The sequence below is a fragment of the Gavia stellata genome, chromosome 6, assembly GCF_030936135.1.
Source record: "Gavia stellata isolate bGavSte3 chromosome 6, bGavSte3.hap2, whole genome shotgun sequence".
Lineage (NCBI taxonomy): Eukaryota > Metazoa > Chordata > Aves > Gaviiformes > Gaviidae > Gavia > Gavia stellata.
In genome coordinates, this window is record NC_082599.1 from 15402313 (window position 1) to 15979028 (window position 576716).

At 38.9% G+C, this 576716-nt stretch overlaps 1 protein-coding gene across 8 annotated transcripts; it reads left to right on the forward strand.

Annotated features, from left to right (window-relative positions):
* Positions 1-8056: 8056 nt before the first annotated feature.
* PARD3 (par-3 family cell polarity regulator) lies at positions 8057-466501 on the forward strand. 8 transcript variants are annotated; one of them, XM_059818399.1, is made up of 26 exons: positions 8057-8176; positions 59300-59401; positions 163330-163510; positions 194098-194276; positions 209175-209306; positions 243588-243679; positions 246685-246768; positions 257078-257203; positions 258591-258973; positions 267938-268077; positions 269587-269715; positions 273603-273641; positions 286528-286716; positions 287191-287361; positions 298623-298777; positions 299422-299426; positions 306641-306830; positions 311850-312001; positions 312938-312982; positions 319382-319609; positions 325449-325665; positions 348440-348550; positions 366487-366744; positions 450689-450809; positions 460900-461027; positions 464487-466501. In XM_059818399.1, the coding sequence occupies exons 1-26, from the start codon at positions 8057-8059 to the stop codon at positions 464878-464880; spliced, it is 4071 nt and encodes a 1356-aa protein (XP_059674382.1). In that variant the 3' UTR covers positions 464881-466501. The 8 variants fall into 8 exon arrangements, with proteins under 8 accessions (XP_059674382.1, XP_059674385.1, XP_059674381.1 ...); XM_059818402.1 differs by lacking the exon at positions 348440-348550; XM_059818398.1 differs by lacking the exon at positions 299422-299426 and having other exon boundaries at positions 298623-298773.
* Positions 466502-576716: the final 110215 nt, after the last annotated feature.

Below are 576716 nucleotides of genomic sequence, written 5' to 3' on the forward strand. Positions count from 1 at the left end.
AGCAGGGAGATTGGTAGAGCTAATCTTGTCTGTCTGATCTATCTGTTTTGGTTTGGGTGCGTGAGTTAAACTGCGCTGAATTCTGCTCTCAAATCTAAACACACAGCCCCTGAAGAAGGCAGCAGGACCTGTGCTCAGGTATGGTCCTGAAGAAGACCATTCTGTAATTTTAATGTGTAAGAAATCCTGCTTTTAAAATATGCTGCTAAGCTTTTCCTTGAGTCCTGGAATGTCAGTTGCTGAAGGGCCTGGGTAGAGGATGTCTTTTTGCTCAGTGAAACAAGATGAGACCTGAGTGAAGACTTTTTTTGGCACTGAGCAGTGGCTCTCAAGCTGCTCTGCTGCTGCTCTCCACAGAGACGCTCCTGCGGTGTGCTGTAGTCCATGCATTAGCGTAGTCAACAACAGATTAAAAAACAAAAGGTGATCTTATCAGTTGCTATTGATTTCAGGTCTTCTTGCCTGTTGCACCTCAATGGACTTGATGTCCTACCTGTGCCAAGGCTAGTTAGTCAGCTTTGTATTGGAGAAGACAACTTGCTTTCGATTACAGATTTTAAATCTTTGCAGACCAGCTGAAGCTGTTTGGCTTCGTCTGTGAAGAATTAAAACATCCTTATGCTTTAATAACTGCACTGAAGTTTGGAAAACTTACTCATTTACTGTCATCATCTTTTCAGTCTTGAATAAAATAGATTACTGGCAATATGTGACAGTCTGTCATGTATTTTAGCTCATGGGGATTCTCCTATTTCATTTGAGTCTTCTTTTTACTGATTTCAGCAGCTGCAAATACTTTTAAGGAAGACAAGAGGAAGGGAAGGCAATAAAAGGATGTAAGATGAAAGGAGAAGTGGGATTGGGTAGGAAAAGAGAATAAAGTAGAGAAAGAGAGGGAGAAGGAAGATTCTGAGGTTCCTAAAGGAACATGGGAGAAAGCAAAGACAGAAACAGATCATGTGTCACCTCTGATTCTTTTTATCTTGTTTCATCTTTAAGTAAGCCAAGAACGATCTTAAAAGCAGTGTCCAAATTCCAGCTCTCTGCTTTTGCCCCTTTCCTCTTTAAAGGGAGCTACAGAAGCTCAGAAGGACTCAAGTCTGGTCATAGCGCGTATCCAGAATTTTTCTGGAAGTTATCAGAGTAGTTTTGCAGCAGCAGTGAAGGTGACCGTGTGTATCCTGGTCACACTCCCTACAAGGAATCATGTATTTCATTCCCTGCTGGTCCTTCATGCTTTGACACTTGTCTACTTGCCTGTGCACTAGAAAAAACATTCTGCAGGTGCTACAGGACTTTGCTCAGGAGCAAATATTTATGCAGAAGCGATAGACAGTGTGTGTTTTCAGCATGAGCAGCAGGAGTTTATTTAACTCCATGTGTAACAGGGATGAACGTGTTCCAAGTGCATGTCTGTATTTATATCCTCCTAAATTCCTGTACAAATTGGAAAGTCTGCAATATCCTTACCCCGTGCAGTCCTCCCTGTTACCATCAACACAGGGAGAAGCTGAGCAAAGAATACATTTCTCTTCATGCTCTATCAATATTTTCCTGCAATCATCAAGATAACTTGTTATCTAAAGTCGTGACACTATCCCATTCCCTTTCAGCCCAACAAGGATGAGAACAGGGCAAGAAATTAAACAGGGATCCCTAAAGAGGAACACCAGCTGAGAAATATATTCTTTATATTATTATAAACCACATGAATAATTTGTATGGTGGAATATATGTACTGTCATGTTTTGATAGGCCTTTTGACTAACTTACCCTGTGGGTGTTCCTCTTCATGTCACAGGAAGGTATTTTTTCAGGAATGCTCATCAATAGATAAAACCTGATTGTGGCAAATAATCTGGCATAGCTTCTCTTCAGCAAATGGGTTCCTCTGACAGTATCTGAATTAGTTCCAGCTCTGGCAAGTACTTGACAAACAGAGCCCAGTACTGTAGCTCTGTGTTGATATTGTTTATTCATTATTTGAGTAGGGTAGATAAGGCCGTAGGGCCTGATTCAAAGCCCACAGAAGTCAGTGAAAAGACTCCACAAGCCTTTTTAGTCGCTGGAATCCTGTATTCTGTGTTTCAGAGTTTGGAAATCTGTGCCAGGAACTTCATCAATAACTGAAAGGCTGGAAGAAAAGCAAAGAGCAAACTTCTGGACAGGCAGAAAGAAGGAAAAGAGAATGAAAACATCCAACAAATTCTCAGCAGAGACAAAATGTCTCCAAGTAGCTTTTGTAGATGAAGATTGAAAAGATAAGTAACCTCTCATATTGTTAGGAAAGCACCAAGTTTCTAAAAACCTTAAGACAAAATTAAAATGAACATCCTAAGGTCTTAACATCATTTATTCTACAAGTACCCTGTAGTTCAGTCTTCTGTAAATTAACCACATTTACACCTTGATTTCTTGTGGTGGTCATAAATCCCTCAAGTTCTGCTATTTTTAACAGCTTTATTTTTACAGATTTAATGATAATTGCTGGTAATTGAAAAATTGCTAAAAACTTAATTTTATTAATGATACATTTATATGTTTGTGTTCAATACTATAGGGATAGGCAGCAATGACTCCTCTACTTAGATTATCTAGTATTTGCCATGCTGAAAAAATTGTGATTATTTTTTAATTTGATAGTTGTTGCTGGGAAGCTCTGATGACTGAATGACTGGAGCTGCCCTTTGAAATTGGTCAGGGTCCAAATCTGTAAAAGTGCTTTTTCTTTGTCCTGTGAAATTCTGTTGGGATATTCCGGTCTCAGCTGCTGACATTCACTAGCCCCCTTCTTTCTTTTGCTTTCCTCTGGAAAGCTTTCTGAAACTGTAACTGATGGTGGACTTTGGGGATAGCTGGTCTCACATCCCCAAAGCAAATGCGTCAGTCACACTGGCATGGCTGGAGTCTGCAGAACAGCGTCAGTGGAATGGCATGAGGGAAGGTGGCAGATCATTCTCCTACCAGCGCAGTCCCTGTGGTGGCTCTCAGTCACTGCGGGCACAGAGCTTCGGACTCTCCATGGCCCTGGGGGCAAATAAAGAACGGCCAGCTCCAACATCTGGCTTCGATACGTGTTTGCAGTACAGGGACATTCAGAACTCTACCTGTATCGTTATGTGAATATAATTCTATGCAGCCCATAGCATAAATACAGTATGTGGTACAAGAGCTGAGGCTGGGTAAAGCTAGTTGCGTGAATGTTTTTCTTATGACAATTTACAGCTCTACGTAGAGGTCCGTAGCACCCTTAGCATACACAAAGACTGTTGGCGTATCTCCCAGCAATGCCCCTTTCTGTGCTCTGGACACCCCCAGTATCTTCATTCCTTCTGTGAAACATAGGTCATGTTTTTCACTTTTTAGACCTGTAACGATTCTGCTTCCTTTCCTGTGGATTATCTCCAACTGCCCACACCAAAAAGGGACTCGATATTCTAGCTCAGGCCTTCCCAATTCTCAGCACAATGAAGCCATTACTTGATATACCTTACAGAAGGCAGTCCCATTTAAACAGTTTGCTGATGGTTGAAAACCACCAGAGAATTATTGAGAAAACTATTAAAAACCCTTGAACACAATTCTTTTAAAAAGTAGCATAAGACCAGTATAGATACAGACAAAAAAGTAGTAAATTCACCTATACTCATTCTTTAACCCTAACCACCTTTTCGCTATCTGAAGTTGCTTGAGGCACAGGTGGAGCCCCTGGAAAGGTCAACAGCCTGTGGCTTTTCCTAAAAATCGTGGATTCTTCTTTGCTACAATTTCTGCCTTCTATTATACCACAAAGAAAGTTCTTCTTGTCTTCCCAAACTTTGTGCGTCTGCATCTCCTAAGTCTGATGTTAACATCTGCGTGATTCTATAATGACTTTTTAATGATTTGAGGACTTTCCATTCCCCAAATTCCAGCCTCTTTTGAGAAGTCGTAGAAAATAATTTTTTATCCAGCCTCATTTTTTTTCCAGGCCAGAGCTAGCCACGATTACTTAATAAGCTTTAATGATTGCTTCATTCATAAAACAAGATGTTAGGAACCACTGCCTTGCTCCTTTGTAGAAGTACCATAAGAATGTAGGAAAACATCACAAAAATATAATGGCAGAGAAGTCAACCCACTCCTGTAGTTAAAATGTCATCCATAGAAAGATCTCAAATAGTCACAGGCATGGTTGATTTGATAAGATTAGAGACTCAAAGTAAAATGTAAATGATTTAGAACTTTAAAAGTCAGGTTTTTGGAGGTATGAAAGACAAGTTAAGGCTTTACCTAATAACTGAGCAGGAAGAGAGTTGCAGCAGGTCGGTATTTTAAATCATCAAAACCTAGCAGTGTTTGGTATACTTCCTAAGTAATTTTTGCAAATGGCACTTTGAACTCATATCAGGTGCATAAGTTTAATTTTTTTTTGTCTGCTTCATATAACTTAGCTACCCCAATTTTTTTAACTTTGAATTCTATATGATTTTGATAACTTTTTTAAACTTTACTTCTTTGAGGTATAAGATTGCTCTTCAGTTTGACATTGGTCTTTCCACAGTTCTGAATTAACTCTACTTGCCTTGAGGAAACATCTATGTCTAAAACTGTGTGAACTTCCAACATACTGTACATTGAATCAGTGTTTTCTTGTCAGACCATGGAATATCTGTATGCCATGAACAGACTACTAAACCTGAACAAATACAGAATTATTCCAGAACGGTTCTTCCATCTAGAGTATAAAGGCAGGATAAACTGTGGAATCAGCAATGTTCCACTGCCTGAATATGTTTAACATGCAGATAAAACTGGCTTTTGGTAATCTGCATTAGGTTACAAGATTTTCACTCCTTGCATGTTTGCAGTGTCTACACAGGGGATTTCAACCTGGTGGCCATTTTGAACAGAACTTGAATATTAATTGTTAGTAATCACAAGTTCTGATTCTCTCCATCCCATGCTCCATCTCCTACTTCTTCCTGCCAGACAGATAATTGCCTCTTCATGGAAATCTTCCAACAATGTACCGATTAATAAATGAGTTGTCAGGTTCTATGGTATATTAGCCCAGAAAAGCTCAACATCCAGAACTATATATATGCCACCCATATTGCAACATGGTGTCCTCTCATTAAGTACATGGAAAGTAGTTGTAATTTTTGTAAACTAGTAAGTCTTGCCAATTTTTCTCCTGATTAGTATAATCCTTTTCTCATAATCTCTTATAATAATGTTTTATACTTCATTTATCTTACATAATTAGATCTTGGACAATCTCACAGCCTTGTTACTTTTGTTTGTTAAAGCTCATTCTTCATTCTAAGACATCAACAAACACTATACTTGGTAAATTGCATCCAAAATGTTTTCAGAATGATGTATGTATAACTTGTGTGTGTGTGTGTATCTAGTGGGAAAGAAATTCAAACCTCAGAGGTCCTTGCTCCTGTTAGTACTATCACTATTCATGCATGAGTCTAAGTTTTGGCCTGAAATCAGATCCCAGGATAAACTTGTTTTCTTTGTACTTCACAGCTGAAGTTTCCCAGTTTACACATTTAATAGAAAAACTGTCAATATTTCTTTCTAAATTGTTTTATGTTTTTTTTTCCAGGAGACTGTTAGAACAGCTGGGAAAACTGCCAAGAAACTTGCTAAAGACAGTAAGAGTAGGAATTAAATCACAGAAAAACATGAAAAACCTGTAGCAGTGTCTGAACAGTGAAATAATTACTGTCAACCAGCAACTGTATCTAATAATAAGTTTTATAACAGTGTGGTAAAGTTCCTGATATGCAACATTGTGTTTCAGCAGATAAATGCAAATGACAACTGAAGTTTAATGTTGAACATTACAAAGTCTATGCCACTGCAAAACTGCTTGTCTTGGAAGACTCTCTATTGACCTCGCATTTTTACAGCTGTTTCTGCAAGTTTCTCAGGTGATATCTATTAAACTAAGGATCTATACCTCTTTCATCCTCTCAGTGTGTTCCCAGTAGCTCTTATGATCACCTAGAAAGTACAGGAACAGCAGGTTAATGGAAATTTTCAACATTTTCCAACAATAAATTTGATGATCTATGGCCATAAAAATGTGGAGTGTGCTCAGTTGTCTCAGTTATGAGCAGTAAACTGTTTACTCCAGTTTTACTTAATTTCTACCTTTCTGAACTCTTGCATGCTGCCTTTCTATTCCACACAAGTGAACACTGGGGATATGATAAAATATTGTGACATGGCAGGTGTGCTTGTTTCCTGCTTTAAGACAAATGTACTGTTTCTCATATAGAATTCAGATCTTTATCTATATTGTTAGTTCAGATAACTCAAGTGGGTAATGGTAATAAAATTAACATCTAAGCTTAGAATTATCTGCAGGTCAACAGGCGGACCTTTTCATCTTTGGTGTTGTGAGTGTCCCAAAGCTTTCCAAAACTGCAATTAGTGGGAAAAAAAAAATCTATGGATTTTGGTGAAATTGGACCAGATACTCATGGGGCCAAATTTATATAATCTGACTTCTCCATTTTCTTCACTGGAAACTGCTAACTAGAATGCAAAAGGTTAGGGATGCCATTCTCACCTTACTCTTGATTTAACTGGGCAATAGTTTCACCTTTGATATTTTAAGAATACCATTAATTCATTGACTGTGTACCTACTGAACCACAGATAGCTTTGCCATTCGTACCAGGTTTGAAGTTCTTAAAATTACTAATACCATTGCTATGGGAACTAGAGGGGATTGCCAGCTGAGACAGCTGCCAGGCAGGGAGCACCAGAGGAGACCTCCTGAGGTGCCCTGCGGAGTAGTAAAAGGATGTTGATGTTATGTGCTACAAAGCCTACTTGAACTTCATGTCTCCCATACAATGTATAAACTCAGGGGGGGGGAAAAAAAAATAAAAGCTTTTTCCCCCCTGCCTTCCTGTCCTCCAAACTCTGCCTTCCCTCTGCAGTTAATTTGAAATGTTTCACCACTTCCACCCAAAAGAAATACGTTGTCAGGCCACACTGAATGTCCAGTGAACTGTGCAACCCCATTGTCCTCAGTGAAATCCATGAAAAAACGTGAGTGATACCTGTAAAACCCGTTGACTTCTGATGGCTTTGAGTAGGAGACTGCTCAGCAATTGTACTGATGCTGATGTTACTGATGATGCACCAGTTTTCTCTCTGTGTTGGTTCTGTTGCGTTAACAGAAACCCAAAGGACCACGGAGACAGCCTGATTTCGTCTGCGCACGGTGACCCGCCCCAAACACCAGGAGAAAGCTTGTTTCCAACAGCGCACATTCGCTCTGGTTCCATGTCCTGCCTTCCTCCTACTCACACTTTCGGGGAAGAGCAGCAGCAGGCAGCGCGCCGCGAAGGAGCAGCAAGCAGTGCCCGTCCATGCCCCGACTGCACCAACCGGCGGCCAGGGCCGTGGATTGTGCGGGGCTCCTTCTGCCGGTTCGGCCGCGGCAGGGCAGAGCGAGGCGGGGCCCAGCGCGCCCGCCGGGGCTGGGTCCGGGCACCCCGCGCCCTGCTCCGACCAAGCGCCGGGCAGGTCGTGCTGCCGCCGGGAGCCGCGTCCCGGCCGCCGGCCCCGCTCCCCGGCGGGGACCGGCGACTGCCCCCGCCCCGTCCGCGCTGCCCGGCGCCCCGCGGAGCCGGCCGGCTGCCCCCGCCCCGCTGCACCGCCCCGCGCCTCAGGAGCGGGGAGGCAGCGCCGCCACCGCCCCGCCCGCCGCCGCGCGCCGGGGCAGGCGCCGAGCAGGTGGCCGCAGGCAGCGGGCAGCGCCGCGGCATGTGAGCGGCCCCCGGCTCGCCGCTCGGCCGCGCTCCCCCGGGAAGGCAGCACCGGCCCCCCTGCCCTGCCCTGCCCTGCCCTGCGCTCGCCGGGCCGGCCGCGGAGGCAGGGCGCCCGCAGCGGGAGCCCGGCGGCGGCCGAGGGCTGAGCGCCGCGCCCCGCCGGGGGGCGGCCGTGGCGGAGAGCGGAGAGGAGGAGGAGGAGGAGGAGGAGGAGGAGGAGGAGGAAGGCTGCGCGGGGCCGGAGGGACGCGGGAGCCCCCCGGCTGTGCAGGATGAAAGTCACCGTGTGCTTCGGGAGGACGCGGGTGGTCGTGCCCTGCGGGGACGGGAACATGAAAGTTTTCAGTCTGATCCAGCAAGCGGTGACCCGGTACAAGAAGGCGATCGCCAAGGTGAGGGGCGCGGGGAGCGGCGCCCGCGATCAATATGGCGCTTCCCGGAGCGGGGAGGGAAGCGAGGGGGAAAGTCCGGGCTGCTCCGCCGGGGCGGCGGGAGCGGGGCCGGGCGCGGCTGGCGGAGCCCGCCGGGGAGCGTGTGCCCGGCGCCGCCGAGGGGAGCCGGGGGGGGGGGCAGCGAGGCGGGGGGGTGGGGGGCGGCCCGTCCGCGACGGCCAGCGCGGCCCCAGCGCGGCTCCCCGCGGGCGCCTGGCGGGCCTCGGCCCTTTGTTCGCCGGTGCCTGGCGGCGAGGTGGCGGCCGCCGGGGGTGTCGGTGCGGGAGGCGCCCGAGCCCGGCCGGGAAGGGGGCGAGGGGGCCGGCGGTGCCGGGTCTGCCCCGGGGCGGGCGGCGGGGCCGAGGCGCCGCGGACTGGGCGGGAGTCGCCGCGGAGGGCTGGAAATCCAGCCCCAGGCTTCCCGGCCCTCCAGGCCCGGCGGGGAGGGCGGTGGGAGGGGAGCCCGCCGCAGGGGCGTCCGGCGGCGGGCCGTCCCCCCGCGCCGGACCAGGGTCCGGGGGGACCCCGCAGCAGCGCGGCCGCCCGCGCAGCCTCCGCGCCTGCCCCGCTGCCGTGGGGCTGTGTGGGGGAGGCTCCGCGTGTGCGTGATGCATCCGCGGTGCCCCGGGGTGCAGGGAGCGCCGGCCCGGCCCGCGGCGGGGCTGATCCCGAGTGCCGCCTGCGCTCCCTCAGCCCCATGTTGAAATCCCTGGCTGTGGGTGTGCAGGCGGTTGCACGCTTGGCTTTCCCTCCATAGGCGACTTGTTGGGCTTTGTTTTCTTTCTTTGCTCTTTTTTCTTTCTGTACTTTCTTCTTGTTGCTGCAAACTTCTTTTTAATCAACTGGTTTGTTGGGACAACATGACCGTCTTTGGCTGAGAACTTGAGCAGCGCACTTCCCCTTTGCTCTACCCGATCCATCTAAGTCGTTGAGTGTGCTTTTTGCCCGTATTTACACTTCTGAACCTGGAAGTTTTGCTTTGGCAAATGCTGACTCCCAGGCTCTCTGAAACCTGCAGCGGAAGGAACACTGCGGACAGTATATTGATTGGTTTGAAGTGACTCCCAAGAAAATTTTTAAGATCAGTTTTCTCAGAGAGAATTACAGCTGCTGGGAGGAGAAAAGTAACTGAGGTTCCCATCAACCTCCCCACTTGATTCCTGAAGAACATGGTTTTGGAGAGGACAAACACATTCAATATGTATTTTTATTATTCCTCTTGTGATTCCAGTTGTGAATTCCAGATTCCAAATCTGATTCCAGATCCAGTTGTGATTCTGGCTGGAAAAAAAGAGTAAAATGATTCACTAGGATATGGCCTTGGCAGCATACCGCCCGTTATTTATATACGGCAGTTAATGCACATGGCAATCTACCTGCATGTAGGAGACAGTGGCCGAAAGTACCTTTCTGGTTAAGGTAAACCAGTGGACAGTAAAGTGTGTCCCTTGGGGGAACACCGAATGCCTCATTGGGCCATTCGGATAAGAAGTGTTTCAGAATTTGTTCATCATCATTACAACATTAATAAAATTAGTTATTTTGATGTGTAACTCATGTGGCACTGGGCTGTGTCCTGGTTTCCAGCTGTTAAATTGCATTAAGGGATGGCAATTACATTCTGCAGCATAATGTTAAGCCTGGAAGTGATTGCAGCAGGAGAAACACATGCAGGTCAGTGGGAAGAGGTTACGTGATTGCAAACGGTGTGGGTTTGTTCAGGAAAAAAGTGGCCCACTTGTGGAAACACGAAAAAAAATTAATGTAACTCTTCTTTGAATATGCTGACGTTGTTTATTAAAAAGACGGTTTGTAGAGGTGTAGCCAGACTTTGACTGGCCCCTAGTCCCCAGAGCTCCTGATCCTGGGTTTAAAATGACACGGTGGTTTTATTTATTAGTATTTATATGGTGGTTATGCTGTATGCCACTGGTATGGACTTGAGGTAGCCGTAATTACTGAGATTGTTTCTATTATATGGCAATACTGTGCTTGAAAACACAGTAGCAGAGTTCATGAGCTTTCTCTGAGTGTTTTACACAGTTGCTGTCAAACCTTACTTTTAACTTAAATTCACTGAAGATTTTCTGTGGCAATGTTTAGGTAGTAAGGAGGTGGATCCTCAGTGTCTCCTAAGTAAATGAACAGTGCTGTTTGCTGTGCTTGCTGTAGAGTAACATAGTAATTTTATGGTTTCAATGGCAGAATTTCATAGATGACTGTCTTTTTATAGCAGTTAGGTGGTTTCTTTCTATGCTACTGTAGCAAATGAGCAAATCTTTACTTCAGAAAGAAACAAGGGAGGGGACAAAGTAATTCCTAAACTGAGAGGCTGAAAGTATGTGTGCACATATGAAGGTACGATCTGGCAGCTGGTATCAAGCTGACAGTGAAATCTGCTTCACCACCACTGTGCTGTTATGGAAAAAAGCATATCTGGTGGAAGATTATTCAAAATATTTGAATTAAGTTTATGGTTTTCATACTTACAGGAAAACCAGCATTTCTCATCCTGCAAAAATGTGTGTGTCTGTTGTATGCAGCAGCTCTTTCAGGAGAACCACTTGAAGCCTCTGAGAACTGAGTTGTCAGCCCTTCTCAGATTACCTCCCACTTTGTCATGGTTTCCAGGTTGTGATTAGCAGTAAGTGATCTGCACCATGAGCAGTTCTGACGAACCTGTGCAATCCTGGTGAGGCAGCCTGGCATTGTGCTTGCCAGGAGCGAGTAACTTCAAAATTTGACCTCAGCTTGAATTTTTCTGACTTGGTATTCTTTAGGTTGAATAGACTTGGTGAGAATGAAAAAAGCACTTACAGAAAATAATCCAGATAATAGTAAGGTTCTCCTCTTGGTAAAATTTTAAGACTTAAAAAGCATATGGGTAACGCACCTAGTTATGGCAGTTAGTTCTGGATTTGTAAAGCTCAAAAAATTCATCATGGATTAACGCTGCTGTTAATACTAAATCCTTAAGTGTGGAATAAGTTATTAATATGACAGGCCGTGCTTGAAAGTTGGTCTGTGTAGCATGTATAGGAAATCTTTCTGTTCCTTTGCTTTTATTCCGAAGGAAGCTTTGGGTCTGAAATGTGATCCATTTTTCTGCAAGTTGTGTTTGTGGTGAACAAACAAGCAAATGACAAGAGACATTTAAAAAGTCCACCTTGGCCAGGGCAACTGGAGTTGGCAAAAATGGATCACGCTTATTGAAACCTTGTTTGCATGGTGGCACGCTAATGATGCTCTGTTTGTGTGGCCGGACTGGCGCAGCCTCTGGCACGATTTCTGAGTGAGTGTTAAATGAGTACAGTGTGGGCAGGGGGCAACTGGCCTGAGAAATGGTAGATGTATTTTCCAAACCCTGCTTGTCAGGGGCTCTGCAGGTTTTGTGTTGATGTAGTTCTGCTCATGGCTTCCTAGCAATTAATTTGATGATTAAAAAAAATGCTGGTGAGAAGGTAAGAGGCATTTTGAGGGGGGAAAGTCAGCCACACATGACTGGCTTAACATTAATGGTAAGAGATGGTGGGCTACCCCAAAAGGGAGCAGACCGAATTTACCACATGGTTGACCATAACCTAGTGTTAAAGTGGGGAAAACTTTAATTAAAATGATGTATCAAGTAACCTTTTATCAAAAAGAATTAATTGTGTGTTCTGTAGCTTTGGTTTGATCTGGTTGTAGCCAGAGACCTTTCTGACTTTTTTTGGTGACTTTTGACTGTCACCATAATCTCTGTGTGCTTTGGGTTTTTTAGGATATTGTAAGCATTTCACGTTTTACCTTCTTTTTCTTACAAATATGAATAAGCATGCATAGGTAATGGGTAGGTATAATATTTTTTTAATACTTATTTTTAGCACTGCTGTGTTGTCTTTGAGTGATAAATGAGCACAGTAAACAAGAATATGAAATAGGAAATCATACATTTACATGAGTTGTTCAGTCTGTACAGGGATCATTTGGTCTCTGTGATAGTTCAGTGTGATGTCCTGCGTATCATGAGCTTGTAGTGATGTTCCTAGACCTCGTATATAACCCTGATTTTCTAATTAAAATAAGTAAATTAACGGTTTTCCTGCTGAATCAAAAAGATTTTAGGAGGACTGTTTTGAAACACCTTTCCTCTCCCCCTAACCAAAAGCTGTGGGAGTTGAAGCGTTCGGGGGGTTGTGTAGTTGTATGGAACAGTGCTTGAATTTTTAATTTAAAAACTGCAGTACATGAATATTTGTGAAAAGAAATTGTAATCTGCTCTTTGATAGCATTTGAAGGCAGTTGCTGATAAGAGACCAGAACTCAAGGAAAGTTGGCTGTGCAAGCAAAGGTAACAGGTGTCAAATGACCATATTCTCACTTAATTTGTACATAGGAAGCTTAGGCCACCCGGAGCTTAAAGCTCCACCTCTTTGGTAGGTCTGATATTCATTGGTGGCAAAGTGTGAGAAGGGGAAGGTTGTAGTCTCAGTGAATGTGTAAAGCTTTTTTTTTCCTGTTTTTGATTTTTTTTCCCCTGGGAAAGAAAAGTCCCCTGGGACTTCTCAGATTATTTGCTTAAAAGTCAGGTCCCAGACAGCAGGTTGTCTTCCAGGTATACAACAGCGACTTTCATGCTTTTTATGTTCTGCAGAGCAAACAGTTTCACAGTTGCTCGTGAGTGTGTTACTTGGGGCATCATTTATAGGCTCTAATACACAGGGGTGGGTCAATATAAAAATCTGCCGATTTTACTTGGGTTTTGTATTGGTCTTGGCACATTCTCCACTCGAGCCTGGCTGCTGGGTTTTAGGCACAAGCTTAGCTGAGTCCTCCACATGCCCCTTTAGAATTGTAATGAAAACATTCAAGGGCAATAGTAGCTAAATTTAGCATAAAAAGGATTTTTAATTTTTTTTTAATTAGATTTCATTTTGATATTTGCGTAAATCTTGAGCCTGTTTAAGTAGATAGTAGATAAGTCTTGTAAGTCTTACAAGCTGTTTTCAGAATGTGCAGGAACCTTCTCCACCCCAAAAAGGAACCAAAAACCCAAAAAATCCCTCTCACCCCAGCTGCTCAGTTGACTGTTGGTTTACTTCTAGCTGACATCATCAGGATGAAGTCTCTGGGCTCCGCATTTAATATTGGATGGATAGTATTTCAATGATTTACCTGAGGTCAACCAGGAGAGCCCAGATTCCCTGGGGCTGCCAGCAATTTTCTCAAGCTGACTCTTGACCTCTTCACTGATGTTGGGCTCCCAACAGTGGCAGTGAAAACCCAGCTGACATGTAATGTCACTGTGCTGTGGCTTGGTGAAAGCTGCGAACAGCAGTGGAGAGCTGCTAATTTAAGGAAGAAGAGTGCTGAAATGGGTCACGATTGCTTCATGTTTAGAGAGCTGTTGCGTGATCCTGCAGGTTTGGGAGTTGGTGCTGGAAATGCAAGGCTATGTCTTGCATAAAGCGATTCAATTCCCTCCACTCATTATGGAAAACTTCCTTTTAACCTCTTCTCTCCAATTCCCTCTGTTTTTTTCAGCCAGATGAATGTTTTCCTGTTGTTGTCCGCATCCATGAACACAGGTAACTCTCAGGTGTTGCACGAGAAGTTGCAGGGTGAAGGTAGGAATGAACCTTTGGATGGAGTGTGGCAGCGGCTGCGGAGGTCCCTTGCATGGGGACTTCGCTGTTCAGCGGTACTGTGCCCGAGGGGACCTGTGGCTTGGAAGGCTGGGAGCTGCACAAGCCCTGCCGTATGTACCCTAGGCAGGGCTTTGCTGCAGCCCCTCTCTGCCAGGTCTTGCCTGTGTTCAGCCACCACTGGTACAAGGGAGGAGGCTTGTCTTTGGGAGGCCTGAGAGCCACACCGTTTGAGCAAGCAGGGTAAATGCTTTTGGGATCATTCAAGGCTAATAAAGAGGAAGACTGAATTCTGTAGTGCTTATGAAGAGGGGCATAAAAGTGGACAGCATGCAAGCCCTTCGACTTTGAAGGTGTTTTCAGTAAAGGGTATGTGTGGTACTACTGTGGTTGGCTGATGTGAGCAGTACCTATCTTTAGCTGGATGGGATACATCATTGCTTTCAGTTTGGCATTATGTGGTTTCTCAGTATTTCAGCATTACTTAACGGTGATCAAAGTGAAGTGTGTGTTTGTGGAAGAGTGGCTTGACAGTGATTTCCCTTTGAGCAAACGCACCATTCAGCTGCTGTGAGCAATTCCTGTAGCTCTGAGGGGATGACTGCGGAGGAGCCTGTGAAAGTGCTCAGTGTGTTCCGAGAACAGTTCCTGGAGGCAGTTTGGGGTTAGGGAGTTGCCAGCCTTTCTTCTCCTGGGCGATAGCCTTCCACCAGTGGAAAACCATCTGATTCTCATAGCTTTTTACGCTTCAACTTTGGTTATAACAATTGCAGATGTTTTAGTTCTGTTATAAAAACACCACTGGAAGTAACACTTTCTCAGTTGTACCAGACTATGACTGTGATTTTGGTTGTGGCACATTTAATCTGGTAAAATAAGGTGGAGTAAATGGGGGAGAAAAGCTGGTGATGTTAGTTATACAGAATATGGTTCATGTAGCTTTAAAACAATTTCCTGGTTCTTCAAAGGAAAACAAACCTTTTCATCCAAATATAAATTGAATGGATAAAACATGCAACAATGCTGAACCAATGCTTATGTATATTGAAAATAAAGTGGAATTCTTCTAACATCCATCCAGAGTATAGCACAGATGTTCTCACTCAGAAATATTTTGTGAGCAGCAAGAAAATAAAAAGTGGAGCAAAAAGTATTAAAAAATTCTGCAAGATACTGTAGGGCATCTGTGCTTTAATTTTTTTTTCCCCTCCTTTTTAATATACATTATATTTTCCTTGTTTCTCTGAGGTCATCTTACTGTAATGCTCAGCAAGTCTGGTACTGGAAGATAGATAAAAAAACAAAAAACCAAACTGCCTTTGAGCTAAGTTACATAATCTGGTGGTGCTGTTTAAAAAAATGAGAAAGGGAAAAAAAGAATACAGCAGCACAGACGTACATAATACTAGTCAAAATGACGAATATCACTAGTGGAAAAGAAATAAGTCAAATTCTAAATTGGGGGAAAAATAATTTTAAATTAACAGTGTACATTAAGGCCTTTTTGGTTTTTTGAGATAATAATTAATTTTACTTGTTACAATACTTTACCAATATCAGATTTTTTCCTATTGGTAGCCTTAGTTATTTTTTCAAAATGGTTCCAGGTATTTGTTAAATCAGAAATAATTTTAGTAACTATTTTGTTCCGGTATTTGCCATTGTTCTTTTTTAATCAGGTAGCAGGTACATGACAGTAACTTATTTCCTACTTCAGTTCCTTATTGTAAAGTGGTACACATTAATAACCTATTTAGTCCCAAACAAGAGGAGAAATGTATCCCTACTAAAAACTCTTGGACTAGATCCCTCACGCTGCATCTCAGGGCCGGGGTCTCCAGTGGAGGGGAAGAGTAATAAAGACCAAGTGCGTTTCTGTGCAAGGGGGAGCGACTCTTGCTGCCCAGGAGCAGAGATGAGCATCCCATGGAGCTGGGCCCTGGGGTGCTGCTGTGTTCCTGCCAGGCACCATGCTCTGGTGCTGGAGCTCTGGTGCGGGAGCTCTGCTGCTGTAGCAGTTGGCTAGTGTCGCCTCCTGGATCTTTGCGTCTCTAGCTCATCAGGACTTTTATGGTAACAGAGACAGGGCTGGCAGAAGGGAAATGGCTGTGGGGAGAAGGGTGGTCTTCTGTAGGGGAGGAAAAAAAGGATGGGATGACCTTGGAGACTGGCAAAAGGAAACGCTTTTGGGGTAATGGTAGATGGTGTAACTCCTGGTGCCTTTCGATTCACATGAGAGGGAAATAGGAGTTTGCATGGAAGCAAGACAGTAATGGAGTAAATTAAGTACTGATAAATATAAAGAGCTGAAGATGGGAAGAAACTGGTTAACTTGGTGCCCTGAAGGTAAGTGGTCAATTTAGGAAGAGAATGAAAAATTGACCTCAGTGGCACAACAGATGTCATCCAAAAGGCTTTCTTTCTAAAAAGAAACCTGTGGAATTTACTATAGGAAGCTTCCCTTTTTGGGCAATAAGGTTAGTGAAAGTAGTGAATCTCTGATTTGGTAGGGAAAATAGACACTGTTCTGGAAAAGCAATGTCACATTTTTGGACATACTTTCCACATTCTCTCACGCTTAGCCTGCTGCTGATGCAGCGAGATTTTGAATCCTTTGCAGGAGGAGCGAGCTGGTACATTGTTAGCAGTTTTCTTTTTAAGTGGCCACATTTATAGGATTTTTGTTCTGGGTATGCATGTCTTTACAGACTCAGAATGGCAATTTAAAATGTTTCTGGTGTTCGTGTTGTATTACTAATAAGAGGAAAAAAAAGTTACGTGGGTATAAAATGTTTTAAATGGAGATAGGACTTTCGGGAGTGTCTATATGTTTGTGTGCGCGCCCACTTAGGTGTTTTCATTTGTTTGAAGAAACGTAGCCACATTTGCTAAATGAAAAAGTAGTTTCACCTTACCCCATCTTTTTTGCATGTGCTTTCAAAGTTGTTAAGTTACTCTATCTTCCCCCTAGGCAAAGGCCACATAATGTTTTTTTCTTCTCTACTAAATGTCAGAAGCAATATCCTACTTGTGAGAAACTTGCAGAGATACACCTCTTTGTGCATATAATGAGAAGAATGACTTTGTTCCAAGTTCTTGGAGTCCTCCTGAACAGGAAGGAGAAGGAGCAGAATTTAATGAAGTATGGAAAAATTACTTTTAGTGATGCTGGACTGTCACTGAGACCAAGTAGCCTGAAAGTTTTGTTGCTATAACAACTTAAATGACAGTTAAAAAAAAAAAAAAAAAAGAAAAGAATAAATTGGAAGCTTCAGAACCTTTAGCTTCTTTAATAAACCGCTAAGTGGAATAACAAGGCTTGATGTAATTTGGTCTCTCCAAGAACCTGTTGTACCAAACATTATTTGCATTTTTTTAAGTGTGCATTTGTTTGTGCTGTCAGTTTTTTCCCCTCTGCCTTCCTGTGAAGACTGCTCGCCTGCAGCTGCGAGCACTGGGAAAGCGGCCAGCTGCCAAGTACCAAAAGAAGAAGAATTTAAGCAGTCGGGCTGCGGTGGCCCGGCTGTAGTGGCCAGGCTGCAGTGGCCAGCTGTTCCTGGTGAATGAGGCTCTGGCTTCAGCGCTGCGTGCAGCCTGCGAAGATGAAGAGGGAAGGGATTTTAACCCCTTGAATTTGTCTCCATCTTTTGGCAGTACCAGGCTGCTGGAAGACTGCTAGCCTCAAGTGTTAGGCTTTGCTGAAAGTTAAAAAATATTGTGGAATTGTAGTAATTTAGCCAGTTGGACAGTAGTCATCTACATACATCTCACTTATTCTGTGGGACGTTTCTGCCTCTTATAGAGAGGTGAGCGCTGGGTAGGAGGAGTAATGCTGCTGCTTTCTGAGGGAGACGAGAGGAGCCTGGTCCAGTGGTGGCTTACCCAGGGTGAGGTGCCTGCTTCTGCAGGGCTCTTGTGAGGCACGTGCGAGGGGGCTCGTTGCTCAGGTGGCAGCTCGGATTTGGATCAAGGTGAGGATGTGTCCAAGTTAATTGTTTATTGCTGACGAAGATGGTGCTTCTGTTGCTGCACTGTAGGTCCGAGGCGGCTGGTGACAGGGGAAAGGAAAAGTCTCAGCCCAAGAGGCTCCTCCACTGTCCTTACTCAGTTAGAGAGAGTCCTGTCTTCTGGGCATGGTGCAAGTTCAGAGCGTCTTTTCCAAATCCTATATTGAACATTCTTTTCTGGCATTAAGAACACTAATTTGAGAAGATGGGTTTCATGTTTTCTGCCCTCACAGAGTTACCTTAACAGCAGCTTTTAATTGCTTTTTCTAGTTTTTCTTCAAATGAAAAATAGCACAGATAAATGTGGTCTTTAATAATTCTGGAAAATTTGAAGTCTGAACTAAGAAATTGCAAGAAAAAGTGGATTGGGTGAAATAAGAGCTTTTAAATTTGGAATTGTCTCTTAGCATAGGCTCTGTGTTGTAAAACAGCCAGTGAACATGGTTTTAAATGTCTATAACTGTGTGTATGCAAAATATTTGTATGTTTAAGTGCTGTCATTTGTTTAAAGAGAAAACCTTCTATATTTTCTAGACGTAGCTAAATTGGTCTAAAAGGAAAATGTTATGTCTGTATGTAAAACAGTGTATTTAACTTGTGGTTATATTAGGCAATGGAGTAGTCTCACCCTGTGCCCAGCAATCACTCAAGAACATAATGCTTTGGTAAACTAAACCCAGATGTTAATGTGTGAAATGTTATTGTAATCAGTGTCTTATAAATCTCTCCTTTATTAGTATAGTTGTTTGAAGTAAATGCCTGATGACCCTTTTGTTGCTTTGGTGTAGCCACAAAATGTCTTGTTAGCTTGAAGCCCCCCTGCTAAATTGAAAGCCACAGATAATGAGTATCCAGTATTGTATCTTTTGGGGTTTATAAAATATTTAGCTGAAAAGGCTCCTGGTCCTCACCCTGTCTCTGTGGGGGTAAGACATTTCCTTTGCTGGTGGAATTCCCTAGCTGAGGAATGGGAGCTAGCTTGGACAAAAAGTTAATTTATGTCTAGTTAAATATTCTTTTGATATTTGAATATGAAGTAATTAGCTTGGATGTAATGCTGTTCACCTTTTAGGATTTGAAGAAGTCTAAACAAGCTGCTGAAGGGAACTGTATCATAAATCCACTTCTGAAATATTTTTTGAGGGTTGTGTATTTCAGATGGAGACTTAAGTCTGCTTTTTGTGGCGTTATTTTTTTGGTGGCCAGTGACTGGTGGGAGAAGTGCTGAGCTAAGTGGTTAAGGAAAAGTTTGGGCAGTGGTCTGGTATCTTCCTGCAGGCCAGATGGGGTGATCAGATAGAGCCATGTGGGAATCCCCTTTCTAAAAATGCTCTCAAGGTGGCTGTATGATTGCTTAACGCATGGATGCTACTCATCTGACTTTAAAAAAAAATATGTAGCTTAATATTTACCATGGCCATCTACTGTACTTGAGCCCAATTTTTAGGAAATTTTGTTCTAGATTACTTCCATTTCAGTACTTGCTTGGTCTCATAGCGGAACAAAATAAAAAAGGGGGATTTTTTTTTCTTTGTTTTGTGTGAAAGTTATTAAACTATTTTGAATCTATAAATCATAATAGCTAATTTTGTAACATGTATGTCCTGTTTTACAGGTGGTCTGTGTATCCCTTTAGCAGACCATGTACTATCTCTCTGATGAGACAGTGTGTCAAGACTGCTCTAACTCTAGCTGCCTTCACAAGTTGCTTCTGATTCAGTGTGCCAGTGTTTTGTTGCCTTCTGAAAGGCTTTGTTTCCAAAGGTTGGTGGATGCCAAAGACATTGTGAATAGAGATCCATTTTAAGAGACAATGAGTACACATTTTTTTCTTGATCGCTTTTGGAGATTAAAGTTGTGTGTGATACTGAAATAAAAAAAAGAGTTTTTCTGTAACTAATTAATGTTTTAGAAGGATGCCAGTTTTCATCCAGAATTTTCCTGTCGCTTTTTCAACAAAGTGTGTTGTTCCTTTCTGAACTCAGGTGTGGAGTGTAATAATTCACTTTGTGTTTTGTGTTATTCTGCAGTGTAAGCTACAAACTGAGATAGGGAGCAGAGATCTGAAATCAGTTTATAATAAACAGCCCTTTGCAGCCTGCTTTTCACCTGATGCACTACTCAGAAAGCTGGCCTTCAGTGAAGACCATATGGCTTCAGATTTGTAAACTGTTCCGAGGTGCAATAAATAGGAGGGTCTGTTCTTTGCAATTGCAAATTGTGCCTTTCTTAGCATCAACAGCAAAATGGGTGAGCCTGGTGCTGCTCGCCTGCCTGCTTTGCAGCGCGTGGGGAGCTGTAAAATCAAACACTGAGTTCAAAGATGCCGAGACTTACCTATTTTGACTTTGTAGCTCCCCTCTCCCTCCCTCTGAATAAGTAGGCCTACAAATCCAACATGATATGTAAAAGCAAAGTTGTGGAGTCCTCCCCCTGCCTCTTGCATCTTTATATATAGTTTGTTCTGCAGACCAGATTGTCACACCTGCTACTAGCCTCCTTCAGAGAGCAGATTGCAGCCTTGCAACTACGTGCTCCTAACATCTGTTGGTGATACACCAGCAGCAGGACAAGGCTTTTAGCTTCGATCGGCTCTGCTGGTGTGGGAATGTTGTTAAAGGGAGAAGGGAGAAACAAAGTATCAGACTAATTTTGAAATAAATGTAAAGTAAATACACAGAAGGAAAAAGTGGAACTAATAAAATTTACCACTTCATTTTTTTTTTTAAAGCATGGATTTTGATGCGTGTTATGCTCAGTACAGGAGAACTCCACTAATTAAAACTAGATCTGTGTTTTATTACTTCTTAGGCCACTTTAATGGTGATGATACTATTTAGCAAGCACTTCATATCACTTTTCAAGTAATTTTTATAGCTGTGTACTGGCATAGGACCTGTCCCTTTGGGAAGCCTTTGGAAATCAGCTAATAAAATCCACTTGAAATTCAAATGTTTAGAAGCATGGAGACTTTTCCTCTTTGTGTCTTTACTTACACCATTGCCCTGGTCATGGCCGTGGACTTGAATTTCCAGAGCTGTATCCAGACTCGCTGCTGCTGTGCTTGCTGTGTGCCATACAGGCACCAGCTCCGCTACTGCAAAGTGAGTGGAAGCTCTGATTCGCAATGCTGTTGGGCTGCCATGGCATATTCCTCTCTAGTAGATTCATGGTTTTTATAGCTTGCTTTCATTATAGGATGAACTTCTTCAAATTGCCTTTATTTTTAACATGGAGGTAAGATTATGCATACAGGTTGTACAAGTTATTAGAAAAGACCAAATATTTCGTGTCCCTGTACAGTTAAAAGATTCACTAACTCAGCTGTAATTCAGTAATCAGAATGTCTTCAGAGAAGTTTAATGTGACTTCAGTAATAGATTGTAAAAAAATTAATGAGAGGTACTTTTTTTGTGACAGCTATTCCACACTCCATTTTAACAAAATTCCAAGAGCACAGCAACCTGAGGTATGGAAAGAGGTATATGTAATGTAGAAATGAATAGAGGAGACTATAAATGCTTTGGCTAGGATTTAAGACGACAGTTGCAGTGTCTTTTGGTTCCTTTCAGAAGCGTTGACTGAATCCTGTGGTGAAGATACAGGAAATATCTAGTTAGTTTTGCTTCACTGATGCTGTGGTTTGAGAAGGGAAATGTATCTGTCAATGCCCTGCTTTTTCAGGTGTGAAATCGGAGCACAGAGTAGGAACAGGTTCCTTTTAATCACATCTCTCCCAGCGCAGCCCTGCATTAAGTGGGAAGCCCTGTAGGTTTATTGCAAATACAGATGACGGGAACGGGAGCACTCACCTGGGAGCAGCGATGTATATTCCTGTGGCTCATTCTTTGCGAGGACCTTGTTAACTGCATTTCACAACAGCATGATGTTAATTGCAGTGAGCGGGTAATTGCATAAAGTCCTTCTGTGGTTTGTTCTCTGCATCTTTGTGTTACCTTAGGAAAGAGAAAAGTACTTTGCTGTACTGGTCATCTGTGCTGTAGCAAAGCTGTGATGTACCCATCAGTTATAACAGTGTGCAACACCCAAACTAGGAGCAAGGAGATGGGTCTCCAGTGCCTTTTCTTAATCTGGTAATTTCCTTCTGTACTTTACCACCGTCTCCCTTCAAAAACCAAATCTGCAAACAAACGTCATAGCATGAGTTTGGCAAGTACATAATTAGCCCCATGGAGCGCGTGGAGAAGGGAGGCACGGGAGGTCGCTGGCTGGTCCAGGACCACACAAGCAGTTCTGCACTGAGCTGGAAATAAAGTGCCGACCTGCTGACTCCTTAACCGCAAGACTGTCTTTCCCCTCTAGTAGGGATGTGGTAAAATATCGCTGTATTTAATCCTTCTGCTCTCCTGTAGCTCAGCCTCTGTATGAAAAGATGCGCCACGCTTCGCCAAGCTGAAATGGGAATATTTTGTGGTAATTGACTGTTGAAAATAAAGTCTCTTCCTCTTAGAAAAGTGTGGACTCCATCGTGTTAAACTGCTTAATAATTTCTATTTCTTATGTAATTTTTTTCAATCTACTCATGCTGTGGTTGAAACTTATGTAGTAATCTGTACTTGGCAGTAAGAATGCTGATTCCAATATTGCATACTTGTTTAAATGTTTATAACAGAATGAAAGCAAAGGAAATGCTTATGTTTGACTTTAGTATAGCTATCTAAAGTGATTTATGAATAATGATTTTTTTTTTTTTAAAGCTAAGTGATACACTGAAGCCAGAAGGAGATCTATCAGTGATGTATTTGGCTTAAACATCAGAAATTTAGAGAAGGCAGAATATTGATCCATGCTAGTGAAATTTAAATCGGGTTTGGTTTTTTTTTCTCATTAAAGTGCTGTAATTTTCTTGTAATACAGGAGTGTTGTAAGTAAGATGATCATGGGCAAAAAAATCTGAGATAGTCAGTAAGTGCTCTAATAGTGTTCAGCTGACACTGGTAAGAAAGAGTTGTCTGCATGTGTACACGTTCATTTTAGATTGATGGGGTTAATTGCCTGGGTCTCAACTTTGCATGTAGACTACTGTGCTACTGATGCTGATTTAAAAGGAACTCAATCTACCAAAACTTTTTAATCCCTTCTGCATGCAGTGCTGAAGACAGCATGTTTTCTCCTTGTAGGTGTAAGCTTTCATGATTATAATGTCATATTCAGGATCTCTATATTAAGGATAAGGAAACATGCAGAGATGCAGTAGGGCTGGAGACAGCAAACAAGGGAGTGCTTGCTATAGTACATATCAAGTAATAATAATGCTAAGTCCTGAATATTGGGATATTGCAAATTATAATTTTGCCCCAACCAGTTTTTTAAATGATTGGTTTGAGTTTAGTAAGTGGTGATTTATTCTTTTGTGTTCTAAAAAATATGCTACAGCACAACTGCAGTTTATTATTACCACTTTTGTTGAAGCCTTCAGGTTCTGTTAACAGCTGTCATAGTCGTCATGTGGTCTCCAGCTTTTTGCAAAAATGCAGCTGGTGGACTATGCAAATGGAAGCATTTACTAAATGATTTTAGATGACATTATAACTATTGTTCATCTTTTGCCTTTAGACTTTGTATTTTCAAGCGACTCTATACGCCTTTGACAAACACTGTTATTAGGCATGGGGACATACAATGCAAAGTCATTTCCTGGAACTGGATAGTCTGAGAGATTTCAGTAACAAATATCTCTAATGATTTACACGTATCATTTTGTGTCTCTTCCTTGTGGCATATCCCTCTTGCTCTAGACATCTCTCTTCATTAGAAAGCCCCTGAGAAAATAAAAGCTGCTTATATTTAGATTTAAGCATCCTGAAGTTAACAGTGATGATGCTTTGCTTCCTTTGCTGCCTCTGGAAACAGAGCTATTTCTGACCTGTTCAGTGGCAGCGGTGTTCCTGGCCTTTTCATCAAAATTAGTTCTGTTCTACTAGTTCCTAGCCTCTACTATTTTTTCTGGTGTGGTTTCTGATTCTTGCAATTGATTGTTGCATGACAACGTCCTCTTCTCTCATGCACGCTATATGCATGTTGAAGGCTCTGGTTTAGAAGGTTTACTGGTTCTTGTGCATTTCTGATTTACATAATGATGCTATGGGAAGAAATAATGGAGAAAGTCTTACCTCAGTTGTAGTCATTGCCTCATCTGCTGTGTCTTGCAGTAGAAGAATGCAAGTGGTTATAAATAGTGTATAAACTTCTCTTCCTTTACTCTGTCACATACATGTATAGGGTGGTGTGTGTGGGGTTTTTTTTTTTTTTAAAAAGGCTGTCTTTGGGCTTCTTTTTTGCTGTCTCAAAACCAGGCTATTCACTATACCAGCACAGTAATCAAGGAATTCTGTACTGTCCTATTAATCTTGCATCCTGATTACATGAGCTGTTCCTTAAGGCATGCAATAACAAAACAAAAAGGGTTACTGGTGTGCAGGAATGATTACAGCAATGTGCTCTCTGTCCGGCCTCTCTCATGCTCTTACGTGCCGTTCTGTTCTCATATGCCTGAACTTGCCGTGTGAGGAGGATGCAGATGGACAGATTTTTCAGCTGCCAGCAGTACTGTCACGGGAATCCTGCAGATGCTATCGAGTCAGGAGTTTTAACAAAAAGTTGACTTTTATTCGAAGCAGTTGAACTGCAATGCATGGTGAAGAATGACTACGTGGTGGTAGGACTCTGCCAGTTCAGATGTTGCTTCTTTTCTGTTTGCTCTGTAGTTTGTAAGTGGGATATGTTTCTAAATTGAGATTGTTCTGATAATGATTTAAAAGGATATTTCTGTGTCTGTTCTATCCCAGGATGTATTTATACTGAATTTGTACACCATTAAATAACTTTAAACTCATGTGTGTGCTTTTTAACAGCTAGTGAAACTTTTTTTCACATAAACACTTTTACTAATTTTAAGAGGATGTATAGTCCGCATTTCAGCAATGACAGAAAATACATTGGATGAGCTTATTGCCAAGTAAGCTGGATATAGAAATCAATATTAGGAAAAAAAACCCCCAAATGATTAATGTGAAGGAGGGGAAATAATTTAGTTAAAAATGTAAGTAGGTAATTGTATTATACAACTATATAGTTTTCACTAAGTACAAAGTCTATAAAATCAGGTATGTTCAATGACTTACAGGTTGCTCAAAAGTGACTGTGATCTGAGTCAACTGAACTTCTTTCATAAGGGAAAGCGGCATATCCTGAGGATCAGAAACACTGAAGGACACTCCTTTTTTGAATCTTATGTTTCCAGATGGAAAGGGAAATGTTCTCATTTTTCTCCCTCTTCCTTTCCCCTCAGCCGCACTCCCTTCCCCTCCCCCCAGGAATTGATTGTAGCTGTAGAGCTAACAAGGGTAGACTGTCTGCTTTCACAAACCAAGCATGCTTCCATACAATTGTGCTATTTGCTTGCTGCTTTATCAGTCCAGGGCAAACTGTTCAATCTATTTTTTTACAGCACGTCCTTTTTATTACACTTGTACAGAGCACGGGCTTGGCTGGTAACGTTCAGCTGGACTGTGTACAAAAAAATCAATAGGAGTCATCCCAGCTCTATCGGCCACTGAAATAACATCTGCTTTTCTGTTTTAAAAAGCCAATTTGCGTTTTTCCCCATATCTCATCTGCAAAGAATAAAAACTTTGCAAACATCCTACAGTTCGTGCTGTATGAATAAATTGAGAAAATAGTCTGCTATGTCTTTGGAATTTGACATTTAAATATTGAATCCGAAAGGTAGAGCATCTGAAAGAGAAAACAAAACCACTTTTGAGTCTTGGCATGAGCATATATGGGACCAGTCCCCTACAGGAGAATGATTGCTGTTGTGGCGTGTTATGTGATCAGGGTCGCATTTGGTTAGAAACTTGGTAGAAACACCCTGAAATCAGCAGAATTGTGTCCGGGCAGAGGGATCTGCCAGTAAAGCTGTCAAATTCTGGAACTAAACTCTTAACAGCATACGTTTTGCATTATATGACTTGCAGTTTCTTCAGGCAGCAGCCCTGCAGTTGAATTCATGTCATGTCATGAAATACGTGCAATGTAACTCCCCACCATGAGCAGAGGTGGCCTTGATCCCAAGGGTGACCCTGTGCAGTTCCCAGCTTTGAGCAAGGCTGGTGCTTTTGGTATGGCTGGATAACTGGGAATTACTTGTGTGCAGAGGCAGCAGGCAATTGGGGTGGGAAGGAGAGAGAAGGATGTATTTGTACGAAGCTGTTATGTGACCTGTCTGTATCTGTAAGCCTGCTCTTTGGAGATGGTGAATGTCACTGATGTCACTTGCTTGGGTCACTCTGCAGTAATACCTGGGGAGGGAGGTGCTACATGGGTGACTCTGATATCCAGGGCTGGAGGGGACCTTATGCTTTGTTAGCCTGACTGCATGTCATTACCCTTCTTGGAGTTCCTGTGGGGTGACGTGCCTAAGCGCGCGACAGCTGCTCTTGAACAACTGTCAAAGTTCCCTAGAGATGGCTCTGCTGTGGTTTGAAGGACCTACTGAAATTGAAGCCAACGCATTTCTAGGTAAATGCCCTGGTGAGTGATCTTCTTGCTACTGAGAACGTGCAGGGTATTCCCAGTCTGTTTTCAGCCTTGTATTATGTCTTGTGTTGAAGCCAGCGTGGTAGGTCTTTCGTCTTCAGGAGCGGATTCTGTCTGAACTTTTCTGGTGGCACTGGAGGTCCCTGTGAATCAGATTCTTACGTGCCTGTGGATACTTGCAGGTTCTGTGGTGATATTCTTCCTTCCTCTTCTGGATAAATAGTTGAAACCAAGTATTATCAATACGGAAAACTGAAGAGAAAAAGGGTAATGCGGTAAGAGACTACATTTGATCTTGCAAAGGTTTCTCTTCAGATGCAGTCTCACTATCTTTATTTGGTCTCTGGATAATCACAGGATTGAATTTCATTGGATTTTAGTTACAGGAACAGAGTCCATAATTAAGGAGTAAAGTAAATGGTCCTGAAGGTCAGGTTACTGATGTTTTGAGGAGTTACTTAAGTGACTCTGCTTAATTTTTGTTCAACTGTTGAACTTCCATGGGCTTTTATTGTTTATTTTTTCTTTTAAAATTGTCACTCTTGCGCTTGCACACACATACAAAGGCCCTGCTGAAGTAGAGTTTTGCTGTTGTCTTATCCAGCGACAATTTGGGGTTTGTTCTCAAAAATCACAGAAGTTTCTAGAATGTGTTTGGAGTGGCCCACTGAAACGTGTATCAGTGCTTTCCTGTGATGGAGAGACTCCATACGAGTACCATTTCTCTTCAGGGTGGAGGAGTGGTGGTGCATGGAGATGCTCAGTTACTCAGAAGTCTGGCTGTTCCACTGTAACAGGTTGGGTTGAGCATGCAGTTTAGTTTTGGGGTGAGTTCGTGCTACTGGCATCAGCTCCTGTAGATGGCCTGCTTCCCCTCATGGGCGAGGGGTGAGATTTCGGCCTTCCTGCTGGTTTGGGTGATGTGGTCCCAGTGAGAGGGCTGCTCTTCAATTGCTGATGAATTGCATGAGCGTAAGGATCTGCAGGATGGCTACCTCCTTTCTAGAGAAAGAAATCCACAATGATATAAACCAGTAATTTTTCTTCTAAATTTTGTTTTCTGAAGTTCTGCTGATTCACTGTTCATGCTCATGAGCAATGCACATGCTTTCTGTGGTGTCTTTGCCTTTGCAGCTTTGTGCCTACAGATGTTAAAACTCTTTCTCTTTGAAAGAAGCCCATTCACTGGTGCATGGAGTCAGCAATTCAGATAGCTGTTTGCAAGGGCAAAAGAAAAACCAAAAAAGTCTGAGCATGATTTTATGGTATTTGGCAATCAGCTTTCACACAAGAAATGAAGCTCTTTTAGCATCCACAAGCATTGGTGTCTCTAGGCTCTCACAAATGTGCAACACTGGCTGCTTTAGCAATACGCGCCTCTTGAGCAAGTGGGACAGGGGATGTTGCCAGCTGGCCATGAGTTCAGGATGAGAGATCTAAGAAACCACAGGTCTCGTAACTCCACACGCTCAAGAGTCAACACAACAGTTACTTTAGCACATTTATCCATTTTATATTTTAGATTTAGGATCATGAGTGGCGAGTTCTTAAGATTTGCATTCACGTAGCCTTGTGTATTGACAGCTGTCTTTCACTACTGACAGTCTTGAGAAACACATACTGTATCTTATTGCCTGGAAGCCACCTCAGATACACACGTTGCTCTCACTCATTCGCTGCACAGAAGTGCTGTAGTAATTGTAATAGAACAAGCTTGGTGATAATTTCATTGTAATCAAGTACTGGCGTATCTCATGCTCTTTACCGGATATATATTCCACACCCTCTCCCCATCCCCACCCCACCCCCCCCCAATATATGATTTAGGTTAAAAATTGTCCATTTGCAGCAGTGAATATGGTTCTGAAGACTAAGCAAAATGTTAATTTTAACATGGGACATCTTATGTTTCCTGGACTGAGCCTTGTTAGAGAATATACAGACTCCTCCTGCTATTGCTATTTCACAAAATTAATATTCATCCCCCCAAAAGTTAGTATTTTTTAATAATCTTAATAATAAAAAAACCCTCAAAACTTTACTGCCTTGTGATGTGTAGTATCTCTTTTTATTTAATGAAATTATGCCAGACACTTAGTGAGCGCTCTGAACTTACGTAATACAAAGTGTGGATCGTTGTGAAAGAAACCAAACCCAGTATCTTTGCTGAGGGTAAATGCACTGCTGGTTAAAGGTGTATCTTTGCAATCGGAAGCCCACAATAAATGAAATAGTGAATCAGCTAGCACGATAAATGAGTCAGGCAGCTAGCCCTGTTCGCGTGAGGGAGTGTGTGTGTGGACTCTGAGCACAACAGGGCTGTGTTGAAGTTGCAGGCGTGTGTTCAGACAGTATGTTGAACTTGCACACTCACACCGAGGTGGGAGTGTGTACCAAGGTGCCTGTGAGAAGGAACAAAAAGGTCATGTTGCCTTCAACAGGGAGAATAAAGGCTCATACTTGTCAGGATTTAGCCATAGAGTGTGTTTGCCACTATTACGTCTAATGTCAGAGTGTGTGAGAGCTATTGTACATCACTAGATGTGCACACTGCCATCACCAAAATCCTTACCCTTGTTTTTGTTTCATATTCCATACTGAGAGTTAAAGCCCAGTTTGGAAGTTACCCAGGTTGGTTTGTGTAACTGTCAGCTTCTCTTGGATAGTTTAAGATACTTTTGTAGCACAGTTTCTTGTATTAAATGCTGTTGCTGTACACAGGGACTCTGCACAAAGCTCTGATTGCAGTTCTTTTTCTTATTGATGTTACAAATCTATGCCTTCATTCTAAGATAGGTTATCTTCACCTCTCTTACCCCAGAGAAGTTTCATGTGTAGAGCAGAGTTCATGTAGCTTAACTGTTAGTCTACAAGGCTGGTGTCTACATCTGGTCTGGGTACCACAGGTTTTGTTTAGAGGCGATGCAGAGAAATACATAATTTTAAGATGTGATTCACCTTGCCCTGACGTAGCCATGTGAAATAGCTCACTTTTTAGAGTTTGGGAGCTGGCTGCAGCATGCCTGCAATTACTTAGGCACACACGATTCCAGTGCAGACTGTCCAGGTTGCTCCAGTGGATCTCATCCATTACATATGTCCTCTTGTCTCAAGTCCCCTTATACAGCAGCGTGTGATCTTGCTGAGTGGCTGCTTGCTCTGTGTAAAAGTAAGCATATGCATGGAAAAAACTCAAGCTACCTCCCCAAAAATCTCTGCTGCTAGCTCATTGTGTGGCCATAGGTAGGTTGTACTTTTTCCTTACTTTGGATAAAAATGTTCACGCCTTGCAGGATGGTGTGAGGGCTGGATGACGTCTGTATGAGATTGTATTTCTCAACTCATTGCTGAAGTACAGACTTCTCTGGGGAGTACTCAACTCCATGGAGCTGAACCATGTTGAGAAATGCTTCTTTGTGTCTGTTCTTGGGAGGAGGGATGAGGACTCCCCAGCTCCTCCCACTTGAGGCATTTACCTTTATTTCATCAATAATTGGACTTTTTTTTTTTTTTAAGGTCAGCCACTTATGAATCAAAATTTTTAGAAAAATCATACATACATTTTTCTAAATAAGCTCAGATAAGCTTTCCAAACCCAACAGCTATTAGTTCAAGGTTAAAAAAGGAGCATAATAACCCGTTCATATCTATCATCTAATTTTTTTTCTCTTTGCTGCTTCCTAGTTGGATAAAACTTAACACTGACTTTGTTACAAATGGTAGAAGAAATAATTTAAAATTACTTATTTCAACCAAGCAATGCACTGAACTGAAATGTGTTTCAAGATCTGCATCCCTGCTCTTTCCACAACTTTGAAACCAGATAGCTAAGTGGTGACGGGATAGAGGCAAATGGATTTTACACATGCCTTACTCTTACATATGAGATGTGATGAATAAATATTGAGAGCCCTGGAAAAAAGTGTAAGAGAAGTACCACGTTGTATAACCACTTCTGTGTAGTGAAAAGTGGTGTCAATCAGATACGTAGGCATGTTGCAGCAGATCCAGAAGCTGTTTGAAAAGAAATCAGGGCAATTGTTCCTTCTAATATAAACATTTTGTAACTCTAATTAAAAGGTATAAGAACAAAAACAGTTGTTCTTGCAAGTAGCGAGTTGATATATAGTGTGTTGGGGGAAACAAACTGTGTAGTTATGCAATTTATATAATGCAATGTAAAAAATAAAGTTGTTCTTAGTGGAATGCCGTTATGGTTGTAGTCAGTGTCAGGTAACCCTAATATACAGACAACCTGTTACAAAGAAAAGCAGGTCTATAAAGTTGCAGGCTGCTACTTGCACTATTTTGGAGTAAAGTTGAAGCTAACGGCTTGGCAGTATTGGTAAATTTGGTATTAAAACTTTTTACAGTTCTTTATAAGAGTTTAAGAAGGAAATCTTCCATTATATCTGTAATGTCTTGGCATAAATACTATCACCCACAGTCAAGTTGTCACCATATGTTGAATTCAGAAGTACTGAGAGGTGAAATACTAATTTGCAGTCCTGAAGTGTAATGTTTCCAGTTCAGGAGGGACAAGCATCAGGAGTTTTATACCACTGCTAGTGTTATCCTTGAACTGAGGTTTTTGTAATCCCTATTGTTGGAATATTTCTTGCTTGCCATTGCTTAGCAAAATACTGAGAATTGTTTCAGGGCTGTGAACCTATCGCTTTCCAAGCCTGTAGTTTACCACTGAAACAAAATTTTAACTGCCAGAGCTGTATTGTGTTGAATTTACAGAGTCTGGAAAATGAAAATAGATTTCTGTTGGTTGCTCTGCAAGCCATGTCTTAACTTACGTGAGCAATGAAAAACCCTACTGCAACCCGGTACTTTTTAACCTAGTGATCATAAAATCCTTTTAGAAAGCCTTTTTTTTTTTTTTTTAATTTAATTAAGCAAACCCTCACAAACCCCACCTTCTTTCTCAAGGCTGGGTACTGGTATGTCTATCAGGGAGCTTTCTCTTTGGTTCTGCACTGCTTCTCACCGTAATCCTTCATAATTCCTCCTTGGTATCACTGGTTCATTATTATTACTATTTTTCCCAGTATGGCTCTTAGCCAGTGTTCTTCCCCACAGGATTTAAGTGTGTGTTTGTATGTTGGGTTAGCAGATGAAGCATATGTGGTGGTAGGCACTGAGCACTTGGGAACACAGATGATATTTTAAAGCAATTGTGCTCCTCAGTGCAGACAGTCCCTGTGATCTTTGCCTTTCTTCCTCAATTTCCATTTGGCTTTGTAATCCTGCTCTGTTCTTGTGAACACTGATGTTTATAGTGGTGTGTACTGAAATTAATTTATAGTATTGTTACTATAGTCAGTGAATATATACATGAATTAGTGAAATTCATGCATGGTATTGTTACTGTGAAGCCAGAAGAGCTGCTTACATGATGCTGGCGGTATGCGTTTTTGAACTCGGGGCTGTTTGTGTCCTTAAAAAAGATGTTTTATAGCTGCAAGATCTTGTTCCTGTGGATCCATCAAATAAAAGTGCCCAATTAAAGGTGACAAATCTGAATTTACAGCATTTTTCCTGTGGGTAGTGTGAGCAAATACAAAGTACCATGAACTGCAATTACTATGAAACAGTAAATCTGGATGTAGGGAGTTAGTGATCAAGTGCCAGAGAACCCGTTGGTATGGCTAAATGCTGTTGAAGGGTGAAAGATGCTTTGCCATCTGCAGTGACCTGGGACGCAGTCTGGATGGCACATTGGGTATTCAGAGTAAAAACCAAGCGCCTTGCTGATGCACAAAACCTGCCTGGTCAGGCCTTGCTAGCGTGAAAGTTCACACCGGGTAAATTCTAAAATTCTGAGTTTAATACTTACTTCCTTGAAGTTTTTAATTTCTCAGATTATTCACTTCAGACATTTGCACAAATTTGAGGTTCTGGGAACTCTTGCTGTGCCAACAACATTGCCAGGCCGATACAAGTGGGCTTTGAACGTCTTGAAGTTAATAGTGGTTTGGAATGAGGTATTCAAATTAGCAACTCCCAGCCTTAAAACGGACTGCTCTAAAATCTTTTATGTTCTGCATGGTGGATGTTCAACATAGAAGTTATTATGAATTATTTAGGATGTCTCCACTCATTAGGTGCTGGTCTCTGAGTGAAAGAAATACTACTATCTAACATTGTAAAAATATATACCAGTATCAATGCTGGCCAGAAGAAGAAATTCTTCCTTCCAGGGAAAATTTATTAGGTGTATCTCTTTTAATTACATTGCATTCAGATGTTGCTTATTTTACTGTAAGTTAAAAGATTATGGGGGAAAAAATGACGTGGGGAAACTCTCAAAAACCGTTAGGAGGAATTGCATACTTCATCAGGGAGTTCAGTGTACAGTTGCCTGCCATGATTGTATGCTTCGGCTTTCTCATTTCCACCATTTCCTCTTAATTCGGAGTGGTCCTCTGCCCTCTCGGCCCTCTAGCCTGGGTTTTGAACTGTGGTTTACGAACACTTACAAGAACTGCCGTTACTTTGTAAAATGGAGTATACTTTCAGAACTGGTAGGTAGCTGGGGTGGGGGATCCTCCAACTTTTATGGTTTTGGTTTTTATTTTTTTGATACCATCACTGGCAGTGAAATCAATAGCAGGTCCAGGCTCCCTGCATTTGTTATCATAAGGATGTTTTTTGATCTTAAAACATGAAATGTGTTGATTTTCACTTGCACCAGAAGTCTATTGCAGGTTGAGATCCTGACTCTTGTAGAAGTAGCAGCGCTTCACTCCTCGGTACAAGGGAAGTGGGGAGGGAGGCTGTGCACGGCTCTGCTCGTGGGGCTGCAGGGACGTTGTTGAGGAGAGGACAGAGTCTTCTGCTGGGAATGGGTTGGAGCCAAAATGGAGAAAGTTTTTTTTGGGGTGAAGTGAGCAAGTGGTCGCTCTAGGAGAAGCTTTGGAAAATGTCAGCAGCGGCAGGAATGGGGAAGAACCTGACAAGCAAGTAGGGTAGCTCCCAAATGGAGAAGAGTAGGATGTTGTAGCCAGAGGCAAGGAATAATAAGACCAAGAAGGATAATCATCCCTCCGGTAACGCCTGTGCTGAAGGGGGAAGAATGTTCAGTTATGGCCCTGCAAGCAATGCTTTGAAGTGGACCAGAAACTCCTGTAGCCTTTGGACAAAATTTGTGAGAAAAAAAGTTGTGAAAGAATTTTTTTTTATTGCTTAGAAGTTCATTGGACAGGTCTGGGGGAGGGGAAGGGAGAGCAGTCTGCCTGCAAGGAGCAGGACCAAGGAAGCATTTGTGCTATATATATGAAAAAAAAGACAGCAACCAGGAAGGGAAATGTTTGAAAACTGCAAGTTGGTGTGTAATCATGGGAGAGCTGGAGGAAAGCGAAAGTTGCCTGAGTGTACACCAGGGTGAGTTGGAGTTAAAGTCAACATGTGGTCAATTTAATGTCCTCCTTGAGCTTGTGAAGGAGTTACCATGCTGATGCTGCCATCACCATGGATAACTCAAAAAAACACCCAACCCAGAAAGCCAACTCCCACTAAGAAAGACTATCGTTCCCTGCAGCCAGCTTTTTGTTTCATTTCGTTCACATTCTAATAGTTAGGGCATTAATAACACCAAATGCATGCAGGCAACATCTTCCTATCTTTAAATACTTGCACACTTTTTTCCCTTCCCCTATTTAATAGGAATGCTTGATATTCACATTCCTCTTTCTACGCAAAGGGAAAACTGGGGCAGCAGGATGTTGGGACTATTTCAAATACTGTGCAACTACAGATCCCAGTGAAATCAATAGGAGGAATATGTAGAGGTTTTTCCAAGTCTGAGCTGTGAGTTATTTATCTATAATTATTTTAAGAAGCATTGGACATGGAGTAAAAATTCCTGCTTTTTAGCCATCATTGTCTTCTGCCTCTCTGCAGTACAGAAGCTAGTAGGTCTCCCCACACCCCTCATCATTAATGCTTGTGCCTACTCCTTTATAAATTATTGGCATGTTCTCTAGTTAATTCTTTGATGACAATAAAAAGAAGATTGTATCTTGTTTCAGTAGACAGCAATTTCCCTGGGCTGAATATCTCATTGGTTTTGCATTGCTGCATTGTCTTGGCTTCCGTGATCCCTGCTTCTTGCTTTGCAAATCGATTTTAAAAATAAAAATAAAATAAAATAATGGAGGACAGAGACAAACTGTTTTGTTCTGTTACAGGCATTATGTTATCTGAATGATGCAGCTGAGAACAGAAGAAGGACTAGAGGTATCTGCTTTTAAGGAAGGAGCAGAAGGGTTAAAAGTAGGTAGGACTGGTTTAGAGGATAATAAATAGGATGGATATAATCCAAGTGAGATAGAAGATGGGCATGTCTGCTTTGGGGAGGCGATGCCCTTATGATGATGACAGCAAACTGATTACAAGCCTTGATTTTGAGTGGTGGTGGTGAGTTTACTGAAGTTTAGTTAGTCAGCATGCACCCTTGGTTTTGCTGTTGAGCTACTGTAGTAGGGAGGGATGGGCTGGAGCCTCAGTGTTAAGCAAGACAGGGATAGTGGGGTAAAGGAGGAACAGAAAGACCTGAGCTAAGTGAATCTGCTCATCTTGAATTGTGTCTTCGTGCTGCATCAGAATATGGAAGTCCTGCTCCATTTGAGAGAGACGCTGTTTTTCCTGAGTGTGAGCAAACTACTATACAGACTCTAGAGTGGTAGGTGGTAGGGTACATACATATTGATACTATTGATCTTTAACTGAGATTTCTGAGCTCTGTCTATATGAGCTGAACTCTGCCCCTGACTAAGATACCTGGAGGTGGAGGATGAGACAGCGAGATGTGCGACTGCAGAAACCAGACTCTTCCACTGGCGTTTGTTTATGCTGCTGCCTGCCAACCTCAACAAATGACACCCAAACGTGTCATTGCTGGACCTGCAAATAGGTCTGCTGTGATGTAAAACTCTGCTATTTTTCCTGGTGGGTTAGTACCCACCTCTGCAGCTGATGCCTAGTAGTGCGACTGCCCCTCTCAAAGGGAAGAAACGCGGTTACATTGCATTGCCCCACTGAAATGCATACCAGGTGGGGGCTCTCCCCATCCTGCCCTGGTACTATCGTGCCTTGCTTTCCTCTCAGTTGGTTGCTCAGGCATTTATTAACTTTATTTATTCATTTATTTATTTATTAGCAGAGGTATTTAAATGTGAACAATTACCTTAAGTTTCACTGTTACTTTTTTTTTGGAGGCAGTCTCGCTCTTTGTCTAGTCACCTGCAGGGTTTTCTGCTGTTGACAAAAAATTTCAAATTCAAGATTTTGCTAATATAATATTTTAGTATAAAATTAATTGTTGTTGTAAAAGGGAAAAGATTCTAGTGGTGTGGCTTTGCTCTTTTTCCAATGAAACTGTGAATTCTGTAGTAACCTCGGACTGGGGGGAGATTGCTATTTCAACCACTGGAAAACCTGAGGAGGCATTTCTGAAAATAAACAAAAATTGGTATATCCTTTCCATGGAGTAGAAAGGTTTGTTTTACCAGTAGTTGTCAAGATTTACAGTTAATTTCCAAAGCCCATTTAAATCCTGACGAGGCAGATGATGATAGCCTCTGTGTTTCATTGCTTTGTTATTACCTTGATTGAGAGGCCTGTGCCTGCAGCCTTGTGCCTCTTGCTGTAGTTCTGCTGGTTTCTGTTAACTGCTGGGCTTGCCGTAGGCTTGAAACAGTTTATAAAGGAAGTTTTAGCAACCGGCAAAGAACTGTATTGCAAAGAAGATGCCTGTAGAGGTTCAAATTTACTGAGGAAGCTCGGTAACTTGTGCATCATCTTCTCTGGGGTCCTCTGCACCTGCAGTAGGTCTTTCCTTTGGTAGTGACCCCTCCGGCTTCCATGGGCACAGTGTGTTCGTCAGTCATGGCCCCAGCGGCACCTTTTCTTTTGCCCCGTCCCTCCTGTCCCCGCTCCAGCATCCTGAGCTGGACATACCAGCTTCAGGCTATTCAGGGCTTCAAAAAGTATTGCCACCCTGCCTGCATTTGCAGGTGTGTTTGATGTTCCTGGCGCTGGGAGCAGCTCCTCGCATGGCCGTGCTGCCGTAAGTCATGTGCAGCACTTGAAGAGTATTGATATTTGTGGCAAGTGGTATAGGTGCCCATTTAAAGTTTGCAGTGTGTTGTGAGCATCACTTACGCTTTTTCACTGGTATAGTATCTGTTTAGTAAACATATCTGTTTAGTTAACAGAGGAGATACACAGTATTTACAAGAATGCCTAATATTGGAAGCTTTTGTAAGCTTATGGAAGGCACAGGATCTAATGAAAAATTACCTTTTCTGTGATGTTTTACTTATACTGCAAAATTCTTCTCACTTGAGGTTATAAAAGTGAGAATATTGCTCCAAATTTTCCAGTAGCAGTATTCCCATCAGATGCTGTAACAACAGAAGGCACTAAGCATCCTGCCTGTTTCATTAGAACAGAGTTCTCTAGAGTTCTTGAGAAGCAATGCTTACTATATTTATACAACATTATGTTAAATGTACTTTGAAATGAAAAGTAGGTATTCCCAAGTCTACTGCTCAAGTACTGTTCTTGCAGTGAAGTTATGTTTTTCTCCTAAATCTTCTGACACTTGAGGATAGCTGTGAAGTTAAAATAATAATAACAAAAAGCAAGTTAAAAAAACATAACAAAAAACAACACCCAAAAGCAAAACCAAAACCCCCAAGCATGTATTCCCCAAACCCTCCTCCACTCACTCTGCTCCCACCGTATCCTTACTTCCCTCCTCTCCCTTAGTAGAGGAGGCATGTTCTTTCCAGACAAGGTGGGGGAGACTTGCCCGTAATTTTTCTTTCAGATTGTAAAAATACGAACTTCTTTCAGTCTAATTCAATGAAAAAATGTAATAATGAAAAAGGAAATAATTTGCATGTACTTAAAAGTTTGCTAACAAGTAAATAGTGTGTTTTTAATGGAGGCAAGAATTTGCAGAGAACGGAAGAAACTGCACAATATACGTGGCTGTTGCAGAGTCCTTTTTGTAGTGCATCATAGAGGGTTTCTGGCACCAGTTCTGAACACAGCCTGCCTGCGTTTCGGAGTGAGCTTCCTTTCTTAAAGCTCTGCACTGGAGATAAATGATGTATTGACTGTACAACTGAGCAGTGAGGGACACGGGGAAGTGAAGCCTGAGCCCACTTAAGTGGAATGCACATCATAGATTCCTGCAAGAAGAATGGATTAATCATAAGAATTTAAAAAAAAAAGGCAAAAAAAAAGCTAAGCTTGTTTAAAATACAAGCTAGCAAAACCAAAACTGAGTCAGGATAGGCCCATAAACGTAACTGTATGATATGTGGATACACCAGACTTTTGATCAAAGGAATAATTTTATCCTAAAAAAAGCACCTGTGGGGAACAGAAGGAAATTGGAAGAACAGAGGTAGCACTTTACTGTCGCCCATCTTTATATTTCCTTTACCCGTCCTTGCTGCCATACTTTAAACTGCATTTGCAGTAGGTTTTTACGTTCACAGTCCTGTGAATCTGGGTGTGGATATTTACTGGGGTTTTATTTACTTCTGTAGTAAGTCCTGTTTACTTCTGGTTTGTAAATTCTAGAAGTAAGAAACAAAAGATAACCAGGTTGATTATTAAAAAAAAAAAATATTAGGGAGGAAAAAAAAAAAGTCTGCAGGAGTTTTTAAGACCAGACTTCTGTAACACCAGAAGCCAAAGCGCAGGCTGGGTGCTTGTGCATGTGCTTCATGTGGAGGGGAGCAGCGCCCTGGCCCCCCTGGGTTCGTTGTTTGTTTTGAGTGACTGGGTTGGGATGAAATCTGTGAAACACTGCTGAGGGCAAAACCCAGTTTTGCTATAAAATATTATTTTCTTTGTCTTACCCGGTGAACTCAGCTAATTGAGGAAGCTAGTTTACATTCGTTTTGTATTTTGTCATTTTTGTCATGGTTTCCGTATTACATGATGTAGTAGTTAAATTCTTGGGTACGGAACAGCTTTCTAGACTGTGCAGCAGTAGCTGTGTTTTAATGCACCCATAGCTACGTTTTTCCAGCTAACCTTTGTTAAAGATTCCAATAAATCAGATATTTTTTTGGTAAGCATTTTCGGAATGGAATTAGCTTCAAAACTTGTGTACACAGCAAAAGCCACATTAATAATACTCTAAGAGTTGGAGCAAAGCAGACAAAGTATTTTATTTGCTTTGTCCTCAGATTCATTTCCCATCATTGTGGAGTACTTGCTTAATTTCCTCTGAAATCTTAATTTGATAGAGCCTGTCATTTGACTGTTGATTTCGCTGCTTTCTGACACCTTTAAAAAAATAAATTTCCTTCCAGTGATGTGTGCTACAAACCCGTCTGTTTTTCAGGGGACAAATGCATCGTTTTCTAGAAGTGGCTGCTATTTCTGATTTTGTTATATTTTAATTAATTTTAATATTTAAGATGTTGCAATATCAATAAAGCAAGTTACCAGAGCAGCTTAGTGTTCTCCTGCAAGGTTTCTTGCAAAATATGTAGTTTCTTTTTTTTGTGTAACGTCCATTTGCCAGATGATCAAGGCTTCATCAGAGCCAGACAGCATTTGAAGGACTCTGTACAAAGTGACACAGATGCTGGAGCTCCTTTGGTACATGTACAGTGAATGCCGACAGGCTGCTGCACGTGTGACTGGCTTGGGCACGTGGTGTTGGCAGGAGAGGGAACGCTGGAGCTCGGCTGGTTGGGGAACTCTTCGTCTTAAGGATCATGGAAATAACTGGGTGCACGTAGTTGCTGGATGAACTTCCTTAACCTTCAGGAGGACTGCCTTCCTCCTCTGCATTTCGTACCTTCCAGTAATGATATGTAAGGAGCTGGTCGCAGACGTGGATTCATCCTACAAGCCTCAACAGTGCATTTTGTTGGGAGTGACTCCTATTACTCTCTAAGCAGCAGGGATGCAGTGTGTAAAAATGGCTGCTCAGCAGCAATCTAGTATTTGGGTAGTATATTTCTGAGTATATTGAAGACCATTTGTGACCTGATTGTCTGTGGTCACCTGGTTTATGGTGGCTGCAGCATGTGGGTTTTTTCCTCCCCCAGAGATAGATAGTATGCATCCATGATTTCTGCTACGGTATCTTTTCCTTGGTCTGCGTGGTTGTACTCCTTGCTTGGCAAAGGGCTTGGAAAACCCTATATAACTTTGACTTTTTTTTTTTTCTTCCTAATAGGAGAGGGGAAGAAGTTGGGAAGGATCTTGTTGCCCTTTGCCAGGCTACAGTGAATTTGTCCCCTGAGCCTCCCGTCCTCCCTTACTTGTATGTTCTGTGATAGTCTGTGGCAAAATGGAGGAGGTCTCCCTCCACGCCTTGTTTTTGTTCACCGTCGGTCCCAGGATGCTGGCTCTGGTGACAGGAATAGCAGTTGCCATCCAGCAGACCAAGGGCTGTTGGCACTGTTGGCCAAAGTGCCCATTGGTTGAATTTGAGGCTACTTTATAGCTGTTGAAGCCAACCTGAGCCGGTGCTACCGCTGGCATTGCTCTCCCCACCCTGTTTTCCCCGCTGTGCTTTGCTTTGCTGCAGAGGCAACGTTTGGAACCGCTTGCCTGCAGAGCACGTGAAAGCCAAGCGAGGAGACAAGAAATAGCAGAAAGACAGACCCAGGTTGAACTGAGGGGTGCAGGAGCAGGGCTCAGGGAGGCCTGGGGATGTGAGCTTGCTTTAATGTGCTTGTGTTGCCGGTGGTCACCTGTCACAGCATCCCTAGGGGTAAGTTGCATTGTTGGTTGCAGCTCAGCGTTAGGGGTGCGGAGAGCTGCGTCCCATCCAGGGGGATCTCTGGGTTGTGAGTTGAGCCTTGCTGATGCCGTGCTGTCCTGAGGGGAATGTGCTTCCTGGTCCAGCCTGTCAGGCACCTCCACCTCCCCTCCATCCCCTCTGAACTGGGGCAGCCCTGTTGCTGCTCCTTTTTCCCGTCCCTACAGTCATCTGTTCAGCCCGCTCCCAGAGGCCAGACTTCTGCAGGTGGTGGGGCATAAATAAATTACCCCAAGTATGTCAGCATTAGCATTTTGTTTTGAAGACTGAACAGGTAAATATTATGTTCTTAAGTGTGCCTCGGTTCTCCCTTCTGCTTTCCAAAAGCAGCTGGAAAAAAATCTGTATCGTGATTTACAAAATAATTTTAGTCTAAATTTTATTTTTTTTTGAAAACAAAACATTTTCCAGTATTAATTCAACCACAGTAATCAAAACACTTTTTTCAGCATAAACAGCAACAGCATAAGCAACAAAAATGTATGTAAAGAAAAATGAATGGGTGGGTGGTTCAGACCTTTGCAGTGATGTTTTTCCAGGGGCAGGCAGTACTGTTGTGCTAGGGAACATCATATATGACCTCCAGTTGTTTCTGTCCTGCATGTTGTAGCTGACCAAAAGTTCTGGTAATAATATTACACTGAAATTCCTTAATTTATCCCTGCTGTCCCCGAAGTCATGTGCATATGATATGTCTGAGAGTTTCCTTTTAGTTGTCCTCCGATGTAAACCAAATCTGCTGTCATCTGGTGAAGGGGGGGAGTCATATAAACTAATGAGCTGGCTGTTATATAGACATCTTATGTATAATGACACACTTTCATTACTTATTCATATGTGCCGACTGCCCTGTATCACACAGCACAGTACCTGCTTTATAGCAAAATGATGATTTTCCTCTTTACTCATCTCACGGGTTAGGAATCAAATGTATTTCTGAACTTCGTTTATTTACTTTGCTTCCTGAGTGCTTCCTGTGTTCTTGGAGGTCAAAATTTTGCAAATGTTTGTTAACGTTGACCCATTGAAAAGACATAGCATGCAGGAGAATTTCACTAGAATAAAACATGGTCCTCTATGCCAAGTTAAAATGCTTTCTGAGGGTGAGCAAGAAAAACAATGCAGATGTGCTATGCACATGTCTTGGCAGAAGACAAGGACTCTTTATGGTAAATCTACAATCACTGCCTGGCAAAACATTCCTGTAGCATATGTATATAGCTTTTCAAGGGGAATAGTAAACTGAGTTTAATGTGGCATTCAAACATAGGCTGAATCTCTGGAGTTGGGGGCACTTTCTCCTGACTTCAGTACTGTTTGAGCCAGACCAATTATGTGGTTGCACGTTTATCTTGGCCTTTCAGGGTAGTCTCTTTTGGATTTAGTCTGTAATCAAAAGAGAATGTAAGAAACAGAAGTCTCGAGTAACCTTTCCCTGATCCCCTTTTGCCTTTAAGATTTGAAACAGGAGAGACTTAAGTAGACAGAAATACTCTAAAGCTAAATACAAGTTAATTGCACAAAACCCTATGCTTATCTCCTCTGTGTGAGCTGTACTGTGAAAATTTGAGCTGTGTGTTATAGTCCAAAGACAAACTATATTTTTTCAGAGTTCAGCTGAAATGCTGATGAGCTTTTCTTTTAAAGGACGGAGATCTGTTAGTAATGACAAATTCTGTTTTGTTTTTTTTTTTTTCTTTTCTTTTTTTCCTGTGACACTTCTGTGCTGTGCTTAGAGCTGCTTCTGCACATCTTCAAAAGATGGCTGAATGTCACCCACTGAACTGCATCCTCTGCCCTCCCTCCTGCTTGCCCTGGCTAACCCATGTCTCATCCATGTAATTTAGACTCTTAAGGCTTCTTGGTGCGGGACAAAACCCCCTGAGCCTCTGAAAGGACTGTAATGGCAGTGGTTTGTATAATTTCCCCAAACTGTTTTGCTGTTGGTTAGAGTATAGTAATGTTTACTGCTGGTCTGAAGCCCTCTTTTATTTTCTTCTTTTGGCTTCAGAGGCAGCCAGGGGAGCAGAGGAAGAGAGAGGCGAGGGGGGAGAGCCTTTTTCCCATGCAATGCAAGCAGTGTAACAGGTATTAAGGCCGTACTTCAGCCCCATCAGAGAGGTGGAAAGTGCTTCTCATTTCATTGAGGTTACACCAAAATAGGCTGTGGATATGCCTGTTTCAGAATTAGAAGTAGCTAACTTTGCATTGACAGGTTATGGGCACCTCTTACTTGTGGGACATCCCTGTCCATGCACAATCTTCTCTGGAAATAATAAAACGACTTTTAGGAAATTCCATTAGGTAGGTCAGTATAATTTCAAGTAGATTAACTATGAGCTGTAAGTCTTCTAAGGCAGATGCTCCGTCTCTGGGAAAGCAGGACTCTGGTCCCTGCTGAAATCTCTAGCTGCTGTGGTAATGTCAGTAATAAGCTGGGGGTGGAGGAGGAGGACATCTCATGAGCTTCTCCTCTGTGTCACTGCACTGCCATGGGCAGTGCTGCCCGCACTGTCTGTGTCATGGCTCAACGGCAGTTCTGCTGCCTGCACCCCTCCGGAGCTGAGCTGGGGGTGCTCTGTGCACCCCACCTTAACTCTGTTTCAGTTAAGCATTTTGAGTAAGTACCTATAGCCTTGCCTGTTTTCGATGCGCACAAAAAAGGTGAGCTCAAAGTAAAGCTTTGCATCTAAATGTCTTTGGATTTTGAGGTATGAAAATCCTAACGCAAAAGTAATTGGTTTTTTTTATCCTTTTCGATCATGGCGTTGTGACTCAAAATACAGGCATCTTCTCAGTTGTGACCAAGGTCCAAATTTTGCATCCTGAATATCTCTGTACAGAGTAATATATGCAGACATAATTACTTATGGAACTATTTTTGATGTCTGTCATTGGTATATTGATCTTAATTGTTTCAGTGTAACATTTGTCTTTTGAGCGCATGTGAGTATGAAAGCTTAAGCACAAATTTGTTTGTTTGTTTGTTTGATGTTTGGAAGAGTAGCTATTTTGAAGACATGCCCTTTTTCCTGTGAACCTTGAAAGAGGTGTGTAGCTTATCAAAGGCCATGTGGTGGCCTACTAAAAATTTCAATGAAGTCTTTTTAAATTTCTTTAAAAAGTCTTTAAATCAGTCATCCAGGTAAGACTGACTTAAAATTCAAAGTATAAGAGTTTTTATTAGATTTACTGTGTATGAGGATATAAATTGTCATTCTAAAACATCAGTGTGCTAAATTCTGATTGATTTGTTTCATTTTACAAAATACGGCATGTTCTGAATTAACAGCATAAACACGTCTGCTTTTACTCTTGCTATACAGACCAGGGCAGAGAACAGCTTCTATTGTATTGTGCAGTGAGATTGTACTTCTCATAGGAAGCATGAAAAACTCCAGAGTTCAAGAGAATGTGTATCTTTTTTTCCCCCCGTTTTTATAATTTAGGAGAATGTTTCGACTATCACAGTATTATGTTTGATCTCATCTGGTGTAGATACTGAGTCTGAAAAGAATGTTTTGTATGAGCTTGAGAGGTCTGCAAGTTTTGAGTCCAAGGCAGTTTAAAACAATTTTTTTTTATTTTGCTAAAGCGAAGTAAATTTTGAAACAACCATGGTTTTAAATAATAGAATTAGCTAGGGAACAAATTTTCTGTTGTGTGAAAATAAGTAAGGTTTTAGGTTTTTTACAGCATTTCAATGAAAGGGGCAGCTTTTTAAAAATCTATTTCCTAAAATGCATGAGAGGGCTGTTTCTGAGAGGGAGTCTCCGTGGGGCAGGACGCTCAGCTGGGAGGGGGGAGGTCCAGCAGCAAGGCCGCATTTTTCAGAGCACTCCACAAACTTGCATCCCTTTCAACCCAGATGTCAGGTGTCTTCATCACTGACACTGGTGTCTCTTCCAGAAAAGCTTCTTACCAGATTAAAGCTTTGCCAAAACTGACATTTTTACTTCAAGTTTGGTTTTCAAGAAGCCTGCATTTAAGAAAACTTTCTCTTAAGGGTGAGGAGTCCTAGTATCTCCAAGCTGTCTAAAATATTTCTCTTCTTTCAAATGGCAAAATTTTACTTTATTGCTAATTTTTGCGTTGTAGTTTTTCTTTCTAGACAGGAAGGGAATTGCATTCCTAGAGTAACAACCTGCGTGCTATGTAAAAGAACAGAGGGAAATGAAATCCGCCTTCTGGAAAATAGGAAGGGTAGAAGAGGTAGAAGTCATCCAGCAAAATAGAATGTTATTAGGGCTAAGTTTTACTGCTCAGTGCAAGCCTCCTGATGAAATCCATGCGTGTGAACTTGGAACAGAAGTGTGGCCTGGCCAAGGGTGTTGGTGTGAGTCAGTGTCTGATTCACGACAGTGGGGAGAGTGCAATCCCTCCTCCCACGTTACTGTGTGTGTGCTGTGTTTGTGTCCCCCCACCTACTTTATGGTCATGCGAGCTATTACATCTACTCGTATAAACAGTCTGGTTTTTAAATTCAGGACTAAATGAATAGGTTTCTTGCCTCTCCCATTTGTTCAGCACTGATGCATAAAAATCCAGCAAAACTTTGATTTCCTCCCCTTCTCCCTTTTATTTTGAAAGGATTTGGGGCTGCGAATTGGAAATGCTGCCTACTTGGAAGATAGCAAAGGCCCCCGGACAGCTTTATCTGTAGCTTGCAGCTGGTAGATCTTGCTCTGTATCTTACCAAAGTAAGACGGTTCATGACCTCTCTGTATCTGAACAGCTCGCTATATATAGACTAGGATCTTCCCTGGGAATTCTCGCAGCAGCCTGTCTGCTACAGCCATGGAGCAGCTCAGTCCCCAGGTGACGATTTCGGTGTTGTGTATAACTGACTTGTGCACGTAGTTGGCTTGTCCTGCGTGTGCTGGGGCACACAGTACTTGCCTGTAGGAAAAAGCATGTAAAAGCAGCTGTAAGTATTTCTGCTGAGTTGAAGAATTCTCTGCTAGAAAGCAAGGCCCCGTACCTGGAAAATGAAAATGCATGTTCAGGCTCTTGAAAATTATTTTCTTTCACTTAATATTTCAAATTGTGTAAACATACATAGTATTTCCCCCCCTACTGAATCAAAATAGAGCATGACAGAAATCTGAGAATCCAAATTTCTTGTGGCAGATTTCCTCTTTAAGAACAATGATCTTGACTTTAAAATAAGAACTGGAGAGTGGGTTTTATATACACAAGGTTTTTATTTTGATGCTTGCAAGCTTTTGTCAATCCAGACATCTCACGTGTTAAAAATTATGAGGGATTTTTTTTTTAAAATACATTTTTATCCCAGTTACTGAAACTTTCATTGTATTTTTAACAGTGCTGTTGCTATTAATGTGGAAGAGAAGAGACATAACAAAGGTCTATTGGTTGCTAGGAGAAAACTTGCAAAGTTAAATTAATTAGTTTGAAGTGTTTTGCAAAAATACATGGATAGAGGCTGCAGTTAGATGAAATGGTTTAAAACTTTGCTTAGCTTGATGCAGTACTGGCTGGGGAGCTGTTAGCATATGCTATCTAAAACGTAGGCTAAAAAAAAGATGCCATATTTTAATCTATTTTTATTCATCAAGCTCTTTTCTTTTTGCTCTACTATGTTACAGAACAGCAAGCAGTTTTTTCTCTTTAGTGGAGCCTAAAAACACTACTTTAATGACTGTAACAACAGCATTGGTTATGCACTGATCGTTCAAAGTTAGCAAGAAATGCTAGCCCCTTCTTATATCTCCTTTTTGGTGTGGCACCAATTGGAGAGATCCCAGGTGAATAGTATAAACAGGTTTTCTGAGAAAAGATTTGTATAGTTTCTAAGAACCTGTGTTTTTTCTATAGCTCATTAGCCAGGGTTTGCTGCTTGTTCTTAGTCTCAAATATACTGTATTTGTTTTAAAGGAGTTAGTTACAGAAAATAAAGTTGCAGTACTTTAAAAAATACTACCTTTCTGTGAACATATGCGTGTAAATGAATGGGGTTGAATTATTTTTGTTCTTAATCAATCCTGTGTGAAACTTATTTTTGCCATTAGTTATGAAGCATTCTCAGATTCTGTGTGTATATATATAAAATATAAGTATACTGTTATATTGAAAACATTTTCAATGAAGTCAGTTTCTCAAAGCACATAAAGAAATAGAAACTGGAGGTTTCAAACTCAGGTTTGACCAAGTAGAGGATACTCTCTAATTTGTCTAGCAGAAGCAAAGAAAAATAATTACTTGGGTTTTACAGGGCTCGAAGGTATAGGTGGAATATTACGGTGCATTTGAGTACATTTCTAACATTGTTACACTGCACGCAATAGCAGTCATTTAGCTGTATCTTCTGCCAAGGTTGACTTTGTTAAAAAGAAGAGAATTTAGACCACATTATAAGTTATGATTGAGAATACCAAAGTGTCATATCATTCTTATATTAATCAAAACTTCTAGAGATACAAATTGAGCTGCCCTGAGCTGGAAAGATTAAGCAGTTGTTACAATTTCCTATACGATATACTCACAGCTCAGTTGAGAAGACTTATAGGTTTACCTTTTGTTCAAAATAGGGCTTGGCATTGCTTCACTGGTTTTAATGGTTATTTTTCATTGCTCTCTTTCCTGGTCAAGAAGACTAGCTGGTTTTGCTTCTCTCTTAATCAAGTCTTCTGCTTTTATTTTGACAAGTGCAGACATGCTGTTAGAGATTTAAGCAACTTTGAAAGATGTGTAATGGGTTAGAGTTCAATGTACTGCTGTTAGCTGCTCCTTATTGCTGGAGGTGACAAAGGAGAAGATAACTAAGGAAGTAGAAGGAAGTTTTTAATGCTAACCCCCATCTTCCTGCATTAGTGGATTAATTTTCAGGGCTTAACTTGGCAAGCTTTGCTTATATCGATGAGCACTAATGCAGCTAGGTCTGTGAGGGTACCACAATGTCAAGTTGGAAGGAATACCAATGCAGTATATGGAAGGGGCATGCTTTTAAATGATTTTTTCCAATACTTGTCATCTGTGTTTGCTTTAACATCTTGGAAATGGTCTCTATTTCTGCTGCTGGCCAGGTACAGAAGTGATGGTGAGCCATAAATAGATGTGGATGGTGGAGGAGAAGGGTGGGTTTTGAGAAGCTGGAGGAAGAGGGAAGGTTGCGGTGCACCTGGCAGCCATGGGGGCCAGGTGATTTTTGGTGTAAATGGCATTCTGGAACTGTAACTGAGATTGAGGGAGAAGTTTGAAAATGAGGAGACTCACTGGTAACGTGAGGATTCAGGGCAAGGAGAGGAGTTAGGGTTTTTCTGTTATGAGTTCCCTTCACTGCTCAGAGAGTGAGAGTGGGATTCTGGTTTCTTCTGGTTAAACTGGGGCTAGCCTCAAGCCTAGACCAGACATGAGCTTAATTATTCATTTGAAAAAGAGGATTATTGCGGATTTGTGAGGAGGAACCGTAACTGTGATAACCTCTGAATAAAACATGGATGCAAATTGAAATAGCAGGAGAAGTACAATGTGGAGTTGGTAGTACTCAGCATTAGTTCGGTCTTTATTTTCTTGGTGAGGTCTCCAGCCTGCTATGGTGCCAATTGCATTTCATCTTAAACCTGGTAATACCCTGCAGCACAGTCAGACAGTAGGAGTACAGTCATCGTAAACCTAAAGTTACCATAGGGTCAATTTTTTAAAAAAAGTCTTTATCTTTAGAAGTTATGAATACATTTGAAAACAAAACAAATAATCCTTGAGATGACTATTTTTAGGAGTTTGATTTTAAGGTGTTTTCCCTCCTTCACCCTAACGTGGAGTGCTGCATTGCAGTTCCTGCTCTGGATTAGCAGCAATCAGAACCCTGAATTCAAAGAGATTGACAGATCTGTTTTATTTAACCTTATAAAATAATGATGATTATAGTAGTTGAATTTATATAGTGATTGGTCTCAAAGGTTCAGACAAATGCTAGGCATGTTTAGAAATGAGTGACTACATGCTTACAGCAGTACCACAAGAAGGTATTGAAATTACACTGCTTCAAAAAGATTGGCCGGTTTGGAAAAGTAATAGCTAAATATTGTTGCTAAAAATTGTTCCCCAGAGATGAAAATAAGGCCTGTTTTGGTTAAAATATCTTGAGAAGTATTTAACAGATAAATTAACATGCTACTATGGTTATTTCCACATTGCTTTTGCAGATGCTAGCTGGAAACCAATTTTTCTTGGTGGGTTTGACCCAGGCGCACATGCGTGTGCGTGCACAGGCGTATGTTAAACAGAGATACTGTTCCACAGGTGTCTGATCCTTACGGGTGAGATGGCGGAGCGGGGGTGTCCTCCGGCCTCATGTCAGCATAGTTAGGCAACGTAGAAGGCTTTTTATATGAGCTATAACATGCACAAATGTGTAGAGAACAAGGGAATGGAATATAGTTAGAGCCTTGGGAGCGCTCTCACAGGGCACCATGGAAACTCCTGAACCTTTCAGTCCCCAGCTCACTATTAGCAGGAGTTCCCTGCAACACAATCAGTAGAAATGCTCCGTGTATCTGTTCTGAGTCCTAGGACCCAGTGTTGATCTGTAGGTGTTTTTCAGCATGTTACTTTGTCACTCTCTATTTGTGCCATATACTGGCTTGATCCCACAGACATGGGTGACACATTGCTTCTCCTCTAAACTGGGCAGGGAATTACTGTGTAGGCAGCAGGCGGTGCCCAAGCAACCTGCTGCTCTTGTGTGCTGCAGTGCTGCAGTGCAGGGAGCATGGGGGGTCTGCTCCCACATGCAACCTGCTTATAGCAACTGCACAGGAGGCAGGGAGAGCTCGTGAGTGCCCCTGTGCATGGCTGACTGGGTGGCAGGGAAGAATAAGGCATCTGGGATGCTAAAACTCTAAATCCTGTCAGAAACGTAAGATATCATAGCCAACTTAAATAGAGATAAACTTTCCTGTGATTCATATAACTTATGCATTCCTTCCACGTGGTTCAGCAAAGCTATTTATATTGCAAAGTCCTACTCACCAAGCCTTGACTTTGAAGCTCTCAGAGGAATAATACAGTCACCAGAACAGAGAGTGGCATTTCATATTTTTTAACAACTTCATAGTTTACAGAGTGTTGGAAATGTGAGGCACTGTATATAATGTTTTTGCAACTCTCTCTGTATATTAACCATTGTTTAGAATTCACATACTACCAGATTAATTGACTATGACCACTGGAGAGCATATATCAAAACTGGTTGTTTCCATCTTTCATGGCACTTGATATTAATGGCCCCCAAATGGAAATCTTATTTCCAGTACATTTCTGAAATAAATTAGGCTCTTTATCTCATGTTGGATGTCAGTAGGGTAGACAACTGTATTTCTACCCTCCTAAATCTTCCTTTGAAACATTTTGCCAGACTCGCAATTTTTTTGTGCTTAATCAATAGATCAATCATACACATGTCAGTCTACAACATATATGTCTGTATATACAGACATACACATGTGGATGGTTATTCCAATCTAAATCTAGTACTGAAATTGAAGAGCTGTCATGGTGGCTGAAAAAACCCAATGAACACGTAAATCCATGCAATGCTGTAATGATGGGTGGAGGTAAGAGATAAGCTCTTGGAGGAAACAGAAAGCACTTCTCTCTTTCATCAAGTTCATTCATGGTTCAATTGTTGAGCTGCAATCCAAAGATGTTCTTCATTTCTTCAGCATTGATGCCCTAATTCTGGTGTCCCCGCATAGAAGATTGTGCACCATTATACCCAGTGCATTTCACTACACGTTCATGAGCTCTGGACTTGATTACTGTAATTCACATCTGTCACCTGGACTTAGTACTAATAGTTACAAATTGTAATCAAGAAACTGTTTTATTGCATTATTTGTTGTATTTAAATGCAGGTTATGGAGTAAGCTCTGTGTTATAGAAAAATAATCTGAAAAGGGCACATTTTTCTTACTTTACTTGTGGATTTAGCACACTTGGAGTTTGTGGCAGTACTTGGATAGATGTCTAGGATTTTCCTACAGAGGAATAAATCCCACGTAAAAGTTTTATTTTGCAGTTTGGGCAGGACAGTGTTATTCAGTGCTCACAGCATGGACACGAGGGCGTTGAGTGGAGTGACATTGTATCTCTAAATATATTTTTCTCAAATATTTAATTTTTTTCCCCCTAGCAAACAGAACATAATTGTGCACAGCATAAACATTCAGTAGTCATGGTGTAGAAGTGTTAGTCTTTCATAGCCAAATACAAGGCTTTTTTTCTTCATTTATTAATTCTCAAAGTTGGTTGCCATGTGCATTCTAGTGGCAGCACAAAGTAACTTTTCTTTTTTTGTGGGTGCTTGACTTGACGCTAATAGCAGAATCCAGGTGTTGGCTGGGTGCTCAGGAGCCTGGACCTGCCCTTTGGTGGTGGCACCTCCTAGTGGTTAGAGGACTGTCTGCTATGAAGAAATGTCACTGAAGTCATTCGTTTTGACAATGAATGAGCAATGCTTTCAGTGCAACGTTTTTGGAATAGGCCTCCAGGAGCCATGTGAAATGCAGCCAGGACCCCTGGACCTGGGGCTGTTGGTTGACTGCCATCTGAATATGAGCCAGCAGTGTGCCCAGGTGGCCAAGAAGGCCAACGGCATCCTGGCCTGTATCAGAAATAGTGTGGCCAGCAGGACCAGGGAGGTGATCGTGCCCCTGTACTCGGTGCTGGTGAGGCCGCACCTCGAATCCTGTGTTCAGTTTTGGGCCCCTCACTACAAGAAGGATATTGAGGTGCTGCAGCATGTCCAGAGAAGGGCAACGAAGCTGGTGAGGGGTCTGGAGCACAAGTCTTCTGAGGAGCGGCTGAGGGAGCTGGGGTTGTTCAGCCTGGAGAAGAGGAGGCTGAGGGGAGACCTCATCGCTCTCTATAACTACCTGAAAGGAGGTTGTAGAGAGGGGGATACTGGTCTTTTCTCCCAAGTGGCAAGTGGTAGGACAGAGGAAACAGCCTCAAGTTGTGCCAGGGAAGGTTTACATTGCATATTAGGAAAAATTTCTTCATTGAAAGGGTTGTCAGACATTGGAACAGGCTGCCCAGGGAGGTGGTTGAGTCACCATCCCTGAAGGAATTTAAGACGTGTAGATGTAGCACTTAGGGACATGGTTTAGTGGTGGACTTGGCAGTGTTAGGTTAATGGTTGGACTTGATGATCTGTAAAGACCTTTAAAGGTCTTTTCCAACCTAAATGATTCTATGATTCTATGCACAGTCCTGCACCCAGGAAGGAGGAGCCCCTTACAGTGACACGGGCTGGGGCTGGAGCTGCCCTGGGGCTGGGGGCAGTGAGCTGGCAGGAGCCAGCCCTGCACCCTGGCATCAGACAGCGTCCTGCACTGGGTCAGCAGGGCACAGCCAGGAGGTGGAGGAAGGGATCATCCCCCTCTGCTCAGCATGGGTCGGTCCACATCCGGTTCTGGGATGTCCTGAGGTCCCTTCCAACCTGAATTATTCCATGATGTTAGGTTATTGGGGCATATGGAGATGATGTGCTGTTTAATATGTATTGGAAATATGCAGCACATAGCAAAGTTGATTTAAATTAATTAGTGATATGATTTCTCGTGGATTAGTATAGATTGCTTCTAGGTAAAGTGGATGAGTTAAAAAAAAAAAAAATCGAGACTTCCATGATGCATAGATGTAACTCATTACTAAGAAGAACTTACATAGCCTAAGACACAGTATTTTGTCTAGAGAAGTGTAGGGTAGGAAAACAGGAAGGATAGCTCTAGAGTACATCTCAGAATACTTTCCTTACAGATTTAGGAAATCACCATTTCTTTTCAGAAGAGCAAGAGATTCATATATATATATATATATATATTTGAAAGTATATGCAAACTACATAGTGGATAACAGCCAAAGTAAATTTACCATTTTTAATACCAGCTTTTTGCTGTTTAGAGAAAGATCCAGGAGTTCCTTGATGCTTTTTTTGTACTCCAATAGGAATGCGGCACACCTCCATACGTAGTAGTGTTCCAGTGGTTTATTGACCATATTATTTCAATTCAGTGGGTTTTAGGAGACATTTAGTTGCTGAAGTGGATGACTAATTGGCTCATTTTTTTGGTGTCAGACTTCTATGCGGAGGACTGAAACTGATAGTGTAATGTGATCAATTTTTAAGTAAATCACTGTTATTGTTGAAAGTGGACATGCAGGATGCATCCAAAACCTAACATTACTTTGCTTTTTACTTTGTAAACAACCTTTCCAACATTTGAGTGCCTCAGGAAGAATGATATTCGCCAGATGTTCAGATTTTGACTTGGATGGATTTCTGGTAAGTTAAAGCCCTTTTAGTGAGGCTGGGAGAGCATTGGTGAGTGTAAAAGTGGAACAAGATGCTTCAGTGATCACCCTTGCATGTTTTTCTCTTTCTCATAACTGGTTCGTATCTGGGGTCAGTATATACCCTTTTGGCTGAAGACGTTGTATATACGCTTATATGTTTGAAAACATTGAATCCCTGACCAAACCCTTTTCTAAAGGCATGATTTGTAACCTTCCTGGTTGCGTGTCCCTATTTCTTGGTAATACAAAATACCAAGAAATTAACTTTAGCATGATACGACTCCAGTCCAAAAGCAGTTTTACAGGTTAAGAAACAAAAAGATGAAAGGCACAAGGCATCTTTCCTGCTGTACAGCATTCAGCTATTTTCTGTAGTCCTCTGTAGCCCTGTTTTTCTTGACTCCATGAGGCACAGGGCAAGGTAGAATAAACGTGCTGTAAAACTGGTATGAGGGGAGTGATTGCAGATGGAGTGCGGTCAGAAATGGAAACAGTAACTGTCCTTTCAAGTCATCACCTGGTAACTTAATAGTTGTTACAAGTATCAGTTGCTTTCTGAGGTCTCCTGGGCTACTTTCATTAATGTTAAGTATTCTGCCGGCTTGTGCCTTTGCAGAGATGGTGAACGTACTTTATTGCCAGCTGTCAGTAGTGCAGTATCAACGTACGTAAGAGAGTGCGATCGTCTTTGAAGCTGTTTTTCCCCCCGCCTTGCTGCTGTTATGTGTGTTACACAGCAGGTCTTTGTGCCTGATGTTCGAGGAGGCAGGCGATGGGAAGGAGATGCAATTCAAACCCAGGGACTCCTCCTTGATGGGCTGTGGAACATAACTGGAATCCAGCTGACATTGCCAGCATTCGTGGCTTCCCTTTGGCACCTGACTGCTTGTTTTGACGGTTCCTCCTGCAGCACAGAGCTAGACAGGGAAATGAATGAATTCACTGGCAAATTTTCAGATATATTAGTTTTTTATTAACCATTATTTTCCTTTCAGCCTGTGTTAACATGCCTAAGTGCCATATGCTGCTGAACAGACAAGTCCGGTACACACCCCAGCCGGATGATTTAGTTGGTTTTGATCTGTGTGTACTCTTTTGCCACAAAGGCTTTATCTGTTCTCAGAATACTCAAAACAGTGAAGGTAGCCACACACATGGCCATGTAATCTTAAATTTCAGATGATTTTAAGCAGAAACTAAAAATATATACTTACTTTCCCTTTATCTCCTCATTTATAAATGAGAAGTTATATTGACACACATCTGCTTCTGCGCTTTCACTCATTTTGGTGGCGAGTCCATTTTCCTTTCAGTGTAACTCTCAAATACCTGTGCATGACTGTCCAGTTAACAGTGTTTTTTAAAAATCATTGAAGGATCTGCATACTGAAAAAAGATCTTAAAGCAAAAAGCTATAAATGATATCTAAATTTAAATAATTTCAGTTTTAGAAAGATGATCTCTGATAGGCACAGGGAGCCTCAGTGAGCTCAGCTTGGAAAAGCCAATCTGTTTCCCCAGGTACTGTTCCATGATAAGAATTACTCTTCCTATTTTAGCCTGAATGAATTAGAAAATATAGGGGGGTGCATGGGGAGAAAAATCTGATTTACTTGATTTCAAGGTGTGTAACAAATTGTAGTGGCAACTACAGTTGGTCTGCACCCAGCTGAAAGCTGCAGTTGGGAAACCTGAGTTGTTACTGTCAAAGGTAAGAAGTACAAACACCTCTCAGGGAGCGCTTGCTGTCCTTGCCCAGCAGTACTCTCGGGGTGGGCTTCAAACCAAACACAAGAAATGCCCCCCCCATCCCACCCCCAACTGCCTAATTGTAGCCATGTACTTAAAATAGCCTTTTTGATGCTTCAGGACATCCTTCTGGTGGGCAGGTGAGATTAAGTCACAGCAGCGGGCATAATTTGTAAACACTAAGCATTGTAAGGCGGGCTTTTTAGGAGCCTGATTTTCTGCTTTGTCTTAAATAGATAGCTACTTCTGACTAAGAAGTTTGTGGTGTTCTCTTTGTGTACAACATGGACAAAATATTTCAAAGCATAATCTTACTTATTGTAACTTTCTATGTTAGACACTTCTATACATTTTTGGAAGGGATACATTTACAAAACCCAAGACACCTATTTGGAACTACAGGAATAAGAAATCTTCCCATGCCATTTAATAAGAACACATTGCAGTTTCCATTCCTGTTTCTAGATATTGTTTTCCACATATGGTCCTTGTTTCCATTATGTGGGAACATAAAATTGTTAGCTACAGAATATTGAATGATATTACTTAAACAAATGGTTTTCTCAGTTTTTCCTTTGTGCTTTTTAGAAGTCATGTTGTATGGCATAAACAGAATATGAATGTCTACATTCTTACTGCCTTTGTAATGTGCTCTTGTTTCCACTCTCAGTGCTGGTGTTCACTTAGCAAATATTTATCTTCCATTATAGAGGACTTTGGAGCAGAAAATGTAGTGCTCGTGAGTTTAAATTATAAGTACCTTTATAATCATAGTCAAATAGAATAGTTAAACGGGTGTACACAGGAAACAGGAGATCTGACTTGCTTAGACTTGAGCTGAGTGATGCAATATTTAAATGAAGATATTATAAATCAGGTTTAGCATTACTTCTATCCTTGTATTCAATGAAGTGAACTTGCTAGTTCTTCTGCATGAACTGGTGACAAAGGCACCTATACAGCTTTTACAAAATAATTGCACATTGCTAATTTGCATAGTGGTGGAGCAGTGTAGCTAATGAGTTTTCTATCAAAGTGTGTTTTTATATCTCTAAATGCATTGCAGATTTGGAGAGTGCAGTACCCTTTTACACAATTGTAACAGTCAGAGGATATAAATGTGGCTTTGTTTTGTTCACAAAATGTGAAAATCTATACAAATTCAAATTTTGAAACAACAGCAAAGCATCCAATTGTGGATGTTTTCTTAAACCAGAACAGCTCTGAAGCAGGTTTCTTGAAAAGCTTCTGAGTAAGCTCATGTAAGCACCCTCTTGCATGTGCCCTGAGCAGGCCATCTCTCTGTGGGTTAGTACTGGAGCAAGTTCCTCATTTGTGAGATCTCACTTGAGAGTCCTGTGCTGGCATTGGGAGAGGGTGACCCTGAAGGTGTTTCGGGTGTCCTGAAGGAGCGATTGGACCAGTTTACCCTGCAGATGAAGTTGTGTAAACTCCAATAAACTCTGGTAATTGCCGATTTCCACTTCATGACTCAGTAACTGGTCTAAGCCAAAACAGTATTTTTGACTGCTTCAGAAAATGCTCAAAGACTGTATTCCTGCTATTGCATAGGGAATTATGAATATCTGTTTACCGTCTGTGATGGAGAAATACAACTTGACCAAGTTGTGAATACAGATACCCTTGTAACATCGATGTAGTAGTACTTGCAGTCAAATCAGTGTTAAGTTTGGTCCAGTTTCTTTTGTATTTAGCAAACAGTGCATATGAGCTGACTCTTATACAACATAGGTTCATTGTAAACAGAACACAGAATAGGAATTTAAATGTGAACATTTATGCAGTTTGAGTGTTTCCATGTCATTTGGTTGGTTAATACATAGAATTAGTTTTAAAATTTGGAACCATAAATAGCTGTGGATTTTTGTAACTCTGTAAAATCACTAGCTTCAATGTTTTTGTTGGAGGTTTTTTTGTTGTTGTTGTGGTTTTGGGTTCGTTCCCCGCCCCCCCCCCCCCCCCCCGCCTTAGTATGATATAACTAATCTCTACAAAATGTGAGTACTCCTCTCCCCTCTTTTCCCCTCCCAAGCCTCCCCCACCAAATCTTTGATTTATGTGAAACCTTTAGTAGATTAAAAGGGCCTCAAGAGAAGGACTGCTCTGTGAAGTTTGGAGAGGACTTTCATGAAAAGTTTCATTGTTATTTCATATTTACTTACCAAATCCTGCCAGAGTAAATTCTTGCCAAACTAGTTTTATATATTTCTTGTCTGGTCTTGCTAACATATTGTTTTGTATCAGGACCTTGTCTGACAGGAAAAGCGACCAGAACAGTTCAGGCTATAGCACAACAAATAGGTGATGCAGGAAACATGAAGTCTGTCTAAAACTTCTTAAGCAATATTGAGAAACTTTTAAAGGAACTCATTAGGAAAAGTGATGCAGCTTATATATCAAAGCTATTTTTAATGTAGATTGTACATACTGAAATAGCACAACAGTGCTTTAGAAGTAGGCGTTTCTACTATTGATTCTGTAATCATGCGTGCTTTCTTACATTTGCCTTGGAGGTGGGAAGTACTTGTGGTGGGGAGGAAAAAAACCAAGGATACGGGACTATAGAAGTTGTAGTTTCAGTCTGGGTGCTGTTTGTGTTGATGGATGTAGTCAAGTCACTGAGCCAGTACTGCAATTATCTGTTTTTAATGTTACCATTCTTCAGTAAGAAGATTAAGTGATGCAAACAAAAATGGTGAAGTGTGTCACACATGAGGGATCAGATTCTGGTAAAGCCCTAACTAGTTTTTCTATTTCTGATTTTGCAGTGAAGCCTGGCTTATGGTTCAATTCTGACTCGGCTTTGAGATGGAGTAATTAGCAGAGGAAACCTGAATCAAGCCCTTTAGGAGTGCAAGAGAATTCCTAGCTCATCAGTTTGGTTGTGTCTTCAAAGCCTAGGTCTTCCCAGCTGTGTTTCAGTCTGTGGTGTAGGTACGAGAGGCAGAGGAGATTTTTGCAATGGGCTGGAGGATGAGGAATGATCCTCTTTCCTTTTAGTTTGAGAGCAGAATTTACAAAGGCATCTCTTCAGTGGACTTCCCTTTAGAACTTGTTTGTTAAGGAACTTTGCAGGATTTCTGGTTTACACAGGAGGCTTTTTCCAGCCCTGTCTATAAGTGTTAGTGGAGTATTCAAAACTAACAAAAAGTTTATCCTAGTATTTGCATTATGCACCTTTTTACAGAGTAAATTTCTGCAATATGTAGCTATGTGTGTGCCTCTGTATGTATGCCAGTGTGAATAACATAGTACTATTTTTAATTATTCCTGAATTTTTACTTAAAAAAATATGGATGCTGAATTATCTCCTATAATGTGCTACAACAGTAAGTGCCGTTTGGGGAAAAGCCATATACTAGGAAGATCAGTTAATTGTATAATAACTACTTGCTTAGAAGAAATGTGAGGTAATGATATTTAATACTCTAGAGAAATTAGAGAAAAAAAATCTGTAATTTCTGAAATGATTAGTGTAATGACTGTAAAATGTAATTCTGAAATCTGACCATCATCTTATGATGATGATTTACAACAGTATTTAAGGTGGTTGTACTTATACAATGAAATAAGTTTCATGGTTACCAAATTTCTCCAAAATCTTTGACCTATGCCTGTATATCACATGCAAATAAACAGAGTTCTATGATACTAAAAACAAAAGGGATATCCCTTGATGTTCTTTCATGCAGCATGCTGTGCAAGATTTCATGCAGCATGTCCTCTCAAGATTTAAAAACACATTTAGAGGAATTCTGGTGGTCCCATTTCTTGTCCTGTTCCATCCTTTAAGAAATCAAATTATTTTCAAGTTATTTAAGGGTGGAGGGGGTTTTTTTGGTGGGGGTTTTAGCTTTTTTTTTTTTTAGTTTGTTTTGAGTGGGGTTTTTTTGTTTGGTTTTGGGGTCTTTTTTTTTTTTTTTTTTTTGACTTCTAGACACTGATACCTGAAAAGACTTGGATGCTAATTGCTATTTTTAGGAAGTAAGGCACTTTGCAAGATGTTGCAAGTTCGAAGGTCCTCAAATTAGTCACTTTCTGCAGTCATGCCTGCTCAGTGAAAAGTAAGGAAGCTCTCTTACTGCTAGACACTTAACAACAGCCCGGGGCATTGGCACTGTTATGGGGGAGTATTTGAGAAGCAAGAAAAGATTCTGTATCATGTTCAGGTTGTGTGTCTATAGTACAACTTTCCCCTGTTAGAAAACAAACCTTTTAAGACTAGTGCATTGAATACTAAACAGCACTCAGGTCATGTAGCAATACGTAGAAGACGATTCATGGACACAACCTTATTCTATCAGTTATGGTTTCCTTTTATATCAAAAGTAATAAAGAAGACTATAAAGCCAGTCTTCCCAGTTACTGCTGGACACATGTTTACATGCAAAACCACACACACACATATATATGCATATATATACACATATATGCATGTGTCCGTATGTATGTGTGTGTATATGTATCTTTTTAAAATTAAAATGTGGAAACTGTTCTTCGTATGAGATTTAAATATCCCGTCTACCAACTCTACCAAAGCACAGGTAGAAAGCCCTTTGATGTAATTTAAATATTGGTTTGTACCCTTCATAGCTGTCCTGTAAAAAAATCCACACTTCACAGCTGTCCTGTAACATTTTGCGCCTGTTGACCACTCTCTGAGATACTTTTATTTTGAAGATGATGTATTTTCCTTTTATATAGTGCATATATTCAGTAACATTGGGAATGCTGTGCCCCTACGTGCCAGTGATGGGACTGTGACTGCAGAGCTGATGAAAGTGAGAAAATTATGTCTCTCATCTAGGGCGATTTAAAAAAAGAACTTTGGCTTTACATCTCAATTTACATTTATTTACAGGAATATGACCTAAATGGATGTTTTAATGTTGAGCTTTTGTAGGACTGTGATGTTAACTATACGGTGGAATAACCTTTGTCTGTTGGTATGTGATATCTGATACTATGTTCTTTTCCGTTTTTGCAGGATCCAAACTACTGGATACAAGTACATCGACTGGAGCATGGGGATGGTGGGATCTTAGATCTCGATGACATTCTTTGTGATGTAGCCGATGACAAAGACCGTGTAAGTACAAATAGCTACGAAACACCTCAGCGTGCCCTGTGGCTTGGCACATCAGTGTTCTCTGCTTCTTGCGTATGTCCAAAAGTGGGAGTCGATACAAAGGTTTTATTTTTTTTTTTTTAATGTAGTTTGCTTGACAGATGTGAGAAGTCTGTTACTGTTACATTTTTCAAAAAGTACAGGAAATCTTTTATTGAAATCATGGGTTTTCCATCCTTTTTGGTTCTTTAAAAGTTCATGTAAGAAATGGAGGCTGCAAGAATAAAAAAAAACTCAGAAAGTGGAGCAATAATGCAAAAAATTTGAATCAGTAAGTTAAGATTTTAGCTTCATGTTACCAGTTGAATATGTGAAAAATGCATGCTGTTTTTAAACTGCGGAGGGTTGGTGGATTGTTTTTCAAAAATCTTCTTGGGAGGAATTGCTGGTTACACAGAACTTGAGAAAATAATTATATACTGCTTGGTCTTGAGTGCTTTTACTCTTTTTTTTAAGTAGAGATTTAGATCTCAGTCAGCTAAGAGGTTTTTGGTTATTGGCTGTTTGTTTGAAGTTATAGATATTTGTGTCTTTGAATTACATGTTCAAAAAGGGTAAGGTACGAAACACTGTGGCAAACTGTAAAGTCGTATGTAAATACGCCACTTTTCTCTGCAAAGCTGCCTGTGTTTGCTGAAGCTCTTGAAAGTGTCAGAGCCTGATACAGACTTCAGTCTGGAAAAGTGTCTCAGGACCCTGCTCACTTCACAGACAGGATCCTTAATTGCCTCTGTTGGAAGCAACAGGCACTCTGAAGGCTCCTTGAAAACTATCCAAATGATGACTCTTAGGCTAATTTTTCAGAAATAAATACTTTGCCTGCAGTTATTTCTTGTGACAAAATGTAATTGACATGGTTATTTCAACTGGGACTTTATAAAGAAAAATTACGTGAGGAGTCTTGGGACATGGAGACTCCTCACTGTCTGAAATGTTGGGATTACTCAAGCTGTATAGAGTAACAGTGCTGAGTTTTCAGGAATTTCTTCCATAAAAATAGTGCCCAGCTAAGATTTCACAAAAAGCTAATTAAAACCTCCAGTTAGTTATCTCATAGTGAAGTACTCAGCTGCATGATCAGTTTAGCTTTTGCTTACAGGCCTCAAGGACGCTGGTGCAAGTTGTCACTATATATATAAACACATATATATGTATGCGTGTGTGTGTATATATATATTTTTTTAAAATTTATTTGTATCATGCGCTTCTTAGCTCCTCACGTGCTCCTCCCTTCAGAATGAGAAGTCTGAATTCTGGTGCCTTCAAGACCTCATTCTTTGGCTGTTACCTTGCCTTGCCGCCTTCAAGTGGGGTAATTCCTCACAGTGAAACTCTGTGGGTGTTTTTATGTGCGTGACTAATAGATGAAAAACTCTGACTGCAACTGAAACAGGCAAAGTCATTATTACAATATTGTTTTTGTGTATAGATGGACAAGATACCTAGCAATTAGTAGTATTTATTTCTGTGTTTGCCAACCTTGTATCCTCTGATTCTGTGAATCTGGCACGTCTCTACTAATAGCACTTACCAGTTAAATTTCCTTTTTTTTAAAGGACCTTGTAGCACTGAGTAGGAAGGTGCAATATAAACATGTACTGTGCCATACTGCTTTATATCCTTGAATTAATCATTCTCACTTGACATTTACATTTGATTCTTTTCAAGCATTTCAGTCATTAGTCATTGTTTTTCAGTTTCCCATCTTTTATTTTACAGCTGACCTTCCTGGTTCCCTTTAGTTTTGGATTGTTAGCTTTGCATTTGATGCTTCCTCCTTAGCAAGTGTATCAACTAGTTCTGTGTTAGCAGAACCTGATACAGGTCTCATTAATGCAAGGTTCTGAATATGTCCCCAGTTAGTGATATTTTATATATATATACACTTAAGCATATCTTGTTAAAAAGCATTTAAACAGATGATGTCTAAACATTTAATTAGATTATTACTGAGGCCTGTAGGATTAGTTATGCTCAAAATTAAACACTAGCCTGTATCTTTTTTTTTTTTTTAATTGGGACAAAAATATCTAGCATATTGCAAAACTGAACACTTAATATTGTGTTCATTTTCACAAGGAAGTTCTTTACATTCTTGAAGACAAGTTTGTTGTGCATTCACTAGCTATCATCTGTACTTTTGAAAATCAGTTTGCTCTTATCATGGTTCTTTAGGTGTAAGGATCATTCCCACAGTGATAAATGTAATTTTTGTCTTTTTTATGTTGCTTTTATGCCATAATTGTTTGTACAGTGTCATATAAGCACAATACAGAATGCGAAGCAGCTAAGGACCAGCTTGTCCTGGTGAATTTATTGCTCTGTATAGTCAACTATGTTAGTAAAACAAAACTAAGTAATGTGAAGAATATATTTACTCCTATTCCACTGTCTCCATGGAGAAAATGTTCTATCCTATAACAAATACAAAGATCCTTAGAGACAGCAGCTGTTCTGAATGGAATAAGAGAAGTATCTTTGTGATGGTGTCCTTCACATTAAAATGCAGTGTGATAGGGTGACTTTATTTAGCTTCTTCGGTCCCTATATTTTGGTATTCTCTTGTCACTAAAACAGAAGGGATGATTAAGGGTTTACCACTTCCTCTCTGGAATAATTTGTGATGTTCAATGTTGTTCCCCCTTAAAAAAAGGAGAAAAACGTGAAACAAACTATGTGGAAAAATTGATTTTGCTAAGCTGTTTGATACTTTCTGAAACAGCTTTTCTTAAGCCCTTTAATATAGTTCACTGAGAAAGTGCATAATGCATTCTAACTTTGCTGGCATGCGGCTTCGACATTCGTAGTGCACAATATCACTACGCATGAAGTTGCTGATGAAAACTTGGTTAATGCAGTTAATGGTAGTAGCAGTATTAAAACAAACATTAATAAATGCTCATTTGCATAATATTTTTCTAGGAAAACTTTTTTGTGATTGATTGATCGAAGTGCAAATTTTGTCCAAGTTTTATTATGGAAAGATAGTTTTCAATGGAAATATATCAATGGTTTTTATATTAACCTGTCTCTCTCTCTGTAAGCATGAATACAAATGGGTTGTCTTGTCTCTGTTGTTTTTGGAAAATATTTGGCTACAAGAAACAAGAATCCGTTTTCAACTAGCAGCATCCATTCCAGTCCTAACTATGAGCATGTTTAGTACTGTGTTTGAGGAAACTCCTTGAAAAGCTTGGGCAGATGAATAGCCAATATCTCTTTTCCAGAAATAAAGCAGACATAACTCCCTTTAACTTGCTTTTAGTCAACTGTATAACCTATTTTCATTATTTTAAAAATGCGGGTTTCTTGTGCATTTAGTGATTAGAACAATATTTTAAAGATAGGTTAACAGGCTGTTTTGTTTGGATTTCTGTTACTTATAAAAGTAGCCCTTCATTTGAAGGCTCTCAAAAAACATATGTCAACTTGACAAGTTTCCAGCTTGATGATAACATACTCGATGACCTCAGTTCAGTTCTTAGTAGGCAAACATTGTCAACAACAAAAAACCCCCCACCAACGGAACAAAAAAAAACCCCAGCCATCCTTAACCATGGTTTCTCCTGGCAGGCTGAGGCACATAGACACTTCAGTGATCCTCATACTTTGGGTGTAATATGAAAGTACTTATTCAGGGATCTCATAGGCCCTTGTTTATCCATGGAAAAAAATATTCAGGAAATTGTTGTGTAATCTCCCATTTTTAAAGTACGTGTATGAATATAACTTGCTCCCAGTTGAATTCTCGCTGAAGTAGTCACTTGTATTTTACACTATTTAAAAAAATTATTTCATGTGCAATTATATGTAATTTTTTCCTGCATAGTAATGCTCAGGCTGAGGCTCAATGAAAAGTTTTGGAGATCAAAATGTCTATGTGTAGCTACATTTCTGAAAAATTAGAGGCTTTCCTTCCCAAGAGAACACCAAGGATCTCCCATTAACAGCCAGTGGGGCAAATAGAGCTAGTTTGAAATAATGTAGGGGATGAACCTAATGGGAATTATTCATAAATTCATTTGCCCAAATGTATTAGGTTTTTGGTAGCTTGGAAATAGCAACCTCTAAATGTAAAAGCATCAGCATCTTATAATTTCCTTCATCACTGTCCTAATAAATTCAACACTCTAGTTCTCAAGAATAACCACTGTATTTTGGTGTATGCTTAGAGTTACAGCCTGGGTTTTGTTCTCTAAACTTAAGGAATGGGTTTTCTTTGCTTGACTTACCATTTTCAAATATTCAGTCAGCTCTTCATGCTGCATAATTCATACTTACACCCACTGAGTGCAGAGGTAAAAACCAGAGGAATATGGTTTGGTAGTTTCATGCTTACCACAGAGTTTGTGTGTGTGGTGTTAGTATCCCGCCCGGGTCACTGTAAGATTGAGGTGATGTTGGTGCTTACTGCTGGTTAGACATACTTTGAATCTCCTAGAAAGACGCACAAGAAGTACTGTTTTGAGTGGAATACTGTTGGTGAGAATAGGATGGAGATTAATTTCATAAATCTGTGCTGAAAAGGAGTTTGTAAACATTCATGATCTAGAGTTAACTATGTTAAGTAACCAAATTACTGCTGAAATTCAGTGAGATTAATTGCACTCCATTTACATCCACGTTTAGAGACCTACAGAGACTCTATTAATATTATTATGAATTTAATGCCCACTTGCTTCTAGTGTGATGGGAGAAAGTCTTTGAGCAGCTTCTTCACATCATATGAAGGCATATTAGGAGCTTTTCCCAGCGTAGTGGAAAGGAAATGAACTTCTGGTTTTTGTGTTAAACATATGGTCAATTCTAAATAATACTGTTGTTTTGTTTACTTCCTCTTGGAAAGCACTGTTGAGTTACGGAGGCATGTGATACACAAAATGTGGGTTTGGAAAGGATGACAGTGTTTTGTTTGTAGCAAATGTTAACTTGAAACCAACACAAAAATAAGTCTATTTTGAGCAAATGCATTATGATGTTAAGGTTAAAGGCTAGCTAGGGACTGGAGAGCTGTGATTACAGTATCCCACTGCTATTGAATTTTGTTCTGTCACTCTTATTTTTAGGGGCAGTTATGCAAGACCCCAGTTCTATAGTAAATTCTGGGTAGACCAGGGACAACATGATGCTGGTAGAAAGAATGAGATTCTGGTAACCCTGTGTCTGTTCATTCTCTCCGAAATGTTAAAGAGCTTCTGAACTTGATGAAAGTTGCACAGATAAACTTGTGTTATCTTTAGATTTCCATCAGCACATAATCAGAATACTCAAAGTAGTAGTGTTTGTTCTAAATTTGGGTGTCTCTCTGCCTCATTTAAGCAAACTTACAGCTGAATTTACATTTGAATTCTCTTTGACTTTGCAACTTACGAATTTAACCCTAAAACCATGAACAGAGAAGAACAACTTTTTGTTGTACTTCTAAGGTTTGTTTCTGCCATTAACAGATTAAAACCCTGGCATGAATGAAAGAACGTGTCTAGGCCCAGTGCAACAAATCTGACAGCAAAACCTAAAAATGCAAAAAAATAACTCAAAAATATGATTCTTAGTATTTACAATACCATGATTGGTATGCCCTTCTTCCTTTTTCCTCAAAACTTTTCCATCAAATTAAATTTCAACTACTGCCATGATTATCTCTGCCACAGTGTGCAGCTTCTCTCTTCTTGTTCTGTGACTGCCTTCCCTGTATCCCAGGAAAACAGGATGACCTTGAAACAATTTGTTGTTAATCATAAGTGACTTGGCAAAACACATTTTGAGCATAAGGCATTCTTTTCTTATAACAGCTTAAAATAACTACTTGAGCCACTGAGCTTGGGAAAGTATTGATACTGGGAAAGTAACCATTCGTATAATAATTCCATGATTATTTTATGTTAAAACAATTCAAAAACTTCAGTTTAACAATGAGCTCTTGATGTCATCTAGTATTCTGCAGTGTTTTTTATTTTAATTACATTTTTAGAGATTGACAATTTGATATTAACCGAAGTTCTGACAAATTGGTAAAAACAGAATGTCTCTGTTTTAATCAGGTTTTCTTGCATTGACACTATTGACTCATTATTACTGGGATGGCCACGTGATTTTTGGGTCCATCTTGCTGATGCATTTAAAGTAGAAAATGTTTTTACGTAGTCTTTATTCCCAGCTGCTATTTAATGAAGACATATTTGGAAATAACCTACTCCAAACATAAATATTATCATCAAAGAATGGAATTAAAATGCTTGTAGTATTTTTAATAAACTAAGTTTTAACTTCACAATGTTTATGGATGAGACTAAAACCCATGGAAGTGAGGAAATACTGGGCATAATATGTTAATATTGAAACGTGCATTTTCCAATTGCTAAGAGGTATTAGATGTAACTAAATGTTGTCTTCCATCTTTAGCTCTTAGTTTTTCATCTCTTTCAGCACTGTTCTCCAAATTATTAATCTCACCATCATTTACTTTTTCTAGCTCTGTGAAGACAGCATTTCCGGTCATGATTTGGTGTTTATTTTTGGGATAAACTGCAATATCCCCATTCCTTTCCTGTATTACTGAAGTAGCTGTATCAATGCACTAAGAATTCCCACGTAGGAGAGGAGTGACATTTGTAAATTTGTAAATTAGTTTCTATGGAAATCTGAAGAGCTGCAGGTAAATCTGACTTCTGAAAATTGATTAATTTGGTAACACATGTTCTCTGAGAAATAGCAGGCCCATGCATGAATATGATATACTGGGGAAGACGACAACAGTGTTGTGAAGAAAGTCATGCCTCATAAACCTGCATGTATTCTCAGCAGAAAGACAGACCTGAGCACCAGTGACAGGGTTAGTACAGTCAAAACCCCTACAAACTTACCATGGGATAAGAGGAAGGGTCTTACGGATACGTAACTGATTGGAAGATGGAAAATAGAGCATGTACTGTTCAATATATTTGCAATTGTTCTGAAAAAAGGGAAGGGGGATTTGAATACTTGAGTGACAAATTCCATTCTTGTGTGTGAAACCAAATGTTGATGGTAAATGCTGGTTATGAAGGGTTGCAGAAGCATCCTGTGATACAGAGGGAGTAGACAATAACATGGTGGATGAAATATCATTTTGGCAAATCTGATGTGCTTTCAGAGAGAGACTCCTTTAACTGAATGCACAAAAGAATGAGTTCTGAGCTAGCTATTACATTTGTGATAGACCTCTGGAAACATCAGCTTACACTGCAAGGGTACAGCTCTGTGAGGCATAATAAGATCTAGAGAAGGCTTACAGCAGCTTGCCCTTGTGTCTGCCTCTTCCCCATGTTGTCATCCCCATCCTGCTGCTTACCTCATGCAGGCTCTGGTACTCTGGACCCTGTCTCTTAGCAGATTTATACACTAAAATGGCAGAAGATGACTCCTTGCAAAAATAACAATATTTTTCTGCTATTTCATGAACATCATCAGTTCACCAACGATGAACTGATCTGGCAAGCTCAGGAGGAAAGGCAGAGGATTTCACTGCTGGAAGTGGTTGAGGTGTTGAAGGAAGAGGTAAGAAGAGGGAGGGTGGGAGCATGAGTTGGGCTGAGACCTTCTCTTTCAGTTCAGCAAGGCTGTCGGTGACGGTGGAGCTGCCAGAGTGGTCCCTGTGCCAAAGCAAGGGGTAGAGAAGGGAGTGGGTGATGGGATCTTGCTGCTGTACATGCTGGTGGTGAGCCCTCTGTTTCCTCCAGCCGTAAACCAAGCAACCAAAAAAGATTTTGTAGAAATAGCAAAAGCACAGAGCAAATGCCAACATTGATTATAGATTAAAAGCTTCTCTACCAGCAGTGTCTAAATGGACCAGGACTCTCAGACTTGAAAAGAGGATAGAAGTAGTAAACTGTAGATGACTAAAATCAGAGGTGACATTGAGGAATCCTTCTTTGTCTTTTTCAGTGCAAGATCTGGGGGCATCAAATGAAACTAAAGTTTTCATTAGCAAAGCAAATACTACCTTTTGTTTTCAGATTTGATTTTTTGAGTGCTGCAGATTCTTGTACTTAGGGGAGTTGTGAATAAATATAATCCAGACCTTTTTCTGTATCTTCAAAGATTTTAACAATCTCTGTCCTTTTCCGTTTCCTTCATAATTTACTTTGTCTCGTTTGGAAATCCTTTCATTATCTCTGATCATTCTTGTTACATTTCTTGCACTTATTTTATGTCTAATGTGGTTTTTATTGAAGTGAAATGATCAGGATTGTACCTGGTATTTGATACAAGGTCAGATACTTTTTAATGGATTTTTAAAGTTTATTTGTGCCTTTGTCAGTCTTAATTGCTAATATTTATTTTTGTGCAAATAAGCATGATTAGAGTATGTCGTAAGAGTAGATATCTGCAAAAGGCTTTCAAACCTTCCTTGACCTTAATTTTTATCATGTATCAGAATACCTGTGATTTTTATCAAATGCTGCAGATGCTTCAAGAAGTTTTGGAGGACATATTTTTCTCTTGAGACATCATGGTTGAAAAGCATACATAATGCTGAATTATCTGCTTATTTTCACTCTTCAAACAGATGATGCTCGTAAATCATGGGAACTGGTAATTTAAGTAGGGTCTTAATTTGTGAGAAAGAGTCTCTTTAAACTTTGGTGAAAACCACAGTGAGTGTTGAAATGGTGATGGTCTCTCAGCGTCTAATGTTAGTAACACTGAAGGTCAATATGTGGCTATGGATGATGACTGCTACAGTATTATAAATGCATCACAATTAAGAGATACTTTGTGCCAAAAATATTTTATAATGGATTTTTTCTATGTCCTGTAATAGTTACAGATTCACTGCTTAGATGTAGTTGCAAGTAATATGAGGCAGTGCTTTCTAATTCTTCACAGTGTAAATCTCCACAAAAATCTGCAGTGAATCTAGAATTAGGCCATTATGGCTAATAAATGCATGATATTCTGATAGCTTTTCATTAATTTTAGCAATATCAGTTTGTCCTGAAGGTATATTATTCATCCTACAACAAAGGAAGAAATTGCAGAAAGGGTTGGTTATGGGAATTCATTAACACTACCCTCTTATGCCTTGATACCGGCAGGTCTTAAAAGAAACGCTGCTCCAACCTCACATATAATTTCCTAACAGAGGTGGTGAGACTCGTACACTAGAGGACTGACCCATATTAAAGCTTAATTATAGTAATGGATAATCCTGCAAGTATAAATTATTCACAGTTGTTTTGTATGTGAAGTAGTGTCATGAATAAATTAAGGAAAAGTTTCTGGAAAAGACCCTGGATAATGGCATAAGTTTGTCAAAAGATAGTTTTTCTCCTTCTCTTTTAATACAAATTTAAATCTGACAGCATTAGGTTTGCAGGCACATTCCCATACACACAGCTTTGTGCTTTGGATATGTTTTGCTTAATGGAAATCAATAGCAGCAAGTCTTGGGGCTCTACACCCTTGTAGTGTTCCTTGACTAATGCGTTATGCAAGGGAAACATTCCTACCTAAACACAGTCCTGGTACAGAAGTTGCAATCTCAGCTGTCTGGTAAGATTCCCACACTGTCACTAGGATGAGAATTCATTAGCGTTACCCTCTTATTCGTTGATACCAACAGGTCTTAAGAGAGTGCTGTAACTTCACGGTTATTTCCCAGGAAGGATGGTAATATTCATACATAGGCTTGGACTTTATTTTCCAGTTGGCTTAGTAGATAAAGTACCTCATTAAGTTTGTAGCATGAATAGTCTTCCTGACAAAGAGAGAAAAGGGAATATTTGAATTAGGTTAAAACAGGGCCCCTAATGAATGGGGCAGCTACCTCATCCTAAAGGTTCCTTCAGCAAGTGCCTTGGATCCAAAGAGAAGAAAATAATGCTGTCTTTTTTGGGGAGCTTTCACCGGTCTGGCTTCTCAGATACCTTCCTAGCAGTAGCCCAGAAAGGAAGGAGTTAAGAAGATGCTTTGAACCCAAAGTCTTCTGCTTCATCCCCACACCCTGTTGGTGTACTTCCACACCCTGTTGGTGTGCAGGGAACTACCTTCCGTTCACCTTTAGCGTGCTCAGCAGGATAGTCACTACATTTTTCAGATTAGCATCACTGCTGAAGCCTGTTTAAGTTTATACAGCAAGAAGGAGTTCAGCCTGCTCTTCGGTGCCATACAGCATTGCGGGACCATCGGCTTTTTTCATTTGTACAACCTGTTGGAAGAACTGAAATTGTTCTTGGATGGGCTCCGTTCCTTGTAGATTGCTCCACTTCCTACAGGATTGAAGACTGTTCCCTGTAAGCTTGGTGGAAGCTTGATGGTATTGAGTTTTAATTTTCCTGGGACACTGTTTGCTTGAAGGTAGCCATACTTTGGTGGATGAAATGGCAGACACACCTAAGAGGAAAATTACAAAGAAGTCATCGTCTTTTTCATACGATCGCCGGAGAGATTCAGTGAAAGTTAGGAGACAGTCCAAGTCTCTTAGCTTTAAGTCAGCTACCCTGGGTGCTCAAAAAAGGCAGACACAGAAAAAGCAGGTTTGTATTTGCGTATTTCTCAAAAAAATATCCTTACTTCCTAAATTCTTAAAAAGATTGTAAAACTTGCCGTGTTAATACGAAGCGGAAAACAATTTCTGCTGATTTGCAATCTGTGTGTGAGTACGTGTGGGTATACATACGAGCTTGTGTGCAAGTAAAGCTGGATTTTTTTGCTATAATATTTCTTAAGAGCTAGCTAAACTTGTGTTAATTTTATTGCAAGAAAAGTCTGCATGTTCTTTGCTTTTAAGACCTGATTTATGATTTCTGTTTTGTCTCAAGGAGTTGCTCCTATAGTGTAATACGTGCCCTGCAAGCTGTTGGTAGTGTGTTGTCTGTTGTGCTGAAAAACATGATGGGTACTGAAACTTTTGGAATTATTATTGAGATTACAAGTGCTTCACTGCTCTTCATTATTATTATTATTTTTTAATGTTGAAATGTACCAGACTGAGAGCTTTAGGGAGTGAAATATTTTACTTATTCCAGAACAGGTAATGCAAGTCAGCAGCAGCACCTGTTCTGGTGGGACCAGTTCTTAGGGTTAGAGGGCAGCTTAATGTCTTGGCAGTGCTGCACTGCCATAGTAAAAGACTTTCATACACAGGTCTTTATCTTTTATAGTTGGGATCTAATTAAATGAAATCTGTCCAAAGAGAAAATGTAGTGTGTGCTGTAGTAAATGGAATATAAACAAGTGAGTCAGTTCATGAAATGTCTTTGTATACTGATCTCCAATTTAATCTAATATGAAAGGAGCACAGGATCACTGTTAGCCATCTCTCGCTCTGCATTTGTGTGCATAGGGTGCCTTTTTGAAGGATTTACAGGAAATTTCCAGGGAATTTTTAATTAGCTGTGTAGAATATACAGTATTTTAAGACTTTGCAAATAGTGCTTCCACAAATGCTTTAAAATAAACTAGATTTTCATTTAGCAGTGTAAGTGAATTTATCATGTGTGAGTAGTTTTCAGGCCTTGACCACCACATCTGCTCCTAAATTTTGAGGGCAGCATATCAATTCAGATTTAAGAGAGTTTAAATTATTGTGTCCAGTGTAAATGTTGGTAGTAGCTTAAAAACACAATGAATTTGATGTGTGTAGGTTCATATTAGTTGTTCTTGAAAGCTTAAAATGTCTATTTCAATAGCAAGATATTGACTAGTAGAATACTAGGATATTCCAGCTTTAGTGTGCTTCTTTAGTGTTAATTATAGTCATAGCTGAAGCCCCTTTGTTTGAATCAAAGTTCCAGAAGTTTTAAATGAGGAAATATTTGAAGAAATCAGGAACACCTTCAAAAGGGCACCAAGGTCTGACTATTCTTTCCCCCCTCTATTATCAGATGTAATTTGAGAAGTAAAAATCATAAATCTAAATTTTACAGAGATGTAAAATACCAAATGACATCTGTGAGCATTCATGTTCATTGGATCTTTTGGGGAAATGGAAAGTCTACTCAAATTAATGTAATAATTTCATTTGTAGGTGCAAATCAGTGAGTACCCCTGTATTTCAATTTTCCCAGACCTTAAGGTTCTTGAGGCCTCTCATCTTTTGGATAGCTGCCATGGTTACTGTGTGACCTCTAGTGGTTAGTGAAAAATATGCTCAATTACTGAATTCAAGCAGATGCTTGAGAAAGTCCTGAATGTGTATTCTTGTTGGTTTAATTATTTAATCCTCTAAATTCTATTTTTATTGAAAAGAAAAAAATTTCATCTGCTTCAACTTAATCTTTTATGGTGTCACTTCCAGAAAAAGTGTTTTGCTAAAATCATTATTCACATGGATGTGTGTCTGAATTGCAGTACTCACAGATGCAGAATTATAGGAGTAGTTTTAAGAAACTTTTACTACTTTGGCTTGGTTACAATGTGTTAGTGGGTGAAACAGCTGAAATGAAGCACTCTAGACAAAGCCCTGTTTTGATCAACTTGTGTATTGGATAGAGCTGAAGAGGGCTTTTCTGCCTCAAGAATGTATTTTTTTTCCCCTCTAAATGCTCCAGTTAACTGTAAAAAAATGCTAATTTTCCCTTCAAGCTTGGTCTTGTTTCAATCTTTAGATCATTATAATTAAGTGAGACAAAACCAACCTTACCTCCTCCCTCTTACCCCCCTTCCCCCCCCCACCCCCCCGCAACGGCAACTACTGCTATGTGCATTGGAAATGCTGTTGAACAGAAAACATGACTGCTTTTGTTACTGTTGAACTCTTGAAATACTGAAGAAAATTACGGGTTTGAAGTTACCAGAATCTGATCAGGTTTTAACCAGCCAGACCTAACTCTGCTCAGTACAGTGTAACTTCTGTGATTATGCAGGCTCGTTCCAGGCCTGAGTTATTGAGTGAGCAGTAGTTCAGTTACTGCAGCAGGAGAAATATTACTTGAAAATTCATTTTTCGTTGTTTGAGTCTCTTTCTCCTTTTTTCTTTCTTTTTTTTTTTAAAAAACATTTTTCTAATGGATGTAACATTTGACATCTGAGAATATTTAAAACTGCTTTGGTCTTTGCTGCTTTAGGAGACAATAGTAGACTTTGCTGTTCACAATATATGTGGTTTTACTTGGGTAGTTCCCTAGAGGAACAATACTCTGCCTCTGCTTATACAGGCAGCCAAGCCAAAGTTAGTTTTCTGAAAGTTTTGGTAGATTGATATCAATCAAAGTCTGTTAAAATAATAATACTCTACAAAATCCCTTTCTGCTTCCTTGGCCTTTGTATCACTGACCTTCCTTTTCTGCAGAGTTTGATTTCTTTTTTCTTTTCTGTGGTAAAATTTCTATTTTGGTCTTTTTATCATGAAACATTAAGATTAGTAAAACACTGGTAAAATATTAATGAGAATCTGAGAACATTTTAAAAAGGCGTTTGTCACAGTTTCTGAATTACAATGATATGGCTGTGTTTAAGGCAAATTACTGCACTTCTCTTGCTTTTGTTTTTTTTTTTTGTTGTTAGCTTAGCTAATTTATTAGAAATTGAAAATCATAAAGTGTTCAAACGCGACAGTTTCAAGTATCCCATCTAATTTAAAAATGAACCTCTTCCAAGATAATATTTCCATCAAGTTATTACTAGAGATCACTTTTTTAATTCTGTTGATTTCCCTAGACCTGTCTGTTCTGAGGTAGAAACTCTGATGGTAATTACTTTCACTGGCTGCTGAAATGGTCATATTAGTTGATCTGAATGGAAAACCACATTACAGAAATATGTAGGCTGTAACTTCTCAGGTATATGAGTATTATGCAACATAATCTATGAAATGTTTGATACTTTTAGGAGAAGTTGCCTCTTTTTATGTTTTGAATGAGGAACAAATTCAGTTACATGAAGTAAAACCTATAAATAAGTTTTAAGAAAATTTGAGACCAAGATCTTTATGTGCAAGGGAACATAAAAAAGAGATCCAGTGCTATTTTTAGCTGTTCTGTGAGAGCCTCTCAAGTCCTATTTCTCTCTGTCATCGCCAGCTGACTGATTACCATGACATGGGCTGGGGCCCCAGTGGATTAATTAAGATCTGAAACTGTTTTCCTGAAAACTACTTATGTTTTGGATACAAGGTTTTGGAACTTGGCAGGGTTTCAGGCTTATACAAGAGCATAAAGAGCTTGCATAGACTGCAGATTCGTGGTTTGTTCCCGTATACTTGTATTTTTTTCCATGGAGTGCTATAGAATTGAGCTGAATGACTTTTTTTTTCTTTTAAACTGTATAATTCCGGAACCGTGTGGGATGCACCATCCGCTATCCCAGATGCGGAACAATACGTACAAAGAGGGTGTTGTTAGAAAACCTCCAAATCCCTGTGTTTAAATATGACTCAGTTAATAGGAGTGCTCCAGATCCCTTGTTCCAAGCATCTGAGAGCAGGCAAAGGCCTATGAGTTACGCTTTCTGCTTTCTTATTAGAAGGAAACACTGGGTGGAAAAATGGCACTGGGAAGGTTGGGGATGTGAGGGAAGGGGGCTGCTCAAAGAGAGCAATGGTTTGTCACATTAAACTCTGTGGTAAGGAGTAAGGTAAAGTAAGGAGTGGTATACATTAAACCACACCTACTTCTTACCACATTAAACTCTGTGGTAAGGAGTAAGGTAAGCCTGTTTAGGAGCCTGGTTGACAGAGTCCCTTGGGAGGCAGTCCTGAAAGACAAAGGAGTCCAGGAAGGCTGGACATTCTTCAAGAAGGAAGTCTTAAAGGCACAGCAGCAGGCTGTCCCCATGTGCCGGAAGACAAGTCAGCAGGGCAGAAGACCGGCCTGGCTGAACAGAGAGCTTTGGATGGAACTCAGGAAAAAAAGGAGAGTTTATGACCTTTGGAAAAAGGGGCAGGCTGCTCAGGAGGACTACAAGGATGTTGTAAGGTTTTGCAGGGAGACAATTAGAAGGGCCAAAGCCCAGCTAGAACTTAACCTGGTGACTGCTATAAAAGGAAATAAAAAATGTTTCTATAAATACATTAACAACAGAAGGAGGGCTAAGGAGAATCTTCATCCTTTACTGGATGGGGGGGAAACATAGTGACAAAGGATGAGGAAAAGGCTGAGGTACTTAATTACTTAATGCTTTCTTTGCCTCAGTCTTTTAATAGTAAGACCAGTTGTCCTCCAGGTACCCAGTGATGGTAGGTAGCAATGGGGAGCAGAATGAAGCCCCCACAGGCCAAGGGGAAATGGTTAGCAACCTGCTATACCACTTAGACAACCCCAAGTCTATGGGACCAGGTGGGATCCACCCAAGGGTACCGAGGGTGCTGGTGGAAGTGCTCACCAAGCCACTTTCCATCATCTACCAGCAGTCGTGGCTAACTGGGGAGGTCCCAGTGGACTGGAGGTTAGCGAAGGTGACGTTCATCTTCAATAAGGGCCAGAAGGAGAATCCAGCAAACTGTCAGCCTGACCTCAGTGATCATCTTAAGTGCCATCACACCGCATGTACAAAACAACCAGGCGATCAGGCCCAGTCAGCATGGGTTTATGAAAGGCAGGTCCTCCTTGACTAACCTGATCTCCTTCTATGACAAGGTGACCCGCTTAGTGGACAAGGGAAAGGCTCTGGATGTAGTCTACCTAGACTTTAGTAAGGCCTTTAACACTGTTTCCCACAGCATTCTCCTGGAGAAAGTGGCTGCTCATGGCTTGGACGGGTGCACTCTTCACTGGATAAAAAACTGGCTGGATGGCCGGGCCCAAAGGGTTGTGGTGGATGGAGTTAAATCCAGTTGGTGGCTGGTCGCAAGTGGTGTTCCCCAGGGCTCAGTATTGGGGCTGGTTTTCTTTAATATCCTTATCAATGATCTGGATGAGGGGATGAAGTGCACCCCTCAGTAAGTTTGCAGATGACACCAAGCTGGGTGGGCATGTTGATCTGATTGAGGGTCGGAAGGCTCTGCAGAGGGATCTGGACAGGCTGGATCGATGGGTCGAGGCCATTGGTATGAGGTTCAACAAGGCCAAGTGCCGGGTCCTGCACTTGGGTCACAACAACCCCATGCAATGCTACAGGCTTGGCAAAGAGTGGCTGGAAAGCTGCCCCGCAGAAAAGGACCTGGGGGTGTTGATTGACAGCCATCTGAAGATGGACCTGCAGTGTGCCCAGGTGGTCAGTGCCCAGGTGGCCAAGAAGGCCAATGGCATCCTGGATTGCATCAGAAACAGTGTGGCCAGTGGGAGTAGGGAAGTGATTGTCCCTTTGTACTTGGCACTGGTGAGGCCGCACCTCGAATGCTGTGTTCAGTTTTGGGCCCCTCACTGCAAGAAGGACATTGAGGTGCTGGAGTGTGTCCAGAGAAGGGCAGAGAAGCTGGTGAGGGGTTTGGAGCACAAGTCTTATGAGGAGTGGCTGAGGGAACTGGGGTTGTTCAGTCTGCAGAAGAGGAGGCTGAGGGGAGACCTTATGGCTCTCTACAACTACCTGCAAGGGGGTTGCAGAGAGGTGGGTGTTGGTCTCTTCTCTGAAAGGGTTGTCAGACACTGGAATAAGCTGCCCAGGGAGGTGGTAGAGTCACCATCCCTGGAGCTGTTCAAGGAATGTGTGGACGAGGCATTGTGGGACATGGTTTAGTGGTGGACCTGGCAGTGTTAGGTTAATGGTTGGACTTGATGATCTGTAAAGACGTTTAAAGGTCTTTTCCAACCTGAATGATTCTATGATTTTATATACAGTAGATGTTCCAGGTGCAGTGCTACTGGTGTGTGACAGGTCTGGTGAGCAAAACCCGTAGCACCAACACCAGCAAAGCAAATTATCTGTAATCTATTAAGATACCTAAGCAGTAAAGAAAAATTAGGGATGAGAGGAATCTCAAATAATTAGTTTTCAGACATTATTTTTGAAAACCATGATCTGTGATTGCTTTTTTTCTATTGATTTTCTTCCTTCTATTGATTTTCTTCCTATCTTTTGCAAGAGTTTGTTTTGAAGTCCCTTGGAATTCTTGAATGTCCTCTTTGGGGAAAAGGAAGTCAGCTTTAAGTGTAAGCCCTCATAATTTGTTATGAAAATCTGATCCTGTTTCTTTTAAAATGAAACCAGACAAGCATGTAAAGAGAAAAAGCATGTGGTGTGTGTAACAGATGGGAGATAAGAGTGTGAAGGTTCCTCTGGCAGTTGGGTTGTTAGAAGAAACTTGGCCTATCAAAACTCATTCACTCTGGAGCGCTGTTAACTGTGGTAGTTAGCTATTATTATTAAAACTGCGATCGTAGCAGGGCAAGGTGGGTCGTAGCCAGTGAAGTAGGTCCACCTCGAGTTAAACGCAGAGTAAAATCAGAGCAGAGTGGTGCGGTAGTGGGAGGCTCAGCCATTGTGAGCCTTGAGTTCCTGCTTTCCTTTTCTTACTGAGGCTTGTTTGTGGAGATTGTGGTAGATGTGTGCATTAGAGTGCTTCTTACAGCAGTATAAATCATCATGCCTTGGTGGCGTTCACTGCTTTGGTGTTGGTTAATGCCCTCCTCTGTGCTGATTTCCAACGCGCTGAGAGAGAAGTTGCCCTTTCCCGGAAGCGGCAGGTTCCTTCCCTTGGAGCTTTGTCTTGGCGGTTAATATGGCATCACGTACGGTCATACCATCTCAGGAAATATTTTGTTGTGGTGTTGAAATAACAGCACATTGCCAGGAGCTTTTCAAATTTAATTGGTGATTTCTTTAATGCAAGCAAAATATTAGGCTTTATTTTGACAATTTTACAAGTTCATCTGATCTAAATTGAGCTATTATTTTTAATTCCACCTGAGTAATTGTTGTTATAAGTCATGTAAGAGTTAACACGATTAACCACATTTTTGGATCCCTAAAGGTGTGGTTTCGTAACAGATTTTAGCTGACCTAAGCCATGGTTCTGTGAAGGAGGGTGGCCTTGCGCTCCCCCTGGCCATGGCCATGCTTCCCACCTCTCCCTGGCCCTGGCACTAAGAGTTGTTGGTTGTGCTGAGTGGGGTCAGTGTGCTGATCAGCCTGAAAACTAACCCTGCCAGAAAAAAAGGACAGTGGTCATGGAAGAAGGGGTAGACACAAAGGTCTGTTGCGAGGAGCAGTCTGGAGGCTGGGAGCAGCTTCGCTGTCACCAAAGCACGAGTCTCCCATGGCAAGGCTGGGTGGGACTGGCCTTCAGGGCTCCAACCCTGCCAGCCGAGGGAGTGAAATGGCAGATCAGGTGTCTGATTTGGCAGTGCACAATGGCACCCAGTGCAGGGTGGGAAGGAGGTGCAAAGGAAGGCAGGTCCTTGGTCTTGCTTGTGCCCACAAAGGGCTGTTGGTGACCCACAGAAGACCAGGTTAAGTTTGGCCAAATGCAGCGTGCTGAGCTGATAGGCTCTGCATGTATTCACCAACCTTCTCACAGCTGGAAATACCTGCTCTGCCTTGGTGCATGCTTTTGATCTGCTGTTGAAATGTAGGCATGCACCAAGGAGAGTGACAAACGAAACAGAGTCACAGAATTTTGGAATCATTGAGGCTGGAAGGGACCTCTGGAGTCACCTAGTCTAACCCCCTGCTCCAAACAGGGCCAGTTTGCCCAGGGCCTGTGCAGTCGGGATCTGAGCATCTCCAGGGATGGAGATTGCACAGCCTCTCTGGGCCCCCGTTTCAGCGTTTGCTGCCAGGGTGAAAAAGTATTTCCAAAGCCTAATCTGAGTTCCCAGTGTTGCAACTAGAGTCAGTGTTGCTTCTCCTGCCACTACCAGTGACCTCCCAGAAGATCCCAGCTCTGTTTTCTCCCTGCCCTCCCATTAGGCTGTAGAAGACAACAAGCTTCTCTTTTAGCCTTCTCTTAAAACTGACCAAGTCCAGCTCTCTTGTCATCTCCTTGTGTGTCCTGTGGTCCAGCCCCCACCGTGCTGATGGCTGTCACCGGACATGGCAGCTGCACTCATGCTGTCACAGCCTGGTCTGCGGGCAGCTGCTTTCACCACGAGGGCACACTCCTGACTCTCCTTCCAGTGCTGTCCAGGAGGGATCTGCCTGTCCTTTTCTGCAAACTTGCTCAGCACCCAGCCGGCACCCAGCCAGTACTGCTGCACACTGATTATTCATTTAAAATTCTTGGTGGCATTCCGTGATTAGCAAGGAAGCAACATGCTTTTTTTAATAAAATCCCCGCCTGACTTCTACTGTCTTTTGTATATATTTTTCTTGCTGCTTATTTGCTATTTGTGCAGGATTGTGTTCTCAAAATGAGGATGATGCATTTCAAAAGACACTGTTGTCAGCTGCAATAATGTCTTTCTAGGTTTAGCTATTCTATTCCAATTAAGGGGGTAACCACCCAAATACAAACTAGGAGGAAAAAGAAGAAAAAAAAAGAAAAAGAAAGGAATGATTTCTGGACATACCTATTGGTAACACTCCATTTCAAAATGCTCGTATTCCCAGCACTTTAGCAGAACAGAAAACTAGTGTTTTAGTACCCTTCAGTACTTGAAAGTACCTTTTAAGTGCTCTACCACTGTTTTTGCGGAACGATGACACTTGCATGGCTTAAAACTTGCATTATTTTGTGCTGTATAAGCAATATTTTGACATGTATTTTGAACAGTTACTGAAGTTCTGAGTGTGTGGTCTTTGCTTTTATTTTAATACTATTAGAAAAAGTTACAGCTTAATGTTATGGAATTTGCTGATTGGAAAGGATTTTATCTCATTTCCACCTAACGAGTTTGCCACTTTTGTAATAGCAACAAAGTTTTGCCTCCTGTTATTTTGTGCGAGAATGACTGAGCATTTTGCTTTACAGCAGGTTGATTTTAATGTTTCTTGACAAAAAGGAAGGACAATTAATTTTAACTATCTAAAAATATGTCCCCTGGCTCAAAGTGTAGTTCTCAGATAGAAAGGAAGCAGTGTTTTGCTTTCTCAGCAATTTCTGTCACTTGAAGTGTGAATTGCTCATGGAGGTAATAGCACATGGGGAAAATCTAGTGGAAGCTGTCTGATTTCATATGTGTTTCAGTTCAAGCACTTACGTTCTTTTGATTTGTGGACTGTAATTTTCACTGACAGTATTAGCAGCTTTTAGAAGAACAGCCCCTGACAGATGACATCCATCTAACCAGCTGCTGTCTAATCTGACTTCAGGCTGCTGACTGCATTATCTGACTGATCTGAAATACAGTAAATATTAATGACTGTTCATCTGTTATTTAAAATAGAGAGTAGCGAGAGAGTGATGGTCACATTTCATGCTTCTGCTGTTAACTAGCTTCTTGTCATCTGTGGTGATAATATCAACTTCTGTGACTGACAGCTTTTCTTCTAGGGTAATTTCTTTGGGAAACCTCAATGTTTTAATTTTATTTTATCTCCCACAGCCTTTATTACTCTAGTTTTCAGTATGGTCAGAAATAGTGAGATGTTTCATGTGGTGTACTTTTAAAACTGAAAGATCAAGATCTTAGTTTCATTGTCAGTCTTATGAAAATTACCTTTCATATGAATTAGATGTAGTGAAGAAGTGATTAATAAAGTTAAGAAAATAACAAAAATAGTATATTACAGATTTATATTCAAGCACAGCCAGAACTTCTTGTAGGAATACGATGGTTTCAAAAATCTTTGCTCAAGCGGTTTCTGAAGCACAGGATAGAATTTATGACCAAAAGTTGGAAAGAAGTTAAAGAAGTGCAGAACAGGATGGTGGTTATGGTTCTTCCTAATGATCAGAAAAAAATTTGCACAGGGGTTTGAACTTACATCTGCCGTATGCCATGTATATTAAAATAGATATTTAGAAAGCTTACTATAAAATTAAAAAGTCTTTACTTATTTCTGTGCTGATCATCTTTAAGATGAGTTATGGAAAGTTTTCATAATACAGTTTTCTACTTCATCTGTTAATGTTTTAAAAAAACCCACAAAACAAAACCAAAGAAAACCCACACAATTGTTTCCTGTTTCCTGAAAAGAAAACCCAAGAAAATTGAGGTAGCAGTGACTCTAGCATTTATTTGTCTTTCATTGCTTTCATTCTGGTTTTATTGAGAGCAGGATCAAACATGAAGTGTCATAACTTTGTGTTTTGGAGAACCACAGTGTCCCACAGTCTGTCACTCTTGAAGTCAATTTGTTCATTAAGGACTGTTCCAATTTTTAAAATATTGTAAACTTGAAACATTTCTATTAAGCTTCCTTAGATTCTCTGCTACAATCCTCGCTTTACTGAATAACTTCCTCTATTAGTACTTTGGCATGTTAAGGCAGACTACATTGATTTCTTTGTTTTGAATAGTAAGTCATTCTTGTTGCACATTTTTCATCAAAAATAGCTGTCATAAATCTGTCAGCTGTCAGAAATAGAAGTCAGCTTTGAAAACTTTTTTAAAGATTGCAATGCATTTTCATTAAAACAAGTTGTCAGCAGAGAACATATTTCTTTTCTTGACACCATCATACTGCATTGATGAGTGACACTGGGCAGTGGTGTTTCACTTTATGGATCAGTCGAGTATAGTACCAGTGTTGCAGATGCAGGACTGAGACATCCGTCTCTTCCCTATCAGCCTGCTGCACCGGTTTGCTTTGCAGGCAGGCGCTGGAGCACTGACACTGGCAGTTGCTCATGGACATGGGTAGATTTGCATTGGGGGAAACAGTTGCAGAGCGGCAGTGTAGTAGTTTCTTGTCTTCTTAGAATGACAATGATTTCCTGAATCATTAAAAATGTTGATGCTTGCTGTTACAAAACAATTCATTGAGCTATTTAGTACTATGCATGTACAAATATATTCACTTACTGAACTATAATGAATTCCTTTTTCTTCCTCCTTCCACGCTCTGTCAGAAGTTAGGTGAGTTGAATATAGACATTTACTCTGATGCAGATGAATTAAATAATTTGATCATTGCCTTTGGCTTAATGCCTTGGAGTCAGATGACTTTTTAGTATTCAGATACCTGAACAGCTACATTTGGATTACAGAACAGGGAATTAAACTTTTTTCTTTTCCTTTCCTGTCGTACATCTTAAAAGAATAATGGCTAACATCTACTAATTAGTAAAAACCCAAGACTTTAGTCCTTCCAGATGATAAAGTGGTGGTTTAGTAAGCAAATAAACTCTATAATAAACTATTTAATTCTTTGGGTATGAGCCATCCTTGTTGTTTAAATAGCTTGCAAGTTAAAGGTTTGTGACCGTAGGCAGCAGGGTCCAACCAGAGTGGGGTAGGTCTTCAGGGCATCTCCTTCTAGCCCTTTGCCTCTTGGCTCTCTGGTCTCCATTCAGATACTCAGTCTTTCGAGTGGCCATCAAATGCAAAAGAGTGGGGGTATTCGCTAATATTGAAAGGGTTATTCTGTAAAGATGGTATGGAGCTGGTGTATGATGCTTAGTGGTGCAAAGATCAGGATGACCATCTTGATGTACCCGTCCATCCCTTTCCCCACCCCTTTCCGTTTTATGGATGCCAAAAAGCAACTGTATTTTCATCTGCCAAAATAAAAAATAGGCTATAATGTGTACGCTCGCTTTACTTTTATTGGGAGGAAAAGTGCTTGACTAGCCCCTCTGAAGGTATTGCTTTTATTTTATGGAAAGGAGAATGTTTCCTTCAGATTTCTGTAGGACCTCTTAGATACTGTATGGATATTGAATCCAGGTTAAACAAATATTTGGAACTGCTCTTACCTGTTCTTAATTGTTTCCAAATGTAACGGCCTTGTGATATGGAGCCCAGATAGGCTACTTTTAAATTGCTTATGAAGTTGATAGGTACATATTGATGTACTCAGTGAATTTATGTGTTGGTAATTTTGCAGAGATTAACACATTAATCTTTTGCTGCATTTTAGTAAACACTTCATTATTCTCATGCCCTGAAATTGAAAACCTGTTGCAGATTTGGACCTAGCTTGTCTTAACACTCACACTGTTCAGATCAGTGTTTGGGTTGGACTCATAAAATGTAGCAGCTCTATCTCATGCTTCGATCAACCAAAAAAATAATCTTTGGATTTATGGATTTTGTTTCAAGTTTCTCTCTTGTAATCCTAAAATTGTACCATAGGAATCATAATATCAAGAAAAAAAATTCCCTTTTAAAAAATACTAGTTATATTAATTTCTGAAATGGAGCCTGAATTTTTAAGTAATTTTTTCTTTCAATTTGTTTTCAAGTTATCTTTCTGTCACTACTTATTTTCTTGATTCTACTGCTAGAAAAGCTGGTTTTACGGGGAGACTGAAGTGAAAAGGCATATGGCTTTTTATTGCTGTTGTGGGAATTATTCTTGGAGACATGACAAAATTAGTAAGGGGAAAAAAAAAGCAATAGGGTTTTTTTGTTGGTTTTACCTTCTGCTTCATTATGTGCTTAGTTCAGTAGATAAATCAATAGCAACATCTGTAACACAGTGAATTAATTTAATGGAAGAAGTTTGGGAGCAGTAAATTAGTGACATAGCAACAAGCTTCAGTGCAGACAGAATTAAGGTAGTACCTTTCAAATTTTTTTTTTAATAAAACCTTTTAAGATGAGAGATCATTAAAGAAATCAACAAATAATATCTAGATTTTTAAAAAAGAGAATTCCAGTATGGGATATAAGCATAATTTACAGAAATCCCTGTGATCTAACTATGGTAAGCTGTAGATACTTTACACGTCCAAATATTGATTTTGTTTAGTTTGGAAGGTAAGTCTCATCTATGTAGAAACAGTTATATTTAATTATGATATTCTGGTTAACAGAAATAGACATTGTGTGGAAGAAAATGAGTAAATGAATCCTCAGTTTTTTGTAAGTTGCAAATAGGACTGTCCTTTTAAAGAGCAGCAGACTAGTGTTCAACGGGAGAGCGTGTGACATAAAGTCGGCTGGTTTGTCCAATGTTTAGTAGCCTGGCTTGTTCAATAAATCCCTTTTTGAAAAAGAAAGCAGAGCAATTTTAAGAGTGAAGTGCAAGTCAGGAGTATTCAAAGGAGAGAGGATAGATTTCTCTCCTGGAAGTCAGCAGAACAGCTGGAGGAGCTCTGGGGAAAAGTGATGTTTCACCCCTTCTGTGGCTGGCTGTGTTTTGGCTCCGTCACAAGCATCCTGTGTGACTGTGGGCAAGTCTGTTTTAGAGAAATTGTTGGTATGACACACATCGGTAATGAGGAGAAGGAATGTGGTATGGCCAGCTCTGATTTTGTTATACAATACAACTGCGTGTAAGCAGGAGCAGGGTCTGAGTTGGCAAGGAACAAACATGAAGGAAGACTTTCCAATTGATTGCTCTTCTTACGTGCTGATGTTTTTACGAATCCGATCTTGTGGGGAGGGGTTGATGTATTTTCTATCTCATAAGATATGTTTAAGTTAAGTTGTATTTCACAAATCTGTTGGGGTTCCTCTGGTGGGATTAGGATGATCTATTTGATACTTCTTGCTTGGATTTCTGAAAGGTCTTTGACAAGGTCTGTCTCCAAAAGCTCTAAAGAAGACTTAACAGCCATGGTATAAGAAAAAAGTTTGTCTCTAGGTAAGGAAAAGAAAAAAAAAAATTAAAAGTAGGAAATAGAGGGAAAGGGTAAATACCAAGGTTTTATTGTCAACAGTAGGTTACCAGCAGGTTTTTCCAGAGATGACTGCTTGATACTTGTGCCCTTAAACAGAACTATAAATGAGCTATAGAAGGAAGCAGCAGGTGCAAAAGTGAGTGATGATCCTAAGCTGTTTAGAGTGACAGAGACTGACTCTGCCACAGTTTTTCATGTTTGGTCCTCAGAAGAGTGAGTGATGGGCATTACAAAGATAGATGAAACTGAGTTCAGTTAAATGTTGAGGGTTTGTAGGGTTTTTTCACCCCTTTCCAGTTTTATGTATGAAATAATAAGCTTTGAGATAGCCATTACAACTAAGGGCTGAGATCTTGTGCTTACAATTGATAGCTTAACAAAAATATCTCTGTGCTCAGTAGCATAGGATGGTATAGTTGCTTTTTTTTTTTACATCACAGATTGATGGTTTGTAATGCTGACTTCTTTGTGTAGGTTTTCTGTAGAAAAAAATATTTCGTTTGCTAATGGTACATCAGATACTTTTAGCTTTGTGTATCAGCATCATAGATGAATATGTAAATTATATGCTTATCTTTAAAAATGTAAATTTTACTTTCTACTTTTCTAAGATTGTACTTATGAACTGGCTATAACTAGCTATTTTAAATGCTAGGGTAAAGATGTTACTTGTTTGTGGATTTACAGCATAGAACAATATTCCTCATACTTTTATGAAGTGACTAGTTTATATAGTACTTTTTAATTTACATCAATATTTACAACGGTGTGAATTTTATCATAGCAATTTTTAATTATTTTTAAAAATTGTATTGCAACCGTAATTGCTATCAATAAGATGGACAGATGTTCCTAGTGTTTAGTGACCTAACAGCATGGAAATGTATGGAAATGTATGGAGTGTAAATATGAGCACTTGTTTGTATTCTGTCTGTAACCTAATAGGTGGAGTACTTCTTTATCTAGGATATTTATAGTGAGGACTACATGAATAATAAAAGAGGACTACAATAATTCAGTTTTATTTTCTTAAAACCTAGAAGGATCTGAAATAGGCTAGGGAATGTTATTGGAGTAATTGCATTGGCGACCCAATGAGAAGTACCTCCCTGTTCTTGCTGTCCATTTTGAACCTGGCATTTGTAATATGCTTTGTCTGTAGTAGTCAAAACAATTCTTAATATTCATCATTAAATCCTGTTAAAACCTTTTCATATAGTCTGTTTTGCCTTGTTCAGGCACTCGCAAATGGGACGGTAACACATCGTCTGAGACGTCCCTCCCTGAAAGCTAACTTCAGTTATTGTGAGGTTCCTCTCCCCGCTCTCTGGTGACAAGTTTCAGCTTTGAATCCTCCCAGAGGAGCAGCTGTAATTTGGCTCCCTGAGCCATGCTTTGGTGGAACCACTGTCCAGGTATTTGACTGCTGAGGGTGCGTAAGCAGATCAGCAAGCAGAGCTGAAGTTAGCTTCTGCAAAAGCCTCTGCAGCCTTGTTTCCAGATGCTGTTGAAGGTCCAATTTAAAGAAGTGTCTTGAGTGCCTAAATGCCTAAATCCCTTGACTTTGACAGAGTCCAGACATCTAACTCAGTGCTGCGAATGTGCTTCTCAGAAATGATTAAGTTGTAGGAGCATGCTCGTTATCTGTGTGGCCAATTCTCTCTCACACCCCTTCCTGGTAGCAAGCCTGGCCTTGGCGTGCCGTCCCGGCTGCTCCTCTCGCTCCCCTTCGTTCCTGTTGGCAAAGGAGCCCGAAGAGCCCAGGCAAAGCTGGGGGTTAGAGTAAAGCAGTTTTCATAAACAGCATGCAATTAAGTGGGGGATGATGCAGGTCCTTGATTAGGGCTCCTGTCGCTCTGGGCCTTTTCTGGTGGCTCTCCAGTCAGGTTGTGTTTTGCTTGAGTTCAGGCCAAAATAAAAAGGTATTCAGTTGCCCTAGTTGATGTTTAATCTGCTTTGATGCTTCAACATGTACGTGTTCCAGGATTAGATTCCTCTGGTTTATCTTGTCAAATAAACGTCAGCATTTAATGAGGTTAGCTGGGTAAGAGAATTAACTGAATTACCTGCTTCTCCGTGTTAACAGTACGGCAGTTCACATGGGCAGTGCAGAAGCTGTCGCAGGTATCACTCAATTAAACTGGGAAAATTACATTTTCCATTGAGTGGGTACAGCGATGTTGAAACTTCAGTGTGTTGAGCTGCTTAGGTTAAATATTTCACTAAATCTACTGAAGTTATTTAAATAAAAATTGTTGGAATGAATCATTGCTTCAGATGTTTTTAACAGCAACTGAAATGGGTACATGAAAAAAGTAAAATGTAGAATACAAGAAATTTACAAATTATAAAAGGGATGCCAGTTTATCTTATTCTTTGTCCTTTAAAATTTTAACAATGGCATATTTTTATGTGGAGTTAGAGCCCTGAAAGGACATCAGAATTGAAACTTCAGGTCATACTTATTTTTATTTTTGTGTTCAAAAAACATTGGGAACTAGTATAGTTTTTAGTTGCATTTATATGTTTCTCAAGAACACAGTGCAAAGTTAAGTGGCATGGAGTTTTTACCTCAAAATATGCACTTATAGTGTATTTTGTTCCCTTTTATGTTTCAGTATTTGCCCTTTTAAGGGAATATATGTGGCTCTCGTTTCTTATGCTTTGGTAAATTTTATACTGTAGAAATCTGATGTGGAGTTCACTGCATGCTATGCATTAAATGCTTTTGTATAGATAGTTTGCTTTTCAGCATAAAACATTAAGTACTTTGAGATCTATTACTGAAAGATTCTGTGCGGGAACTGGGTACTGATGTGACAGTAAGATTTGATTTCTTCTGGCACTGAATATTATGCATTACGGTAGCACTTAGCAAAATCTCCCGTATACTCCGATTTGTTCCAAAAGGAATCTCTTGTTGATAAAAATAGCTTTTATTCAAAGTACAGGGTTTTACACAGTTCTTAGCACTGTTTTTGTGGTAAATATTAACTGGTAAGTCATAATTTAATCCTTTATGTTTAGTGCATTCATTCATTTGAGGAATGTTAGCTAAAACTGGGATCCTGCCATTGCAGGGGCATGCCTGCTGTCATGATGCCACCCGGAAGAACAGTTCCTAATTTGAAATTGATGTATGTATGTTTGTGTATGTCTGTATACACATACAGGAGAATGTTGCATCTTATTTGAGTAGAGACAGCTTCAATTCTACTAGTGTTTGTGAGAGGTTCCCTGTCCAAAATTCACCTGCAGCTGTATGTTGGTTGAGTTAGGAACTGTACCTGTGACGTTAGCATACTGACTTTTTTGTTAGTATTGCAAAAGACAAAAAGGTAATTTTTGCAAGATCTTGGGCATTATTTTCTGATGCTTTGGGGTTTAAACAACAGGTGACATGTACAAATTGTATGAAAATTAGGGTGGTTTATATTTTTAGACAAGCCTAAAAGTTCTTTATAAAAGCCCCTTTTCCGCAGCATATTTATTTGGGGCAGGTGAGCATAAGGTCCGCGCTCTCACAACTGCTCCACAGCATCTGGTTTGAAACCTGAGCGTGTGCAGGCTGCCGGGGGCTAGCAGGCAGTGCAGCAGGGAGCTGCTCTGGCCGCTTCAGACTTCTGCAGCCTGGAGTTGTTGTTCATAATGAATATTCTCTTTCTGTTCTCAGCGTGTGTGTAATTAATGGGGGAAACTATTTGAGAATGAACTACAGACAGGTACAGGTCATCAAAGCCAGGTGTTTAATTATTGTCATTAGGAAGCATTTGGAAGTTCTTGGTGAGCACTTTTAGAAACATAACAGTAACTGAATCCCTTTGGATTTTGATGGATTTGTCCATTATATTAAAGGATGATTAAAATTATTAGATGCACAGTGTTGAAGCATTAATTTATGAACATTTTTATCAAGAAGAGGTAATAATTATAGTCTACTTGATATATTATACACATCGTACTCCTTTTAGCTGATTTTTTTCTGCAACTGTGCCAGATTTTAATTAACGTACTTGAAAACAAGTATGAAAACTTGTGCATTTATAATTATTTCTTCAGTAGCGATATTATAGTGTTCTCAAAAAGGTACATTTAACATACAAAAAGGGCCTAGAATTTGGGTCAGTTATAATCATACTTAAGAAGATACTGGGGTTACATGGGAAGCAGATGGCATTCCTTTTTATTGGGGAAAAAAGAAACAGCCTGGATGAAAAAAAATGTTTCAGTGTAGACTCAGCGCTTTGTTATGAAATGACTCAGAGCGAACAAGGTGCTATCCACGGAGGGTACAACCAGAATAACACGCTCGTCGCTCTCTACGAATGCTCTGAGCCCAGAAAACTTTAATTTTTCCATCTCGTTTTTAAAAACACGTCTTTCCTTGCGGCGACTTATTTGCCATTCTGTTCTCTTGCCTGCTTCAGAGCGGCAGGTAAGAACATGGAGACACTAGCTACCTCTTGTGTTCAATCTCTGTAATTACACTCGTGAACTTTTTCTGATCCCCCACCCAAGGCTGAGTAACCGCTTGTTTTTATTGTTAGATTTCAAAAAATTTTCTGAACTATTAAAATTGGTAGCATCAGTGTTTTGCTGTTATGCACGAAGGTAGATGAAGCAATATTTCTACATGTATGTCTTTTAGTGATAGATATATTTTTTCTGAAAACTTAGTTATGGAAGAGCTGGTCTTTATTTTGCATTGATGAAAATTAGTCAATGTTAAGGAAATAAAAGATCTGAATTCACTAACCTTTTTTTTGACCTTCTATTAAAATGTTGCAAAATCTGTAACTTATTTAGAGATATGTAGGTCACTATAAATGAAGATGGATAAAATAACCGGGGGGTGCAGTTTTATGGAATGCATTTTTTAGTGTTTGTTCAATAGATAATAAAAAGTGTATTGCAAATGCAAACAAATGACTGTGTTGGATCTTTTTTCCTCAGGCATTTGGGAAATCTTTCTGTTATATTTAAACTATGTTTAGGGAGAATCTGGCCTGCTAATTTGTAATATTGGTGTATCTGTTTTGTCTTAAGGATTCAAATATGATTAACTTCTGTAGAAGGAACACATATTATAACGCTACAAGCTTTTACAGCATATTATAATATGATCTAAGCTATTGAAATCGGATCATTACATGAAAATTCAGAGTTCTATTTTCTCTGCTGTTACAGGGTAGGGCTCTTCAACCTTCTTGTTTTGTGGACTCCTAGACATTTTCCAGTGGAGGCTCGATACCCTTTATTAATTTCTGAATTGCTTCTTTCTGCTTCTCTATTTATTCCAGCCGTTGGAGACATACCAGATGTATGAATCTGTTTTGAATCTGAAATTAAGAAAAAAAGAATTGAATTTTTATAATTTTTGGAGGGCAAAGGCTACTAATTCTGAATGATTTGGTGTGATAACAGATTCATTGCAAAGGTAATTCCGTAGCATGTTTATCTCGTTAGTCAGCCAGTTTAAAAAGAAAAAATACTGCTTTATTCCTGAATTAGTTGTCTGCAGAACAGCAAGGTACAGGAGCATGACTGGCGTCAAGTGTGAATTTATTGCTTGAATTCCAACATCATACTTGGTGCAAACCAGTAAAGGTGCAGACTTCTGAAAGTTTAAAAATAAATATCTGTGAGTATGGTGGTGTGACATAGCACTTCCCACTGTAGCTGTACAGTAAGACATAACAGAAAGAGGGAAACGTTCTGATGTTTGTGCAAGTGTTGCGTTTGGGGATTTCTGTTCAGCTTTTGTTCATCCACATGTGTGTAAACATGAAGATAGGCTTTCTGGAACTAATTTTTTTCAGTGGATTTCTAGTGTCAGCTGCAAGTAGGAACGCAAAGTATTACCAACATGCAGGAAATGCCACAAGTATAAGGACTTTTGAATGCTTGACTGCAGTCTCCTCTGTAACGTTTTAATATTTTTGAACACAGCGGTTCCTGTTTGTATACAAGATGGACTTCTCAGATGATAAAAGCTGTCCTTATCAATCATTTGATTCCCCTTTCATCCTTGAATTTCTTTTTGCTCTTTGATACTTTTGCTTTCTTGTTATTGACAGGTAGCTGAAGAAGATTTTTCATTCTCTTAGGAGTTCAGTTGAGCCCTGAAATATTTTTGTTAGCTATGGTGTAGCAGAAATGTAGTGCAAAATATTTCTGCTGAATCTTCTCTTTCTGTGCATTTTAAAACACCAGAGATGCTTGTAGAGAGACACAAGGAATAGTTTGTTTCCCATTTCAATAAATTGTGTTCCATTAGGCACAGTATTTACTTTTAAGGGATCTCCTTTCTAGAGCTTTATTTCTTACAGCATTTTATGTGTTTCACAGATTTATACCATCATGCAGACTTGTATGTATTTTACATTGCCTTGGAATATGCTTTAACCATTATTATTTTTCTAAATACAAATGCACTTTTCTTCCTTATGTTATTACAACAGCTAGTGAACCCAGATGCCATTCTTCAGGAGTTTTGATTTTCTGGTAGTTTTTATCCTTGGCTCATACTGCACAGTTCGGCTGAGGGTGCAAAGCAGTTGAGCTGTCTCACTTGTTAGGTTCATCTGGATACAGTTTGCTTATGGGTTTCCCACGATTTGTCTGATGTGTGCAAGTTTTGCAGTTTATTTGTGCACAAAATCCAGTGCACATCCCTTATGAGACTCGTATGTGGACATTTACGTAGATGGAGGAAAATGGCTTAACACTTATTTTCAGCTGGGATGTGGAAGCAGCGAGCTTCCCTCTGGTGCTCTTCTCAAAGCTCTGGCAGGGCAGGACAGAGATGCCTCATAGACCAATTGGGTCATGCAACCGCTGATGTTAATACTGTTAAATGACACCAGTTTTGCAATACATACATTTTCAAATACGTACGTTTTCAGATTTCTATTCACAGTGAACAGTTTACACTTGGACATGGTTAGGTGTTTGTTTAAATACACTGCATTGCAGCCTTAGTGTTTTTCTTCATTTAAGAAATTGACTCAGGTTTTATTTTGCTGCATTAAGTATCTTGGTCTGAATTTAAGGGAGTGAAGTGGGTGTCTGCTGTGTGCACGTGGCTTTGCTAGGGAGGCTCCTGGCCATTTACACTCCTATGAATCTGGCTGTCTCTAGTAAATGCTGCTCATCTCAAAGCAATATCTTTCCCTGGAAGACAGTGCTTTTACTGCTGGGCAAGTAGGTAAAGTCACTTCAAAGGGGGGAAAACCATTTCATTCTTCTTTTATATATTTAGGAAGCTACTGCTGCTTTTTTTGCTTCCCCCACTTTAAACTGTTTTATCTAATTCAGGATATATCAAGTTATTATTCTAGACAGTCACTTAAATAAAAATAAACAATTTAAAATACATCATTAAAAAGTATATTGTGCCCAAAATGGAGTCAGTGATGTGTCCCACAGGACCAGAAAATGAATCTTACGATATTACGGAGAATTTAAAATGGGCAAATTTAATTATAGCAGGAGCATGCACTTACTGAATGAGGTATGAGAGGCATGGGAAATGTTCCCATCTAAATAATGACCAGAATGTGCTTGTTTTAATAATATTCCATAACACATTTAGGGCCCTAGGATTACAACACTTTCAGGTTATTAGAAGATGATGATAATAGTGTGTTTTATTACCAAATTACTACCATACTCTCTGAGGTATGAAGTGATATTAATGACCATTTTCAATAAGGAATAACATTTTGCAACATCAGTAGCATTTAACCATATTAAAATATGTTGCGTTGTGCGGTAATGCCCTGGGGTACGGAGATGAAAACTGAAGAGTTTAATTTTGAGATGCAATTGGGAAATTATTTGGACATTCAAAAACGCTTTAGGGTGAAAATACATTAATGAAGTATGTTTTTTAACTATTTGCAATAAATAAAAAGATGCATGTATATTACCTGGTTGTAATTTTGGTTTATAAAAATGTTAAAATCAGTGCACAACCTACATTCTATTTAGTGTGCTATATAAAATTTCAATTATCTAAGTGTCTGTTAAATCTAGAAATGAACTAATAAAAGAGAAAATTAGTACATATATGTAAATGAATGCTGACTGGAATGCATATTAAAAATATTTTTCAGAATGGAGACATTTTTATAGAATAGGTGACAAGATAACATTCAGTTTCTCTAGTAACATTATTTTAATGAGTAGCTCTGTGTTCATACAATTTACCAACAGCCATTCTTTACAGATTTGTCTGCCTCTTTGACTGTAAATATTGCAATATCTGTTTTGCCAAGGTCAGATGCTCAGACTTGGTGGCATTATTGTCATTGATCTAATCAACTGTAACTCATACCATCTGGTTAAATTATTATGTTAATTCCAAGTGAATAAGTTAATTCCAGTCACTCAGAACTGCCAAAGACAGGAAATTTTATGATGTCAAAATATGTCTCTGAAGCTAAATAAACCCTCTGTACATATTGTATGTTATGGAATATTGTAAAACTAAAGATGCATTTTCCTGTGGGAGCATCACTTTCACTTGTTCAAAGCAAATCTGAGTTTTATTTAGAGTCATAAAAATACGTAAAACATATCGTGGTTTTATAGTAACTGTAAAATACCATAAAATATTTGTAAATTCCCATCTCGCTGTTGAGTCAGCAATTGAAAAATTGCATGTGATCTACATACTAATTGTATATGATATAATTTTATATTATACAAGTATTGTTAAATGACCGCAGTAGGATACATTAAGGATTGGTTTGCAGCCATGACCTTGTATTTAATGTCAGATATGGAAGTGTCAGAATCGCAACGCTTGCCATGAGTCTGTACAGAAATAATGGGAGGAACTTGTCATGTGTTTACTTAGAACCTTAGTTCTCCTTAAAGATATGAAAGATAAATCTATTCTTTAATTCTGTGCTAGATCATGGCAGCTTCAGTTCTGCTCTCCCTTAATGTTCAAAGATCCTGATTTGAGTGCTGAAAATTCAAGAAGTTAGGTTTTAAAAATCCTTGGGAATGTTGGTCATGAGAGTATTATTCTCATGATACTGCATGAGAACAGGTCTTCAAAAATTGAAGCATTTGGGGTTTAAGCAAAAAACAGTGTCATAAAGCGCTGGATTAAAGTCACAAGAGTTGGGTGAAATTTTAAAGACTGAAAAAACAGAAATTTTAATTAGGAGTTGAATGAGTCCTGGTTCAGCTCCGGTTTGATGGGTATGTATCCTTTGTGTTTGTATCTTTTTTTTGCTATACTGTTTTGAAATGTTTCAGTTTGTGGCTCTTCCACAACAGACATCACTCTATTGCTTATCTCAAAATTATTCTAGTATTTATGATTAAAATAAAAAGTTTTGTTCTAGTCATAAAAAGAAACTTTCCTAAACTATGTCAGATAATGAAATCCAGAGTCCCATGAGTCTTCATGGCTTCGAGCTGTAGGGCACAGAAGAGGTGATGTCTGGTAGCTTTGATATTGTAGCGTGGCCTTGGGAGCCGTTGTGTCTAAATGAACAGTGATTTGAAAGTCTCTCAGGGAAGGATTAGTGTTTGATGGCACAATATGCAAATTCCTTGCTTGGTAACATGGCATGTAATGCAATTTGAGATGGAGTTTAAACTAGTCCAGTTTTATGCATATAAACTTAAAAGCAATATAGAGACTTAAATATTAAGCTATTTATGTTGGTCTCATGGTTTAATATTGTGTATTTGACTGGATATTGTTTACATAAAATCAAGGTGACATATGGAAGTGCACATTTGGATTAAATGGCACTTGTAAGCACTGATAAAAACTTGTTATTGGTAAACATTGATAAATCCGAAATGTCTGTTGTTTTCTGGTGGCAGACACTAGGAAGTGAGCTCTTTCTTCCCATTCTGTGTTCAGAAGTGCAGTTGCCTGCCATGCTGTACGCAGGAAGGAGGTGTGGGCCGTCTTCTCCTTGCCAGCCGATGGGCCATGCTCAGCTGGGAACACTCCCTGGTGGGGGTGTCCTAGTTTTTGATGTCCTCTAATGGCACAAGGAAAGTTCTGAGCTGTGATGATTGTGGAGTGCAAAGTACTGTTTGTTTTGTAAACTGGCAATTGATGGCAAAATTGTCAATGCAGGCTATGTTCTCCTTCACTAATTGCTTATAGAAATGGCATCAAGTTTGATTTATCATTTTGTAATGATTTGTCAAATAAGATCCTCAATTGTCATTTAGGAATGTTCTGTGAATGCACAGGCAGTTATCTATATATGTGTGTGTGTATGTATATGTATTTATATATCTATGTTTATATAGACATTTATAATGTATTCACTAGGACAGATCTGCTTTGTGCTTTATGTGCATTCTAGCCTTACTTAATCTCTCTTGCTCTGTCCTGTCTTCAAACTCTTGCACTTCCAACGGTCTAAATCTATGAGTGATTCAGCTGCAGACTTCTAAAGGCGAATATTGTAAATTTGAAAAATCACATTTAAATTTAAAAGATTGTAAGTGTGTAAATAATGAAAAGTATTAAAAACTATTTAAGCTAGAAGAGTATTTTTAATGCATTTAATTTGACTGGCTTTGAATGAAATGCATCATGTCTCTGTGTACACATTCTTCTCCATATTTCATATAAAAGAGGTGTAGTAACAAAGCCACTGTTTATTGAAACCAAAGTAGTTGAACCATAGCTCAACTGTGTAAGGCAGGGACGAAGGTAGTTGATTGAGTCTAGACCTTTCTAAGGGTTTTTGTGACGATCCCCCTCTTTAGGAGGGAGCCCCAGTATCTTCACAGGGGATACTTCCCCCCCCCCCATGCAAAGAGGAACCACTTTCTCACTTTTTCTGTATTTCTCTATGGGCTGAGTGCACTGAGACCCCTCCTCTGTTCTTTCCGGGTCCTGGAGAAAATGCTCTGGGATATTGCGGATTTGGCCAGAGAGTCTCGACTATTTACTTTCTAACAGGAAAAGAAAGTGTAGAAATCTGTGTAGAAAAAAAGAGTCTGCCAGCAGAAGATGGTTGCTGTGCCTAGTGACAGGAAGAAAATGGGAACTATAGAGGGAAAAGGACTTGAAGTGGTACTACTCCTCCCCAACCTCAGAAAGAGAGACCAGAAGCAATTTGAAAAGGAGATAATTTTTTTTTGTATTTGTTCTTTTTATCCCTTGCCCCTGGACAGACAGAGCTGTGGCTTGGAGTTGTGGTTGGGCTTCCCCCACGTAACAGGCAGTGTGGGAGTCTGCACAGGGAGAAGGTGGGAGAGGTAATCCCTTCCCACAGTCACTGCTGTGCACTGTGGAGCCCTGGCTGATGCCAGGACACCAGGGCAGCTCTCTGCTTCCCCTGGTCCGCTGGAGGTCATAGCTAGAGAGGAGCAGCGGTCCGGTGTTGGCGAGCCTGGTCTGGACAACTATACCGGTCCTAGAAAAAGGATTTTGAGAAGTGGAATATATGCTATGGTCTTAAAAGCATGCCAGACAGAGATTTCTGAATTTTCTCATTTATAAAATATAAGTACTCTTAGTTGTACTGCAGCCCGTGCTGCTCTCACCACAGTCATTATTTAGACCCTGGGAGCACAAGCAGCCTGTTGTTGTTTAATTTACTGGAATGAGTGTAATTTTTTAGTAAATGGTTGAAATTACCAGGTGTAGCCAATAGCATTAAATACCTCCCAAAGTGACATATAAAGCTTTGATTCAAAGCTTGTCTTTTTGTTTTGGGTTATCAGAAGATTCCTCCTGATATTCTGCATAAAATTTTCTGTTTAGTATCAAATAGAGCCCTGGGTTTTGTAGCTTAAAAGGTGACATTCTTTTCAAAATACTGCTTGTGCAGCTGATTTGCAAGTGCAGGGTTTGGCAGTGTAGCTCCATTTTCAGTTTGCGTGGAAGATGCACTAACTGTTCAGCAGAGGTCACTGTAAGTTTGTGGTTGAGACATTTTAATGCTACTTATCAAAATGTAGTATTGACAATACGAATATTATGACTAGGAAATTCTGGTGCCTGCATTAGCTTTGAAATGAAACACTATGAATTTTAGGAAAGATCTTTTTTGTGGAAGTAGAAAGTGGAAGTGATTATAAGATTTCAAGGAAACTTGAATAGCCTGAAGAAATGTGGCATATACCCAGAATTTCATCATCTTTAGTATTACTTATCAAGATTTACCTAAATGATGACTTCTGTAGAAGTACCTCCTCCTCCTTCCAAAAGGTGTCACTCCTCCCTTCCCCCAAAGCCAGGTGTGTCAGTGGTCTTCCCTAGCACAAATGCTTACACCTTCCCGAGGTCCACTTGTCCTGCACTTAAAGGCCACAAAATGAAGTAAAAAAGGAGGGTGGCTTTCCTGGTTTTTTTGTGCCTTGCTAAAGGCAGCATTGACATCTTTCCCCTTCATAATTCAGTGAGTGAATTAGTTTCTAAATTTATTGCATTTGCTGTTCTAAAAGCAATGTTGATCTTCTGCAACTACATTTTGGGTGAACCAGAAGTTTATTCTTCCACAGACAATTAAGAATCCATGTTCTGGACTACTGCTGCAGTAGTCATCTTGCAGAGAGCTGATGCATGCTCCTGGATGTGCAATATTGTGGTCTCTCCAGTAAAAGGGACAGCTGCAAATGAACAGGACACCTTTCTCCTCATCTATATTAGTCCTATCTGTTATTCTCATAACTGAATCTGATGTGAGAGCTTCAGTTCTCTGACACTACTGTCTTATCCCAACTGTTTGTCCCACCTAGATCCCTCATGGTGCTGCTTATATTTGCCATGAGCCATGTATCTTCTAACAAAGAAGACAGCTGTGAGCTACATCTCTTTTCCAAACTCTGTACCTTTTTATCGCGTTCCCTTCATCACCGCAGTAAGCTTTTTAAGCTGTATGGCAGCAGAGTAACCTTTTGCTGCTGTTTTCCCCCTGGGCTGTGTACCTCTTACCCTGCCATTGTGTTGGGGGGATCAGTCTCAGTTCTCATCATCTGCTGTTTGAGAATGTTTGTCCATTTTCAAACAAACTAAACCAGCCATAGAGCTCCTGAGAAATGCTGGTTTAAAGCTTTTTGTTTTCCTGGACCAATTATAGCCATGAAAAGTAGTCCTTGGGAGAAAGCTCAAAAGTCACCCTTCTTCTAAAGACAACTTCCGATTTTGATTAACCAGGAAGTTAATGAGGCTTTCGAGTCTTTTGGATTTTTTACTTGATCTTAGTTCTTCAAGGGCTTGTGTAATCTTATTATGGAAATAGTGCTAACAGATGTTTGCAATTTTGCATCCGCTGCAAATCTATCACTGCATAGGCATGGGAGACTCTGGAAGTTGGTTAGCGGAGAAAAGCAGGTGGAGTTAGATTGTTGCTGGGTGTTTGGATGGAACAAGAAGGACCTCCAGTTTAATTCAGGAAAATACAGGAAGAAGGAGTTCATTGAAGCAAGGGCATTGCATGGTGGAATTGATGTTTGTGAAGTTTACATTAGGAGGAGTCTTTTGTTAGACCAGCAAATAGAGCCTTGTCCAAACATGTATTCTCATTTTCTGCTGTCCCTTTGTCAGTTTGCAAATGGTTTTTGTCGTTGCACTGAGATGAGACTGAGGTGAAGTAAACTGGAAATCCAACATGGTGAACCTTGCAATAAATCATGCATGTATTTGTGACTTTGGAAACAACCAGTTTTGGCAGCTGCCAGAAACGGGAACTGTATTGTTAGTTACATGTCTCTGTATGGTCCTGTGTCTTTTCAGTTGTATTCCAGTTTAGTCGTGATTGACACTACCATATTTTGAAAGCCAGAAAGTTTCCCCAGAGTGCACTAGGCCTGGAAGGAACACATAGTGCTCAATGGCATTTGTGTGTTCCTCTTCCATGCCATGAAGTCTTTTGAGTATGCCTCACTCCCAAAGAAGCATCTGGGGCAAAGGTGGATGGTGAAGGGGTTGGTCAGCCCCACAGGACAAAGAATTGTGGCTCCTGCTTTGGCAAGGACTTGGGAATCTAGGTACAACCTGCAGTCACAAGCAACCTGCTTGGGTGGGGCCCCTCCTGATGGGAGGTTGTAGCCAGCAAAGTTGGAGATGCAAGTTTCAAGCTCCCTCCCCTGTTGAAGGAAACAAGTACTGAAAGGCAGGTGTCTACAGCTATGATCAGAGCAGCAGTACCGAAGCTTCTAAATATGGGTTTTGAAAATGGCGCTGTTGGTGTGAAGTTGATGTTCTCTTTGTTCCTTTCTCTGCAGGATAATGAGGCAAAGTCAAATAAGCCAAAGTGCAATAAAAGTACTGGATCAAAGATGTGTGTAGTAGATTCTGTAGTCAGAATTTCAAAAATATGCAGCAGACTGTACATTTTTTCCCCCAGTGTTTTTTCTCTGCAACTGATTTCTATAAACGGTTATGTCCCATGTGAATATTGCATGTTTCCTTCCAGTTGTGTCTTCTGAAGATGAACTGTGCTAATTAGCCTAACATTAAGATAGTAACTACACGTAAGTCAGAGCAAATTTTTACTGCTAAACTGCATCTTATCACAGAATTCCCTTTTAATAAGATACAAAACATCCTTTTTGAGTTGTCAGCTTGATATATTCATGATTGTTTCTGTAAAGATGAGATGACTGAGGTAATGCATTTATGGAGTCTCCGTGGATAGAAGACAACTTTACACAAAGCATTGATTACATACAAGGGTTTGCTGTCTGTAACAGGTTAGTGTGTCCACAAAGTGTCATTCTGTGGTGGGCCCAGGCTGAAGTATTCTTCAGTTTGTAGTGTTTTGGGTGTTGCTGTGCAGATGCAGTTTGGGATTCCTGGTGCAGGTATTTCTGAAGTAAATAACTGCTTCTAAGCAGTTAGAAACAGCTGATCTTCCTCATAGTGAACTGATACAAATTGCAGGGCTTATGGCTTCTTTCTGTTAAAGAATTTAGTGCCTGTTGGATTGTCTTGGTGTCTTCAGAACTGAAAGATTTTGGTCTGGCTTTCACTTTTTTTTTTTTTTTTTTTAAATCACCCTCCCCCCCTGCCCTGAAACCCAAAGCAAATGTCGGTATCACCTCCAAGAGTGGTTTTGTGTATGGTGGAGAAAAGTGTGCACATATGATGGGCTGACTTAGGGATCTTGAAAATGAAAAGGCAAGTGCTTTTTCATTAAAGAGCCTTAGTTCTCTCTTCAAAACTTAAAATAAAAGGGCATAAGTGTTGGAAACAGGCAGCAGCTCATCGTACAGTCTGAGCAATGCTCACCTGCATGGCACGAGGGACTCATGCAGAGGAGATGCTCCTTTCAGTCATTTCCTTTCAGCCTATATCAGCAATCAGAATATCTTCAAACAGTAAAACAAAAATTACCAACTCATTCTCAACTTGGTGATTTAACTTCTTGTATCAGTTTTCTGGTCTGATTCCCTAAGTTGGTAAACAAAAGAGAACCCCCGACTTGTGCTCTATTTATGGAAAGTGGTCATGGTGTTGGGTTTTTCCCAATAAGGTTGATAAGAGTTCATATTAGTTTAACCTTTTCATGCTAAGGTGTGGATGAGAATGTTGTGGCAGGAATGTAATTTTAACACCTACTGTTGGGAAAATAAATTGCAAATGTTTAATACATGACACTGGTGGTAAATAGCATTCTGCTTGTTAGAAGTAATACCTATTGTGTGTGTATTAGATACATACAAGATATGAATGTGTTTTATAGAAAACCAGCTTGTTACTATCTTTTTTAAATGCATTTCTTATAACTATTAATGCTGTGGTGCGATTCTGCAGTCTTTTCAGAGAATATCTATTGTTCTAAGATCAATAGGTAAGTAATAACAAAGAAAAACTTTGAAATTCAGCAGTATCTGTGTACTTCAAAACACAGTCCTATGTTTCATTATCCAAATAGGTGAATCCTCTTCCAAAGCTCTGGTTCCGCAGAGACCTCAGTTGTGTTCCTTGCAGTCTTTTAACACAGGTAAGGCAGCTTCAGAGTCTCTCAGACTTTGGCAAAATTCACGTTGTCGGCAAGCTTCACAGGGAGATATCCAGTGGCTTCCAGCTGCTGCTGTTTGCACTGGTACATGAGAAGTTGTTCCTAATCTCCTCCTCCTCTCCATCTCCTTGTAGAGAGTAATTCATTATTATTGTTATATGTTTATTCTCACTTTGCTTAAAAATAGATTATGAAGGGTAAAAATAAGAACCCCACTAGCCCAAGTATTCAGTGTCCAGCTGCTGCCCACGATTCAGCTGAAATGCAATTGGAAAAGATGATGAAGCAGCTTTCAAAGGAGGAAGACCTAATCCACATGCTCGCTTCCTTAAATCCCCCCCTCTACCAAACTGAATGTTTCTTTCAAAATAGTGCATTTAGAGGCCTGTGATATGCAAAGTATTGAAATGGTGATGAGCAGTGTAATCTTTCATTTTATTCTACTTTGACTAGTTATTGACATTTTGGCTTTTTGTGACCCTCCACATAATAATATTTAATATGTAAAAGGATAGGATACGTGAGATCTATGCAAACCTTCAGGTTTCTTCCCAGCAATAAACTTGCTTAAGAAGAAATATTGACCAGTTCTTAGGACAAGTAAAGGGGCAGCTCCTCTGGAGACCTGCTCCTATACCTTAGGTCAGGTTGGTTTTAGTTCTTCATAGGTTAAGTTCCATGTTGGTCATACCACTGAGTGCTTTCTACACCGTTTCAAATGTAGATACTGAACTGGGGAGCCAGTTAAGTTCCAAGCAATTATGTATACTCCTTTTACAACCAAGTATTGCTTTTGTTGCTGCTGTTTTGGAAATGTGTCTTTCAGTATTTATATGTATATATAAGGATTTTGTAGCAGTTTGCAAGCAATGTCTCAGCTTGTGTTTTGTAGCTAATTATGATCTTTCCTGAAAGTTTTGGATGTAGCAAGTAGTTAGCTAATTTGGACAGAATTGGTATTTTTTTTTTTTGTCCAAATTGGGTAAGTGTGTGAAAACTCTGCTTCCCAGCTCAGAGTGTCACTAATCCAATTTGTTGATTTAAAAGATAAGATTGCTTGACTGTAAATTTAATCTAGGCAAGGTCACTGGGAAAATTTGGAATCAGCTAAGCTGAGCAAAGGAGGAATGTCTTTGTGCAGAACAGAGGCTCTAGCTGCTGAAATTAATTCTCTTAGTGGAGAAGGCAACAGTTTTATTCCTTTATTTCTCTCACTTTCTCTTCTGAGGTTTGCTACATTACTGCATGTATCTTGAAGCTTTTAAAACCATCATAACAGAAGAGTGGAGGTTCTTCTGATAACCTCATACTCTACAGGGAAAACTGGCTGATGTTACTGAGTGATTAATGTGCAATGAAAATTAAGATAAGAAATAGCTCAGTATCTAGGCTGGCTTGGGCCATGGTAGTATACTATGGTAGCATTCTATAAAAAAACCAACAAAATCCTCTTTGACAAAGAATCACTTTCTTGAGAAGGCTAGATAATTTATACAAGTGTCTGTCACTCTACAAAACGTACATACTCTTGGTGTGTTTGGTAGTACTAAATGGATTTGCTTTTAAATGAGCTAGCATATTTGCAGCCGAATTTATTTGTCCTCCTGCTGGCTGCTGTAATCAAACGTCGTAAGTATGACTGTGTAGCATCATAAATGTCTTGACAGTAATGAGTTGACTACTGCATTTCCTCTGGCACCTAGGGTCTTGAAGCCATTAGTTACATTAACATAATAGACCATCTACCCTAGCCTTGGTGGGACTCACGTCTGTGAACCTTCAGCAGAAGGTGGAGATTCATGTTCCTCCTTTGATTCTGCTGAGGCGCAGCAGGAGCCACATGTCCTATGGCATCTCCTCCAAGCTGGGAAACATGTACACCAGGAGCGATACAACATTTTGGAGGTGTTTACAAAAATAACTAAGGAGCATAATTCAACATAAGGACTGAATTAGTGGAGATGAGAGCTGAGCAGATGGCTTAATACTAAGATTTATGAGTCACCTGAGATGCTGAACATTAAATACATGCACATTTCTTCCAAATTGTTAGGGATCTGTAAGTTTTTCATTCCTCTAGTACCCTTATTTGGTGCCATCTGGCCTTTTGTGATATATATTTCTACCCAATCGGGTAATAAAATATTTTTGTTACAGGCTTACAACTGGAGAGCTAATGAAAGGTCAGCCGATCACTGTAGAAACTCCTTTCATTTGTGTTAGGAAATTACTACCTCTGTTAATCCCCTGGCTAGCAGAAGAAATCATATAAGGACTTAACCTGCTTCAATGTGAAGCTGACCGGCCTCGGTGCTGATCATGGGTGTTTGAACTAACCTGGACACCAAGGATCCGATCTGCAAATCACACTCAAAAACTCATGACCTTACTGCACTCTTAAGTGCCAATTTAACTTCCTAAGTGTTGGGCCATCCTTTTTTTTCAACTATAAGATTAATAACTTTTTGCTTTATATTTATAGCTTCCATTTTTAGAAAACATTAACTTGAGTTTAACAGAATCTTAATTTAATAGAAAAATTATTATTTTTCTGGATGTGTGTTTTTTCTTTCTTCTTTTTTTCCATGTCATGGCTTGTTTATTTTGAACAGGGTGTGGATATATTTTCCTTTCCCTTGGCTGTGTGCCTTTCCCACCCAGCCACATGAACATCTTTCAATTCAGAAGCTGGCAAAAATAATGGAGCAGTAAAATTCCACCCTTGGGAAAAGGTTAGGTATTCTTTTAAGAATGTGAGAAAAGCAGCAAGTTTTGCCTGAAGGTACCAGGGTGAAAATTGATATCTTTGCACAGGATCTTTCATTAACACGTGGAAGAACACAGAGAACACATGGGAAGATATACAGAAAAGTGCTACTACTTGGAGAGCATATCGGCTTTTCTTTATTAGGGATTTGGGGCATTTTGTATATTCCTTATGTGTATTCACGTGGAGTTTTGTAGCTGGTACTGAATGATGTTTCTGATTTTCTAAAAGTCATTTTTCATCTTTACTACCTTTGTTCAGAAGCACTGACATCACTAAGAAAAATTATTTCAGTCCAGTATAGTTTAAATTGAAAAATTGTTGATCAGTACTGTATATATCTGAGGAGGCGTATAAACAACACATTGGAATAGCTTCTTATTTTCATATTTCACGAATAAACAAAAGAAGGTAAATTATTCAATTCTGAAGGATCAGAGAAGTTTTAGTCTTGGTCAGGGGGTGCAATGATTTATGCCATTAACTAATGAGCAGCAGTCTCGCATGCTGCATTCTGGAGCAACATAGATTTTTGGCAGTGTGGATCAAATTAATATCAGAGTTAGTGGTTCTGTTGCAAAGTTTCTATTTGGCTGCACTCTTTTACAAGTGTGTAAGACAAGGAAGTCTTGACTGTGGGTATTTGCATATGTTGCATTCAAGTTTGACATGAAGAAAACTTTTTCTTTCAAAACATCCATTGTGAAATTTCTTAGTTTAGCAGACTGGGAGCTGTGGTAATAGTATTGTATTAGTCCTAAGTGCCTGAGTGTGTGTGCTTTCTGTATAGCTACTTAACACATAGTGTGGAGAACTGCTGTCATGCTGTCTCTGACAATATCACATCCTTCAGCTGTAATTTTTACATTGGTTTCTAGTTTATTGATTGGAGATTGTGTGGGCTGCACTACTGGGAAATCCCAGTACGTGCAGCAGAGGTTGAGAAACGGTAGCTTGACTGATAGGAAAAAGAAACCTTCTGTATTATTACAGAGGTCACCAAGGTTTGTAAAAATGTATGTAGTGGCTGCTTTTTGGAGGGTGTATTTTTTGCAGTATTTAAGAATGTGATATTTATATTCCCAGAAGAGTACAATATTCTGATGTTCTAATGTCCCTGTTCATCGTCAAGCTCTGTCGTTATCATTTATAGGGCACAGTCAATGAGAACAGCACTTTACAGAAATGAAGTTCCTGGTCACAGGAGTTTTCATTCTAATTAGGTAATTAACATGAATTAATTTATTAACTTACAGATGAATGAGGATTAGCAAAATGATAAAAACTGTTAAACTCTTCTATATTGTGGTTTCTTTTTTTGTATGCACAAACCTGGGCTAAACCATCTAATGGAACAGTTGTTTCACTGCAAGAATTTATATTTACACACTGAGTTTCCGATGTGGATAAAACTGTTCTTCATGGTAGGATGTAAGTCAAAAAAGTTCTAAAAATGAAGCAAAGCTAAATAACATACTGTGACTAGATAAATTTATAAAAATGAAATTTCAGGGAATGCAGATTATGTATAATGCATATATTGGTAAGACATTTAACATCTGTTTTATATTACTGGCAGTGACACCACTACAGTAGTTTCTCGAGGAACTTGAAATTGCTAACACAGTTACACAGCTTTAAGTTTCCAGGCTGCTTGGGACTTAATTCTGGCTTTATTGAACATCTGTGGAGTAATTGTTTTTCTGTGATTTTTAATTCTTTCCCTATTTCCTTCTGTGTGTGGGGTTTTTTTTTTTGGGTGTTTGTTTGTTTTGGGGTTTTTTTGCATAGTGACAGTTGTAGTTAGCTGCCTAATTGCAGAGTCATTGCAAATCTTCCTTCTTCGGAGGCTTGCTAATGGCAGTAATTGATTAACGAAAAGCCATGTTAAGGTGTCATTATATAACTACTGAAACGTTTCTTTCCATTTCATGGTCAGTGGCTCTCGTTGACCCCACTGATTAGATCATAAATGCAGAAATGTCCTACTGGAAGTTCTGAGGTTCAGCTAAGGGCAGGAAAGAAGATGCTTTTAATACTGTTTTATTATCAGGCCGTGTTCAAAAATAATACAGAATTTTATTGATGCATTTCACATCTAGGATATAAATTGTTCTTGGGGAAAACACTGCTCACAAAGGTAATGTGGAATATAGGCACAAAAGAATATAGATAATTCAATATTTATTCTCTGATTTCAAGAACAGGTATTTCTACTTATCTTTCGTAATACATGTTGTATATGTATAGATGTGTATATACACCTGAAGACTTCAGACTTTGGCAAAATTAGTCTTTCACTATTGATTTTATTGTTTGTTTGCCTCCTTGCTACAGTCTCAAAAATGTCTACCTGCTTGTGTAAATAATCCATACGTGCTTGTGTAGAATGTTAATAATTACAGAATATGATTAAAATGATAATTAAGTAACCAAATGAAGCATTCCCCCATGAAGAAATGCTAGAATTAAAGCTTTGTATGTACATTTGTAATTTCCATATAGTAGTTTGTAAGTCTTTTCCTGCTTGGGTGTAATTTCCTGTGGCGGTGAAATGCAAACTGGAAACCACATATAGCTTCAGCTGATTATTGACAGTTTAGTTCTGCTGCCCAAATCTCCGCTAATGCCGTGACACATAGAAGTAGGGTATTTCCCTCAGCCTCACTTTGCATGCAGGTAAGCAGGAGATAATCCACATATTTAACCAGTGCTGTGCATAAGAGGAATGTTTTCAGTTATTGACTACGGGAGAGCATGAGTGTTGGCTGGTGAAGACTTTTCTGCCCCTTTCTGCTGAATTGCATATATTTCACTTGCTCCCTTCCAGCCTCTTCCATCTTGCTGGTTCTTTTATCTGTATAGTTCCAGTTCCTCATTCTTCTTGCTCAGGACCTTTTACTACCCAGTCCTAGTTTCTGCCCTCTATTCCCCTCCTTTGAAAAGATTTCTTTCTATTTTCTGCCTTGCTGTCATGAGCATCAGTTTGAGCCATTATTAGTAGAAGTGTCTGCTGTGCTTGGCATAAGAGGCAAATAAAATGAACATGCCCCTGACAAACTGATGATCATTAAGGGAAAGTTTATAATCTAAATTAAACAGGGTACTAAAACTTGCTGTTCTCTATAAAGAATCAATTTCTACAGGTTCCTTCAGTGCAGCTAGTTTATGGAAGCTAGCTGATTATAGTATCTTGACTTGTGTTCATTTTAGCAGAGGATTTATTCTGAAATATTTAACTGTTTTGAACTCGATTTTTAAAAAAACGTAAAAATCCAACCCCCTGCAAGACAAATCTGTTTGGTCTTTGCCGCTTTTCTGCAGCCGAAGTCAAATGCATTCAGGTTAGCTGGTTCCCGTGTTGCCATCCTGTCTAAACTTTCTTCCGGGCTAGAAAATTGGTAAGTATCTGATAACCGCTGTGGAGACAAAACAGAAACATAAAGATCATATGTTGTGTAATCATCCTGATTACTCTGAGCAGTACTATGCTGCAGGTTTCGCTAATCAAGATTAATTGTGATCTAGGCTACGTGAACTGCCATGTAGAGTGGATTGTAATTAAATAAAAATATAATCATTTTAACATTGTGCCACTAATATGTATTTACAAGAGGTAGTACTTTTGAAAAGACTCTTATTCCCTACAGTGATTAGGAAGCTGAGTTATATTTTCTAACTGCACAGATGTTGTTAAAAGCTCATATTTCAGGCCATAAAGACTTATTATATTTGAGGTTGTACAGCAATAGAAAAATGGTTTGTGCATCTGTCTATTGTGTGAGACATTAAAACTAAAAAAAAAACCTGGAACAGTAGAGATTTATGGAAAACCTAACTTGTTTGTATATATAGGTTTTAAATATGTGGTGGGTAATTTGTAGTAGGGTATTGCTAACAAAAAAATTTGCTTTGACAGGTCTTTATAACTCAGAGGAAGAAAATATTTAATACAGTCTGTAATAAGAGAATCGCCTCTGTTTCAGCTTTCTCAGTGTGAGTTGACAGGCCTTAACTTGACTTCTTTAACATGGTATCTTTGAATTTTTGTCTAGAATGGATTGTATAAATGCTTCCCTTTGAGGCTTAATGAACCAAGACGTTTTGGGGTATGTATACTCAGGTTGTTTTGTGTAAGGGTCTAAATATATATTTCAGAATATTCTGTTGTGTATTCTGACAACTAGAAATGTAATAAGCTTAAATATTTCTTCTTTTAATAAGGGAAAAGGAATGCATCCTTGGCAACCATACAAAAGCGTAAAAAACCGTAAGCATGTGAGTGGATTTCTGCCCGTATGCAGAATGTTATTTTGGGTGACTTTTTTTCTCTGCTGCTACTGTTTCTGACTCTTGACCATTGTTTTTATTAGATGTTGCTTTGTTGGGGGTCTGCACTTCCATCCTCATGCCTATTGGCGATAATGGAGTATACCTCAGAAGATCTTCAAATATGCTGGCTGGGTGGGTGCTCCGCTAACGAGGGCTCTGCTGCCCCGTGGCTTCCTTCCCGGGCAGGATATTACTTGGAGAAGGAGGTTTATTGACCTTGCGTGGGTTCGTTGGGAGCCATGCTGGGGTTGGGAGTGTATCAAACACTTGCAGGGAGATTGTATTGACGTTGGGAGGAAAAAGCCGTGGTGTCATGAATAGAGCCGTCTTGTGCGCTCGGCTGAGATTTTATCTGTGAGCACCAGATACAGTGGGCTTTTTCTAAATGTGATTTTCTTTTAGAAGATGTGCTTGTTAAAACCAAAGGAAATTAAATTCAAACGTGCTCTCAGATAATATTGAGCCAAGCAAATAAATGGATAAAAGCAAGGATGCTCTGACTAGCAGTGTCAGGGGTCTTTCCCCATCCATCACAGGCTGGCCTGGCTGCTGCAGGTGCGGTGCCTTGTGCGTGGCGTGTAGGATCAGGTCCTGTTCTGTGGTCTCCAGGCCTACGTTACTTGTCGTGCAAGCTTTGAGTGCCCCATGAGCAAAAACTTGGTTAGGAGTCTTGTTCTTCCCCTTGGAGGAAGCATTTTTGAGCCCTGTTCTCAACAGTTCCTCACAGTGCCGCCCCCCCAGCCGGCAGCGCTCAGGTGTGGATGCAGCGTGACTCCCAGGGCCCTCTGTAAACACCCTCTGTTTGCAGCCTTGGACAGGCCACAGTACATCCCTGTTACTCTGTCACTTGAGTCTAGACAATGAAAATATATTTCCTAAAGAAATTATCTCAGAAAATACTATTTTTTAACAAAAACATCAGCGTAATTAAAAAATACAAAGAATGTGGATTTTTTTTTTTTTAAACAATCATATTAAGAAAGACCAGATATTTTTGCCTTTCTCAGGGTTGGCAACAGATAACAGAAACACTTTTTAAAAGGGTCATTTTCATTTATTTGATGTCCGTATGAAAATGTAAATACCATGCTGCGTGTGAAACAGTACCATATCTGCCATGTGTCCTAGCTTTTCTCCTTGGGAGCGAGCAGCTTCACGCAGCCTCTGAAAGCGGTCAAAAGGGTCTTATTTTGTGGCCGACTTTGAAGAAGAGTCACTCTAAATTGCTTGTGCCTCAAACGCCGCAGTGTCAGTAGCAGAGCTCTAACTAGGGGCAAATTTTGGTTTTTTTTCCCCCATTCCTGAGCCAGTCAGAGATGTGGGTCACACAGCTGAGGGAGGCTGCAGTACAAGGTGGAAACAAAAAATCATCACTGTGATTAAAAATATCATTTGTTCAACCTACAACCGCACAGGATCAGAAAAATAGTCTTTTCTAAGCAAATGTACAATGAATATTATTTATCCAACTGTGGTAAGTGAGGCACTGTTACTTTCCCAACTAAATATAATTAAAACATATGTTATTAAGCCTTAGCAGCTTTAGTTTTGTCCAAATTATTGAGACTGTGAACTCTATAACCATAGTTTAGTACTATTATCTGACACTTAGGTCCTTCTATGGCTTCTATTTCTTATGTAATGGTGGATGCTTTTGGAGGATACCCCTGAATGATGGGCAGTTCCTCTGCTCACGCATACTCCTGCTGTCTTCTTTTTTTAGACGACGACTTCCGCTTTTTTCTGTATCCATAAAATAGGTGGTTTCCTCCCTGTAGACACAGTTCAGTAAAGAACTTGGACAGGGAACAGTTACATTCATTTCATTGTGACTATTTAAACTGAAATTTAACCTTGAGTATTAAATGCTTTGCTGAGTCTGGGTTTGAGTGGGATGAGATGATTGCAATAGGAAACGGATCCCTCTTGGCACTTTCCCAGGCTTCCAGGCTTGTAGAGGTGTTGATAATGTTGTGTGAAGTTAGTTGTTGAGGATTTTGAAAAGGGAGGGAGTAAAGCCGCCTTACCAGAAGATAAAATGCTTCTTTTTTCCATTTTCTCCTCAACTGAAGACGACCAGATAGTTGAGTGACGTGTCTCAAACTCTTCTTAGCTCTACCTTATGTAAATTTTAGATTGTCAGGAAGTTATGGTATTACCAGTCAAAATAATAATTTGACCAAGGACTCATTACATATTGTTGCTGAATTCTAATGGGGCGAGGGTATGACCTTTGAGTTACTGATGTTTTTCTTACATCTATTTAACTTTTTGGCATTACAAATGTCTCTAGTCCACTTCCTTTTTATAAAATTGGATGGAAAAGAACTTATCATTTCCTCATTCCTTATCTTTAAATATGCTCTACAATTTTTTTTTTTTAATTGTTAATTTTGCCTTGTAATTGAACTTTTACTGTCTGTTTCCTTTGGGGCTTTTGAAACTCTAAGGAAATCCTTGTTATTGCAAGAACAGCCTTAACTGAGCTATACAAATGTGTGTACAATGAAACCTCTTTTATATCATTCTGCTCCTATATATGTTACACAGTTTCCCCTTCATCTTTAAATAGGTGATAATAGTGCCTATATGAGATGTACCTATATATTTTGTACATATATATACACACATAGTGTAAGTTAGAACATACATGTCTATTGTCTCGTAAATTCTTACATGAACTGTCAGTCTTATTGTTCCCTGGAAGCTGATTTTCTTTTAAAGCTGAAGTCTTTCTAGGAGATACAGTAAAACGAGATTACAGTTAGATTTCCACTAAGTAATCTATATGGATTGACTATGGCTGAAGGCAGTTTTATTTCCTGAACAAAAGAAATGTGGCTTTTTCTGCTTGGCTTTATTACTTTAAAATTAATGTGACTAGTGTAAATCAGAAAGGCTTAGTATGCCAAACGCAGTGCAGCCATTCAAAATGATACTTAGATGAGACACACTGGAACAAATGGCAACAAGGCATTTTACAAAAGTAATCATAATACTTGAAACCAAAAGTCTATCTTGTCTCTTGGTTAGGCTTTGATTTTTATGACCAGAAGAGATATTATGGTCTTCAGAGATGGTTATCATTTATTTAGAAAACTTGTGATCTGACAGGGGGTCTCTGTTTCAGTCGTGACTTGATTTTTACTGTCCCCTTCAGAGATTCTCTGCAATTTGCTATCAGTCCTTCTGGTATAGAGAATGGGCTAAGGAAGTACATGAAGAAACCTTCTAAGTTCAAAGAGGTAAACTGCAATAAGCACTTCAGTCTAATCTTAAAGGGCTGAAAAAAAGAGGCCAAATCCACAGAATTACATGTTAGGATTAAAAATAGTGTTTTTCTTAATAAAAATGCTTTGTTGGAATTGTTCCCATTAAATTAAGCTTAAACAATTGGAGTTTGATTTTCTGTACTAACAGGCTACCAAAGGGGATTGGAGGAGGTCAGGTTTTAACGACAGCTTTATTGTCCAGATACTTATTTAGGCTGGAGACAACTGGCCAGTTTTAGCAATACAGGACATAAATTGTGGACCGTGGGCACTGGAAGGGCTCGTTCGGGGCTGAAATACACTGACTCACACCACTTTTTCCTACTAAGTGGCTCTGAAACAACAGATGTGCTGGAACAAGGGTAGGAAGGAAAGTGTGCTGGAAGTCTGGATGTGTGTTTGATTAGGGAAGGAAACCGGGTAATGAAAGAAGAAAAAAGACATGAGGGAAGGGAGCAGTGGAAGTAAACAATAATAAAAAGTTAAAAGAAATGAATCTTGGCTTTCTCACAGAGCCGTGAGAAAGAGCAGCAATAGGGTAATTTCACAAAAACCTTCATCTGCAGAAGGTGTTACTTTTTTCTCCTCCTCTTTCTCTATTTAGAGTGGTAACGTTATACGAACTAGCAAATTTGAATGAAAATTACAATTTATGAATTGGCTTACCTATTAATTTTCCTGTAATGGAAAACAAACAGACAAATTCTCAGATTCCTGCTACTGCAGCTCTTCTAAGCCCTGTACAACTACAGAAAATGGTAGACTACTTCTTTTAACCAAAATCATTTATAAGGGGATGGCTCTTAGCCCAGGAGTTGGTGAACAAAGCAGTGAATCACAAAGAATTGATTTTACTAGTAAACCTTTTATCAATGCATTTTTTGACAATGGTCTGAATGAACAGAAATGCATAGTTGCATCAAGAGCATTTCAGATACAGACTTCTTGATCTGGGGAGGGCTTGGTGTTCAGAAGGAATCTAGTAGCATACCTCCTCAGTTGTTTGGTATTTTTTTCTGAGCTGTCACCTGTAATGCTGGCACTTTACAAGGGCAAAAAAGGTGCTTCCTTCCATGTTTAGAAGAGGTCTTAACCTTTTGAAAAAGTGTCTTGCAGTGAAATGCTCAAACCTATTTGATTAAAATATAATTCACAGCTGACTAAACCATTTCAACCAGATCTATCTCAGATTAGAAAATGCAAAGAAGTGAAAATCCAATTTTTCTCACCAGCTTGTTATAGCAATTAGTCAAACTTGCTGCTAATTAACACAGTCAAACCTAACTTTATTGGTACCATTTCCTCTACCAGTTCCCCAATAAGCTTTCTTAAGTAGTCCTTTGGAGAAGGAATTTTGAAAGTAGGAAGATCAACTCAGTAGTTGTAGTGTTGTTTTAAAGGGGAAGGTGATTTCCGCGATTATTCTCTCTCCTAATTGATTTTTCTTTTCTAACAAGGTCTTTTGCACTATTTATGAAATCCTTTTGTTGAGAACAATTCACTTTTTGCTTTAGAGAAATGACAAGATTTAATCTCTAATTCCATTGAGGGGAGAAAAAGTTAATAGAAAATTTACTGAAAACACAGCACAACTAAAAAGAATGGCAGTTTTAGGTGAACACAAAACTAAACAAAGCCCATTCTGTACTTCCATGTAAAGAAATCCTTCTGTGGGGAGAGAAAATGAACATTAAAGTTTACTACTGATTTTGAAGAGATATTTATACAGGGGTGATAGAGACACAAGTTGCTCATATGTGAGAAATTAATGACAAAAATCTTCTAGATATGGCTTTATTTTTGTTTCTTTTTCTTCAGGAAAAATATCGTCAGATGATTTTTGGATAATGCATAATTTATTGCTACAGAAAATTCAACTTTCTTTTTGAAGCAGAGAAGGAAGAAAGCATTTTTAATTTAGACAAAATACACTTTTTCATTCTTAACAATAGTCTTATCCATTAGCTTTACCACAACATCATGTTTTCTCTCTTTATATGCATTATACATATACATTTATCTATATTTGCCTTAAATGGACTAATTGGTAGACTGTTTAGTTATAAAGATGGATCCTCAATAGTGTATTCTAAAATTCGGGAAACAGCCACCACTTGCATTGTTGTTAGATGCTTTATTGAGGCTTGTAGCAAATGGTGGTTAGCTCTTTGGAAATGTCTTGCTCCTCTTCAGGTGGCTTACTTCAGAGTTTATAGATTTTAGGGTTTTTAAATCTTGTAATATAGGATCACTTATCTTCCTGTTTGTGCATGTTTAAATTTTGCCTCTTTCTTCCAAGTAAACGCCACTGTTTGTGACGCCTGACTTTATTATACTCTCTCTATGCTGGTCTTGTTACAGTCCTTTGTACAGCTTAGTCACTGTATTTAAATACCACTTTTAGGAAAGGTCAAATGAAGATAGTAGAGATCAGAAGTTGTAGATACTGTTCTGATCTTTGCTTTACTGCCTTTTTCAGTCACTTACCATCACTGTAATTGTCCTCAGGTTTGGGGTACTGATACCTCACTTTTTCTATATTAAAATGCTGCTTTTTCACCTTGTTGTAGCACGTGCCTGGACAGAAAGGTCTGACTTTCTTTTCTGTGCACCCTTACTCTTGAATGGGAAACACGAACAGGAATAGTCACGCTATTTGACTTAATTGTTTTCATTCTTATATGGGGAGTATGAGTACATAGTAAATGGAGAACACTGCCTAGGAGTGCCCTGAGTCCCCTCTACCGAAAGTTCATCTGACAGCAGAGGGAGCCTTGGTTCGGACACCTGAATTAAATGCATAGACTTCAATTATGCTTATACCAATTGCGAGTGAATTTTTCCCTGGCACAAGTGTATTGTGACTGTTACGGAGTTGTGGCTGGCAATACTTCACGTCAACCACCGAATATTGAACCTGCTAGCTTGCAGACTTAACTACAAATCCATGGTTTACTTTTGCAATCTGTTGTGCTCAACAGTGCTGGGAGTGGTGATAAGTCTATCAGTTTTCACTTGGTCACTAACACAGTGCCAGCATTAAATTCTAAATGGCAGCCTCTGTGTTCGCTGTCTGTGCTATCTCTGATAAAACATTAATCATTTCAAGGTTCCATTCAAACCCATTGATAGAAATTGTGAAATGTAATTTGGCTTTGAGAATAGAATTAATGTTTTCTAATAGCTCTAAGCTATTCTATGATTTATTGGTTCCACTGCTTGAGGGTTTTTATAATCTAAATTGGTGATTACGGATGATACACAACATTGTGTATCATAAATAGGAATTATGTGTCTGGTGAAAACGATAATGGGGTTTTGTACCTTGTATGTGTATTAGTACATTCAGTAGTATATTAAAGCCTATTTTAGAATTGGAAGATAATTTTGCCCACATATAGATCTTCCCAGCTCATTCAGTCAGTGAATCTGCTGCTATTTACTGTTTTTTCTCTAATTTGATAAATATGTGTTGCATCAGAACAGCGTAAAATTAAAGCTACACCTGTGGAATCTCATTATCTAGGATACGCTCTTCTTTACCACATGCTTCTTATTTTTTGCTTGTTTTTGAGGAGGCAATTAATACTATAATACTGTCTATGATTTCTGAGGGCATTTTAGTCCAATGATTGATTGGTGATGAATGTATCTAACAGTTGTGTCTGGGAGGATTATATTTGTATAGCCAAGTCCACTGTTGGCAGATGCCTTTGTAAACATGCAGAAGATGAAATGAACATATTTGTGGACAATGGAAGTTTTATATACTTTATTAAAGTTTTAACATATGATGTTATTTTGATTTCCTGACTAAAATTTCCCAAATTTCTGCCCTGGAGTGTAGATGGACAGTTTTGGGCTGCTCTTTCTGTCATCACTGGATTGGTAGGCTTCCATAATCATTCTCAACAACCAGTGGTTTTGAAAGGCTCTTGCTGTTGCAGAGATTTAAAATCTATTGTGATAAAATAAAATCATGGAATCATAGAATGGTTTGAGTTGGAAAGGACATTCAAAGATATCTAGTCCAAGCCCTCTGCCATGGGCAGGGACATCTTTCACTAGATCAGGTTGCTCAAAGCCCCATCAAACCTGACTTTGAACAGTTCCGATGATGCAGCATCCACAACTTCTCTGTCACCCCAAAGACGAAGTATCCATAACTTCTCTGAGGGTAAGTGTGGCTGCTTTGGGAAGTTACCTGGAACAACTGGCGTGTAACAGTGATCTGTAAATTCGTCCTCTAAACCTTTATTGATTTATTTAAATTTAAATCTTAGGAAGAACAGATGTTAAAATACCCAAAATATTCCTTGTTTTTCCTTTTGTTCTTCATAATGTGAAGATATGCAATAAATGTAAATGTTAAATTTAAGTAGAATTAATGATATAGTGATTTTTTATAGAAATGAATTATACTGTGAAACATGGTATTTCTTATCATACAGTGCAAATCAGTGTGTATTTCTTATTTATGGTGTATACATCTAATTGTAGAGAAACTCTCTTTAGGCAAGACTTTTAATGAAGCAAGGAAGCCATTTGTTACATTCCTCTTAGAATTTGTAAGGCACTCAGCTTTCATGGTGATGACCATTTATTATTATTTTTATTATAGAAATACATAGATAAAGAGAAATGAGTGCCAGCAGTGAATTGAATAAAAAACCCAATTGATCAATAACTCGATTTAGTTTAGAATTTCTTTAGAAAATATAGTGGTATTAATCAGGAGAGAATGCTTCAAGTATAAAATTTGATTTTCTTAGTGGAAAATCAGTTTGCTTTATCAAAATCTTAAGGTCTCTTTCCCCCTTTCTCTCCCCATCATACAATTCTCCTTTTGCAGTAAGGCTAAATCGGATTTGTCTGAAGCAATAATTGGTGATTATCTCCTAACTGCAAGATATAGTTGAGCCTCTTTGGTTAATCCTATCTTGCTTGCCATCTATAGTGAGTCAGAGCAAGGCAAGGAAGAGAGAGGACTTGAAATGTGATTTCTAAGATCATTTTTCCTATGAGGTGTAATTATGTCCAAGAGCTCTGCAAATTGTGGAGAGAATAGCAGTTGGACCTTGGCAAAGAAACATGAAACGGTTGGGGTGGAGAACGACTTCTGCTTTGGCATAAATGTGCATTTCTGTAGCGTGGCAGGAGGGGTCCCATGTTGTGTTCTTTTAGTGAGGAAAAGTAGAAACCCTTATGGAAAACTTTTTATTGTTATGTAAGCTTTCTTGTGCGCTCTTGCATAATGTGTTCATTATTTGGGCTAATGAAGTGTTACAAGATGAAATTTACCTAATGGAAAACCCCCCTACTTTATTCTGTATTGAAATATAAAATGAGAAGTAAGGATTATTTATGCTTACGCAATGTTCAACACTCTATTGAAAGCGTGGGTTTTGCTTCACACTTGGGGAAGGGTTTATGTTCGCCAGAAACTTTCATTACGTCGTTGTCGTTGTTGTTACTATTATTTTACTAGGTAGTCTAGTAAAAGTTATCTATCTATCACTTCAAATCCTGACTTGCTTGTTTTATTCATGCTGCTTAGCATCACTTTGTCAAAGATGACACAGTTTCTGTAGAAGTAAGGCTCTTCTGAGAGATGCTGAGAACGTTTCAAGTGACCTCTGTTGGAGCCAAGAGGATGATTTATGATTTTATTAGCAAAGTCTTCTCCTAGAGACAGCTTCATTAGATATTTTATGGGAAAAGAAAGGTTTTAGAAGTCCAGCCACTAGTTTGTTCTTTCACTCTTATATACCAGGAAACCTCACTACACCCTTAGTGCCAGGTTCTTGGTTCCTTGGCTTGAGTCCCCATTACTGTCACAGCAATCCTATGCAGTGTGGGAAGAGAAGAGCAAAATGGTAATGAGATTGTAATTTCACAGTTTATGAATTCAGTATGCATCCTCTTTCTGTCTAGTCTGTATTGCTTTCAATTTTGGAGAGTAGATCGATATGATAACTTAGGTATCAATCTCTAGGTAATGTTGCATAAAACTAACAGCTGTAAAGGAACTTTTTAATAAATTACTGATATTTATGCCTTGTGTTCTTATAAAGTATTTTATAGAGTATTTTGATTTACTCTGTAGTGATACTGTGGTAGAAGAAAGATTTTTTTTAATGTCAATGTCTTTCATATATAATTTTATTAGTGAAAAAAAAAATATATAAGCTTCTTCCAGAGCTCTTCCATTTTCAATTTGCCATACATTTGAAATTATGTTTTCATATTCTTGCATCAGCAGAATGCTTTGTCATCCTACATATTGCTGTAGAAAATATACTGAAAATCTCTGCTACCTGATGAACATCTATTAGCTCTTCCAAAAAAGCAGCTTGACAATATTAGGACTGTATCTCTTATGTTTGTATAATATAGTAGACTGAATTTTCAGGCCATTGGCAAGTCTTGTGTATGCAAAATCCATTTTTAGCTACTTTGTGGCTGTCCTTAAATCCTTTCTCTTAAGATATCAGTTGGGCAAAAGCAAAGCCTCTAAAAAAGCTGTAGCGTGACATCTGTGATTTCAAAAAATCTTGTGCTTCATATGTTTGGGGTGTTGCCTAAGAGTGTCTGGGATGTAGCCAGACTCAAAGACTTTAGGTCTGCAAGGTTAGCGTAGAAACATACACATCATCAAGGTTATATTAAACAGAAAACACTTAAGGGAGATTGTGGAAAAAAAAATGTATTTTTGGTCTGGAAAAATGTCGGAGACTCTTTTATTATAGTATTAAAATAAATTAACAATTTAATTTCTTAATAATTGTTATTAACATTTTAAAACTAAATAACTTCATATTAATTTTTCCCCTGTTCTTGAGATCAGCCAGTATATAGTTAAATATATGATATACTGGAGTTCCTTACAACTCTAAGATCTTAAGCAATTTTTGCACATACAGTTGTGGTCAGTAGTTATATTACTGTTTACATTAGCATTCACTAAAGTCATCATATAGTAACTATTGAATTATCTTCAAAACTTCACAAGTAGAAACACCAATGCAAAATAGTTTTTAACAAGGATTTGCTGCTGTTTTTTTTGGCTGGGGGGTGGCTCATGCCAACAGTGGCAAGAGGATTCATTATCTTCCGTTGTTCATTCCTAAAATATGAAAAGTGTTACTGAATAAAGGATATAGGAACAGTGCATGCAAGACGGGTGCTTGCTTTAGCAGGTACTTCAATTTCATAATTTTCTGAATTATATTTGGGAACAAAGATGGTTAAAGCGAAATACATAGAGGTTTACATCTCAATCTATTCACGCTTTCCCCTCATGGTGAAGATCTTGCTTTTAGCTGCGTATTTGGTGGTGGCAAGCAACCGTCAGCCCATTGTATGGGATGGTACAGCAATGCAAGCACTGGCCTAATGCATGAGATTCTCTGACTAATGCTTGCTCCTGATCGGCTCTGGTCAATCCTGTGTGCACCATGGTGTTCTGGCATAGGAATGAAAAAGGAGCCTTGTGTGTCCTTAATTTTCATATTCTTGTCTTGTACTTCTTGCTTTCTATACTTGGCAGTAAGATTCCAGATTCCGTTTTAGAAAGTGCTTTAACTACTGATGGTTTGCAATTTGTTGTCATTTTGTCTTGGACAAATTGCAGTAGTAGAGAGGAGGCTGTACCTTAAGTACAGTTAAACACAGAGATTTTGTCCTTAAAAGACAAAATATTAATAATCGATACACCTTGTTTAGGCCAAGAGGCTGTGACAGTAGGCATATATTTTTCTAATTTCTAGTAAGCAGGAAACTATCAAAGCTTGTTTTATTTTCTGGAGAAACATTCTGTTTCTCGGGAGACATTTTTAGTGCCTAAGCAATATAATTAACGCTCTTCTAAAGAATGAAGTTTTGTTTCATTGAATTGTTAATTGAGTAGTTGTACTGAGAATTGGTATGTGTAATCCCCCCCTGCAACCACACAACATATGATTGTAAAAAGACACATACATGGCTTTTTTTTTTTTTTTTCCTTACATGTTTCTTATGTGTTAGACAAAATTTGGAGTGGATGAACAAGGCATAGTAGGCAAATTTCTGACCTGTTACTGTACCTTGTAGTTCTTGCAAGTTTGTCAGAATGAAATTTCTGAAAATGAGTAACCATTATATAACTTCAAGCTAATTTTTGGGGTAGAATGCTGCTTTCAGCACTGCCATTTCCAATACTATTATGTGACGATGCATGATGCATCTGGCTTGTGAGGTCAAAGCAACTAATATCCTGCTGATGTGGATTGTGGGTTGGCTATTCAGAAGTGATAACAGGATTAAAGTAAGTTCTCTGGCCAAGAAATATTGCCATCTCTAGTTGTGTGCTTGCAGATTTTGGGAATGGATGTGTTCGTGGATATTTTGTGCTGCAGAAGAGACCCATATGAAGAAAATAATTACTTGATTTGGTTGTTTGAAATTTGCATTCTTATTTCTTACATAGTTACTGAATATATGCTTAAATTTAATTGTTTGCATTTTCAGTTTAATGCAATACATGTTTAAGTATTTTTGTAATTGTGGTTTCTTTATGTTCCATTCAGAAATCAATGATGAGATACTTTTTTTTTATTTTTTTGGTAATCATTAGTATTCACAACTCCATCAGACTGCAGTTCAAACTCTTCATTTGTTTTTATGACAGAAGATGATGGAGCAAGGTTGCTTAGAAACACTTAGACACACTCGCAATGGGAGTTATCAATCTGTTCTGTGTATTCACATGCAGGGGAGAAAATTGAGTTTCTCTACTGATTATGTTAATTCATAGCAAGCTTGTTTTAGCAGTAGTATGCTTAAACATACATAAACATACATTTTCTTTCATTAGATATAGTGAGAAAATGTGGAGTAAAATATCTACTCTTTTTAAAACAGTGATTTCAAAGTATCAGAGGTCTAATTTGCTTGTATGCCCTCCAAAAAGAAAGTTTTAGTATTGTTGGCTGAGTTAATCAAGGAATTGTCTTTTATCGACAAGTTGCATAAATTGGAGATTATTTCATGTTCTATTTAAAATAATTTTTATAAGTTCCTAGCTTTAGTGTTCAGTTCAAGAAAATATGTCAGTCTGACTACCAACAGCAATTATAATTTCCCCTAATCTAGTGAAATTCTTTATCTTTTTAAGACTGGCCTAAAAATAAACCAAGTCACTCAAGTTATACAATTTTTGATCTTTTCAACTGTGAGTGACTTGGCCTATTTTTAGGCCAGCTGTAATTGTACACTAATGTGCTGGAAAAGATAAATGTAGCTTTTTATCACCCTAACTTCTAAGCACTCCAATTATTACACTCATTAAATATGCGGGAAATGCATATATTTCCTCCTGTGACTCTGGAACAGACTTCAGTATCTTTTCAAGAGACTTAAATATTTCATAGCGCTCTCTTTAACACCAAGCTTTTGTATGGTGGGTCGTTGATGTGTGACACTGCTTTGTCTTCCTTACTTTATGCTGAACTCACCCTCTTATATCCCGAAGAGCAAGAAATCAGGTTAAAAGTAAAAGCTGCACAACAAAGTGCTTCTGTAAAGCTGGAAAATGCTTACAGCTAGTTTATACAATAAAGCAATAGAAAATAATTCCTATAACTTGTAGCGGTGTCAGTCTAGTAACAGACCAATAAAATGGCAGTTGTGAATAATCAGGAAATAATTTCTTACTTCAGTTTTCACTATGAATAAAAATCAGAATCAGGTAATATAATTTATTAAAGCATATTAAGTGTTGCTAATGAGTGAATTATTCTGGTGCCTGTAGACTTAGATATCTTTAGATTTTATCCTTGTCTGAATTTGTTGCATGCTTAAAGTAATTGAATCTGGATTTTCACATAAAAGATAGATATTGGGAAAAAAAACCCCAAACAAACAACCCTCAAAACACCACAATAACTTAATATGGAATACATCCTTTGGAATTGTTACTGGAAAATGTTTGACAGATTTTCTTTTTTTTATTTATTATGAACATAGCGTAGAACTAAAGAGGAAATTGTATCTCTAGTACTTTAACTTTATGGTGCCCTTGTTGTCTCCTGTAGCTTCTCTTTCGATTAGGTGTGGGTCACAAGAAGAAATGAAGATACCGTAACTGTGGGAAAATGTGAGATTTCTTCTTTCACTCTTTAGTTTTGCAAATATGAGTGTTATCTTTGTGCTTAGCAGCAAATGCTCCTTTTCAACTGAATTTTAGTTAGTTCCCTGCTTATCAGTTCAGCTGACTCACTTCTACTTGCTGGGCTACTTTGGATTCAGAGATGCAATTTTTTCAGTGTTTGTAGTACTTTGATACTCCCAGAGCAGGAGGGCAATTACCTTTGAGAAAAGAAATAAGAATTAAAAATAATAGTAATTAATTCTTAATAGTATTCCTTAATATCGAGTATTTGTTCCAAATTAAAATGGAGCTAAATTGCAAATTACTAACATTCTCTGCAGAAAGGAGACCTTAACCTAGCTCTTTGTTAAAAGGAAGTGTATTTTATAGCTGTTAAGTATCTTGAGATAAATTCCTATGTCTTTTTCAGTAGAGAACTATTTTAGGTTGTTCAGATTGTGTATGAAAACAATCCAGGATTAAAACTGTCCATGTCACAACTGCTAATAAAAATTCACTTACAGGTTGTGTTCTGAATGAGATCCCAGCAGAAAAGACAAAACCTCCTACATGTATTAGTAAGAGGTACTCTCGAGGGAGAGCCTGTGCATCAGTTAAGACACAGACACGGGGGAGCAGAACCAAAACTATTCTTGAGTAGAACTGAGAGGGAAGCAAATTGAAAACTCTCTCATTTTCTTGACTTTGTCTTTTTGTCTCCATGTCTCTCTCCTGGTTCTGAGATAACTCCCACCTTGCTGTTTCCCTACAGCAAGAGCAACTGCATTTTGTAGGAGCAGAGTGTGGTGCCCCAACCTCTGCCTGCTACCTTCGGGCTGCAATGCAGAGCGTGTCTTTTTGTAGTGTTTACTGTGAGCTGTTGGCATCATTTTAGAGCATTTAACACTGGATCTTGAGATCCTGTATCGCAGGTTGATAATCTGGGTGGCAGGGGGAAGGATGGGATTGACATGCTGTATTGATGAAAATGGAGCTGGCTGTTACAGATTACAGGCTCCTCTTGTTTATTACTTGCTTGCTAAGGTGCAAGTAAAGCTGCAGAGGGAACATTTGGATGACCTGTGAATGACGGCTGCCATTCTCACTTGCCTTTACTCACCCGCCTTTACTCACCCTGATATCTATTTGGGCCTTCAACCATCCAAAATTATGCTTTCTATTCATATTTCATAGCTCTAGGAAGTAGGTATCTTGCTCACCTCTTATGGACTCCCTTACTGCTGCACCTCAGATCTAAGATGCTCAACACCAGGCACAGAATTCACGTTTTGGCATGACAGTGAGTGATAACTGAGTTGCAGGAGCATTCTTAATATACTTGAATGAGATGTGGTATGCATTTGGTTTTCCTTGGTCTCAGTTTCTAAAAGTTAGTACTTTGTTGTGGGTGTATGTGTGTAGCCTCTCCTGACTAGCATGCTCATGTATAGTAAAGGCATAATTTAATTCTAATGCTGACTTCTGGAGTGGTTTTAGTAAAGGTAATTTTGGGGCTTTTCCTTGTAGTAAACCCAGAAGGTAGGAATTTCTAGAGTCATGATTTTTGTGAATTCCTCTGGAAGGTGGGTGGTAGGTGGTACATGGGGGGAGTTCTGTGTTAGCGTTTCAGGAATGAGGAGAAGGGTCCATTAATGAGAGCTTAAGAAACAGTTTGCAGTAGGAAATTTGTGTGTAGAGACTATGTTTCTCTCTCTTGCGGAAGATTAGAAATCAAAGGGATGAGTTTGTAAGGTGGAAAGATTTTAAGGTCTTAGAAAAATACTGGAAAGGCTTAACAGATTTTAATGAATGTTTCCTGAGCAGAGATTGTGTAACTAGAAGAAATCATTATAATGTTTAAATCTAGGGGGCTTTATATTGTTAGGCAGAGATATTCACTGTCTTGAGCCCCCAAATCTTGTATTTGTGCTAGAGAACCTCCCATTACCATGTGCACAGTAATACCATCTTTTTTCTTTAATGCAGGTGTTAGTTCACAAATGGAGCTTGTTTTAAATGTGCTAATTTGGTATCATTATCAATCAATATACCAGTCTGAAGTAGCTTGTGTATCGGTGATGTTTGGGAGCTTTTGCTCCAGTGAAGGCAGTGGTCTATGCCTCTATGTAAAACACGTACATCTTTTACTGCCAAAGAGAGTTATTTAGTTCATTTTGTGGTTTGTGACATTTTAACACATTGTTTTTGAGGAAAACCAAGCTTTGTTTCCAAAACAATACGTTGTTGCTGTTTTTTTGCAACGTTATAGTGAATATGGTTTTTTTCTTATCCTACATGTCTAGGAGAGTGGTAAACCTATAAAGTTTGCTGAAAAATGCCATACGACATGGAAAAAGGAATAGTAGCTTGTACATTTTCCTCTTGTATACATTTTTCATTATAAGGAAGATTATGATTGGTAATACTACCCTGTGAGTTGAGCCACTTGCTGCAGAGCACGATTTCAGCACCTAAAGCAGTAGGAATGATTGGAATGCATGTTTTGCATTTTGATTTTCATTCTATAATGTTGACCTTTAGATTCTCTTCATTTTTGTCATGTTTGCCTTTTTTTGTGCTTAATGGATATTAGTGTTGCTTTTTCTTCATATTGATAATGGTGTTCAGTAACTTCTGTCTTTGTTCACTGGGAGAGTTAAATGCTTTAAACGTTGATTAGATGCCATGTCAGATGTTGAATTATTATTAATAAACCCACTGCTCTAAATTCATGCTTAAATCTCAGTGTTTTCTTTATGTTCTTCTGGTACTGTTGACTGCATTCAGTATGCATTTCTAGCGCTGCTTTGATTGCACAGAGTGAAATGGAAAACATTGTGAAAAGAGTGAATATTGATTTTTCTTCTACTTAAGCAATGGTTTTCCAAGTGACAGAGCTGAATTATATTATACTGATTGTAGGACTATTTAACATATGCCTTTTTAGTGAAGTGATTCTGGCCAGTAATGTCCTGTATCTTAATTAAACCAATATTGTGAGGCAGTTGGATAGACCACACGTTTGAAAATGTAAATGTCAAGTATATTGTACCACGGCTTATCTCTTAAATACTGCGAGGTTACAGCCTGGCTGAGACTGCTGGGAGTAATAACAGTTGTTCAGCCTTTTCTTCTTCTTCTGTTGCTGTGTAATTAGATCATGACGTTGCCCATTTGGTAACTACTGGAAAGTGCAAATTAGAGTAAGTTGAAAGTGAATGTAGGAACATGGTATTTAAATTTTTAATTACAGAGTTGGAGTAGGTGCTCCGCATGAGGTCAGCCTGCAGGCCTCTCGCAGAAGCGTTGTCAGAAAATTCCATTTAATGTTAAGAAAAATGCTGAGAGAGAAGAAGTATCTTTTGAATAGCAAAGACAGCTCAGTCACTTAAAGGAATTAAAAGCACTTTTTGAAATAGGTGAGAAGCTGGCAGTGTCTAGTGCAGGCATGGTTTGCCTTTATGTAGAGTTAGAGCTCTGTATATACTTTATATTTTGAGGTATCCTGACCTTGCAGTGTGTTGGGCCTATGGATCTGTGTGTGTGTGGAGGGAATCACAGATTCACCCAAGCAGTAAGTAACGATACATTCACGCCTGGTTGGGAAGCACTGTATAGATTTAGTTAGGTGGGTTGCAGTTCCTATATTGAGCTAAACCCATTGCAAATAAAATAAAATTAAAATTAATGGTAGTAGGATCTCATTAACCTTGTGTTTCTGCTTTGATTTATACGTGTTACAAGCTCTAACATGTAGTTTGGGTCTTTTGCTTCCAGCTCTCTCTTCCCTTCCCTCATTCCCAAGTAGCCCTCAGTACTACCAGCACCAGGTACTATAAGGCAAGTGTACATAAAGAGAAGAACAATCCTTACTATCAACTCTATCTATGCAATGCAGACATGTTTCTCTGTAGCGGGAAGTATTTTAATATTTTGGGAGGAATAGTCTTTTTCAGTTTGCATGTTTCTGCTTCCATTAAATAATGAGGATGATTCTGAGTTTTAAAAACTGATTAGGACAGTGCTTCGTGCTAAAGGTACCACAGGGATGGTTTACAACTTCTTTCAGAAATGTTTTCAGATTAGATAAGAATATACTGGTATGGTGTACTATACTAATATAGTGTAACAGTGCAATAGAAATAGCATGTACCTTACACAGTAGCACAGTTTTGTATTCTGCTTGTTTTTTCCTACCTTAGTTTAGACTATTGGAACAATTCTTAAATGTAGAATATGAAAAATTTAAATCTCTTTGAAGTTAGCAGAAGAAAACAACTTCTCTGTAGTTGAGCAATCAAGATAAAAATATGCTTTGTTTGAGGGATAAGTAAGTGGCTGTCCTGTTATCTCAGCGCTTCTGTGTTGTTTTGCAGGATGTGACCTTTCTGTTCTGCGAGCACATGATAAGGGTATCTGTAGCTGTGATTCTTTCTTAAAATAATGCATAGAGACTAGGGAGAAGAACAAAAACCAAAGGCTTCAGCTTGTAAAGTTTGATGGTATTTACCTTCACAATAGCAATACTTGATTGATAGTGTACGTGTGTATGCCATGGCTGCCAAATGCTGATGCATTTCTTTTTTGGCTACTGCGCAGTTTTGACACAGTTTGGCCTTGTAAGGTTTTTGTTCATCTGGATTGGCGAAAGCTGTCAGCTGGGGGGAAGCTTGTTGAGTGATCAGGCGGTCTGAGTGTAAACCTTCTGTTTTGGAAAAAGGTTAAGAAAACAAACAAAAGCCCACTGCACCTTACTTCATGAAGTTATTTGAGATCTTTCAAACAGTTCTGTTCTATTCTACGTTGAAAACAAAATAGTGTTTCCAAGCAGGTTAATAAGAGGAACCAGTAGGACTGTCTAACCTCGGAAAGATTGATTAAGGCCCTGGAATTTTTGAACTTTTCTTGTTCTTTCTTGAGTTCCTGGGTTTTTTTGCCAACTTTAGGCTCTTAGAAATAAAGGCAAAAAGTAATGTAGTTCCACAAGATTTTTGTGGTTTTATGATCATTCTTCTAAGAAAATGCACCCAAATTTTTGCCCCTTGCTTAACCTAGGATATGAAGCTATGTCCTTTCTGTCTTAAAAATGTGATTAAGATCTATTTTAAGTATTTTTCTCTTAATAAATGTAACTGAATGTCTTATAAACACATACAGTTTCAATATTCACAAAATAGAGAAGATAGAAGCCAATTTCATTTGCAACCAAGATTTATTTTATTTTTTTTTTTGACAGAGTGCCGTCAATATTGACATTATAAGAGCATGTGCTTCCCATACAGCTTTATAAGCCACTGTGGGTGAAATAGGGTTGCTTATGCTCTAACGACTTTGTGATTTGTAATATGCTTTGCTGTCTTCCAGTTAACAGTTAACAGAGCATCCCCTCCTAAACAAGATTCCCACTGATGTCTTGCTACTCCACATGCACTTTGCACTGAAGAGGCAGCTCTTTGGAGGAGGGAATATTTCTACACAGATATGTTACATGAAAGACATGTACAAAAAGTAACCTCGTAGTCTGTGGAATGACATGGTGCTGTCCCATAAGAAGCACAGACCCCAACTCTGTTGACCTTTTTGCATGTCAGGAGCTACCTGGGCTAGATGTCCTATTGAACTTAAGTGAATTTTCTGCACACATAGTATTCTACAGGCCCGCACACATTAGAAGTTTTTGCTTGCTTTCTTGTGCGAGTCACACTTTGTACTGAGTCTTCTTCCCAAGAGGGAGTAATTTTCAGATTTTGAACTGGACGTTGGATTCTGATAAGCTAATATTGCCACCAAATGGAAGTCTGAAAGACATGCCTTCTGTAGCTTAATGGGCCTGGCAGCAATGGAGGTCTTTGTTACCTAGAAGCTGCTTTAACACTTACGCCTTGATAACTGAAGGCAAGAAATATTATGACGATAGTGGTTCATTTTTTCCAGCAAAAACTTTCTGTTTTGTTGTAGTTGCCAATCCTGGTTAGACCCTTCTTGTCTTGACGACTCCAGTAGTCAGCACCTCTGGGGGAGAAGGGTGGTGCGTGGCCTGGAAGATTGTGGGGAGCAAGGCAAGGGCAGGGTGGGAAGTGTGTGCGTCCATAAGTGTCCTTGTCGATGTGAGAGGGAAGAGATGTTGGGCTGCACATGGAGAGCTGGAACGAGTTAGGAGAAACAGCAGAGTGAGTTGCTCGGCATGTTTTTCTTGGATGTATTTCTTCTCATCTGTAATTTTTTTTCTCCTGAGCATTACTAAGGATACTGGGCTTGTATTTCTGAAAATATTACAATGTTTGTTGGGCCTTTAAATTACAGTAGATTACTTTTAGTCTTAATGTCATTTTCTCTCTAGGGAGATTTTGAATAGTGAAAGTAAAGAACTAGTAAAGTTGAAACTCACATCTCTTCTTGATATATGGGGATTAACGCCCTGTCTGGAAAATTATAAAACCATAATCTATTATAAAGAATTTGAGGGACGTGATTTACACTTAGCTATTCAAGAAAATTCAGACTTAAGGTGGAAACAGTGCTCAGCCCTATTGTGTTCTCTATGGAGGATGGTAATTAAAGTAAAAAATTGGTCTCAGGCCACGAACTGTTGGGCAGTATGCCCTAATGTTGGCATTGGGTCCTATCTATAAATGTTCTTGTCTTGGCTGTACGTGGGATTTAACTGGGAGATGATTGGTCATTGCTTAGTTGGCACTCAAGTGTGGAAACCAGCCAGTTCGAGTAAAACATACAACGCTTGTTAGGGCGAACTAGAAATGTGCCAGCCTTGTGTCTGATGGCTTTGGGAAGGCAGTTGTTTCAGCTGCCATTCACTGGTGGTCTTGTTGAAAAATTATGTAGAGAGTGTTTCCAAATCAGTGTATGGTCTTCAGGAGATGCCAATGTTTTGGAAACTTGTACCCATGCTTTTTGTCTGGTATGCATTTTGTAGTTATGTGAGTGCATGTTACTAGATGCAGCGTTTTTTATTTTTCAGGCAGAGTGCTGGAATGTGGGATAACAGTGTCCCACAGTCAGTCTTCATCTCCGTGGTACTGTTCTTGTTCAGACAAATGCCTGACTTACCTGTGTGTTAACTTCTCTGTTTTATGAAACCTGGCCGATACCTTCTAACCCACAAAAAATACCACCAGGCTGAATCAATCTGCTTGCAACCACTGTTCAGGCTCACGTACTGAGAGTGCCCTGGGAGCATGAAGTGTACAAACTGGCACTATGCTGCTGGCTCTTTGTTATGTGTAACGCATGTTAACTGCATTTTACGTACAAAACCATCTTTGCATGCATATGGCCAACAGAACAGTTTATTTCTGAAAAACAGCTTAGCCGTTACTGGTACTTGCTGATTCTGACCTAGGAAGTCTTGTCCAGGCCCAAATTAGAGGTTTTTTAGGATTGTTTGTGCCTGTGACATAATTTATGCAGACTGTAGGCTTCACTTTAATGCCAAGTATGAAACAGTATCTTGCTAAGAATTATTTTTGCATGGCTAGTTATAGCATTTCCAGTAAAAACATTTTGTGTTCATTTTCACTGTACTCTTCTATAAAGTTTCACATCCATTAAATTTCATTTTATACACATATCAGCCCTGAGAATGAATAATTTCTTAAACTATATTAATGCAACTTTTGAAAAATTATTTTTGTTTTTTGTTTCCCCTTTTCATATGATGTTTATATTGTGATGTTGATGTCAGGCACTTTTTCATCTATTTGCAAATTTCTGCTGGATGGGAGCTCTGAAGAATTGTTTTGAAGACACGTTGTGCTTTCTTCTGGTTAATATGACCTAAGTAACTTTATTATTTCCTCACAGATCTCAAAAGAGGCCTTATAAATTATTTGCCAAATACCTCTCTGTTAACCTTCTTGAAAGGTTCTCTGCTTGAAATTAGCAGTGATTAAAATATATTTACTTGGAGATAATGACTCAGATTCTTCTGTACTTTTTTTTTAATGCACTTTGTAGGTGTCCTATGAGATTTGAATTCTGCAAGCATTACAGGAAACTTGAAAATTGAAATGTTTGCACAGGATGAGAAATGTGGGGACCAAATTTCTGACATGCTTGGGGTGCTGGTGTGGGAATTTTATTTTCCAAATTGTGGTTTTAGGAATGTGAAAGGCAATATCCCCAATGAATAAAATGGATTGAAGAATCCTGGTTTCTGTGCTAGCTTTTACAGATTTCCGGAGTCACTTGCGCAGGGGCTTTTAGTCTTAATATTCTGTTACAGGCACTATCTTCCATCACGAAACACTGGGTTGCCTTGGAATGCTAAATAATATAATTTGAACATTCGTGTGGCGATGCAAACATACTATCAAATAATTTTATATTAAAGCTTATCTGTCCGAGAGAGTGGGTAGATGGAACAGATACCTTAGTGGCTTCTCAGTCTGCCTAGCAGTTCACATCTGTGTCCCGTTAGTACTGGGGTGCAGTTGCAGAGTTACATTAGTGTGACAGCAGTTACAATTATTGGGGAGCAAAAATAATTATATGTGAGATATCCTCATTTGTAAGTTGAGTTGCAAGGGGTTCTGCTGGATTTGCCACGTTATGTTATTCATTGAAAATCAGTAGAAGACTAGGTAAATGGTTGTTTTAAAAAAAACCAAAAGGTTGTAATGCAAACGCAAATATTGAGTTGCAGGGCCTTTCTATACAAGCATTTTTTCTTGTCTTTCAGAACATTTTTCCACTTTTCTTGATTTGCAGGGACTTTTGGAGTGTCCTAGTGAAAACGCAGACCTCTTGGCAGTGAATTTACGCACGTTAACATTGCTTGATTTTCATAGTTCCTTTTTGCGGGCATGTTTAGGAGGGGTTCACAGACCACCAGGTGGTCCAGGGCTGGAGGTGAAAGCCCGTTGTTTTAAACGTTTTTTCTCGAGTACATGAGTGTTTCTGTAGTTTTGCTAAAGCCAACAATGTCTGAAATTTTGCTATGGAGAGAATGGGGTATGTGAAATGAGAAAATAGGGTGCTATCTTAGTATGTTGTTATGAGATGATCAGCATACACATGTATGTCAAGTCCAAGGATTTAAAAAAGTGTTTGATCATTATAATGTAGAAAAGGTCATAATATAGCAGTACGCAAACATGTAGCCAATCATGTGCTCACGCCAAGTTGTATTGCTGCAGATTTCCAAGTACTAGATTTATTATTAGAGAAGGTGGACTTAGAATGAACTCTGAAAGATGCCTTACGGGAGGAAGCCAAATACTTGAGGACTTTCAGAAGCACAGGAGGAAGCCAGTCTCCTGCCACACAGACAAAGTTCAAAGTCCTGTTCTCAAAGATGTTACATTCTTTTGACTGTTTCATTTTGTACATTATTGACAGAGAGCATAGAATGGAATTTATTGATGGAAAAATTAAAAAATTCTTTCATAGATTCATTGTAGCATTTTTCATGAATGTGCCAGTGTTTGACACTTGCATAATTTGTTTTCCTTGAATTTTTGGCTAAAATAAGTAAATCTGGCAGTAGGGTTGATTATACCTAGTAAAATGCTGGATGTATGTCATCCAAGTCCTATTTTCTCCTTTTTTGGCATCTTAAAATAAAAAATTATCATGCACGATTTGCATAAAAGTGATACCAGAGATGGAATAATTAAAGCCTTTTTATTTCAATTTTTATTCCAAGAGAATGATCAGTGTCCAAAAAGTAGCCAGTAGGGAGAATTAAAATGGAGGGGTGAGGGAGAATTAAAATGGAGTGAATAGAGGTATCACATTTAATTCTTTACATGTAGCATATTCTAAACTACATCTTTCTTGAATATCCCTGCAGTCGATGTTTACCAACCTTCACCAGCTAGTAGGCAAAAGCTCTGAGTGGTGGACCACATCATGCTTGGCTCTCCTTGTTTGCTTCAGTTTTAACTTCTTAGCGTATAGGTCTAAAGATCTTTTGAAGGTCTTCTAAACATTACATTGCTACAAGCTGTGTCTTGGGATGCATAATGTGAATTATATGTTGTCACCTTGCATAGATTGAGGATAATTGCATGCTACTTTCCTACAGATGTGGAACTTATCTGGATGCTTTCCACCTCCCTTGCACCCTATGGTATATTTGTTGTTTAGCAATTGTGGATTTCAACCTTTGTTTTACAGCTCTCAGCGTACTTTTTTTTTCTTTATAGAGAAACCAAAGAACCATCAGTTTAATAAAAACATTTTCAATAATTATACACATTAATGCACTTCCTTTTATTGTGGTATTAATGATATGTAACCCCTACTGAATTTGTCAGTCCCAGTCAACCGTAAAGATAAACTGAGGAGCTATGATTTTTTAGCAGAATGTTTTGAAATATGATCAAACTGAAAAATGACTGTTACTACAAATCATGCTTCTCTGCAGAATTGGTATAAAACCCTACTTTAATATATAAAATCACATTGTGGGTCATATGTGAACATTTCTAAATGGTATCCACAACCATTGTGTTTTTCTACTAGCTACATTTACTTCAGAAGTGCTTTTTTGTTGTTGATATGTGCACTTTTAGTTTCAGTAAGTGAGCAAGGTCAAATTATATTGCTGTTCTGGGAGTAATTTTTTGTTTTAATCATTTATCTGCATTTTTTGGTGGATGAGTAAGTAACTCTATTAAAGTATAGAATAACAGTTTAAAGTAGAGAGTGCAGTTACTCTGTTAGGTGCCATAGGAAGCATATCCTTCTTGTAAAAGGCGCCTGCTAGGTATGTTGAGAGACTGTACTTGTTCCTTTGTTGAGCCATTTCCTTTCACATCTATGCTGCGTTGGTGCTATATAATAAGCAGCAATCCTGTACTTCTTCCTCTTACACTAAACCAAAATACAACTTGAACCTGGTTGCTGTGGGGTTTTTATTGCTGCATTATTCCTTTTAGATCTTGGTTCATTAGAAGCAGTCGAGCATTAACCAGGCAGTGGTATGTGCCAAGACTGTTGGCTTCTGCCAAAGATTTGGACATTTTTAATCTTGCTTTGGAATTGCCATAGTTATATGTTTTCCATAAATGTAGAACAACAGACTCAAGAATTGAGAGAAAAACCTTTTGTGTGGATAACCGAAGCTATTGCTTGTGTAAAGCCTCCAGAGATTATTGACTTCGGGAGCTCATGCCTGCTTTGCACCAACATTGGAAGGTGTCTGGACCATTAACTCCACCATCACGGTGTGTTGAAGCCACTTGCCCACTTATTGCAATCTGTCCTTGCAAGAAACGTTGTTTTGTTGAGGATGAACAGAATAGATACTCTCTATCTGTGAGTGCTAATGCTTTACTTCCTAAGGTCTAATTTTAATGTAACTCATTAAAAATTAAGTATGTTTTTATATTAGTGGAAGACTGATGAGGGAAGGGATGATGTGTCCAATAGTCTTTCTTTTCTCAGAATGTTTGAATTGGCCTATTAAGTATTTTACCTTTCTCTATAAACCTGCTTTCTTTAAACTTACATGAATTAAATACTCTCACACTACAGAGTGTCTTTTCTTGGTTTCTTTGGTTTGTCAGGAAGCATTCGCATCAACTCTTCTGTTTCGTAGTGCAAAATCGATTTACTTTTAGGGGAAATCGGTTGGGCCAGAGGTAAGCAGGTGGGAGAAAAGTTTAATTTGGTGAGCTTTGATGAATATTGTATTGCTGTTTATGGCCTCAAGCAAACATCATTCAACTTAATAAGTCTCATTCAAGTGTATCAAGTGGGATGTGGTTCAGTTTCCTGTTTTGTTCTTTTAGAGACACACAGAGTTCAATGTGTCAAATTACATCTAAATTTAGGGCAATACTCCTTGAATAAAAAGTATTTTCTTCCTTTGGACTTTCAAACATTTCTGGTTATCTTGCATTTGTCCACTTTTCTTTTGCATTTTGTATAATATGTTGCTTTCACCCTGGATTGCTTGGCAATTTCCTATTATTAAATCACAGCACTGAGATTAAAATCTATTCTTTAACTGAAAGATATTTCTATCTGTGATACTTGGTTTGCATTTCAATGCAGTCCATAGTTTAAGATGAAAGAATAGTTGCTTTTACCATACTGAAAAAGACATAATAATACCAGAGCTGGTGATGGGTGGTGGTGTTAGTAATTGGCAAATAACATTTCAGGAGATACAGGAGTATCTGTGAATTGTGAAAGGAAACACTTTCTTTTTAACAAAATGGCTGGATATATTATTTCCAGGGAGAGGGAGCAATAAAAGGGGAGTGGGGTGGGGAAAGGTGTGTTAGTAACTTATGAAAAGTCATAATTCATAGATACTTTACTATCTTCTATTGTGTATCACAATAAATAAAACAGATTTCTGTTTTCAAGCTTTTTATTCTGGCCATTTTGTCCTGTGTTCATCTGGAAACTGAAATCCTTCATCTAGGAAGGATAGATACATGCAAAGGGACTATATGACTACTCTGCATTTGCTTTGCTTGCAGTGGAATACTGAAAGCTTTTTCAATATTTTTCTTGAAGATCCTGACTCTGTTTATCTGTGATAAGACAGTTTTCTTGTTTTCTTGCAGATTTGCAAAAGACAGTTTGGCTAGCTAGAGGATAGTATGCCTAGAAAAATTAGAGGACTGATAAAAAGTTCCTTGTTTTTTAGGTAATCTTACAGTTTTAAAAGGCAAAAAAACTTATTTGAGAAAATAGATGCTTAGAAAATTGGACTGAGTTGAAATTCCCAATTCAGTGGAAGATGGTGAAACAACAGGAGAAAAACCGTGTTCTTTTCTATTAGCTGAAAGTTTTCATCAAAGTTGATGTTATTTAGCCAAAGTAGATTAGTTTTTCATTTATAGAAAAACTTAAAATAGCTGAATTTCTTTTGAAATTTCCTCTAAAAAATGTGTACAGGGGACTTCTCTGCACATAGAGGTATTCCTGGTTATTTCTTACCTTTAAACATGTTTACTCTGGAGCAGGACTGCTGCTTAGATTCTGCTTAACTTTATCTGTAAAGTGGAAACAGTAAAATAAAACCAAAAGCAAACGGTTTTTCTAGAACAGGTGTGTCACACAAAGAGCTATTCAGAAACTCCTGTTAAGTGGGCTCCTGTGTCAAATCTGAGTAATAAAGAGCTTGACTACAGATGAAAGTTCATCAGTTTTCTCCAAGTAAATGAAGCCATTTGTATGTTTTATTACTTTAGGATTGAAATATCAGATTGTTCTGTTTTGTGAGGGGTGCCCCCAGAAACTACATGCTCAAAATTGAGAGATTCTAGGATATAAATAGACAATGGGTCTGTTTTCAGGGGTTTTTTTTGCTTATCTGAACAATTTTTTGCTACAAATTAAGCAGCCTTTGTTGCAAACTATAACCACCTTTTTATGTTTTATTTTTAATTTTTTTTATACTGCCTTTCTCTGACCCTTCCTTCTCATTTCAAAGTGTTTCCTGTAATACAGAAACGAGCTCACATACTGGCTTATGCAAGTGATGGAAACTACTTTAACTTTTGCTATAAGTATGTATGCAACAGGTATTTCTTCAGTGTCATGGAAAACTGAAAAAAATCAGAATGGATGTTCACTTCTTCGTGCCCGGTGTCACGGCTTCTACTGGCATTGGCAAAATCTGCATCAGGGTACATGTTGCTACTCGTGGGGTTGGAAAGAAGAGGACTGCAGGAACTAAGACCACTCAGATCTCAACATGGAGGAAGAATACCAAGGAAGTGTTGGGGGTTGGTGTAGTTGAAGACCTGTGCTCATTTCGCCATACCTGGAAGATGAGTAGTGACAAGAGTAGTATTGAAACCCTTAAACTTCACTGTCTGCCCCATCCATGTCTCTTGTGCTGGTACAGGAAGAGAGGAAAGAAAGAGAATACAATGTTTTTTTCCAGGCTGGTATCTTAATGGGCAGGGAATGATTTGGGGGAATTGCAGAGCAGAAGTAGATGATTGTTAAGATGTCACCCTCAAGTTGCTCCACCTGTATTGAAAATCTCATCCTGTAGATGTAAGAAAATTTTTTAGACCTTCCTGTGCATCCCTGTAGAGGTGTTTGCCTTAAAGAGCTACAGATTTCCATTTGTTGCATGGCTTTCAGTGGGACTGTTGTTTTTATGGAGAATACTCTATACTTCCAGCAAAGCTAACAGGATTATTTTACTATTGAACCTTCATTTTTTGAAGAATTCAAGGGTTCTTTTCAGTTCAGTTCAGGTTTTCAAATTGCTTAATATGTAGACTTTCACAGTCTAGTTTTGCATCTATTTAACCCTTTACACAAGTTAGGTATTTTCTGAAAGGGTAAGTACGTAGTATTTAGCTCTCTGGCTGAAGACACTTTTCATTGTATTTTTTTAAGGAAAATTTTCCTTGGCATTTCAGAAAGGAAGGAGTATGTAAGAGGAATGTTACTCAGGAACACCAAACTTTCAGTTCAGGCAACCTTTGCTTCCTCACAGGGGACTCGTACATGTTTGTGACCTCCAGGTGACCGGTGAAGGAGACTCCTGCCTGGGGGGGCTCCTCTGCCACAGGCCTTTTGAACCCCCTCATCCTGGGAGCTGCAGAAAGGAGTTGTTGTTGCAAGGAGTGTACGGTGCTATCAGTTCCTTCTTTGAGAATCGGGTTTTTCATTGTCTTTATGCTGCTGTTCTTGCTCTGAAATAGCCAGAGGTCTCTTGTGGGGTACGGTGCTGGGTGACCACATGCTCTCGCTGCTCCTGCAGCCTCCATGTGCCTGTGGGAGCTGCATAGGCCGGCACGGCGTGCGCTCCACAGAGATGCAGGTTGGCATTCAAAACCCCCTCTAGCTAGTATCTTCAGATTGGTCTTGCAAATAGAGCTAGCCTGTAAGGAATTGCAGGGTGGTCTCCCTGCTGGTCTGCCAAAGGGCCAAAGGCTTTTGAGAAATGTTAATAGCATCATTCCTTGCAGAGCTTTCTGAAGGCTGAAGACGTTTTTGAAACCAAACTCTCTCATGTTTCAGGTGAGGAACTTACTGGTGCTGATTCATTCACCTTACCATTAGACTGAGTGCGTTAATCACCTCCCTGGCCTGAGGGCACGAGCAGAAAGCTAGGGAGCACCCAGGTATGGGGACCTCCCCTCAGCTGTAGGGACAGTTTGGTGTTGTGTGGGGGTCACTGTCTGCAAAGAGGCTTCTCTTTGCTGCAAACAAATGACTGCTCTCATCCCCTGATATTTTTAATTAGATCTACCTTTAAGTATAATAATCTTTTGGTGGGAGGGACAAAAGAGGGTATTTTATTAGGTTACAGCATAAAAGTGCCATCTATCATGCTGCTCTGCTGAGATAGAATTACCAATTTTTTAAAGTTCCTGTGTCTGGCCTGTCTTCTGAACCACGGTATAGTTTTATAGGCCCTGTTCTTGATCATGTGGCGACTCCTTATAGGTGGAATAAGCATTCTTTGTAAATATAAGATAGATTTGAAACAAGTCAATTTATTAATTGTATTTGGTATATGTGAGGTCACTCTGATTATAGTCTGGACTGGTAATGCCTTACTCATCTTGCTTTTTTTGCTTTTCTTGTGCAGAGTTTGGGGAAAAAACGTGAATTGTAGCTGGTGGTGAAAATAGATTTTTCTGTCTTTGCACTCAGTTCCACTTTTGAATACGTTTTCCTTCTGTGTATGCTTTCAGGCAGCGGCACTCTTTGTAATTGCCACTCTTTTGGGGCTGGATGTTGCTTCTCCTGGTTCTTAATCTGCCCCTCTCTCTTCTTCCAAGAAGCCTGCAGCTGAGGAGGCTGGTATAGCTGTGAGCATGCCAGTCCCATGGGAGAAGCGTATGACTTCATTGGGGGATAGGAGGAGGTCTGGAAATAAATGTCGTCATTTCCCCGCCTAGAACTTTAGGACTCAATGCTATGTCATGTTCTGATTTCTGAACAGTAGGAGAGGTAGTTGCATAACGTAGAAGTGAAACCATCATGTCTTATTGTCAAATCCACTTAACTGAACCTTTCAAAAATATTTCTAGGAATCCTTGAGTAACATCTATGTTTCTTAAGGAACTAACTGCATTTTTAAAATGTTTATAAATGTCTACCTTCTAGGTAGTATTGGGGAAACATTGTTAACGTCATGACTTACGAGCTTCTGAGATCCAGTTTACATTTCTTTAATTTAATTTGGTTTTTCCTGACTTGGCTCATTAAAGTCCCTGAGAGAGATTTACATCAGAATTAATTATATCAATGGTTGAATTGCTTAAGTAACTTGGAGAACTCAGTTTTGAATAGGTTGTAAGATGCTGTTTAGGTAGTGTGCTTATGTTTCATAAAACAAGACATTATAAACCCTATAGATTCTCATCCAAGATGGCTTTCACAGAAGTAATGGCCTCTGACAAGGACCATGGAAATTACTATTGTGCATATACTTTATAATTGTCTTTTTGTAAATTTAGTTACTGAGTATTGGAAACTGTAAAAAAAATTGCAGGTGCTGTAATAAAAACTTAATAGTCATGAATAGGGTTCTGTGGAAAGAGTTAATTTTTATGAAAAGAAAAAAAATCAAAACTTAATGGGACAAATAGTGATATTTCACCTCACTATGAAAGAACTGTTCAGAAAACCTAATTCAAGTTCTACTTGTCCAATAGACTTAAAAGGCGTATCTATCAGAACTAATACAGTTGTCAGGTATTTAAGGATTTTGGTGAATCTGTGCTTTAGCAATTTTTACTTTGATCTTGAGTGAGAATTTCAGTTTTCCAGGACTGTGCTCTTGTGGTGGGAAAATAAACAATTTATCTTTTTTTTTTTTCCAACACCTTTGGTTATCTTAGAGCACATTTCTTGTACATTTTTCACTTAAAATCACCATAAAGCCATAAATTTGGGGTTTGGGATTCTTACTTGATTCCTATGCCTCCCCCCTCCTTTTTGCAGCAATGTAGACCTATAAAAATAGCAATTGTAATATATATGATGAAGTACCTGGTTTGAAAGGCATGATGCAATTACAATACCAGAACTTCTGGGTTTTATAGAAAGACTCCTAATCTTGTCATAGAAAGTGAACATGCAAACCTTATTTGCAAAGTACTTTGATGTATTTAAAAGGATTTAAAATCTTATTTAGGTTTTTTTTTTTCCCCAGAAAGGAGTATATATACAACATAATACGATTTAACGTAATGAAAACCAGAATCACTTAGAAAACAGAACACAACAGTGTTGTACACCTGCTGTTTTATTTTTACTCTAAAGAGTTAAGGGCTAAAAAACTATCACTTTGCAGATCAGGAGAAAATACTTGATGATCCTACCATTGCGTGACTGCAAAACTTACATTCATACAGGAGGAGGTGCCTCCCTTCTTCCGAATGTGCCTTGAAATGCAGAGAAACCCATCAAAATTCAGAGCAGCTCTTTATTATTTTTGTCAGTGTTTCCACTGTGCACTGGGACTTTTCAGAAAGGCCAAGAAACTCCTCTTGGAGAAGGGGTGAACTGAATGCATTGCAAGCGACCTGCATTCTGGAGGTAACCAGACCTCTGAAAGAAACCTGTGTAATTCATCTGCGTTATGAGAAAATGAGGTTGGATATGAATTCTCTTGTATTGTTACAGAACCAGAACTGACTATATTAAAATGCAAATATTGTGAACTTGTAAGAAGTTCCTTCAAATGACTGTTGCACCTCGCTGATGATACCAGTTCTCACACTGTCAGAAGCTGTTATCCAGGTTTCTTTCAGAGTTTCTGTAACCCAGAATGGGCAGCAATGCAGTTTTAAAAATTACTTTACTGGTATAAATAATTAGTCTTTAAATTTGAAAATAAATACAGTGAAGTCTTTAGAACTAAACAGGGCTCTTAAATAGAGAAGAAATATCATTCCTGAAGTTATCACACATGCTGGATATCCAGGCTCATTTGGAACATATTTTGAAGTTTGTATGGATCAGCTTGATATAAGTTGTTGTAGAAAAAATAGAGAAAAACTTGTTAGGTTTCTAATTTGGAAGTTTTGCTTTGAAATACACTGCTTGAAAAGAATAGATCTGATCAGGACTGAACAACTGGCATTAAGTAGCACTAAATCCAAGAGTCTGGATTTAGATAATTTTCAAAATATGTGTAAAAATATTTGTATTATAAATGTATATTTAATTTTGGCTTAAAGTGTCTAAACAGAAAGATAGTGTGCATGGCTTAGGATGTCCCTGAGCTGCAAGTCACTAGAGAATGGAGATAGGAAGTATTTTTGCCCTGTTCTTTTGGCAGCTGCTGTTGAAGGTTGTTAGAGCTAGAATACTGGGATGGACAGATCCAGTACAGCTGTGTGTTTTGGTGGGTGTCTGGTTTTTTTTTTGGGGGTGGGGTGGGGTTTTTAGTTGTTTTGTTTGTTTGTTTTGCATTATTAAATGCCTGGTTTTCTAGAAACATTCGAGAACTGCTTTTCCACATGGACCTAATTGTATCTCTAATGTACATAGAAGGTATCAGTGGACTACCTGCTCAAATGTCAAAAAGGCCTGCTGCTGAATGCTATTACATAGTTAATTTGTTTTAATGCCATTTTCATGTGCATGCTATCTAGGGATGTGATTTCATCATCAAACAGTATTGCTCTCTCTGGATGACTTTAGAAAGTAAGGATGCTCAGAGAAACTCTGTGGAGACAACTGTAATTTTGGCAGCTGCTGACTGCAACATGAATGATAGGGGCTGCCTGGCACCAGTCCCTGGGGGCTGGTTATGGTGAGATTGGCCCCATACCACACTGGATGCTCTCCACCTCTAAAGTTGTAAGAAGTACAATTTTCAGTGCAATTCTTCTCCCACTAGTATTCTGGGAGAGATGAGATCTCACTGATCTTCAATTTCCACCTTTTACCACCACTTGAGTGTACAGGGAAAATATTTCCCTTTCCTTTTCTTCACTGTTGCACTACGGTTTTATGTTTTCCAATTATTATGATGAGTAGATTGTTCTGTCTAATTATAGGTGAACCTAGTTAAAGTAGGCAATCTTAGTATATGAGCATGTCAGCCATGATGTTTTTCATTATTGTTGGCTTTTTTTTTAACTGCAGCAGGAAAGACATTTGAAAGGTGACTGCTTTTGTTTAGAGCTTCTAGGTTTATCTGTTGTATCACAAATCTTACTTGCTGTGAATTTACTGTGCACTGAAATGACATTACCTGGTTGATTTAGTATGTATAATTTAAGATACAAAATTCAAGGTAATATTATAAAGTTTTTTCTAAGGAAAAAATAATTGTTCATTCATTTATCAGTATTTTGATTAAAAAAATCATATATTGTGTCTCCTTAATGGAATAGTTAAGATATTTCCACACAGAAAAAAACCCAACAACCCAAACATAAGTCAACAAGCAAAGAGGATAACCTAATTTTCCCACAAAAGCGTAGAAAAGTAGGGGAAATATTTTTCCTTCCCTTTTCCATTTCTAGCTTGTCTTCTGAACATCAGGCTAATAACTTCTTGCCATGTTCAGAATATTTCATTTGAGTTCTGACAGTAATAACGGTGTTTTATTTGGTTGTCAAGGGCCCTGTAAGATGGACAGATAATCTGTTCATTCTCTGTCCAGTGGGAAGAGAATACATTAACTGTCTAAAATGATATGAAAAGAATGAAAGCTAGTTAAGCTGATTTTAGGGAAAATAAAAGCAATATATTTATTTGCAGTGGTACGTTGCAAGTTGTTGGTTAGATGGGCACTGGTAATTCCCTGTGGATTATATAAAACAAACCAAAACAAACACAACCATTTCTTTTTGTGAACACAGACATCTACTTGTACTTGAGATTCCATCACTTGAGATGCTTTCTTGTTTCCTGTACTTTGGGAGTTCTGAACCTCTCTCCATCCATGTTATAGGAGATTTAAATTCTAATGAAAAGTCTGCAGTGAAGTGCAGCCTTTAACAGGGAAATACACTTTTTGGGACATCTGGTGTAGAAATACTGGTTGATTCAAGTCCAGCATGGCATGTAAGAAGTGGTAACGGCGTAGGCATCCTAAGCCTGTTTAGCGTGCTGTAGACTCTGAGGAGCCTGACTTGGGGATGAGGAATAATTCATCCTGAGACTCCAGGAGTCTCTGGCATATGTGTGGAGGCGTGCAGAGACTTGAGCAGTTGTGTTTCAAGGGATGTGGCTACATCTCCATCGTGGGCATAGCACTGTAGCAGTAAGGCAGATGTGTCCTTCTCAGCGTTCGCTGGGTTTAGCACGTGGGGAAAGCAGTCTGTGTTTGTTTACTCTAATTTTTCTTGTCGTCCGGTTGCAGAATGTGAGAGTACGTTCCTGATTTCTTGCCTGGTGGCAATGGCATGGGGAAAGGAAATCTGCCCATATATATTGCTTTGCTTCTTGTCGCTCTCAGCTGCCTGAATCCCTTCTCCACCTCAGGCACCTAATTAGTCTAATACTTTTGACTATAAGTCTTTAATGGAAAATAGCCCGTGCATGGGATTTCCAAGTGGTTGAAAAGGTTCGTATCTCACAAGAGCAAAGTAGATGGGTCGTTAATAATGGACGGATAGATCTGGAATCCTTAATCTAAACAGCAACCTGCTTTTGCAGTCCCTTATGTCTCCCAAAGGCCTGTGGTGGCAGCTCTGCCCTAGTTAAGATAAGAAATTCATTCCTGGTTGATTGTCAGAGCGTGACAGGGATACTGAGTGGGGTTATTCACTGAGGAAGGTAGTTATACTTGGTTGCATTACTAGGTTGTGTCTAAAATGACCTGCAAACAAAAACTGGGCTGTGTTCCCTCTAAATGCCTGGAAGCAGCAGTTTCAGCCAAGAGTAGCACAGGGCTCAGCAGCTAAAAATCAAATCATCAATTTATTCTCTGCTTGGGGACAATTTCAGGGAAACTGGGGCAGGCAGCCCCTTATTATTTTCAGCTTTTGTCTAGACTGCATATCATTCCTGAGGGTTAGTACCTCTGCGGGTCACACTAGAACCTGCAGGCAGTCAATGATTACGGTTACATGTGTGATATGCATGGTTTTGGGTGATTATGAGTAATTTTAACAGGAATTTTTTCCTAACTTGCTTTCAGTGTTTTAATTAAAATGATGCTGTAGCTTTCCATATAGTCTTCTGTGTGACACCAATAAACACTTGACTGATTGCCTGTGTGACAAATGCAGCTGGACAGTTGTCAAGATAATGGAAGATCTTTTAATCTATGCAAGAGTAAAGATGGCCAACCATGCAAATTTTTGTTTGTAGCCTATTTATTTTTTACTTGAGCACAGTCAACTCTTGTTAGATTGCTGAATCAAAGATGTAAAAATAACCTATTGTGTCATTTTGATGCAGCTTGAACTACTGCTTCAAAATAAAAATTGGATCATAGAATGCATGGTGTTATGAGCACTTCATAGCCTTTGTTTCTTGCTTTCAGATTAGCTTTAAAATATTAGCCTTGGTCTGGAAAGAAACTGATGCACACTGTATGAACAGCCATGTTAGTCTCATAAATTACATTTTTGCAGCCTTTTAGTCAATTGTTCCTTGATTTAGGCCATGTGGTTAAGATGACACACAGCATGTAATGCTACTTTAGTTGTTCCTCTTAGAACATATGTTCTGTAGATTTAATGTTTCTTATATGTTGTAAATGATATTTGATGTCAGTTCTCATATTTGTTAACATCTAATAATTTAATAATTGGAAGTACAGGTCTCTAGTGGAATTTTACAGTGCTTTTTTTTTATCTGGTCCTCTCCATTTCTTAAATACCTCTGCACTTGAGTAACACAGATGGGTATTTATGTTGCCTAATTTTAGGCATCTGATTTGTGCCAAAGTTAAACAGCTATCCTCATGTCTATACAGCTAGTGAAAGAAAGACAGCTACACCCTCCAGAGAGCCATTCAGCATCGGGCATGCTGAATTCCCTGCCTGTATGCAGAGACAAGAATCTAAAATTGATGTCTGAAGTTAAGCAATGCTTCTCCAGGAAAAAATATTACTGAAAGATGAAGTTCAGTCAATTTTTTTGTGGTTTAATCTTGAGGTCAATTTGCGAAGTTAAGTCTGCTGCGTGACAGGATCTAAACGGAATGAGCCGAGTGTGTAAAAGACTCTGTTTGGTGCACAGGTTGTAGGAAGTATATCTGGCTTCCGAACAGGTGCCAAGCAATTTAGTACTTGGTGCTCCTTGCTGGCTAGCTGTTCTGCTAACAGTCTTGCAAAATCCCAGACTTCAGGGTATCAGAAAAACATCTTACAGAATATACGTGAAATGCTACTACTTTAGGTTTAGTTGGCATTGATAACTGGGCTATGGCAGGAGTGATTAAAGTGCCTTGGTGAAGCAGTGTAGCCTGAATATAGTCACAACTTGTATCTTTAAAGCATACGAAACCTTTTAGTTTGTAACCACCAGTAGTTGGTGCCTATTGCAGGTAAATGACTTAACACAGAAAGTAAAATTTTATGCATAGTCTCTATTTTCTTATTTGATGAATCAGACCTGGACAAAGAGGTATGAGCAGGAGCTTACAAAGGACCTCCATTTACCAACAGTAGCCTTTGGTCACAGGTCCTACAGGTAGCTCTCCTCTCTTTCTCCTCCTGCAGTGCCCTTGCTTGTGCTGGTGTTGGCCATCACTTCTTTCTTTGGTTTTGAAGGACACATGTGATGCTGGAATTGGCAAATAAATGACTGCACAGTGGAAATGTGTGAGTCTCCCACCCTTCCCCTGGACCGTCAGGAGGCTCCAACAGCTGTGGCCAACTCAGATCAAAGTTACTTGGTAGGCTCTGTGCTCCCCACTGGCTCCATATTGCATAGTCCTTCTCCAGGAGAGTCGCCCCATGCTGAGCATCAGTGGTTACGGTGGAGGGAGTTGCAGTTCTGGATTTTTAACCAACCAATTCCCATGTTTTGGGAAGCAGAGGACACAGATGATACGTTGATCCGAAATCTTTCATCTCAAAGGCAATCACGTGTCTTAAGTTATTTTACTACCAAATGGGGCAGAGAAAGAGAGATGATCCAAGCTTTCCAAAGTGGGTCATTTAGGGGTTAGAGGAAGGAGGATGCAGAAGCATCCCTTCAGTTTCCACCACCAAGTGCCTTTTGCCAACACTGAAACTTGTAGGTATTTCCTTGTCTGACTGTGCTCTGCAGGTGAACCTTGCAAAGAGGAATCTGGAAAACTGTAGTCTCTATCAGCTCTGTTTGAGCTGTTTCTACCTGACATACTTGCATGTAAGATATACTGGACTTTTTATGAACCAAATAAAAACCAAAAACCTTAGTTTGATACTGTAAAGTAAAAAATTTGGGTTGAATGTGTGTTTCTGATGATAATTACAGCTTAAGTGCTTTAGCTGAGTGATTTTTCTTAATTTTTTGTCATATCAGCTTTTTGGATTATAAAATATGTGGGAATCTTATACTGAAGTGTTTTACTTCTGTATTTATTTCAAGATTTTATAAAAAAATCAGCAATCTGGGCAAGTCTGGTTAAATTAATTATTTTAATGGATTCTAATAGTTCTGTAAGCACTGGGTTTTGGGTGGGTTTTGTATTCTTCTGTATTACTGGGTTTCTAGGCTCAAAGTGAACACAGTGAAAAGGCAAGCATGCTGTTAAATATCCTTAATTATTTCGTCTCTCTCAATATAGTTTTATTTCACAGAATTTAGAAAGTGTTCTAAAATAGCATTGGAATTGTATCTGAACATGAAAGCTCAAATTCAGGGCTTTCCCCTAGGAAATGTTTGCTGGAAGGTGAATGAAAAAGTACTTTGGTTTTAAGTGGAATTTATAAGGATCAGCAAAGTGTAAATTAGATTCCAGTGTACTTCCAATGCAATATTTAGAGCAGCCTATATTGAACTGTTTATTGCTTTTGCTCACAGGACTCAAAAGTTATTTTTGCTTTGTTTCAGAGGAGCTTGGTGACTGATCCAAGCTGTTCTGTGCTTGCGAAAGATGAGCACGCTTTGCATTTCTTTACCCTCTATTCCCTGTGGTTTTCCACTTCTCTCCTCATACAAACCGTATGTGTCACAGAATCACAGAATCACTAAGGTTGGAAAAGACCTGTAAGATCATCAAGTCCAACCATCAACTAACACCACAATGCCCACTAAACCACGCCCCACAATGCCACGTCCACATGTTCCTTGAACACCTCCAGTGATGGTGACTCCACCACTTCCCTGGGCAGCTTATTCCAGTGTTTCACCACTCTCTCAATAAAGAACTTTTTCCTAATATCTAGCCTGAACCTCCCCTGGTACAACTTGAGGCCATTTCCTCTTGTCCTGTCACTAGTCACATGGGAGAAGAGACCAACACCCACCTCTCTGCAACCCCCTTTCAGGTAATTGTAGAGAGCAATAAGGTCTCCCCTCAGCCTCCTCTTCTGCAGGCTAAACAACCCCAGTTCCCTTAGCCACTCCTCATAAGACTTGTGCTCCAGACCACAAGTGTCCTTCTGGCCTGGGTGTGTGTACCATGGTCCCAGGACCTGTTTTGGGAAGCATTGAGCCCGTGTTGCATCGAGGTGCATTGTGCCAAGATATGCACTGTATTCTTGCTCAGAAGAGCAATGCAAAACACCCAATTGAGTTCTTAAAAGTACTTGTCCTCTTCAGCACCTGGTGCTTCAGCTCTGCAGTGATCCACACCAGGGCCACAGTTTCTTCTCCAATTTATGAGTAGCTTCATCTGCTGCTCCCCGACTGTAGGTGTTTGGATACTCAAGGAAGATACTTCACTGAGCCTTGAATTTTAGGGATGGGATTGGAGTGGGACCAGCACATAAATAGCCCCAAGTGGAGCTAAAGTTGGCTTGTGGGAGGGAGTTTTGGAAAATCAAAGTCATGGTGCTCAGTTGTTTTCTCAGAAGATACTTCACATACCAAAACCTTGATGGGATCTGCCTGCGCATCTTCAGTATACAATTTGCTAAATTAGAACTGAAGGACTACAGCTCATAATAGACCCAAAAATAAGCTCAAAAACTAAACTTCCTTCATGCAAGACAATGAATGAAGAGTGAACAGAAATGTATATAAAGATTGCAGCTTTCTGGCAGTGGCGGGGGAGTGAGGGAGGAGTAGCCACAGTAGCTTTTTTGGAGGCAGGATTAAGTGGCCTCAGAAGAAACAACTGTCATGCTTACTCTTCAGCACAAGTAATTCCCTGAATTTCAGCTATAAATTAATGACTGCTAAGTCCCACCGTAAAAGGGGGAGGCCTGCTTTGTATGTGCTGACTCTGAGGTATATCACTGTTATCGTCTCTGTGCTGGTAGCACATGTGAACATGAGTCTAAATGCCTTAATTCCAGCACTGCAGCCACTGCACAGTCCTCCCGAGCTGGTCCTGCAACCCTCTACTCCTGTGTCCCATGGACATGAGTCTTCCCCTGACTTTGGCATCACTGCCTGTGCTGCTGCCTCCTGCTCCCACCCTGGAACCCCTCGTTACCTTTTAATGCCGTCATATACAAGCTTCCAGGGAAAAAAGTTCATTATCTGTCCACTGACTGTTGCATGGAGCCATGATATAGCTGGGTTTAATACAAATGCTTACACTCTTCTTCCTTTATGTAAATGCACATGTGTGCTTATTTTCCACTTGTCTCTGAGCGGTGGTGAGGATGTAGTCTTTGAATAGGCATCTGATATGATAAAATATCTGTATTGAACAATGCTAAGTTATCGGTGCCAAATTAGAAATGACGTGTGTGATAAATCTTTTTTAATCACATTCCAGTACAGTGTCACTTCTCTTTCCCCTCTAGTTTGTTTTTTTTTCCCCTCTTTTCCTCCTATCTCTCCTTTATGTGTGAATGTGAAGGGATGGCTGAGACAGTCCAGGCCGTGTTTGCCTTTCTGACAAAGTTATTTATCTATTCCGGGAGCCAAAACCATCCTCAAAAACACCCAGTGCAACCTTCCCCCACCTCCCCCACCTCAGAAATATCTGTACCAAAGCATCCAAAGTAGGGTGGTTGATGGGAATATGAAGCGGTGAGTCTGCCTTTGGAGCGCAGTGAAATAGTGCTCCAGTCGGTTACGATTTATTCTCAAGTTCTAGCAGCATTTGTACTTTCATGTCCTTAATATTAGATATATGTTTGTAGAAAAGTTTGGCATTTTAAGCTTTTTTCCCTTCTCTGCACATGGAATTTTAATTTTTGTTATTGAGGTTAGTTTTGAAAGACAGCTGTATGGTTGGCAGCGAGTGTGGGTGGACTGAGCTGGGGGGACGCGCAGCCCCACTTCTCTCTGCCTGTTGGTTTCTCTTCGCTCGCTGCGGCTTGCCTTTGCCAGGCTGAAGGAGCATTTGCTCTGGTATGTAGCAGGAACTGCAGTTTTTCCTGCGTGATTTCTTAGAGAATTTAGTAAAATTCCAGTTTGGACTGAGCTTTGACACCCATGGCAACATGGTAACATTAGCTGGGGTGAACGCCTGTGTGTGTCATGGTACGAGCACAGCAGCGGGACAGATTTACATTCCTTGTTTGCATTTTTAGGCAGTTGCACAAGTCCAACTTTGAGGACTAAGCTAATTTTCTTCTGCATTAGTTATTCTGGAATTATGTATAAAATGGACCTATTACATATTTGAAACTTGGGGATTTATCATTTGGAGTTTTAAGGGACTTAGCATAGGATTTGAACCTCAAATACTCTAAGTAAACCAACAGCATTTGAAATTTTGATTTAGATCAGCTTAAGGACAAAATGTTTTATCAGTGATCTGTAAATTGCATTAGCTACAACTTAAAACACTGGAAAACTTTCTTTTCAGCTCTTTGCCACTTCTCATAAGGAATTTCATAATATGAAATTGTCTAGTCCTCTGTTAACATTGTACAGTAGCAGGCCAGTGCTTTCAAACGTGTGCCCAAAGTTAGGTCTAAGCAAAGTGTATTTCAGTGCCTGTGGGGGTTTCTGTTTTAATGGGAGATGTTACAGCCATTCTGTGTGTCTGAAACTTGGGTCACTTTTAATGAGCCTGATCATTACACCAGCCAAGACAACAGCGTTTGACATTGTAGACAATAGGAAGAATGTATAATGAAATGAAACTTCATTTCCTCAAATTATTTTAATAATTTGTTATATATAAACACTTAAAGCTGTATATCTGGAGCTGTTTTCCAGAGAAAGGCGTATGTTACTTTACTAGTGTATGCAGTGCTCTAGTATGTACAAAAAGGTGAATTTCAGATTATTAGAGCTGTCGGTCATAGATGGAAGATGAAAAAATGGAGAAAAATTGCCTATCTTTTGCTGTGTGCCCTCCTCACTGGCCACGCAGTCTGTAACACCGGAGCATAGCTGGGGTAGTTGGCCAGCAGTGATGCTGCCTGTGCTCTGCTGCCTGGCTCCACTGTCACAGATGAGGAGGAGGATGGTCCACATGCTCCAGATTTGTAAACTGGTGGTGCTGGAGTTTCACGAAGAGGAGCCTTCCCCTTCCTTCCCTCCGCTTCTGGCAGCCAACTATTTTGCTATTATTCTTGCTCATCTGCTCCATCAGACACGTGCACGTCCTGCACATCGCCTCTCTGCCACTCTGTCACTGCGCGCTTTTCATTTTTATGTTATATCCCATTTTTGCTTTGTATTCTCCCCAGGACGTTTGAGGTTCCCATCTCAGGAATTCCTGCCAAGTTCTGATCCCAGCATCTGTTCCTGACATTATCCAGATGCTCTAATTTTGGGGCCTTCAAAGACACGACTTTTCTGATCCTGTGTTTCTCTGAAACCGAAGTAACCTGAAGAACAGATACAATTGTGACAGTGTTAAGCTAATTGTTAAACAATAGTGAAGTCGTTCTGGAAATGGCACTTTTGACCACAAGAGTTTTTGTAATAGCTGGTATATGCCGGATGTAAATTAATTCATTCTGCCTGGGATAAAGTTACTTTTGTGGAGCTGTGGCTAGATGGAGCTGTCAGAATGCGTAAGGCGGTTTGATTTATGTGCAAAGGCTACACGCATTAGACTTTCCTGGTATGCGCTATTCATTTTAGCTACTTACAGGGTTCAGTGTTGATGCCCTTTTACTGTTTTAGCATAGATGATATAATGTTTGGTAATTACTTTGGAAAGTAGAGAAATCATTTGGGATACAACAATTAGGCGCAGAGACTGTGAAATAAGGTTTGCTTTCAGTGAGGGGCAAGATTATCTTAAAGCAAGGATGTTTGAAAAAGTAATGAATGCATAAACGTTTCTGATTAAATGTGTATTTTTTTGTATTTATGTGGGCACAGTTGTTTTAATAAGTGAATGGTCCCCAGTGAGGCAGGTAATTTAAAAGTGTTCTTGCGCATCAGAAAAGGTGACCCCTAATGAAAAGCGTAAAAAACTATTCTCTTTAGAAGCTACGATCTCTCTGATTTTCAGTCTTTGCATTTTAATATTAATTACTAGGATGCTTTAATTAAAAACAGATCTTGGAGGTATTATCTGCTTCCTCTGCTTAGTCCTTTTAAATGTTAATCACTTTTGACAGCATAATTTACCCAGCTACCTGTGTTAGCCTTACGCAATGCATCTGCTTTGTGTGGTGCCAAGCTGCAAACTTGCACCCCAAAAAGGTTTTCCAAAAGTTCATACAATTGCAAAGATTAAGTCTGGCAGGAGAAATACAAAGAAAGAAGAATTAAATGAAGACTTAATGAGCCAATGAGTCAGAAAAGCTATTTCAAGATGGCTGGAGCTTCCCAAGAAATGATTCTTACGCTAGAGGTAACCAGACCAAATTAAATTCTGTTTCTGCTAGAAGACATTTAGAGAGGAGTGGAAGGTAAGAGGCGAGATTGGAGGTACCCTTGGACCCCACAGAGAGTTTCCATCAAGCAGGATTGTGAAGTGTGCATAGCATAACACTTAAAAAGAGAGAGGAAAAAAAAAAAAATCTTAAATGCTGCCCCCACCCCCCCAACTTTAAAAAAAAAAAAAATGAACAATCTTAACCGCCCCAGTTGCCCTAATATTCTCCATGGTATTAATATCACCCCTCTCGCCTTCCCAGCCTCCACCCCCCGCTGTTTTGCCCTTCCCTCCAGAGCTGGCCATGCTTGTCCTTTGCCAGGCAAAGCAAAGCAAGCATCCTCTAGCTGCTTTCAGCTGTGGCTGTGGTTAAGTTTTGGTTAAAATATTTTTAAGCTGGAAATATTTTAAAGCAAAATAGTGAATATTTTAAATAGTCACAAATCAGCAGAGAATCACCAAATCTTACTCAAATGGACATTAACTTAATGAAATGCCTCACTATGCTCTAAGTGTAGAAGCAGAGTGAGTGCTCCTTTGATTTGCTTTGATTGTATTTTTCTGTATAATTTACCAAGAAATGAAATTCAGCAGCAAAGTCCTCCCAAACATGTGCTGATTTTCAAGGACTTACATAGCCATCCCTCTCCCAACTACTGAAAAAGAAAAGCACCTTTTCTTTGTGCTGGGCCCTCAGAGACTTCAATTGTTTATATTTTTAAGGGTGTTTGAAAGGGAATGTTGGGTTCTGAAAGATTTGGCATTTTTTTGAATATATAATAGTAAAAATTAAAAGGAACTATAAATGAATCAGAACACCATTAGTTCAGTGAGCACTACACAGAAGAATTTATTTGTAGGTTTAAAATAAATAATCTTTTGCTGCACAAGTCAAACAGCTTGTTTTGTGTTACTGAATGGAGCCTTTGGTAATCAGATTCCACACACGCTTTAACCTTGTGCAAAATTTAATGAAAAATAGAGTTACTACTGAATATACTGTTTTGCCAGCTCAACAAAAGATGTTAAGTTCTGCATATTTTTGCATAATAAAGATGAGTGTTGACAGTGTAATGATCCATTTGGCACAGATAAAATCATGAATGATTTTAATAACCTTACAACAATATTTGAATTCACTATGAAATATAATATAGACACTTCAAACAGAGACAGGCCTGCTGCCCTGGTATGGAGGGCCAGCTACTTATAACCTTAATTTTTCTAGGAGAGAAAAGAGGAGAAACAAAGAGGCTAGATTAGCCCAGAGGAGACGGGGAGGAATTAGGGCATCTACAGGATGGAAGGGTTCTGTTTCGAAATTTTCAGTGCAGTCATTGTCTGTTGGTTGAAGCTGATGGGTTTTGGCAATGCTTGTATCTCCTTCCCCAGTCTGGGTGACATTCGTATTACGTGTTGGAAAATACATTCGTGGATATGGGGTAAAATGGTAAAATGTAAGAATTATAGTGTGTTCCCAAGTTTGGTAGCTTGAAATGATTGTGCATACAAATGTAATTTCTCTTTTGAGTGTTTCTTTTTTAAAAATGTTTTTCAGATTCATCTACATGATGTAGGTGCATCGGTCCCAGTTCCCACAGTGATTTAGGGAATTAATTTTCAAAAAGAGTTCTGAAAATAAGGCTGGAGTCTTTGAAGCTTTCACACTGAATGATTTAAGAGTATCATTCCATCAAAAGTCCCTATTTATGTTCCCATCTCTTTGGTTATAACGCTTGAGTGCTGCATCCCTGTATAAAGAGAGAATGCTGCAAGGTGGTGGAGGCTTCTGCACCAAGTAGTCAAGAGTATTGGACTGATGTAAACTATCATTAGACTAATATCAGAGATCTCCTTTGCTATTCATTCCTGCATTTCACAGAAACAAAAACACTCGTCTTCCAGTGAATGTGTTTTGAAGATGGATGTGATGATATTAACCAGCTAGTTTGCTTCTGAGGTCCTCCCTCCTTACCCTTCACTTCTTCCTGCTGCTTTTTTTTTTTCTGTTTGTGTTTGTTTTCATAAGCATTTAGAGGTCAGATTTGAAAAGTCACCAGGCAGCTTTTAAAAGCAGAGTTTCAAAAATATCTTGGCATCTGATTTCTAATGATTTTATGGGGAGAAAATAAGTGAGATGCCTTTCTGCAACCTTATCTGCCAAATTATTGTTGAAAATGTGGCTCCAGAGCGTTTGGAAAATGGTTTTGGAATTGGGAGCCTAGGTTTTAGTGAAAGTCCCCAGGGCTCAGTTACTACGTTGTTTAACTTGGTGTTTTGTGGGAAATAAACACAGGCCCTATCTCCTCCTAGCAGATTACAGTGTATGGTAGATGAATATCCATCTGGATGTGGATGCCCCAGGCTATTTTTTCTTCACACAGAGATCACTATAATCCTCTTGGTTGTAGAAAACCTAAAGGTGTTTAGGAAGAACTGTAGTATGCAGTTTTGGGATCCTCTCCCTTTCTAGATTATCAGATGTTATCTAATGGGTGTCTTTTGCTTAAGACCAGAGCTCCTTATCTGGCATAGGTTCACGTATTAATTCTGGTGAGTCGAGTCCCCTGTGCCTGGGGGTTGCCACAGGAGGGGACAACCTGTAGGGATCTCTCCCGGTACATGTCTGTTGCCATCAGTCTGGTGCTCTTGGACCTCTACCTTTTATTCTTCACTCTGTAAGGATAGTCCTAATGGACTGTAAGTTAAGTTGCATTGTTTTCACTATTGTTACGTTTTAAAATAATAATATAAAATGTTAGCCATGAAGGAACAATCAGTCATTTCCATTTAAGATTATTTAGAGCCTTATTTAAAGAAGGGGAGGCATGAATTATTGCCTAATGTGCTATTATTTTTGTCATTGTGCACAAAATGAAGAATATTGTTATTGTTGTTTTAAAATGCAGGAGGTACGTGTCTCTCTCTGACTTTTTTAATAGTAGATAATGAAGTTTGTTAAAAAACCATCCCTATCTCATTGTTTTTAAGACCTCTGAAAAGTTTCTTGGGAGGAAAAAACAAAGTGTTATACAAAAGGCATAAGGTACACAGAGTTTTACCTTTTGAACAGACCTTGACGTTGACTTAAAATAAGCCTAATTTAATAGGTATTGTATTGCACACCAAAGATAATTTAGGCTAATGTCAAGGACAAGTGTTATCTATTCCTTTGTTGTAGTGAGGTATTGAAATAATGAGTGGAACAGAAGGGAATCAGAAAATGTTTGAAGTTTTTCATCTGTGTCTCTAGATGGGTATTTTTAATCACATTCTCCTGGCTTTTGCATGCAAATTACACTGAACGGCACACACTATGTAAAATGAAGAGCTGTATTTTACAAAATCTATTTTCTTGAAGTTTAATAAGCTTGCAAAGATTGGCCTGTGCTTTAGCTAACTAGGTAACGTTTTGCACCTCAGCTGAAATTAAAATCTTAGATTTTAAAAGCTGCCAGTTTGATTCTGTAACAGAAGAATGGAAAGCCTGGTCTTTTTTGAGGTTTCTGAAACCATTTTTTTCTTGGTACTCAAGGGCTGCAGCTCCCAATGACAGATGAGACAACTGTTAAGATTGAATACATCTTTATTTCAGCAATATATCTTTTTGTGTGACACCAGCCCCTCTAATAACCCCAGTGTCTGGATTACTTACTGCATAGCGTCACTGCTTAACTGCTGACCTCTGCGGCAGAAATAAAATACCAAACTCCTATATGGTCCATGCTGTTGAGTTGGAAGTCTGCTGACCTGTAGAGTTATCCCATATCCACAAGCTCAGCTGCATGGAGAACAATCAGGGTAACTTTTTGAGCCTTGTCCTCTTAGAAAAGGAGGCAAACCTTTATAGTGCACTCTGAAAACGTAAAATTGCTTCCAAAGTAATATTAACAACATTGTCCTCAGTGTGGTTCACATATATTCATTTGTGCTGAGGGATCAAAAATAGCAGAGATGAAATTGGCTTATTCACACGCTCAGATGTGTCCCTGCTACTTTCCAAGCATAGCACTCTCTCTTCTGATACCACGCTTTCTTTACGCCCCTCTTTAAAGCCAGGTAAGATACATTTTTTTCCTATTTCTTTTCCAAATGTGCTAAGGTGTTACCATGGTAAATCATATATTGTGGTAATTTTGCAAGGTACGTCCTTAGACTTGAACAAGAGGGCTGTTTTTACAAAGGGATTTTGGAAGAAATCTTTTTCATATAAATTGAGGATTTAAGGAGATAACAGGGTAGCATTATACTCTATACACTTTGAAAGGAAGAGTCGTTGAAGAAACAGCCCATTACAAAAATTCTGTGATAAAAAAACCTATGATTGAAAGACTTTCTAATTTAGGATAGATATATTTTCCCCAGCTGGTCTCATAGCCCAAACGAGCATGGAATTAAGCATTTTGGTACCTGCTGTGTGGAGGGACTGTAGCAACTGATGAAAGCAAACTTCTCTCTAAGTGTAATATCTTCATTTTTGCTGAGAAGCATCAAAGAAAAAAAATTGTTTAAAAGAAATGAGGATGTTCTCTATTCTTGCACTCCCATTTTAGCAGTAGTTTTGTGTTTAGTTGCAAGCTCTGGAATCTCTTACCCCATAAGCTTAATCAAACTGTTTTTGCAGTGAGATGTGTCTGCAGCGTTTCTGCTTTTTGGATTTTGCACGGCTACCCCCATCCTCCTAGAGATCAGAGTGCAGCGATGGCACTGCCCACTCTTTCACCAGGGCTTAGCTTAACAGCTGTGGGTACCAGTGCTGATTAATGCATTCAGTCATTAACTCCACTGAGAAGTCTGGGTTCAGTAGCTAATTTGTACTGCTTGTGGAGCCTTCCTTAGCATGGTTAAAGTTAACAGCAGAAACGCAGCATTCAGCAGCATGAGTTAACATAATCATCTAGAGCTTCTACCTGTTCCTGGCCCAGGTGAGTATGCCCTACCAAAAAAGAAACCCACCTACAGGCATCAATGTCCTTCTCCCCATGTCTGTCAGCTTCATGAAATGTAGACTGCTTCTGCTTGTCTTTCTGCCAGCAATGCCTTCTGGCTATATAGGACAGGGCTGCTGGGTTGTCTGTCTGTAGGAGATGGCAAATGTAGATGTTTTCTTTGGCCATGGAAGTTAGCTGGTGATGAAGTCCAAGATCGGGCTCTGATGTTGGACCTGCTGTGTCCATACAGTAGGTTCAGCCGGGTGAGCAGGTCAGAAGGACTTCACAGGATGATCCGTTTGTGCGTGCTCTGTACATACTTGTGTCTGTCAGGCTGCACATGTGGGTTGGCGGCTAGAGTCTTGTTCAGTATGTTATGCAGAACTGGTATGTCTGGTATATTCAAGGTCTGAGGTCATGAAAAAGCAAATCCAGCCAACCTGACAGGCAGCTCGGTGGCAGCTACCTCTAATAGCCCTCATAATACTTTTAACACCTGCTCAGTTATTGTCTTATTGCTTGGTCTAAACCTCAGCCTGACTTAACCCATGGAGGACAAGTAGAGAGCAATTCAGACAGAATATACACAAATTACTTTCCAGGGTGCCATAGTCATGCTTGCTTTTAGTCTGTTGCTCAGCAATAGAGGGGAGAAGGGAGAAAAATCTTTTAAATATATGTAATATTAAACTAATGTGTTTTAAATATGTTAAATTTTTAAATATATTGTAAATATATTTAACAGTCTGGGAACTTACAGGATGGTACCTAAAACTGCATTTAATTCCTACTGGGAGAAGATTAGATTGCAATTTAATATTGGTTCTAGAATTTCTCAGATCAAAGTGCCTTAGGAAATGAATAATCAAAAGCAATGTTTTAATAAAAAGCTTGTATATTTACTTCAGAATCGTTTCTTAGATTTAAAGAATCATGAAAGCAGAAGATTTTTAAACTATCTGTAAAATTAAAGTGTCCTTTGAATAAATAGATGAGTTCTGATCTTGGAAATATGATTTAACTTGGTATGTTATGTTGAGCTTCAAAAGTGAAGGGTGTTTACTTAGTCAGCAGATTTGAGAATGACTTTCATTGAGACCTATGATGTATTTTCCAGCAGTGGTTATTTTGTATCATGGGGTTTTGAGGGGGCAGATTATGTTCAGCAAAGGCAAATGCGGAGTCCTGCATATGGGCTGGAATAACCCCATGCAGCAGTGTGGGCTGGGGGCCCACTGCCTGGGTAGGGACAGACCTGGTCGACAACTCGATGAACGTGAGTCAGCAGCGTGCCCTTGTGATATAAAGACCGCCAGCTCCATCCTGGGCTATATTAGCAAGTCTGTAGCCAGAGGCTGAGAGAAGTGACTATTTCTCTTTGCTTCTGGAGTATTTTGGCCTCCTCAATGCAAGCAAGACATTACCATGATGGCCCAGCCAGAGGCCACCAGGGTGAGTTAGGGGGCTGGAGACCATCACAGGGAAAGGGAGGCCTTCGGGGGTGCCGTATGGCCATGCAGTTGCTTAGGGCACGGCATTCTTGCTATAGCTGCTTTCTACCAGGTATGGTGAAGATGGAGCTAGACTTTTCTCTGCGGTGTACAGGGAGTAGTGCGAGGGACAACAGACACAATTTGCAACAAGGGAAGTTTCAACTTGATATACGGAAGAAAATTTCTTAAAACCAAGAGTGGTCAAACACTGGGAGGGATTGCCTAGAGAGGTTTTGGAATTTCTGTCCTTGGGGTTATTCAAAACACAACTACATGTGTCCCTGAGCAACCTCCTCTCACTGACCCTGGTTTGAACAGGGGCTTGGACTAGATGATCTCCAGAGGTCCCTTCCAGTTCAGGTTATTCTATGATTCTATATGAGCTTAGACTTCTGTGTAATCCACAAAAGTTCTAATATAAAGTGTTAATTTGGTAGTAGAATGTGACCTTTAAAATGCCCTTCTTATTTTTCCAAAAGCAATAATGCAGTAAAGTTATTACGAGAATATCGGTTGTTTGGCTCCCTTCTAGCTACGTTGCTTTGAAAAGTTGTTATGAAAAGCTAGTTCTGGCTTCATGACTGAAGTTGATTAATTAGGATGGGTAAAGATTTTCTTGAAATTATAAAGGTTTGTTGTTTGTGTTACAGTTTGTTTAAAATTGAAACTGCTCTTGCCCTTTTTCTCCTTTTAAAATGTTGGTTGATCTATAAGTCTGGGGGGACATTCAGGTTGCACATATAGCACAGAATGCCTCTTAGATGCTGCTATTTTTGCTAATTGATTTTTTCTTTTTTTTTAATGTCTGTGGGCAGTAGTGCATTATTTGTGAAAATGTCCATTTTTTTCTGTATTTCGTCTTACCAGTTCATTGAAACAGTAGTTGTATTTAAATGGGTTTTTAATGAGCCATGTAGAAAAGTGAAGCTCAAGGAATAATAAGTATTTGGGTCTGTCATGGGGCTATTAAAGTCAGTTCAGTCATCAGAAAGCCTACAAATTGATTTCATATTTAGTTTCTTTCATGTCTAAATAATAATTGGCTACTCCTTTGCTAACTATTTTCCCAAATTTGGATTTTTCCTCTTATACTCATCTGTTCATTCACAAGCAACTTGTACTTCAGGATGTTTTGGAGTCTGAGGGGCCATTAGCTGAAATTTGATTTACTGCTGGGCCTTATTGAACAAGTACTCTTTAGTTCTGCATTGTAACATGGACTGAGTAATATGCAGACTGCTTTGGGTACACATGGTTTTTGCCAACCCTGAAGAGTTACTACAGAAATCTGCTTATATTCTCTTGCAGTCTACTTGTGCTCATTTAGGAGGAAGCGTATAGTCAGTTCTGCGGTTGCTTTGGAGGTTCACTGTACGGGCTTGCTTAAGACTAGAGAAGTTTTTTGCTGAGGAAAGGATGCCAGTGATGCATGTGTTTAAATTTTCTGCCAGCCTCCTCCATGTCCTCTTTCCAGATACTTGCTGCACATGTCTGAAAGTGTATGGCAATGCTCTGAGAGTGATTGAAATCTCTCACATCAGCAGATCAGGTAGCTGTCAGAAAGCATGTGCAGACAGAGACCTATACATTGGGACTGCAGGACAGGTCTGGGCTTAACCCTCTGGCATCAGGTTGTAAAGGAAATGCTCGAAAGAGCTATTTTAGGTGGAGATATATTGACAAGGCTAATTTAGATTTTAGAATCTCATTTGGACCATCAAAATCTCTCTCTTTAAGGACCAAGGTCAGATAGTAATTATAAACTGAGAACCAGAATCCTTGCCAGCATCGTCACCTCACCAGAGGTGGGTGTTGAGCTGCTCCATCACTTAGAGCTGCCTCACAAGGGCTATGCTCTCTATTCTGCTGGAAGCAGAAAAATAATCACTTGTGTGAAAGGCAGTTTCATACACAAATGGCCATCCTGCAGGAGAAGATAGGCAGCAAAAATGCCAGAAGACCGTAGCAGCTGTGAAAGGGAAGACCGCATCTGGAAGTTGATGTATGGGCCAGGAGGGATGGTTCAGTCAGGGGAATCGAGACACCTCTGGTTGCTCAACAGATCAACTACAGAGCAATTGGTCACTGAACAGCGGAACAAATTGGGAATGCCCTTGTATGAAATTATCTGGTAAGTGTCCTTCTCATGAGAAGAAACCAGATACTTAAAATGGCTCCTAGTCATTAAAAAAGATAAGTGATTTTAGTTTCAGTCTGTGTTAAAAAGAGTGGCCAAGAAGTGCAGAGGATGTGAAAAACAGAGGATCACTTGCTGTCTTTCTAGCATGAGAATAGAGCTGTAATCCTAATTGATGTTAAAATGATTCTGAAATCATTACTGGTGCCTACACTTGAGCCAGTATCAGATTCATCAATAAATATTACAAAAGAATTAACAAATTTTGGACAGATACTTAGGAATATACAAAATTCAAGTGATCTTTTTGACAATCTTACTTGTCATACCGGGGGAAATAATACAGCAAAAGTTTCTAGCTTTATGAGTTTCTGTGAAGTGGAAGATTTCTGGTTTTGTGGTTTTGTGCTGGAGAGAGATGACCCGATTGCTCCATTTGATAGTGATGAATTGTTTTATATGGTCTTAGTACTTAATGAAAATGTCAACAACTGTTGCTGGTGTGAATAGTTTTTTAATTCAGTTAGTTAACATTCAGGTACTTAATCTAGTCTATTAATTAAGACTGCATATGTGTTTACTAATTTTTAATTACCTTAGAATAGACAGAAATTGTAATAATTTATGTTGGAATGCAGACTGCTGCTGCTGTGTCAATATTAAAATAAATCAGTCTTGCTTTTTATTTATTTAAGTAAATATAACCTGGTTAGTATGATATCTTGAGTCCCAGACACAGCAATAGCGAAGCTCATCCAGGTATCCCTTTCAGAAATAACTAAAGGTTGGAATGTAATTAATTCCATACAATGGCATTGTGGGAAGTCAGTCAGATGTGCTGTAGAGGGCTGAATGCAGTGATCTTCCTCCTATCCCAAAGACATCTCAGTAAAACTTTGTTTCGATATCTCAGGCTGTAGAATCATTTGTTTGTAAGTCATTTACTTGATGAAGCTAGTATATTTAGCAAAAAAAATTAAATTATGTTGCTCCCCCTTCTTTTTCTGTGTGCTGTAGAAAGAGTCTTTATCAATCAAAAGAGAAGAGCATCAAGTTAGTAGTTGGTTTTTAAACTGTACTCCCTTTTTTTTTTTTTTTTTGGTCTTCAGAGGATGATGGTAGCAATAAAACCCCCACCTCTTAAAATATAGGAAGGATCACAAGTACGCTTTTTACCACTGGGATAATTGTTGAGTTTTACTGCAGTTCTTTGTACTTTTTAAAAAAATTGCCATTGGTCAAACACTGAATGTTGTTGCTTTTTAAAAAAACCCTATCTTTTGTTGATAACTCATATAAGATTACTTACATTTCTTGCTCTGGAGTTTAAAAAATAGGGAGTATTTTAGTTTATGCATATTGACCTTTCGAAGACTTACTCTAATTCCATTGCTGAAATGGAATGAACCTTTCTGTAAGTTGTGATCTGAACAAAGCTGCTGTCTTTATATTTGAAAGTGCTACTGAATATTTGAAACTTAATTTTTCTTGAAAAACTAGTATACGCTTACACTGGGGACCAAATTCTTATCTTGTTCAAACTGATGATTCTTCCTGTGCCAGCTTACATTGATGAAGAACGTGGATCTGTATTGAAACTTCCTTTCTGTTGCTTTTGCTATATTATAATTAGAAATGTAAACATGCCAGTCTAAATTAAGCCTAGCATTTATTGAATTTGTTTTGGGAAGACAAAGTGGTTTGTTGCTACTTGATTTTATTTCCCGTTTCCAGATTTTATTTCAGTGATTGAAAAATTCAAATAGTGTGTCCTGTTACCCCAGGTGATTAAAACTGCTGTAACCTATTTAAACATATTTTCATATCTTTGATGCATTCAAGTTCAGGCCCCATTCCACGTAACTTAAAATATTGTTATAATTACTACTATTATTGTTTATTTATTATTTTAGTTGATATGATATTTGGTCTTTGGCTGTGGGGTTGTCTTTTTTTAAAAAAAAATGGATTCAAACAAGCCAAGTGACTCCAATTTTCACTGAATTTTGGTGCAAGATCTTTTAAAGAGCTAATATTGATCTAAGGTTGAACAGCTAAGCTATTTTATTCTTTCGTCATGCATTGTTATAGTTTGTTCAGCCCGTCTGCTGATCCCTTCCGCATAAGAGTGGATGGTACGATGAGTTCCTCAGGTCATTGCAAGTGATGAGATCTAAAACTGAAGGACAGAGAACAGGAGGCACAGCTCACGTCAGGTATTAGAAGTAATCATAGAGCGATTCTGGAAAGGAATAAGCAGTCTGTTGCATTTGAAAACCAACACTGTGTATGGTTATGGTAATTTCGGTCAACAGGCTTCCTAGAGAGGTGGTCGATGCCCCAACCCTGTCAGTGTTTGAGGCATTTGGACAATGCCCTTAATAACATGCTTTAACTTGGTCAGCCCTGAATTGGTCACACAGCTGGGCTAGATAATTGTTGTAGGTCCCTTCCAACTGAAATAGTCTAGTCTAGTCTAGTCTATTTTTTTTAAAAAAAAACAGTCAACATGGAAGCAGTCTCCCTACAGTAAAGATGCTGTTGTTTCCAGAAAAGCGAATCATCTTTGTTTTCTATTCTCTTTGTAAATCTGATATTTAAAGCCTGTCAAAATACCATAGGTTTACCATTAACTTGAAGGCTGATAAAAGCTGGTCTAGTAATCTGTGTTCCATGCTTTGCCAAATTAAAAACATCTCTTTGGCCTTTAAACATGACTGGCATCTCAATGACAGGCCATTTGTTTCCCTGGCGTAGAGCAGTGTTTATTGCTGTGAATTCCTGCTGCAAAGGATTCTTCATAGGTCCAGTGACCTACTCGTGTGACTTCCCTCTAAGTAGCCATAAGGTGTCTCTTCAGGTATTTTCTGTTTTGATTCTTGTTCCTGCAAAAATGGTAGTTGAGGTGTGATCTCAGGGCCTCCAGAGGTACAAAAGTGTGTAATTCCTTTCCTTGAAGAATTTCCCTTGACTAAAATAAAATATGTTGGAGAAATCAGAATCTTGGTATCAGAATACATTGGAAGATATTCTGGCTGTCCTTGTTTCCTGTGAGCTCACCGTCATCTGCAGAGGGGTGTACCAAGCTCTGGAAATCAAGATCCAACACTGTCTATTCACATTAAGTCTTCCAGTTCCGAAGACTTTCTAGCTCATTATGAGTAATGAGTGTACCTTTGTAACTCTGTTTTACAACAAACTTCCTAACCTGCGTAGCAGAGCTGCTGCAAACCTGGGTTGAATTATAAGCTGCTACTGTAGAATAAAATGTAATGCTAATTTGATTTGGAGAAGACTAACATGGCTTGTGTTTCTTCACGTTGTATGCAAAAATGTTACAATTTCATATGCTTTTTAATGGAACTGTAGCCTTTTGAAGGTTTGATGCTGTCAAAACAGCGAATACCTCCGAAAATATAGAAGATCAAAAGCTAAGCTTGAAATGAGAAAAATTCATTTTTAGATGTTCTGAAGTCATAGGTTGTAGACTAGGCAACTGTGGTCTGGAATAGGCAAAAAGCTGGAGGCAACTTACAGTACAACATACATATATAGAGATTTATATGCACATACCTTTTTACCTGTATATAATATATAAAAAATACTGGCAGCAGAATGCATTGAGTAATATTTTTCAATCAGCCTCAAAGGAACAGGATGTAATTTGGGGATATATCTTTATACATGCCATGCAAAGGAGAAAAAGATTTGATGTTTCATGCCTAGAATTCTTAAATGCATCGTTTGTATTTTGTTCTAATAACTTACACATCTTCACTTGTGGATTAATATATTTTCAGTTGCTGGAGATTGGTAATTAGCTTGTTATAAAACACATAGTGAAAGTGTTATGAGTAAAGTGTGCTTCTTTTGAGAAATATGCTTCAATTTATGTAAGCATTGGTATTTCACAATGTGTTAGAAAATTAAATTTCCAACACTCTTGAGCTACTGACATTTTAGGTGTTGTCATGTCTCTTTTGTTGCTCTCTTGTGTGTAGATTTCTCAAGTGTAAAATAATGAATTGTATGTTAAAAACATGTTCCAGCTATCTGCAGCTGCAGCCTGGTTTTCTTTCTGCTCCCTACCTTTCAAATAGCACTGGAGAGAGCATGGACTTTTTACCCATTACCAGTTAATTCTTTCTGTTCTGTGCATGCCAGAGCCTAAATTTGCATTAGGTATGGAATTATTGGCAGAAGTTTGCTACTCTATGCAATTTCAAAACTACTCGTCAACAAGTTAATGTCTGAAAGTACTTTCAAAAGCTGAATTCTCAAATGGTTTCCACTTGAGCTTACAGTTGTGGTTTTCAATTTTTATACTGATATTTGTGTAAGTTAGGTTTGAGTAAAGAGACTAGTATTAAAATCTGTGGGATGAGATGATGTCAAATTCACTTAACAAAAAAAAAAAGGGGAAAAAAGAAAAGAGAAAGTGACCTCTCTGATTCCTTTAGGTTATACAAAGCTTTAAGTGTTGTTTTAACAAAATAAACAATTTGCAGAGATCAGTGTAGGTTTAAATTGATTTGCTCCATTTACCCTACAAATTTGGACAGAAGAATGTAATGCTTTCTTGGAAATGTCTTTCAAATATTACATTATAGATTAATTTATAGGCTGCAGAATGCTGTTATCCATAAAACTTTTTTACCCATCTTGAAAATTAAGTTCAAAAATTAAATGTGTGTAAGAGCTGGCCTTTTCTTTTTCAGTAGGTCACTGAAGATAAATTGGGATAAATTATTTGTTTCAAATAAAAACATTCATTTAGAGTGGAAAAAATATCTCAGATTCACCGAAAAACACCATGACATTTTTCCTATTTCCCTTGCAATGGTGAACACAGAGTTAGTAAACTTTATTAAATTACTGACTTGGCTAAGTTTCAAATTGGGCTTGAGTTCTCAGGCTTGTCTTGGAGAAGTTGATTGCAACCAAATAAAATTTCACAAAAGAAATTTTGCAAGGGAAGCCCACAACTTAAATCATATTAATAGAAAAAAGATTAATACATAATAAAATAATAGATGATAACGTGTAGTGATTATGATAACACTTTAGGGTGGCTTCGTATTTTGCCTGTAGCTTTCAATGTGTAGTAACATAATTTCTTATTGTATTTTTTTATTCTATAAAAATGTGGGTTTGGTCATGATTTGGCTTTGTAGTAATGAAGCATATAGAGGTATCAAAACACAGGTGATAAATTCCAGTGCATAGGCATCAATTGGCACTCAGATAGTTTTCTGCATTGCTGGGTAAGATAAAGTGCTTTGCCGGGGAAGGTGCGACCCTTCCTTTCCTGACTTGGTGCCGTTCGTTCACTCTTCAGCTCGCAGTGATGGGTTTTGTGTCCCATCAGAGCTGTTGACCCTTTGTACTATCCAATTAATGGCTGCCTTTCCCTGGGCTGATGATGTTGTGATCCAGGCATTGATCTGAGTCTCTCCTGATAGATGTTTCTTGCTCTTTGGTAGGAAGAAGTGATGAAATGCTGATCTATAACGGTACTTTGATGTTGCTGAAAGTTTTTTTTAACAGTAGATTAAATTGTTATTTGCAGCTCGTAGCTGTGTTTGATGAGCAAGATCCACACCACGGAGGTGATGGCACCAGTGCCAGCTCAACAGGCACACAAAGCCCAGAGATTTTTGGCAGTGAGCTTGGCTCCAACGCAGCGTCAGCCTTCCAGCCTTACCAAGCAACAAGTGAAATTGAGGTCACCCCTTCGGTCCTTCGTGCAAGTAAGTAAATGTTCTCGGTATCTCAACATGTTTCATCTTAATTTACAAGGATGCCAAGTGCTGTTATCCATTCCTGCTGCTGGGAATATGATTCATTATCTGTCCTTATCGAAAGCTGATCAAAATTGAGAAACTGTGTAAAGTCTTGTTGCATGCAAGTAAACAAACCTTTCTGTTTTAATAAATTATTTATAAGCTGCTTTTAGGAGCAATAAGCTCTTTCTGTGCTACTAGTGGCACAGAGTCTAGTTGGAGGTCTGTAACAAACGGTGTTCCCCAGGGGTCAGTACTGGGTCCAGTCCTGTTCAATATATTCATCAATGACCTGGGTGAAGGGATAGAGTGTGCCCTCAGCAAGTTTGCTGATGACACAAACCTGGGAGGAGCGGCGGACACACCAGGAGGCTGTGCTGCCATTCAGCATGACCTGGACAGGCTGGAGAGTTGGGCAAAGAGGAACCTTATGAAATTCAACAAAGGCAAGTGTAGGGTACTGCACCTGGGGCAGAATAACCCCATGCATGAGTACAGGTTAGGGGCTGACCTGCTGGAGAGCAGCTCTGTGGAAAAGGACCTGGGAGTCCTGGTGGACAACAGGATGACCATGAGCCAGTAACGTGCCCGTGTGGCCAAGAAGGCCAATGGCATCCTGGGGTGTATCAAGAAGAGTGTGGCAAGCAGGTCGAGGGAGGTTATCCTCCCCCTCTACTCTGCCCTGCTGAGGCCACATCTGGAGTGCTGTGTCCAGTTCTGGGCTCCCTGGTTCAAGAAGGTCAGGGAACTGCTGGAGAGGGTACAAAGATGATTAGGGGACTGCAACATCTTTCTTATGAGGAAAGGCTGAGGGACTTGGGTCTTTTTAGTCTGGAGAAGAGAAGACTGAGGGGGGATCTTATCAATGCTCATAAATACTTAAGGGGTGGGTGCCAGGAGGATGGGGCCAGTCTTTTTTCAGTGGAGCCCAGTGACAGGACGAGAGGTAAAGGTCATAGGAAGTTCCATCTAAACATGAGGAGGAACTTCTTTACTTTGAGGGTGGCAGAGCACTGGAACAGGCTGCCCAGACAGATTGTGGAGTCTCCTTCTCTGGAGATATTCAAAACTCGCCTGGATGCATTCCTGTGCAATCTGCTCTAGGTGAACCTGCTCTGGCGGAGGGTTGGACTAGACGATCTCCAGAGGTCCCTTCCAACCCCTGTCATCCTGTGATTCTGTGATACTGGTTTAAAATTGTCCCTCAAATTGAAAATCACAGAAAAGTTTCCAAATGCAGTTGCTGCACAGTGTAATTTTCAGTTTGCCAGTTTTATGCAATTTAATGAAGAAAAGGGTAAAAAGAAACTAAAGATTGGAGCACTTTCTACTAAACCTGTCAATGTTGCTAGGTTATGCTTGTCACCTTCCAATAAAAACACCTGCTGATAACGTGCATTTACTGTGTTGCAAAAATACATTTCTTTACAAGAAACCAAAGCCAGGAACATCCCTTTATTTTGTTTGTTTCAAAATGGGGAAGATTCGTTGTAAAACCATAAAGTAGGAATTATATATCATAGTTCTTGCACAGGCAGGATCTTTGAATATTTCAGCTTCTTAAGAAGAAAGATCGCCTAAGGAAATTTACTGTGTAATTTTCATTGTTGTTAAAAGTTCCATGCAAACAAGACAAGGATGGATAAAGCATTGTGCCCTTCTTACTTGTAGTATGTTTCATTTTGTTCACTGAACTTTTGAAGTAGTGACTCCATTCCAGAAAATTCTTGGCAGAAGTCAGTATTAGTCAGTCCTTTCATATTCTGCAGATAGAGCGTTTTAAACAACTATTCGTAATTCCCGAGAGATTACTTTTCTGTAGGTGTTCTTTTAATGGATAAAATCTGTGTTTAAGTAATCAGGTAAAATCCCAAGGGAAAAGTTACAACTTTCTATTAAATTTGAGGGGTTTTCTACCAGAGTGTTTTCTGTAAAATTAAGGGAACAACATTTAACAATTAGCTTACAAAATTAAGGGAACAACATTTAACAATTAGCTTACACAGACTTGAATGTGTATCTTTTCAAGCTATAACTATGCTTCATTATAACCCAGAATTAAACTAGGGAAAGGATTAATGGCAGAATAAAGGTGTATCCTAGAATTTCAGGACCCTTCCATTTGGCTGTCACTAGGGTATGCCACTGCTAAATGCATATCTCATTTCCATGCATAAGTCAAAAAGCTGTGCTCCTGGGTTCTCAACTTGGGGGTGGTTAGAGCAGACAAATACGTACACATTTTCCCTTTAGTGTGATTATCTCGTGTATTATACAGTACATTGATGTTAGTGCATCAAAATCATATAGTACAGATAAAATTCAATGATATATTGGACAGCTCACTTATCTTTGGTGTCATTCTGGAAAATACATGGAATACTTAGCTAGTTCACTGCTAGCTAAAATGACCAAAAAGTGCTTTGCAACCCTACACTACAAAGGTCTATAGAAATGCAGAAGACTTTTAAAACTCTCGGTAAGAATTATAGCTCTTTTGACAGTTTTTATAAAAGCATGCAAAAATAACATGGGTGAAACAATTTGTCATAAATATGTTGTCACAAATGAGAGATGTTCTCCTATCTAGGTAATTACTTTCTTTTTAATGTTGACAATTAGATATATTTTGTTTCTAAATGTTCTAAACCACAGGCTTAGAATCCCAGTCCAGTAATATTATACCATATTAAACATACCTATTTCAAGAATTTCATTTAAATATACATTGAAAATGGAAATAATATTCCTATTGTATTTCCTTTATAACTTGTGAAGTGAAGCATAGCATACAAATGGTATTCTCAGTATTTCAAATAATTATCTTCTTACTGTGTAAGTTCTATTCAGCAAATAAAACCCATCCAGTTTTGTGGTAGATGCAGATCCTGATTATTACATGTTGACAAGGTCATATATCTATTAATTGGATTGGAGATGGGATACAAAATTGCTGTAATTATTGTAATTTTCTGGCTAATTGCAGGGTTGGCGGTGAATATTTTACTTCTAACAAATGAAAAACAGTATTCCGTCTGAAATTGGTTTATAGCATTTTAGACATTTTGTTTTACATCTCTGGTGCTTTTTGCTCACGAGCTGGGCTCTGTTTCTCAGCAGTTCGCTCACAGAAGCGTAGCTTTGTGCCATTCTGCTACTGCTCACCTGCACCCGAGGGGTGTGGAGCCATTCGGAGGCAGCATCTCAGCGCATTAGGCTGGGGCTTAAGGGCCTGCTGAGATTTTCGTCTCTTTGTTCTGGTTGCCATGCTACCCCTTTTGTTTGTTTATAGATCACGCCATCACTCCTCTCCCAGCAAGGGAAAGGTTAGCTAGATCAGGTCCAGCTGGAAAAGTAATATTCATCTGGATTCCCTCTTTTCCCATGCACAAACACAGCCTGTACTTTGCACATGGGAGGCTTGTGTCAAATTGAATCTTTCCATCTAAATGTGGAAACAAAAATGAGGCTGGCGCATACCCTGTATGTTGTTTTGCAATGTGAAAACACAACTCACCGATACAAGCAGTTGATTTAGGTACGTTTCTTATCTAGCTCTTTCTCTTTTACTGCTTTTCTGTTACCCAAGTTAAAACTTCCTCTTCTTGTATTTCATCAGTGGAGCTGCATTTTTTTTCTAAGCGTACAGTACACAAGGCGTTTTTTGTGTGTGCCTGCATGCTTTCTGAGAAGAGGTTGGAAGCTCACTGCAGAAGATTGTTAAAGCAGACTGGTGTTTATTCCCTGCTGAAATATAAACTGGAGGCGCAGGTGAAAATTGCCAAACCTAATGAGCAATTTGGCAGATAAGACAGGATGTCAGGCAGTGACAGTTCAGCAGCGGGTGCACTGCCTGTGAACCAAGTTGTTTGTTTCACAGTACTGCATTTAAATATTGTAAATAAAATCCCTTTCCAGCTACATGAGATATTGTGAAAAGGGTCATCTCTTAGTCTAGTTTTCCTTTTAAGTTATTTAGCTCTGTTAAATAACCAAGGGTGGTCTTAGTTCTTGGTCTTGGTGTGATTATATGTTACAAGTCTCTCTGAATGTTTCAGCAGTTACAGTTAAAAAGCATTTTAAAAATATAACATTATTTGGAAAACATATTAAAGGAGGTTTAGAGGACTGATTTTTTTTTTTTTTTTCTTTCCTCCTTTCCCCCTGGCCTAAACTAGAGAAGAGTGAGGGAGCTGGGAGATCTATTTTTCTTTCTTTATCTCTTTAATGGTAGGGTATCAAGAAGATGAAGCCAGACTCTTCTCACATGGGCACTTTATTGCTGGAAGCAACAAACACAAGTTGCCAGTTAGATATTAGGAAAACAATTTTCACCTCAAGAGCGAAACAGGCTGCTCAGAGAAGTGGCATCTCCATCCTTGGAGGTGGACAGAACTCAACATGGCCCTGGACAACCTGATCTAGCTGGTCCTGTTTTGTGTGGAGGGGTCAGTCCAAATGACCTCCAGAGATCTTTTCCAGTCTCCGAAGTTATTGTGTAATTCTGTGACTCCAAATAGTTAATAGAATTAAAGTGTTTGCTTCTTGAAGCCGTTATTTGTAAAACCAAATGATGTTCATAGTGAAATATTTAGTGGACAGTTGTGCACGTACAGCTTCACAGCGTGTTTTAGTATTGTATTAGTTTGTGCCAGTGTGATGCAGATAAGCTGACCATGCCTTTTACAAGACTGCTGCTTTTGTTTTCAGGATGTCTTTGGTAGCTATGTCAGTTCCTTAAAAGTGAGATACGGGGTAATTGTAAGGTTCTCTGAAATGCTGGAGGGTGAGCATCTCCCCGAAATGCTGGGCAGAGGAGTCTAAGAAATTACTAAGAGCTAGCTGAAAATGGTGCACTCCAGTGATCTGTATCATATATTTCAGTTGGACTTTAGGCATCAGTTTCACATTCTAGTCACAGAAGCAGAGTATGTAAAAAAAAAAAAAAAAAAAAAAAAAAAAGCCTAGATGAGAATATTATGAGGCGAGTACACAGCTGGCTGTGAAGATGTACTAAAAGTGCAGAGGAGCAAAGAACTTGCTGCAGGTTCACATCTTTGTTTACCCAGTAAGTAGCATGGCTGTTGCTGTAAGGTTCCCTGGGTGCATGTGTGTTCTTACCCTGCAATAAGTACAAGTTTATTCCTCACGGGTAAGAGCATCCATGCAGACTTTCTCTGTGAATTTGTTGAGTTATTAAAGTTCACGACCTTGCTTGCCTTTGAATTTGTGGATCTCTCTGTGCCCTCGGAGTAGTTTTTAGTAGTTCACTAGGAAATTAGTAGGACATATCAAGTACAGTCCCTGAGGGCTCTCTCAGGTTAAGGACTGTTCAGTATTTTAATAAATCTGAACTAGAATATAGAATATTGCATAAAAAACTAAGGTGGCATTTCAAGCACTTCGGATGTCAAGGTTTCAGTTCAGCATTCAGTTCATACATTTATAAACTGTTTTGAAATCAGTGACGTGTAAATCACTGCATCTAGAAAGAAAAAAGTAATTTGCAAGGCAATACTAGTGAACAGCTAAGTACACAGTACTGTGAGAAGGATCAGGGTGTTATACTGCATTACTATAGCGCATCTGGGCATTACACTCTTCTATCAAAGGATCAAGGGAAAAGCTGTTGTGGGCTCACTGAAGTAGTTCTGAGCAGGAAGACTTAAGCTGGAGACCAATTGTAGTGCCACACTTGGAGAAATGGTAAACAAGCTGGAGGGAGCTGAAAGAGCGAAAAGAGTAAGATGCTTTGGAGATTATGACTAAGCATTGGAAGTACTGGTTTATTTAGTTAGGAAATGATAAAAACTGATTGGGTCCAAGTCTTCAAATCTATTAATTTCTTCTCGTTCTCCACGTCTGCTAAGAGAAAGGCAGTTGGCATTTCCTGGGGAAAAGCCATTTTTGGTAACCTGTAGGCCTAAAAAGCATTTTTACACCTCATACAAGAAGCAAGTCATTGTGGGAATGGTTCAGAGGTCTGTTCTGTGCGCTGCTGAGCGCTGTCCTGCGCTGTGCTGTAAGGCAGGAAGGCAACTGGCTGGTGGTAGCAGATCTGTCCTGTGTCTGGCTAAGCCATTAGGTTGCTTTGTAACCACAGGTGAGCCACTTCTTGAGTCCATTGTAAATATGTGTGTGTCTTTTCTTAGCATCTCACAAATTGAGTGTTCAAAAAATCCAATACTAAGCAAACCAGTTAAAGGTGTGAGCGCATAAATAATTGTGTGAATTTCAAGTACTTTAAAATTGCTGTTTTAAATATGGCACTTCACTGATTTGATACAAGTATTTATCTAGAGTCCCAAATGCATATTCTGAGAATTAATTTCTTAATATTTCTAGAGTGCCTTTGTTCAAAGGATTGGAGCACTGCATGTTAGTATGTTGGCAAAGAACTGCAGAGGTGAGTTCATGTTTGTTCTGGTTTCAAGAATTATGATGATCTCTGCACTCTTTCCCACATATGGACATTAGAAACTTTTTCATTCTTGTTTGTATCTCTTTGACTCCTTACGCAGCTGTGAGTCAGCTTCATATATGGAAATAAAGTCATTTTCAACTGTCGAAGAACTAAGGAAGCAAGAGATTAGAAGAGGGAGGAAGAGAAAGATGGGTTCATCAAAAACCAGATGTTTGGAGCTTTATCAGATGGAGTTATCTCTAGGGTTAAATAGCTGCTTACAACATGTAGAGAACATCATCCACATTTATAATGAAAGATTATGGCTTTACAGGCAATGCTGGCTAAAGTCAATGGGAGGTTTTCTACTAGCTCCACTGAGTCAGGTCAGCTTTCCACTGTGAGTGTCCTCGGTCAGGAACATTTACTGGTGACCAGTGGGTATTCAGGTGCCCGTCATTCCAATGCAGTTCCAGGAATGAATTCCAAAAGATTTCCTCACCATCATTCCCACTTTTGCTTCCTCGTCAGGTTCTCAGATGTTTCCTTTACTGTGTCGGATAATAGGAAAGAACCTCGAAGTGAGGCTTGCACCGAGCTGTTGGCAGCTGAATAAGGCAGGTTTCTCATGCATTAGACTTGAGGAGAAGATTTAGCAAAGTCTGTTTCCTCACCTTGTGGTGCTCTCGCCGTTCAGAAATTCTTATCGCATTTATCCCTGTAACTCTATCAAGGATGTGATTGTTTTAAAGCCAGAGTTACTGAATCAAAAAATCAGTACCAGGTGCTGCTTTCTTTCATGAAGCTAAATTTGTTCTTTCTACAGCACAGTTCTGACTTGAGTGATCTCCAGTTGGTGTTTTCTCCAAGCGTAGTGATCTGCTGTTAAGTTGGGATTGTTGAGCAGTTTAAAAACCATGTGATTTTGATGAGGCTGTGATGCGTTTGTAAAAACAAATGGATTTTAAACTGCTTAAGTTTCTAAATTAACCTTTAATATCTTCAATCTTCTTAGTATACCATCAAGCAAGATACTTAGCTTCTAGTAGGATTAAAAAATCCCTGAAACCAACAAAGTAAAGAATTTTAGAACTTACTGAATTCTCTAGAGGAAACCTAAGTAGTCATGGGGCATTTCAAGATGTCATTCCATATGGTGAGGGCTTCTATCTTTGAGTACTGGTAATGGGGAGTAATAAAAATACAGTATTATATCTGATGCCTGGTGGTATTTTGTACCATAGCTACAGAATGTAGTACAAGAGAAATAACAAGGAAGGGTTATGAAGATGTGAAGTATTGAATTTGAATAGTTTAAGAAGTCAGGTTTGGATATGAGTCTAAATTTGACTTAGTCTTAAATAGATTTAATGACCGCTTGAACAAGAACCTATTATGGAAATCACAGCTGTATTCTGAGAATGTTTCGATATGCATGTGTAGTGGTGGTGGTGGTGTTGCTGGGTTTTATTTTCCCCTTCATTAAATGAAAGGTAACTTTTTCCTTAAGGGAACTGTATTTTTATATATACAAAAATATTATGCCATTTTATCCAATCAAACATTACAGAGTAGCTGCACAAGTCCATTGTATTGTGGCAGTATGGATTTAATCCCACCGTGATAAAACTTTGTTTATTGAAAGAGTTTTTCATCACACATGTATCAATTAAGTGTAATAACTCTGTAGATAATTTCTTGATTACTCCTCTATTTCTTGTTATTTCATTGTAAGCAAACAACAAGGAGCACAGTGAAAGCAAGGGAACATGAATCTGAAATGAGTAGGGAATGCTTTTTCACAGTACAGGCAACCACCCTGTGGAATTTTTTACTTTATGGAGGCATGTGTACATAATAGACTTCTTTCATCCAACAATTTCTAAAAACCTCGTGGAGTATTTATAGGTACTTATTCTGAAATGTGATGAACAGTATGCTTCAAGGCATCCTTAATACCCAGAACCACCAGTCCGTGAGAGTAACTGGTATCTTGATTGCGTTTTGCCTTGCTTTGAGCCAACAGCATTGGTCTCTGCGGGGGTGGACTACTGACATAAATTACTCGCAGACAATTTGCCAACAGGAGAGGATGCAGAGTTTGTCAAATGTATTTAATTATTCACTCAGTCCTAAGTGGGATGATCTTACGAGACGGGTGTTGTAGGGCTAGTGAAGATTGTTGTGATGCTGGGGGCTCTGTGCCGTGCTGTCGGCAGGGTTAAGCTGTGTTCAATGCAACAGCTAGTGCATGCCATCCCCCACAACAAGCATGTGGCTATTTTTGATCACAAGCCCAAGGCTGTAAGATATTATACTTAAATTATATCCTTAATTAGTCTGAACTTGTACTTCAGTGAGAGCATTGTTGCTTGCTTTTGTTCTTAATTCACAACGGATCTCCTTGCTCCCTTCTTTATTGCATTTGCAGCACATGAACTCACATACTCTTTTTTCAGATGGGGATGTGTTTTGGAGATAGACCATCTCTTTTGGTGATTACTGGGAAAAAGTTGCTTTAAATTCTGTGTCTTTTGACATGTTCTTTTGAGGGGGATGAAACAGGGACAGATGGCTGCTAGTTGAACAGGCTTGTTTTTTAGTTTTTTATTTACTCTCTCATGTGCTGAAAAGGACTGTAAGATGATACAGAAATAAAGGAGTGGATAAGAAATAACTTTCCGTCAATTTATTGCCTTATTTCATACTTTTAAAAAGATAAAATTTGTTCTTTCTCCTACCCATCTCTTGCTGTAAATCTTAAATGAATTGTGTAAGATGAGCTCTATCTTCAGAAATGCTGTGGGTTCATGTTAGGGGCAGATTAAGCATTTAGGGTGAGAATCAAGCACATATATTTAGAAGAACTTTTCTCCAGAGATTTTGGCCCCCAATAGCAGTGGATGCTGTGGAGATGACAAGCCCGGCTTGAGACCAGAGACGAGACACAAGCCCACTGACTGCTCTCCTGCCGGCACGGCTCGGCTCAGTGCAGCTCAGTGTCCTTGACTGGTCCGCAGGCAGGGCTCCCTCGTCTCCTCCTCTGTGACACTGTGGGGGCAGATGGGGTCCCCCTTTCTGACACAGTGGCCACGCTGGGGTGGCTTTCACCACCTGGGCTGATGCCAGAGCTCAGCTGTTTGGGATTAGAGGTGGATGTGAACTCGTGTTCCAGGTCTGTATTTCTTACCTTCACTATGGATTTAGGTAATTAATACTGTCAACATTTTTGGATTTGTAGAAACTGGAAGTGATTGTATATGTGGGAAGAGAGTTGGGGACCATGTGGGTTTACAAACAAAAGCAAAAAGTGGTGCTTAGGTTAAGATAAAATGTTTGTACTAGTACTTGCATGCATACAGTAAAGAGCTGCACAAAGACAACAATACCAAGCTATTGTGTTAGCTTCTGGAAATTGTGCATATGAGTCAGGGACTAGGCTTCTCAAAGCAAACTTTGATCAACCATTAAAACCTTATCCCGAGGGCTTGGATTTGATTCAGCTCTCTGTACAGCACTGTTCGCAACTGGAAGTAAAATTGGGACTCTCTTGGCAATTGTTGGGCAACAGCTGATTCAAAGCGATGCATCGTATGAGGCTAATATCAACAGACTTCAGGTTCTGCATCTGAGCTAAATACTTGAGGCAGCCCAGTTTGTCATTCCTGGAGAGGAATGGACACCTTTAGGGTGAGTTAATCTGACCTGTTTTACAGCTTATTTCAAAATGAGATGGAGTATGGCCTAGACTGGCTGCACTGGCTAATCTCCATTGATGGGAGAGAAACAGAATTGACTAGTTCTGAAACAGATGTCTGTGGATCCCATCCTGCATGTGATTTACCTCACACCGTAAAAGTATTTTATAATATAAATTTAATTTATAATAAATATATAATAAATTTATTAAATATAAATAAAAATATTTATATGAAAATAAAATTTTCTTTATGAAGTAGGACTTGCCTTTGTTGCCTTAAAAATGGTCATTTGTATATTTGGAAGAGAAAGGCTAAGTGCCATTTTACAAAGCCAATGGCTTCTCCGTTTGACTCACAGAGCAATTTTACATGACCCCAGGAAGTTCCTACACAGCCATAATTATGCTTGGGAGGTATGCTTGGGTTGTGGACAGTACATCATGATTGCAGATAGTCCCATGTTAGGTTTTTTCAGAGTAAAATTGGGTTTGAGAACCTTCCATGGAATTTTATGGTTAAACCAACAATGTCATCTGCCTTGGATCTGACAGTGGTATCTAGTCACTTTATGCGGTACTGCTCCCAGATTGGTAAACCTCTGCAAAGAGGCAGCTGTACTTTTTCTTGCCATGCGTTCTCAGACCTCGAAGCATAACAGGTCATGCCATGTGGCACTGAAAAGCCAGCCTAAATCTGGGGGAACAAGCATAATGTGGAATTAATAAGCACTGAAGGACTTGAGTTGTTTTTACTGCTCTATGCAGTTGAATGCCTCTGTATCCCATTCCCTCGCACACCGTGCAGCATCTGGGTGTTACGGCTGTCCTGCCCCTACTGCTGTTCAGGGTATCCCGGCTCCCTGTGGGCTTGGGAGAGGAAAGCTCTCTTGTATACATGCTCAGCCTCTGAATGGGTGGCTGGGGAAAGGAGCCATCTCTCCAATACAGGCTGTTGAAGTAAATGCCTTTGCAGGTTTGCAGACAGAATAACAGTGAGCAACAACTGCTGAGACTGTTTCAAATGAAATAACATTTGAAGCAATGCTAGCAGTTCATTTTTAGTAGATTACAAAAGAATAAATTTATGTTCACCAGTTTCTGACAAGTTAGAAAATGGACACACATGCCTTGTTAACCAGCCCTATACAATATACAAATTAATCTTTCAATGATTTTTGCTAAGTCCTCTCTTGAGCTCTCTGCTTTTGGGCTTTTTGGAACCAAAACCTCAGAAATGTTTTCTGCATATGAAAGCTTTCTCCACCAAATATAAAAATGACGTTAGCTTCTTCCATTCCAACCCATTTTAAGCTCTGATGTTTAAGACCTTCATTAGATGACAGAGGGATTTTAGGTCAAGCACTGCCTGACTTTCACAATGATTTCCATCTGAAAGGTCTTGCATAGTGAAGTCTCTTCATGTTTTATTTAAAATTTTAGTTGGGCTCTTGACTCATGGAAAAATAAATAAAAATGAAGGGCTTACTAGGAGTGCTGCGGTGAAAAATTATGGAACTGCTTTTTCAAATGAACTGCGTGACATTTATCCATGAGAAATATCCATTAAGTGAGTGAATCAAGTTACTGCTCTGGTTTGACATAGTAGACAATATTTCTGTGAGTATTGTACATGTAGATGATTTACCTCTACCTCTGTTTTAAGTTTACCTTTAAAGTAATAAAACATAAGTGGGCAAAGTCTTCACATAATCCTGCTTTCCCATAGCTCTTTGCTATGTTGCTTAAAATGTAATGTTACACTGAAATAAGTATTTTCTACCCATAAGGGTAGGGGGAAATCTGTTTGCAGTTATTGCTGGTACTGAGAAAGTATTTCTAGTTTGCACTTTGGCAGTGACCAGGGGTGCAGGACACGTAGCTGAAGGCTTGGGGAGAGGGTCTCTGCCAGAGTGCTGGCTCCATGGTGAGCAGGGCTGTCTCCAGGAGCTGGAGGAGGAGAAGCCACATGTAAGCAGTAAAGGAGGGAAGGAGGAGAAAACTGAACTGTTTAAAAAACTAGCCCCCAAAAAGTGAGGGGTGAAAAAGCTTCAGTGAAACTGCAGCTGAGAATGTTTAGATGTTTGTTTATTACAGCTTGGTCTGTGTATTCCTGGTGTTAGCTGAAGAGTTTATTCTAAATTGTGTGTGTCTGTTGGTAGTTCATCTATGCAGTAGTATGTTGTGGTGGCAGCTAATCCAGAAAGCCCATGGAAGATGAGAGTATCAAAACAGTGCATGCTGGAGCCGTGTCCTCAGAGGTGCTGGGAGCGAGCAGCTGCACTCCGAGGGTGCAGGCAGCAGGTTTGCTGCGTGGTAGTGGGGTGGCTGTGCCCAGGAGCGTGCCCCAGGCTGCGGGCAGGGGAGCAGTGCTCAGGGCAGCGGGCGCTTTGCCAGGCTCGGACCCCGTAGTCTTCTCGTGGCGGCATGTGGCCGCTTGGGTACGCGCCCAGCGAGATGAGCTTGAGCAGGAGCGCCGTGTGTGCACGTGTTAAACTCTTTGCACTTTTCTATTAGAATTTCCTTGAAGTTCTCAATGGCTGTGAGTTTGGGGTATATTGTAATATCGATGTTTATGCGCTGTTTACCTGGTGTGACTGCTGGTGTGCAAGCAAACTTCTAGGAGTCTTACTTCATTCTGCATTTTACTAGAATGATTTTGTGGATGTGAATTCTTTGCATGGGATTCCTATTACGGGCTGAATTGAATATTAAATTACTCCTCAAACCCTCAAGGCAGTACATCAACTTCACTCATACTGAGCAATTTGTGTTGTGCTGTATGTGCCATGTACTGGCTTCAGTTTCTGAATTCTCCCAGAGCTAGGATTTTGCTCCATTCATTTCTATTTTTCTTTTTCAAAGTTGGAATGTTTTAGTAGGGGTGAAAAATATTTTTAATGAAGTATTTTAATTTGTTCTCATGTTATAAGCTTGTATTCCCCTCCTCCCCTCATCGAGGTTTCACCAGATGTTTTGAATATTTTCTGAATACGTGTGCTTCCAAGGATTTTCTGCAAATCCAGTCGTGTTTAACAGGCCCTGAGTCCTTGTGAATCAATGTTGTGTTTTTCTCTGCTTTATGCTTCCCAGGTCTGGCAGATGTTTTGAGCTGTAGGACAGGAGATTTTGAGTGTTGTCTGTGTGAAAGCAGATAAGATTGGTACATAGTTAGAATTTCCTTGGAAAAGGACAGAATTTCAGACCTCTGTGGGAGGAAGGCATTTCGTTGACCACATGTTTTGTAGAATTTAATAAGTTTATGCTGTATCAAAACTGATGGCTTTTTTAAGGAAAGCTTTTCTTGTGTTTTTTCTTCACTTTTCCTTCTTTTTTTTTTAAACTTAAGCAAGTGGCATATGTAACATGTAAAGGAAATATGGTGTTTGCTTGGTCTTACCTTGGAAAATGTTCTGGATCTTAAAGTTATAGTTTTAGCAAGATGGACGGTCATTTTCACTCGCAGATATATGTGCTTAATTTAGACTTTAATTTTGACTGTTACCAGCCAAATTAAATGTGTTTGTTTCATTTTAGCCATAACTATTTTCTTACTTTTTTCACTTGCACTGCAATATAAATTGTTTTTTCTCTGTTTCCGTACTTGCCTTTTTTCCCCCACTGTTTTTTCTGTCGTTTGTTTTAAGACACCTGAAGGTCATTTTTAACCATGAAAAGTGAGGAGGTGTCAAAGTTAGGGCTGCTGATTAAGGCTCTTTGTGTGCTCTGTGCTTTCTGTCTGTAGTTACCAAGCTGCAGAATGTGAGATGCTCAGCATGTGTGATGGGGATGAGGCTTTAACCCGAGCATAGGTTAGCCAGTGACTTGATGCTCTTTCCTTCTTTTTCCATTTGCTGACTTCCAGATTAAGAACCTGGTGCAGCTGGGTTAACTTGATGCCTCATGGAAATTTTAGAAAGGAGACAACCACTTCATATGAACCCGTGATCAGAAACAGAGGGAAAGGGGGAAAGAGAAGGCTTGAAGAATTAAAGAACAAAGAAGCATGGATCAGAAAAGACAAAAAAACCCCAAACCCACAAACAAAAAAAACCAACGAGGAGCTAGTGGCAGGGAATGCTTACCTCCCTGGGGACAAATAAAAATACATAACTGTTTCCTTGACATTACTTTGCTGTGTAAACAATTACCCTAGGAGCCATGTAAATGATGTATGATTATGAGAGAGAACTGAGTAGGTTTCTGCTGCCCTCCCTTTCTCCCTTTCTTTCTCTTTTCAAAACTATCTCCAGAATCTGAGACCTGGTCCATGCCAGAAACTGCAAAAAAACAGTTGAAAAGGAAAGGATGAAAAGGAAGGATAATCCCACATGATTACACTTCTGTTATTTCTCAAGTGTTAATCACAAAATGAAAAATGGTATTGTGTGTAATCTTAGATTTGTATAAGTGCATGATGACATTTTGAATTACCTTCCCTGAAACACAAACTGTGGATGTCTCAGACGTAGAAGACATTCACTGAATTGCAGAGCTTTAAAAATGACAGTCCTGGGGCTTTGATGGATTCTCTGTCTCCTCAAGTCTTGAAATTAAAGTCAATATTGTTCTGTATTTCCAACAGAAGTTAAAAGACTAAATGCAGACATTATTGCACGGTGTACCTGGGCTTATACAGGTGTTTGACAGGATGATCACAGGGTGTCTTCAGGATTTGAGTTATGAGGCTTGTTTGGAGTCTCGCCGTAGCGCTGCAGTGTGTGTAGCGAATGATTCTTTGCATACTTGGACTTGCACTTTTCTCATTTAACATTCTTCTGTATTTGTTTTCTTAACATTTTCTTTTTTGGTGCAGTTTTTCCAGCTGCACTTTGTCTCCCTGTTTACGGTGTCCATTCTAGACAGTTCTGTAGTCTTCCTATCCTATCTGCCACAGCCTGTCTTTCTCTAGCTATACTGCTGTAATACCGTTTTCTCCTGCAAACCCTCCAGCAACCTGGTTTCTCATTCATTCGTACCCTGTTTTGTTTGTAGGTGGAGAGTGTTTTGGGTTTTTTTTTTTGGTTTCGTTTGGTTTGGTTCTCTTTTTAGAGGGAAAAGGAGAAAATTTGCTTTAAAGGTTTTTTGCATTTGTTTTTTGAGATTCAGCTCCTCTTTAGTGCGAACTAAGGAGGATGGACAGACAGCATCTGGTCCATTCACCATGGCTTAGGCTGGTCTTGTTCTTCTGCGGGGCTGGCTGGTGACTGAGCTGCTACCCGGGAAACCATGGCTGATAAAAATTCTGCATTAACTTTTTTACACTTTCTTGGACCTTTAACAGAAATTGATCTGGTTTAGCTCAGCTAAAAAATGGACATCTTGAGCCCTTTTCTTCCCAGAGTATTTCTCCTCGTTACTGTACTTCATGGTCAACTGCTGGTGTAGCTGTACCACAAAAAATTCCTGAGGCTGCATTTTGCGGCAGTGGCTTCAAGTGTGGTCTGACTTAATTAGTAGGAAAAACCAGCTTATATCTCTGGCTGTATTGGGGGCTTCACGCTGTTGTGGCGTGACTGCTTATTGTTGAACCTTCAATGCAGAAAACAGTTTACCTTACAGATGGGGTTTTTTTGACAGAAAAATGGGTTAAAGATGTAAGCCACCACATAAATGCTAAGTATGATTACAAAATGCAAAAATGATGATGATGTAAAATTCTGTGAAGAAAGCCGTGCAAGAATGCCTCTGGGCCTAGGTTTTTATCCCTTTGCTTTTACAGCAAGAGACTAAAAATGCTTATGCAATATTAATTCAGGATATACAGCAAATTGGCGTTTGGAAGCATTCAATTTTCTTCATAATTGTTCTCCATTCACTTGGCCGATTATCAGTAATTTCAGGGAATTAGAGATGCTCCTTTTAGAAGTTTCTAGTGAACTATTTAGAATTGTCAAATAATAACAAACCTGCTACTTAGGCAGCAATTTTCCCTCTCTCTGTCCTCACACTAATGTTAGATTGCTGTTTGGAAAGGCTAGACCAGCAAACTGCCACGTAGTAAATCAGTAGGAAATTTTTTTCTGCCTCATGCTGCTGAGTGAATTTTGATCCAAGAATTTTTTGTGTTTGTTTTGTTCATGGAAAGACATCTATCCTCCAGTTTGGGTCCAGGGAGGTTGTTTTTTCTTGGTAGCAAGATCTGCAAAAGTATATTTTGTTAAAGAACTTAATACTATATTTTTGTAGGTTAAGCTTGTATTTCTTTAGTCATCTCCAGGTGAGTCCCACAAGAATGTAATTCAAAGCGTGTGATGTCCAGGTCTTCCCTTTTCCTCTGCTGTAAAATGAAAAGGGAAACAAAACTGTTAAAACCCCTCAGGAATGGGGTCATGAAGGTGGCTTTCTGTCCTCTCTGACTGCATCACAGGAGTTCCTAAAGCACAAAGTGTGCACAGGGACAAGAGCTGCAAACCTTCCATGGTCAGAAAGGGGTGTGGAGAGGGACTGTTTGATGGGGATGTCTGCGGCAGTGTGATTCACTGACCTGGTGGGGTGTGTTATGTACCTACCGATAGGTTCCGGATGTGCTGAGCAGCAGCATCTCTCTGTCTCTCAGTCTCTGTCTCTCCCTGTCTCCTGGCTTTAGCGGGCCAAGGAGACCCAATGTCCCTGTGCTGTCCCTGTGCCAACCAGGAGTGAGGAGTGCAGACATCTGAATGAGTGTGGGCTTAGGTGGTTTTGGCTCCTGTTCCTCTCGGTGTAGCTGCTTCCCAGCCCTGCTGAGGTGCTGCTCATGAAGAGGAGCAGCAAAGCTCGCAGAGATGTATAACTGATTTTCTCTCCAGCTATGTGGAAACAACAAAAATAACCACACTTGATCAGTGCTTTTAGTCCAGTAGTCATATTTGAGGTAACCCAGTTGCTTCTGAGGAATGTGTGAGCAACCTTGCTTTATATGCAAACGGTTTTGGTAATCTCAGAAAAAGCAAATATACCTGTTTAGTTTATTTTAGTATGTCCTATGTTAGAATCGCCATAATAATCACATAAAAAGTACAGCGATACTCTTTCAAGAACTGATAAAACCCGGGGGAGGTGAGTGAGGGGTGCTTGATGCCGAGCGTGGAACGGAGAGCAGCCCAACCTGCCCTCCTGTCCAGCAGCAACGTGTTTTGTAAGACCTGTGTCCAAGAGTTGTTCCTCCATGGCTGGCCTTTCTTCTTGCTGGCTTTTGCATGATGAAGAAGAGCCCTTCTCCTAGAAATGTTTTGTTGTGGAGAGGAGGGGACACCCTCTGTTACTAAGATTCAGACTTGATTTTCCACATGTGCTGAGGCTTGGCTCCCTTTTTAAACTTTTTGAGGAGGTCTGCATTTTGCATGTGTGTTGCGTGACCACCAGATAAGTTTTCTCTACTCCTAAATTTGAACTCTGAGTCTCAGAGAAAGGGTGTTAAACATCCTTTGGAAGTATTTTCAAATGCTTTAAAAATACATAAATCCAAATCTCATCTGAAACACAAAAGTGAACTATATCTTGAGTTAATAACTTTTAAAATAGTTTTACAAATTCCAGAGAAGAAACACAAAGTAATGAATTTGTTCTCAGAAAGCTATTTAGTTTCAAAACCAATTAAGAAACATTTTTAGTGTTTATGTGAATGACATGGAAGATAAAGTTTCAGTTTCTGTACAGAGAAGATCCCAACTAAAACTAAAACTAACTAAACTAATGCGTGGGTGTATGAATATGAATTTACTTTTGTTCCGGGGTGACCTTAAAAACATCTGCATGAGGGTTCTCTGTTTTAAATAGCTGTTTTATTTGTGGTGATGAGTAAGTATCTTAGATATTATTTAATAATAATAATAATTATTAAGTAGTTTTTTTGACACTTCATATGAAATATTAAACATACTAGCTCTCCTATAGTTGTTAAAATACTCTGCCTTCAGAGATTACATAAACATAGGTAACTAAACAATAAGCTATTTTTCTGCTCTCTTTATTTTATGTGAAATTTAAGATAGCTACATTTATTAAACAGTAAAATAGGTTTTAGTCAGAAACACGATGTTTAATATAAAAATAGTGTAATTTGGCAAAACATATGTGAACAATTTCTTGGAGTTAACCTTCAGATTTTAAACTAAGCACTTAAAAAAACAGAGGCAGTTTCCTACTGGAAGCACATTGACTGCGTGATGCAGAGATGTGGATGATCTGTGAGAGCCTATGGATGTTCTACTCGCAGTTGTTTGTACATCTTTCTCATGTTTATTCTGTGAATTTCCAGGTGCTGTTTACAAACCTCATAAGGATGCATGGATTGAAAAATCAATAAGCTAGGGAGGTCTTAATACCAAAAAGCTTTCTAAACTCTAATTTAAGATAAAAATGATGATACTAAGACTTGTTCCCTAAAATCCATTGCTCTCAGGTGGGTTAATGAAGTAACTCCCAACAGTAGAGGAGATTGCTCTCTTCTTCTGTGGCTTTCTTTTAGTGATTATGCAAGATAACTTTCTTCCTTTTGAGGAGTGGAAAATATCTGAATTGCATTTCACAGAGCCTTTGTGGAGAACTTAAGTTAAAAATATTATTAGAGTGAATTTTATTTTTGGTTGTAGCAGCAGCATCCTACAGATGTGCAGCTACAGGCTGGGTAGGGGAGGCCCGTGGATGCTGCAGATTGGTCACCATAGTGCTCTTACAGCTGTCCTTTACATCCTGACTATGGAATCAAAGTGCAGCTTGGGCACTCGTCCAGAAAGGTAGCTCCTCCTTTTCATCTCCATGTTGCAGTTGGATGGATAGTGACCCTTCCATGTTCCTACTTTACTCCTGGATGTATTTTCTCATTGACTGAGGTTGTTAGCCTTGACGCTGCAGGGGCTGTGTCTGGGTGCGTGGCACTTTGGGAAGTGAGTACTCTGTCCATCAGCTCATGTGCAGGCAGCCCTGGCCATGGCCTCGCTTGGACTAGAGGAACTGTAGTTCCTTCTGTCTGTCTTCTGTAGAGTTTTTGTCAGCTTGTTATCTTTCTGCAGGGAAGCCTTGGAGAGAGCGAGGTGTTTGTAGTAGTAGCATGAGGCACTTAACTGGGTTCAGGTGCAGAAGCAGACGTTCAGTTGCCAGATCACAGAATTTTTCTTCTGCTCTGTGGAAAATGCAGTCTGTTGGAATGGCTTTGCAGACTACTTTTGTCCAACAGACTACTTGCAGGGCTTTTTCTGGATATCCTGTCCTGGGCTATTGATTTTCCTTTGAGTCTGTTGGGATTCCTCCTGTTCAAGCCACAGCCTCCAATTATTCATACTAATGGAAGAGGACCAAGTAATATACACTGTTTGTCCCCTCCTTTTCTCATTTCAGTGTATCAATACATTTTGGGCTGCAGAACAATAAATAACTTATTAATCTCCTTTGAAGAATGAAACAGAATGAAAACTCCTTAATAGTATATATAAAATCTATTATTATTATTATTACTACTACTATTATTATTACTATTATTATTGCTATTATTATTTTGTGAAAAAAAATGTGTCCACCTCATGTTCCCTTTCTGTGTGCAGATATTTCAAATTGTTATAGCACATGCTAGGATGAGACAAGGAGGGAGGCTTGTGGTGTGGAGACAGCTTGGAAAAGTTAGCTGCTGGGAACCTGACAAATTCTGGCATGAAGTATATACCATAGTATTTCAGTAAATATCTTCTGTTAGTTCTGGCTAAAGCTGTTTCTCCACTAAGAAAGATGATCTTCATCTCTGGGCTAGAACCAATCACAAATTATAATGAAAATTGGCACCTGAATTGTCTTTCATGTAATGAGATTTCTTTTTGAACTTCAGTTGAGGTTCTTTTTGCTTATTCTTGGTTTTGAACTTTTAGGAATAATTTTTGACTCTCTTCAGCCTTGGCAATGTGAAATAAAAAGTGAGAGTTATGTAATTAAACATGCAGTGTAACTGCATGTTTCCAGAGTTGTAAAAGGGAGGAGAGAAAAAAAAAAAGAGAAAAAGAAAAAAGAAAAGAAGAAAAAAGAAAGATAGATGTTGCCAAAGTTTCTCCAAGGTGTAGAAAATTTTCTACGTTTCCAGAAGAGAACAATTCAGGCTCCCTTTTGTTGTTGTAAGGGACTTTGTAAAGTACATGTAAAGATAGACAGGAATGCTTAACTTTGCACACGCTGCAAGCAGCAGCTAGGTCTCCTCCTACTCATTAGGCATGGTTTTAAAAAAGAAGGGAATATAGTTTACTATTATAATATGTTTTTACTAAAGAAGAATTAAAGATGTCTGTTGGTCTGTCACCCCTTGGAGAGCAGCAGATGTTCTGTTTTATTGTCCCACTGTGGGTATTATCTGAACAATTTAACTAACAACTTCCAATGTAGTCTAAATTGTGTTACTCCCTATTTGGCTACTGGGAACACTGGAGTTTTCTGCAGAAAGTGATCTTTAACCTTGAGAGTTAATGAGAAGATTTCAGCATGTTGTGCTGATAGCTGGAACTTCTTATTCCCTACTCAAGTAATTGGAAAGAGATTGTTTGGATGCCGTTAGGTTTGTGTAGTCCCCAAACTTTGCAGCTTCCCGGACCATTCTCCGACGTACCCCTAATGAAAGGTCAGGCACAGCATCACATCTTTTTGCAGAGAGCCACACTCTCTGCCCTCCCATGTCATGGGCATGGCAGCTCTGCTGCCGTGCATCCCCTGTGGATGAGGAGGGTTGGTGGCATTTCGTCTCATTACTTCAACACCCAAATACTTGATTTGTCTTCAGGGATTCAACTTGATACTTACCGCTGAACGACAGAAAATAATATTCTTGAAAACTTTATGCTCTGTGCTTTGCCTTTGAGCTGTATTAGTCCCTGTGTGCAGAAGAGCCTTCTGCTAAAAATTGTCTATCTGTGCACATGGGGTGGCATGACAGGGCCTTTTCCTAGTTCTGCCTGAGATCTTTTACTCTTCTTGGTCATCAGCGGCAGATGTGAACTCAGTGAAACGTTAACTCGCAGAGATTTGATAACACTTTAAATGAGAGCGTGTTTCATGAATGTACCAATGTGTTTCTAATAATCCTAGTAAATGTTTCTGTCACGGAAACAAGAACAAGAGCCATTAAAATTGCAGAAGCTGTTAGTCATTTTTAATAGTTGTTCAGGACTATGTTCACTCTATCTTATTGTAGATATTAGTTGTAATTTTTTTTGCCACGTCGGAAACTTGATAGTGTGCAGTAGAGGCTGTTCCTTCCCACATGTTCTTTTTTCTTTAGATTTTGTGCATGTAGCTATGAAAAATGCATGCACAGATAATTTCTGACAAAAAAACCCCTTTAAATGATTGTAGCCAAGTTTTCTTGGTTGTCATAACTATCAGGGTTCAGTTAAAAATCTGTCTAAATAATTTCTGTAATGAAGCTATGCGGATTTTGGGTAATGCAGGTTCAGATCGACCTCCAGGTGCTAATATCCCAAAATAGTTGCCTTCTCCAGCCTGACACTGGCCTGCAAGCTGGATGCAAATGATCATTTTTATATCTTAGAAAAACCCTAGCTGGTTTTTTGACGATTCCTGTCCGCAGTGGAGCGAGGCTGGAGCCGGCCATGCTCGCCCCAGCCTGCAGGGAGGAGAGGCTGGGTGCCCAGTGCCCACTCCATGGTGAGGAGGTTCTGCTCCACAGAAATGTGAAGGTGCGCCAGATTAACAGCCAAACACTTTCAAAGATGGAGTATTCATCTGGTGACTGGCAAAGAAATACCTCTTCCCTCACTGTTTCAAACATAAGTGAGGTAAACAGCTATCATACATAACTTGTTCGCAGTTACATAGTTATGATACTTAAAACATTCCACTGCTAACCGTTATTTACCATACCCTGTCTAAACGCTGGACTATTTTGTGATGATCCTGCTGCGATGTCTTTACTAATCCAGAGGTTTGGTTATTTTTTTCCCCTTCTAAATCCCAGTACAAATGCCGTAGGTTTGCACTTCATTGCCGTTTGCCCAGGAAATGGCCGGTGGGTAGGGTTTCCTTTGCCGGGCAGGAGCTGCAGAGGCAATGCTGATGGGCAGCACTGAGGGCTCCGCAGCGCAGGAGCATCACCTTTTTGAAAAGTCAATTAGCACTGTAATTCATGAGCTAGTAGATGTGGAGTTAGGTTCTGATGGAGAGTAGGGAAGGAGAGAGATTCCCATACCGGCTGTGTTAAGTACTTGTATAACAACAAGTCCCTTGCTAATTGCACGCATACCTGCTGAATTGCAATTAAGCACGTTTAACTCTTTGGTATCTGGATATGATCCACATAGGAATTCCCACCTCACATATGAGGTGATGTAGTGATGTACGAGGCTGTCTTGGCAACAGATGTTGATAGAAAGTTGATTCTAGTATGTCAGAAATGGATATCAACGGACAAGTAGTTCTGAACGCCTAATATCTGGTACTGCAGAGTGATGGCACTTCTACCTACCCCTTTTCCTCATATAAAGTCACAGTGATGGCCTGGGGACCCGAAGGGGGTCATGACATTGGCAACCACAGCAGGTTTTCTCTGGCTGAAACTCACTGATGAAAGAATGGTGACATGTATTACACACGTTATTATCATTCCTGGTTCTTCCCAACTGAGGTCTTCAAGTTACAATCTAAATCCTATTGTTGCATCTATATTTCTTCCCTTCTATCCAGGAAAAATTTGCAAACTTCTTCCTCTAAGTGAGCCTGTATGAGCCTACCCAAAGCATTTAGATCATAACTAATATACAGTTTTCACATCACTGCATTATGTTCAGTAACAGGAGCAGTTTTACCATTCAGTTTTAGGGGATTTTTTCAAAGTTGTGGTAAGAAAAATATCTGCTGGCTTCCTTCCTGTGTGTCAGAGGGGTGAAGCCTTATCAACTCAAAGCAGCTAGGAATTTGCCTTTGTCACTGCAAACCCTTGCCTGCACTGCAAAAAGACTTGTCAATGCAAATACAAAATACAGTGTCTTCATTATAATATAACTATATATCAATCAGAGTCTTATTTGCAAGGCATGATCTTTGATGTAAGCAGAAAAACTTCAGCAGTAGCAAAGTTGATTATGTTTCTACTGTCACACAGCTGTTTGAAGAAGTAATGAGCAGGATGCTATTTTGCAAAAAAATTGTAATGTCTGGAGGACTAGAAGTACATTTTTCCTAGATTTCTAGGAATAGTGTGAAAATAGATAAAGAGGTAATCCAGCACGTTTTAAGGAAATCCGTGAAGAATGTACCCAAAAAACTGAGACTGCAGCTCATTAAAACATACTGAAACATAATTTTTTGACAGAGACGAGTAGAACATTTGTAAGATCTGACATTTTTGTCTTTTCTTTTGGCATGCAAAGTTATTTGCATTTTAGAAAAAAGCCCAGGGAAGGGAGATGGAGAGGGTGTAGGTAATTAAATTTTAATTTCAGTTTTAAAGATCTTTCTCTAATTAGCTTTAAAAGTCAGTGTCTAAGTAAATTGAGTTTCAAGGTGCAATCATCTTTTTTCTCCTGGATCTCAGTATTCAAAAGTAAGAAGAAAGAATGTTAGAGAAATAGAAGGAAGATTGTTATTTTAAAGGCCTTTCAAGATAAGGATTTAACATTACCTCATTATTAAAATATAACTGTGGCAGGTTGATGTTTTCTTATTTTTGAATTTCAAAGTCATTGAGCAGTCATGGTTGGGAAAATGGAAAACTTAGGTTCTATTAAAAGAAATTGAAAATGATACTAAGAAGGTAAGGACACTTCTTTTTTATTTTGCTTTGTAATAAGACTTTTTTTGGTGGCTTGATTGCATTCTTTTCACTGCCGTCCATTCTTCCAGAAATGTTCTTATTTTTCTGTGAGTCGTTTCTGATCGTAGGCATGCTAATATAGTGTCTTGTATTTCTTAAAGGTATGCTAGCATGCAGTGGGTTTTTGTTTGTACATTTTACACAGCCAAATGTATTTTCTCTTAAATTTATGTGATGGTTAGGGATGTATGCACACCTGTCAGATTTTGCAGGCTGGGTGTAAGAGTCCCGCGACCTGTGTCGTTCATCTGCCATCTGCTAGACCACGTTGTGCATTTTTAGTGCCGTGGTACGGCCTCTGCCCCACTCCTGATGTGGCTGCCTGCCAGATCTCCAACTGCATGGAGCAGTGGTATGAGGAAAACAGAATAATTGTGATTTGTCATGTTTTTAATGTGCGAATGCTTATAAATGTGCCATTTTAAAGCTAAAGAAATGAAAAAGCAGAGAACAGTATTTGATAACATTGAAAATATGTCTGTGAGGAAGTACATAAGCTGTTGTTTGAACATGAATAGCTCGAAGAATAACTGAAAACAGTTGTGTTTGTACATGAAGGAGTTACAAATATCTGGAATTGTGTGAAGTTAATGTTTTTTTTCCTCTGTAAGAGGAATGGCAGTTTTGTTATTTAACCAAGAATTCTGAATGTAGAGAAATTAATTTTAAAAGTTGATGTTTTTAAGCAAAAACATATTTTCAAGTAGAGAAATGCTAATTATCTAAACTATGTCATCTTAAACTTTCTTGTAATTCTGAAAGGAAGAGCCGTGAAGACAAGATAGATGACATTTGTAGGTGAATGATGCACAACTGATGTAATAATTGCAAATGTTAAAGCATTTGATAGAAATTTAAGTGTCTTGGAAATTCCACATTCATGTGAGCATAAACACTTCAGTATGGTTTGAAAATCAGCATAGAAATCTTAAAAGTTGGAGGCAATCTTAGTCGAGAGATTGTTGTCCAGTAAGTTGTCGTGAGGATTCCTGTTAGTTTGGTTTTGTTTAATGTCTTCAAATTTGGGAGAAGCAGTGCTGTAAATGGTATGTTAATTAAATTTCCAGATGTTGATAACTGGGAAAGGAGAATAATATGAATGGAGGAAAGGTAAGTAACCCAACAGAGATGTAGTACCCATACTGGAAAAATACAGTTTGATTCAGCCTAAATAAATAGAAGCTAACGTATAAGAATATTGTTCTAAGCTGAACATATACTTTAATTAACAAGACAAAGATGCTGAATTGAGGCTATAGAAAAAGTTTTAGGATTTCTGTGGATGTTCTGGATTGATAACATGACAATAAAATACCCAAATGTGATTATTGTTGACTATGTATTAGTGTCAAAGTTCAAAAAAAGACAGGGAAGATACTCCTTGTAAGATAGCACTGAGGGTATTTCATAGGAGAAATACACTATTTTGGGTGTCTTGTGAACAAGTTAAGACCAGAATAATATTTACAAAAATGAACAACAGAGAATTAAGAGAGGCAGAGGTGAAGTTATGTGCTGCATAGCACCGTTTAGGGGAGAAATGCTATAATTGTCTGTGACACATGAAAGGAAAAAATAGTTTTGTAAGTGAAGGGGAGATAACTAGTAACAGGAGCATAAACTTGGGGAAAATAATACAAATTTAGAAAAAAAATTTTCTGATTATTTTGCAGCATTTCCCAAAGTGAATACTCTTTACTTTGGGATATTTGTATTATTTTCTCCAAGTTTCCAAATGTTTTTCTTCTATCTGAAGAGAAAAAGCTTTGAAAATCTGTGTGGTAGTCCAGTTTGCAACAGCTTCAGTGGTCTTTGGAAGTTACCATCATCTTGTCTCTAGAGGTTTATAAGAACGAAAGTTGAACCATTTGGGGGATTTGAGCTTTTGAAGGTCATAAGGGATGTTTGGCTCTTGCGGTGTCCAACTGAGTGGAAAGAAGAGCTGAATGGAACCTATTGAAATTGGAACCAGAGTTCAGGGAGCTGTGCTGGAGTGTGAAACTCAAGGCTAATCTAAATATTTTTTAAAAGCTATTTCAGTTAAACATAGACAAAATCTTAACTTGTAGTTTCAAGTACTTTAAGCTGAAAGAAGCAGTCCTGCTTTCCTGAGCCCCAGGATGACCCTGATTCATCCTTCCTTTTGAACTCCAGATGAGGATTTGAGTGGTACAACGAGCTGGATGGGTGATGCAGCAGTAAAACTGTTGAGTCTCTGTCTCCCATCCTCAGACTGGTTTCTTGGTGCTGAGGTAGGCTCTCTGTATATTGTATATACAACACACCTCAACGTGTGTACATATCTACAGGCTCACTTTCAGAAACTCTGAGCGACTTCCTTGTTGAAAGCTACTCATTCCCACAGAGTTTTTTGGTTTTACTGAATCATCATTTTCCCAGAGAAGATTCTTGAATATAAAGGGCGGGGGGAAGTCCTGTTCAGGTCTACTCATCAGTCATGGGCCTGATGTTCTGTGTGAGGTGGCCAGAAACGACAGTAAGTTCATTTTTCATTTCTGTGCCTTAAATTCACTGCACACCGAAATGTGCAAGCTGCCAGTGGCACTGAGGAGCTGAAACATCAGTTGAAATTTTCAGAGTAAAATTGTCTTGGCTATGCTATATAAATATATGTGTGTATTTTTCTAGTCATGCCCTCTAAGCTGACATCTGAGAGGAAATTGGTGTGGGAAGGTATATATTAGCTCTGGTCTGAGACCACCATCCTTTGTGCTGAATGCCTGCATGCAGGACGACGTATTCAGCTTTATGGATGAGATATGCCAGATCCTCAAATGCATTTGCTCGTGAGCATATTTGAAAATCAGAGAAGGTGATGACCCTTTTAAAATAAAAATGGAATTGCTGGCAGGAAGGAAAGGTACAAGTCTGTGTTCTTAACATTTAAAGATGGTTATAAAATGTATATTGGCTGTTTTTATAATTTATAGTGAAACTGCTGTTGCTTTTAATAAAATGAGACTTCCAGTCAGAATTTCATGATTATGAATGTGAGCATTTTGTTAGCCAGCTTGGATTTATCCTACAAATAACCATTTTCTAGCAGAACTGTGGCTATATACATAACTTAATGGGATCCTCTGTCACACATAATTCTTTCTGAAGTTACAGTGCAGGACTCGTGGCTGAATACTTCAAGTCCTTGAATGTGGCTCAAGAACTGAGTGGTAACTTTCATGATTTTTAATTTAATTTTTCCTTAATTCTTAGACTTTTAAAACTTCCTGTAATTCCTTATTAGATTTACTGTTTCAAGTGCTTATTTAAAAGGCACCTTAGCTGCAGAAGCAAATCAATATTTACAGTGCATTAGTGCCACAGAGAATTTGAAGCCTTGTGATTAGAGTTCATTGCTGTTTTATCCACTCTTCAAAGAAACCACAGACTTCAAACGGTATCAGCCATCATCCTGGAATCAGTGACATTGCATCGGTCCCATGCGTACTTCATCTTGTGGTTTAATTATTAAGTTCCTTTCCTTTGATTTTCCTTTTAATTTTTCAAAGTACATCCTCTTCAAATATATAAATTCAGGTAAATGAGAAGATTGTAACCAACAGTATATTGGTAGAAAAACCTGTTCAGTATATTCTTTTCTGTTGTTGTTTTAATGGAGAGTATCAAAACCGAGTTAGAATGGTCTCTCAGAATAGAACTGGAGACAGGAATGCAGGAGATTATATTTACAACTTGTGGTTAATATAGTGTGAATAAGATTCAATTTGTGGATTAATACCTGGAGCGGTGTTGACCATTGCCAAGCAGCATACACTAGAGCTAGCTCCATGTGCTTGTCCCATTCCAGCAATAAAAAAAAAATAATTACCATATGTTTAAATTTCTAGTTTAACTGAGAAATTCATAGATCCAACACACCTGAATTATTGTCTTTTATAATTCACTTTTGTGAAGTTTGGTTAGTAATACAAATCACTTTTTCTTATGTGTGGAACCATTTTGATAAGGAGAGACCAGAATTGATCACGTTGTATCTTTGTATTGACAAAATACTACTTTTTTTTTTTTTTTTTTTTTTGGAAAGATTTGGAGAAGTGTTCAATAGATGTCTGAAAATACCTCAATAACTAACCTTACTAAAATGAAATGGGTCATATTAAAGGTGTCTCATCAGCGAATAGATTTTGAAGAGAAATTTCTCATGTTAATGTTTTCTCTGGAGCATTTTAATATTTGGGAATTCCATTGCAGAATTAACTTTCTATATTGTGAAAAGTCTCTGTTACTTAGCATGGTGCAAAGTGTCAGGTTTTCACTGCAAAGCAAAAGGCAACGCAGTGATAATTGCTCGCTTGCCTCCAGAAGTGCTAACTTGAGTTCCAGTTTCTTCCTTTCTTTCTTTGTTGGCAATTTGGCTTCTCTTCTTACAGAAGTTCACCCAAATGAACTTTTGTTTTGTCAAGTAATTTGAAGAAAGGGTGTAAAAATACAAGAACATTTTGCTATCACTGTGCTTATATATAGATGTATGAGCATAAGGAGCAAGTGAACTTGTTTTTGAAAATTGCAATTCTCTGTTGTGGGGTGGGTAGCTAAGGCAAACAGGATAATATGCATGGGCTGCTGCTTGGAACAAATAGAGAATGGTATTTTTCTTAAGTGGCACTACATACTACAGAGCCACTTTCTTGCCCAGGCTAATCTATTAAATGCGAGTGTATGTTCATGGCTAAGCCAGCAGCACAGGCACCGCTGTTAATGGGTCACTTCATTATGCGTTGTGGGGCTGTGACTGGGACTGCAGCTGCGCCACCTTTGTTACAGAGATCTCTTGTGATTTGATAGTGTACTTTTATTATGTTTGCCATCTAGGGGGAAATGAGAGGCTTTACTTTCAGCTGCTTCATGAAACTTGAAGTAGTTGAAGACAAGGCAATCGAAGAACCCTCTATTATGAGTTTATGAGTATATACTGAGTAATCAAAATCGAAGTAGGGTTAACTCAGACCATAAAGACTTCTGTGTAATTAAAGTGTTCTTTCCTGAAATATTCTTTTAATTACTTCTAGTTCTGTTATACACACATATATAAATATGTACATTTGTACATATTTATAAAAGAAAACATTTTATTTTCTAGAAATTAACTCTTGTGAATATTTTTGTTATGAAAATAATAATAAAAAAAGAATTTTCAAAGGAAAGAGAAATAGTACAACGATTGTGGGAACAACATTAATTAATTCTCTGATATTCTTGTTTATCAGAATGGACATGAAATAGAATGACTGTTTTGGTGTTTCTTCATGTAACACCTGTGCCTATGTCAGCAGCACGAGTCCTCGTTGTTTAAAAAAAAAATCTCACACATTTTCTTTGTGTAGCATGACTTACTGTATTTGTCAATGTCTTTATAATGCCACACAAAATAAGATTCTATATTTATTCATAGCATTTACAAGAAGATATTGTAAAACTTAAGACCAGTCACTTATCAAACTCCTGCCATTGTGTTTTCGTGCTGGTATTGAGAGACATGCACCTTCAGCTTCCTTGGGAACTGTTTCATCAAATCATTAAAACATAGTCCTGGTTTTCATTCTCAGCTGTTGCCCAGTGTGCCTTTCCCATTGACTCTGCTGCTTACGTGCCATAGCTTTCACCTTTTCCACTTTGCATTCGAGGTTCCCAGTGCAGCAGTAAAGAGAAATAAAACTGATAAATCACATCCCCTCCGTTCTGATGCTGAGTGGGAGAGTGCTAAGAGGTCGCAAATGCAGGCAATGGAACTTCTGTTTGGGCAAGGAGAAGATAGATGTCTGGATATTTGTTGTAGGATAATAAATGAAATTGGAAAAAATTAAGTTGTATTTCAAGAGAAAGTACCTTTAATGTGCCATCAAAGTTTCCAGAATGGATTTGACCTCTGCGTATATTAAAAAAACTATCTCTTTCCAATCAGTCTACCTGCCTGCTGCATCGTTTATTACTAATGAAATATTTTTCTCCTGTCAGTCATGCCAGCTGGAAGGCTAAGGGAATCAGGGTAAATCAGCACAGATCTTGTTTCAGCTGTCAGAAAGAGGCAAAGGAAGAATGCAGAATAGAAAACAGCCACTTCCATAAGTTTTGAGAAGGAAATGGAGAGTATATTTTAGAAGGCGAGGAGGCTGCCTTTTGCAGCAAAGAAGCTGTTGCGCAGCTTCTTGCAAGCATGTTGTGCTGGCAGTGCCCGTGCTGCAGCCCTGGCAGTGGGGTGGGGGATGCATTGTCCTAGCCCACCCCTTAATTGTCACCAGGCTGTTGAATTTAGGCCTTTGGCTACTTGCTCTTTAAAATACCTGTAAGTCACCTTAGCCTCTTAGTTGTTCAAGCTTACATAGTTTTTTATTTTACACTACAACCGACAATAGCGATGCTGTGTTTGTACTTGTAAAGCTGACGAGCTGTGCTAGGTTCAAAGAGTTTGGTTTGGCCTTCATTTTCTCCTTGTGCAGCCAAGCAGCAAGGCTGTGGTTTTGAGGAAACAGACCTTGTCCTTGAGGAGCTATGCTGAGGTCAGTAACTCTCATTACTCTGTGAAACCACATTTGGTCAAAACCACCCATCCAGAGCTTGAAAAAATATTTTTCTTATGCGAAAAACATTTTAAATCTAGTCAGTGTTTATTTACTTTCTGTTTTATTCTTCAGATATGCCTCTTCATGTCCGACGTAGTAGTGACCCTGCACTGATTGGCCTCTCAACCTCTGTAAGTGATACAAATTTTTCTTCAGAAGAGCCTTCACGGAAAAACCCTACAAGGTGGTCCACAACAGCAGGCTTTCTCAAGCAGAACACCCCTGGCATAGCCAGTGCTCATGAGAGAAAGGTATATTTCTTTCCTCCTCTTTATCCAATAAATAAGAAATGTGCATGAATCTTGAATTGTTGTTTTGTCCTTCTCTCACCTCCTCCTGGTTTAAACCTGTGTTTTCTGACCTTGTCCACCAAACCCCATCATCAGCAGAGTAGCATTTGAGTTGCACACGTGTCCTGCCCTCAGGAGACTCTCAGTGATGCCCACAGCAGGGGCTCTAAAAACTTGATTTTGCCATTAACTGTAGTTGAAGCTCTGATTATTCATTACTCTGCAAAGCAGGGCCTTAATGCCGTCACATGTTTTCTTTGAATGTAAATAGGTCATGTCTATAATGATTTTACTGATCTCCATAGAAGTCGTAATGTCAATGAATAATCTGCATGCCTACAGCTGGCCTGGTCTGTCTTTATGACACAGCATTACTAGTTTTTCCTTTCTGAGTCACTAGTCAAATAATACAAAACACAAATTGCAAATACTGTCTCTCCCTGATAACATTCTTAAAACTAAAGCAGTGAAATGTAGAGTGAGTGGTTTTTCTGTCATTTTTTTCAATATGATTTCAGTATCTCTACATGGATTGCATTTTCAGCTAGAGAAATCAGCAGAAAGCTCTCTTCTCAGTGCATTATTGAAAAAAAATGGAAGAAATATTCCCTTTTGTACAGCCCCCGATATTGCCCATAATTGTGATGGTAACTTGCAGACAAACTCAAAAGGTAAACCGTATGTATATTTTCCAATAGAAATGAGTAATTTTTAAAGAAAGTTGCAATTTCAGTTACCATTCTGACTGCACAGCACAAAATCCTGTTGGAAAATATGCAGTTTATTATAGCTATTTTATTTTTTTTTTCAATATTATTATTAATTCTGTGTAGTATAAATGCAAACTAAGACTCTGCAGCCAGGACTCCCACACCCCAAATAAAGATATCTTTACATGCTGCAAATGAACTGAACTATCTTTGGTGGGCTTCTGGTTATTTCAAAAACATCTGTAAAAGCACAGTGGTCATAGGTATTGAGGTCCACATTCTTACAGAGGTGTCAGTTTAACATGGTATTGTTAGGTCTCTGCTTGATCGGGATTTGAGGTAGGTAATGGCATATTTTCTGTCACTCGTACTGGTGTTCCACAGAAGTGCTTGTTGTTTTGAAAAATATCTTTTATACTATTCTGATTTGGAGAAGAAAAACGATAATCTAATCCATTTGGAGTGTTAACATTTTCAGTTAATTTTTCTGAAATCATAATGAGACTGCACTTCATTACTCCACAAGCATAGATATGGAGGGCCATACATAGCATAATCAGATTTCTTTGAGTGTCTGGAGTTAGCAGAAATTGGAGAGAATTGAACAGCAGCTAATCTTTCACACTAGTCTTCTTGCATCATTAGTTGTTCAGCATGTACTTACTCTTGATTTTTGTGAAAATATTTCATGTCTACTGGAGCATGGTGACCAAACTGGAAAGGAATGCATGTGATCTCATGTAGTGATGGGAAGCAAGACACAAGAGAACATTAAATCAAGAAGATCAGAAAGAACTAGTGTAACTTAGTACAATAGATATACAATAGATACTGATAATTTCTTCTACCTTTTTTACACACTCATCGATCCTTTGAATAGAGCAGATCACTGAGTGCACTATTTTTAATAGATAAGATGCAGTAAACAACTGGAATTAAATAATAATTGCTTGTGCATCATATGTTATGAATTAATCCCAAGTTCATTTGTGCTAGACTGTTTTTTTCTGTTTTCAGCATCTTGATTTTGTCATGCGAGTCAAGATTTTGTAGTGAATGCCGTTTCTCTTAGGAATGGATATTAAGAATTCTCCTTTCCTTTCCCAGTATTAGTAACAATTTCATTTGTAGTATTATTCTAAAAGGTGCATTTTTGAAGTTTCTGTCGCCAATCATTTACCAAAGTACTAACACTGATTTTTTACAAATGTATTTTGGTTATTTGAACTATAACAAGTCCACACTACTTTTCTTATCTTCGGTTGTTTTCTTCAGCTACTCAGATAACAAAAAGAGATGGCTGTGCTTTGTTCCAGGCTGTTTCGTTGATTATAGATGACACAGACATTTGAAGCAAAGCAATGAGAACAATCTTAATTTTCTGCTCAGTGCATTGGGCTTGAGCACCCATATATCTTTCGTGGGCGGTTGGCACTACGTAATGTTTACACTGCAGTTCTCTCTCTTGACAGCACAAGAACATATGTTCTTGGGCTGAGATTTGCAGCACAGTTGTAGATTAGCAACTTTGCCCCAGCAGTATCTTGCAGAAACAAGAAAAGGGTTTCTGGGAGAGTTGCCAAAAGCTTCATCCACCTACTGACTCTAAGAAGTGACATTACTTTCAGCCCGTCACCTCTAAAGAGAAATAATTGACAGGTAGAAACCCTGTCCAATTTTGGGAGGAATTAGAAGAGGGAAACTGTGTGTATCTGGCAGAAGGGATTTATTTCTTGGCAAAGAGAGAAGACTCCTTATTGGTGTTTGTTTCATTTTGGGTAAGAAGAATTTGGAATGTCAGGAAAATGGGCATCTGCCCAAGTTGAGATGAAATGAAGGGGTGGGAGTGCTGCCATGCACCGAAGGCTGTGAGGAGCCAGGCCATATGCCAGTAGTTCTGGGCAAACAGAAAGGGAAAAGGGCACTGGAGAAGAGGAAAAATGTGGGATGTTTCAAGGATCCTGTTGAAGAAACTGTAGTGCTACCTGTAGTTATTAGGGTAGATGAAGCAGGACATCAGGCTCTCCTGTGTCCTTAGGGAAAGAAGAGAATGACCAGAGAGGGACAGAGTTTGGTTTGGAGGGGTCTGAGTAGGTCCTGCAAAGAGTTGAATGTTGTTGAACTTGAGAGGCATTTCTACTACAGTAAGTAGGAAGTTTTGGTATGAAACCCTGGCAGTAAACTGGACATGTTCTCTCATCCATTTCTCATATTATCTTATTGTAAAGAAACATATTTATTGTCGGATATCACAATACACTCTGTGTTTCCTTAGAATTGGAATCTTGGTCATTTCTGGTTTCTGTGTTGTTCACCTGTAAGAGCAACTTGAAACCAGACATTCTGTGTCCCAAAATACTTATTTGGAGAATTATCATTGTTATTGATTATTTAAAAGTTATTGTAGTGTTGCTAACTGTACTCAGCTAAGTAATTCTTGATCTCATTCTTCTGTAGCCTTCCCATGAGTTGTCTCAACCAAATGATTAGGTGTTCTCATCTGTGCCAGTATTCACAAAATTGGCTCATGAGTATCAGCAGCGGCTTTAGTAGGTTAATTAACTTCTCGGGAGTTTTTTAAAACTGAATATTAAAATCACTTTCAGATACTTTTTTGTGTGTGAGAGACATATCTGTGTTACCTAGTGACTCACGGCTTGACTTAATCCCGTCTCTTGCTTCCTTGAGCCGTTCTAATGAAACAAGAAGAAATCTCTTAGTAAAAATTTCTTCTTAAAGGTCTGCAGTATTACCTGATTTTCAGGCTGTAATTTTGTTCGAATTGTGTTGAACTGCACAGCTGAACAGATTGTATGCAGCTGAAGCATATCATGTGTGCTTTTTTTCCACTGCAGTAAAATGTTTTTTGAGATTGTTGTTTTCTGAATAACTGTTAATTTGAATCACATTCTTAATAATTCAGTACCAAAGCCTATTGACTTAACTAGCTGCACTTAAGAGGTGTGAGCTGCATTAATAAAAATCACGTTTCTTTTCCCTTAGATGTTTGTGTTACTGTATTGGAAGAATATACATGCAACAACCAGATCTATTGTGTCTTGTAACAACTGTGAATTAATTATCCCATATATTGTCAGTGTGGTTTTTTTAAATTTGCATCTCCTTTTGTGGTGAGGAATTGCATATGATTACAAATTAGTTGTCTGCTTCGATCCTACTTCTCTGAAAGACGCAAGGCTTATCTAGTTAACTTGCCTTGCTTAATGCAGGGCTATACCATGGCTAACTGGCTTATGAAAAATTTCCCACTGTGACTCCTCTGAATTTGATTCATATATTGTTGCATCAGAGATAACAGCATTGGTACAGCAGAAAGAAGTGAAAATGTACAGTAAGAAGGGGAGCTCAAGAGAGAGTAATGAGAGAGAAAAATGATTGTGCACGGGGTTCTGTGCCTCTCTTGCTCCTGGGTTGACCCACCTGGAGCAAAGCAAATGGCACACAACTTGCTCGGCGGGGTGGATCAGCAACAGCAAACACATAGCTGAGTGTACTTGGCACATCTTTTTTTAAACTTTTTTTTCTTCTCTTTTTGCCTTTGCTATTTAGTCAGCAGCCAGGTTTTTTTGCTTGTTTGTTTTTAAATGAGTTTGCCCACATATGTATTTTGAGGTTGAAAATAGCCATGCTTTGTAGGAATAATTATTTTTAGGATGCGCTTTCTTCCTACTTGGAAACCTCATCTTTTTGGGCTCTGTAAACTGCAGAGGAAGAATTTGAAACCGTATGGGAGTTATCTAAGTCTCATCTAGTGTCAAATCCCTTACCTGTAAAGCATTGTGTTTCCCACTATCTATTCTTGCAGGTATTTTTGCTGTTCCTATGGGTTGAGACTGATGAGTACAAATTTTCAGATTGTTGGATTGTAGATTTTTTTATTTATGTGAAAGATGCAATGCTTTCTAATCATCTTTGGAAAGAGAATAAAAAAAAATATTTCTCTAATGAAGTATGTCTGGATAGGAGAAAAGCATGCATGCATTATATGAAAAACTTCAACAATAATGGTATGTCAGCATCAAAATCAGATTTAAAGTGAAAATTAGTTTCATTTAGCTTTGAGTCTTTTTAAACACAGCTTAGTGAAGTTTGCTTTATCACTGTCACCAAAGACATGGTATTTCAATAGATTTTAGCTGTAATTCAAAGGATTGAAGAGCCCTGTATTAGAACTGTGTGTATTGGTGTCATTTTATGGCCAGGGAGTCTGAATTGCAGAGCGTAAATCGATTAAATTGACTAGGGAAGACTGTGGACTAAAAGACTGGGCATCGTTCTGGAAACGAGACTGAAGTGCTGCTCATGCTTCTTGGGAATCTTCGTCTCTGGTTCGCACTCCTGCAGAAAGGAGGTAGCATGTTCCGATGAACAATGTTGGTAAAGTGCTGTAATACAACAGAATCAGCTAAGGAGAAGTACAGGATAAATGCAAAAAGCCTGGCATCTCTGTCATAGGTTTTAAAACTCTGCATAATGAATGCAGCTTTCTGCTTTCAAAAGAAAAATGCAATGTTTTAAACAGAAGTTCTGAAGGATTCAATAGCCATGAATATTTCTTCATCCAGGTTTATTTGAGCAGGGCTTTTCTCTTTTCAGTGAGACAGTCATGATTTTTGTCATTTCAGATGTGATTTCACATAAACTGAGATGAAGGGAGAATGAGAGTCAGTTATCCACAGATGATGAAATAGTGTGTTTCGATGTGGAAAAAGTTGTTATAGGAGAGAGATTAATGGAAATTCAAAAAACAAAAGTTACATGCATCATTTTTCTTTGTGATAGTAACTTGCTGCTGGCAGCTTGTCAAGTGATGATGAAATAGTTCAGAGGAATTGTACCCAAACAGAGTGCAACAAAAATAAACATACTATGTGTTATTTTTGTCCTCAGTAATGTGTAAAATTTATGACTTTCACAGAATCACGGAACAGCTGAGGTTGGAAGGTACTTCGGGACATCATCTAGTTTAACCTTCCTGGTCAAAGCAGGGTCAACTAGAGCAGGTTACTCAGGTCTGTGTCCAGTCGGGTTTTGAGTATACGCATCTCCAAGGATGGAGGCTGCACCACCTCTCTGGGCAACCTCTTCCAGTGTTTGATCACCCTTATAGTAAGAAAGTTGTTTCTTATGTTTTGATAGAATTACTTGTATTTATGTACCAATTGCCTCTTGTGCTTTCACTAGATATCATGAAGAGTCTGACTTTCTTTAGCAGAGAAGCTAGTGATATTTTAGTGCATTAAAAATTAAAATCTCTATGAAAGAACTCAAAATTCCCAACTTTCAAAATGTGAAAACAAATACAGTATTTCTTATCATCAGCAGCAGGTTGGAATGACACAAAGTGAAAAATCCTTGCCTGGTGCACAGAGAAGTAACAGCCAATGTGGATCACTTGATGCTGTGCTATTCTGTTTGCTGAGTACTATGTGCACGGAGAGGATTCAACTGTTTGCAGCCAAAAGTCAGTCATGTCCAGATGTGTTAAGAAGCAGGGAAAAAGCCAACAGCAAAACCAACAAATCCAAAGTGAAGGTGTGATTTTTCTCCATCTCTTTTGTTGTTTTACCTCTTTTTGCTCCGAGTCATCCATTTGTGGAAGCCGTCTATCAAATTTCCTCTCTGTTCCCCAAAAGAGACAAGATGATTAGTGCAAGATACTAGAGAGTTCTGAGAGCTGGTGAGTTTTTTCCACTTCTGCTCTGAGGCTGAGCAAGTCTGCAGATCACTCTCAATCTTTGCTCTTCATCAGTAGCATAGGATGAATGTGTATTTTTCTCCCAGTGCTGTGCTATCCCATCTCCCTTTCTGTGTGGTGGGTGAGCAATGTCTGGGTGAACAATGTCTGGACCATAGGTGAGGGGACACGGTGCTGCATCACGAGCTGGGAGTGCCATGGAGGACCTGGATGAACGAGTCACTGGTGATGAAGGAGTGGTGGAACGTGCACAGGTTGTTTGTCTTTTCACTTCACTAAATGCAGTGTACAGCACCTCTCTCTGAGAGACAATGAAAGCTATACTGAAAACAGAAAGCTCCCAAGTACATGGTATATGGTAGTTGAAGTTGTAACAAATGGCTGACTTTTCTTTTGCCATTCATCTAAGTGAATGTGTACTTTGCAAATTCCCATGTTTAAATGTTCATCTCTATTTCTTTTAATTTATGTTCTTGCAGCTCTCCCTGGGTTTGAGGGTGAAACAGTCTGGGCTTGAAAGAGTAGCTTGATGAAAGATTGAATAAGTTTAAAAAGAGAAAAAAAAGTTGGATGTTCAGGTTTAGTGATTTTTTTTTTTTTAAGTTTAGAAACACACATATGTTTTCGTTGGCAATAGTTGGAACTGGGTTTTGACCTGCTTTCATCTAATTAGTCGTAACCCACAGCCATGCATTTACAGTATACACTTGTGGTTCAAGAGTTTCTGCAGATTCATATATTTGTCTGTCTTGTTTTCATATTATCAAGGTTGTGTATTGGTGCAAAGCAGGTTTGGATTTTGGCTGAATGTGTAGCTAGCAAGAAAAAGAAGTTTAAAGTACAATCCAGGTTGCAGGCTGTGCTTCCCTACAGTGTTCTGGCATGAGTCTGTGTGGTTTAAGCAGTGATTATTTCAGCCTTTTTTGCTGCATTCATTGTATTTTTAAATGAACCTAGGTCATGTTGCAATGAATACTAATCACACAAGAAGAAAAGGAAAGACAACCAGGCAAAGTAGTCTCAGAATAAAATTCAGACCCAAAGTGGAACTAATCTATACAAAGGAGTAGTATGTCTGGGGAGGAGATGGTAAGCTTTAATTAGCAGGGAAATTCAGTTCCAGTAAATACAGGATTTCAAACCACGAACGCCTAGTCACCTTTTGGGCTGTTATGACTAAGTTTGGGGCTGAAACAGATGTCACTTAGCCTGGTTTTGTTTCACAGCCTGACAGAAAGGGGATGATCATTCTGTGCTACCACCCAGTTTTATTGTCTTCTTATAAAAGAGCTCTTCAGCTCCTGCATACAGATATCCAACTTAAGAGCGTTGCCTGCACATGAAATAGAAGAAATCTGGACAAAAGCTAAAATCGTTAAGATGGAGAATGATGGGAAGCTGTTCAGTGTGAGAAAGGCTTGTAAATTAATATACAAGCAAACCAAATAGAGAGGATGCCTGTGAGACTCCAGGGAGCCTAAGGTGGTGGTGTTGGTGTAAACTTAGATAAAAGAGAAGCACTGCTACAGCCACCCGTCTGGTACCTATTTGGGCCTTTCCCTGCAGATCACAGGAGGGATTCTGGGCAAGGTCTGAAATGAATTTGCAAGTCGGATGAGGTGACGGGTGGTTTGGTGGGAGCCTTGCAGAGTCCCCTGCCAGGATTGCTAAATATGGAGGAGGCCAGTGGTGTGGATAAGGGCTGGCAGAGGGGAGGAGCGGCTGGCTGGCAGCATGCAAAGGCATAGCTGCTTACCATGGGTTTGGGGCATTGCCTTCGTGTTTCTGACCTTAAATCACTGCTCTTCTCCATGCTCGTCAATGTAATGAAGAAAGAGGGGAGAAAAAAAGTTTTCCTTAACTCCTCAAATATATTTAATATTAACGTTCTATTTGTTAAGTTCTATCTTCAGAGCATACATTTGAAATTACTTCACTATCAGTTTTTTTCCCCTCCTGCAATTTAATTTCTTGGCTGTCCCAAGGAATCAAAGGTTTATTTAAAATAAACAACCAACTTTACAAATGCTATTTCATCTAAATCCAAATTGACATAAATTTTGATACAAAAGCAAATACCTCGTGAAAATGGCAGGATGGTGCATAATTATATTATTGCATTTAAACAGATAGCCATATAGATTCATATATAGCTGGGTATATGTAGAAACTCTGTAGAGGCCTTTTAAGTGGCACAGCAAAAGAGAACATTTCACTTTAGTGAAAAATTGTAGAAGGGGAAACTGGTTTCTAAGTATAATGTGTAGAGGAATCAGAACTATAGCTTCACAACATTTTAAATTAACTGGTTCATTTATTTTTCTTTAAAATGAAACTATGGAAAGCCATGCCTTTTTAGTTAAGAAGCTTACAGAAATAAAATCCAGCTTCTGAATTATAATCACAGAATATCAACTGCTGTATGTTATTTGGGTTGGTTTGCATTATCTTCCTTGATGTTTTACTGTGAGAGTGAATGGAAGAAGCAGCTTCTTTCCTGTCTCACAGTCGGAGAAATAACAATATACACTGCCTGGTAATTTCTGTCTTTGCACGTATACGTGCAGAGATCATGACATTTTTGATTTTTCCGTTGTAAACAAGAGAGATCAACAGAATGTTTTGGATAGGCAGTCTCATGTTTTTTAGTTTACTCTTAATTTAGCCCATATTCTTTGGCACAAAATATTTACATATAACACCGCATAGACAGAGAACTGTCCGTTTATAATGGCCCCTAGTTATTGCTTTTTTTTAAGGTCAGGCCTTGCTTGTCAATCAAAGGATAACGTGGAATATATGAATTGGAATTGGAAATTTCTGAGCGTAAGGTGATAGACCTTAAGCAGAACACTGGCTTTTCAATTGCCTTTCTCCTCGTTGGCATCTAATGAGCTATCATCGATGCTTAATACATTCATTCCATTCACGGAGCTATAGAGAGGGTCATTTCTGAAGATGAGTCTTTCTGAAAACATCAGAATGACTACAGAGTGGTCATTCTTCTCATCTATTTTCATCATAAATAGGTCATGCAAGTTCTTTATTAGACTATTAGATTTGCATCTTCTGCATCCTAAGTTTTTACCAGTTGCTGGAAATGACCCATGTTCTGGGTCAGAGCTGAGAGGAGGCACAAAGCTGCGCTATTCTTTAATGTGGGAGTCCTCTTTTACTTTACGCCTTGGAGAATGGCCTAAGATCAAAGGTTCCTCAGGCTGGGTGACCAGAACTGGTTCCTTCTTATATGCGGTGGATGGCTGGGCTGTATCTGGATTATTGTAGCTCCTGGGGTCGTCTTCTTCAATACAACTCAAAAAAAGCAAGCTTTGAAATTAAACTGTAGAATGATAAAGTAAACTGAATCTACGGAGAGGAAAAGGAAGGTTGCCCAAGCAGTAGTGTCAGATTCTTAAGACATATGGATATTTATAAAGAGTGACTGGTACAATTAGTTTCTAGGTAAACTGTTGAAATTTGGTACAATTTGTTGTTAAAAGCTGCTGATGAATAGAGGGAACAGTTCCAAATCTGACCTCAATCTAAGAAGATTTTTTTTTTTTTAAAAAGGAATTTCTGTTAGTTCAGTATGTCTATTGGGTTAATTAATTTCCCATATATAATGTATTTTCCCTATAAAATAGACTTTATTTGTGCAGCCTTCTTTTTTTTGAGAAATGGGGATCCAGTTGGTCTTATCCCTCATTTATTTATCTGAAGTCCAGTTAAAAAAATAAAACACAAAAACCCAACCAAACAGAAAACTCCAGGAATCTTTTTACTAGTCCTTCAGACAGCATGAAAAATGGGTATATGTGTATATTACTGCATTTATAAACAGATGTTTGCATCAGACAGAGAAGTATTTACATAAACTATATGAATGTTTTGTTAATTACAGCTTTTAGCATCCTGTCTGAGAGTGACACGAAGCTGTTCAGGGTCTAACATGGACATAGTGGCGCATAAAAAGAAAGAAGAGCAGCCTTTGTAGTGATTCAACAAGAGTAAATACACTTGTAGACATGAATTTGCCCAAAGTCTGTCAAATGAAGTTACAACCTCAAAAGATTAAATGAAGTCTCATCTCTCACCAACATGGACAAATCTTACCTCAATCTAAGGCCATCACAAGGAATCAAACCCAAGCAAGTGAGAAGCCTTTCCCAAAGTGCACAGTGTACAAGAAAAAAGAATGGATAGCAAAAAAAAGTCAGTGCCCAAAGTGGTCTCTCTTAGTGAAGATCCTAAATGAGAGGTGGGCAATTTGCTGTAGAAATAATTAAAGTGAAAACTTGGTTTACAATTTTGGTTCTCCTTCTAGAGTATTATGTTGAAGAGGTCTTCAATCTGTTCTACTCCTGTTGTACTGCTATCTAGTATTTAAAAAAAAAAACATGCCAAAATTTGCCACACTTTACATTAGCCTTACAGGAGGTCAAAACAAAGGAAAAAACCAACTTCTTCACTATTTGGAAAGGGGCCTACTGGCAGATGAGATGACAGATGAGTGGAGCTGTTAGCGTACTGTGTGGAGGACGTTCTGGTTGGGTTAGTGGTGTTGGGAGTCTGTAGGGGCACAACTGCGGGTTAAAATTACGGGTGAGTTTATGCACTGACAGCCAGTAATTGAAGTACACAGATCATGCTAATGCATCGTTTCATCTACAAGCTGCAGAGTCTTTGATGATGAGCTTGTTACATATTGCAAATCATCTGAAATTAAAAGTATAGCAGAATTACTGCATTTTTCCTGTCCCTTTTCACCCAACCCTCCAGCAAAGCTCCGCAGGGGCACCATGCTGAACTAAATCTTAAGGTGTTAGATTATGCGTCCTCATTAAAAACACCGCAAAATGCTGCTGTTAAGTGTAGTGGTAATATCGTGACTTGGCAGTTTTAGTGTTATATTCATCAATTTCCATTTCAAACATGATAAAGCTGACATGGTCCATGGTCCCCAAAGATGTTTGGGAAAGAAACTTTTTTTTTAAAAATTAAAGCATTTAATTGTAACTGATGATGCGTGTCAGCCCCGGACCCAGGAGGGCTTACAGCTGCAGCTCCAGAAGAAATGAGAATTCCTTGCATGACCCTGATGGCTTCTGTACCATGAAATCTTTTGCTTTATGGTATTGAAGTTAAAAGTGACACACACCTTTTCCAGTCAGGTGTTGGGAGCATGTGTGCTAATGCTAGATCATGCTGAATAGAAGTGAAGCTTCTGGGGTTAACATTTGCATATTTAAAAAAAAATAATTTTTAAATAACAAACAACATTGTAGCTGGTTCAGTAAATCTCAATGTCTAAGCTGCAGCTATGTGTTTTTCATCTTCACCTCTATAGTTTATCACAACTGCTATCTTTGAATTAGATCTGTCAGTAGCAGTAATGGAGATCCCTGCATAGATGGGGTTCCAGGTAGCCAGCAGCATCTTAGGGTTTTGGTGTGTAGCTGTCTGCGAGAAGGACTGCGTGTGGCAGTGTTAAAAGCACCGATCTCTCTGCTCCTGGTCTAGCTTAGTGCTTGCTCTAGTGCTGTCACCAGTGGGGTATAGGGATATCTGTTTGCTAAAAAGCAATGACAAAGAAAGGAGTGGAGGACTTGTCTATGGCCAGTTGTTTTTCTAATGTTTCACTGTTTGGCTAACACCAACATGACGCCATGTGTGATTGCAACACTTTTAAGGTATTTTATTCTACTCTGATAATAGCACTGAGAAACACAAGAAGTTACAAGGAACCACGTCTCTCTACCATTGCAGCTTTTACTTCTGCTGTCAGAAAAATTGCTGAGTGACTTTGATGCCTTCTGTGTAAAATGAACTGGTATAGGGCTTAGCAGGAGGAAGGAAATCTTCTAAAGAAGTGGGCTACAGCAGAAATATTTCAGTAGATAGGATGAATATACTCTTCTGGTCAGCACAGATAGTGTTAGGAGTAAACTCTTTGCAGAATACTTGACATTAGTATAGATGCACCAAAAAGAGGCCTAATTGAACTCTTTTAGCTTAGATAATGTCACTTACGTTGTGTGCTGTGGCGTTTAAGACTTCTACAGCATGAAGTTCCAATATAAACTCTAAGCAATAAGACTGTCCTGCATGATTCAGATCAGAGACGTAGTGTTTGAATGATTGAAGAACAACATGTCCCTTGATGAACTTTTTTTCCTTCTTTCTTGCTCTTGCAAAAAACTCCTGTGCACAGGTAATGGATGCTGTGTGGAGAGAGATTTTTGTGTAGCATAGATAAAAATGTCTTTTTCAAAAGTTTATTGAAGATTGTAAACATGCATCAATAAAAAATGGAATTATCTATAGAATACAGAAATACAGAAAACATCTTATTACATAGGAAGAAATTTCTATTCATTCAGACTAGGTGATGGTCCGTTAGATAGTGAGTTATTGTTAGATGGCAATAACTCATGCACCAGCTGTATGGGGGGTTTTGTGCATAAAATGATCTTTTGTTATTTCTTTGTTGGATTTTGATTTTGTTGTTATACCTTTCCACCACTTTGAACAAGAGAAATTGTTGTTTTGGCTTATAGGAACTGTGCCACCTCTGTCACCAGAAAAGGAGAACTGAATAAGAAAAGCAACAGGAAAAAATCAATTTGTACACACCGTTCCCTGGCTTTTATGGCTCTGCTGAGGGACAGTTGTACAAAGCAACGACTGACTTCCACTGTCCCTTTCTAAGTAAGAGACTGAGCAAGTCTCTAGTTTGCTGTGTGGTTAACCACACTGGAAAACTGCATGTTTTTTTAGTTGCTGAAAGATGCAAAGTTATTCCTCATTGGTGGCAGGGTAAACTAATTTATGATGGTGATTTGTTTGGCTGGTTACTTGTGCAGACACATTTTTATAAGGTTATCTTGTGCTGGTTGAATTCAAGCTTTAATGTCTTGAAATGAAAAACTTATTTTATACTACAAAGTCTCTTTCAAGAAAAGAAGTTGTCATCAATTAAGAAAGCTTAAGTTTGATATGTCTGGGAAAAGACTGCTCTCATACAGGAAGCTTTTGAAAACTGTGCTACATATCACGGTTATACTGAGACCTGAATTTCCTAGCAAAGCCTGTCATACATTTACAAGAAATAAAGTTGTGAAGGACAATTGTAAGGAAATTGACGCTACAGTCCATATTTTCGAATATTGGACTAATACTGTGCCAGGCCAGAGAAATATCAATACAGTAAATAAGGAAAGGAAATACTCCTGCTGATGGAATGAAGTATTGATTTAAGAAAGGGTTAAAAATCCGCTGTGTGCTATAAATAAAAAAAATAGTTTTTAACAGTGAATGTGCACTGGTGTTTGTTTAATTTTTTAGAGATTTTCGAGATTCCTAAAAGTGGTAGTATTGCAAAATAGGTAGCACTACAATCCTATTTTATTTCTTAATAAATGACTATAAGGAAAATAGATTCTTTCTCTAAATTATCTGATTTCGCATAAGCACAGACAGACATTGACTGGAAAAGATACTCTGCTCCTGAAGGAAGGATGGATACTTACAGTATATTTATAACCCTCTTTTGAAAAGCTAAGCAGAATTTCAGTTCCATATATTATTTCAGTTAGAGGGAACTAACCTATCTAAGTTATCAGTAATTCATTAAATTGGGGCATCATTAAGGATCTGCCTCTGTGTTTTTATTGGGTTTTAGTGATCAGAATGGGTAAGGACTAATCATCTTTAGAAGCTGAAGAATTTGTACAGCTTGTGGGAAAGATGTGAGGACAAACTCATCAATTAAAAAGAAAAAATAAATCTTTTTTTTTATCAGTCTCAATGGGATAAATGTATCTCCATCAGCACAATCTCCATCTGCTGCTCTTTTACAAATGTAGACTGTATTTGTATACCTTCAGGCAAACCAAGCAAAGCATTATTATATGGAATAATGAATTCAAGTTTTGAACTCTCTAGCATACTATTCTGGTCTAAAGGACACTACCTGGAGCAGTGAGACAGGTTTGATTGTAAAATTGATTACATACAGAGACTTGGGAAAATAATGTCGTGGCCTTTGCTGTCACTGGATGGACTGTTGCATGGTATATTTGCTTTTGGTGAGAATGAAACTAAGGAGCCTGATGCTCTGAAAGATGTGCTGGGTATGTACCTGGGGACTCCATGCACTAGAGGTTTCGTGATGGAAAAGAGAGGTAGTGAAGCACAAGTGATTGCAGGAGCTACAAACCCACGGAAGGCTTTGGTTGGGCTTCGCTGGCGTTAAGGAAGGGGAGCTCTTGCAGTTGAATGGCTGGGCAATCGCGTTGTCCTTGGGTCCAGCTGGACCCGCATTCTCCTTTGTCAGTCTTCCTTTTGTATTCGTTTAATAACCAGCTGCATTGTTAATGTGCAAGGACTGGTTGTTTTTTATAAGACACTTTTTTGTTTCTTTTAAACTAGAAAGATGAAAACTACAGAAGCCTACCACGAGATACTAGTAGCTGGTCTAACCAGTTTCAGAGAGACAATGCTCGTTCATCGTTAAGTGCCAGTCATCCCATGGTGGACAAGTGGCTGGAGAGGCAAGAACAGGTAATATATATGTGTACATATATATATTACTTTATCAATCTAATCTTTATGCTACTCCAAGCTATTACGAAGAAGTGTATTCTTATGTGATATTGGCTCTCTAAGCATGATAAAAGCACCAGCAGTATGCTGACTAAATTTGTATGGGATTCCTTCTGCTTCCAGAAAAACTGCATTAAGACTGAAACAGACAGCTGCAAATTATTTCATTTTTGAATCATAAAGACATTTATAGAGTATGTGGAGTGCTGCCGTTCTTCACAATTGATACCACCAGGGTTATTTGAATTAGACAGTATTATTTTGATAAATATTTTCCTGTTGAAAGCTAATATTATTACTACAGAATAGCCAAATGTGGGTCAGTTTTGGCATTGCGCTTTTAAATGCTTGTTATTCTTAATAATGTAAAATATATTAATTATAAATTTGAAGACAGTGTTATATTTATTTGGTGTACATTTATACTGCTTTTGATCTTGGGCTTTTTTGAGACACTTTATGTATTCGTACGTGTCTGAAATTTTCCAAGAAGTGTCTTCAAATGTGTAATGAAAATGCATCTTTACTATGGAGACTGGAGATATAACAGGAAGCCCATATATAGGATAGCGCATATGTAGGATTATTATCTCATTTTTCTTCTTTATACAATGTGACATGAAAAAATTGAGTTTTTGCATTAAACATAAATATACGAATTTTGTATTTTACAGCAATAGGGCGTAGAACCAGAATTTGCTTTATTCAGCAGGGCTTCAAAATGACATTTGCCATTTGACACAGCTCAAGCTTCTTACACTGTGCTTTGTGAATGGAGGGGAAGGTTTAGAGTCCAACACCGGGCTGGTGTCCTGGGACTGGTCTCCTTCACCCACAAATCCCATACCGGTATTTGAAGTCCAGCATTGCCAACTCCTAGGTATTGCAAACATTCTTTATACAACCCCATTCTCAGTTAAAAAGGAGCTTAAGTAATATCACAGAGTATGAAAACCTAAAAAAACCGAAAGGTGAACTATTAACTATTTTTGTATCTTGTAATTAGCTGCAGATTCACTTCAAATTACAAATTATATGTTTTATGCACAATTAATGATAGTGGTAGTTCTGTAACTATTTTCCTCTCAAAAGATGTAGAGTTAGTGCGGATGAGTTTAGCTGCTGTCTCTGTATCTGCCTGTGTGGAAATGGAAAGTGGGTGCCCAGATTCAAAGGTATCTCCTGTGACAGTTCTGCTTGTTTGATGTTTTCAAGGCATATTTCCACGCGTCATTAGTTTTTCACCATGGCAGTTAATGAAACTGTTGTCTCAGCAAAAGAAGTTGGGATAGGAATCTTAATAGTAATCATCTTATAAAATGTTGTGTACATGAATATTTTAATGTATGATGTTTTATATTAAGTTTTGTGCTGATATTGGTCTCTGAACAGCTTAACTAGTTCAATTTATTCACCAGTTAGGTCAATAATTGGGCACTAGTGGTAGTCTGGAAGCGTATTTGTTACCTGAGTTATCTGATTGAAGTCTGAAATTGCAAATATCATGTTTCTTCTGAGCAAGTTTTCTGCTTTTTGGTTTTTTTTGTTTGTGGTGGTATTTTTGAGAGAGAGAGAGGGTTTGTTCTTTAAATGTGTTAATGAATCTGCATGCACCTGGAAGACCAGGATCCTTTTGTGATTTCATATCACCAGTATAATTAATTACATTGAAATCTGTTTAACAGGGTATGCAGAGAAGAAGAAAGCCTGTAGTCAGATTGGGATGTAGCACAGCTCTGCACAGAGAGGGAGGGAAAGGCCTGGCAGGGGATGGAGTAGCTGCAGACAGAGATACTTTCACTTGTTTTGGGGTTTTTAAAGTCTAATACCCTTTTCAGTATCTTCTGTGGGCTTTTTGTTTTCCCCTGGTTAAGCCTTTCACTTCTGTGAAGAAGAAATTCAAGTGACGAGGTTGCTATCTGGCATAATCAATTTATGGAGCAACTTCCAGTCCTATTCCTGTGTGCTCAACAGAGCTGTGGAGGGGCTGGAGTGGTCTGTGCACCCTGCTGGTATGTGCATGAAAAGTAGCAGACAGTAGGTCTCGCACCAAGGGTAAGGCAGTGAACAGTGCCAAGAAACCTCTAGGGCAGAACCCATTACAGGTACCAGGGGTAATAATAGTCCTGGTCTAACTTGCCTTTATGGCTCTTTAGAGGAGATAGTAGTAAACACTGGATTAATCTTGCAGACTCCAGAGGCTTGTGGCTCGTTGAAGGCTCTAAAAGCTTGCCTCATCTCTTCCTTTTGAATATAAGGCGAAAAAAATTTCCAGGATGGTCTTTGTCAGCTTCCAATATACATGAACATTCACTGGCATTGCGCTTTGAGGAATGAAGGTGTGAGGTACTAAAGAAGTGCAATTATTTTTGTGTGGACAAGACCTCATTTCCCATAAGCAGAACTATGGAGCAAACTGTAATTCTGCAACATCACAGCCCGTTCTGCAGATGAAACTGCAAGACCTTGTTTCTAGGAAATCATTATAAGCTACTGTAGCAGGGACTAATAAGGGCACAGAATTAGATATGTTTGAGTAGTCGTTGGAGGAATAGTTCTGTAAACTTACCTAGGTTTTAGCGCCTAAAAATGGAGGAATGCATGAAGCCCGTTAAAATTCCTGGAAGTAATTGCTTTTGCTCCTATCTATTGTGCTTTACTAGGGCTCTGCTAAATTAGAGTGATACATCAAATAAATGGAAAAGATTATTTCTGCTTTCTGAGTCCTTCAAGGTGTTCTCGTTGTACATGCTGGTTAGCTATATTTACCTAGGAATTGTTCCCAGTTAGTTCCGGACCCCTCTGGTTGTCCACAGGGCAAACCCATGTATTTCTCAGAAAGTTTTGGTATTTCTCAGAAAGTTTTGGTATTTCTCAAGCCCATGAAGTAAGTTATGTGAAACTTTTGTACCAAAGAATCATTTCACACTATAAAGCCAAGAATCCAAATACAGTTTCAGAATACTGCTGGAAAGTTAATGATTGTATTTTTTTACCCTTTTGCTCAATTATTTAGTTAATCCTGTCCTACAGATTGTCAAGTTCTAGGAACAAAATTTGCAATCTTTAATTTAATTCTGAAATACCTTAAAAAAAGAAAAAGTTGTTTTTTGTTCTTCACCTTGCCCTCCACAGCACTTTCTTTTCCCCCACAGCAACCAAACTTTGAGGAATAGTTGAAAAATCTTATTTCCTCTGAGATTTATTCATATATATGGTAATATCACTTTTATTTGAGAAATCTTTTTTCCCTCAGTTCACCTCAAGACTTGCTCAGGCCCTGATCAAATCTGGACTCATGCTGTTTCATACCAGGGAGACATGAAAAGGCAACACATGAAAGAGTTAAACTTTTCACCAATTCCTTAAGTTTTAAGAACACAGAAAGCTTCTCTCGGGTGGTCATTTTAGTTTCATTAGTCAAATTTTGGAACTGGCAGCAATCAAGACACCTTGAACTGAAATAGTATATTCCTTGCTCTGCTGGCAAGGCCTGTTTCGCAGAAGGATTAAGAGGACCCGGCTGTGCTGTGTGCTGGGAAGGGGTGCAAGAGCGGTGGGAGAGGGAAATTCTACAGCTGCCCTGCTTAATTATGAAGCAGATGATCAGCTTTGCAAATACAAAGAGACTGGCTCAATTAGAATGATATATAAATATATCTCTCTCTCTGTGTTTGTATTGGATATATGTCTGTATTTGTCAGTGCATGAAAGCAAGGTTAGGAGATGGAGTAAAATTTCATGATTATTACTGAAGAACAGGTCTGATGCCTAAAATCCCAGTAGCTTTCTAGTATCTAGCAAAAACCAGAGATAAAAGCAATTCAGATGTATCCTGAAATGGGAAGAGATGTTGGTTACTACTGCTGTCTTCTTGAGCAGAAATGTGCTGTATGGAACACTTCCCCTCAGTTATTCTTGTTCATGACATCTGCCCATAGTAATCTGGTACAGTTTCTCTGGTTCCTTTTTCAACGAGATCAGATGTGCAAGTAGCATATGGTCTTACATCTCCAGCTGTAGAGTACCTGCCTTCAGCTTGTATTTTCAGCAAAATAAGGCCTGCTTTTAATATGATTGAATATACTTTCTTAAAACATTTGGATGCTATAAATTAGTGCGTTTCAGCACTGTCAGTTGAAAAAAAGTAATCAGAGCTTCAGAGGAATTTAAACCACTAATTTCCTGTGGATTCTCATGCTCCAACTTACCCATGTTGTCAAATTTTTCATTTAACAGCAAAACCCCTGCTTCTGTTTTATGCCTTAACAGAAGAATAGAAGGCAGAAATGCAGCTCGTTTATTTTGTTTAGTTCTGAACGTTTGGTAGTGGTATAGCTATTGTATATAAATATTTTTATTTTCACTAGTTTATCTCTTTTGTGTTTCTCCTTGTCTGACAGGTGTATTTTGGCTTTGGTTTCTAGGTTTTATTATGACTGTAACTACAGTGGAAAGGTCTGCACCTTTAGTGTTTCATGGCCTGGAAATGGGAAGGCTTGGGGGTTGGAGGCTTTTATCTCAAACTCCTCCCATGCAGAGGTTGAAACTGCAGTAAAAATTCTTGTTATTAGCAAGGAGTTGTGCTTTAAGATTTGGAAAAAGGATTAGTGAGGCTTCAGTTGGAGGAATAATTTTTAACCGGTTGTCCGTCACTCTGTTCAACTTCAAGATGGAGTCCCACTGCTTTCCTCCCTCTCTGAGTCCATACATGTTATAATTTGTCTCTTGTGATAGCAACCTTAATGAACATGGAACCATGACAGTGCATAAATTATAAAATACCAAAGATGGTTTTAAAGCTTGTCATATTCCTTAGAAAGAATTTCTATCACAAAGATAAGAGATATGCGTATGTTCGAAGCTGTAGGCCTTATGCGGAGGCCCATCTCTTTTTTGGGGATCTTCAGTGGATTGAAAGGCTGGAGGTGTATGCGTGTAGCCAGGAAGCTATCCAGGGTTTGTGAAACCAGGCAGGACTACTCTGAGGCTGATCATGGGAGGAAAAAAAATGTTACCAGCTAGTGAACAAGGCCATGGCTCGTGCAGTTTGCTTGGTTCTGCAGGTAGAGCTATAGGGTGTGACCAAGAAAAGCATGGCTTGGCACCTGACTTAGTATTAACTAGTAGGCCGTAGCTATAATTATGGGCAGGTAGCAGCAGTGACCAGTGCATTGGTAGAGGATTCAGTAAAGGTTTACGTTAGTCACAGAGCTGATCAGAAGACCTCAAGGTGCCCCTGCAAGATTTCCAAGTCTCCACAGTCCCATATCCACTCGCAAATGCAGCTTTTTTACTATCTGAGATGGGTTCTTGGCCATGTGATCACACTGGCTTCCACCTGATGGGGTGGTCAACACCCTGAGTGCTACAGCAATTGTTTCTTCTTGCTTTTGTGCTATGAAGAAGGTGAAAAGCTTGATTTGCTCCAAGAATATTTTGTCTTGTATGCTGATGCTACAACTAGTTAGGTATTGACTACTTCCTTTATTTCTGTATACTAGGAGGATGTTAACTCCTTCAGCTCAGAACTCAAATGCTCATATGACATGTAAGCTATAAAGTGTTGGCTTGACCCTCAGCTCAGCAGTTACATCTAGAAGAGGGGCAGTTATGTCTCAGCAAGGGCAGCAGTTGCATCTAGCTCTAAGCCAGCCAAATGCCCTGTCTGGCTGCCAGCAGAGCCCCTTGACACCTTGGAGCCATTACTAAACACAGGTGTAAAAATATTTTTCTTTTTTTTCCTTTTTCTTTAACTAATCACACCTTTGGAATATTTTTATATATGTAATATGGTCAAAATTATTAAAAAATTTCTAATAGCCTTTGACTTCCCATAAGAGTGTAGTGGGATTGGGGTATCACTGATCTGTACATGACCACAATGAAGTGATTATTCTGTTGACTTGTTTCAGTGTTCTCCCTGTGTTATATTTATTATTATTATACTAGAAAAAATACTGTGCATAGTGAGCTCCAAAAAGAGAAGCCTATATTTAGGTGTTTACAAAGTGAGTACCTACATAAAAATACCCAAACTCCTATTGTGTAGTACTGGAGTCTAGATCTGCATCGAGTTGAGACGTGCGTGAGCTCAGCTGGGTCATGTCCAGGCTGGACCCCACTGAGCTGCTTCTAGTGGCTCAGGCTCTGGTGGGTGTTGAGGTGCCCAGTTCCTTCAAATATGTCTCCATGTGGGAGACTTGCTGGACCTGGTTCTGTATTACGTGTCAGAATGCTTAGGAAGGGGAATGGGAGGGGTCAAACAAACTCTTATGATGGGCATGTAAGTTCTCTGTTTCTGTATTTATAACTTCTGCTTTTTAAGGTTAAATTTTTTACCATGTTTTTTCTGTAGTGAGAATCAGAATCACAGGCCTTTTCTGGGTTTAAATCTGACTTTGAACCTAACTGGCTTCAAGCCCAGATTTCTAAATCTAAACCTGATTTCTGTATTTAAAAGCCATTTGATTTTTAGATTCTAACTTGATCTATTTCCAATTTTTATGTAGACTCAAATTCCTACCCCCCAGAAGAGTTGTAATGTCTTCTGAATTCAGAAGAATCTCTGTATTCTTCTGTATAAAGCTTAGATATGAATATGCTAATACATGTATTTATTAAATATTATCTAAATGTGTGTGTATAACCACAGAAACAGAGAGAAGAAGCCTTAAAGAGGAAAGCTTATCTTTATACTGATGCATCAGTATGTACAGAGACAGAATCGAACTTCAAACTACAGTATGTATGATTTTTAAGAAAATATTAACCTGGAATTTAGAGGTCTGTGTGCTTCTATGAAAAGTGGGCATTTGTGGACATGACCTTAATTGTATATTTTGGAAGGAGATTATTTGTCTTGGAGTCATGAACAGATTTGAAGTTGTTTTTCAGTGCTGACGGCTTCAGTTTATATGAGGTAGGAGGTTGGAATAAACAGCTTTATTGCTTGGGGACAGCTGTAGTGGTGACACTTCTATAAACAATGTTCCATGCTGGCATCTATCTTGTTCTCCTTTGAAAAATAATCTGTCATTTCATACTGTGTATTAAATAGGTGAGACAGTTTGGGAGCTACAGTCTACTTTCGGTTATGTGCTGCTGTGTAGATATGAATTCAGTGGCAGAATGTAGCTCTATATGTGTCCACAATTTTAAAAACAAGCAAACAAAAAAACAAACCAGAAAAGTCAGTTTAACAAAAACCCTCATATGTTTTAATTATTATAAGAAAAGACATGCATCATGTTCAGATATATATCCTCACACTCAAACACGCTCACTGTCATAGATATAGGTACACATGCACATAAGTATGCAGATGGACTGGGCTGAAATTTAAAGAATCTTAGAATCATAGAATAGCCCAGGTTGGAAGGGACCTTGAAAGATCATCTGGTTCAACCTTTTGTGGGAAAGGGAGCCTAGATGAGACTACCTAGCACCTGCTTCAATCCCATCTTGAAAACCTCCAGTACTGGGAACTCTACCACATCCCTGGAGAGGTTGTTCCAGTGAATGATTGTTCTCACTGAAAAAAAAATTCTTTCATGTATCAAGATGTAACCCCTCCTGGTGCAACTTGTACTTGTAGCCCCTTGTCTTCTCCATGTGGCTCCTTTTGAAGAGAGCACCTCTGTCTTTCTTGTAGCCACCCTTTAAGTAATGGAATACTGTGATGAGGTCCTCCCTGAGCCTTCTCTTCTCCAGGGAGAAAATACCTAACTCCTTCAGTCTTTCCTCACAAGGCAGGTTCTCCAGTCCTTTGATCATCTTTGTGACCCTCCTTTGGACCCTCTCCAGTCTGTCGGCATCTTTCATGACTTGTGGGGACTAGAACTGGACATGATACTCCAGGTGCTGCCTGACAAGCGCTGGTATCAGCTAGTATCTGCTAGACTACCTACTCTATTCTGCAGAACTTTTCTAAAGAGTGTTGGCATGCATGAAGGGCTTTTTTAGACTTGCTAGTAACCATACACTGCTCATTTCCTGCCCTTTTGGACCAAAGTATTTAAAGAATCATGTTCATATGGTAGTTAATGGTAATAAATCTATGATACCAGGGATATAAGTAATACTCTTTTAAATTACATGGACATGCTGTAAGAAGCTTTAAATAAATTATTGCTGTTACTTTTCTGACTATTTTGTAAATATTTTGCAGAACAGTATTACTTCTGGCTTTTTTGATTGCTGCCTGTCCATGGTAGCAGGTCAGATAAGCACATCTGAAAATCCCTTACTGGGCTTGGAAAAGCATATAATCTAAAGGATGTCTCAGGTCTTCCTTTTCTTCTTTTAAGAACTTGTTTTCTTTCTTCGTGCTGTGAAAAAGGTTTGTTTTCTCACATCTTTGCTTTTTAGTCCAGGCGTATATAATGTATCCCAACAAATTGTTAATAATAGAAACACTCTCACCATTTTCATAATGCGCTTATTGCTGCTACCATGCCGTGTCCTCAAAAGCCCCCGTGGGAGAGTGTTACGAGTTAGTACCGTGCAGCCCTGCCCGAGGTGGTGACGGCTGCGCGGGTCCCAGGGGCTCCATGCAGCCCTGCCTGCATGGACGGGAGCACGGGGACAAGGTGGCCCTGCAAAGGCAGAGCGAGCAATACCAAGCAGGAGCCACAATTACGGTGTGCCAAAGTAATGCAGAAGTGAAATACATCAGTAAAATTAAAATTTGTCCTCATTCCCTTGGTGGGTAATACAGTTAATGAAAATAGATCTAACCAAATTAAGATAATTTATTTCATTAGTTTACAGCACTGTAAAACTTTTCAGGGCAGTACAGCCCTTCCGTACAAACCTGAAATAGATGCAGTTCCACTATTCACTTCAAAGACCACAAAGGTTAAAAGTTTTAAGTGTATTAAAGCAATTCTGTTAATTGTGTCTATAGAGGATTCTCCCTCGCCCTTGCTAAAGTATTCTTCATTTAAAATTCACATTATGCTTGTACCGCATTCTAGCCTTTTAACCAAAGTGTAAATATGTAAGTGATTACTTGTATCTTTGAGGATTAAAAAGAAATTCTGCATTTTTGTTTCAGAAGGTGGTACTGGTAGTACGTCGTATTGATACTTTACCCTTTTTTCTTTCTGTTTTGTGTTCTTCTCATTTTCTCTGCTCTACCTTTCTCTTCTTCTTGCATACCTGCTTTGTGTTTTACAACACAGATTTCTACAGGACAGCAACCAATTCCTTGGAAAGAAAGAGATGGCATCTCTAAATCCCAGCTCCCCAAATCTCTTCATTGTTTTATTTTCTAGAGTCTTGATGATGTCCTTTTTTATATTCTATTAGAAAGACACCATTCAAAATCAGAAAGTTATCCAAATACTGTTTTTTTCCCTGTTCCTTTCAGATGATAAGAAAACCCAAGACTGAGAATTTGCTTGGTTTTGTTGCCAAGCCTAACTTCTATAATTCTGCATTAGAAGTCAGTCTGGCCCTAGCTTAAGCTTCACATTAACTTAATTTTCAGTTAACTTAATTTGCATTTTAGAATTTGCTTGACTTGAAATGGAGAAATAAGTGCCTTTTTTTTTTTTTTAAACAGTCTGATTTTCTTCCTGGTACAATTTTTCTTATAAATGGCTAATGTTACCGATTTAAGAGAAATATTTATATTATTAATTTGTAGTGGAAGTTGTAGTCCTTCCTACAATAAAACAGAACAACTTATCCAGACAGGAACATGGATGTACAGGCTCTTGCTTTTCACTGTAGTTTTTAGGTGAGATTCAGGTAAATCACTGATGAGTCATGCAACTCAGTTAATTCGAAACAGAACAGAAATAAAGTCAGAGTGGTTATTGTGGGCGAGGGAAAATGACAGATTTTATCTGAATGGGAAACTTACATCATTTATTGAACGATTTTTGTACTTTTTTTCTTTCTATGAATTATTAAGGGTGCTTTCAGAAGAGGGCCAAGTTTGTCCTGTCTGTTGTGGAAGTGATCGTTAATTTATCTTCCATTGATGGAAACAGGAAAGGCATTTATTCTTTAAAATCCTGTGTGGACAGGTCACTTTAATGTCATGGTTGTACCTTGCTGTGAAGGGGAATACTACTGTGTAAGTTGGAGTTAATAATTGAGTTATGTAGAAGCAATTTGTCTGGTTTTTGTTTTATTTTGGGTTTTAAATTTAATCTTGATTTTATTGCTTAAGTACGAGCATTTCATTATTGAATGTAGTACTCTTCGGCTGTATTAAGTGCTTACTGTAATTTATAGGATACTTTGAGAAATGTCATGATTCCTCATGAGGTGACACAGCAAGATTTAGTGAGTGCAGCAACTGAGTGAATGGAATTACGTAATATGACCTAGTTGATGCGATATACCATAAGACTGTAATTTATTTCATCAGTATAACTGGAAGAGAAAAGAAGAAAATAGGCCAGCCTTGCCAATTCATTCACTGACTGATTTGAAAATAAGTCCATTCTAAATTTATCTTGAAACTACTTGGAGTTGCATATGAAATGGTCAACCTTGATAGTTTCCAGGGCTGGGGAGGGGGCGAGTGGGGAGCATAGGAATTTGGTTGCTTAGGAAATCAGGATGTACGAAAAAGTTATTTACTTTTGTATGTGTCACATGCAAAACAGAAGAAACAACCATTTCTCTCTTCTTTTTAAATTTATTTTATTTGGCCTGATTTAATAAATAATTAAAAAGTGTTTTCATAAGACCCAGCAACTAACTGCCAACTGCCTTGTGGCACTGATAAGGGCTTTTGCTGAATCCCTATGCCAAAGAAGGAAAACTGATTTCTAACTGATGCAGTTACTCTGGTTGAGGCGGGTTCTATAGTCAGGATACGCAGACTTAAAAAAAATACAGCACAACTGGTGTTTCCATGAGGAAGTAATCGATTGGAAACATGTGGAGCACTAAAAATACTAATGAACTAAAGACCTTCTGTAATCTACTGCTGTAAAGATTTTACTTTTGAAATAAATATTCCTTTTAAGTTTTGATCTCTTGTATGTGATATTTTAAGAATAAAAATTGTTGCCCAGATTCCATATTAAGGTATCACTCACTTTCATGCCAGCTGCATGTGATTACTTTAACTTCTCTTGGATTGAAAATTTTTATGCTGCTTTTTCCAGCCCAGAGATGACTATTTATGAATTTGAACAAAATCAGTTGGCTATTATTATTTTAGCATATTTGCCATTTAAAATATTGTTTGTTTTCACAGTTTAAAAATTAATGTTAAGGGCAGCATACATATGCAACTATTGCCAAAACAAAAACAAACAAACATCCTTTAGGTTGTATATTGCAAACATTTTTACAAACTGTAGAATAACCACCTGAGGAGTGAAGTACCCAGTATGAACAAAACCTCTTAGTATTTCTTCAGAATACTAGGCAAGAAGCCAGTGTTCAATCACTTTGTATCAAAACTTAATTTCCTCTTCCTTTTGGATACCCTCATTTGTCTTCAAAAATCTTTTATTTCCTAATCTGTAGGAATTCATGATTGCTTATAATTTCAACTCATTTATCCAAAGCATGGACTAAATTTAAATGTCCCAAAAGAAAGCAGTCGTATCTGTGAGCATCTCTATTTAAAATTACTGAAAGTTACATTTTTATTTATCTTGATTTTCTAGGCAATAATTGTTACAACAAAGCACAGATTTCATAAAGCAAGCCCATCAGTATTTCTTCCTTGTAGTTACACTTCATCACTATAAATAGCTTTCTCTACATAAAGACTCTTTTAACTCATCCTCTCATCAAAACTGATGGATTTTGCTGGTGATTTGAAGGTCAGTAAAATTGGCCTCTGTGCAAAAGCAGCATCTTATAATATTATATACTTCAGTAGGATAGCGTGTATCGCAGTGTTCTGGGTAGTAGAAATTAATGGGGCTCAAGGACTCTGCCATTTTCCCCCTAAATTACCAAATGTCAGTCTCACTGGAAAGCTGAAGGTTGGGCAGGAGGCACTTCAGCTTCGTACTGGTGTGTCAGGGGACAGCAGAGAATACTGGGATGTAGGCTGGGAAATGTGTAGAAAAAAAACAAAAGAAATTACTATATCTGAATCTATGTGAAATTCCTACCCCATTGCAATGCAGTTCCCTGATGACTTTTTTCATTTTACATCTACATGTGCATGTAAATATAAAAAGAGGCACAGCTGAAGAGAAGTTATACCCTCCCATGCCGGGCCCCTGGGGGCTTGAGCATGCTGGTGTCAGGCACGCTTTGACTTGTCTTACTTACTCTAAAGCCAAACCTCAGAAACCTGGGGTGAACTCAGAGCCGTGCTTGTGTCTGCAGCATGCAGCTGGGGCTCTGTTTCGGGATGGTGGGAGTCGTTTCAAAACTGCCTCCCGGGTGTTTCAGCAGGGCAAACAGCAGCTGCCAAAGCTCTGCTGGCTTGTGCTAGCTGGAAGCTGGCGGGTGTCCTGGTGAGAAGTGATACCTTTCTGGATCATCTAAATTTGGAGCCTCTACGAAAGACAAAATTTATTTGATTCATGACAGCACCTTTCTGTTTGCCACTTAACATACAGAAAACTTTCCTGTTCGTTTTTATAGTTCAGCATTCTTACTGCTCATCCATATATACATTAGAGTTAAATGAAGTACACGTCCATACTTGTTTATATACTAGAAATACAGAACATTTCATTAACTGTTTACTTTTAGAAGCAGTATTTTAAAATGCTGTCATGGATGACATGCATATATATATGTGTATGTCTATCTATATGTTTAAATGTATCCATACATAACTTGTAAAACTTACTTTATGACAAATGTTTTTCTTATCTCTGTATTTTTAAATACATTTATGTTGTGGATTTCTCCGTCACCTTCCTGATGCTATGATTATCCCTGTAACTTTAGTAATTGTTTTAGAGGGGAAAGTGCCTAGTGTAAACTTCTGCATACTAGAGGAGGTAGCAAAGAAATATAATTTTGGTTTTTTTGAATCTGATTTTGGTTTTGAGCCTAAAAAAGCAGTAGGCTTTGTGGACGTATACCTACAGCTAGCCTGAAATTATGGTGATGGCATAAGATGCTGGGTTTGTTCAATCATGCGTAGCAGTATCAGTTTAATTCATTTAACAATCCGGAAAATTAGTCTGAAGCAATGTGTTTTAAAAGTACTACTAATAATTATTCATCTCAAATTCTGATTTATGAAGATTTGTCAGGAAAGGCTGAACTTCAAGCATGTAAGTACTACCCATCAGTTTCTCAGTTCTCCAGTCTTGGATTATTTTCCTTTCCCCGTTTTAATCCGATAGTCTGAACTGGGATCGCTTTTAGGTAATTGTGGCGATTGAAATCAAGGAGATGCTAAATAAGATTGGGGGTCAGCAAAGCTATTGGTGTGGCAAAGTTTAACAACGTGGAATCTGGGAAGCAGAGTCTCACTTCGATCCAGAGCAAGAAGCTTGAATATCGTTTCAAGAAGGAATGTTTCAGAAATGCTCAGATAACCAGTTCATGCTCAGTCCTGTAGTATTATAAATCTGTAAATGGATTCTGTAAGTCACCTCTCTTATCTCGTTTACACAGTTAAATTTTTTTTTTTTTCTGAAGACATTAATTTCACAGTGTTGGATAGTTTAATTTTCTTCCCTTCTATTTTAGTAGACTGGCAGTGCAGATATCACCATCTCTGACACGTCATTTTTTCTCTGTACAATGCGGTGTATTTTGTGGCTCTAGTGCAGCAGTAGACTGGCCCAGAAATCACAATCTGGGATTATTGTCTTTGTGTATCCTCAAGGAGTAATATTTTAAAGTCACTGCATCTGTTGGTACTTAAGAGCACGATTTTTACTTTTTAATTTTGCCAGTTTTTACCATCTGTGTATCTGGTTTTTGGCTCCTTGATTTAATTTTTCAGTTTAATTTCTCAGTTGCACTGGGATTTCTTTCTCTTTCTCACACATGCTCTTTTTGACTCATCCATGAACTTACATTAAAAAAAAAGAGGAATTATTTACGGCAGTTGCATAGTAAAATTCTTGGCCTTCACAATTTGTTTTTTTTAATGATATCTTTTTATCGAGTCTCTTCTAGTAAATGCACGTCATTTTTGGAAGTGAAATAACTTTTATTAGACTTGGTTTAAGTTTTAAAAAATTAGTTTGGATTAAATTGAAGCATTTTGGCGGGAAAAGCTAGCTTGGTCACATTAAACACGTTCTAGTCTTCCATATTCATTTAGTTTTTAATGCCCAAGAGGGAATAATTTTCTTGAGAAATCTGTGTTATAATCATAAACAGACATAATTCAGTAATTTTCTCATGAAACATTGGCTGAAGTTTTGGCACTAACAACTTGAAACTCACACAAGCAGGAACATTTTTGTTTAAATTCCAAAAAAAATACTAATGAAATATATTATAATAGAAACAAAGTATACATACAGTGTGTTACAGACTGTTTTCAATAAAAAGTATGTATCTTCATCAATTGAATGTCTCATGAACTCAGGCATGTTCTAGCACTTCAAGAATGTTCTGATAGTACTTCAGTCATTTTCTCTGCTTATCCCTGAGAAGTTTTTACAAAAAATTACATTATGTAAATAAGTTTTTAATGTACGAGAGTAACTGAATAGCACATCTATCAAATATTTTGCTTCTGTATGTGTTTGTGAATACTGAAAACTTGACTGCTGCTCTGATCTTTTCCTTGACATATGTATTTTGCTTCTCACTTAAAATATAATACATTTCTTAAGGGCGAATTTAATGGCTTTTTAAAAAACAAGCTGGTTTATTTTTAGCCTCTTTCAAATATTTTGTAACTGAGGATTTTAAAGTTTATTTTTACCTTGTGGTGTACTTGCTTGCTCATAGCTGATTTTTGAACCAGAATATGGACTTGCTTCCTTTTTGATCTTTTTTTTTTTTTCTTCTGGTTTCTAATGAATATTTTGTGTAGTGCTGCACAAAACAATGAGTAAGAGTTACATTAAAATACCAGCACTAGCAGGTAAAAACATGTTCCTTTTTGAATACGTGGCTCCCATAATCTATAGTACCCTTTCTGTTTGTGTGGGCTGCTTTGAATTATTTTTCTTAATGCTGTGGACTATCAAAAGACCACAAGAAATACTTTGTTCATGTGAGAAAGCATTTTTGAAATGAAGCGTTGCTGTGAAATTCCGAGGAGGAGAATTAGTTGTCTTCTCTTCTGTCTACATATGCCTGTAGTTTTTCCTAAATACACTCTGTAACCTTTTTTTACTGTGTTACGAAACTGGGAGAACGTGGTGGTTTTTTACCAAATGATTTGATTTTTCATTCCCACTCGATTTCTGTTGTGTTTTGCTGAAAACTTTTTGTTTCAGAGGAAGAGGAGTGTTAGTGTCTTATTTTAAATTCTCAGCTGTCATTAAAAAAACTTAGTGGAGTTTTCCAGTTTTACTAATAGAGATTCAAACCTATTTGAGTGGTACCAGAATGATTGAAACTCCATTTTTCAAAATTTGATTTCCAAAATTATCCCTGGCTTTAAGGATTTTATCACTGCCAGGTTTAACTAACTGATTTCCTGACAAACATTCTGTTGCTGTAAGTAAAGGGGAAAGCTGAGTGAGCAAACCAGTACGCATTTTCCAGTGTACTGTGAGATGTGCACTTCGTTACAACACTGTAATTAACATCCATGCAGGAATGGAATTGATTTAGAGTTGGTAATATGTGATCAAAAGGCTGCTGATCATTTGTTTTCCTGTGGCTTGAATCTTAAAAAGTTGTATGTTTTCAGTTAGGAGTATAAATTAAGAATAAAAGGTAGGGTGCTTTCACTACTAGGGTTTGTAGTCCCTAGGACTACTTAGAAAGTGCCAGCGAAAATGATCACCTCTGCTGTCTTTGTTTCTTGTCTTCCACATGGAAAACAAGTTGGTCTCATATTCTCGTGAGGTGGAGCTGTAACAGCGTGTGAGCAGAAGCGTGCATGCGTTGGTCTTCCTATAGTGTCGCTTTATTTTGGGCTGAGAGAATTCAAGCAGTATTAAGAGAAGGGGAATCGAAGTGCAATGATGAGAGCAATCCATCCATTTCCAGCAGCATCCCCTCTGAACTGGAGCCTTGCTCCTACCCTGAATCTGTACTGACTGTGTAACTCTAAGGATAACCCATATTTGAATGCCAGACACTCAGTTGTGCTTTACTATGTATTTTAAAAGGCTTGTGGGAAGCTAGATGTAAACTTTCATGTTAGATAGTTTCCCAGCTGACTGGTACATTGAATTCATTGAGAATAGGAAGGGCTGGTTCAATTCATTTCCATCCCTTGTATCTCAGTCATTTTCTGCAACGACGCATAAGGATTGATTACCATAGCAACAGTGTTTTAGCTTGTACTACTGTGAAGGTGGTTAATGATAATAGGATTATCTAGTCATTTTAAATCCTGTTATATATTATTAGGTCATCTGAACCATCCTCTTGCTGTGTATTGAGTTATTCCCTGGAGCCTATCTCGTACTTTTTTGTCCACGCTGCTTTTAGATGTGTTGAACAGTGGGGATTCTGCGTCTTCCCTTGGGAGACTTTCACAATCTGATGTATCACCCCACTAAGGATTTTCTTCTGATATTTAGCCTCATTTTAACTCCTTTCTCCCAGCTACGTGGATCTGTACCGCATGGAAGTTCTGTTCTAATCTTCTTCCCTATCCAGCATTTGCAATTAAACCTTCTTCTTTACCTGCATCAGAATATAACAGCTCAGTATTTGTGCATTTTGGGAGTTTCTTATGGGGAAAAGCAGGTTTCTAAACCCATCATATTTTCTTCTTCTTGACCACCTCGTTTTGATAGCAAAGTGCCTAGTACTCAAACACTGTTTAGATGACCTGAACTGTGTAGACAAAGAGCTTCCAACTGTCCAGTGCTTAAATATGTTTGCTTCAGGATATGCACCACTAGATTGCTGGTTCTTATGCATGCATCTATGCCTCACTCCATCTGATGTCTATAGTAGTGTGTGGTGAGTGGGAAGGTGTAGTTTTTTTCTCATAAAACTCGAGAGATGCTCCTTAACCTGTGACACAAGTCAGCAGAAGTAACGTCTCAGTCCGCCCTTCTTGTATGACCAGTCTAAATGTGGATGGGCATAGATATCTCTGCTATCCTCCACATACACAGGTTGCACACTTTATCCTCTCTTGTGATTTATTGTGTTTCTAAATCCTTTCTACCTACATGTTTTTCCACCATGAAGAGAAATAATTTCCAGTCATGTCCAAAGAGACATACAAGTGGAAATGCAGTTGTCCTGCTCTACTTAAGGCATTGCACAGTCTGTGCTACATGTAGGTTGGCTAGACCAGGAATTAGTTTAAAACAGGTATATAAAGTACTTCTCTATATAGTCAGGCCATGGGTTACCTGCAGATATATTACATCATTGTCATACTCTGTCCACTTTCTCAAAAGTTGTTGTGGATTTGGTAAATAAGAAAGAAGAGTATTGACATCTTTCCAGTAATATGTTGTTCTCACTGCTACTTATGCTTTTTGACTAATTTTCTTCATTAATATTTGATGTCATACATTTGCCCATTTCTTTTTTTATTAATCTACAGTATAAATAAGTACATATTACATTAATATTCATCCATACTACCCCAAGAGAGCAGAAGACTGGGAATTGCCATTTGAAATTACTTTTAGAGCTAAATTTGTTGAAAAAATATTTGATGCTGCAGTAAAAAACAGGTATATTAAATCTCCCTCAATATTATCATGGACTAATTCTTTAATTTGTGGTGATTTTTGCTGGGTTTTTCTTTTGAGAGGTGGTGCTACTTTTTCCAAGCCCTTTGATGCTTAGACTAGATTGCATTTCTTCGAATGCATTATCTTACATTCATTCAAGTTTCAATTTCCTCAGTCACCAGGCTTCTCAGTCCACCAGTGTGATATATATATCTGGAAACTCTCGCAAAGCTCATTGATCATGTTTTAAAAGATTGTTTTAAACCTAAGTTGTATTTCACTGGCAAATTTCATCACTTTATTTTTAACTTGCTCTTCCAGATTATTAATTCTTTAGGTTACTTTATCTTGCTGTCAGTCCCTTAGGAAAGTATTAGCTTTTCTATTTTAAAGATTGTTTTAATGTTATTTCATTTCTGTGTGTATATACACTCCTGTTCTTTTTCTCTGTTCGTTACTGCCTTCAACCTAGTTATATGTAAAGAGAGAAAGACAAGTGCATTTCATTAATTTTAAGGATTCCTCTTGCCTACACTGTCTAGAATATATGTGTGCAAGATACTTCTTTAAGTTTTGTTGTTTGGGTTGTTTTTTTAATTAAATCAAACTCAAAAAGTTTGTAACTATTAATATTAAGGAACTATTTTGAGTCTGTAAGTAGCTGAGGATAAACTACAAAAAAAAGAGTGGGGAACCTGCTGATTTTAGTAAACGAAAATCCACAGGTTTTAAACTCATCTGTTTGTTTCTCCCCATATTTTCTTCAAATGGAGAACACCATGAGCTTTATTAATTACAGTGAGAAACCACAACCTTTGTCCCAGAATTTTCTATTTTTTTTTTTTAAACTGGCCTCGCCTTTATACTGAATTGGTTCTTAATTATAAGATACAGTGACCTTTATCTTATTTCAAAGGTTCACTCTCTAGTCTCTTCAAGATTTGAGTTCTGTGCTGATAAAGCAGACGATCTTCTCCTTCCAATCTAGCCAGGAGTATTGGTAGGCCAGTATTGTCCTTTCTCGAATTTGCTCACATTGGAGGAAGTACAAAATACACTCCGGTCCTAATGACATCAGACCTAACTTCCCAAGGATGAGAGAAAAGCCTGTTGGCAAATTACTTATATATTATAGTGGCTTTCGCACTGTCCTCTGAAATAGCCAGAGCTGGCCATAACAAGGTACTAGAATAGCCCAGCTAGTTAGTCTGAAACTTGACATATTCTGTGAAACTGGAAAGGGGAAGTGCTCGAAGATCCTGCCCAGGGTTGCAGTGGAAGAAGTGCTCAGTGCAGTTCGATTTCTAAAGTTTCTTCTTACTGCAACCCCAGCATTTGCTTGTTCTTCAGGTTTCTTCAAGCTTTCCATTCACAGTTTGAAGCAAAACGTTTCAGAATATTAGGATAATAGTGTTTGCTTTCCCCTGGTTTCCTAAAAGTAGGGTTTTTTCCATTTCAGAAAATAGGTATGAAGAGTTAAAGCAAAATAAACATTTCTTCAAGGAGGCCTTAGGCTGGACTAGCTTCATTGACTGGCTCGTCTGAGGTTCGAATGCGGTTTATTGGAAATTGATAACAAGTTCCTGTATGTTTTGAAACCTTCAGCTTGGCTTTAGCTAGTTTATAACTGATTAAGTGGTAAGTAAGAAAACCTTACATCAAAATTGGAATGTTTAAATGTGGGGTTTAACAGCATCTACCTCCTTTTAATCCTAATTGACACAAGTTGTTCTGGTTCCTTATCGAATATTGTTCCCAAAAATGCTGTTGTTAACCTTAAGAAAGTGTTTATGTAGACATCTATGTGTAAAGTGCTATGCCTTTTTGATGAAGAGAAGCACTTGGGCACATGCCACTCTAACATGTGTATGACTTCCATGCCTTCACCTTTTTTTTTTGGGTGGGATGGAGGAAGAGGCATTCAGCCACAAAATGTGTGGGGGTTTTTTCCTTCTGTTTATGCATCTTAGCTTTTAATGAACTCAGGAAATAACACTTAAAAGCATTGTTGTGCCTCTGTCTTAATTTGGCCTCATCTAAGGAAGATGGTGGAATTTAAATAATTTGCATGAAGTCGTTTAGGTAACTATTTATGTGGTGACAAATGAAGTTCTGCTGTAGGTTAGAAACTGGCAGGGAGAAAAAACGAATTATGGAAAAATAGGTCAGCAGCATACAAGGGCAAGAGGGATTTATTCCTGGAAAGCGTGCTTGTTTTTAATGCGGGGGGGAGTGCTGAAATGGCAACGTTAGTGAACAAGACACAATTATTTAGATCAGTTGAAAATAGGTAGGATTTGGAAAGAGGCGATAGAAGAGGGATGAGGTTGGACACAGAGCAGTGCAAATTACTGAATGTTGAAATGAGTGCCTTGAGCTGTATGCGAAACTGCAGATGAACGGTATCCTTTCAAACAACAGTCTGAGGCCACAGTGTTAGAGACGTTTTAAGTCATCTCTGCTGCTGAAAGAAGCAGTCTTGGCCATGCTTTGCTTCCTCCCTTGTGCCTCCCTAAGCTTTTACGAGACTCTTAATTAGACTGAACTGGACCAGCCTGGGAAACATAACCAATTAAAGTTGTTTTTATTAAACATTAATTTTAATTTAGATCTTTTGTGTAATGATACAAATGCTTGAATAAGCAGAACGGAGAAGGTGGACAGAGAGATCCAGTGAGGAACATGACCATCTGGGGAGGGGAAAAGATGGAACGGCCTCTTTCAACAAACCACATCTGTGGTTTGCGCTGGCCTTGTGGCGTAATGAAACGCCAGGCTGAGGTGTTATTGTGGGCAACACAATGGAAATACAATTGCTTGGAAATACTGAGCCTCCACCACATGTGCTGAATTCAGTCCCTACTGCTCTGACCTGGGGCAAAAAAGGAAGGGAAAGAATCACAAATGGAAGTAAGGTCTCTGAGAAGAAGTTTTAGAAAATTAATTCTATTGAGAATCTGATACCCCTTCTGGTGCAACAAATGGTACTAAATGAGTTATTTCTTGAAATGTCTTCCTTTCTGTATAACTTAGAGTTAATTTGCAGCGTGCTTCTGGAGCTGTGGTTCTAGCACTTGTGTGATGTCCTACACTTTGTTTCTCGGTGCATTTTAGACAAAGAGGTCTTCTTTGGTGGTCCCTGGATAGCTTGGTGAGGTGGTGGTGATGATGCAGTTTGGCTGTTGATGATGTTTCATCACGTGTCATCTAAGAGTTTGGTGTGACAGCGAGCAGTGTGCATATGCTGGTGCGGGCTCAGGACCAAACTGCTCCGAGGGAATTGGTGCTTTCCCCAGCCTCTCTCCAGCCACCAGCCTCCAGGGGCAATGGGGCCTGTGGTGCTGTCTGCTGCCCTGAACAGGGAATGACTTTCTGGCTGTAGTGATGAGTTGAGATGTTTTTTGATGTTTTCAGAAATTTGCATAGTCCTCTTTTATTTTTAAAGTGCCATTTTATCTTCTGTCCTTTTTGGTTGAGTTCAGGAGGACGTGAGTATTTTACATTTTCCTGAAAGTAAGGCTCTGTCTATCTCGGAGAGATCACCCAAAACTGAAAGCACCTAAGGCTGGAGATGAACCTCAAAAACATGGAAAGAAATCTTCTGTGCCTCAGTTTCCTCAAATAAAGAAATAATTTGGAGGATAACTTTTAATCTCCTTCCTGAGGGTGCAGTGAAGCTAAAGTCATTATTGTCCATGAAGCGCTTTTGCCATACTGTGCTGGAGGGCACTACAGAAGTACTGAGTACTATTTATTTTAAATTTGATTTAATGCTTTTGATTAAAAAATTAATAAAATTGTCATAGACCAGATTGTAACCCTGTAGGCACTTGGAATGGAGCATTCGTAAATGAAGCATTTACTGAGAAGTTTGAAATTGTTTTTCATGTTGACTTCAGCAAAACAAATTGAGCAAAGAACAATGAAAAATGCTATAGTATTTTCTGTTATTAAAATGGTGAATTTGTTTGGTGCCTAAGGTAAAATCCATGTTGTGCAAAAGACCAAAGAAGAAAATGCTGTGGCATAACAGGGAAACTCAATTGAAGCAATTTTAGTGGAGTTTCTCAGTGAAGGATGAGGTGAAAAGCAAAAAGTGGCATGCAGCTGTGCAATTCAGCAAAAGAGAAGTAAAAGGTAAAACTGCAAAATGGAAAAATCTCATCACTCAAACTTCGCACAGGAGCCGAGAGTAGGCTTGGGTGCCTCATGCTTCCGTGGCGAGCCCGGGTGCCCTGCATTGCTGTCGCGGTGCCAGGGCTCCCTTGGGGATCTTCCTCCCCTGGGACTTGGGGCCGGGATATTGCCTGGTTTTGGTCCTTAGGGGAGGAAGAGCCGACATGGGAAGAATTAATGTTAAGCTATGCAAGTTAGGGATCCCTTAGCTCAGGTCCATCTACGTGGTGTGTAACTCAAAAGACCTTTTAAACAGATATCTAGGTATTTTTTCTTTCCAGCAGTAGGAATTTAAATAAAAAATTCATAAGTTGAAGCTATATGTCAGCAAATCCTAGCAAATGAGAACCGAAGATAAATCACTGTCTAAATGACAGGAAACCCATGTACTTTTCTTTAAGCAAGATGATAAAATAGCATAATTATGTTTTTCTAGTTCTTTGGGCAAAATTAACAGGGTGCTTTTTAGTAATGCAAAACCAAAACCTTTGAAAGTTATGTTTCCTAAATGAGATGAAATTCAAAGTTAAAGAAGACATGCTAACTTTAAACTCCCACCAACGTAGGGACTTTTACCTTATTGGAGAACAGATATTTTAATTAAGTTTTTAGAAAGCCAAGTCTTCAATAAGCTTTCTGATGTCATCACTAAACAGTCCTGAGCCATGCTGAGAAAAATATCCAGAATTGAATTTTGTTATTAAGATGCCTGTGTGAGTAAAATGATGTTTTGTGTGACGGAAAACAGAGTGCTATACTTTTAGCTTGCTTCTAAATTGACTCTTACGTTCAGTACTCGAGGGGATCGAACTGTTCTGTACTTGGCTGAAGCTAGTGAAATCCTCGCGTGCTGATACAGATCTGCAAATCAAGCAACAAGGGACTATTTCAGATTAAAAAAGAAAAAAGAAATGAATAAGGATAAAAGAGCTATGAGACCTGTTTGAAAATTGCCTGATGACAAATTCAAGTTGCTAAATAAGAAATGCTTTTTGTATCTTAAAAAAGAAAAAAGAAAAAAATCCTCAGAAGGCTGAAAATCACAGTCTTTGAAAAGGTGAGGTGAATAATAATACATTCAGGAGCGTTACAGGGAGAATGTGAAGTGATTTATGCAGAATTTTCTCCTTTGTCTCGATATCAAGGGGAAACTATATGACTCATCTATAATACATCTCTGCATAAGTCTTTCAGATCTATAAACTTATATGTGGAGGCATGTACATTTGGTTTTCTGCAGGGGAAAAAAGTGTGTGTCCCAATTTCATATATCCATTGCCATTTCTTTATCTTTTAAAAATCATGCAGGACTTCTTTTTTTTAAATATATATACAAAGAATAAGGTAACTTTCAGAGTAAAGGAAAAAGTATTTGAAATTCTGTTGTTCTACATTAGTTACATGCAGGTGAACTCAGTGTGAGTCTATTTATAGGAGAACTAATGGATGTGTCTAACTTGACCTACTTTAGACTACTTAACAGAAAAAACAAACACACTGTAGTTGTACCACTGCCGTGTAATTTGTTTTTACTCACTTTAAGAACAAAACAATGTCTTTGCTGTGGTGACCTTCTAAATATATATGTATATTTAGAAGCATGGACATGTATCTATAGTTCCTGGATGCCATAGTAACACTCCATGTTAGGAGTATATTGTGGGTATTTTTTTCCTTCCATAAACGTCAACTTCTCCATATAAAATGAATGCTAGTTTTTTATTCCTTGCTGATCTTGACATCCCAGATCTGTATAACCTGGAATTATGGAGTAGGAAGAACTCAAGTTCTTAAAGAAAACTAGACTTCATTTTGTAAAAATCACTCCTGTTGTGAAATAATTCAAGTAAAGCATCTTCTGCCAATACAGGGGCAATTTTCTCTATATGTGTTGGTATTATATGAGTTAACCAGGAGTGGTGGTGTGTGGTGGGTTGACCCTGGCTGGACGCCAGGTGCCCACCAAAGCCGCTCTATCACTCCCCTTCCTCAGCTGGACGGGGGAGAGAGAATATAACAAAAGGCTCCTGGGTCGAGATAAGGACAGGGAGATCATTCACCAATTACCACCACGGGCAAAACAGGCTCGACTTGGGGAAATTAGTTTAATTTATTACCAAACAAAATCAGAGTAGGATAATGAGAAATAAAACCAAATCTTAAAACACCTTCCCCCCACCCCTCCCATCTTCCCAGGCTCAACTTCACTCCCAATTTTCTCTATCTCCTCCACCTGAGTGGCGCGGAGGGACAGGGAATGGGGGTTTTGGTCAGCTCATCACATGTTGTTTCTGCCGATCCTTCCTCCTCACACTCTTCCCCTGCTCCAGAGTAGCGTCCCTCCCACAGGAGACAGTCCTCCATGAACTTCTCCAACCTGGGTCCTTCCCATGGGCTGCAGTTCTTCATGAACTGCGCCAGCATGGGTCCGTTCCACGGGGTGCAGTCCTTCAGGAACAGACTGCTCCAGTGCAGGTCCCCCGCGGGTTCACAAGTCCTGCCAGCAAACCTGCTCCAGCGTGGGCTCCTCTCCACAGGCCCTGCCAGGAGCTTGCTCCAGCGCAGGCTTCCCACAGGGAAGGCTTCCCACAGCCTCCCTCAGGCATCCACCTGCTCTGGCACAGGGTCCTCCATGGGCTGCAGGTGGGTATCTGCTCTACCGCAGACCTCCATGGGCTGCATGGGGACAGCCTGCCTCACCATGGTCTTCACCACGGGCTGCAGGGGAATCTCTGCTCCGGCACCTGGAGCACCTCCTCCCCCTCCTTCTTCACTGACCTGGGTGTCTGCAGAGCTGTTTCTCTCGCATGGTGGTGTATATAGACACATATGTATGTATCAGTTAACATGATGAAAGGGAAAACAAATGGTATATGAAGTCAGCAACTGGAAGTGTGTTTGTTACATGGCAAGTGCCACACTCATGTTGGCTCACCATGTGGGGGTGACTCTGTAATTGAAGTAATTCCTGTATTATTCAAGGTAAATGGTAAGAGAGGCTGCACAAAACCAGGCCTGGCCTTTGGGCTAAACTTTCCAGGGGAATTTGATTATACATTGACCTGTAATTGTAGCCTCGTTTCAAATAAAGCTGATAACTATTTTCATTGAAAATATTTCCCATGACTCTGACATCAAAGTATGACTGTTAATCTGTATTTAATATGAACCCTAATATTTGTTTTACACTGGCAGATCCTAATGATCTATATGTCAGTCTGTGAATCGTATGACAAGAGTATAAAATTTCAGAGATTTGAACATGGAAATAGTCTGCAGATAAGCCTTGTTTCAAACAAACAAAGAGCGTAGACTTTCGCCTGTGAAACAGCTATGTTTTGGATCCTGAGGAAAAACAGAAAGCAGAATAAAAACTGTAACTAGGCAGTTACACAAAATGAACCCATTTTATTTTTAAGGTAACAGTCTGTTTGAGGCAAGTTGTACATGGGTCTGTGAGATAAGTACTTCTTTTTGTAATATAATGGACACATCTATAATTTGTTATTAATCAGATCTTCAGAGAGCTCTTTAGATGTGTTGGTTAATACTAAACATGTGGCAATCCATGCTTTATATATTTCAAATATTTAGCACATGAGAGGTTAGTACTTTCTTGTTGCTTCTAATCTTTTAGTTGACTTTCTATCATCGCATTACTTTTTAAAAACTCATTTTAGTGGACTCCCCAACAGACGGCACTGTTAGGGCTGGGGTGCCCTGTCCGGTCATGCCAAACCTTTTCTGGCTATTCCTGTTGGCTGTGGTTGGTTTTGCTTATAGTTCGCTCTCTAAGTGAACTGTCTCACAAATTCATTATGTGATGAAATACCTTGAGTTTTGTAATCCTTCAGATACTTTGCATCTAATAAAATGTTTAAAAAATAGGTTAAGGACTGCAAGTGTTACCAGGTGATAAGAAAAGGAAGAGGTGAAGCTCATCTGGTATCTTTGAGCAAGAAGAGGTGTTTTGTGGCTCAGCATCCCAAGCTGCTGTTGAGACAACTAGATCCATTTCAATATTACTGTTTTTCAAAGTGTCGTATCCAGGTATCTTACCTTTATTTGGCTTTGCAAATGTGGAATATTATCCCCAGCATATTAATAGAGAAATGCACTTTTAAGTGATTTTTGCCACTATTGTATCGCAAGTCAGTGTAGGAATTAAGAAAGGACTCAATGTTGTCTTCACCTTAAGTCTCTCTTTGATATGAGAAATAGATCATCAAGGTGTTATCAAGTTCAGTCTGGCTACAATTAACCCATTTGTCAATGAACAGAAATTTAGGGCACTGAATTATTATCACTATAATATTTTCTAATATGCTGTAAGTATTTTGGTGAGGCATATTATTTGTGGACTTAGAGCTGTTGCAGAATGGCTGACCGTGAAATAGTTGTTGTGCTACAATAACACTTGAGTGTTCTTTAAAATGTCCCTTAAATATGATCTGGTGGGAACAGCTACATATTTTTGTTATCCATTTGATATTTGCCATCTGCAGAGGAACTTTGATGTATGGATTTGTTACGGTAGCTATCAGTTTACAGCACTCTGCCTCCCACCTTGAATTGTCAGTAGTCCCAGAGAAGTCACTGAAATGGTCTGGAGTGGGATGCCCTCAGCCTGGGGAAAACAAATGTTGTAGTTTTCACCCAAATAGCAAATACCGTCTATGAAATATGATTACAATACACGTTGTGAAATGCTTGAGACTCAGTGTTGCTTTAGACATTGCTATGTTTTTTTTTCTCTGTCGGATCCTATTTTGTGCTGTTTGCTGAGTTGCTTAAGTATTTGCAATTTTTTTTCTTTTTTTTTCTTCCCCCCCCCCCAATATTCTTTCTCTGCTGGTAGGCATAGACCATCCGGCTACATTAATTAACAAGCATGTTCGATCAACAACAAAAAAACCCTTTGAGTTTTAATGCATTTCATGCTGTTTGTTGGCAAGCTACCACTGTAATGTCATGTCTGAGATTTTCTTTATTGCAAAGAAGCAGAACCAGCAAAATGTCTCAAGTTAAATTCACTAGCTAGAAAACCTTTTGTCTAACCTACTAAAACTCTTAAAAGGCTCTCATACTTTTCAGTGCTGTCTGCAGTGCCTACTGTAAAAAAGAATTAACTGCAGTGTCATCTAGTGAAAAGCTTTTTCAGTGGAAGCTCCATTAAATGGCCGAGCAGTATTTGTGTTGCGCTGCTGCCATTAGGCTGGCTAGCTGTGCGATAGAGGTGTGTGCCACCAAATTGTTAGAGAATATATGTGTGTGATTTCAGTGACATATCACAGGTTTTTGAGCCCCTAAAGACTACGGACTTCAGTAAACCTCTAAACTAATACGTGTTACAAAATAATTGAGATACTACAGGGCTTGTCCAGTTTTTATTACTATTACAAGGCTATAAATATATGTTTTAAGGAGAGTCATTAGGCATGAAAAAAATGGTAGTTAGTCAAAACTGAATGCAGTGTCATATAGGTTTGTCAAAGGAAGGTTGTATCAAATTAAATTCATTGGCTATCTGGTGTTCTGCTTTTGGGACAATAGGAAATCAAATACATCTCTCTTTACATCTGTAAAAACATTTCTTTTCAAGGCGCTTCACAACAGAAATAGTGCCATCATGAAGCCAACCAGTTTTAAGGCTCAGCTTGATCAGTTTATTAAATGGGAAATAAGAGATGATTGCCTGTGATAGCAGGGGATGAATTTGATATTCATCAGAGACCTGGGAAATCCCTTCCATTCTGTGCTCCTCTCTGTCTATATGATGTCTATTCACTGATTTGACTGAGCAAGGCAAATTTCATTTTAGAGTAGTGAGGCATATAGAAACTATATGAATATTGCCATTTCCAATTGTGGGATGACAATCCTGTACAAGAATGTGAATAACACAGGGCTGACTGAGATGTAAGGAGAATATTAAGTCTCATATATATATATATATATAACATTAAATATTTTTTTGTGTTTTTTTCGTTTAAGTGGATGATGGTTTAATGTAAGGTTTCTCTCTTGCCTCTCTCTCCCTAGATTACTGATAATAGCAGTTCACTGAGTATAGAACTGATGTGGATCACACAAAGCTCTTACCTATTTATTTGTGCATATATATGTTTGTGTTCAAGAGGGAGAAACCCTATTTTTTTTTTTTTATTGAATAACTTTTGTTTTTTCCCCCTGCGATCTTTGTAACTGCTCTTCAGATTTGATTGAAAATTGCCATTCTCTGGAGATTTGGCCGGTTAATCAAGAAGTGGGAACATTAGCACAAAAGCCTGATGCTGGTATATTTGTGCTAGTTAAGACACAGGAAATAGGTCCCTCAGGAGCAGTTTCCTATCAAGTTTGATCATACAGAGAGAGAACTGACTTTACATTGCAAGGACCAAACAAACATTTATAAAACACGGCTGCCAGGAGACTAATAGCAAATACGGTCTCTTCTTCCATAATCATTACAGAGAAGTGCAAGAGAACAAAAGGGGAAAGATGAAGGGAAGGGCACATTTTAGTAACATAAGTATTATTTTTGTTGTGTCCCAGCTGGGGGAAAAAAATACTGGTGTGTAGTGTTTCAGGAGCTTTTCTTTATTGATAATGTGTCCTTCTCTACATTAAAATCTAAAGTACCTGTTGGATGTTATATACTGTTCCTTTCTGTTTGGTATTTACAGTATTTTCACTCACTATGCTAAAATTGAAAAAATTAAATGCTAGAAAACAAACAAGTGTGAATTTTTCTTCCAAAACACAGAGGCTGTTTATTGAAAGGTTTTTATTTGCAGAGGGGTGTATGTCTGATATATTTATCATGTGTTGCTCACACTGGTAGCTCTGCCTGTTTATTGCAATGGTTGCAACTGCTTGCCATTTCAAGACCCTGCTTTCTGTTGCTAATGCTAGTAAAAATGCTGAAAGTGTTTTATAATGAGAACACCTACTCCGTGTGAAAATACTTCGCTGCAGTTACTTTGCAGACTAGTAAAAATACAAAACAGATTTAATTACATTTTAAAAGATGGTTCCTTTGTATAGCTCTTATGTACCCATGTCAGCCTGTTTTTCTGCTGAGGCTGGATCTCTTGTTCAGTTAACAACTTCACAAGTCAGAAAAAAATTTCGTTTGTGTACAATGAGAACAGATTTACTACAATTTACAGCTAAATTTCCCAGTCTTTCTCTTTTCACTGATTATGTTACATCTTGGAGTGGTTAAGCGTGCTTTCCCAGGGAAGGGCACTGCAGTGCGGCTGAGCCAGTTGCGATGCTGCCTTGCGCCTGCTGCGGGGTGGGGCTGGGTGCGGATGCTGAGCACTGGTACCCTGGCTCTTCTGGCTTTCTATAATCCCCTTCCCGGCACTCAGACAAGGCGGAGGATTAAGCTGTCTAAATTGAGTGTACATAAACAGCAAAGTCAGGGCAGGAAGATGCAGGTTTGGGAGCGGGAGCCTGTAATTGGTGTTGGAGGTGCAGGTAGAGACACAAGGGGAATGAATTTAACACTGTGGGTTGCAGAAGTGAACGAGGGAAACGTGCAGAAGGGAGGTTGGTGATGAAACCTTGGCACAGCTCCATGCACTTGCATATTGTGACAAACTTTACTTACAGCTTCCCTTTCTTTAATGTTAATTTGGATTTACTCAGTGCACAAGATAGTTGCTGTTTACATAATAAGTGATCATTTAGTTTTTTCTCTTGTGTTGATCAGTGTAGCAGACCTTGCCGTGGAGTGTTCAAGTCATTTGAAAGTAGAGTTACTCTCTTTCATACAACCATTATCACTAAAATACCCAATCACTTTCTGGACAATAATGAAATAATTATTATATCCCTCTGAGCTGAAAACAAAAAACCCAAACCAACAACCAAACATCTTTAGTCCCATTTTTTTCAGTTATTGGTAGAATGGAGTTGCTGCTATCAAATTTGAGAAATGGGATTAAGTGTTCAGAAAAGACAGATTTATATGTAACCCTTACGTGCCTTCAGAGCCCATTTCCCATTACATCGGGCTAAAGTAGATCGTAATCAGCACTTACTTGGACCAGGCACCTAGAAATGAAGACTGCACAAATGAAACGTAGGAATTTAAGTGACTGCACTAACTTTATTCAGACTCCATGGCTGCTATTGAGTTTTCTGCAGGTAATAGTCAAAAGACGAGGGAATGTGAAGAAGTTCTGCACGTGTTTTTGGGGAGTTTATTAGAAGTATATTGAACAGCAGAGATGAGTGGGGAAGTGCTTCCTTGAAAATGAAGTAGTGACTGGTAGTAATTGTGGATTAATCAGAGGCAGGAGCTGATATTTCGGTAATGAAAGATAAAATGACCAGTAAGATAGGGAAGGCATGGCTGATTTTGAGCTTTGGAAATAAAACAAGGCAGTCTTCACTCAGAAATAATCTCAGAAAATGTAATTAAATGGTCTGTTTGGGTTTATATATGTTGAATAAGGTTCTGTTGGCAAGCGTAATGCTAACATTTCTTAACTCTGAGGATTTTGTAACCCTAAGAGGTGACAGGGAAATTTTCTTCAAAAATACAAAACAAATTGGCAACTGTTCATATGTATTTCATTAATACTGTGCAGGTGAACTGTGAAATGGATCTTTCTATATGCAGAACTGCTAGCATTAATAGTCCATTTTGAGCAGTTAAGAGTTTTTGAGTCATTAATTTTATTACAGAACTTAGAACAATAATGAAAGAAAAGTTGTTGGGTGTTTTGTTTTGTTTTTTCCTCTTTTTTTTTTTTTAATAGAACAATGGCTTGACTTGCTTTGGCACCTACATAAGCTTTTTAAAATAATATTTGCAAGAATCTGCTACTGTGTACCTGTGCACAAACTTGACTTTGTAAGACACAGGAATTTTGTACAGATCCATTTAAAAGTTAAGAATAACTCTTTGAAATTCCTAATTCTCTTAAACTGACTAAGAGAAAATTTAAAGAACTTGGCTTTCTTTTTGATGCTGCTGTATTGTTTTATCTCCGTATAAGTAGCCTAAATACATGACAGATGGCGTATGTGCTTTATGGACAGTTACATTCATGTCTGGTGGCACAGTGAGGCCCTGGGTGGGAAGCTCTGGCTGAGTCATCTCAGCAAAAGGGACTTGGAGGAATTTTACACTGAATGCATTAGGGTATGTAGAAGTACACTGGAAGAGGTGCTTTAAATTTCCCTCTGTGCTGTAAAAATGAAATGATCTTTTAATTACTTTATTTCAGTTTTGGAAAAGAAATATCATTCTGTCTGTAGTGGCTGTACATTAAAATGTGTATCTTTTGGTATAGCAGAAATTGGTGTTTTTATAGAGAGAAAAGAAGCCTTACAAGTTTGGCTCAAATCAGTTATTTCTGAGAAATGTCTGCCATAATATCCGTCTGGTTTCTCAGAAACTTTCTTGGTCTTCGTATTCCTTGGTTTACCTTATGATAGCACGTCCAGGTGGAATTTGCCTTTCAGAAGAAAACTACTTTCCAAATAAAGAAATAATTGCTTGATGCAGAGATTTTCACAGCTAGTTACTTTTCTTAGTAAATCAGAATTTTAAGTTAAATCCCTCTGCAGGTGTCCAATTTTTCTTTCCGTTCAATTCCATGTAAATCAAAATCTGTGTTATTTTGAGAAGAAGAGAGAGCCTGATTACTGTAATATTAAAGATTTTTAAAAGGATCCATCATACATCTGCTGATTATTGCAGTGGTGCTTTCGTTAGGGTTGTGATTCCTCCTCTAAGCACCTATTTACAGGCACATGCATGTTTTTGACACAGATCTGTCTGCTGTCCGGGAAAAGCCAGACAGAGGCATGTGGGAGCTGCTGTTTCTTAATTGCTTGGATAACTGACAGTGAGTCTGGTTCCAAAACTTGCTGTGTTTATAATTCTTGATACAAAAGGCACAAAAAGTAGATGTGATGGTGCCAGATAGCATCTGTTTTACATAGCTTTTGGTTTCCAGTTTCTGATGTGTTATATCCTAATATTAAAAGATACTGTTAGCCAGGAGGCAGGTAAGTTGGCTGTTGCCTTCATCCTGGCTGTGCTCGGGTCAGGCAGGGGGATGCTCCTTCCCTTGGCAAAATAAACCTCTGGACCCCCAGGTGGGACAGAATGAAAGAAAATGGGACGTGCAACAAGTGGAGAGGCTTAAGTGTGAGCTGGCCTTAGGAGGCCTTGGGAACAAGAGCAAAGACACTATCGGGGCGGGGAAGTGGAAAGAAGGATTTCCACAAGGATTTAGCTCAAGTCTTGCATGGTGGGCTGCATCTCAGGAGGACACTGAAAGTGGGTCTATCAAGAGCAAGTCTGAAGGACTGCTGGAAAGACCGAGTGAGGCAAGGGGAGTTTTGTTTACAAACGGACTTATTTTAAACTAGTCAAGGCAAACACTTACAGGGCTGAAGCATGGTAAAGTGTAGGACCCAACTGGTACTAGAGGAATGATGCTTACGTTGTACATGTGTAGATGTTTGCTAAAATGGTACAGCATAAAGCCACACATTTTTGTGTTAGCAGAGGTGTATCTACTGATAGGGAGGATGTCATTTCAGTCTCCTCTTACATGTGTATATACTTACCATGTTTGCTTGAAAAGACGACACATGGAAAATGGCCAAAAACATTGTACTAACAAAGTAACATTCATCTGTGATGACCTTTTAACAGAGCTGAGATTCAAAATTGTGTTTCATCAGCAACTTTGATTTTAGACTTGCAGGTGATAGCTTCAGTGCAATATAAATACCTACGTAGTTTTCTACAATCACCAGCGTCCCTAACTTCAAAACAAGAAACCCATGGCAACAGTGATCTGCAAGATTCTGTATGAAACAAGGTGTAACGCTTCTTTTTAATGTGAAACAACTCCAAATGTTTTGATTTTCCTATATGTACCTTTTTGCATGTAGCTTTAGAATTGTCGTGGAGATTTGATTATTTATTTATTTTTAACCTTTATTCAGTGATACTTACAGAACTTCAGCTGAAATCAGTAAATATAGAAATGTAAACACTAGCTTATGTCATATTTATGAATTTTATGGGTTATCTTTTATACTGGGTTTATAAGCAACTTTTACTATATGGAAAATGTTTTATTTTGAGTTCTTGTTTACATTCATAATGCCGTTCTAGGCCAGTTCAAGATGCTGGTTAACCTTTGAAATGTATTACTTGCCTAGTGCTTAACAGAGATAGATGGCAAAGAAGTGCATATTAAAGCCTCTCAAAACACAGTATCATCAATCTTCAAGTAGCTTGGCTTCACGCAGCGCACTGCTATCCGGGATGCACAAGGCATATCTACAGCCCATGGAAGCTTTATGCATCCAGCCTCCTGCTTGTGCAGATTCTCAGTGGAAATGTCAATGGGACATTACCAACTGCCTCTGCCTTCCTTTAATATATTTTCAATAATTTAATATATTGTCTGACTGTGTGCTGAACTCATAACCTATCACTTACTGTTTTACTGACTGGATGGCTCTGGCTCTAGAATCTAATTCCGTGTTTGAAATCTACTGTTCACACTTCGTAATATTTTCTGTTTCGTCACATGGGTAATTAAAAGTATAAGCTTCTAGTGATTAACATAGGTATAAGAATGGTTTTAGTTCTTCTTACTGGTAGTCCTTGAATTACCTTGATCTATGTTTGAAAGTACAGCGTTCACAACTTTGACATTAAAATTATACATTTGGTGAATAATGTATGCACTTTTTGGAAAGTCAAATTAAAAATAAAATCAATTGGTTAGCATTGGAGCCTCACGTAACTCTTTAATGTCAGCCTTTTCTGGCATGCTATTAATAAAGGCCTGTGATAAAATGTTTAAAGAGGTCTTGGTACTTTATGGGATTATACAAGCTGCATTTTCTTATACTGTTTTTAACTCTTGACAAATGAGTCTGAGTGAGCTGCCTTGTATATTCACTCGAGCCCCCAGTAACCTTGGAAGGAGCTTGCCCAAACACTGCTGACCATCAGCTGATTTTGTGTTTTTACTTGGGTAAAAATGCTAGCTCTGATAGCTTCTGTAGTGTTGCTTTTACAACTCTAGTAAAATTAAGATATAAAACTGACTAAACTATAAATATTACAAAAACGCATAAAGTGACAAAAACCAATTTACAACAGTTTCAGACAGGAAACAGAAAAGATTTTTGTAGTTGTGGAAGCACACATTTCCACTGTGCATGTGGTAACCCCAATAATCTGAAAATGGTAAAATGGCATTATTAAAATGAGTTAAGCTATTAAACTTAGGTTTGAATGATTTTTTTTTCCTTTTTTTTTAACATCTAGGATGATGATCGAACAGAGGAGGACAACAGCAGAGTTGAGCCTGTTGGACATGCAGACACTGGTTTGGAAAATGCTACAAATTTTTCCCTGGAGTAAGTTACTGGCAGAACACATTGTTTTAACAATGAGTCTTGAGACTGAACAAAGACTAGCAAAAAACTCAGAATAATATGAGTGATACTGCTGTTACGAAAGTGGGGCAGTCTTTTTTAGGTCATATGTCATTTTGGTTTTAAAAAATTTGCTTCATGGACCTTTTTAAAGCAGATTTTAAACAGTTTAAAAAGCCTGTGTTAAAGATGAGCATTGGAGACTTGACATTTGTAAGTGCTGATGCTACAGTAGATTTTCTGCCTCAAAGAGGATGCTTATTTAATGGAACTCTGAAAACTTGACAGAAGGAATAGGGTCAGTGCTAGCACAAATAAATCAACAGGCAAGAATTTCAAAGGGGAAAATCTTAATTCCTGTCACCAGTTCACAGTCTACTGGGAAGATGTACAAGGGGGTCACATAAGCTGTGTGGTCAAAAACCTCATCCTTTGTGAATGGATCAAAAGTGATGTTGTTTAGGACTGGGAAGCTCCACCTAATTTTAAAAAAATCAGTAAAGGATATTTTATTTCATCATGAGATAGAGCAAGCTTGACCTTTTGCATTTCATTGTAAAGAGCTGATGCATACCTCACTATGGAATTAATGAGAAAATATCCCTTCTACCCTTAAATTAAAATTTTAAAATGGATTAAACTTAAATTTTAAATAAAAATAAATCTTCTGCTCCTATTATTTCTGAATTAAAGTATGAATTAGGTGCAGAGGGTTTAAATGTTAGATAAAGATCATGGTGACATCTATTAGGCAATACACGCTGAGTTTTACTCCATTCCATTTACAAAATCTGTTACACTGTAAATTCCAAATGCTGTTTGCTAAATAGAGTTTGCAGAACTTCTGTCAAATTTAATGCTTCTTGGTGATTCTTTTAAGTAACTTATTGATTTTTCATCATATGCTACTTCATTCTTTTCTGTTTTGATATCGTACTTCTTTGTATGTTTGTTTGAAGTAGTTGGCCCAAACTTCTGAGAAAATCAGGAAGCAAAATTGAAACAGTCTCTCTTAGGAAGGGATCATTTCCTTTTATTTCCTGTTTTACAGAGTTTAACATGTGAATTTGGGATGCATTTTTTTGAACAAAAAGTTTAAGAAAAATGAGTGCCTAGACCTTAAGTGTGCATTTTGGGGAAAAAAGAAGGTTACTGACTCAAGCAGTAGAACAAGTTAAACCGTGTAGGCTGGATATGAAAACTGACTTTTTATTTAAGCTGTGTTTCCACTTATGAAAGTTCCTGGTGAATCACATTGATTTTCGCTTGTTCTTTTCCTCAGCCCTCAGTTTTCCTTTAAGCTAATAGGAAAGTTGGAAAAAAGTTGATCATAGGGGGCAATAGGCATACCAGTAGCAAAAGATGTCTTTTAGAGTACCTTTTGGATGTGAAAGATATTGCTTGATTTTCTTGAGCTTCTTTGCACAATAGTTAAGGAAAACTTAGCCTTAATGTACAGTGGGAATGAAATGAAGCTAGCCTATACAGAAACTGGGACAAGGAACATTACCAAATGCTGTAATGCTGTCAGTCTTAAAATGTTTGTGCAGGTCAGAAGAATAGCGCGTATTTTGGCTGATGTCTCAGCTCTCCTATGCTTGCAATACTTTCTTGAACTAAACAGTGGCAACAGGGATAGAGACCTTCAATTTGTGGTGTTTAAAAAACGAGTTAAAAAAATCAGACACAAATTGAGGCATAGAACAAACGTAAAGGCTACCTTAAAAATATTTTTAAAAAATTGAATGTGGAAGAAATATAAACCCAACTGTAATGCAGGATTTTTGTTGACTTCCTAACAATATGTGGTCTGGTTATTCTCAGACTCCAGATTAAGCCCTGCAAGCTTTCGTGATGGGCCACCATATGATCAGCAGCTTATTGAAGGAAATAGGAAATCTTTTACTGCTATCGTAGGGCATTGGTCTTGCTCTTTGCTCCATTTCTAGATTAAATTTGATTTGTACACTTAGGAGAAACAGGCTTCTCAAAGATCTGTGTATATATATGTAGTGCCAGGAAATATGCATAAAGTATGTAATACTAGAGAGATGCATAAGCCACAAATTCAGATCGTGGCTTTCGTTCAGATCTGTCACTTCCAGATTTACTGAGAGGTTTGGCCTTTGTGTATTATTTTCTCATTTGGGTATTTATAACTCTGTATGGTTTATGGGCTATATTCCACCTTTCCAGATGTGGGCATGTTTCAAACACATTAGTAGATTTCATCCAAATCTATTTCTAGAATTTTTGCATGTCTCTTTTTGAACCTGTACTTTCCTCTTTCACTTTTCCCCTCTCTACAGCAAAAAGTTTAATTGAAAACTAGATGCATAGTTGCTTCAGAAGGATGTCTGGTTGGTTTTGAATGTTATAGTTAAATCTTTCTTTGGATACTTTGCCTAGTAAGGACATATAGATACAGCAAGCTTCCAGTAAAAGAAATGGAATTACAATAAAACAAATTAATGTGTTTTAAAACGGGAAGAATTTAATCAACTAAAAATTTAATGATTCTCATTTGATTAAGGGGTAGTTATGCAAAAGCTGATGTTAAGGTTTAGAGTGGCCTCTCCCTAAGATAAAAAAATGAAGCATGCTAGTGCTATGATCAGCTTTTAGGCTTCTGAGGAAAAATTGAATGTGGTATTTAAGATATTTCTGCTCTAAGGTCTAAACAGTTAACTTTAACTTTAGAATAAGGAAGAAATAGAGCAATATGCATGCGATGATGATGATACTAGCAAACTAAGTTTACAAAAAATTTCTTTGACTTTTGTTTGTTTTATTAATTGAACTATTTTTGATGATTCATCTCCTTTCATGCCATCAGATTAATCTTCAGGTACGTAGCATTCAACAATGCTTTCATCACCATGACTTGATTTCTGGAATGGTTTTGGTTTTCTGTGTATGTTTGTGTGGGGTTTTTTGGTTCCTTCACAGTACACGTTCATATTCCCTCATTCGTCGTTGTCTCACAGTGATATGGTAAAGCTCGTAGAAGTCTCCAACGACGGTGGGCCTTTGGGAATCCATGTAGTGCCTTTCAGTGCCCGAGGCGGAAGGTAACGTATCGTGTAGGATTTTAATTGAATCGTAACTTGCTGTGTTTTATCTTAGTTGTGTTAATTTTTGTATTGTGTGTCTTTGCCTTCAGTAGAATATTCTATGTTGTTCAAAAGGCAGTCTCACTGATTAAGAAAGGAAGAAATGCAAGTTTACTGACTCTATACTTGAAATGGACTCTATAATGGAAAGGCTGTGCTTAAAAGGAGTTAGAACTGCAGGGTTTTAATAGTGGTTCTGTTGCGATCTCACAGGAAATTAAATTATGAGGACATTTCCTTTTTGTCTCTTAAAATTATAATCTGCTGCTTTAATTCAGGTGGATAAGTATGCAATGTTTCCCTGCTGACTATTTAGAGCCACAAGTTCCCAAATAACAGCAGGAGTCTAAACCAGAGGCTTCCTACACCTGCGCTTGATAAGAGTGGAAGAGAAAACAATCATCATGCTTTTGATATTTAGTGTTGTCCCATCTGTTGGGGTTAAAAGGAAGTAGCAAAACCAGTTGAAACATTCTGGTTTTGGGGAAGGTGAACCTGTTTTAATATATGACAAGCTGGAACTCCTGAAGTTGGATTGTTTACAAAAAAACGTGTAAAGAAAGTCCTTTACCTTAAAAAATATAATGTGGGTGATTATATTAGTAAACAGAATGCATCATCTCTAATGCTTACTTTGCTGAAGTAGAATTTTAGCATTTAGGGTCATTAACATCATCTCAGAAAAATAGCTTAACTTTTGTAGTAATTAGTGGTGGATTTGAAGCTTTTAAGTATGTTGAAAAATGGTAGTTCTTCAGGAATCTATGCAAATTTTATTTCGGTGATGCATATTCTAAGTATACACTGTATTTTCCCTTGTTAAGGAAAAGGGGAACAAATACATATTTTAAAAAGTAATCTTTGATTACACATGAAGGGGTGCTATGTTCTCATATGTGACCCAGCAGCAATTTCAGTTCAGTAATTAAGAGCAAAAGTAACTTGCCATACCAGTATATATATATCTCAGATATTAATAACCTCTTTTCAGAAATGATAAATGTATTTTTCCTTCTATACCAAATACTTTCACAGGATTTTAAACACAGTATAAGAGCTTTATTTGCAGTTGTTACTTTAAACCCAATGCTTTCATAGCCATACTGACATGTATTATGAGAAAATGTAATTTTTTTTAATTTAAGGCTACTTTTTCTGAGGACTACAAGTATTAAGAACAAACTTCTGTAAAGTGGTAAATTCTCCTCTTCATAATCTGAAATTTAGTAAATTCAGTGTGGGGATGGAAAGGGCATAGGTGAATGTACTTCAAACACAAGCTCAGAAGTAAATCCCATAAACATGGAAACGGTTGAAATGTTCGCACAGTTATCTGGGATTTAGACTGTGTGAAGGCCAAGACGACGACTGGTTTAAGAATGTTGGCTGCCTACTAAGTACTTATTCAATCAAATTGATGTTAGAAATGTGTATTTTGACATTTTGAATAAGAATTTTAGCTCAAGTAAAATTCACTTCCAGGATGTTAATGTGGTTGTCAAGTCTGAGGCGAAGCTTAAACTGTTTATACATAATGAGAGCATGTAAAATGAAAAAGCATAAACACAGAAATAAAATATCTCACTTTTTTTTAAGGATGCTAGCTCTGTCAAGAGCTACAAAGGACTTTTAACTCTTTTTTTTGTCCTGAGTTTGGGATCATATGGTAAAGTTTTATTACAGGAAAACCAATTTTAAATATAGATGTTTAGAATCAGGACATACTTAAAAATCAAATTCTGTTACAAGGGAAATAATTTGTATATTAAAATTTATCTACTTTTTCTTCATAATACTAGAACTCACCTCACTGAAAAATGGATGGTATGTGCAATTCCTGTCTGAGCTTTTTCAAACCCCCAAAATAATCTGCTGGAGGGGGAAGACACTTGGGTCCATGTATTCAAAGTGTGGAGGAGCAGTCAGGGTTGGAGAGGACCTTGGATATTTCCAAAACCTTTCTCCCATGCTCTCTGCATTGTAACGGAAGAAAAGTAGAGTTCATTGCATGGTGTTGATGATAAGCATTCCTGTTGTACTGCTGCTTTAGTGTCAGCTGTGCCCACAACTGTACATGCTTTCTGTGAGAACAGACACATTTTCTCCAGCTTCTTGCAGTGTGGGCAGGGAAAGGAATGCAACCCTCTTCAGTTTTGGAGCACTTGGTGGGGGTTTCTGGTTTCTTTTTGGTTTGTTGGTTTTGTTTTTTTTTTTTACTCCTGGTCCTCCAGCTCTTTTAAGCAGATAAGAGACACTTGGTTCTACTTTTGCTAGATTCAGAGGGAGAGCAGATGCTTGGCAGGGATCCTCTTCTGCCTACTTGTTTCTCACTCTAGCTTATGGCTGCTCTTTGTTCCTCCTCTGGCTGCAAAGCACGATGCTCTGTGCTACAGTGAACTAACTTATTAGAGCAGGGAATCTGCTCAGTAGAAACCTAAATATACAAAACCAAACACAGGACTCAGCAAAGACTTTGAGGGATGTTCAAAAAGAAAAGATCTGTGTATCATATAGCTTAGTCCATTGGCCCACCATTGTTTTATACTTGCTTGGGGTTCAATTCCAGTTATGCTGTATTTTCAATTATTTTTCTTCCAGTTCCTTTCTTTTGCTTTTGAAAATGTTACTCAATAGGCAATGGTTATTAAATCAATAATTTTAAAAAGTGAAAATATGTAAAAACATACAAATCTCCCTTTATTACCCTATGCAATAAGCAGGGGCCTTCTCCCACCAAAAAAACTACCCTCCCCCAAAGCAAACACCCCAAACCTCTAAAAATTTTATGCCATAACTATGTCCTTTATTTGTATTGAGGAAATATTTGAGTTTTTCATGGTCTTTCGAGGGTTTGGGTTTGGAGTAAGAATCTGTCTTCAGTATTGGCTTTTGATCTTGAACAAAATCTGTAAAGATCTCTGCCTCGTCTGTATAGATGCTACTAATTATTTCTGTTCCTAGTAAAACTGAGACTTTTTTTTAACGAAAAAAAAATTCTCACAGTAATTCTCTGGGAAAAGTACTATTGATTTGTACAGACATGGTCAAACTTTCTTCTATGAATACATTTCCTTATTATCATTCTGTTTTTACCTCTAGAAGTTTATCATTCCTTTATTGGCCTTTTTGATCGTATGCTTTGGATAACAGAGTTTGTTCACCTTATCAAAAGGGAGGAGGGGTATACATATTTGTAGAAGCGTAGAATCATTTAGGTTGGAAAAGACCTTTAAGATCATCAAGTCCAACCATTAACCTAACCCTGCCAAGTCCACCACTAAACCATGTCCCTAAACACCTCATCCACACGTCTTTTAAATACCTCCAGGGATGGTGACTCCACCACCTCTCTGGGCAGCCTGTTCCAGTGCCTGACAACGTTTTCAGTGAAGAAGTTTTTCCTAATATCGAATCTAAACTTCCCCTGGCACAACTTGAGGCCATTTCCTCTTGTCCTGTCACTTGGGAGAAAAGACCAGTACCCACCTCTCTGCAACCCCCTTTCAGGTAATTGTAGAGAGCGATAAGGTCTCCCCTCAGCCTCCTCTTCTCCAGGCTAAACAACCCCAGTTCCCTCAGCCACTCCTCAGAAGACTTGTGCTCCAGACCCCTCACCAGCTTTGTCGCCCTTCTCTGGACACGCTCCAGCACCTCAATGTCCTTCTTGTAGTGAGGGGCCCAAAACTGAACACAGTATTTGAGGTGCGGCCTCACCAGTGCTGAGTACAGGGGGACGATCATGTCCCTACTCCTGCTGGCCATGCTATTTCTGATACAGGCCACGATGCCGTTGGCCTTCTTGGCCACCTGGGCACACTCCTGGCTCATATTCAGCCGGCTGTCAATCAACACCCCCAGGTCCTTTTCTGCGGGGGAGCTTTCCAGCCACTCCTCCCCAAGCCTGTAGCGTTGCCTGGGGTTGTTGTGGCCAAAGTGCAGGACCCGGTACTTGGCCTTGTTGAACCTCATACAATTGGCCTTGGCCCATCGATCCAGCCTGTCCAGATCTCTCTGCAGAGCCTTCTGACCCTCAAGCAGATAAACACTCCCACTCAACTTGGTGTCATCTGCAAACTTACTGAGGGTGCACTCGATCCCCTCATCCAGATCATTGAGAAAGATATTAATAAAGATAATAATTGATTAAAGATATAAAGGTATCGCTTTATGGTTGTGAAGTTTTTCAAGATAAAAGTTTTGTTTGCAAAACCTGTTTGCAGATTTTTGCAATGGCGTAGTTGCAGTGCTAAGCAGAATAGTGGGCATGAAAATGAAAGCAGAAAGAGGGACAAAATAGAAGGTGAACAGGAAAGTGTTGAGATAACAGTAGAGCAAAGAGGAAATGAATGAGAGGAAGGCATAATAGGAAAGAAAATTCTAAGTCAGTGCAAAATTGCCTTTAGTACCAATCCTTCCTTCTTATTAGGAGCTCAGAGAGGAGAGCAAGCACTCAGTCTTAAGAATAGCATTTGAGCAATCCTGGGTGATGGGGGATGTTATGTTGATGCATAAATGGGGTTGCATCAAGTTCTCCTTTGCAAGCTTAATAGTAATTATAGCATAAGTTACTGTTACATGGCCTCTTCTACTTTTAAGAGTCTTCGAAATCTTCTGAAGCTCTATACCCTAGCTGCTCTTCCGAAGTCCTGCCTTGTCTGTCTTTGGAAGGAGATTCAGGTGACACAAGGAATATATGAGATAACATCAGAAATCTCTGTGGCTAATGGTATGGAAGTTATAGTCGCATAGTACCAAGACTACTGTGAAGGCTACTTAGTAAAACAGAATAGAAAAGGATTTGGATATTCATCTGAAAACCCCATAAAGAAGATCCATGAATAAGTATCAGAAATGTTACTTTGATGCTGAGCACTATGTAGAGCTCTGCCAGCTGTTCTTCCTATTGAAGATGCCACAAAATCAATGATAAACTGTACAGCTAAAACCTGGCAGGTAAAAATATTTAATCTGTGTTTTTATATCCTAAATGTCTTAAAAATATTATGGAACTCTCAGAAGAATGGGAAAAATAAGAGACTGAATTTTATGGCTTTTTGTCAGCTTAAATGACAAATTTAACAAATTTTATTGAAAAAATGAAAAACCTCAAATGAAGCTAGGCATTGATGGGTACACAGTCCCCATACTAGAAAATTGTTTATATGTTCTTCTGTTCTGTAGGGGTTTTTTTGTGCTTTTGGCGGAAGTGCCCTTCATTTTCTAGAGTTTCTAAGTCACTTCATATTTCACTGTAAAAGTTTGTCTTTTACTCAAGATACCAAGAAAACTAAAGAAAAATCTAATGGCCATTGTCTATACTGAGAGTCCTTAATACTGCCTTCAAGATGCCTCTCTAACGATCATATTCTGTTTGATCATCTAGGAGGTATGTGTTATCTGCATCTCCATTTATTCGTCTCCTGCATTTCCAACCTTTTCAGTTTCAAAGGTAGCCATGGTTTTCAAAAACACATGCATCAGGAAAAGATTCCCTGGGGCATGAACGTACCATTCCCTCACTCTTTTAGCTGAATTCAAGGCTTTCTTTGTCTGATTTCAGCCTTTAAAAAGTTTTGTAAACTTAATTTGAAGTATTATTCAAGCTAAAAAGCTAAGGAGTAGTTACCAAAGATTGGAAATTGGTTCCGGACTTCAGGCATGAAAGCTGATGAAGTTATTTTAATGCCTCCGCAGTAGCGCTGTGACGTCAATGTTGCGGAAAGGACTTATGTCCAATTTGCATTGATCAGCCACAATAATTTAACTTGAACAAACAAGCTGATTTGCCTACTCTGACCTCTGAATCTCAGGAAATTCATACTGTGTTTATGTTCCTGTAGAACTTCTCAGAGATATTTCATTGCGTGAAACCGCTACACATCAGCTTTTCAATCAATCCTTGGTTTTGCCCCTTAACCTAGTTTTTGCCTTTTCATGTTAGTGACTTTACATAAACTTCTAAATTGGTTATTTTCTGTTCTGTCTGATTTGATTATATTACAGTTAGATTGCAGGTAATAGGTAAATAACTTCAGTGTGTATGTACAATGGGTGCTGATGGCCGAATCATATTCTAGGTGCTCAATGTAATATTTTTATTACTCTCATAGTATTTAGACTGTCAGTTTTTATTAAGACAAATCATCATCATTTCCATACAGCTGGATGGCATGTGGAGAGTTCACAATTTCAAAGAACTATCCAGACTAACTCAGGCAATTTAGACGTCAATAAAACATTCACTGCTTACTTCTAGTTTTATCATTGGTTGTAATTTCTACTGAGAACTGAAATGTTAGCTCATGTAGCTGAGTTTATTTTCATTGTATAATTAGACTAATGAACCTTGTGGAAATACAGTGGTGCAAATGCTAATATAATCTAAGCTGTTTACATTCCCAATTAGGTATTTAAAACAAATATAAAGATTGAGCTCTGTGCTTTGATACTGTTTCCCTTCTGTCCCCATGTCAGCTAATGTTAGTCTAAAACAGCACAGGTACCAAATTTCCATTTATAATTATTGTTTTGACAGGGTTATAGACTTGCAATATTTAATCTCATTCTTGAAGAAGTTATGGTTTAAAACATTTATAATGGAAGAGTTTATGTTAGAAAACGTGTTGACTAACTGAATGAGATTAAGCAAATTCAGATACACACATGTATTTGTATGCCACATGGTTGTGTTTAAAAAAATGTATATACTGACTTTTGTATTTTATACTATATTAGTTTACAGGCTTTCAAAATTTATGTTTTCCTAATGTAGGAAACATAATACTGAAGCTGTAGTAGAGCTACATCTCCACTTATCAGGGTTAATGGTGGTGGCATACGGCAGGGGAAAAAAAAAATCCAATTAGTTTTTAGGTTATTGCATATTTGCAATATCAGGTCTACTGTGTTTATCTCCAGTTACTGCAACAACAAACATGAATTCCCACAATGCCTTTTTTTAGAGTCATATTCTTACATCTAACCATACTATGCTGAAGAAATACTGTAGTAATTTGATAGGCTTTTGTTACTAAAATTTTCAGGAACATACATTTTCTGCAAGTTCTAGGAGAGTTTACTCTACTATGCAGAACTGCATTCATGAAACTGTTTCTGAAACTGTGTCTAGAGGGATCTTTTGCCCCATGAGTTTATGTAAAAAAAAATTAAATAAATTAAAAGGCACTGCGAGGGTCCTGATTTCAAATTTGGCTCAGGCTTTTCATCCAGCCTTGAATCTGTTCTCAGTGACTTCAGCTTTATATGCCTTGGTCAGCCTAGCTCTAACATTTGTTAAAAAGCAAAATCCTCATAAGCACCATATGTTGTGTCTGAGATGAGCAATCTTGCATTAGTAGAACTTGTAGCCTTTGTTTAATGAAATTATTTGCAATTTTGACTGGTAGTTTATTCATGTGTTACATTGTTTTACCTCTGGTTAGAATTAGTAATGTTTTTATTAGATTTGAGACCTTAGGTGAAGTAAGTTTAAAAAATGACAAACATGATAAAGATGCATATTGCATTAATAATTTAATATAACTTCAGAATGTGAAACAGTAGAAAGCAGCGTTTCAAGAAAAATGCTGTGCAGAAGCCATTGATAGACCAATTGCTTTGTAATCATAAGTACGTGGAGATGTTGGGATGAAATAATAATTTTGTACAGTGTATTATCATAGTATTAACTTTTTTATATTTGCTTGCTTGTCTCTTCCCGATTTAGAGATATCCTCTTCAGTAACTTCACCTTGGGGCTCAAAAACATTGTGTCCCCAGAGAAATTCAACACCTCACAAGTGAAAAAGTCACAGACTTGTTTTCTAACCATCAGTTTTATATGTATCAAAACTGTAATTCTGATAAAAATAATGTAGTGAGGCATACAAGTCTTTTTATTTTTCATCATTAACATTCATAACTGTTATTTTAGTGCTTTCTGCAACTAACAAACAAACTACAAAATCTTATTTTTTATAATTATTTATCAGTTTTAAAAATCTGAGACTGTGTTCATAGCTTATTTTAGTGAACAGAAGGAAAAAGGGATTGAATCAATATTTTAAAAATTTGTTTTGTTCTACTTCCTGTGACAACATACCTTCATAATTATCAGCAAATTTTAGTACAATAAATGGAGCACAGCATGGTCATTAAGATAGTGTATGATTGTTGTGGACGTTTAGAATTTTTTGTCATGCAAACTATTAGAGGATTGTGGGAAAGGCAAACAGAAAATCACCTAAACTGTCTAGATAATACAAGGTGTTTCACTACCTTGGTGAACAGAAAAAAAAAAAAAGGAAGAATGGTTTTGCTTTGGGAAATTTGGGAAAATTGGTTTTGCTTTTTTTTTTTTAATTTTCTTTTTTAATGGGAGATGCTGGGTTGTTGGAAGGAATCTACAAAAGGCGAAAGTTTCCAAAACCAAGGAATATCAACTTGGGTGGGATGGGGAGGGGTAGGACTAGATACATGCTAGTACTGGTTGTGTTTTTCAGGATTTTTTTTTTCTGAAATGCATGTATTCTAGATAAATGCTACTTTAGCTTTATGGCATCTTTCTGGTCCTTGTGCTCACCAGTGTTATTGCAAAGAGACAGATTGCTAATTGCAGCGGCTGAGCTAAATTCAAGGCCAATCACAGTTAGCATCAGTGACTGCACCCAAGCGGTCCATCGGGAACCAAATGAGGGTGGAGAAGGTCTGCCTCTGATGGGACCCCCAGACAGGTCAACGGTGCCGTACATTAGGTGTTTGCAAAATACTCTGTATCAGTTGGAGAAAGAATAGTATCACTTAAATGTTAATGTCTGACTCAAACGTCATTTGATGATTTGTGTTATCAAAATGCTTTGTTGTTTTTCTCCTCACAGTCTGTTTACATGTATAGATCCTTTCAACATCATATCTTAATGTCTCTAGGTGGTTCCAAAATAGAAATACTACTAGCATTGTTTCTCTTACTCCTTCATCTGCCTTGTAGGAGAAAACGTATGACTGGTCTGTAAAATAAATGTCTTATTTGCATATGTTTATGATAAATTGGTAAATGAAGAATTTAAAGAGGAAGAAATAATTTTGCTTTTCTCACCCATTTGATGAAGTGCTCAAGTGCATATATAACTTTTGAGAGCATGAGGAGTCCTTTTAAGCATCATTGACTGCTCATTTACTTTGAGGTATGTGGGAACTGAAGTGCTATGATCACTGAAAGTTTTGTGCTAAAAGACATATGTGGTCTTGCAATTCCTGCTGCGCAACCAAGTATTTTTCCACGGTGTGCCTTGAAAGGACTTCTGAAAAAGTAATGCTGTTGACTTGGATGATCTGAATTTGACCCACTGATATGTCCTGAGGGATTTCAAAATGAAGCTGGTCTTTAAAAAAATCAAATGCAGTGTCAATGCAAGAATAATCCTGAAGATTGAATCCTTCTTCGAACCTAAAGTTAAGGTATAGAAACGTCATTGACTTTTGACACAATCCTACCAGTACCTTAGAAATCCACTCTTCAGGATCCATTTCATAATTTCAGGTTGAATATTTGTTTACTTTTTCTCTCTAAGAATGTCCTTAAGATGACACTGTGGTTAAGCACTAGACAGAAGTGACCAACTCATTGCATTATCAAATGGTAATTGTCTTCAGTCATTACTGAACCAATTAATTTAATGTGCTGAATTAAAAATGGCATTTAAGTTTTTAATTTCCTCTTTGCTGTTTATTAAAAAAAGTTAAGGCATAAAAATAAAAGCATTTGGTTCACATGAAGTTCCTAATCCTCTATCCATCCCTTCATTATAGGCTGCTTATTACATGAGATGACCCCACATTTCACTTGCACAGAAGCAGTAGTGATGGCTGTGGTACTCTCTGCTAATTCACAAATTCAAATTTTAAGTTGAACCTGTTCAACTTCAGTTAACTAGCACAAAAGATGCCAGCTGTCATATATGTGGTGCTTCTTGGAGCTTTTACTGCTCAGAAATCTAGGCCTTTTGCAAGAATGGACGTGCTATCATCACACTGTCTGTTCGTTCTTACTTTTAAATGACGTGCTTGATTCATCTAGGGTGTTTGTTTCATGGATAAGGGATAACAATTCAGGTAATGCTTATGAATTGTTTGAAACTGTATCCTACTTCAAGGTAAAGATGGTTTAAAATTTAGTTTCTATAGTGATTATGATAAAATATTAAATCAGTAGGATTTTCTATGCTGCAAATTGTTAGAACAGTAATCATTTGTAATCTTAATGTTCCAGAACCCTGGGGCTGCTGGTAAAGCGATTGGAGAAAGGTGGAAAAGCTGAACAAGAAAATCTTTTTCGTGAGAATGATTGTATTGTCAGGATTAACGATGGAGACCTTCGGAATAGGAGATTTGAACAGTAAGTATACTTACAGCACATTACATTGCATTATTTAATCTTTAACACTGCACCTTGCAGTAATTTGAGGAAATAAAGTATTTAAGAAAAAATTGTCTAAACTTGCCTTTCTAATAAAGAATAGATACACTAAGGGACATTAGTGGTTTTTAATTAGCCAAACTACAAAAAATTCAGGATAATTATTGTCATTAGAGTATATGCACTTTTCATTTGATTTTTTTTGCACATTATGGATTTTTTTCTTCTTGTGTTGGTAAGCTGTTTATCATGAAATTCCCATGTGATTTTTTTGTTCTTATACTTGCAATGCATCATGTTCAATATATGTGGACAGCATGGAGGTTTTACTTCTAACATTTAAAAAATATTTGTGGTTTTGTATGTGTGAGAACTAAAGGTCCTATATGCAGAAACTTCCTGGAGAAGTTTGAGAGATCATAAATATTTGCTTAGTGGAAGCCTGGACTTGGGTAGAATCCCAAAATGGTGAATCAGAAAGACTTTTAAAAGTGAAATCAGGTTGCAGTTCACACAGAGATAATTGAAAGAGAAAGCAGAAAAGAGGTATGCAGAAAATGAATTACTTCAATGATGGTAATATTGTTGTGAAAACCCTAACATGTTGAGGGACAAAGGAATATCATTTATTCTGATCGCCCTATACTTTATACATTTGAAATCTGTTTTTTCTTTCTTTGACTCTAACCTGGATTGGAACACGACCCTGTACCCTACGGTTGAAAGCAGCTTGTCTCTGCTTGTTCCGTCGTTCTGAATCACAATTTGTTAAGTCTGTGAAGAGACTTGTTGACTTTGTATTCTTTGGATTGTGACCTAGAGCCCGATGTCTGTCTGTGCAGGATTAAGAATTTTTTTCCTGTTTCTTAATGTGTTCTGAAAGACTACTAACTTACAAAAAGTGAAGTGTAAACTAGACTTTTTGCAAGACTGCATATACTCTCAGCAAATTATGGCAATACATAGTCTTTGCATAAAGTGTAATTTTCATTCTAATAGTTCTGTTGTCACTGTGATCGCTGTATCTGACAAAGCAATTATCAAGGTTCAAAACAAAAGGGCACTGCAGTCCTGCCATAGAACTGTCTGCATTCCAAGACTGTGGTTAAGAGTTTTGCTTTTCTGAGTCCAGTATTTGGTCTGTTAGTTGTTAAGCATATTTAACCATTGTGTTACACTAAGGCAATAAACCTTAGCAAAAAGCAGACCAAGTAGACTAGTGAACAGATTCAAGTTTTATGGTTTATGCTTGAGTGCAATGTGTCTGTCAGCTCGTGTTGCTTAATTAACACCAGTAATTATGCTTATAATGTCTAGTAGTCTGCCAGTCCTAATTTGCTAATTTTCTGTTCATTTTGAAACCTAGAGCACAGCATATGTTTCGCCAAGCCATGCGTACGCCGTTCATTTGGTTCCATGTGGTCCCTGCGGCAAATAAAGAGCAGTACGAACAGTTGTCCCAAAGTGAGAAGAACACGTACTACTCCAGCCGGTTCAGCCCCGATTCCCAGTATGCTGACGGCAAAAGTATTAACAATTCCGGACTTCACACATTACAAAGAATGTGTCGAGCGGGTAACCAGTCCGATCAGACAGACTCCTACTCGCAGCTACCTCATAGTGTGAATTCATCAGGGAAACCACCCTCGGGCCTGGTACCATCACCTCAGAAAGTTCTCACCTCCACTGCAAACAGTGGGTATAACACCAAAAAGATAGGAAAGAGGCTCAGTATACAGCTGAGAAAAGGTAAGGCAGCAGCGCGCTCCTCATATAGTATGAGGTGCGTGTGTAGTGTATGTACGTGTGTCCAGTGCCCTTGTATTGGGCAGGACAGCTTGCAGAAGCATAGGGGAAGTGATGGATTGATTTTTTGAAGCCAAGTGGCTGAGTTGTCCCTGACAGCACACCCAGGAATCTACCCGTGCATTCGCATTGTGCTGTCTGTTTGCAAAACGCCATTTTGAAGAGTGCTTTAACATTGTTTTCTGTCTCTCAACTAATAGAGAAGGGCAGTAAGTGCTACAAATTCTGTTGGCCAAGACGCAGTTCTAATTTTAACGATAGTTATTATTTTAACTAATAAAAGTAAATAAGCAAAAATGACGCATATTCTGTACTTTACAGATACCATGACTTTTCAAATTGAGTAACTGTGGTTTTGCTGTTAGATTTTAAGAGTGTGTTGGATCCAGTTGGTAAATTGGACTTTCTAATCTCCAGCTAAAGCTTTTTTTATTCCACTGGGATGTGAAAGTCTTTGTTTAAATGGTTGAGATGTAATGCGATATTTCCTATCTTAGGACTTATGCTAATGTAGTTTGAATGGGGGTGAGAGACTATTTAAAGACAGAGGAGAAAGCGGTGTGTGCTTATCTCAACATCTGTGTTATGTGTGCACATGTAGATGAACTGGTACATCTGTGGAATTTTTATGATGTGTTAAATGTTCTTAGTGAGAAAATTCGGTATTTTTCTGTAGTTACCATCTAGATGCTTTTAAGATAGTTTGAAGTATAATAAAATGACATTTAGATGCAAGTATTTCTTGCCTCTTGGGAAATGATTTTTTAAAAGGATTATACATGCTGTAAACTTTATGGTATTAAAATGAACATGTTTAAGGTTAGATATAATTTGATCTCTAGGAGCAAGAATAGGGTTTATGTTACATAGCAAAAAGTTTACCCAAATGACAGTATTCTCCGTGAACTCAAAGTACGTTCCCCTTAGGATATTGTATGTGCTTAGTGTTAATAATTTTTATTAATTAATCTTTTTATCAAAAGGTATCAAAGACAATGCACTGAATGGTAGAGATTTTATGGTTTCACAGGTACCAGGCTACTTGTCACATTACCGTTATGCTTTCCTTTCTATGAACTTCATATGAACCACCAGATTGCTTCTTTCTGGTTGCTGAATTTTAAGCTCTACAAACTTGGATGACATAAGCTTGAGCTGACAGTTTGCTTCTGTTGTTGATGCTCCTTCAATAAATTCTTTAGGCTATCAGCTCAGATCAGCCTGTTTGGAAAAACTTAGTTATTGCCTGAGTAAGGAATCACTGTGCTTACAAATACACTCTTAGTCACTACAGTGATTTTTACCTATTTTTTGTGTCTCTGGAAGCCTGTAGAAATATCACTCAGATATTACATAAAAGAATTCTTAGCCAGGACTGGAAATATACATTTCTGTAAGATTACTTTAACATGTAGTTCACACCAGAGAAGTTTGGTGGCTCTTACACTAGTATAAGCTTTGAAATCCATATCTAGAATATATTTCAGAAGTTTAGAGGGGATATTTGTTTCTAACAGTTTGCTTATGTGAGAATACTACTTATGCAGAAATGGCACCTAGCTCAGACTATAGACAGACAGAAACTACTTACTGTATTTCATGCATGACGATATTTTAAAAAAAATGCATAAGGAAGGATACCTTTTTATCATTGCTGTCTTTCTTTTGTTAATATCCACTGTGGAAAGAGGCATGTCCTCCCATTTTGGCTTTCATTTGATCACTCTGAGAACATACATGTGGAGCAACAAATTAAGCAAAACTTAAGCATGCCCCCAAGTAGTTTGTTATAAATATGAGTGCAATGGGGATGTTGATTGTCTTTGATTACTTCTAATGAAGGATGTTGTAATAATACAGGCTTTATAGATATTTAATAAATGTGCTTTCTTTGTAGCTAACAGACAGCAGTTATTTCACCAATTACAATCATTAGATTAAAAACTCCTTGTGGGGTGCATTAAGGCATACAAGCATGTAAGGCTTCATCTTTAAATTCACTTTTGATTTAACCTGTGCATTCTGGTTAATGATGTAGTATATGAGAATTGACTCTTTTTCAATACAGACAAACCTTTATTACAGCTGTGTTTCTATATATTGCATTAGCTTTATTATATAAAATGACATGGTAAGATAACCGTACAGTATGTGCTTCTGCAATTATGATTTCTTAATATTTATTGCTGTTTTGGCATTATAAAATAACCTGAACTTTCATAGGATTTAGCTATTTAATAAAGTCAGAAGAGAAGGTCAGTCATATGTTTCAGTCAATGCAGAATGTTTGTTGGCTTTTCTAAATGAAAATGGATATCTGTTTATCTTTCCTTAAAGGTCAGGGCCTGAACTTTTAGCATATAGATGTAGGGGTTATTGCCGGTATTCTAATGCCATTAAGGCTGTATAACAGTCTAGCTTAATAGCTCACACAAATTAAGATCGTACAAGAGATGACAATGAGCCTGTGTTTATATCTATTTTGGTGTAAGCTGATACACAGTAAGTATAAATAAATAACAATAGTTCTTTACAGCTAATATATAGAGAAAATAAGACCACTGGTATAACACCCAGAGTGTTAGGACAAATTTTGACCTCATATACACCAGGACAATTCCAGAGTGTTTTTTCTGTGACTGCAAGGGTTCGAGCCAATGCAATCGAGAGAAATTTAGTCCAGCACTTATAAATAATAAATAACCAATTATACAACAAATGATTCTAAGGCTTAGTCTTTGAGCACTGAGTAGCTCACAGCATTTAACGTGATACTTGCTAAAGCATTCAAAAGACTGCTTTTCAATCAGACATTGTATTCATATATTCATATATACTGGTTTTGTCATCACTGTACTAAGACATGCCTGCAGTACTCGGTCTTTAATTTAGCTTCATTTTATTTGATTGCCCTGAAGTATAATACTCATTGCATCAGATCATTTCTGTCTATAACTACATATTTTTCTAGCTAAATTAAATGTATAATTCTTGAGGTAAAATGTCAAAAATGAGCTCTTGGTTTTTAGGTTGCTCCTAGTTCCACCAAATATTTTGCTATTTTTCGTCTGAACTATTCAGTGCATCAGGACTTCAGTCCACATCTCCCTGCTTCCAGAGAGTGACTTAACTACTGGCCATGAGAGTTGTGATTGTCTCTTCCTTTTTTGGCCCAAAGAATATTTCTCTCTTGCAAAATAGCATAGCTTCAAGAGAAAGAAATGAGTGACACAAGTGCAGGATGCCTTACAGCAGGAAAGCTGTAGGAATCAGCAAGTCTATCACAGAAAGGGCGTAGCAGCTGTGTCCTAGGAGATGGTGAGTCCTGAGAGGAAGGAGGCACCTTTCTGCAGTGCAACAGAGAAAAATGGTTAAATTGTAGATGTGAGGAGGATTACGAGACTCCTTGCTCTTCAGAGTTTCTTGTTGGATTCCTGTTTGGCTTGCTGGCCCTTCTGTGGTTAATAACGCTTCGTCTTACATACAGAACTGAGGTTAAACACTGCAAGACTCACCAGGTGACTGGGCATTCAGCATTATGGCCCGGTGACACTGCTGCACCCAAGGTCCTTTCTGCAAGAAGTCATTAGAGACACAAATAAGATGCCATGGATAGTTTGGGAGTACGCTAATTTAAAATGGCATCATATTTGCTATGGAGTAAAGCACGTATATGGATGATTACTTGTTTTACTTGGGTTTATATAGCAGAGCGTACAAGACAGGACCCTGAACTTGTCTGTAAGATATCCTGCATCATGTATCTGAAGTGTACAGATTTACATGCATTTTTCATCATACTCTTCTGTTTTCCCGCACAGTTTCTTGAGCCAGACTTTGAACTGACATTTTAGATTTTTATTTAAAATTTCCTTTGAAGTGATATGTTCTCTTAGACTGATTTTAGAATTCCTGCTCAGATCCTGTATGGGTGTTTGTCACTTTTGAAATGAAGCATATAGAATCCTAAATTACTTAAGTGACCTTGAGAAATGAGATTCAAAAGTGAAGCAAATAATTTTGAGCATTATTAGCCACTGCAGAAACATAAACTCCATCAAGTTTCATCCTTCTGTTTTTTAAAACCACTTTTGATCACTATTTATTAGCAGACTGTAGTAAAAAGGGAAGAATGTTTCTATTAGGTTGATCACAGATTTTTTTGAGAAGTCTGAGCTTTGCTTGGAGAAAAAAAGTTGTTCCAAATCACTCAACTACACAAAAATGGGCATGCAATTAATTTGTCTTGAGTGTGCATGTGGCTGCAGAAATTTTATAGACAGTTGAGCAGTCAGCCTTCTAAGCAGTCATTTGCACATACAGTTACCCTGACTAGGCATATACAAATTGTGAAAATATGCGGCTTAAACTAGGGGCGGTAAAATAACTTTTCAGGAAGTATCTAAAATGGTCTTTGTTAGTTTAGTGAAGCCCCCGACAATGAGGAGAGCATATTTGCTGTTCAGCTCTTGCATGAAGTCCAGGCCTTAATAAAAACTGTTTTTTAGCATAAAACAGTACGATAATTATTTCAGCAATCACCCATCTGTACATGGACCTCAAGAAGGAGTCTATTGTGAAGAAGCAGGGACTTGAAATGCTTGGAAGGAGAGTGTCTGCTTTGATTATTGTCAGAGAGCATTTTATTGTAATGTTATCTCACTCCTTATTCTGGATCCTTTTATAATCTAATACTTTCATTAAGTGGGGATGCTTTATTTTGTAATTTTTGTGACTTTGCGTCACAAACTGTTTATATGTGTAATCAACCTTCCTTACTGTTTTAGGAAGGGGAGAGTGTGTTCTTTTGTCTTTCATGAAGAATCTGCACTTTTCCTTAACAATACTTTATTCCATCTGAGGACTGTTCACCCACATGGATTTTCCATATTTAGGTTGTTCTGAAATGTTGTCTACTTCCCTTGCATAAGTACTAACAAATGTGGTGCCCAATTGTCTGGTTATCAAACATTTTCCATTGTTTTAGAAGTGAGATTTATTTTTTTTAATTTAGGGAGAGCTATACTGAAGTACCTGAGAATTCATCTACATTTTCTTACATCAGAGGAGAAAGAAGAGCATGATTTACTTCTAGCTCTGGTTGCAGTCCTGAAAGGGAAGATAACTATAAAGAGAAGTATTGTAAGAAGTTGACAGTGTAGGTCCTTCAGATGTTCCTTATTGGGTATCTGAACTAATGTCCTTTTGAGAGTGACGTGAAAGTACTGGGAGCAGTGCAGAGGTGATGCTTGCTTTTTGTCTCATGTTCTGGCAGTGTTTCTACCCAGCGGCACATTTTGCTGCTGAGAATTTAGACCTGCAGTTGGTGCTGGATGAGGAGCGCACAATTTTTCATGCAGAAGAGCCTTAGAAAGACAGAAACATTATGCCAGACACACTCTTTCCACAGTCAAGAAGATAATCCTAGCATTAGTGAGAAATTAAACACTTCTTCACTGGGAAATAACAGAAAACCTAGCCACCTCTATAGTATCCTGTCAGTTTATGATCAGGCTGATTCCAAATAAGATGATGATGTTCATTTTGAATATGTATTTAATTAACTTCCATGAAAATGTTTTGCCCCCCCGTCTTAATGCTACTGGAACCAATTTCCTCCAAAACAGCAACTGAAGAATCAAATCTGCCCCTTTTCTGTTGGTACAACATAGTTGGTTTTTTTCACTATTGTAACTGCCCTTTTTATTCACCTAAAACTACTTTGTGTTCAGCTCAGAGCTGGCTGAGCTCTCGAGGGTAATGGGACCTTAGAAGGCGTGTTCAGCATCACATTCAAGAGAAAAGGGGAGCTCTAACTTGTCGAGAGAGCTGCTGCTTTATCAAAGAAGCCTAAGAATTTAAATTACACAAATTAGTGGGTAATTTTTAAATGTTATTATCACTTGGTGTAATTTGATCGTTGTCAGAGATGACAGCTATAGAGGAAAGAAGACGTTTTCTACCCTCTTTCTTTTTAAAATCTATAAGAGATTAAGTTGTACATAGCTCAAATAATCTAGACCTTGCAAAGTAAAGCTCCTAGGTTTCAGCAGGATGACTCACGTGTTTTCAAAAAGATGGAATCAGAGATATCAAAGGAGACTACAATATGTTTGCACAGTTCCCTCATTATTATAATGCAGTTTTACACCCTGAGAACTGAAAACATGTTAGCAGCAGGGAGACATTAAGATGTTATGTCATTTCTATCAACAGGACAACTGAAATGCATGGGGTAGAGATAACTAAATCAGTTATGTGTATAAAAAGAAAAAAAAAAGCTTAAAAAAAATCCAGTAACAGAAGTCATATTTATTTTTGGCCTTGGTTGAATGTATCCATTTATTTCCCAATCTTGTGAACTTCTAATTTATATACAATAAGCGTAGGAGTCTATGAAGCTGTATTATACAGCTAAGGGCAGCTCTAGTGCACAAACAGTAAAATGAAGCAGTGAAAAAGTAAGAGGAAAATGACACTTAAAAGCTGCCTCATGCAAAGCTGTACAGAGCTGTATAGCAAAGCGTAGCCCAGTTGAGGCCCTTTCTTTCCACAGAAACAAGTAATGAGAATTTTCTTCTGCTAATATCTGGGCTCATTGTGGATTTGTGGCATTCTGCCGGCTTTGGTAAAGACTTTCTGGAGAGTTGGCAGCAGAAAATGCCACAGTCCAAATTTATATCCTGTGTGCATTTGTAATGTGCACGTTTCAACTTCTGTTTTTTCCGTGGGGGTTTAAAATGGAGTGTGTGAACCAGACATCTGTAATGACGCTGTAATCAGGCTATGGGGATTAAGCTTATTAATAATGAAATATTGTCCTGGGCATGCAGTCATATTCTGGCATTACTTTAGAAATTTTAGCAGACTCAAAGAGCAGTATTCAACACAGATCCTTAAAATAAGAAAAAGATAAATTCCATAAAAAGCTGAGATGTGTCTTAAAGAAACCTTACACCTATACAGATCATCTTCACATGTTGCAGGGAGTTAAAGAGCTCTATGAACGTTTGAACCAATGTTGAAATTGTGAGGTCTCCAAAGTAAAATATGGATGTTATGAGATCTAATATTTTTTTCATCTCTGTGTAATAGCACTGATAAATTTTATATCAGCCTGAAAGTGGATGAAGACTTTCAAATTCAAATCTCAGTTTTCCAGCTATCTTCAATGCTGCAGACGTAAGGAGGGGAGGTCGTCTCACTACAGTTAGTCTAGAAGAATTGATCCAAATTTCCTGAACAATACAAGCTGCATGCACTTGCTGTGGATACATGAGGACTTACATGCTTTCAAGATGAAGTCTTTAAAACGTTATATCCCTCCCAGCCCCATCACCTGTGTCAACTTACTTCTTAACATGATTACTGTTTTGATAATAAAATACATTTAATCAGATGTAATTGTGCAGATTTCAGGAATCTGCATGTAGACTAATGTTGACTATATTGGACTCCTACTTCCTTTTCACATGTGTGAATATTAACCTGCTCAGTAAAAAAGCAGACTTAGCAAATGAACATGGGGAACAGTAAGACAGAAATTAATTCAGGCTTCAACCTCAAATGGTTATATAGTTGTGTGTCTTTCACACAGTTTGTGTTCAACTTCCCAGGGCTCAAAGCTGAGGACTGTTGCATAACAGTTTGGCTTCTGTCTGTCCCCATGATTTTATGCAAAGGGGAGTGTTGTGCAACTTTTAGGGACTGTACCTGATATTGCTGAGTCCTAACTGCAGGTTGTCTTGGTAGGTCAGATTAAATGTACGTTGGGTGTGCGTATGCCTAGCTAGCGAACTTGAACTGTAGATGTATCTTGACAACCTCTGAGATGTTTCAAATGGAAGTTGTAGGTGCTGACACTCTGTCAGGGAAGCTCTCGCTGAATGGCTGTCTACGTTCCATGCTAGATTAAGTGTCCTGAATAGACTTGATGCGCAATGTTGCTGGAGGGTGATGTGTTTCAACGTAATTTCAAAGGTTGTTGATAACACTGGATGGATTGCATCAAAGAGAAGATCACAAATGAGCTTTCTGCATAGTTGGAAAGGCTTCTGTTTGTCCTCTCAGCTTGTGAATCCCAGAGCCAGTGGGGTCCTAAGGTACACTTCAATAACTAATTGTGGGCATAATTTCTCTGAAATACAAGGAAGCCTCATGTGCCGTATTGACTGGACCCCCTGTCTGGATTTCTCCAGGACATCTTAAACATCTCTGTTTTGCTTCAGTCAGACTTAGCCAAGTGTAGTTAGTCACCTGGATGCACAGCAGGACCTCAGAAGTGGCAGCCTGGCTCTGCTCCCTGCCTGCGTGGCAGAAGGTGGGGTGGAACCCAGCGAGAGCCAGGGCAAACCCTCGGGGCAGAGGAGCTGTGGACCGAAAACAGCCCAAGGTCCCTCAAAGCAGGAGAAATGAGACCACTGAGCTCTGGTTCTGTCTGTCACCTGCTGTTGTCCATAAGTGAGTTGACAAAGCCCTGTGGCCAGCAGCGTCGGCTGACTGACATTGCTGAAAGAGTCGCAAAAGAGAAAGAAAGGATCATTGACGAGATCCAGATTGACAAGGGGGAAGGCAGGGAGAGGATATCAGATATGCTTTGTTCTGATTCCTTGTCACTCAGCTCATCTGAAATAGAAAGTTGGAAATATGGCAATGACTTGGAAATCATCAGAACAGCAAGTTGCAAGGAGGGCCTGCTGAGCCACCTGTGCCAAGACTCAGTGCTTCAGCTAGAGCGTTCCTCTATATGCCTTTTTTTTCTTATTTTGCTGTGCAGTAATTCTTACATCTTATATATGTATTTTCATAGATTGTATCAGTGAGGTATACATACATTCTGCTGGGTAAAAGTAATATATAATATAAAATGGGCATTTTAACAAGTACTATTCTACATTCTTTATGCAGGTACAGAAGGCTTGGGATTTAGCATTACTTCAAGAGATGTCCCAATTGGTGGCTCTGCTCCAATTTATGTGAAAAACATCCTTCCGAGAGGTGCAGCTATTCAAGATGGGAGACTAAAAGCTGGAGACCGATTAATTGAGGTGATGAAGTGTTACATGCTGTTTGTCTGTGTTTTGGCATGAGCCCACGCACTAGTTCACTTCCAAAAGCTCTTAGTAGTTTATGTTATAGGAAAATGTTTCCCTCTTCTTTTTTTTTTTGGCTTTGTTTTTTAGGTAACATATCAAGGGCATGTTCAGTACCTAACTGTTTTAAGAGCTGGACCCAGACATACTATGAAAACATGAGTTTACATGTCCCTATGTGAATATAGTGCCATAGTCTTGCATTGCTCTTTAGGAGTAAGTTGAAGCAAAGTAATTGTTACCTAATAAGAGGCAATAAATCAGCATGGAATGACAGACGAAAAATTATTGGAGATGTTGCCAAGCATGGAAGACAAAACCCTGAAAAGTTTTAGTGAATTAACTTGAAGGCACAATATAAGAGGAGGCTAGCGCTACAGAGAATCAAGGACACTTCCCTCCTGAAGGGAGGATGTCCTCAAGGGAATTAAATTTCTCTTAGATAGGTGCACAGCAGAGATCTTCCTGCAAATCCAGCTGGAGTGATACAAGATGTTACCACCCACAGCTCTTCATTACCGTCCCTAAGTGAAATGACACTGGAGGTACAGCTGAGACTGTAACTGCCTCTCAGTGCCCTAGCGTCACTTTACTGCAAAATTGGCAAAGTAGGCTTGAATTGTTGCTAGAGGATAGCCCTCTGTAATTACTGTAATTCAGGGTAACCCAGATGACTTGGGTAGAAGGGGACTGAGAAGCTTTTAAGGCGACAGTTACGGCATCTCAACTGCATGAGCTGTGATCTCTTACAAGGGAAAGGAAAAAGATGGCTTACTGACTTCTTCTGAGCACCATGCTGTCTTGCATAACAAGGCTGATTTGCCTTACATTTCCAAAATGTTTCTGAACAGGCAAGCCCGAGAATACCCTGTCTCTCTCTGGCTTCTCCCTTACTCAAGTTAGCTCACAGTGAGAAATTTACCTGTATGTATTCCATACCTGCCTGTACTGGTTAGTGGTATGTGTAGGCCAAGGGATTGGACTGCTGAACAAAGGCAAAATAAAGAATAACTGCTCCAAAGTTATTTGGGGGGGAATATTTTCTACTTTTGACACAATTTATTGTGGAAGATATATTTGGAAGCTATATATATAACACCAAGACATGTGGGAAGAGGACCAGTTTTGGATCACACATTGATTTTGCGAAAGGGTTTCTATGCAGAAATTCTTGTAAAAAATATTGGTAGATGGAATTAGTTGGGTTTAGAGTATACTGGAGTATACTGTTCTCGCTAAAGAGGTGGGAAATATTGCTGTCTTGCTTCTTATTTGTATTTGTATGTAAGAATGCATGTTTAATTAGTTCTCTTAAATGGAAGCTATACTGAGCCAATAAGCAGATTGCTTCAGTGACGGCTTTTTAATCCTGTCCCATATGATTCACGTGACTTTTCAGCATGAATTTCTACTGTTTTTCCTGTTTTGAAGTCTTATCTATTTCTAATATTTCCTTTGTCACAGGTAAATGGAGTTGATTTAACAGGAAAAACTCAAGAAGAAGTTGTGTCCTTGCTGCGAAGCACCAAGATGGGAGGGACCGTCGGCCTTCTGATTTTTCGACAGGAAGAAACATTCCATCCAAGGGAACTGGTGCGTAAAATAGAGAGCAGCTAAGAGATTTAGATGAGTATGAGCGAATGATTTGATCTTGTCACCTGCTAGTAAACATGCATGGCCAGCACTGAATATAAGAAAAAAACCCAACAGCTATTTTGCTTTATTTAGAACATTTTACATGAATGTTTTTTATTCTCTTTGAGATCTGTTATTGGAATTAAATATTTGTTAATAATGTACAAGTGAGGGTTTTATTTTGAGTGAAAATGTTTATTATAGAAGAAGCTATTGGATGGACTTTATTTGGATGCATGCAGACAAGAAGATTATTTCCTATCTTTCATATGGACAAATCTATGTTTGAAAGCCTGCCATTTGTCCCACTACTTGCTCACTAAAATATTTTAGACCATATAATATTATGCCAAAACAGGATATGTAAATACCTTTCTATCAAAAAGTGGAATATATAAGAAATAGTAGCCTTTTTTCAATATAAATGCAATCTCTGTGGAATAGAAACCCTGCAGATATTAATTTAGCAGGGTAATTCAGAAAATGTTTCTGAGGAATCTACATGAAATGGAAATAAAATTATGTTTCGTACTGTACCTGCTCCACCTGCATAGTGTATACAGATATTTCTCTGATAATTATAGAAGATAATTTCTGTTATAAAAAGGTAGACTGTGAATATAGCAGTCTTACTTTGTTCTGTATTCAATTAAACTGCTGAAGTTATTTATTATTTGTATTATCATAGCTATATATAGCTCTAAAAATAACTTATTTGGCTGCATTATCATGAGAAGACAGGCAAATTTAAGTGACATTTCATATGATGAATAGATTACTTCATTTTTCTATTGGATTTGTGTTATTTTGAATGCAAGGAGAATGAATTTTTGTTTGGCCATTTCAAGACATTTAACATTAGCCTTTTACTTCTCAAAACTACAATTAAACCTAGGAAGTCAACGTGGCAGGGAAGGTTGCAAATGAACCACACTTTTACCTTAATATTCTTTGAACATGACTTCAGGTGCTGAAGTGAAAGTTGTCATAAAATGACGAGAAATCAACAATTTGTAATCATATTATGCCCTACCTTATTGCTGGAACTGTGAAAGCAACCTGTTTATAAGTTCCTATGATGTAATTTTCACAGTATTGCTATCTTACATAAAGGTGAATGAAAATGCTTTTTAAGTTTTCTAAATAAACTTAGAAGTAAGAAAATACCTCCATTTTGTGTATATCATTTCTGTATTAAAATGAGGGAGTTATAATGCATAATTTAACACGGTATTTTGTTTAAATAATTGTAAACAAAGATATGATGTGAGTATGGCAGAGATTTAACCATAGTAATACTTGATAACAGCAAAGCAGCCCCTTTAAATGAGTTCAACCTTAGTAGCCTCCCTGCTGCTGCTGAGACGATACTCTCAGCTATTTTGGCAAACATCAGCATAGGGAAGCCAGATCTCATCGTGACTGTGTCAGGTAGTAGGTGGGTTCTGTGCTATGTAGTCAGAGATCAGATCTGAACTGGTGTTCGTTTCTGTAGCTCCAATTGAACAAATGATATTGTGAGGATCTGACAGTACATGTGTGTGATGATCCTCTGTTGCATAAGGATTTGTTTGTTTGCATTTTGACATGAAGAAATGTTAGGTGAGCTCTGCTGACAGCTGTCAAAGAGCAGGAGCAGAATTGCTGGGGAAGGTGTTGAACTAAAACCCATCATAAGGGCTGTTCTTTCTTCTCTGGTAAGAAATAATCTTAAAATGAAAAAAAAAGGTCTTTTCAACCTCCTCTCATTGTCTTTTACTAGCTTTATGTAAAAAAAAAAAAAAGAAAATTAATATTGAAGGAGGGAGGGGAATGATCTGAAATCATGTCAGTTCCTCTTTTTCACATGCAAAACTTCTTTGGCCACTTAGGAACAATTTTTCTTTGCATCCTTCCCCTATTTCTGTCATATTTTCTGCATTTGTATGCTTTAAATGTTAACTGAATGAGATGTATCTCAGAAACCATATGCATAAAATCATGTCATTTGATATTATCCATCTCATAAAGTGCAGGACTTGCTGTTGCTTGCTGAGGAGCACTCAGTAATAAAACCATTTTATATTTGCCAATATTTGTACAGATAGTTATCCGAAAAAAGAGGTGTTTAGATTTTATGTTTTGGGTTATGGCTTGTTGAATGATTTTTGAAAAGTTACTTGTCCTTGGGTTTCTTTATAAGTGAAATGAAGATAATAAACTTTCAGGACAGTTGTGGAGTTTAATGTCTTTGATGTATGTTGCCATTATTGTCTGGAAGGAACCTACAAAAATGTGTAGCTGTATCTAAAACTTACGGGAATGTTAAGTTGAGCCTGTATAGGTTAGTATGGGATCTTTGTAGGTTGTGTTGTCAGGTTAGGGGGTGTGTGTGTGATGGAGAACCATCATCCAGTGCAGCAGCTTCTATACAGCTCATGGTAACAGTGAGTAAAATGTGGATGCAGGGAATAAAACCAAATTGGCAGGAGTCAACTCTAACCAGTGAGATCTGGAAGCATGATTATGCTTCTTCAGAATACCAGGCATTTTATTGCTTCCAGAGTTAACCTAATGCCAGATAGGTAATATATTAGGGCTTGTCTGCATCAGTGTGAGAGGCAGATTGTCTCTTAAAAATCTTCCCTCCCTGACCCCTTCCTTTGTGAAAGGAGTGAGGATTACTCTGGTTAAGTAGAGCTCCTGTTATACTGTGGTTGCCTCACATAACTGAACATAACTTGCTGTGAAGGATTTTCTTAGAGCCTGCTACTGACTATGTGAATCTGCTGAAGGATTGAGTTCGGTTATTTAGCTTTTGAGCTAAGTTCTCTGTATCAGCAGAGACTGGCTGGCAGAGTTAGTCTCCTGTACCCTATAGGTTAATACGCCCATTGGTACATGTAGGTCCTTTACATGTTTCTGGTAGTTGGCACCTTCACCTTTTTTTCTTACTGGTTGTTAGCTGTAGGTTAAAGCTAACTAGATGTTTTTGTTACTGCTTGTCCACTACATTTTTGTGCTTAATCCTTTGAACCTCCTGCAAAACAGCCCAAAGCAAAAAAGTCCAGTAAACCCTAGCATTTCATTTTGGCCCAGCTGAATGGAAAGAAATAGCTGGTTAGCCTAAAACTGATCATCCAGCCAGCAGCAAGGTGGCTCCTGGGTGCTCAAAAGGGTTTTAATATGGGTGGATGTGGGCTTGGAAAAGCAAGAGTTCCTTACATGTGTTTCCAGAATTGGTTGGGGGATGCAGAAAGGTTTTCCAGTGATGCATGTTTGCCTTATGTGCCCTGAGACACAGGTGAGGAATGCAAGGTGTAGGAGGGCCCCATCTGTGGTGGCCTGAAAGCACCCTCCTCTCCTGAGATATCCAGTGCTGTAGGTCTGGTTCATCCAAACACACTCAAAAGGGGAATCCCTCGTTAAAATGATAATGGATGTTTTAAAAAATAGGTACTTGTTTAAAATATTTGGAGGAGTTCATCTGGACTGCTGAGGTGGTTCTTTGAAGCCTTCAAAGCAGAAAGGAAAGGCCAAAGGCCAAGGGAGAACATCCCTGAACGAGAACGTTCCACCAGCCAGAAGAAGGTGCAAGCAGCTGTGATCCTTCCTTGGCCAGATGGCCACCTCTCTCGTAGCCAGATAAAGTCAGGTGCACTGGCCTAAGATCGCTGGAGGTTATTTTTGTTCACCTCTCATTTAGTTCTTGTTTGGCCAAATTTGATCAGGGAGTGTGACAAACACCCTTCATTTTTCCATTACCACTTAACTTCAGAATTAGAGCTCTTTGTTTATGCCCCTGCTGATAGATAGTATATGTCGTATGTAGTCGTGTTCTTATTTATTTTTTTTACTTCCTTTAGAATGCAGAACAAAGCCAGTCACAAATTCCAAAGGAAACGGTAAGAGCTTTGTCTTTTCCATACTGGAAGACTCCCAAATGTTTTTAAATTGATATGGCACTTCTCCATCAAAGTTTCACAGATCCTCCTTTCACCTTATATACTGTAGATGGCTCTCTCTAGCTTTACATTTTAAATGCGTTTTTTAATGTAATTTCAAATACTGTTTGAATATTATATACAATTCAATTATTATGTACTTTCAAGTGCTATTTGAAATTACATCTTTTACACACAGCTAAAGGCCTGAAGTTGCAATGATAAGAGTAGACTGTTAATTTGGATTACTTGTTGAAACTAATTGTTTAAATCATGATTATATGACTGAAACCTGAGATACAAACACAGAAATTAGGCAGTTTGGTTTTTAGTCTCAATTGTATCCTCATAGCAAACCACTGTTTGTTAGTTATTTTTAAGAATTTATAGGGAAATAGTATCAAGTTTAACCCTTTGAAGGCTGTAACAGGTTTGTGAGTGATCTGTCAGTGAGGCTATATATTGAGGTTGTATACTGTTTATATACCTCATTTTAGTCAGTGGAACAGGATCAGGGTTAATACACATTATACTAATACATGTTAAAAGTTTTCTAAAATGAAAGGTTTATTTTATGAAAAATTAACAGAGGATATAACAGCAATATATTATCTTAAAGGTATACCGTATCTTAGTTAAAACATACTTCAAGAAACTCCATTCAATTACATACCTATTTCAAAATTAAATAATAAATTAGGTTATGGAGAAATTAAGAGGATTCATGCTGGGATTTGAAATTAGTTAGGCTGCTGAAAAACAGAAAAAGCTTGTCTAGATGATTCAGAATGCCTTACTAGCAATGGTGAGATGGAGTCTGGGATAAAAAGAAAGTCAAGACTAGGTAAAGAGGTATAAGAGCCATCTCAGTGAAATAGTCTAGGGCACATTGGTTGATACTATCAATGTTTCAGGCCAATGGAATGTAACTGCCAGAATGGGTGTTTGGGTTGAATGTTGCAATATTCATTTTTATCCCTCTGTCTTTTGATGTCCTTCTAGTCTGAAAGTTATCTGCATAAGGGCTCTGCAAAATCATGGGTGTATCATTGTCTCAGACATACCTCACAGTATCTTTTTAGTACATCTCATTAGTGCACGTATATTTTTATCTTCATAGTTTCTTACCACGTACTGCTGATATGTAAGGAGATCAAAGATCAAAGCCCAGGACAGTAGTTCTGCCTGTAATTGAATACAATTGAAAATAATTTGTGGGTGTAGCCTTATAAAAGTGTCCTGGCTTTAGGAGTTGAAATTCTGCCCCAAAACCTCATTAAGATTAGGCAGGTTGCCTATAGGTTGTTTACAGAAATCAATTGCTCATCTGTTGCATAGTTAATGTTTTGTACCAAATTCCATGGTGATATCTTTTCTCTACAATTTTTTTGATCAACTTCCTGACTTCATCTAAGAGAAGAACACAAGAAAATAAGGATCTCTCATTTGTATTCTATAGATGTGAGCTTAAAACTGTTTGTTAACCAGGGGATTATGGAAGAGGGACAGGGAGTGTATGAGTAGCTATGGATTTCTGAAAAACCAGCCAGAAAGCCCTAGCAAGCCTTGGAAATAAGGAACTGAATTGGGAAACCTGTGGAGACATATTTGGTTAGTGAGGGAACGAAGCTAGAAAGCTGGTCAATACAATAATGGTTTTTGTGTAATGTCTTGGGTTTTTCATTCATTACAGGGTGGGATTTTTTTGTTATTTATTTGAAGGCTCAGAGCAACAGTGATCAATAGTAGGAACAACAGGTCTCTTTAAATTTGCCTACTCCTGGGTGGGAATAAAAAATGGACTAAATGTGAAAGGTGTCAGTGGGTATTTATAATGCACAATGCTTTTGCACTTACCTCCCTTCTTCCAATCTACTTTGCTTTGGATAAGTGTGATACTCCAGTTCTACAGAACTAATTTTCCTCAGCTGCACGTTAATAATAATGTCACACACTTTTTTTTGAATTCTTTTTGAAAGTATTTTTCATTGCTTTCCTTTATTCTCCTTGGTTCTGCCTCAATCCCTACTAATTCCTCCTCTGTCTACTTTTCAGGTCTTTGAGATTTCTCATCTTGCAATTTCTATTTCTGTGCCTGCTCTGATCTTTGTGCTGTTAGTTGTGAGGTTTTAGTCTCCAAGTGTCAAGGACTTGATAGTAGAAAGCAAGGCAAAAAAACAGTAAAAAAAGGCATGATGAAAACAGTGAAGCTATGGAAATGAGAGAGAAGTGAAATACAAGTCCCGTTTTAATTTAAGGCAAAATGGTTGTGGGATTTTTTTGTTGTTATGTCTTTGTGGGGAAATAGAAGAAAAATGAACCTTTGAAATTAAAAAAGAAAAAAACCCTTGAAAATGGAAGGCCTGAAATAAAATCTATATGTAGACCCGAAAATACAAAGCATAATTTATCAACACATTATTAACACTCAGGGGTTACATTCATGTAACTGTTACTTTGAAATGGTTTACACTAATATTGTGGCACCTGGATGCAGTAGTTAGAGTCTTCATAGATGTCATAAACGAAAACCTGGAAAACTAGTTTTTTCTTAATTTATTTGTGGTCTGAAATCCTTGAGAGAGTTATTTCTTACTACCCATATAGGAAAGCATATGACTTCATATTTTGCACACCATTGCAGAATGCAGATTCTCATATTCTCATTCTTGAACTTCCATATGAGGAGGTTTTGTAACTTGCTAAGCTCACAGAATTTAAGCTTTGGTCTCCAGTTGTCCATAAGAAATGCAAATTGCTAATGCAACTTCAGCTTCTATCCAGTAACGGTGCCCTGGTGAAAACAGTACTGCTGTTTTTACTTTCTGTTTTGCTGATGGACGGAACAGGCGCTCTTTTTACTCCTGAGGCAAGGAAATCTCCTGTATCTTGGTCGAAAGATTGTTTCACCCAGCCACGAGTTTGTGCCATTCGTATAGCTGATGACAACATGGAACAGATGCACCTATTTTTAAACGTGGTGATTATTTGTAATATAGGAGATTGACCGTAATATGAAAACTAGTAATTTATCATTATTACATTTCTGTTTCTAAGCATAATTATCTTAATCTTGTTACAGAGCATTGAAATGAACTGTTAATTATGCTATGTAAAACATCTGCCAATTAATTTTTCCTCATACTCTCTGAAAGTCAATAGTGTTTCAGTAATATTTTGCTTTTACAATTGTCATTCACTGTTTGTTTTCGGAATTCAGACTGGCAAGTTAACTTTCATGTAAGCATAATGCTAGAAAAGTAATAATTATCAACTATGTAAGTATTTTCTAGGGAGTGTTGTCTATTGGTAAAAAGAAATTCAAAGTTAGGATTCAGGATTTCATTTCAGGATTGTTGCACTCAGCAGCATGGGAAAGCTTCAGTTTTCTGTTCTGATTTGTTTTTCTGTCAAATTGCTGCGAGTGAGCAGAATGTTATGAATTTTAGTGAGTGCAGGATTCGTAACAGTGACATAACAAGAGCGGTTGGTGTGTTGGAACAATATATAAATGTTTAGCAGCCCTGGTAGAAATTGCAAATGGGATTGCTTTTTATTTTCTTCTGAACTCAAACATCTGATACTCCTGTTATCTAAATTTCATTTTGATCACTGTGTTTTTTCAGAGTCCAAGGGTAATGTCATGGCTAAACCGATTAGCATTTTTGGGTTCAATTGCTGTTCTCGCCATAGACTTTTCTGTGTGATTCTGAGTAAATTAGCTAGCCACACTTTTTATGCAAGAATTCATCAGCTATAGGAATGGGGTGATACTACAGTGGTCAGAGGCATTTTGTAAGAACTAATGCATAATTATTTTTGTACACTTTTTTTTTGCAACTTTTCATGTTATGAATATGAGAGATATACTAGCAAATGCCTGGAAAGACATAATTTATATTGATTAATGGATGGAAAATTCTTGGAGCTTAATCTGGGGAAAAAAGCACTGTCAGGGTTGAGCTTTAAGATGGTGGTGTTCTGAGTGTGTGTGTGTTTGTTTTTTACTTTTGCTGAAAAGCTGTTTGTATTACTTCAGGATATGTAGTCAGTGGGTACGTATCCAGAGCTATTTTTCAAAAACTGTGAGTTAAGTTCCCACCACTTCATATTTAGCACTTACATAGAACTTCAGCTTTTATAGCAGCTTTGTGTCATTCAGTTGATGCAACTCTTTCTTCACACAGAACCTTCTTTGGAGAACAGTTCATAGCTTCATCAGTTTCCATTGCTGCAATAGGTGATCCAAGTATCTAAAAATTGAACCAAGATCGTACATTGACTAATATCAGCCTACACCACCAGCAATGCTGACATCATTAGATACAGAATGATTTTATTGAAAAAGGAGAGGTTTGAGTGATGATTAAGCGGATGCTGTTATTTCCTCCATGGTGTTTAGGAATACTGCAAATAACTGGTGCTGACTATTTTTATACCTTTTTATCTTCTAATGGTGTGAGCACAAGGGTGATCACAATGTTTTAAAAGCCTTTTTTAGTGCTATTTTGAGTGGTTTCAGATTATATTTTTAAATAGATCACTGGCCATATGAAAGAAAGAGGTAATGATCGTGTGATCTTCTGCAGCATACTGTTGTGTTTACGGTCTTTTACCATAGGAGGTACTCTAGTATTGAATAGCATGTTCTGGGACATTAATGGGTAGAGCTGAGACATTAATTCCTAGTGAATAATTAATACAGCAGTTGAGTGACTGTGTTTATGAGTGCTCTGAGTAGTCTGAATTTCCTGGAACGTTCAGTGATAATCCAGGTAAACTTCTGTGTAGCGCTGTGCTTGGGACTGACCCTCAGGCTCATAGTTTTGACAACGTCATCGGCAGGTGATTTACCTGGGCTGCAGTGTGGCATGCCCAAGCTGGCTCTGTGCAGCACGGCAGGACAGCTTTAGCCGTTTCCTCAAAGCTGGCATTGATAACACTTGCTGGCCAGTTGCCAGTTTCATGGCAGGCAATGTACACGTCCCTCCACTGAGGTTCTGTAACAGGGCTGCCTCAGTGCCACCGTTGCAGAGTCATCGTGAAGCCACACTGGTGTGCACATCATTATTCACCATTATTATACTATTTCCTACATACCGACCTTACGTTATTTTGGATAAAAAGAGTCAACTGTGTAAGGTGTTTACAATTCAAACAACAGATACAGGGTGTGAGACTGAAAGGGGCCCCCGGGTCTTTTAGTGGGTCATCTGCTAGCACAGGCAATAGGGTCATCAGGTTCTTTCAAACACTTGGCCTAATTTGGGTGAGTGCAAAGTTCACGTTGTTACTTAAAGTTCCTATTTAAACCTCTGAAAACGCATTGCTTGTGTGCAAAGCTTGTTTTACTGCACTGTTGGCATTAGACTCTTGGTGTTGATTCTTCCTTGCTATTAAGCCCAGGGAAAATAGTGAGGTGAAGTGGTTTGCCACGGTTGCCTGAAAGTCTGCAGCAGACGTAGGAGTAAGACACAGGTCAGTCCCAGTGCCCTGTACAGGCAGTGCCTCATGTGGAACGTGTTTCTTGCCATGGACTTCTACAAAGGCATTATTTCCCTTTCAACTTTGTTTTTCTGTCTGGCTTTCCCAGACATTCGCTATCTGTTTCTTTAGTCTTTCAGGTCTTGTACATCCAATAGGCCAGTGAGAAAAGTATAAAGATTTTTAGGGAGCTGTGTCATTAGTGGGTTGGGCATTGAAGTTTTTCCTGAACTAGGGATAGTGCAGAGAGCTGTAGCTTTATAGGCTTCTATGGCACAGCAGACACCTGCTGCGTATCTAATCCCTTGGTTTTCACTTCTCTAGGATAAGCATTTTCTAAAGAAATGGGGTTAGCATTACAATTGCATATTTGTTTCAGAACATACAGTAGGAGCACAAAGTTTGAGTAGGAACAACAGTTTGGAACAGGGTATGTTGGCCTGAATAAAGTACAGTCATTATGGTAACAACAACAGACTAGTCCCTGTGTGAAGTTCTGAGATGCAGAACCTACAAAATATTTTTAGCGGTCTGATCAGTTGATTTGAAACGTAGAATCTCAACTACTTAAACCAGTTTCTATGACAGCCCAGATCAGAGTGTTAGCATTAAGGAGAATAATGTTAGCATAGACAAGCAATGGTCTTCTTATAGAGATCAATAACAAACATGTGGATGTACTTAAACATGGGCTTTTGCACAGCTTTGATTTTCATACTAAATGAAAGTCACATGCTAGAATTTTTGTGCTTTGGAAAACACTTATTTTTTTCCTAAACCATTTTTTAATCCATCAAAAACATTAAACTGAAGACATTTTTGAATGTGGAACAGGTTATTTGGTATTAAATTGAATCCTTAAAATGGACATAACTAGAAATGTAATGGGCCTGTTTTGCAGTATTTTCATGAACTAGCGTTTCTGTGTATAAATACATACCAAAGTTAATCCACCTATAATATGCAAAAAACTTCTCCTTGATGGGATTAAAATTAAAGCAGACCACATTTCCCATAAAATCTCAGGATTCAAATGTAGTTTTTGATATTTAGCAGCTGCTGTTTGATTTGAACAAGAGTGCAGTCTTTGCCAGATGTGACATATTAACTTAGCTAATATGAATAATGAGTCTCAGTGTATACGTGCAAATAAGATTCATTAGTGTTTATCTAACATATGGGAGATATTAAAATACTTAACCTAGGAAGAGTCAGAAAAAGAAAGCAAGCATAAGAATTTTAGTTATTTAGTTAGTTTAAGCCCGGTATCATTTTATAACTAGGTAAGTAGACACTTTAGGCCCTTATAACCTGTAATGCAACACATGATTTTTTGATTTAAAAAAATAAAAGATAAAAGGCCATGTTGTATTTCAGGAGGAAACCGGGTTGGAGTGTGCATGTCACTATTGGATCCGTAGGCAGGCTTTTCTCTGATGGAGGTCCTGTTTTAAATCTGAATGAGCTGCTGTAGTTATATTTATCTTTAATGCCTACCCACGGCAGGATGCATCAGCTCTCAGTTATTCCTCCTCAGGAGAGGCCTCAACTGAAGTTGGAGAGGTGTGTTACAGGCCACCTACATTGCTCTGTTTTCAGTACCTCCAGCAGTAATACATCTACATTTTTATAAGTACTAAACATCACCCCCCACGAAACAGTTGTTGACCAGGGATGCTGTTTTGCTTCCTTAGAGCTGTTCGATTTACGTGTTCTACATTTGTATATGTGATGGCATGTGATAAAAGTGAGAGTCATGATCTTTTGGTGTATTTCAGTTTAGAAGGTGGCCTGATATGACAGCAAGGTCACCCACCTAACTTGAAGGACAAAACAATTTGAGTAATCTCTGATGTCACAGAATCACTAAGGTTGGAAAAGACCTGTAAGATCATCAAGTCCAGACTGTTTTTGCACAATAGCTAAATGAAATCTCTCTCTTGCATGTATCATGCGTGTTTTAAAATAAGAATCCTATTTTTTTATAATAATACTGAGACAAGTTTTATTTGTTTCCCAATGTATAGGAGTTATGATTTCTTAGCATCACGGGTGCCTTGTGAGAAAAAATAATGAATTCTATATTAAAATCTTCTAAAGATTGAAAATATCCTGGAAAAGACTGTGACGTTAGGTTGGATTTCCCTGTTATTGGAACCAAATGACTAAACCTGGGATTTTGCAAATTCCGGTCCTTTTACTTTTCTAGCCTACACTTCCTAGACCTGATGGGCTCTTGATATCCATAAAACTTCAAACTCATCTTTCAAGAACTTGAGATTTTCAGTCCGGACAAATTTGAAAGCGAGAAGATGCATTTGTGAGGCAAAAGGTTGATAGGTTAACAAAAGAATAACTAAACAGAGGCTAACAGGCTTAGGGCTGTGATGTTAGAAGGCTGAACACAACAGGATTTGGGGACAGGTAAAGTGAATAGTGTAGATGCAGTCATTGGAGGCGTTAGGTAGGGTTTGTGCTATAGTTACTGAATTTATCGTGTGGATTTCATCATCGTATAAGAAAGGTGTGTTTGTACATGTACACGCATATGTGTGTGCATACAAGAGCTCTGTAAATGTTTTCATGTGTGTTATATACCTAACTTGGAAATACAGGTTACCCTCTAAGAGTGGGCATACGGAGCTTTATTAATTGCTTCTGTGAAAGAAAACAGGAGTGCACTGGATTTTTGCTGAGAGTCCCATGATTAACTTACTTCTTTTCTCTATACATAATCTCAAAGTAACTTGCAGACAGGCTTCAGTGACTTAATAGCTGCTGAGAAGACAGCATGTCTAAGCTTGCAAGAGAATGAACTTAGCTGGAGAGAATGCAGCCGGATTTGTAGCTGCAGCAAGCCACTTCGGAAACTTGTCCCAGCTTGATTGAAAATTGCTTCCCCCGTTAGGTGGGAGGAGGTTTTTCTTTGCTGTTAGGTTTCTTTTTTCACCCATCTCATGCTGCTTACTCACCAGCTGAACCCTGATGAGATTTTATAAAGGGAAGAAGTCCCAAGCAAGAGATTGCTTCATAGTATTTAAAACATAAAAGGATAAAGGAGGAGAGGCTGTTACTAGCATGATGAAGCAGACTTATTGCAGTTTGAGTGTCAAGGTTCATTTTAGTGCTGTTTATAAAATTAAATCAGGTTTATGATCTGATCAGAAACCAATGTTATGTAGAAGAGAAAAATAATTTCCCTCTTGTTTATCCAATGGCTTTTTTTAATCTCCATATGTATCGAAGCATGGCTATAAGTTTGCTCTAGTCAGGAAGTTTATCTTTAACTTTACAATATATTTATGCTGTATTTAAAAAGTGAAAAACTTATCTCAAATCTCATTTAGCATAAATTGATGCTAAGTATGAATTTGAAGAAAAAAAAAGTCACCTACATATTTTATCACCATTCGAATTTTTATTACAAATTACATACTTGAGCAGCTTCATTCATCCAGCTGAAGTCATTTCAGATGACCTTTTCCTCAGCAGAATCTGTCTGAACAGAATATTGTTCTGCTGTTAATTGTTTTGGACATAGTGTGTGAAAGATCTTAAGGGAGTTGAATTTTGTTGTTCAGGGTTCACAGTACATAATTTTGCTTGCATGTTTACTGCTGGCCTGTCAAAGTATATGAAGGAATAAATTTTTCCCACAGACCAACTAATCATGAAAATAGTGTTGAGGTGTTTGATTGACATAGCAAAGCTGTTAATTTAGAATGTATCAAGATCAAATGGAAGTTATTGCAATTAGGAAGTGATTGTGTTCTCAGTTGAAATTTTTGAATGCTGCATTTTTGTGCATTTTTATGCTGTCTCATGGATGTATTAGGGAATTTCTGTGGTTTGTTACATTTAGATACTTAATGTTCAACACAATTTCGGTGCAAATTTTACTTTTTTGTAATAGCTGATAGTTAATTGATTGGGGAGAGTCACTGTACATGCAATGTTTCTGTACTCTAAAGGGCTTTGGGGAACAAAGGATTTAGCCAATCTGACATTTTGTTGGGTTTTTGTTTGATTGGTTTTGTTTTACAACTTTGGTTCCAAATATTATGCTGTCAGGCTAAAATCTTCCTGCTTATTTCTCAGAGAATGGCTCCTTTATGACATGCTTAGAGGTTCCTGATCGCTATATAGTTCTGTTCCAAGGTTTGTACGTTTGAAGTTGTGTTCAATATATATCACTATATATTCAATGTATTCATTTATAGTAAGTCCTTCTTTGGTACCATAGTGTGGCACAAATGTTAGCGTCAGTACTTTCATATCCATAGTCCTTGAATCTTAATGATTCAGTTATTCTTGAAAGCCATATTTTTCTCCTAAGTATTCTTAGGAAAAATTGTGTGATATCAAGAAGAAATGTTTGTTCTCTCGCTTTCTCTTTTTAAAATCTACATTCAAGCATATGGTACTGACAGATGACACACAGATTCTAGAGGGCAAGAGGCTTCTTACGTCCCTAAAATTGTGGACACAGGTATGGTGGTGAAACAAGCTGGCTTAGTTGAAAAAAGCTGTGGATACCCAGTGGAGTCCCTAAAGCAATTTAGCCTTACCCCAGTAATGGTAATTTTTCTTTGGATGAGTTGAGAAATTTTCTCACGGCTTCACTACTTCTGTTCCGGTGCTGTGGGTGCCGTTTCTCATTTTTTCACATGCATGATCTACTCACTCATGTGCAGCTGCTAAGGAGAAGTTTGTTCCAGGTTTAGGCCTTGAGTATCACCTCCACATTCAGGTGTCTGTAGCCCAGTATTAGCATTAGATCTTTTCCTTATTTAAGACTGTAGAAAACAAGCAAGCAGAAGACTCACATTAAGAATAGTGCTGAGCTGATAATGCAGCTCTTTGGTCTCCCTGAAGAGATGTAGCGCAGAGGCCATTAGCCCTGTCCTTGGGGATGCTTACTGAGATGCTCTCTCCAATTGACCCTTTGGCATATAGAAGTGCACCGGATGGGGACAGGCTGTGCAGGGAAGCAGTTTAGTTCTCTGTCCTGGAAGGGAGATGGCTGTGGCTGAAGTTCTGGCATATTTTTTAGAACATCAGAAAATACTGGGGGGAGGGTGGGGATTGATTGTAAATTTACGATAACAGTAGTAAAGAAAAATCCAGTAACCTTATGTGCTTCCTTGGATTGCCCATACATCCTGCCATGGCTTTATTTCCCTTTTGGCTTGCAAGCTTTTATTGTTACTATTTATTAAAGAATATGAAAGTGATCAGTGTTACAGAAACTAAAAGGTAATGTGCATCTGTCTCAGATGGTTTTATTCTGCAGCCACCTGACAAAAGATGCACCTCAAATGCATGCTGTAACTAGTGCTTTTGTGACCCAAACAGGAAAATAAGGGTTATAATTTTCCCAAAATTTGGGAAATATTTTTTAGATCCAGTACTTTTTGCAGGGACACAGTGCACCTTTCCATTCCTGACAGCTAGCACAGATCATGCTGATTTGCATTTGGATAATAGGATTCATAACTGAGCCAGCTTAGCTATGGCACTTGGATAGGGGGTGTTAATTATTATTTTTTTTTAACTGATGAAGCATTATGCTTTGTTATAAACAAAAGATGGTTAGAGACAAGTAAATATTGTTTAATGCAAGGGAAGGGGCTGGTGACCACATTAACGTTCATGCTTTTAACCAAGTGGGAAAAGATAGAGCTCCTGTTTTTCTTCCCTTGGCTGTTCTGGTTCTCTCAGCAGCCTGACTGCCTTCCCATGTGACATTTTTGCATTGCATTTCTAGGTCAATGGTGACAAAACTAGCATACTTGTGCCCAAATTGATCGTCTCAGTCTGCTGTACTCCACATGGCTTTCACATCCATCTTTACCGTAGTCTGTGTTTGGATTTCAGAAGAGCCTGTCAGCTTTGCATTTCCTCAGGTCTTAAGAAACAGGGATGGCTCAGCAGGAGCACATTAACGTCTCATGTGTTTTGTCCTGCTCCAAGTATCTGGAAGTAGGAGAAAAATAGGAGGAGCGAGCTTTGCAAATAGATGAGAGTGATGTGGGAAAAGTCGGTATAAAATCAGTGTCAGTAAGGGAGGTGATGCATTTGCTAAGGTTATGAAAAAAATTGGCCAGATTAATTCTTCCAGAGAAGACCTTCCGACTGTTGGACATTAGTGTGCGCCTTTTGGTGGATGTTCTCTTACTCTTTCTCCTTCCTGTGGGTGAGAAAAAAACAGCACAGTTGGGTTCATGAGCATCTTTCTGGAGGACAGACATTGCAGAGAATTGCCTTTAAAGGCATCACTTTTTTCTTTAATTGATAAACTTATAACAAAAAGTGGTTATAACCACTTTGTTATAACTGAAAGATGGTCAGAGACAAGTGGACAATGTCTACTGCAAGGGACGGGGCTGGTGAACAGCTCGTCCCTCCTGTTCCTCCTTTCAGCAGCAGCCTCTTGTGTGTAAGCACTGCTCCTCAGGGCCTGGTGATTTTCTTCCCTGGGTGCTGTGCCCATGACTGCCGTCCCCACGAGTGCCACTGCTCTGTGGGGACACCCCAGGGCCCCTGCTCCCAGCCCACTGCCACCCCGAGCTCGGCAGGAGGCGAAGCAAGAGGCTGGTCTCCTGTGCATGCACGGCTTTCGGATGTGTGAAGGGTGTCACTGAGCAGCTCCTTGCCAGGGACGCTGGCAGGTCTGGGACTATAATTCCTGGTGTTCAAACCCTGGGATTGTCCCAGCCAGGCTAAAACTGGGTGTGGAGGGCAGCGAAGAACCAAAGATGTGGGTAAGAGGACAGAGACAAAAGGCAGAGCTGAGAAAGACAGGAAAATTGGCACTCAGAGCTGGATTTGATGCTAAGCTTGGCAATAGCAGAGATGTGCTGTTGCAGATCTCAGCTGTGTAATTTTCTGTTTTTCCTAACACAGCTAGTTTTAAACAAAGTGAGGTGAATGAGTAATTTTTTATTTCAATTTTCTTGCACTTAATTTCTCGGCATGACTGCAAAGCTACCATAGATGATTATATTTTAAAATTCTCTAGGTTTGTAAGTAAGAAAATATTTCTGATACAGCTCTCTTTTGGCTAATGAAATAGCAGCTTATGTGTGAGTTGGTATTAATGGCACATTCCGTAATGACACACAATTCAATTATTTTATTACACAGAGAAGCACTTAGACACAAACATAAGATATTTCTGAATCTAGGCATCAGCTGGAGGTGATTGAAAATGCACTATTTGTGTATGTTTCTTCAAATAATTACTGTGGAAAATATTGTGGCATTGTAGTTAAAAGCAAGTTTTTTTAATGCTAGTAGCTGAGGGAAGAGAATTCCCAAAGATAAATGCTCTTCTATAATCCCATGTTAATCTTCCCGACAGAAAGCAGAAGAAGAAGAGCTTGTCCTCACACCTGATGGCACCAGGGAATTCCTGACATTTGAAGTTCCACTGAATGACTCTGGATCAGCTGGACTTGGTGTGAGCGTCAAAGGTAACCGGTCAAAAGAAAACCATGCCGATTTAGGAATCTTCGTCAAGTCCATTATTAATGGTGGAGCAGCATCCAAGGTGAGAGGGAACAGCTGTGTACCTTTGTCTTCCTTGGTTTTCCATAATAAGACTGTTTTGAAAATAACCACAGATTGAAGAAGAGTGAGTCTGAGTAACTAGATTTTTCCAATTACACCATCAGAGGTAACAATTAGATTTCTCCTCAGATTCACATGTTTGCACATCCCAGGATTTAAACAGCCTTTACAGATTCTTGGGAAAGATACAAGCAATCTCTGGTACAGTTCAATTAGTATGCTATTTGTGCAAACAGGTATGATAATAGCTTGCAGTGCAAATCTATAATTGGAATAGACATTTCCTACAATGGCTGCGATGGAAGCTATTATGCCAGTATTCATTTGGCCATAAACTATTAGGACCAAGCATAGTTGTTTGATTATTTTTCTTTTTGTTTTTTTCCTCTCTTCAGCAGACTAAACTTCTTTTGTGCATGTTTTGTGTAACTAGCTATAAACTTTCCTTTTCCAGGATGGCAGGCTTCGAGTGAATGATCAACTAATAGCGGTAAATGGAGAATCATTATTGGGCAAAACAAATCAAGATGCTATGGAAACTTTAAGGAGGTCCATGTCCACTGAAGGAAACAAACGGGGAATGATTCAGCTTATTGTGGCGAGGCGAATAAGTAAATGCAATGAGGTAATACGCTTTTGATATCAGGACTGGGAGTTTTCACTTCTAAGGTATTTGTGTTTTAGGAGATGTCATGTTTCCTCTGAGACCTGGAAAATAATATTTGAGAAGCTAAAGAAAGAGAGAATTACAAAATGATCTGAATTTCAGTGTTAGACATGCTAACCACATTATTGATCAATAAAGTTTTTCTTTTGAGTATTTTCATCAACGAATAACAGGAAACACTGAATAAAACTATATTGATTTTGTAATTGGATCCCACTGTTTACGTGATTTTTGTTCTTTGGAGTTTTTTATGTAGGTCTATTGAGCCTTTCATTTATAGACTTCGTGTTAACTGACTTGCTTCTTTGTCACTTTCAGTTTTTTTAATCAAGAGTAGAGCTCTTAAATTTCATTATTATATTTTATCGAAGCAATTAAAAGTTCCGTGTAAAGATTCTGCAAAACTTGGTGCAAATAATTTTGTTATTTTGGATTTTAAATATGTTGTGTCTTGGTCTTCATTGCAGGGAAGTATGAAATACTGAATTCAGGGTGAAGTGGTGATTCTCTTTCTGATATTATTTGCAGCTTCTATCTCCTCCACTGGAGTGTTAATGTGTTGATGTTTTGAAACATATTCATGATTTTTAATAGTTTATCTTCTAGATTAACGTAAACAATGCTATATAGTAGAAATACGTTGGCATATGATGCTGAGAAGGACTGCAGATGCTGTGAAGAACTGAATTAGACTTCAAAATTATTTTGACAAATTGGAGAAATGCACTGAGTTAAATAGGGTGCAGTTGAATGGAGGGTCAGGGAAGCATCTGTTCTTAAGACATCTGAAAGTCATTCTTTCATTCTTGTTAACACCGGTAAGGTCTTATCAGAAATGTTACTACTTGAGCATCATGCTTCAAAAATGATGTACACAAATTGGTTTAGTACTGCTGATCTTGCCTAGGGGGAAAGGGAATGGTTTATTTTTTAATGCATAAAATTGATCTTTAAAAAATTCCAGTTCATAGCGTTTTATAAAATCATGTTTGAAAAGACACTAGCCTCTCTAAAAGTATGAAGCTCCTCTTCATTAACTACTTCTACACAGCTTTAATACACATACTTACTTATATATACACACTGCTAGAAAGCCAGCTTGGATGCACACAGTTTCTCGCTTGGTGTTGAAGGAATTCTGACCTTTTTATATTTGGTGATACCCTGTTCTAGCCATAATTCTGAACTCGGACTCCAGAGAGCACAGACTGTCCTTTGGAGACTGTTTCTTATTCCTACTCAATTTCAGATGTATTTTATGTGTTACTACATAGAAAGGGTGAAGTATTTTAGACTATTTCTGTGTTTAGTTTTTTTTTTTCCCCAAAAAAAGAGTATGAAAGATGTTCACTCTGCCCTTAGTGAAAATCTTCTAGAACAAATGTACCAAGACAGTGTTTGTAAACATGATGGAGCAAATCCAGCAGTGATGAACCAAAGACATTGCTCCTTAAGTCCAATAGATTTTTTGCTCACTCAAGAATAGTTTGGTGCCCAACATCTGCTTAACATTGACGAATTTATTTTGCAAAAATCACATGGCAAAAATGCACAGCTCAGTCTACAGTGTATGTGCTCCAAGATGAAAGAACTGATGTTAGAACCAGATTTCGATACACTAAAATGTATCTCTAGAAGGAGCATGATGGGCCTACTTTACGATTTTTTTGTGGATTTTCCCAGCTCCTTAATGAGCTAGTGAGATGAGCCATAATAATTTGGGAAAGTGAAGATATGCAATTATTGGTGTACTGATCATCTTTGCAAAATAATTTTTGTAACTATTTTTTCTCAAGAATTCTTGCTTTCATCAGATACATCCAAAGGAAATAACTAAGTCAATACTGTTTGCATATTTTACTATGATGAAAGCACAACTTGCATGGATATAAAGCTATTTACCTGCTGAGCTGGCAGTATTCAAGAAGCTGGTTTTCTGAAAGTCTTGCAATGTCCAGACTTCAGTGAAATGAAAAGTGAAGAGAGAATGTTTTTCTTGGCATTTTGCGATTAAACCCTAGTTCCTTGCTCAAGAATTGGACAAATTTAAACTTCAGATATTATTAATCAGATATAATATTGATAAACTATGATAATATTATTTATGTATCCTGTAGATGTGGTGGTTAGGGACATGGTTTAGTGGTGGACTTGGCAGTGTTAGGTTTACAGTTGGACTTGATGATCTTAAGGGTATTTCCAACCAAAATGATTCTATGAATACCATATATGAGTATGGTATTCAGTCACCTTAGCCCCTAAGTAATGGATATGTGGACTGAGACCCAGCTGGAGAGCAGCACTGCATGACTGAGCGTTGCAGTGTTGTTCGCTTTCTATGGAGCATCAGATATTGGCCCTATCTGACAGCCTCAGCTATATTATGCTTAATTCAGCAACTTGGATTACTTAGATGCGCTGGCACACAAGCTGTCCCCTTAGAGTATTCCTGTAGCTGCCACTAGCGTAGTATACAGTCTTAGCAAAGATTTTTAGTATTAGAACAAAAAATAGATTACATCAAACTGGCAGCAAATTCAGGAGCTTGCAGATTAGAAGTAAAAAGCATCAGAAGGGCAGACTCTATCTTGGTAAATCACACCTTTTACCAGCATGTTCCTCAGGGTTTTTACTGTTGTTTCTTAAAGACAAAAAGAAATGTTTATCTTTTGAGAAAGTATTTCCCTGGTGTTTTCTATGCTTTTCTCTCTCTTTTGGTTCTCCAAAGGTGTCGCCATAAAATAACAACAGCAACAAAAAAGATCCTGTCCAGCTGATTTCTTTCCTGTGTTGATTCGGCATTGTATGTGCCTACTTTATGGACAAAAATGTAGCTTACACTCTTGTTAGTTTTGCAAAACTACAGTTAAGCGGAATGAGCTCGATTATATTCCCTTTTGTGCATTGCCAACAGCAGTGTTCGTTCAGCTCCATTCCAGTGACATGGTCATTCCTGCGCCGCGGTGCGAGGTCAGGACTCGGTGCCCTGGGATTCCCTGCTGTGCCGTGGAGCAGCCGCAAGCGTCTCGGAAGGGGAATATGTACAAGGAGTGATAATGCCAGTGCAAAAAAGAATTATGCTCAACATCTGGATGATAAAAACATTCGCTATCTGGCTGTTAAAAAACCAGCAGCAAAAAGAACAACAAAGAAAAGCCTTTTTTTATTTCCTGGCTTCAATTCCAGTAATCGTTTTGCATTTGCAAAATCAGACTGAGTTCTTCTGAGATAGATAGGCAACAAAGTCTGCTTTTTTCTTCAGTAAAATTGAGTTTGAATTAGATGTTAAGAAATTTAGTAGTATGAATACAGTTATTTTGGTTTTAGTATTCATTTTCATAATCAGCCCTAGGAATTGTAGGGGTGGAGAATTCATTTGACAGCACAGTTCTGCAGAGTCCATTTCTCTGAGTTTCAGTTCAGAACAGAATTTTCACGTGCTTTTTGTATTTTGGTTGCTGTCTAGAAGAGAGCACGGCTCAACCCCTGTTGTCCTGGGTTTAGAGAGGCAGGGACTCTCTAGCAGATCACTTGCCTCTGATCTGCTGCAGAGGAGCTGTTTCTTTGTCAGAAAGCTTTCTCAGACTTCAGAAGTCAAAATCTACTTGAGCATGAAACTGTTTCAAAACTTTGTGAAGTGACCTTTTTCATGCCAGCATTATTCTCATACAGTTTCACTAGTTCTTGTGTTGTAGACTAAGCTTCCAAAACAATTACAGTAACAATAAAAATGTACATAAACACCATAAGAGTATTATCTTGTCTTCAGAGGTAGCGAGGAGATCATTCACATCATCAGCACTTATATAACTGTAAACTCAAAAGAGACCACAAACTTCCCAGAAGATAAAAAGTGTTTTTATGCTGTTGTGGTTTTACTGAACTGAAGAGTTGCCTGTAGAAAGAACACGCATTGACACACCAGGAGACAGAGTATAATCCATCCAGGTTTTCAAATGAATTATCTTGTAGTAAATGTTGATATAAGCATGGAGTGAGTGGTAGTTGTGAATGAACTCCAAGCCAAAAGTGTGTATCTGAGTTTTTCTCCTGTTTGCATTGCGTCTACACAGAGTACCGTAATATAGTTAATTCTGTAAGCTGCACTACTACAAACCTTGGAAAGCTTTGTTTAATATCTCAGCCACTCCAGACAAAATCACACAGTGAATATTTGATGGATGCTGTTAGATTAGTGTAACAAAAACATTTAGTTTGGGATTTGGATATATCTAAGGTTCCTCCCCCGCCCTTTCAAAAAAGTTAAACATGCTGTTCTAATCTATGTTTTCAATTTTCAGCCTTTCCCTCTGTGATCAGTGTTGTGTGTTGACTCTTCATCTTTCCTATATAAGCCCAGAGAGACTTTAAGGTACTTTTCCAAAGTTGTGCAGACAGTGGCAAAAATGGGAAGAAAACCAGTAGTATTGACTTGATATTCATATATGGCCAGTATTTAACACCTCAGTTTTCAGAAGATGTGGCCATCAGCATTTTAGATCTTTAATTCAGGGTTGATATTTTTTAAATTACTAAGATTTAAGGAGAAACACTAGAGCTCCTTGTGCCATGTTCTGTTAATTAGTGATATTATTATGATTAGCCTGTATGGGCAAACAGCTGCTGGCTCTATTGCCATAATACATACACAGCGCTTAGGCACGACTGTCAGGCAGATCCGTGCAGCTGACAGCAGTACGTGCTGATTCAAGAAAATAAAGGTAATTGTTACGTTTGGAATCCTGCTCTTTTCAGTCCTGCAACCTGGACAGCTTAGAGGCACAGATTGCTCGTCTGCACTCTGTTCATGTCACGCACAGGCAGCACTTGTCTGCCATTAAGAGAGAGAGCATCACCATTTTCCTCAAAATGAGAGATTTCAAGGGTTTTTCTTGTCTGTCCCTTTTTTGACAGAATTAACATCTTGCCAAACCTGCCTGAAATGAAGGTTTGCAAATGATTTGCAGATCCCCAAATTTCTTTCTGCATGCCTGTTCATCTTCGCTCCAGTTGCTGAGTTGAAAACAGAGCATACCATGAAGCAGAGAAACAGTCATGAATCCAGACCATATAAGGACCTCAACAACTGTTTAAATAAATTGACTGGTAGACAGATCAGTGAGAGAGACTTTTCAAAAGAGTGGTTTCATTATAAAAGAAAGGAAACAAGCAAACATCTATTTTTTTCTGGTATGTGTGGAAGTATAAAACATTCAGCATCATTTTTCCCTGCATGCATTAGGTAGTTACCTACTTTGAAATTGGTATGACAGGTTTTTTTTTTTTCTTTTCTCACTAGATTAGTTTTGTGACTACCTTCTGGAGTTCATTTAACTATCGAAAAGGCTTTAGTACCTCCTTCTAACACAGTGATTTCACTGTTCACTCCCTTTTCCAAGTCATTGATAAAGCTGCTCATGAGTCTAATCTGTTCCCAGCCCTGATCCCTGGGGGAACCTACAGCTGACTCTTCTCCACCCTGAAGACTGATCTCTGTTTCCAATCCTTTATCAGATTTCAATCCAGAAAATGAAAACTTAGTCCAGTCTCATGAAAACTTAGTTTCTTTAACGCCTTTGGTATGAAGCCACGGTAAAAGCTTTTTGAAAATGCAAGTATGTCATGTCTGACTCATTGCCTGAGAGCTCAGAGAGCTTATGGGTCCCTTTGTGCAACTCCAGCATCCCAGTGAGGCAGAATTTCCCATGGACGTCTGCCTTCCCCATGGACCCGTGTCCATTATGCTAAGTGATCTTACTCTTTATTGTAGATGCCACCATTCTATCTGGAAGGAGGTCAGATGCCTGGTCTGTAGTTCCCAAGATCCCCTCTAGGTATATAGGCAACCACCAGTCCTCTGGCACTGTGGCCATTCGTAACAGTATGTTGAATGTTTTGGTCAGCAGTTACGCAATTTCATGGTTGAGTTCCTTCAGAGCTTTTGGGAGAATGCCATCCAACCTGGGTGACGTGTTAACTTCTCACCTACCAATTTGGTCTAATGCTCCTGCATATTTTCTTCTGGCTGATCTCACTCCTCTCCTTATTCACTACAAAGAATGGGGTCAGGTGTGGAAATCTCCCCGATATCTTCAGCAGTAAAGACTGGGGCAAAGAAATCATTGAGCTTCCCTACTGCAGACTTGTCCCTCAATGTCCCTTTCCTCTGGCCATCGAGTCATCCGACTGATTCCCTGTGTACCTTCCTATGTCTGATGTCGCTAGTGAACATTTTACCTTCAGTGTGAGCATCCTCTCAAGGGTGCTCCTTAAAGTCTTCCTTCTTTCTTTCAATTTCTTTAGCCATATTGGTTTGTTTTTTTTAATTGCGGCACATTTTACCTGAGCTTCTAATACAGTAGTCATTAATAGTCTGCTTTTAGGCCTCTGGTGGTCTTCTTGGTGCATGACTTCCAGCGTACTTAGGCAAACTTCAAATACTTCAAACTTCAATCCCAAGAAATATTTTTAAAAGTTAGTTGTTCGGAAAGTATGCACATGGGTTTGTATTTTGTAGTATTATAGTGTCTTCTGTTCTGTGCTTCTACCAGCCTCTCTTCTGCTCCTGCCATCTAACTACATTTTGCAAAGCTGTGTGGGTTCTCTCCCACCATTCTGAAAGCATTTTTTGTCTTCTGTTTGCCTTCTAACGTTGCCAGAACAAGAATTGCCATATTTCTTAGAAACATTGTACTGATTTTACATTTACTAGTGCATGATTGTGCATATAAGTCAAACCTAACCCTTTTACTTGCTATTACATTTTTGCATCTTGCAAAGTTTGTCCCTAAAGCAGGATCTCAACTTGGGTGATAACAAAGAAAACCATATTTAATATTGGTAATAGTATGTAAAAGTATGTCTGTTGAAAAAGGAAGCTCAAGCATTTTGGACGTCTTGGTCATGGTTCACAGATAAGAAAGGAAAAAGAAAGCCTGTAGAATAATTCTGTGTGACAGAAAGAGCTTCAGTACACTGGATGCAGTGTAATATGTAGCAAATTTTTATACTGGCTTCTTTAAAATCCATAATGCTTGCATGCCAGTATTTGGATAATTTACTTTCTGAAGGAAAAAGGGAGTCTGATTATTGTTTCTTTTTTAAAAAAAGTTTGTTTATGCTTTGAATATTTTGGCAATGTTCTCGTGCATAAACTTTTTTCATATTTATGTGCGTAACTTCAGATAGGATGGATGGTGGTGTTTAAGTAAAAAGGACTGCATTAGTTGTCCTTTTATCATCTAGATAAGCAGCAGCTGGGCTAGTTAGTACAGACAGTGCTTTAGCAAACAGCTGGTTCTTATCTGAATGACAAAGGGCCAGGGTAGAGACCTTTTTTATTTAAAAAAGGAAAAAAAAAATTGTTTCTATTTTTATTTTAAGAGAATGGAGGAAAAGGAGCTACAATCTGCAGCATGCAAGGTTTTATTGCATTTTTATGAATATGATCTTTTATTATAGATCAGTGCTAGGACCCAGAGAGGGAACTCTCTCTTTTCAGCCTGGAGAAGAGATGGCTCAGGGGGATCTTGCCAGCATCTGTAAATACTTGAGGAGGGGAGTATAAAGACAACAGATCCAGACTCTTGTCCCACTGTCAGGACAGGAAGCAATGGGCACAAACTGAAATTCAAGAAATCTCTTTAAACATAAGAAAAAAGTTTTCTTCTGAGATTGTGGTCAACCACTGGCACAGGTTGCCCAGAGAGGTTGTGGAGTCTCCATCCTTGGAGGTATTCAAAACCCAGCTGGACAAGGCACTGGGCAACATGCTCTCACTGACCCTGCTTTGAGTAAGAAGTTGGACTAGATAATCTCCAGAGCTGCCTTCCAGCCTCAAGTGGTCCGTGAGTCTGAACTGTCACACCAAGAAGTGCTCCTGCTAGGGGCAGCTATTGATAGGAAGTATAGGGACCGGTTGCTGCCTAGCTTGCTTTCCTAGCCGGGCCTTTAATGAAGGTCAGGAATTTGTACATCTTTGTACCTACTCTTTATCAGTTAATCAAATTAAATTATACCGGATAGTGCTGATAACGGCTAAGGGAAGGAACTGGAATGTGTAATTCAAGCTCGTTGTTAGAAATGCATCAGGAAGAGCAGGTCTTTATTTGAACTGCAATCTTGCTTTGGACTGTCGGTCTCTTTGTCTTGCCCACAGCACAGTTTCCAAATTCAATGTATTTTTTCCTACACAAAATTTCTGTTAACAATGTAAGGAAAAGACTTTTTTTTTGTGAAAGCCAGTTGTGTAATTCCTGTCTAATTTTTGCTATTTTATAAATGGCATTGTATCTTTTGTAAAATATTTGTGTAGCTGGCTGCCGATGCCTTTGTTTAAACCCATCTTTTGAGATGCTAATTAGAAATGGAAAAAGTTTCCCCCATGAAAATGATAGAATATGTGATTCACTTTACAAAACACAGCCATCTAAACACAGCACTCTTGCAATTTCTTTTAATTACTCTGTACTTTACTGCTTTACCAGGAGTGAATTCTATGTATTTGATTCACAGCTTGCTTCTTGTCAGTGTCTTTCTGAAAATCTCTTGAGACCTTCCTACAAATGAGTTTGAAAGTTGATGGGTTGTCACATAAAGAAGGCCTGTGAGATACGTCTCACTAAAAGCTGGACACTTGTTACATAAAGTCATCAATATAGCACTGGGAGAGTAAATCCCAAAGCACTTTGATATTTTCACACTTTATTTAAAGGCAGTGAAATAAAGGTTAGTTTATCACTTAATGCCTTTATCATGCAAGTTTAAGCTCTCAAGCAGTCTAATGTTGCTGTGCTTTTTCTTCTAATTGTTTCAGAATTTTACATTTCTGGGTTTTTTCTTAATTTGCCTTAGATTCCTTTATAACAGAGACTACAAATATTGTTTAATTTACTTTTCAGTAAAGCTGTCACTTGTAATCTGCAATTTAAAAAAACTAATAAAACAAATCCTCATTTCACAATTTAAACCTTATTGAGTCTAATTCACTTGCACTGCAAGTTTATTATTCTCCTGCAGTTTGACGTGCCTCCAATTGTAATTGTGTTGACCCTCCAATGCAGTAAATCTCCCCAGTGCTTATCAAACTGGGAGAGATAAGTCTACAATTTGGAACTTCATTAAATATCTCATTTATATTAAACAGATGATGGCTTTGAACAGAAATAATAATTTTTACAGGCTCGGCGACCTCCCGATCGTGGTCTCCTCGACTTTGTAATGTGGCGTTTCGCAAACCTCCACCCCTCCGTGTACCGGGAGTTACGCCAGCGCCCAAATGTCAAAAGTCGTTAGTCCATCAGGCTGACTTCAAAGCCTCTGCTGTGGAGACTGCAGCCGAGTGCTTTGTAGCCCTTGAAGCAGATTTTTAAAAATCTTTCATAGCATACATTTCTTAGTCATCTGGGGATTGTGGGTAGAGTGATTAATAATGGGCAGCTGTTTAAAGAAGAAAAAACAACCAACAAACATGTTGCTCGTTATTGTAATTCCTGAAACTATGAACTACTCCTCTTGTGCTCAGTTAGAGACCAGTTCTTGGAATAAGCGTTCCCAGTTCCCAGGAGCTTCAAAGAGTTTGCAGTATGCTCAGTATCTTGCAGTATCTGGTCCCCGCTGTATTTCAATACGTACAAAATATATGCTGTGGGATTTGTGTAAGACATTGCTCTTAAGTTTTAACTGTACACTTCAATATGAAGAGGCATGTTGGTGAAAACAGCTAATGCTTTGATGTGTGAGTTCATATGATTACCCTGCAAAACACATCTATTTTTTAATATTTGTGTATTTTTTAATAGAGCTGGATGCAGTTCATGCTGTTTAGATGAATTTATTTAATGGTCTCGGCAAAGCTCCTTTGGTAGCATTACCGAGTACCAGCAGGGTGCTAGAGCTCAGGTGAACCAAGAGCTTTAGGAACATGAAGGCTGGATGGTGCGAGGGCTGGGGGATGGTTTGGGGAGTCTTTATCTCCACGGTGAGTGGCTGGGTGCTGACAAAGTTGGCATCCGAGCTGACCGGCGAGTGCCTGGGCGCTCATTCCTCACTCCCAGGGGCTGCGTTGGCAGCGGCAGCGGAGCTGCCCATGGCTAATGGGGTGGCTAAACCCAGCTAGATGATATCAAATTGTTTTCTTTCTTTGCCTCACATGGGCGCTGCATTCCACTGAGCTCTGGGACTCACTGAGGAAAACTTGACTTTTTCCTCTCTTTTTGAAAAGTCTGAGAGGCATATGCAGGAAAACAAGGGATGACCAGCTTCTGCAAACAAAGGCTGAGCTGGGAGGTCGCTCAGGGAAGTCTTCTCATGGAGAGCAGCTGGGGTGTGGAGGTGGCTGTACATGCAGTCTTCTCCCCTGTGCATGTGGCCAAGCAGCCCATCTCCATCACTTCTTCCACCACCTACTTCATCTGTCTTGTAATGACCCGGGGAGGTCTGTCTGGAGTCGTGGTGGGCAGGGACCTGGCAGCTCCAGGGGGTGAGGGCTGGGGTTGGAGGGCACCTCAGGTCTTGCCAGTTCTGGGTTTTCTGGTTCTGCCTGGGTGCTGCAGCAGTACCAGGGCTCAGGGAAGCTTCCAGACAGAACGAAGCACGTGAGGTCTCTGTACCCTGCAGCCGGGAAAGGCAGAGCAAAGAACTCATCAGAAGTAGGGGGGGGGAGTTACTATGAAGTCTGACTTCTCTTTTTTTTCTTTCCCTCCTAAGTACAAAACGTCTGAGTGTTTGTGTATTGGTTACTAATATGTGTGGTGGGGTTTCCATGATGGTTACATTTGAAAGCAAATTGCACCACTTCAAAAAGCGCCAGAAGCCTTATTCCAAATGGAGTTCCTGCTCCACACTTCTGACAGGAGCCTTGTTCTGACAGGCTGTCGGTGTGGGAACGATGGCCCAGCTGTCTGCCCGATAGTGTTGAAAAAAGCCAAAACTGTCTGTTTAAGACATTATCCAACAAAGAGACACCAAATTGCAATGGTTTTTTTCACCAATTTTCTCCTGAAGGATTTGAAATTTGACAGGGCACCATGGGACGTGCAGTGCAAAGTGGCTTAGAAAGTTGGTCGTTAAGCAGAGCTGTCATTGCAAATTATATTTGTCCAGGGTGAGAAGTTCTAGCTCATTTGGTGCCCAGACAAGTCTAGGCCTTAGGCAAGTTGTTACAGTTCCCCCATGCTGCTAAAAGGACCCTGGGCGCTAATTTTCCTCTCTCTGTGCAGTTGGAGTCACCTGGGAGCCCCTCTGGGCCAGAGCTGCCCATAGAAACTCTGCTGGATGACCGGGAACGGAGGATTTCCCACTCCCTCTATGGCGGGATTGAGGGTCTCAGCGAGTCACCCACGAGGAGTGCAGCATTGAGCAGGCTAATGGGTGAGTCACAGCAGCTCTGCTAATGGGACGTGGTTTTATTCCTCTCTCTGATTCGTCGAAGGGTGATTCATGTATCATATATGTGGGAATCGGGGAAGATGGAGGTTGCACCGACCAACTTAAAACGTGCCTTAAAATTGCTCTGCGCAAGCCTTCTGGGTAGGTAACGTGAGAAAGAAAGTCAATAAATGGAATTATAAAGTGAATTTCGTATCCCGTGGCAGGTAATAGAACAAATAACAGGAGCATTTAACATGGTTTTTCAGTGTCTGATCTGAGGCGATAAATTATTGGTTGGTCTAGTCTCCATGTTGAGTCTTCATTCGCATGAAAGTCAGTGACTCATGGGAATTCATAACTAATTTCAGCATTTTGTCTCCTCTGTTTCAGTCATACTAAAGTACAAAAATAAGTAAGGCAAACTTTCATCCATTTATGCTTATTAGGGCATTTCATTAATTTGTTTGAATTTTTGCTTTGCAAGACACCAATTTTAAAACCTCATAACTAATTTTAAGCATCCCTTGTGTAGATTCTGTGCCGTACCATCTGCATAGCCGCAGTGGATAATAAGGTTATTAGCGGTTGCTCTGCAGCAATTCAGCTTCCGATGTACAGAGCAGGTAATAAAAACTTGCCTTGCCACAGGAGTGGTCGGATTTACTGACTAGGATGGGATTAGTTCGAAAGGATTTTCAAATTTAAACACAAAAAGCAGCTTGATGAAAATAGCACCTGACAGAAGACGCGACGATTGCTTGCTTGAGTTGCAAGTTTTAAACATAAGACGTGGCCATTAAATCTGGAACTTTTTTAGTGTGCTTGACACACAGAGAATATATTAGAAGATGCTGCTATAAACTTGATATGAAGCAAGGCTGAACTTATTTTTTAATTCCTTGAGATTGATTTTAAGCCTTAGAAAATGAAAATCCACCACTTAGGCTTTTTCCAGTCAACAGTTTGTATATACATGTCACTCTGTTTTGGGGTTGTTTGGGTTTTTTAAAATTTTTTGTGGTTTTTGGTTTGCTTTTTCTTTGCAGTAATAGAATAACACTATTGTTAAAGTCTCTGAAAACCCACAAATTTGCTATTTAAGATACTTCATCAGTTAACTCTTTTTTCTTTATTTTGTGCATTTGGGCAACAATAGTCAGAAATAAATCATATTCTATTCTATTGCTTTACATTTCATGCAGCTCGGAAGAAAAATTGTATTCCTGAGAATCAAGAAAGCATGAAACCTTTTCACCCAAATTCATACGCTCTTAAGGAGAACAATTTTAAAAAACTGTTTATTTGTTGACAAATTTAAGGAGTGATAAAATAATTTGAAGTCTTTAGCGCTACTCTCCCATAGAAGGGAGTAGTTCTTGCGGTGTCAAGGCTTTAGATAAAACATTTGCAAAGCACTACCTTCTGCTTTTTCCATCAGTGTTGCAGAGGATTTACACATAGAGCTCACACAAGCGTTAACAAGTTATTGCTTAAACACCTTGTCCAATGATGGGAGAAGAAACCCTGAGAGGGAGTCTGTGTGCGTGTGTGTCAGCAGTGCAGTTTACTTCCACATCAAAGGAACAGAGGACTTGCCAAGCCAAATCGAACTAGTGGTTCATCAGTCTGGTATCATCGCTTTAGCAGTAGCCAGTAACTGATATTTCAACAAAAGAAAAAAAAATCTTTCCAAAGCTCTTAAAATCTAGTGCTTTTGGATACCTCTGCAATGTAGACATAGGGAAAAAAAATCCATCCTGTATTTTGTAAGTGTTTTATAACCAGAAGTTGATGTTTTGGTTTCCTCTGAGTCATCGTTTTTCTGTATTGTGTTCAGAAGCCAGGGACTTTGTAGAAAATTGGTTGGTTGTGTCTTAAATCCATTGATGCTTTAGTTGGAAACACATGGAAAATCAGATTGTGCCTGAACCTCATAGTAAATGTGATCTAGTCCAGCGTAAGTGAAAACCAGTCTTGCCAGGACTGGGTCATTCCCTTCTGCAGTCACAGCAGCTTCACAGAGCTGCCACGCTTTTTGGTAGCAGTCAGTTTTCTAATATGCTAATTTTTCTGACTTAATCAGTACCACTAAGTTAAAACTGCAGCGTTTATAATCTTTTGTGATACTATTGCATGCATGTTTTCTTGCAGTGCCATACAACAGAGAGGTGTTATTACCTATTGGGAGAGATAGGTACAGTTGCTTGTTTCAGAGCATCTAACATTTGTAAGACTCAATCATTCATTATGCAGTGGAATTCCTGTCCTATTAGCATTGACAATGAGAAAAAACTCAGAACATTTTTTTTTATTTTCTTGAGAATGTATATGTGGTGTTACATGAGTCTTCCAGAGTCTTCCTCCTCTTCAGCATTGGCCTAAAAGGAAGGATTAGTCCTAAGAACAATCTGGCTGAGGAAGACTGGAGGTCTGTACCTTCCCATGCTGGTCCTGACCATCAAAGCAAGCCAAAAGGAGTGCTTTATGCAGTGCTGATTCCCTTGAGTGCTCTCTCAATATCGAGGAGCCCTCTGACTTACGGGCTCTCTGAATCACCTGATGTCTTTTTATTTACCCCTCAATGGATTTAACTATGTAAACTTTTAGTCACTCGGTACCTTGTGGTGAGGAGGTCACAGTTTGATTTCATGTGTGAAGGAGTAGGTCTTTCTGCTTCTTTTGCTGATGGATTTTGAGTTTTCTTCCTTCCTAAGTTAGACTTTTCAAAAGCAATAATCTCAAGGTCTGGAAAATGCCTGCTCTTTTCAGTCATTGCTTAAAGTTGGAACACATCTTTTAAGAGAGTTTTGTTTCTTTTAATTACCTCTAATGTAATTTTCAGGAAAGGTATTTAAGACAATTTCCTTACTCTTTCAATCCATAACTGACAGCAAGAACTGGTTGTCAGAGCCTTGCTGTGAGAGTAGAAATAACATACCAATTTTAGAACGTGATTTAAATTATGTAAGATAATGTTTGCTTACTGCAAAAAGGCTACAGAAATCTTTTAATGTTTCTGACGATTCTTACGTTGATCTACTTTTCTAGATGATTATTGCTATTACAGATTTTCTTATGCTTTTTCACTTGATAGTATTTCACTGAAAATTTCTGATGGAGAGGAGATACTGCTTTCTGTATTCAGGGAATGATATTTTTGTTTTGACGAGGCATTTTTTTATTTATACAAATTGGGTCTTCTAAGAATTAGATGGCTATAATAAACTCTTACATTTATTTCTTTATTTTGAATATTTTCAGGTTGCATGTGGTTAATACATTCAAAATAACAACTGTGTTATGCTGGTTTGCTTGGCTCTATGATTAAAAATTCAAGTCTCTTCTTCTGATACACCGTTCTTGTGTATCATCCATTATGCTCCTGAGTTTTGCAATACACAAATACATGGCTGCTGTCTGTTTAAATTATTCTTATTCAACAAACAGCGTAGTACAAAGCCCTCTTTCATCTCTTTCTTTTAGTTGCTGATTTTTTTTTATGAACACGGTGAGTTTTGTTGCTAATGGTGACTAAACAGAAGTTATTTTTCAGGGGGTACACAGAAAAATGATAGCTTGCACTGGATCTGCTTTTCATCCTGAAGGATCCCCCAGAACTTTGTAAAATTTGATAGTTCCTACACAACAGGAGATATTTTGTTTTCGACATAAATAATTGCTATCTTAAGGACAGAATAAGAAGAAAGCACTACTGAAAAAATCTAGCTAGAGATGTAGAGTGTGTGTGTCAATGAAATGAAAATAACCCTTTACAAGCAGAATGCAGTTCCCCAGCCAGGAATCTCATCAGAACCTGGTGGTCTGCTACAATAGTCTTGACAGATCTGAGCACTCTCTTGAGATCCAAAGCCTGGATATAGTGGAGACATTTTTGTCCTTAGACATTCCCCACACATGTATTCCCAATCCCACCTCTATTTAGCTTGGAAAATTAGATGATGTGAGCATCTATGACAAATTTTGCCACAACTCAGTTTATTGCTGGGGACAAATATGCTGTTAGTGAAAAATAAGTAAATGAAGATCTGGAGAAATTCTGATGTTTCATTGCACAGTTCTCTGTATCCCTCCTGTAGGAAATCTCATGACTATTATTATCATCATCAACACTGTTTTCTTTTATTATTATTTCTCTCATTTATTACTCTCTTTATTACATTGGCTAATACTTCACTATTTATCACAGAGTAGCTGTAGCTGATTTCTTGGTCAGGTAGGTTAGGAATCACTTGCCATGACAGAGCAAGAAAGGCCCTCTGCTTGTGGAAGAGTCTTGAAGTGTACCATTGGTCTGAATCCCGCGATATCAGAACGCTTATGAGAGTCTCTCATAAAATAATACTTGGTTTTGAACATATCGTAAGGGTATTCAACAGATTTCTTAGACCTTCGTTTAAAGAGAAAGCAATAGCAAAAGCACAAGAACCAAGGCAGATACAGTACCATGAGAATGCAGTATAGTATGGGAGCCAAGTTATTACAGCAAACAGGTTAACCAAACTTCAGGGATTTTTAAGATTTAAAAGGGCCTGGAGTAGTTGGGTTCTTCATGAGTGAGCCTGTTGTTCATTTTATGTACTGTGTATGCTCAGGGGTTTTGTGGAGCGCTTTATGTTAGTTGTTTAATTTGGGTCCAAACTATTTTCCGGTCTATTATAGATCTGTACTATTGTAGGTTGAAAGTGTTGCTCTTTGGCATATTTTTCCTTCTAAGCTGAAAGTCCGCATAGACCTGGAGACCAGCCATTTGGTACTGAAGCTCTGAGACTTCTTTTTCTGCACAGACAGATGGGAACCCTTCTTACCCCATAGTTTGGTATTGGCCTCACGCTATGCTTGTTTAGATTGGTAACAGGTTCAAGAAATTTGAGCCTCATTGTCCTGAGATGAGACACACTTGAAAGGGAGAATGTTTTCTTCCTTATTACACCATCTGAAATACTACATTACAGATTACCTTGCTGAAGTTGAATTAATATATGCAAAACTGGACTTGAAGTGTATTCAGAGTCTAAATTTTATAGCACTTTTCTAGCCCAAGGGAAAATTACTGTCTTGGAGATGTTTGCAGACGGCTCGAGCAAGGTCTTAGATTTGTAGATCAGTCAAATATACTGATAATTACTAGGTTTGAAGTTTCTTTGATGTTCCCTTGTAATGTTTCTCACAACACTTGCAGAGTTGCTTTCTCCAAGGGTATTTTCTGTCCACTTCAGCTGAGCTCTCCACAAAGGACGTATTGAGTCCATTGCTGAGGTCTGCCTAACAATCTGCTAGAGGTGAAGCCTTTCACCTGTTTTTAGCTTCATCTGCAGTGAAAAGCATAGGCACATCAGATGGGTTTTCTCCTTAATTCCAAAGTAACTATTAAAATGTCAGTCTTCACCCTTGTCAGATATAAAGAAGGGTAGTGAAAAGTTAAAAATGTTAGTGATTTACTGTAGCCTCTCAAATGGGAAGTTCAATCTGCCGAATGCCATAAGGTTATACCCTTTCACAATCAATTCTTTGGAGACGTTATTAACTACAGAGTTAACAGTCTTGTAGGCATTATGTTTGGAAAGAAGTACGTTACCAGGCTAAACATTAACCTGTCCATCAAAGAAGCTAATGCTGGACAAAGATTCCGCTGTTATGCAAACTGAACACATTCATTTCAGTTTGACAGTGATGGGATGTTCACCATGCAGTATGTTTTTCTTGCAGCCACTTCTTAAGCCTTCTTCAGTGATCTCTTTTGAAGCCAGTTTTCCCCCTTTGGAAAGCTGTACGAAATGTATTATCTAGTGCTGCGATGATTTTTGCTAGCTCTTTATAAGGTTTTATTTATTTGTTTGGTTTTTAATAATTGCATGCGAAGGTAGTGATGGTAACTGAAACCTTTCCAGAAAAGAGGAAAAAATTCTTTTCCCCTAATTCTACATAATTTTCCATATCTGTAGAAAAAATTAAGTGTGAAAATCGATGTGTCCATAGAAGCAGTTTATGTCATGGAAATACAAGTTGTGCTATGTATTATTACTGCGGTGCATCATAGTTTTAGAATAATTTACAGTTTGTTGTCAGATTAGCGGTTGATTAAGCTAGTGCTTTTCTTCTCACAAGATATGACAATTTTACTAATTGTTTTAGTAAGATAATACATTTCCAGGAATAAAATTCATGTAATGACATGATCATTCATTAGAAATGGCATTGCATGTAGTGAGAGTTCAGACCAAACATTTTAAATGACAGATCTTTTTAAGTTGAGCATCAATATCCAGGAGGAAAAAATATTTTTAAAGATATTCTATCACATAAAAAATTGTGTGCAGCTAATATGAAAAAATCACTTGTAATAATTAGCCATTGCCTCACATAACTAAATAATTTTCATCCGGATTTGCAAACCTTTATTTTCCTTAGAGCAAGTTTTAGCTTAGTGTTTCTAGATACTGAAATAACCTCTGTTTATTCCAAGTTAAAATTTTAAATGGTGATAATTCTATATTTCTACTGTCATCCAAATAATATTATATAACCCCCATCCTCCCAACTCTGTATCTCATGCACGTATCCTGAAAAACAGATTTATTCAGTTTAAACCATAGTTATGTTATGAAGCATTGCAATGAAAATATTCCTTCTGATAGTCTTTATAGATTTTTAGTCTGTTTTGGTGGCATGAAGTTTTCTATAGGTTTAAAAGTTGCTTCTGCTTTTTATACAACAGTTTGAAAATTGTTATACAAACTTATGCATTGGAATAATTACTGGAAAATATAATTACATGTATATATTTATTCCTATAAAAGCAGCAGTGGTAGTGGGTTTATAATATTTCTACGCACATTAAAACTGGTTTTTACTTGGAAACAGTGTTTTACTAGTTTGTAAGAACTCTCTAAATATCATCTTTTAACTGCTACTCTTACAAATTAACCAATGAAGTCAGCTACTGAACAAAGAATAATGCTGAGTCTTTATTATGTCTCGTTCACGTATGTGATGGTTCTAGTTTAAGCATTTTAACAACAGTGTTAAAACTTGTTTGAATTTGGTGGTAATAGAATTAGGTAATTTTTTTTCCCAAATTTTGCATGTGTGCCTCCAGATTATTTTTTAAAGGAGAGGATGAAAATTTGGAATCTTTCAGCTTTAGCTGTGAGTTCTTTTACAATTCTTACCTATGCAGAGGCATTATTAAAGGGTTCCGAGTTCCCAACAGCAGTCAAACAAGTTTCAAATTTCATGAGGGCAAGATTGATCAGGATAAGTGATGAGCTCTGTTAGTCCCCGTTGAACTCGTTCTTTTTTTCTGTCAAACGATTTGATGCAAGAGAAGAAACTATCTTCTGGGACAGGTGCTTTTCAGTGGTTCCTAGTGACAAGTCCAGAGGCAATGGGCACAGACTGAAACACAGGGGGTTCCCTCTGAACGTCAGGAAACACTTTTTCACTGTGAGGGGGACCAGGCACTGGCACAGGTTGCCCAGGGATATGGTGGAGTAGAAATATTCAAAAGCCATTTGTTAAAGGTCCTGGGGAACTGGCTGTAGGTGTCCCTGCTTGAGGTGGGGGGGTGGACCAGATGAGAGGTCCCTTCCAACCTCAACCCTTCTGTGATTCTGTGATCTTCTTGCAGTAGGACGCAGGTACAACTGATGTATTTTACTTTTCAGACCTCTGCATAGGAAGATGCCTATAAAGTGAGCCATTGCTAATTTTATTATCTGTGTTGTGTCACTCTTACCAGTAGCATTGCAGTTTGACATGACATTTTATCAGCTGTGATTATATATTATTCAAGGCACTCTCTGCCATTATTTAGTTTTTAGGTTTTTTTCTCCCTTTTATTGTTCAGGTAAATATCAGCTGTCTCCAACAGTGAACATGCCCCAAGATGACACTGTCATTATTGAAGATGATAGGCTGTCGGTACTCCCTCCTCATCTCTCTGACCAGTCGTCATCCAGTTCCCACGATGATGTTGGTTTTGGCACTGTTGATGCTGGTGGATGGGCTAAAGCTGCAATTAATGAGTCAACAGACTGGTAAGAGCATGGTTTAGTGGAAGGAAAAAAGACACAACTGCAGTTATGTCTTTTTCTTTAGTTTAACTTTTGGCTAGTGCTAATATTAATCTTTTTTTTTTTTTTGTGACATTTAGTTTTCACTATTTTCAAACTGGTAATTGTCCCTGTTTCGGGAAGGAAGTCTGTACAGATAATTTGTTAGACTTTCTACTTCTGGTTGCAGTTTTGTGCTCTGTCAAAGAACATTTGTGGAAATGTTACTAATTGTTATTAAGACCAAATCAGTATCTAGCTCTGTTAATTTGATGATTTAATATTAATTTAATTGCCAACTGAGCTAGCTTTTGTAAAAAAACCTGCAAATTTTAAACACTTGAGTTTATGAAAGATGAAAGAATAATTCCAATTGGAAATTTTAATTTATAAACTTCACTGTAAATATTTCTAAGTCTATATAACAAAGATTTTATTTTTATATTCCAGTATATATCTAGGAGCCTTTCAATACTTCTGTATACTTTCTTGGTTTTCCTAATAACGTACAGTAATTTTAAAATCTGCTTAGAGGTCAAGGCAGCTCTTTGTTTTGCCCTAGTGTTAATGCTTGTGCAACAAGAACTAGTTAAGAGTTCTTTATTATGCACGAAGAAATGCCTTTCATATCGTTATATCATTTGTAGCGATCATGCAAAGGCAGTGTACTGTAATAGTTCCACATTTAAAAAAAGGAAAGTAATAGTTCAACTTTTAGAACTGTGGAAAGTAACTTTACTTTATATGTTTAATCTATAGTAAAAATTATTTCTGTGAACCTTAGGTTGACTCTCTAATTACTTTTATACATTTTAATATAAGAGTCTTAATGAGAAATGCATTGAGCTCCGTTATTGACTTGCTTAGGTTCCCGACAAAGAAATACTGTTTATTGCTTAGTTATTACAATTAATACAGATCTAAGATTTAATTTGCAAGTCCTGTAATTATTTATAGTAATAGCAAAATAAAAGCCCACCCCTGTACACTGCCTCTTCTTGAAGCTAGATAATTACCACAAATGGTGTGAAGTATATGAATTTTCTTATTTTTCGTGTCTCTTGAGCCTGTTATGAATGTGTCAGCAATATCTCAATAAAATATCAATAGCAACTGCCAGCTGATACGCACCTGTCAGCTTCTTCTTTGCTTTATATTAGTTTATTTCATCTTATGTCCAGGAATTGAGTTCTGTATTTTAAGCACTGTTTTAATGATTGTGTAAAATGGTAATTTTTTTTATCCTTATTTGCGTTTTTTTTTTTTAGTGTTGCAGCTCTTCTCTTGGACAAGTCATACCTGTAATTTGGACCCTTGAAAAGTCCATCTATCTTTTGTAAAAGCTTTTAGAGCTGAGAATCTGAGACATTTAAACAGAATAGTACTCAAGGCTGCACATAATAGCTTATTGCTGAGGGAATTTTTTTAGCAGAATATGAGCAAAAACCTACAGCATAAAGTAAGAGCCCATTTGAAACCTGCAGATGCTTTTACATTTACTTCTGCAGCATATCTTGCTATTCATATACTTCTTTGAAAATGAAAGTAACAGTAAAGAAAACAGGGATTAGATATTGTGGAATTGATCGTGCTCAAAACCTTTAAACGTGTGTCTTTATGAGAAATTGTAAAGGTCTTCAGATACAATTGCACTTAAAAGAGTAGATCAGTGCCAGCACCTTACTATCTAATGCATTCTATTTGTAAAAAGTAAATAGCAGTAGAATTAGATTGTTGCATTAATTTCCTGCTGCTAATGGATGAAGGAAGACTTGTAAAACGAAGGTGCATTGTATGATTTTGCTGGAAGGCACAAAGGGTAAAACTAAGAATATGGATGAAGGGTTATCCAAACAAGAATGGCAGCTGTTCTGAATCACAGAAGAAAATGTAAGCTTTTCCAGCCTCACAATATCTCCCTAATCCTTGATGAAAATGTTATGAAAACAAAGGGGCAATAAGACAGGATTAATAAGTGGAATTTTAATAACATCGAGGGTCAGAAGACGGTTACATTCTTTTAAGGATCAGCTGTCATTCCAGAAATCTTATTTGTTAAGTATGCTAGAATATAGTAAATTGCATTTGGCATTGGTTAATGACTTGCACTAAATTCACCTTCTGTCTTTTATTAATGTAGCTGAAAAATATTAAAATGAGGCATTTTTAGGGGCATTAGTTCCTCCTCTGTGTTCATTGGCTTTTCCAGTTATGGATCTTCATGTGGGCTTTTGAATACTTCTAGGCAATGTACATGTATTCAAACTCCTATGATCTGTGCCTTCCTTAATTACTAAAACACTCTCATGTGCCATTAATAATAGAAATAAACCAGGACATGAAAATAGATGACTCTACATAGGGCTCAGATATTTGTACTGTAAAAAGGAAATTTTTAGAGCAAGTAATTTTTGATGCTAAGTTGTGCCTTCAGTATGCAGGATACCCTGCAAACACGGAGTAACAATCCCCCTAATAAGTGCGTGTGGAAGGTAGGTGTGATAAGGGCAGATAAGGGAAGCAGAGAGAAAGCCCCTAAAGGCGGTGTCAGTGGAAACGCTGGGGTCCGATCTCCAGCATCCCTGGTTGCTGACACTATGTCCAGACCCCACTGCTCTCCCCGGGACCTGTGGTGCTCTTCAAGTTTTATTTAACTTTGGAGTTTTAGTCTGTTCTTAGGACTTCAAGTTGAATATATATGTGCACACTGTATTTATGTGAAAATGATATTCAGCTTTATTAGAAGATTTATAGATGTGGATCAAAGCAAGCTCAGATGAAAAAAGGAGCATACAGCCAAAACAAATAGTTTTAGAAATTCACCCTTTTTGAAGAAGGCGTCACAGGATACATTTTGTTCAGCAAGATGAAGCCGGTCATCTTTAACTAACGTGAGCTGTGTTAACAGATGTTGCTAGAGAAAATTCTCACTTAGTAAAACCACATTTTTCTGGCCTTCAGAGACAAGACTGACTAGCAGTGAGCCAGAAACTCATGTGTGGCCTTGGGAAAGCCATTTATGATCTGATTATTAAAGGTGTTGAAACCCTGTAAGTTCAGTTGAGTCACTTGGAGGATGTTTTCAGACTTAGGTGGTTCTTACTCAGCTACGTATTGTGCTGCTGGAAACGCTAGAAGTGTATATTGGCCTTGTCTGTTTTATCTTTCTATCATGTGGAGATAATTTTTTCCCTATTTTGTGGGAGTGAATGTGAGGACTAAATAGTTATTTTTGAGTTCGGGCTCTGATTCATCAGAGCTTTTAAGCATATGCTTCAAAATGTTGCTAAATTGTGCAGACAGCTCTGAAATAGTTGCAGTAATTAAATGTAAAACATTATGAGCCTGAGCCAGAAACTTTAAAGTCAAAAGGCACTTGACATTGACTTTATTCATAGAAGCTCTGATCCTGCTCTCACTTAAGTATTATATGCTTGTCACATGTACATATCTTATTATTTGTAATCTGCCACTACTAGACTGAATTTCTTCTGGGCTGCCTGGTAATGCAGATAGTGATTTTCATCCTTTACAGTACTTGATGCCTTTGGACACTTTTCCTTACCTCTCTTCACTGTTCTTGCCTAATACCCAGGTGTTTATTGATCAAAGATGCTTCTATAAGTTATAGTACATGGCATTCATAAACACATTCACATTACATAATTCAAGTGTAAGTAGGTTTCTGCAGAAATTCGCTATTTGCCTGTTTCTCACTAGGTATGAGATGTGTATTATACCTACCCCTTAGAATAGAAAATAATTCTTTTTAAACATGTTACTGAACAATAACATGTATGTATACAATATTTTGAATGGCATTTAGTCTATTTAGAGATCTCAGTGACAAAATATTTAGCTTTTTTATCTTGAAGTACAACAGTAGTCAAAGGGGGGATTTTGAGGGATCTTTTTCCTATTGGATAGGTAACAACAGTGCAAAATACTAATTTTTTCAGTATTTTATGCTTTTGACTTCTTTTTGCGCCAGCTGAAGTAGAAATCTAAATTCTTTGTGCTTGCCTTCAGGATCTTTTTAATACTCTCTCCGTTTCCAGGAGTAGGAAGACCTTTGTGTGAATTTCCTTTCATATTGTTCACTAGCGATAAGCGATCTTGCAATTTTTTGTGTTGTTTTTTATTGTTTTTAACATGCATTGTGGCCATTGTGACACATTGAAGCCTAGGGTTTAGCTTGCACACCAAATTTTGCCTGCATTCCCTCAGTCATGATTCTACCAACATTTGACCAATGTGAATAAATCTATCTTCAGCATGCTTCTGATGAAGCACGGTGAAATGCCAATCACGACTCGCTGAAGACCTGACTCTCAGCCGAGGTCATGCGAGAAACCTGCAGAAGAGACCGAAATGGAGTCCAGTCACCCCTGGTTCCCATTTAGTAGTGTAACCATTGTGGCAAATACTTGCTCTGCAGGGAAGTAATGAGTAAAAATATGTTTGTCTGTCATAGCCAGGTTAAAACCAGGAGATGCTGTGAAAAATTTGCAAGCGCTTTCACATGTGAAGAGAAATTTTAATGCAAAGTTTTTAAATTAAAAAGTTTATTTAAGGTCTGTGGGCTTCAGATGGGACAGATTCTATTTATGCTTTACTAAAAACATTTTGCGATGAAGAAAAATCTGATAATTTGCTATTAACAGAATATATTTGTTTGTCATGAAGAAAATGGAACTGTTTTATTCTCCCTCAAATTATTCCTGTGTTGGGGCAGTACATTCTGATAGTATATGTATAGTACACCAAATATGTACTTCTTTCATTAAAACTCGTAAGTGAAATTCGTGATTCTTTTTAACTGGAATTGCTCGATGCAGTAAAACAAATGCATCGTGTGTGTAACTGACTACTTGCAGGGGTTTATTTAAAAATGTGTACTTTATTGCTGGTAGAAGTCACGTGCTAAATAAATGCTTTTCTCTGCAGAGTGAATGGTTGCGTGATCTTGATAAATGTTCGCATGATTTTTTTCCCTTCCTACAGCACTCTTAGTCCAGATGTTGATCCAGTGCTTGCCTTCCAGCGAGAGGGTTTTGGACGCCAGAGCATGTCAGAAAAGCGTACAAAGCAATTTTCAGATGCCAGTCAGTTGGAGTTTGTTAAAACACGAAAATCCAAAAGCATGGATCTAGGTAGTGAGTGATATTTTTTCAATTGTTTTATTTGAACCTGATTTTCATGTTGTAAGTATATAGATTTTGTAATTCCAAACACAATGTTTATGTGCAGTATTACTGCACGAAATGTCTACTGCTGCAAAGTAAAGTATTCTTAACACGAATGGCCAAGTGGCCTGTGTATTGTTTGTACCACTTGTAAATGTCCATACATTTAAATATCGTAGCCCTCTGGATATATGGTTATACATAAACATTAGAAGTATTTATTAAAATGGAGATGAAAAGTGCATTTATCAATCCATTTGAAGAGTTCATTCATAGTTAGAAAATGGGGCTAGTCTGACATCTGTTTGAGACCCAAGTTTTAATATTTATATCAGAAGCCTTACAAAGTAGCTGTGGCTAAGACAGGCAATCGACTATAATCATTTTAACTGGTAGAACAACTAAGAATAAGTAACCGCTAACAAGCCCCATCTATTTTTCTGCCTTTGAATTTAGATTCTGAAGTGCAGACTCTAGTAACCTTAAACAGTGAGTTTTGATTGTTTAAACACATAAAATTCCCACTCAGAATAATAAAATACAATACCATTCGCTCCTTTACAATAATTGTGAATATCTTAACTGCAATCCCTAAGTCACCAACTTCCTCAGGGGACAGTAAGGTTGGTGGTATTGACTTGTCTTGACTAGTTGTGATGTGCTAACGTGTAAATAACATATTGTACCTGCCTGTGATGTGAACATGACTGACATTGCATGAAGGTTACTAGTTTGCTGCCATTTCTACCCAGAATGTTTGCTTACTGTTGCAGTTTATTTGCATGACGTATGACATTGCTAAGGTCCCCTAACTTGAAAAGAAATATGCAAAACAGAAGGAATGTTGGATGCATGTGGGGCATGGGCACTAACTGGGCTAACCGTTATACATTTACCTTTTAACAGTAGCTGACGAGACTAAGCTCAGTACAATGGATGACCAGAAAACAGGTAAGAATTGACAGTAAGGCTGTTGCTATAGAAACCTTGGTCAAAGCAGCTTACCACAATTACAGAACTGCCAGTCAAATTGCATGAAAACATGAATATTCCAGTACTTGCATGGCTGCTTTCTATTGTTGTGAATAATCAAGTCGTACAGAAAAAGAAAATTCTCTACAGAGATAAGTATCTAGGGTAGTATATTCAGGCAGGTCATACATGTGACTGTAGGTAGACACCTGTTTCTACACTTTGAACTCATAAATATTCACAGCCGTTTGGATTTTTTGTCCTTTCAAAAAAAATCTTGGAAAATCTCCTCCTAGCTTCAAACTCTAATGTACAGAGAGATGATGTAGAAGAGTCGAATGTTTGGATATTACAGTGCTAACAGAGCGCTTGGAAATAATTATTTTAATTAGAAAACTGCTACCTTTGCCTTAAGTGGTCATCAGATACATGTTGTGAGTTGAGTTGAAGATTATTAGTGCAAGTTGATTTGCCTTTGAAGCTGAAACCCGAGCATCGTAAGAGAACAAAAGAATATGTAAATAGAATCTTTTCCGCACACCATCGATTGTAATGTTTCACACAATGATAATGAGAAATAGCTTTCAAAGCATATTTTTTATTAGTAATTAAAATAATGCACCAACTGCAATTATGAACCTTTATGATTTATTAATATAAGTTAGCTTTTGACCTTTGGAATGCTATTTTAATTAGGCTAGATGCAGAGGACACCATAACATTACTTAGCTCTAATTAGGAACAATTCACCTTTTTAACCCGAAAATATTATTTATTTTAGTATGATTTGGGGAGTAGGGCATTCCATACAGAATTTACAATTAATAATTCACAGCTGTATCTCTGTTTAACCACACTTTCCAACATGAGTAGGAATACTGAAAAGCCATAAGTAATCAAGTGATAAAATTATAATTTTTATTTAAACAGCTAAAACTTCTAGCTCTTAAAATGTTGCAGAATATGGCCACAGACTTGCAGCTTTGCAAATTGAGAATGAGTACACAAAATTAAAATGTATGAATGTTTTGAAGGATTAAAGCCATCAGAGTGTGAATGTATGAATTGTGTTAATGGTTGTGGTAAGAACCAGTGCTTAGGAACTGCCTTCGCCCCTGAGCATTATTCACATAAAAAGGAGTTACAGATCAAACTCAAAATTATTGTAAATTATTTTTCATTTTCTTATTAGCCTGCCTATTTGAATGGGAAGTGAATAGAGTGGTGTAAAACCTGTGTGTTTTAGTAAAATATGTTGCTTAGGTTTTAAAAGTGCGTAGTGTTTTTGGTGGAATCAATAGAGGGTGGTATTAATCGAGTGTAGTTTTTCTCTGTGTGTAACACCTGGATTAAATTCCAAAAAAGAGACAAGTCAGACAACTTGGGTGAAAGAGCATGACCGTAACCATCTGGATTAAGCAGTTACATATTTTGTGCACAGCAAGCTCAGTGGCTGGAAAAAAGGAAGACCACCTTTTACTGTACTTTTATTTTATTTATCTTGCATGCTTTTAACCAGGTTTTGTATATAAACACTGGATTTCTCCCATTACTGAAGATGGATGTGGTTGTTAAACAAACCACTTACTGTAGTTTGGCTTAAAAATCGTCTGGTTCTAAGAAAAAAAAATGCTTCAAATGTGTGGTGAACTATGTTTTAATGAACTCTAGAAGCCAGAAAACTTCAGCATATATTTACTTTAGAAAAAATAAAAACAAATTCAGTTACAGTCAAAGTTGGACTTCGGAGTATTGGCTGAAAAGGGGAGTGTAGAACTCACCAGCCCTAGTTACTATAATAGATTTTTAATTATTTTTCTTTCTATAGTTCACTTGAAGTGCCTAATCCTTGCAGTGTTTACAGTTCATCCTAGAGGTTAGAAGTATATTCAGTAGCAATTGAGCATGGCTCATTTATTGAGTCCCAGGCATACTATAGTTCTAGGTGGTTATTTTTCCATGTACACATTGTGAAAATGAAGAAGAAAGAAAAAAAATCAAAGAACATTTATTTAAATTGTTTATTTATTTATTTTTACACAGTGCTATTTAAATAAACTGGTTTATTAAATGGAACCAAATTGAAACTATTTTTGATGCAGTTGCATGCTCTATTCCTCCCCTACTCTCCCCAGCCAAAATGTTACTTTTTTAGTGTATGAATTGAACTAGAAATAGGAGAATTTATCAAATCTAATGGAGCAGATGTTAGTAACTATATAGACTCACTGCTAATGTCCTTTAAGAAAGTGTTTAGAAAGTAGACTTTGTGGGTTTGCAAAACTGCTTTTATCAAATCGAGGGAAGTTTTTGGCATCAGTTGCTGGTAGCATTTAACCTGAGAGTTAATAAAAATAATGTTTCAGAAAGAAGCAAAATTGTCAGTTTTTAATTCATTTAAAAGAAAGTGCTGATGAAAAATTACTTTATACCCTTTAAAATTAGTCACTGAGAGAACATCATATATCGTTTGACACCGTACTTTTTGCCTTTGCAAATTGCCCAAGTGGATTTGTGGTACTGCATAAATACTTAACATAAGATGAGAGAAGCGGAAGCACAGTGAGTTGTTGAACAGCATCAGCACAAGGGATAAACAAAGGGCTTGGAGCAGGGAGCAGCACCTAGGCTTCATGTGAAGCATGGGTGTTAAATGTCTCGCGGGAGCTGTATGTGCTGTGAAGTTATGTGGTGGGGGCTGCCTGTGCCGTGGGAGAGCAGATGCACGCAACGCGGGCACAGTCATGCATGAGCAGAGGGTTGCATGGCCTGGAGGGCAAGGCTTGGCTGTTGTCCCCAGGGGCTGGCCAGCGGGGACGTAGGGAGTGGCGATGCACGTGTGGTGGGCAGGGGCTGTGCTGGGTGGTGTGAGCATCCTACAAAGCCCTTGAGAGATGGAGAGTGGTGCGTGGCATGGAGAGTGGAGCCGTGCGGCTGAGCGTATAAGCAGAGCGTGTGAGGGGGCTGTGCACATGCTGGCAGTCACAGTAGGAGGACTGCTGTGGTACGGAGGGGTGAATCTACCTCAAAGGATATTTGTTAAGAAAATTGTTGGAAAGGAAGATTTTGATAAACTTCAAATTGTAAAAATGATAAAAGAATCCCTTTCATCCCTCAGTCATATAAAGATGCTTTAGGTAGATGTGTCTTTTTCTCTTCTTTTTTTCTACTTTAAATTCTGGTGTCAAAATAGAAGTAGAAATCGTTCTGAGCAGATAACATTTCTGATGATTACCACCAGCGCTATAAAGGCTGGAAGAAAATGCTGACATTTTTGTATTTAGAAAACAAGGTTTTGATGTGACTCATAAATTTTAAACAGAATTCATTTTAAAGAAAGTTTGCTGTTTCTCACTGCATTATGGGTAAGCAACTCACTTTCTGGCTGGTGAATTCTAGTAATAAATTCTGAACTCGCTCAATTTATGGGGAGGCTTAACTATGTATTTTGAAAATAGTAGACTTGCTATGAAGTGGCCATAGAAGATAGTGAAGGTATTAAAATATACATAGCTTTATGATCACAGTGATTAAATTGCTTGCGAAAGGACATTTCCCTCTTCTGAATTCTGCAACCTGTCTACATTTGTGTTCATGGCCACCCAAGTTCAATAAATATTCGTATCATTTCTGTAATCCATTATTAGTTTTACAGTACTCAAGAAACATTAGGTCATATCCTATCTAGCTTTTCCTTTGGGAAAGCACAAGTTACATAAATACATTTCTCAGAAAGATCTGTATTGGGTGGCAGGAAAGGGAATTTTTTTTAATGTCCTTTATGAACATAAATGGGCACATAAATGCCTTCTTTATAATTACTGTTTACAAAAAGAGCCACTCAGTAATTAGGAAAAGATATATGAGCATTTCATTTAGAAGGTTGCAAAGCAGAATCTGGAATATGGAAGTTTACAGTAAGTTGCCATATAAGAGGATACCCTTTCCTTTTGTATATGAAATTGAATCTGTCAAACAGCTGGTTTATATATGATTGTCCCATTTCCTCTTTTTTTCCTTCAAAATGTTGCATTCATTTTTCCTGTCTCATGGACCTTTTTTAACAAAATACAATCTCAAAATGTAGAAAACAAAATAAAATATCATTTCTTATGTTCTGCATGCATTAGGAGAGGAATAGCAGATTTTGGCATATGCTAGAAAGCGGACAGTTTTATAGGGCACTGTCTAAATTGGAGTTCTTTCACTGGGTAGAGAGAGTGCTATGTAAAAACACTTCCCTTCAGCCCATGTTCAGGAGTTTGGTGAACCTGGACTGCAGCTTGTTTGCACAGCTGGGAAGCCATCAAACCCCCCTTGGCCCAGCTGGCTGCTCTGTTCACCCCAGCAGCTGCGCTGTGCCCCAACCACCCTCCCGACCCTCAGCCCTCCAACAAGTACAGGCTGTGAGGGAGGGTGGCTTCTTCGAGGAGATGCGAGTTCACCAAGATAAAATTTCTCATTTGTTGGGGTGGGTTTATTTCAGGCCAAGGGTCCAAACAGCAGGACTCCGGACTGCCGGGGGAAGCAAACTGCAGGAGTTGTGTAGAGCTGTGAAAGAGGATTTTTGTTTTATTTCTATTTACAAGTTCATCTTATCAGTAGGGCAGCTGAAGGGGAATAGTTTGACAGCTGCTGTTTGAATTTATTTGATCTGAGGGCTTTCAGTTTAACCTAATTGCTCAGGCTTTTAATAGCTGAGTGGAAAATGAAAGTGTTTGCTGCTTTGCTCCATCTCATAACAAGTGAGCAAGCAGCATGGAGAAGATTTGCCATGCTGCTATTCTGCATCCCTTCTGTAGATCCAGCAACCCCCTTCCTCCCCACCCAATAGTGAAAGAAGCCCTTTTTAGTAGTGTAGTAGCAGTTTTCCCCTATGTAAGGTGACTTCACATACCTTTGTTAAAGAGCGGTGACAGATACTGTGTCTCTTCTCCCTCCTATTATCTACCAGAATAGGGATCAACTCCAGAGCTTTGTATTATTCTGAGATAAATACTTGAAAAAGATAATTTTCTTTTATGACATTATTCACACCAGACCCTGCTTACAAATGTATTGTTCATTGGTTTGGTATTCCTGAGGGTTCAGTTCTTGGCTCTGTCTCTCAGTGCTGGCCGGCTTTGAAATTTGTCTTTCTGTGCCTCTGTCAGATGAGGATAATGATATCAACGGAGTAACAAGTCACCGCCTGGGACTGCTGTGGTGCCACAACACCCTTCTCTGTTCTGCTCCCCTTGGGTAGAGAAGAAGTGGGCTTCCATATTATAGGCAGGAGCTCTGGTCTCATAACTTCAGGAAATGTAGCGATGATGATCATGTCCCGCCTCATCTTTTTCTCTGGCCACAAATCCTGTGGAAAATCTGGCCAAGACTCTACTGCACTTTTGAATAAAATAACTTCAACTAAATGCAGTGATTTTTTTTTCCCTGAAAGATCTCTCCCAGTTTTAACAATAATATGAGATCTAATTGAGCAATTGTCAGCTGATTTGCACTGTTGAGTGTGTGTATCTAAAAACAGAGTCCAGACATTTAGTCCACAAACCTGAGAAGAAAAGTCCGGATGGGGAAAGGCTTTTACGGAATACTGTCTGGGGCTTTCTTGGCACACCTCTGGACATGCTGCAGCAATACGAGCTGCCCTCAGCCCCAGCTGTAGTGCTGCCCAAACATCAACCTGGTGACTGCCAAGAATGCATTTCTTTTCCAGCTGGATAACTGGTATTGCCTGACTAATTGGGTCCTTTCCACAGATTATTTTTAAACAACTTCATAAAATCCCAGCAAGTCAACTGGTATTTCTCAGAAGCATTGCATTATGAAATTGTTAGCAATTTGATGCAAGTCTTTAAAACTCGATTAAAAGCAAACAACGTTGTTCCTTGAAGCCAGAAGTCAGGCTACTTTGCAAGACTGTTACTCTAAACACAATAGCATTCATGCCCATGATCCGCTCGGTCTCTGTTCATCAGTTGCTAGTACAAATGAAATATTCTGCTCAAAACAAAAATAATTAATCGTTTTGTTTGATGCCATTAGATATGTATCTCGCTTTCTTTTACGAGCTATGTTTTTAAAGCCCCACAATTACTTTATCGTTCAAGTCGTTAAAATAATAGTAACGGATGTTGGTCTCTCTTCACTGATTTGAAAAGCGAGACATCGCTAACGTTGTCGGTTTTGTTGACTGTGACTTGACATACTCATTCACTTCTGAGACCAACAAATCTGTGGAGAATTCCCTACAGATTATTGAGAGATGATGTGAATAATGTTAAGTGTGTCCCCAAAGACTTTCAGGATGGATATGCATAATCAAGCATGCAGTTCTCAATACTAATTCTAATTACTTTTCCCCCCCGCCAAATCACTAAGGTTCCCCAACCAGAGATGTGGGGCCTTCGTTAGGTCTGAAGAAATCCAGCTCATTAGAAAGTCTGCAGACAGCCGTTGCTGAGGTGACTCTGAACGGTGATATTCCCTTCCACCGCCCGCGCCCGCGGATTATCCGAGGACGAGGCTGCAATGAAAGCTTCAGAGCTGCCATAGACAAATCATATGATAAACCCGTAGCAGATGATGATGATGAAGGCATGGAAACTTGTAAGTAAACTATTGCTGTACATAAAGAATGTTTACAACATAGGTTAATTCTTTTAGAAAGTGATTAGAAGTAGCAGAAGATGATTTTAGGATTTTAAAAGAATAGAACTAACTTATCTTCATCAATTTTTTTTCAGGCTTTTTCCCTTCATGTGCATTAACAGATTGCAACACTCTGCAGCTTCCTTCCTTTCTAAAATAAGGAAATAAGATTATTAGGAGTGTGTTTACTTAAATTACTATGAAAATTTTCTGTAAGACAGCTAATTAATTTACTAATATAAATTAGAAAAAAAATATGCAGAAAGACAAAAAACCTCTGAATTTATGTTACAAAAATATGTGCATCTAACTTTGAAAGAGTACATTTGTAGCGTCTGGGGGGAAAAAAGGAATCACTGTCCTTTAATTAGAGTGAGTAAGGCTGGCAGATCTAATAAAATATAAAGTTAATGATCAGCTATTACCCACCCTAATGGGCATTCATTTACATTTTCAGTTCTTTAACCCGAAGTATGACCCAACATGTGGAGAATGTCATTAACATAAAAGAATCACTTCAAAGCTAACCTTATCATTATTGAACTATGTAAGAATGGGATGGTAAAATGACAACTCATATTGAATGAAAATAGTATGAATGGTAAATTACCTCAATCAGGGGTTGTATTAGAATCATTGAATTTTTAACCTTCATGTTGTAATACTTTCAACTCGTCACACACCAGCAGAATTTTTTTTAATCAACCTGCAGCTAGTTAGAAGTTTATGAATGAAGATGATGGAGGGAAGGTTGAAGTAGTAAAATATTTAGCCTGAATGCTAACAGAAAAGGCTTGAAAAGAAATTTTTCACTCTCCGCTCTTTTTAAAAACTTTTAGTTTCAGAAAGTCTGTTTCATAAGCGTCATACCCTAAAATTCTTTTATAAGCTACTTGTGTAATCACGCTTTTATTTTTTTAAAACGCTTTACTTTTTTTTTTAAAATCTGCCTGTTTCTACAAGTGTTCTGAGACTGAAAGGGAGGTCATTTTGCCAGTCACTTTTCGCAAAGGTAGTTACAGACGGAATTAATTCTGCTTTGCTTTTCCAGCACCTAGCAATTTCACGCAGCAGTGAGGCTAAATGCTGCTCTGGTGCTGCTGGCTGTCAATCTGTTTCTGGCCAGTAGAAGAATAGGTGTGAGAAAATGTGTAGTGATCCTGATCATTCTCCCAGACTGCATGCCTATGGTCTTTTGGGACATAAGACCATGTTTTTCTAAAAGGCCTTGTTTGGTGTGAGGCCACTGATAGTAATATCCTGTTTTGAGGCATCAGATATCCAAGGCTTATCCAGAAGTTACAGATGGTTTAACTTCATTTCATCAAAAATATAGCAAAACTGTTGTCATGAAACGCTTTCTAGGTGAGTATAGGTTTATGAGATTACTGTAAGGGGTTTTGAGCTTTTTGATGCAATGCATAGAGAGTAGCAAGGAAGTATTTGGTGGTGGCCTTTGTATCCTTTGCATGGGAGTAGCGGAAACCAGACAAAGCCTTCTGGCTGAAAGCGAAATGCCATGGGGTGAGTCTTTGCCCTCATCTCTCTGTATGGGTGAAGTCGTCTAGGACTGGTGGACCAAGAGCCATCTCAGTGTCACGGGAGAGCAAGAGTGACAAATCTCACATGGTAAAGAAGGGCTCTGTGTGACAAAGCTATATGCGTAGAAGTACGCATTCTGTTGAGTTACTTGTGTTTTAATAGCTTCCACATATTATAATAAAACATCTAAGAAGTAATCCAGAAATTTGCAGTGCCAGGTTAATAGAAGCAGATGAGTAGCAAAGCAAATATAGAAAGTTGGTTGGACAAAATTCAGTCCTTGAGGTCTTCCCCTTCTCACGGTGGTTGTGGGAGCTTAAGAGCTGGCCCAGCCATACATTGCCTGGGACCAGCACAAAATGGTACGTCCTCAGGTCTGTCTTTCTGAGAATATGTCTGTATCTGTGTTCAAAATGAAAGCAACTGCAGTCTGCTCCACTTTGTGTGAATTATATGGGGCCTTAAGTTCCAGAGAATTTGCCAAATGGTGTCTTCAGCTGGACAAAGCCTGGGCACATATGAATATGAAGAAGTTAATTTAACAATCTGGTCCTAACGTAACTAATGCCTCTCTGCTGCCATAACGACAGTGCCTAAGTTTTTTTTAATTGTATTTAATTATTCCATAATTGTTTGAAATTAAAATGTGGCTTTCTCTCATTATAAAACCCAGGCAAACATGTTGGTGGTCAATTTGCTGATGCCCTTGAGGTTGGATCCATTTGTCATACTTGAATTTTTTCCCCTTTCTCCTCCAAGTATTTTAGTGCTAAGACCGCTTCTTTCTTCCAGACAGTGACCCTCTTTGGAGTAGCAAATAATAGCACTGCAGTAAATTGTATAGAGGAATTCTTAACATGTCAGCACCCCGTATATGAAAGCCATAAAAATACAGGTAGCGTATGTGGCAAAGGGGCTGACTCTCTGCTGAATGTACTTTCTGTCCTTGGAACAACGTGTTATTAAGTTACTAAATGTAGGATGAAAATCAGATAGCAGTGACCATTCTGGGACAACATTTTAAAAAGTATTTGAGAAAATGCATGTGAGTTTTAATGGCTGTAAAGAAGTAATATTTGTGGAAAGGTGTGGGTGTTCAGCTTTTACAGATCATTTTTCCTGCCTTTTTTTTTTCTTCCCCTCTTTTTTTTTCCTTAATACTTGAAATAGCTGACTGGAAGGAAAATGTTTATCTTTAGTGTCTTGAATGAGAACAAGGCATTTGGACTGGGAGAGATCAACAAAGCTTTCTAATCTTTTGCTGAATCTTAATTGCTGGAATCTAGGGCTGTATTAAATATCACAATAAGAGGCCTAGAAGCTTAGTGGCAAAATAGCTTCACATTAAGTAGCTTTGATTCCTCTTGTGCATCTTTTCCATTTTATGGCCTAATTAGGAGAATAGCTTCATAATACCTGTTTGTGTAGTTCTCCTTAGTACAGTGTGGTTCATGAAATGACACTAGTTTTCAGGCTTAATTGATGTTTAAAGCATACTCCAATTTAATTTTTTGGCTTCAGCATCCCAAATGGGGAGGCAGGAGGTTGCAGGAAAGGAAGAAAATAACAGCACCAAACAAATACATTCTGCGTTTTGCAATAACCTAATGTCATTACTGCAACTTAACAAAAATAAGACGTTTCGTTTGTAGCCTGGGCTTGAATTTTAATTGAGCAGCATTTGCATTTGTTCTAAACACTAGTAATTAGGTGTATGTTAATTGCAGAATGACTGTGCTGCATAAAAGTGAAACAAGTTTCTTTATGTTGAGTCCTTTTAAGAAAACTGGAAATCTAATTCCTGCAGTAGAGTCACCAGTGTTTACTCCAGGAGAACAGGCATCCTAGTTCACAGGGCTCAGTCTAAGCTACGGAGTTAATTGCAAGCAAACTGTGTATGGTAGACAAATATTTATTGCAGCACAAGTGTGGAAAGGAGGCAATATTATCTCCATAGAATATGCAGAACAAATTATAAGAGGAAGCATTGTTATGACAAGTTGTTCAGCAACTCAGCATAGCACAGTACACTTAATACATATTTAGGATTAATTCAATGTATTGTTATACGAATATGAACAACCATAGGTCAGAATTGATTCATCTTTAAAATTCTAGCAATGAAGTACCAAGTAAACATTTGACTTCAGAATTTGTCAGAAATTTAATGCATTTTTTTAACTAATTATATTCGTTTGCAAGTACAATCTTTTAAATGTCTAGTTGGTTTTAACTGGAACAGATTGTAGCTATAAATTAACATGCAAAAAATTAGCATATCTATTCCAAAGTGGTTTTCCACTACTGTTTTAATAATAACTAAATATCATCCCAGACATTGATTAAGAAACACTGTGACCAAAAAAAGTACAAGTACAGCTAGTACAGAGCATGTATAGGACAGACCTATTAATTTTCTAAAATACAATTTTCCAAATATTAAAGCTGTGCCTACAATTGAGAAGCTGTATCATCTGCTTAACTCAGAGCAGTCCTGAAAAGAAGTTAACATGAAATGCTGAGACCTGTCCTTTTTTATTTTTTCCTTTTTTTCCCTGGTGATTTGTACTTCAGAGTACTAGTTGAGATTCAAAAACAATTATTAATGTTGAGATTTATCTGACATGGTATGTTTTTCTTGAAATATGTTTGTGTGATCTTCCAGGGTTGGAGAATATTTATAGAAATCTTGGGATACTCAGTGAATAAGTACTAAGTCTATCAGACAGGTCTGTGTATTGTAATTTTAATGAATAAACAGTATTTTGCAGGCAAGTATCTAAGAGAGAGAAGACTCAATATCGAATGGCTTTCAATCAGTGATTTGTAGGCTTTTCAGATTGAGTGAATTAGTTTTAAGGTAAATATGAATGATGACTAAGAAAAGCAAGTTTACATTCTACAGTAGTCTATGTATGACAAATTTCGAAAGAATTGCACACTTCTTTTGGCTGTAGAAGAGTCGCTGAGGTCTAGAAACAGTAATATTAGTAGGAATAATGATAATAAGTAGTAAGCATATGCTAAACTAAAAAATGATTCTTTTTTCCTTCTATAAGCCATGGCTATTACCAAATCTTATTGAGTACAAAAAAAAAATTATTTTCCATAGACTGTGTATACATAAAGCAAAACTGTATTTTTCAATTTCTACTGCTGAAAGTTGTTTGGAGCCTTTGTTTTCATTAGAGCTACAGGAGACAGCACAAAGTATGCATTTGTGATCCTAATTGCTGCTTCGTGCTGTCTGTTGGAACATTGGGCGATGGTGTAGCCCTACTTACAATGTGATGATATAAAATGTTAGAGCTCCTGGGAGGTCACAGCTTCGCTGGCCATGCAGTGTAATTTTTGAACTTGGCTTTAGGTTAAGTCAAAATGGTTGCAGGATTCTGACCCACAAGCTTGAAGTGTTTTATTTCTTTCTCACTAACCTACTGGGGGAGCTTTCAGTTTTTGAATGGATTGTTTCTTTTGGTGATTTTTTTTTTTAAAACTTTCTGAAATATATGTGCTTTGCTAAACCTCACCTCAGGTGTACTTTAGGATACTCTGAGTCTTGGTCTTGGATTAGAAACAGAAAAGAAACATGCTATCTGTCCTTAAATAATTTTAGTTGTTCCGCTGGATGGAATCTCTCCACCTGAACCTCCCAGGCTGCCCCATCTCAACCAAGAATGAAAATCATGGTGCATGATGTGTTATAAACTGCTCCAGGAAATGAAGTAGTGCGACACAACCGTTATGTTACTTGCAGCAGAAGGAAAAGTCTATTAAGACTTGTATTGAGGTTAACAGTCCTTAATGACTTTCATATTTTTATGAGAGTATTATAAGAATTTACTGAGTATTATAAGAACTTACTGACAGGGCATGCTGCACTGCTGTTGTTTCTTCTTGCAGATATTTCTAAAGCTCTCCTCAACTGACTCAGATACTGAAACAAAATAGGCCAATTAACATCACTTTGCTAATCCTCTTTATTAATCCATACGTTATTCAGAGTAGCCACAAAGCATCATTTGTGTTTTGCAGAGTGTTCTGCAAAGGTGGATTCCTTGCTTTTAAGAGTTCAGTAGTACAAATGAACATTCCAGGAAACCCCCACATAAGCAGATACTGATTTTGACAAAAAATACGAGTATTTTGTGGTTGTGCATATATCCTGCTTCAAAATGCATTATGCAACATAGCAAAAAGCCTGCCCTTGTTGGTTGTTCTTATCTCACTGATGTTTCTTAATTTGTGCTTTCAGTGGAGGAAGACACAGAAGAGAGCTCAAGATCTGGTAGAGAATCTGTGTCCACAGCAAGTGACCAGCCATCCCACTCATTGGAGAGACAGATGAATGGAAGTCAAGATAAAGGTGACAGAAAAAAGGCTGGAAAGGAAAAGAAGAAGGATCGAGATAAAGAGAAGGATAAAATTAAGGCAAAGAAAGGAATGCTGAAAGGCTTAGGAGACATGTTCAGGTAGGTGCTTTGCAATCCAATGTAAGAATGAAATATAAAATGAAGTTTCATCTTTTAGTTATTAATTTATATTGTGACTGTTTACTGAGACGATATTTTACCATACAAATATACACATGATGTATATGGCTGATCTCTCAATTTTTGAGCCTAGGAGTGGTGTCATGGAAAGGAAGCAGCTCAGAATGGAAGAGAAGGAGGTGGATGGCAGGCTAAAGGGGTTGCAAAGGAAAAAAATGATTTTAAGCGACAAACTGCTTGGTCTTGGAAAGAGTCTTTGGTGATGTCTAAGTAGTGCACATATCCTTTGACAGGTCAAACAATTTTGGGTTTTGCTTTTTTCTTAAACTGTTCTGTTCCTAATACTGTACCCAAAGCTTATGTGTTACTAAATGAGTGTTGTACTTTGCTTTACTATTAAGCCTGTTTGCTCTCATGGAAGCATGATGCGAAAGAGATTAATCCATTTGAGATTGAAAACCAGCATGCTCCTCTCAAGGAAAACAGGATCTAAATACAGTTGTGTGCTCTGAGAACTCACAGTCTGGAGAAAGGGTCAGTGAAAGACCTGAATTTTACCAAGCACTGAGTTTGTCTGAAAGGAGTCGTCTCTCCAGCAGACACAAGTGATCTGAAAGGAGCAGGCTGCTGAGGGACACCCTGCTGTTCTGGTTAAATGGTGAAACATGACAAACACCTTTGATCACTTGTGGGAAGGGGTGAGAGAGCAAGAAAATCAGTGTTTCTTTTAGTTAGCTAGAGTAAATAAATATATTTCCAAGAAAAAGCAATATTAAGGCAGTGTTCGTTTTATTTTGTATATGCAGTGATTCATTATTTAATTTTGAAGTGAGATACCAGTAGTATTTTAAAGATTTATTAACAGTGATTCTGCTCTGAAAACATGTAAGTGGAGCTTCAGTTAACTTTCTTCCTGTTACCTTCTTTATCCTGTAAAACATTAATTGAACGTAGGTTGTAACTGCATAGGTTCTTGAGAGTTGTTCTGTGTCTGTGAATCGTATTACAGAATGAGTTAACAGAAAAATTAGTTAAATAGAAAATATTAGTTAGAAAATATGTTTAGAAAACGCAAAACAATATCAGGTTGTTAGATAGCATATGCCACAGAATACCAAAAGAGTCATAGGAGATAGTCCCACACTTCAGACAGGAGGAGAGCACTTCAGCCTCGTCCCCTGTGAGTCCTACAGGGAAGCCCTCATCTTCTGGGTGTTTGCCTGCCTAAATTCAAGCCTGGAGCTGAGAGTTGCACCTCACGCTGGGCGGGGGTGGAAGGTTAGAGATATGAAATGTTGACTGGTTTTCTTCTGCAGTCTTCCCCATTTTTGTACAGCAGAAATGACAGGCAAAATCGAGGCAAATTATACATGATAAATTCTGTGGACTGTAAGTAGCTAATTGGATACCATGTGTGCTATCTCGTGAGTTCAGTCAGAAAGTGTTTACAGCATCTGCAAAGCTTGGGCAGCTCCTTGGTCCTCAGTTTCCTCTTATGCAATATTCCCAGTACCCAGAGGACCTGTGAGATAGCTGCTTCATCTTGCAAGCTTTGGTACTCAGGCAAAGGGCTGACTCTCAGAGGGTCCCATCCAAAGACAGGAGCCGTCATGTTCCAGAGAGATGGCTTGGGGCAGGGCTTGTTGGCTCCTTTCCGCCCTCCAGCCTTAGAGTCTGATGTCTGGTGTTCCCATGTGGCTTTGAAAGCGCTGGATGGAACCGAGTGCAAAAGTGGAGATTAATACCATTTTTAATCAGGCACTCCCAGCTAAATAGGAAGTAAACTTGTCTGTATGCTCAATGTAACGTTTCTGAAATCTTTAATCTGGAAACAACAGTAATTTGACTGATAGGAAGATCTGATGCTCACTTTGTTGTTTGCTCTTCATAATGGTCAACATTTCCTTGAGTTTTTTTTTTCCCTCACTACCATTTCTGAGTGAACTTTACTTTTCAGTCTCCTCTTAATTAACGTGGGAGCAGTGCTATCTGGATGCAGTTGACTCCTCCTGGATCTGTAAATTAGCTTGCACCTTGTCAGCCCGCCCAAGAGAGGTGCTCCTGGCAAGCAGGAAAATGCTGATTGAAGGAATTAAGCATTCTGCCTCATTTCCACTTGGTGCTTGATTTGCTTTGTTGACAGCCTTCTCAGTAATGTTTGAGAGATGGGCTTTATTATGTCTGCAAGATAAGCTACCCCTTCTGCCTATGACATGCTTTGTTTTTCTGTACATCTGACATATATCATAGATATCAAGTAATCACTGAAAGAAGTTGTGCAATAGAAAATAATGATGACAGTAACATTTAAAGTCCAAGCCATGATCAAAGCATAATTGGATGTTGTGGTTCTGTGCAACATTGTGATTTCTTTGTAGTTCCTTTTCTTTTCTCCTTTTTTACTTTTTTCTCTTCCTTTTCAGTGCTCTTATCTTAAAATAATCTTTCTTCATTAGGCTGTATGGGCAAGAACACTACTTGCGGGATGAAATTACTGTTAACTGACACTTTATTCCAATGTCTGTGTTTAGCCAAGGGCCTTTTTATTGCCTGTATGCAAACTGGCAGCTCATAAAATGGAATCTGTGTGATGTATAAAAATAAGCCTCCTTGCCTTCAGTTAAAATCTTAGGATTTGCTACTGGGATCTTCATTAAACTGTACTGTGAGATGGAGACTCCCACTAGACAACCCTAGGTTACATTTATCCCTCAGCATCGAGTCATCATTTCCAAGAAATCCTGGGATGATTCAGATAGCAGGTTAAAATCATAAGTAAATCTTTTAAACACTTCCATTATTTACTGCTTTTATCAAACATAGTAAAGAGGATTGACGTAACCATGAAGGAGAACTGTAAAACACGGGGTGCAGCCTGTGTGGCTCTGACACACACAAGTCCTGTTATTTCCAGAGGACCTTTGCTGGCATTGGGCTGTGGACTGTCTGGAAGTTCACCCTTCTCACTGTGAAATAAATCTGTCTGAGCATGTGTGTATTTCTTTTTTCAAATTGACATTTCAGGGCAGAACAGAGTAATTTATTTAAATTTGCCATTTGGCTGAGCAGTCTCTTTCTCTTCACAGATGAATATAGGGCAAAAGTTAACCTAGAAAAGTGTTGAGCAAAAATATTGGTCTATTGGAGGAGATGCAGGTGCTGCAGAGCTTTGCTTACACCTGAATGTGTTTGTTTTGCCTGAATAGTTGCATCATTCCTGTCTTTCTTATCCCTTCAGTAGGATCGTGTGCCATGTCCTGTGGCTGTAATCACATACCAAATGCGCGGCTGTGCAGCTCCTTCTTCTCCATTGCTGGCATTTAGGGGGTGCCTGGATGGCCACTGCCAGCTAACCAAAGAGATTTTGGGAAGCTGATCTGAAGTTCTGCTAGTTTTTGTGTTTTACTACTAGGAAGGCTTGAGTGGATATATGTTTTGACATCAGAAGTTTATAAAAATCTGTATGCTTCTCCAAATGCAATCTAAAATATGTTTACTCATTTCTGAGTCTGAATTTGTTTATTTTTAAGTAGAGATTTTGCTACTTGATAAAAATCAACCTGACAAAAACAATCAGTTGATAAATAAGTCATTGTCATGCTGCCTTTAAAAAGAGGCTTCACAGTTTCAAACAGTGCACCTGTAATTAGTGCTGGTAGGGATACATTAATTTGGTGGGCTTCTGTGTTGTGCAATTCTTTGACATTCCTCTTCTGAGAGAGAAAAATTGTATATGCCGCTTTCTTTTCCCCTCCTCTTGCCCCCGTCATGTACAGGGTATTTTCATTTATGAAAGTGGGTGCCCTCAGGATGTAAGATAGGGAGATCTGAGATTGTTCTTATTCGCAGGTTTTGGGTGATGATGAAATGACACTGTTCTGTGGTGCAGCTGATGACTTAAGATCCCCGTACTTCATTCATGCTTATTCCTGGTGTACAAGCTTGGATATTGTTTCTAGATGGGTGACTGGACGGGTGAACTGCTGGGTGATAAGCAAAAGAAGTGGTAGCACCACATCTTTCCCCAGCTTCCTCAGGCCATATATAATTTTCCTCTATGGTCATCCCTGACCCATGGTTCTGTAAGACAGTGGCATCACTGTGATTATGCCACTTTTGGGGAGATTTTATTCTGTTTGTAAGGAAGTAGACAGCCACAGTCTTACTGAGGAGTTTGTGTAGGAGAAATCTCATTGGCGAGTTTTATGGTAGAAAAATTATGTCCAGCAAGTGATCAGTCTCAGGAGAGGATGTATCTGAGGAATAACATCTTTAGGAGAAACGGAACTACCAAGATGTTGAGAATAAGGAGGGGGAAAAAAAGAGCTTTGGGTTTCCAAAGGGAGGAAGGGAGAAGGGAGGCCAAGCTGTCTAGTCATGTCTTGCTGGAAATGTTGGAGGTACACTCACTGCCTGATAATAAAAAACCTGCTCAAACAAGTAATCATAGATATGCTCATATAAAAATGGATTTGCAAATACAAATGGTATGTTTGAGTTTACGTGGGGAACTGCTGAGGAGAACGAAAGATGGCAGATATACACATTGTGTTTTAACCTTGAGTTTAAGCAAGAAAATATCTGCCTTGGTTTTGGAGGTTGCTTATGAAATGGTTGTAATGTAATTTGAAGCAACGGTGGATAAGTATGTTATATGAAATAAGTAAATTTTCTACTGTAGGAATTAATACCTCAGTCCCACATAAACATAAATTTCCAGTAAGCACTGTATGTTGAAGTTCGTGGAATAAGACAATATGCTTAAAATTAATCATGTGCATAGGTGCTTTTAGTACTGGAGATGGTGTATTTCAGGATCTGGCCTGTAATGTTGATGGAAACGTAAAGCTGTAACGTATGGTAACTGAACTTTAATTCCTCTCTTAACTATTGTAGCATACAGGTGGGTAAATCAATGCACTGAATAGCCAATGCAAATGTAATATTCCCAGATTACCATTAAAATCTAATCCTAATTAGATTTAATTACATTTAAAATGATTACTGGGAGCTTTGCAGTGTTGTATCTTCCCGTTCTGTGAGAGGAAATAGATAATTTAGTTTGCAACCTTGTTTAGCTGAAATCAGATATACTGTTGTCTTTTTTTTTTCCCCACACACAGCTGCTTCCAAGGTACACTGGACATGTCCAGATTCATAAGCATATTATTTGTAGCTTTGAATTACACATTTCAACCACATTAGCCACCTGAGACCTCTGACGGGGCATTTGGGAGAATAACCTACATGGATTACTATTGCTTGTTACATTACTTTCTTGTATTGCCTACTCTGGTTTTCATTTGAGTTTTCTCATCATAATGTCTGTGAGGAGATGAAAAGCAAATCACAAGGGTTATACCATTGATTTAGTAATTACCTTCTTTCATTTAATAACAACCTTCAGACTTTTAAGCAGGCACATGACAAAAAGGTATCTGAGTTGTGTAAAATACTATTGAATTATACCCTAATCAACAGGACTGGCAAATACCTCGAACTCAATAAAATAAAATCTGTAGTCTGATTTTCATCATTCAGTAGCTTAAGAAGCAGCAATAATGGCATTTTCCTTGGAATCATGACTAATAGGACATCGTATTGGTGAATGACACATACTGATGTATGGACTTAATAGAAAACATGGGAACGAGCTCCGAAAGTTGGAAATTTTTTTTTACTTTCATGCTCTGCTCATGGCACAAAACACCATAAATCTTGAGCCTTAGAACACAGAGGAGGAGGTTATTGCTTAAACACCTGTTGGTTGTATCATTTCAAACTTGGAAGCTTGTTGCTCGCACGCTGAATTGCGCCTGGGTTTGCTAATGCTCATATGAGAACGTCGCCGACAGCTTGCGGTGCTTGTGCTGAGACTTTCATCAGAAATGCTGAGCTGGTTCGCTGCTCAGGTAAATGGAATCTGGGGCCATTTGTGCTCTGGTTTTTGCCTGCTACCACTGTGAGCCAGCTGGCACAACTATCATTAAGTCCACATCTGCTTCCCTTCTTCTGCCACCGGCTAGAAAATGTGTGACCCACTACAATCCTAGATGCAGTGTCTAAGCATGATGCCTTTTCAAGTTTCAGAGGAGGAGCACAGTCCTTGTCCTGGCTGCAAGTTGGATACTGCTAATGGCACCTTCTTGCCCTACGCTCCTCTGGGCTACTTTGTCCTGATCTGTTTTCAAAGTTTCAGCCAGCCCCTGGGATGCATAGAATCAGAAAAGCCTTTCAAATGGAATCAGCCATGCAGCAAATTGTCATCTTTGATGCAGACAATTACCCAGGACTCCTATAAATGTCTTTCAAAACATTTTCGTATTCTTCACTTCCTTCTTTCCAATTAAAAGTAAATAAGGAACTGAAAGAGATAAGCTCGATTGAAAATAGCTTTTCTTTTTTGGAAAGGCAAGCCATGCTCCTTCCTTCCTCTCCGCACTTCTTTGCCTTCCTGTTTTCTTCTGCTTGGTGGAATCAACTGCTTTGAGGAAATGTGTGTTTCATTCCCTGCGGCCCCAAAAACCCCCTGTTTTTTGACTAAGATGTCATTGGGGCGGGGGGCAATGGAATGGCAAATTCCTGTTTCTAAACCAAACAACTTCACATAATCTGTCAGGGATTTAAGGAATGCGGTTTCATTAAGTGGTTAGTAAACTCTGTGACTTCTAAAACGAAACACAGAAAGCAGCGGTATGCGATTGTGCGAGGGAGATTTGAAGTGAGAGATTAACGTAATCGTATGTGGCTTTCTAGTTTGTCATTCTGACAGAAAGCAGGGCTTTGCTGTATGTATTCTTAACACCGGATTTTCTTAGAGTAAATCTTGAACTTGTAAATCTGATGGGGATATATTGTATGTTGGGTTTTTTTTTTAATTTGAATAGAATCAGGGCTTTTGTTTCTAACATCCAGAAATAAGTGTCAGGATGACCTGTTACTAGAGACGAGTTCATAGTGGCTGCTAACATATTCTCCCAGTATTCTTCCTTTGCTTGTCACCGAGTTTAAATAGAGAACCTTTGACACCTACAGCACCGTCTCTGCCTGCAAAGCAGGCGAGGGAGGCAGGCGGCGTGACAGCTGAGCCCTCCGCCATCCTGCCCGGCGTTCTGCGGCGCTTCTCTTCCAGGCCTGCCGGATGAATATAGAATGCAAGTGTCAAGGATGACACCTACTTTATAATCTCTGCAAAGCAAGCCTTTTCAGAGAAGAATTTGTTGACAGTTCAGAGATTCAAAGTCAATTTCAGTTTTAGCTCATATAGAAATGGGATTTTTTCCTCCACCTGATGTGATAATTGAAGACTAACTAGGCAGTGTGCTAGTCCCTAACAAAGTATGGTAAATAAACACTGTCTTGAGATGTGAAGAATCCGTTAGATGAAAAGCTCTATTAATGACATTTGTTTCATTATCTGTTGGAAATGTTCTTTGGAGATTTAATTTGCTACTAAATAGCACCTGTACATTGGTATACATTATGGATGCTGTAGATTATGTTTTTAAAGCAGAGTCTTTGAAAATCCTTTTTAAAAACAGGAATAGGAGTGTTGTCTTAGATGAAAATTAGTGCAACTTAATATATTTTTATAGATGAAGATGACATAGGCTATTAAGTCACAGTTACTTGTGGTACTTAAGTTGGCAGCTGATCCTTTTCTAAAAGGCAAAGCTCCAACTTACTACTGCAATTCAGTCCTCAGGAGCAAAGATCTGTATTTGCGGTGCATTGGCATGCTGATGCCTCCTGTTAGGATTTACATGTATCTTAACTGTTCTGCAGAGAAACAGTCATTAAAGGCAGAGTTATAAAACACTTCAGTGAAAATGGCAAAATGGTATAAGCCAGTATGATTTCTGGAATAGAATATACCAGAATAGAAATAGTCTGTGAGCCCCTGCATTTCCCTGAACGTAGTAAGAAAATAGCGGGTATAAGGCATTCAGAGGGCTTATTTAGGCTTTCAAGTTGTTGTTTCAGGGAAAAATAAGAGGAACAGAAGTTTTGTAGAAAGAATAAGAGAGAAGGAAATACTAGAAACACAATGCCAACAAGGTATGCAAGTAGTATTTCCCCCACTTTGAGTCCTTTGATCGCTTCTTCTGCAGGGAAAAAAAGAAGAGAATTAGGAGGAACTGAAGAGAGATTGAAAATACTACACTCCTAGAGTGATTCAGGCAGGCAGGGATCTCTGCTTGGTTCAACCCCTGTTCACAGCAGTCCAGCTTCAACGTTTCATCAGTTTGCTGAGTGTCACGCCCAGTCGAGTTTCAAATATCTTCAAGGATGGAGACTCGGCAGCCTCTCTCGGCAGCCTGTTCCAGTGCTTAACCACTCTCCTGGTGAAAAGTGTTTGTCTCTCCTTGGTAAGAGAAGATAGGAACAAGATACACTGAATAATCACTGGTACAAAAAATCTGAATCAATTAACATCTACTTATCCTTCTCATGAAGCAAAAAAACATGTGGACATGCAATAAGATTGTCATCCAGAGACTTTAAATTTTAAAGGATTTTTGTGATATGTGATTACCCTGAGGGACTTTCTGCCCCCACGGTTCCTTGAACACCAAGAATATAGGAAATAACGTGGCTAAGCATGCATTTGTGACTGTGAGCCACCCGTTGTGTGCTAAGTGGTAAGGAAGAAGTTACCTGTAAACAGGTTATTTTTACTATGCTTCCAGGCATCCTACTCTAAATTGTCTTGGACTGGGAACTATTAGGATACCAAGCTTGATTGGCTGATACGATACCTAATAGTGTCTGATACGATCCACTGAGCTAGAAAAGGTGATTATTTTCTTTGGAACTGAGGAAGAAACAGTCTATAGAAATCCTCCTTTCTACTATTTCATGCTACACCGGAAAATGTCACGTGGTTTTCAATTAAAAACATAAAATTTGTGTTGTATTAATGCTGATACTTTTCATTTTCATCTCAAGTAAAATCACAGGCGTTTGTAGTTCAGCCCATCACAAAAGAAGGAAGTTATATTCCTTTTAGAGGGGAAGAAAGTATTATTTTTCATTCCTCCCATGTTCGGTAGATTCTCTAGAATTTAATGTAAGAACATAAGAATACAGTCACACAGAGTTGAATGATACCCGGTGAGTCCCTGTACCCCAACTTTGTCTCCTCTGACAGTGGTCAGTAGTAGCTCCCAAGAGTGTGGTGCCAGAACAGGGTAACCATATAGCAGTTCTTCCCAGGTCTGTCTTCTAGGCTTTCAGTGATCTGCAGCTCAAGGATTTCTTGAGAAGGTGCCTTCGTGCTCAAGTACAAAATAGGGTGTGTATATATTTTGTTCTGGGCAATTTGTCCTGTTACTGACGATTTGGGGTATATTTACATAATTCCAAAATACTAACAAAATTTGTAGTGTATCACATAAAAAAAAGTCTTTTCGAGATTGTGTAGAATGACTTTTGTATCAAGGAGCTGCTTTTACATTACAAGTGCGAAGACCTGATTGCAATGCACTGCGGTAGATCTGACTCATTATGTCAGTATTTTATGGCACTCAGGTAAGCGTGTTTGCAAAGTAGCAGTAAACCTTTTTGATGTGCAATAACGTTTCAGTAGTTAATGTAGTGTTCCACTGCATATTAAATTTTACTGCCTCTGTGCAAACTTAAAATAAGCAGGAGTTCAAGAAAAGGCTGTAGATGTTTGTGAAATAGACTCTGCTTGGAATACATTCACTTCATTGAACTAGTTTTACAGTGTATGTTTGGGCTAGCTGATGATGTGATTAACAGTAAATTTTGAAATGTTTCCTTCTACAAAAGATAAATTTGTACTTTCTACAAGTGTTAACGCTTTTTTCAGGACTTTTTTGATATCAGCCTTGTAGCTCCTAGTCCTGAAAGAAAAAAGAACATAGTATGGTTTCATGGAACTACTTGGTGGTCTTGACTATTTTCAACAAATATTATAGCATACTACAGGTATGGCTGTTTTAAAGGGTTTGTATTATACGTTGAAAGTATGTTGGTAATGCTGTATTGGTAGATAAATTCCCTATTAGAAATAACTAGTTCAGTAGACTTATTAACTTCATAGACCTGGCTTTGTCAATGGAATCTGCAGAGTTGGTCCTTACATTGTGCTTGCAATCCGGAAATCTCCTGGAGTTTGGAAAGTTGCGTAAGCTTTCAAGAGGAACTGTGTTCTCATTTTAAAAATTGGATAGTACCTTGTCCATGCTAGTGTCTCCAAGGGCTTCGATGTCCTGTGGTGTTTCCTGTGTTGTAGAAATACGAAATATTTGTATGCTAAAAACATATGCTATCTACGGCTTCCAGATGCTGCTGTTGAGTTTAGTTTGAAGGTGGATGGATGGTGAATGGATGACTGAAAATGTATGTAGATTTCCTTTTTTCTGCTATGCTGTTATACATAGTACTTAGTAAGAAAATGTCTTATTAGAAACAAAGCTTATGGGTTAGCTCTAAAAATTCTGAAAAAGAGGATTTAATAACAAAAATGCATCTAGAATCTTAGCTGTATCAGCATTTTTGAATACCACAAGAGCAAAAGTAGTATATTTTTATACCGACCGCAAGTGCTTCTAGCATATTCAATACCAGGTGTGCCAGCAGTATTTAGAATGCCAGCTGAATTGTTATTGCACATTTCAACAGCAACATACCACAAATAAATCTCAAATATTTCACAGTGTTATTATAGATGCTATCTTTGTCTTTAACCCATAGTGCTAAAATCCTGAAGTTCAGCGCGCAACATGCTGCCACAAGCAGGAGTTTCAGATGTAGTGTTAGAGTTACGTATTTCTTTCTCTGATGTTGCTGAGCAGGTAATGATACCAACAGTATTTCCATCTGTAACTGTTAGGAGTCCTGATATCATCTCTGGAGCTCCAAATGCTTTGCTAATTCTGTTTGCCTTTTGTAACTGCAAAAGGAAGAAAACTGCTTGTGTAAGATAAATAAAATGTGAAGACTCAGTGCCATTTTCATCAGTATTTTTTTTAAGATTTATTTTAGGCTATATATTCAGAAGAAATATTAAGATGGCAATGATAATTGCTGTATAGTGTGTGCAGCACAGAGCATAAGCAGAGCTGATCTCATTTGGAGAAGAACGTCTCAGGAGCCAGATATCCTTGATGTCAAGATTGGATTTATTTTAAACATCATCTGTCTGGTTTTCTAAATAAATACAGGCCCAGTCATTCACTTCTTATAGTGCCTGAGTGTGTACGAATGAGAACAGAAATGTCAGTGTGTATGGGGCTGGTCCAGGTCTGAGATCTTCTGTGCTAGGAGCTCATTTGTATGGTGGCTGGAACCAAAAAAAAACCCTACCACCCCACATCTCTCGCCTGTAATTAGTCCCATGCGAGTCCTGGTTTGTACACCTTTTCAGTCTGAAATAAATCTGTGCTCCCAGCTTGGCCCTGAAATAATCAGTGGTATAGATCACAATTGATATAGTTATTTCCGCTGCAGTTACCATGAAGACAGCTCAAGCTGGCAAACTGCAGGATGCCGGGTGTCTCCAGGGCTCCAGGTAGCTCTGGGCAAGCCCCTGCACCAGCTGCTGTGGGGACTCGCTGCCAAACTGACTTCCCAGCGATGATCCACCTGAGTCTTCTTGCATCCGCTCCAGAGACGGTTTGTTCCAGTGCTGCTGCTGTGGTGCAAAGTCTCGCTCTTCATTTTCCACCCAGAAGATACGGCATATGTAAACTAAATTTTCATGCCGCGGGGCAGAATATCAGCTGATAGAATAGAGAGAGTTATGTGAAGCCAGCAGTGGCATGTTAATTTATACTAACCAGAGCCTTGGCTCAGGCTAAGTCCTGTGCCTTAGCCCTGTCTTCGTAGCGAACTTTAAAAATAATGTACGTGTTCTTTTTTGCCCTCTGTTTTCTATGACAAAGTAGATTCAGCAGCATTCAATGTAGTTTAATTGAGTTGTGCTCTAGAGCACCTTGTAAAAGAATCCTATTGGCATTATTTATTTGGTTTTATAATCAAAGGGGTTTTTTTATCCCCAAGGAGACTTAGGTGGCACTGTGGAACCCAGAATGGGACAGGAGACCCTAAAGTGTAACCTACAGTCACCAGCACTCGGGTGCTGCAGCTCCGCAAGGGGAATTGCTGTTCAGCGTTGTAGGCATCCTCTGAGAAGAGAATGGCAGCTGGACGCTTGTCTGGCTTTTAAGGACATTTTGGTTAGACTTGTCCCACAGATCCTACAGTGTTGTCTGTTGTCCTCTGCTGGAAATTGTCTGTGCCTTCCCTACCTCCTAGAAGTGTAAATATATATGTGAATGAGTCTAAAGATATAGAGACATCACCTCTTGCTTAATTTACCCTACAGAGGTTATTTTCTAAGAGACGTGTATCAACAAAGATTTTCAGTAATTGACAGAAAAAGTGCTGACTGACTTATTAACATTTCTAGGTAATGAGATCTGTAGGGAAGTTTTAATCTTTGGAAGGTTCCGGATGAACTGCCAGTAGTTTGATTAACTTTTTGTGTGTCTATGTTAACCTTTGCTGATTTTATACAGTGTAATTGCAAGGCTGCAAGACTAAGTTGTTGGAATAATGTTACTGCAATTTCCTGGTCTAACTAGCTGGCGTATTACATTTGTGTCCTCGTTTCTCTGCCTGTTGCATGTGCTTAGCAGCAGCAAGTGATTTTCTTGTTGCAGCTCACATTTACCTAAGGCACGCCATGCTCATATATATGCAAGCAAGCGTTTCAGTTGTAAAATGGAGTTACGAAGAATCTTCGTATTACTGAGGGGTTTTTTTCCTTTTCTGCCAGGAAAGTGTTGAAGCAAATTTCCCTTGCATCTTTTCTCTCCCCGCCCCCAGTCTCTTGAGTGCCAGTAAAATGGGTGGGTTTTTATGTTTCATTAGCATTTCTTATAACGTCTGCCTTTAGACCAGTACCCATTTTCTAAATTGTACTTCTGTAGGGTTGGAAAAAATCATGGTAACCAGATGCAGTATTTGTCTCTGGCCTGGCAAAGTGTTAGATTTAACAAAAGAAGCTAATAGAAATGTTCAAATTGACCCTTCTCATCATTTGGACTTCTTGGAGCTCAATCAATCTCTCATTATTATCAGAGTTATTCATGCAGAGGCAGAAGTGCTAGTATTTCTCATAATCAGCCCTTGAGCCAGACATAATTTGCAATTTTGAAGCATTGTATTTTGAAACAATAATGCATTAAAATGCACAGAGCAGGAATTAGAAGTATAGCTGTCGAGCAAACGCGTTGAAGAGTAGCCGTGGTTTAAACGCTCTCTCTGAGCACTCTTAGTGGACACTGGTAATTAGAGGCACACATTGTAGTGTCATTAATACCTAAATTGGTCCACAATTTTTAAACTGATCTGTGGACTGTGAGAAATGCAACAACAGCAGTGTGCCCATCTCGCTGCATGGTTGCAGGGCAGTAGTTGTCAGGTGGGGAGCGCTGGGGTGAGGTTTTGGGACCTGCTCAGTACAGCGTGAGCAAGAGACAGTCAGCTGGCCCTGGCACCCAGCGCACTGGGAAGGAGTGGTTTACCCTGACTCAGAAAAATTGCTTAAGTTATAGAAGAGTAACTACATTGTACTTTGGACTCGAAAACAGCCAGGAACCTGTTAATAGTAGGCTGCTGATGATGCTTAGAATTTGGGAAATTTTTTTTATACCTACGTATGGTATTACGTATTGCAAAGTAGGGGGTTGTATGTCTGCTTTTACGTATGTAGTCTGTGAAAGACAAGTTGACATACTGGAGGCCTTCACTCAAACTGTTTCAGGAGCCTGCTCTTTACTTTGTAAGTGAGACTTCATGTTTTTGCAATTTGTATTTACAGTTTTTCAATTACTGTTTAACATCTTACTGCCCAGTACTGAATTACCTAACAGAGTACTGCAGTCTTGATGGGCCAGTTCTGTCTGAGAGGGGGGACAGGAGCATTTGTAAGGACATTAAATGACAGTAATGAAAGGATATGTTGCCCATTAAGATTACATTATCTATTAAAGGACTGAATTAGCTTGGCTATGTCACATGTATGAGCTACTTACTTCACTGACAAATAGCACACACTCAGCGTATCAAATTTAATCTTGGGGCAAGTAACTTTGTGGTCAATAACCACTCTCTTTTTTGAATACATTCACAACATTAAAGAGTTTTTGCCACACAAGCAAACTTTAAAATGCTTAGACTGTTATGAAACTTCCATTAAAATGTCATGTACTGCTTCTGTGGTTGCTGCCATCATTGATGATTGCTAACATAGTTGTATCTAAGCAGAAGCTTTCTTTTTTATTCCTGATTCCTTCAGGGATGCCACAATCCACAGTTTAACAGGTTTTGGCTGACCACCATGGAAATGCGTTATTTATGGTGACTTTTAGTACATTGTGGTATTGCTTACTGAGTTGATTCCACCATACAACAGAAGAATCTCTTGTCTATTTGCTGACTTGCTGCTGTCTTTCAAATATTATTGTAAAATTATCCCCACTTCCTTTGACCTTCTCAGCCTGTTTTTTTAAAACTGCAGTAGCTTGGATGAGTTGTTAGGTTTTTTCCTTATTTCTTGTGATTTATTTATTAATTAATTACTTTATTTATTCATTAGAGCTGTCAATGGCTCCAACTAGCTTTAGGCAATCATGAGTAGCAATGCAAGAAGATTATCTTCTGTTTAGAAATTTGCAAACAGATGGTCTCTCCGTAAAAGAAATCTGGTTTTAAAAGTTCCACCATTTTATGCTGGAAGTAAATATTACAAATGCTTAAGTTGTGAAAAGAGAGCGACTTGGTGTGAATAATATTCTGCCTGTTGTGTCATGCCTTTCAGGAAATGTTATCAAAACTGTTTATGAAAATAATTGAATGAAACCTCATGACATGTCTCTTGGTTTGGCATCATACCCATTTTCTATGAAGTTGGGATATTGACTCACAAAGACAGGCAGATTAAGCTTCAGTGGCTGGAAACGGTTACCGATCCCATATGTTGTTTCCACTTCTTTCTAGGAAGTTGTTGTGGGAATCACTGGTGATGTTGCACATGAAGTGTTGCGATTTATGCGCCATCCTCACTGTTGGTTTTGAGTAGCCTTAGTTTGCTGAGATGTACTAGAATCCCCACCTGAACGGTGCTGAAAAATAGTTTTTAGTTATTGGAAAGTGAGGCAGAGGATGTCGGTAGAGAATGTGTGAATGCATCACAGAAGACCTTCACGTACTTTACAGTACTCATGCACAGGGTGGCAATTTCAGAGAGGGCTGATAATTTGCAGTGATAACCACTTCGATTCTCCTGCTTTAAATTTCTGTGTTCATGACTGAGCACATGAGTTTCTCTATTGCTTGAAGGCAAACTTTATTGCTCTGAAGAGGTACAAGTGTACCTCTCCAGAGGTATTCTCCATTTTCATGAGTTACTTGTGTCCTTTCAAACTGCCTCTTTCTTGGTTTGGGACAGCAGGGTTCTCCAGGAACTGGCAGGGGTCTTCTGCTGAACGTTGTTGCACCAGAAGGATTGCTGCTTCATCAGTTTTAACATAGGCAAGGAAGCCTGTGGAAAATGAAAAGTTATAAATGCTCGTTTTAACTGTGGCCACAAGCTCCTACATCAAGGTGCCTTGCTCCTGCTGCCTTGTACATCACTGCTTCTGTATCATCCGAGGACGATGCTGCTGCTGCTGAGTCACTCCAGCAGTCATTCCGCTCCCTCCTAACAAGTAGAATTTTATCTACTAATTTGATTAGATGTGATAACTGGCTATTTCTAGAAATCCATTGCAAATATGTAAATGTTTGCACTTACAAGCTTATTTTTAACGATGGCACTTGCACAATTTTGCTTTGAAACGAAGGCTTGTAAACCCTCAAGTCGTCACTAAGCAGGGTGATTTTTTTGTGCACTATGTTAAATCCTTGTTTATGGTTATTAAATTTTATTTGAGGAACAGAATGTTTTTGCGTGTCACAATAATCTTTTGCAATATAAATCTTATGATATTGCTTGATATAGCAGGGTGAAAAAGATTACAGAAATCATTGCAAAATCCTTTGAGTAGTGTTAGGTTGTGTGTGTTTGAATATCATTTGCTACTACGGGGAAGAGAGCATGCCTTAAAGACAGAAAGCACTGATAGAATTGCTCAAGATGCTTACCATTTGTTAATTTTTAACGATGGTCTTTTTTCTGTTAAGGAACATAATGCTACTGAACTACTTCTATCTCAATCACTTTTTGCGTTTTTTCATTAATCAACTAATGCGTGTTTCTTCTATAGTTCTGTATTCTAATGAAACATGCGGATGATTTGGCAGACGACAATGATCTCATCAGTAACGCATCAGAATAAAATCCATTTAGCAGATTATATGTATATTATTTTTGTTATATCAAGTATGCTGATATATATTCTTTTAAACTGAAGCTGTTTTTGAGATAAGTTGTAAACGTGGAATTTCTGTTGCTACCACCCATGCATCCTCCTTGCTTCATTTGTTCTGTCTATATATTTATGCAAAGCCATTTACACGTTCTTTATGTCTACATGTGTGTTTTATATACATTTCATGTTTTTTATATATGGCATCATGTTGTGGCTTGAGCTTGTTCTTTAAATGTTTGCTACACTCTCTTCCCTGTTGAGTCTCACACTGTTTAGTCGCTCTGATGCATTGGCCCAAAGCCACTGAAGGCTCTTGCTAGTCAGTGCCTCTCTGTTGAGTGCGATAGGCTCTGGATTAGGCCACCTCCTAGTTGGTGACAGTCATTCAAGCAAGTAAGCTTGAAAGTAAGCCAGCTGGGGACTGACAAAGAGGTTTAGGTATGCATTTTAGTTTGATTAGATTATCCAGAGTTCATGGGATTTCCTATTTGAGGGTCAAGCTTCTGGCATATAGGTCAGTGTTCTCATCTTTTTATTAATAGTAATGTGACAAACCAGTATCACAGGGTCCGAGGATGGTCCTTTCCTCTGATGTGACTTGGCTGTTATAATCTAGAGATCATACTTTTAAAACATGGTTCTTTTACATTTTTTAATTTCTTTACTTACTATTGTTGACTGAATTTGAGGATTAAGTCTGTGGATCTGTGAATATGACTTTGAGCATTTACACTTATCTTGAAACTTTCTCTTACCCTTAATGTAAAAGGGGAATTAAGAAGCTATAAATTAAGCAGAGCCCTGGAGTATCTTGGCAATTAGAGTGAACAAGATTTCAGCTGCTCCCTTTCATCAATTTCTCACACTCTTGGATAGACACGGTATTTTTAATTTACAACCTGTTTTTCAGTTAGTCATAGAAGTTTTTTCTTTAAGCTTTTGCTTATGCAGTTACAAAATAAAATTAAACTACTTTTTAGCTATACTTTTTATAACAGGGTTCAGATGAGAGACCTACTGAATAAACTAGCTGTCATGTCAGGTAGTGTTCCTGTATTTATAAACGTTGTTACTATTATAAAGAGATTATTCTATAACCATACAGTATGTATCCTCAAAGAACTATTAAGCTATGTCTATGAAAGAATATGTTTATGAACAGAAAGGTAATTTTTTCATTATTTGGGGTTTGGTGGAAAACGTGCACTTTCCTTTTGCTCTTTATTTTCCACCATAAGTGATAATATTCTATGCTCTTCTAAGAATTCAGACTGGGGCAAGTGATGGCTGCAGGTCATTGTTGTGCTGTTATGGCTGCAGGTGCTCCACAGTATCTGGTGTAGCTCCAGCTTTAGCATCAGAACTTTTTTCGTCATGAATATGTTAACTTTGTGAGGCAGTAGCATACGCAATTTTGTTGCACGTCATGAGGTAGCTTGTCTGTGTATTGGTATCTTGTGCACTGATTTAGGTAGGGCTTTTATAGCTTGCAGTCAAATTGCTGGCACTGAATTTAGCAAATGACAGGAGCTTGGAATTAGATTCCCAGGACTGTGTGACCATCAGTGTCACAGATGCTCCTTTTACGCACTGTTTTGTTTTTTCATTCCAACAGTAGTTCTCACCTCTGTTTTTAAATGCTGTCCTCCTTTTCACTAATGCAAGGAGCATTGATGGTGCACAGGTCCTGAGCCATGGAGTTCTCATGTCTCCTTCAGAAGGCAAGTTGTAATTTCATTTGCATTTGTAAGAACAAGTATCCCAGCAGCCAGCCTCACAGCAATGGGAATGAGACCATCACAGGTTCAGACAAGTGCCTGAAAATCTCCAAGTGCTTCAGACATTCGCTAACCAGCTGCGTGCAGCGGAGAACAGCTCCTGCATCTGTGAAGTGAGCAGTGAGGGCTGGGATCAAATCACTTGGCAGTGTCCTCAAGGCCACGTCCTTGCAAAAGTCTAGAGTCTCTCTGACACAGGACAAATGGACAGTGATTGCTATTTTACAAGGAAGGTATCGTTAACAGTTGCACTTTGGGAGTTTACAGCCTTAGGTTGTTACCATTAAGTGAGCAGTCTCTTCAGTGGGGGAAGTTTATTACACAGGTGTGTCAGGACATTCAATACGTGCATTATGGAAGAAATAGTATTGGAAGCAGTAATGTTCCAAAGCTGCCACAGGTCATGTATGGGACATACATCCTAATTCCATCTTCCCTTCCTTTTGAGTACCTGAGCAGTAAAGAAGTAAGCTTCAGAGTGATGCAAATGCTGATGGGTTGTAGGGAAGGTGTCACACACGTTAATGTTCATGAGACAAATCAGGGACTGTACCACTTGCACATTTAAGAAGGTGAAACTTTTACAGAGGTAAGCCAGATCTTTTCCCTGGGCCGATGCTCTCGAACTGGGGTGTTTTAAATACTGGGAGTAATTCTGGGGACCTGACCCACACTTTGCTCCTTTTGACTATCGCAGCTGCTCATGGGCCACTGGAGAGCAGCAGGGAAGGGCTTTACCACTGGCTGTGAAGGCAGTGCAGGGTGGCTGTGGGATGTGCATTTGGTGTTTTGAAAGGATATTGCATTGACTGCTTGAATTTCAGTGGTCTCAATACTCTTATTTTTATTCCCAAGTGTCCTGTCTTATTTAATATTAATGAATCAGAGTAGGATACATCTACCTGAGGAAATTAGAAGGACTTGACACCAGTGTAGTCACCAGAGTACATAGCGTTGTACAGCTGAGGGAGTGTTAACAGCTCGCGTTAGTGGTGTGCCTTAGTATTGCTGGATGTTGCTCTTCTGTAGTTAAACTTGGCTTGAATATGAATGTTAAATAATTTATAAAAGTCTGTTATAAATTTGGTGGAGAGGATGCTGATTTGGGCTGTGGATTTCGTTATGACTATAAACCGTAGTTCATGAAGCAAACATTTTTAATAGAAATAAATAGCAAGCACACTTACTGCTAGCAAGAGTAATCTTACCAAAACCTTTGAATTATGTTTGGAGTGGGAGTGTTGAGTGCTCCTACAGAAACAAAAGGGGGGGGTGTGGGGCGGTGTACATATGTATCCCGATCGCAGTTCTTTTAAGCACCTTTCTCAAGTGCTTGGTGGAGCCTGGAAAATGTTTTCCCTTTGTTTGTCTGTTACTTCTACTATTGTAAGCTGAAGCTTAACAGAGATGCTGTTAGACTTGCTATCTCAGTGGAAAAGAGAAATCTTGACCTTGTAAATATTTTTGCACAGAGGTCTTGCTAAAAGTATGCAGAGTTCTTCAGAGCCAGACTCATTTAGGGCAGTGTGTTTCCAAACTGTTCTGCAGCTTCAGGACTTACGAGCGTCATGGAGATGCTATCTGTGCAGGTGATGCTGTTAAAAACATGAAGCCACAATCAGGGAGGGGGGACGACAGCATTGATTATTCTGGGTTCCACTGTAGGGACAGTGCAGTTAATGTTGCTGAACTTGTTACAGGCAGTGGTGATTATGGCAGATATATCACTCTGCGGGTGACAAAGTCCAGAGGAGGCAACTTTGCAAGACCACCGTGGTTTATACTCTGCCAGGCTGTCCACTGCCGGGATGACCACAGAGCTTGTCAGAGATGGGCACTGGAAAGTCTCCTGTCAGAGTGGGGACGATATGGCCAGCCTTTGAAATGCCTGGGAAAGGACCAGACATGTCTTCTGGAGACTTTATCAGGATTGTCCCTGAGGGCAGAAGGAACGTTCATTCCCAGACGATCGGAAGAAGACCCTGAAAAAGAAGAAGGGCTGTTGCCACAGCTTGCTCACAAGTCAAAGTAAATTGAACCCTACCGCTGCTCCGAGCGCTGCCTGTGCGGTAAACCTACCTCTGCCTCTGTTGAAATGCAGCACGAGCGTGGTTTGTTCTGGACTTGGCTGGCTGGATCTGGAAACGCAAACCATCAATTTTTGCTAGGTTTGCATTACATGTTAACATTAAAAGTACTCTCCCCACAATCATGCAGCCTGACCAGACATTTACTCGATTGCTTACAAGGTTTATTAGAAATTTCCTGTGTACTCTATTTTTTTTAATAAGGTATTGATTTCAATATATTTCTGTTCATACTTGCAATGAATTGATTTATGGTGGTAGAAATTCTGTTTTGCTGCCAAAACCTGATGGGTACTAACTAATTCAATTTCATCTCTTTTTTTCTTTTTTTTTTAAACCACTAGTTCTTTTTCAAAAATAAACTGGCTACTCCAGAATTTGGTGCCTTTGCTTTGCCAGACATTTTGAATGGGTCAAGGAAGGACATGAGACGGAAGCAAACACGGGCATCCCAGAGATACTGTGCTACAGTACCACATATGTTGTGTGTCTCCTTGCAGCTCCGTGTGTTCCGTCAGTCAGACCCCTGCCACCTCCGGCACTCTCTGTCTATCAGGGTAAAATGGCTCAGTTCCACTATTTTTCTGCCAAAACTGCTCTCTTGGCTGGAGGATTTAGGGCTATTTTAAATTAACCGTTCTCTTTTGTCTGGTGTACAACATCCAGAACTTGATTTGAATCTCTTGTGTCATATATGTAAATGTTTTGTATAATGGTTTTGACTACTCTCTAATAAATAATGTGGATGTATTAAAAGATACGTGTTGGTATTTCTAGTCACTGAATTTATGTATGTCAGTTTTACATTCAGCATATTATAAAATCAGAGACTTTAACTTTACGTGCTATTTTCTGTTTCTTAACCCTATCATGTCCTCTGCCTTTCCCTTTTCAGATGGTTATTAATGAACAATTTTAGTTTTTGTATGCCCGAATTACTTTGGAAATGATCAATCTGGGAACTGTGAAGAACAGCCACGCACTTTAAAGTTTGTGTACATGCTCCTACACTCTGTTTTTGTGGTGTTGTGGTTTTAAACAGCTGCCCTAAGAGCCATAAACATGATTATGCAGTATAATAGTATCTCTTGACTGAGTGGCCAGAAATTCATCCTTCTTCAGGGTCGCTGTGTGGTACGTCTTCAACCCACACAATGGCTTTGTACTAGAATCAACAGGAACAGAAGGGAAAATATTATAAATGCCTGGTGGACTCTAAATATTTTAAATAGTTTACATTCATGGGTCGGAAGAAAGTTTTAAGAACTCTGTGTTTTATTTCACTGGTTGTGAGCATTCAGGGTGTCCTGTCCACACCATTGCTGGACTTTGCAGGTTTCAGTGCTTTCATTTCACTTCTGATGTGAACCTGAGTGTGAAGAGCCACAAGTGTCAGTCTGCTCTCATCTGAGCATTTGATTAAAAAAAAGTAAAATTCTTGCTTTTGGTATGAGAAATGATCCCACATTTAATAGGTATGTATTATAATAAGATACTGTTTAATAGATATGTGTTATCCCTTCTGGCTTAAATAGAAAATTGTCATCTAAACTTTAGATGTATTTAAGGGCTATATTTAAGTGTTTGTTTAGTTCGCTCTATACAAAAGTCATTACTTTCAGAGCAGGTCTGAAATACCTAAGAAATACACACAATTTTGTCCTAATAATAACTAAGTATCTCAAATGCCAAACTGTGTTCTCCCTGAAAGTTTAACAAAAAACAGTGGAATGCGCAAATGTGGAAGAAACCTAAAATACTTGAAATGTAGCCAGTAGAGGGGAAGAGGAGACGTGAAGAGGGCAAACGCTGGGTTGGCAGCATCTCGCTCTGTCTGGGACAGCCCAGCCAGCTTCATCCCTCCACTCACCCTCCTTGCACTGGAACACCCCTGGGGGAAAAGAGTCACGAGTAATAAAGTTTAAAAAAACCTTGGTGCTGAAAAAGAATAAATTTCCATTTTTGGATGGCGTCCACTGTGTGGTGAAACTGCTCTTGTGGGGCGGGTGCAAGGGGTGGTACTGCGCTCTGGGCAGTTGTCAGATGTACAGCACTGTGTCTCTTGCAGTTCATACGTGAAAGCCTTCACTTAATGTAAACTTGAGTTGCGTTCTTTGGCAGTGATAGTGTTGAGTAATTTCTAAAACATTGTTTGACCGTGTATTTAAGAATAGTGACCCCAAAATCCTGGCAGAAAAAAGGAATGTGGTCCTATTATTTTTTGTTTTGTTTTGTTCTGTTCTTTAGTGAGGAATTCTATAAACTTTTAAGAGGAGTGAAATAAAAATAAAATAAAAATACCCTACGCAAAAAACCTGAAAGCAGACTGAAAATACTAAAAATTGAGATTCGGAGGTCTTTGCACTTTCCCTTCCTCATTTCCAAGCAGCCCTTCTTGGAGGACTCTCTTTGTCATAGAAAAAGGAAAATACAGTTTTGTTCATTTCACAAGTTAGATTCTTTTTTTGTGTGTTATTAACAGGTTTGGCAAACATCGCAAAGATGACAAGAGTGAGAAAACTGGTAAAATAAAAGTGCAGGAAGCTCTTACTTCAGAAGAGGAGAGAATACGAATGAAGCAAGAACAGGAGAGGTAGACTTCAGTATTTGCTTAAACCTTGATAGAGAGAGTTTGTTTTTTAACTTAAATAACTGAAGCTCAATTTTCACTGATGAAATTTCCCAAATGTTGATATGTTTATATACTTTAAATAACAAGACAAAGCTGAATTTATTTTGGACATTAGTATCAACAGCTTCTTTGGCTGCGTTAAGCATCTTTTATAGACCCAGAGCTCCCTTCCTTGTTGAGGAGGCTGGAGTAATAATATGAAATGTTTTCTCTATACATTCTATAACTGATTTTATTGACATTTTCAGAAAACAAATATTTATATAGAATGCACTATGTTTTGTATTTTTCTTCAGTCTTCCATATCTAGCTTTTTCATTGATATATTTAGAAAAAAACCTAAAAATTATCAATCTATTTGTCACTGGAGTTCAGTCTATTTATGTGTCATGCAGTCTGTTTATGGAATGATATGTGTATTAAACTGCTGATTGTAAAAATGAGTGGTGAGTACCTCTATTTTTCCTTGTCAGCTTCCCTTAACATTAAAAATCTATGTAATATATATGTCATATGCTCTTCTCAATCTTTCCAATCTGTTTTTCATCCTATCTCTTGTAGCTGTAGGTATTTAGGGCCTAGACTCTGGTATCTCTTGTATTAATTTAGCCAAAATCTTAGGGCTTAGGTCATAAATTAACTAGTATTCAGGGATGTACATGGAGAGAAGACCTCTTTGAGTAGACATCTCTTCAGTAAGGAGACAAACTTTAAAGGGTTACAAAGTTTGAATGCTGAATGGTAAATAGATTCAGACGCATTTAGCAGTGAAAGTGTACTATGAATTGGAATGATTTCTCTAAAAATTATGCTATAGCTCAGCCATAAATTGAGGATTGATGCAGGAACTCTGGAGGGAAATTTTGTTGTCCTTGTACAGAAGGTATGCCTAGTTAGTCCTAATGATCCCTTTGACCATCATCTCTATGTACCTTGGTCTTCTGTGGGTAAGAACGGAAGTTTATGAACGATGGCGTCATCACTCTTCACAGCTCACCAGAATGGCAGAGCCACAGTAGCTCTTGTGTAGTCTCCTCAGTTAAACCTAAAATTGTTTGCTTGAAGTTCTTTTAGGGTTGAGTGATTTGCATTACAGTTAAGGCAGGCTAGGAGTATACATTTATTAGTTACTGAAGATCAGCAGTTAACTTGTTAAACTGCAGAAACTTTATCATATGTGACCATCTGTTTGGATTACATTATGGGATTTTTTTTTCCTCTTTAACAGATATAGTAGCATAAATTGATGTAAAAATTTATTCATGTCTTTCTTCATCCATTCTGACAGTAGAGGGTGGCTGAATCACAGTGCTTGGTTGTTTTTTACCTGTCTGATTGTTTTTTGTTTTCTCTTTTTTAATAAAAGTGAAGCAGGGTCATTAAATTTGTTCCTGTAAGAGTAACGTGCTTTCAGATTAAATGGTAAAGGGGAATACTGGAACTGAAGGAAATAAGTGACTTTGATATGAGGGTGTTTGTGCAGTCAATTTCCCTTTACGCATGGGCAGACCAGCCACTCTGTGGATAAACTCATGCCAGGGGTGCAGAGACGTGGAAAGCTGCCTCCATCACTCCAGCCAGCTCAGGGCTGGGGGAAGGTTAGCCACATGTGCCTCGTGCTCATCCCTGGCTTAATATGCTCTGCTGAACCCAAACTTGCCCAGCACAGAGGGTTTCTTAGTAACCTTAGGTCCCCAGAACATCAGCCATATACATTTATTCAAAGAAGAAAGACTTGAGGTTTGAGTTAGTAACGTTTTCTCTCTCTTCATTCTCTCTTTTTGTCTCTCTGTGTCTCTCTGTCTCTCTCAGTAAGAGTGGTGAGAGGGTAGACTGTCCATGTGGTGATGTAAGAGAGGTTGCAATAGTCACGCTGGGTACCAAGGTAGAATTATGAAATTATTTGTATAGCCCCCAATGCATGGAGCAAATTCCTAATCCCTGTCCATCAAGTTATGCTAACCATTTAAATCTTTCCTGGAATCTCACTCCTCGTGTGTTGTAAAAACAATTTTATGTGTTCACTGAAACTGCAGAAAATGCATGTGCCAGAACTTCATAACAGCTTGATGTTATCGTAACACGGGTCCTCCTCCTCCCATTACTCTCTTTCCCTAACTGTGTATTTGCTTTCCTTTGTGGTATGTCTATAAGAGAATGCAAGTTCCTTGGGGTAGTGGCATGTACAACTAATAAAAGACAATAAAATAGCAAGCAAATGTGTGAGGTGCTTCCTTATGTTTCTGAAGTATTCAGATGTTGATTTGGTCCGTAGAGACTTGAAATATTTTTGCAGTTAGATTGCAGAGAGTTTCCTTTTGATCCTGTAAAATAATGATGTTAGATACATGCTATTCATGAAGAGTACTCTTGCAAATTAACTGAACAATCCCTCAAAATGCTTACTGGGAGGCAGACGAAACACCGTCTGAACAAGTGTTGGTTCATAATGGCTGCTATTTTAACTTTGTTTTCTGTGGGTTTTCCCCCTCAATGTTTTTAGCAGTACAATTCACTTGCTCTGTTTTACTTGGTATTTGATACTATATACCTCTATAATGATGCAATACTTTGGGGAAATAGGTTGGATTTAATGAATTTACTATGTATGAGAGGCTAGGAGCAAAAATCCTTAGGGGGTCAGAGAACAAGTGAATGGTCCATTAAAAAATCAATCATGCCCACAATTTCATGGAATTATTATGCCTTGACTTGATAATTTTAATAGTATGGTGCTTACAATAGTATTTTCTTTAAAGTCTTAGAAGTAGTGTTCATATTGATTATGAGACAAATAAGCAAATTAATGTTCTTCAATTTACCATGATTTAAATTAATAAAATTGCCTTTTATAAACATATTATTAATAATAATTTCTTATTAAGGAGCGTATATCAAGCTGTATGTGTTATGCATTTACTGACAATCTTAAAGTAATTTTGAACAGAAAATGAAATTATCTAGTTGAAAATACAGGCAGCTTTCAATGAAACAGTATACTGGAACAATTAGGAGCGTCATCTGAGGAGACCACCCACTGATCTTGCCGAAATTGCTGTAAAATGCTTTCTATTTGTAAATTCTCCAAATGTTGGATTAACAGTTCATCCAAGGCCAGAGGACTTTGTCCCTTTGTGTCACTATTTTTTAACACTGGTTTACTCCAGAGGAAGAAGTCTGCTTACGTTACCCTTGAGTGTCTGCCAAACAATGATCTGAAAATCCATATGGGTTCTGGTGTGTTGTTACAAAAGGTGCTTCTCCCCAGCAATGGTACCAATCAAAACCTTCAGACAAAACTAAGCACTAGGTTTTCTGATCTTGGCCTTGTGTCTCCTAAGAAAGAGACTATACTGCAGAGTCTTGAGGAAGTCAAATAAGATCTGAATTAAATTAGCTCTACTCCTGTGCCAAATCACAGCTGTTTTATATATTTGCTGACTTGGAGCCCCTCTTTGCCATGCTGTCATCCTGTCCGTCACTGGACTACTAAAACTGGATGCCACTGAGATGCTATATCTGCTCAGACAGACTTCAAAAACAGTCTTGAGCCCTTATTGTTTTTGTTACAGAAGGTCTTCTACCAGTTCCAGACTCTTCCCATGCACCTGTGGTTGGCCCATCTTCCTAAGAGTAATGTCTTGGATTTTACAGATTGGAGATGTGTGGGATATCTTGAGCTTTCAGAGACACTTCAGACTGCTTATAGGATCACACAGGCATTGCTATGTAGGATAGACCTAAAACCAGGTTTTGAAACTTTTGTCAATGACCAATGTTACAACCCCATTAGTTTTCATATGGATGGCCACCTTCTGCTGTGCTATTGGACCTAAGCCTTTGGAAGCTCACAGACCTGTCCACTTTAGAAACTCTTTACATCTGGTTTTCGAGGGCCTCCCAGGCCTTCCAGAAAACCTCCCAGGGTTTTCTTGATACGTAGCCAATGTGTCCATGGGTATCCTGCAACCTGATTGCCCTGAAATGTTTTCTGGCTTCTTCAAGACCCTGTAGTATAGGCTCTTTCTTAGAAGTTATGAAGACAGAACTGTTCAGAAAACCCACTGCTTTTGTCTTCTGGTTTTATTGGTGGCCCTTGCTGGAGAGAGACATCCCTCTAACAGCAGGTTCTGATACCTTTGTCTCTCCCTCTTTCACCCTTGAAGTTTTCCTTGGATTTCTTTTTTGTTGTTGTTTTTTTTTTTTCCCCTTGCATCTCTGTGTTCATGACAAAATAAATCTTTAGCAAATCAAAAACCTTTGCCTGTGTTCTGCCCTTCTTCAGCGTGACACCTGCCTGGCAAGGCCATGCGTGCCAGCCAGGTCTTCAGCCTTGGACTGACTTTCTCTAGCAAAACCAAGTGCTCCCCAACCCGAACAGCTTTACTCTTTGTACCCGGGTAGTAGATAACGGAGGAATGAAATAAACATACTTCTTTGTGAAGTTTTCAGGAAATTCAGCTGTATCCAGCATGGTTCACTGCTAGATAATGCTTAAAAGATGAAAGTTGCAATTCTGATGTAATCTCATGATTCAGAGTATGTGATCCCAGCTATGGGCGAATAGTGTTTATGCTTTAATCCGCCTCTAGAGGCACTTCCTCCTCTTAAGAGTCTACAGGAGATTTTTCTGTTTGGTTAATACACTGACTTAAGAGATTTACTAATGTTCTATAAATCTCTGGGTTAGCATAAAAGTGTTTTAATCTTAGTATTGTATTCTTCCTCAACTTCCACTGCAATGGATGCAAATTCAGGTGCTTAAACACCTGTGTTGTAAGGATCAGTCGTGAGGAGATACGGAGAAACCTTTGGGAAGAGAATTAAAGAGCTGTTCTGGTGGCAGTGCAGTGACAGAGGCTCCAGAAGTGCTGGGGAGGATGATGGAGCAGTCAGATGGGGGCTTTTGGAGCCAGGGGCTTCCTTTGCTCTGGAAAAGCAGCCGTACGATTCCAGTCTCTGCTGTACTTATTGGAGGACAATTAACACACAGCAAAGCAATACCGCACTTTGTTCGTACATATGTATAGTTTTCATCTGGAAACGAAACCTGCTGCTTTGCTCGGTTCCCCCCTTTCTATGCTGGAAAACATAACCTCTTGTTCCTTTCGGTTACAAAGGGAGTTAAATGTACACAATTCTGCTGCGACTTTCACCCATGGCTGTGCAAATGTCACCAGTGCTGGCACCGGTCGTGCCGAGGGACGGGCGCTGGGCGGCGGGGCCGGGAGGGGGAGCTCCCGGCACGGCCCCGGCGCGGCTGCCCGCCGTGCTGCCCGCCGGCTCGGCTGCCCCGGGCCGCGGCGCTGGGGGGGGCGTGGAGCCCTTTAAGGGCGCTCCAGGCTGGAAACCGTGGCAGGGCTTTGTAGGGCAGAGGGACTCTTAACGCCTTGCTGTCAGCTGGGGGAAAACTCTGTTTGCGGTGGGGACGGGGGGATGCTCTTAGTGGTTGGAGGCGATGCGGTTGCAGCAGCCCGAGCATGGCAGAAAGAGTGGGAGGGATGACCGAGCACCGCGGTCTCGCAGAGGTGCTGGCTGGGGGAGGTGGATCAGGCGCTTGTCTCCATATTGGCAGATTTGCCTTTACTTTTGGAGATCAATCAATAGGCTGATAACATTTTTGGTGCGAACGTAAACAAGGCTACGATTTCAGCGTGTGTCGTTCACGTAATGATTTTTCCTGAATTTAGAATGAAACATTCTGTCTCTTCGTTAGTGGTTGAAATAACATTGATATTTTTTGCTGAAGGATTCGGTCATTCCATAAAACGCTTCCTGTATTATATGTTCCCTAAGGGTGTAAGGGTCTTTATCTCCAACATATAGTAAACTTCTCTTCATCTTTCTCTAGTGCCATTAAAACCACAAGCCCTTTGTTGTAAAAGTATACTAATGAATAGAAATGTTGCAACAAGAACAGAAGTCTTGTGTTTTCCCTTCATCATGCATCATCCATTTTAATTAGACAAAAGGGTGGTGAGTACTGTGACAAGAGTCTGGAATTAAAATCATTAATTGATGTCAAGCTGACGAGAGACTGCTAACATGAATTTACTGACAGCAGGAAAGAAATTAACCTTATTACTTTATTTAGTACTTTGGGACTATTTATTTTATTTTCCTATGCAAGTTCAGTGTGTTCCATTGATGATGCTAGAGAAAGACAAATAATTAATAAAACCTACATAAAATTTTATTACCTCCTATCAATGAAGTTTACATGAAAACCACATCAATAACTTACAAAACCCAAACCCACCACATCCTTTTAATCAACATAACTCATCAAAACCATTACAGCAATATTTTTGATATTTTAAATGAATATAACATGCTATGCTCCCTAGCCAAGTAGAATTGCAAAAGTGGTCTGGTTTAAAACCATGCCTTAGTTTCTTAATGTCAGTGTTGCAAAAAATGAAACATTTTCTCCAGCAGTGACATTGATTGGAATATCTGTCTGTTTTGATCATCATTGGAAGGTCAGCCTAACAAAGATGAGTTTTAATGTTAAGCATCTTTATTCTTTAGATGAAAGAATACAACAGTGTCTTACAGAATGACAGCAGCATCCTATAGATAATTTGTGACCCAAAGGTCATAATAAAAGAATAGAGGGGAGGTCATCCTGTAGTAAAAGCCATCTGGAACTGTTAAAGTATCAGATGGAGTAGGGGGCTGAACAGCAGGACACTCTTGGTGTCTTTCCAGATTTCCCAGAGAGACCATAATATTTTTATTGGAAAACCCCAACTTTCTTCCCCTTAAGCAAAATATTTTCGTCAAGCAGTTTCGTTTTACTTTTAGGAAAAAAGGCAACATACTGCGATAGGGAGAGGATTTTTGTTTCTTACATAGCCTAAGTGTTATCTGTGTCTTTAAAATAATGCCAAGGTTCAGCTTTAGTTTTGCTGCTGCTGTATTTTGATGCCACTTAACAGCTTTCACAAGAACTATTACCTCTAAATCCATTATTACTGCAAACATTCAGAATGTAAATATTTTCTAAAGTGACTTGTGCAAAATCTTTTCTGAGAAAACTTCCACCCCCTTCCCAGCCCATAAGAGAGAAGAGAAAAATTCCTCTGTGAATCAGAAAATGAGAGCAATGTGTTTCTCATTCTCACTTATTTTGAGATGGGGTCTGCTTGTCAAGGGCTATTCCAGTTTCACTGAGATTTGTAGCATTGTTTTTGGCAGTGGTTTTTTACATAACGAATGAGGGTACAGGACGTGAAAACAAATCAATGGCAGCAATTTTTGTAAGAGAACACAGAAATGAAGCATGAGAATATTGAGCTTTGAAAAACATCTCAGACCAGTTCAACTTCATAAAAATACTGAATTTGGGAGATACATAGATTGAAGCTTTTGTGGAATAATAGTTGCTGAGGTAGTTTTTTAAACAAAGCTCCTCAGATTCTCTAGCTACCTATTGTAATTATAGAGATTTTAAGACATCATGCTAAAAGTGTATTTTCTCTATTATTCCTCTACAGTGATTCAAGACATTATACTGGGCAAGGTCTGGCCAAGTCCCTTGCCATATATTTAAAAATACAATTTACATGGTCTTTATAATATTCTGAGTTACAAATTTGGGTAAGATGTCTTGCAGATCATGAGTTCAGCACTCTGTTAGGAATTTCAGTTCTAAGTAAGAGCACTAATATGTTGTGTTTCACTTTTGAATGCCAAGAACTTTAGGATAAGGCAGCAGCATGTCCTCTGATGTCCCATAAACTATGATGTTATGGGTGGAGTTGCTGCAGCAAATACTTATTTGAGAATTAAAAAAACTGTACTATAATTACTAACTTACTGAACTTATTGTTGCTGAGTTGAACAGAGCTGAAAACCTGTCAGATTTTCCAGACTGCGCTACAGGAGTCTTAACAGTAAGATAAAGCACTAAAACCACTCTTTTTTTCTAATTCTTAGATACAGCAGCAAGTATTTGACTAACCAGAAAGACAGCTAATAATGTATTCACAACAGGCAGATAGGTCCACCCTCACACCACAGCTGGAACTATTGTTTTGTAGCCAGTTACTAGAACAAACCTTTTAATGGGTTGTAAGAAACCTGGCTCTGTTTCTGGCCATGCTGAGGATTTATGCTTTCACGCAGTACTGTGACCCAGCAAGGTTTTAGAAGTGAATCCTGAGAGGTGTTGTGGGTGCTAATTTGTGGGTCCTGAGCAAAGATAGTGATTTATAAGCTATATTCTCTATTGGTGGTTGGTTTTTTTCTTTTTGTTTCAACTTCAGTGTATGAGATTCACATAATCCCTTGCTTTGTTGTGAGGTTTTTAATTGTTTTTTTTTGTCACTTCAGACTGTTTCATTTTCCAACTTCAGGACTAGGCTACTTTATACATAGTGCTCTGGAAACACAAAATAATGGACCTGAAATAGAGCCAGCGGCAGAATTTTATACTCCCTTTTGTTACTAGACTTCAGCTAGAGGACCGTAGGTGCTGGATAGGCTCAGCTCAACTGACTGATGACAGTATTGCAGCTGGACCTCCAGTTACTGCCTGCAGTATCTGGGAATGACTGATCTGATATATGGTATGATACATGGTACCATTTGATATATGGTATGCCTGTGTCATTTGTTTCTTGAACATACGGGAACTGCTCCTTACACATCTAACTGCAGAATTCAGATGTTACCCACCAGTGCTGCTTTCTGGCATTGTTCTCCAGCTGGGAAAAAAAAAATGGGAAGAAATGGTCCAAGAAAGCCTGTGTGAGAGAGGACACCAGGGCTCTTAAAGTGAGGAGGGATGGAAGCAGGAGCTCTCCTAGGTTGTGTTTCAGCAATAGCTGAATCTCATGATCTTTCTACTTCAGTCCAGCAAAATAGTTAAATAGCAGATTAGAACTAAATTAATCTAATGATCAGGGATCTGTTGTCATAGGTGTAAATATCAGCTCTTCTCGCCAGTTTTGTTATGCAAAAGAAAAACTGAATTCCATTTTGCTTACAGACAGCAATGATGTTCTTTGATGCAACATGGTTCCCAGCAGGATAACTGTCCCAGTTGCCCATCTGGGTGATTTTCCACTGCTGCGGTCAATGACAATTGGATCAAACATGAAAATAAGGATAGAAAATTTCCTGTTTTGGAGACAGGACCTATATTGCCTATATACCTGATACGTTTGGCTTTGATTGAGACATATCCTTAAAAAAACAAAGCAGATATACCCTCCACCCCCAAATGCTGCAGACCATTAACTGCAAAGTAATCTAAAAGCTCCATTGAAATGTAAGGTGGTAATTTACAGGTTTTTAAAAATCAGAATAAGCAAGCATTTTCACTTGTTTTCTCCAAGATCCAAGAAAGTAGGTTTGAGATACTCTTTTGGGAGGATGTATTTTCACTTTGGAAAGACAAAGGATGAATCAAGAAGGTCAGGGGATAAGGAAAGGAACGGGTGAAATACATGAGAGATTTCACCAGGTTAGAGGAAACGATTCTGATGTCTCCTTTAGTTTCATCAATGTCACTTGGTTTCAGATTGGTGTTTCCACTTCACATGCTTATACGTGTAATATTTACTTTCTCTCCTGCATTTTTTTAATTTCTTTATATATTCATTTGTGTTTTGCTGCTTGCTTTAACAGCCTTCTTTATAAAGTCCTTATAAAAATGAGCATGTTGTTCTCTTCTTAATGTATTAGGGCACTTACAGTAATCACCTTATCACCTTTATCCCCTTTTTTTTTTCTTTTTAACTACAGCCCTCCTGGGTTGTAGCTCATTAAAGGTTTTTGAAATTCTCATGCATCTCTTCTGCATGTGGAATTTGAGGAGGGGGGAACTTCAGAGAGACAGTAAGTACTATCACGTAGTCTAATTGGCAGATAGGCTGTGATTGTTGAAGGAGAAAGAAAATTAGGACTGTCTGATTGTGTAGATGCATTTCTTTAATTTCGAGGTGGTGGACAGATTTTTTTTGCTTTTGCTTTTTTTTCCTTTTTATATGTAGTCCTTGTTATGTTTCTCTGTTGTTGTAGAACCAATACATAGGAAATATAAGTGTGTAAAATTTGTATGTAGGTGCAGAATTATAGATCTGTAAGACAGATCATGTTACTTTCCCAAGGTAGGATCTCCTGGTTATGCCATTCCTGCAAAATGTTTGTTTTGTCCTGTTTTTTTTTCAGTTTATAATGACATAGACTCTACAACTTCCCATGGCAATCTTTTCCACTACCTTTGCATTAGAAAGTTCCCCTGCCCACAGTATCTAGTCTCAATTATTCTTGCTGCAGTTTAAATACCTAGTACTTGCATTAGAGATGGAAAACATTATTCTTGTCTTCCTTATGTATCTGGAGACTGCTGTTATGTCCCCCCTCTGTGTTTTTCTTTTCCCCAACAGCTTGACATTGCTCACTCATGAATATCTGTTATCCAGTAGAACTTCCAGATCCATTCCTGAAAAAGCAACTCACAGATTTTTCCCCTACGTTTAACTGGTATGCTTAATTATTCCAACTATGTAAATTACCTTCCAGTCGCTGTTATTTAAGTTAATTCTATTTTTGAAATCTACTCTGTCTATTTTTCAAGAACATTTAAAATGTTAATACTTTCCTCCAAAGTTCCTTCATCTGGGTTTTCTGCAGATTCAATAGCATCCTAATTAATAACGAAAAACCTGAGTAAATTCAGAGAGAGATCCATGTAGAAAATGTCTCTCTCCATCCATCTAACGTGACTGTGAATTGCTGAGAGCTACTCTTTAGATATTCTGTAGGAACTGCCTGGTTCAACCTATTGCACCCACCCCGTAGCTGTTTTTCTTAGCTTGGGACGTTTACAAGGCAGTTTACTGTGTTGTGGAAGGAAATCCAACTGACTTGACCACATCTGTTCTTGATAAATCTATGGTGGCTACTGCTCGTCCCATTATCTTCTCTGTGCTTCCCAATAGGTTGTCTCAAAAGGGATTGAAATTAAACTGATGAGTCTATAATTCTCCTCCTCCTCCAAGGGATGTTTGACTTTTTCTAGTCTTTCAATACTTCAGCTGTCCTCAACAGGTTCTCATGGTTACTGAAAAAGGTCTGAAACTGCCTCAGACATTTGTGTGTATCGGATGAAGTTCAACTTAACCTGTTTTTAGCTACTTCTTCTGCTGTTAGATTGGAGTTCTTTTTGTTATTGGTGGCAGTATCAATTGTGCTGGCCACCTGCTTGCAATCAACCATTTTAGTGAAGACAGATGCAAAGAAAAAAAACCATTAAGCCTTAGGTCTCCTCAGCATCATCTGTCAATATTGTTCCCTCACTACTGAGCAGGGGAGCAACCTTTTCTTTGCTCTTCCTTTTACTGCTAATGCAATTACGCAATGATTTATTGTTATCTTTAAAGCTCCCTGCTACTTTTATTTCACATTGTGCCTTGGCCTTTCTGATTTTTGTCCCTGTATGCTTGTGCTTATCCATAGCAAAATGACCACATTTTGTGTGTGTTTGTTTGTGTGTTCGCGATCAGAGGACAGTCATATTTTAGCCAGCTGGCCACACTTGTAAGTACACAGGAGATAAGGCAGAACTGTTAATTTTTTTCTTTCGATAACATGAAAAAGGTTGGTCTCCAGCCTTCCAATTTAAAAGTTATGTTTACGTAGCAGTATTCACTGCCTTTTTTTTTTTCTTTAATATGCTGAAGTTTTGAATGAAATTGGGGGGGGGGCACATGCAGAAAAGGATATGTCTTTCCTGTTTACAGGCTACCTCTGTTGCTGCCCATGATTATCCATTGCCCACAGTGATCCTTTAGAATGATTTTCTCAGGAAAGCAGATGGCTTTGCTAAGAGATGGTTATGACTGTGATAACTGACTAGGTCTAATCATGATAAGAAAAGCTAAGTGTCATATGCCGGTTCAGAGGGAAATCACAATAATGCCTATAAACAAGGTCCCCTCATTAGAAGAGTAGTTGTCAGAAAAATTCTGCTTGGATCCAGACAAAGGTCAAAGAAAAATACAGGAGGGGACAAAGTCCCATATTGAATTGATTGCCAAAAATTAGAGAAAGGGCCATTAAAGCCCTGAAGGCAGTCGAGGAGAGAGGGAGGAGGAACCGCAAGACCTGGCTTAGTTGCTGGCACACTGTGCCTGCAAGGTATTTTTCACTAGCAAAGGAGGAGGGGACAAATTTGACAAGAATTGGCTACTGGCCAACACCCCTCCTGACCTCTTTATTAGAAATTATAGCTGGCAAAAATTGGACTGAATGTGTTCATCCCGTCTGACTAACTTAAACAAGCTGACTGGCTTTATAAACGTGTTGTTGTTTTTCTCTGTTTTCAATCCATCATCCCGACACATGCCAGTCTGATGGCAGAAGAACTGAGAACTGGCAGCAGTGAATGCCTTGTCATTTAGCTTCTGTCCTTACACAATGCTGTTTCTATCCTTAATAAACATTGTCAGCCATCTCACATATGTGGGACTGCAAGTGTTCAATACTGATTTTGTAAATGAGTGAGCCTCGGTGGAAAAGACGAGGTTGTGGATTATCACTTGGGCAATAGCTGAATCCTGGCAGCAGCAGGAGGATTAATTGAATTGACCAAGCAATTGCGCACCAGAAGCAGCAGCCAACTTTGTTTCTGCTCTTAGGGGAGGACATTGCTGCCATTGCAACGGCAAATGTAATGTGCTAGCCCTGAATATCCTTCCCATGCATGCCCCATACTATCAATTAAGATAAGTAGGTGATTTTTTGCAAGGATCTGAATCACTAATATGAAAAAAATCCCACAAAGGAGACTAAAGCTCCCAAGGGATTTGGAATATATTTATAATTTCACTCCTAACACTACATGAAATTAGCGTCGATTTCTCCTCTTTTGCCAACTTTGCTTATTCACTTTTACTCACAACAGCTCTGCCAGCACCACAGATTTGAGTTTGCTGCTGCTGGAAAAAGTTAAAGTTTAGTTCAGACAGAGCTGCTGTAAACGTTTGGCTCAGGGTGGGTTTGGGCTCTCAGACTAGTATGATTATTTAGTATCCACATATGAGCTACATGGCTAAATGCCCTTTCTGGTCAAGGGAGGGGTACTCGACACAGTTGGCAGAGCCTGGAGAAGGGTTTGGCTTCACCTTAAAATGGCCACATTACAGATGGTCAACTGAACTGCTTTCTCGACCCTGCGGGCAGCTGCCTGGTGTGACTGAATCTTGACCAGCTCTTCTGGGAATCCATGTGTTGACGCCTAAATTCAGGTGTCTAAAATGGTAGTTGCCTTCATCTGAATCTCACTCACAGAGTTTTGAAGAAGGGAACAAAGTGGCTGCTGTTTTCTGGGGACAGCAGCGCATAAACTTTTCCCTTACTTTTGGGACCACCATTTCACATGCATAGGAATCGCTATACAATGGGTATGTCTATCATTACTGGATTAGCTTGCAATGAAAAGCTCGTCTAACAATTATAGGAAGTTCTGCAGCTAACAATATTGTCATTTGAAGCAGTTATCATTAGCTTTTGAATTGAATGGCACACAAATGCGTGAGGATAGTTTGTACTTTACTGAACATTGTAATTTGAGTCTCAAAAGCACGACAGTACATTAACATTTTCAGTATTAACACTTCAGCAAGAAGGGTTTAGAAACTTCTTGGGATAGCTTTTGTATTTTTAAAAGTTGAATTTCATTTAAACACCGCAAATTGATTAGCAGTTTTTGCAAAATTCTTTGAAGATGAAAAGAGTTATGTGAATGCTAAGCATTATTAATATTGTTAAACCCACACAAAGTCTGTAGGAAGGCCATAAATCCTCAAAATTAGCTGATCTGAAATTTCAGACATATGAATTTTTATTGTGCCATGTCATAAAGGTATACACTTCAGTGAAGACAGCTTAATACACTTACCCACTCTGTGAAACCAAAGCACTGTGGTCAAACACTTCTCCAGATACTGGATTTAAATAGCGGGAGCATTGCTGATTAGGGCTGAAGTACAGAGCAAATTCCAGGTTCTTGTCTGTGCTGCACAGTGTGTTTACATCATCATTTTAATCTTTCCCGCAATAGTCTGCACTGGCATTTCCCATGTGTATACTTAATGCGGTATATGTAACAAATGATTTAGGCTATATCATGCATATACACACACGCGCACAAGGAGGGGGGTCAACATAAAAAATAACATTGCATTAAGTTCAGTTTCTGATATAAAAATATATTCAGAGTTAAAAACTATTATAATTGCAGAAGGAATAGTGCAATGTTAGGCTGATAGCTGTTATTCTTTTCAAGAATATGTCTACGTATTTTTCCCTGGTCATTTGGTTCCTTTAAGTTTGGAGACATAATGTTTAAATGCAGTATGTCCTGGAGAAGGCAAAAACAAAGCTATATTTTAAACAATATTAAAAAATATGTTAAGGAATCAGAAAACCTATACTTTTGTCCTGTAAAAATTATAGGACTTGCACAGTGGTTTAAACTTAGAGCACAGAAAATTAATTAAGAGAAAAATCAGAACATTTTGGGTGTCAGTATAGCCGGACATCTTATAAGTTTCACTTTGGGGTTATTCTTTGTTAAATTTTACTTACCTCAAATGGTTACTGGGTACTTTACTTTGGTTATAATTAACAGGAAGATTTAGAATGCGTTTAGACTCTGATTTTTAATGCTACATATGTGTATTAACACATTGTATTAGCAATTGTAGAAAATATTCTAAAAATTTTCATGGTGGATATGAACATAACTGCTTGCATAACACTTCAGCAATCAGTTGTCTCCCACTTGAGCAGGAATAAGTGTCCCTCATTGAATCGTGCATGGGAAAATCTTAATGTTCTTGCTGCAAATGGTGCTGCGTCCAAACGTATTAAATAGTCAATAAGCAGATATATGAGAAAAGTTGGTTAACTTTTGGGGGACGCTCATGTCTGTACCCATGGAGAGTGATGTGATGATATTAATGGTCAAAAGTTAGATAAGTTCACTGGCATCTCTCATAGCAGTCAGTGTAACACTGAGATCAATATCATCAGTTACCACCAGGTAATTCTGCTTTATCAACACTTCAGATAACAATGTTTTCTTCTGACTGAATGACTCTATGCCACATTATTGCTATACTGTCAGATTTCATATACTGAAATTTTGGTTATCTAAAATACATGGATTTTTTTTGCTCAAATTGGTGTCAGCCAGTGTTCCAGTATGTGATGATAGAGTGTCCATTGAAATTAAAATTAAATCTACCAATGTCTAGGAAATTTCTGATTTCCTTTGCTTCTCCCATTCAGAGGACAAATATCAATAGACAAATGCATTCCTCCACAGGGTAATTAATACAGGACTACAAATTGGAAGTGAAACCTGCAGAGAGAGGAATCAACAACTGCAGGTCATTTTCAGGCCTGTTTTCCTTCTGTAGATATACCTTCCAAGTGATTAAGGTTGTAATATTTCTGAACTACAGCTTTGGAGTATAGGACAATGTAAAACATGTATTTTATTTAAAAAAAAGGCATGCAGAAACACAGTTTAAATTTGAAATGGGTTTTTGATTTAAACCTGAGCCCTTCTTCACTGTAAATTAAACAAAAAACAATTCCAGTTTGATGTTGCTGAAATTGCAGAGGAACATGCTGTCAGCTGAATAGTGTTACAGTTCTTATTTCCATTTTTCCCTATTAAAATAAAAAGCAACCAGTAAAGAAAATAATATTTGCAAAATTGCAAAATTAAAAATTTATGTTGGTTTAAGTTAAACTTTCTCAGATTTCTTCTATTTGCCTTTTTTGGGGGGGGGGGGGGATGTTTTTTTTTCTTTCCACTGTGACTGAATATGAGTGAGAACTGTGGTGCAGAAGTCAGTTGTAGTAGATATAAAAGAGGAATTATGCTGAGGTATAACTTGGGGCATGTAAATGAATCACTGAACCATCAGTGTAGATGGCACTGGCTGTTGAAGGGAGTTCAGCCAATCAGTTGTATCCCAAATCAGTATCCTTTGTCAATACTTGTAGAATTTGGGGGGGAAATAGGTCTGCCTGCCCATGCCATCCTCCTATTCCCTTCTTTTGTTACGGTGATCTTTGTTAGCACAGAAAGAACAATTTGCTTGGGACTCAATCTGATGAAGACACTTAAATTTAGATGTTCACATACCAGCTCAGGGCTGGATTCACATGCTTAAACACAGACGTCCTGTGTCGTGTGAGTTATCACAGTCTCTGAAATGTCAGCACGGGGCTGGCAGATGTGACAAGGACCTACAGGAGTCCTTCTTGCCCAGCGGCTGGAGGTCCAGCAGGGTTACCTGGGGATGTCAGGTGGCCATAGCTGCTTATGTCTGAGCAGCTGAATCAAGGCTGGGTATCCAAGCTCCCAAGGAAGACCTAAACAACAGCATCAAAAGTGTCTATAGGGTGACTCCTTTCATGCTAGGACACACTGACTAGCGCAGCAGCTGTGTAACTCTGGAGTCTGCTGACTTACGGCTCCCTGGACTGTAAAGGGAGCCTGCACACGTAGCTGGTGTGACCTCACCTGCTGCAGGCACCTAAATTCTGATGTCTTTACCTGCAGCCTGAATCCCACCCTTTGTGTATCTCCTTTTCTTTTTGCAAAGACTAATCTTGAATGGGGCTAAGTTTAAAATCCCCAAAAATGTCAAAGTTACGTAACTTTAAGGCTTTTCTATTTTCAAAAGAGACAAGGCTTACTTTCAAAAGAGGCAGAGGCTTTTAGTAGGCTGCTCTTGTTAAAAGTTAGTGAACAAGCTGTCTTTGGAAAGGGCACGTAACAGAAGTGCACAGAGCTGTAGTCTGAATGGATGGATGCTGTCACGTTGTGTAGCCGTGGCTGTATTAGATGAAAAAGGAGCACATTTTACTAATGGAAGGGAGGAGACAGCTGAGTACTTCATTTTGCAGTGATGACAGAGCATTAAATTGGTCTGGGGAGACAATGTTGTGGGGGGGTTCAGTTTGCTCTGCACGTGTGTATGATACATCAAATTTTCTAAAATGCCAAAGAAACTCTGAAGCCCAGATCAAATTTAGTAATAGCTTTGTGTGCTTTTGAAAATATGACCTGTGCTCAATTTGTGTTTGTCAGATTCCTAAATGTCATCTGTTTTTATCTGTCACTTTTTATCATACAGCTAAACAAGTGCACCTAGGTACAAAACCCCAGCACAGCATCACCTTTCATTTGTAACTTTAAGATAAGGCACATGTTGGTACTTTCTGAGAAGGAACTGCCTACTTTTGAGAGATGTCATATTCAGTTTGTCTACATTTTAAACAAAACATGCATATTTTAAACGATTCATACAAGAATCTACTTCTGCTGTTTGCTGCATGCATGCGTACATAAATTTATATGTGTGTGTCCTATCCTTACAAAGTTTTTGAATTCTGAAAGAAGTACGATTTTTGTGTTATGGGGCCAAGAAAGTGCATTAAAATTCCTCCCTAAATACAGGCATTAGAACCATTAATTCTGTTAGGTTTTGATGGAGTACAATACAATATGAACGGCATCAGGCCATTCTCAGACAGGTCAGGTAATAGTACAGGCATCCTAAGATGCGTGAAACAACAGGTAAACTCTGTTTATCAACAGCTATGGCTAGTCATTATTTAACTTAGTAATGAAAGAAAAGACAGTGGATAATCAGACTTCTTCCTTAAAGACCAGTGTTGACTGTAGCATTGCTTCGATATAGGCTTCAATATCCAAGGTAAACCTGAGACTCCATGACAAACTGAAACTGGAAACACTTCAGTGGTTTTCATTAAGATGGGCTACTTAAAGTGTCTGCTAACTGCTGCTTTCAAAAGATTGGGGGAAAAAAATTAGCTTCAGCCTTATTTTAATTTTTCAGAATTCAAGCAAAAACCCGAGAATTTCGAGAGAGACAAGCTCGTGAACGTGACTATGCAGAGATACAGGATTTTAACCGGACATTTGGCTGTGATGCGGACCCAATGTATGCTGGGATTGCTTCCTATGACTCTTCTTCAAATAGCGGCATGCTAACGCTGAACACCCGACCACAGAGCCCGAGGGAAGGGCAGACAGTGGAAGCCTTGTACGCCCAAGTGAAGAAACCACGGAATTCAAAGTCTTCACCTGTAGACAGGTAGGCACCAGACGTCAATCAATATGCTCTTTCAAAATCTGCCCTTGTAATGCTTTTGTCATGGGAGACGATTGTACATCAATTGGTAAGTCAGAACTGCATTTTTATTAATGGCTTTTTAAAAGCCTTTATGTAGAAAAGTATTGAGCTCACACAAATAAAACTGTAACAGAATGGGACGTGAAAGTTATTTTCTGCAGAGCAACTGCTTTTCTTCTCATTCTTCAGATGGTTTGGAATTTTGGAGTCACCATTTGGTATCATTCAAATTAAATTCAAACTTGAAACGTCATCTGGCTTATTTATCAGAGCTCTAACTGATATGGTTGTGAAATGCAACATTTCCAACTTATTCGCAGCAGTTACAAAATCTCTGGAAAGTTCTTGTTGTTAAAACAAAAGTGGGTTAAAGCTTACCTGTATTCTAGTCCTACTGTAGTCTTGAACTTCAGTGTAACAGATAGAGCTTTTTGATTAAATATAGACCAAGCTTGACTCATGAGTTTCTCTTCTTGGGCTGTAGCTTATGATTTATGCTTTTCCTGTGGTTACATTATCTGAACTGTGTCATGCTTAGTTTTATGCTGAAATTGGGCAAAATTCTGGTTTCTGTTGGAGTTTCGAGTTCATTTGAAAACCTGATGCTAAAACAGGCATGTAAACTAACAAAGTAGAAATAACCAAAGGCAAAATTCACAGCTTTTTTGTACTTTAACAATGAAAATACATCTGTTTTCTTGGCTTACATCTCTGATCTTGTAGTTCTGCATTTTCTCAGCTTTACAAAAACTAACACAAAAATTCTAGTGCAGGAGGTATCGTTAACTCATTCAGAGGTTATTAATTTAGCTTTTAGTAAAACCACTCGTTATTTTGTTTTCTACTCATTCTTTTCAGAAGAAAAATACTGGACTTTCAGTTAAATCAGCAAAGCAATGTCTTTGGTTACAGTGTTTGAGATCTGCATAGCTCTACATGAGGACTGCCAGGCATCTTGCATATTCTGTTCTAGGCGGTAAGGGAGTCATTTGCCTTAGGTCTTAAGGAAAGTAGCTGTCCTGAAGAGTTCGGCTAAGTGTCTAAAACTCTTTTTAATTTAGGACTGAAATTGGTGTATTTAACCCTCTGCTAAATCTATTTTGAAAAGTTCGTTTCCATAATATCGGTGAATATTTATCCTCTGATGTGACAAACAAGGAGATTTCAGATGCATTGTCGAATGCATAAATTTTTACTAAAATTCAGTAGCGCAACTGCCTTTTTATTTTCTCAATTGCACTGTTCTGCTGTATTGCACTCTGTAAAAGCTCTGCTTTTCATATTAAATAAACATAATTTATATATTGTGGATATGTACATTATTTCAGTGAAAGAAGCAAAATAATTTTAAAAGACAACAGCTTCATCTGTGCCCTTGAAATTTTATATTGTGTAGCCTTGTATTGACTGGTGCTGGCACGGCCAGGTGCCTGACATTTCAGCACTTTTGTGCCTTTGGAAATCAAGATAGCTTGGTTGGATATGGCTGCCACGTGGAGACTCTCACAGCTGTTTTTGTTAGACCAAAGGCAGCGTTTCATGCCTGAGTTGAATGGCATCAATGTCACATCAACAAAAAAAAAGTTCTTTGATGCAAACCTGGCACGGCGAAATATAAGACCTGCGTGACCTAGCTAACTCTGTCTGATTGCTGATAAAAGAGCCGGGAGAGAGTGAGTAAAACTGAAGATAACGGCGTACTGGGGGAATCTGATGTTAATCATAAGGGTAGGACTGAAGAGCGGTGTGGTAGTTTTGCGCATTCAGGCTGCTCCTGGAGCACAGAGGGCCCCATCTCTCGCAGCTGGATCACGCTGTGACAAAAGGAAAGACCCGGCGCGCACCATGGGCTTGAGCAGAGGGAGAAAACGCAAGTTGAGGACTAGAACTGGGGTGAGAGAAGCCACCCCCCTCTATTCAGTGATAGAAGGAGGACACATTCAGCAAGAAACACCTGGAAAGAAACAGGCAATGCAGATGGAAAAAGGTTATTATTTGCTATAAATGTCCTCTGAAGTACCTGTCTGGGGGTCTGAGGCATGAAGGTGTCTAATGTATGGGGTTTTCTTCTCTCTCTCCTCACACCTTTATTAGCAGCCAGACTGCAGAGCTGGTGAATCCCACCCAGCTCAGGAGACATTTTTGGGAACATTGCAGTGACTCATGCAATCTCAGGCTCAAATTTAACTCTCCCAGAAGTTGGGTCTGTACCTCGGGCCCACTGCTGAGGAAGCGTGTCACCTGCTTTGGGCACGGAGGAGATACAACAGCTGTGAGGGAGCAGCTTTCAGTCTTCCTAGACTTATGTGAAGGACATCTGGGAACTTGACCGTATGTAATGTTCAGGAGAGCCTGGATCGCAGCTGAGCTATCTCCCCAAGGCTGCTCTGTGTTTCACAGGCTTTATCTTAGATGTATTAAGAAAGTATCATCGGAGCATCATTTTAAGAAACAGTTGTGCCCGTGTGAGCCTGAGGTGCTTTTTACCTGAGTTGTCTCCCTGTCTGTAGGATACCTGGTGCCTCACCCCATGTGCATCACATCTTGTTTCTTGCTCTCCTTTTCCGGCAGTGAGACCTTCCCCCTTCACTTGGCATCTCCCGTGATGCCCCTCCTCACACCAAGTGTCCAAGTGCCTCTTCATGAGGCTCTTCTCCAGGGAGCTCTCTTCTCTGCAGTCGGGTTTATCCTGATAACGCTACCAGAAATTTGAGGAGAAATAGTTTGTTGCAGTTCTACATCCTTAAAATTTTGTTTACATTGGCGTTCACCTGCAGTGAGCGTTATTTTCACTGTGTTTTACCCCTTTGCCCCACCATCCTCTCCTTTCCTCTGGATATTTCGGAGGTTACCTAAATGGAAACAGTCGCTTCCAGCCTTTGTGGATGGGAAGGGAAATCACTCGCAGCGCGTTACCCTTGCGCTGAACTGCTAGGAGCTGGTAACGGCCAGGCTGTCTCAAATCTTTAGCACATTCATATTAAAAGCAGCATTGTTTATATGGGAAATGTTATTTCTGTTACAGTTTGGTGGTTAGTGGTTAGTGCCAAACAAAATTTGACATTTAAGTATGTCCAAAAGGTTACTTAAAAGTCTCTTACAAAGAAGCCTATAACAAAATGTCCCATAATAGTTTGCATACCATTGCTGAACACTTATGACAAATTTTTCCTTAACTTGCAAGAGAATTACTGCGCCTGTGTGTGAGGCCTTGCCAGGGTTTGTTTTTCTTTAATATTCCTTCAACTTCTCTCTTATTTTCTTCAACACATGCCACCAACTGATGTAAGTTTAGCTGTGTCATGGCGTATGAATGATAACAAAGTGGAGGACAAGTATGTAAACTGCTCATCCGAATAATGGACAATCTAATTTTATTTTTTGCAAGTTTAAGGATATTATGAGGACAACTGTTATAGTGCTTCAACAAATGATGGTACTGTCAAGTTGTCAAGCAGAGGTCCCCCAAGTTATTTTATAACCTAACTTGAAACCAGTGTTAAAAACAGGCCTCTTCCTTTGTTCTCCTTCTTGGATGTATTTTATATTTGCATGTATCCCAAGCACTGCAATTGTAGACAGATAGTACAAAACAGTGAGAAGAACATGGTTATTCCTTAAATAGTTTGTCCATCCATTTCTCTAATTTAGAAAGTGGATCGTATAATGCCAAATACAGCAAAAGAGAAAGAGATGTTAACTTACTCGTTGGAGACTCTTACATCTGTATGTGTGTAAGTGACATTGCTTTACCCATTTTACCAACAATGGCTATTAAAAAACCCCGAATAAATAGTAAATGTTACTCAAAAATGTCCTTACAGGACTTGAAGCTGTTTTAGAATTGCTTTATGCAGATTTATGTTGCGTCAGAGTTAAATCATTGATGGATATCAGTGGGGGTTGGGGGGGGGGGGTGGGTGTTGTTTGGTTGGTTTGGTTTTTCAGTGATAGTTCTTACCTGTTAAATATGTAGTTGAAATATGGGACGTTCTTTATTTTGGCCTTCTTACATAATCCATGCATACGAGTAGCTCCTGTGAATCTTGAAACACTTTAAAATCCAGTTACACTAGTCAAAGCAAGTCTCTCCAATAGCACTAAAAAAAGTTGTAATCTGTTCCTGATCTAGAGAATTAAAGCAGATTCTCTTTCTTAATAGAGGAGTTTATTGCTCAGAAGAAATTAAGCTCTAGCAATAAATAAATAAATAAATAAATAGATAGATAAATAAATAGAGTTGGGAGTGATTGGTGATCAGTATAGCTGCATACACATCAGCTGCCCTTGCAAAGTTAGCTCCATCCTAGGTATTGATAGCTTACAGAGACAGGTCGCTAAGAAGTTTTTCACTTCTTATGTTAGGCATTAATGGAGCAAAATCAAGGTGGAATGTATAATCTATGTTTATCTTACAGTTCAGGAAAGAAGTATCTCAAGAGCTGTGTTCTTGTGGATAAAGCTTTTAGCTTAGCTGAAAACTGTCTCTAGTATGTTTTGCATCATACAGAAGAGAAGCTGCACTACTGATCAATAGTGTTTTTCATGTAGATGACAATGATGCTATACAATGGGGTTTTATGGCGATCACCTGACATCCATAGTTGAGCAGTATGTAGAAAGACAACTCCTTAATGGCCGTTTACTGGCTGTCACTCTGTAATCATTTCCCACCAAGAGTGCATTGTCCTGAAATATAATTGAAATAAAATAGGCACTGTGCTGCTGTAAATCTAAATAGCTTGAAAATAGTAGGCTAGACTCCCCCAGCTTGCTGAGGACATTTTAATGGAAACATAAATACCATAATCATATGCTTTTTGCATGCATTTTGCCATTAAAAAGAAAAAAAGGTTCATTTTAGAAGGGAGACCTTTATGAACTGGTTTCTTTTCTATCAGAAGTGGAATCAAGTTATGTCAAAGGAATATTTTGGAACTGAAAATAACCCCAATTGCTTTAACTGTCATCTGTTCGGTGCGAAGAGGCAAGATGCTGTTTTTAAGGTCAGGCCACATGCTTTGCTTGCTGCTTTTCCAAAAAGAAAGGGAGAACATTTTATTTAGATGTTAACTTCTATTCGCTCAGTGTAGTATCTTTGTGCTTAAATTGGCATGAGAGTAATGAATCCCGGAAACACTCTAATATAATACAGGAATATGTAAAAAGTGAAATAAGCAGGCCCTGTCTTTCTAGTGTGTGCAAAATAACTCTTAGCAACAGCAGAATGGGTCTGAAATACTATATTGCCATGCCTGGATAAATATTTGTTAAAAAAACAAGGCGCTTGTGCAGCTATATTAAACTTCTTTATTAGCACTGTCAGTCACAGGAGTGTTCTTAAGTCTGTGGGATCATTTATGCATAGGAATCTGAGCTTACTGCCAGGCCCACCAGAGATGGAGATAGGAGTTATTACTCAGGGTGATGCATCCTGTAAATGCTAGGATTTTTCTTGTTTCTTAAATGAAGAGATTTTTTTGATGGTTCTGGAAGTTGACTTGAAGAGCGCTTTCACGAAGGGAAAGGCCACGGCACTGTAAACCGTCCAACCAATGACATTTAAAACCTGCAGAGCTGTGCAGAAGGCTAACAACCTAGGTTGAGTAAGATTATGAGTAAGCTCTTCCCTCCTATCTCTGTTTACTTCTGTTCGCTGATGTGGAAGTGTTTTCCTACACTTGGATCCCTTGTTCTTCCTTGTTTATCACCCTCTGCTGTCAGAGCCCTACGGATGACGTGCTACCAGGGGAAGGTACCACTCGTGTGGGTAAATACGCTGTAAATACTTGATTCGCTTGCAAGCATTTCAGACCAGGAACCTGTTTGTTATCCAAGCTCCCTAAATAATCAGTAATGTTTCAGAAATTAATAGTAATAGGTTTCAAATCCTTATCTTCCAGTGAGTGTCACCCTTTTGTGGCATAACGAGGTTTCGTTCCTGTGAGAATCTGGCTTCCGGAAAGACTTTCCTGGCCTAGAAAATGGCACATATGCCGTTATGGGATAATCAAACAGACTTTCCAGACAGCCTGGTGGAGAGTGGTGGGTTAATGAACTATTTGCAGTTCTCTAACGTGTAAAACTGAAAATAATACTTGGAAGTCATTGTGGTATTTTTCCTCCTCTGTCTGTGATAACCCAGAGAAGGATTAGTTAGAGCCTCTGTGAGACTCTTCATGGGGTTTAATTTCACTTTAGCACTAACACATTGGGTTTTTTTGTTCCCCTACCCTTCATCCTATAAGCCAGTAATCCTTGCCCCCAGGACTGCCTAAAAATTAGCTTGGTCTCTCATAGACCCGTGTATTTAGAACCCAATAGACACTATTAGCATTGGCATTTTATTATCTTAGGTTGGTTGTTTTCTTTTGTTCTTCCATCTTGATAGAATATAAGACAAGTTTTAATATAAATTCATGAGGATTTATGTAGGCTCCCTATTGTGAAAGTATGCAGTTGCACTCCTGTTTGGGTTACCACTTTGGTGGAATAAATGGCAGACTTACAGTGAACTCTATTCAGGTCTCCCATTTTAATTACTTGAAAGTCCTGGTTTCTTTCTGAATAGATACCAAGCACTGATACTGTTGTGAGAACCACGTCTTTCTCCATTTACCACAGCCACAGCCTCGCTTAAACCCTGGTGGTTTTGCTTCCTCTCTCCTCCAGTCGGCTTGGCGTGTAATCTAAAGCGTGACAGCTATTTGTTTGTTTTTACAAAAGCGGCCCGAGTTAGTACATCTACAAATGGTTGCAGTGGGAAAATGCACAGAAAGATAAGAGAGAGATGAACTTCCCGCTCCGGGTTACAAAAGGAGGGGGTGAAGTGGGGCCCACCCGAACGTGCCCTTAATGCCCCCGTTCTGAGCAATTGCTAACGAGTTCCCTTTGCTGGAAATTAGGAGTATCCGTTTAGGGTTGTGATTTTCAATTCTTTAAGTGCTGCCACTGCTTATGATGAGAGGCTATACTTACAAAGGGTAGATCAAAACCTGTCACTTTTCATCCATTTAAGGCTATAATATATGTTAGAATTTTAAATACATTGTAACTGAATTATGTATAATATTTTTCATGGGTATATTAGTGCAGTTTGCACACAGATACAGATCAGTTGGGCGTTTTGTTGCTTGGAGAAAAAAGAGAGCAACCTTGAGATTTTTTCAGATGGTAGAAGGCAGCATTTAATTAAAAAAAAAAAGAAAAAAGTAAAACGATATATTCTGGTATGAAACAAAACATGTAAAAACTAGAAAAGGCAATGTCTCAGACGTTGAATGGTTATTGTATGGCTTGAGACTGCAGTCCAAAAAACCAGCTGTGTGTGTAACATGCACATCTTTATTTCCCACTAATACCACCAATACAATTTGGAGTTCTTCATCCTGAGAAAATTATGGGGAATATTTGAGTACACAAAGCTGAAAAAGCAAAGGCTCTCCCATTCATTAAATGAAGTGCTTTGATCCTACCGCTGTAACTGTTAAAATCTGTTCTTTGCTAGTCCTGCTAACCAAAATTTGGATTGTGAACTGATGTTATGCAGCACTTGAACACCATAATTTAATCAGTTTAATTTGTTGTTGCTGTTGAATGTGGCCCTTTCTAAATAGACTACAAATTTATGATTCTTCTATCTTTTATGTCCCTCCAGTCAACCCATCTGTTCCTCTTTGGTGAAGGATTCAGGCTTCTCCTCCCCAGGCATTTAAAGAGCTGGGGGCTTTGCATTTTACAGTTGTCCGATTATAGGAGAGGGGCGCACAGGCAGAGCTTGGAGGGAGTGCTGTGTGTTCACTGAATCCTGTCTCTCCGCTTGCTAAAACTAAATCTACAATTTGAAGATAGATCTTTAATTAATGTAGGTTAATGGATGAAAAGTAAAATAAAAATTATTTTTTATGCATGTTCTTCTAAAGTTGGAGAGTTTGGGAGGGTTTTTTTGTTCTGGTTTTTTTATGAATGGTATCTCCTTCACAGATGAGACAAACTATATTTAACTACATTGTTTATCCTTACGGCCAGTCTTGTTTGTTTATGTGACTTAAAAAGCATCCTGCTTACGGTCGAAGTGGTTTGTCACTGGAGGAAGTGGCAGAGTCTAATTGTGGGGAGGAATCCTCTGCAGTAAATTTTAGGAAGGAAAATAACATCACTACGTATACGTTGGGGTGTGGTGGTTAATTCCTTTTAACATCTTGTAAACTCATTGAATGAGTACTGATGAAACATACCACATTAGAAACCCTGGAAACTGAGAAATTGGTGAAAGATCTCATTTCAGTTCTTGGTTGGAAAGTTGAAGATCAATGCTTTTCCACTTGTCACTCAGAAAACAGCGGTGTATGTTATTGCAGCATTATACTTCATAGCGTATTGTTAAAGAATTGGTTTGTAAGGCGTTTGAAACCTTGTTCCTTAAGGCTCAAACACTATGATGTGAGATATTAAAAGGTTTCTTGCATGACCTATTTTATATGATTATGTATTTCTGAAAAATGTTGTTCTAACATCAGACTTATTTACTTGCCATGAATTTTTTTTTCATTCCTTAAAATACTAGTGACATTTAAATAGCTTTTCAATCTGATTCGTTCTTAGAAGTCTTTCTTACATGATGGATATATGAAATGTTATTACAGTAAATAGATCACATATTTGTAATGGATAGGTAATTTCGTCTGTCCAGAGTTCAGATGGTGATATAACATATAAGACTTAATTTATGAAAGAAAAAGCAAAGGAGCAGATTTGCTTCATTTTCATTTTTGTGTATAGTTTTGTAACAATAATGCACGGCACACCTGAGTTGCATTGCATTTTGTAATGAAATGTCTTCTGTGTGCAGCAATTCAGTCTCGATTACAGCCTTCCCTCATTCCTTCCCTTTAAAAGGAAGAACAGTACAAACTGGGATGAAACGAGAATGCAGAATTACTACTACCAACATTTTAAAAAGCAATTAGAATCCGTACAACTTCAAGGGGTACGAGAACTAATGTCCCTCACACTTCTCATTTTCACTTATCTTTGGGAAGGAAATTTATTTGCAGAAGACCACAGTACCCGCAGTAACAGGCCTCCTAGGTAGTAGGAGTAATTGTCCTAAAAGTGCTCTGACCTGGCAAACAAAGGAGACAGAAAATAGTAGCATCGGTCTTTATTTCCTGAGACATAGTTCATGGCTCATTAATACTTGTAGTATACATTACTGGGTATTGTATGCTGCAGAGGGAACAAGCAGAAGCTGCCTGTCATTACTTTGTAATTGTATTAGTAGATATAGTGTAAAAAAAAAAAAAAAAGAGAAGGTTAGTAGCTTTAGTTCTGTATTATTTTGTACATCATCTTAAACTGTGCTGTGTCTGCTTGCTTAAGATAAACTCTATGCATATTTGCTAAAATGTTGTCAAATTAACCCACCCGTTTCTAAGGATTGCTAAATGCCCATCAAGGAATGCAGGGATGCATTGAAGCTGTTTTAATTAGCAAAGTGTGATTTAAAGGTTGCTAAAATCAAAAAGAGCTTATTCATTTTTCATCAATAATCATTTTCCTTAATATTTCATCAAAACCTGCTGATTCGGAGACCACCTTCTGGGCTTTGATTCATTATGACTGCAGACATAATTTAATTTTTCCCCCTTTCCTCATTCTGTGATACGCTCTTTCATCTTTGAGACATTGTTAAGATGTTTCTAACATTCACAGATTGCTAATTGATCCAACTTTTTTAAAACTGTACTTAAGACAGAGGCTTCTTTTCTGTGGAAGCAATTTTCCATGCATTTGCTTTTACTAATTTTTTTTTCCATCTTTGTGTCTGATGAAGTATAAATTCTGAAATAGACATATTAAAAATTGAGGACATGTATGGTTTTACGTATGACAAGTGAGGCAAAAATATTAGAGAGATGATAGAGGGAAATTAAGAGAGTTGGTACAGTCAGTAAGATTGCACAGTCACTAAGTTAGGCCTTTATAGTTCATCTAAAACTAACTCAGAATTAAAACAGTGCTGTAAGTAATGTTTTTTATCTAAATCTTTGGGGGATCATGAAGAAAAGCAATTATGGGAATTTATGCAAAGGCATTTTGTGAAAGGATGTACAATTAAAAGAAATTGCTCCTTTCACTTTAGTAGGGCTGTTCATCTAAGTTTTGGCTACATTATCATACTCTGGTAATTTCTAGTCCCAAAATGCGTTCGTGTTACTATTTTAAGTTGAGATTCATAACCTGTTTCCTCTTGGAAGGTCTCCCTGTAGAATAGTATCCAGGAAACTTTCTGTTCAGGTACTGTGTTAAAACAACCGACGGTTGGTTACTCAGCACCAGCAGAAGGTAGTGGGTTGAAGCAGTCCAAGTGCCAAGGACTGCACCCTGGTCCTTTTAGGGGGGTGGCTGGAGAACAGTCATAATCTTCATTTTCCTTTACTCATCTCTCACTCATGAAAAGCGTGTGACACTTGGTGGATGCAGTCGATGCCCGTTCTTTGCGAGCGCTGTGATTTGGGGCAGAGCTATCTTTTCCTTTTCTTATTCATAGTGATTTTCCTCAATCCAGTCTAATTAGAATTTCAAAAATTGTCGTCTCAGACTTGCTTAGATGGTCAGAGCTAAAAATTGTTGTTTCTTCTCAAAGCCACATTGAACAGTTCACGCAGACTGAATTCCATTAGCTTTCATTAGTTGCACTATTCTGATGTAGTTAAAATTGCTGCAGCTTAAGATGTCAGAATTTAACAGGAAAATAGGTAAAACTGAGACAGCATTCAGTGTCAGGAATATTCCTACTTTATTGGAGCTCATGCTTATGTTTTTTAATATTCCTTCTCAAACTCAGATGCCTCCATTATCTATATAGCATGTCATATGTGAGTGTGTGTCCACATTCAGTAGAGCACATACACACATGCAGAATAAGATGCAGATACATGAATGAGTTTAGCTGTGGCAGAACTTTTATGTGTGTGTATTTCTGTCTGTCTATATGTATACATATAAAAAATCTTCTCTAAAAATTCCTCCGCTCCAGAGGAAGTGAACTCCAGAGGTTATCTAGTCCAACCCGCTGCTCAGAGCAGTTTTGATCAGGTCAGGTTCCTCAGGGCTGCAGTTGTATCCTGAATATCTGAGGGTGGAGATTTCATCCAGCTCCCTGGGTGGCTGTTCCAGTATTTGACCTGCTTAATGCTATCTAAAAGAAACCAAAACAAAAAAAGAAAAAGCTTTTCATATCAGAATTTCCCATGCTCTAGTTTGTGTGCATTTCCTCTCATCCTATTATTGTGCAATTCTGAGAAGAGTCTGGTGTGCGTGTTAAAAAAAAAATAAAATTAATCACTTTCTGTAAGATTCGGAATATGGAACAACAGATTCAAATTTTTCAGGCATCAAAAGAAATTTTTACAATAATAAGGATTACCTTACAAAATAATACTTCATTGTTAACATTGAACTTTTCCTAGAATGATTGCCAAAGTTGTTTTTTTTCTTAAATCACCTATTGTATTTCCATATTTCAGAGTTACACTTAGGTACGCGGCTTGTTTCTCACAGATTATTTTGAATACGTATGTTGTCTTTTTCTCCACTACACTATTCCAAACTTGATGAAAAAGTTTGAGGAGAAAGTATAACTCTTCATTCCTCTTGAAATACAGGAAGGTGCCTTTTCTCCTTTCTTTCACAGGTTTTGTATTGTGCGTACAACATTCAGCTCTACCAAAAATAGCGCATCTGAAAGTACTTTTAAAAAAACAACTCAAAATTGTGCGTGCTGTTGGATTGCAGATGCTCCTTATATGTACTTAGTTGTTGCTTTTCAGTCGGTCTCATTCTGCCGGTGGAGAATTGTGTTGCTCTCCTCCACAGGCAGGATTGCTGCCTCACGGGACCTGCTGCTCTGACAGCCTCTCCTCTTCTGCTAAAGGATTTTCAGTATTTCTCTTTTAACACTGAGGTTCTGCAGCATATCTGCACAATTTTCTGGACAAAAAGAGATCATAACTCCCGGAGAAATGATACTGTGTTGGCAGGGAATTGTGAAACAAGACTTCCAAGCATTTCTCAGAGCCCTGCTCACCTACATTTGTTTGTGAGCTAAAATTTGCAGATGGTGAAGGCTGTGGCATTGCAGGAACCGAGCCTCAGGAGACGCGGGAGCCTCCTGCGGAGCTGAAGGAGAGGGAAGGGGGAAATGAAGCAACTCTCCTGTGGAGATAAAAAATATCAGCCATCTTCCTCATAAGCACAGATGAGGCATAGGATGGTCTATACAGAGTTGTCTTTCATCTTGATAATGTATTTGCAAGGATCCTAAAGAACTTCATAACCTTTAATGCGGACTTGTAGTCAATATAATGACTATTTCACTCCATGGCTGATCCCCTCACCACTCCCTGCACTGACAAGCAACCACCTGAGCAGTGAAACACTGCTGCTGTTTAATTGCATATAAATCAGGGCTGGGGAGTGGAGACAAGCCAGGAGAGTCTGGAAGGAGAATTTGAGTGAAAAAGGTAATTACCTGAGCTGGAACATGGCCAGGGCACCAAGGTTAACACCTGTACACTTGCGAGAAGTGCCTGGTGATATTCTTCCAGAAACCATTTTCTACTGAGTTATAGAAAAGACCTTGTTAGTCACTTGGTCTGACTCCCTCCGTACACAGAATTGATTCCTACTGTGGTTTATTCCATCACTTGTGTAGTGCACATTCAGTCACTTTGGAATGGAGTTTGTCCACCAGCTTTATGTGGAGGGATAGCCTACTCTTCTTCTTTTATAGCTCTTGGCTGAGAAGACAATTGCCTGGTATTTAATCTAAATTTTTATTTTATAACCTCCATGTTCTCTTGAATGTACTAGGGTCCAGGGCAGAAAGACATAAAGTTGTCTGAAATTCCCAGAACCTATCTGAGAGTGTTCTCTGTGGTGGTTAGACTGCTGCAAAGAGAAGAGCTAGCTCAGATATTACCACATCACACCACAGAGGAGGCAAACCCTTGCCATCTTCCTTTCCTTCTCTATTTGGAGACAAACGCAATGTCTCTCCTTTTGTGAGCTTAGCTTAATCATGTTTCATATTTCACCCTCTTAGTTCATTACTCCATCCTCAGTCAATTTATGTTCTCTGTGCAGACCACAGGAGTACTATTTGAAGCAACTCAGCAGTCACATATTCCAGTGTTCTGCCTGAGCTACTCAAAGCTGCTCTTCACTGAGGAGATATGGAGAGCAGAGCTGCATGCTCTCTCCAGTCATACAAGAACTCTGAAAAGTATTTTTCAATTTATTTCTCAGTAAGATATTTATCTCATCTTAAAATCCCCCATACATTCATCTGAAGATGGCTAGCTCTTGAATACCTATCTCTCTAGTAGTAGGAGAAATAAATTTTGTTTTGCTCTTGACCTTGTTTTTGATGGGTGTTTTTCATTTGTAAGAAACCTACAGCATTTCACAGGGTTGTGCACAGTCTGTCCTAATTTCCTATTATGCCTGTCAGTGTTACCTGAGCAGCTCTTCAGAGGAGGTGCGCAGGACATTGTGTCTATTTGCTCATGTCAGACTGAACATGGACATCTAGAAGGAAAACTTTCTTTCCTACAGGTTGAGCTACGTCTTAGCAGCTGTGGCTGCAATGTTTGTATTCCTTACAGACAGACACTGAAAAGGACTTCTGCATATTCAGCAGTTGGTTACACAGTCTCTACACGTTTAAGCTAGGCAGTTTAAGATCTGATTTTTATTTTTTGTTGCTATTACTTTTTACGCTTGATACCATAGCGATCATTAATATTTCACTGTCATTTATTATAAAAGACAATTATATTGTAATATTAGAGGGAGATGTTGAAACTTGCATGTGATTTTAAACTTCGCTGTGTACCCAGACTGACAAATTGTGCTAGCGTACAGGAAATAAAAGGAGCTAAGAGAAGTTTAAAATCACGTGATCAGAGGAAGGCAATTTTATGCAGTAAATAAATAAGATATTAGGAAATATGACATGAGGGAGGTGGTTGATGTGAGAGGAACATGTCAAAATAAAAGGAAATGAAAGTTAGAAGCATCAGGCTGAGGACTAAAGAGTGAGAATGAGGTTGTGTGTCCGAGGCAAAAAGAGCTCCCAGACTGGGTCTTGGAGATGACAAGAGTGAGGATGAAGGTAGTTATAGGGAGAAAAGAAAGGTAATTACATTTCAGCAGTCCTTAATCTATGTCAGTAAGGTCCTTGGCCATGATATAATTTGCACACAATTCACCAGAATACAACCAATTATATTCTGCTGTAATACTTTTTCCCCCGTATGAGCTTTGCTCCAGGATTCACCTGAGATTAGGCAAAGACATCTGAGCTCATTCGTTCCCTCCCTGCAACTTCAGCAGTGCTGCAGATACAAAAACGAAGCCTTGACTGCTGCATCCCATCATATAAATTCAGATGCTCTTCCCTGTGGTATCACATCAGAACAATTTAAAGAGGCACAAAACAGCAGGAGCTGCAATGTAGGTGTTTAGGTTCTTGCTGCTCGGTCACATTACTATCTTGCTGTATCTGCAAGGGTGTTGCAGACTTGATTAAAAAAATTAATGATGAGAAACAGAGGGATGAGCAAAGAGAACAAAAGAAAAAAGTGAAGAGACCATGGAAGAAGTTTATTGCAAGCAAGTCATCCAATTATCCCTCAGAGCCCAAATCCCTTGTCTAATTGCCTAAGTTGATCCTTCAGGACTGAACGGATTAAATGAAATAGCAGGGCTGGTGGAAAGCAGCCAGTGGGAGGCATTTTGTGAACAGGCTTGCATGAACGGCAGAATAGAGTTTCTATTTGCTTCTGTTTGTCTGGGCCTTCTGTTATCAAAAGAGTAGCAAAGAATGAAAAATATGAGGGGTTTTGATTAGAAAATAGTCCCCTCAGCTCAGAGTTGAGGCACTGGGGGGTGCTGGAAAACCTATCCTGATGCTTTTTATGCTGTGCTAGTCTGTATGGTGTATCTCTCCCTGGGATCATAAACTCTCACTTTACACTATATTAAGTTCATTTGAAAAACTGAGGGAAAAGAAAAACTTCTTTAAAATATCTCACTGCAAAATCACTAGACGCTGGAGAATGTCAGGATTGAGCTGGCGTTAAAATGAGAGCAAGCTGCTGCCCACATCGTTGTCTCACAGCAATCGCATGTGCCAAACTCACAACGGAGGAAAGACGACTGTCAAGCTTAATGTACCTTAAAGGACTTCTGTTTAATACATTCCTCTGCATACGCACCGCATAAGGAAGAGTCCCATCTAATAGTCTAGTATCTCATCCTGTCATGCAAAACATCTCCTGCAATTATCCCCTCTAGACAACATCAACCCCCCTGCAACATTAGCAGGGGGAAATATTAGGAAGGGAAAGAAAACAAGATCTCCTGTGAAAGAGTGGCAAGCAGAGGAAATCAATCTTCTTCCAGTCTTGTTTTCTGTTGGCCAAAACCTTCAGTTTTGCCCAGTACACTGCCCTGTGAAAGAGGACTTTCAGGACAAAAACAAATCCTCAAGCAGTGATGCTATCTTACTTTTATTTATATAATGCCATAGAGTGTGGTGCAGCACTTTATAGAGTTTATAATAAGATCAGGTCATCTCCCATAAAAATCTTGCAGTTCTTATGTGAAATGTTAAGATGAAAGACAGCATTAGAAGGAAGAGAGGCTACAGAAATGTTAGGTGTTCATTTGGACGTCCTCAGGTGACATCCAGCTAAGAAATTAATTTCCTGAGAGAAACCTGCAGCAGATTGGAAACATTAGCTGAATTGGAAGGAGTTTAGCAGGGAGGACAGAAAAAGAAATGCTTTCTAAGCAGTCCTAAACCTGACTTATACCTACTTACGCCTTCCCTACTTATACCTCAAATTTCAGTTAAGAATCATAGTTTTTAAAATTCCTACTCAGTTATGTCATCAAAACCTTTTTCCAAGCCTGCTCTGTGGTGAACACTGAAATGATTCATGCAGTCAGACCTTTCTGACTGAATAATTGATACATTTTGACAGGCTGAATGTACAACGGATTACATTTGCTTCTCAATATATATATGATGATTAACGTAACTAGGGCTTACGTGTGCCCATCAAGGGGATCAAATGCCCCAAAGAGAATATTATTTGATGGTTCAATGAACTGAACTTTGATACTGCACTTAGACTGTTGATAGCATTAAGATAGTCGTGATGGTTTATGGATCTAACTGTCAAATTAGACAATTTCACTGAGTCAAAGAGAAAACTTAGTGAAATGTAGAGAATTTAAAGAAATGCCATTGATGTGTTTAGATCCAAAATTCCTCTTTCTAAATTCTAGTCTTAGCTCCTGAAGGATAAATGGATATCTCTGAAATACTGTGATTTAATGCGGTTCCATCGGATCTAAATCTGTTGGGATGTGTCCTAGCCAAAGCCATAGAGGCTCCACAAAAAATAATTCAAAGCTTTAAAAAGGAGCTTATTCGTGCCTAAATTGGAAAGCCAAGCTATCTATATAGTCAAAGGAGAGAACTAGTATCCTCAGGAGGGCAATTCAGAGCATCCAGGTGAGATGATAGCTTTAGGCAGAGTTGTAAATGCTCCCTATCCATACATATTAATCCTGTCCTGAGGTCATTTAGTTACCAAGTTGATATGAACTCATTAAGTCTGAAGTCAGCCAAACTTCCTGTCTGTGCGTGGTGCAAATGGAAGTCCATTCGTGAAGGCTTGGCCATCCATAGCTCTCCAGGGATTGTCTGTTGTGCTCTTGTGATGTTGTATACCCCTGACGTCATAGTGAACGAGCATCACTTTTGCATCTAGCTTTACAATATCAGAACGAGGTGTGGAAATGCTGAGATTCTCATAAAATGGAGGCCCTGAGGTGGATGTTCACACACAGTTAGTGTAGGTATTAAGAGAGAGGAATCCATATATAGTGCATAGATAGAGATATCTCCACAGGGTAAATCAAAGCACTGTGGGAACATGCCTTTCCCTAATGTCTGTGCAGGAAATCTGGTTTTTGTGACGTGCACACTGAAAATGAGACATGTGAATATCCCTTGAAAGGCAAATGCAATGCCTAGATATGAATGTTCAGAGCAACTTTGAATGTCTTCAAGCACGCAAACCCAGCCTATAGCTCCAGTCAAGAAGGACGTGGGGCTGCTGTAAGTAATTTTCTATCTGCCATTCCTATGGAAATAAGTCCTTGGGTAACTAAAATGACACTTAGATTTCCATGTTTAGGCATCTGAGTGCTGATGTTCACCAAGTGACTTTCAGCTACAATTACAGTAGTCTGCAGTGGAAAGTTAAACCTAATTTGTCTACATGCAAGATCAGGATTAAAACCACTGCGCAACTGCGCATTTCTGTTGGTTAGATCATTCTCTGGCCTCATTCCTGTGCATAAGAAGGCAAAGTAGTATGTCTGAATATGACAGTGTCTGGATGGCTACTGTTTACTCTCAAATACTCAGATGTACTTAAATGTTACGGCATTTAAACACGTGTAAATGCTAAATGTTTATATGTCAATCAAGTAATATTCAAAGGATTTCATTTAGAGGATTTTAATCATGAAGTATTTGGACCTTTCATTTGCCTCTCTCTTCATTATTTGGAAAGGGAACTTAGATTCATAACTGCCCCCATAAGCTGTTTTCTAGGGCAGGAATATATGCGAGAAGAAAAGCAGTGAAGATTCATCTTGTTGAATATGGCCAGTTTTAGAACGTTTCTGGGCTTTTATTCTTCTGGACACTCAAAAATCATTAACTAAACACTACCTTTTTCACTAAATTCAAAGCTTATTTTTTCTTTTAAGGTGACTTAAATGCATAAATGTCTGTTTTATCTTACCAGCTACTACTATTTTATGGCTCTTTAACTATCACAGAGCCATAGATCCGATTATCAAATTGGCAATTAACTGGTTTTTGTTTTGTTTTGTTTATAAGAAAGATATTGTTTCTGTATTGTACTATAAAAGTTGATATGCTTCAGTGAAAATAATGCCTTAATTGTTGAATCATGTCTATTTGTAGCTTTTGAGTAAACTCTGCTGTGCAGTCTCTACCTACTCAAACTTGAGTTTGAAAAACGAAACATGTTTACAGACATTTCCTCAGCAATTTCAGTTGCATATGGTAGCCCTAATTTGTGGCTGAATGGCTGAAAGGCTGCTAGAGAAGAATTTGCCTTTCAAGGGCAAAATAGCAAGTGTATGCAGTCATCTACTTCTACATGTTCCATTAATACAATTTACTCAAGCAAGATGAGAACGTGTTTTATAAAGTGTTTTGAGAATCTGTAAGACTGTAAGAATTTTTGCTTTATGTAGACAATATAGTGTATGATAGATTGGGGGAGACATTGTTCAGAGGATAGTTTGAAACAGCATATGAGAATTCTCATATCTCATCAACTGTAATATTGCTAAAGAAGTCATGGCATAATGTAGTCGATCCCTTAAAATGCAATAAGAGATTATTTTAAGATTTGTAATGGAATTTTTCTCACTTGATGATTATAATTGGCTCTATAAGTAACACATTTTAAATATTTTATGTTGGCAATGCCAGCATAACAAAGGACTTAACATGAGAGAAATGCAAATAGACTTTGTTTTACTTCATATGCAATAATTATTAACGTAAAATTGGTTCATAAATGATTTTCAAAAGGATACACATCTTTTCAAGAGCTGGTCTTTGCTACTATCAAACTGTGAGAGCCACCCTGATATGACATAATAGGTTTCTCAAAAGAAGCAAATAATCTATTCTCCTTGTTACTAGTGCGTGGGGCAAAAATACTAGATTTACAGTGGAAGTTAAAAAGGCATTTTTGTCTAGTGATAAGGAGGATGAAGCAGGAGGATGAAGTAGATTGCCTGTAGAGGTTACGGATTTCTCCAGCATCAGAAATCTTTATGGTCAGGTGAGGCTGGCATAACCAGATATAGCTGATTCTCCTCAGATCAGAAGACTTTCAGGTCCCTTCCAGCTCTACTGTTCGACCAGGGGAAACCATTTGAATTCACTGAGCATTTTTGTGTCAACTGTTATATGGTATTGTATAGACTCCCTGATGGAAATTTACTGATTTGACTTTTTTTTTTTTGTGGTAAGCACATTATTATTTTTCTGCTATCATGCAGGATTAGGTGATTTTTTTTAGGAATATTCGTCGCAGTAAAATCATATTTTGTATCATGCGAACATATTTACATACTAAGTTTTGGAGAATGTTTTGCTAAGGCTAAGAGGAGAGGAAAAGAAAAGGAGAGCGGTTAGAGGTGATAGCATTTATTGCAAGGACACTTTGTGCTAAATAGTTCAAAATGGAGTAAATTATCTTGACCTTAACATAAACTCATTATGTTATAGGAAGTTGCAACTTCAGAGCTAATGTTCTGAAAATTCATAAAGAAGTAACTTTGCTAGAAAGGCAAATGTTTAGTTTTTCTATGTCTGAAAAATAAAAGCTGTAACTGCTATGTTTAAACTGCTGTTATAATAAATATTTTTAAATAAGTATATTGCTTTGGGTTCTTTAAGAAACACCTCATTATTACTGCAGTGGTCTTCAGGGTACTTTTAATCAGAAAATCATGTAAATTGTTAGACTGGTTGGCAGCTAATAGGCTTCAAGCTTTGGATGAATTATTTTGTGTTCATACAAGTAATAGGCATATTAAATCTGAGCATTTTGCCATCAAATCTCTAATACAAGTGAAAAACATCGGTGATACTTAGCACTTGTAAAGTGCTTTACTGTTCTGAAGCATTGCACAGATAATTGTTATTGAAACCTGGTGAGGGCTAAGTTGCTATCTCTGCTTAAAGACAAAATATCATCCCAGCTAAAGAAGTCTGTAACGCAAATTGCATTGACCAGGAGCGTGTATCAGAGAGGTTTCTTTATTTGCTTATACTCCTCCCTGGATGTTTGCTGTTGGTCACTGTTAGAAGGTGCAGAGCAGATGGACCTTTACTGTGATCCAGTCAAACTGGTTTTGTTTCTTTTAAGGTAGAAAAATTAAGGCAGAACAAAGGGAAAAAAGGCATAAATAAGAAGTCTATAGCTTTGTGAACTTAATTGCATACAAAATTTAGTGGCTGCTTGAGTCCACTTGCAGGCACTTTGCAACACAAACAGGAATCATCCAATTAGATGTAAACATATACTGAGAAAGATACCTGAGCTCTGCTTATAGAAAATCAAAGCCTAATTAATACAGTCAAAGGGCTCTATGATGTGATTTACCTCATCCTAAAGCAACTGTCTAAGTAGGTCAGCTAAATATGTCCTAACAGTCTTCTTTATGTTGATTGACTAAGACGAATAACACAGATGTAGATGTCTTTATTTTACTGGGTGAATCCCACTCTCTGTCTGGCTCCAGATACTCATGAAGTTGCCATTTAAGTCTGTGACAATATGCCCTTTACTGACAGTAGTGAAGAACAGTGCCCTAAAGCTGTACGTATTTATCATGCAAGTACCCAAATTTTATTTTGGGGGATGGTGGATGGGTGTTTTTGTTTTACCATTCCACCACTAATGAAGACAGGTGGTAGAAGATGAGGATGGGGTTTGGGGGTGGCTCTGAGGACTACCACTTCCAGCAGCCATGGTGAAAGATACCACCACTCGCAGGCTGTCTACTATTTTTTAGCACCTCACCTACTACTTAGTGTAGCACAGTTTAGGGCTGTGGAGGGGAATGGGAATTATGCAACTTGTATACTAAATTCGCCTGGCCAAGTATTGTTTGAACAGTTTTCTGACTGCTCCGTATAAAACTCCTCTAGCCTCATTTTCAACTGCTTGCACCCCTTGTCTATGTACTGTCCTGCATCAGAGAAATGCTCTGGAGTCAGACATGTGAAAAGCAGGGCATTCAAAAACATAAACCACATTTGAATCTTTCTTCCCTAAATTAGCTGTCAGAATGTTGCGCAGAGGCTGCGTCGGGAACCCGGTGCTGTACACCGCCCCACGTGCAAAGGGTTAGCTTTGAGCTGGGTGTGTTGCTGTTCCTGCTGCCAGATTGCACTGAAAGATGAGGCCTTATGTCACGCACATATTTTGTAGGTGAACATAAGTGGTTTGTGCTGGTTTCGATTAAATTACATTCCATCAGTGCTCTAGATTTTATTATCACCAAAAGAAACATTCAATTCACCTGCCATTTAATCTCTTCTTTTCCTCCTCTTCTATTCAAGACTGAGAACAAATGTTGAATGAAATTATTTTAAACCCACACAGTTGAGACATATTAAACTTAATCTTTCTTGTCCTAGGATGTTTGAAGTTGTCTGCTTTGTCAATTACCAACACCCTGGCTTCTGCTGGACATTTCTCAGCACTCTTCTGTTTCATTACAGAAAAGTAAATTGGAATTGTGGGTTTAGCATATATTTTCTCTCTTTTTATGCAGTCTTTCTGAGAAATGTAAGTGTTATGTTTTTAAGTATTCAGATTTTTAATCTTCAACCTAAAATTTGTCTTCAGAACACAGTTACAAGAAGCATTTGCTTATGGAACTCCACAATGTCTCTTCAATAAAATACAGCCTATACCCTAATTACTTTCTCTCGATATCTAACTATTAGATTTCTCATATATTTATTTACTGCTTAGGAATCATTTTAGCATTCACTTTGTTTTTGTTTTTTAAATAATGCATCTAACAGCAGGCAATATTATTTTTCTTTTTCTTTCATGAGCTTTGCGCATCCACCCACTTCCTTTTTGCCATGATGAATTTCCTTTGTAGTTGATTATAGTGATTTTCTGGTTTGACATCCCTCAGGCTCTGCCTACTAAATCAATATCATCTTTCAGTGAATGTTGTTGTTGTGATGAGCTTTTTTCCCCCATTTAATGAATACTTTAGAATAAACCCAAGTGAAGATTTTTTTTATGATTTGTCAATTTACTTGTTCTTCATATGCCTGTTTCTCAGTCAAATCTAAATCAATTGTTGTCTAAAGGTTTCTCATTTTCTACTCTTACAAATTGCTACGGTCCAATTTTTTGTTTCCCAGACTGGCATTTATCTTTGTCGTGTAGCTGTCCACGTTTTGAAATATACAAATACCATAGACCTCTGGCATTCCTTCATTAAACATATTTGAGGTGTTGACCAGATTACGGAACTCATTAATTTCCTCTTAAGGCACAAAATGCATCTCAATTTCTGCGGAAGACTGGAAAAAAAAATCTTTGTTTGCTTACTCATCTGGGAAACTACAATCTGTTGCCAAAGCCAGTTATCATGAGCTTTGATTAGAAATCAGCAAAGACAGCTGCTGAAAAACATAGTGAGAAAAATCGTATCCGGTTAGAGAAGAGTTCCTTTGACTTTGGAAGAGCAGAGGGACATCACCAAGGGAATATGAATATGCATTTCTTTTAATATGTAGATGGCTATGGTCGTAGATATTCTAGCTTGCAGTGTTTATTGTTGTTGTTGTTGTTATTACTGTGTCACTATCTCTCTCAAGACTTCTTTATGACCTGAGTTTCCTTTTTTCTTTAAATTTAATTTTAATTATTTGTGTTGCATACATATGTGTAGGCTTTTAGTGTATCAAGTTTTGTAAAATATGCCCATGAATGCATTTCACTTTAGCTGAGTGATTGCCAGTTTGGTAGCATAAAGTCTTCCCAACAGAAGGAAGGGGGAATTCTGTACTGTTTAAGAAGTGCATAGTTAGTTGCTGCACTTCTGAGTGGTTTTGTCCTTTGCCATTCCATTTATCTGGTGGCTTCTCTTTCTCAAAACAAACCTCCAACAACAAATTGTTAATTCAGAATTTTAGAAACTTTACTGAAAAAGCTCATTATCCTGTGAAGCTGCTTGACTACAGCAATTTTGGAGATTTCCTTGGTTTTGCAGTTTTTCCAACTTGCTGAAGGGTTTTCTATACTGACACATCAGTGTTATTGAGAAAGTGAACTTGGGGACATCACCACTGATGTTAATATCTCTGTATAGAACCAGTTCCCATTCCCAGAGCTTTAATGCTCTGCTTCTGTAAACAACTGAGCTGGTATGGTGTTTCACAGCCACAAAAAAGGGGGGTGTTTTGTTGCCCTGGCCAGCTTCCTCCATTTCTGGTGGTCTGACCTTCTCTCAGTGCCAGCTTGGGAATCACAGGGCCATTTGCTGAGCCAGATCTGCCCACTGACTGCACAGAAAACTATCTTTTCTACCACAGTTAATTTTCTACTGAGCTGGTGGCATCACTAGTCTCTGGTGATTACCAGAGCTGGAGTTAGGTTATGAGCATGGAGGTGGGAGAGGGAAGAAGTGGCCATGGAAGGGCCACGACCAGGTAATTCTGAACACTTGGATTGCATCACCCTTTTTTGTGAACCATCAGCCAGGTGCGAATTTGTGTCATGCTGTGCCTTTCCCACTTTAACCTAAAATGATATAAAGAACTTTAAAGTTGGGAGTCAGGCCTGGCTTCTTTCTGTCCTATTTCCATGATAATTGTATTTATTTTGTTATCTTAATAGCTGGCCATTAAGTAAAATACAGGGTAATATGGTTTCAAAGCCTGTAAATTTTTCTTATATTAAGGGTTCTATAGGTTTTCAATAGGATTTTCATTCTCTGTCATTACTGTAATTGACAAAATAGCCATTCTATAAGTTTTGCTTCAGCATTTCAATTTAAGAAGTCCATACTTAGGGCAACATTTTCCAATTATGCATACTTAAATTTGGTCTGCCATCCATTTTCTGCAATCCAGTAAGATTTATTTTCTATGACATAATAGCCATGATTTTGAAACTTGTATTTCTGCACTAAATTAACCCATTTTGATTTTGGTGCGTAAGAGGAGGTCTCAGCATTGGAAAATGTTGACCACGTGGTATGCAAATATTGCTGGACCAAGATTAATAGACATGGACATGTGTTTATCCTAGGAAGCAACATCAGGTGTTCTTAGCATTTATTGAAAGTGGACGACCTGAAAAGAGAAAATGAAGATGGCATGAGAAGAAATACTGTAGTAACTAATCAAAAATCTTCTTCTGATATTACAAGTACCTGATACAGTGTGACAGCAGTAAAATGAAAATATGAGGATCAGCTTTGACAGAATGACTAGAAGAAAGCTGTGAGAAGGATAAAGAGGTTACTTGACACTCCAGACCAAGAGGGGCAGCCCAAGCAATGTCAGTGACCCCAATGGGAGAAGGTATAAAGGGAAGCTTTGGGGCTCCTGAACCTGAGTTGCTCAGGCAGCGCAGGTCCTTTTAGTTCCTCAGCTGGCTTCTGCTCAGGTTTGGCAGTGTCCATGGTGTAGTTGCACAAAAACAATAGTAAGTCGGTGTAGCTGACAAGTTTTTCTTCTTCTATTGTAATTGCTCAATGTCCTTTACTCTTCTGTTTGAAGCCACATTGTTTAGAGCAGAGCAGCAGTAGCTCAAATGCCATTTTTAATTTGAAAGCAATGGGATTAAGTTACCTGACAAGAATTCAGTGGCCAGAGTCTTGACACTTACAATAGTTTATTTTACAGGATTAGACAGATTTCTTTTTCATCTCTAGTGGTTGAAACAATTAAGCACATTCCTTGCATGACAGAAAAAATGCTGACTATAAACAGTGTTTAAGTCTCTTTCATGTTATCCTTTAGTTTTGTAGTTAGGAGGTTATGATTCACTTTATAAAGAAACCTTTTTTTCAAAAATTGTAATACTTTCCCATAAAATTGCATTTCTATTCCAATTAATTAGCGCTTTGCCTTGCAATGTCATTGGCAAGAGCAAACATAAAATACATTTCTTGTACGCTGGTAAACAGAATGGTATATGGGGCGCTGCAACACAGCCATGAATGCAATGCCAATGTATTTTGAAGGTAAGACATAGTGTATCAGCTGCAACTGTAAGTCAGGGGGTCCCTCACTTTTGTGAGTTTGTCAAAAAATACCAAGAGCTTTTGGAGAGGAAAAGATGCTGAGAAATGGAGTGGTATATGTACCACATTGGGTCCCCACATCCTGCTACTCGAACTTCCCTGCGTTCAGGGAATGCTCAGTGAGAGCTGAATTAGCCTTTTTTTAAATGTCTTTGCCTAGACATTACTCCTGTTTGATCTTTGATTTAACAAGCATCTTGCAGAAGCACCATGTAGGTCAGGCCCCACTGTGCTGGGTGTAACTGTATAGCAAATAACTAATCTAGACCTCTTGCTGCCTATAGTTACAGTACAGATGCTGCCAATGGATGAGACAAAGAGAAGCAAGAGTAGAGCCAGAATAAGAGAGATGGAAAAATATCAGATAGTTACAATTTTTAGTGAAGTTCACTTAACAGAAGATTATAATAGCATATTTTGTACTGAAATATGCACGTATACAAATAGGGATTATATGTATTTTGTGATTATGGGGTGTGATTATGTGATACATTTTGTTCCTTACAAGGACATACTAGGCATTAGGTAATTATACAGCAGTGATACAAAATCTGACGTTAAAATTAGTGCTTTGAGATTTATACTTTTTTTTAAAAAGACCTTAAACAGTAAGGCCTTCAGGTATGCGCAGTGTTTACTGACTTGTTAGGCATTAAGATGTTACTGTGCCCCTTCCTGAATCTGCTCATTTTAAAAGCTTAACCCTTTAAAATATTCTGTTCAGCTCATTACTGTAGCAAGCTGTGACACTTAAACAAAACAAAGATAACGTTCTCATATGAACAACGGATCACAAAAAATGCTTTCTTTCATCCTCGCTTCTGACCATCTGTTCAAAAAAGTCACAGGAAGCCAGTCTGTAATCTGTGGTTAAGAGTTTAAAATCACATGCATTTTTTGTGACACATATGTGTAGAGTGCTGTAATAGTTTGTATTAGCTCTAAAGGTTGGGTGATTTGACCTTGACATCTGTCAGATATACCCAATCTTCTCACAAAAAAAAAAGGGCTTTTTTCTGTTTGAAGCTCACATATGTGTATATGTTTTCACTTCCCTTAAAACTACCTTCCCCTTGTGTACTATGTATTTTAACTGCTTTTTTTTTAAACCATTCACATATATTTCAGTGTTATTTTCCTACGTGATAAAACTGTTACATATAATGTAACAGTTACAAATTTGAATAATTTTGGTCTGAGAAGTAGTATTTTCACACTTACTCCTCAATGCCTTCAGTAGGTAGTCTTCAGACTTCGAGTGATGATTTAACTGGTAGCTTCTAGATGGAGGGTGATCAGATCTCATGCAAAAATTTCTCATGAAATCCTGAAGCATGCAGCAAGGAATAGAGAAAATTGTTATACAAAACTAAGCTGCAATACCTATATAAAAAAAATGTGAGAGGCTTGCATTAGTTTCCGTGGCAGATGAATGTTGTCTCTGCAGCATTGTTCTCCATAGCATCATCACCAGGGTAATTTTACCCAACCTAACACTAAATGTCTCAAAAATGGAATATCCATTCTCATCCTAGGAAAATTTTTCCATACTAAAATGCAGGTGAACCACTTGATTTTATGCTGAAGGTGACTCATCTGGCTTATTTTATAGGTCAGCATAAATACCTGCAAAGCTGCACCAAGCTCAGTAAAGTTATTTGGGGGTTCAGTGGTTAGACCTGTACATTCTGTTCAGTTTAGCCTTTTACTATTTGGGGAACATTGTTTTCAACTTACTTTATAGAGGGAGAGGGAGAGGGAAAGATGTCCGTAAATACTCTAGGCATATTCCAGGCAGTCTGAAGACAGTGTCTTGACCCTGGAGAATGTTCACTTAAAATCGCTATTTTTTTAACTGCTCCTGTAGCCACTTCTGGTTCAAGAATACTTGGTTACTCTGATTTAGGTGTTGTGTAAATTTTATTGATGGACTGCAGTGATCCAGAAAGCATTGGGTGGTTGTTGGCTTTTTTATATACGATCATAGATAAAATAAATACATTAAATCTTAGGACAAATCTAAGAAATTTCAAGAAGCAAATGTGTTAAAAGAAAGAAACTGATTCAACGGTGCTGTGATTTATATATCACCAGTGGGAGGTGGCATGTTTAATAGCGTGTAGGAGCATAAGGCTCTTATTGTCAGTGGTAGTATTTGAAGTGTATTTTTCCTTTCTAAATTTGCAATCCATAGCTATAGCAACAAATAAATATAGCAGTCACATTTACAACACAGTTATTGTGTTTTACATTTTCTATAAAAGGTATGTTTTAAAATAATTCTCAGAAGACAGATTATAGCAGTTTTACATTAGGGTTAGCTTCCTAATAGGTCCTCAGAGTGAGAACGTGCAGCTTTTGCTGCTTAGTAAAATGAACCACTAAGTTTTCTAGACCTGGCGTTAATGCTATGAATTGCATTAGGAATTAGATTTTCATAGTATGCATGTGATTGTATTTGAAAATACTCTGTCTTTTCTTTTTATACCAATTATCTCAGGAATTCCATGGTTAACTACAGTTTGCCACAGTTATAAAGTAGGAGCTCCTATTTATTGGTCAAATACTATTTTTATGTTTGAACAAAACACCTATTGTTTTGCTTTGCTTATCAACAAGCACTACTGTTTTCAGCTAAGGTTACATTTAATAATTAGGTTTTCTAGGGCCAAGAAGTCAACTATATCTTTAATGAGTTCAGTGACATCACTAGGGCTGCTTATGCTCCTTGGCAATAGTCCGCTTTGTGTGAGCAGATCACATTAGCTTTAAGAGGAGTAGCGCAGATGCCAAGGTCAGGGCATTGGTAAGTAAGAGATCTTTGAGTAAAATAAAGACCTAAAGCTAAAACTATCCAAGGCACGGGAACAATGAACTGCTGTTTAGCAATATGGTAGCAGCTCTCTTAAGAAGTGATTTTTTTTTTTTCATGTTTAAGTGTTTCCTACGTATCCTCTCCCTGTGAAAGTTGGGTGAGGAGCAAGGAGGATCCTGAAGGTCTGGGCTAGGAGTGGTAAAAAGAAAAACATATGCTGATGCCATGGCAGTACTGTCCTTTTTGCCATTTTTTATGTTTAGGCACTCTAAACATGGTGTCACCTTTAATCCATAAAATAACTCTCATAATCAATTAGAAATGTGCAGGAGGAGAATTGAGGGTAGATTTTCTTTTTTTTTAATACCTGGTTGAGAAGGCCTACTTTTTGCAGTTGATTGTGGTTCGGCATTGGTATACAGAAGTATAATTCAAAGACTATTGCTTTATCTCTGCTCGAAAGGTGAAATTGGCAGATTCTCACCCATTCCTACTTCAGAATATTCCTTTAAATTGTGTAGAGAGGAAGAACAGGACCTGCTTCTTGCCTTGAGTCAGAGAGGAGACCAGGAGAGGACAGAATTAGTACAAAGAAAATGGAAAGGAAGGCAGTGAAACAAGTCACTTACTGAAGAGAGTGAGAGCCAGTAATGGATGTTACAGCAGGTAGAGAAGATGGGAGAAAATGCTGACAGAAAATAGTTTGAACTGGAAATAGCCTTCGACCAAAATGATAGGCAGAAGTGTGGAAAAATACGCACACACTTGTATGAGATTTAAAAATTGCGCATCTCATCAGGCTGAGTAGCATTCACCCATGTGTTGCGTACTGGTGGAAATGTTAATTTTTTTCACACCACTTGCCAGCTTGCTCCCACAGATTCAAAATGCAGCCTCTGCTGGTTGTGTTAGAACTAGCTGGGGAATAAACGTGCCCAATTACTGAAATATGTCAGACAAAAAAGATTCCATATGTAGAATGAGTGGAAGGGGAAGATTGCTTTTCCCTCAAGGGGACTGGCAACAATAACAGTGTAAAGTTAACTGCATGCATGCGTTCCAAGTGATTTGAAAACTTAAAACATCATACCACATTTTTGATGTGATGGCTTTATCTCATTGCTAGGGCAAGGTACCTTTACTGCTGGGATGTAGAGCTATGAAAGCACTTAAAGCCACAGGAAGACCTACCAGCTTGGAAGCTCCTTAAGGACTAATGCCTAAAAAATGAGGTGTCTAAACTGGGGACGATGCTTCGTGTTTAATTTAGGATTCCTCGGGTGCCCTGTGCTCCGCTTCTGTGCGTGACCAAAACCGAGCTAATCCAAGTAGCTTGACATTTCTCTGCCTACTCCCATCTGTGTGCGCGGAGCACAGCGAGCATGTACTGACTCAGCTGGAGGCCTCGCACAATGTGTTGCGGTGGCTGCTGAAACAAAGAGGAGCCAAACTCATCATCTAACACCAGAATGGGTACGGCAGCTTTTAGCAAATGAAAGGCGGGAATTCGCTTCTCACCTTTTTGCACTGCATTTCTGCCTTTGTCACAGAACAAAAAATTCCCTAGGCCAGAGGAAGAGACTGTGAATCTTTCCCTGAAGGTTATGGCATCTTGCTGAGGATTCCCGGCTGTTTATGCCCTTGCCTTTCTTTATTCTGTCCAGTGACTCTTTTAATGCATATTGCATAAACAGATCTCCAAACTGTTTAAACTATATCTTTTATTACCTAAGTCCCAATTCTACAAAGCAATGGGGTGGCAGAACTGAAATGATTTCTCCTGTCATGTAATGTCATACTCACTTTTTCAGATGCTGCTGCCTTGTATATTTAGAGAAACAGCTGCTTTCTAGGGAATGGGTTGGAGGGCTGAGGAGGAAAATGTTTTCCTCTAAGCAGGTTTGTAGGAGCTACTTTGCTGTGATTGATTGTGAGAGTCTAAGTGTCTGAACATGAAAACAAAGACAGGAAGAAAAAGGTGGGGGAAAAGGAAGACAAACTGAGATCTGAGAAAACAAATTGTTCAATAAATACAAGCCATAAGAGCTCCTTCTTTCTGCAGGCAGCTTGCTCAGGTTTCCATAGAAAAGCTTGCCACATGCTTTCCAGCAGGAAATGGCAATACAGGTTTTAATGCTGCAGGGAAAAGTGAGAGTGCTAGATCAAGTACGGTACAAATGCGAACAGGTAGCTGTCTTCTGGCTCAGAGCTTTGATTGTCCTAGTCGCTGTCTTCAGCCACTGCTCCTGGGTTAGTCCCCTCTGTCCATTACAGAAGCTCGTGCCTTCCCATGCAAAGTTTGCCATCAGTGCTTTCCACTCCTGCTGAGATGATGCTTTTCTTCTGTATGAAACATAAAATGCAACCGGTACCTTAAATCCTAAATAAAGGAAAACAAACATCTTTGAGACCTTCTCTTCATGAAGAAGTCTCTCTTGCTTAGCATTATTGACCCAAATATGGTATCTCAGATAGTCACTTCAGTCATTCTCCATGACATTTCTGAAGCTTGCCATGCATGAAGGTTTTCCCGCTTGGCATCCTTTCCAGCCAGCCAGTCATGGCTCTGTCACTGACCTTGCTCCTGAGAGAAGCACCACACACATCACACATGCCATGGGATTAGAAAGGAGCTATTTCTGTGCTTTTGGCTCTTAATACAGTATCCCGAATACTCGGTTTAGAACTGTAACAACCGGCTTACAGGACATCTTGTTGGTGCGGTTGTATTCAAATAATATGTCAATGGGATGAATGAGGAGCTGGCCCAGCAGACAGTGCGGCTGTTTAGTGAGAGCTCAGTGCTTCTCTGTAACTTTGTATCTCCATAATGAACGTGTTATCAGACATTGATATGTTATCAGATGTTAAATAGTGTAGTATTAGCACCATAGGCTCTCTTCAGGGCCTGGTCATGACTCAGGCTGATGTTTTAACTCCAGTCCAGGAATTCCACTGCTGGAGAAACAAACCTCTTACTGCTGTGGCATACGTGCAGTAACTTTGTGCCAACCTAGCAGACCGTAAATGTGCAGCAGCTACGAAATCCAGTGAAAACTGAAATGCAGCAGTTTGCTTGGTTTATTCTGTTTTGCAGTATCAGGAGCTCAGATCTTGAAAACTTGGTGATGGATCATCCTATACCCTGCTGCTGAAAGGCAGCATTAAGAAAGTTGTTGTTTGCCAACTTTTCAGAAATATGCTGTCAAATAAACCCATATCTTAGATAAGATAGGCATTGCATTAAAAACCTCACAAAAATGCAAATTACTATTTGGCTTCCTTCTAGATAGAGTTCATTCCTTAAAGGTATATCTTTTCCTTCAGAAGTATTCACTATGGGTTTTTATTAGACCCTTTGATCACGGTTTGCCACATGTCTTTCCTTCATGTTTCCAACCGTCCAGGTAGTGTGGGCTCTCTGGTGAATGATCTGGTGCTGAGTTTGACGGATAATCTCAGCAAACCTGTGAACTGTACAGGTTTGAGCTGGGGGAAGTTCAAATTTGTCCAGGCTAGCTGTGTGTCACGACACTTTATGCCTGCATAAAATGCACCAAATGCAGTTATGCAATGGAGGAGAATATCAAAGCAGTTTTGAAGGTTGCAAATGGGTTTTATGAGTGAGAATCATCCTTTTTGTTGCTTCCAAAGATGAAAGTGCTCAATTTTCGCACACATGAAAAAAAAAGACTGTCAGATGTTTTAAATGTAAAAACTGCATAATGTGGCTTCTTGTCATATCTGTGGCTCCCTTGTGAATGAAAATTTTAATCAGATGGTTTTGTACTTTAAAGATTTTTCATTTGATTTACAACTTGTAGGAGTGGAGTAGCAGTAGGCAATCAGGAAGAATGCCATGAAGAGGACAAAAGGAAGGTGAAACACAGCGTTAATAATTTAGTTTCAATAACCTTAAAAGGTTTACCAGTCACTTTTAACCTTGTATCAGAAAAGAGAAGAGCGCAAAAAGCAAGCTACTGCAGTGAATCATAAAAACATTTCTTTTAATTTGTTATTCATTTATCTAAGTCCAGATAGGAAGCAACCAATGCATTTGTTAAACAAAAGGGTCAAAAAGACAACTACCCATCAATTTGACTTAGTCCTTTTGGAAGGACTGCCTGCAGTTTCTCCTGGGTCAGTAAAGTCATGAAGTAATGGCGATTGTAGCTGTGAAAAGGTAGAAGTGTTATTAGTATTTCAGACTAGCCAAAGCAACATTTTAAGCACACAATAGGGTTTTCAGAAGAGCTTAAGCAGGTTAGGTGTCTAAATGTTGTTGATCTCAGTGGAAATTAGATATCAACTCAAAGCCTCACATACTTTAAAAAAACTGGTTAGCACCTATGTTCAGGTTTCTTGCCTGCTGGCTTGCAGGTTCTGAATTTGTATCTGGTCTCCTATAAGCTAGGGTCACACAAAAAGTGACATCTTCAAGATGGTGGTGTAGGACTTTTAGAAAAGAAGTCTAGTCTTGTTTTTTGTTAGGAAGGACCAGGATGTCATAAAAATTCATGTTGCGTTTGTATCCATAGTTCCTCAGCTGAACAGTTGTGCCTCCATGTTTTGAACATGTACATTTTCAATTTTGCCACAAATGAGCTACATGTATTTCAATTTTTGGCACAATACTTTGAAACCATCTTTGTAACTCTGTCTTCATGGTATTAGGCAGTTTGTACAACACTGTTGACACTGAAAGTGTTCCTAAGTAAAAGAATTAAATGCCTGAGATTCAAGGTAGGGAATCCAAACTTTGGGGTCTGCTACGATATAGTTTCATAAAAATGGTCTAACACTTCAATGTTCAGATACCTGGGCTATATCATGGATTATGGAGTATTTTTGTGTGCATGTACCAAATACGGCATAATAATAATATATTGTCAATTTTAAGGTTCTCCATAATTTTTGTAGAACAAACCTTAAATACCCATTTGTCTATCTTCTGTGCAACTCTTCTTTATACAACCAAGTTTTAAAACCTTAGAGCATTAATTACTCCACTCAAAACTGCGAGATGTGCTCTTTTTTTAAGTAGACTTGTTACCATTTGACAGCAAGATTCTGTACTTGCTTTTGTTTTGCACGGTTTTATGTTAAAGTTGGAAAGATTTTGAGCTCCCAGTATACTTTTTTGTTACAGATCAGAGGGAATAATAATTTATTTGCATTGCAGAAATGATCAATGACTTCACTTGTAGGTATAAAACAAATGCATGTGAAAACAGAGTCCCTCCTCCAAAGAGATTACTTCTTCATTTATACTGAGAAGCATTGTGTAAGTGTGGAAAATAGTAAGGAGCACGTGCGTGATGATTATATCATTTTCACTGTTGCCCAACCTGATGATTGTAAAGAATCAGATATTTTTTTTTTTTAAAATATATGAGCTGGTAAAATGGATTATTTCTAGCTTGTGGCATTGTTGATTGGCTAATTACTGTTTACCAGTATACCAGAATTGTTTCTCTGAGAAGAAGTTGAATGAAAAGTGAGGGCAGAATATTCACAGTTTAATCCAGAGAATGGGCATGTTGCATTAAAATGAAGTTGAAATTGCAAGCACTGAAACGTCCTCAAATGAAGATCTCCATGAGTGGGTCACTAGGCTTAGAAATGTGTTCATGTTCTTAACTACTCTTTGGTATGAGTATTTTGCTGAGATAGGAAATACACTTGTTCTAATAGTGGTTTATGGGGGATTAAAGTAAGTTCTTTCTGATTTGTTTGCATTTTAATGAGAATGTAATTTCTTAGTCTTACATCCGTGTAAAACCCCCACACTGTCAGATTTGTAGGGATATACATGAGTTTAGAAGGAATGGTAGTTAATTAGCATTTGGAATATACTATGCCTTTGAAAATGTGGACAGGGGGTGGGACAAGTCTGAAACCAAAATAGACTGGCACGCCATAAGTTTCTATTTGAAGTGAACTAATTGAGCTAAATTAGTGCTTTTTGTATTCATGGATAGTCTGTCTCCTCTGATTTTTATTATTTTTACTAAATTGCTCCTTATTAGAAATGGCTGTAGTTGAGTCCATGAATTGTTGACAAAAGAATCTCTTCAGCTCTGCCTTTGATTATTCATGGTATGCTGTTGAGCTTTCAAATACTGTTCTATAGTTTCAGCTTTTAGAGCGAAAGAGTAAAACTTTTATAAACAGAAAGAAGGGACGTTTGAAGAGATTTTAGGCCAGCTATGCAAACTCTTTCCATTTGAGTCTTTGTCCAAGAGAGTTTTGTTCACAGTAAATAAACAAATAAGCCCATAGATATCAAGTAGAAATTTTTTTTATTTTACTCCAGGGAGCATCCGTGGATGCTTTTTTGCAAAATTTCCTCATCTGAGGTATGCAGTGTGTTGTAAGACTTCCAGTAGTAAGCAACTTGCTTGTTAAGTAATGCACAAGTATCGAAATTATAATCGTGTTTTTACTATTTCTTAATCTTAGCCTCAGCTGTATTGTTCCTGGAATCTCTGCTAAATTTATTTCCAAGGCACTAACTCATGGGAGCAGTCCCATGATTTCAAGCTGAAGTTTTGAAGTGGACTTTTGTAACATTTTATTTATGGAGTTCATTTATTGACTTTTCTGTAATGCTCAGCACTGTAGTGGCTGAACACCTCACAGACACTAATGCATCGAGCATCTCAGCACTCCAGTGCAGTTAGGGAAGTTTTATTTTATGGATGGGGAGCTGAAGCACTTAAAAACTGGCCAGCACAAGCGCACTGGCACTTTGTGGCAGAGTTGAGGAAAGAACCTGCGTCGTATAATTCCCGCTCCAGCACTTTGAGCAAAAGACCATCTTTCCTCTCTAAACAAGTTTGCACTTGTTTTCTAGTGACAAATAGACTGTCAAAGTAGTTTAAAGGTCTGTCATGGTTGGAAGGCATCAACTGTGATTCCAAAGTTAACCAGGAGCTTAAATTTCCCCTCCTCTGGCAATGGCCACTGCCCCTTGAATTGCATGGCACCATAAAACCCCTCGGGATGCAACATGACTTCGTTGTAGTTCAGATGAAATTGAAAACCCTCAGCGTTTTGGGACATGGAACAGGCACCAGTGAACTGCGAATTATATATACATGTATGTCTCTATTTTTGCTGTGAAATCATTGGTAACGCTGTGACAGGCGCATGGCTGGAGGGGGCTCGCGGGACGGTGTGGAGCCCAGCCCGTGTTATGGCTGTGACAGGAGCACTGCCGTCTGCCCAGGCGCTTCGCTGAGGCTTCCCCATGGCCGGCTCTGACATTTGGGGCAAAGCTCTGCATTTCTGGGGTTTTTTCCTTCAAAAGGGAACTGTAGGTGTGCTGCCAGTGCAGTAGGAAGATGAGGAGAAAAATGTCGTCAGTTTAATTTCTTCCCTCTTGCTTTCTGAAGGAGAGCCTATGTCAGGGTTTCTTATGACCTGATCTTAATTTATTGTCAGAGATTGTATTATGCCAGTCTAGATACTGACGTTACTTGCAAAGAAACATGTAGTTTTCATGTGCGTAAAAAAAAAGAGGAAAAAAAAAAGAGGAGGGAGCAACGTAATTGCTGAAAAAGAAGTTATTTCCATGTGGGAATATCGTCAGAGTGGGGGAGGGGATGTTGGGAAAATTATCCTGATCTTCAAAGTTTATTTTAGTTTGGTACATCTGTACAAATGCAATTTACCTTTGAGCGTAATTGGCTGTCATGTTAAGCTCCCTGTCCACTGTGAGGAAATCACCATTATAGCTTTCATATGGGAAGGAATTCAGGATTGCCTTGTTTACATTGCTGCCACTTATAAAACATTTAAAGCAGCTATTCTGCTGAATAAACATTTGAGAGCCTGAAGGATAAGCGTATCGCTTAAACTTCTTAAGAATAAACTTTCCAAACCATTTCCTGCCAGAGGGACCTAGCAGTAAAATTGCAAACTCTGTGCTCCAAGATGAGATAGGCAGAATTAGATTAAGCAGCTTACTGTTGACATGTCTATTGATCTGGGTTCAGCGCCGTTTCCTGTCTCTGCTAGCAGTTAGATTGCTGTATACAATAACACAGTGGCCTGGTTTATGTGAAATTGGGGGACTCCGAGCATCAATTACTCCAGGAAGGCAGTGGCACTGGGAGATGATAAGGTTAAGCCGCTCACAGTGTTTAAGACTGCTGAAACCCAAGCAACATATTTGCTGTCTAAATTGCTGCTTATAAATTTGACAGCGTTCCATTTATGTTGTTGATTTCCTGCCCCCCCCCCCCCCCCCCCCCCCAAAGAGAGATCATCCTGTATTGTTCGCTGCAGGTAGCAGTTCAGTTCTCATTATAAACACACATTGTTCGTTAGTCTTCCCTTCCTATCAGCCCTTTGTTAAAAGTTCCTAAGCATCACCTGGATATTTGAATAGAAAATAGTTAGACAGGAGGCAGAAAGGCATGAAATGTTATAGAAACTACCCATAATGAACTAATAAAATTTTCACTGTCATACTGATTCTGGTACTGCGTTAAAGGAATTCTTTCTTGTTTTTTTCCTTGCTGTCTGGGAACATGGCATTGAATAACAGTGGCAAAGAGGAAAGAAATGTGGTACCCTTGAATTTCTCATTTAGTCTTCTGTTTTCTTCATAAGCAGTTCTCTCTCATGCCATGTCACTTTTTTATCTTTCTCAGAGACTGTTAACAGAATCAGTTGAAAGCAAAATGATGCTTTTCACATTTAAAGAAGCCTGGAGAGAATTGTTTCAGGTGTCTGCTTGTGATGAACTCAACCTCATTTTTTTTTCCTCTGGAAGAGGGTCACGCAGAAGACTTTTTCTCCAGGGGGTACCTTTTAAGCCACATTACAGGTGGCTATCTCAGTTTTATGCCACACGCATTGCCATTGTCTTAAATTCAACCTTCAAAAAGAAATTCAGTATTCCCATAGAAGTATTAGCAAAGTTGAGTCAGTTCTGGCATTGCAGTGGGAGATCTGTGCTGTGAAACTGATGAAAGGAAATATTTTAATAGTGACATTTGAGTTCGTTTATCATGACATTTTAGGGACTTGGTGGTACATATTTTTATCTTTGAACAATCTCTCAGCAGTCTACTGCCATTGAAAGTGGGGGAGGGCACTCCTTCCACACTGAGCACAATGCTATAAAAGTCCAAAACGATACAAAAAAACCAGTCCAAAACTGGTTTGCGACAAAAATGAAATTAAATCTTCTTCGATTAGTTTAATTTTTAAATAGCTTGACATGCTGTAATTAACATTGCCCTATGCTAAAATTGCAACAACATCTGAGCTCCTGTATATTGGCTCATACCTTGGTGCTATAACTGAATATAGGAATATGGGAAGGCTAACAGAATGTATTTCAAATATGTTTTAGCATTTCACTGGCAAGGTTTTGAGTTTTATTTTAATGAGTTGCTGACTGATGTTATTGTTGGCTTTTCTATAAGGGGCACTAAAGTATTACCAGCAGGTGGGCACTAATAAATACTTTACATTGCTTAAGATTATAACTATCAATACAAAACCTATTCCGGTTATTGCAAGGAGGCTGAACCCACAAAGTCCGATGTCACTGAGATTTGTAATTCCATCCTCATCTAATACTATTGTGCAGGTACACGTGTGATCTTTACAGGGAGTATCCACTTTCAGATGCTGAACTGCCTCATCACAATAGGATTCTGTCATTTAGTGATTTAAATTACATCCTTTTATTTTGTTAACTCCTTTAATAAGTGTTTTAAACTGCCACCTTCTGCTCTTTCTTTCTTGCACCTTCTCCCTCCTGCAGAGTCTCCTTGCAGGCTTGCTAATTCTTCGGGGTTTTCCTGACACCCTCCTGTCCATCAGTCCTGTACAGTTAATCAAGGGAACCAGTCAGCATGCAGGAGTTAGCCTGGCGCAGGACTCATCGGGTTTGCTGTGACTTAATTGTGCCTATTGTTATAGGGGAAATAAGCATATAGTGCAGGAGGCCGGTGCTCCTGATTGCTTGAGAGGCTCAGCTTGCAATACGATGTACAGTATGGTGTACAAGCCCGGAGTGGCTTCTAGTTGTTAAGAAACAGTTCTAACATATTTAGCCTAGAAAGACATGAAAGTAATAGCTTTAAAGTAGATAACATCTTACCCTGGGAAGAAAAATAAAGAGCAAATGAATAATACCCAATACAGATATTGGTTTGGACTGCTAAAATTGTATTAGAAGTGAATCAGTTGCAGCACATATATATTTAACTACGAGCACTCTCTAGCATCTCTGTACATCCTCTAGCATAGCCATATAGTAAGAAAGAACTATAGGAAAGTGATGTGGAGCTGCACAAATCAGTGTCTGAAGACATCAAACCCCCATGTTTTTGTAAGGATCAGCACAACTTTATCACAGAGTACCATTGATTGTAATTTGGCTCTTTTTCCACAAAAAATCCGAAAAGTTGTATACCATGCTTAAATGCTAAATTCCCACTGAAAGTGAAGTCATGTCACATGCAGAATAGTTGCATTCTGTTTTACTTTGATTAAAAAGCAAGCTAAGAATAAGGAGATTCGGACAAAATAAATCTTTTGGTTGTTGACTTGCAGATGCTTATATGACTACAGACCTTGCTATAGCTCTGCAGTCGTGTTTCTTTGATGGTGCTGATATTACAAAATGAACTCTTACAAAGTAAAACATAAAACAAGACATACCAAACCATTAAAATCCAGCAAAAAGCAGTATAAAACCCACACAAATTAGGAAAGAATACAAATGGTTCTGCAGATGCTGTCAGATGTGCTGTTACCCAGTAGTGTATCAACAGAAAATTACCACTTCAGCCTTACAGACCACCTTTTTATGCCACATTTTTTTCATAGTCCCTAAGTTCCCCTGTGTCGGTGTAAGATCTAGAAGCCATAACGTCTTCAGCTGTACATGAAGTACCTGTAATAGTGTGATAAATAGCTCACATACACTGTGGGGTTGGTGCACTTTCTCTTTTCATATCAGAAGTATCTACATTGGTATCATTGCAAGATAATAGCATGGGAAAATAATTAAAAAATTTTTAGCTTTTTTTTTTCTCTTTGAAACTGAGTTGTTTCTCAAGTGGAGAGTTTGCTGTATTCAAAGTACATGGAAGAGTAGCACATATGACAGTCCTGTTCATGCTAGCTTTGCGCCTGGAGCTCTCATGGTGGAGTCACTTACAATTTCAATTCTTCACTGATGAACCATTATCTGTACACTTTTTTATAACTGCAGGGTTTTGCACTTTGCCACAGAAAATTAGCACTAAGTTCACTGCAACCTATTTCCCTAATTTCTCCATAATGCACCGTGACCTTTCCCAGGATGGTGTTTCTTTGTAGCAAGGTGAAGAGGAAGAAAAATAAGAGTTTGCCCTTTCCAACTAATTGACCAATGTTCTGTTTTAAAGGTAGTGTTACCTTTTTAATGCAGTTGTTAAAGACAAAATTTCTTTATTCCTTTGTTCTGTTGAATTCTCCAGTACTCTGGAACATACCATAACTGCAGTCTAAAGCTTACAACGTAGAAATTACGAGTAGAGTTATATTCAGTCTGTAATCATGTCACTGTGCTTGCAAATAATATCATTGGTAATGTTTATTTACAATACAGTCAGAACAATTACAGTAATTGTTTATTAATTTGTTCTCCTAAATGTATTTCAACATTTTCATCTTTAAAGTGTGACATACAGGAGGAGGAGGAGGGGGTTTTTAAAACCTTATATTAAGAATGAAAAAAAATTTTATTTGTAGGTAATTCCTTTTATTCTTAAAAGTTAAATAAAATTCTATGAATAAAAATGAGACAAGCTATAAGAAAACTTCTTGGGTTTTGTGTTTTCACGAGGAAGACTTATTTTTGTAAAATGTTCTCAGGAAGATCTGTGAGTTGGATTGCACAAGCAGTTGTAAAGTGAGACTCACTGAGGAAATAAAAGAGCTTAGCATTTACTGATCCCTCACTCAAGCCATATGTTTTAACATGCATGGAGTTTGTTTTGGTATTTCAGGGTGGAGAAGCAGTAAAAGCAAATATTCACATACACAAGCGCAGCAGACTCTGAATTCAGCTCTTTCTGAACATAAATTTGCTATCTTGCAAGTAGAAACGGAAGGTTCCCTGTGATGTGGCAGAAGCCACAGCGCATAAGGCACCGTCATACACGGGATAGACAGACATTCTCAATACGTCAGACTTCTCCATGCTCAATTGGAAAAGCTATTAAGCAGTGACTGCAGGGCAGCATTTCTACTTTTTCCATGTCTTGGCTTGTTTATGTTAAATCAGACTGCAGGAGGTCTGTGGCGTTTATCTGTCAGTTATTGCAAGGCTTGCTGTGGCAAATTCTATTTATGACACTTTCTGTATCCTAGGTGCAGTGAATCTTGGCAGACAATCTGGAAAATTTCCCAGCGTTGTACTTGCAGAATATAGTATCTCAGTAATGGTGTGACTGTGGTGACTCACTGTGAAGGTCCTAAGTTCAGCTACCACAGTAGCCAAGAAATCTAGACACACTTTAATTGCTGGCATGACATTTGAAGTATTTGCTTGACCACTGGACGTAAAATATTAATTTGAAACTCCTCCTGTTTTGGCTACAGTTTATTCAAATTGAAGATAAAATCCAAGAGCAGCATTTCAGAGGTGTGCGATAACGGCTTCTGGCCAGCGTTTTTTTACCAATGTGGTGGTCGTACCTATTAAGAGGAAATAATCTTATATGTGTGTATTTTGGTACTGCAGCTATTCTTGCTGATGTGTGCGCTGTTAGTCATGTGATTGCCCTACACAAATAACATATTGGTGATTACAGAGATCTAGGATTCTGTTACAGTTCTGCACGAGTGTAAATGTTGTCAAAAATCATTTATCCGTACAGTAAATGCTGTTTGTTCCATTGTTAAGTCTCACTTTAAAACTGGTGACCAACTTTTCTTTATGCAAAAGTATATATCTTCCTTATAAAACCAGAGACCATTACAACTTTTTTGGAACCTATTTCATATTCACTTACAGAATCTTAACTTCTAAGAAAAAATGCAGTTTATTTACAGTGAATAAAACTAAGTGACATTTACGGTTGAGCTATGCTGAACAACTTTCTTGTGGGGGTTTTAGAGTCTTCTGCTCCTTTTGTTTTTAAAATCTGTATTTCATGGCTAAACAGGGGAAAATAATCTGCTTAGTTATAAACCAAACCAAGTTGGGGCCTCAGGACCCTATAATCTAAGTGAGAACTATGATTATACAGATGGCCATCAAAAGGCCAGTGCTCGTATGACTGCTGGGTGAATAATAAGACTTTTGTGGGGGTTTTGGTGTCTTGGCTTTATGCTGGGCTTCTGATGTGGCTTGATAAATGTTTAGAGCTAGAAGATCCATGGGATAATTGGCTCAGCCCCCCCAGATCTCTGGGAGGTTGCCCGGAGCATCTGCCCATAAGGCATGGCCCTCAAGCTGAGAGCCCCAGCTCTGGCAACGCCACGGGCTTATTTGCCGTCTTGCCATTAGCTTCAATGTAATGACAGAGCGCATGGGTCCGCTCGGTTGCTCTGTGGAGGCTGCAGCAGCATGGACTAACCTTTTCCTGGCATCTCTCTTTTTTTTGTGCCATATCGCGTTTCCAGATTCTCATGCAGTTTCACGTGTCTGTCATTGGCATGGAAGAGTTGACAGCTGCTACATGATGGCAAGGCAAATGTATCCTTGCCTCCTTGCAGTCCTCCTACTTGTGACTCACATACATACTTTTTCTAAAGGAGAGTAAAAGGACTTTAAGGACAAAGAATTTCTTTCAGCACTTTGGGAGGCTTTTTCTTTCTCATGATAAGAACCATCATAACAATACATTTTGCGGTAGGGGACATACATACCTGCTTTTTAAGACTAGTACCTATGGAATACCATAATTAACGTGTGAGTCTGAAAGTGGTAAGAGAAGACAAAGGAAGGGAAAGAGAGCTCAGCTGCTGACACCGGTGACTTCAGTAACGAATGCCTATCATGCCAGAAATGCGAACAGCATGTGGACTGGGGTTTGTTTCCATTGTAAAGAGATAGCATACTTAATTAATTTCATGAGGCCTCTAGGCTGCTGTTGACAAAATGTGCTTACACCACAAAAGTTAGGTTGCGGGTTAAGGCTAGGGTTAGGGAAGGTTTGAAGCGCTGATCCCTAGACTCAAATTGCTTTTAGTGTTTTCTTTAATGATACAGATACAATAGTTTTGCTTAATTACACTTTGCTGTCTCAAGCAATCTTTCCCTTGAGTCACTGAAAGTTTTATTACAACGCCTTAATCTGATTATGAAAATTAATGGACTTGTACTATCTTTTAATTTGCAAGAGTAAAATCTCCTTTTTTTAAAATTTCAACCAGATTAAAAGTATATAGTAGAGGTGTGATTTTGAAAGTCTGAAATCTTGCAGTGTGAGGTGTTATACTATAAAGACAATATATTAAAAAGCGACATGTTACTGACCTGATGCAAATCAGCACAAAATTATTTTTCAAAATATTTAGCAGTTGAAAACATTTAAGTAAAATTTAGGAAATGCATATCTTGAATCCCACAGGAACTTGGAGGATGTATAGAAAAGCACACACATGAGAAAAAGGGGGGAAAAACCCCATAAAATTATCATTAAAGCCTGAAAGCACACATTTTGTTTCCTACCACTAGTATGTTTTGGCTTAGTTGAAGCAGAATGTATAAAGTGTGTCTTCCCTTTTACCATTAACTCGGGGCAGCCCTGCTTTTAGCTCACCGGGCTGCATCCGCAGTAACCCTGGGCTTTCACCTCCGTTGCACATACCCCGCAGAGAAGGGAGTGCCCCCAGTCCCAGGGCAGAGGCAGCTCTGGCTCGGAGGGCTCACCCTCGCCTGGCCGTCGCGGGAACGGGGTAACTGGGGCCAGCGCCAAGCACATGCTTCTGCTGGCTTTCCTTGAGTTGTGTTGAAGTCTTCAGGCGTGAGCTATCCCTGATACCGAGCTGAGTTACCGACACCAAGGATACGATGAAAGCCGATAAAATTATCACCGTGGCAGACGGTAGGAATTGGTGCATGTTTTAGCAAAACACACCCACGATTATTTCCTGAGACCACTTCTGCACTGCAGAATTTCCTAATGTGCTTCCTTAGAAAGCTCAGCTGTAGCACAGCATCTGTTCATCATTTTTTATCTTTCTTTGCCTTTTCTAGTGAGTTCCTGATTTTATATGTGTGTTACAGAGGCATGGGAATGTAATGGGAGATAGGTTGGATGTGATGAAGAAATAAACTAAGAGGGTTAAACTATGTGCAGTCTCTAAGGAATGAGAAGCCATTGGCCATCTTAATTCTGAGAATAGGTATGATTTAGTACCAGCTAATGAGAGTTACAGCTGGCAGCCAGGAGGAATGTGGCTACCTATGAAAATCATAGCTTTCAAAGACTAAGAAAATATGCTGAATGTAGGTGTGAAATCACTGAGAATTTATTTGAACACATTTTAACATCATCTAAGAAATAATCCACAGATAGCGCAGGACCTAAAAATGGTAGCAGAAACACTTAAATTTGTACATGTGTGTTAGACCATTTTTTCATTAATGGGCCTGCAGTTCCGCCCCATTACCTGGGAAGGATTGGGGTATACAAAAATTAGTAAAATATAAATTCAGAGAAGAGCCAGAGTACATCAGGATGGTGATTCACCTTGCTAGGAAATTAAATTCTCTTAGGGGATAAAAAAAAGTTGTATTTTGCATTTGTATACATCAAAAATATTGCTGGATTTTTTTTTTTAAAACCTACTAGGTGAAAAAAATTGCTGTTTCACCTACTAGGTGAAAAAAGTGCCATTTGATACTTACAAAGATATTAAAAGGAATTTCTTAAGTGAAATAAGAAAATAAACATTCAAGATGTTTTTTACAGAAATAATATTTTCATTTAAAGTCAAAATGATGGATTTCCTTACTACCTTTTTTCAGCTTTTCCTGCAAATTGTATGTAAATGAATGCAAATAAGCAGTCCTCACTGCTAAGTTGCTTAGAAGTGTAAAAATGCATAAAATTAAGATGCTCAGACAGAGCTGTGCATCTCATTTATGTAAAGAATGTTTAAATTTAAATTAGATATTTCAGCTGAAAGTGTTATTGTTTCAGGGCATAAAATGTTTTTTGTGCATTTCAGAGAAAGTGCATAGAAATTTTGTTACCTTCTGAAGACCTGGTAGTGTATGTGGGAGTTGGTCCTGTGTCAGCCAACCTAAAAAAAAAGAAAAATCTAGGAAATAACTAAAAGGTCAGTGCTGCCATTTTGAACATCTTCTACCAACAATGTGCGGACTACGTTCCACCGAATTAGGTGACCTATTGTCTGTCTGTCTGTCTGCCTGTGTATTCAACGCTTCAGCAGTAAATAAGCCTGAAACCTAGTGGAAAAGAAACCACAAAAACCAGAACCACAGAAATGGCTTTAGTTCGGACCTGCTTAAAACCTGGCGCTACATCCAGCAGACTCCCCACCCGACTCTAATGGTGCTATACATCATGAGAAAGGAAAATTCTCTTTGATTTTCAATAAGATACCAGACTTGAATAATGCCTGTGGTGCCGTGAGGGATTAACGATCTCTGTACGATTTATAAGCATGCAAACTAAATTGTAATTTTTTGTAGAATTACCAGAGTTTTATTGTGCTGCCCGGACAAATTCAGCAAGTGTAGGACTCATTAGTGTGTAAAACAGAGTTAATTTATACTGAGTATCCCCCGTCTTTGGATAGGTAGCTCTATGGAAATCATCTGTTTTGGTCATTAGTTTAGGCTGTTTGCATCTCCTTTGCTGCATAAGCATAAGTATGAAATATTAACTAAACTTCCGTGGTGAAAGTGCCCCCCCATGCCTCATACTTGATGTGGAAAACGTTTGCTCTTCTTGCAGACCTCCCATGGAATTGAAGGGTGAGAGCTGTATTATGTAGTTGAAACGCCTACTGGTAATTGGTATCTAAAACGAATTTCCACAGCTCTAGAAACAGGAAACCAAGCTATCTCTAGAAAGCCATTTGATGAGCACTTCTGAAATATTGGGAAAATTGTAGTGACTCTTTCAACGGTTGATTCCATCATGATTGATCTTACAGATTTTTGAAGTAATTGATGGTATTGCTTTAGTTCAGTCCGTTAGTGCAAATAATTATTAATCAATATGCACTCAGCTCTTACTTTAGAAGACAATTTTAACACATGATTTATTCTGAACGTTTCAATTGAGCTACCTTTACAAGGAGAAAATCAATTGGCTAGTGGTCTAAAGCACTTTAATTATCTGAAGAGCTATGTTCTTTTTTAGGATTTTTTTTTTAGGCTTTTTTTTATACATTTTCCCATTGTGATAAAACTCTTCTGCTGGGCACTACTTTGCTATCCTCAGACGTACACTAATTCTGTATTTCAGGTTTTTTTTGTCTTAGAAGTTTTCAGTTCAATACTACAAACATACTAAGATTAAACCCCAATTTTGGAAATTAAATAGAATACAAAATGGAGAAAAAATAGAGCTTTTTCCACATAAGAAAACAGTTGGGCTTTTTTTTGTGAATGTGTCAGCACATTTGTAATTTCTTTGGATGTTTGCTCATTTATAGCAAGCGTAACAGTGGAAAATTACAGTTAATTTGAAAGGATAACGTGATGCCAGAACTTAGACAGAGGTTTGAAACATTATAGGACAAAAGGTGAAATCATTAATTCATTTGCAGTGGATATTAAATTCCTGAAATATGCATTACTCTCTCATTATATTTATATTTACGTGTCTTAATATGTCTGTAAATATTATTGTGAGTCTGAAGCAGCATTTGTGCAGTGTCCATGAGCATGTCAATATATCCTTTCAAAGTAATTTGCACTTGGACTGAAGCATAAGGTTATGGAGCCATCTGTCATCATGAAAAATCAGTAGAATAAAGAGTGTGATATAATTTCCCTCATGTTCATGATATGTTTTGTTTCAACTACACCAGTACAAACTCTTCTCTCAGATGCCCTTGATAGGCTTAACAGGGAAACTCAAAAACACTTCTGTGCCCAAATAGTTCAAATGCCTGTAGATTCACACCAAAATAAGACTTCAGCCTGCAGAGAGTCCTGTGGCTACTCTTTGGGATGTAGGGTGGAATGCCCTGGAAGTACACGGGTAAGAGTTTCTGTCTATAATTAACAAAAGGACCTCACATTCTTGAAATGGCCTGGATTTAATGTTTGGCTTAATAGACATTCTTTATTGTATTTCTTGTATTTCTCCCAAATTAGACAACGAACATGTAATCGTGAACATCCAGTTTTCTATTAAATGATATTATGATCATTATTATTTCTGAGTTCTCATTTGGTTTTCACGATATACTGCAAGAAATGAATCAGTTTTTCCTTTGGAATAGGACAGGAAATATTTATGAATTTTCATCTACCAAAAGAGCTGTAGATCTTCAAGGTAGGAAAGTTTAGGTTTTAGGACTGTATTTTACTGGAAACATTCCTTAAGAAGATTCCTTAGAGGATGTTAGCAATGTGCTTGTAAGATTTTTTAAAGAGTCAAATAATAAAGAGACAGCACTACAGTCTGAGAGCCCAATTACAGAAACACTTGTACATATGTTTATTTTTAAGTCATTAAGTACTGTGCATATGGAAAACGTCATGTCCTTAATTTCTGAGCCTTGATCTTCAAATGTAAGTGTTGTAGAAACAGGGCTTTTGAACCTTATCCTATTAGGTGCCGAGTGCCTGTCTGAGCTAGTGGGAGATCTGCCTGCTCGATAGCTTGTAGCAGGTAACTGTTACCCAGACAATTAGAAAGGAAGGAATGGTTTTGCTTTAGGGTGTAAGAATATATTTTACTTGATGTTAATTCCTACAGCTGACTAAATGACTGTCTCTGAATGACCTCCCAGAGGATGTCTTGGAAGGAAGTGTTATGGTGGTGTGTATTTTCCTGCTAAGAGGCTGTGACTGATGACCATACTTTAAATTCTGTTTTAGATGAAACAGATAGAATGATAACAACGTGAATATTAAAATAAATCTTTGTTCATTTCAAGTGGGTGATTAAGGTTTGTCGGTGGCTTGATTTGGATCAAGGTTTCTATAGGAGCAGGAGAGGGGTCAGTCTTTAGATGTATTTGCTGCTCTTGCTTGGTGTCTGAGAGTCTGCGTGCTATTGCCCCTCCTTCTGCAGAAAGAACAGCTCTTTTGTTTTTCGCTGTGATGATGCTTGCAAACTGAACTTTTGCCTTAGTATATCTAGCTAAAGTTATTAAGGAGAATCCTGACCTGGTTTAAATCAACTGGATTTTTTCCATTCAATTCAGTTAATGGCCTTTCTATTTTTACTCAATACACTTTTTGAAGAACAGCTTTTAAAAACCTGGGGTTGGAAGCAGTGCTGTATCCTCTGCCTTATGAGAAAACATAGATGAAGAAGATGTGTTCATATATAGCTAATCAATAGTTTTTTAACTTGGCTGGTTTAACTATTTCTATTTTTGGAGGTGATTATCTCCATCACCAGATAGTCTGTCTAACGGGTATAGTAAAGGTGAACTCTCTTAGCTTATTTAGTTCAACTTCCAACAGAAGTGAACTACTCAGGAAGTGTATTTAGAAAAGTCTATTTTTAAAGAGTTCTAAGGCTAGAACAAAGGAGAGGAGAGCATGATGATATGCTGGTAGGACTGCCACATGCAGAAGTACAATAGCGAGCACCTCTGACTGCAGAGGAACTGCCGAAACACTAAAATCTAGTTGGTATGTGTGAAAGATCAAGCAGGTTAACTCCTGGGATTTTTTTCTATCAAGATACTTTCTTCCTTCCATTCTGTTGCCTGCTGTCTTCAGAGCACAGTAGTATTGAGGCTCTGCAGATTTAAAACATCTGTCTTTCCATCTCTAGTGTACTACAGAAGGATAGCTCTCAAATTTAGCAGTCACAAAAGTTTTAGCTGACATGTTAGGCTGCCTTTGTTTTTAGGAGTTTTAATCCTCCATGAGGCTACGGGCTAAGTAGGTATGCCAGTATTTTCTATGATGTGACCCTATTGTTATTTTTTTTTAAAGAATCTTTGTAGCCATTATTATGGAATTCAGATACAGCTAATTAAGTCAGGATTAGGGACCTAAATTATTTTGTATTGCCCAATTTAGTGTTTTCATCAGTGTTTGAATTCTGTTCTTGAGATGCATGAAAACAACAGCAGGCTTGGTATTGTTGTAAGGAAAGAGATCATAGTGTTATATTAAAATGAAGTTGGAAATAGATTAATTTTGCTAATTTTAAATAGTTGATAATGTACTTCTATAAACCATTGGGATTTTCATATTGCAATGAATTTGATGCATTTGGCTCATTGGGTACAAATAAGTATGAACTAAAAATTAATATACACTTATGTCATATAAAGAAGTGTGCATTAAAAGCAGGTCTTGAGAATAAAAGATAAAGTTTATGTATTCAGGTTATACAAGGCAAATATAATTATAATGTCTTTATTGATACTCACCACAGGCTTAATCTTTCAGGTTTGAGCTCACATAAAACTGTCTTAATTTATGAGCTATGTCATGTTAGTGTTGGATAACTAGCTAGAAGATAAATCTGTACTTAATACAAGTCTGTCTGAGTTGATGATGTTGGATATAATTTATATAGAAAGTCTAGTTTTGTTGTGAGTAAAAGAGCAGTTTTATGTGACAGCTTTAGATGTAGGCATGGTTATTAATCCTCGATCGTTGCCTATAGTCTCAGGAATATTTTTGTATTTCGCACCTTATTTAGTATTTGAGGATTTTTTGTTTTCTCATTTTATGCTTATTCACAGCAAAAGTGTGGTGTTGTGCTAAAGGTTGGAGGTTTCTGTTGTTTATAGCCATTTTCCATAATCTCTGTTGAGAACTAATTCTGCCATATTCAATACAAGGAAGTTTCTGGGGGACAGGTCTCAGATCTTTGTTTAGATCTGAGATGTTGTCTGGTGGTGTTGAAAAAGGAGAAAGGAGCTCGCTATGTCTGGTGATCATACAGTATAAAGGCAGTTATAGTTGACTCCTTCATGTTGCATTTTGGGAGTACAGGACTGGAGACTCATGGCTTATTTCAGAAGAGGTCTCCTTGTCCTTTATTAACTGGATGTAACATGAACCAGTCTCATAACTGATTAGCTTGGTATGCTATTCATAAACAACATGAAATTAGCATATGCTAATAATAAGCAGTATACAGCTGAAATGTCAGCGTCCAAGCAGCTTAGACAACATCTGTTTGAGCAAGACATGGAATACACATTATATCCCTATTTTACAGAACACCACTTAACCAAAATTCTTGGTTAACCAAAGTTTGCTTATATCCCCCAGGGTTGTACAGCATACAGACACTAGTCAGCTTAGCTGAGCGTAGTCCCTGTAAAGCTGGCATTTTGGAAGCCAGCTGGCATCTTTCTGCTGTATTCTGGGATTGAGAACATGAAACACAGCCTGTTTGGAAGGAGAGGAGTCCAGCGAGCTTTGGAAAAGCTGAGAAAATCTTTTCCTTTCTGATAAAACAAATGAGATTTTAGCTGAAGGTTTTGATGGTCCCTCAAGACATTTGACTAAGCATGAAGATGGAGGTGTAGAAATGTGTCACTATGGCATATCTGCAGCTCTATATATATATGATGCATGGATATGTTTCCGTATAAATACTGATGTGTGGGAGAAAATAACACAAGAAACTAAGAATACCTTTCTAAATATAATATTCAGCCAGAATATTGTCCCCTTTTCAAGAAGACCATAAGCTTCTTTGCGCTGATAATTTATTTAAAAAAATTCACAACTCTGCTCTATGTTTGTGGTCCTGTGCGAACTGCCCATTTTTTGCAGGGCCTGATTTTAAAAGTCAGCTTGCATTTCTGATCTAAGTCTTCCTTTCTCTCTACTGGTCACTGCAAAGTATTTTTTGTTTGTTCTTACTGCTCGTGCCACGGTTCTGTGGAGTGATAGCTCTTCTGCAGTCAATAAAACAATTCCTTTTATTACCAAGCCCATTTTTCCCACTGTTACCTTGACTTGAAGAATGAAGTTGCTTCATTGTATTAGAGAGAATATTTTCTGACAGCTTTTGAGTACAGATCATTAAAAAATTACCAGTTTGAAATGTTGACTTTTGTCTCTTTCTTTGTCTCCTTCTATCTCAAAAATAGCTTATCACATCTTTCAACTTTCTAAATAATTAAATCTCCTTGAAAACTCATGCATATTCTGTGCTGGATAGAACAGGTTGTAATTAAGCAGAGTTATTAACGATTTTGTTGTTGATAAATTTGGGCCCAACTCTGCTCTTGCAGATATCACTTGACTTTATTGGTCTGATCTTTCTCCACAGAGGTTACTGTTGTAAAACTGGAGTAACAATAGAAAACTGTACCAAAAATCATGTGTTTGCTCTATAAATAGTGGAAGATTTAAGGTATCTTTAACTGCCCATTTCTTTACATTTAACTGCCTCTGTTCTGTAAATGATAAGATAGACAAGTGCTTTGTTGTCACTTAACAATTGTCAGCTGATTTAGGGAATTGATTACATTTACTGTTTTGGAATAAAACAGGAACTTTGTACACTGTGGAGTGCATTCGAGTCCAAGCCATGCTTGGAGTTTGGCACCAAGGCCAAAGTTTTGTTTAGGAACTGCTTCGGTTGAGCAAAGAACATTTTAAGATGTTTTATCTCAACTATCAGTATCAAAAAAGAGCCTTGCAGGTTCCTAGCTGTGTTCTTAATAGTAAGTTCTTAATAATGGATTGCTAGCCAAACCCAATGCATGTTGTTGTTTTCAAGTTAATGCATCAACTACCTAAAACCCCCAGATATTTCCATTTTAAATTAGTTTATTTTTGGTCTCCTTCACACACACATATCCTTCTTTCACTTGATTTATCTATATGAAGACCTTCCTGGTCCATAGATTAAATTACTGAGTGGTATTTTCCTGTGACTGTTTCAGTGACGGTATTTTGTAAAAGAGCACTGGTGCTAATTTTTCCTTCAGTGACATCCCTCGGTTATATCTCACAGTTTTAAGAGGATGTAGCCCAGCCCACCCCACTTCACTGGAGCTTTCCCTGTTATCCTATTCAAGCCTAAAAGCATGCTCCCCTAACAGACAGGAGATGTTAAGAAATTACAAAGGATTCAGCCCCTCATATTTACATTTTTACACTTTGTCTTTCTGACGAGGTCGATCCAGGCTACAAACCAAAACAATTTTGTTCTTTTTGAAAGGAAAGCTTTTACGCAGTAGAAGTGTGAGCTGTGATTAGAAGTGCGCACTTATCGTAGAGATGAAAAAGGTAAGCAGAGCTTCATTGTAACACTTGGAGCAATTCTTTCATCCTTAACTTTCAGTATTGAACACTGATGCACAAGTTAGCCTTCCCCAGAGGTTTAGTCAGTAGAGAGAGATGGTCTGAATTTTGCACCCCAAAAAGCCGGTTCCCCTCTATTAAGGGCAGCCTGCTAAGGAACCAGAATTGCCTAACCCAAGTCACATACTCATTCCCTCTCCTGCATCATGCTGTCCTTATCTTGAAGCAGTAAAAATAGTGTCAGTGTAGCTCGAGCCAGTAATGTAAATGCTCTGGTTGTATCACCATGAGGGCAGAGAGAGGCTATCAAAGCACCTCTGATGTTCAGTCGAAAAGACTGACTTCCCACAATTTTAAAGGGATCTTGTTGATTGTGACATACTATTAAGGAGCTGGATTGCAGTCAGTTGGGGTCAGTTTAATTGCCTGCTGGACTAAAACTTGCAGAGAATAAATGAACAGGAGAGGAAAGGTCAGGTTTAGGAGTGGAGAAGGAGAGACTGTGGGAGCTTCTAATAATTTTACCTAAATTAAAATCCATCTGGTATTTTTAATTCTTCTAAATGCATTAGACAAAAAAGAGTCTGTTTCTACTCTCATGGACTTGTTTTTCTGCTACAGTGACCCATAGGTTTGTATTCAATTATTTATAATGACATATCAGTAGCTGTAGAGGGTTCATATCTAATATGCTAATGACAGTATTGTATCAGCATATGAACTTAAAAATTAGGTAGAATGAGTGTTTTAGTCTCCTCTCTCTATTAACCCATAAAGCTTCAAATCTTCTGTGCCGATGTGGTTTGTTTAAGGAATAGCTGAATATGAGTTTTTAGAGGTTCATTCTTTCCATAGATGCCTTGTAAGGTTCTCAGACACAAATTCATGAAAATGGCAAAATATTTCCATCAAAAGGTTGCATGTAAACATTGCAAGTCCACGTCCTGTCTGTTATGAGCAGTATGGTAGATACCTTTCTGATTCCCAATGTGTTTTGCAGTGAAACAAGACATAGTAAACCAGGGCAATTCAGACCCCGTCCTCAACTCCTTGTTCACAGAATCACAGAATCACTACGGTTGGAAAAGACCTGTAAGATCATCAAGTCCAACCATCATATTCCTTATGGGGAAATTCCCCTTCCGTATTTCTCCGAGCACTGCATTGAGATGTGTTCCACTTTTAAACAAGGATTTGGCCCTGGCATCTTTTTGATGTAACTTCTTACAGTATTATCAATGCTTGTCATCCCAAGATCATGAGGGTACGTAAAGAAGTCTTGAGATTAAAGTTTTTCTGTTCTTTTGACTCACTTTATTGATTCTTGAGCCTTTTGAGATTTAGCGGCTTGTGTTCGCAGGTTTTTCTGCACCAGCCATGTGAGTAGGTCTTACTTTAAAGGAAAAAAACATGGTTTTTTGAGCAGCAGAACTGAAAGTATTTGTCCTACAGATTTTTGTCGTGTATTGTCTAAACTCTTTGTCCCCAGCAAGATACCATGAGCTCCCTTCCTATTATATTCCCACCGGAAAAGAGTCAGCAATTGTACAAAGTCCAGCATATCTAAAGCTATGTGCATGCCAAGTAGCCAGGGCAGGTATGTCGGTCAACCAGCTGGCAGCTCCAAAGCAGTGTCTCAGGGCTCAGTTATGACCACATTTCCAATGGAGTGGGCAGCAATTTCAACTTCCATCCTCAATCCAGACAGTGATTTGTATAAAGCTCTTAGGAACTTAATTATATTTGAGACTTTTATCCCTAATTTTAACTTAAATCAGCCTGTAGCTCCAAAAGTTATTAGAAATCTCTTCACAGATTGAAATACAGACCAGTGTGATCATAAAAGCTTCCTTTTCTTAGGAAACTAGTTTAAAAATGTAAGGGATGTGTAACTCCCATCAGTTGGCACTTTGAGAAAATACATAAATATCATAAGACTGGGGATTAAATCATGGCACTTGGATAACAGAACTGTTATATGCTGCTCATAAACTGATCTAATTTCTCAGATGTAAAATGTGTGAGCGGGCTGTGCAGTTTCAAGAACATTTTTTTCTATTTACCATGGCAGACTATTGGCAGGAGGAAGCAAAACTGCCTATTACATAGGCATGATAAAACTATAGCAACTAAATGGAAGCTGAGGTGGAAACCCCAGACAGGGGGCTTTCATTAGGAGAATAACAGCCTCTGTTCTCCACCAGCATTGCTAATCACTTCCTATTGGTGATTTTATAACCACAGAAAGCTCTGTGAAATTAATTGCTGGAAGTTACCTTTTTATTTCTTTTAACAGCATCTAAAATTCATGCTCAGGGACACCAATCACTCAGGAAACAGATCTTTGCTCTGAGTTAGCCTTTGCAGGTGGTTTAAAGAAAATTTAATTCTTTCCCATTTAGCCATGTGCAACACCTTCATCCTCTTGACGAGGGCAAAGTGAAAGTCTCCTCTGAGCTCACTGTCAGTGCTGCTGTAGTTGACCGGCAAGCCTGGGGTGCTAGAAAGTTGTGCAGGTGGCAAGCTTTGCCCCTGAGACAAAGCACATCACCTCTGTGCCTATAATTTTGCCTGAAAATACGTAACTGAACCTTTCCCAGAAGTGGCAGCAATAAACAGTTGTACCACTTCCAGCGTCAGCAATTTTAAATGCTAATTGTATGTGCTAATGGATAAACATGGGGGCTCTTCTAACAGGAACATAATTTATCCTATTTTTTTTCCTTTATCATCATGTCCACAGTGCTCTGATTATTAGGTTTACTGCATGTCTATTGTGTGGTAACTTCACTGTATTTTACTGTATGGTGTATTTTCTATACTAATGTGCAACTTAGCAATACCTTCCTAGCTTTTTTGCTTGTTTCCTCCTGCACATATGTCATGCCATTTGTCAAGTGATTTAATAGTGCCCCTTGACCTTAAAAATACAATAAAGGTAGATCAGTGTATAAAAACATGAAAAACTTTAAAAGTGGCCTCTACTGCACCTTCTCCCACTCAGTGCAAGGGCGAAATAATATACTTGCCATATCACTGGTATAACAAAAGATTTTAACGTATAGTGCATCATTTTAAGAAAGGATACTCTGTTGCGTGTGCTAGAGTGGCTTTTGCTTAGTATCCGAGGGACCCTAGAGTAAAACTTACTCAAATTCTTCGTATTCTTCAATTACGATGCCACCTTCACCTGCAAGACACGGTTTTTAGAGAAGAGTCTTTGAGAAGGTTACGTGGTCAAGTTCAAGAAGTTGTTTCCATCTATCTGTGGGTCATCTTTTCATTTTTCCAAGATTGCAGTCAGTAAAAAACAGACATAAGACTTGCTTGGGCCCAACTGTAATCCCTGAGTCCCTGAGATAGCTAAGACCATGGCATGCTATCCTCTCTCCTCTCCTCTCCGTAGTGTACTCCCCTGAAGAGGGAGGTTCAAGGGGAGTGCCAACCAAATCAGTTTGCCTTGCCGAGGAGTCTGCCACACTAGACAAAATTTCAGTTTACTGATGTTCATCACAAAATGGAATAGAGCTAGAGATCTGCCCCATGTCAGCTAAAAAGTTCTCCTAATTCTAAAGGGGACTCCAAAGTGCTGCTGAAATTGCATAGACCTAATTGTGTGTATACACACACGCAGCCAAACACATATGCGCTTTGAGGAAAGCAATTACAGTGCATAATGAACAAAACATTTTAATGTATATTTTTTAAAGTATTCCTTTCAGCTCTGTAGTTCATTTGTTCATCAAAAATAATACATATATTTCTTTTTTTAATGAGTGTGTATTATCATGCAAATTCCACAGCTATTAGCAAATCTTTCAATCAGCAGAAAAATTTAACTCTTACTGACCTTACTACTGCTCTTGGTTGATTTATAGGTAAAGTAAATAAAGAGGGGACTTGCACAGCCAAGTGCCCCTTGGCTCCAGAAATACTGTAGTGCATTTATCTATCATAGCTGGGAGCTCTGGGAGTAGTCCCAAACAGCTAATTTTCAGAAGGTAAAAGTGGAGGTTGCAGATTAGTTTACTGTTATACAGAGCTGACTTAGGCTTGTGCCTATTGTTATAATCTTGTTTACAATTTGGGTTTCAATATCTCGTTGAGGCCGCAGGCTGAGTTGGTCCCTGATGATGTCAGATACTGTTTGAACATAGTCTCATTTGAAACACAACAGAACTAATGAATGATATTGAAATGCAGGAGATGATAGAATCGGTAAACATGGAAGAACATGTGTTTATTCTCTCATTTTTGGCATCAAAATAATTTTACAAAAAGCATTAAAATTAATTTCAGCCCCACAGCTCCTCTGTGAACTAAGGGAACATTATCCATGCTGAAGGGTTAACACGGATGATATTTATCTCTGTGCCAAAATATTTTCCCTGTGCAAAAAAAAAAAAAGAGGTTTTACTGGTCTTTTGAAATTACTTCATACTTTCATCTGGAATTTCTTCATCAATTCCTCTTTGCCTTGTTCAGTTTGGTATTTCTAGTCCATCTAATTGCAATTTAAGGTATCAGGTGAGAGAAAAAATAACCACTTACATTGTAAATTATTCCAGAGGTTAATCACCCTCATTGTGATAATATATACTGTTCTTTTACTAGACATCCGTTTGAAAGTGTGGTACCAAGACCTGCAAATGACTTTCTTTTAATGTTATCAATGTCACATGCGGATATATGTGACTTTTCCGATCCTACATTGCACATCCAGGTGCAAGAACTCACAAAATATGCAAGTTCTGAGAGCCACTGTGCTATAGTAAGAATCCATTTTCTGTTGGTTATTTATTAGGACTGCTAAGATATTTTTAGTTATCACTGCTGTCGACAATTTTGTTCTGAGGTGTTTAGGTTTTCAAATGTATCTTGAGTCTGCTGCTCAGTCCTGTTGGCTCTTTATAATGCACGTCTTTACAATATCACCAAAGATATTCCCATTAGGTGTTGGTTCCTCATTTACAATTTCTTTTTCAGATTCTCAGTGTTCTTTAACATGTTTAATATATAAGCCATCTTGATTTTGTGCCATGCTACTTTTTCATCAGAGAGATAATAGGGAGAGATATTTCTGCAGAAATTAAAGCAAGTATTTTCAAAAGTTATCTTTATCCACTGGATTTGTAATATCATCACAAAATGATACGAAATTTCCTAAGAAGACCTGTTTTCAATTAAACAGTGTTGATTGGTACTAATCATGCTACCACTCAATCCAACTGATGATTGCCTCTTTTAACATTATTTTCACAATTTTTCCTTACAATGATGTCATGTTGAGATGATCCCACTTACTTCCTTGAAATGTTGACACATTGTCTTTTTTCTGGATTTTAGAATTTCTTCTGTGTTACGGTGGATATTATACTCCAAAATTATTGTCCAGAGGAAACCCTCAGACCATTCCTTAGGAATTATAAACCACAAGTAATCTGGTCTTGCAAATTTGGAAACAATGCATTATAGATGTTTGCTCTTTAGTAATCTCCTTATTTACTATTTAATTGACAGCACTTTTTCTCCCCAAATATAAGAAAAAAAATCATTCCTTTGCATTACTACCAATAATTTCTATGTAGCAAGGGACATGGAGATATTTTTTCATTTCACATACATTCTGTATTTTTTTCTTATTAGAAAGATGTATCTGTTACATTATTTAAAACAAAAATGAAATGGAATAATCACAGAAATCTTTTTTCTGTGCTTCCATGAGTTTGGGATGTGGGGGATATTGCCATGGGCTATTTAGCCCACAGTAGAAAGCAACGTGTGTGTATTGTGAAGTTTAAAAGTAATGCTACCTCATCATAATTTTTCTGTATTTAGTATCAACCATTAATGCAAAATTGATCCAAATGTTATTTCTTCATAGCCTTAATAAAACTATATGAACATCAAGAAAATGTTTAAAATGAATTTTTAAACCTTGCAGCTGAATGTTTGGTAACAGTAGAATCTTAGGTATTTTAAAACATATGTGCCTTATATCTTGGGTATAGTTGGGTTTATTTTATTTTAAAATCAATTCAAGTCAATAGTTCTGCTTTTCAGTTTCCTTACGTCTTCTTTAAAATTTTATTTTGACATTGACAAACTGAATATACAAATGCCAACAGAATTCTTCTACTGCGTTGACAAGCTTTTTGGTAGCCCAGGCAACTGTATGCCAAGAGTTTGAAATGCTGGAGGCTCTTTTTTTCTATTGAGCAGGGACTCTGAAAAGTTAGAGCATAATTATTGCTTAAATTTGAATAACAGTCCAACACATTTGATGTTTGCGTCATAAGTTCAATTTACTTTCTATAACAAAATGACCAATACGAAGTTTTCTTCTTGCCTAGGTTAGAAAAGAATAAGTTATCTAATACTTGCTTGCTTTGAAGAGCTGTCTGGATTTTGAAAAGGCAACATTTCCAGATTGCCTGGTTTGAAATAAAGGCTTGTAGGGTCTTGCAATATTGAAAAAACAATCAAGGGAATACTAATACTTTTATAGTTCCTGGGTTTGTTACTTAAAAGGCAATCGCATCCATACTTTGCAGCATTTTGCCAGTTTCCTTAAGGCTTTTTGCAACACGCATTGATTGTTGGTACTAATTGGAAAAGTAATTGAAACATGCCTGCCTCTTGTGTTTTACAGCCACGCACTGTCATTAGCAAAAGCTGTGCCCTCTGCCCCCAATAGCTCTCAGGGGTCAAAATATATCATTATATTGGAGCGCAGTATTTCATAACAAAGGCCATAGCAGTAGTATAGCTTAAACATTTTGGGGTTATTTTAGTGAAAAGAATAGCTTATCAAGGAAAAGAATGACCTGCTAACTATATTTATCTTACACTTTGAGTAACTGCTGGCAAAATACAGAGTCCTGAGATGTGCTGTGTAAATATTTTATGAAGGAAGCTTCTCCAGCAGAGATGTTAATAATTTAAAATATGATGTACTACATACTGAGTTTTAGACGTAGACATTTAGTAATAAATTTGTATTTTGTATGAAAGCCTAGTAAATGACTCCCTTGCCACATATTTTGCGTTACAATTGTGTTTGCATGTCTTCCTTCATAAATTATGCCTATGTATATACATGTCACAATAAACTTGGATTTTTAAACCAGACATGATTCCAGGGTCCATTTAGAAAGGATTATGAGTCACACCTAAAAAAGATGTAGCCTCCAAGTCAATAGTGCATGCCTCCAAGAAGCCAATATATTGTTGGAGATGTACATTTATTTTGGTTTTCCTTCTGAAGCTTCCTATGCAGCTAATAGGGCGATTCAAGGAAGAACAGTCCCCCAGAAATGCAACTATTGTTTTTAAGTCAGGTTTTATTCCGTTAAGCATGGCTGCAGTGAGGGTAGCATTCACCTTTGACTCAGTAGCCAGACAGTTAGAAAAGCTGGCCAGGAAACACAGGACCTACTTTGTAGATGCTTTTCTGTCCACATCCCAGTCTAGGCATGTAACTCCTCTGGATTGAGATTTAAATGCACTTTGTTTAGAAAACTAATTTACAGTATTTTGCATACTACTTGAACTCTTTGGATTGTTTCAGAATAATGTTATGGTGATAAATATTCACATTATACTTCCAGTTTTCACAGGATTAATGCTGGGGAAACAAAGTAGATAGACCGCACAACAATAAATCAGTGTAAGGACAGGCTTATAAATGCATCAGTCAAAATATCTTTTAATTCTTCAGGTTTAAAATTTTATTTGCCAATTCTGCTGTTTGTATTGCATTCTTTATCTTTTTGTCCTTAGTTGCACTTGCTGTTTTATTATCCCATGTTTTTTTAATAGGAAATTAAGTCTCTGCTCTATGTAGAATTAACCAGAGAGAGCATCCAGAACAAGCAGCTATGTTCCAGTATGTCAGAATAGGTTTCCCATTTTATACATGTATGGTATTTATGGCTGTAATATAATAAAATATTTAAAGTTCAGATTATATCTCTTCTGTATTAAAATTCAGAACATTTTCTGTCAGGTAGGAGTATTACATCTCAGCATTAACTCTGTCTCTCTGCATCAGATAATGCTCCCTATTTGTATTTGTTAATGAGTGCAGACATTCATATTTTAGTTCCTGATGGGGATGTAAGAGACAGAATATAGATTTTTTTCCCCCTAAATTAGAAAATTATCTGAACGGATGGTTGATTAATAATCATTCTAAATTAAAGTGCTTTCAGAAGCTACCATACAGAACCTCACTTTTAAAAAATCAATCTTTCAAAGCTGTCACTTTTGTCATTTGTTAAGCATTTGTTGAGGAGGAAAGAGAATATTTGTCCTAATTCTGAGCTCCCTAAGCTGTGCCAAGAAAAAGGGGGGAAAAAAAAAAGCTGTCCCACTAATGCACTGTATTGCAACAGAGATTAAATTGATCAGTCTGCTTAGGTATTTCCAGAGTGTCCCTTGCTGTAATATCTGGGCTCCGTATTGACGTGCTGTACAGTGCACTAATAGGTAATAGAAAAAATTTGAATAGCTAGCAATATATCTAATTCCACAAATGACTTTTACCTTGGTGGATTATTGAAGTCAGAAGCCTGGTGTTTGAAAGGGCTGAGACTTTGGTAAAATGCTAAGAAGAAAGGAGGAGTAAATTTCTCAACTTGCGTTAGCCTTTTTTGAGGACGTGATGGCTCTGAGCCTGCCCAGGGAACTTTCCCACAGACGTTTATTGCAGGGCTGGGACTGAGACCGAGGGTGAGAGACAGTAATTTATAAGTACTGATCCTGGACCTGTCATCTCCTCTCTGAGTGGTTTTAACACAGAATTCTGCTGCAATTTCCTCTTCTTAATGAGCCAGCGAGGATGAATCAGTTACTGTTTGAACATACCTTTGAAAATGTTACAGGCTGTTCTTGTTTGACTTTCCTTAAGCTTTTATTTTAATCTAAGAAGACCAGTCAAACACAAAAGATATGCAAAGTACTTCATATTTTGGCCAAAGCCTATTCAGAATACGGTACATGGGTATCTTAAAAAAAAAAAAAGAAAAAGAAAAAAAAAGAAAAGGAGAAAAGGAAAAGAAAAAGAAAGACAGAGAGAGAGAAACTGGATAAAACCTTAAGTGCATTTACTGAGCTCATGTCTCCTGGTATGACTGACCTGGAATACCTAATGCTGAAGCTTCTTGCAGAGAAACTAATCCTGGGTCTTGCACAAGGCCCAGCACACACTGGGGTAGGAATTTGTAGTTTTGCTGCAGGTGAACTTCCCATCATAATGGATGAGTTCAATAAGCTCTAGTTATCGAATTTAAACACAGACTCTCAGTTCTTAGAGTACTTCAAGGAGTTTTGGACACTGAGACCCAGCAAATGCCATTTTTGACCTCTTACTAAATTATAAATGCATGACTCAGGGGCTCGCAGTGTGGATGCATTGCGTTACCTCTCTCTTGAAAACACAGAAGCAGACTCGGGGAAGGCACGCTTGGTTGGGCAGCGTTGTTCTTTGTTACTTTCTTCCTCTGTAGTTTCTTTTATTGCCTTTGGTCATGCTGTAAACAAACACCAATCTCTGTCCTCTATCACATTAACTCGCAGGCTGCTCAGCAGTCCTCAAAGTCTCACAAAGGTCATAACATTTCTTTAACCGTATCTAGTTTACTTTTCCTGTGGCTGCCCAGTTGCCATTCTGTTGTCTCAAAAATAAAGCGTGTGATATTAACCTTTGGGTATTTGATTTGTTGGTATCCCCATGAGGAGGTTGAAAGCAGACAAGATCACAGTTTGTTGATTGTATTTGTTGTTCTGAATTTATATTGTATTTAATTAATCCCATGCTTCACGTCATCCATTAGTCACCTGAAAGAGGCAGAAATATTTTGACTTTGCAAGGCAGGTGGCTGGGGAACAGGGCCTTCGTCTGAAGTTTCAGAGCTTAGTCACATCTTGGGAAATGCTGACGCTTCTCGTCGTACTGACAAACACTGCTTGGGTACTTGACACTCAAACTCAAAGATGAGCTGGACACGCCTTTTGAAGTCAGGACACTTCGTCCTGAGGTCTTATTAGTAGAGACCTGTATATGAAGGGGAAAGGCTTGTTTTCTTTGTAATGTGAAATGTAGTCCTCAAAGGACCCATCTAGGCATTTCATGTAGCCTAAGTCTTGGTCATGCCTGTAGCCTCTCATTTCATGACACAATGACTTTTTTATGCTTTTATTGTCTTTGGTACTGGGAGTTTTAATTTTTTCTCTGAGTATTTTGTAGTTTTTGAGCTGTTCCTGGCAAGAGGGTGGAAAAGGAGGACCCTTCTGAAGTACGGCCTTGTAAAGCCTGAGGCTACAGGGAACAGGGATCGGTGGATTTTGGGGGCCTTCCAGTCCTGCGCTGTTAGTGAGATGTTCACCTCCTGAAAAGGCAAAACTACCTTTATGCACCTACTAAGTTTTCAGATTAAAACCAAAGGGAAGCTATGTTTCCAAGTGTAAAGGCCGTGATCTCAGAGGTCAAATTTTTGTTATTTCACTGTGTACTCAAAAGTTCAATGAAACAAACTTTCTATTAGCACTCCACTCCTCAAGTGTTTCTTTCCTCCAGTGACTTTTCCTTCTCCGCACACTTACTTGTGTGATTTGTCCAGGCTTTCTTCTCATTCTCAAGTGCTTTTGCCTCCTCTCTACTTCTGCCTTCACTTGCTTGAGTCTGGTCCTCCCTCAGTTAAAACATTTGTCTTCACCTCCTTAGTCTCATTCTCACAGAGTAGGAGTCTTTTCTGTATTTTGGCATATACAAGTTCGACTTCTGTCAAAGTCCCCTTGTATCTGGTAGAAAGAAAGAAGCCTCTCTAGAGGTCATATCCTCTGGGATCTTTAGGTGTCTAAGGTAAGTTTTACAGCTGTCATTCATTGTCCCTGTATACTGATTTCTGTCCCTAGATTAAAAACTGACAAGCTTTCACTCAGACATTTAACTTCAGATGTTTAAAATTTAAGTGAGATGATTCTCACCGTTATTATCTAGAGTTTCCGTTGTCCCTTTGAATGTCTTTGTTTCCTCATAGATTTTCTAAACCCTGTTCTTTCCATCTTTTACCAGTATTTTCTCCAGTGATACTGTCACATTTTATTATCCTATTCTCTATTTCCCCTTCAGATTTGTGCATAAGTACTTCATCAGCCTTTAAATCTCCTGACATCTCCATAAACATATGTTTGTTACTCTTCCTCCCCCGTCAAAGTTCCCTTAGCTCTCCTCTAATTTAAATTTACTCTTCCAAAAATTGCTTTCTCCCACATGAGTTCTCCACACTCTTTGTCTCTTCATTTCTTTCCTAGCTGATCTGCAGAAGAAAATAAGAGCTGAGAGGCAGAGGTGTCTTGGATAATGTCTTCTTTCCTGCTTTTACGCCAGCTAAAACATGATCAAGGAGTGTTCAGCCTATTTTCACTGCTGTGCTCTCCTCCTCCCCATTCCCTCTCCCCAGCATCCTACAACCCAGCTCCACTGACGGTCTTCCTGCAGGAGGCAGGTGGTTGGATGCCATGGAAGGCAAAACCATGGCTCTAACCCATGAAGAGCAGATGTGTGTACTGGCCTGCAGTAATAGCCTAAAACTCCTAGAAATACTTTCCCTTTACTCAGAAACAGCTCTTTCATACTACTGTCGTTAACATTTGCCTCCTGCAGGGGCCTATTATTGTTTAAAGTCTCTGACACATAAAACCGAAGTCTCTATTTGAGAGGGAGTAAGCAGGGGAAAAATATACATTCCATCCAGCAAATTTGCTCTATTACCATATGTTCTTACTCAGCGGCTTATTTTCCTGACTTTACACACCGTTGTAGCAGCAGCGGCAGCAGCACCTGCCTCTCCCAGGCTTCCCACGAGCGCTCTTAATTGGTTCTGCCTCACCCCCCTCTCCATCTCAGCTGCCCTTAGCTTGCTGTTGGAGAACAAGGCGGGCAGGCGGAGCGTTTCTTTCTTGTTTCTCATCTCCCTTACATGCGCTTTACTTGTACAAAACTCTCACCTTGTTGGAACAGAGGAGTGCAAAGTCCTTGTGAAGGTATCAGATCTTAAACAAGTTTCTTCTTTAAATTCTGCTTGCCAGACACCGGCCTCATGCCATCTAAGATGAGGGTTGTAGTAATTTAGTCGTACCACACTCCTTTTACCAACTTGGTCAATAACTGAATGATATGGAGGGTCAAGGTTTACAAACTAGTGAACTCTGCTCTTGGGTACTGTTGTTCTCCTACTTGCTTTTCCCGTTGAAAAGTAATTGCTTTGAGCAACAGAAATGATTACAGAAGATTACACCTTTTAAAGCAGCCTCAGTATCTCATTCCGAGGAAGAACACAGTGTGTAAAATGTTGTGTGCGTCGCCCAGCAATTACTCACTTTGTTGTAGCTAATTTCAGAAAGCATAAATTGCCCATTATTTCTGAAGAGGTTTTTCTTTTTTTTTGACCAGCAGCACTGAAAGCGGATGCTTTTCCAACAGATTTTCATACGGCTTCCACATAGTTGTACAAATGAGAAACAAAATATTTTGTTTCCATTTCCACATTCTTTTGTTGAATTTAAAATTTAATTCTTTTATGGTAAAATTTGTTGATGAACAAAGTTTACTAAACCATTGGAACTGCCTAAAATATAAGTTTTAATTTTTTCATATTAAAAATATTTCATTATTATGGTGTAATGTTATCACACTATAAAATATATTAATTTGTTAAACAATTTTTTTTCATTCAATATTGCCAGGTAGCATTGATATCATCTTCTGTGGCAACTCATTACTGGATGTTGTGTCTCATGAGGCGATATATTCCTACTTGTGGTTGAATTTTTGTGGTGTACATCATGAAATGCCTCAGTTCAGTGAAAAAATCCAACCTGTATTGGAGAATAGCCACATAAAGCACTTGAATTGCAGTCCATGAGAACCTGTAGCAATCTGGGAGAAGAAGTTTTCTTGAAGTGATCCCAAATGGAACATGTACAGTTCAGGTGAACTGAAATGAACATTTTGTTTTAAGGAATAATGAAGTATTTCATTTTGGTAGGTAATTTTAGAACAATATTTTTCACCATTTCTGCATGACAGTTTTTTCCATAGCTGCTTCTTTCATGGAAGAATTTAGTATTTTGACTTTTCACCCCAATCTGAATTTTGTACCCTATAGAAATTCCAAGTTTTAGAAATCAGTAACCTCCTGTGCATATTTCAGAGGCAGGAGATACATTGAAAGCACTATCTTTAGCAAAATGGTACATACATCTGTACATGTAAGCCTCAATATAATGTATTATTAATACAATGTAATTTTAAGAAACTTGATTAGAATATGCAAAAGAAATTTCCTTAAATTATTAAAACCTACATAATTGCGACTGGATGAAGAGGCTGTGGTACTGTACTGAAATACATAGTATTCTGCCCTCTTGCATGCCCATGTGAGGACATAAAGAAGAAAGAGTTTTTCTTATTCTCTTCCACACGCTGCTCCTATTTGTACTGCTGTGGGGTGGCAGTGACCGGCTCTCACAGAATCACTGTGTTCCACAGGGAAATGGGCCAGATTTGGGATGTCCTGGGGTATGTTCAGCAACACGCACTAAGAAACCACAAGGCAGGCTAATTCCATTCATCGCTGTTTGCTTCTTGGACCCTGTCTGAGGAGGTCTGACCTCAGGGCTTGTGGCAAAGCAGGAATTTGAGAGCGTGGTAGATTATTTGCTAGATATGCTTGTTTAGATAAGAGGCACCATTGAATCTTTCTGGATGGAACTAGAATAGTTGTGATGACATTTGTTTTACCATGGAAAGTGGTTGGTCTGTCTTTCATGGAATATTAAAAAGAAAAGACAATCAGTAAATTTTAAAAGCAGGTATGTTTGGACAGTGAAAAGACACAGCACAGTCAGAGCCAGAGTACTAGAAGAACGAGAAAATTAAATTGCAGCTAACTCTAAGGGACCATTGTGTTAACACCGGAAAAAAGCAGTGTCTGAAATGAATTTAGGAATAGGAAATTCTAGGATTGCTGAATATCTGAACAGTCGAGCACAGTGTGAGCAAATAACTTGGTGTTATACACACCAAAGCCTGATTTTATTTTAAAACAGGATGCAATGTTTGCCCAAGACTTTCAGCTCTCTTCCCATGTTGCAGGGAGGGTGTGCATATGCTCACACATTTATGGCATTGTGCATTTCCTACATAATTGTTGAGATAATCCCATTTGTTGGGGATTATCTGTAACCCCGCACTCCAACATAATAAAAGGGGAGTAATAAGGCTTGAGTCTTTAGGGGGGGTGGGGGAACTGAAAGAAGTTTACTCCTCTGCTCATAAAAACAAACCTACCTAAGCTCAATGGTTTTTCCGTAACAGGCATTATTAGGAACTGATTGATCAGCAATACTAACCACTTACATCTGGCATTGAATTTCCCAAAGATATAGCTTTTTCATTATCTTAAAAAAAAAAAAGCCCTGTATGCTTAATAGGGTAGGTCTTTTAGTGCCCTGTTCAATATATAATCTTCTCTGTCAGCTCTTTACACTGCAGCCTCAGATGGCATGGATCTAAACAGTAAGTGCCCAAATCCAAAACAACGGAGAGCTGTAAGATATACCTTCAAGTGTAGCCAGTGCCTTACAGAATAATTCAGTTTTCAATTAATACATAGCAGCAAAAGACAGATGGACGAAAAATTGCTAGAATTGTATGTACTGCAGTGACCATGAAATCCCGAAGAACACTAACTGACAGCAGATGAGATCTGATTTATCAAGTAAGGTGTATTAAACAGATGCTTTCAGAAATTGGGGGGGACAATGACTCCTGATTATGGAAAGAAGCAGCAAAATACCTGCTGCTTTTGTCCCAGTTCCCTTATGGAAAAGGGAAGAAGCAGGCAGAACCCGTAAAAGGTGACAGCTCGTGTGAAGTCTAATCCTGCTGGTTTACCACTGAGGATAATTTTAATTTCCAACTGCCAGTGGCATTTACTATTCTGTATATAAAATCACCTTAGCTGGTAGGTTTTGACTGCTGATGAGCTTTATTCCGTTACTTGCTGGATACTCCCAGCTCCTGTTGACTGCCAGGGGCACCGGGGACACTGCAACAGCTAAAAAGTGCTCCTTAAAACATGTAAATGCAAGGGGGTGAGCGCTGGTTCCCATACACCGCTTGAAGTCAACTTCTAGCTAGGTTGGTTACCTGGGAAACAGCTGTCAGCACAGTGGAAAGGAATCTATTTAGCGTGGTGGATAGGTGGTGGTTTTAAAAAAAAATGAGAAACAACAAAAAAACCCCACCCTTACTCCATAATTTAGCTTTTTATGTGTATCATGAAAGAAACAGGAGGTAGGCTGTACTTTTTAAGAAGTTTGTTAAGAATGAATTATTCCCAGAACTAAATAGTCTGGAACTGCAGAAATGGTTTAATTTATGGAAAGGGTCTTTTTATAAGGGATTTAAGTTTCAATAGTAACTCAAAATTTGTTTATAACAACAATACTGAAAATAACATCATTTTTGCCAGTTATTTTCAGTTTGTATGCTGGAAGTATGCCATAACTGAGAATATTTAAGTTATTGACAGTTTTTATCTTCAGGGTTCTTCCAGAAGCATTAGTCTTTAGAGCACCTGTCTAATGAAGGTAAATATTATTGGATATTTCAGATCGTGATTCCTAAAACTGCAGCAGAAACAGGTTAAGAATAGCTTCTCCAAAGTTGTCAGAATTAAGAATTCCTGGCTTCTGGTCTGTACTGAGATTCACTGATCTGTGTCACATCTCAAAAGCAGAAAAGAGAGTGAAATGAAAAAGCTTGCTGTCTTGGCACCAGTTATCATGCATTTCTGATGACCTAATGGTAATGGCACCATCGAAGCTCCAGTTGTTACCTGTGTTGCTGTGCAGTTTCCCTCTTTTTAGAGGGGGTTTCATGCTGCTGTTTTCACAAAGAGCAAAGAAAGATAACCACATCACTCTAAACTATATAAAGCATGAGTAAAAAGTACATGCCTCTCTTCCCAGTTCCTAAATTTCTGTTTTAATTCTTGGTAATGTTTCAATTTGAGATGAACTCTGAACATCTCACCACTGATTTGTCTTCCTCATATGACCAAGTGGGCTTCCGGAGTTTCATTGCGGAGTTACTTTCATAGGTTCCTCTTCTACCTTAATGCTGGCTTCCTTAAGGCTGCCAGAGGAGTTTAGTGCCCCCTTCTATTGATGTACGGTGGGCGCGGGACACTGTAGGGTCCAGTTTCCACTGAAAAAGCCAGAGTCCTGCCTTTTCCTCTGCCCCTTGTCATGTGTCCCTGCCAGTGCTAGTGCTCACAGAGGGATCAGGGAGCTGATCTTCCTGAAAGCAAATGCTGTAGAAGAAGAGAATAGAAAAGAAAGAAAAAAATACAGATTTTCATTCAGCTCCTTGCTTTGGATATCCGTGTAACTTCATGAGTGCTTTGTGGCTCAAAGGTTGGGACAGGAACGTTCAGCTGCAGAGGGCAGAACTTCTCCACAGCAGTCAGCACTTTGTATCAGTTCAAACCAAGTGTGAAATACACTGAAGTTGTCTTAGACTTTTTTGAGAATCCTAGCCTAAAAAGTCATGCAGTTATTTTAAAACAATAATCTCCAAGTCATTTAATTTAATCCTCTAACTAAAGATTTAAGAAATTACTCTTCCCAGGTGTTACTAATAGTGAAATTCCAATTAACCGATGTGAGCATCACATCAGTTAGCTGATAGATGTACGTGTAAAGGCATACATAGTATAAAGGTATTAAAATGCAGGAAGAGTTTCAGGTATTGTATAACAGATATGTGTTTGTTCATAAATAAATGTGACAAAATTGGGCATGGAACAGCTTTCAGCTATTAAATAGAAAGGAATTCCTTAGGAGTTTCCGAAGTAAAAGCAAATAACATGTTTGTACGTCGACATGTCACGAAATTCTGATTTTTTTTTTAGAACTTTTTTTTTAAAACTCCATTTAGTCTAACTGGTACTAATTGCTTAGTCCATCAACTGGAAAATTATCATCTCAATTAGCCATGTATCCTTGTTTCAAGATTTAACATTTCCCAAGCTTCCAAGATTAGAAAATGTATCATATACCATTAGTCTGGAACACCACTGCTCCATAATGCTGTTATCATTTCTAGTCTTGCTGATCAATATTCTCAAAACCACAGTCCTTAGCTTAAGTTAAATATAATTGTCCTGTAGGAAAGATAGGAAGGAAGGAAAAATATCCTGGAAGCTTTCTGAAGGCAACTAAAGTTAGCCGAGAGCAGGTGATGAGAGGAAATTATGCTAGATGAATGCAGTTAATTTCATGAGTTCATACTTTATGGTTCTAGCAATAAAGGTGCTTATCTTGTACACCACGTATATGGTTTTACTTTTGGATATTTTTAAGCAATCTGATGACAACATTATTGCCTCTATTATCCTTTGTGTGAAATAAAATTAAGCCCGCCTAAAGGAACTAGGCTGTATCTGTTCCTGCAAAAGAAGACAAATTTAGCACAGAGGTGTCTATGCGTAAAATGACATGGCATGAGAAGGTTCCTCCACAGAGGAGGAAAATTTCACATGACTGTAAGCATGCATTTATATTAATTAGGAACACATCTAGTGTTGGAGAGGCTTGAGAAATGGATATTACTGTACAGAATATATATGATCACTCTTAAAGAAGTTGTGCCTGTAGCTGCGTATTACTGTATGCTCCACACTATACTTAGCAAGTCTGTCTGTCAGAAAGCTCTAATTGCTTTATGTGTGAGAACATTAAGCTGCAATAAATTTATATACACAGCTGTTCCATTACTGCGGAACAAGTTTTATCTCCTAATAAATTGATGTTTCTTTTTAGTGTCAACTCAAACCAAAATTTACACCCGAGAAGGTGAACCTTAACATCACATAATTAGTTCAGTGACACCAGTGGTAATAGAGGGTACACACTGTACATCTCTTAAACATATTGATGGTGAAAAGTTTTGACTTCTGTTAATTGTTTCTTGAAAGCTTAATCGTGATTAAGAGCAGCTTTAATTGGAAAAGCAAAAAGAATCATGACCTTTAAACAGACACTGCAAACAGCACGTCTGCATTTACAAGAAGTTGCACCATAACGGAAAAAAATAAAATCCTTCTTTAAAATAGGGCAGGGGGGGAAAAAAGGCATTGTGGTTCTGAATGGAGTCACGTTTAGGTTAATGGAACAGAAGCTTAGACTGCCCTGGACTTTTGATTAATATTTAATTAATCTTCCATAGAAGACTCTGATTTGAATTAAAAGGGGTACTAATAAAGGAACCAATTCACCAAAGAGTTCACATAAATTTGACCTGCCATTATGAGGATTTAAATTAAAATGGCCGAAGTTTTGTTTTCTGCTCATTTTATGCCTGCTCTACATCAAGTGCAAGTAATTTACTAGGAGTGATAGAGGTGGGAAAAATGCGATCTGAATTGGGCACTAGTAATAGAGCCATAGCTGTAATATAAGACATGCCATTTGGTTTATTTTAAGTAAGTACCATGAGCTAATGAGTTGCATTGTTCTCTCAATACAGGTTTTTACAGCCCTTGCAAAAGAAGCAATTACCTCTATACAACAAGGGGAAGGGTAGTTGCTTATATGTGATCAGATAACTAGACTTGTGTCTCTGTCTTTGGTTGTCTTGGGTTCAGCTGACAGGAGAATGAAAGGAGGAGGCCTTATGTGAGTCTTGAGACTATTATGATTTTATTTGTGCCAATGGCTTAAAATGATATTGTTTGGTTAAAAAAAAATCCCCAGAATGGTTTGGGGAGCTGCTTATGCTTCTCAAAGTGGCAGTAAAAATGATGCAAATGCAGGTAGTGCCAGACTGCTCTGGCTTCCTTGACTCCCCTTTCCATTGTCTGTAGGGCTGGCTGGAGTCAGTACTGCCTGCTGAGAAGACAGGATGGGGCTCAAGGCGCTCTTGCAGGATTCTCCTTTTAACTCTCGTCATGGATATTTAGCATCTACTTGACCTCAACATAGGAAAAAATGGTTTGCAGTTAATGCAGTCACAGTTTTTTCTGCCAGCTCTTTTCATAGTCATGGTAGTTACCATCACCACCTTGCGTGCTAGTCAGCCAGTAACCTAGTAAGCATCTTTGATGTGGCTCTCTCCATAAGTTTGGATGATATCTAAATGCCACAGAATTTCTCTAAATATCATTTGTAAGGTGATTTTTCTCATTCGGGTGCTCTGACTTTAGAAGTCTGCTCTGATACCTAATTCATCTCGGTTTAGGTGTCTCCAGTGTAGTCCTGTGTAGCTCGGCTCCCTTTGCAGTCAGCAGAGTTGCGGGTACTGAGCTGACCACCGACTGCATGCATTTGCCGTGGGGAAACGGACCATTTCACAAATGGGTGTGTGCTCCATTGTGCAAGAGCAAGTCTGTTCTTAAACTGTAAAAATCTTTGGTTAAGGACTGGTTGTAGGCAGTCTGTGCAGTGTCTACTGCAGGTAGGGTCCTGCTGTTTGAGTAGTGCTTAATGACGCAGAAATCTGGCAAAAATAATAAAAAGTAAATAGCAAAAGGGCAGCAAAATCAGATCTTTGTGGGTCCTGCGTCCTAAGGATATTTATCATTCTTGTCTTACATAGCCTCTAATTCCTGGTTTTGGTTTCCCTGAAAAGCAAATTACTGTGCAGCTCAAATGGGAAAATTCACGGGAATTGAACTTTATCTGAGTTAGCAGCATAGCAATATAAACTGCTCTCTGGAAGCCATGTCTTGCCTTAGTTCATTTTGAAAATTCCCATAGATACTTACGGAGTTTCTGTTACCTTTGGTAGGGGAGAAGTAATTTTCAGAGAAGGCTAGTGCTTACACAAGTGACGTGCAATGTCTTTTACAGCTGCCCTCTTTACAGCATCTTGACAGTCAAAAAATACAATATGTGACCTGTTACAATATAACCCTTGAATTACAGAGACAATGCTACACTGTGAGTTTATTTCAGAGATTAATCATAGATAACAGTGTAGTTTTTCGTCGATGTTTCATTAGTCTGTCACTTAACAGCTCATTGCATTAATAAGGCTCATTGTACAGAAAAAGATTTAAAAACAATTAATTGCAATTCTTTTTTTTAAGGTAATTGAAGAAGATACACTGAGCTTTTAAACTCAGGAGGTAGAAAAAATTGGTTTTAATACATTTTTTTAATAAATACATTTGTTAAAAATAACATGGTCTTCTATAGAGGCTTCTAAGACACTGCACCCTATTTGTTCTTTTGGCTGGTGAAGAATGGTCAATGCCAGTAGAAACAAGTCTATAATTTGCATTAAATGGAACTGGCTCTGCAGTATTGCTTATGTTAATAGCTGCAGTTACTTGCTTGTAATATTTCATGTTGTCTTTCGGGAGCATGAAAGAGCATTTTGTAGGTATGTATCAAATTCTTCAGGTCAGCTGGGTTCATAGTTATGCAGGCACACAGTTCTGCAGCTTCATTTTCTTCTGCTGGCAGGAGTTTCTCTTTGCTGGAAATACCCAAAGGACACTCTTAAAGAAGATGTGGAGAGCGTTAGAATGTCAGGGTACAACTTAGCCTTCTTTCATTTGTTTAATAATTTTACATTTTCTGATGCTATAGCAATTAGTTCCTTTTACTGGAGAGTAGTTATGTATGAACTTTAGATGGACTTTATAGCTATTTCCCTGGAATATAAATTGTTGCCATCAATTGTTTGAAAAATTCCATTTTCATCTCAACGTGGTTCTGTCGTTCCAACAATGCCTTCAGAGTCCTGAAATAAAAGAGAAAGGGAAAATATCTTCTTAAATAATGAGTAACAGTGGCAAACTTTTGTTTTGGGGGGTTGTTTTTCACAGACATTTGTTTACTGTATAGATCAAATGCTTAGTGTGTCCTTTGACAAGTGCAGTCCATTAAATGCTTTATTCATGAACTGGGATCAAGGGATTGTCTCAGTTCTAGTCTGCTCTCTGAAATAAGATTATACAAGCAATTTCTATTAAGTATAATGCTTTAGGAAAGTGGGGGGAAAAGAAGAAATTCTTTAATCTCTTTGATCAGATTTGAATGGCAGAGAAATCTTATGTATTAATGTTTAAAATTAGAGATTTTATCAGCAATCATTTTAGTAAGTAGAACTTGGGCTGCTGTACTGAATAAATATACTTCTTAGTATGTGTAATGTGTTGATTTCCCTAGAGTTGCTCTTTAATTCATTGTAGAGAAAGAGCGAAGAACTAGTAAATAACAAAAAGAAGAAACTGCATGATATTGCTGTAAGTGAACATGTTCAAATTGGTATGACATGCATCCTTCTGGCAGCCCAGGGATAATACACCAGACCATTTCTGTAGCAATTTGTTTCAGAATCAATCCCTGAATTTCATACTGGTAGCAAAAAGCTTAGAGGTCAAAATTATTCCTTATTTCTTCCCCTCAAACCTTTTCAAAACTCTTGGTTGGATCTTTAGGTGCCCGTAAACTGTCAAAGCTCAGTTGGATTCAGTGGGTCTAGCAGGTTTGCAGTAGTTAAGGCTGAAGCCCACATTGCCTTTCAGTGCACTGTACAGTAACTGGCATTGCTGTGCTTTAGTTAGAATCATGTATGTAGCAATTTCCATTTCAGTGAAGCTTATGATTTAGAAATCTCACTTTTTTAATAGCGTTCAGGAAATAATTTCTGGTTTCTATACAGGGACTCATGAAGCGAGCGCACGTCAGACGCTCCAACAGCAGCAGAAGGTTCTGGTTTGCGGCAGCAATTTTGCTGCTGGGCCTCCTGCCTGAAGTGTCTGAAATAGAATTACAGTTCAATTTATTACATTTATTATCATGCTCTAGACGAAAAAGCATTTTCATGTTTTTATGATCTGACTGACGATCTGTAACATGTGACTAATCTGTTATATTTTGGGATATCTGGCCAGTTCAAGTTTGAACAGCAGTAATGCTGAACATCTTCAAAACTTTTTTTTAGCGCTTGCCACTTGGACTGAAATCTTCCTAAATAAAGATGTCAGAATAAAGCAGTATCTTAGAAATCCAACTGAAACTAGGTAATGATGACAAAATAAAGTGATACCAGTTTGGATATATTTTAACATGATGTCAAAACACATTGTCATCAAAATCCCCAGAGACACCATTACGGTGTCAAAATGAAACATTATCAACCTAAGACTACAAGAATAACAACATGAAATAATACCATTGTAATTTTGTAATGTAATGCCAATATAATGCAAAATAAATTTGATGTACTAAGTGGAATTACTTTTAATACATATTTCATTTTTCTGTTTACTAAAAAACATATGGCAGTTATGTTACTCAAGAAAACCTTATAGCATTTGCATAGCATTTGCTGAAGTAATGTGAATGTTGAAATACAAATTAGCCGTACCTAGGAGATCTTAACCACAGAAGCTGTTATGTTGCAATCCTTGGCTTATCTCAGGCATGGCTATACACGTCTGTATGTTTCAGAAACAAAATCTTAGGGTTTTTTTCTATGAAGGAGAATTGCAAACAGTAGTGTAGTGTAGTCTGTAAAGAACTGTTAAAATTATAGTAAAGTAAATGAGAACTGGTTGTTGTATAGACTTTGTACAGGTTCTCAAAAACCACTTCTTAAAGAAGGTAATTGTCCGTTTGTGGATTTGTGAAGGCACACACAGAGAGGCTGCGTGACTTCTTAGACAATTTTATTCTAATTCATTTTTCTGCCTAAGGATTAAACTGTTGGGTTGTACTGCCATGCCAGTTGACCATCACCTTCTACCAGGCACTCCTGGTACTAGATTTTCTTAGAATGATTCATTTTTCACCTACCTTGAGCCCAAGTTACCCATCTAGAGTGGGATTCATCTGCCCTAATATAGTTGTCTAAAGCTACCCATCTAAGCCTGAGCTCGTCCCTGTACTCTTCTTTGTCAATGAAGAAAAGTAATGAGCTCTCGAGGGTAAGTAATTGCATCCTAAGACAGGGGCTGTGAATTGCCCTCTGGAGTAACTTATTTCTCTGTATTTCCCTCAGAAAGGGTCTAGATGGGTAATTTTAACGACATGCCTGCCTTTTAAATGATTAAAATTGGTTGAGAAAAATCCCACCTTAACTTCTCCTGGTAAATAAATTAGCTTTCCTATAGCATTTATCAGGCTAATTGTCTTGGTAAACCACTGAAGTGGTGTTACAAGTAAATATTGTATTTCTTCTGCAGCAAGAGAAATACACATTTTTGGGTATCTGAAATTTGCACTTGGGTTGAGACTAAGCAGCCCAACAACAATAAATATTGGAATTCAGGATTTCTAATCCAGTGTTTCAAAACATAGCAAGACCCTCAGCAATTACTGAGCATCCTGCGCAGTACATCTGAATAAGAATTCCTGAGGAAAAGACGTTTTCAGCATTTCCAAGAGGAAGAATAAGTGAAATAACTTGAAAATATCTTAAGTAGTAAAAGTTGAGTTCCAGCTGACTCACTAAATAACCAACCAAATTTTTGGATAAAAGGTAAGTGCTGTTCTTGTCTGTCCTTGCCTGGAATTGACTATTTTTTTGAGTATAACTGTAATTTTATGGTAATTTCTAGTTTTAAAGTTGATCAAGACAGTGTGGTGGTAAAGCATGATTAAAACATCTATTTATTAAAATCTTAATCTCATCAATAAAATGCTGAAAGGATTTATCCAGAAATCAGTTGTTTTGCAAAATATCATGTTGCGATTTTTTTTATCTCCATATGCAAATAATATTTAAATAAAAATCTTAATTAGTTTTTGTGCTAATCAGTATAAATCTTAGCGATCAACTTCCTAGAAGGCAACAGCCCTGTGAATTTAGGCACCAATTCAAGAAATCAATCCTAGCTTTGATTTTCGGTTTTTATTTGTTGAGTCATATGGGAAACTGCGTGCACAGGCACTGAACGATGAAATGCTTAACAGTAAGCTCAGATTTAAAGTTTTATTTAGAGGTTGCAGATTATTTAGTGCCAAAAATAAAACAGTGATTCCACATTTCTCTGTGTTTTATATAAAATTTCTGATCTACTACTGATGCTCCTAGCAGAGGGAGTGTCCCTAAGTTTCAGATTTTGGAAACTGTGTGAAGCTTTGACCTAGCTTTGGTATCCTTAGGCCAGTCATTTTTGTTTGTTTTTAATGGTCAACTTCTCATTTTGCACTGGAAATTAGCCTACAGTTAGTGTAAGATATAAAGTAAAATCTATCAAAATATTATTTGGAGATTTATAATGCAATAGCCCCTCTGTCAAAGAACAGAAATAATTATACTGTAATTATGTTAGCGGATGGTAAGGACTGTGGGAGCCATGTGAACTTTGTGTAATGTATTATCTTTTTAAATGTTCAGACATTTTAAAGAGTTGTCTTTGTCTATACATCACTGTTTGTCTAGCGAAGTACTGCTTGATACTACAGTTTTATTCATACTTTAAAATAAGATGTCATTTTTAGTGAGGGCAAGTGTTCACAAGAGTCAAAAAAGTTTTGTTGTGTTTTTTCTGGTTGCAAGACCCTGATACCTATTTCCTAAGCATTTTTTGTGTTTAAAGAGAAATAAAACAACAAAAAATATTTTTTTGGATTTCCAGTGTAACTTATGCCAATGCATTGAGCAAGACCGAAGTACCTTTTAAAGGTTTTCTTACATTGAAACAGAGCTAAATTTCACCATTTACGAACACAGTGTAATGGTGCCTTATTTGAATAAAATATTACTAATTTTTGATGAATCCTTCAAATCCAATGGTACAATCAGGATCTTTTTTTTTTTCTTTTTTTTCCTCGCATGAAAAGACACAGGGCTTTTTCTCCACTCTCGTGCCAGCTAGAGTCGGGCTCTGAAGCAGATTTTATACCGTAAAATAGTGTCACCAGACTGCAGTAGCTGAGCCGTGTAAGGTGTGCTAGAGTGAGCACGGTTATATCTACCTAACAACATTCACACTACCCAGGTGGAGTCCTCTATGTACACATGTTCCTTTTTGCAAATAGCTGCGGTGCTTTAAGAAGTGACTGCTGCCTGGCTGCTTCTTGCTGCCCCTCTGCTGAAGATTTCTGCCCCCACGTCTCCTCCAGTGAGGAGGTGAGAGGGAGCCCTGCCTAAATAGCTTCCAGCAAAGCAGCCGGATTAGCTTAAACAGAGATGAAGGCTGACATGGCCTGAAGCCCACTAGGGATCTCTCCGATGATCCCTTCTGCTGGCACAGGAATGGCCAGCTAGGTCCAGGAGAGGATTTCTTCTCTGTGGTCTTTGTTAAATGTCTTTGTATTACTGTGGCAGGCAATCCTCCCGGTGCTGACACAAAATAGCCTCTGATGCCTAATTGTGGATGTTCATCAGACCTAACAGCACTGGAGCCATCATTGTCTGTTCCATTTAGGATAGGAAGATACTTAGAAGCTCAGAGCCCACTTCTCTCTGCCTGCCTTTGAAGTAATTTTGTATTTCATTTAGAATCAAAAATGCAAATTTCTCCTTTGCTTGATCACCAGTATTGTTGTTTTTCTTTTTTCATGATTTATTAAATCTTTGTATGTGTATTTCTGCCATTTACTTAACACCTTCACAAGAAATTCACAGTTAGATGTCACGAATTTTCTTTTAGGTTACATGTGGTGTTCTCTTTTTCTTTTTTTTTTAACTCGGTAAATGCAATACCCTATGACAATGGCTGTAACAAGTTGTGTGTGGCTGAAAATTGGCCTGGCTTATATCTGCAAAATCTAACAGCTCCAAAGTAAGGCTTAGGCTGCGTGATAACCCAGTAGCTGAGTATCTGTTTTCAGATGTTTATAGCAAGCTCCTAAAATCTCTGCTTTTCTTTTTAGTAGAAGAATTCCCCTGAAAAGTAAGACTGGATTTCTGTCTCCAGTGTGCAGGCTCTGACAGGCTAATAAGGAAGAGTGATGGTGGCAATAAAAAGGGTCTTGGGTGCATTCTTCAGATTTCACTGGTTGTAAAATGATGGCCCTGCTACAGAAGGGCCACAGAGGGACTCAAAGTGAAATCTAGTCTGGAGAGTTTGAAGAGACTGTTGTGGTGAAGTGACCTCCCTATCAGCTCCAGCTCTCCATGTTGTTTATGGCCATCGCATCAGAAACGAGTGCTGAATTAACAGCATGAGAGATTACCTTTTTAACCCACAGAACAGACATGTATGGTTTTGATTTTTAATGATTTACTCTGTTGAAATTGGTGTGAAATGATCAACAAGTCGCAATGCCAAAATTTGGAAATTCACTTCATTCACTGAAGAAAGCGAGTGCATTTAGGGACTTGCATACCTTCTTTGTGGTATTGGAGTTGATGACTACCACTGTGAAGGTAAACTAGGAATGACATAAAACTTCCTGATGAGCTGATTTCACATGCATACATATTGACATAAATCCTAGGTTTTAAATCCTTGTTTTGATGGGATTAATATGCTGAAGTGTGTAGGTATGTGTACAGGTAACATGTTAGATCTTGCCTGTCACATTAAGCCAATCCCTGAATTTAGCTGCCTTTAAGAACTGCAGACTTTAAAGGATATATAATGCTCTGTGTTCATTTACCAAATACGAAATGGCAAGTGAGAGGGATTTTTATAACCTTGTGAACAATAGAAATAAGCCAAGATTGAAAGAGACCTGGGGGGAAAAAATTCAGATAGGATGTATACCGTTCAGCATGCAAGAAGCTGCCCTTGTTAGAAACTAACTTTGCATGCATAATTAATTTAGGCAGCGCATTCTGTTTCTTACAACTAGAAGAGAAATTGAATTCAGGTGTTTGGTGAACATATGGGGGATTTACTGTGAATTTATGACCTGTGGTTTGAGTCTAAAACCCCAAGATACTAGCTGATAAAACTTAATGAAGCTTGTGCAGAGAAGCTATATTTATTTGCAGTTTTGTAATTGATACATTTTTGGTTTTTTTACACCTCTCCCCCACCTTTTAATGCCTTATTCCCAATAAATTCTTTGACACTTAAGAAAAACAAAAGTAGTGTAGGATAAACCTTTCTATGCTTCCTTCCATGTTACAACTGCACCGTACATTTGTAGTCTAACCAATTCGATCTCTTGCTCAGCTGATTTTTTTCTCAAACTGACTATAGTAATTCTGTAATCACACAACAGCTCTTTTGTACGACACCGGCCGTGATTGCCCCTGTTTGTGTTAATATCCATGTGTTCGTGGAAAATCTATTCCCTGGTGTCTCAGAGAAGGACCATATGTAGGGCACACTAGAAGTAGAGGACCAGCCAAATCAGTTACACTAATATAAGTTTGAGGACTGGTATTTAGACGTCAAAAAATAAACCATAAAACAATATAATAGGAAAAGACCACCTGCTCTGCCAAGCTGGTGGCAGGAAGGAGACGGTGCAAACTCTGTCGCTGCTCAGCCCTCATCAACCCTGCGGTGTGTGGGCACAATCATCTGTGTCACTGATGATTAACAAATCTGTTTAAAGGGAACAGACCAGCAAACCATGCATTGGAGTACGGTGCTAACTTTAAGCCTGGTAAAGGGCATACTTTCATTTTATTTTACGTCCATGACTTTTTGCAATAACTTGACAGTTTCTGCTTATCCACCCTCAAGGGCCATCCGAAACAGGCAAATCCATCTGCTTGGGGTAAGCACCGTGGCGAGAGGGTGCTCAAGTTTCATTAAATGTAGCAGGAGCTTTTATATTGGATTATCACCACTCTGTTTCTGTTGGGCTGTTTTCACCCTGCTCAAGCCATGAAGGAAGGGGCCAATTTTGTAGACACTCAGCTAGTTCTGAACTTTGGCAAGGATGCGTGCTGCCAACTGAGGCACAGCCACCAGAGCGAGGACTTCGTTAATCGGCAATGGGACGGAAATAAACTCTTTTGCTGCTCCTCTCCAGCTGTAGACACAGGTAGATTCAAATTCAGCTCTTGATTTCTAATATGACGCGAGCAATCTGCCCAAATGGAAAGGAATTTATTTTCTACAAGTAGGTGATAGTTATTTGCCAGCTTGAAGTAAATAAGAACCCATCTGTGTTTTATAACTGCTATCCAGAGATCTAGGCAGCCCATCAGACCAGCGAGTCCCTGGCAGCTCCAATCTGTGTTAAAAGATTTCAAGGTGTAAAGAACAGTTTGTTTACTAACCTTTTGGTTATTCTATTCATGTTGCAGCTGCCTGGTGATGTTGTTAAGACCCTTTTCCATGCTTTTTCAGGCCAATAAATTTTTTCCAAAGCTTTAGTCATCCCTGTTCAGTAGCATGTTTGTATCTACTTTATCACACTGAAAATCTGTCTGTTTCGAAAGGATTACAACTCTGTACATCAGTGCATGACATCACACTGAGACATTGCTTAATGATCTGAGACTCTGATGGCCATTGCTGTGGCTGCTTGTTTCTGGAAATATGTGACAGCTCTGGCCTATCTAAGCCTTGCTTACAGTTGCATTTTCAGCCCGTGCTGGCGGTTGTGTGTTTTAAAGCGCTCACAAAATGGCTGATTGTGAAATGTGCCATCTGCAGATGGAAAGCAATGGGGTGCCAAGTAGAGGTGTGATACAAGGAAGACCAGCCGCTTTGCAACCCAAGTTAACTTTGGCCCTAAAAGACTTCCCTTGATTTTTATTTCTTTTAAGAACTTTTAATAATGAGAGCACTTTGACAGAAGAACATCACTTGCATCCGATGCCAGGAGGTGCTAATTGTCTTCCATAAGTTCACAGCCATCCTATTATTAATCAGGCAGAGGGAAAGGCTGTCTGGGCAAGCTGTGGTTGCTGTAGAGAGTTGTAATTCCAGTTTTGCTAAAAAGTTTAAAACTAGCATAGGTCACATCTTCAATAAACTTTGGATGGCTTTCAAGTTAAACTCCTTCCTTCCTGCTGGTAGTCTTGAATTCTTTGAGGGGAATTTGCCCTCAGATTTTCAGCTCATTTGAATGAAAAACTCAAACAAAACGTGGTGCATTAAATTAAAATTTTAAGGGCCTGCGCCATACAACTGCAAAAGTCAAAAGGGAGTTTAAGCAGCAGGAATACCTGCAGCCCTGCATCCTAGTAGTCTATTGATAAGACCCTACCTATGTTGGATGAATTCACCCAATAAGCCAATAAGTCAAAATTCATTTTGCTTTGGACTGGCTAAGGACTCTTCACACTGGGTATAATTTGTTTAGATCTGCCCCAAGGGATAATGATGTGACTTATGTAAAGAGTTGTAGATAAAACAGAATATCTCAGGACCTGAAAAGGAATAAAGTTACGTTTGCACTTTTGACTCCAAAATTTTATTTGTGACAGTTTTTTATTGTGATTATTATTTTTGCATTTCCCTCCCTCTGGAAGTAGTAATTGTTGGCTGGGGGTTGAATGAGGTATTAAGTGGCTGTACCAAGTGTTCCCTGAGTGCAGTGGGAGTGCAATGGGAGACATAAAAGACATAGCAAAAAAGCACTGATGATAAAATTAACTGGATGAAGGGAGGCATGAAAAGAAATGGGAGACAGCATGGCAGGCCACGATGGAGATGTGCAAGCCTTAGCTGGTGGGAAAGTTAGAGCAGCTGAATAATTTAACCTAGAGAATCAGAACAAGGTTGAGAGGAAAATGGAGATGAAAGGAAGCCAACCTGAGATATAGTCTAAGCCCTCAAATAATCTTTTCTTAAGAGTATCTTAAAAAAGTATCTAAGAGTATCTAGTATCTATCTACTCTTAAGAGTATCTTAGTCCCTCCTTAGCTGCCTGCCTTTTCTCTTTTCCTCTTCTAAATAAAAATGTTTAATTTTTTTATTATTATTATTATAAAACTGCAGACTTGACCTCACCTTCTGTGTCTCACAGACTTTTTTGAGCACATAGGAATTTGAGTAGATACAGAAGTGGTTTTGTCTTTTAATTTGGCTCTTTCTTTTCCGCGAAGTAGTCCTTTTTTTATAGTTTGCTTCTTTTGCTGTTTTCTAAATTTGGGTCATGTCCCTTGCTTTTCAGATGAAATAGAAATATTGTTAAAAGATTTATCTTCTCTGCCATTATCAAACCTTTAAATAACTTTTAATATCTCTTCTTAAATCATCTTGAGTTCTTTTTTCTTTTCTTTTTCTTTTTTTTCTTCTGTCATTAGAATAAGTTCTTCTTAGGTCTGGAGACAAGTTAATCATAAATCTCAGAATCCCCCTTGTCCTTGTTGTTCCATCTCCGCAGTGTAAACAGTGTCAAATTCATGCATTTGCTGTTTGGGAGGAGACATACATTTTGGCTTCATGGCATGGACACTATGCATTTGCTTGCTTTTCCTCTGTTCATGTAATTGTTTTAATGAATAACAATCACAAAATGCGCAGAAGTCCCCAGATCTGTAATAACCCTTCCAGTAGCCCATTTTGGGGCTGGTAGAGTGTGTCTGTTCCAAATAATGCACGGGGTTTAGTGTAGTACTTTTGGGGTTTACCTTCTGTTTTTCTTTGTCATCAGATAAGTGCTCCAGTGTCACTTTTGCACTGTGCTCCCTTACAGTTTGAAACAACCTTGATTAAGGAAGGCTGATTATTTACTGATCATCTTGAGTACTTAAAGGTGTCTATGTACGGTGCTTTCCTGGTAATTTTGCACTGAAGTTCAATGGCATTTCTCTTTCAAACATATGTTGTTATACCTGAAATACTAATACTTAAAGTATTTTGCTACATTTATGTGCAACTTATCTTACAGAAAACACTGTCTGTGTAGAAAGTATTGGACTACTTGTTTGTTAGATTAACAATACCAGTTTTAAAAATCAACAGACCATTTAAAAGTATTTCATATGTCTTCTACTGGATTGTGATGATTGCATTTAAAATGTGCAGTGTATAGGAATGCATGGGAAAAAACCAAATGGTTGTATAGTAAAACTGGGCAGAATTTGACAATAAGGAATAAATTTATGTAACATAAAACTGCAAATTGAGATAAGCTGTTTCACAGAATTAAGTTGAATTAAGGAAATAGAATTTGCAACACAGCTACAATGAAGTGGAAATTTTGAAAAGGCCACGATGTTTCATTTTCACCTGTTCTATATAAAGCTTTCCTTTAATTGTACTTTCCAGAATGGCAATTTGCGCATAGAAGTTGACCTACCCTAAAGTAAAGCATTTCTTAAAGCTCCCATTTGCAAAAAGAAAAAAAAAGAAAGAAAGCACTTCCCTAAATTCCTTCCTTTTCTTTGCCTTTGGTTTCAAAGAAAAGAAAAAACCCAAACCTCTTCAAAAATTCTTTGCTAGAACCACGGTAATTTTTCTGTTTGGCCAACCAAGCACCGATAAGCTCCATTTAATAGCACTGAAAAGAGTGGGAGGTAACGTCTCAAACACCTACGGCCTCCAACCAATTGCACCTGCCAGTCCCCAAAGACATGGAAAACAGTCACAAATGGACTCCAGAATCGTCTCTTTTCATATGAGAGAAGACATGGAATATGAATTCACTGTGTTTTATCATACCCTGTATCCAAGAGCAGGAATCTATGGAATTGCTTTCTGTTGTCTCCCTGCAGATTTCTCTTTTGAAACAAAGTAATAGCTGACCATTCCTCATGAGCTCTTTTGAAATAAACAAATAAATGCAGGACTTAAGAAGGCTGTAATAAGAGATTAAAATGCTTCTGGTTAGTCTTGATATAATATATTTGTTTGTCAGGCTTCCTGTGATTCCCACATTAACATGTTTGAAATACGGTGGGGGTTGTAGGGGTCAGGTGTGAGCTGCACAGCTGGAAAAATGGCAACGAGATTAATAAATATCCACTTTCCCCCCTGCCCTGTGAAATAAGCCATTCCTGTGCACATTTCATTATGGTTTCACATAAACCTGTGCTATGGAGAGCAGATTACCTGCAGTAGGCATTGTGGAAAAGTTGATGGGTTTGAAGAACTCAGCGTTCTGAGTGTGCTGGTACATAGCGGTACCTCTGGGGCTGAGCCCTCCCCAGCCCACCAGCATCCACGGGGCATCAGCCAGCACCTGTCTGCTTCCCGAATGCATTCCTGCGTACGGCACTGTCAGATGGATTGCTTTTTGCTGGCCCCCAAGCCCTTTAATGCTTTCAGACTGATCAGTTTAAAAGACTTGTTAAAAACAGAACTAAGGGATGACAGGTTCTTATTGATTGGGGAAAATAATCAAATTTTATATAGGGAGGGCCTTCAGACTTTGTAATGAATTTAATGTGAATAAAGATCTGACAGTACTACAGCTTATTGATTGGGAAAAACTGTATCATGATTTTTCAGTAGCAGAGATCATTAGGACTTTTCTCTTAATTTCCCTTTATGTTAAGTCTGACACCAGTGCATGAATTCCTCTTCATTTGTAGGAGTAACATAGACTGAAAAGATGCCAGCAACTTTTGATGATTTTTAGGAATAGCCTCATTTGTTTTATCCTTACAGTATCTGAAGTTTCTTTATAAGTCAAACAGCATTAATCATCTTGAAAACCTGAAGATCTTTGTTCTAAATGCTTGGAAATTATTTTTAAGTCCGTACTCCTGCACTGTAGTAGCAGTCCCTTGCTAAGAAATTACAGTCATAAATGGCAGTTCCTAAGTATATTGACCATGTCCATCCTCCCTTTTTTAGCAACAGATCAACCCCTAACAATCATGACCGGATACAGCGCCTGAGACAAGAGTTTCAGCAAGCAAAGCAAGATGAGGACGTGGAAGACAGGAGACGTACTTACAGTTTTGAGCAGCCATGGGTAAGTGTACGGAGCCCGTCAGATCTGGAAAGGTTCCCTAACTGTCCCTGGGCTGGTCGGGAGCAAAGCAATAGGGACGCAGGGTCCTCTGCCTGCAGACTTCTGCCCTTCCTGTTATCCCCATTTTTAGTTCATTGATGTTTATTTCATTTTTAAATTTCTGCAACCATCTGTCCCGTATGCATATAGCATTATTTGGTCTGTGTTTCGACCCTCAACTCTGTGAGTTACTGCTTGGATTTTTTTTGCCTCAAAGGCAATATCAATTATTCTGAAATTTTCTTGGAAAATCAGAATAAAACACATATGATAAATAATTTAGAGAACACATGTAACCTTGTAAATGGTATTTTCTCTGAAGCAGTATCACTGTGATTAGTTCTTTTCCTTAAGAGGAAGAGCTATGTATTTACACAGTAAAAAAGGAAAGATATGCATAATAGCATGCTTCACAATAGTACTTCTTTGCCACTTATATTAGCCAAGGCAGTTCTGTCTCGAGATCTATGTCCTAATTGATCATTTAAATCCTGTTCAATCTGATCTAGTGATGTGATACAATTATGTAAATCCATGTGCTTATCTTGTTTAACATAATTGAATGAATCAGTGTTGCTTTTTAATCAATTACATATCCTACGTTAGGATCCTTTAAATATGGGACAAATATTTTCTTATATTCTTGTTTAAAATTCCACAATAAAGACAGTGAACAATTTGCTTTTATTCCGAAAAAAGTGGGAGCTGTATGATGACAGCAGTAGAATCTCTCACAGCTTCCTCTGAAGCGGCTATAGGTGATGGGTTACCGTTACTTAGCATTACGATGCGCATGAGACTAAGGTGGAAATAGCTGAAGATTAGCATCTGTGTGTACAAAGTCACTGAGAACAACCTAGGTAACATCATAATGCATATGACATCTTTGGTTGCCTATTGTGGTGGATATAAAAGATTTTTTTACTTTTGTTGGGCCTTTGTGTCCTTGTCCATCTTAAACTCACCAATTTGAACCTGTGGTATTTTTGACATGCAGCATGGAGAGGAACAAAGGTAAATGTATCCCTAAATGACCTAACACTGCTTAACATACTGTATCAGGATACAGCCTTCTCTTTTCCCATGTTAGAAAACCTCTAACCTTCTCTGAAATTGAATAAATAAAATAAACATTTTTTTTATGACCAGATGTTTTCGATTTGATGTGGTGAAGATAATGTGATAGCTCATCACAGTTGTAGTATAGCAGTTTTGGGGTGAAAGGGGGCTGGGTGTAGGAGGTACTTTCTATCATGCATATCAACTGCTGTTTAGTCTCCAAATGAGAGATTTGAGCAGCATTCTTGGGAAAACTGTGTATGAGAAAAACTTGCACTCTTGAAGACTTGGGAACTTAACTACTGAAGGTCATGGGCCAAATTGTTGTCTATCTAAATGCCATAGCAACTTTAGACAGACAACTTGGCTTTTATTATAGTTTCTTGTAATGAGCGAGGAGGGAATTATTTGGATGACAAGCTGATTACCTTAGGAATGGAATAATTTCCTAAATTGTGGGTCAGAACACTGACCTTTCCTTTTTCTCTTATTCAAACAAATGGGATCTCTCTGTTTACTCCCCTTCTACAGATCATGCAAATGAGCTCAAAGTGACTAATTCAGCTTAATGTATTAATATTAATTCTGAAGCTTATTGTTGCTTTTGTAGGAGCTGCTCTGTTGTTAAATACATAGGTGACCAAATGTTTTATTTTAGATGTGTACTTTAAAAAAAATTGGCCCAGAGTATTTTTGAATTATAATTTTTTTTTTTTTCCATCGTGTACTCCAGCCTTTCCAGATCACAGTGCTTGGAAAGGATAAAGCAATGATCTCATCCATTTCAGCAGTTCAGTTATTTCGGTGTTAAGGAACCATAACCCTCTCTCTTAAGGAGTGTGTATTACTTTAACATATTGGTCTAAAATGATGGACTTTGTTAAGACACGCTCTGAAAACAGATCCAGATGTATTATTAAATACCAGTGACATAAAAAAATGCAAAAGTGGTTTATAATACATACGAAGGAAAATACTTCAATACATTCATTAATCAACGTCTTTTCAGTCTTCTCCATCTGTAAGCTGTTGGTTGCAAACCACAGCAGTGAAAAGTGCACCTGTATGTGGACAACTGTTGAAAAGTGTGTTTTCACCTGAGGGAGATGGCTTGTGCAGCTTACATAAACAAAAGGCTTTACATCCAGAGATGCCTCTGAGCTGCCTGACAGCAGCCAGCTCTGACCTGGTTTGGATAGAATGAGAGAAAAAAACCCATCCACGGAGAAGTGTGTGCTATGAGGTGATAAGTAGTTTGCATTTCTCATTAACAAGATGATGGCAGGGTTGAGGATAGGGAACAAAGTGCTGAGGTGGGACTATTGGTTACTTTAAGAAAGTGTAAATGAACACAAAGTTTGCAGTGTAAGTAATGGACACTGACGGAAATCTGGCAGCTCTGAGGAAATCCAGAGGAGCTCGATAGCTCAGAAACCCGCTAATATATTATCAGAATGATCCTGTGAACGTCACCAACTCCAATCCATCTCGGACTATTAATGGCCTGTGACACAGAAGTCGGTTACCTGTGACAAATACCTCAGTCTCCTCCAGAGGTTGGCGGCAGATCTCCGTATCGTAGAGCACTACATCATGCTAGCTCTGAGCGATACCCGTGGCAGAGAGACCGGAGCCTGACCCCATCCCTTTCTGGCTGTACCCATCAGGTGAAGGTTATTTCTCTGTAGATGAGCAATGAGACAGAGCTGGACTTCTTGCCCGGCTGTGTTTGCCCTGCCAGTAAACAAAATACTTGACTGCCTACGAGTGTTCATACAGCATCAGGCAGCTTAACAGACACAAAAAGTGATAGCGCTGGAATGAGATGACACCGTCTATTAAGCAGCGTAACATTTCTGCTCAAGGCCATTTGAATGACGCACTGTAAGGTTTAATAACTGACTAACTGTCGCAACATCTCTAAAACCCACTAGTTCTGCAGTTGAGTCAAACTTTATGGAAAAGGTTTTTGCATTTGTTTATTTTAAGATCACTTTCTCAGGCTTCATAATTTTTTTCCCCTTACATGGCTTTTTTATTTTTCATGTTTCAAAAAACAAGGTACAAGAGGGTTTCAAGGGCAATACTGTATGCCTGTTGTTACACGGGGGAAAAAAAGAGAAATAACATAAAGTATGATTAATCCATTTTAATCCTGCTGGTGTTAATTCCAGTCAGAGCTTGCAGAAATGTGTATCTGGACATGTAGAATTGCATGGAATCACAATATTTAAGGCCCTTGCTGTTGCTATGACATTTTTATACCAATGCAGGATTCTTTTGGGCTGATTTTTCTGTTTGGTACCAAAGCTGAGTCTCTAGTTTCAGTTCTTTTCTGGGTAGTATTGAGTATGCTGAGGTTTATCCTTGCACCAGTCCTGGGGTTAGGGGATTTTGGTTGTAATTTGTTCCATATCTTGTATTTTTGCCTAGTCACATCTTAATTAACAGATTCCCACCTTCAATAACAAAAACACAGCATTATAGCCCTAAATGTCATGGGAGTGAACAATCCAATTAAAAAAAAGAGCATATTAAATCCATTGAAAACACTACAACTACTTGCCAGTCCTGCTCGTAGAAGCACAGCGATGATCAAAAAAACCCACAAAGATGCAGGAGGTGCAAAAGTTGGTGGTTTATTTCTTCATCTTTAATAAAAAAAATCAGCACTAAAAATGGAAAGTGGCAAATTCCATTCAGAAATACATTCTTCTCCAGTCATCCCAGATCTGTTTGGATGGTGGGAGAAAATTGGCATTGAGAGAGCAGCTGAGCAAACTCCACTTTAAATATTTAGGAGTCAAATAAAAAGATTTTTTTTTCCTAAAGACAACAGCTAACTGGGTCAAAATGAATATACTACCTGAGTCATCTGAGTAAAGCTTTAATTACATACACAAATTTGTGAAAGGTAAAGAACTGCATGATTTTCATAGAGGAAAAACTCCAGAGGTTCTAATAACATACTTAGGCATGGCCTGATAGATCACAAAATCGTAGAATCATGAAATAATTTGGGTTGGAAGGGACCTTAAAAATCATCTAGTTCCAACCCCCCCTGCCATGGGCAGGGACACCTTCCACCAGGCCAGGTTGCTCAAAGCCCCATCCAATCTGTCCCTGAACACTTCCAGGGTTGAGGCACAACTTCTCTGGGCAATTTGGAGGCACGGATGTCATGCGGGACAGCGTCAAATGCTTTGCACCAGTCCAGGTAGATGACGTCAGTTGCTCTTCCCTTATCCACCAACGCTGTAACCCCATTGTAGAAAGCCACCAAATTTGTCAGGCACAATTTGCCCTTAGTGAAGCCATGTTGGCTGTCACCAATGACCTCCTTATTTTCCATGTGCCTTAGCATAGTTTCCAGGAGGATCTGCGCCATGATCTTGGTGGGCACAGAGGTGAGACTGACTGGCCTGTAGTTCCCTGGGTCTTCCTTTTTTCCCTTTTTAAAAATGAGGGTTATGTTTCCCCTTTTTGAGTCAGTGGGAGCTTCACCAGACTGTCACAGCTTCTCAAATATGATGGCTAGTGGCCGAGATAGATGCCATAGATAAATGCTCAGAAAATTTAGGAACTATGCTTGTTTTTTCTGTTGTTTGTTGGTGTGTAGATCTTGTCTTTAAGACAGCTTTAAAGAAAAAAACCCTCTTTTTTATCTGTTTATGGTACTCGTTTCTTATCCCCGTATTCAAGTCCTTGACCTATTCAAAGCCATAATGAATTCTAAATAATTTAAAATTCCTTTAGAAAAACAAAAGCCTCATTTTTATAGCTGTAACTTCAACAGTAACATATTAATTTTACCTGGAAAAATGCATAACAGACTATATTAAAAATAAATATTGTAAAGTTTCTATCAGACTGTAAATTATGTAGAATTGCTCAACACATTAATGAGAACAAAAAGTAGTATATTAATTCTTTCTATTATGAACCATTTCAAGAGTGTCTTTCAGGATATTTTATTCAAGATACTAGGCAATATCTAAGAGAGCATTGCAGTAGACAAAGAATACCTTAGGAGCTAAATTGCTGTTTCTCCTACCCAAATCTGTTTCAGAGAGGAAACCAAAGCTATGCAGGGCAGCCTCTCCACAGGTAGTTTCTCTTCAGTTGTGTAGTTAATATCCATTCTGTGTCAAACCTGGGAAGGATTTCGTAAAACACCAGCAATTTCTTGCCAAGATTTAGACTCTGACTTTAAAATTTTATATTTTAAACTTTTTTCCCCCACTAGTTTCAATCTACTAATATATGTGAAACCAAAAATGAAGATAGAAGATTTTTAAAAGAAATGAAATAATTTCAGTTTGTTATCAAACGTATTTGTAGCTCGCAGGCATGCAGTGCATCTAAATACCCCAGGCAGAATTTCAGGGCTCTCTAAGTGGCTTGTTTCTACCACACAGAAGATTTTATTTGTGCTGCTGCTGTACACAGAATGGAATTCTTACTCCCATACCATGCCATTCGGCTTCCTACATATACACCATAGAAAGATGCACAAAGGGATGAGATTTTCTTATTATATGCTGTTTGAATTAATACACACACCTGTTGGCAATTTTTAGAAGAAATACTGCTGTATGTTCTGTTCACCATAGCAACATAAACAAAAAGATGGAAGTAAAAATAGTTTTCAAGGACATCTCCCAGAACCATTTAATGTTTTTTATCATTCTGAATTTTGATAGACACAGTTACTGGATTGTCTGTCATCTGTGCCAAGTACATTTACACATAAAGCAGGCAAGGTCATTTAATCTTATCTCTTTCTAATTAGTGCTGAACTACAAGAACCACGGACTTTTTGGGGGCCTCATGTCTACCAACTTCCCAGGTGTAGTTGAAACTTCTTAGTTAAACACAGAGCTTAATGTAGAAAGAAATCAGCACATGTATTTTAATATTAAATAGTGGTCTTTTTTTATAACTGGGAAAATACTAAGGGACTTGTTCCTTTAATAATCTTCTTATTAACCATTTCTTTATCAGCACAAAGGAGTTCAATGACCTTGAGTAAGCATTGCTCCTAGCTTCTCTGTGTGGCAGTAGGCTGTGGGATAGGTGTGTCACCTCAACTGGCGGATCTCATGTTGCCTAAATTGGTTGGATCTCCCTGAAAACCCAGTGCCCTGGCTCGTCCCCATGATCTCCTCTCTGTAATTCTGTGTCAACTTTGATCTGTGCCAGTCCATGAATATCCATGCTGCCACCATGCAGAGCTACCGCCCGTGGGCAGAAATGCCACTCTGCAGGGAAGGAAACTGTGTGGGCAGCCACTGGTCTAGCTAGGAAAGAGTGGAGGGACCTTTATCCCTAAAATATGCTGCCCTTTACTGCTGATAGTGGTCAGTGCAACATGAGCCATGGTGGTACATTCTCTGTGAAACGAAAAAATGTTGTTTGCATAAATCTGTAGAAACTTTTAACTTTGCAGCCCTGGTTTTAAATTAATGCCTCTTTGAGAAGAGAGCTGTGTAATTTTATGTATCTTAAAGGACAGTTTTACAGGCTGAGTATTGTTTAACAATGCTGAATGCAATAACTATCATTGCCATTTAAATGTATTGTGGAAGACATGAACATACGTTTATTTGTATAATGCATCCTTGGTTGTTATTGTGGCCTTGACCGCATCCTGATTTAAAAGGTCAGTGCTTGTCATACATGTCATTGCAAACAAGGCCAGAGTTCTTATCAATCTGTGCTGTGAAGACCGAGCTGTTGCCAGGTTTGTTGGATGATTTCAGGTTGTTATAATTGTACTTAGCCTTGTGTTGATATTAGTGCTCAAATTGCTGTTTTATGTGTATTCCTGATACATGTTTTTTGTTGCTGTTGAAAGATGTGAAAATAGTTCAACTTTTTTTTTAATTATTACCTCCATTTTGTGCTGACATAAATGGGGTATGCTTGTATATAGATGCGTGTTTGTGTATGTATTTTATATACATATATATGTATAAAAGTATACTTTGGGGATTGAGACAAAATTACCAATTAGCTTTTGAAGACTAAGGTTACTTATGATATAAATATTTTTGATTTAGATACTTTAATCGAAAGCATATTGAAAAGATAAATCACTGTATGGAGATTTGCAATTTTTTAACATAACCATATATCAAGGTCATTTACTATGGTATCACTGAGGTTTTTAAAGAAAAGATTTGAAAGAAAGGCCTTTTCATTAATTAGATGGTTGAATGTACCTGCCTGTGTGTATATATGTTATGTTATGGAATATGTGATTACATACAGATAGAGTATTTTTATATCTCATTGCCATATTTTTGGATGCTTGAAATCAGATAGCAGATTCGATTATGAATAGCTTATTGTAGATGTGAACAACATGCAGACAGGACTCTAAATAAGTATCCTTTTCAGCTTAGTTAAGTATGGCAAATCTACTTAATTTAACAGTGCGTACAGTTACTCATACCTTCAGAAAATCAGATAATGGATTTTAGATGTTTGCCTTTAGACCCATCAAATTATAAATGTCATCCCCTAGATGAAATTCTTTGTGAATCGCTGAGAAACCAGACCTGACTCCTCAGATCCAGTCATTATGGGCACGCACTGCAGCGGGCAGTCATGATAGTCCCTGCCTCTATTTAGCCATTGGTTCCCATGCGTATTTAAAAAAAAAAATCCCTGAAGCTACGTTTTGATCTTAGTCCATTCATAGTCCATTAGGGCCTCTGTCTCTTTAGTAAAGGCTTTTGTGGTAACTTCAGCTCTCTGCACATGTGTGTGTACTTGCATTCATGCTTTCTAGATGATGCATTTCAGTGTCTTGCATAAAGCTACGTTGAGCAGCAGCTCAACTCTAGCTCCACCTGTTCAATAATTTAACCACTCCCTGTGCTGTAAAATGCTTTAATCTGTTATATTTACAGTGAACTGAAAAAAGTGAAACTGTGTTTTCAAATAAAGAGAAGCAATTCTGATTTTGAGTCTTATCTGTGTTAACTACTTTCTCACATGACATAACTGTAGCTTTCCAACTATATGCAAGCTTTCCAACATTCTTAAAGTGGAACCCATGAAATGAGGAGATTGGCTGAAAAATTTTAGTTTAAGTGTTTTTATTCCTTATGGAGAAGTTGAGATGGGAACCTCTAAGTTTCCCCCTGGTTCTCTGTAAGCTGCTTTATAACTACACTGGAGAGAATTCACAAAAAAATCTTGTGATTTTCAGGTAATCACTGGCTTCCATAAGCTGAGCCCTTCAATAAAATACCAAATGTCAGAAGACTCTCAATAAAGTCAAGAAAGTTAGAAATGTTGACATATGCAATAACTGAAACACTCCTCTGTATGTGTTGCCTTTATTTAATATAGTAGGAAATCTCCGTGGGGCTTGTTGGTTTGGACATACATATGTACAGCTTATTCATCTCTAAGAAAATTTCCCACAAGGCTGACACACGATTCTGTTTTCTCAACTTGTTGCTTCATCATACCATTCCTAAAGCATTTTTCATTAGAAACACTGTTTTACTGAGGTTTTTACAGAGTAAATCTATTCTGAAGTAGACATCAATGTTGCATTAAGACTTCTCTTAAACAAAGTCTCCGTTACTCGTAGTCTGTGCTTTCACATTCTGATTCTTTTGCACAATAATCTTCTTGTAACGGGAAAGGCAATTGTTCACCAAATTGTATCTGTTAAATTCTGAGCCAACCTGATGCTCTGTCTGACGTGTATCAATATTGAAGTTTCTAAAAGTTGTACACCTGTTTCAAATTTGTTGTGTTTCTGGCTACCTGCAGGTACTTGACTGTATAGTAAGGCAAAGTAGAAGTTTATGTCACAAATGACAACTTTCTAGTTTCTAAATCTTATCTTCAATGTATGAAGATTTTGAAAAGCCTTTTATATTGCAGATATTTGTCAGCCATTATGATATATTTCTGCTGCAGAAATTACAATGGTGCAAAATAAAAGAGATGTTTGTTTTGAGGGAAGGCACAGATAAAAAGGCAGAAAGCGCTTTAACAAAAGCAGGTCTGAGACAAGCTGTTTCAGTCCCAGGCTCAGACAAGTGGTTGTGCTCCCTAATCTCCCAGTGATTAGACTTATGTGTTTTGAATATAACTGGTAATTTTAAGGAGATAAAATAATGTTCTGTTTTTTTGTTAGGTGAAACCTTATTATGAAAACATGAAAAGCCCATAACATTCTTTGACTTTGTGTAACCCTATTTTGCAACCTGAAATCATGAAATCTGAAGAAAGTAGTAATGTAAAATGAAAAGTGATATCTCTACAAAAGTAAACTTTTTCATAATCCAAAGATCTTGACCAGTAATGCTCTGTATTCCCAGAAAGGCCATCCATTTTCACGTGCTTTTAGTATTGGCCTCAAAGTTTCAAATTGTAACCTCGTTAAGATGCTATCTAAAATCCTTCTCAGAGATACAAGATTCCCCATTGGCCACAAGAGACCTGCTAAATTTATCTACTTGATCATATCGAACCAGCAAATGTTTCCCTGTCTCTCAGAAAAGCAAGTGGTGCATGTCCGGACCAACAGCAAAACAGGACGGCTCCACTAAGGGAGAGCATCACTTGAGCATACTGGTGAGGTTTGAAAGAGCTGCTGTGCTCCTCCTGCCTCAGATCCTCAGTGGGGTGTAAAACTTAGCATTACCATGGCTAGGCTAACTTACAGTGTCTGAAGACCTGTTCCACCAACTTAATTTAAATTTCAGTGTTACTATAAAAGCATAACCCATTCTGGACCAATATTTTCATGCTACATCTCCGAAATGGTAGGTCAGAAACAGAATCTGTAGCACAGGCCACTGTTATGGGTCAGAATTTAACTTAATTATTATGAAAAAGCTACCTGAACCGCATGTTGAAACAAATGCAACTGTATGTGTACAATAGCAACTTAACTTAAATGATAGCTCTTTTGTGGGTATTTTTCTGCTTTGTTTAAGACATTTTCGTTTTCATTTTGTAGCCAAGCACCAAGACGTACTCACAGAGTGGCAGGCACTCAGTATCGGTAGAGGTTCAAATGCAGCGGCAGCGGCAAGAAGAAAGAGAGAGTTTCCAACAAGCTCAGCGGCAGTACAGCTCATTACCCAGGTACCATAACTGTCTGAAGCTATTCAGTGTATATGAGCCTAGAGCTAATTTCGTTTGTGGAAAGAAAATGTTGTGCTTAGTGCAGACACTTTTGTTTAGCATTGGATAAGGTGGAATGTATTCAGTGTGGAAGAGGCATAAAATTTCTTAAGTGAGAGCATGTGGTAGCTGTTTGTTTTAAGAGAATTACTTCAGAGTTGATTTCAGTGGGATCTGATGACACTCAGCACCCAACAGAATTGAGACATTAAAACAAAGCTATTCTTTGTGGGACCCCATCCAGTTTAATTTTCTGCAATTACGAAAGTCTGCTGAGCATGGCATGGGTTGTCCCCTTTTGACATGTCAGATGATTTTTTTTTTCTGTTGCCTAATTCCTTACTGGGTCGAAATTCTATCTTTGTGATGCTAATACAGAGGAAAAATTAAAAGGAAAAAAAAATCTCAAGACCTCAAACAAAAGAATATGGAACTGAGAAACTCTATCCAAAAAATCAGGGGACTTCAAGTTTCCAGTATATACATTTTTTTCTAAGTTACTGGGTCATTAGCAATGGAATGCTGGAAATTAACACACTTTTTGTCTAAACAAATCTGTATTTTTAAAAGATCTTACATTTTTTAAAATTAGTTGTTTGGGCAAAATGTCTTTTACTTCATATTTAGCTTTAAGAATTATTAAAAGTTTACACAACTTGTATTATAAATTAACTATCATAGTTAAGCATTATGCATATAGACTTTGCATTTTCAAATATCAGTGGTAATGGTTGAATGGAGAATCTTTTACACTGGAGGCTGGTGTCAAATTCCCCTCCAACAAGGTTGTATTATTTTTTGTGCCCCATGTGGAAATGGTGTGGAAAAAAAATTTTTGTGACAACATGTGTTTTACCAAGTGTATCATAACTCTTTTTGTGGAAACAAACAGGAGCTTCATAATCAAAGTTATCTAATCATGAACTCTTATCCTACCAACATCTTTGATAATACAACAGACCTCTCAGATTTTTACACGCTATAACACTTGTCAGTGTAGAATTTTTCTGTTAAGTTTGGAAGGTGGGAAAGGCAAATGTAAAGTTACTGTGTTTTCTTAGACTGTTTGTAATTTTGAAAATATTTATATTCCCTTTGCTTCTTATCTCTACCTTCCTTCTGAAGTGACCACACGTGTTAATGCCATATTGTTTTTCCTGAGCAATTCTCTTTCAGTTTTGCTCACCCCAGCAATGCACAAATTGAGTGGAAGGGCACGGATGCTAGTGCTGCTTTCAAGTTCCAGGGAGTTATTTTTAGTTTTAAAACTATGATTCTTAAAACCTGCTTCCCCTGTTCTGCTCAATCACTGGTAACATTTAAAAGTTGGAAGTTGTTTGTAATGCCGTTCCAGCAGCAGAAATTAATAACTCTAAGGAGAAAATTAATCTACAAGAAATTTGGAAAATAGTGCTTTGGGTCATAGAAATGCTTGTTTTGAAAAGAGTGACTGAGAACTTGACTCAATGTGTTTTTCAACATGAGAAATGACTAGCAAGCTAGCAATGCGTGTTACTGAGTAAATAATGGTAATTTAATGACTTTGAGCACTCTGGGTATTCGAGCTGTGCTGGGAGCAGACAGAATTTCAGGACCTTGGGCTAAAGTTGAGTGCTGTAAATACCACAATACTCCTATAACATAGCTGGGACATCCAGTTCTCCAGCTTTACAAACTGTTCACAACCCTGTGACTGATCTTTAAATAAATCTTACTCTTACTCTAAAACTTAGGTCCCAAGCTTCATGTTGCAATTGTGGCTTTGTAATGATTTAAGTTTGTGTACTGTCTTCATTCTTGAGTTTTCTTGCTTTTCATCTTGTATAGTCTCTAGGAGCTTCCTTTTTTCCCTTTGTACATTCAAATCATTAGTACTGAAAGCAAATAAACTCGAGTCAATTTTAAAGGATCTTCCCAGAAAGACAGGAAAACTGGGCCAACTAATTTTGAACAAGTACCAGAAAACAGTCAGTAAATTAAATCAGTTCAACTAGTCATCCTCTTGTCCCATGTGAAACTGTAAAAGCAATGTTTAACTCCAAGTTAATTTTGCAGTACTTAAATTTTATCTTGCTCTAGATCAGAAACCTGACAGTTTCGTAGCCTACAGAGGTTCGGTCAATTTGCTCTTGTTCCAGGGAGTGATAAAACATGGCTCAGAAACATCGTTTCTTTGGCAAAGTTGGATATGTGAATACCAAGAACAGCTATAAAAATTTGCATAAGAATTTACATTATGTTGTAATTTATGCTGTAATAATTTACATTCATCCAGAATAACAATTTTCATCCAGAGGTCTCAAAATCTGTTATGGAATAAGGTGGATATGGTCATCTTCAAATTGTATGTGTGGAAGGAAGATTCCAAAAGCATTAGGTGACTTTTTACCTTTACTAATGGTAGAAAAATTCTCCAGGTCTCCTGTCTCTCCGCTGCCTATTCGTTGGATGAGGCCACATAGAGTCATGTGTGTTGACATGAAAAACCAAGCCATGTATAAACAACTAAATGGTTTTCTTATTGAATAATGTCGCAATATATTTTGTTTTACTGCTTGAGTCTCATACACTAATTTTAATCTCAAAGTGGGTATCTCTTTTGCTACAGCACAAAATTGTTTTACTTTATCATTACCAATCTTATTTTAAATTCATAAAAGCATCTAGTAGCTTGATAGTAAATTAAAGCTATTTCAAAACCATAATCTGTCTTCAAAATTATGTGATGATTTATTGTGAAGAGAGATAAGAATTTGTAATTCCTATATGTATTTGATTTATTTATCTACCCCATGGAGCCAAAAAAAAGTGCAAGAAAGGTTATCTCTGCCTTTTCTTTTATGAAAGCTATAGCAAACTGGGAAACAGTCCTGATAGCATGAAATTCCTTATTTCTGGAAATGGGAGGAAGAAACTCTCATCTGTGTAACTACCTCTCCATAATGAGCTTTATCTTCTGACTTATGCAGTGTTCGAGCAAGTGTTTTAAAGATCTGCCTGTTGTATTTTTAATCAAGTGTGAGTCTAGATTCAAATCTTTCATGAGTGACTTTACAAGTGCTGGCTGTTATCTGGTTTCTTAGGAAGCACAGCATTGTGTATGGTCTTTCCTAGTCTGCAACTGAATTGTAGCACTTTTTTCTTAAGAACATGATGGTTGTAGCACTGGATGGGTTTTCATGGCATATTCCTCCTGGAGAGGCCTAGAAATATAGTTCAAGTCTGCAGGAAATGTTCTCCAACAAAAGAGGCAAGGTGCCTCTTTGGGGCAGAAGAGAACTTGACTTCTGGAGAATGCTATAGCTGGGGGAAACCTGATGGCATCGCAGAAGCACTCTTCTTTCCAGGGACTGTTGTCAATAACAGTAGAAGGGGAACCAGAACATTTGTCTTAAAAGCCTCTTCCATTTTTCTTTCCAGGCAAAGCAGAAAAAACGCCAGTTCTGTATCTCAAGACTCCTGGGAGCAGAGCTATTCCCCTGGTGAAGGGTTCCAGACTGCAAAGGAAAATCCCAGATATTCCAGCTACCAGGGATCGAGGAATGGCTATATGGGGGGACATGGCTTCAACGCCAGGGTAATGCTAGAAACACAAGAACTGCTCCGTCAAGAGCAGAGGCGAAAAGAACAACAACTGAAAAAAAAAACTTCTTCTGAAGGGCCTAGCAACTATGACTCATATAAGAAAATTCAGGACCCTAATTATACCCCTCCTAAAGGTCCTTTCAGGCAAGATGTACCGCCTTCACCATCTCAGGTAGCCAGGCTGAACAGATTGCAAACACCAGAAAAGGGAAGACCATTTTATTCTTGAGGTGAAGAAAATGAAGATCAACTTATCATGCAATAAGGAACGTTTTCATATAAAGACTTATATTTTGAAAACTTTTTAAACTGATGGTACTAAGGAATATATCCATTGTCTGTTTCAGTGCCTTTAAAAATACAGGCAAAGCATTGGTGGGCCTTATGTCTTTGCTGTTCTGTCTCAAGTGTTGAATTCATGGAAGGATGTTCCACCATTTGACAATCATAGCGGAAGTGAGCAACGCCACCCCTGCGTACCGAGTCCCGTAGCCCAATCCAGTAGTTACCAATGGCTTATTACCAGGATTTTTTGTAATGTGTTTTACTTTGCAGTGACTTATTACACCAACATGCAGCTTTGTGGCATAAAATTAATGAATTTGAGGTTGAAAGAAGCATTGACATGTCCTTTTTTATTTCTCTCGGGTCAGGAGGAGGGTTACATATCACTCTTGAGTGGATAAGGCTTAGCTCTACTCTGGATCGCAGTTGTAGTTCTAAGATGTTTTATGGTGGACTCATTACCAGTCTTTGTTGATCAATATTTAAGTGTCTATATGCTAAAAACTATCCTTCTCCTATTATGCACATAAGCACTCTTTTTCTCTCTCTCTTCCCACTCTGAGCTTATTAAAAAAGCCTTTATCCTGACTCATGAGGAAAACAATATTAAGCTTTCAGTTATCCTGTGAATCCTGTTACAATTGCCTTATAATCTTAATACACAGTCCATTACAAATTAAATAACTGGAGAGAGACTATTTATACAGTCACAGCCAAGCCCTTGATAAGTATATTTTACTATTTTATTAAAGATGTGAAATTATGAACAAACATGCAACTGAGTTCTGCTTTGCTTTACTTCTAAATGAATTTGGTCATATGACAACTGTGTCTAGGAGGAGAACTAGGGAGGGTATCACCCCATGGTCATCTGATACACAGCTGTCTTTGGGCAAATTTTGGAGATAGCTTAAAGCAAGAGCAGATAAAATGGAAGTTTTTCTTTGGATCAAAAAACTGAAAAGAAAACAATTTCTTCTTTTTACAGTTTGTGAAGCTTTGTGGACAATTGCCTTGTGCTTCCGTATACTGTATTGTTGCATCGTGATGCTACATTAAAAATAAACCTTTAAGTATATGAATGAGAGATAAGTGAAGACAAACTGTTACACATCATCCTGAAAACATGTCAGTATCCAAAAATAACTAAAGCAAAAGATTGCTCTAGCAGTGAGTAATATCTGAATGTGCATATAGGATATGAGAATTTCTTTTGCAGCAGCTGTTTTTATGTTTGTTGGTCTGAACTTCACATATTGTAAAACATATAGCTGCGTTGCTGAAGTGCCTGCAAATCCTGATGTGAAAAGGCTTGAGAATGGATCTCAGCATATCATGTACAAAAAGGAAAGAGAAAGCAAGAAAGAAAATCATGTATTGCGTGATTTAAAAAAAAACTATTTTTTTTTTACTGGCACATTTTATTTTTGCGCCAATTTGTTTCTAGAATATATGTGAAATATCAGCCCACATATCTGTGTCTTTTATGCCTGTTTGTTAATGGTTTTTGTTGTTAATAATGTACTCCATGTTTAAAAGTTGTTACTAGTGTAAGCACGGTGACATTGGCTGACAATAGCTCTTTTACGCAGAATTTACAAAACTGTGTAAAACAGCTTTCCATGTACATATGAAATTTAGAATAAAAGGCTGTTTCCATCCTCGTCTTGGTATTGCCTGTAAACCCTTATGAGAACTGCTGCAGACGTTGAGTTTAAAAAATATTTAACAGATGTTATTTTATCTTATTCCTAATGGTTTGCGTGTGTCTTTCTGTGAGCGCTTATAAACATTGGCAAAAAAAAAAAGAAAAGATTTACAGCCCAGCTGAACACCTGAAGACTATCCTCAGAGGGAAAAAACTCTCAGTCTAATGTCTTCTGTTATTTTAGGCCATACCTGTGACATTTAAAAGGTACATTCTTAAGACTAACCTCTGCGGCAAAAATCTTTCGGGCCGTAGCCTGGAGTCCTCTCCCCGAGGAGAGTGCTGGCAGGAGAAGGGCACCCGCTGTGCTCTGGCCAAATCCAGGCACGTGTGAGGAAGCCCCCCCTCCTCTGACGGTGTGTTTTGGGCTCTGATGGGAGCCCTTTACAGGAATGTTGACATGGTGAAAAATGGGAGAAGGCAGATTTATGAATAAAGCAGTATTTACAGTGCCAGTGATACTCTGTTTCCCCCATTAGTATTGGAGCTGTGTCTGGTTTTCTCCCTCTTCCCCTCATGCCTCCTTTTGTTGGATACTGCAGGAATGTCAATCATAATTCTGTATATGCATGACATCAGGCTGTTGCCATGGCAATAATAGTGTCAAATTATTCACTGTGACTTTAGAGTGGGATCTGAAGGGGAAGAGTAGCAGGAGCTGCAAGGTGGACAGGCAGCTTTTGGTGCCCAAATAAACTAAAGGCATGATTTTGCAAAAGACCTAAAATGTAGTGGCTTGCAGTTGTGAGTGGGGAAATGACTGCATTTGCAGTTTCGCAGGCCTTGCTGTCATATCTGCTGACTGTGTTCCCAGATTACATAGTTTGATGTTTCTGTGGAATTATTTGGACAGGCAAATAATTGCAAGCACTAGAAAATGCATCCACAGGAATGGAAAACAGGTCGAAGTCCTTTTCAAAATAAGGTCTTTGATAAACTGTTGTAGGAAAAAGGGCCTATGTTTGGAAAAGTATGAAGTACGGGATATTTTACATGTGAGGATGGCATATGTTAAAGTTTACCCTTCTATGAAACTGCTCTTCAAGGTGTTAACAATTTGCCATAATTAGATGTGTTCATGAAAGAAGGCAGATGTTCTCTATGGACCATGTCTGTGTTATGTTAGCAAAGAATAAGGTCTTTTTCTGGCTTCGTCATCCTGTCTTCTTCCTGACATAGCATAGACAGGATTTCTAATATTAGCTCCCGTAAGTTGCAAAGGGCGATAAGGAAGTGGGAGGGAGATGTTTTAATAGAAAATGACCTTTAGTTCTTCATAGCGAATAGATTCAAGAGTTAATTGAGCTAACTACGTTACTGCAGTAATTTGTTTGTGGATGCATTACCATTATGAGATTAACTCTGTAACATTAGCGTATTTAAGAATGGTCACAGGACAGACTGTAAGGGAGCTTACAACATCGAGGAGTGGGTGTAAAGCTTGCACATTTTTCTCTGTTGAAACCCTAAAAAAACCATCTGTGAAGCCTGCTGGTATTTTATCAAAATAATTTGTTAATGCTATTGAAATTCCATGGGAAAGTTTAGTATTACTAATGCAAACGACTCCTGCCTTTCTAAAAAAGCCTACTTCCCCTCTTCTTATAGGGCCTCCTTGGAAATGAGAGTGCAGCCCTAGTGAGTTATTGCATGGGCCAGATAGTTTAATATACATCTTTGAGAGCTCTGCCATCAAAAACAGCACAAAATGGCGCAGAGCCCAGCTGAACATGGTCGGAAAGTACAATTGCCATTTATTGCTGGCAAACAGCAGGAAGAATAACAAAACAAAATTTAAACCCATCATGAACGTAGATATATGGCCTGCTTTTCAAAGCTGTGCTGATGTTTTGCTCATGTTCACTCTGTTTATGAGTGTCTGTAACATTGCATTTATCTGTGCTGGGTATGCTGAGAAGGGAAGGGAAGAAACCTTCGCCAGACAAGGAAGAGATGCGCCAGATTAGCAGTGTTGGCTAAACACAGGGTATTCTTGAGTAATTCAAACCTTTGAACTTGTGTTGTTGAGACTTAAAGTTAATTTGGCTATTGCGTGTCCTGGCTTGCAAGTCTATTTTCAAAATATTTCCTAATTCTATTTGCTGTGTCTGACTGTTTCTACATCTTTCTCTCCCGAATCCTCAGTCTAGTTCATAGGAGTTGTGAGGAATCTGTCAGGAATGCGAACAGAGAAAAAATCTCATCTATTTTTTATGCTGTTGTTGTGCCACCACACCCTGGCCTTCCAAACTCAGTTTAAAGTTCAGCCCTAAGCTGGCAGAGGAAGACCGAGGGTCAGAAATCCAGGATGGGGGACTGACTTCATGAAAGTACGTTTTGTGTGTGTGTGTGAGAGAGAGAGAGGCACAGATTGGATTCATTTGCCTTTAATTCACGTCCAGTTTGAAACCCTCTTCAAAATACCTTATAGTATTTCTTCCGAGTTTTTTCCATCTGTGCAGAAAACAGCTGATGATTTGATGCACATGGTTATTGTTTCATGCCCTCTCGTACATCTTTTCTATTTTGTATCAGCATCACACTCTCTCTTACATCTGCTGATTAATTCTGTTGCATTTATTTGTTTCTCTAAATGGCATGCAATTCATTCATAGCCTAGGCTGCTTCTTGCCAGTGATTGATATTTCTCTCTTAGCTTTGCAAACTTATATTAATATTTTTCTGTCCTTGGGAGTAGTGTTATCTTTTGTAATTTACACTTTAATCACATTTTAAAAATTGAGACTGGACGCTTGAGTTGGGTTTACACAAAAGAAGACTAAAGAATATGGCTTTGATTTCTATTCTATGTGCGGTGCACACTTCCCAGGCAGTTGTAGGGACTGTACAGAGTGCTGTCTCAATGAGATGAAGGAAAACATCAAGCCCAGGAGCTTTGGAGAAAAAAAAGTTAGGGAAAGCTTTGAAAATATTTATGCCCACTGCATGCTATCTACTGTGAAAAAAAATAATAATTCCTTAGAAGTATCACTCTCTGTCTGAATGGCTGATGGTTTCAGAGCTCAGACGGACGTGACTTGTGGTTTAAAGGCAGCCGGATGGAAAAGGAAGCTGCTTGCGCCCTTCTAAAGGATGCCAGGACCCTCTTCCCTCGCAAATTACTCCCAAAATACTGTTTTCAGCCACACATCTTACAGCAACTAAGGTCCGGAATAGGCTTACATTCACACATTGAGCTGAAAACTGCAGTAGCATCTGTCAGAGAGGGAGGGATAACAGCCGCCGTGATAGTAGCTGCAATTACCTGATTTTAATCCGCTTGTTTGTTGGAGTAATTTTTGTCTTAGGAAAACAAGGAAAGAAATGCAGAGTGAGGAAAAGGAGTAAAACGTGAGCAGAAAGATTCTCCACTTCCCTTCCACTGTTGCTACCATTACAGCCACTGGTAGTTAGTTGCCTTTTTTTCCCCTTTATGCCCCAAAGGCATAAAAGGGGATAAACTAGCTGGCAGTAACCTCAGTGCAAAACTCATGACGCTCCTAGAGATTCACTTTACTATGTAGCCTGTAAAACATGAATTAACAATGCAACAAATAAAACTTTACTGTCCCTCCGTTATTTCCTTTGTGGGTTTCCCTGGGATGTGTTTAGATTGTCAGTCCTTGGGACTAAAGGCTGTGTTTAGTTTTGATCCTATATAGAACAGAATACTATTGTTGACACTAAGAGCTAGTATGTATTTGGGGTTTTTTTCCGTGTGAAAGGAACTTTTTTGAAGTTAGATTATATGGATATTTGCAACAGGTGCATGACTGTCCCATTTTAGATGTATTCCGAGTCCTAGCAATATTCTCATTTGTAAGTACAGAGCGTATTGCTGGAACCAGTAATAACTGGGGACTTGCTAGCTTTGGCAGTTAAAATGATCTCTTCATTTACCTGAGGGGCTAATTCTTTAAAGCTTTTGTAGAGGGAGAGAGATATCTCTTCCTCCTGGAAATAGGAAATACATTCCCATGGTCACTGTTTGAAGCTGAAGAACTATCTAGAGGAATTTAAAGAGATTTCAAGGAGCTGCAGCCTTCTGCCGGGAACCTAGAACAGCTATCACCTTCATGTTCAGCAGGCTGGAGAAGACATTAGGTTTCACTGCTCCACTGATGTAATTCTTATTCCCACTTAGAACTTGCTGAAGTCTGAGACCCCCTTCCGGGTACCCATCACATTTTATATCTTCCTTAGGGGCAAGCACAAAGCTTTGTAATACTTCAGCTGTAGCCGGGTTATTAAAAGCCAGTAGGATCTTAGGAACAGAAATGTCTTTGCCTAAAACTTTGTGTCTAATGATAATGTATGTTTTGTTTCATTCTTCCAACCATCTCTTGGTTGCTGTCCATGACACACGTCTTCCTCAGTTTTCTCAGCATATCATACATTCAGGCTCTGTTCTGTGATCAGACCCAAACTGCAAGAATCATTTTAATAAATAAGTGTTTATAAATAATGGTAATTTATTAATACCTAATCCATTGTTTTCTGGGCTATGGACTATAAAGGAAGGCAAATTTATGCTAGAGGAACTACTCTTGCATTTGCAGAGGAAGTTTAAGAAGTCTTTTCTCACTTTAGCTTCTGAAACTCATCGAGGGTTAATCTAATCAACTGCAGCATAGCAGGGACTGGAAATGGCATGTCTTGTTTTAGAGCCTGGTTGGTGGTTTGCAAAAGTCTGTTTTATAATCGGGACTGAGTTCGTTGTAAGTTTCCACATATTGTTCCCTACTTTGAGAACTGTATAAAATCATGTTAAAAATAGAAGTCACTAAATTATGCAACCTGTTGCTACCTAAAAGCTGAGTTAATACTACAGCGAGCAAAGTAGAAATAATTTGTGTTTGAATATCGCATTCTTTGTTTAAGAAATAATGCACAGAATTTTTTATGAATAGTAGTATACAGATTTTTACAGTTGTGCATTGTTGTTTTTTAAAGTCAGTTTGCATGAATAATTTTCTCATCTTTATGCAGAAATTTTACACATTTTTGTTGACTAAAATATTACTAATCTAATTTCCTATTAAAAAACTCATTTCCAGCATTGCAGAGCTGAAAGGTGCTACCAAGCATTTAGTCTTCAATTTACATACAACAAACCCTGTAATCTGATGGGGGATTTCACACAAGGATGGCTGCATGCAATTACATGGGCAAAGAAAAAATTTCATCCAAAGCTCTGCTCTACAATAATTTCATCTGTTGGTCTCCCATTGAGAGTTCCCCTATTGTTAAATTGCTTATTGATGTGACTTAAGAGTAGAAAAATCTACACAATGTTGTTATACTAAGTTTTCAATGCCGTTTGCATTTCTTTCTTTTTTTTTTTTCTTTTTAATTATAACTTGGGTTTGTTAGAAAGGGACAAAATAAACAGATCAGAATAATTCATTTGAATTAACACTCATTGACAAGAAAACATTAAGCATTCTCCAGATGAAGCGTCAGTCATGAAAGACAGAAGGATAATCCTAACATTACAACTCAAGTAAATTAGTTTTCAGATATATATTCCAGCATTACATGAAGCTGTACCAATTTTTAATACTGGTGTAATAATATGCACTTTTAAATGATGCCAGAAATCATCATTACAACAGAGAGAGGATTCACTGTTTGTGTTTATTAATGTGGGAATGTTGGAAGAGTATTTGATATTAAATGTCACAGTCTACAGTGATTGGAGCTAAGCAACTGTAAAACTGATTGAGAAGATTTGGGCAGATAAATACAAATGGCAAACAGAGCTCCACACGCTGCCATGGTGGAAGCGCATCCTGATGTTATGCCTCTGGCATCGCAGAACAAATGCAACCCAGTGAAACCAGTGCAGCCCATTTGTAAAGGTGTTGAGTGAAGGTGGAGGGTGCCCGACCATGGTAAGCATGAGTCTGAAGCACATTTGCTCCTTCTGAGTACAAGGGGACCATTTGTACCTTAACTGGCCCACGTCATCCTCGCTTTTGAAGACTCACATAATTTAGCTGTGTCTGTCTGTAGGTGGACAACTGAGGTATATTTTTTCTTAATTGCGTGAGGGTGGATACAAAATTCTGCCCCATCACACTGCCAACATGACCATCGTAGCTGCTCCTCAGAAGCATTGAGTCAAAGCTGGTAACTCACTGTCCGTGAAGGCCAGGACACCCTTCCTCCAAACAGAGGGTGGAAGGAAAGCAGGGCAAGGAACTACCTTGCCTTGTCTGTATGGTATTCTGCCATTGCCACAGAAAAAGCTGTTGCAGTAATGTTAATTTAACTTAACTTACATTTCTCTTGAATTAACTGGTTTGCTGTGAATTTCACAGTAATGTCCTCTGCTGCAGAAAGTTTTTGATGCAGGACTCCGGCTGGGAAGGAGCATCTGGAAAAATGGTTTGGTGCTCTGCAGATCTTAAAAAAAAAAGAAAAGAAAAAAACCTATGTTACAGAGCAGCTGATCTATCTCCTCTTTATACCACGTGTGTCTCCCAGTCCACACTAGAGCATAAATGAAATGTGGTTAAGGGTTTATCTCCCTATAAATACCATGTTTATTTATTAAATGGTGAGTGATTTGCATTATTATGACATTTGATCAGTGGTATTCGGATCCAGCTGGTAAAGTTTCAGCAAGGAGCCAGGCGAGCAGCAACAGTCCTTCTATTGTCTTGAGTTGGCGTTGTGAGGCAGCAATGAAAGCAATACAACCAGCGATGCAGTAATCTAATACAGAATACAGGCTGCTTCTTTTGTTAAACATCTTCTCCTAAAAATGCTGGCAAGTACACATTGTTTCCTTATCGTTTTTTCCTCCTGAGAGATTTCAATTCCATTTACCCCACAGGCCCAAATCCTTCCTGAACACATGAGTTAGACAGCAAGGAGGATTACTAGAAGTAGCACAGACAATGACCAAAAGCCATCTTGCGTGTCTTTTCTTTCCAGTCAGCCACCCACCTTTCATTATCAAGGGGATGAATACCATATCTGACTGCATAATCAAAATCCACTGACCTGTCAGAGCAGGCAATAAAATAAAGCTCTCTTGCTGTTTTCCTTTGACTAGGCTTCAGTTCTCGAACCCTTTTAACCCAGATTTTCTGACATATTGCAACTTGTAGGCATTTAAGGATGCAACCACTGAGCTAATATGTTTTAGATTGTGTCCTTATAATGTATATGGTATATTTAGTGTCGCGATTTCTGGTAAAATTGCAGCACCCTGATGCCAAAGTAATAGCCTTTAATTAAAAGAGCTACAGCAAAGAGCAGTTAAAGCATATTGAACAATAGAAATCCCTGACCAGTTTTTCCAGCAATTTTTCTGCCTGTGATATTTGCCAACACATTCCTGATGAATGTCTAAGGTAAAAACAAATGCTCATGTGGATCTTGAATGCCATTCAGCATATGGAAAGAACCACTTAGTTTTCTTTAAATACAGTCCCACGTAGCCACCAATTAAAAAAACTTTTCTTTTTTTCTTTCTTTTCCCCCACTAATTCATTACAGCGCACTTAGTGGATTAATGCTGGGCAAAAGTTCAGAGAAGGTCATACGAGATGCCAAAGGGGCATATTCTCCTGTTGCAAAGCCTAAGCGTAAACTCTGTCCTTTAGAGCCAACTCCAGATTTTGCAGAGAATGGGGGGGAGCTTATTTTAAAATGTTTTTCCATACAGTATGTTTCCCTTGTTCCCTCTTAGCTGAATCAAAAAACAACACAGCTCAACACAGGCACAAAATTCCTTTTTGTAGATTGGTGTGGGAAAACAGAAGGGCTGGTTTCACACCTCCACAACAACCATGCTACCAAAGGGGATCCCAGAGTGGGTCCCATGGTAAGCCCCACACATCTCTATTGTCTATTTGTCTCTGGGGTTAGAAAGTAGGCAAATTTCTATGAGGAGTCCTCTCAAGGTCTTCACAGAAGGTTACAGTATAGATCCCCTCCATAGTCATGCCAGATTTCCATTTTTCAGTCTAAGTAGTAACTAATGTGCTGACCTATTTTAACAAAAGCTTTTCTGCATTTTTAGAGAGAATGACTCAGGAAAAACTTCTGGGATTCCTTTTCTGGTTTTTTTCTTTTATTTCCTTTCACAAAGATGTTTGATTGGTTCTGTACCCAACCATTTTGCCCAAGAATGATAAAAAATGTTGCTTTTGTAACACAGATACTGAGGGTCCAAAAATGACAAATGCCATTTGTCCCATTTCTTAGCAAAATGTGAAGATTACAGAAGTCAGCCTATGAGCGTGGTACCAAAGTCAGCAGCAAGCAGCAGACTGCCTGATTGTATTGTGCTAACACTAGACCTAGATCTGTCTAAAAGCACTTGACAAACTGTGTCTTGGCATCAAGCCCCAGAGTCTTTAGTTACCATTTTTTTATCTTTGAACTGAATGAAAATTTAAATTTTTAATACTGATTGATAGCTTTCTAATTGGCTGATTCTTTGAGTATTTTCAGATTAGGCTGAGCTCCTAGGCAAGTGGACTTTTATAGACAAGATCTTCACAGCCAGAGACGCATCTCTACTTAGTGTGCAGGAGTAAAGTAATATTTCCTAGACATCTATTTTGTCTGACAGAGAAGAAGTATCAGAACCTAGTGGAAGATATTAATTTTTAATATTTTATTTCAAATTTTAAAGTGTGCAGTTGCTGAATAATGAAAAATACTTGGAAGCAAGCATTTTGGGGGAAATGTACATGAATCAGAAGGATGCTTATTTTGTATTTTCACTTCCTATCATCTTCAGAAAATGCTGGCTGCAGTCAGCAATGTTGGCAACAGTCCTTTTTCACAGAACCCTTGAAGTATTGCAATACCTTATTGCCCGCAACAGCCAGCCAGGCTTTTAATAAATTAGTCCTGAATGCATAGATAGATTCTGGAGAGATTCTGAGGTCAGAAGAGACCGCTATAATAATCTAGTGTATTAGTTAACTTCCTTTTTAACACCAACTGTAGAATTTCGCTCAGTACTTCTTACATCAAACCCAGTAACTTGTGGCTGAAATCAAGAAAATCTTTCAGAAAGGCATCCAGTTCATATTTAAGATTATAAAGGGTGGAGAATTCACCACATCCTTTGGCAATGTCCTTAGTTTTTAATTGCTTGCACCAATAAAAATTTATCTTGTCATCAGCTTGAAGTCTTCTAACTTCATCTTTGACAATATCACTGTGCCTTTTTGTTTGCTCAGTTAAAAGCAGTATTACATAGATGTAATTTTACACACTGAGCATACCATGCCTCAATAAGACCTGGGTGCCAAATGAGAAACTAGTCTTGAGCCTCAGAAATTCTGAGCTTGGAAAACACGAGCACACAGATCATACAAGAGGGGGGAGGGAGGGAGGAAGGATGAAGCCCAGAATGACGTTATGTGCTGAACTTCCATCTGCAAACTGGACACAGTCAACAACAGAGACCAGTTTTGAAAACCTGGCCTGTAAATACCACAACTCAAGAGTCAGAAATACACTTTCAAGACAGTACCTGCTGTCAGGTTAACATCATTGTCTTGATGCTTCAATATCTCCTTTTTAATGTTTTTTGATGTTTCTGTAACTAAAACCGGGTTTGTTTTACAAAGAGATGTTTTTCAGATTATTAGCCAGCACTGTGACCTAGAGATAATTCTTAATGCTACTTCTGTTTGGTATAAAATCATGACGCATTGTCACGTTGAACCTACCATCTTCTTGTAAAGGGCTTTAATCTTATTCTCCCTGTTGAACAGAGGCATTCTCATATCCTTTTGTAGTCAAATCATAGGATCTGACTGAAGCCATTTTCAAAGAAAGGAATGTATTTGAAAACTGAAAATTTAAATTTGATTTGAAAAGCTATGATAAATATGTTTATTCTAACAGATTTTTATTCTTGTATTGAGGACAAAAAGGAGAGCAGCAACTTCAGCTTCAAGATAAAAGTCTGTTGAGAAAACCTAAACCAAAACCAGTACTCCAAATCCATTTTTTCCTTTTCTTTGCTGACAATTTTTTTCTCCGTTTGTTCCTCTAAACACAGAGGGATATTTGCCATTGCAGTGATAAAACTGTGAGCAACATGGAGTTCAGTCATGCCAGGGAGAGAATATGATACTTTACATGAACGTGTCAAGGTAATGTCAATTAAAAAAAAAAAGGAAGAAAGAAAAAAGAGGCACAGAGTGACTTTTTAAATCTTTCACACAGATCTTATCTATTCATAACCCAAATCAAAGCAACTCTGATTGCTCTATCAAGTGTAATATATAATTAAGGCAATTCAGTCCTGAGGTTTGGGGTTATCGCAGTGCTTTTGATTTGAGTTGCTGATTGTCTTAGTGAAAGAGCTGGTTGGGAATCTTTTGACAGAGAGATTTTCATCTTAAAGAAAAAAACTATCTGTCAAAAGGAAAACTTTTTAGTGAGGACAAAGCCTGCAGAATGATCAATAGCCCCGGAGTTACAGCACTCATAAGAGCTTGCTGGTGCAAGTCCCTGCTCTCAGCCAGGGCAATGCCCGAATCACTGGGCTGCTGGCTAGCTGAGACTGCGTTAGGCACTCTCTCCCCTTGTCTTCATTTGAATTATATTGCAATAAATGTCCTAACTACTAGGCTGTATATTCAGTCTCTCTGTCTCCCTGGCTGGTTTTGATTTAGTGAAACAGTTTAGTGAAACATTGGAATAGGCTGCCCAGGGAGGTGGTAGAGTCACCCTCCCTGGAGATATTCAAGGAGCGTGTGGATGTGGCATTGTGGGATGTAGCTTGATGGACATGGTGCTGTGTGGTGTTGGGTGGGTTGTGGCTTGTTGTTGTTGTGTGGTGGGGGTTTTTTTGGGGGGTTTTTTTTGTGTTTTGGTTTTTGGTTTTTTTTTTTTTCCCCCCAGGTTGGACTTGATGATCTTACAGGTCTTTTCCAACCGTAGTGATTCTGTGATTCTGTGATTCTGTGATTTGGCCCTGATATGGGAGTGAGAAAGGTTTGAAATGCTAAGAAAGCACTCTCCTATGCTGCACGTCTTATCTCTGAGATCTTTGTGAACTGGCCTGCCCTGGAAGTTTGACATCTGCAGTCTTTTTGAATGTTCATTATACCAGAGATCTGGAGCATACACAAATTTCAGCATTTGTGTAACACCGGTGAGATTGTGGGAGCCATGCATATGCTTGCACTTCTCTGTACTCATAACCACCTTCATGAATCGGGGCGTGAGCAGCACACAGATTTTAATATTGTTTAATGGTGAGGTTGCAGACATTTTGAGGGAGGGACTGTGCTCATCTGTACATATACAGACCGCACTTAAAGCTGCATGTTAGCAGGATACAGTTAGGCTGAAAGGTGTTGGCGGCTGCCAACAGGGATGTCCTGGCTCCAAAGAAAATAACAATCCTCGTTAAAAATAATGGGTGTGCCAAGTAATCGGCCAGGCTCAATGAACAAAGCAATCAAGCTCCTTTATGAGGTAAAAGCAGCTGGTGGCTGAGGAAATACCAGCGGCACTTGTAGCTTTACGACAGGAGCTTCGGCAGCAAGGAGCTGGAGTTCATTCCTTCCTTCCTGCCCGCCTTCCCTTCCTCCCTCGCACCTCTTGCCCACAGACTGCTGCCCCTCAGCACCGGCTGCTTACAGGGCTCTGCCGTGAGCTCAGCTGGACTTAAGTGGGGTAAAAAAGGGGGATTATTGATGGCTGGGTAGGACAGGGTCTCCCAAAGCTCTGGCTACTACCAACACCCCATCAACTGAAATAATATTGAAACTGCAACCTTATTTTGTTCCACTGATTTTCTTTTTTAATGTTTTTGATGGTTTAATGTGGGGTTTTTTTCATTGTGAATAAAGATGAACAAAATAATGCAGTTTCTGTATTTTCTTTAGAATAAGATTTTAGTGCCTCATAACACATTTTACTGAATATAAGACTGAGAAATAGGAACTCAAAAATTCCTATCCCAGCCATGCTGCTTGCTAGGATGTGTGTCTTTAACATGTGCACTCCACGCAGGTTGGGATTTACCTTATCTAACTTCAGCTGTCTAAAAGTTAAGTGTCCAGGATAAGTTACTCATGTAAACATATTCCTGAGTCAGCTGAGGGGGAACCACCTACACAAAGAACTCCTACCTATCCTAAAAAAGGGTTCAAAACCAGGTGCTGACCCTGGCCCCAGCCTTAGATGATCAGCAGCTGATTTTGAGAGTACTGAAGTTGGGTGTGATGAATTCCACCCTTTTAAAATCAAAATCTTGTCCCACTGAAATTTAAAAGATTCCTGTGTATTTCAGTAGGATGACGATGTGTCCTTTACATCTCTTTTTGAGAGAATTTCCTTCTTATATTTTAGAAGGAAAACATACCAAAGTCCCTGAGACCCCAGATCGAGCTGAACACCTCCTTCCATGTCCCGTTACATGTTACACTGGCAAGTGCTACACCGGGTAGTGCTAAGTGGGAGAAAAAAACAACTCGCTTTGCTTTTTGGTAAATCTGTTCCTGATCCTTATCTGCCTCACAAATCTGGTGCTTTGGAAATGTAATTAATATTTGTAAAATGCTTCCTAGGTGGAAGACATGAAAGCCTCTCTGTTTATTAATAACAAACACTTAAAAAGTGAGCACTGAACGCTTAGTCCTAATAGTATATGCTACTGCTGTATTATGGAGGAGGGGAGAAATACAACATAACTAATCACCAACCTGACAAACCATGCAGCCCCAGTCACAGAAATTACACAATTCCAACAGGGAGCTGTCTTTTTTAAAACATAACATTAAATAAAGGCTTTTATTCCAAAAAGTTATATTAAAATGCCCACCATCTGCTTTAAACTCACAATAGTGAGGAAATTTAGTGTCTGAAAATCTCTCCTTAACTCATCCCATTGTGCCCTGTAGATGGACAACCTATTTGCATCTAATAAAACAATGCATGCCAATAGAAATCTCATCTCTATTGGCAAGTTGTGTAATTCTTTATAGTTATACTAGATCCAGATGCTTTGGCAAGGTATATCTTACTTCAGGAGTATTGCTTGAGGGAGCCTGTATTGATTGCCTTTGCAGTTATAGATCGGACCGTGGCAATCACTAAAGACAGGGAAACATTTTGATTCTGCATTGTACAGGCTCATTCTTGCCTTTAAAATCAAACCGAAAAAGCCATCTATTTTTAATGTCTGTATATTTTTAGCAGTGCATCATAAAAAAAGGGATTAATTGGGCTATTAAGAAAGCTAGCCAGTATGTCCTGCAGACGTTCTTCACATGAGACATTCAACAATTAAAAGAGTACAAGGATGGTCCAGCACAAAATTCCGATAAATAGCTGGAGATCAAGACACTGATTGTCATTAGACACTTCCATCAACCATTGCTAATGACTCTTTGGCTATCTAGAGTAATCAGCAGCCCGGCTGCCACTTCAGAGCAGAGCAAGAAATCTGCACGGGCACTGGTGGCTGTTGCTCCACCGCATACACAGTTGCCTTTGTACTCAGAGCCTTTGACTAGACACAAGTCAGACTAATTTGTCTTAATTCAGTTTAGTTAGATGGGGGCAGCTTGTAGGTGCATTTATATTTAACATTAAGCAAATGAATTTAGCATGAGCTTGTGGCTTTACAGGCACATCTTAAACTGACTTAAGTAGTTCTGTGCCAAAAGAAGGCCCATCCTGTGGCTTCTTCTGGCACACCCAGATCCAACTCAGTGTACCAATGTAAAGTCACATCTGGAGATATTTGTAATCATCTCTTAAGTTTTAGGTGGCGGTTATGATATTTAGTAGTCTTTTAATCTAAATCTTCATATTTCAGTATACAGGTAGAACAGGGTTTGCCATCAAGGAGATGTTTGGGGAAACGGGTAGTTAATCTTATCTCAGCAGAAACAGTCAAGGAAACCACGTGATCATCTGTGGACATTTCCTAACTCTTGCATCCTCATTCTAGTCTACTCCGTTGATGGTTTATTCAATAACTTGCATGCATTCATTGATGGCAATGAATTTAGTGCGCACAATTTCTTTAACTTTGCCTGATGCTTTTCTTTTTCAGTAGTATAATTAGCATAACTTGTTTAAAAGCTATCAACCCAAAACTTTTGAGTTATTTACCTTAAGTGAGTATGCCGCTGGCACAAGACAGTTTTGCTCTAACTTGCAGGATTCACAACCAAAATGCCCCTGTTGAGGCTAGTATTCCCAGCCTCAAGAGAACATGGTGATTGAAAAAATGGTAGCAGGAAAACAAAATCAAAGGTCTTAGCTTCTTTCCCTTAGATAACTTACACCTTCAAACAAAAGCAATAATGTTAAAGAAAATTTTTCTGTGGGCAGCTTTTATATTTTGAGAAAACTTGAGTTCTGCTGTGTCTTTCAGAAAGTGATGGTCTGTTATAGGGAAAACACTGAATTCTATAAATAATCACAGAGTATGCTGGATACAGTTTATTAGCTTGATCTTCCTCATTTAATTGATGTTCACTGTGAAAATACAGTTCAGCCAAATAGAAGGGGGAAAAGGTGTGTTGTGCCACATTAATTTTTCTTGTACAAGCACATAAAAGGCCATGTGATAGTTCCATAGGTTAATTTCATGCCTCTGAGAGAGGGTCAGTCTAGTCTTTTTCCTTGTTAAAACTTCACATTCATAAACAAAATTGGGTTTTCATGCTTTGCTAGACAGTCGAGATTCAATGAAAGACAGCTACTACTGCTTGTCTTGACCACTCTGCCTTCATTTTCCCTTGGGCACCTTTTAGGCAAGGTGAAATATTGTGTCCCTGTGGCTTGAACCCTCGTTCTCTAAAATATGATAGAGAGGAACGCATTTCAGCTACAAAGATGATTGTGGTGCTGTATTCCAGAAAAAACTACAAATAGCAGCACAGAATCACAAAGGAACAGATCCAACACCATGTGACATAAATGAAAATCTTTCACTTCACTTCAATAGGCTTTAATCGGACCAGGATTGCCTTATTTCCTAGTTTTGTTCTGAAGTATCCTTTACACTTAGAGATGAGAACTAAACCCTTCTCCCCCTCCTCCTTCGTGTTTATGATCCAGGCTTTTGTAATAGTAGCATTTTCCTGCAACACCCGCAGAATACCAATGAAATATTTCTTCCCATAGTGACACACACAATCATCCTCGAGTGGGAGGACGGTATTTACAATATCCTACCAGACTCCCTCTTTAGCTCACTAGGTTCCCTCATCTGTGTCTTATGGCTTATTACCAAATGCTGTGAGAACACAAGGAACACCTACACCTCACTAGAAACACAAACTGAATGGCTTGAAACACATAGTCTTTCAATGACTGACTCACAAATTTTCACTCGGAGAATTCCGGCTTTATTGCCCCTACACTGTTGTGCCAAATTGTAGTTGACAAAGTGATATAGTAGATAAGTTTAGATTAAGGTGTTTACTGATGGACAAGCCAATAAAAACTCATGGCTCAAATGTTTTGAACTCCTGGATCTTTTACCAACTTCATTTACTTTTTAAATGCACAGCATGGCAAAGTTACCCAGCAGACAGCCCAGCTGTATATGGGACTCTGTAATGCGTGTTTGTTTTTAAGCATTTCTAATGCTGTTGCTCTGACAGCAGTCAGGGTTTCTGGAAATAATCAGTGAATCCCAAGTAAGAACAAAAGTGCTAATGTGGCACCAAGTTCCTGAGTAAATAAACAATTGCTAAACACAATCTTTTCAACAGCATTGTATGTCTGTGTCAACATTGTGTTTGCTCCGTGAGTCATCTGGTCAGCAGCACTCCAGCTACACAGAAGAGGTCATCCACTTCCTACAGCTCTATGCTGAAGACTGAAGTTTTGTTACAAAATATACCACTTGGGGTTTCCTGTGAGCCACAGGAGCTGCATTTTTTGGCAGGATTAGAGACAAAAATCAGAAGGTAAGAAAATCCTGATGGGCGTATTTGAGGGGGAAAAAAAGACATGAAACAAATGCTGTTTGTGCCAGTGTCAGTGGCCATTAGCTAATCAGAGGCATAGGAACATGTTTGTTCTTTATCACCCATCCATACAGATACGGAATTTTAGTACATGGGAAGGATGCCTCAGATTTTTTATATACTGCAGATTAATAGGAAATAACTAACAGAGGGGGAAAAAAAAAAAGACATCCTCACAGGTACTCATTTGTTTATTTCAAATATCCAGCACTTCAGTAAAAAACACAGATTTTGTAAGTGTTCAGAACTGCATCCAGAAACAGGAGGTGCCTACTTTTTAGGTCAGATATAACAGAGTAGCCATTCTCCCAAGCTTTTTTTGATCAGATGTAGGAAACCCCACAGAACTCCTTGATTTCATATGATTGCTACTAATTAAAAGATACAGAAAGCTTACAATAATCAGTATATCTGATAGGATTTTTGCCAAGGCAGTTTGAAAGAGCTTGCAAAAATATTGCAATCTCTGTGTTCATCCTGATTCAGCTTGAACCTGAACGCCAGGGTCTGCTTTTTAATGTACCCTCTACCCATGGCTTAGTTAAGCTTCTTATCTCTTGTTGTGGTGCTTTTCAGAGATACTCAGCCTTTTTCTAATACAAATACAGTAAATGTCTCCTCTGTCATCATAATGTAAGATTCTTGGATGAATCACTTCACAAATTTCAAAGTAGTAACTTATTATTTTTCACCAATACAACACATAGGTGGATAACATTCCATCACCAGTGACTGTAATCACCTTCAGCCCCAGTTCAGCATCCCAAGTTCTGGCTTGATTAAGTATTTGTCGCTTCTATTTCATCCTCTTCTGACAGAGATAACTTTGTTTTAATTCAAACTGTCACACTCTGGAGTTCAGGAAGGACATGAAAATGTCAGGTAATAATCCCTCCTCAATCTTGTGAGTAGTTAACACTGCTAATATGCAGAACCATTAGTATGTTGGCATGATTTTAACTTAATCATTTGCAGCAGCCCAAGCTTTATAGAGAGCCGTTAAAGCTGATCTGGATAAGCGTCGCCCATCTTTACACGCTTTACTCTGCTTCCAGTGCTTAACAAAAGACACGTTTAATCTTGCAATTTTTCCTGTATCTTTGTAACTTTATTTTAAAATAGTTTCATCAGTAATTTGAACAAATCATAAAAGCATATACTTTTTTTTTTTTTTTCCCAAGGAAATAACCTTTTGGAAAATAATCCAGCCCAAAACAGGGCCTCTATGTGGATACTACCATCTCTGGATGTTTGAGACTATCATGCTGGCATAGTTAGTCATGCAAATAATCAGAAAAACTGCCTACATTAATACATTAAACAGATAATCAAAAGCTAAATAATACTTGAAGGAAATTATCACACATAAATAATAACTGTTTTTATGTCCCTACATTTCCAGCTGTCTTTGTCTTTAGTAGGGTAATATCTGGTACCTCACTCCCCGATTCTCTCTCCAAGTGGAAGCATCAAGAAGGATAACATTCACAACATTCAGAGACAGGGAAAAAGCATTATCTTTTTAACAGTTAAATACTTGACAAGTTTATACTATGAAGGAGCTAAATGTTAAGTCCTCCAAAGCTTTTGTCCTGTTGAAGATGAAATTGAGTTTCTGTCTACATCTTCTATTAGATGATTCCATCATTCTACTTTAGGAGGATGGGATTGTTAGTGTAGCATATCCATCCACCCACCTACCTATCTTCTCTGACTTATTTTATCCTTTGAATCATTGGGTTTTTTTGTTCTGTAGCAGAAGTCACTAACAATATTCAGCACTAGTTCACTTTCTTATTACTTGAATGTACTTGCTTGAAATGCATGACGTCTGCCATCTCTGTACCTTTAGTAATGATGACTAAACACAGCCAAAGGGCAGTTTTGTAGCTGAGGAGTCAATTTATTAGCAGGAGTAAATGAAATACTCTCATTCATGAGTAATCTTTGTAAACAGTCAGAGTGAGCACTTCAGAGATGAAGAAATTTTCTGTGCTGAGAACTGCAATTTAGTGTACATTACCCAGTTCCTCTATAATATGGCTGCAAACATTATATAATTTCTATGCTTATTCACAGCATCTGCTTGTATTTCTGAAACCCTTTAATCTGAACTGGATCTCTCTTGAAAATCTTGATCTTCTCTCTTCACTTTCCCTCATTATGTTTGTAGCCTGCCTAGAACAGCAACACATTAAAAGCAAATATTTTACTTTCAAGCTCACAACCCAATAGTAAACTAATGGTCACTAACTCATAGCTTGACTGAATTCAAGTTGTTTCCACGAGTAAAGGTCAACACAGAATTGATGAGATTATCAGTTTTCCTTGTGGGAAATCAGAGTAAGGTCACAATCACTTTTCTCTCCACAACCTTTCAAGGTGACCTGAGGTCCTGCTCTGAGGGGTTATTTTCAGTTTGTCATTCCTGAGCTTTTTGGCACAGTTGTTTGCTTTCCCACTTTCTCACTGGCTCCCATGGCTTTTGCCATATCATCTGTACTTACGTGGACCAGCAGTTACTTCCTGCTATTCATTTCTTTCATCCTTTCCCATGGGGCTTTTTTGGAGTTGTGGCAAGAACTAGGAGATCCTCTTCAAAACTACTAAGTCTTTGACACAATAGCCACCATAACACATTCTCTTAGTCTTTTCCATTTCTGTATGCCTCAGTTTCCATTTCTCCTGACTGCAAGTATTTGGATTCTGTGATGCACTGTAACCTGCAAAAGCTGCCTCCAATAGCATTCTTGAGCTCCCATAGAATTAAATAGGACCTCATAGTCAAGACTAATCTTCACTCTGCTTCACACACATCAAATTCCCTATGCTAGGGGAAAAAAAATCACTGAATATTTCAGAGGTAAGCTGAGGCCTGCTATGAGTGCCTTCTGTGCCCAAAATGTCATTCTTTGCAAAGTATGTCTTTAATTTAAAAAAACACCTTTCTGACTATCACTTTGAACACCTCCCAGGTATAGTAGGAGGTAATTCTCTTCCCCCAGACTAGGCAGAAGGCATGCATCTTTCTTGATCGATAAAATTTAAAAGTTAGGAATCCTTGTAAAAGCCAGAATTCATTTATTTGGTGTTTCTAACACATCTTTTTCCTTGCAAAAACATATTTTTGTCATTTCCCTTTTTGGTGTCACAAAGTCATTAGTATTTACTCATGCAAAACTATTTAGCAAAGATTAAGTCTCTGGAATTCATGAAGGATCTGGTTATGAGGGATCAAATTTAATATCAATGAGATTAAAAGTTTACCAAGAACTGATTCTAGCTATTTCTTTTCTAGCTTTGTAAAAGAAAGAGGATGAAAGGCCAAATTCTCAACTGGTATAGATTGGCATTGCTTCATAGAATGAAATGGAGATGCATTCCGATGAACACCAGCTGAATATCTGGCTTTGAGATCATCAAAGATAGTGTGTATTAACCCCATGTGGTTGTTGGCCACACATTTCCCTGATGTGAATACATTAAATATCCTGTTGGGATATTAGCTATTCATATTATTGGGAGACATTAATCCTTACAATAGAAGCAATTTCCCTGTTGGAGGTACAGAAAAAAAGAGAGAAAAAATGAAAGAGTTTGGGAAGTGGAAGGTGTACTAAGAATCTAATGCAGTGTGTTCCAGAGTTTCTCCAAGTGGGAAGTACACTTAGTTCGATCAGTATATTTGCCTTAATTGGGGGTGATGGATGTGCAGGAGTGTGTCTGAAAGCAAAGTTGGCTGAAATCAAACGTGTGTTTCACAGCACCAGAAATCTACATGTACATTATCATATTCAATATGAGAACAGAAGTAGATGAATTCTCCATGGTTAATGCCCTTGGAGGACTGTGAGTATGAGACTCAAATATATTAAAAACCTTAGTGGCCTCCATAAGGGAAAATAAATGACAAGTGAGAAGAGAAATGGAAAAAAAAAATGGGTGTATTTGCTTTTGCTGTTCTTCATTTTTTTTTATTGCATTTTTATTTCCTGCTCAGATAATCAAAAGAAAACTATATATAGCTTAGAGCAAACTTTATGACAAAAGGAACTTGGTTTCAGGTTGTCTTTATTACCAGCAGCCTTTTAAAAGTAGCCTTGAATATCATGGACTGATATTATGAAAGAATCTGAAATAGTGCAGAGGAAAGACATTTACTTATTGCTATCCTTGGGAACTGATTTGTTATTTGCTCTATTATTTTATTTTTTTTTTATTCTTCATGTTGTAATTATATTGGTTCCTTGATATCAGCTGAGGAGTGAACTGTAGGTTCCTATATTACTGTGACAACCCAGGGTAGCTTCAAGAGAAAGCTGGGCAAACTGATAATTCAACGATTCCCTATTGTTTCTTCCTGCAACTGACACATTTTAAGATAAGAACAAGGAAAAAAAAGGTCTTTAAACTATTTGCAAAGTCCTGGTGAGCAGTGTGAAGCATTGTCACATGCGTCTATGCGCGGTGGTTGGATGGTTCAGTCGCCTTTATTCCTTTCTCTCACCCCAAAGTTGGTTATATATTTAACAAGTTAAGAGTGATGGAATTCATGTAGGAAACATTTCTACAGGAACTATGAATGGCTCAGCTCCATTCTCACTAAAGTCAAGTTATACAGGATATCACTGTTTCTTGTGTGTTTTGGGTTTTGCTCACTGATAGAGGCAGTAGTCTGAAAGAGTTGGTGTTGACACAGAGTTCACCAAAACCCATGAGCCAACGTATTCCCCAAACTAAAATTTCCTGGACTGTGCTGATGTGCTCCACCACCCCTTTCTAAAATGGTGGTTTATGAGAACAGAGCCACTTTTTCACTCTGAGAGAGTTAAATCTATTTTGAAAGCCATAACAGGTCCTAGCTGTTTTTAGCAGACTTACTCTGCAGTAAATGCCCATTTTCATGTAGCTCTAATAATTAATTTGGCAGACTTCAGAAGAATAAAAGACCTATTAAGTTATTGTCCTAGAGATGAAAACATTTAACCTAAAAGTCATATGACAATTGTCAGGGACTGTTTCTGTTTGCAAGCACAGTGAAGGAAGAATTCCTTTAGGAAAAATTGAGATTTTAATTATTGACTTCTAGGAAGACATGATTAACAAGGGCTTCTCATCCTCTGTTATCAAATCCCAAGTGTCTGTTCCTGCATCTACAGTTTCTTAAGTAAAATCCCCAAAGTTCCTTCCAGTTCTCAGAGTAGACTCATTAAATCAACTGTAGTTAAACCTTCAGTAGATTAGAACTTGTTAGGGGAATGTAGATGTAACACTTGATTACCTTTGTGAAGCTGATGACATGAATTGATTTTTAGAGATTGGTCAGCCCTGCCACCACCAGCGAGCCACCTCCTCCCCACCCCCGATTTTTCCAAGCACAGGAGTTAACCCATGCATTTAACAGGCTTGCAGTAAATGACCTCTTCTGCTCATAGGTAATTGCTGAAGTTTTTGCTCCGAATAGGAAAGCCCCACAAGTTCTGTAATACACTGATACTGTATGTCTTGTATTATCTTTAGAAAAGACTCACTGCCAGGGAAAAATGTTGTATATCATCACAGCAGGAGACTTTGAGCTGTTTAACACTATGATGTAATTGGATCTAGGACTGGTCCTTAACTTTTATGAGGCCAAGAGGAGTTACACCACTGCTGTTTCCACTGCAATAATGATAGACAAAAGACCTAAACACACTGTCTAAAAACTGAATGTAATGGACTGGATGCATTTCGGTGTCAACTTTTGGTTCTATAATATCCCTTTGGATAATTCTTGTTTTCTTTTGGTCAATACACATATGATTTCTATCATTTAAAGCACATAGTAATTTATCAAGAGTAGTAAACAAAAAATATGATCTAAAATAACCATTTTATTGAATCATTATGTGCCTTAGATCAATTTTGTAATAGTCTGCCTTGGCTACCTAACAGATGAATGAAGGGAATGCTTAAATCAAAGTACTGTCTGCTGCTTTAGTACAAGGTAAAACTTTATCCACTTCGCAGAATTCAATGTTGATATCATATTTCTTCCATTGGCGGTTCTTCTAGCCGTTGTAGAATATTATTCTTAAGCCAGTTAGAGGGAGCAGAGCATTATCCCTCTATTCCTTATTGGCTACAGGATTAATTATCAGGCTGATTTTAAGATTTGGTCACTAACAAGACCTTACATAGTTTAACTCATCCTTTCAACATGATTTTTTGATTGCTTATTCACAGGTTGTTTTCTCTGGTCATCTTCCAAGCTTTTTCATTTGTCTCATATTTAGGCTACGAAAGTTTTATATGGCTTATATGCATTCACACAGTACGTGCCCATGGCAATGAAGATTCACTACAATGTAATAATTTCTGAATCAACTGTCCAATTTCTATGCTGAAGTTATAGTTGCAAAATCTTATTGGCAGTTTATTTAATTGTAAAAACTTCATATAGCTACTTGAATTATCTGCTTAATAAAGGATGCATTTAACGATCACAATATTTTTTTCTCGTAAGCACATTTCATACTAGGGAATTCTGAAATTATATTCACACAGGAATTTTCTTCACCCACTCTTGAAATTCAGTGCTGAAAGAGAATAATAATTATTCAGCTTTGACCAAAAAATGTCTGGAAACATCCCTTTCTCTAATAAAAAGTGTCATGGCTCTCTACTGTCAGTGAATTGCAAACACAACTCCACTTTACAGAAGATCTTGCCTATGAAATATTCTGTCCTAAGCTTCATAGAGCACAATTTGTCTCACTTGGAAGAGTAAGAGTAGGGTTATTAGACTCTGCCAGTTTTGAACCTACAGTTCAAGGGAGTCTAGGTTTTTCAAACCTAGCTTGGAGCACTAGAACAGCTCCTCCAGTTTTTGAAGTGTCGGCTTAATGAATCACTCCCCACAGAATAGTTGCTTCTGACATTTCAGCCAAAGCCCTGCTGCTTTTGCAGGAGCCTATATGCTTTTATCTTGCACATTGGTCTGAGCTGCAAAAATGTTCCAGTTTATCACATACTGTTCTGTACTGTCACTTAGAAATATGCTTGTGCTTGCTGAGTGAATATTGATAAGATACCTTGAGACTGTGATAAAAATGGGGCAAAGAGAAGATATCTTTCAAATTTGATAAATAAAGTCTTTAAAACAGTGATAAAAGACTTCTGAGAGTCCATTATTGAGAATGAATTCTCAGACGTGTACACGAAGTTGGGAGCTTATTGTTTGGTCATGCTCTTTCAAAGGTTTAGGGCTTTTACTGTGTGTTTCTAAGAAAAAGCTCTTTGAAGGTCATGTTTGAATTCAAAGCTGTACTTATTGTCTGTTTTTCCATGCTATCTACATTACTGTTGCATATCGCATTTGGGACCCCAATAGCTCCTGAAGGTAATATTTTCTAATTTCACTTATCCTACCCTCTGGTGTAGCATTTGTCAGTGCAGGTTTGTGTCTGCAGGTGTTGATAAGGTAGAAAAAGCTACCTGACTAACATTATTATACTGCTTATTTTTTCCTAGGTAGTTTGAAATTATTATCGTCGCTGGACTATAGTCATGTGCTAAAAGATAGCATGCCCTCCTTCTGCTATTCTACCCTCAGCACTTTAAAGCAGTGGTAGTTGTGCAGATTACGTGGCAGTGAGAAATCTTACTGTAACGGAGAGTGGGTGGAGGGAAGAGGGTGGGAAGGAGGGCGACAGGGAGGAGCTCCTTTTCTACTGCTGGTGTTATTCCTGTACTGAAAGCCATAGCTCCTTGTTCAGGTATCTGAGTGGGTAATTAATCTCTTGCTGTTAGAGAGCAGTGCTGAACATAACCACTAAACTACTGATGGTAATGATGGTCATAGAAAAAGAAGGGAACACTAAAACTGAGCAATAAAACCCTCTGCAGTTGACTTCACTGTGAGAGACATTGGATTCTCCACTTGTGATCCTCAGCAAGTGTAACATGTGGGTCCCCCAGCCCTGAGAGACGTATGTCTGGGCAGGGCGAAGGGTTCATGCCCGTGGGACCTGCCAGGCATGCAGAGTGCCTGGCCACGCTCCCTTGGACTATGTGCCTCTACACCACCTCAGCCTGAAAATTATTTTTGTACCATCAATATTTTACTTTGAGTATAAAAAAAAAAAAATAAAAGCACCCCACTGAACCAGGAATGGAAACAACCAGCTCTTTGATTGCCACATGATCTTGACCTGGCATTTCTATGAGAGGTTAAAAAAATTAACTGTGTGCTCAAATCATAACAAAATGGGAGACATGCTCAGGAGCCTCTCTTGGCTGTACAGACAGCTCAGCTCCACCACCTCCACTGCAGCTCTCTGTGCTTTCCTCAGCAGAGCATCAGGCCAGGTGTAGGCATAAATACAACTTGGCATGTCCGACCAGACCTGCCTTTCAACACCTCCCATGTGACAAAAGATTCCTCCTTTCTGTTTCTGTAATAGAAACAAGCTCCCTAAAACACATTTAGCTCTAATGGAGATAGTTTACCGCAGTCTTTCAAATCCCTTTTTTCCCCAGGCTCAGTAATAACATAGCACCGGGATCAAAACATATATAATAAGCACGTTGGAAAAAGAGCATGTTTCTACATCACAGAAGAAAAGTTTCTGTAATTTCAGCACTTTTTTTTCCCCCATTTCTGTTTTGTCTTTTTCTTACTTTCCTACTCTCTCAATTTCAGGACCTGATACAAGATATTCTTATCCATTTACTCTGCACACCAACCTGATGACCAGTGTAACAGTACATATGTTGGTAGCTAGCCCAGCCTACATGGGTTATCAGTCTATGCCATGCGAATCCGGTATTTCAGTCAACCGTGTGAGTGTGAACAGGTTACTTACCCCAACATTTTCTAACAAAGATATCGAAAATGTTATCCCTGGATGCACGCAAAATATATATTTGCAACAATAAATAAATGGATAACATTTTTAGCAGTCAATTTATGTATGTTGGTCTAATTCTTTCTGCCTTAGTAACCATAAGAGGATAAAAATACATTAATAATAATTCTGGCCTGACCAGGATCCTGTGAAGATTCATTACATAGTGTGTGAAAGTAATGGAGAACTTTTTTCTGTGACTCTCTCACTCTAGTTTTGGAGCATGAACTAAACCTTAGTGAGCTTATTCTCAAAACCTCCTTACAGTTTGGGAATTATTATTCTCATCCACATGCCTAAATTCCAATTAAATGGAGATTTAATCAGACTTCAGTGGCTCAGAGCCTAAACAGAGGCATCCAGAACATATCAGACATATGAGACACTGCTATAGATGTGGCACCTGTGAGAGATCTGTTGTCCCTTCGGAGCAGCACCTGGGGACCAGAGTGGGCACGCACAAAACGTGCTAGACAACTCTGGGAAAGCAGTTCAACTGAAATCTCAAGGAAAAATTCAAACTGCTCTCTAACACGCTGCATGAAGCCTGAAGGTGCCTGGGGTCACTAAATATATATCCTTTGGAGCCAAAAAAAATTTCGCAGCCACTGTAGCAGAGGTTTCTGCACCTGATGAGAATCTCTGGCAAGAGAAGTGAAGCACCATGCCTAAGCAACCCTGCAATCTGCACAGGGTTAGAATGATAAGAGACCTTAAAAACTAGTCATTTTGGGTTCGTGCTGCACTCTTTTGAATAATCAAGTAATCTCCCAGAATGGCTTGAGTGGTTGGCTCTCCTGAGCATGAAGACAGTTTGTTTCCACAATTTCCATGATCCAAAAGATTGTCCTTAATATCTTAACCAAACTAGGGCATATTCTGCTGTGCACAACCCAAAGCTGGCCAATGCCAGAGTACTCATGCAGTGGAGCGGGGGAACTTGTGCAATAATCCTTGGCTATTCTGAGAGGATCTGATCCCATCTGAAGGAAATGCACCATCAAGCTCGAGGCAAGACTATGAAGGGGCTGTTCCCTATTGAATCTGGTTCTCATGACATCAGTGGTGCAAGACTAATTGGACCAGAGAAAAAGCAAGAGTAAGAAGGTAAGTAGTGTACTCTGTTACTGCAGCGATGTAAGGATCCTACACAAGGGAGGAAACCTCAGTTTGGGACCCATTTGCAGCGTCTGCTTTTGCATGTAGCACTGGGTGGAAATGTCTATGCTGCGTTGTGAGCAGGGACCAGAAACCAGGACTCAGCTTATTGGCCAGAGCCATCTCACATATGTACAGCTTCAGGCATCTTGGGTCTGTAGTGGTTTTGGGTTCATGAATTTTACATTACAGTGTCAGCAAAGGGGAGTGATTGGGATAGGCTAGAGGGATCTTTGGCACGAAGTTAGCATAAAGACAGCTGCTATAATTAAGGTCTCACCTATGTATGAAGGTCTTCTGGAAAGAAAGTGGCATTAAGTGGGCTTTTGAACAGATGGAATATTTTTGGTGGGCCAAATCAAACCATGGGCCATAGGCTGGACATTCTTGCTCTACCACATGGTAGAAGAGAAGCTGACACCTTGCCTTCTTGAAACTTCAAGAAATATCTACAGTCAAAATAAGCACAATCTCTTACGGATAGAGGTATGGCTGGGAACCCTTGAGATAGGTGGTTGGTCAGGCACTTGCAGTGTCCAGCTTTCTTGATGGCTTTAGGCTTCCTGCTTAACAGCCCCCTGCACCCAGGACAAGTCTCACTGTACTAATGAGGACAGATGGTTCATTGAAGATTCATCTGATTGCTGGAGAGGTCACATGAGAAAATTAGGCTTTTTCTAACTTGTGGAATTTACGTCACCATCCTTATACTCCTTGTGAAACAGGACCATTTAACTACCCTACCTGTCCTGAGATTCGGTTCTTGAAGGGGAGGTATGAGTATGGACCTAAGTGTCTCAAGGTTATACCAGAAGTACATGGCAGGAACTGAAGCTACATATACTCAGCTTGGGTCCTGGCCTAAGGATCCGTCAACCCACAGCTTTCCTATTTAACTTCAGCTATGAAGACAATATTCCTTTTTTTTTTAGCTATGATGCTTTTCTATGATGGCAGCTGTAATTGTAATTATTAGTTCTGAACTGAATTGGGCAGGGGAGAAAGAAATGCTGTTTCTTTTATTTCCCACAATATTTATTGTCCTAGACTCCTTTTCAGGTAATTTGTGGTGAGTATTTGTTTCAATTTGTTTTTTAAAATTTCCTCTTTGCTAGTACTGCTTAAATTTTATTTTAAAATCTCGTTTTGGTAGCTTATTAAGTTTTTGGTTAATGATTAAGATTTCTAGACTCCTGCTTCTTCATTAGAATATCCAACATTTGAACCCCTTATAACAAGCACAGATATAAATAGAAGGTGTGTTCATTTAAGCAAGACCTGGTAATTTTTTCGCAGTAATCATCACAATAATGAACAGTTGATTAAATTATTGATCTTTCAGGATAGACAGTACCTTAAAAAGATGTGGAACTAGGTATTCAAAGCTGATGGACACACTGTTTTTACATTAGTGCAAGATCTGACCCACGAATATAATATGCCCCATCTGCTGAAATAATGGCTGTGTACATACTACCCTTCTCCCCAACATTTTTTCTTCAGAAATGAGGAAAGGATCGTTACTTTATGGTTATTCTAAAATCAGAATAATCATTTGCTTCTACCTGGTATGGCCATTATTCATGCATGCCTCTTATTTTAGCAAAAGCTGCATTTCATAAGATTGAAGGTCCATTTATTCCAAACATTCTTGGCAATATGTAGAAACCTCAAAGTGCATTGTTTTCATTTCTGACAGAAAATTATGCATGACATGTGTTTTTTTAATGTATAGAACATATGTAGTACCTACTCTACAGCAAAATGTACAAAATTAATAACGTATAGCTGTTCATTTGAATTCAGAGCTGATGCATGGACAAAACATATGCACTTAATCATTAAGATTAACCTATCCTGTACTTCATTCTCAGTGTAAAGAGGTTTTCTGCTGTGATAAGGTAGGTGAATTATCATGCGGTACTACTTGGGCTCCCAGAAAATGTAATAGGGACTCAAATAATAGCAGCTGCCACGTCTATACATTATGACTTTCCACTGTATTTTTAACTGCAAATCTGTGTAAATCCATACCTTATTCCCCCTGCATGAACTTAGGCTGATAGAGTAAACCACTATTGCCATGGCAATAACAGCAATCAGGGAGTGAAGGTTATGCCTGGGTGCTTTAGGCCAGCCACAATAATAAGAGTATTTCTCCTCTCATACAAACTATTTGGTTTTGAGCTTTTCTAAAATGCTTTTACAATCCTTTGAGATACAAAATGGTCTACTTCTTCAATAAAGAACACTAGTTGGAGTAAGTTCTTCTCACTGGCTTAAGTTATTAATTTTTTTGTTGTGATTATCATGTTTGATAAACTGGACATCTGATGATACGTTTGTCCCTTCTGCACTCACAAAATCTGTTGGTACTTTGAAATATTCCTTCACCTTCTGGAGCTTGCTGAAAAAAAGTTTAACTTGCACTAGTGGTTAGAATATAAAAGCAAATTGAACCATTGATTTCCCCATTTCATCACCTCTAGAGAACAATTCATAAAGCACGTAAGTTCTAACTAGTCAATCAATAGTTGCTACTTAAATCAGAGACACTGCAGATAGCCTGTTGTTATTAAAAGTGTTCTCCAGAAGATGATAATAAATGAAAAGAGAGGAACCAGTTCAACCTCTGAGTGGAGTTCAAGATTGGCACATCAAGGGAAGAAAAACTGTACATGCAATCTGTCCTTTTTCCCCACAGGCAAATGGGAAAAGCGTATTTCCCTAAAGACTTCCCAACTCTTACGAGCAAGGATGACTTGAAACACCAAAATGTTTTGTGGAAACATCCTGGATGCAGAATGGCATGGAGGGCTCTGTCAGGCCCCTGGCAGATTGTTTGAACCCTCGACTTCCCGAGCCCAACCCAGAGGTCTGGGTCCTGTATTGCAGCCTGCTCCTGAGTCAGACACCCTGATGTTCCTGCAGCAGAGGAGAGGCCTGAATGCCTCAAGACCTAACAGACCTGTCTGAACAGGCAGTCTGAGCTGGGAGTCTCCAAGCAACCTCGGAGCCAGGTGTTTGATGCTCCTGTGTGACTTCTGGAACAGGCTGAGGAGATGTGGGAATCAGGAGCACTCATTTCAGGAAAGCAAGACAAGGTTTTCATTTCCCTGGAAAACTTTAAAGATTGTTATTTCATTCTGGATGAAATGCAGGGATTGGGGTTTTAGTTTAAAAAAAATAAATTCATATGGAATGGAAATTTTAAGCTTTGAACATTTCAGCTATAAAAGATTTCATAATACTCATGTAAATGGTGCAGCTGACAAACGTTCCTCCATGTGATGACAATGAAGGAAACTATAATTACAGCACAAGATGCAGTTCTGCGTGATCTTTTTCTGAAGCTGAGCTTTAGAGTTGTCAATAATGCACACTTCAGATTAAGCTGATTAAGCTGTTTATCAGCTATTGGAAATATTTTTAATTTTCCACACCCATTATAAAGGTGTACTTCTTGGTATTAGTTGAGGATCTGTGCACATAAACAAATAACAGCAAAGTGGGTAAGGTGTGATCTTGCTGCCTTTCAGCTGACAGCTTTTGAGTTGCTCGGGCACAGGAGCTAGGTCGTAAGCAGCAGGGGCCATGGTGGGCAGCTGTGCAAGTGGAGGCCAGGAGGCACCACCATGGTTCAACCTGCCCTGAGGCAGAGGGGAACAGTGGAGAAACCCCACTTTGCTGCAAAATTTAACCATTGCATGCCAAAGCTTTATCTCATCAAGAAGCATGTGGTGAACATGTTCAAATGTATCATCTAATAAAAAAATCTAGCAGCTACTGGGGGCTGGAGGCATACTCTTGGTCAGGGGCACTTAACACCAAAACCAGGGTCAGGAACACCCTCGAGGGACTGCCGCCCATGGGTGACCCACAATGGGGCAGGGACCTGCAGAAACTGTCTTGCATTCACAGCAGGACACCATGAAATAGGAATGTCCACTCAGGGGGTTTTCCCTAGGTCTCGAATACACTGCAGACCCACACCCTTCCTTATGCTGCACTAATGCAGCCATGTGCTGGGATACCTGTGCCCTGAAAGGTATCACTTTTCTTTGTGGTCGTGCCTTAACCACTAGAGTGAACTTTTCTCATGCTGTTCCATTAGGGAGAGCTGAGAAGCAAGGAGCCTGTGTCTGTGTGAAGACTGTAATTTCAATTCACCACCCAGTAATGCTTGAACAAATAAAGCTGGGCTTGCTGCCTCTTTGTTCTTTAATAAAGGGGCAAAAACCTCTGTTAACCCATAGGCAGAGAATTGCAAAATGAGATTTCGTGTTTAAAGATATTTCTACAGTCATTATTAGATTTAGAGACCTCCAGCTATATCAGTACCCAGACATCAGTGGTAGGGTCAGTGCTGAGCTGCTTATCCTGCTTAAGAAAACATTTTTAGCTAATAAAGTTTTCTGAATCTGTGATTCTTCCTCTATTGTTCATCCCAGTGCTCTTCTATTCCATTTAAACCATATTAGATTTACAATAAGATGCCATTGAAATGACATCCAGTGACCTGTTTGCATTGGCTACTTCTCACATGCTGATGTAATGGTGCATGACCTATCAGCGAGATGTTCAAAAATGCATGATTTATTAGGCTAAGTGTTAATTGTTCTATTAAAGGGGAGAAGAAATGCCCCACACCCTACTTGTCTTAACCTGAAGTCTGACCCTGCTACTATCTGTCACAGCACAACACATCCTTCCCATTTCCACACCTGTATAATTAACCCTAAATAATTACAGTTTCTAATGGACCCAAGATGTCAGGTTAAAATCAGATTCTCCAAAGAGATTTGACAAAGTGGGTTGAGGTAATTCTGTTTCAATGTGGCAAATGAAACATACATTACTATTAAAAGATATGAGATGATGCTGAACATTTATAAGGCCCCTCTATCTGGGAGAAGTGGAGATAATATGTCACCAGGAATAAGGACAGTGTGGTAATGCTTTTGACATGAAAAACGTATTTTAAAGTATGAGTGTGAGACAGAAAATTGCCTAGCTCACAAGACCTGGTGTATTGGCACTGGACTGAGTCCCTTGAGAAACATTTACCCTGAAAGTGGGTTATACTTGCAATATGCCCAAATTTCTCCTCCAGTGGGTCGATAAAACACCAGGTGTGTGATTCTGCTCAGTAGAACACTGAAAACAATGTCAGAAACAGCAGTAATATTATGAGACACAACGACAGAAAACCAGGCATCTTGCAGAGTGAGAAGCGACAGTCCACGATTTTTAATATATGACTATCTGCGTTTCCTGAGTGTTTGGTAGTTGTCATGCTAAGCCTTGCAAGACGTGAATGGGATAAATAACAACCCAACTGGTTAAATTCAGCAGCACTACTAGGAATAACATGGGATGTCCTGAGCTAGTAGCCATCTAAACCTCAGATTATTTCCAGAGTAAACCAGAGACTTCCAGAAAATTGATCATAGTCAATCTGAGTCCAGTATTCATGTCAAACAGGAGATTTGTTCTGTTGCAATATCCAACTGTTTGCATGGCATCCTTCTCTGGATGAGCTTCGTGACTTTGCTGACCGACAGCGGTCTATTCACAGGCACTAAGTCCAGTGGAATTACGTTTTCTGAAAACAGTGCAGGGCTCCGTGGAGGAACAGAAGATACCAAAGGTGAGCAAAAGGGAATCAGTAAGTGGTTGTTGGGAGAGCTGGCATCAAAAATACACACATAGCTAAAGTTCACATTGTATGCATTTCATCTCCTCTGCAGTAATTCCCTCTTTCCTGAATTTGAGTAATTTAAGGCTTTCACAGAATGTCTCCCAGAACTACAATATCACTACAATATCTAAGTCACAATACAATGCCCCTTGGTAAAGGGCAGATGTAGGCAACTGTCAGCCACTCTTAACAGGAAAGAATAACTGGTGGATTCATTCAGCTCCTAAATTACCCACTTGAATCTCATGCTTTTTAATAGATGTCAAAAATTCTCACAGATTCAGCCATATTGTTGATCACATAAAAGAAGCCTGGCATTAATGGTCATCTGTGTGCACCAGCTTCCTTTGAAATAGCTTCAACACAGACCAAAATTCCTCTGTGAACTTACACAATAGGGTATAACAGAAATACAAGTAATTATTTGAAGAGACCATTTCTCCCAGAGTAGCATGAACTTTACCTTTAAAACTGTATCCAATTTGCTAAACTTTTCATGGGAAACAGATTTGGGACCATGAGTAATATTTTATTTTGGCATGTGTGTGATGGTGTTGGTTTGTAATAGTGGCTAGTGTGTGTCCTTTGTTAAATTGAATAGCTAAGCGCTAGGTCTTAAAAAAAAGTCCGGTGTAGATTAAATGTTTAGAGGGATATTTTACCTCACTGACTTCATTCAGGATGTGAAGGCATGTAACTGCTCAGAGAAGCAGTTCCAGGAGTCAAGTCTAAGTCACGGCTGCGAGAGTGCAACAGGGAAAAGAATTTTTCAGGAGAATAAAACTTTAAAGGCAATAAAAGGACTCAGGAATATGAATACCACTGTCTGTCAGTGGCACAGGTTCTTAAACACTTGATGACCCAATTTGTAGTAGAATTTAGAAATCTAAAATTTAGATAAGCACCTCCTGCCATTTCAATAAGCATCCATTCCACTGCCACTGAAATCTGCATCTTTAAGTGAAGATTTACCTTTGAAAACATGTCTGAAGTTGCTTTAGAAAGGATTACACTCTTGCCAGTTAGACATTTGAAAACTTTACAGGGTGATATATCATAAAAGCCAGGAAAGCAAGTCTCCCAATTCCTCCCCAGCTCCTCCCAAAAATTAAAGGAAAATAAAACATTATCCCTAAGCTCTTTAAACTCACTAATTAAAAGCACACTGCATTCAGATCAAGTTTAAATGTGACTTTTTTGACAGTGTCTCTTTAAGGTAAGTACTTTCAAATGGAACAACTGCCAATTTATGGAAATTTTAATACTTAACAACCTTGACAGTGTCCCTTTAATTAGCGTGTAAAAATGAAGTTCCTTTTGACAGGAAAGTTAATTCATTTATTTAAAGTCTCTACATATTATTCTGGACAATCTGAATATCAGCATTCTATCATTGGAAAAATTTGGTAATACATGCAATTTTGCACCAAAATTTAGCCATGAGAAACAAAGATCTAAGTGTCTTCTTTCTTATGCTGTTCTAAAAGAGCTTAGATCCAAGTAAGGGATTTCTTTGTGATGTCACAGCAAAAATTAAATAGAAAAATAAACGTCATGTTCAGGTTGAATCACACATGATGACCTCTTGCATGAAGGGAAGGATTCAATTGCTTTAAGGATATAAAAATAATTTTATTATTTCAGAATCATGTGTTTCATTACTTCCTGTAATTCTAGCCAAAATTAACCAAGTGAGAAAGTTACTGCATATAAAGCATCATATGTAATTAGTCATAATTTGGTCAAAATAAATGAAATATAATTGTAGAGGGAGGATGTAAGAGTGGGATAAACTGTTAAGATCAGATCTCTTTAACAAGTAAAGATGTGGCGGGTGGATACAAAGAGATGATGTCTGATGTTAAAATAAATCCAAGGACCATGTTCTGCCTTCACTGAAGTCTTTTTTCCCCCCACAGTTGCATTTAATGCCTAAAATCTGATCTTTATGTTGGTGTGGCTACCCAGGAGCTACCTTAGGGAAATTATGACCTTGTCAGGACCAGGGAAGTGAATGCTGAGTGACTGAGAGAATAAGATTTTTAGTCTGACATTTTGGGGTTTGGCTTGCTTCTTCTTTACAGACTTCATTGGTAAAATAGCTGCCACACTTGAATAATTGGTAGCAGTTTGCAGGCTGGGCTCAAGCCCTATTAAAAGAGCTTAGTGGAATATTATAGAAGCATGTCTGGGACTGACACAGTAAAGGTATTTCCTTCTGCTCTTAGACCTCTTCTACTGCTCTTCCCACTACATTATTTTAAAAAATCAAAATCAGAGCTCTGAGCAGAGTATCAGCACCCTTAAAGAAGAAATACATTCTTTTCCTGAAGTGTGTGAAGGGCTTTGACACAGGTACTACTCTTGGTAGCATTAAGATGAAACCCTCATATCCATTCCTGTTAACACAGCATCTCCTAGTTTCTCCTTCCTTTTCAGAAGGAGAGTTGTTTCTGTGTTCTGAGCAATTACCACAATCTTTTTTGTTCCTATTCTCCCACTTCTCTAGTCTACTTATTACTTTTGTCACATCTTTCTTTGCTGACTCCCCTGTGGTGGATTTGACCTTGGCTGGATGCCAGGTGCCCACCAAGCTGCTCTATCACTCCCCCCTACTCAACTGGACAGGGGAGAAAAGTACGATGAAAGACTCGTGGGTTGAGGTAAGGACAAGGAGATCACTCACCAATTACCATCACGGGCAAAACAGACTCGACCTGGGGAAATATTATTTATTGCCAAACAAAATCAGAGTAGGGTAATGAGAACTAAAACTAAATCTTAAAATACTTTCCCTCCACCCCTCTCCCCTCACTCAACTTCACTCCTAAATTCTCTGTGTCCTCCCCCTGTGTGGCACAGGGGAACGGGGGGCGGGGGGAATGGGTGTTGCAGTCTGTTCATCGCACTTCACCTCTGCTGCTCCTTCCTCTTCACACTCTTCCCCCACTCCAGCGTGTGGTCCCTCCCATGGGAGACAGTCCTCCATGAACTTCTCCAACATGAGTCCTTCCGATGGGCTGCAGTTCTTCACGAACTGCTCCAGTATATGTCCCTTCCACTGGGTGTGGTCCTTCAGGAACAGATTGCTCTAATGTGGGTCCTTCATGGGGTCACAAGTCCTGCCAGCAAACCTGCTCCAGCGTGCGCTCTACTCTCCATGGGGTCACAGGTCCTGCCAGGACCCTGCTCCAGCGTGGGTTTCCCACGGGGTCACAGCCTCCTTTGGGCATCCACCTGCTCTGCTATGGGGTCCTCCATGGGCTGCAGGTGGATATCTGCTCCACCGTGGACCTTCATGGACTGCATGGGGACAGCCTGCCTCACCATGGTCTTCACCACGGGCTGCAGGGGAATCTCTGCTCCGGCACCTGGAGCACCTCCTCCCCCTCCTTCTTCACTGACCTGGGTGTCTGCAGAGTTGTTTCCCTCACATATTCTCACTCCTCTCTTCTCTGGCTGCTGTTGCGCAGTAGTTTTTTTCCCTTCCTTAAATATGTTATCACAGAGGCGCTACCATCGTTGCTGATTAGCTCAGCCTCGTCCAGTGGCAGGTCTGTCTTGGAGCTGGCTGGCTTTGGCTCTGTCGTACATAGGGGAACCTTCTAGCAGCTGCTCGCGGAAGCCACCCCTGTAGCCCCACCGCTAACAAAACCTTGCCTCGCAAACCCAACACACTTCCCCCCTTTGTGATTTCCTGCCCCTGTTGTCCTCTCCCTGCCCCATGGCTGTGTGCATCGCTGGCATCACTGCCAGCTGTGCCGAGGGGCCAAAGGGCACCAGAGGGAGAGGAAGGATGATTGACCTGCAGCTGCAGCTGGGGTTGTGTGCCTCTATGGGTAAGTTACATCTCTGCAACTTGCACTGGGAACTGCCAGAGAAGGCAAGTAAGGAAGAAAAGAAATATTGAAGATAAAGCTACTGGATTGGTTTTGCAGTTGTTAGCATGTCAATGGCTTGAAATGCAGCAAAGTTTAATAACGATAGTCATTAGCAGCAACAACAAAAAAAGAGTGGCTCCAATCCCTAATGGATGTGAAGCATCCTCATGAAAGTCTCTTCCAGGCTCCTGACCTGAGCTCAAAGCTTGTTGGTAGAACAGAGGAAGCATTAAAATAGATTATAAGTGCTAGAACTAATATACATAGGACTGATACGCAGATCCTTAGCTAGCACTGTTCATACAAGATCTGATTTTTTAAGTTCTTTGTCATGTTGTTTTCAAATATTTTTCTGCAATTTGGATTTAAAGAGTTACTTTTCTGATGATTGGCAGTATGTCAAATTTAGAAGCGTTTCGATCAGCTGTTACTGTTTTATTGCTTATCCAATAGTAGCTTAAGCTATGTTAAAACTGAAAATGCATAATTTAAAATGGGAGAAAAGATTTTTCCTTAGGAAAGGTTTTAATGGAAGCATTGAGATTATCAAGTCCATAGGGTCTTCTTCCAAAAAATTACAGATGAGGGAAAACAGTGAATTATAATAGAGGCCTGAAATTATATGTTAAGTATAATTTTTTCTGCCATGAACACTATAAAATAAAACTGTGCATTTATCTGGCTAGAATATATGGCTCTTTTCTGAATAACATTTTCATGGAGAATAAAAGTAGCAACAGTCACATGTGCAAATTCAGTCTCACATCTTAAAGAAGTTCCTTATGATTACAGGCATTTAAAATAGAGATTTTACACTGGGCAAAATAAAGCATATTTAGCTTTTTAATGAGTATGTCTTGTTTCATTTGGATTAAAAGAAGTCAAAGTGAAAGTACAAAAAAACTTAAGTCCCCTATGAAGCCAACTGGAATTTCAAACTGAAACAAATCATTACAAATAAAGATGAAAATAATGGTCAACATGTAAAGCCATAGTGAAGAGAGTTAACTGTGCATTCAGCTGAGCACGTTTATCCTGCTCTGCTGAGACAGACTGGTAGGGTAGAAGATTTTCAGCATTTGTTCATTTAAAGATAAGGATAACTGTGCACAGAGCACTGCAAACAGAATGCAAAGAAACTCCCTTCAAAGTCTGCTCAAGTCAGTAAACAGACTTCTTCAGCTTTATAAGAATTCTTGCCCATCCTCTTGTAATTCCACAGGCAAACTCTGCCAAGGCAGCTACTTCTAATTTCTGTTAAATGAATGATGTCTTATTCAACTCAGACTGATAAATAATTCTCTCAACTATGGGTCTGAACTTGCTATCTCACAGACACTCTGGTGCGTTTGGTATAAGAATCAACATTATGACTCATCTGAATTATGTTATAGCAAAAACCTCATTTGGTTGATACAGAGTTTGTTCTATCAAAATGAAACACAAAGTAGCTCTTCTGATTTCTCTCTCTCCCTCTATCATTCATTTTCTTGTGCACATTTTTAATACAGAAACTGATTTTCTGATAATTATATGTTTTCCTAGGGCTCAAAAAGTGACAGATGACCTTACCTGTCTTTCATTATTTCCTTTACAGAATTTTTTATTCAAATATTGTTTCAAAACATGTGCTCACGAAATAAACACATCAATATCAATACTTACCATTAAGGCAATCATTTCAGTCGGGAGGAAAATCAGGTTTAGGATCTGAGAAAATAAAGTGGAATATATTCTTTTTGCCTGTATCTTTGGAAGCTTGGAAAGTCCTATTATCCTAAGAATTAAATTGGCTTACTCTAGTGCATACAGATGGCAATGCCTTGTGCTAGGAACAGCTGCCATTTTTTTTTTTGTCCTCAGAGGAGAGAGGGAAAAGTCTAGTCTGTCCACTTGCAACAAACAATGAGTTTTCATAATATAAAGGTGAGTTTGGGAGTTTATTCTACATAGTCCCACATGCATGCTTCAAGATATCTTCTTGTGCATTTAATAATATTTTCAACAAAGATATTCTGGAAGTGACAATTCTTGGAAGGAAAACAGAATTAAAATGTGATGCCTGCTGAAATGTTAAAGAAGTAGCTGCTGAACCCTGTGGTCAACAAATGATATTTGCAAAGAAACAGAGCAAAATTATTTTTTGGAACACATCTATTCATAACATGAAAAGGGAATCACTATAATCTTCATTAGACAATCTCTGAGAAGCCTAATACATCAAAAGAGGATTTTTCATTTCAGTTCATTGACTATTTATGCAAATACATTTCTAACTTGTTTTTTTGTGCATGACAGTGGGTGATTTTGCTTAAATTGCTATTTTCCACTCTCAAGGCAAACTCAGCATCATTTTCTGGCTCAACATTGACTACAAAAACTGCTTATGAATAAAAAAATCAGGCTTTCAACTCTGATACTCACAACCTTTTTTTCCAGTGAAAATGTGGAGGCTAAAGTAAATACTCACAAGGATGTTCATAAAAAGCACAAGTTTCACAATACCTGTGAAGAGCTGTTGAAAAATCTGCACAGCCAGCTGAAATTCCTGTGATGCCTCTCTCAATTTTGATAATATAAATAATTGTCATCCAGTTACGTGAATTGGTGAGCGTAACTAAGGTGAAGGTTCTTGTTCTTAGAAAATGGGAGTAAGTGATGTAAGTAGGTCATAAACTACAGTAAGGTGGTGGTCACATAAAATATTGAACTACTCCAAATATAAACTGGCTTTATAATATGTATATATATTGCCTAATTTACATGAAACTTATGCAACCCTTATATAATAAGGGAAAGACCTAATCCCTGCTCCATTCGTGTAGGATAACTATGGATGATTTTTTCTTCTTTAGAAAACTTTGGAGTCATTAGATACATATGATTCACTGGAAGAAAAACAACCTAAAGAGAAATAGCAAAGACTTTGCTAAAAAAAAAAAAAAGTTTAAATCTTTGCATGTCAAATAAGGACAGATACAGTTTTCTTTAAACTGTAATGAATACTAAAATGAGTCCCAACTCACAAATTGTCGGAGCTGTGGCGTTCGCAGTTTTTCTGTCTGGGTAAAGTTTAGTCAAAGTCCAATACTCAGAGAGAGGAATTTAGGAGACAAAATGTCAGAGGAACATTTTATTGTCATTGGACCTAGGGAAAACAGGAGTCCTGAAAATCATATTACTTAGGATTGTAAGTAAGAGACTTCTTTCAATAATCTGTTGCCAGTCAGATTTGAAAAAAGCTTTGTATATTTTTTCCTGCCTTTTTAAGTACATACTCATACTTCCTTCCTGCATGTTGTGAATTACTAAACCAACCCCCAAACAAAGGTTACCCTCTGGTCCCTTGACATTTCTGACTGATGGAAATTGGATGTAGAGGCAAGGCAAACTACTCTGGCTAAATGCTTCTGAATAGGATGATGGTCTACTGCTACATAAATCCTGTGTGCTGTCAGATCCCTGGAGCATTCTTTGTTCTGGCCTTGGAGAGATTTCTTGTCAGCCCACCAGACAGTAGGAAGAAAACTGCAGTTGATTCTGTCAGAACATCACAGTAAATGAACAAAAAGATGATTCTCCCTACATGTACATTCAATCTTCTTTTTCAGAGCTCCCTGGTTCTAGCTCAGTTAGAACAGGCTCCAGAACAAAGAGAAGTCAGCTTTTAATTACCCAAATGTTCTTTTCAGAGAACAGCTATCACTGTAATTTCCTTGAATGACATATCATTTTTCTCTGCAGAGTATTGCAAACAGAGGGAACATAGGACAGATGGGGAAGAGGAAAAGGTGATAAAAGGAATAGAAATATTGTGCAATAATTCTTCTAAACCTTTCCTTCCTGATGTACTGTGTTGTAATCATACACAACTCATGCCACTTAACACTTGAAACTGCAAGCAGTAGAGATTAAACAATAAGTAGTTATTGAGGAAGTAAAGAGTGGGGTGATAAAGCTTGCTGATGGGACTGTTATTCAGGGTAGTAGAAATGACAGCGGACATGGATAAAGTGTTGTAGAAGGACCTTATAGTACTGAATGATTAGACAATAAAATGGCACATGAATTCAATATAGTTAATGTAAAGTGATGTGCACAGGAAAAAAAATCCAACTTCACCTATAAAATGATGAGCTCTGAGCTAATGAGGAATGTCTGAATGAAATTGTGGGGTTATAACAGACAGTTTTGTGAAAACATCAGCTCAGTGTTCATTAATAGTCAAAAAACAAATCAAGTGTTAAGAAATGCTAGGAAAAAGAGAAAACAAAATAGAAAATATTACACTGCTGTATAAATTCATTATTTATCTGCATCTTGAATAATATGGGCAATCCCAGCTCCCCCATTTAAGTTTCAACTAAGTATCCAGTCTAAATAACTCTTTGGACTGGAATAAAGCCACCTGAGATGGACTATGACAAACGTGTATAAAATCATGAGAGGCATGGAGAAGGTGAGCATGGATCTCTTGCAGCACAACAACTAGGATACCAGCTATACCTACCCGCTAGTAGTTGAAAAGTTCAACATAAAAGACAAGAAAGTCCCCATAGCATGTAAGCAAGCTGTGGAACTTCTTGCCACAGGATATTGCAGATGTTAAAAGTTTATGGAGTTCAAAAAGCAACTACAAAAATATACAGTGTGAGGTCTAATAAGTTCAAAGACATCATCTTTAGTTGAGGAAGCAGTGTGTTGCAAATCAGTGGATTGTATTTTGGGCAAGTGTCACTTCGTGCTTGCCTTGTTGTTACACAGCCAGAGAAAAGATGCTGAGCTAGATGGACCAGCGGTCTGGTCCAGCACAGATGTTTTTATGTTTTCTTACGACAAATTAGGGGTTACCAAAGAGGAAAGGATGAAACCCCTACTCTACTGAAACAAAAAATCTCCACTGTCTTCAGCAGGAGTGTGAAACAAATGTCATTCAAAGGCTCTTTTTCCAAAAGACCTCATTCAAAAATACATATATTTGCAACTGAAGTGTACACACGGTGGTAAATACAGATTTACATATAGACTTCAACTATCCCAAGCAGAGTTGAATTGATTCATCACATTATAGAGATGGAGGGCAAGTGTGCAAAGTCTGACCTAAAGATACTTTGATTCAATGGCTTAAAATCAGGGTTGCAACTTAAAATGACTGTTTCTATTTTTGGTGGAGCCAGGACCATGGTGTGAGACATGGGCAGGTCAGGTCATTTGAAATATTTGCTACTGAAGCTGGGATAACCATTCAATTTGTTTGAGAAGAAAGGCATTTGTGGGGGTATGTATCTGTAACTACAGTTTATTGCTTCTGTTTTGTCCAATAGGATGCTCTCTGCTTTATTTCTTGACGTTAATTTACTGCACTTCAGTGAATCTAAGATACGAGCTTTCTTCTGACATTTTAGCAAGTAAAACGTGATTCTGAGAACTCTGAGAAAAATCATGACCTAACCTTTCCCAGCATAATGATAATAATGATACCATTTACAGGAAAAATTGCTTTAAATTGGTTAGAAAACACTTATGTTAAAAGACACCTTACCAACGTGAGGGACAAAAACTCAGAGTATATTTTCATAGTTAATTTTGGCTAAATAGGCTAATGAATGTTTTCCACATGGCAGCCAAGATTGCCATGTGGCTGCAATTGCTGCTGGGAGCAAATGCTGCTTGTTTTTCCTTTTCAGTTTGTTCTTGGATTCTGTGCCTGGCTTTATATGGATCCTGTGCATGGCATCAACAAATTCAAAAATTACTTGTCTGATGCCTAAGAAATAGAGCTCCTAATATGGTGCTATGTGTCTGGCCTATTCAGAAGGTGGATTTGCATTTACTTCACAGATTTTTGTATGCCATTTTCTTCTTTGAGAAGAAAGTTAGAGCACAACATCCCCATAATCCATCTCAGCAGATACTGGATTCTGAACAACAAAGATCTGGGGTGAGATTAAAATCTGGTGGGACCCAGACTACCCAGCCCTGCCTCAAGCTGGTTGCTGTGCAGAAATTAAGCTTGGAACATGTTAAGAGGTGCACAAATCTACCATGATTATACCAGCATCTGTGCCAAAACCTCTGATTTCAGCACTAGAGGAGTGAGTCTCCCTACTCTTAAACTCTTATGCATGAGATTTATGCTTTGCTTCGTTCCTTGTAGATGCCTGTTTACAGTCCAAAGCCTTTCCAAAACCTTGAGTTTCGCTTAGAATAAGGTTATCAGAGAAATAACTACTCGACTTTTTTCCCTTGCCTCCTTCTTGGAGCCCTGCAGGAACGTTTCATTCATGTTTTCATGACTTTTCTCTGTAATTGCCAGTGATAATAACTTTTTATTTTTTTAAAGAAAAAAGGAATCTGGTCTTTATAATCAACTGACAACAGGAGCTGGGTTTTCCAAAAAAGCATCAGAGTCAGAGAGATTCATGATAAAAATCTGCCTCAGAAGAGCTGCTTTCATCTTTTACTCACTCCATCTTTTTCCTTGCTTACAGGTTGCAGCAGTGGAGCCCTGAATAAGCCTCAAATAATATAAAAAAAAAGACTTTGAATCTGACCCATCGTCACTGCAAATAATACTATTGGGGTGGCAGCAATTTGTCTATTCTTGCCGCAGAGCTTTCAGATTTGAGCTGTCCTGCAATAGAAGCTACACATGGTGTGAAGCAGACTTTGGTCTGAAACTACAGGGGCTGTAATTAAACTTAATTGAAATCATGTCTGTGAGACAGAGGGACAAATGTCTTTAGGAGCATCACCACAGCTGCATCTCTTCTGAGTAAAGAGAGCACTAGCAAGGGGAAAATAAAACCCAATACCAGATACTGTGGGTAAGCTAATGCTGTGTAATGCTCCAGATTGTACTGCAGGAAGAATTTATGGTAGAACTATAAAGCTATAGGGTTTTTTGTAAGTATGAAAAGCTGTAGGGATGAATAGTCATTTTAACTATATGTATTTCCTTGCTGTTGGTTCTTTACAGGTTATTTCATTACATTTTTATTGCTTATGTCTAGCCACAGGGAGAAGCTGATTAAGTGGTCTAATTTTTCCTTATCTCTTATCTTCACTGCTTGACCTTCCTGTTTGAGTGTATTGGGTATTTCCAACTGTGTTTCTATTATGAAATCCAGATTGTCTTCTGGAAGTATGTTGCTTTTGATGAACTACAAGAGAAACACAGGTGAGTTTCTGATAGGAACATGCCTGAGTTCCTGCCAGCTCATTTTATGAGCTGCTAGGGGCTTCAAAGCAACTGTGTTATGCAGAATCTGCCATTTTGAGAAACTGTCACAGCAGTGCCCTGGGGCTAGATTTGCTTCAAGTCTGAAGACTCCCTGCCATACATACATGAACCACAGGAGCCTTGGATCAGTTTTGCAGGTGGGATCTGAAGTCTTTAGGCTCATCTGCCTTTTCAGATGAGATTCTTCAGTCTGCAGTGGCTCCTAACATGGAGCAGAGTACTACCTCCTCATCAGTGGTGCTCTCCCATGCTAGACTGACAGTCAACAACCGAGCTCGGAGCCATCGTGTTGCCCATCGGACGTTTTAATACTGTTGCAGCCCGAGGGAAAAGATTACATTGGGAGTAACGGGGACGTTCTAGCACACTGTGCAGAATTATTGTGATGAGCTGGGGAAAGGCAGATCTCACTGCTTTAGTCTCCTGCCTCTGCAGCAAGGAACCTGGAAGCCCTGAGGACTTCAGCTCTGTTATTCAGCTCCTGGCTTTGCAACACTGCGTCTGGCAGCCTTGGAGGTCCTCCCCTGAGCTGGCAGTCTCATGGCTTCAGACCCATTGCTGTGGGAGAGCAGGCAGCAATTTTCTGAACTCAGCTGTAAATACCAGCATTCCTAACTTCCTGCAGTCAAAGGAGCCATGTCAGGTACCTCACAGCTTGTGCTTCTTCCAAATGGTGTCGTGGGTGTCTCAAATGGTACTGGGCACATATGGTTGTGCTGCAGAATTTCACCCCAATTTTTCACAACAAAATATTTTGATTCTTTTGAGCAGAATCTTACTACAATTAATTTTCAAGTGAAATTTCTACTTTCTACTTACCATTTCATTCTGAAATGAAAGGCCATTTTTCTCAGAATTTCAGAAGTCCCTGTAAAATGGAAATGCTTCCTTTAGACCAGGTCAGCATTGGCTTTTGAACAGAGGGGACCTGGATCCCTTCTGACTCTTTCAAACCTCTGCTGATAGAATCTCCTTCTTGGCTTCTCCCAGAACATCCCTCAGAACACTGGTGCTCATGTACACTGTCTCATACTCAGTTAATGTAGTTACTTGTCTAAGACACTTCACAACTTATTGTAATATTGCCAATTTCATTCAGAAATATTATATCTAATTATACTAACCCTGCAGCATTGGTTTCACTGATCTCATCAGCTTCTATCTGCTCCATTTGAATTCTTTTCCCTCAAATACCATCCCAGGCTGTCCCTTCAGGATGAAAGCTCTCACCAGTCCAGTCTTCTCTTAGTTCTCCCCTTGCCAATCACTTCCACCCTGTTGTTGCTGACTCCTATTGTTTCTCAGCTCTTCTTGTAGCTATCCTATAATGTACATTTATAAAATGCACATAAGGTCTCCAGTTGAGTAAATATTTGGTTTATTTAAATGCAAGTCATAACTACTGCTTTTTTTCTTCTTCCTGTTTGTTTGTGTCATACTTGTGTTGCTTCTAGGAGTAATTAGACTCCAAGTTTTTCAGGACAGGAAACACATTTCCTGGGTTGGCACAGTGGGTCCCAATATTGACCAAGCCCAGGAGGCATTGCTATAACATAAATAAATAATAACATCTCTAAAAATCTTTTCATCACCTTAATGGTTACGTGATCTCTGTGCATTTTTGAGATTGCAGTAAGTAGTTGTAGAAAGCATTGTGATAATGTCAATAGAAGCATGGTATGGTAATGTAAAATTAATGAGTTAGATGGTAATCTTTTTAAGCAAATCATATTCTGTAATACAGCACACCTTCTCAATTAGTCTGTTCTCAGAAGCCAAGGAATCAGTGTACTGTGTGTGAAGTGCACAGTAAAATTGACTGCATTACTCAGGAAGATCAGTGTAGCTGATAGACAAAGTGCAATAACCTCATACAGAACATAATCTTATAGTGAAGAGCATTATAGAGTACTTTCATGTTTATGCTTTTAACGTCCCACGGGTATTTGTTAGTAAAGGGAAGGAGACTTCAGTGACTTTTGTTATGAAAACCAAAATAAGGAACCTGGGCTGATGTCTCCTGGAAGCCTGTGCTCTGCCAAAGCACTGAACAAGTTGTTAATGAAAGGTATGACTAGCAGAGGGTGTGAAGATCTGTTTCATACTCTCCATGGCAATTACCTTTCAAATCACTAAGGTTAAGATTCAGACTTTCTTACCTTGTGCAATTGACATCTGAATCACTTCATAATAAACACTGTGAAGCATGATATCCAGTAGAAAAGGGGTGCGATGTGCGGTCATGGCAACTGACCTCCCACTAGACTTGTATCAGCACAAAAGGGCTGAAAGGAAAGATTCCTTGGTGGAGGGAAACCTGGGAGTTGTGCAGCACTCACAAGGAGTAAACTGATGCTGCCTTGTCTGATACTTGCTGAACACCAAGCAGAGTTTCTTTCAGTTTTACCTCTGTTGTCATTTTTGCCTGTGTATGGTATGCTCTGAACAACACAGCCGCGCACATGTGTATCATCAACACAGAGGAGCTACAAGCTGATGTATAAAACTCACTGCAGTAGCAGTGATACAAAGAATATACTTGATCCTATAGTTCACTCAGAGATTCTTCCAGTTTCTTTAAAGAGGTCCATGAGAATTTGATTAAAGATAGCCAGATTGGGTTCGTTATTTCTGATGAAGGGATATGGAAGAAATTCATTAATGGAACAATTTCTGGAGGCTAGGACTTAAATTCAGTTTACATCATGAGAGAGATTAATTTTGTCTCAAACTATAGCTCAGTGGACATTAATCTATATTACAGTTCTGCAGCCAGTGAAAGAAGCAATTTGTGTTTGGGATTAGAAGACTGACAATATAGCCAGTTGTGAGTCAAACAAGAACTAGTACAAAAATTTTTCAATTTTCAGAAAATTTTGACCAGATGTTGATTTCCTGGAGATTTCAACTTAAAATAATAACTCCAATTTGGAAAGAAAGTGTATTGTCTTGTTTTTTATTTTATAAACCAACTTTTAATATGTCCTGATTCATTTGAATGCTTGGGGAAAAACACCTAGGTTACAGAAATGAGAGACTGACGTTGACTGTAAAGGAAGATGAAGCTTATCTTCTATTTTAAACCACTGCATGCTAAGATCTCATTCTAACTCTCCCAGAAGAAGCATCTTCACAAGATCAAAATAGTAATCATGGTAGAACAATGTTAAAGACATATTAACCCATATTTTTCATTCCATGTCCCCAAACTGTTAAAAGAAAAAATACATGTTTTGTTTGAAAATTGCCACTGAGGCCAAAATAATGGTTTATGTTTTCCCTCATGTTCTTTTACAATTGCTTTGTTCCATTTTCTCTTGCATCAGATGATTAACTCAAAACCTTGTGCTTCTACATTGATGAAATACAATTTACTGCAGAGGCATTACTTGGAGAATATCTGGTATTGGCCATTCAGGAATGTGCTTTCATTCATCTCAAATAGTGGGCATCCCTCTACATCATAAGCAATTGTAGTCTACAGTGTTAATGGTGTCTACATTAATAAAGTTCATTTTATGAAAAAGCTACTGGACTGTCATTTATTTTATTTATTAACAGTTTTATGGAGTCTATTTTCATTCAGGTCTTCAGCAGTGGATAAACAAAGGAGCTATTGATTATATACAGAAAAGTTTCTGACAGCTTCAGTTAGAAAAATCTTCCTTTGTTCAAATGGAAAATCATATTCCTGGAAAATTTCCTGCCTCTTTGGGTTTTGTCTGAAAGTTAATTTATCAGTTGGCGTACCACTGGGTCCAAACCTGCTTTTACTGAAGTAAGTGGGAATTTTGCCATTGGCTTCAACAGGAGCAGGTGCACACCCCTAATGAGGTGTGTAACGGAAACATTGTACACGCAAAAAACCTGGACACAAGCAGCATGAGAAACAGTGGAGAAGAAGAAGGATTTCTCAGAATCCCAAAGCATGTGAACAATGTGTTGTGGTGACATTTAAGCATTGACAAAAAAAGTGAAGAGATCAAGTGGAAGAATAGAACTAGACAAGAAGATATTGTCACACCGGAACAATTCACCTCGTGCTTGGAAAAGTTTATAAAAACCTTGAATAGGGAGGGAAAGGGCATCATGATAAATGACAGCACCTAAGCCACATTAGATCAGCTGATAACACAGTCATCTTTGCCAAAATCCCTGAAGACCTTGAAGCACTGATGAGAGAATTAATCATGAAGAGTACGGCTTCAGCAATTAGGATAGGAAGAGCTGAGTTGTCCCCAGTGAAACTTGACCCCCAGCCTGCACCCTGTACTGAAATCAAGTATGACCCAAACCTTTGCTGAAGTATGAAAAAAAGGCAAAGGAAGTTTTTTCACCTCATTATTTCTCTTTTCATTCACCGTATCCAATATAGTGTGCTGTGGATAATCTCAGGCTGGTATCAACTAAAATAGCACCAGAGCAGCAAGACACTATGACTTTATCAGCCAGTATTGCATTCACAGTAATTAGCCCAGCTTCTCAGAGGTGAGGAAGGGCATGTTAATGAGGCTGAGTGCAGTGTTGCACTAATCCTCTGGAACCGATTCTGTGAACCAACCGAGGCACTTGCTTTGCGCTGGTCTGCTCCATAGAGAAGTGTCAAATCCTGTGGTGTTAACTAGGATGTCTCCAGCATAGCGAGGTCTAGCACGCAGGTCGATGCATGCGTACCCTGGGCAATGCATGTGCCAGGATGCTGAAGGAGAGACTGTGCTTGAAGGAGCTCCATGGTATCTCGTGCTCAGAGGACAAAGTAGGAAGAGGAAGACTGTGCGTACCAATCATGCTGCAAATTATGTGTTTCAGTCTCGGGTGAGATATCTTATGCAGAAGACAGGGGAAAAGAGATGTGGAGGCTGGTGGGTACTCCACTGTTTCTCCTATTGATTGGCACAAAATTTATTTCCCAGTTGTGGTGAAAGGACCAGGACTGTTTTGCCAGAAGGTGCTAATGACTCGTGTGATGAGTGCAAGAACTACTCATGTCCTGCGTCCCTGGCTGTCTGAGGCAAGAGTGGGTGTTTGCATTGCCAGAGCCAGGCTGTGCCTTGTGAGGAAAAACGGAGGCATTCTGTGGTCTGGGCTTGGAAGGGTTTTTTCATACATTTTGGTGGTGGAGTGGTTTTTTTGCCAAATGTGGCTCTGAGTCTGGAAAGAATCCTAGAGGGGCATCTTTGTTGGACATAGCTACTGTTTTCCTATCCACTTTGAGTGTTTTATCTTGGCCACAAACTGAAGCACACATAATGAGGAGACGAACATCACTCATTATTTGTCTTCTTGATTGGCAGAGTTGCATGGATGAAAGCAGATGTGGATCTCTTGGGATGCAGCAGCTATCGTGGCAAGAAATTTTTCTAGGCAGATATTCGAATGAGATCTGGGAGATGAATGTAATTTGTCTCTAGTTTTATTTTTAGCGTTTTCACTTTTCTGGCTTAAGTATTTCATTCCCTTTTATTGTCAAGATTTATTACCAGCACTGTTGTGAAGTGCAGCCAGTTCCAGTCCTCCAACTCCTTCTTCCTAAACTTAATTTTTGTCAATGGAATAGTTTCCTGTAAAATGTCTAATTGTTGGCTTATTGGCAGATTACATCCAAGAGCCTTTTTAAAACTGACTAAGGCCAGCACCAATTAAGTGGCTGGTGCCAAGTCCCTTTTAGTTGCTGATGGAATAAATGAGAATTTCAGTTGTTTCAGAGCTGACTGCATTTTTGGACAGTGGAAACTTAAGAACATTAAGTTCCTAGTTCCTAGCTACAGTATTTGTGTTTGTGTTTCTATAGCTCCATCCTTTGACATCTTTAATACATTTATTGGCACAACTTTCCTGTTGGGTAGGAAATGCTGTTATCATTATTTTTCAAGTGGGAAACCACAACCCCAAGAAACTATAGCCAAGTTTATATTAGAAAGTACATCACATGCAGGAGAAGAAGCAATCTTCCCTAGAGGGGACAGTAGGTTATACAGGAGTGCTTTTTGTGATGAATGGTTTATTGGGTCTGCCAAGAGATAGGCTAGACTGAATAAAGGGAAGTCCATGCGGTATTTTTGCATCTATACCAGGAGATTTTGTTCGTAACAAATCCTTGGAGGAAATCATGCTTCTAACTCTCTAGCCAAAATGGCTTGCCCAGGCCATGGTATCTGGGATGGAGAACGAGGCAGATCGGATGTGAGAATCCCTGGAGGTGAGCCCTTTCCCCCATAGCGCCACTGAACTAGGATTTCCCTTGTTGCAGGAAAAAATGTCTGCAAAAACAATTATACAAGCATTTTTCTTGAAAGCAGTGGCTTCCACTGGTTTTGGGTCCAAAACACTTATAGGAACATATTTGTCTTCCTCTTCACAAAGACAGCAATTCCATGACCGCTGTATCTAGGTTTCTATCAGCTGGCATGTGCTTCTGTACATATTCTTTGGAAGCAGGAAACACACCACACTGTGATTAAGAGTAGACTGTGATGAACATCTTAACTCCAGACACACAGAGTTTCTCTGTGATAGACAAAAAAGTCACATGCCTTAAACTATACCTTAGGAGGAGGTTCAGCTCCTCACCCATGCCTAAAATTTATTGCTCAAAGTTGTATTTAACCTGATCTTTAAATTATTCTCTAAAGGAAAGGGATAAAGAATCAAAAAATAGGGAAAAATGTATGGGTTTTACTCTAGTTGTGAGTTATGTCAAAATATACATTTTTGTGGGTTATTTTCTTTGTTTGTGTATGAAATGTCATCTAATTCTTTGATGAAAGCTAATTTTAAGTATTTATTTTCCTTTAGGTTTATCCTCCCACCTCCAAAATACAAACAAAAAGGTTAAGAAGTGAAGTTTAACTTCTGTGTTCCTGAGTTTTCTTTAAAAGTCATGATAGAGCTGCCAGGATGATGAGTTATCGGTTGTCAATAAAGTAATTATTGATCATAATCTTCCAAAATTCATCCTTCATATGTGTGTAAAAACAGAATATGCTTGAACTGCAGAACAGAATTAATTACTTTGTCCCCAAGGGAAGAGCAGATAATTACCAAATAACATTTCTATCAAAGCTGTAGCTAAGTCCTGAGTGTTACGTGAGGCAAATTCCACACTCCTACAAAATGAATAAACTTGTCAGTACTCTCACACAAATTAAACCTTGTAACATTTCAGTAAAAATCCTATTAGGAATGTCCTCATTTTTATAATTAATTTGAATTTCTTTAAGGGCAAAGGAAAAATAGATGTTGGAAAGAGTAAGCATATATTCAGAAATCTTGTGCTCTCCTGTGGATATTTCTAACAGATTGGTTTTATGTTGTTAAGTTTTAAGGATTCTTTTATCACTTGTTGATCAATATAGTTTTAAAGACTTTCATATTGCTGAAGTCTGTACTGGGATGATTGAAATATACATTTTGGGAAGCAGTATTGTAGTGAAAGGATAATTCATGCTTTGCACTAATTCCCTCCTATCTATTGACATAAATTCCAGCTTTGAGAGAAGGAGATGCTTGAAGCTCTCATTATGTACCCACCTATGCTCAAAGAACGGGGGAGATTTTGCAGTTAACATTTTGCAGGACATCCGAACTATTTTAGTGAAACTTATGCTACCCTCCAGAATTCAGTGGAGATGACTTCTGCCACTGAACAAATACTGCACTGGGAATCATTTGCACAAAGCCAATTCTCTGTTTTAGAATGCAGGAGTTTCTATTGGAAGAGGCTGAATTATTTATTTGGAAATAAACTAGCCAGCAAATGTAGCTTTTTTGCCTTGTTTGCAAGTTAAGATCTGATTCTGGATTCCATGAATGTATTTGTTATTCAGAAGTCTTTTCCAATAAAATGAAATATTCTGCTGTGCAAACTGTCTACTGGCTGTTTGTGGTACAGGAGCAGTCACCTCCATAGCGCATGGCATAATTACTGCCTAACTATAACTCACTGAACAGGGGTGTAAATGCACTTCCCAATCCACCTACCTCCACGTGTCTAAATTATGGGAAGTCAGACCCCTTGACAAGAGAAGGAAACTTCGCTCACAACTTCACAATATGACCTTTCCTTGAAGTGCTTTAACGACCAGTGAAATTGCCAACAATGCAAACATCCAAAGTGGTATTTGCTTGGCATTTGAATGACCACCTGAGGGCTTATAAGGGTTATAAGGACGTTTCTTTTGTCTTGACTAATGCAGACTTCCTCAGCTACACCTACACCTACACCTACACCTTCCCACTGCCTTAGCTGGTGGGGCTTTGTGGTGAAGAGGCTGAAAATGCATCTAGAGGGAAAGAGGACAACTGAACTGGCCTATTTGCTTCCTGCTGCTGCAAGAGGGAGATATTTCCCTGTCCTCTCCCTGCTTCTGGCTCCTGAGCCTTGCCTGTGCCCTATGCATCCTTCCCTTCTTCCCCCCCAGCTTGCACTAACTCTGGCACCCTCTGGACTCTTCACTGAGGTGATCTAACTCACAAAGCCCCCACAAAACTACTGATTTTCTTTGGCTGACGTAATTTCCTGCTTAGTTACTGAGTTGCATCAGTGCTTACGAGAGTCTGTTGAGTGCTGGTGCTGGTGCAGGAGTGAGAAGAGTATGACCTCCCCTCTTAGGCAGTAGTGAGCTCTATAATATGAAAGTTCACTTAACATACTGTTCTGAATAGTGAACTTAAATGTGTATGCAATGACTAGAAAGACTCTTCCATCACACCCCTGAAAAGGAAGATCACTCAATAAATGATTGCCCATGTAAGTGGTACCTTCTGAGAAGGAGAGTATATTAGAAATAATATTCCCAGGGAAAAGTGGCTCTACTCATAAGCAGACCAGAAGGAAGAAAGACTGAATTCCCAGTTTTCAGAGCCTTCCTCCTTCCTGAACCAGAGGACTCTAAGTGCCCTGCAAGGGCCTTTCAATCTCTGGGCCATGGAAATGGTGAGAAATGACCAGAAGGAGGCCTGGGGGAGTTAAGATGTGAGGGGACCAAGCACACCAGGAGTGTGATGCTACTGGATTAACAGCTAAAGGAAACAGTTCTGAAAAGGAGAGGAACATCCATAGACACAATTAAAGGTGTCGGAATCTCAGACTCCTGCGATCATAGACATTATGGACGTGGCAGATTTCTAAATAGGGACTACCGTTTCTTAAGGTCAATCGTCTGCTTTCCTTTAAAAGGAAAGAAGAAAGTGCAAGAACACCGAGGCTCTGGTCACTGAAATGCTCTGAAACATTAAACACTGAGGCAGGTCCAGGGAGAAGTGGATTTTATTTGTTACATATTGGTTAGAGCAAGGAAGTGCAGAAAAGTCTTTGGACTTTCACAAACCCATTTACTGTGGCATTGGTTTGTACAATATCTGGGAAAAATACTGGAGCTGAAATCAGGGTCTCAGGACTTGCGAGGTTTCCCACTCAAGAGTTATGAAACTGTCAGGAGAAAAACACAGACTGAGGAAAACAGAGCATGGGAGAATGAGTAGATCAGAAGGATATTTCCAGAATATCTTTTGCAGGTCTGTGGGAACAAGCTCTGCTTTTGCTCCAGCATGATTGTAAGCTTTGAGGATGTGGCTAGTCCAGTGCTGAAGCCAAACAAATACATTCTGCTATAAAAAAAGACAGTAGCAGCAGCTGTCTTGGAGTCCAAACAGTGTGAGCTCATATGCGTTCTCAAAAGACAGCAGAACAGGACCAGGGGAGCAGTAACAGAGTCTCTATGGTGTAAGCAGAGACTTAGACCTGAATGTGCTTTCCTGTATGTATACTGGAAAGGTGAACTCTCATGTTGGAAGGAGAAAGAGGGTCTAGGAGATGAAGTATTTTGAGAGTATTTTGAGAGCTTGGAGAAGATGGAGGAAGAGAACATCTTTTTGGTCCTCTGGCCTTGACTCTGATCCTAGACTAGAATTATTTTTCTGTACATGCAGCCTTGGTGCAGAGGACTCCAGAGGAATGAGCAAGGTCTAGCAGCTATTTCCATTGCCTGGATCAGACGCAGGAATGTGCTGTTAAAATAAAAATGGTGGGTTCTGAGGTGGGTTAGGGGAAGGAAGGAAGCCATCAAAGGTTGCTTTCTCCCTTTCATTCTTGTCTTCTGGGTGCAAGCCTGAGCAAACAATAAAAAACACTGCCTGCCCAACTGAACATGGATGGTTCCTGGGAGAAGAAAGGGCAGAGGCTGCAAGAGTTTGCTGGAGGCAATTTTCACAGTCAGTTCAGGACCCAAACTGCCTCCAGCACAGCTCTGCAGTGCAATTGTGTTGCACAGCCACTCTAATGTGACAGAATATGAGAAAAGAGCTGTTTATAGAAAAGTATTCTTTTCCTACGGATAGCTTGGCAGGTATTTCTTCTGGGAGTTAGTAATTGTTTAGCCATAATACATGGCAGAGTAATGTAACCTAACCTAAGGGTATTGAGTTTTTTAACAACAGATATGTTTTAGACATCCACATCTTAGAGGGATTTGAGAAGGGAAACATAAACAGACATATCCTCAGAAAGCTGCAGCAATGGTCAGATGTTGTGGAGTGCAGCATTAGAGTTCTCAGGCCACTGTTTGGTCCAAGCTCAACCAAGAGTATATGGGACAGTTACTTTTGGCTGGGATTTTTGGCAGTGAAGTACTTGTTTACTCAGTAGTGCAGCTACAGCTAGGAAGATTGAAAGCATCTTTAGGCAACAAAATGTACTGTTCAGGAATTTTATGCATCCCAGATGGAATGGTGGATATTGAGCAAGCAGATTCTGGTGGCCTCCCTCTGTTCTCTCTCAGGATATTTGTATACAGCAGATTACAGTCAAATATCATGTGAGAGATCTTTGTAGCCAGGATCTGTAAGCCAGGAATGCATGGACATGAAGGTCTTTAAGGGAATAAGGAAGGAAATAATTCCATGTTGAAGGAGAAGACTGGGAATCAGACAAATTTGCAAAAAGCTTGAAGACAAAAACAAGGGCATTCTTCTCTGCTGTACCTGAAGGGTGTAATGGAAAGCATTATGGAGGCCACATGGAAGAACACACAATTTTGTGGGACCCACTAGGTCAGAGGGACCAATCCACTGAGCTTCAAAAGCAGGGAAGAAGATGGTGGTGAACCTGGGCTTTAGCTAAGTATGAAGCTGATTCCTTTCCTTGTCTTAGAGCCTTAATCAATATTGCTGTTCCACTGAAAGGATCACGGGTCTGGCTGATCCACAAAGACTGTGCAGGTATGCTGAGGACACTTTAGGACTATTACAGCAATGTGCTTTAGAAATAAACCGACTCAATTTTCCGAAACCATTTGTTGCAGTACCACAGGAGTGACAGAGAGGATCAGGACTCCTGTGCATGATTGACAGAGATTCCTCAGCTCTGTTGTTGGTGAAGGATGCAACTGCCCTTGGGACAAACAGTTGACAGCAGAATTACATTTTCAGGTTTACTGAGCCGCTCTGTATATAGTTTTCAACTATGTCTTTGGTAGTGGCATCTTACCTTGAGTTTCTATTACAATAAAATAGCAGTTGATGTGACTTAGAACCACTTTCTGCTTTGCTTATACTCACGAAGAATGAGATTTTCATGGACTCAGACAGAATAAGACCTTATTTGTAGATTTGACCAGAAAGTATTTAAAGGTCAGTGAGAATAAACACAATTATTCATACTCTGCTTCAGCTGTAATTTAGAAAATCTCTACCTTGTTCTTAACTAATAAATTAATTGAACAAAGTTATTGTTGTTGTTGTTGTTGTTGTTATTGTTATTATTAGCCAGTTTGCAAAAAGGAAATATCTTCCTGCTATATAAAGTTTTGGCCATATAGTGGAAAACATAAACAAATGCCATCAGCCTTAGGTGATCATTCCTACTGTATAAAAAAATATTATGATATATTCACTGCGTGTGTTATCTCTAATGAATAATTCAACCAGTTGCAGCTATAATGAAGAGTGTAGTGGAACTCATCTACTGAACATGTATTTTGGGGTGTCTATTACAACACCCTAGGCAAAATTTTACCAATCAGGTTTTATTTCTCAGGGCTTTCTTTCACGTCACGTGAAGTGGAATCTTCAGTATTTATTTATACAGGGAAGATGGAAACGGAATTGGTTGATTTTTTTTTCCCAATGTACATTACTCTGCTTCATTTACTTTGACTGCAGCATTGTGAAGAATGATACACTTGAAATATTAAACATTTTGCTAGATGCCTGATCTTGCAGTCCCTCTCTGTGCTGAACTAATTCACTTTGATGTCCATGTGATTTTTGCACACAAAATAATTACATGATCAGGGCCTAAATTTTTAACAATTTGTTATACCAATAACAGAAAAGCACACTGAGATAATTGACTTTGACTTCTCATACATGTGCGCCTCTTTATCTTACTATGTACAACATCCAAGATGGTTAAATCTGTTCCCTTGCAATAGCAACAAGAAGGACTGATACTTGAGCGGATGCTGGAAGCAAAGTGATTGCAGTACCAAACGTGAGCTGTGAGTCTGTCGATAACATATAACCTATGATAAGAAAGGCATGTTTGTCTTATTAATTATTTATATTTGGAATGTGCTTATAATATTCTAGCAGAGGCAAGGTTTGTAGGGAGATATAATTGAGAATCAGTTGGGCTAATAAATGACATACCAAAATGAATTTTAATTAGATTAGAAAAACATTCCAGAGAAGCCATTGTGTAAGAGAGGAAAATGAATAAACACACACCATCTCAACTGTTCTTTTTCACAATATTAGGTTGATAATGGGGCCTAAGTAGCTATCAGTACCTGTGTAGTAGGCTGCTTCTTCTGCACAAAGGTAAATCTAACATTCCCCAGGTCTAAGGGTGGCCCTTTGCGACTGCAGCCTTGGTAAATTTTAATACAAATTAGAATCCCGAGTTACGTTGGGAGTGTCCAGTTGCTCTGGAAAAAGAAGTCTGCGCCAAAAAATGAAGGAAAGCAAAAAACTGGAAGTTGATTTTTTTTTGCTAGGACCATGGAAAGGTTACAAAGTCCACTCCTGCTCATAATGACATTCCAAAGCAGTGTAGGAAACGTGTTCTGGCTTCAGCTGTCAATCACTGTTTAGAAATGTCACCAATAATTTGTACTCTGGAAGTGCTCAGTGTGTGGACCCCTGGCTCTAATTGGATCCACTGATTTCGGCTAAATCTTGTCCTGTCAGCAGCTCAGCAGTAGGTAGGATATTGAAACTCTAATGAATCCAGTAATAACTTTAAATTGCCAACCTGGATTATTTTAATTTTTTTTGCTGGTGAAAATAGTTTTGCTTTCCTGGGGAAAAAAATGTCTTGAATTAGTTCTTAAATAACCATGTTAAATTACTGACCAAGCAGGTGGGACATAGGCATTTTATATAAGGGGTTGTGTGTATCTGTACAGTTCCTTCAGTAGAGAAAAAGAAAATTAGGAGAGGATTATGTCCAGATAAGTTGGATCAGAGAAATATGATTTCATGCTTTTGTCCAGCAAAGCATGTGCTGTTAAAAACAATAGTAAAAATTGTAAATTAATAGCAAACCCTGCCTTGTATTTATAATTCCAGTTTTTCTAGTTTAAAATTTTCTAGTTTAAAATATTTTCATGACAAGCTATAGCTTTGCTTGATGATTATGTCATTATTAAGATTTGGTTTTCTGCTATTCTCATGAGATATTCTTTTCCTTTAGTCTAGCCCCAGCTATACCTTCATTTACTACTTCCAATATTTGTTCTCCCTTCTGAATGCTTGCAATATTTAAATGCCAATACACTTCATTTTCCTATGGTCTCAAATAGTCTGAATTTGGTCACCTCTGGCCACACTGAAGAAGACCTGTTTGACAGGATTTTAAAAAAGAGATAAGCACTGAGAGTCCAGGATAGAATCTTTCAATTATTGCTTCATGCCAAATAAATGAATATTGGACAGGTATAGGCATTCCCCTATGTCACAATTTACCCAGATTTTAATGTGAGTTCATTCAGACTCTCAATTCCTTCAGCTTGTTTTCTCTCAGTTCCCTTTGATTTGCCCACATCCTCCTGATGCTGAAGTATCCAAAAGAGAGGAGAGGAAAGTGATTGCAGAAGCAAGATAAACTTGGAATGTAGGAAGCTGCGGTTGAATTATTTTATGTGTAAGCTGAGTTGGAAACTGCAAGCACAGTACAGAAAGAATATATTCAGATTTTGGCTTGCAAGAAAAGGAAGCAACTCATATGAAAAATGACCACAAAAGGAAATGGGTAGCTGAAGAACAGGAGGACGTAAGCCTGCCACCTGCCTCCTGTGGAATGAAGTAGCTGGTGTATGCATGTTTTGCTTGGATTCGTTTCAGTCCAGCTTTCTAAACTTCTGCTTTCCTTAATCTTGGCTCCTTTCATGGTGGTATCTCCCCAAAGATCTGTTATTATTTTGCTTCAGGTAAGTTAGTTACTTTATACTGCTGCATCAGCCAGAGCTGCACTCCTGTGAGCAAATGTTGCATAAATTATGAAGAGGGAAAGGAGAAGGAGAAAAAAAATGCATTAGCAACACTTAGATTCTAAGTGTCTGATTAACTGTTTTAATAACTGTACATTTGTCTTAAGGATCAAAGTCTCCAAAGGCAAGTATGTGGACCTGCAGCTTTTTTTCATTGCTTTGTATATCTGGAAGTGAAGAAACAAAAATAAACATAGATAACACCAAATGGAATGAGTGACTGGAAAGCTAAACTCCTTAGCCCCTTTGAGATATTTTATCCAGCTAGCAAAGTTTTGCTAGAGATATGCAGTAAAAGATAAAGAAGGGGTGTTACTTAATTACATAATATTTGTAATGTAAATGTTGATAAACCAGTTAATAGGCTTGATTCCTTCCCTGCAGAGGGTTGCTGAAAGGGACAGTCGTCGGAGGAAAGGAGAGGTTGCAGGCTAAGGTGCCTGCAGCTTCCCTTGTGCCTTCGCTGGAGATACAGAGGGCAGCTAACATCACAGCCGCGCTGGCTGAGGGGAGAACAAACAAGGAACAGTCTTATCTGGTGCTGTGCTCTACTGCTGCTGTCAGTCTTCCCATTGACTTACCTTAGTAGGAAATTCAAGGAAAATGGGAAGGGAAAGTGGAGAGAAAGCCTCATCGAGGTGTGCACGAGGTGTATGCATGTAGCCTCTCACTGAGGGTGTGTCAGGATTTGGGAAGTGCAAAAAATACATCAAGAATTGGGTGTTGTGACTGTACGACAAGGTTCTTCAAATCAGAGAGGTCTGAACACAAAATGCTCCTCCAGCCATGGTCGAGTTCTTGGCTGGGAACCTTGCTAGCCAGGGAACCGGGACAGGGAGGTAAGGCTAAAGGCAAGATCCTATTACAACCGTGGCAGAAAACCAAACCAAAACAGCAGCTAGGACTATGTGGATGATGACTCCTGTATCTGTAGTCTGAATGGCTGTCTGTATTTGGGGATCATAAAAATGTCTGAGTTGACTTCTTCTGCTGTGCTATAGCAAAAGTTCCACTTTAGAGCAAAATGTACTTCTGCAGATGCCTCATCCAAAATGCAAGTGTTAAAACAGAAAAGCTAGGCCAACACTGCAACAGAGGAATGTTTGGGAAAATATTATCTGGAAGATTCATTACTAATTCTTCTAGGGTCAGATTTTCAGCATTGAGTTCTCTTCTTGCAGATAAAATTTCATGCCTGTAAATAATTACAAACACATTTTTCATATAAGCAGTCATGGTGTTTTCATTCAAGTTTTAGAAGCTAAATACTAATATTTACAACTGTAAATCAAAGGTCAAGGCTAGAAGTACCTTTACTAGACTTTCAGGTCCACATCGTTTTTGCAAAAACGCAAACTCTAGGACATTTGCTTGTCCCATTTAAGTGGTGACAAAAATTCTCACTATTTTCACAGGAACAAGGGCAGCAAAGAGCCCATAGATTATTTTCTGACTAAAACTAGCACTTATTTGAATATAAGCTCTAAGTTGGACAAAAATGAGAACATTTTCATGAAGAGATATTTTATTCAAATACATATTTTTTTGCAAGATTTTTGGCTTGCAAACGTGCCTCAAAAGATTTGTACTAACTTTACTTCAGCGTTCTTCCTTTCAAGCTTGTTCCTAGGACTCACTTGTTCTTTGACAATGATTAATCTAAGACTTTTCAGTGCCCCTCATACACACAGGAACAACTACTGCTCTCTCCTATATATACATCTTTTTTACTGAGGTTGATTGTCTACTTCTTTTATATACATCCCATGCCACCATGGCATCATTTGTACCTGAGAGCAAACACACAAGCATGGCAGTAACAGCTGTTTTGAATAGCTGATTGCTCAGTAAAGCTCTCTGTAACTGGGGATACTGTAATAACTTTTTGCCTCAAGTTCAGAGTCCCTGCCAAAGGTTGGCACCTTCAGCAAGTGATGTGAATAAGTTCACTATACTGACCACAGAACAGTGTGCCTTTTCTCTCCTTGTAACTGTTTTGTAATGTTCTACATGTTCTCCTACATGTTATGCCCTGAAGCTGAAGGCGTAGCTCTTCTGCCATTCAGACGATTACAAAGCCCCAAGCTGCTTCCCCAGGGCAGGTGGCCATGGGTGCAAGGCTGTGCTGCAGGAAGGGCTAAGCTGCTCTTGCTCTCCCTCCTTGCCTTTTGCTTGGGCTAGGACATTTCTCTGCCCTCCTGTCAGTCGCATTTACCCATGGACAGCGAGCAGTTCTCCGCCTCTGCAGCACTCACCTGCCACTTTTTGAGTTCACAAATGACTATTCAAGCCCTGGAAAAGCCCAAAGTGGCTGCTGAGTTTTAATTCAAGTGTTTGCAATTAGCAACAACCTGCTTACCCCTGCCTGTACAAAGACAATGAGAACTAGCACTCCTTCTGCTTGATTATCATTGGTAAGAAAGGCTGGCTAAAAAATGTCTGAGCTGTTCCCTCCCTCTCCCTCACCCGGTTGACTCTATAGTCATTGTCCCTTTCCACTCAGCCTGTAAAATAATAGTTACCTGAAGAGCAGAGGTTGAAAAACACCAGTCAATTTCATAACCATATGGTAACTACGTTCATTGGGTAACTGTGAAGGGCTGTGATCACAGAATCACAGAATCACTAAGGTTGGAAAAGACCTGTAAGATCATCAAGTCCAACCATTACAAAAAAAAAACCCAAAACAAACAAAAAAAAATTTACACAAACAAAAAAAACACACCACACACCACCATGCCCATCAAGCCACGTCCCACAATGCCACGTCCACACGCTCCTTGAATACCTCCAGGGAGGGTGACTCTACCACCTCCCTGGGCAGTCTATTCCACTGTGTTACCACTCTCTCAGTAAAGAAATTTTTCCTAATATCCAGCCTGAACCTCCCCTGGCGCAACTTGAGGCCATTTCCTCTTGTCCTGTCACTTGTCATTTGGGAGAAGAGATCAACACCCACCTCTCTGCAACCCCCTTTCAGGTAACTGTAGAGAGCGATAAGGTCTCCCCTCAGCCTCCTCTTCTCCAGACTGAACAACCCCAGTTCCCTCAGCCGCTCCTCATAAGACTTGTGCTCCAGACCCCTCACCAGCTTCGTCGCCCTTCTCTGGACACGCTCCAGCACCTCAATGTCCTTCTTGTAGTGAGGGGCCCAAAACTGAACACAGTATTCGAGGTGCGGCCTCACCAGCGCCGAGTACAGGGGCATGATCACCTCCCTGCTCCTGCTGGCCACACTATTTCTGATACAGGCCACGATGCCGCTGGCCTTCTTGGCCACCTGGGCACACTGCTTGCCACACGAGTAATTTTTCTATTATGATGTGGACAACCCCAAGTACAAATTTAGCTTAAGCCATAAGCAGGTTTGAGCATTTCCTCTGTCTCAGGTCACACTGTGCAGAAGGAAAATGCAGATGTATTCCTACTTGTAAAGTAGTGTTGTGAGTCTGTGCAGAAAGGAGATGAGACTGATCTAAGAAAAGATTCTGATATTCTACGTGTAGAAGGAGCCACCACAAAATTTTTCCTTTTTACTGTCTGTTTACTTTTAAGTAATATGCAGTATAGTATATACAGTAAGAAAAACAACGCATAAAATGAGGCCTGAAATGAAAGGTCTTCTCCACATCACTCCCCCCTGGACACTTACTCCTGCTCCTCGCCTCTTGTTGACACCAGCACCTGTGTGGTGGCAAGGTGAGTTGGATCAACTCACTGAGCCAAGACACAAATAACCCTTCAAAGAAAAGTTAGTTTTTGGGATAGTTACATGCTCATGCATGTAAGCCATCGTGTGGATGGGTGCATGGGACAGGACAGGCAGGAATACCTGGGCCAAGGGACAAGCTCTGGGACCATACCCTGGCCTCTCATGCTGGACATGAGAAGCTGGTGATTAGACATGAGAAGCAGGCACTCTTCTGAGAGGCACGGCATTTTTTAAGTCAACTTCTGTATTCAGTGACCTTGCAGTCATCAGTTAGTTATCATGTAGCTGACACATTTCAGAAGAGGTGTTTTCCAGAAAAGGATATTTATCCTTATGTGGCCATTCAAAGTTAGTGTAATTAGTAAACAAAATGTTTACTTGACTTGAACAGAAGCAGTAGGCTGAATGTAGTATTGCTTTTTTAAAAAAGTATGAATGATCTACTTTGCAGTAGAAAATTGTATCATTGTTGTGGTTAAACCATTCACACTACTTGTGACTAGGGGAAGAAAAAATACTTGCCTATCCCTCCCTCAGCCTGAACTAAACACTTGAGGTTTGGCAATGTCAGCGGTTAGCTGGAAGCACGGAGATACATATGCAGAGATTCTCACGCTGATCTGTGCAGCATACGTGGTTTGAGCGGTTTCAGGGAAAAAAAGTTTCAAAATTCTTTCTGGTTAAACATGACTAACAATGAGGTAATGGTGGCTCAGAAACATGTTGTAGTTAAGGTTGCACTCTAGAGACTGTGGTTAGCTTCCCAGGCTCTGCAATTGGGCCAAGAAAAGTAATTACAGTGATTAATAATAATGTTTGATTTGCCAGTCACACAGTCCATTCCTCAGAGCTGGTTGGTCTGGAGGAGGGGGAGGTAAATTGTAGGAAGGAAATTAGAGCAACAAAGTACAGTTCTTGCAATGTATAATCCAAACACTGCTGGAGCCAGCTCAGCCTGGCATCAGCTATTTTTATACAGCTGTATACTATGGCTATGGTTTTGTGCTGTACAGCAGGAGTTAATTTATATATCTGTATATTACTGCTATGGATGCGTGCAGTACAGTATGGGATAATTCACGTACTGTACACTACAGCTGTGGTATTGTGCTGTACAGAAGAGGCTGCTTCATGTAACTGAACACCACACAGATGATGCTGTGCTTTGTAGACAAGCTATTTTGTAGGTTTGGACACTACAGCAAGGATAACGTTTTGAATTTCTGAGGATGAGCTATGAGTACTCACCTTTCTGATGGGAATTTACTGTAAATGCAGCAGTAGCCAGTGATGTGTAGCAGAGCTCAAAAAGGGAGCTTTGTCCGTGACAATAATCATAAAACCTTAATAACGTCCCATCGTGTGCTTCCTGTCCTTGCCCTTGGGTGTGACGGTGAGGAAGGTGGGGCAGGCAGGAGGAAGCCGCGGTGCCGCTGGGGTCTGCTGCAGCAGAGCCGGGGGAAAAAAGGCAAAAAATGATCCCTTGGCAAAGTTGGGCTTCCTGGTTACAGGAGTCCTTGGTGGCACCACAATGAAGAGGAGTTGCCATGGAAACCATTGCAAAAAATTAAGCATATCAAGAAAACCTGATTGTGAGAGAATGGGTGGAAATAAAAGAATTAAATTAATGTAGAAATGATGTTTTTGTTTCATTCCACAAGTCATGGTAGAAACCTTTACGTTCACAAACATCCAATTAAGGGAAAAGTTATAGCAAAATCTGCAAGCCCTGTTTCAGAGGAGCATGATTGCTCTATAATTAAAGGAAAATAAATAGTGTTTTACTATCCAAAATGAAAATCCAGTGGTGCAGACTGTTATTCTTCACTTTCCCACTGTAGAATCTGCCGAGTTTTTTTGACATTTTGAGGCAGACAGGCCACAGTGACCCCCTGGGATGTACTCACAGGTGCAGTGGCTTCCAGCCATGGAGTGGCCAAATGAATTTCAGATATTTGAGAGAGGAAGGGAACACTTAACTCCTCATTCTCTTTTGTCACATGCTGGCCAGGCTCCTGGACCAGCTAAGCTGCACTCATTTGCAAGTTATGAGAACAGAATGGCAAAGGTCAGCAGTTTATTCTGCCTGTGCTGGGCACTGCCTACGCCCGACCTTGGCATAAAGCAAAGCAAGCTTCAGGCTGTTTTATAGTGATGAGAAATAATGAGCACAGCTGGCTTAGGCAACTGTGAAGAAGGTGGGCATGGAGTTCATGACCACTCCTCCCACTCCTGGTAACACCCCACGGACAGCCAAGGCATTGGCATCTGGGCCCTACAAAGGGGACTAAAGCCAAGTAACCAGTTAAGCTTTCATGCAGTGCCACAAAAACACAGACTATCACGGATGGACTGGAGAATCCAACCCACTGTCTCCTGTCTTTGCATCAGTACTTTGATGTGCCACCAGCAGCAAGGGATTCACCTCTTAAAAATAGGTTTCTGGCCTAGTATGAAATTAATGACGCTGGTTTCACCCTGCTGCTATGGGAACGTTTCTGGGAAAAGAGGAGATTATGCTTCATTAGTACAAGCACTAAACACTATGTCAAGAAAAAAGCCATGAAGTATTTAGCAATAACGCCAGACTCCCCAAGAATGACAGAGTAAGTGTGTGCAGGGGTTCTTTCTTGGTTTGGAATAGATATCTTGGACAGGCTGTGTCATTATAGCTGTCTTGCTCAGCTCAGAGTGTCTGAAATAGTGACACTCCAATATCTGAAGAACACAGCTCCTTCCATCTCCTCCTTGGACTGAGTTGTATCCATGCATCTGTACAGCTGGCCAAAGCCAGGGAGCTGAGGTTTTGTCCAATAGATCTTCATTCACTTCAAGCACCTGTCCATTGACTAGTCACAAGCCAGTCTTATGCAAATAGAGTTCCAATTGCTTAAACAGTGCTACTTTTAAATGAAGATGCCTAGGGAGATAACAGAACCATTAAGTTGTCTTGCCATCAATCAGGAAATACAGAGCTGCACTTTTTTTTTATTGAACCTATGTGATGACCAATGCCTGCCTTTTCTGTTTGCTTAAGGCATTGCCTGAGGTGTCAGAAACTCACACCAGAGAAGACAAACACAGTCCTTCCTGATTAATTTTTATTACTGAACCCCAAAACTTTCATCCAGTGTCCTGCACTGCACTAACCCCTGTGTCTTCATGGAAAAAGGCTTAAGTCACTGCCACAAAGTGTTTATGGTATGGATACCATACCAGCAGGTGGTGGGTGATTAAACTTCATGAGCGTGTCAGTGAATGACAGAAGAGTGTTGGTTGTTCCACATCAGGTCCAAAAGGTCACGTGTTGAAGATGGCTTTGACACTGCAGCTGCCTTCTTTTCATTTACAACTGTCACATAAAAACTGTGACACTGGGCAATATTTGTCTTGATTTTGCAAGATCCCAGAGCTGATTACTGCATGGTGCTTTCCCTAAGATACCTCTGAGAGCCCTTTGGAAACTTGAGTTGGTGCAGGTGATTGTTTTAGATGCTGTGAGTAGAACTGCCCTGATACTGGGGTGATGAATGTAGAATAAAACCCCAGATAAAGAAAATAACTACACCAGCAGACACAAACAGCTGTACCGGTTTCCTGTTTGCATCTGGCTTTAAGTCAAGCTGCTGAGATAGCTCTCTAAAGTCCTGCATGGCTGGAGTCCTGCTCTGCTGTGACTGCCTCAGCCTCGTGGTAACAATTTTGCAGTGATATTAAAAGCCAGCTGAGATATCTGTGCTCATATTTTGTTGCTGGGGGCAGCCAGGCAGGGTGGAGCTCTCATGGTCTTGTCTTCTGTGTTCAACAAGAACAAACAAGATGTTTTCAGGGTCTGGCATCCAAATCAGCTTTCCTCTCAGGCTTTGTCAGAAGGGGCTTGGCATTTAGTTTGTTGTTTTGGTGGGTTTATATGCTGGCACTGATCAATAACATGACATGCAGTGTTTGTCACTACTGCACATGGATTCTGGGTCTTGTATGGATCACGAAATAAATAAAGTACAATGAAATGAATCCATAAAAGCATGTTTTCTTTTTCATTCTAGCAGACAAGGGAAATGTATGGAAAAGAAGAGAAAATGCTTTCAGCTCTTGTAATTATTTAAGGTTATATCTCAATGTGAATCTCTGTTAAGAATATACAGTGCTGTAGTTTCTTCTTTCTTCTGCCTTTCCCACACTGTTGTGCTGTACACTTTATTATTGCTGTCACAATCTGCTCTCTGTCCAATATGATTGCTATCCCCAAAGGTTTATTCTACATAGCAAACATCCTGTAATAGTGACCTACTCTAATAACAGGAAATTTATTTTTAAACTGCATAATGCTTGCTCCATATTAATCTGTTTCTTTTCCAAAAAAAAGTTTGACATGAAAATCTACTAATATTGCCCATTGCCTGATTGGTTTCCACAAAATTTCCTATCTTCTGAAGTCCACAGTGTTCACTAATTTGAGATAGCAACCAGGCATTTTTTCTTTCCTATTCTGGCCAATAAATGCTAAATCATAAATATCAACAAACAATATCAAATCAGTCAAAGGTCAATGCTCATCACTCACAGTCTTTTTGGAAGCAACTTCATTCTCCTCATTTCAACCACTAGTTGCAGAAAGAAATTAACCCTTGTTTTGCATAGACCATGGTCTAAAATGCGTTGTGACTCTCACCATTCTGGCGTTCCAGAATGGGTTAATTTTTTTCTAACTGTATGCCTCTTTCCTCCTTCTTTACCTAGCCTTGCCTTTGCGATATCACTTTGGGGTCAATGACACTGTTATCCAATGGGTGATAAGACATCAGTGTTGAGGTAAGTGATTTTCTCGGGAAGCAAGAAAACCCATCATGTCAGATGCTTCTTCAATGGGTCTAGTAAGTTTGCATTTACTACATCTGCTGGAATATCTATTGAATAGGTGTAAGCCTTTTTGGTTTGCTACACAAAGAACTAATGCAACTTAGACCATATTTTAATACCCTTAAGCCTGAAGGGTCACATTATCAAATCTCTGTTCTATCTCTGTTCAATTGTATCTTTTTTTGACTCCCTTTAAACATGATTTGACAACACTTCTTCCAGATCCATTTTATATTCTCTATTGCCTGCCTCAAGGATATCGTATGCATCTCTATCTTAATGAGGTTGAGTTCCATATTTACTACCAGGCTATTTTCTCCCAGATAAATCATCATGTCTGCTTCTGTCAATGCATCTAAAGTAATGCACAGATGAGAACACCAGCTGATTTCCACTAGCCTGTCTCTTTTCCCCCTGTGCCATGGCACTCTGTACTGCATAACTAGCCTCTAGTACTTCCCTCATCACAACTCTGACAATGATCACCTTTATGCTTCACGGTTTTCCCTTTTAGATCTTTAGCTGGGTCTCATGCACTCAAACTGATTCGCAGGAAAGAAAAATTGCTCTGTGTGTTAGGCCCTCTGAGAATACAAACAAAAAATAACCCAAAATTTAGCAAAACTTCAACATAGTTTCCCTTCCCAGCTTGGCTGAGTCCTTCAGATAAAATACTCACAAAGCTGTCATTGATTCTGACAGGAAGGATGTGCTTAACACTTCACATTGGTGCTTTCCCATGTTAGCATTTGACTTGGACAACATTTAATAAAAAGCCTAACTTGTCATGTCTTAATAGTAGAACTGAGACAGAGTAGAGTGTAAAGCCATTAATTTTTATATCTGGTGCCAAAATATCCTGGGAATGAGCACATTGCTACCAGTTATATTTGCTAAAATGTGTATGCTGTCCACTGCCTGATGGGCCACTGCACTCTTTTTAAGGATTTTGAGTCATTAAAACAGTTACAAGATGTATGGTTGTTTGTGCTTCCCAATCTCTAGATGGATAGTGACTTTATTTGACTTGTGTCTAATTAAACTTCTAGGTAGACGACAAATGGCTCTTCCAATTCTTTGATGTATTTGTTTTTGAAATGCTAGTTGCATTTATGGAATCCCTGTTGCGGAGCAGATATGGCTGAAGCTGCTCTGGCTGTGTAGTGATGAGCTGCAGCCTGGTCCTCCATGCTGTCATGATGACAACTGGAAATCAGTACACCAAATCCTTCACACTCCCATGGACACAAGTGATATTGCTAGGCAAACTGGTCTTTGCATAAGCTTGTGTCAGTGCTTTTCTCTTTTACTTCTCTCTGGCTAGGAAGGATTAAAAGTGTGTTAAAAACAAAGAAAAAAAGAAAAAAGCAGCTCAGCCTGTTCCCTGAATGCATGGCTAATTTCTTTAATGTAAAACACCTTCCTTTTTACTTCTGTTTCATGTTTCAGTGACTCTACCACATGCAATAAAAATAAAAGATAGAAGCATATCAGAACATTTTTGGTTTCTATCTATGTCAACATACGCATTTGCTCAACCAAAAGGAGAATATCTGTATACATAAGGACTCTGCAAATGACAAATAACAAATAAAATGCAAAATTTCACAAACTTCTGTAAACAGTTGGGATCTGTACAAGTCCTGCCATGTGGACTGCTGTAGCAACATCCTATTCAACTTCCTTAGAATTATTTTCTGTATAAGCAAACCCTCTTTGATATTTTGTTTAAAAAAAATTACACAACTTCAACACACTTTTGCAATAAAAAGCAACTGGCTGACTTCTAGAGAAAGGCCTCTCCTGCTGGAATGACCACAATATTTATGTAAAAATAAAGATTGCACCTGTTATGATCACTAGTTTACACCCTTCTTAAATAGCACAGCAATTTTCCTCTCAGGTCTAGTTCCAGCATTCAAAATCTTTACAAAGACAGCTGAGGGAAGCCTACAGAGGGTGGAAGCAAGGACATGTAGCCTGGGAGGAATACAGAGAAATTTTCCATGCAGACAGGGATCAGGTAAGGAAAGCTAAAACCCTGATAGAATTGAATCTGGCCAGGGACGTCAAGGGCAACAAGAAAAGCTTCTATAGGTACGTCAGTGATAAAAGGAAGACTAGGAAAAATGTGGACCCTCTTCGGAAGGAAACAGGAGACCTGGTTACCCAGGATATGGAGGAGGCTGAGGTACTTAATGACTTTTTTGCCTCAGTCTTCACCGGCAAGTGCTCAAGCCACACTGCCCAAGTTGCAGAAGGCATGGGCAGGGACTAGGAGAATGAAGAACCACCCACTGTAGAAGATCAGGTTCGAGACCATGTAAGGAACCTGAAGGTACACAAGTCCATGGGACCTGATGAGATGCATCTATGGGTCCTGAGGGAACTGGTGGATGAAGTTGCTAAACCACTATCCAACATATTTGAGAAGTCATGGCAGTCCGGTGAAGTTCCCACTGACTCAAAAAAGGGAAACATAACACCCATTTTTAAAAAGGGAAAAAAGGAAGACCTGGGGAACAAAATTTGTGTCTGACAAATTTGTGCCTGACAAATTTGTTGGCTTTCTACGATAGGGTTACCGCGTTGGTGGATAAGGGAAGAGCAACTGACGTCATCTACCTGGACTTGTGCAAAGCATTTGACACTGTCCCACACGACATCCTTGTCTCTAAATTGGAGAGACATGGATTTGATGAATGGACCACTCGGTGGATAAGGAATTGGCTGCATGGCCACACGCAAAAAGTTGTGGTCAGTGGCTCGATGTCCAAATGGAGACTAATGACGAGTGGCGTTCCTCAGGGATCGGTATTGGGACTGGCACTGTTTAACATCTTTGTCAGCGAAATGGACAGTGGGATTGAGTGCACCCTCAGCAAGTGTGCTGATGATACCGAGCTGTGTGGTGCAGTCAACACACTGGAGGGAAGGGATGCCGTCCAGAGGGACCTTGACAGGCTTGAGAGGTGGGCCCGTGCAAACCTCATGAAGTTCAACAAGGCCAAGTGCAAGGTCCTGCACCTGGGTCAGGGCAATACCAAGCACAAATACAGGCTGGGAGGAGAATGGATTGAGAGAAGCCCTGAGGAGAAGGACTTGGGGGGGATGAGAAGCTCAACATGAGCTGGCAGTTCGTGCCTGCAGCCCAGAAAGCCAACCCTATCCTGGGCTGCATCAAAAGAAGCGTGACCAGCAGGTCGAGGGAGGTGATTCTCTTCCTCTGCTCTGCTCTCGTGAGACCCCATCTGGAGTACTGCGTCCAGCCCTGGGGCCCCTAACATAAGAAGGACATGGACCTGTTGGAGCAAGTCCAGAGGAGGGCCACAAAGGTGATCAGAGGTCTGGAGCACCTCTCCTATGAAGACAGGCTGAGAGAGTTGGGGTTGTTCAGCCTGCAGAAGAGAAGGCTCCGGGGAGACCTTATAGCAGCCCTCCAGTACCTGAAGGGGACCTACAAGAAAGCTGGAGAGGGACTTTTTACAAGGGCATGTAGTGATGGGTTAAGGGGTATTGGCTTTAAGCTGAAAGAGGGTAGATTTAGATTAGGTATAAGGAAGAAATTTTTTACAGTGAGGGTGGTGAGACACTGGAACAGGTTGCCCAGAGAAGTTATGGATGCCCCATCCCTGGAAGTGTTCAAGGCCAGGTTGGACGGGGCTTTGAGCAACCTGGTCTAGTGGAAGGTGGGGGAAGATTGGAACTAGATGATCTTTAAGGTCCCTTCCAACACAAACCATTCTATGATTCTATGATTCTATGAATACTGGGGTCAGATGCAGTGGGGCGGAGCTTCCCACTTTCTGGCATGAGAGTGTTTCTGCAGTTTTACAATGAGCAAGCCAAAGCTTGTAAAAAGTAATCTATGAACTTGGATAGCAGTCTGTGCTTGAAGAGAAAACAGTTGGTGTGATCATGGGCAATAATGAGGAAGGTGGCAGGATGCTCTGGAGTTTCCGCTGAAAACATGCAATGGATGAATAGAAAACGAAATTTGAAAGAGAACTTTCCTTGGCATTTGCATTGTGAAAACTGTTATGACCCTTAATTGGTACATCCAGCACCTTTGCCTAGGCCTATGTCTAGGATATATTTTGCGAACAAGGATGACCTAGTATTAAAAGTAACTACGCTCATAAGTTTCTCTGGACCACTAGTTGGCCCACGTAAAAAATATCAGGAAAATATATCAGAGAAAGAACTGCAGATTCCAAAGAAAAATAATGTATTGTAAGAAGAGCAGCAATAAAGGGGTGGAGGAAATGAAGGCAACAGCACTGAATTAGGATCATAAGAAGAATTTGGGTTGCAGAGGAGCTCTGGAGGTCATCTGACCCACCTTCCCACTCAAAGCAGATAGCAGGGAGCATCCAGCTATATATTAAGCAGACTGAAGTTCACTTGCAAAGCAAAAATGTGAAGAAGAAGTGGTTTTCTACAATAAGCTGCTTGCCTTCTCATCATCTGAGACATACTGTGGTACACAACGTGCAAATAAACCCCTCTGTGATACCGTTCATTGCCCAGAATACTGCATTAAACAGTCCTCTGTATCAACTGCTTTTACTTCCAATTACTGCTTCCCAACCCAGCTCCTGCTCCCTGCAAAGACTAACTGACCAATGCTGCTGAAGTCACATAAGTGCTGATAATACCAAGAATTTGGCCTGCCCTTTATCAGCAGCCCTCGAATCTCATTACCAGGTGGGTAGACATCATTATCTCTTTATCCTGTTGGGAATAACAGTGTGCAGAGAAGTTCCTTGCTGAAGGTCATACAGCAAGTCACTGGAAGAGTCTGAAAGTGGGATTAAGGTCAGCTGCATCCTCATCACAGACACTCACATGTTGATAAAGCTGCTGGCATTGCACCCATGCAGTTATCAGGACCATTAACTGAACCTCCTTGTAGTGGGGATGGGAGAGCTAGTGACTCAGAACTGTCAAACGTACCTGTCTAGAGAGATACTCTTTGTCCTGAAAGATAAGAACTAAGCTAATGTTTACCTTACGCTTAAAATTCAGGCTTGTCTAGTGTTTCATGTTGATGTCACATTTTACTTTTTGTTGTGTAGTGGGCCCACACAAAATATTTCTTCTGACTTAGAAAAATCAGAAGAGTACAAGACACCTAAAACTGGAAGTGTTGCTAGAGCCAGTACATATAACCTGAACTAAAATGAGCATTTCAGCTGTATCTATGGAAGACTCATGAAGATAGTAAGAGGGAATACTGAGGCTTACCTCTGCTATGATGCTTTGCCAGTGATCTAGCAAAATCCAGTAATTTTTTGCTACTATTTCCATTGATGAGTTTTGTTTCATTTGTTTCTCAACCCTTTATAGGATCAGGCAGATCTTTCTGTTTATCTATGCAATTATTTTATTTGTTCACCCTTTCTTTTCTTTGTTTCTTTCCCAGGAGACATCTACATTCATTAGATCTCTAAGTATTTTTCTTTACATTCTCTAGCTATGAAATACAAGATAAAAACCCTCAATTTATTCCAGTTCAGGAAAAAAATCAAGAGAAGAAAGGCTCAGGTTATGTCATAAGATTTATTTCCACTTCAGTATTTTAGACAACAGATGATCCATTTACAAAGCAGTGATCTGTGTCCAAGACTGGACTTTCCTGACAAATGGACATACAAGGTGAAGCTACATATTCTGAGTATGATTTCTGATTATCTATGACAGGTACCTGAGGGTGTCTGTCTCTTATAGTTTGAGAATCTTTGTATGGCTCTTTATGTCAAAAATAAGTCCTGCTGAATTTAACTGAATTGATAAACTTCAGGGATGAAATGAGCTCCTGATCGTTGCCAAGAAAAATGGTATGATACTTGGTTATGTTATTAATCTTGAGAAAATACTTTAGGGTAAAGAATTATTGTTTCAAATATATGTGACCACTTTTGAAAAAAAATCGAAGAGGTGAGAGTAGTAGAAGAGAGGCAACTTTAAAGAGAATAGCAAACATTTTTTTTTTTAATTCAAGCTGCTTAAAATAAATTTAAATGTCAGTTCCTAACGTAGTGTCTAAGATAAGCTACAGATATTCACTGTTGCCAAGAAGGTGAACTTGCGGTGAAAACACCACTGGGGGAATTAATTTCAACCTATTATTCTTCAGCATGTATATTGTTCACAGTATAATTCTATTACCAGATACTATACTGAAATGGAGCAGGCAGAGCCAATTGGAGTGTGGGGATCTTGAATAGATGCTCACAATAGCACATTCATTTTCAGCCACTATATAATATGCAAATGTATTCACTGTGATTTGTAATTGACCTTAAAACTTACCATCTACATGCCACAATTCCCGTATGGTGAGTACTGTTCTCAGTTTTCCTGCCAGTTTGACAATAAAGCATTTCATCACAAAAGTTTCACAAATATAGAATTCAGTCAGCAGTATCTTGAGAATTTTTTTCCTTGCTATTTCAGAATTAGCCCTATTTCAGGCTAATAATTACATGGGGCTTGTGATATTCCTCTGCTCAGGATATAGCAATGACTTAATAAATAGAAATAGTTGCTTTTTATGGTTCATAGAAATAGACCCATTTGAGTGGGCAAATGAGATTCTTCTGATGCACATCTGATGTACATAGTGTTTGGTCATAGTGGAGCAGAAGTAAACAGAACTCTGTTTCACCGGCTCTTAGGGTTCTGGTGACATGCAGAAAGGGACAAGGACGGAGAAATCTGTTGCCATAGGCCATGGGGTTATAGTAGAGTTAGTGCCTCAAACAGTCGGCACTAGATTTAAATGCTTCGGGGAGTGGTAGTGGACTGACTGCCCTAATTTAACTAGGGAAGTTGTTCAGGTTCTTGGCCATGATACGATCTGCTGCAGAAACACAGTCTACGTGGATCAGTGCTAAAGAAAAGGGCTACAACTCCTTACCCCTGGCCTTCTGTATATATGACTAGAGTAGAAGGAACATCATGATGGACTTCCTGCTCTGATGCTTCTTCTTATCCCGTCCCTAAAGTAATTTTGTTTCAACCCAACAGTACTTCTGGGAGTAGTAGAGGAGGTGAAAATGACACCAAGCCATGCAGCCAAGACACTCCCTGGCCATGGTGAGAGCTGGAGATGGGATCAGCTCGATCATGCATCTACTGAGCATCGTTGCCCTTCTCTGCCTCTTTCCGTCATCACTGAGTACAGTTATTGAAGAAACCTGGGGTAATGGGTAGAAGGCACCTTTTACAGAATGTAAACAGGCATTTCCCTGTTCTGTGGGCGTCTGACAATCTGGAAGTGCCTCTGCTCATTTTATTCAAGGGAGTGTTTTTCCACAGTCTTTCCTTCACATTTCGAATTTTTAATCTGAGAAGTTCTGCTTGACACAGAGAACTTTTTAATGGCCAAGATAAATACTATTCTATTAAGCAAAATTATTCTGTGAAACTATGAAACCTACTCAGCTTACCAGGAGGCTCAGTAAGGGATAATAGGAATGGAGATTTAAATTAACTAAGACGTTTGTAAGCTGAGATCTAGCCAACATTTCTGGAAAATTAGAAATCAAGAAAATAAGGCCGGCAATCCAAATATTCTTACCCCAGCTATTTAATTTGCTAAGCATACTTGTATTGTGTTTACATTGTATGGTGTATTGTATTTTACAGGGGCTTGGAATATTGTCTCTTGGTAGAAAGGAAGTTGTTAAACAATTGCCCTTTTACATCTGTCAGCTCAAGGCTATTCAGATTTATTCTAGTGGAAGCTGAACCTTTCAACTATTTCCTCACATTCATCTGTCTTATCCCTCCCACGACAGACACAGAGTCCTCAAAAACAAATCTGAGACTTTCACGAATGACAGGTTACTATAAGCAATTGTGAACTCCCCACATCGTACCCAATACAAATAAATAGATTATATGTTCTCTGATTATAAGAAACCTTGTCAGAAAAATGCTGTTACACATTTCTCTCATGCTAGATACTCTTAGGCACCAAAATGACTATGTATTACACATTTTGAAGAGGCTAGTTCGTGTCTAATATAAGACCCACTTGAACATTGCAGTTTTGAAAGTTTGATTCAGGCTGATAATAAATGACTTCATATTCCACTAATAAGAGATTGTGGGAAAGAGGGAGAGAACAGAGAAGACACAAGCTAATGAAAAGTGAAAACACAGAGTCTGAAAAATGAAGGGAAGCAGGTTCATCCATCCTTATTACTTACACAAAAGTTAAAACAGGATAGGAGTAACTGTTGAAACGTAGACCAAAAAATTGGTTTCTGGCATCTCTCAGCTCTGCAGAAACATTTCTGATAATTTGTACTTCACACAGGAAATCATAGCCACATATGTCATTTTGAGAAATTCAGACTTCTGAGATTTGAAAAGTTCCTCTATTTTTCCAGTACAATATAGCTACAGTGTTTTAAATTATAAGGGAGTAAATCAAGAATAAAAGACCTAACTTAGTGGAGTTTGTCTGGATTTATATTCTTGTAATTGAAAGTCTTGTTGGTGAAAAGCCATTAGATATTACACGTACTTGCTCCAAAATGCAAGAGGGCTGATCAGTTATCTTCACAACCTGAGTAATGAGACCATTTTTTGCATTTTTCAGGGAACAAATAATTTGTATGAGTTTTTCTTTCATTTATTTCAAGTAACATTGAACAAACACTCTGAAAATGGCAGGAAGGAGAAATAGCAGCAGGGCTCTGGCAAGGGCAACACATTTAGTGGCTTTGTTAATAAACTGATCAAGGCTGAAACATGGGTGCAGGCACCAGCCTGAGACAGCGCGTCCCCTTCCCCCGTTAGCATGCTCTGCCAGGCACGGCGTGGGCCAGGGCCAGATCCTGACACCCAGCAGGGTCAAGGCCAACCTGCTTTGCATTGTAAGAGAGTTTAGCTGTGTGGGTTTACCTGGGTCATGCTACGTGCCGCAAAGCTCAGAGAACCAACCACAGCTTCTTTTATTTACTATTATAGAAGTGGTAGGCGAAGTTACTCAATGGTCACGGGAGGGAAATGAAGTGCAGCCACTTTGGGTAGGGAGCAGTGGTTGGTAACAGCTCTTTCTCCATATCATTAAACACCTGGAGACCGTTTGGTGAGGGAATGAAAAAGGTTCAGGCCAGTTCTCACTTTCGTTAATTGTTGGGTTTTTTTTTTTTCCTCCTCTCTTTAGGTGTGAACGCAACAGGCTAAGAGAAACCCCGCTGTCACTGCGGTTTTCTTAGGGATAGGTGTGAAGGCTAAAAGAGACATGCTGTACCTAGTGGCAGAGAAGCAGCAGCCCAAAATCCCAGTCTATACAAGAAGGAGGATTATCTGGCACTTGAGGGATTTCTGCACTAATCCAAGAGTTGGTAAAATGCAACTTTATGGGGCAGACACTTCCCACAGACCTCTTCCCACAGACCACAGACCCAGATCCAAGGAGTGGATGTATCTGTCACACACACTGGGATGCTGCTAAGACCCACATGGCCCAGGAGAAAAATGCAAAGGAAATCTAGAAATGCTGGCCTTGACTCCCTTCCTTGCAGTCCCCCCACACCGGTCCTGCCGTGGCTTTCTGCCCCCCTCCCTCCCCAGCCCCCTTAGCCTAACTCCACTGACTGAGAGAGGCTGCGGCATCCCTGGATGGCTGTTGGCTCTGCCCGTGAGCACCCTCGCACTGTCCCTCCCTCCCCTCCGCATCCATGGGGTTTCTTCAGTTTGTAAACTCTTTGGGGCAGCAACTGCTCATCTGCGTACGGCACTAATGGACACCATTCTTGGCCGGCCCCAAGGCACAGTCAGAATAAATGTGAATAATAACAATAGTGACAAACAACATCAACATCAGTAATGACAATAATAATTATTATTGTTATTATTATACAGTCTACCAGAATGACTTGGTAATTATTTGCATAATTTGTATATATAATTTGCATAAGCAGAATAAAAGACTGTTCCCATATCCAGAGATCTCAACCATAATGTTTTGTTCCCTGTATGTGCCAAGGATTCCCACTGGTGTCAGTGGGAGATTTTTTTCCTTACTTATTCTCAAAACCAATTGCTCTGATGACAGAAATCAGTGGGAGTCCCAATAACATGTGGCTTCATCCAGTGGGGTACTGAAGGTGCTTTGCTACCTTTATCTCCAGTTAAGCTCTTTACAGATGAAGGTACTCAGCACTTTTCAGAAGCTTCTCATGATGTGCAGGATTGAGCCCCTCAAGACAGCTGTCTTTGGGCTCTGACTATGCAAAGCTGAGCAGAGATTTTTTTTTTCTTCTTCATTTTAATTGTCTATTTACAAAACAGATTCCAGCAGCTCAAGAGCATTTATGGCCTAATGGAGAAAGCCGCAGTGGGTGGCTTTTTGGCTTTCAAAGAGTGAGAGCCTCATCAGTGGCAGAGGGAAGAAAGTATAGATTATGCACACAAGGCAGGGCAAGGAGCGCGGAGAAGCAGAGGCGACTTACAGAGGTGTTTGCAGAGTGCTCTTCCAAAGAGCCTGGCAGTGCCTCCAAGCTGCCAGGCTTAGGAGGACAAACACTGTATTTCAATTTTGTGCAGAGAATAGACTCTGAGAGGCACCAAATGTCTGTGGCAGTGTGTGTTGTCATTTCAAGGGTGTAGTTTCTTGGGCTTCTTGCACAATTTATTAGTTCAGAAGCTCTTGCAGGCTGCGCCTTGGTCTCCGTGTGAGGGGTGTAGCCCCTGGCACATGACATTGGGGCACTTTGCTCCAAAGGCAGCATGAAAATTAAGTTTGAAAGATGTTAAGGAAAGGGCTGCAATATGAAAAGCTTCCATTATATGGGATGGCAGGGCAGAAACTTCAGGTGGCCACTGAAAAGCCCTTCCAGGCTTAGGATTTGCAGTTTAATGCTGTGCTAACTTCTCATATGTTGAGACCGTTTGCCTTTTTTGCAGACAAACAAGAGTCAGCCTGAGAGCTTAAAGATCATAATGCAAACTCTCCAAAGCCCAGAAAGCTCAGGGCCTCTTTCTGCCCCTCCATCAGCCCTCCCTGGGCTGGGAGCAGGGCTCTGCAGAGGCGCTCACTGCCGCCGCTGCCCTGCTGCCTTGCGTTGCCGTCCTCCTGCCGGGGAGCCCAACAGAGCCAGATGAACGCACTGTGTAAACCCTCTTCATCTGTCTCAATACCAGCCGGGTTAGATTATACTGCAGGCAAAGGCATGTTTTCAATGTTTACTTTCTTGTCGAGTAGTCAGCGCTCCCTTTTGCTTCTGGAACTGCTCTGGCTCTGCGGCTGGCGTGGAGTGTAACAGAGGACAGACTGCAATCGCTGCTATCTAAACACGTTATTAAATATGGGCATGCCAGATCTTACAGGGATCTGGCCTTCCTGCACTTGTTTAACTTAGCACTGGGCGAGTCAGAGCTTGCTTCTACTCCACGCAAATGCGTCTGCACAGAGGTGGGAATTTCAGCTGCTTAAGTCTGAAAACTGCCAGAAAAGATAGTTAGTTGCATGATACAAATTTGTCTTTTGTCTTTGTAAAACTGACCAACTTACCTTGATTTTGAGGACTCTCCACAGACCCTCAGAAAAGTTACTTCAAATTAATGGTCTGTGACCATGAAATAAAACATAGTGACCTTTCTGGCGATAAACACAGATATACTCACAATGCCTGTGTTTTATATTTATTTTATGGCCACAGGAAGGTTGATTTTGGGCTGGGTTTTTTTCATGCTGGCAAACTTTTTAACCCAGCTATTCAGCAACCTCAATAATCTCTCTTCTTAACTACTATCCCACATAAACCAGCAACCCAAGACACTGTCAGCTGCAGGGTTAGGCTGGTTTTCACAAAGGCCACATTACTACCCCTGTCCTCACAACTCCTTCCCTTGGGGAACGTCTGGCTGTGTACCTTGAACCATTTGTTCCACCCAAGATTTTAGTTTTGAATATTGACAGATGATCTGGGAGGGAAGATGTTTCTGAATCGTTATTTATCACCTTTAGATAACAGTGTATGCTTAGGAGAAGAGGACTTTTATCTCTTACTTGCAAGTTCAAAATGCTGATTCAGCTTTAGTGGAAGACAAAGGTAAATAACCTGTACACTAACTATAGGAAAACAAGAAATCCCTATGGATTGTTCCCCATTTCTCATCTTACGTATGTTCTCATATACACAGAGGTTATTCCCAAAGCCATACCTTTTTCCTTTCTTGTAACTGAAAAAATAGCTTAATGCCTCTAAATCAGAAAAGACTCTGTTCCCCAAGTTTTTCTCAAAGTGAATCTCTATTTTTCTGCTGCTCTCCTGGTAATAGCTTCATCTTCCAGTGTTAATTTTCTCTTCACTATATTGTTATCTCCAGATTACCAAAACTGATGTCAAAACTGACTCATAATAGAAGCCCACACACCATAGGTTTTGCATTATATAGCATAGGGGTTGGAATGTGATTACATTATTAGATTTTACATGTGAAAGAAGTATCTGTATTTGAGGAATCAGTTTGGAGGAGCAGGGGAAGGCAGCTTTTGTGTCCTGTATTGAAAGACTAATCCTTAGGGCTTGATTTTGTGCGTAACCTTGGTTTTTTGCACCTGCACAAAACTATATGCATTTACATGTCTAGCTATTATACCTGATTGCTGGCTAATTATGCGTGTGAGAAGGGAGATGGGGGAGGGGGGAAAATAGATCTAAAAATATTTTTTTTCCTTGGTGTTTTAGATAAACTGAGATATTTCCCATATAAAAACCTTTACAATAAGAGACTTTTGGCAGGGAAGTGAGAGGTATGGCATATGAATGCCATTACAAATACCATTTTCTAGCCACGGCATCTGAACATAAGTGAAAACATGTTAAATATTCTCCCAGCCAAATTTCAAAGCCAATTAGTCTTTATTTTTTTCTTCAAACGTTCATTAAGAGCTGGAAAAGAAAACACATACATGTTTCAATACCGAAGGTGTAGCAGGTTATTTTGCTCATGGCTTTGTTGAGCAGGGCTGTTTGCTCTAGTACAGTGCTGTTCTAAAACTCCTTGTCCTCACTCGAAACAACAGTGTGAGGAGTACCGATTATTTGCTGTCCTCAACACTGTAAATCACAGCTGCATCAAAGACACTTCCTAGAGGGAGAGGAAGAGGGAAGATAGAAAAGATTCTCTTAGGGCTCCTGTATTTTTCTTACTCTAGAGAGGATAAGAAAAAGGAAGAAATGAGAAAGAAACTTTGTGTTTGTTCAGTAATGGAGTACGCATTGATGAGCGCTGACCAAATGCTCCCAAATATGCTCATTTTGTCTGGCATTATGTCGAAGACATTTTCAAGGGTGCCAGGTTACTAAGTCCTCAAATCCATTTACTGTGGCCTGGAACAGTTGTTGATTTCCATTTCAATAGTTATTAGGGATTTTTCTTTAGTCATCAGCAAAGCTTGAAATAAATACATTTTATTAGAGTTGGCAAGTCTGAGAACAGATGTGAGATCTCCCATAATCTAAAAGGCAGGGAACCCATGGGACAGCAGTGTTCAGGATGAGGGCTGTTTTCTTCCAGAAAGCATAGGCTGTGGAAATTCTCAAAGTGTGTGAGGTCTGCACGTATTTCAGTTATGCAAAAGAAGAACTGAAAGGTATTTTACCCAGTTTGGGTGCTTGCTGTTTTATTCTATTAATACACAGTGAGCTATAATACATTCAGTCATGATACATTTATTTGCACTTGTTTGTGACGCCTAGCCCAGATTGCACAGACATTTTACAGTATTAGACCCCAAAACCCAGACCCATAAATCACAGAGAACATCTGTTATTCCCTTGTGGGAAGGGTCTTAAAAGAGTGTCTTCTGAGCATCTCTGTTGTATGTCATTTATTACAAGTGGGCCCTCAGCCTGGAACAAAAGAGACCTCCTACATCCTCTTCCCCAGGCAGCAATTAACTGACCTCATCTTCCCGCCCCCTTCATCAGCCCCCACAATCAATTATCCCAATCAGCTCTTCTGAAGAAGAAAACTGGGCAAACAGGTGGACCATTATTCTGAACAGTTTTAGGCACTTACTTAGAAAAAAAGTTCAGTGCAACAGGGTACTTATGCAACAGTGCCTGCAATTGTAGAGAAATGGATTTGTGCAAGGGTATATGATTGCAAAGATCATTACAATATTTTCCATGATTTTTCTTTCCTGAATACATGTTTGTATACATGTGCCTGTGTGTGAAATAAAATTTCATAATCTTTTGAGGTCTTTCCAACTTACTGGATAGAGCTTATCCAAGTAGTACTAATTCTACATACCTGTTGCTGGCCTCTCAAAAAAACACTCTTGGTAGGATCGCATAGCTCCTAATTATTGTCAGAATAAGAATGTGTGCATAGAGGCTGACTTCAGCCCACGGGGTTAAATAGTAACATGGTAGAGGGCAGCAGAATATGATTAAGTGCGGCAGAAGTGCTTTTCATGCCTGGACAGTCTGGGCCACAGTGATGAGTACGTGAATTTAATTAAGCTCCTCCCTGGAAGAAGACAACTGAAACAATAGATGCTACTCTCCAAATCACTGTCCTTGGGGCAGGCCTTGACTAAAGGAGAAGAAGGGGAGATTTCCTGAATGGTAAATAAACATTGCTTTGATTATGTCAGTACAGAAGAAGACGACAAACAGAAAGTAAGAGAAAGAGAAGCCAGGAAGATCACTGACCGTGTGGTCTTGAGAGAAAGCAAAAAGAGAAACAAGGTCCCTTGGACACACAACTGGCAGTAAGTGGGTTTGAACTTCTGGACAAGAGAGCATTTGTATTGGTCTTATAAAAAATGAAAATAGAAAAAAGAATAGACAAAGGTGAAAAAAGTTGATTCCTTTCATCAGTGGTATCACAACAAAAATATTACTGAGGTCTAAAGTATTAAGAAAAATATATGATAGATGCATGAATGAAAACGTTAAAGCATATTCTCCAGATTATCAATTAGAGAAACCACTCCCATATATTTTATGTCTTTCCTTTCTCTTTTCTGTGCAATTTTCTGCTTACAATTAATTTAAGCCATGTGAAACTCTGCTGTGTCAATGGAGCTGCATATGGGTAAAAGAGTTCGTGTGCATGTGATAAACAGAAAACTGGTACCACACTGAGTATAGTGTGCACATACACACCTTTGATTCATACCACAGATTGTGCCTTAGATCTCTGAGAACTAATTGAAAAATAGTAAGTGTCCAGCTTTGTAGCTTTTTCCAGACAGTCAATCTTTTAGTAAAGTAACAAGTTTACTGACTGCATCCTTCTTGGCTGGCTAAATTGACTTCAATATTCAAAATGTCCTTTCTCAGCTTCCACTGTGAAATATGGGAGATCAGAAAAGTAGCTGTTTCTAATCCAATTGTTTCAAAGACCATTCTGAAATCTGTACCCACTGAATCAATGGCAATAGTCCAACAGACTTAAGTGGAACCAAGATTTTATTGATGATCTGGAATAAAGCAGTGATTTTTCCAGGCTTTCACAATAAGTATTTTAATCTGCAGCTTATTTATGCACTACAAAAAAATTCAGAGATTTTGGCATTCTTTTATTGGTAACATTGTGCCGTTATACTTAATATTCTGCCAGTTGACTAGAGATGAGCCCCAAAAGTACATCAAAATGTCAGGCCTGATATTAATGGACCCTGCAAAACATACTCTCGCTAAGAAACATGTCACTGTTTTTGTAACTAAAGTCTCAATATACTGGAACATCTTTACTATGAACAAGCCTATCTGTGTGCTTTATTTGAACTAAAAATCTAACGGAAATAGGACCCCAAAATTACAAGATGTCACTGCACTTGCATGATTACATTGTACAGTCTTGGTATTTTGAGTTGATTCACTGAAGCTTGCTTAAATATTTTCTACCGCATTTTTTAAGTTGCATTATTATTACTCATGCTGTTAGCAATATCAAGTGATCTCCACTTTGTGGAAAACACCCAGCTCTTGTTTCCAAAGCACTCGATTACACAGCAGATAAGTATTATTACCCCATTTTATAGACATGGAAACAAAGGGGGCAAAGCATCTTTCTTCAAGGACAAGAGTTCATGTGTTTTGTGTCTTAGTCTAGTCTGCTATGCAGTAGGCCGTACAACTTCCAGCTGGGTGCTGGTGATTAGGTGTTTTTATAGCAAGGTCTTTGTAATTCTTACTTTTTCTTAAGGTGAAGGATTGGTGCATAGCTGTAACGTCTATAAAATGCTAAAGCTGTTAAAACACAGTTTTTGTTGTATGTCATCCAATTTGCAGTTGGGAAATGGTAAAATTTGCTTAAATTGAAAACACATGTTGTGCTGGAAAGTAGGTAATGGAATTGCCACCTTTGCATGTTTGAGTCACATGCCTTTTCTGCAATTTACACAATAATAAACGTAACTAATGAAGCTATTTTAGCCATTATAGATCATTTTATTTGGTGATATAAGAGTCTTCATGCTAGAACTGGACAGAAAACATTTTTCATGTCTTGTAAAAGCTTTCATAATTTCAAAACTGTTCCTGTTCAAAATCAGTTGAAGCTAGAGGCTACTAAAAATGCAAAAGAAGCTCCTCACCCGTCCCAGCATGGCATAAGAGAAAGGCCAGGTACTCCTTCACAATATGGGATGCTCAGCTTAGAGCAGGTGGTACTTTCTGATTTTCACCAGAAATTCCATACTTTATAACTGGTATAAACATTTTAAGGAAAAAAAATGTTTTCAATGAATTTGTTTTCCTTGATTAAAAAAATGTGTTTGAAAATTTCTGTCAAACACGCCTTTCTATTTTCAACAAACATAATGTGTCTGAGATATGTCTCCTAAAAACCTTTGGGCTGAGGGATTTTCTTGCTCTCTCCACTCAGAAATGGGCACGGTTTTTGATATTTATTTTATGAATTGCAACCAGCCACTCTTAAAGTGTGAATTCAAAATGTGCTGTGAGAAAAGCCTGTGACAATGTAACACAATTTCTCCATTGCTGTCTTCCCCTTTCTTCCTTCTCTGCCACTGTCTCACTGTACTTGTTAAATGGCTTTAAAGTGAAGATTTTGCATTTACCTTCAAACCAATGTGTCTTAGGTATTTTATTTTGCTTGGCTGTATTTTAAACTTTTCTTTTAACCTTCACTCTTACCTTCCTGGTTTACTAGACTGTTTTCTTCCTGTCATCTTTTCCTCTTTCTTACTATCTCTGATTGTCATTTCCCTTAGGATGGGAAATGGTTGCAGGCCAAAAGTCAGAGAGCAATCATAAAAAGCTATCAAAGGATGAGTAAAAGATGAAAGTAAATATGATAGTGTTGTCTTCTGAAAGCATAATGACAGCACCTACCTGCCATGCCTGGCTATAGACAAGGATATCTTAGGAATGTTAGAAGGACAAAATTGTATAGTCTGTTCAGCCAGACACATGACTAGTTCCGAGTTATCACTAATTAAATTACGCCTGATAAATACAAAAATATTCCCTGAAATCTTATAGAGATAAAACCACTATTACTACCACCAAAGGCCTCAAGCTTTGATGGAGACTTTACTTTGAATATGAAATAATGGCAGGAAGAAGAAATTAATTCACATGCCCCTCCCAGTCTACTTAACACCACCAAAGGTGGTGACGTACCCTCCGCTGATGTGATGAGCTAGCAAAAGTAGTGCAGTAGCTGTCCCCTGAAATTCCCTTGCTACTTCAACTTGTAGTTGCATCTGTCGCAAATGGCCACTTAAAGAATCACCATCAAGAATATTGGCAAAAGCGATTTTAATAGTTTATAAAAATGTGACTTAACAGAATTTGATGGCAAGATTCACTCTATTACTTACTAGAACATACAAAGGAAAATCAAATTAGAATCGAATCGGAATGATTTATGCAGAGAGACCGGAAAAACAAAAGGGTAAAGAAGACCCTCCCATTGAGTCATGTGGTTCAGAATGGATCCCCTTGCTTTCTAAACTCCTTCTTAGAGAGGAGTCTATGTGTGGCTGAATCCAGACTTAGTCTCAGACTTGGTCAATGGTTCATGTCTAAAGGAAAGGGTAAGAAATAAAGAAATCCTCCCACTGAGTCACGAGGTTCAGAGACGACAGGCTAGGTCTGCTCCTAGTCCCAGACTTGGTCAACAGTTTATATATGTATTTAGCAGCAATCTAAGGTTCATTCACAATTTCAGGTGGATCACAAGATTTTAGCAGCAGTTAATCATTGATTAGTTTAACATCTGCGAAGTGAGTTAATAGAATTTTCTACAATCACAACAGTGACTTAATTACAGATTCAAAACAGTAATATTTATACTATACTTGCTATCAGATACTCAAATTGATTCACACACGCCCTCACACAGACATAAAGATAGATATAGATATATATAGATATATAGAGATATATGAACAAAGGTATACCTGTTAAAAATTCCCCTTGAGTTCTGTGAAATATTCACTTCAAACATCTCAGCATTTCTCAATGGGTGAGGGTTGAGCCTCAAGGAGGAGAGGGTTTCAGCCCAGGTCCCGTCATCACCTTTCATCTGTGGTGTTCCGAATTTCACAAACTGGAGAGTTTGCAAACTCCGAGAGACGTCCCACTCAGAGAGAGATGCTGGTCGCAGCCCACTGCAGTCCAGGAGAGCTCAAAGGGTCTCACTTGGGACTGGTGTTTACAGGTTTGCAAGATGATTAGCTTTAGTCATTAGTTAAAATTATGGAGTTTCAGTAACAATGGTGTCGTTCTACTCAAGCTACAATCCAGATAAGGAATGTCCCAGAGTTGTCAGGGAATGACTGATTATTCCATTACTCTTGCTCTTGTTACCCGCCTCAGTCAGGTAACAGGAGTGCCTGGTACAGTCAGTGCTGTTCCCTGCCTTAACCATACAAGAGTTGCTGGTATGATCAAGGGACACTTAACCGCCCAACTCGTTACACAGAGGCCAGGGCCTAGCTGGAATTTCTGACATTGTAGAGCGGTTTGGGGGGGGGGGGGAGGCGGGGCGGAGTGTCGGGGGGAAGGAATGCACCACCACAGCATCTTGATTTGTATTCTCTACGCTTTCTACAAGAAAGCATCACTTGAACATAAATAAAGTAAAATATATTCTCATAATCCATCAGTAATGATCACATTTTAATTTCCTTGAAGTTGACTTGATGTTTATTGTCTAATCTTCTGCTCCATTTCTGCTAGCCAGTACAATCTGGCATTTCTTATGTCAAAGAACATAACATTAATAAAAACCTCACACTGAACCATTGTCCTTTCTCATTATTTGAACTGCTTTCCAAAGATTGCTGTTTACCAGTAAAGATGGGCCAAACACCAGGCACATGAAGGAAAATACTATGAACTTTGATGCATACCCATAATTCTTGGTTATCCAGCTGATGGGGAAGAAGAACTGGTGAGTAGACCTGACAAGTGTAAAGGCATGGATGAGCTTATAGAAATTTATTTTTTCACAAAACAATTCTTCACCTATAATGCTGAGAACTTTACATTGTTGAACAAATATTAGGACAGGAAACTTTTGAAATACACTAGTAATCACCTTCTCTCATTGCCCGAGAGTTTAAACAAGCCTCTATTAAAGTGAACCCATTTGCTGAACAAAAATTGCTTCTTTATCTTTTTCTGCATTGTTCTCATTTTATTGTTATCATCGTTATTGCCATTATAATTAGACCTATTGCTTCTGCTGTTGTGCCACAGTCATGATAAAAATCAGATGCTCTTTAAGAATTGCTGTTGTAAGAAGAAAACTCTTGCAATTCAACCTCAGAAGGGTCCCCTTTCTCCTTCTGCTGAGCTTTTACTCCCATATGTATTTCAGATCCATATCTCAAGGACACCCCTGACCTTTTACAGCCAAATGTCACAGCCTTAGCAACTGAGGTTAAAACTGATAGATCACACTGGAGAAGAGTATTGGTGTATCCAGCATCTCTGTGTCATGTATCTTCAAGTAAAATACTATTGATGCTTACGTGATGCCATCTTCCTTGTTCTATATTTGTGCATTGCCTAAACCACTGGATTTCTAATCTATGGTTAAGGTATCTGGATGACAACACCACAATAACATTCTTATACCATCTTTGTTGTTCAAATGCCGGACATACTCCTTTTAAAGCTACCAAGCAGTATATTAAAATTTGTTTGGGCAACTGCTGGAGTGCAAAGTGTAGAGCTGATTTACTTTACCAGAAAAAAAATTGCACTGTAGATCTGCCTCTTTCAGGTATAACTCATTACAATTTTCTTTCCCATTTAGGATCTAGTGAGGCAGAAATAACTGTACAGGAGTATTACCCTCTAACAATGTCTGTGCAACAAACCAGTGTCTTAATGCACTCACGCTTGCCTTAAGAGGCCAATGTAGGGATCTAGAAATGTTATGAGCTTAATAGAGTTAGTCTTTTCATAAACTTACATCAGAACTGTATTCATCATGTTGGGGAACATTTTGACATGACCTCATGCTGGAAGCAGCCGCTTGATTAGAGTGATTTCTGAAGAAGTTTGTCTGTGTTCTGCTTCAATACATTCCTATTTTTTCATCATTATGCTAGAGGTGTGCTTCAGCTGTGAAGACCAGATCTGTATTCAAACTTCTTCAAAGTTGGGGAGCGTTTGATGTCTAAGGGCAAATGAAGGTTCTGCACAAAATAAGGTTGCAGGCGAAGGCACGTAGCAATTACTATGAGATGCAGGATGAGAGTTCCTTGAAAAACGTTGATGCTCTTGTTCTTTACTTTGTTTATGGCTCTAGGGATGAGTTTCAAGAGGCAAAAGAGTGGAAATAGGCCAAGATATGTCTGTGTTGGGCAGTCTGTTGTCCCAGATGTTTTCCAGAGCTCTGTTTATATATGACCACGTCTGATTTTCTGCCACAGTAAAAAAAAATATTCCCAGAGAAAGCAAATATTCTCAGTCTCTGGAGGCAAAATCAATGCAGTGTGTCCAACTGTGGCTTTGAAGTCCCAGCGCAGGCTGGAGAATGAGCTTGAAGCAGAATTGATACATGGATTGGATGAGAGGTCCACCATCCATGAATACTGCTGGCTGCAGCTCTTGCTGCTGACACTGAAGGATAGTAGCAGGTTCATGGCAATATGTGGTGGCACTAACTGGAAGGGTCCTGAGGAGACTGTGCAGAGCCCTTAGCAGCTGGAAGGAGCCCTGGGGAAGAGGAAGAAGTCCTAAAGAGTATATCGAGATAGACACGAACAAGATAATAGAGGATGCAGGATACTATATACTACTAGATATATCTCACTGTGATTCTGGTTTTATCTGTCTGTTATTTAACATCTGTGGCATGTGCAAACTTAACTGCTTTTACGCAGTTTCATATTAGCGATGTAAGGATCCAGGACAGCTCTGCTTCTTTTTCCCTCATTAGCGCTATAGTTTGATGGTTTTAATCAAAGGGTTGAGGTTGGAAGGGATCTCTGGAAGTCATCTAGTCCAACCCCCCTGCTCAAGCAGGGCCACCTACAGCTAGTTGCCCAGGACCATGTCCAGATGGCTTTTGGATGGCTCCACAGATAGATACTCCACAATCTCTCTGGACATCCTGTGCCAGTGCTCGGTCACCCCCACAGTGAAGAAGTGTTTACTGATGTTCAGAGGGAACCTCCTGTGTTTCAGTTTGTGCCTATTGACTCTGGTCCTCTCACTGGGCACCACTGAAAAGAGCTTACCTCTGTCTTCTTTGCACCCTCCCTTCAGGTATTTATATACATTAATAAGATCCCCCTTGAGCCTTGTCTTCTCCAGGCTAAACTGTCCCAGCTCTCTCAGCCTTTCCTCATAGGACTGAACTTCCAGTCCCTTAACCATCTTAGTAGCTCTTCTTTCTCTCCAATATGTCCATGTCTCTTTTGTACTGGGGAGCCCAGAAGTGGACACAATACTCCAGCTGTGGCGCCAGTATTGAATAAAGAGGAAGGATCACCTTCCTCAACCTGCTGGCCATACTTTGTCTAATGCAGCCCAGGACACCATTAGCCTTCTCTGCCTCAAGGGCACATTGCTGGCTCCTGCTGTCTTGCTGGTTGTTATGCTAAAGACTCATTTCAGACATAAGCTCCATCACTGGCTTCTTACAAGCCACAAGCTAGACCACATCACCAGGCATTGCCACCTGATCGCTCAGGAGAAGCTCTGTTCCCCAGAAAGTTCCCCTGATGTTTCAGGAGAGCATGCTCAGCTCTGCCACACTGATAGGCATGGCAGAAAGTGTTGCCTTTGCCAGGATTTGAGCTCAGAACTGAGTCTGTGCTTCCCGATGGGACTGTTTGGACCCGCTGGGTTGTGCACAAAGGCAGAGAGCTCCACTTTGCACTGTCTGCTCAGCTGCCCCCAGGTATGGCAGAGCAGAACAACTTCCTCTGTGGCAGGGAGGCTTGCGAAGATCCTCATTTTCTGCGCAAGCTAGCTCACAGGTTTTGTGTACGATTTGCACATTAGTCATGCTCTTTTGGTATTGATACCTGAGAATGGGATTAGCTGCAGTCCCCATCAAAAGCACTGAGCTCTAAAATAGTTCCACATGGCACAACATAGCCCCAAGTGACAAAGCATGCATTATTTTCCTCTCCCAGAGTATCTGGAACAAGCCATACTGAATGATGTGTCACATATTAAGAACAACTTTATTTTTATCCTGATGGAATTCCAGGAAGCTAACTCCAGTGCCCTCACATTGACTGAAAACGCGTGACGTGTCCTAATAGCTACAGGCGGGACAAGGCAAGTATGTAAAAGGGACATCTAATTAGTTGTTCCAGAAGGAGCTGAAGTGTTGTTACATAAATGGCCTGTTTCTGACGAGCTTGAAGGTATCTAATGATTTATAACACTAGAAGAATTTTTATATATTCAGTCTAGAAAGGCTGTGAAGTTTGTGAGACAGATCACTTTAAGTTTCTTTAGTGAGGCTTATTGGAATTTAAGCTAAATTGAAGAGAAGACCATGTTACAGGTCATCTTAGCCTTTAAACAAGCTCCTATTGTTAGAGTAGGATAATATCTCCAAGTTCAAATTGTTTTGGTTACATCTTTCAGTCCTGCAAAAACATCTTAAATATGACGGTACTGTTGTTCTAATCCATGTTTTAGAATAATTGTAATTTATTATCTATGTGCAGTGCAACACCTACGCAAGCTTACTCAGTGAGCAGGGCCCCATTATTCTCAGCATGCTACAGTTAGATCTTGTTCTGTCTGCATGCGTCAGACAAAATGTGTTTGCATTTGAGCAATTTACATAGTGTATTAAGGTGAATATGAAGATACATCATTCTTCTGACCAACAACATTAGGAAATGTCTTACTGAATTCTGCTATTGTGCCTCTTAGTTTTCCAGCTGCATGTATTTACTGCAAGTCTTTCTTGAAATACGGGATTTCTAATTGTGCCTAGCAGCCCAATGTGAGTGCCAATCAGATCTTCAAAAGATGTGACTCAGGGGAGATTTTTCCCAGTGCACCAGAAGTATCAGTTATTCCTGGGGTGGTGAGGGGAACTGAGAGGGAACCAGGAAAAGCAGAGTTTGGAAATGAAAATGAACCCAGTGGCCAAAAGCTTTTTCCAAACTTCTTAAATCATTTAATCTGGAAAGCTGCTCCAGCCAGATGAGTAAGATGTTATACCACACTATTTTCTTGTCTTTTTTGAAAGTAGCTAATAGAAACAGTTAGGGTTCTTAAAACAAAATTTAGGTATTCAAATTTTCATACAGAGGGAGGCATCTTAGGTGGTGTGATACAAAACAGTGTAATTACACCAAAACATTTTAGACATTTAAATGTCAGGACTAGGAGGTGCTAAATGCAGTTAATAATACAATAATGTTTTCTGAAGGAAAAAAAAGTAAAAGGCAAAAGAAAAATAATCAGTTAACATAATAATAAGGCCTAGCTTTTAGCAGCTGCTTTATATCTTCAAACCATTGCTAAATTATTAACTAATTGATACCAGATCCTCCACATGCTAGCTCAGTGCAGAGTTGTGGGGAGGATGCCAGCAGAGTGCTGTTGTTGGCTGGGTAGGTAGACGAATGTTGCAATGTGAGTGGTAGGAAGTGGTAGTATTACCATATACAGCGCAGTACCAGGCCCTCCGAGTACTGGTTCTAGCAGCGGTAACCTTGCCTTCGAAAGGATGTAATTGCTCTTACGGGGTTGCCTTACATGGAAACCAAAATGATATCAAGCTTTAATAATTAAATTATGCAGCAAGTCAGAGGAGGATGGATTTGTTCTCAACAGAACACAAGAGACTACTTGCTTTGGTGACCTAATTGCTGCAGTTTTAAAAGAAAATGATTATGATACCTGATTAAAAGGAGCCAGGGAGCTTATTCACATTTGCCAAGAGCACGCAGCAAATCAAGCTTTATGACTTGAAATGAACTTGGTGCTTTGTCCAGATTAAATTAAGAAAGGAGGTCACTGAAGTGAGAAGTTCAGAAGAGCACTTGAGACTGGAAGTATGAGAAACGAACAGCAGAACTGAAATGAGAAAGATATAAGGGAGTCAGAAGCCATTTTCTGTTCCTATCATTCATTTTCTTCAGAGGCTAGTAAGCAGAGAGAGGGGAAACTTGAGCAAGAAACCACAACAACCCATCCTATAAAGCTGCACTAAAAATATAGCCATGAGAGTGAGCGGGCAGTGATGGGAAATCTTTGGCACACGTCTAACCGGTACTAGGTAGGACTGCTGCTGCACCCAGACACCATCAGGGGAGCTCATTTTGTTGTCTGCTTGAAGGAAACATGCCGCAAAAACTAAAACAAAACTAGAGGATTCCGACACTACAGGCAAACAGCAGTTTCTCTATGATACAGAGGCTTTTGGGGCCTCGCTGTACATTCTGTGGTTATAAAGAAAAAGTGGTAACAAACATTAATGGTGAAGTTCACAAAGGAGATTCCGGTGCAACATTGCAGGCTTTTGCATTCTGGCAGCCTCAACCTTCCTCCCGCTGCATAGGCAGGATCTCCTCAACTGAAACAGGGAGGATTTCGGTATGTAAGTGCTGGATTCCTTCGTCTGAGGTCCAAGTCTGCACAAGGCATTCTTGTTTCCTCAGCTGTCAAGAGAACAAATTCCGCTGACCTCTCTTATGTGTACCCTTCAGGAGATGAATTGCTATCTAGATGTACTTTCTACCTGTTCACTGTGGAACAGTTTAGGGTGATTGAAAAACAGACTGCTAATTTTCAGTTTCCCAGGTTAGGGCATGTGACTCACAAGAAGTGGCATCACCAAGCTGTTATGTAGAGCCGGGAGACTATTACAATTAGAAAACAGGGGAGACAGAAGCAGGTGAAAGCTCTTACCTTTTAGTGTGATCAGCACATGACTGCCCTAAGGATTCATGACAAGAAATCTTCCCTTGGCATTGGGGTCCTACATCTCTTTGCTGCTCTGCCCACCTGGGTGTCAGCTGGGTGGCACACTGCAAGGGCAGAGGAAGCCCCTGCTCGCATTGGAGCTGCGGAGAGGCAATCAGCTGGGAGACAGGAGAGGTGGGCAGGTTACGAGATGTTGTTCTGGCTCTTCCCAAATTGTTTACAGTCTCCTGACACAGTAAACTACAGTATTTCAGACACCCTTTCCAGGACCAGTGGGGGATAGAGGATTTAGCTCAGAGCATGTTGTGTCCTGCTTCACTTGACCCACATGCAGGATGCTAAAAATCTCTTCCACAATTATATACACATGCCCCTGGCAGGATATCTGCCCATTGCCATTAAATAACTTTGCTATGATTCCTGCTATGTGGAAAATGTCTCAAAAGCAGATTTAATGGCATGCAAGTACCAGCTGGCCAGGTTAACAGTCCCCAGTGCAAGAATACATTTGGAAATGTGAGCGTATCGGCTCTTGGTACTTAGACAGTGGAGCAGAACATGAAGCTCCTGACAGACTCCTCAGCATCTTCACACTTAACAGGCCATGAATATTGCTGTGGTGCTCTGCACTGAAGGTTTGTTCTGAAATGCAATCTTGTTAAACATTTCTCATGGACCTTTCCAGAACCTGGGCTGAGTTTTTCAAAGGTGTCTATGGGACTTAGCTGTTTCCCAAAGATGTGTAGTGGAAGTTGTTCTTTGTACTTTTGAATGTCCCTGTATGGGCAATTTATGGCAGCTGCTTAAAAATGCTATTGAAACTTAAGCAAATAGGCAACTTGCTGTGTTAAAAAATACATAAAGGAACCATAGCATTTTTCATGAGGCTTTTCCATTGGTTTGTATTACTTCTGCTATTTTGTGAAATATGCCCTGTCCATTACAAATTCTTTTATTGAAAGAGGGAATCTTGGCCAGCGCCCCAAGGTTATTACTCACTGTACTCAAAGGGTACTTGGGGGATCTTTAGTTTCCAACTGGATTGCTGGCAGAAGGACAGTAGGTTTAACATTTCCTCTGAAGGATGACACCTCTAAAAGTGCCACACGCTGCTTATTACTGCAGTTCGCTGGACGGGAGCCAAAGTCCCAGTATGGGACTTGAACCCACAAGTAATTGGCTGTGAGACAGACATGCTACCCACAGAGTCACAATGACACCTAGTAGCATCTTAATTTAATAGACCACTTTTTTCAATGGCAGTCTCTTGTCTTGCATTTTTAAGGTCTGGATCACTGAAAGTTTATTTTTCACTTCAGCGTGCATTTATGGAGAATGACACTCTTCTTTCCTTTCCTGTATTGCTGTTGGCAACCATGAACAATATACTCTTCAATAGTTATGTCCATTTAAAAGCAAACAAAAATTGAACATTTTATCACCAGTTCCTCTAAGCTCCTTTAAAAGTTACAGCAAGAAAAAACCTAACTTGTTTTAAAAATAAGCTGGGGAAACATCTGCGTCCACAGAAGACCACTTCAGCCACGAATAGTCGTATCTTTTTCACATGTTTTCATAGATGTAAAAACGGAAGATATCCAGCCTCAAACACATAAGCCAAAATTTTCAAAACCAAAAGATTTTGTTTGCTCTTGCATTTGAATGTTAGATTTGAGACATGCTATAAATGTGTCATTAGCACTCTTTGAAAATCGGGTCTCTTCAAGGTACCTCAAGCTGAGCCCAAAATAACAGGAGCCAATTACTTTCTGGCATTTAAATTGGGGAACATGAGTCCTGCTATAATGTGTCTCAGTGTTTGAATTTGCAGCAACCAGGTGATGGACCTGCAAAAAAGGAAGCAAGAAAAGCGGGGACATGAACTGGGGCACCACTGTGCAACTCTTAGGCTGCTGCAGCCCTTGCGTGAGCGCTGACCTGATGTTCCTCCACACCATTCGTTACTGGTTAATGAAGCCTCCTTCTGAAGCACAGCACGTCTTTCAACACAGGTGTTTACCACTTATTTCTGGAAGTGCAGTAACTTGGGTCCCCAGACATCTTTGTGGCTATTTGGTAAGAACACAGTGTCAAAACCTGCCATTCTGGATGGGAAAAACATGGCATAGGGTGAGGCAGGAAGCAGTGAGATAGATGCAAGGGGGAAGGGGAGGAGGGGTCTGAGTTTGGGGAGTGAACACATTCGATGGAAGACAAAGATGGGCAACACTGGAAACACTTGGGGCAGAGCTCCCTCGTTCTAGCACAAAACCCCAGCACTTCTGCCAGCAATGGTACCAGTGCTGCTGACAGGGGCTCTTTGTGTGTTTTATTTTCTTGGCTCTTGGTCTGCAAAAGGTGGGGCATCCATCACCTAAGCACAGATCCAGATTTGCAGGTGCCTGGGAATGGAGCTAAGGGAGCCCTGCCCCAAGCCTTCCCAGGCCTGCTGCTCCTCTTGCTTAAATGAGCTTCCCTGTATTCAAGTGTTTGCATAATCCAGGATTAAACTGAGAGAGCTTTACAATGTGTTTGCCCTCCAGATCTGAAAGTTTATTTTTGACCATAGCTAATAAATAGTTAATACTCACATTTGATTAAAAGAAACCTTTACTAAGAAAAAAACAAACCCAAAGCAAAACTCATAAACTCCTTAAATATCAGAGAGACTTAAAAAAAATAAATATATATAAATAAAACATTAGTGCACTCAAGGGAAAATAATATCATTTTGATCTCAGTCAGAAAATATATTTGTCAGCACTTAAAGAAAAATATAAGTTGTTCTGTCAGGTAACTAATGGGATTTTTAAGATCGGTGAAGATGATACTGCTTCAAATGCACCACTGCTAATTCATCTGGTCATTTGAATGCATCAGTTTGAACTGCGTTCCTCACTGCAAGATGAAGTTGGTGGGATTTTTAGGTAGCAGAAATTTCTCCATGGGGTTCTCAGCCCCTGTTTGGACACCAGTTCTGCAGTAACCTTCCAGCAGCATCAGAGATTCCTGGGCCTTGGGGGCATCCCTGTGGCCTCCAAAGCTCTAGGCAGGCATGGAGCTCTTCTCTGTAGCTCCAGCTGGGATCTTGGGTTGTTTTCCCTAATGTAGGCATAAAAAATGACATGATCTAATTATCATAGGTCCCTTTCATAGGTAAGGGGAAGAAGAGTCACCTCAAGAGGGAGACTCATCGTTTCTGGATCCCCAAGATCTGAGGCATCCTAGACACCAAAGCCAAGTCTGATGAATCACTGTCTGATGGCACCTATTTTTCTCCAGTGGCTATTAAAACAGCACGAGATCACTAAAGCTGACCTGGATAGCTAACTTTTCGATATCTGAAGTTAGATGATCTAGCCTATGGTCAGCATGAAGTATTTGAAAGATGCATGCTTCCTTAGCAAACCACATTTCTGAGACAAGCAACCTTATCTTTTAGAACACAGTTTATACTTCTCTACCTTTTCTTGACTTATTCTGGCATTAAAAACTGTTGCAACCACAGTGGCATCAAGGATGATCTACAAAGACAAAAAACAGAGGAGGAAATTTTTTGAGAGATGAAAAACCATGTGTGGTGTTCTTTGCCTTATCATTGTCTTGTGGTTGAAATCTGGTCTGCACTATTGATAGGACCATTAATTACTACAAATAATTAATAAATGTTTTCAGAAGTCTAATTCCCTCATTCTCACCATAACAGCTTTGAGGACCCATCACAACTTTGCATATGCTCAGCCGCAGAGTGGGATCCCTATCTGAGATGTGATCAGTTTGTCTGTCATCTCAGACATCTAATTAAGAGGTACATTTGCCAGCAGATTTCATTATTGAGAAGTCACTGAGAGATTCATATAATTCTTGTAAGCAAAAAAGAAAAGTAATCAAGGAATTAAATGTTGGACAAACATTTACCTATGAGTCTGTTAATTAGTTAACCAGCAGTTCGAAAGCAATTCTCACAGCTTTAATATGGAAGCTATTGAATGGCAATGTGTCTATTTTAATTCCATTTTGAAGGGGTTATGATGCTACTAGTTCCCAGAAGCTCCATTCATTTGATATTTTTCTAAAAATCTTAGCTTGGGATTAGATGAGAATTTTGTCTCTAATTTGGAAAACAATGGGAAGAGTAAGGAATCGAGTACTGAAACCAGGAGTAGCATCCCAAGAATTCTAAATTATAGAAGTTAAATAAAAGGAGCCCAAATGATATTTTTAGTCTAAAGGTTTATAAGCAGTATCTAGAATATGAAGAATAAACTGATAACCTGGATGTTTTTGGGCACCTGGGGCTGTCAATTCTTCAAAGAAAAATAAAAAGTAATGAACAATAAGGGTGTATTGAACAGGGACAAGCTGTTCTACAGAAATATGCAGGTAAGGTGTATGTAGTAAATGTGCCTCATTGTCACTGACATCTGCTGTTACAGAGTTAAATGGCTTTGAGACCCTGCTCCTCAGTTCCAAGGCATGCATTGCAAGCCATAGAAAAAGGAAACACTTCTTATAAATCACAGTGTCACAAAAAGTGCAAAAATGACTGCATTTTAGCCTACAGTGAAAAGATTATAGTTAATGCATTAAGTATGAAATCTGTCAAATTCAGAATTTTTCACTTCAACAGCTCTCAGGACATGCGAAGTGTTCTTGTTTGTCTTCAGAGAGGAAAAATGGCCATGGGCCTAGATTGTTAACTCAGTAATTTTCACTACCATTCCTTTAACATGGTGTTCAGGTTTGTAGATTATATAATTCTTTTCATTGGAAAGCGTGTTTTAACATCTGGGAGTCATTTGAAAGAATGTAATCAACTTTGTCCTTTTTTTTGGAGAGTATCTTCTGTTAATATTTAACCCATAACTGATTGCATGATTTACCAATTTAACCCTGACCAACTTGTGAAATTTATCATCTTTGGCTGTTACTACACAAATCTATCATGGTAACAGAACTTTTTTACAGTTCTGTCTGTATACAATGCTGTTCTTGTCTATGGCAGGCTGCTCCATTCATGCCACTCTGCTGTGTTAGCAGGGCCTATATGGAGAACAGGAATTTCCTAAATGTGGTGGAACCTCTTCAGGGTGAAGGTTATTTTTTGATTGTAAAAATCCCTTCCTTTTCAACAGTGGGCCAAATCCTGACATCCATCCTTATTTTCTATATTGTCTTATGTTTTCTGTCTTCACTCAATCTAACACATGGTATTATATAATATAATGTAACTCAGAAGAACCTTAAAAGTTGATCAGATAATATTAAAAGAATGCAAAGGTGATTATAAATATACACACCACAATAATCCTGGGGTATGATCCCAGGACATTGTGACCTCTCAGTGTCCCAGATTTTGTGGGATGGATGCCCAAACAACTTTCAGTTATTTTTCAAGACTGTGGTGAGCCAAAATCAAGTCTCATGGAAATTAGTGCCAGCCTTGTCTTACCCTCACTTGCCTTACCCACCCACCCCTTCTTTGAGTGAACTATGAGGTTGAAGAGGGGATGGAGAAAAAGGCCAGAAAGAACAATATAGCAATAGAAAGGGCGATATATGTCTTTTAAATAAGGTCTAGGAAAGGTCAAATAGTAAAGAGGTGCGAAAAAAATAACAAAATAAAAGGGCAGGTGCAAGTGAGAGCGCCATTAAATCAGAGATTAAATCAAATTGGGGAATAAATCAAATGATAGAGTCTAGACAGAAGAAAAGGTTGCAGGCCCTAAAAGTGCCAGGAGAGAGAATATGTCAGTGAAGACAAGACAAATCAGGATTTGCACACTTCTAGTGAAAGAGTGCTCAACAGAGCACATCTTATAGGAAGTGCAGGGGGAAGATGCAGGGGGGAAATTTATCTTCTGTGTGTACAGTGAGTGTACAGAAATAAGATTAAAATCAGTTTGTTGCTTGATTCAGAAGGACCAGCTCTGATTGCTTAAATATTGAGTCTCCTCATGATGGAGCAGAGCAGCATCCTCTGCCCAGACAGAGACCCAGTACTGATAATAATACCAAATGTTCGTGCCCGAAAGGAGAAGGGGGGAGTTGAGGGAGTTCCCCAGACATAAATCATCCCATAGCTAAGTAGAAATTGAGTCTCCCTTCCTGCCACGCTAATACCACAGGCACTCTGGGGTATGATTTAATCTGGTTTGACCCCAAACTTTTGTAAAGATAAATTTCTGCACATTTTTGGAGAGGTCTCTTTCACTTGAAGGTAAGACTCGCGGTGGTTGCACACATGGAAGATGGATGGTTTTGCTGTTGTCTGATCCGCAGAGCAGTTACACTGTAACCATGCATATTATTGCCCCTGTAATTGCATCCATCATACCTCCTGTAAAAACAAACAAATGGACTCCCAAACTCACTTAAAACTAGATAAACAACTGTTCTTTGGCAATGTGACAGATACTTATTGCCTGCGAGTAGCTCATAACAGATAGGAAGGACAAGGATTAGGGTGGATTTGTAAACCATAAATTGTAGAAATCCACTCGGAGTCTCCAAGCCAGACTCTTCCCTTAACTTTGCTTGAGTTATGCCAGGGATAAATCTGTCCTTCTGTCGAAACTCAGTGAAACTTTGTGCAGTCTCCTTTTACTGTGTCAGTCATTTATGTGTTATAAAAGCTAAAGCTTCAGCAAACCTAAGTTAGCCTGGTCATTTTTTCCTCCCAATTTGCAGAAGGATGAAATGTTGCATTTTCTGTGGCTCTGCTTTGCTGTATAAAAATGTACCAGATGAAATTCATTAGAAATAAGTGAAAATGCTGCATTAGAAATAAGTGAAATTACCTTGTTGGTTCTGAAAGAGCTGAAAACAAAATTGTCTTTTCTAAAATATGTATATAGATACATAAAAAGAATTCAAACTTCCGCTTGTTTTTCTTTCGCCCACGATAACTAAAAGTACAAAGCAATTAATCAAAACTAACCAAAACAAAAAAAACCCCAACAACCAAAAAACCCAGAGGATTAACTAACACTCTAAACACTAAGTTACTGCATGGGTACACTAATTCAACATTGAAACAGATGTGACATTATTCATCCTAATTTACTTGGCCCATGTGGATTTTGAAGGCGGTGCCTGGTGACCAGGGGCAAGCCAGCAGTTTGAGCAACGCCTTGCTTTGGGGCTATCCTGGCCACAGGTGCGTATCTGCTGACTCTAACTGCAGTGTGTGCAGGAGCAGATGTGATGGTTGCTATGGCATACCTGGAAGCTAGCAAGCTCTAATTGTGCTATTTTAGCATGTCACTGGTGCCCAGGTGGTGCTCTGATCTTTCAGATTTAATCTCTGAATGCGAAAAGTCCACACAGGAGTTGAAAGCAATTTAGGTCACAGAGAAATGTTCATCACAGGCAGCTCTGACAACTAAAGATGATCATTCCCTCAGCTCTTTGCTGCTCCTTATCTGCCAGACGAAAGGTTTGAGTGCACTTCTAAATTCAGTCCTAAGTCACTCAGGGGTAAAGGCATCGCAGGTTCACCAGAGCTTTGCATGCTGTACAACCTTGCAGTAAGCAGCCCAAAAGACCAAAAGCACTTTTTAAACTTGAAAACTAGGTTTTATTTGAGTAAAAGCTGAAGGAACAAACTTACCATGGAGGAAGTCTAGAAGGAAACGTAGTAAATTGAGTTTGCAAATGAACTTCCTCCTGCACTGTGTCCTGGCAAGACAGGGGCATTCTGACAGGGCTGCTCTGAACTTCAGCGATGTTCCAGGTTGTGACAAAATTTACAGTCTGTTTTGGTTACTACACCAAAAATCTTTCTGTCTGTAATCTCTATTTCTCAATGTTCTCTCAGTACTTCAGGCTCTGCCCTCCCTTGCTGAGTCCCTCATGCTCATCCTGTGTTCCAGAAATGTCCCTTTTCCTGCACCCCACCATGCTCTGTTGTTTCCTCAGAGGACAGGGCCTCTCTCTTCTTCAAAGTTCCTTCTGACCCAGAGCAAAAGAAACAAGGAGGCTTCTGTTGTACTCCCCTCTGAAAAAAACCTGGCATGCATTAACATATGATTCCCATGAAGAACAGAAGTCCTCACACTAAGCTCACATCGCCGAGGGAGAAGGTAATGAGCTCATCCCACCAACTATGGTCCAGTGGTAGCCTGATTCAGCTATAAGCCCCAATTACAATCTGTCTTTAATACCTGTTGCCTTTCACAACCCCAAATCCTATCTGTGCACACGGGTCTTTGGGGAGGCTCCTGCTCCTCTCCGCATGTGTCCCCTCAGCCTGAGGGCACCTCCACCCTCCAGTTTAGGGTCAGGCTTGGAAATTCTTGGTTTTGTGCTCCCAGAATCAGATGCTCTGGGAAGGACGACATGTTCCTGAAGGTGAGACAACCTGTCTGATCTGCATTCAGATGTGTTAGACAGTCTTCACATCATACTTTCCCTGGGCAGGGTGGTTATTTCTGACCACCAGGTGGGAGCCGCTGGGAGCTGCAGCACCTGCATTGCTACCTCCAGAAGTGGATCTCTGTGGCTTTGGCCAATCTGTATCTAATTTTCCTGCATACCTCCCTGTAAACAAGCATTGCTTTGGTTAATCTGTATCTAATTTTCCTGTATGACTCCTTGTAAACAAGCATTGTGTTTCAGTTTAACAACATCCTTAGCAGTGATGAGAATAAAATATAGCAGAGGAAGACACAACAGCACAGTGACAGGAGAAGAAGAAAGCCACCTGGAAAATCCGACACATGCTCTGACCACTGGTTCATGTTTTCTGACTTTAAAATGGGACAGGAGGGAGTATATATGTCTAATGGGACTAGAGGAGGCAGAGTTGAACTAATAAGATAAAGGCAGAAGTGGAACAAATGGCAAAGATGTCATATGGATAGGGCAGTGTGAGTGACACTAAGCAAAATAAAGGACTGGAAAGGATGCTGTTCCTCCTCAGATGCAAAGTGGTCACAACCAAGAGCAGATTTAGTGACTAAATGGCCAGAAGCAATAGCATCTTTTCCCTTTTTTCTATGTTTTATACTCTGTGTGACAATAGCTTATTCTTCTAAGTCACAGAAACTCAGGCTTACATCCATTCCTGTTCCAGGAAGGCAAAACATAAATGAATAATAATGCTTTCCAGAAGTAGGGTGTCAGTGCAGATCTAGTTCTGAAATGGATCCAGCTTCTTGGGGAAAACACCTGAAAATTCACTTCGGTTTGAATCCTTGATGTTTCATTGTTTTGAGTTGATAGTTTAGCAACAAATAGTTATTTCTTCTTGTGGAAATGTTGGTGGGTACAGATCATCTCACACAAAGGGGTTACTCTCCTTTGCTTGTCTTTTCTTTCCTGTGAAACACTTAACACTTATTTGGAAAAATCTCAGCTATGTGCTGCATTTGAATGGAAGGAAGGAGTGTTGTGACAGCTAGCAGGGGACAAGGGAAGGTGCCTAGTGTGGTTGTTTTACTGTATGTTGCTCCTTTTGATTCTTCTACAGAGTTCTGTACAAAGACAGCTGCTGCAGATTGAATAATGCATCTTGAGCATATTAAATGTATCCTGCATATTCAACACTGAAAATAAATATTGGATTCTCATACTACTGTGTATTGTTCAATAATTTGGCCCATTGTGTGCCATTTCCCTAGCATGGTTTGTCTTTTCTCTCTTTTGCCATTTAGCATTTTATTTGTCTCTTTTCTTTCTTTTTATTTGTCTCTTTTCTTTCTTTTTATTTAATTTTAAGATATCACAATCATCCCAGTATTGTTCAGATGGAAACAGGACTTCTCTTCTTGTAAAGTCCCCAGGTGAACTCTGAAACAAATGGAATATAGTTGCTTTTGTTTGATATTTACTTGGATCTGAAACTTCATATCATTCACACTGTAACAGACTATATTTTACAATCAGGAGGCCAAATCCATGGTTGGCGTAACTCCACTGAACTCACTGGAGTTGAACTGCTTTATTGAGTTGCCTTGTGAACCTAGATATTGTAAGTGGATGTGCTGTAGTCCTTGGAGTGGAAATATCAATGCCTTTCAATATAGCACAACTTTAAATATAACCCCAAATGCCTTTAATTCCTCTAGGGGTGTTATGTTAGTTTTATTAGTAAGAAGGGAGGGTCTTTTCTCCAATATGCTTTATTAGCCTATGCTGGTAGAGAGGCTGCTCTTTGAGTCTATTTAAATTGTAAAATTGGAAGCATCTCTATGACATAACCACTTTACGAGGGTATTTGAAGCTGGAACTGTACTTCTGGGAATGAGATCACATCATAGGCATTGACCAGTGTGGTTACTTCATTGCTCAAAATACTTGGGGGAAATCACTTCTGAGAATTAGTTTGTTATTTTAAATGTGTTTCTGTGCTGCATATCCCACCCACCTCCAAGTTCCAGCCTGGCCTTCAGCTACTTGGTCTCTCCTCCTTCCCCTCCACTCAGCCAACGTTAGCTTTACCTCACACTTCTCTTTGATTTTCCAGTTCCCAGATGAAAACTGTTTCCCCATGGACCACTGTATACACATATGTTCACCAGTCTACCACCAAGGTCTCTCATTTCAGGTCTCAACTTAAATTAATGCTTATCTGTCATCACCATCTTCCTCTTCTGCCTATTTTAGCCATGTCTATACCAGTGAATAAGTCTCAAGTGCTTATCCACAGTTGTTGATATTGTTTAATTACTAGGCTGCTTCTGCCATGCCAGCCACCACTCTTGCAGGTGGGGATTTAGGGAACAGTGTGGGACAGAGATGGTTCCCTGTGGGCAGCAAGGGTCAAGCAACAGTTTCAAGGAGGATGGAGTTCTGCTATGTCCACACAAGCTGCCATGTGCCCTTCGCTCTCCTGACCTGTTTGATATATTAGCAGAGGTGTAGCTGATTTGTAAATTCTAGAGGGTCTGATTACAATTTTCCTGTTCTGACTGAGAAATGATGACCTGGCCTGGGACTACTCCATAAGTAACCACTGTATATGCTGAGATGAGAACCAGGATCTCATTTCAGTTGTAGGCTGCACATGCTATGATGAAGGACTGCCTTTTTCCCTGCTTTTAGTACAATGTTAATCAAATGAGTAACGATATAATACATGATAACAAATAATCTTATTTTTAATTCTTAATTAAAATTACATTTCACCTTTGGAAGAAAGGTTATACCTTGATGTTTTTTAGTCTGGCTTTCTCACACACACTTACTGTATATTAAACTGTAACTCCAGGTGATGAATATCCAGAAGTTGATGGATCTCAGAAAATAAGTTTTTCATTAAGAGGAAGAAATCACAGCTCAGTTTATAAAAATTTTCTGAATATTTATTGCTAGCAGCAGCTAAAGCCAAATCATAAATTGAGCTGTAAAAGTTCTATTTGGATGATTCCATTTTTCAGAACAATCTCTGCATTTTTCGTATCTGTGCATCCAGATACCTGGATTTCTCTGGATGTATCCTAGGAATCAGACAGAGAAAGCATCTATACCAAAATAACGAAATAAATGAGTATTTAATATTATGTAGCTTTTACATATCTTGAATATAAACTTTGATTAATATCAATACAGTTAACAGCACCCATTCTTTAAATAAGCAAGATTATTACCTTAGATTATTACACAGGAACATATGTCCATATTCCATTACTCCCCCACTTGTACAGACTCTAAGAGGGCTACTCCGTGTGGAGGACTAGTTAATGATAATAGTAACTATTCAGCCACTGAAAAAATACTTTATCCTCGTGTAAGTTATTTGTTCATGTGGACTGCTAGCAGTCCTTTGTAAGTATGTTTCTTGGCTGGTTTGCTGCCTAAAGCAAGTCTTACTCATTTAGTCAACAATCTGTGCAAATTTAACATCATTTGGTTAATGACTTCCCTGCCAAATTCAGAGACACAATTGTATTTAACTACAAACCTCATTTTAATATCCTATTTAAAAGTCTAATCGAACTATCACTATTTTGCCTTTGATTTGTTGTGTCTTTGTGTGTTGTCTTGGAGATTTTGATGTTGCTTCCTTCCAGATCTATTGATATTTACTACATGGACAGCATGTTTCTAGAAGCATAAAAGGGTGGAGGAGTGCTCTCTGATGGGATACAGTTCAGGTTACGAAAGGTCTAAGAAGGACACTTCGCTTCTATGAGATGGAGATGCTCTATTAATGACAATGTTAAAAGACAACAAGAAGATAAAACTGGAGTACACGTTGTGGCAATGATGGAATTAGCCATGGAACTTCAGGTTCAAAAAAATGAATATTAAACCCAAAGCCAGCTCTTTGAAGATTTCAGGAAAAATAAATTTGTCAACATCTGCAAATAATCCCTTCTAGCAGCAAGAAAAATACTTAAATTAATAATAAAAAATGGTGAGTCAACATGCTTTCTCAATAAGGCAGTTTGAATGTAAAATATTAAAATGCCTCTTGTAAAACAGGTCTAGCCTTTGGTGGGTACTGGGATGGGGTACTGGTTGGCAAACTTCTGCTGAAAAAAGACTGTAGGATCCAGTGCAGGATTTCCCAAATTCTGAAATCCAAGAGCATAATCATCTCACATGTGGTGGGCCCCATTTATAAACAAGATGGTTCTGGTGATGTAAAAAAATGCCAGGTTTTGCCCAGTCTAATCACAAAATGAGAGGTGAGTACAGAAAGCAGTGATTTTTACCAGTTTCATCACTTTTCAGTATTGTAGTAGCAGTCATGGGAAAAAAAAAAAACAGAAAGATGTAAGCAAATTACTCCAGTATATCTGTATTCTCTTTATAGTTTATTACTGGGATGGTCCAACAGCCATGCTTTACCTCTGTAACAGGAGCAAGGCATCCATTTTCTCATGCACAGATTGAGTAATGGTACTGCCGTATTTTATTTCCAAATTAGAGGAAATGTCACTCGATGCTCATATTTAAAATGAGAAGAAAAGCATTCTCTTCATGCAGTTTAAAGGAAAAAAAAAAAAAGTTAAGTCTGTTAAATATTCACTGACATTTGTATGAACTTAAAACACAGCACGCTTCACATCTTGGATTACCACAGTTCATATATCAGGTAACATATATCATTTTTTAGACTGAAATATTTTTATTTTCTGTGTGGTAAACAATTTCACTGGTCTGTTTATTACACAGAAGACCCAGGGAAGGCTTCTGTAGCCAGGTAGCCAGGACACAAAGATGCCCTGTGTGCAGCCCATAGGCCTACTGAAGCATCTCTCAGTATGTACAAGGGTAGAGCAAGATATACTGTATCTATATGTGCATACCTGCAAACACAGAGGATTCAGCCTCCTATGGGAAGCTTGGAAATTATTTAGCCATCTGCTCTGAAGATCATTTAGTCCAAATATAAACAATTTGGACAGCACATAAAGGAGAATTCTCTTGTTTTCTCTCCCACACACATTCAAAACTAATCTTGAATTTGAAGTCTGTCATTCAAAATTATAGTCCAGGCTACAGTCCCTATTGGGAACTGACATAAAGCATTACCTATAGAAGTGATTAAAGTGTTGGTATCTGCATGTACTTATGAGCAGCTGGTCTATATTTGATGTATATCTCTGTTCCTGGCTCCATTATAGAAAGGGACAGTACAGAATGAGCTAACTGGCAGAAATCTCTGAGGATCTTCCTTTGAAATCAGCAGGAATTTTAGCAGAGTTTTCTTTCTTCTCTGCCTGTGTGGAGAAAATCCTGGCGTGCTTGAACCTGCTTGCTTGTGGCTGCTTTCATCAGTGCTGGAATCTACTGGACGTTTTGTAGGACTCAGGAGCATCCCAGGGAAACCAGGTTTCTCAGCCTGCTGTTGTTGGCTGTCCTGGCAGTAACACCGACTTCAGGTCCTTCAGAGCATTTGAGCTCTGTTTGCTTTTTAGGAAAACATACTTGATTATCTTCTTAAAATCTTAACACTTTACTTTCAAATATTTTTCCTACCAGCTCTTGTCTGATCCTGCAAAGTGCTGAGCACAGTCAGCCGTCACAGGGCTTTAGCTGGACAATTAAGTCTCTGCAGTGCTCCTGCTGTGTGCCACCACTGGAGTTGGAGGCTGAACGGCTTTGTCCAGATAGACTTATCCTTCCACAGTGAGGAAATAAAATTTTCACAGTAGATTATGTTAGCTGTCTGTCTGAGTTGTTTTAACACAAATAACTGTCCTATTTTTCATACAAGCCAGCAGCCTCCCTGAGTTTCATTACCTGTATCAGTCTTAACACTATTTAAATAAAAAGGAAGAGCTTTAAAACGTGAGAGAACAAGCCTAGATATGTTCCCATGGGGCACCTCTGAGCACAATAGTATCTTCGCTTCAATATTTTTTCTGCATCTCTTTCAAGCTAACCACATCCAGACTGTGGACGTGCCAGGAAATGCCATTCTGCGACTAATTTACTGGTACTGAAAATGTTATTTCCAGAACTGTCACTTTCCAAGGGAATTTGAGTATCCACAAGTATTTCAACTGTGAGGATCCATTTTCTGACATTTGGGATCCATCTGCACTCCAGTCCAGCTGGAACCAAATGGGCCCCATCCAACTGTAATCTCCCTGAAGCTGTCCAGAACCCTCACGGAAATTGCACTGTGACCGCACTGGAACCAGTGTTGGTGTTGGCTGGTACAGTTCAATGCTGTGTGTGGAAAGGGATTTAAATGAGATCATTTCACTACCCTTTTGGTAAATTCCGTTGGGAAACAGCTGGAGGCAATGATTTCATTGCCTTATTATTAGTTGTATTATAGGACACAATAGAAGCAGAAAAGAATAGGGGTTGTGTCAGAATTTTATGTAAAATTGTTCTCGCCTGCCCAGGCATCAGCACTGGGTCAACAAAACACTGATCAGACCTGAATCCCATGGGCAGGCTAAAAATGGAAGGACACATCAAATGGGGCTCCACAGGAGCTGTTCTTGGCTTGGTGTTTTCATTAACAGGTGATGGAATAGAGATTATACAGATGATAGAAACCCAGAAGGGACTACAAGAATATTTACTGCAGGGCAGGCCTTGAATGCAAAACAGTCTTGACGAGCTGGAGGCCAGCGTGTTATTTGTCTGGCACAAGTACTCAGTAGTACAACTAGGCAGAGCTAATCATCTGCACAAATACGTGACGTAGACCAGGCAGTTGGGTAGAGCAGGAGATTACAGTGGATCAGCCCGTGAACATAAGTCAATAATTTCAATCTGTTGTCCCATGTTCTTCTTCTTTGCAGGGATATACAAGCAAACATAACTGGAAAGACAGGTGAAGCTGTCTTTCTGCTCCACACAGCCCTGTTTGGACTCAGCAGCAGACTTGCCAATCTGGGGGACTTTGAGAAGGATGGTGAGCAAAAGGAGCAAGTCCAGAGGAAAGGAACTGAGAATGAACAGAGATCTAGAAAATCCAGCTGGTTGGGTTGACTGAAGGAACAGATGATATTTAGGGTGAATAAGAGATAATGGAGAGGAAAACACAGTAACAGTCACCTAGGCATGTAAAATGCTAGTGCTGGGAGAAATTAATATAGTCTTGTGCTTTGGACATGAAGTAATAGGTTGAATTACTACAAGGAAAAATGGGACTAGACATTTGGAAAAACTCTCAAATTGTACAGACAGGAAAGAAATAGATAGTCTGCTGAGGCAGTGAAATGTCCAGCTGTACAGATCTTTAAGAACAAGGGTAAGAAACAGCTTTCAGATAGGACACAGTTAGAACTGATCTTGCTTTGGGACTCTCCAACTTTCTGATCCTTCCAAGTTGGAGTAACATGGCCATGGTCTCAGCAACATTCCCAAATAGCAGCCTACCTGCAGTGAAACTGCAACCCATTGGTGTGCTTCAGGTCCAGTCTGAAACCTGTTGAAAAGAAAAGAAATAAATAATATCTGAAGTGAATTAAGATTTCACAAAGAGGGTGATCTTCCAAGAACAAAGAAACTGTGATCGATAGGAGCTGCGGTTGTTATTTATTTAAGAACAATGAGGTCGTCTCTGGCACTGGAGTGGTAGAAGGGAAGAGTGGCATCTTCCTCTCTTACACCTTATGTTTCTGTACTTAACCAAAATCCAGATCTACCTCTTTTGCTGAGAAAATCTAATGATTTTTTTGAGCCTATAACAATAGAGGGATTGGCTAGACACTTCCCAGAGCTGACTTCCTGTAAGAGATAATGTCTGCTAAACCAAAACTCTCCTTTGCTGTACAAAGCCCATAGCAGATTAGTGCTTGTCTTGGTCTAAGTCTTATTTGGGATGAGTCAGCTGTGTATCTTCTGGGATGTGTTCTGGCCCTGAAGATTAGTCAAAGCGCATCCTGTAAGGAAAATAACTTCCCTACCAAATGAGACAAAATAACCCAGTCAAACAAACAAAAACTTCACATCAATCTTCAAATAGCTTCCTTAGGGGAGAAAGAAAAGGCTCCATAAACATGCCTTTCTGCATGGTCCTGAAAGTCAGCAGTTTTCCTTGGTCAGGTTAAGGTGTGTGATCTGGTAGGTCAGGTAAACTGGAGCTACATTGCCACAATGGTATTTGGACCTGGTGACAGTACAAGCTAGTTTGGAGTGTGCTGGGGACACTAGATCTGCCACCTTCAGAGCTGAAAGAAAAATTTCTATTGCCATGCAGAGGTCCTTAGTCAGGTACTTGTTGGGAAAAGAATCAAGTGACACATTCTACCTCAGCCTGAAAGAGCCAGGAACTACTTGAGGACCCTCCTTCCAAGCGAGGAAAAAAATCCCAAATAAATAATTCATGTCCCTTATTAAACTGCAGTGGTAATGAATGACAGTCAGTGCCTTACAAACGGGATCTGCAACAGGAAATTATTCCTACAATCCACTGATGCTTCTCCTTTGGAGGGTTGCTGATTTGTTTAGATTTGTCATTTGCATATTTCCAGCCCCTCAACTCTTCTGTGAATTGCCGCCTCTACCTTCTCTTTGCCCACAGCTGGCCACCTACCTCCCTCTAAGCTGTGTGAAAAAAATTGCCCGCCCACAAGTACACTGTTTTGCTTTTCGTATAGGCGTTGATAAGTGTTGAGTGTAAAAGACTCTTTGATAATTTAATTCACTTTGCTGAATTATGATTCTGCATGCACCATTAGTTCAATCACAAACCAGCTACAATAAGAATTAGGTCTGTTTTGCAACATGAAGCAGACAAGGCTGTTCAGTGGAGCAGTCAAGGGTGTTTAATGTTACATTTGTTGTTGACTCCGAAAACAAACACATGTGCACTGATGTACAGCAATCTGAAAGCCCCATGCAGATGTAACTGCAGTGGCATCTCGGGGATCCTGGGCTTGTGTTCAGAGGTGGAAGTGGCAGAGAGGCAGCAATGCTGAGTGAGAGCCTCACATAGTTGTGCAAGTTGTACCAGGCAGGAGCTGTGGGGAAAGCGGCTTTCCGTGACTTTGTAGGAAATCAAAGGACTCAAAAGTGAAAAATAGGAGCTTCCATCATGAGGAGGTGATGTCTGAGGAGCAGTGGGTTTAGACAAAAAGTATGAGCAAGAGCACTTTAAGAGGGATGTCACTCATCTCAATGCAGGCTTGAAAGTTTGAAAGAGGAAACTTCATGTCACTGGGTTACATTTAGTATTGAATTCTGATCAACTTTCCCTTCTAATAATATTTGCCTTGACCTTAGCAGGGCAATTTGTGTCAGAGAGGTAATCTCAACTTCTCCCTCATCACCTCTCCCTCATCACTCTTTCACCCCACATTTTAACACTTACTCATGAGAGGTTGGCTGGGAAACCAGAACCAAACACCACCTAACCGTGGCTGAGTGCCAGCCTACAGCTACAGTCCAATGCATATATTGCTTAAGAACCTATGCAGTATTTATTTTGGAGAGCATCATCCTGATATTTTAAAAATTAAGTAGTAAAGTATTTAGCATACCCTCTTCTACTTTCCTCTTGGAGCCAGAATTTTCAAAAGGAAGTCCCCAGTCAGAAAAGTGTTCTTGGCAGGGAAATTACTTTTAACCCCTAATATGTTCTTCCCTTATGCTGTAAAGGCCCAGGCTGGTCAAGGGGGAACGTCAACAGCTTTATCCTTGAACAGTGCTGCGTGACATAAAGAGGGGTGAGAATTCAGTGTTGACAGCTCAGAGTCATCTCAGCACTACCCTTATCACAGAAATGGTGCAAAGCCATTTTGGTCTGTAGGAAAAGGCAAAGTTGCCCCAATTGGTAACCTACGACAACACTACAAAATGAAAATGTTTGCCATTTATGTATGACTGGGGACAATAAAAGGATTTTTTGGTAGTAAATTTTACATCTTTTTTGTTTTGCCAACAAATGGTAAAGAAGACAGAGCAAATTGCTTTTTGGATGTACATATTGAGAAGCAAGAATTTAATTCATTGCTGAAATACCTTTTCTTAAATTAAATAAGAAAATATCTCACTATCTTAAAGTCTAGTGAGCCGGTAGATCCTTGTGCTTTCCTGCTTTTCCTGCAGAGCAGCTTATGGACTTGAGCTGCTTCATCCAGCACATTTGCCATCTGCCATGTCCAAGGACCTGCTCCAAAATCTATTGAAATGCATACAAGATCTTCAAACTAGGCCCCAACTACTAAACAAATGTTAATTGAACATATTCTTGTTGTTCAAGATAATGACCTGCTTCCTGTCACAGACTGTTGTAGCTTTCAGGTCTCTCATTGTTATTTTCTAATATTTGGATTACAATGTCAGCTCAAGGTCCTGGCCAGATGACTGCTGCCTTGTGCTAGCCTTTGCCCACGCACACACCAAAAAGGCAGTC

Excerpts from the sequence above, each read along its gene's own strand:
- PARD3 (XM_059818399.1), top strand. The coding sequence starts at position 8,057 with ATGAAAGTCACCGTGTGCTTCGGGAGGACGCGGGTGGTCGTGCCCTGC. Across the intron at positions 243,680-246,684 it reads GCTACAAATTTTTCCCTGGA|TGATATGGTAAAGCTCGTAG; the intron begins GTAAGTTACTGG and ends GTTGTCTCACAG. Across the intron at positions 258,974-267,937 it reads CAGTATACAGCTGAGAAAAG|GTACAGAAGGCTTGGGATTT; the intron begins GTAAGGCAGCAG and ends TTCTTTATGCAG.